The following is a 563,196-nucleotide window of genomic DNA, read 5'->3' on the forward strand; positions in this document are numbered from 1 at the left end:
ATAATAAAAAGGTAAGCAGTGAAACTACATTGAATGAATTGATATTTAATGTATATCAACAATAGCATAGCATCTAAATATTAAAAGGTAATAATTGGAGTGAGAAATAGACACTTAACATTATAATAGTAGCGAACTTCAATGCACTCCTTTCAGACCTAGACAAATATAACCAAATAAACAAAAATGAAGTTAGGGACTGAACAGAACTTTAGAAAAATTAGAGATGATTGATCTCTGTTGGTTAGGGAACAGAATGGAGTTTATATACTTTTCAGCTATGCATGCCACTTTTACCAAAACTGACCATGTATTAAGAGCATAAAAGCCCCACAAACAAATGCATAAAAGTAGAAATATTAAACATTTTTTGCTGGCCACACTACAATAAAAATTAATTAGGAACTAAATAATCCTAAAGAAGTTATAGGTCAGAAAATAAATCATAGAAAAAATGAAAATTTTCATTAAAAGATATAAAAATAGTGAAATAGTTTACCAAAACTTATGGGATGCAGCTAAAAACAGTCCTTACGGGAAAATTTTTTCCTCCTTAAAAGCTTTCATCAACAAAAGGAAGAACAGATCAGTGAATTAGCCATGCAACCAAAAAAACCCTATAAAAGCAATAAATTTAAAAACCCCTATTAAACACCAAATTTAAAATTCTGAAAATCTAAGAAGAGATTATTGGAATGAAAACAACTATTGGGTTAGTAAATAAAACCATGAACTATGTGTGTGAATAGTTATAGCAAAATAAGAAGAATGTTGATGAACATTAGTCATAGAATAATGTTCATTTGTTGGCTTAATGTCATTGTCTGTGTCCTGTACATGAGATTGATTTGTTTCCCATTTTAATGTATTGTAGATCCTGGAACTACAGGTCAGGGCTTGAGGTAGAAGAGAGTAGATAGTAATGAAAATTACACCTTTGTTAGTTATTTGGGGAAAGTTTAATTTCATCTTTTCAGTGCCTTCTACAACTCATCCATTCCCTTATTTCCATTCTTTTCTTCCTAACAATTAGAGCAATCTAAAAATAGAATGAGAGAGGTGGTAGGATCCCCCTCATTGGAGATCTTAAAGCAGTTGCTGGGTGATCACTTGTCAGGAATGTTATATGGGGATTCTTGTTTTATATGGCTAATGAGATCCCTTCCATTTCTCAATGATTCTGCCATAATTCCTTTTCCAGGGGCAGCTAGGTGGCGCAGTGGATAGAGCACCAGCCCTGGATTCAGGAGGACCTGAGTTCAAATCCAGCCTCAGACACATAACATTTACTAGCTGTGTGACCCTGGGCAAGTCACTTAATCCCCATGGCCCAACCAACAAACAAACAAACATAATTCCTTTTCCATCTCCATATTCTCTTCTGATTTTTCTAGTCTTTTCAGTTCCTAGCCTCCAAGATTAATGGAGTAGATTTGTGTGGAAAACCATTCATGTTTCTTGTCTTTCATTTTATGACTTGGGACAAACACTGCACAATTACATAGCTCTGAGCATGCCAATATTTGTGATTAAATTCTTTATAAATGTTTTTTTTTCATTACATGGTATATGTTCAGGACCTTGATGCAGTTGGCATCTCGAGGAGCTTGTACAGGAGGAAATCATCAATAACAGTGACAAACACCTTTGGTGAGCGTCCATTTCCCCGTTGAATGCCTTCCTTGATGCTAATAATTACAGGTCCTTGAAAAGAGTTCCCTATAATTGCATCTGTCAATGAACCTTGAATAATCTTAATACATGCATGGATTCTTGGCCAGATCTGACTCAGTCCAGTGATTCAGACTGGGGGTTAGAATGCAATGAGATATTCATGGGCCATAAAATATAATAAAAATTACTTTATAACAAAGGAAAACACTGATAGAATTCCTAAGGTTAAAGGGTATTAATTAAGATAAAGCAGCTACTCCTTCTATCTTTGCATACTCTAGTAACCAGTTATGCTATTTTAGAAAGGCATTCCAAGTAGGTTGGGCCTTTTATGTTTCGGGGGAAAAAGGTCAAATGGCCCCCCTGTCCTCTTAAAGGATGAGCCCTGCCTACATAAAACAGGTGTACTCCTACCACATCCCACTTGTTGGTGGCAAGGTCCCAAAATATTTTAGTGGACTTTCTATCACTAAAATAATTTTAAAATAACTCTGACCTCATATACTATACCAGAGGAGGAGCTTAGTACAAAGAATAGGATAAAAACAGTACAAAAGGTCTTTTTAAAAGAATGATCTGCACTGTAGGTGTAATGTCAGGAGCAGTTTAGAGTATATCTCCTGATGTAAAAAACCAACCATGATGACCAGAAATAGCACCAAGGTCAGATGCACAGTCAATGTCAGGATACTTCCATTTCCCATCATCTGTATCATGATACCTAAGAGTTCATAAGCCTCTTGCATGAATTCTATCCAGTGACCTAAGCTGATACTGAGACTCACACCATACCCATTCAGTGTTCCTCAGTCATCAAGGGACCTAAGATTACCACCACATTAGCTAAAATCACCTTCTAGGTCAGAGATTGGCAAACTATGGCACTTTGACCTACTGCCTGCTTTTGTTTTGTTTGATTTGTTTCCCATTTTAATGTATTGTAGATCCTGGAACTACAGGTCAGGGCTTGAGGTAGAAGAGAGTAGACAGTAATGAAAATTACACCTTTGTTAGTTATTTGGGGAAAGTTTAATTTCATCTTTTCAGTGCCTTCTACAACTCATCCATTCCCTTATTTCCATTCTTTTCTTCCTAACAATTAGAGCAATCCAAAAATAGAATGAGAGAAGTGGTAGGATCCTCTTAAAGTGGTGGAGGTCTTAAAGCAGTTGCTGGGTGATCACTTGTCAGGACTGTTATATGGGGACTGAAGTAGAAGAGAGTAGACAGTAATGAAAGCAGCGTTCCTTATATCACTTTTGAAAAACAGTTGATTGGGCCCTACTGAAAAGATGATATAGGATCCACAAGCTGAGTGGTTTTTACATTTTTAAATAAGGTTTGATTGTATTTTAAAATATAAAAATATTTTTTAGCTTAGACTATACAAAAATAGATGTAGTTTGCTGATGTCTTTTATAAGTAGATTCTTATTTACCATGTTTTTTTTAAAAGACAATTTCAACTATTCCTATTATAAAAAACAAAGTATATCCCAGAAATTGTCCTTTGTTCCTGTAGGTCATTTTTAGGAAGGAGTTTTCCATACTATCTTTTTTTTTTTGGTGAGGCAATTGGGGTTAAGTGACTTGCCCAGAGTCACACAGCTAGTGAGTGTTATATGTCTGAGGCTGGATTTGAACTCAGGTCCTCCTCATTCCAGGGCTAGTGCTCAATCCACTGTGCCAATGCCACCTAGCTTCCCCTTTCCATACTATCTTGGAGGAAAAGAAACCTGTCAGTTAAAGGAAGGCTGACCCATTTGCCTGGGTTGCATAGAGCCTTCTGAAGGAGGCATAGACTCAGGCAGCTTCCCATAGAGGACAGAATAAGGAATGGCTGGAGAGGGTTAACTGGGACTATTTCTAAAGGCAATCTGTTCTTATCTAAAGGTAATCTGTAAGGCTTTTTTCCTGAAGACCATACCCTCGAACCTCCCCTTTTTTAGGATAGTGCTGATTCATCAAAGATATAGCCTCTGGGAAGTGGGACACTCAACCCTGATAATGAGGGTCATGATGTGAAGCCACTGTCTTAAAAGTCCATTCTAGTATTCAGTGATACCAGCTTCCTGAAAATTGTATGGAAGATGGGAAACTCAGCAAATGTGATGGTGATGGGCCCTATTTCATGGCAAAATGGGTATCCTAAACAGAAGCAATGGTATAGAAGGGACCATGAGAAAGGAAAATATGTTCTGTCAGGGCTGCTGCTGTGGTGGCAGACTTAACCTACACTTCTCTGCAATGCTACATCTTGAATAAGTTATCAGGTACAGTAAGCACATACATCTTGTCCTGATATGGGGGAAAAAGGCTAGTATAATAAAGTTTCCAATCAGGCATATCAAGAACCTCTTGGGATCATGCCATATTGATTTTTTTCTGATGTGGACATTTTGATTGGCCCAAGAAGCCTCATTGAACAGTAATTGCATCATGCTTACATAAGGAGATCATATAGCAGGACCACTGCAACATAGGATCATGGTCCCCACCCCTCACATTGGATATAGACCCAAACCCCAATCTTTGCCATTCTTGTAGGTACATCAACCTAATTATTATGTTCAATAGATGACATAAGATGGGAACTAATATACCCTACAAACAACTTTAAACTGTCAGAATCATTCCATTAGACTTGATCCCAAAGTAGAGTCTTTTCAGTAGGGCCCAATCAACCGTTTTTCAAAAGTGATCTAGGGAATGCTGCTTCATGGAGCTTACAGTTCCAAAAGCCTGTAGGTTATTTAATCTGGTCACTGCTTGTTTCCTGTCAAAGTTCCCACTTTGCCTGGCTCTCATGGAAAGAGCCCTCTAAGAATATAGGTCCCATAGGATCATAAGAGCCTGGGGGAGATACTGCTGAATAGCCTGCTTTAGGTTTTGCCAGGTTATTTGGGGTCCCACTTCAGAGAGACAGCGGACTTGCAAGTGACTGAGTAAAAAGGGGTTATCAAAATATCAGGATAGGGAATATGGGTTCCCCACAATATGAAAAGGCTAATAAGTCCTCAGCTTCCTTTTTAGACTGTGAGGAAACCAAATGGCAATTGCTTATTATGGACTAAATAGAATCATCTAGGTTCTCCCCATGTATTGTATTCCTTAAAACCTAGCTAAGTAGACTAGGCTAGACCACTTCTAGATTTGATCTCCTACAAACTTCAACCTCTGACTGAAGCATGGCTTCATCTGTCCCAGTTGTTGATACAGTAGCAAACATTAGCAAGTAGGCTTCTGCCCATCAAGCTATGGCAATATGTAGGAGAATTTAAGTAACCTTGAGGAAAGACAGTGAAGATACTGAACTCCTTATCAATAAAAGCAAACTGCTGATGTTTCAGTCATGGGAATAGAGGAAAATGCATTATCAAACCAATGACCCCTTGCCACTTAATTTGGGCCCTGAGTTCCCTGCAGCAATCAGTATAACTTTATTCAGCTACTGATCATCTTTCGTAAGTCATTTGGTACCATGTACCTTCTTCACTGACCACATATTATAAGAGAAATCTGTATAGCAAAGTAGCCTACAACAACTCTATTACTAGGGAGGAATGTCTTTCATTCCACCCTCCGTTCCCCCACCCAATCCAATATTGTTTAACTACATGGGATAGTTCACACAATTCCTAGAGCTTCCATTTAGCCCTAACTACAATAATGTACAAGCACTGTTATAGGTACTGATTCCCAAGAACTCATAATATCCATGTCCAAGATATAGTTTTCTCATTAACCACCATAAATAAGACCTAAATGGGATCCTGTACTGACTTCCATCTGAGCAAGGGTGATCCTTCCCTCTTCTAACCCTGAGTGGAAACTTGGGGTGCCCTTATGGACCATTGAGAGTCTCTTGCTATAACAATAATCTGGCTGCCAGAATCTAGTAGCACATGATATATAACCAAAGTGGCTTGGGCAAATGACTTCAATCCCTCTCCATTTTGACTAGCCTAAGCCTTATGGGAACTTCAGCCCTAACCTAGGAGGACTCTTCCCAACAGTGCCTCAAACCTTCAGAAAAACACTTGGATGGCACAGAACGATCAGGTGGAGTGAAAAAAACAATCTCATGGGGTAGAGGCTTTTGGGGAAGTCCTAAATTGGGGGACAAAAGGCCCCTTATTGATCTAGTTCTGGAATTCCCAATACAATTTTACTAATATTCCCATTAGCTGGCTAGCAGTTCTTGTCTTTCTCAAGTTTCAAAACCCATATCCAAAGCTGCTTATGGGAAAGAGTATCAGCCTGACAGCAGGCCTGGTGCCTCTTCTCATCATCATTCCCAGAACACCCATTTGTGTGGATAGCTTTGTTTGCTCAGACAACTGCTGAGGTTGCCCTAATCTTTCACTAATACTTCACCAGTTTACATGCCCAGGCCCGAATGGTGATCTGATGAGGGAAAGGACCATAGCTAATGCCTGATGCCATTCAGGTGGGACTCTACCTAAAAGACAAGATCTAATTGTACTAACCCTAAGCAGAGAGGAGCAGGGGAGAGGGTTGGTTGTGAGAGGGGGGCACAAAAACTACTAAATCTATCCCTCTTAAAAATTTCACCCTCAAAAAAAAAATTCACCTTCTCCCTTACTGACCCCACAGCTACAAAGGAATTCTATACTGTGGGGCCAAATTTGCAAAGCCTAAATAGACATCAGGGAGATCCTCATCAGGGGCCTAAAACTGGTTCTTCAGACTTTCTAACAGCCAGTTTTCTGTTAAGTTCTGAACTAGCCTATGGAACTAGCCTATTAAGACCCTCATTAGCTTTCTGTTTAAACTTCTGCAACCTTCCCAGTTCCTTAGTGAGGATAAGTGATAGGCTGGCCCCAGGCTCTCTTTCTGGGGGTACATATTTCCAATTTTCATATTCTTTTCAGTTCTTATTCTCTTCTCTTCTATCCCTGATCTCACCTAGCTTTAATACATTCTCTAATATTCTCTGGGTCAAAGATCTTGCTTCCCTTCTACAACGCCTTAGCCCCACCCTCATTAGGATTGCTTTTATTAGATCCATAAGCAGCTCTATTTGCCTCCAATGAGGCACTCCTTAAACATCAAAAGCTCATTCAACTCTATCTGTACTCACACGTGTGCAAGGACGATGTACCTTTATTTTCCTTACCATTAGTGATCCAGCTTCTCCAAAACCACTAATAAGAGCCAAGAAATACTTAATTTTGCTATGTTTTCTGCTTTTCTAGTCCAACTCCTTACATATTCCTTTGACTGATCCTAGGGACAGCAGGAGGTCCTTGCTTACCCATGTACAGGAATCCCCATATACCTTTGATAGTGCTAAAGTCACAAGATACAAGAGTCCTGCATCTGGCTGTCCACTTACCCAAAGCCTCTCCCCACCTCCCCTACCATCCTTTCCCCACTTCAGTGAACTTAATCACAAAGTTATTACAACCTTTGACAACGACACCAAATATTCTGTGCTAGGATTAACTCATTCAGATCCAGTGAATGATTCAAGCCCAGGCTTAGAATCAGAATGCAATGAGATAACTATGAATCAAAAAATGCAATAAAAATTACTTTACAAATAAAGAATAAAAGGGTACATTCCTAAAATTAAAAAGGTAGTAGTAATTCATATGAAGCAGCTAGTCTCTTCCACTGCTGTATTTATTGTGTTAAACTGGCCTTGCTGGGTGAGAAAGTTGTTCTTGCTGCAAAGTGGAAATTCCAATAAATCTTCAGATACCAATTTCTCATGGGTTGGGCTTTTTTCTTTTCTTTTAGTGTACAAGAAAGCCCAATGGCCTCCCTGTCCCTTTAAAGGTCCAGCTCAGCCTACACAAAACAGGTCAATCCCACCACAGCTTGAGAGTCTTCCTGGTTGGCGGAGAGCTTTTAAAGCTGCATTTTCTACTGACTTGCTCAAGCACACCTCATTATATTAAAAGGGCTTTCCAGCAATCTTATAGGAATAACTTTTTTTGCCTTTGTGTCCCCGGTGCTTAGCACAGTAGCACACAGTAGGCACTTAATACTAGTTGACTGACTAAAAAACATAATGGATAAAAAATGATTATTGTCCTGACTGACATGGGTCAATCCATTAAGCTAGTATGTCAATACATATAATCTATGCTGGCCATTATAGACGGGCACAGAATTGAAGGAAGAAAGCAGACTGGATTACATTTGGAAGATTGTATAATATTTTCAATAATTCCATGGTATTCTCTGGCATAAAGACTCATTTCCACACAAATGGGCTTCCACTAATGAATACTGGATGGTTTGGAACTTAGAACACCATACTCTCCAAGGAATTGATTAGCTTAACTATTCTTACAAGAATAACTTTTTGTTTTTGGCCTTTATCTTTACAGTGCTTAGCATAGTGCCTTGTACATAGTAAGCACCGTTTATTGACTGACCGATTGAGACAGAGCAATGAAGAAAACTATGGTGAGTTAAAGTAAGCAGCATGTTGACAATTATAATCTATGTTCAAGAAGTTATGTTAGGGGGGCAGCGAGGTGGTGCAGTAGATAGAGCACCGGCCCTGAAGTCAGGAGGACCTGAGTTCAAATATGGCCTCAGACCAAACACGTGACACTTACTAGCTATGTGACCCTGGGCAAGTCACTTAACCCCAATTGCCTAAAAAAAAAGGAAAAAAGTTATGTTAGGGATATCATTAAGGAAACTAACAATTGGAAATGGAGGTGAGATAATCATGTAGCAAGCATGAAGAATGGACAGCCAGCCAGGGTACTCCACTGGTATTTTTGAAATGCAAAAATACCTAGAGAAAGGCCTCAAGCAATTTGGGCAGATCCTCTGTGGAGAATTCATGGGAGACCATAGACAAGAATTGTATATGATTAAAGAACATGAAGAGAAGTAAAGTTAGTGCAGAAAGATAGGTGGAACTGAAAAGGATTGATTGATGGGTGACCAATGTGTTCTGTGGGAGAACTGGACAAGAACCACACTGGGTTAGAAGGCATGAAGAAAAGTAAAATCAGTTCAGAAAGATAGATGGGAGGTAGATTACGATTAGCTTTGCTGGGCAACCACCAGCTTTTCCACAGATAGGAGTCTAAGCTATGGCCCCTCCCTCTTTTTCAATCACTAACCCTCTCAAACACTTCCCACAGTTCATCATTATAGAAAGCAAGGAAGTGACTTTTAGACAATGGTTTCCTTTAATAGGTCTGAAATCACTTGTTAGTGAAATATCATTATTTATATTCCAAAAGACTTAAAAAAAAATCAACACTAGATCATCAGTTAAGCTGTCCAATTGGGAGAATGGACTGATGCCTCAGAGTATTAGAAAAATTGATTATCTTTAGTTAGAGGAAAATGTTAAAGCTCTTGAGCCAATTTAAAACAATACCTAATGAACCAGAAAATCATTTTTCATGCTTCTTTCATTTGAATATTTATTTCCTTACCAAGAATCCCAACTTATCAAAATATCCTTGTTACTAATCTAGGTTGGGAAACATTTGAAGGCTGAAGCATCTTCCTAAGAGCCTAAGGTACAGGCTCCAAAATTGTCAGTAAGCATTTATTATGCACCTATGTTCTAGGCACTGCGATTAATCAGTGGGGATACAAAGAAAGGCAAAAAAACCCCCCAACAAACAAAAACAAAATCCACCTCAGTTTCACTGCTCTCAAGTTCCTCACAGTAGTGGGGAAGATAAAATGCAAACTCAGTACCTCTTGAGAGAGGCAGACCCATCAGTTGGGGTCAGGTGACTCTGGGTCAAAGAGAGGAGGCCAAACTGAAAGTAAAGAGATGTATTAGCATGCTAAGGAATCTGTTCTTGCTTGATAGCAAATTCAGATTACTGGGGCACAGATTGGTTGGGGTTTTTTTGTTTGTTTTCTTTTGGCCAGGCAATGGGGTTAAGTGACTTGCCCAGGGTCACACAGCTAGCATATGTTGTGTGTCTGAGGCCACATTTGAACTCAGGTGTCCTCCTGAATCCAGGGCGGGTGCTCTATCCACTGCGCCATCTAGCTGCCCCTACAGATTGGTTTTTATAACCTTTCAGGGCCACTTAGAATATACTGTCAGTTAGCAGCTTTCTGCAGCAGTTTAGGATAGAAACGTAAAGCATTTCGCAGGAGGAGCGTTAGAGAAGGAGGGGTATCAAAGGAGAAATGGGAAGTGTTTGGAATGCAAGTGGTGAGATTTATTATCAAAATGAGAAAACATTCCTTGTTCAAGGGCAGGAGACAAGGAGAAGCTATCAAATTTACAAGTGTGAAAGCAGCCTTTTTAGATAAAATTGCAGGGTCTCTTATCCAAGGACAGTAAGTACACTGACAAGGATGAATTAGACCATATGCTTTATCATGTTTTTGTATGGGGTTGGGGACTTCGTAATAGCAGGCCACCAGGTAAATAACTGTGGTTCATATTTTCCCCCACATTACAAATGATACATTTACAGAATGAAACTGGAAGTAATCTCAAAGGGAAGGCACTAAGGTTGATGTGGACTGGAAAAAGGTTTCTTGCACCAAAGTGAGACTAGCTGAGACTTGAGGGGAGCCAGGAGGCAGAGATGAAGAGAGCTCCTTGCATGGAATACAGCCAGTGAAAACCTCTGGAATGGGGAGATGGGACCAGTGCCCCTGGATCACAGAGTCTGTGGAGGGGAGTCGGGTCCAGAAGACTGAAAAGCTAGGGTCTAGGTCACCAGGGCTTTAACAGCCAAGCAGAACCTCAAAGTGCTAGGAGGCCACTGGAGTTTATCGAACAAAAGGGCGACAGGATCAGACTTGCTCTTTGGGAAGATTCATTTGGCAGCTGAGTGGAGGATGAAGTGGACTGGCAAGAGACTTGGGGCCGGGGATCCACCAATAGGCTGTTTTAACAGTGCAGGTGTGAGGTGATGAGGGCGTGCACCAGGGTGGGGGCAGCGTCGGGGAGAAGGGAGTGTATCGGTGCGAGAGATGTTAAAGAGGTGAAATGGAGCCAGAGGCCTAGTCAATCAGGATGGAGACAGAAGGGGCTCAAACTGTCACGAGGTCTGCAAGCCACTCAATCCATCCCGGCTCAGGGGAAAGCGGGGGGGTGGGGAGCTAGGTGGTGTAGTGGACAGAGGACAGAGCTGCAGACTTGGAGTCAGGAGGTCCTGAGTTCAAATCCGACCTCAGACACTTGACACTTACTAGCTGTGTGACGCTGGCCAAGTCACTTAACCCCGATTGCCTCACCAAAAAAAAAAAAAAGCGCTGGGTGGATGAAATTTTCCAACGTCCCCTGCCACTATAGACGACAATGCATTTCCACCTAAGGGCTCGGGCCGCGTAACGACACCGATGAAGTGGCGCAGGGCAGTGTACCGAGGTCTCCAGGCGGCCCTCCCCGCCAGAACCTCCCGGCCGCCTCGGGTCGCGCAAGCGCACCACGTAACACCCCTGAGCCGAAGAGGCCCCGCCCCACTTCCCTCCTCACGCGGATGGGTCTCACGAGATTTTCCTCTTCCGGCGGAAGCTATTCATAGGCCGTGGGCTCTTCCGCTTGGTGTGTGGGGTGGGAGGTGGAGCGTGGTAAGTGCGGCGGGATGTTCACGGCGGGCACAGAGAGTCTACTCCTCCAAGCCAGGTGCGGGGAGAGGGTTGCGCCCCTGGGGGGGGCGGGAGCCTTGGGCCCCCGGGGCCGAGACCCCTGTGCGTCGTTTAGGCCGGAAGGGATCGTCGCGTGTCTGCTGCGCCTGCCTCCGAAATGGGGGTGGTGTAGACTACGCCCCAAATCGCTCCAGTCGTCAGATTGCTCTTTAAAACAAGGGAACAAAATCTGATCGCTTGAATCTTAAACTATCTACTTAGAAACACATAAAATCAGTGTAGAGTCGGTCACAATCTAGATCAAGCATAGAACTAAGTGGATGAAAAGGAGACCGAGCATGTGGTGCAGTCATCAGCCTGTCAGGGCTTGGGCTTTGCCCTCCTTTTTACGGAGGAACAAGCTGACGCCCAGGCAGGGCCTTGCCATGAGTCAGAAAGGCAGTGGACGTCGGAGATAGCATTTGAACCCCGAGGCTCTTTTCGTCACAGCTGGCGGTCTTGCCAGTATACCAGGCTTTCTTCCTGCATCTACAGCTGCTTGCCAGACAATTGTAATTAGAAGTTACTTAATAATTTCACACTCAAATTACGTAAAACCAACCTCAATCACTTCATTTCTGGTGTGAATTTTTAGTTGTTTCCATTTTACTGAAAAGTATAAAGGAGTCCTCAAAAGGTATTAGAAAATAGTTTGTCTTTTCAGTTAAAGTATTGTGTAAAATAAGGTTTTTTTTCTCCCACCTATAACGTCAGTGTCGGAGCACATGACATAGAAATATACCCTCCACTAATGCAGGTATGTGATTTATCAGTAACTTATGGTCTTTGTTGCTTGGGACTCAGAGGTTCAGTGACTTGTTCGTGGTCACACACCTAGTATCTTTTAGAGGTAGACCTTGAACACAGCTCTTCCTGATTTCAAGGGCAGTTCTTCATAGCATTGATACAGTCCTTTAAGGTTTACAAAGCACTTTACAAAATTACCTCATTTTATTCTCACAATAGCCCTGAAAGGTAGATGCTATTATTATTAATCTCATTTTAGAAATGAAAAAACTCAGGCTGAGAGAAGTTAAGTGACTTGCTTAGGATTACATTGGGGTGTCCAAGCCCAGATGTGAACTCAGTCCAGCTATCTGTCCACTTAGCTACCTCTGGTAAGTGGCGGCAGGATGTTCACTAAATCTCAGCTGTCATGGAAAAAGTCATTAAGGAAACCAAAATTAATACATTTTTAAATTGAGACTGCTCTGACTTTTCCACCATATCTCCCACATCCATTTACTTTCCCAGGTTGCCCCTACTCCCTTTCCAGCTTTTTCTTCATGTGTTGTCTTTCTGTTAGACTCTAAATTACTCAAGAGTAGAAACTGTCTTTATTCAAAGTTGTCAGCACAGTGCCTGGCACATAATAGGTATTTAAGAAATGTTTATTGGCATACTGTGTGCCAAACACTGCCAAACAAGTGCTAGGGATACATTTTTTTTTTGAAGAGAGAGTCTCAGCTCTTGAGTTTACACTTTAATTTGGGGGAGACAACATATGTAAAAAGTTCAATTTCAGGTCTAAAGCTGTCCTGAGGGTGCAGTAGCAGGGCAGGTAGCAAAGCCCAGGGATCTTTAGGATGTACCATCAGGTTATATGACAGTGCCCAAGGGACTGGAGTCCATAGCAGTAGCACAGATGTTAAGACTGGCACTAAGGCCTAGTAGTCCTTCTATCTCAGTGGAAGGCTTGTAGTTAGTCTTGGGTAGACTCATCCAAAAGGTTTGAACAACCGTATTCTTCTACCATGGGGTCTTGGCAGCCTGGGTTTGAGGAGGGGTGAAGATAAAAAGGAAGGGAAGAGCCTCTGCTACTGATTCTCCCATCCAGTGGAGTCTGGACTGCCTTGGGGGATAAACGTAACAAAACAATCATTGCTTAATATTTTTCGGTGTGAAATCTCAGAAAATTTGAAAATCCAGATACATTTCATTCAGGGATTTGTTTATATCCACAGCTTATTTCCTCATCTAAGAACTGAAGTAGGCAAATGAGATATTGGCATAGGTGATCCAGCACTTGCCATTGTATGGTGGAGTTGTGGTAAAAAGAGGCCTGGATGTGAAGTCAGAAGACCTGGGTCATAATCATAGCTCTTTTAGGACATACTAGTTGTTTGATCTTGGGCAAATCAGTTTCTTTCTCCTCACTGATAAGATTGAAATAGATGATCTCTAAAGTTTCATTCATCATGATATCCTATTTTTTAAATTTGGTCAGGTAATAGAAAAATGTTGACCTGAAGAGCTATAATGTGTCAATTTTCTAATAAAACACAGAGTAAAATACATTTGCAATGAAATCATTGTTTTCATGATAAAACATGTAAACTATTGTTGTACACACAGTAGGAGGTCAAATAAATACATCACTGACTTGAACCACCTTTTTTACATGGCCCATTTATATAACTCCACACTATGTATTTTGGCAGGAGAACCACTATTTCACATTTATTAAGGGCTGCCTACAGTTAATTCCTCATTAATTCAGACCACACTAATTCAGATAATACTTGGAAATCTTGCCACTTCCTCATGTTATTCCAGTGCCTCAGTATATCTGTCTTTTGTTGATGTGATTATTCCTGCCAGTGACACACACATTGCAACCAAATCCTTCCTGCTTGTCTGTCCTATGGAACTCTTATCTCTATTCTTCCATAAATTCACCACAGGAGGCCTGTAACTAAGCTACAGTGACGCATGTATGCTCCCAATCTGCATTTTCAATGCCAGGAACAGTTCTGGGTATAGAGAAAACCACTTGACCTCTACCTGACTGGTTTGTCTGTTGGAGTGCAGAGAGCCCAGACACCATTGGGAAGTTCTCACAAGTTATCCTTACTGAATGCTTGGGGGTCTCACCCATTATTTTTGATTCCACTAACTTCCATCACTAAGCCTAATTTCAGCCAGACTGCTTTTCTTGTTTTCCCAGCAGTTTTTATCAAATAGGGAGTTTTTCCTTAGGTAATTTATATTTTCTGTTTTATCAAACAACTGGGTTACTGAGTTCTATTGTTTCTGACTCTCCTTTGTCTAGTCTGTTCCATTGATCTTTCTTCAATACCAGATGGTTATGATGACTGTTGCTTTATAATGTAGTTTGAGGTCTGGAAATGCTATTCCCCTTTTCATCATTTCTCTTGATATTCTAGATCTTTTGGGTTTTTTCCAAATGAATTTTGTTATTATTTTATCAAGCTCTATAAAATTTCCTCTTGGTTATTTGATTGGGATAGCATTAAAAGTGTAAATTAATTTTGGTAGTGTTGTCATTTTCATTATATTAGCATGCCATAGCCACGAATACTGAATATCCTTCCAGCTATTTAGGTTGTTCTTTAATTCTTTTTTTTTTTTTGTGAGGCAGTCAGGGTTAAGTGACTTGTCCAGAGTCACACAGCTGGTGTTACATGTCTCAGGTTGGATTTGAACTCAGGTCCTCCCGACTCCAAGGCCAGAGCTCTATCTGCGGCACCACCTAGCTTCATAATTTGAATCTATATAAGTCTTTTGCATGCTTTGTGATGTTGATCCCCAGTTATTGTATGCATTTTGTATTTATTTGGAATGGAATTTTCCTTTCTATTGTATTGTCTTGTGTTTTGTCACATACACACACATATACACATACATACATATTTGTGTGTGTATGTAAATATAATATGTATGTATAAAAAGGTTGAGTTTTGAGGATTTGTTTTGTCGCCTGAAACTTCGCTGAAGCTATTAGTATTTTTGTTGATTTCCTGGGGTTTTATCTCCTTTATACCTGTCTTTATTTCTTTAATTCCTTTTTCTTGTCTTATTGTTATTGCTATACTCCCAGTGCTATATCAAATAATAATGAGGAGAGTGGGTATCCTTACTTCACTCCTGTATTTACTGGAAAAGGTTCTAGTGTGTCCCTGTTGCATATATTTTAAAAAAGGTCCCTCTATCCCTGTACTTTTAGGGTTTTTAGCATAAAAGAATATTGAACTTTGTCAGAGGCTTTTTCTGCATCTATTGAGATGATCATGTGGCTTGGGATGTTTTAGGTTATGATTAGTTATGTTGATTGTTTTCCTAGTGTTGAACCATCCTTACACCCTTGGTATAAATGGGGGAGGGGAGGAGAGGGGAACTCCAAGGGATTTGACTATATAACTGTGAAATGTCCCTTCCAGCTACAAATCCTGCACTACCAAATTGTGGCTAATTAGAAATTCCTTGTTTTTCTGACTGTTTTTGAAGCTTCTCCTTTTTCTAGCTCATCAGTATCATTCTACTTTTAAGTAAAATAATGTTACAAAAACTCAATTCACATTGATTTTACCTTAAATTTAATGACTAAATCCAGAAATTGAAGGCAAATTTAAAGAATCTTTACATCCTTGAAAAGAATCTTTTGCACTTGAGAAAAGGGCACCTGATCTTAGAATTTGTTTTACTTTTAAGTGTCACCCTAAAAATGTATGGAGGAAGAAGTTTTTCATTTTTCAGAATTCATTATCATATCTGAATTAACATAAACTTATAAATTAGTGTGGTCTGAATTAATGAGGACTTAACTGTAGGCAGCCCTTAATAAATATTAAATAGTGGTTCTCTTGCCAAAATATATAGTATGGAATTTGATAAATGGGTCATGTAGAAAAGGTTGGTTCAAGTCTATCAGTTAAGTATGTATTTGACCGCCTATTGTGTTTTAACAATAGTTTCCATGTTTTATTGTGAAAACAGTGATTTCATTGTAAATACATTTGACTTTATGTTTTATTAGAAAGTTGATGTATTATAGCTATTCAGGTCAACGTTTTTGCATTACTTTATTGAATTTTTAATGTGTTACCATCTTCTTTCATTCTAGGGAGATTCAGGATGAGGAATTAAAGAAATTCTGTTCACGTATAACGGGACTGCTTCAAAAGGAAGAGTTGGGAAATGAGACCATTGACTGTCTGCAAAGACTTTTCCTCATTGTCTCAGCCACAAAATATTCTAGGAAGTGAGTAAAAATAACCAATATTCTCCCTACCTCACTGAATAATGTATAAAGCATTTATTCATTTCACTGCTGTCAGTTTTCAGAAATTATACCACCCTTAAATCTTTTTTCTTTCTTTTTCCTCTGAGTCCTCTGGTGCAACGCAGAACAAGTCATTTCTTATAGTATTTGAAGATGCGTGTTATATCTCCCCTTAGTATTCTCTTTTTCATTCTAAATCCCTCCCAGTTATTTAAAATATCCCTTTCATGACATGTTTTCCAGAACCTTTGTCATCTGTAAGGTAGGTGCTATACCCCATTTCACCGTTGAGGAACATTTGGGTTTCAAGGCATTGAGTTAGTTAGGCCTTTTTGTCTTCAGTGATCTGTTTTCCCAAACTAATGCAGTGTAGTGAGTCATCAAGAATCCTGAGTACGTGAAATTCGTATAAAGCTAACGTCCAAGGGATCGTCACCAGTCTTAGTTTGTGATGTAGGTTAGTATCTGAGTCCTCTGCAATACAGAGTACAAGCATTAGTTTCAACTTGACATGGTTATGTTTTTACAGACTTGAGAAGAAATTTGTGGAGCTGTTGCTGTCAGCATTGTATTTTCCAAAATCCCCTGAACAGGTTCAGGTTCTCTGTGCTGCCATTGTGAGGGAAATATCACCTTCCGAGAACTTGACCTTGCTTTATGACCACATCCAAAATACAAAGCTGTTAAGCCTGGTGTCATCAGTCCTGTTGGCTCAGGTAACTTGAACTAGTGTTGTTACTACTTTTCTTTCTGCGTCTAGTCCCTCAGCCTAGTCATATTTTGTTCCAGTTTATTTTAGAGCACAAGATGAGAAGTTAGATTCTCTTCCCTGCCTGTTCCATTAGTCATGAAACTTCTTAGCCCTCCCACTCCTATGAAATCAGTATTTCTCTTTGCTGGATTGAGGTTAATAAAGTAACATTGTCTGTGTAGCTTTTGGTGGATCCATGAAGGAAGAAATGAAACATATAAATGGTGGTGTGCTAACTATGACCCTACAGTGAATCTTAGAAATAGATAACTCCCCTGAATTAGCAAGGCCAGTTCTGTAAATTTTTCTAAACCACAAATTGCTTAACATTAGCAGTAATCAATAGTGGGAATTTTTTATTTAAAAGGTGCTCATTATATGGTGAATCATACAAGAACGGCAATAACTTATGTTTTTGGTGAGTCCATTTAAAAACAGTTTTTGTGTGTAATGAGTATTTATTGAAATGTAGGTATTTAAATAAACTGTTACTGTAACTTAAAGTTAATTCTTCACTGATCTTATGCATAATAACCTAAGCTATTTAATTATGATACTATAATCTTATATCCTGTGCTCTCTTAATACTTCTAAGGAAATTTTTAAACTTTGATTTTATTGAGTAATTTAAAATACTTTAAAAGGTGAATCTCCTCTCTCAGTCTTTCCCTCTAGCACCTTTTCCTATAGAAGATCAATGGTTAAGTTCAGTGAGCCATACAGATGATTCGGCCTTCTGGAATAGTGGTCTACCTCCCCTACTGTTCATTACTACTTACACTACGTAGAAAGAGCTAGAAATGTTAGTGGTTTTAGGAGAGGGAAAGAGATTATTTTTTCTGTCCTTTAGGCTGTTAGGGCTTTTTGGGATGTTGTTCCAAGACCTACTTAGAAGCAGAAAACTGTTTTTACAGCAGATGGCGCCAGAGGTTAATACTGGCTAAGAAAGATTGAAATTAACTCATCAGGGAAATAGGAGCTGTAGCTCCACTTGGGACTCACTTTCCATAATAAATTCTCTTTTGAGCTATGTGGACTAGTCGGTCTTCTATACATGCTTCTACTTAAGCAAATTGACCCTGACAAGTCAGATTATATAGTGAGAATGGTACATATGACTTGTTTTTGATAACCCATATCTAGGTTTGAGCTGTGGTTAGCTACAAATGTGTGTATCCTACAGCATCTGGTAGAGTACCTCACTGGTTGTTCTGTTATTTGGTTTTTCAGATTTCAAAGCCATTTTATTTATGTTTTAAAAAGTAGTGCATCCCAATAATTAAAATAAACAAAAAGCCCCTCAAAACTCTGACACTCTGCTTAACTTTGTTTTTTAACTTTCCAGTACCTCAGTAGAACTTTGCTCTTAGTCTTTGTTCATTTAAATTTATTATGCTTTCATCTAGGTTCTTTTTTTATAGCTCATCAAACTCTTCATATTACCAAGACTAAAATTAGGCAGGCAGTTTATCTTCATTCAGTATTAGTAATTCTTTTCAAAAACTTTATCCAGCCTATTTAGAACTGTTTATATTTGATAGCTAAAAGAAATAAAAAAGAAGGTGGTGCTCATGAAGTGTATTGTACATGTTGGTCATTACTCTTCATTTTTTCCTTCTGTTTAGTTTCTCTCAAAAGCATTGGGCTTTTATATTTCTGTGTCCTTCAGTATAGCCTTATCAAATCTTTGAATTTCCGACATTTTTGCAGATCAAAAGCTTTTATGAACAGGGCACAGAAGGTGACATAGGTCTCCAAAGTGGCTGCTCTGGAATGTCACTTCACAGATTTTTGTTGGCTTTTTGCTTTAGAGAAAGATTACTGAAGTGTTGGTATAGGGGAAAGTTATTTGATCCTTCTGGTGTTAACTTTTGAAGCATTTGGCATCTTCATGAAGCTGAAGGTCACACTTTATCTAGCCATTCCATATGATTCCAACTCTGGCCCTCGTTTTCACCTGCATCTAAAAATGGATAGTATCTTAAATCCTATCTTAAAGTTATTTGGCCCCAAATAGTAGCATTTACAATACTTTATTCTAGGCTAGTCTTTGGAATTACTCCATTAAACCATTGATTTTCTTCCGTTAGCTTTTTCCTTGTTGCCTAACAAAGACAGACTCCTATTTCATGCCATTGGGACACCAGAGTTACCACAGGTGACTACTTTTCATCTAGAATTACAGTTGCCTTCAAATGCAAAGTAGCACCAAATGGCTAATGTATTTCTTTTCAAACTGCAGCTTTTTCTTTGGGGTAGCTTTCTTATAAAAAGTGAGATTGACTCATTAATAGAGTGGGTTGGGACCTTCCTGCTTGCCCTGTGCAGCTGGGACTATTGTAATTATTCTGCAGGAAGTGATCCTTGTGGCCTTCTGTTTTTCATGTGTGTTAATTGCTTGTCCTTTTCTCCCAATGGCTCTTTTTCTTATGATGTTGCAGGCAGCAGAGAAGATCTTTTTTTTTTAGTTTTATTAATTTATTTTGATTTATCAACAATCACTTCCATATGCTTTTGAGTTTAAAATTTTTCTCCCCCTTCCTCCCCAAGACAGCGCATAATCTCATATAGGCTATATATTTACATTCCCATTAAACATATTTTCACATTAGTGAAGTTGTAAGTGAAAATTAAAACCAAGAGGAGGAACCATCAGAAAGAGGAAACAACTCAACAGAAGAGAAAAAAAAATGATAGCGATTCAACTTCCATAGTTCTTTCTTTGGATGTGGATAGCATTTTCCATCATGAGACCCTTGGAAATATCTTAGATCCTTGTATTGCTGAGAAGGGTTCAGTTTAACAATATTAGTCATCGCATAATGTGGCTATTATTGTGTACAATGTTCTCTTGGTTCTGCTCACTTCACTCAGCATCAGACCATACAAGTCTTTCCAGGTTTTTCTGAAGTCTGCCTGCTCATTATTTCTTATAGCACACTAGTATTCCATTACATTCATATACCACAACTTGCTCAGCCATTCCCCAATTGATGGGCATCCTTTCAATTTCCAGTTCTTCAGCAGAGAAGATCTTAAGGGACATATATGTTTATCATAATGATATAGGCAGTTTTGTTGTTTGAAGCCATGAGGACAGGGAAATACATCTTCTTTTAATCTGTGTTTGATTTGAAGGGTGATAAAAGGGATGAGGTCAGAGATGTGGGACTGCGAGTTACAAAAGTCTTTGAAGGTCGACAGCCTGAGGGACAGAGCTTAAGATACCTCCTGCCTGTCTTGTCAAAGGTCATTACCCTCTCACCAAAAGTCCTCAAGGAAGGTAAAAATGGATTCTCTGTGTAGTGACACTTTTCCTTCAGTAATTTTTTTGGTGCTGGTTATTGTAGAGTAAAAGGAAAGCTGTTGTACGTTTGAACCCTTTTAACAAAAAGTCTGAGTTATCAAATACATATACAGAGCACCAAAGAATGTAAATTGTGGTGAATGTATTAAAAAGCTATATTAACAGTCTTTTACAGCTTGTGCCATTTTTTTAAGGGAAGGATGTGAAAATTCAGAAACGGTTGATTATAATTTGATTGAAATAGTTGTTTTCCTTCTGAGAACAGTTTTAACAGGTTCCAGTTTATCTCATAAATCTCTGTTTAGGATGAAATTATTATGTAACTGATAGATTTCCTCTGTTTTTCCTCCCTCTGCCCCCCACCCTGGTAGACCAGATAAATCTCCTCAACAAAAGGCTAATTGACTGGCTTCGTTATGCAAGTATCCAGCAAGGAGTTGCACAGACATCTGGAGGTTTCTTCTCTAATCCCTGGGCAAGACAGGTAGGTCATGGTGCTCTCATGTCTGATCATTGAATAACCGTGGGAACCTCTCTCTTGTGTCCCTTTATGAGTCCCTGAGCCCAGGATGCTTAGGATAGCTTAGTGTTACTAAGTTAAAATTTTTAGTTTTTTAAATTGATAGAGATTATATTGCTCTGTCATCTTGTCTTACCAGTGTTCAAGAGTTGATGTATCTACTATCATTGAGCCTCAGTAACTTAGAGAAATAAAATACTAATTACAACTCTGGATATATATTTTTTTTAATTTAAAGTTTTAAGTTCCAGATTTTATCCCTCCCTCCTCCCTGAGAGGGTAAGCAATCAGATATAGGTTATACGTGTGCAATTATGTAAAATATTTCCATATTAGTCATTTTGTACAAGGAGACTTGAATAAAAGGGAAAAAAATGAAAGAAAGAAAATGATAAATAGCATGCTTCAGTCTGCATTCAATCAGTTATCAGTTCTTTCTGTGGAGGTGGATAGTATGCTTCATCATTAGTCCTTTGGGATTGTCTTGGATCATTGTATTGTCATTCACAGTTCTTCATTGAACAATATTGCTTTTATTGTGTACAACATTCTCCTGGTTCTGTTCACTTCACTATGTATCAGTTCATGTAAGTCTTTCCAGGTTTTTCTGGCATCATCTTGCTTGTCATTTCTTCAGTGTTATTTGATTACAATCATATACCACAGCTTGTTTAGTTATCCCCCAATTGATGGGTATCCCTTTGATTTCCACCACAATAAGAGCTGCTATATTTTTCTACAAATAAGTTGTTTTCCCTTTTTTTGGATATCTTTGGAATATAGACCTAGCAGCGATATTGCTGGATCAAAGTGGATGCACAGTTTTATAGCCCTATGGGCATAGTCCCAAATTGCTCTCCAGAATGGTTGGATCAGTTCACAACCCCACCAACAGAGCATTTGTGTCCCAGTTTGACCATATTCCCTCCAGCATCCAACATTTTCCTTTGTTGTCATGTTAGCCAATCTGATAGGTGTGAGGTGGTACCTCAGAGTTGCTTTATTTTACATTTCTCTAATCAATAATAATTTAGAGCATTTTTTCATAGAGCTATAGATAGCTTGCTTCTTCATCTGAAAACTGCCTGTTCGTATCCTTTGACCATTTACTAATTAGGGAATGACTTGTATTTTTATAAATTTGACTCAGTTCTCTACATATTTGAGAAATGAGGCCTTTATCAGACATACTTGTTACACGAATTTTTTCCTAGCTTTCTGCTTTCCTTATAATTTTGGTTGCATGTGGTTACAAAATTGAATGTGTTTATGCAAAATCTTTTTAATTTTATATAGTCAAAATTATCTGTTTTACATTTTGTAATGTTCTCTGTATTGTCTTTGGTACTAAATTCTTCCCTTATCCATAAATCTGACAGATAAACTGTCCCATGCTCTCTTAATTTGCTTATAGTATCACCCATTTTTCTTCTGCTTCTCTAATTCACTGTTTAGAATCCTTTTTAAGTTCTTTCAGGAATTCTTTTTGGGCCTGAGACCAAATTACATTTTTCTTGAGGCTTTACATGTAGCCATTTTGACACTATTGTCCTCTTCTAAGTTTATGCCTTGATCCTCCCTATCACCATAGTAACTTTCTGTAGTCAGGCTCATTTTTTTTTGCGTTGTTTTTTGCTTATCTTTGCCTCTTTTGTGTGACTTGGTGTTTTTAATGTGAGAGTTCAGTTCTGGTTCCCACACTGTCCCAAGCTTCTTGTTCTGTGGCCCCAGGTTTTACTGCTGGCTTTCACTGGACTTCAGGATTTAGGCTTCGCTTCTAACTTTTACTTGTAGGGTGGGACCTCCCTGTTGACCTCCCCTGGGTGTGGGGTTTAGCTGCTGGCCTGTTCCAGGGGTGGGACCGTGCTGTTGGGTTGCTATGGTAACAGAGTCTTTCTAGTGGCTGGTAAGCTGTTTCCCTGTTCATAGACCAATTCTGATATGGTTTTCTATTTGTTTGGAGGGGAATTTGGAGGGCTTCAGAGGGTTCCTACATCACTCTGCCATCTTGGCACTTGAAGTCCAGGACTGTATTTTAAATCTCTGCTAACAGCATGATTTTTTTATTTTTTTGGCTCTGGACCTAAAGGCCAAGTTATTATAATTATTCTAGTTGGAGGGCAGTTTGTAAATACTGTTTTTCTTATCTGTATCTAGAAGATGAATGACCAATACACAGGGAATGAGTTTTCATTAACAATAGGAATGAAGAATAAGACAGAAACAAAACTTATTCCTTGCACAACTGAAGATTCTGTTACTCCCACTCTTGCTTTCATGTTGCTCTAGGATTATGCCTTTTTAGATATTTTTATATCTGTTAGCATGTAATCTGTTAAATGCTACTTGAGTTTTTCTTAGTTAAATTCTTTGTTCCTTATATTGACTAGCTAACTATCCATGAACGCCACCTGGGAGATTTTATAACTTCCTCTCTCTTTTCCTTGTATCCTACAGCCTGGCCCCATCACTGAGGTAGATGGCGCAGTTGCCACAGACTTCTTCACTGTACTTTCAGTAGGCCAGCACTACACGGAGGATCAGTGGTTGAACATGCAGGCCTTCTCTATGTTGCGTAAATGGCTGCTATATAGTGGGAATGATGGAACAGACAGTCCAGATTCAGGTACTGGCTTTGGGAGTCCCTAAAGATAAGGATGACGTCTTCATCAGAAGCCTAGCGTAGATATCAGACTGTGAAGGGAATAAAATTTGCATTATTGATGATCTCGGATATGGTTAACATTTGGTAGCTTCTTCCGAAAGATTAGTAAAATAGTAAGTATTTGAGGACTGGAAGGTATCAGCAATTTGCAAGCGTAGCTTATATGAAGTGTTCTTAATCAGGTTTATGAGTGACGCTGGTTGAAGACATGTTGTACTCTTTGGTGTGTAGCATGTGATTTGATGTGATTAGATCCAGTGGTCCAAGCTTGAGAGAAAACTGGAACCCTACTGTATGGTGGGGCCAAGGTTTTAGGAAGAATGTCAGAAATGTATTATAGTTAGAAGAAGAGACACAAAAAAGGGGGCTTCTTTTTCTTTGGTGATTGTTACAGTCACTGAATTCTTTTGGAAACTTCATAGATCTTATCATTTTTCTTTTTGCCTCCTTAGTTTCCATGTGTTGTCTCTTTAAATTGGTAGTTTGTATTTCGCTGGCTGAGGATATGAGGGGAGTCGATTACTAATACTGTGGCATCTGTGTTCTTTTTTTTCCCAGCAGATGATAAATCAGAGCTAGAGGGTTCTATTATGTCTATGGTCTCTGCTGCCTCTACCTCTAGTCGCCTACTTCCCCCAAAGGAGCGCCTGCGAGAGAATGCCTTTGAGTACTGCCAGAGACTCATTGAGCAGAGTAATCGGAGTGAGCTGTGTTTTCATGTTTTCAGACAGGTCTTCCCTACTGGAACATAAAAGTTTATGGCCCCTTTGGAACTTGTAGTTTTGTCCAAGAGGAGCTTCCCAGGGCTCATACTTTTGGACTGGATTTTAAATCTGATGATTCTCTACAAGTCAAGTATTAGGGGAAGCGAATTATTTTAGTTACGGATATGTCATTAATGCTGGTCAAAGGATATCTTAAATCATCTCATAGCTATAGTGATTCTGTTACATGTGGGGCCCATAAAGAACACTGTACTGAAAATAAACATAACCAGTGTTCTTAAGATGCTAGCATTTCAGAAGCCTCTAAGAAAGAAAAATATAAACATCTTCAGAGAGATACATTCTTTATGTTTAGATGTACATGTATGTTTCTTTTTAATAAGTAGCCAGGGATAGGGGAGGAACTCTACTTATTGATGACAGTGCACTGCATAAGTTTAGTTTTGTTTTTTAAAGAAAATAAGTTAAAAATCCCAAGGGGCAAAGAGAGTCCTCATAATTGTGGTTAATGTGTTTTGTTTCCTATCTTCCCTTGAGTCCTGCTCCTGATTCACCTATGTGAATGAAGTGTGACATGAGTTGTCATTGTCCCCAGACTCCATAATATCCTTTCTTTACCATATGCCTTTCAACTTTCAGCTTCTATAAGAGACTGTATATTTGGAAGGTTTAAAAATTTTAGAATGAATTCTTATATTTTAATCATTTAGCATACTGAGAGCTAAGATTCTCCATTCATTGAACAATTAATGTTCTCGTTTTCCATGAATGATTTAGAGGAAGTAAATGAGTTTAAATTTGTTCCTTTCAATCAGGAGCCCTGAAGAAATCAGACTGTGAGTTGCAAAAAGCTGTAAGTATCTTGAAAGGTGGGTAGGGTCAGGGAGGGGAGACTAAAGTGCTCATTCTGCTCTGATGAGGGTCCTCTGTTCTTCTGTAGTGTCTGGTTGAAGCTGTGATTATATTGGATCTACTGTGTAGGCAAGATTCCTCCTTCATCTACCGGACTCTCTCTTGTCTAAAGATCTTACATGGGCGGCTTTGTGGAGACCCGACTTACGTTCGAGCACTGTTGCCAGTTGCCCAGTTCTTCCTGAATCACAGTGAGATATTTTGCTCTTCTTTTTAACCTAATTTTGTATGGTCTTTGCTCAGGATGGCTAACCCGTGGCTTTTCGGAGCTTCATGTGTGTCCTTTGAAGTAGGCATGAATAAAAATCGGCCATTATGAATTACACTGGTGGTATGATAAAAATGCATCCTTTGAACAGCCTAAAATAATAGTTTGAAACAATCAACAAGTAATAAAGAAAATGTTTTTTTATACCAATGGCATTTTAGAAATCTCTATTGAAAACTCCTTTATGATGGTGCATTCTGACTCCTTTCCTTGATCACATTGGTCAGTCTTAGTGTAGGTTTAGATTGTTGAGCCCTGTCGCACCTGCCTTGGCCCCATTTCTTTAAAAACTTGGAGTCTTTATCTACTTGATTACTTTAGTTGTTTCACTTATTGAGGATGACAATGAAATGATCTCATGGAGGCCTTAGTTTCCCAAAATGTGGTGGGAACAAACCTTGGCTTGTGTTCTTATCTTACCCATGGGACTGAGTCACTCTATACTTTGGTATTAGGGCACTTATTAAGCATTTCTTAAATGTCGGGTGATGGGAATACGAAGGAAAAAATTGAAATAGTCCTTGTACCCAAGAGTTTATAATCTATTTGGGCCGAGAATAAGTACCTATATAGGTAAATACAATTTAGGTACAGGGTGATTTTGAGAAAAGAGGGTACTAGCAGTAGCTGGTGGGATGGTATGTGGGGAGGGGCAGGCCAAGAAAAGCCTCATGTAGTAGGATGAACGTGAAATGAGTCTTGAAGGAGACTAGGAATTCCAAGAGGTGGAAATGAGGGTGCATTTGGTCCACTGCATTTCAGGCATGGGAAATAGCTACTACAAAATTGTAGAGACAGGACATGGGATAGTAAGAAGGCCAGATTGACTGGACCATGGCATCTCTGTGTCTTTGAAGCTTCGTTCTATCTAAGGCATGTTCTGTTTATAGAGTTAGAGCTAGAAGGGACCATAGAGATCATCCATTCTAATTTCCTCATTTTGCAGATGAGGAAACTGAGCCCTAGAGAAAACTACCACCAAAATGAACATCCTACTGACTCCTGGGTCAGAGGCCCCTTTATTATGAAGAACAGGGAACATTTAACACATTCAGCTCTCACCTGCTGCATGTAGCAGATACATAGATAGTTACATCTCCTATTTAAGCACAGCTGGATTTGAAAATGCCTATGTTGCCAGAGTGAAGAATGATTTCCAGAATTTTCAGATACTTCAGTTCCCTTTTTAAAAAACAAAAACATACCCTTCTTGCCTGTTTATTGCTTAAAAAGAAAAGTCTTCCTTGCATGTTATATTGGCTCTTCTTAATTTCAGAAATAATACAGTAGGCTTTTTTCTGTATGTACTGCTCTGCTATCATACCAGCCAGTCTTCTGAAAGCTAAGGCAATCAAGATGTAACTGTTCTTTAAGTTTGGTTCATCACGATGATCCCTAAACAGTACATCTAGAATGGTAAATAAGATGTTAGAGCTGGAAAGAATCTTAGAACACTACCTAGTCCAATGCACTCCAGTACAGATGCACAGCTACCTTACAGATGCAGAAACTGAGGCCCAGAAAAGTACAATGAGTTATCAAAGGGTAACAGTGAATAAGCAGCCCTAAGAAGGTGATCTGCCCAAAATCATTGGCTCCAAACTCACTGCTTGGTCTGCTGTGTTCTCCCAGGTGAAGCAGCAGCAGTCGATTCAGAAGCAGTGTATCGGCATTTGTTCACCAATATCCCTGCAGAGTTATTCTACGACTCAGTGCTGGCCTTTGAGTTCATCCAGTTCTGCAGGGAAAACATCCACTTTTTCAATGGGAATCTCAGCATCTTCAAATCAAACTTCCCAAACCTCTTCAAGGTATGCTGATGTGTTCTGATCCCCCCTTTTGTTGAACCAGGGCCTGCAAAGAACAGGAACCTTTTGGGATAAAACCAAGTGTGTAAGTTGCACTATTATTCTTCATTAACTTTTATAGGTGACATGTTCAATGTTTATGGTTTTGAAGTAGGTAAGTATTCTGAATGTATGTTTATAAACATGACTGACCAGGTCCCCAGACTCCATAAATAAAGTAAAAGAGATGATTCATTTTGCAGAATGATTCACAGTATAATTTGAGTAGAAAACTTCCTTAGTGTGTTTCAGATATAAATTGTGTACATGACTCTTTGGTATTTATTGCACAGAGAGAAGTAAACCTGTATAACTTTTTTTTTTTAATCCAAACAGCTTATGTGTATTTTCACTGAGATTTTTTCACCGAGACAGTTTTATTGAGGATGGAGGTCCATTTTTTAGATATGGTTGAAGTGGTTAAGTGACTTACCTAAAGTCATCCAGTCAGTTGTATGCCAAGCTACCAGCATATTTATAAATCCTGATGATTTAGTTTTCAGGATGAGACTAGAACTGTGAATGTCCGTCGTATGCTAAAAATCCCAACCAGTCTTGTTCTTTTCTACTAGTTCCTGGCATGGAACAGTGTGTCTTTGATCTCAGAATTTGTGGATATCCTTCCTGTTTTCATTGATGCCAGTACAGCCATTGAGATGCTCCATGTCCTCCTTGACTTGCCATGCTTGACTGCTGCCCTAGATCTGTATCTTAGGTGAGTCCAGATCTCTGCTTTCTTGTTTCTAGGAAGATCCCATCAGGTGTTTTTACTTTAGCTACATAATAATAATACTAAGAAAAATGGTCTTTTGGGCAACCAGAAGACTTTTGGGTTGGACTTACCCTCCTTTGCTAGTGTCGCCCCAGAAAGTCCTTATAAAAGTTGGGCTTTGGATTTCTTTGAATGGAATTGGACCTTTTCTTCCTGCTTTATTTCTGTTAGGTTTTCATGGATTATTATTGCTGAAACAAGTGCGATTCTTGCTGCCTTAAGGAGTAGCATCTTAGCCACTTAAGCAGAACAGAAGGTTAGAATCACCTCCTGAGGAAGGAGCAAATATGAGGTATAGGAAATGTTACAGTTTGGCTGGCTAAAGGCAGGTTTGCTGTTCAGTAACCCCTGTATGCAAACTTCTTATAAAATTGATAGTGCTATATCACCTCTTAATTCAACAAGCTGTGATATTTATTAAGCATATTCTATGTGTTAGGCATTATATTAAGGATACAGACAAAAATGAAGCAGCAGTCCCTGCTCTCAAAGAGCCATGGGTGGTGGGAAGGGGGCAGGGGAGTGCGGCTGAGGATGAACCCAGATAAGCAAGTGTAAAACATATACAAAGCAATTAATTGCAGAATAACCTGTGGGGTGGGGAAGGAGAGAACACTAGCAATTTTGGGGCATCAGGAAAGGCCCTGAGTAATATATGGCACTCGAATAGAGTTTTGAAGGGAGTGGGGGAATTCTAAGTGGCAGAGATGAGGAAGGACATTCATGGAGGCAAGCAATAAATGTTTTATGTAGATAGAACAGCCAATAGGCCAGTTTAGTTGGAATGCAAATAGGAGGTGCACCAGGGAGAGTGATGTGAAATCCCAAAAAAGTAGACTGAAGCCTGATCGTGAAAGGCTTTCTTGAATGCCAAATTGAGGATTTTGCATTTTATCACAGAGGTAGTAGAGATTCTTGAGCAAGAGAGTGACATGGTGGGACCATGGAGGATGAATCGGTGTAGTAAGAGGCTGGATGCAGGGATACCGATTAGGAGGCTATTCTTTTAGTTTCAGGGAACATGTGATTGAGGCCTGATCCATGGTGGCAGTCTGTGGTGGCAGAGAGAGAAGTGACAGACTCGAGGTGTTATGGAAGTTGACTTGACAAGACGTGGCAACTGATTGCATATATCAAGACTGAAGAGTTGAGAATCACTCCAAGGTTAAGAACCTGGGTAACTAGAAGGATCTATTACCTTTGACAGAAAAGGGCTGAGTTTACAGGGGAAAACTATGAATTCTGTTTTTGATGTATTAATCTTAGGTAGCTAGATGGCACAGTGTACTTGGGGTCTCAGACACTTATTAGCTGTGTGACCTTGGATGAGTCACTTAACCTCTCAGCCTGTTTTCTCTTCTGTAAAATGAGGATAATAACCTACTTTGTAGGATTGATGTGAGAATCAAATGAGATAACATGTAATGTTCTTTGCAAACCTTTAAATCCTTTATAAATGCTAGCTATTAGATGATGCTTATGATTGTAGGACATCAAAGTTGAGATATTCACAGCAAGTACTTGGTGATATGGAACTAGCGCTCAGAAGAGAAATAAGGCGTAGATATATAGATTTGAGAATCATCTGGGTAGAGATGATAAGTGAACCCAAAGATGTTGACAAAATCAAAAGAAAGACAAGAAAATATCCTGTGACAGAGGCCCTGGGTACATACGCTCTTGCAAAGAGAGTGGGACACAGGTAATAGTTCAGCAGAGGAACTAACTAAAAGGTTGATGAGGTCAGAGGCTGTAAGAACCAATAAAAAGCTATTGGGTTCTACCAAGCAGCATCATACAATGGAATGAGCCCTGGCTCTAGAGTCAGACGTCCTGGTTTCAAATCTCACCTCTTGATACTTCCTTTGTGATTTTGGGGCAAGTCATTTAACCTTCCTGGTCCTCGGTTTCCTCATCTATAAAATGAAAAGATTGTGCTAGTTCTAGGTCTAATCCTTTCATCACTGGTAGCTTTGAAGAGACTTGTTTTCACCGAGTGATGAGGTCGAAACCAGATTGCAAGGAGTTGAAAAGTGGGTGAGATTTGAGGAAGTAGAGGTCAGTGGAGGCAGCTGGTGGCTCAGTGGACAGAATGCTGGGCCTGGAGTCAGGAAGACTAGAGTATGAATTCAGCCTCAGCACTACGCAACTGTAAAATGGGGATCATAACAGCAGCTACGCAGTGGGCTTGTTGTGATAACATTAGTAATGCACTTAGCACAGTGCCTGGCATATAGCAGGAACTGTATAAATGTGTTATTCTCTTCCTCAAAGATGAGAACAAATGCAGAGGTAATGTTAAAACGTATGAGGTATAGAAGTGGGGGAGGATCTCATGATGAATCACTTCCATTTTCTTAGTAAAGGTGCTGTAGGAGGCTTCAGGAGAAAAGATTTGGAATAGACACATCAGGGTAATAATAAAAGGATTACCCTGTAGCAGTGAGGGCTCAGTTGAAATTGTATAAAATAACTTTGTAGAGTATCCGGTCAGCACTGCTGTGTGAGTTCTCCAGGGGCTCAGCAGCTTTTGAGTAGGAATGTAAGGTGCATAGTGGGGGGTTATCTAGGGTTGGGGCATGGAAAGGGATGAGCAGTAATCATAGAACTACAAGAAGGCAAGGGATCTGAGGGTAGAAGACAGATAAAGTCAATCTGGTTTTAACTATTGCATCAAAATTATAAAGAGAGGAATATAAAGCTGGAGCAGGTAATGAGTAAGGAGTTGCAGTGAGAATAAATAATATGATCCTGTGACCATAGAGAGTGAAGTCTCCAAGGGAGATCCTTTCAAAATAGTTGTAGTAATGACCTCCTCAAATTCTGGCAAATAAAGAAGAGCTCATGATGTCAGGCTTTATCCTCTTCTCTGGGATTTGGGTGTTGTGGTGATTAGGTCATCATCTCCTACAACTGAGAAGCCTCTCTGGGATCCTACCGTAAAGCCCACCAGCTGCTTGGATGGTTTCCGAGATCCTCACTACAAGGCTCTCTTTCAGTACCTGCTGCGCACGAAAGCCAGGGGAATTATCAAGGGGTAAGACTGGCTATCTGGTTCACTTGCAGTGGTATGAAAGTTCTTAGGAATAGAAATGGTAGTAGGGCCTTTCTTACCTGCAGTCTCATAAAGGCTGGGATACATGAGGTTTAGGAAAATCTATGCAGTAGAAAATTTTATCAGGCCTGCCAGACTAATATCTAAGGAGAGATATATTTATTTGTGGGGTGTCAAGAGGGGAGGAACTTCCTAGCAAAAGTTGACTGCAACGTCTGGGTCTGTATATCCTCTCTTGTCTTTATGGCTAAACTCTGTTTTCTGTGCTAATAAGAAGAAAAAAATCAAGATGGTCTAAAAATATTTTGAACTATTAATACAAATTTTCTCTACGAACCCCCTAAACCTCCTATATATATAAGCAGCAGAATTCACTTGACTTCTTTTTTTTCTTTGAGGTTACCTGGATAATCCACAAATTATACCCTTTTAATTCTTGTGAATGTACAGTTTTAAAAAAGATACAAGTGCAAGTCTGTGGGGACCACTGGTTTGGAATGGAGCTAGGTTTTAGTTTTGACTCACCTATTATTGCAGATCTGATATTGATTATTGCTCGTAGGTTGACTCCACTCCATCAGCTACTGAAGCCCCATGGCCAGTTGTTCACGAGTTGTGCAGTGTGCGGAGACTGTCCCCATTTTAATACAGCTTTTCTTTACAGTGGTGACTGAGGTAAGCCTCTTTTCGCAGATGCTGTTTTTCTCTTCAGTTCTATGGCAGTCATATTAACTCCCCTTCTTAGAAACTTTCAGTGCTTTTTATTACCTGAGGAGACTGGATTTCTCATCCTGGCATTCAGGACTCTTCACTATGTAGTTTTTAGTCTACCTGCTCCTCTATGTTATAGTCTAATCAAATTGGATTATTTGGTTTCCCACCCATACTCTGCAGTTTCCTAACATAGTGTTTTGCTCATCTTCATTCACCTGAAATTTCTTTTTGGCTATAAAGACCAGTTATTTCTTGAGTCTCATCTGAAGTGCCTCTTCATTCATGAAGCCTTCCCTAATGACCTCAATTGGAAGTGATCTCTCTAATAGCTACAGCACTTGAGGCCTCTCTTGAGCATTTGCATTCTGGTTAGTATTATAATTACTTGTATGCTTGTCTTATTCTCTAGTTTATCATCTTGTAATCTTTTGGGGGGCAGAAACTACCTTTCTTTTCTTTGCACTTGGCCTCCCAGTTTCCCTGTACACATTGTAGAGGAATCAAAGGATGAAGCAGACATTATTTTCAAAACGGGTTGGCTTTTATAGGTTACTAAAGGACCAGGGCTGTGTCAACGCGTACATTCTGTACCATGCTTAGTGGATTGCAGGCGTTCATTGTGGCAATATTTAATTTCAGTTTGCAGATGGGACACTGATAAACCAGCTGGTAGTGCTCCTGTTGGAAAGAAGTGATTTGGTCTTTGATGTTCCACAGTTTAAAGCTGCTGTCCCCAGGTAGGTCTCTCCTGCTGTTCCTTTTGTCTCCTCACCTTAAATTTCCTGACTCCTTATTACCTTTCCCAGGATTCTGTCCTTGACTTTTTTCCACTTGCAGAGCTTATTCCTTCCAGGGATTTCAGCTATCCCTCTTCATAGTAATTGCTAGGTGTTTCAGTGTAGTTCTGATTTCACATTGCTTCCTACTCCACTGGGATTGTTATCTCAAACCCCTCACATATCTGTTCCCAACTTCCCTATTCCTATTAATGGTACTTTGATTATTCCCATTTCGTAGGCAGGCAAGTTTCTAGCATTACACCACCAGTTCCTTCAGCCTCCACCTTCGTAGCCTATTTTTTCCTGAATAAGCGTTTCTTGGGTTTGTCTCCCCTTCAGTCACCATTCCAGCAACCCACAACTAAAGGACTTTTTCCTTCACACCCAGGCAATAGCCTAACTAATTTCTCCTCCTGTACTCCATACTAGTTCTGGAACTAAACTTTAATGAAGAATATTTTCATTGTTATTTTCTCCTTGCAAGAAACCACACTAATTTCTTATTGCCTTAAAGAGCAAGTCTAAATTTTTTCATACTGGCATTTTGGACCTTATCTAATTTAATATCTTTTTATTTTCTGGCAAAAACCTGTTCCTATCAGCTGGTCTCACTGTCCTTTTCATATATACCATGATAATCCTTGTCTCTGTGCCTTTTTCTTCATACTGAGTCTGGTATCAGGACATCTCAGTAGAAAGGCAGATCTTTTAATTTTTCATAAAGCACAGCTCATTCATGTACTTAACAGTAGTTTGATCTAGAAAGCCAAGCTGGATGCCACCTCATATCACATAAGAAACTTCCATCACTGGAATCTAAGTAAATGTTACTCTTGTTTCTATGGAAACAATTTATTGCCTTCATTTCAGCTGTAGATTGTTGCCTAAGAGAAAGAGTTGTCAGTTTTGTTTTGTGCTAGGCAATAGGGTTAAGTGACTTGCCCAGGGTCACACAGCTAGTAAGTGTTATGTGTCTGTGGTCAAATTTGAACTCAGGTCCTCCTGACTCCAGGGCCAGTGCGCTATCCACTGTGCCACCTAGTTGCCTCTATGGGTTGTTAGTTCTTTATGTTTACTATGTAGCTGGGTTAGAATTTTAAAATTCTGTTAGAAAGACCCAGCCTGTTAACAGGCTGTTGGAGAATAAATGTGCAAAATGCCCCAGAGGTCCTAAGGATTTAGTTTGTAAGCATGTTTTAATTTTGAATCACAGCCTTCCCAGAGTTTGAGTAGCCCACTTCGTTCTTATCTTCTCCCTCGCAAAGCTACAAATCTAGACAGTTCCTTTGTTCATTCTTTGTGTTTCCACATATTTCCTGTATTAAGCTGGGAGGGGGGTGGCGGGGGAATATCCATAACCATAGCATGTGAGCATTGCGTTTTCTGCTTTCATTTTTTTAAAAATTTGTTATATAAACCAGGCATATTTGCTTTAGTCATGGAGTGAGGCAGTACAGAAGGTAGTAGGGAAAAAAAACCACATGTAGGTGGTTATATAATACTACATCTTATTACATTGAATTATATCCGATCATAACATTATATTATCATGGAAAGTTACATATTGGTCCATGGCAAATATTCCTTGCCTATAGCCTGCTATTTTATGGAGCATAATGTTAACCTGAATAAATGTCTATTGATTGTGTAACCACTTATTCCCTGGCAGAGTAATGAGTTCCCAGCTTCTGGTCCTGTGTAAACTACATCCTTCTCTTGTAGTTGAACTGTCTAAGGAACTACTAGAGTTCACAGGAACCATCAGCAATATCGACAGCAAGGAGAACATATTCACCAGTGTGGTAAGGAACATGCTTAGCTGCTGCTTATCTTTGCTTTACCTTACCACTTTTTTTGCCAGATAGCATTCTGTGGTGTTTTGAGAGAATATAGGCCATCAGAGTGGGTTATCTTAGAATCAAGGTTACTCATAATGGCTTTCTGTGTTTGGTTAAAGGTCTGGGCAGTTGGAGAATACCTGTCTGTGCTCTATGACAAGCGGTGCACTGTGGAGCTGATCAACAAGTTCTTTGAAGCCCTAGAGGCCTTGCTATTTGAAATTACCCAGTTTCGCCCCTCTGCTACACTTCCCAAGTGCTGTCCACGAGTAATCACAGTTCTTATGACCACGCTGACCAAACTAGTCTCCCGGAGTCAAGATTTGATTCCTAGGTACATCACTAGGAAGTGGGAAAAAGAAATGTTAAGTTTTTGTGGGAAATGGTTCGTATGGTTATTTCACTGCTAAAATGAACTGTTCCTTTACTAAAATTATGTCTTTGATATCTGCTTTGTGCCTCGATGACCTCCAGAGTGTCATGAATAACTGTTTGTCCCAGTTTCTCTGAGCAAAATCTGCTTTTGCAAGTGAGGCGCATCTCCTTAGATTGGACCCTAGAACAGAGGCTATTGGAAATAGGGAGAGCAAGAGTCTAACCCAGACTCCCCCAGTAATTCACTGTATGACCTTAGACACAATCTTTCTTGGCCTGAATTTCCCTCTCTAAAATGAGACGACTTCTAAAGCCCCTTTCAGCTGTTATAATTTTGTGATCTCTTATTTTTTTTCAGAGTTTTCTTGTTTCTGTCCAAGGTGAGATCCTTTGCTGAGAGTCCTGCTATGACCACTGTGTATAGTGAGGAAGACACAGAGACTATCCTGACTAGAGCCACCGAGTTGATGAACTTATTGAAAATGCCAAGTGTGGCTCAGTTTGTCCTGACACCATCTATAGAGCTGTCTAACCCACGTTATCACCTTGACACGAATACCTCCTTGCCTCTGGCCCTGAGAATGGTCAGCCAGCTAGTTGAGAAAGAGGCTGGCCTCTGCCAGGGTGAGGTGCCAATGTGACTCGGTGCACACTGGGGGACTCAGATTTAGACCCTAGACTTGTATCTAGCTAAGCTCCTTTTGGCAAGAGGTAAATCCAACGGAAAGACGTGACAAAAACATGACTGTAAGGAGATACATATTATGGTTATCTTCTCTTGAACCGTAAGTGTTTTATTTATATGCCCTTTCCTATTACGACTACACTGTGAGTAGTGCTTTTTTAAACAGATTCCAGATCTATGGTCTCAGTTTTGGACTTGATGATTGATTAAAATGGTGCTACGCCCTCTCTCGGGTTGGAGATGGCTTTTCCTAGAATCAAGGACTGTGGACTACTTACATATCTAGGGAAACGCATAGCATATTCCTTTGGCAAGACAACAGTTGTCTGTTCATGTTTGTTCCCTGAGTAAAATCAGATTTCTTTGCAGTTATTTTCTAAGTGTATTAAAGTAGGTATTTTATTATATCCATTTTTTCCCACTTAAATCTTTAAATATAATACTCTTCCAACAAATTTGCACCATTTAGTATTGTTACTTGTCAGATAAATACATAAAAAGATGTACAATATTAACAAGAATGAAGAAATAAGTTTCTTGCTGGTGGTGACATCCAAGAATACAATTTAACATCCCCCCCATTTACATTAACAGAACGTTTGATTTTAATAAACAAAGATGATATAGCTCCTTTTGGAGAGACTGAGATTCAACAATTCAATGAAGCATCTGAATAAAGGAAAAGAGCTTTCTGCATTCACTCTAATTGTGCATTGGTATGACTGTCAAGCAGAAGGAGCGCCACGTGTTAGATTGCAGTAGAATAACAATTCTTAGGATGCTGCCTGGCCCATCATTACTAGTCTCAGCTCGGATAAGCTTTGTAAAACCCTACATCAGTTTATTTCTCTTGCCCAAAAGAACCATTCTGCACAGTTTTAACTTTAATCAGCTTCACTCACAATCCAAACCGAGTTACTTTGTTATGGTTGGTCTATAAGCCACCTGGAAACTTAAATACCACTCCATTAGTCTTGACTGTTACCTTTGACTAAAAAGTTCTGGAGAAGCAGAACACTTGTGTCAGCATTCAAAAAAAAAAGTATGAATAGATTCCTAAAAGGGGAATATTTAGTTTTGGGCCAGGCTGAGTTTGGCACTACCCACTGTCTTAAGAAGGCACTTGGGGTAACACCTAAGGGACAACATAAGAAAAATGCACAGGGACTAGTTTCTGATACCAAACCATCTCAGCTAAAGTATTCCAGATATGCTGAAGGCTCATCTGGCTTGGTGAGAGAACCAGCTTAGGCATCCAGCTTATTAACAAGAGATCCAGGAAGAAATCTGTTAGGAACCCTTATCATAAAGTAGCCAAGTTAATATTTAATCACAACTTTTTTTCTTTGTAGAAAATGAATGATATAGGAAGTAGCGAGGCTTTTGCAGACAATTTCAACTGATGACATGTGACCGTAGTATATATAAGATAGAGGCTGGTACCTTTCTATTCTTCCTTTAGTAGAATGCTTACTTATTTTCATAAATCTTTGGCTGACAGTCAAAATTTCAGTATGAAAGAATCAAGTATGCATGCCACTCTGGCCAAGAATTTTTCTTCCTTTTCTCAAGCCCTAAGTTCTCAGGGCCCAGCTACAGAATAATAACAGTTTTTGAGTTGAGGAACATGGAAAAGATTATCTAGTAGACTACTGAGTTTAGTATTTTCACATGTATGTACTATGTACAGAACAAGAACTGAAAGCTGACCGAGAATTTTGTTGCCTGTACAAAGTTTACATACAGCAAACAGTCACTGTAGTAAAGGGCACCTAAAAACCCTACCAGTCTGCATTTTGCACTGGACCAAACATTTTGGAAGGAGGCAGAAAAGTAAGAGTCGATCATGCTACAATTCTGAGATGAGTCACATCTGATTGTCCCCATACTGGAAGCCAGCAGCACCCACCCACTTTATAAACCCTGTTGCTCTTTTTTATACTATAATTTCTTCTGCATAAAATACAGGATGTAACACTGAGCAAGCACTTGCAGCATGAAAAGCAGAATCAGGAGACTGTCATGACCTGCTGGATTCTCACCTTCTAAGAACATTATCAAGCAAAGCCTGACAAAGCCTTGATACAATCAGATATGTACAGCAGTCCTGGAACAAAAGCCCTAGGAAGGAGAGGCGCTGGAGCTGATTTTCTTAGTTACTTCTATGTCTGATTTGGCAACCAGAAACCGTAGCTTCTTTCTCCCAGATCGGATCAAGTCCACAGCCCTGAAAGAGAACAGCAGAGTATTTATTAGTTTGTAAATATGGCTACAGGTAAAATGAATGGTATGCATGGCAGCCTGGAAAAGTCAGTTAAGGGAAGATTTGTGAGGCTTTCCCCACTAATGGTGTATTTTTGCCCAAAACTGTATACATCTTACTCAATCATTGAAGTTGGCTTGTTTTTTTGCTTTTGTCCTTGCTTTTTACATACAAAAGATTAGAAATTGGTTGCTCTCCTTTTAAGTGTAAATGTCCTATTTCAAGGGAAAGACTAATATAAGGTAGTATGTAATAAGTGCTAATAAATGACAGTCAAGTTCTACATGAGCTAGGCCTTTAAAAAAAGGCTCGGTTTTGCTAAGCAGAGGAAATGGACATCAGCAAAAGGGCTGTGGAAGACAAGTGCAAGTTGATCAGGGGAACAGTTGGCTGGAGCACCAAACTCTGGTATTGGGCTACCCTGTCTCCTCAGAAGTTTGGGGTCATAAGGGACCTCATGCATCATCTGGTCTAACCATACCTCTTCTTTATAACCACCCAAAGTGAGACAGTCTCTGTTTAAAGACCTCCAGTGATGAAGCGTAACACTTACCGAAGCAACCCAAGCCATGGTTTTGGACTAGTTCCCTTCCTTTAAACTGAAATCCCTCTCTCCCCAGCTCTCCCTCACTGCAACACTCGTCTTTTGTAGACAGGGGTCCCACTGCCCTTAAGTCCTCCAGTTGAACAGCTCCAGCTTCCTCAAGCAATCGTGGTGAGGCTTAGCTTCCAGTCCATCACCCCTGCCTGGATGGGTTCTACTTTACTGATGTTCCTTCTACGATGTGACCTTGACCTTGAGGACTGACCAAATGCTTCCAGCTACGGTCTGATGAGGGAAGAGCACAGCAGGAGTATCACCTGCCTTTTTCCGAGTGCTACGCCTCACCTAACACAACTTAGCACAGGATTCATTGGTGTCTTTTTTTTTTTTTGGCTGCCATGTCCTTGTTGACTTAGTCCACTAAAAACCAAAGATTTTTTTTTCCATATTAACTTCTAAGTTAGACTTCCCCATTATTTATTTGTGCAATTGACTTTCCAAGCCCAAGAGCAGGATTTAATATTTATCCCAATTAAATTTTCCTTAGTTGGTTTGGCTCAACATTCTAACCTCCCTCCAAAGCTCCTCCCCTAATACTCAGCGAATACTTCCACTTCCTATTTCACCAAAAAAAAGTGCTTTTTTTCCTCATCAGATCATTCTTGCCTCTTTCTGCTCCAAACTTGAATCAAGAGGTGGCTCTTCATGGCAATTTGGACAGCAATTCCTTTATCTAATGCATTAGCTAGCCTCTTATTTTCAGGTCATCTGCAAATTTAATAAGCATGCCAGCCATCTATTTCTTCATCCAAGTCATAGACAAAAATGGTGAATTCTTTCATATATTTGTGACAGGTGTTCTGAACCTAAGCCCTTGCCCACTTAGTAAAATATATGCTCATGGCAGAACAGTAATTTCTGAAACATACACTGCTTTTAAAATAATAAAAGTTGAAAATATTCCCTTAAAGTTGCCTATGTCAGGACTACAGATCTAGAGTTGGAAAAGATCTTGGAAGACCAATCTAAGATGAATAAACTAAGGAGTACTTTTGTGACTTGCTTCTGATTTCAAATCCAGTGCTCTTATTCAATTGTATCACTATGGCTCTCTTCTTGTATCGCTAAGACAACATGCTGCAGCTAAATATCACCACTCTGCTGTTATAATCAGCAAGCCCAGACTTCCAGCTGTAAATCTATGACCCTGAGGACTTTTTTTCCCTCCACAGGCCACCCAAACAGGAAATGGGAGTAGTAATGGGAAGTTACTAAGAAACTCAATGAGAAAGCCACTTCAACAGTAAGTCACCATAGTAAGAGGCACATAAGAGAGAAGAATTTATGATGCTTTCCCTTCCTTGCCTCTCTCTTCTAAACTATTTATGAATCCGGCCTTTTCAGCTCTATTCAACTGAAACTTCCGTCTTCAAAGTTACCATCTCTTAATTGCCCATTCCAGTGGTCTTTTCTCAGTTTAATCTTTCTTGTCCTCACTGCATCACTTTTTTTTTTTTTGGCGAGGCAATTGGGGTTCAGTGACTTGCCCAGGGTCACACAGCTAGTAAGCATCAAGGGTCTGGTCTGAGGCCGCATTTGAACTCAGGTCCTCCTGACTCAGGGCCAGTGCTCTATCCACTGCGCCACCTAGCTGCCCTGTCACCGCATACTTTGATACTGTTGATCATCACCTAGATACTCTCTAGGTTTTCTTGATACTGATCTCTCCTAGTCTCCTGTTTGACAGCTCCTTACTCTCCTTTGTGACTTCATGTCATGTCCCCTACTGTGAGTGTTCCCAAAGCTCTGTCCTAGACCATCTTCTCTATACAATCTACTTGGTGATTTCCTGAGTTCCCATAGATTCAATTTATCATCTGTAGGCAAAACATTCTTAGAAATACATATCCTGCCCCAGTCTCTTTCCTGCATTTTGGATATCTTGAAGTGGATTTCCGGAAGGCAACTCAAACTCAACATGTCCAAAATCATTAGAAATCATTATCTTTTCACTCAAACTCTCTCCTCTTCTAAATTTCCCTATTACTGTTGAGGGCCCCATTGTCTTTCCATTTACCCAAGCTTACCACCCTCAGTGGCTTTGACTCATTTTCACCCCACATGGCCAGTCCCTTACCAAATCTTGTTTCTGACTTCACAGTATCTCTTGTGTATGTCTCCTGTTTACTTACACCGCAGTTACCCAAATTTAAGACATTACCCTCTTGCCTGGACTTTTGGAATAGTTTGTCTCCACTCCAATCCATCTTCTACTTAGCTGTCAAGATCTTTTTTTTTTTTAAAGGTGTATTTCTGACCATGGCTTTAAGGGGTCATGAAGAGTTGGACACAACTGAAACAACTGAACAAGTGACCATGGCACCCTCCTACAATGACTACCCATTAACTGTAGCATGAAATATAAACAACTCTGTTTGGTATTTAAAGTTCTTCACAACCAGTTCCCCTTCCTAGCTTTCCAGTCTTTCTACCCGTTACTCCCCTCCATGCACTCTATGACCCAGCTACACAGGCCACACTGCAATTCCTTAAACGTTATGTGTCATCTCCCATCACCTTACCTTTGCACTGGCTATTCCTCATGCCTGGAAAATGCTTTCTCCCCTCCCCTCTGCCTTTTCGTTTCTCAGGCTTCCTTTAAGACTCAGCTCAAGTCCCTAGCTGCTATTGCTTTCATCCTCCCAACTTACCTTTTATCATACTTTCTATCAAAACTGTCATTACGTTTTCTATATACCTAAGTCACTGACATGTTGTCTGCCCATCGGGACATCCATTTCTTGAGGACGGGGACTGTTTTTGCTTTCTTTTGTTTGCTCAGTGCTCAGCACAGTGGCTGGCATATAGTAAGCACTTAATAAAACTTACTGACTGAGATATACTAGGATCAGAACCATCTTGCATTGAACTTTAAGGCCTACTTACTGTTGTTTCCTTGTCTTAAAAAAGGCCAATTCTGCCTGCATCCTAACAGCTTGCCAGCTTGCTTTTCACTCCAAATTCATTATTTTACTTTGTTTCTCTATTTTTCTGCTGACAAAAGAGCTGCCATGAAGAGGTGAGCACCCAAAACTATTGAAGACATGTTGGATTATTGTACTTGCTCTGAGGGTACAAGCCCAGATAAAGGTTTTATAAAATGAAGTAAGTTTCTACCTCTGATAATCTGTGCCAATCAAACTGGTGCCATTCACTGCAAGAATCCGATCTCCTAAGGAAAGTCTGCCATCGGAGGCTGCTGGGCTGTCCGGGATCAAGGTCCGGATGTAGATACCAGGAGCATTCAGAGGAGTGTGCTGTAAAAGATAGGAATTCACACCACCGCTGTGGGACAGCAGTTAAGGCCTAGGATGTCTGCATGAGAACAAAGCTTGGCTGAAATTCGCACTTCTGTGTACCCTGTCATTACTATACATAAAACAACAACATTCTCAAATAAGCTATTGCTTTGCTTCTCCCACACCTGTCCCACTGTGCACAAGTGGTGGTAGTGCAATAAACACATAGATGGGTGCCTCATTCTGTACGATCATCTCTAGTAAAGGAGTAGTAGTGTGGCATGGCAGACAGAGAGCTGGCGTTTAAGCCTGCAAGACATGAGCTCAAGTCCTGCCTCTGACACATAGTGGTATGTGAACCAGGCAACTGTCTATAAACTGCAGAACTAAACAATCTAAACTGCAGAACAGTTTTGAATCTCCACTAGGGAAGGTAGCTGCCTTGTACCAATAAAAGCACAGGTCTGGGCCAACAAAGGAGTACAAACTTTAAAGGAGGACAGCAAAAAAATGTTCCAGAATTTTCGAATACTCTCATTAATATGGACAACTGAAGATTTGGTTTAATCAGAATAGAAGGTTTGCAAATAGGTTCTAAAAAATTCTTGGTGTGTGACCTCATTTTCCTGGGCACCCTCCAAGCTAAAGAGAAAACTCCAAGTACAGAATCTCTTATAAGCTCTCTTCCATAGAAATACTATTCACCAAGTTGTCATATCTCTACTGATGACAACCTGACAGTTTTAAGTGAGAGTGTGAGGAAGCTCTTTATCAGTGGGAATTTGATTTTTTCCATTTTCCCTCAACAAACCCAGGCACTAATCATGACAATCCAATCATTTCCTGAATGCCTCCCCCTCTTCAGACTAAATTAATTTTTAACATGAGGGTATGACCATAAAGCAGTAATAATGCTCACTACATCACAAATATCTAATACTTTTAAAGAAACATTCCCCTAGACCTGGAACAAGAAACCCTGGGAGTTGTCTAGGAAGTGAAAGAAACACATCTAAGAGATATATATATATATATATATCAAGTATACCTCTTTTAGATGGTACACAAGCTAGAAGGTAGTAGCTGGGACCAATTGCCTCTAATTCACTCACCAGTCCATCTATCAGGCCCATCCCCAGCCCAAGGGGTCCTTTTTCCAACTCCACCACAAAGGCGTAACAGAAGTCATCAGTGGCTGAACTGCGACTGGAAGAGGCAGGGGTAGGATAATCAAAGGGGGTGGGAGAATCTCCTGTATAACCAAGAAAAGATGGTTTGAAATGAAAAGCAGCAGTACATTCAAACATGAAGGTAAGAAAACTCTATACGCAAGCATATAAATAACAAGCCTTATGGGCTCTTAGTCAATTAGCTATACAAAAACCACAAGACAAAAGTACAGTACGTGGATGGTTCTTCAGGCTCCCCAGTTCTCCCACCTTTTGGCCAGCTCTGATCCTCAAATGCCTTCTCTACAGATTGATCAAAGAAAAAGAGACTATGAAATTGTTTAACTTAAATCAGTTATTATCGCCACTAAAATACGAGGTTACAGATAATATCTCAGATATCCTTGGTGGATGCCCCACTACTATTTACTCCTTCCATATATTTGGTTTCACTTTGTTTTAGTGTATATGCTACACTTAGCAACTTAATGCTGGCTATCCACAAATATAAGGTACTCCTATATCCTTCAGGGCATTTATTTTGCTTAGGGAATTGAATTATTCTAGAGGTTAAGTTTCCCTTGCTGCTTTCTATGGGGGAAGGGAAGAGCCTGTTTTAATTTAAAATCCAACCCAAATCGGGGGTTACCTTTGTGGTGCTCAGCTTTATACAAATTGCCAGTGTTCATTACTTTCTTAGGTATTGTTGCTGTTGCTGACATCAGAGAGATGATGCCATGACTTGCAAGTGAATTGGATTTAAGTGAAGGAAGGCTGTGCAAGGTCACCAGAGCCATCTGGGTCCAGTGGCCAGACACAGATCAGGATGACGAGATGGCTTGGGATACAGTGGGAGACCTTCGCCTTTTTAAGTTAAGGTATGCCCTTCTGGGATTAAGGCTAGTGAAGAAAAAAGGCAAAGAATGGCCTCTTTTACCTAGTCAAAAAACAAAATCAATCTGGAAGGAGAAGACCTTCAGGGATTCTGGCCAAAATAGAAATAATTTCTATTTATATTCACTCTCAACCATCAGAGCCCAAACAAGTGTGGCTTGCGCTGGGACTTACTGCCAATCAATGAGAGCCAGAGTGATTTAGGTTTCAAGCACGGTCCTTAAAAAAAAAACCTCCTCGATATCTTGTAAATTTTCAGCCATCAAAATTCATATTGCTTTGGGCAGAGCACCCAAAGGAAAGGGTATGATTTCCTATGTGGACAGAGGAAGAGGAGGGAGGGAAGGAGGGAAGGTACTAGTAGGTATTACAATCACAGAGATAGCCTTCATTTTTCCAAGACTGTCCTATCTCAGGGTTTCCAGACATTAACAAACAGCTGACATAGTTAGATCTCATTACTTTTTTGCCTCAGCCTTTACAGAATCTCAGAGCTGGAAGAGATTTTATTGGCCACCTTAGTCCACTGCACTTTGCAAATCCGCTACATAGTCATTTGGTCTCAGCTTGAAGCATTCTAGTGTGAATGAACTGCTACTTCCTCCGCTTCCTATTCCACTTTGGATCAGCTACAATTATTAGGGAGTTTCCTTACATCAATCCTAAACCTGCTTCTCTACAGCAGTGGCATCAAACTCAAATAGAAATGGATCCCTGTGGGCCGCATAGTGACTTTGAAAACCACAAACTGACATTATCAATGTTGTACTAGTTGAACATTTTTCAACTATATTTTAATCTGGTCCTAGTCTAAGGAGTTTTAACATCTCTGCTGGTTTCACCCTACCATTCCTCAATCTCCCCTGGGAGGCCCATACCTATTACACATCACTGCCCTTCAAATTTTTCTAGAGTTATCCCTTTCAACTCTCTCTCTGGCTAAACATCCCCAGTTCCTTCAACTTATCTTTTAGATCTGCAGGCCTCTTGGTCTCCTTGCTGCCCTTTTCTGCACAGACTTCAGCTTGCCTATGTCCTTACCAAGATGTGGTACTCAGAACTGAACACAGCTCTTCCTCCGCATCTGGTTTGATTAAGGCATTGTCATTCATCTCCTGCACACTACTCTTCTCAAAGAAGCCTAAGAGGACACCATTAGCATTTTCCACTCCCACGTCACACTGTTTAACTCAGACTGAGCTATTTATTATAATCCCAGATCCTTTTCACAGGAAATGTTTTGTCATCTAGCCCTTTCCCCAACCTATAATTTGTGAGATTGAGTCTTTGGTATCCAATGTGACATTTATCCCTACTCTAGACCCTTTAAAATCCCCTGTCCCCAAATCTAAGGTAAATGGCAGGTTACACCCAATGCTCTCCCCCTTTTCAGAAGCTGTGGTGGAGCAGTTAGTTATTTGTTCCCAAGGTTCTCATCATTTCTACCTCAACAACCAGTAGGTTCTTCCCTGTTGATCAGGATTATCCCAGAGGAGTAATTCATCTCATTACTTCCTCCACATGGAAAAACGTATCATTCAGTCCAGTCATGAATGTAGTGGCTACTCCGCTTTGGGCACAAGGAGTATTCCAGATAATATATGGATAGTTTGAGCTACCCTTTCCCTACATCCAGGTCAAGTATGTGATTTATTTCCCAAATTCCTTATATATTTCTTCCAGTGATCATACAGTTTCCTTCAATGATAATATTATTTTTAATTCTCCCTCATATGATTCACCCAAGTGCTCTCTATCACAGTCCCTATGAAGTAACATTTTCTTTTCTTTTTTTTTTTGGTTAGACTTTCTAGTTCATATCCTGTTTATAACTTTGCTTTCACAAAGAAACACAACTAATTAGTCCAAGAGACTCAGGTTTCCCCTTCTGGATCTGAAGAAATATTATAATCTTCTACCCCCATGAGATGTTTGGTGATTGTGAATGAACTCAGGGGCTGCAGGGACCCTCAGAGACATCTAAAGGCAGGCCCTGAGCAGTCAGCCCATCTTAATTTAGTCAGAATGACTCTCTTTTTTTGTGTACACAGGCATTTATACATACTGGTCCACCTTCCTTGGAGCTCACCAAAAAGCGGGCCAGGCAACTGGTTCATCTCTCTCCCTACCTGACAGGACTATCCAGCAATCCAAGAAAACTGTGGCAATAGTCACAGGTGGATGTGAAACAAAATGCTCAATGTGCACATGGAGGTATCTGTAACTCTGTTAAACTGAACTGCATCCCTAAAAGCAACTCCTTCTATAGGAAGCTCTCTCTACCAAGGTTAATACTTCCTCCCCCACATGGTGAAGCCAAAAGACTTTCCTGGAAACAATCTTTTCCCTTAGGTTTCATGAGTGGAAAAAATTGTTTCTTGTTTTAACAGGGTGGGTGGTCTAATGGAAACTTGTACAAATTCAAGTCAACTGGGAGCTACCAGCTCCTCAGCCGGAGGGCTGCCCACACCTTCCTGTGCAGTGCTCTGAGCATTAAGGCCATTCCTCTTCAGCTCATGAAGGGGTTTTTCACAGCTGCCACTGGGCTGGGGAGAATCCTGACTTTTGGGTTCGAAGTTGAGTGGTGTGTTGGGAGGGGTCAACAGACAGGAAGAATCCCCTTGAGGTGTGTTCATCTTAGGGCCATTCCTGCCCATGCTGTTCTGTGGCTTTAGCTTCTCCAGGGTTCTACCAGGGGACTGAGCTCGGGAAGCCCCACTGGCAGGGACAGATAGGGTTTTGGCTGCCTCTCCAATTGCCCTGCCCACTGAATGCTTTGAATCCAGTTGGTCCCCATCATCCCTGGAAGTCACTAGACTACTCCGACTCTCTGAGTGCCCTTCAGGAATAGTATGATGCAAACCCTGAAGAAGAAAAGAAAAGAAGTAGATTAATTCTACCATAGGTCTGAGATAAAAAGGATAAAAATATCAGGAATCTTAAAACAATAAAGTGTTTTGTGAAAGTAAGGCTGAGAAAGGGGAATAAAGGGATACTAGACCAAAGGTATGTCAGAGCCATCTCACCCTTCTAAGAACATAACGGGATGGCCAGACATACCAAGTTGGCCTGATTGAGAAATTTTCAGAACCTAATGCCACAGGCCTTAAACTGAGAACATTCTACCAAAGCAAACAAAATTGACAGCCTTTCTTAAGGAGGATCCCACCAAGATTACCTTCAGATTTTCTGGTTCAGGACCTGTAGCATGACAGGATTTACTCTGTAGGCTCCATAAGAAGTGGCGGATGTAAAGAAGGTGCCGGTAAATATTATCATCCAGGCATTCCACTTCCAAGTCTACCTTGAACCCTCCACTTGGCAGAATGATAGGTGGATGATTATCATAAGACTCCAGGACATCCTCTGTAAAAAGAAAATTGGCAAAGTCCACGTTAATTACTTCGGCAACAACATGTAAGTTGCCTCCTGATTTTTGCCATCTGTTTTCCCTACCCCATTCTTCTGCTTATTTTTGGGAAAATGAACCATTCTTGGCTGAACAACAGGCAAAACAAGCAATTTGAGCTGATGGTACATATCCACAGACAAGACTAACTGCTGAAGAATGAAGAGTTCCGCAATCTACCTACTATCCACACAAAGGGGACAAATATAGATTAAAATAAGCCTTATGGATATAAAAATAATTTACTAAACACCTGTGTATGAAGGCAGTATGGCAGATAATGAAAGAGAGAAAGTTTAAATAAAAAATGGTCCTTGGGGCAGCTAGGTGGTGGAGTGGATAGAGCACCAGCCCCTGAAGTCGGGAGGACCCGAGTTCAAATCCAGCCTCAGACAAGTAACACTTACTAGCTGTGTGACCCTGGGCAAGTCACTTAACCCCACTGCCTAGCAAAAACAAAAACAAAATGGTCTTTGCCATCAGTCCAACTAAGATCCATACCCAATTGAGAGTTCCCCATCAAAACTAATTATTACAAGGTCTCACAAAAGTTGCAGGGCAACACAAAGGTGCATCTGAAGGTCTTGTGCAGTTCAGGACTCCTAGGTTCATCTTTGAGGACACATACAATTAATTAAATCAGAACTAAGCTTAAGGATGGGAGGGTGGCTACTAAAAACCAATCCTCAGATGAAAGAGAGGGAATGCTGTTTCTTAAACTGACCTCAGACCTCCCTTTTTCTTACTGATATCTCCTTTTACATCACCTTCATTTCCCAATATATCCCTCCCCTCCAAACAAAAGAAGAAAAAATAAAGAAAAAAAGTAGTCCAGTGAAACTAATCAAAGCATCAGTCAAGTCTGACCGAATATGATGTATTCAATTTCTGTAACTTTTCTACCTCTGCAAAAAGGGGAAGGGTGCACACTCACATCTCCCTCTCGCTGCCAAGACTGTCCATTATAATTACATGATATTACTGTGGCTATTCTTTCCATTTACATTTCTGTAGTCAAGTGTATATTTTTCTCCTGATTTTGCTTATTTTGCTTTGCTTCAGTTCACAGGCCTAGGTGTAGTCTTTATGGGCTAACTACCAAAATTCTGGTTAGTCATAATCTGATCAATGGGCATTTATCAATGAACAATCACTTAATAAGTATCTATTACATGTCATTTACTGTGCAGGGCCCTGGGCATACAAAAACAAAGAATTAAACAATGTCCATTCTTAAGGAGCTTGATTTCCAATTCTTTGCAACCAGGAAAGCCACTGCCCCAAATATTTTTGTGTGTACTGGGTCTTTCTTTAGAACTGTGAAAAACTGTTAGATCAATTCACACCTCCTTCCACACCTCTTCCAACACTAACTAGGGTCACCCTGATTCACCTTCAATCATTTATTTGTGAGGTAACCAGGCTGAACATTAAAAACTTGAGTACTGGCTCTTCCACTGTACAACCTAACAGAAGGCTGTAAGCCACTTGTGTGGGATGAAAGGCAGATGAGATAAATAAATGAAAAAGGTTCATTCTTTGATGGATTTATGATCTCCATGAGACCTGCATTTCCTCCCACAATGCAGATCACAACCTATCTAAGCCGCCGCCTCCTCCTCCTCTCTAACTCTAATTCTAGCTCACGTTCTCTCAAGAAGAACTACCCAATATGCCTGAGATCTTTCTGCATTTCATAGATGCCAGTACAGATAGATGGCAGGCTGCCTCCGTCACTCTTTACTCTTGTCATATAGGCCTGGCCTACCTTTTTTTTCTTTCTGATTTCACCTCTCCCTGGTGATGGCAGAAGCCTTGATGAAGGTTATGTTTCAGTCTTTGTTCGCCCACTCACACATGCATCTCTGAATCATTTCATTCAATCATTCACTGATGTAGAAGCCCAAGGGTCACTTTATATTTGTCTTTCTTTCATGGTTTTCCATGGCCAAAGAATTCATCACCTAATGGTCATAGTACTTGGGATAAGCTTCTCAAAAACCCTTCTGTCATGGCATAATCTGCTAGAACTTATACTTCTGTCATAATCTTTGAGGGCACAGGGCTACCTCCATGTAACAAAGAAGTGGCCAAACAATTCTAATCATGTGCCTGATGCTTTAAGGAAGCTTCTCTAGAGGAGTTTCAAATCCTTAGCATCTTCCTTCCCTGCCACAGGAAAGGGAAGTTACAGCATTACTATTTTAGAGAGAGGAGAATCAAAATACAGTTAGGTGAATTTGATTCTGATTTAGATGGTTCTTGGTTAAAAGTCCACATTAAAACCTAGGTCTTTTAATACTCAGAGTGCACAGGACTTGTCTTTAGTAACGTGGATAAAGCCTAATGCAGCCCCACAAATGCTGAACACAGAAACTCACTGAGCCGGCGTGTAATTCAAGGTTCTGCCACTTAACACCTGTGTGACCTTGGGCAAGTCAAAAGGGTTGAACTAAATAACTTCTAAGTTCCCTTGCAGCTCTTGCTCTAGAATCCTGTGAAGGTAACATATGGATACTTTTCCATTTGTCATCAAAAACAGATATGGTCAGGAACTCACCTGTTCTAAAGGCTTTGGGCCTGTCTTCATCTAGAGGCTCCCAAGCAGTCACAGAACCAATGTCAGATGCAAGTTGGTACTGAGTCAACAACCGATGCAGCTGGGCAGGGCTCAGTTCCGGAAACTGAGTCCTCAGGGATGACCAGTTCATCTGAGTGATAAGAGGAAGCTCTGGGAGTCAAGGCCTCAAAATGGTATGAGGGAAGCAGGGCATTAGACCAACAAGAGGTACATCAACATTTCCATCTGTTACCTCATGATTTTTATCTGTAGGGCATACTTGAGGATAGAGGTTAGTTCTCAGATCAAATGACTTAGATGTGAGCTGCTGACCATAACACCCACATGGAAGACTAGTTTCTCAAGGTACCATCCTAGTTAATGCAGCTGTATGCTTGAGAAGAGGGGGAGTATTCAATGTAACACTGTACATTTGTTTAAGACAATGTCCTTTACTGGACAAATAGAAAAGGCTAGTTTCATGTGTTGTATTTTCTGTGTGACTCTTGAAGAAATGTGTCTAGTAAATTTTTGGTAATTATTTTGAAGGCTTATTTTCAATGTGCTGAATGTTAAACTAGCCATTTAGGAGCAATCCCACATCATTTCTAGAGAAAATTTCCATTTAGTGATTAGCTGAGAAAAGCTGCCTAACCTATTTGATTTGGAAAGTCATCTTTCCCAAATAATCCAGCATTTTGGCTTTAGTTGAGGATGGTCTTTGTAAGCAGCCTGCCCACCTCTCCAGAGTGTGTTAACATTTTACTATTAAACTGAGGAAAATATTAATCACATTAGTACCCTTGAAGGCAAAATAAGAAAACATTCCTATGCGCTAGTAACTACTTATAAAGTTGTTTTAGGTCTTGAAGCCCCTTTAGGCACAGGAATCTAAGCCAATGATCCAACCACTTAAAAAAAAATCCCCAACAACCAACAATAGTCCTTTAAGAACCACAATAATATGAACTCAGATACCAGACAACATGACCTTTGTGACTCTACTTCTACCACCTGCCTCCACATCATCATCCATACCTACCTGTATCAGCTGGGCACTGGGAGTAGCCAACAGGTTTACTGTGCAGGAAAGCTTCTTGAAGAACTGCTCTGCCAGTGGCCCAAAGCCCATACTTTGTGCCCATTCCAAGAGCTGCTGTAAGTGAGCACAAACTTGTACCCCTTTTGGCCAGTGGAAGCAGCTCAGTGTAGGCCCTGAGGGAGGAGATTAAAAGTGAAGCACTGGCCTCAGTGAGCTGTAGAAAAAGTCCTAGGCTTGTATGGAGAAATAAAGAGATATAAATTCTTCCTCCCCTTATACTTCCCTCTCCCTGGCCACCCCTCTGCTAGGCAAGCTTTATCCTTTTCTACCTGGTTGCCCTCTTCCCTTAACCTTAAGTTGTCAAGGAAGAATGGCAATGATCTGCTATTTGAAAGTTAATTGCCTTTCCTAATAACCACAACTTAGGCCTAAGTCACCTGGTAAATGGTGCCTATGATCACAATACTTGCTCACTTTATGACTTAAAAGTGTCAGATATACTTTACTTCGTTTGATTTCCACAAACTATTTTAAAAGGAAGCATATTTATGCTCATTTAAAAAGGAGGAGCCAGACTCACAGAGTGACTTGTACAATGGCATACAGTTAGTTAAAAGGAAGGAGCAGGAAACTCACTGACCAATTCAGATTGGAATGTAAAAATTTTAAAAGTAAAAGCTAGAGGTACTGGTCACTCTCTGGTAAGAGGGCAGAAGGGGATCACACAACCAACATGTGAAATTCACCAGGCAAACTGAAGAGAGATGGCTGGAATTTTAAGTTATTCAGGAGAGCTTTAAAATGAAAAGGGAAGGGAAAGAAACTCCCTATATATTTACAGTCTGGTAACCCCGAGTATAGCAAGTACAACACCACAGGAAATAAAGCTAAAACTAAAAAACTAATTCCTGAGACAATAACTAAAGAGAGATACGATAAAATCCATGACCTCAGATATCTATGCACAAAAACACAAAATATGAATAAATCAAGAAGCATTTGTTAAGTACCTATCTGGGCTAGGTACTGTGCACAAGTAGGAAAGAATTCAAGTATGCAAACTGAACCTTGTAAGTATAATCGTTGAGAGCTGGTGGAATGAGCTTCATGACTGTAATATGACTCTTTTTCAAAAGGAAAAACAACAGGAAAAAGAAGCAATGGAACAAACACTATACACTGTTTATTAAGAAGATACATTTATGGGAGGAAATCCAGGAATCAAGCAGGTAGAAAACTTGGGGAAAAGCATTTGAATCAATAAAGATAAAAACAAAAGCAAGAGTCAATAGGTAGAGGATGAATTATTACACAAGGAGTTCAGGAAATTGATCACAAACCAGCCCAGATGCTTAAACACTGTTTGAAGGGGGAACCTCAACTATTTTAATATTTGCTGGAGCTCTTTCTCTGTCCAAAACAGAATTAATAAATTAATGTCTTTTCTGAATGTTAACTTCGTCCTTCAAAATGTGGAAGAAATTATAAAGGGAAATGCCATTCCAGACTAGATTCCAATCGACAAGAATGAATCAATGTTGCTAAAGAAGAACTGACAGGAACCTTGGCGACAAGTTTCTTCTCTATCTTAGAATTCAAGATAGAAAAGAGAAGGAAAGGACATAATGTGCCACGTTCTCTAGACTTTACTTTTTCTCTTATTTTAGGATTTTGCGATTACATGTAAAAAATTCTTTTCAACACTCATTTGTAAAAATTTTGAGTTCCAAATTCTCTTCCTCCTTCCCCTTCCCCCTCCCCCTCCTTGAGAAGGCCAGCAATCTGATATAGGTTATACAAGTGCAGTCATGCAAAACATATTTCCATAGTGTATGTTGCAAAAGAAAACACAGACCCCAAGAAAGAAAAAAAAAAAAGAAAAAGAAAATTAAAAAAAATAGGCTATCTGCATTTAGACTCCCTTAGTTCTCTGGAGGTGCATAACATTTTTCACCCTGTCCTTCAGAATGTCAGATCACTATATTGCTAAGAATAGCTAAATCACTTACAGCTGATCATCATACAATATTGCTATTACTGCATATCATGTTCTCCTGGGTCTGCTCTCTTCTATCAATTCATATATATATTCCCAGATTTTTATGAGAGCATCCTGCTCATCATTTCTTATAGCACAATAGTATTTCATCACAATCATATACCACAACTTATTCAGCCATTCTCCAATGGATGGACATCCCCTCAATTTCCAATTCTTTTCCACCACAAAAAGAGCTGCTATAAATATTTTTGTACAAATAGGTCCTTTTTCTTTTTCTTTGATCTTTTTGGGGTACAGATCTATAAGTGGCATTGCTCGGTCAGAGGATATGCAGTTTTATTCACCCTTTGGGCATAGTTCCAAATTGCTCTCCAGCATGGCTAAATTAGTTCACAACTCCACCACCAGTACTTTAGCGTCCCATTTTTCCCATGTTCCCACCCACATCTGTCATTTTCCTTTTCTGTCATATTAGCCAATGTGAGATGGTACCTCAAAGTTGTTTTAATTTGCATTTCTCTGATCAATAGTGATTTAGTGCATTTTTTCATATGCCTATTGATAATTTGATTTCCTCTTCTGAAAACTACCTGTTCATATCCTGACCATTTATCAACTGGAATGACTCGTATTCTTATAAATCTGACTCAGTTCTCTATATATCTGAGAAATGAGGCTTTCATTGGAGAAACCTGCTGTAAAATTTTGTTCTTGGTTTCCTGCTTTCTTTTCAATCTTGGAAGCATTGGTTTGGTTTATGCAAAAACTTTTAAATTTAATGTAATCAAAATTATTTATTTTATATCCCATAAATGCTATCTTGTTTGGTCAAGAGTAGACTTCCAAGTATTTTATATTGTCTACAATTATTTCCCCTAGACTTTAGGTGAGTTTATTTCAAAGGGTTCAGAGGAGAGATAAGTAGAATTCAACAATCAAGTATGTTATAAAGTACACTGGCCCAAGATGAATGGGAAGCTCTTGAGAATGAAATCTTTTAAATGTGTAAGGAAAAATTATTCCAAGGAGGGGAGAAAATGGTGAAGCTGCCTAAAGAGATCAATGTGGCTGCACAGAGAACTCACTGACCAAATTCAGTAACTTGGTTCTTTATGACGGAGGTGTCTAATGCTAGAGCTCACAAGGGACCAAAGGACTAGTGATTAATGGTGAGGACATCTCTTCTGTAACATACTCAACAAGGTGATCATTCAGTGCCTGCTATAGAAGACCTTCACTGAGGAGGACCCCACCACCTCCCTAGGTATCCACCTTTTAAAACAAGAAACCTGGCTTGCTTTTTCAAGGCTTAGCTAATGTGACAGAATGAAAGCTCCTTAAGGTAAAGGAACTGTTTTGCTTTTGTGTCCAAGATGCTTGATAAATGTTTCCTGAATTTCTAACTGATCTCATCAGTCATTTAGTCTCATGGACTAAATTATCATTTCTATGCAGCTGACTCCCAAATCTATATATCCAGATCTAACCCATCTCACAAAATCAGCTGGACCTGAAGGTACTAAAACCTCAACATGTCCAAAATGGATCTTCTTCCTCTAAAACCCATCCCTCCTCTTCACTTCCCTATTTCTTTTAAGGATATCACATTCCTTCCAGTAAGCTTGGCTTCATAGTCATCCTCAACTCTTTTCTCTCCCCTACCCCTTTAAGTTAATCAGTTGCCAAGACTCGCTGATCTTACTTCCATAATCTCTCTTTAATTCATGCCCCTCTCACAAACAACCACCCTAGCTCAGGTTCTCATTGCCCCTCACATGGACGATTTTAATAAACTCCTAAATAGACTCTCGCAGCTTCGTCTCTTCCCTTTCCAAACCTTCTTTCACATAGCTGTCAAAATGGTAATCCTAAAACACAGATCTGATTATGGGACTCCTCTACTCAAAAGTCTTCAGGGGCTCTTATACATAGGCTTACATTTAGAGCACTTGTCAACCTGGCTCCTGTCTACATTTATGGACTTATTTCACATTACATTCCTTCACAAACTCTCATGCTATCCTTGTGGATGATACAGAAAGATGTGGCCTAGATAACAGTACAATTAGTAATTGGTAAATGGTTATTAATGGAAACTTCTCTAATGGAATGCTCCCAGGCATCTGCCCCAGACTTTATGCATTGTTCAAAATTTTTGTTATTTTCATAGTCATATCTCTAACACCCTAAAGAAAAGCTTCTGACAAGTAAAGTACACTTACATTCCTTAAGTTTCTTCCTGATTTAGGTAATGAATTTGGTAGGACTCCTTCTTCACCTATTTTCCCAAATAGTTTATGTAGTGTTGGAATTAATTGTTCTTTAAACATTTCATAGAATTCACTTGTAAATCCATCTGGCCCTGGAGATTTTTTCTCAGGGAGTTCATTGATGGCTTGTTCAATTTCTTTTTCTGAAATGGGGTTATGTTTTTATTTCCTCTTCTGATAATTTGGGCAATGTATATTTTTGTAAATATTCATCCATTTCACTAAGATTGTCAAATTTATTGGCATACAATTGGGCAAATAGCTTCTAATTATTGTTTTGATTTCCTCTTCATTTTTGATGTTGATAATTTGGTTTTCTTTTCTTTTTTAAAAAAATCAAATTTACCAAAGGTTTATCTATTTTATTATTACCAGCTCTTAGTTTTATTTATTAGTTCTTAATTTCAATTTTATTAATTTCTCCTTTGGTTTTCAGAATTTCTAATTTGGTATTTAATTTGGGATTTTTAATTTGTTCTTTTTCTAGCCTTTTTAATTGCATGCCCAATTCACTGATCTCCTCTTTTAGAGATATAAAGCATTTAGAGATATAAAACTTCCCCTAAGAACTCACAGCATCCCATAAGTTTTGGTATGTTGTCTCATTACTGTCATTCTCTTGGATGAAGTTATTGATTGTTTCTATGATTTGTTGTTCGACCCACTTATTCTTTCGGATTAGATTATTTAGTTTCCAATTAATTTTCAGTCTATCTTTCCATGGCCCTTTATTATTACATGTTAATTTTCACTGCATCATGATCTCAAAAGGATGCATTTAATATTTCTGCCTTTCTGCACTGGATTGTGAGGTTTTTATGCCCTAGTACTTGGTCAATTTTTGTGTAGGTGCCATAAACCGCTGAGAAAAAGGTATATTCCCTTCTATCCTCATTCAGTTTTCTCCAGAGGTCTACCATATCTAACTTTTCTAAAATTCTATTCACCTCCTTAACTTCTTTCTTGTTTATTTTGTGGTTAGATTTATCTAGTTCTGAGAGGGGGAGGCTGAGGTCCCCTACTAGTATAGTTCTGTTTTCTATTTCTTCCTATAATTCCCTTAACTTCTCCTCTAAGAATTCGGATGCCATACCACTTGGTGCACATATGTTTATAGTAATGATACTGCTTCATTGTCTATGGTGCCTTTTAGCAGGATGTGGTTTCCTTCCTTATGTCTTTTAATTAGATCTATTTTTGCTTTTGTTTTGTCTGAGATCAGGACTGCTAACCCTGCTTTTTTTTACTTCAGCTGAAGCATAATATATTCTGCTCCAGCTTTTTACCTTTACTCTGTGTGTATCCCTCTGTTTCAAATGTGTTTCTTGTAAACAACGTACTAGAGGATTATGGTTTTTAATCCACTCTGCTATCTGCTTCTGTTTTATGAGAGAGTTCACTGCATTCACATTCACAGTTATGATTACTATCTGTATCTTTCTCTCCATTCTATTTTCCCCTTGTTTGTGCTTTTCTCTCTCCTTTCTCCCTTTCCCTCCTCACTAAAGTTTTGCTTTCAACCACTGCCTCCCTCAGTGTGCCTGCCTTTCTATTGGTCTCTTCCTTTTTCTTCCCCTTTACCCTTACTACTGCTTCCCTCCCTCTATTCACTCCCTCCCTTTTCTTTCTCCTACTTCCTATAAGATAAGTGTGATTTCTATATCTAACTGATCATGTTATTCCCTCTTTGAACTAAATCTGAAGAGAATAAAGTTCAAACAATGCTCATCGCTCTCCTGTCTTTTCCTGTACTGGCATAGGTTTTTGTACCTTTTCATGTGATGTAATTTACCCTTGTCTGCCTCTTCCTTTTCTCTTCTCCTAGTACAATCCCTTTTCACCACTTACTTAGATTTTTTATCATCACATCAAAGTCAACTTATATCCAAACCATCTGTCTAGGTATACCCCTTTTAAATGTCACAATAACAATACAGTTCTCAAGAGTTACAAATGTCATCTTCCCTTGTAGGGATGCAAACAGTTTGCTCTTATTAATAACATGTTGGGTTTTTTTTTCTTTCCTCTTCACCTTTTTATGCCTCTCTCAAGTCTTGTATTTGAAGATCAAATTTTCTGTTGAGCTTTGGTCTTTTCATCAGGAAGGTTTGGAAGTCCCCTATTTCGTTGAATGTCCATCTCCTCCCTGAAAGATTATACTCAGTTTCGCTGGGTAGTTGATCCTTGGTTGTAATCCAAGCTCCTTTGCCTTACATAATATCATATTCCACGCCCTATAATCTTCTAATGTAGAAGCTGCAATGTCCTGCATAATCCTGACTGGTTCCATGATATTTAAATTGTTTCTTTCTGGCTGCTTGCAATATTTTCTCTTTGACCTGGTAATTTTGGAATTTGGCTACTATATTCCTTGATGTTTTCAAATTTGGGATCTCTTTCAGGAGGTGATTGGTGGATTCTTTCTATGGCTATTTTACGCTTTGGTTCTAGGACCTCAGGGCAGTTTTCCTTAATGATTTCCTGAAAGATGCTGTCCAGGCTCTTTTTTTCAACATGGTTTTGAGGCAGACCAATAATTTTTAAATTGTCTCTCCTGGATCTATTTTCCAAGTCAGTTGTTTTACCAATGAGGTATTTTACATTTTCTTCTATTTTTTCATTTTTTTGTTTCTGTTTGACTGATTCTTGATCTCTCATAGAGTCATTAGCTTTCACTTGCCCAATTCTAATTTTTAACAAATTGTTTCCTTCTTTTAGATTTTGTACCTCCTTTTCCATTTGGCCAATTCTACTTTTTAAGGAGTTGTTTTCTTCAGTATGCTTTTTTTCCATTTGGTCAATTGTATTTTTAGGGACTTGTTTTCTACAGTTAATTTTTGTCCTTCCTTTTCCAAGCTATTGACTCTATCTTGCATACCTCTCATTTCTTTTCCCAATTTTTCTTCTACTTCTCTTATCTGACTTTTAAAATCCTTCTTGAGCCCTTCCAAGAAGGGTTTTTAGGCAGTAGACCAGTTCATATTCAGTTTGAGGTTTTGGATGTGGGTATATTGACAATGTTGTCCTCTTCTGAATTTGTGCCTTGACCTTCACTCTTCCCATAATAAGAATGTATGGTCATTGTCCGTTTCTGCTTTTTGCTCATAGTGTTTGCCTATTTCCTGACTTAAAAAAAAACTGAGCTCTCTTGCTGCAGTGCAGAAGGCACTGACCCAAACTTCTTGTACTAGAAGCCTGGGACCCAGTCACTGGCTTTGTGAGCTGGGGCCTCAGGTGCTAGAAGTTGGAGGTTGAAGGGTTCTGGTAGTTTACCTGGTGCTGGGCTGGGGACAGCAGTACTGAAGCTCATGGGGTAGGGAGTTTGGCCCCTGGGAGACACCTGCTCACCCAGGCCTTGCACCTGAATGTTTAGCTGCTGTCAGCCTGGAGCTTTGCTTCCTGGAATTGTGCTGAAGCACCAGGAGATTTGACTGCAGGAGAATGCTGTCACAAGTGGTGGTTTTCTGAGCTGGTGTCTGTATTGAGGTACTCGGGGGGGCGGGGGGGGGAGGTCCTGCTGTTGGCGCTTGCCTGCTTCACAACCCTGGGGCTCAGAATCTCCCCCTGGTATGCTGAGGTTGAGCTTGCTGGGACACCCACCGTCCTATACTGCTCCCCTGCTCCCAGAGCAAGAGGGGCTCTTCCCTTTATTCTCCCAAGCTTCCTAGGCTACAAGACTGCTGCACCCCGTCTTTCAGCTGGCTCAGCTGTTCCATGGTTTTTCCTGGGGCAATATTTTCTGGGCTTTCAGAAGTCAATAAGGGAGTGTAAGAGTGACTTGTTACTCCACCATTTTGGCTCCCTGAAGCGGAACTTTCTTAAGTCTCAACATGTCTGCACTTCCTCACTGCATCCTGCTCCTATTTAGCCCAGAAAAATTCCAATGGTTGGCTATCATTTGACACAAATATAGGGCCCTGGATGCAGCAGGAGACCTTGGCCTTCTTAAGCTAAGGTCTTTAACAGGTCTCAGTTTCACTGAGGCAACACCTATTCAGCAATTAAGACTAGGTAAGAAATGAGGCAGAGAACAGCCTATTTTACCTGGTCAAAAAGGAAAAAAAATCAATTTGGGAGTAGAAGACCCTTAGGGTTTCTGGACAAAACAGAAACAAATGCTATTTACATTCACTCAGAACCAATCTCCAGTCATCCTGATCTATATCTTGCCACTGGACCCACATGGCTCCAGAGCAGAAAGTGAGACTGGTGACTTTGCACAGCTCTCCCTCACTTAAATCCAATTCGCTTGCAAGTTATGACATCACCTCCCTGATGTCATGGTCCTCTTTGAGAAGGAAAGACAAACAACAACATCTGTGAGCAGTAGTAGGAGCTGCCTCACTGGGGACCCAAGTGGAACTGGCCAGTTGGGCAACACAGCTCCTTCCTTTTAGTGGCTGAGTGAAGAATGAACTGGAATGGGCAAAGACTTCAGGCAGGCAGGCAGACCAACGAGCAGGCTATTGCAATAATGTGGACATGAGGCAATATGGGCCTGTACCAGAGCGGTAGCAGAGTCAGAGAAGAGAAGGAAGCGTATTTGGCAGATGTTACAAAGGTGCAATCAACAAGCTTAGGCAACAGATTGGAAATGGGGGTGAGAGACAGTGCGGTCAGGATGACTCCTAGGTTGCAAGCCTAAAGGACTAGGAGGATGGTGTTGCTCTCTACAGCAACAGGGAATGTGGGGAAATGGGTCAGCCTTTAGGGGAAAGATAATGATTTGTTCTGGACATAGTGAGTTTAAGATGTCTATCGGACATCCAATTTGAGATATCTGAAAGGCAGCTGGAGGTGGGAGACTGGAGGTCGGCACATAGCTTAGGGCAAGATAGGTAGATTTAAGACTCATCAACATCGAGATGGTAATTAAATCCGTAAGAGTGCTTGACATCACTAAGTGAAGCAGTACAGAGGGAAAACAGAAGAAGGCCCAGGGCAGAATCCTGAGCGATACCTACAGTAAGAGGCTGTGATCTGGAAGAGGATCCACTAAAGGTGACAGAGAAGGAGTGCTCAGATAGACAGTAGAAGAACCAACAGAGAATGGCATTCTGAAAACCTAGAGGGAAGAGAGTATTGATGAGAAAGTGATCAACAAGTGTCAAAGAATGAGGGATTGAGAAAAGACCACTGGATTTGGCAACTATGAGATCATTGGTAACTTTAGAGAGAGCAGTTTTAGTGGAATGATAAGGTAGGAAGCCAGACTGTAAGACATTAAGAAAGGACTGAGAGAAGAGAAAGTGGAAGCACCTACTGCAACAGGGAGAGAATGAAAATACTGAAAGAGTGGGGATGACAGAGGGGGTAATCTTTTGGAAAAGAGACTGCTGAACAGTTAGAGGGGCTGTTAGTTTTGGAGAGCTACTTACTCACGTGAAAGCTAGGTGAAGGAGGAGAATAGTGGCAGAAGGCACATGAATGACAGGAGTTAAGGAAGAAGGGAGAAGAGGGATTTCAAGTAAATAGCCTTAACTGTTCCTATAAAATATAAGGCAGAGTTCTTGGCTGAGAGGGTACAAGGAGAGGAGTTATGGGAAGTCTGAGAAGGTTTAGAAGAGCCACTGTGGAGAGCAGGATAGTAAGATGATAGAATAGGCACAGCAGGACTGCCCAAACTAAAGTTATATAATATAATTTATCAATGACCCAGTCAGAAAAGTTGCATGATTTTCTGTATCTTCATTTAGGAACAGGTGTATAGGAGTGAAGGTGTCAAACAGAGTAATAATCCAAGGCTGATGCTTGGCTGAGCATAATTGGGAATATTAAAGGGAATATACCAATAATTCCAGAGAAGACAACTCCACACATCTTTTTTTTTTTTTTTTGGCTAGGCAATGTGGTTAAGTGACTTGCCCAGAGTCACACAGCTAGTGAGTGTTATGTGTCTGAGGTCACATTTGAACTCAGATCCTCCTGACTCCAGGGCCAGTGTTCTATCCACTGCGCCACCTAGCTGCCCCTCCACACACCTTTTTAGCAACAAATTCTCAAGTCTCACAACCTTTGTGGTCAGAAGGTTCTGCTGAATACCTAACCTACACCACTCCCACCTTTCTTACCCTGCTCTTTGTACATTTGACAAGCATTAGAAATTGAAAACATTTGAAAAGGCTACGGGTTAAGAAGACACTTCTCATTAATATTTTCTTGTGATGGTTCCTTATTGTTCAAAGGTTCAAAGTCTGCAGGTTAAGAGGGAAAAAAAGAGATTAAATACCCTTGGGGGGAATAGACCCTCTCATACCCCACCTCACCTTTGTCCAGGAGCTGGTTGAAGAGTAGCGTGTTGGAGAAGAAAAAGAGGTAGGCAAACATCTGGGAGGCAATCTCTGGGTGAACCTCATACTGCCGGAGGAGGTCCAAGGTGGCCTGATAGATGGACACAATACGTCGGAGCTCCTCAGGCAGTTGTGGGGCTGAACACCAACTTTCTCGGTTCTCATTCTGGAAAGGGATACACTCCAGTAGAATGGGCAGAGAGACGTACAGAGACTAGAGAGGGGAGAAGAAACATAAGCAACTTTTTCAACTTGCCTATGAACAAACCATTGAGATTTAGCCTAACCTTAAATTTCTTCAAAGATCAACTCAAGCACCATTTTCTGCATGAAACCTTTCCTGATTCACCCCCTCCCTCTCCGACACACACAATTTCTAGTGTTCTCACTCCCAAACTACTTATATTTAACCATATAATTGTACATAATGTAGATAGATGGTATTGTAGATAGAATGCTGGGACCTGGAGTCAGGAAAACTGAAGTTCAAATGCTTCCTCAGATACTTAGTGGCTGTGTGACCTGGGCAAGTCACTTAATCTCAGTCTCAGTTTCTTCATCTATAAGATGGGGATGATGATGATGACAATAATAATACCTACCTCCCAGGCTGGTTATGTGGATAAAATGAGATATATATTTGAAAAGCACTCTGCAAGCCTTAAATACTATATAATGCAATATAAATACTAGCTATTATTCTGTGTGTGTGTGTGTGTGTGTGTGTGTGTGTGCTGTACATACATACTCCTCTCTCTCATTTAGACTATAAAATCCTTGAGAACAGGGACTATTTCCTTCTTTGTTCTTGCATCCGCAGCACCATGCACATTCTGGCACACAGCAATCGTTTAATAAATGCATATTGATAGACTGAGAGATGGAATTCAGAAAAATAAATCATAGATTTAGCACTACAGAGAGATGGATTCTGGGAAAAGGACTAGATACTATTCCACTAGTGGTCATGACAGGAGAGAAGGATCTAAGTCTGACTTTCCAGGGGAAAAAAAGAGCGTACTTAAATGGGATTTCCCAAGATTAATTTCTAATTACAATGTTATAATCCTGGGATAAACAGAAGCATTTACTTCTACTCTGAGTTGAACCAAACCATATAAATAAGTACTCTGAACTGAGTAACCTAAATGAAATTCTTACTAGCCTGTCCTCCCCTCATGAGGTATATCAGTAGAAAAATAAATGCTGTTTTATTGCTCTTTCACTATTCATCTGGCATGAACAATTAATAAAATGAGACAAGTTGTTATTTCCAACACTGAATCCCTGTCAAGAGGCTATCTATTTGATCAACAAGACTCAAAGTAGGCATAGGATACCATGTGGCTTGCTTGAGGGGATAAAGTCTAATACTAAAGAGAGGATGGAGAAAACATTTATGTCATCAAAAGTATGGAAGTTCCATACAACATTGCTTAGAAAAATACTACACCAATGAAGAAGTAGCTTATTTGGTTATAGAATTTAGCTCATATCATCTCTCATACATATCCTTTCTCTCCTCTGACACTTATACCACTCAATGCAAGCTTCCTTAACATGAATGCCTAAGCTACTTCAACAGCCTACTGGTGGGTCTTCTTACCTCAAGTCTGTCCCTACTTTAGTCCATCCTCTAATCAGCCACCAGAGGGATTTTTCCTAAAGCATAGGTAGGACCCTGTCACATCCTCTATTCAATAAGTTCCAGCGGATCCCCTATCACTTCTAGGATCAAATACGAAATGCTATTTGGCATTCAAAGACCTTTATAACCTAGCCCCCTCCTACCTTTCTCGTCTTATTACATCTTACTCCCCACCATATACCCTTTCATCCAGTGACACTGGCCATCTGGCTCTTCTATGAACAAGATATTCCATTTCTCCACTCTGGACATTTTTTTTTGGTTGTCCCATAAGGTCTTCCTCCTCAAACTCTGCCCACTGACCTCCTTGGCTTCCTCTATGTAGTCAAGATATTAGGAGACACCATGTCTTCCAGAGCTAAGGCCTAGTAAGCAAGCTGTGTCTTGAGCTTGGCATAACAACAATCCTTTGCACTCACCCTCTGGATGATCTCACTCTCTGGCAAAATCATGTAATTTTTGTATTGCTTTGATATTATACTAACTATTTAGACTTGTTAGAGTTTTCCTATTTCCCAGGGACCTGAGAGCTGGTACTGCAGCTGACATGCTGCAGCAGAAAGTGATCAATCACATCTCCTGACACTGAACAATCCCTGCACCTGTAACTTCTAAGTGAAACAAACCAGTTGCTGCATTCCTATTCCCACCACATTAACTCTGGTTCTGTACCACAATGAATAATCACAAAGCTCAATGATCCTTTAAACTTGAAGCAATCACAAGGCTCAATCATTCTAATAACTTGGGGCAGCTAGGTGGCACAGTGGATAGAGCACCGGCCCTGGATTCAGAAGGACCTGAGTTCAAATCTGGCCTCAGACACATGCCACTTACTAGCTGTGTGACCCTGGGCAAGTCACTTAACCCCAATTGCCCCGCAAAAAAAAAATGATTCTAATAACTTAGAGACTGTTCCCACAGGACCCAAGAATGCCTGTACTGTCCCCAAAAATGCCAAAGTGGGAATTTTCTACTCAAAACCTAAGAATATCTGTGTTTTTGTGTTTTCATGCTTGAAAATCCTACCCTTGTCATAAGCCATAAGCCCTTGTTCTCAAGAGGACTTCCACTTGAAAGCATTTTCCTCACTTTGAAATTAAACTTCTGTTTGATTCCTGACTCTCCCATCTCTAGCCTGCTTTGTTTGGGTCTTGTCACCCATCACCAGTTCCGGCCCAGTTGACAGTGTTCCACCTAAAATCCCATGTTTTACTGGAACTCTTCTCTAATGTCCTCTAATTTCAGTGCCTTCTCTCTGTTAGTTATTTCCTATTTATCCTACGTATAGCTTGCATTGTATATATTTGTTTGCACGTTGTCTCCTTCGTTAGACTGTAAGCTACTTGAGGACAGGTACTGCATTTTGCCACTTTGTATCTCCAGAGCTCAGCACAGTGGCTGGCACACAGTAGGTGCTTAATAAATTTTTACTGATTAATTTTTGAGTTTTTTGATGTTCTACTCAGAAGTTCCCAAACTTATTTGGCCCACTGCCCCCTTTTAAAAAAAAAATTGCTCAGTGCCACCCTAGAAATCTTTAACCCTTTAACATTTTTAAAAAATTTGTGTCATTTCAAAAAAATTTAAAAATTTTTTAAATGACACATCTTAAATTTAATAATTTATTGTAAATTTGTGGTATTTTCCTGCATTGAATTTTGATGACTCAATATTGCATCATGTAACCATATAGTATCATATTATAAACAAGTCATTACATGCACATATTCCTGCTGATGCATGCTGGACTTCCTGACAATGCACAACATGCTTGCCTGCCAACACTTACTTGTTAAGACCTGTCTGTGTACTTGACTACTGATTGGTTATAACTTGCATTTTGTGTGTTTATTTGCTAAATAATGTAAAATAATAAGATTTTACTCTCTTACACAACAGAGGAAACATGTACAACAGCTTTTCAAAATTTTCCTATCTTCTCTTCTTTCCTTATGCTTCCATTGCCCCCTTATTTTTATTTAAAGCCCCCCCAATTGCACATGAAGCTACTAGTACCCCCCTGGATCATTCCAGAGCCCTCTAGGAGACAGTATCACCCACTCTGGGAACCTCTGCTATTAATAAAATTTGTTCAGCACTTTTGGTAATCTTGTGACCCCAGCCAAGCAGCTCTTTTGGAGAAATGGAAAAAGAAGTGTAAGAAAATACCAACATGTTCTACCTGATTTCAAAGGAAAAAAACATCACTAAGAAATCTACCAGTCAGGTTTTGACTTTCAGGAGCCAAGATGGTAGAGTAAGTAATAAATCACCCTAACTCTCCCATATTCACCTCCAAACAACCATAAAACTGTGCCTCAAAACAAATACTGGAACAGCAGAACCAGCAAAAAGATGAGGTGAAACAATCTTTTAGCCCCAAGAAACTTGGAAGATCATCAAGAAAGGTCTGTCTTACTTGGGCAAAAAGGGAACACAGACCAGGACAGGAAGCATCTCAACAAGCCAGCAGCAAGCCCCACCTCAGGAAAGCAGTGGGACATCCTGAGCCCCAGTATGGTGGAGCAGGCAAATGCTAACACTAGGACACCTCACATGCCTCAGCATAGATAGCTAAGGGAACCCACAGACTCCAGCTCCAAGAACCACCACATGCTTCAGCACAGCCCCAGGCAAACAGGCAGCTTCCAGCAGCCAGACCTCCATGTGCTTCAGCGTAGCCCTGGGGAATTGCAGAAACACCCCACCAGACACTAGCACCAGAGCCCCAGACCCACACCAGGTAAGCTGCCAGACCCCTATGGCCTCCAGCAGTGCCAGTGACCCCCATCTCCCACCCCTTCAGGGCAGCACCAGACACGAGGGTCCCCTGTGAGCCTCAGGGCAACATCAGTACAGCACTAGGTAAACAGCCAGGGCCTGCATCAACTGGAACAAGAAGCCAGTGCCCCTGTCAACCTGGGAGCAGAGTTCAAATTTAAAAGAAAGGAAAAAAAGCCAAAAAAGATGAGCAAAAAACAACAAAAAAAGAATGTGACCATAGAAAATATTATGATGACAAGGAAGACCAAGACACAAACTCAGAAGAGGACAACAATGTCAAAACACCTTTGGGAAAAACCCCAAAGAAAAACGGGAAGTGGTCTCAAGCCCAGAAAGAACTTATGGAAGAGCTCAAAAAGGAACATAAACATCATCTAAGAGAGGCAGAAGAAAAGCTGGGAAAAGAAATGAGAGTGATGCAAGAGAATTATGAAAAAAGAGTCAACAGCTTGGAAAAAGAAAATGACTTTAAAAACCAGAATCGGCCAAATGGAAAAGGAGACATAAAAGTCCACTGAAGAAAACAACTCCCTAAAAAGTACAATTGGCCAAATGGAAAAGGAAGTACAAAAACTAACTGGGGAAAACCATTCCTTAAAAGTTAGAATTGGGCAAGTGGAAGGTGATAACTCTATGAGACATTAAGAATCAATCCAATTCAAAAGAAGGAAAAAATAGAAGAAAATATAAAATACCTCACTGGAAAAACAACTGACCTAGAAAATAGACCCAGGAAAGATAATGTGAGAATCATTAGACTACCTGAAAGCCATAATCAAAAGGACCTGGACAGCATCTTTCAAGAAATTATCAATGACCCAGCAATAGCACTTCTAGGGCTATATCCCAAAGAGATTATACAAATGGGAGAAGGACCCACATGTACAAAAATATTCATAGAAGCTCTTTTTGTGGTGCCAAAGAATGGAAATTGAGAGGCTGCCCATCAATTGGGGAATGGCTGAGCAAGTTGTGGTATATGAATGTAATGGAATACTACTGCGCTATAAGAAATGATGAACAGGCTAACTTCAGAAAAACCTGGAAAGACTTGTATGGTCTGATGCTGAGTGAAGTAAGCAGAACCAAGAGAACATTGTACACAATAACAGCCACGTTGTGTGATGACTAATACTGACAAACTCAACCCTTCCCAGCAATACAAGGATCTAAGACATCTCCAGAGGCCTTTGTGATGGAAAATGCTATCCACATCCAAAGAAAGAACTATGGAAGTTGAATTGCTATTTTTTTTTCTCTTCTGTTTGGTTTTGTTTCCTCTTTCTGGTGGTTCCTCCTATTGGTTTTAATTTTTACTTACAACATCACTAATGTGAAAATATGTTTAATAGGAATGTAAATGTATAGCCTATATCAGATTGTGCACCGTCTTGGGGAGGGTGGTGGGGAGAAAGGGGGAAGAAAAATTTTAAACTCAAAAGCATATGGAAGTGATTACTGATAAGTCAAAATAAATTAATAAAATTAAGAAAAATTAAAACAAACAAAAAAAGAAATTATCAAGAAAAACTGCCCCGGTATCCTGGAAGCAGAGGGCAAAATGGGCATTGAAAGAATCCACTGATCACCTCAGGAAAGAGATCCCAAAATAAAAACAATAGATAAACAATGTAATCTAAAATAAAGCATTTTTAAGAAAGCCTAAAAAGGGAAAAAGGGAAAAGAAAACACAAGGAATTCAATGGAGCTGAACTGTTTACATCCATACATGGGAAGATGATACTTGTAATTCTTAAAAATTATACCACTAATAGTACAGCTAGAAAGAATGTACATGGACAGAGGGTAAGGGTATATGGTGAATTTGAGGGAATGACATAAAACGACTGACAGAAGAGGTAGCAGACAGAAACAAAACACTGTCAAAGAGGGGAAAGGGTGAAAGGAGAGAGAAGACAAAAAGGATGAAAAATAGGATGGAGGGAAATACACAATTAGTAATCATAACTGTGAATGTAAATGAGATGAACTCTCCCGTAAAACAGGAAATGGATGCCGAGTATATAAAAAAACCAGAATCCTACAATGTTGTTTACAAGAAACATACTTGAAGCAGAGACACACACACAGTGTAAAAGAAAGGGGCTGGAGCAGAATCTAAGCTTCAGCTAAAGTTAAAAAAGGGGGGGGGTAGCAATCATGATCTCTAAGGAAAATCAAAAATAGACCTAATTAAAGAGATAAGGAAAGAAACTGCATCTTGCTAAAAGGTACTACAGACCAGGGCTTATTAAACTGTGGGTCATGAAAAATTTGGCAACAGTTAAAGGTTTCTGAACTTGCAATGACCAAAACTTAATTCAAAATCAAACCTGTAATAAATCCAGTGCTTGCCCACGTTGCATCGTACAACTACATAGCACCCTTAGTTCTGAACACAAAGCATGCACACTTTGCACAGTGCATGCCCTCAGGCAACACAATGCTAACAAATACTACTGTAAGCAAAAAAAGTTTAAAAAGCCCTGCCACAGACAAAGAAGTAATATCAATAATACTAAACATATATGCACCAAGTGGTATAGCATCCAAATTCTTAAAGGAGAAGTTAAGTAAGTTATAGGTTCATGACCAAACAAGAGATAGAGAGCATTATAAAATGTGAAATAGATAACTTTGATTATATTAAATTAAAAAAGCTTTTGTACAAACAAAACCAATGCAACCAAAATTTGAAGGAAAGCAGAAAGCTGGGAAACAATCTTTAAAGCAAGCATCTCTGATGAAGGCCTAATTTCTCAAATATATAGAAAACAGTCAAATTCATAAGAATACAAGTCATTCTCCAATTGATACTGTCAAAGGATATGAACAAGCAGTTTTCAGAGAAATCAAAGCTATATAATACGTAATAGGCATATGAAGAAGTGCTCTAAATCACTTTCATTAAAGAAATGCAAATTAAAACAACTGAGGTACCACCTCATACCTATCCGATTGGCTAATGTGACAAAAAAAGGGAAATTATAAATGTTGGAGAGGACGTGGGACAGTAAATTCACTGTTGGTGGACTTGTGAACTGATCCAACCATTCTGGACAGCAATTTGAATTATGCCCAAAAAGCAACCAAACTGTGCATACCCTTTCATCTAGCAATATCACTTCTAGGTCTGTATCCCAAAGAGATCACAAAAAAAGGGAAAAGACCTACAAGTGCAAAACTATTTATAGCAGCCCTTTTCGTGGTGGCAGGGAATGGGAAATTGAGGGAATGCCCATCAACTGGGGAATGGCTGAACAAGTTGTGGTATATGAATGTAATGGAATACTATTACGCAAAGAAATGATGAACAGACTGACTTCAGAAAAACCTGGAAAGACTTATATGGTCTGATGCTGAGTGAAGTGAGCAGAACCAGGAGAACATTGTACCCGTGTATCAGCAGCATTGCGGGATGATCAACTATGAAAGACTAAGCTCTTCTCAGCAACACAATGATCCAAGACAAGTGCAAAGGAATCATGAAGAAAAACGCTATCCATATCCAGATAAAGAACTGATGGACTCTGAATGCAGATCACAGCACATTTTTTTACTTACTTTATTCTTTTTTATGGTCTTTTTCCTTTTGATCTGTTTCTTCTTTCACAACTGTGACTAATATGGAAATTTGTTTTCCATGATAGCACATGCATAACCTATATTAAATTGCCTACCATTTTAGGAAGAGAGGAGTAGAGGAAGGGAGAGAAAAAATTTGGAACTCAAAATCTTGTAAAAATGAATGCTAAAAATTGTCTTGGCGTGTACATGACATGTAAATGGAAAAACAATACTATTAAAAAGAAAAAAACAAAACAAATAAGAAATCCACCAGAGTCTATGCCACAGAGCAAACAAAGAAAAGAACAACTATGTTTTATTATCAGTTGGTATAAATGGTATTCAATTAAGGTACTATGGAGGAAAGAAAAGAAAGGTATCATGATACCCCCAACCAAATGACCTTATTTATTTTACTACCCTTACATTTATCCACATTGTTTCCCCTGACAGAATTTAAGCTCCCTGAGGGCAGATACCATCTGAATCTGTCTTTGTATCCCCAGAGCCCAGTCTCTTGATTGGTACCCCAAAGGAATCAGGAGAAAGGGAAAAAATTTACATGTGAATCAAAAAGTAAAAACCCTAATTCCTATAATCAGGTGAAGCCAAGTCACAGTATAAATTTTAACTACACTTTTCATGGAAACATGTTTCTTCCCAGTCAAATGAGACCTAATTTCTATATTTCCAATCTATCTCCCTGGTAAAGAAATTCAGGCAATGAAATTTCTTTCCTAAGGACTACTAAAAGCAAGCCCTTTTATCCCTTCCCTAAGTGGGTTAGATACTCAGGACTCAATCCAATAACAACTCCTTAAGAGAGCCAGCTGGTCCAGAAACCTGGTTTAAATGAGAAAACTCAACTCCACGCGGATTCAAGAGCTTCATAATTTCCTTCTGTCCTTCAATACTCCTGCTGAGAAGCTCCTCCAGATGGAGATATGCCTCTGCCAGAGGCCTGGCCAACTAAAACTAAATGTTTACCTCTGCATGGTTCCTAAGAATGGAAAACTTGAACAAATAAAAACAGGTTTATCACAGTAAGGTCTGTCAATTTTTGATTGTTCTCTGTGTACAAGATGCTCCACAGCCTACCCTGGATGCTAAAGTGCCCTTGGACTTGGCTCGAGAAAGAAGAGGGTTTTTTTTGGCTTGCTACCTTTTTGACAGATGGACACCTAGACAGGACACAAAGAGGGACAGGAACAGGAAGAGAGGAATTAGGACTTCTCTCCTGCAATTTATTTCTAGTTCCAAGAAAAATCATTTTGTTGTTAAGTATAAACTGTTCTCCTGGTTTCACTCACTTCACTCTGCATCAATTAATACAGATCATCTCTGGTTTCTCTGAATCCATCCATTTTGTCATATATAATAATTACTGTATAGTAATATCCTATTACATTCATGCAGTGATTCCCCAATTGATAGGTACCCCCTTTATTTCCAGTTCTTTGCTATTCAAAAATATCTAGCAGAAATTAAAGTTAAACTATTAGACCCAAGAGGAGGCAGAACAAAAGCTACTCTAGCAGCTGCTGCCTCTGCTATAGCAATAGACAATCGAGAGTTGAGAAATTTGTGACAGTATTGATAGTGAAAGTGGTCACCACTGCTGCACATCTATATTCCTAGGTGGTCTGTCTAGACACCGTGCTATACAACTAAACTCTGTAACTCTGATTTCCCAGGCTGAGGTCCTGGTTACTTGTAAAGCAGTATTATGTACATTATTCAGGAAGCTGGCTGATATGTACAAGATTCAAGATACTTTGTTGCAGAAAAAGAATGTCTCAAATGGGTACAGATCATAGCTTGGGTGTGGCCAGAGAAATGGAAGAGGCTTAGTAATGAAATTTGAACTTACTGGCCAAAGCAATAACATACCATCACATATCTATTATCTCTTCCCATTATGAATGGATCCAGAAAGGAAGAACAATTTACTATCCTCAACCTCACAGGATCCAATTTCTTCCAAAATGTGTTTCACCTCTGAAAATATTTTCCCCAAACTGCTGCTTAATGTAGTTACAAAGGAGACTAAAATACATAATCTTGGTGAAGGACCCATTAAATTATGACTGTCTCAAGATTTCTATGAGCAAATTTCCTAACTGCAAACCAGCCTCTCTCCCATTGGGGAATGAAAATCATAATCAAATCAGTAAATAATATCAGTGAGCTGATATTATTTATTAGGAAGTGTATACATACCTATATACATTTATGCATGTTATATACATATATATATTACATAACATATAATACTTTCTCCCTTTGCTCAGTTTTTTGTGGTTAAAAATTTTTTTTTTATATTAGAAATTTATTGTCCCTCTCTCTCCCCTTTTTAGAGCCCTCATCCTTGAGGGAAAAAAAACTATAACATTTCCATAAGACCTTTGGTCCTCACTTGAAAGAATAAAATTAAAAGAATAAATTCATGGTCACTTTCCAGGCACTGGACAAGCAACTAAGAGGGAGCTATAATGATTTATACACACACATATTTAACTACTATCCTTTATACAGATGCAGTTTCATTTGCTTGTTTTCATTTTTCTCTTTAGTCATTTTTCCTGTCTAGATCAGCACAAGGAGATAAAGGTCTGAAAGCACTGAGGACTGGATCTAGCCAAGAGCCTTCCAACTAAAGCTATGTACTAGGATGAGAAGCAGCTGAAGACCCACCAGGGACAGATCCAACAATATGTAAAAAGCAGGAACAGGAGCCAACTGGCAGCTCTGCTGCTCTGACCCCAGAACTGGGCCACTGATCGAGACCAATGCTTGGGGTAGCTGACCTGCAGCTTCCCACCAGAGCAAGAAGTGGTTGAAGGCCTGAGTGCATACTGAAAAGGAGCAACAGCAGGAACAGGAGCAGCTATGTAGTTAACACAGAGGTCCTGTGGGGCAGCCTACTGGAGTGCCAACCAAGGGCAAGCCTACAGTTGTATCACCCAGGCCCAAGAACCAAGTCCTAATACGAAGTTCAATTTGGGAAACAAAAGTGGAAGAATGAATTTTAAAAAAGATTCTCACAATAAAGAGTTATTAGGGAGACACAGACGCTCAAGACATAAACCCAGATTAAGAGAATGACTCTAAAACATCTTTACGCAAAACTTCAAATAAAAACACAGTCAACTAGAATTGTTAAAAGAAATAAAGTTTTTTTAAGCTAGAAAAAAAAGCTTAAAAATAAGAATGTCTAGGCAAAGAACTGAAAGAAAAATGAATTTCAAAGGAAAGATGTGAGTGGGAAGAGAATTAACAACTTAGCACAGGTTAGTGGTACAAGACCTTACTTAAGTAACAGAAGTCTTGAAGAATCTGAATAAACCAAAAAGAAATATTAGAACAAAGTCAAAAGACTGAAAAAAGAGAATAAAATATCTTAATTGCAAAATCATTTAACAATGACTGGACTATCTGAAAAGCTGTGACCAAAAAAGAAAAAAGAGCCTAAACATATTTCAAGAAATTATGAAAGCATACTGCCCAGGTCTATTGGAACCAGAGGGCAATGTAAAACTAGAAAGATATCCACTAGTCACCTCCTGAAAGAAACCCCAAAATAAAAACTCCCAGGAACATCATAACCAAAATTCAGAGCTTCAAGGTCAAAGAAAAAGTATACAAGAAGCCAGAAAGAAAGTTTCAGTACCATGTAACCATAGACAGGATCACAAAGATATAGCAGATAGCTGGTAAAAGAACACAGAACATGGAAAAATAACATGCTAGAAGGCAAAAGACATAGGCTTACAATTAATAATAACTTAACAAATAAAACAGTATAATTTTATGATGGGGAAGTTATTTTTTTAAAAATAAAATAAAGGATTTCTAAATAGACCAGAGCTGCGTGGAAACTTTGAAATGCAGGACTCAAAAAGCAACATAAAATGGAATATATGCGCGTGCAATAAGAAATAACTAAACAAGGATTAATATCCTAATAGAGGGAAATAATAAAAATGTCCCCTTCTCAAGAATCCTAATGTCATCTGGAATCACAAAGGGAATTAAATAAGATAGCAGTCCAGGGAATGGCTTTGTTATGTTTTGATTAATTTAAGAGAAGGAAATGAGGAAAAGGAATACACTGTGAAAGAAGGGTATAGAACTTATCTCACATAATTGAAGTAAGTTTAAGATGAAACAAACAGGGAGGAAGATCGAGGGACCAGGAAACCCTTGAACCTAAATTTCATCTGAACTGGTCAAAACAGTTTGTGTGTACACATACATATAGAGTTTGGTACAGAAATGCATTTAACTCAATAGGGAAACAGAAAAGGAAGAGGCGAAGACAAAGTAGGAGAGAGAGTTGCAGGAGACACAGACGGACAAAAGATATATGAGAGAGAATTAATTGCTGGAATAAAAATCTTGGGAGGAGTAAAGAAGGAATGTGTTCAAGGCCACAGAGGTTAAAAAGCCTTTAGTCAGGTGGCAGAGTCAAGATGGTGGAGTAAAAGCAGTGACTTGCTTAAGCTCTCCCCTAAACCCTTCCAAATACCTGCAAAAAATGGCTCTAAACAAATTCTAGAGCAGCAGAACCCATAAAAAGACAGAGTGAAACAAATTTCCAGCCCAAGACAACCTGGACAGTTGATTGGAAAGGTCTCTTGCATCAGGCTGAGAGAGAAGCGCAGTTCAGCATGGGTCACGCAGTTCAAGACCAGGCCTCAGCAAACCTGGAGCAGGCCTCAGGGGGCTGAATCACTGGCAGCTGTGGTGGTTTCCAGACTTCTCAATCCATAAACACCAAAGACAACTTAGAAGGTCAGTGGGAAAGGTCTGTATAACCTGGGTGAGAGAGGAACATGGTCTTGACCCAGCCCTGGTGCAGCCCTGCGGCAGTGGCTGCTTTTGGAGCTCTCGGCCTACAAACGGTGAGGGGATTAAGTGGCTGATCAGAGGGGAATTGCAGGGATCTCTTTGCTGGTGCTGAGGCAAGGTTCTCTCGCTTTGCCAATGTCTGGATCTGGGTTGCAGTCCCAGGTGGCAGTCCCAGGGGTAGGAGGAGTATGGCGTGGTAAAGCTTGTGGTGACAGTGGAGAAGGAATCCTCCTCACAGCTCAAAGGCAGAATAGAGTGCTTGTGGTCACTCATACACCACAGCACAGGCCAGGAAAGGAGTACACATCTTGCCTTTGATGGTCCCTAAAAGTATTTCTGAAAATAGTTGTACAAAACCCCTGAAGCTTAGGACAGTACATTCTCCACACTAGAAGCAGAACCCTACCTTAACAAAGAGTTAAAAAATCCAGTATTTGGCTGGGAACATGAGCAAACAGTGCAAAAAACCCTCAGACTACAGAATCTTACTATGGTGACAAAAAAAGATCAAAACACACAATCAGAAGAAGACAACAAAGTCAAAGCTCCTACAATCAAAGCCTCCAAGAAAAATATGAATTGTTCCTAGGCCACGGAAGATCTCAAAAAGGGTTTCGAAAAGCAAAAAGAGAAGTAGAGGATAAACTGGAAAGAGAAATGAGAGTGGTGCAAGAAAAACAAGTCAACAGCTTACTAAAGGAGACCCCAAAAAATAATGAAGAAAATAACACCTTAAAAAACAGACTAACCCAAATGGCAAAAGTCCAAAAAGCCAATGAGGAGAAGAATGCCTTAAAAAGCAGAATTGGCCAAATGGAAAGTCCAAAAGCTCACTGAAGAAAATACGTCTTCAAAAATTAGAATGGAGCAAATGGAAGATAATGACTCTATAAGAAATCAAAACATTATAAAACAAAACCAAAAGAACGAAAAAATAGAAGACAATGTGAAATACTTCATTGGAAAAACAACTGACCTGGAAAATAGATCCAGGAGAGATAATTTAAAGATTATTGGACTACCTGAAAGCCATGATCAAAAAATGAGCCTAGACATCATCTTTCAAGAAATTATCTGATCCTGGGCACGTCACTTAACCCCAATTGCCTAATGAATGAAAGAAAGAAAGAAAGAAAGAAAGAAAGAAAGAAAGAAAGAAAGAAAGAAATTATCAAGGAAAACTACCCTCATATTCTAGAACCAGAGGGTAAAATAGAAACTGGAAGAACCTACCGATCACCTCCTGAAAGAGATTGCCAAAGGAAAACTCCTAGGAATATTATAGCCAAATTCCAGAGTTCTCAGGTCAAGGAGAAAATATTGCAAGCAGCCAGAAAGAAACAATTAAGTACTGTGGAAACACAATCAGGATAACACAAGATTTAGCAGCTTCTACATTAAGGGATCAGAGGGCTTGAAATATGATATTCTAGAGGTCAAAGGAGCTAGGATTAAAACCAAGAATCACCTATCCAGCAAAACTGAGTATAATCCTCCAGGGGAAGAAATAGAAATTCAATGAAATAGACAACTTTCAAGTATTCTTAATGAAAAGACCAGAGCTGAATAGAAAATCTGACTTTCAAATACAAGACTCAAGAGAAGCGTGAAAAGGTAAACAGGAAAGAGAAATCATAAAGGACTTATTAAAGTTGAACTGTTTACATTCCTACATGGAAAGATGATATTTGTAACTCATGAGACCGTTCTCAGTATTAGGGTAGTTGGAGGGAAAATATATATTTATATGTAAAGGTGTGAGAGAGGATTATACTGGAAGAAGGAGAAAGGGAGAGGTAGAATGGAGTAAATTATGTCATATAAAACAGACAAGAAAAAGCTTTTTACAGTGGAGAGGAAGAGGGGAGAGGGGAGAGGGAATGAGTAAATCTTACTCTCATCAAATTTGGTTAAGGAAGGAAAAATGTACACACTCAATTGGGTATGGAAATCTATCTTACCCTACAGGAAAACAGGAGGAAGGCAGGGATGATAGAAAGGAAGGCAGATTTGGGGAGGGGGTAATCAGAAGCAAACACTTTTGAGGAGGGACTCTCAAGGAGAGAACAGAATAAATGAGGGGTGGGATAGGATGAAGGAAAACATAGTCAGTTTTTCACAACATGACTATTATGGAAGTGTCTTGCATGACTACACATGTATAACCTATATCAAGCTGTTTGCTGTCTCAATGACGGTGGGTGGGGAGGGAGGAAGGGAGAGAATTTGGAATCCAAAGTTTTAAAAACAAATGTTAAAACTGTTTTTACACACAACTGGGAAATAGGATATACAGGCAATGGGGTATGGAAATCTATACTGCCCTACAGGAAAACAGAAGGGGGAGGGGATAAGAGAAGTGGGGGGGGTGATAGAAGGGAGGGCAAATTAGGGGAAGCAGTATTCAGAATGCACACCATCTTGGGGTGGGGGAGGGACAAGATGGGGAGAAAATTTGGAACTCAAAATCTTGTGGAAGTGAATGCTGAAAACTAAAAATAAATAAATAAATTTAAAAAAAAATAAAATGCCTTCAGTAAGCAGTAAGTAGTTCATCTTCTAAGACAAGTGATAAGGAAGAGAGAGAGCATAACAATTTTAAAAGGAGAAGAGGAGGAAGGATTATAGGAGAGTTACTTTGTTTTTCCCCATTTAACAGTATTTTATTTTTTCCAGTTACATGCAAAGACAGTTTTCAACATTCACTTTTACAAGATTTTGAGTTCCAAATCTTTTTCTCCCTCCCTATCCTCCCCAAAAGGGCATGCAATCTGATATAGGCTTACATGTACAATCATATTAAACATATTTCCACATTAGTCATGTTGTGAAAGAAGAATCAGAACAAAATGGAAAAACCACAGGAAAGAAAAAAACAAAAAAGAGAGAGAGAAAATAGTATGCTTTGATCTGCATTCAAATTCCATAGTTCTTTCTCTGGACATCAACAACATTTTCCATCATTAGTCCCTTGGAATTGTCTTAGATAACTGCACTGCTGAGAAGAGCTAAGTCTGTCAAAGTCGGTCATCGCACAATGTTATCCTGGTTCTGCTCATTTCACTTTGCATCAATTCATCTAAGTCTTTCCAAGTTTTTCTAAAATCTGCTTGCTCATCATTTCTTACACGACAACTTCATATACCACAACTTGTTCAGCTATTCCCCAACTGATGGGCATCTCCTCATTTCCAATTCTTTGCCACAACAAAAAGAGCTGCTATAAATATTTTTATACACATGGGTCCTTTTCCCTTTTTTATGATCTCTTTGGGATACAGACCTAGTAGTGGTATTGCTGGATCAAAGGGTATGCACAGTTTGATAGCCCTTTGGGCACAGTTCCAGATTACAGAAAGTTACTTTGGAAGATGTCAGTCTCAGTGAAATGAGGGTCATCTGCTATGGAAGGGAGGGAAAGAAAGAAAAAGAAAACTAGAAAACAAGAGAAGGAGTGGACAGGGTACAGAAGACAGGAAGGAAGAGAGAGAGGAAATGAGGGAAGAAGGAAAGGAGAGAGAAAGAAAGAGAAAAAAGGAAAAAGAAAGAAGAGAGACAAAAAAGAGAAAGAAAGAGAAAGAAAGGTAAGATCCTGTGACTGGTATCTAAGCAAAGAAAAGAGAAAAGAGTCAGGGAAACAGAGGTAAATTGCATTAAGCACAGAGTATGGTATAACAGAACAGGACAAAAATAAATATGTAATTAAAGATCAAAGCTTTGAATGAGATAAACTCACCCATAAAAGAGAAGAGGAAAGTAGAATCAAACATGTTGTTTGCAAGAAACACACTTTAAACAAAGATTCACATAGTTAAAATAAAGAGTTACAGCAAAATCTATTACATTTCATTAGATCTTGCACATCCTCCTTTGTAGTTAACCTTAAGTAAAGTAGGAATTATTCCAGTCCCATACTTTCATCCTCTTTAACCAATTACTGAGCTCAAAGATCTCAAAGAATAGATCTGGAAATAAAGTGGCAGATAACACCTCGCTCTCCAGCAATCCCCATCCTCCTACCCGCTTAAATGAAGGATCATCTCTAAAAAAGAAATGGGACTTTCCTTATATAAAAAAGAGAAAGTTGGGAAGCCATCTTTGAGGGAACTGGTTTATCATCACCCTAGTCTGGACACAGATTGGGAACATGGCAGCATCCTGCTCTGGCCTCTAGCCAACTGTTTAGAATATTCTCTTAATGTATCTCTTCTACACATGAGTCTTGCCTATTGGATTCCTCCTCTTCCTATCTCCAGCGTGGATCCTGGGTTACCACATAATCACTCATTTGTAGAAGCATTTGCTGTCAAATGTAGGAATTGAAATGTGTAGGAGAAACAGATCAAATCTCTTTTCCCATTTTAAAACTCAAAAATCACACAAAGAACTCTCATTCCAACTGGTGCAGTGAGTGGCCATGACTTGGATCTCTGAAAACCCTTCCAACTCTAGAGTTCTATAAGTCTATGACCCCATAGAACTTGGGAAATTTCCTGGAATCAAAGAAACACTGAGCCACAAAGGGATAGTAAATTCATGGGTATAAATGGAGGGTCATTAGTTTGTTTACAGATAACAAAATGGATTCTTCATTAACATAAAGTGGGATTAAGATTCTTGTGGAGGGTTGAAGATGTTGGGGGGTGGTAGGAATGTGGCTGAATAAATGTTTCTTTCCAAAAGATAGGTGACTACAGTCAATTAATTTCCCCTCTGAAGTTTTGCTTGAATAGGATCAACTATAAAGAAAACTATGACTGACTCCAGATCAAATAATTCAATTTCATCAAAAAATACGTCCTGTATAGGACACTATCAAGAATGTCCTTGTCCTATTGCTACAGTAGCAAAAGGACATAGGTCATTTATAGGTCTGGATTCATAACTAGATCAACCAATCAATCTTTGCTTCATTCATGCTTTATGCTTCTTAAAATCATTCACGCACTGAAACTAAAGAGCATGTCATAACTTTGGAAAGAGGAAACACATGTTAGGATCTAACAAGAGAACACAAATCAATAAGGGTTTTGGGGGAGGGACAGGAGATAAAAGATCAGGAAGAGAAGTAAAGTCTGTTTCTTTCTTTGTTGCCTAAAGGAGTCCTAGTAGAATTAGTATAACTGATCATTGCCCCTGATTCAATTTTGTCATAAGAGATTAAGAAGAAAGAGGGTTTCTGAATGGAGAGAAAAGTCTCCAGGTTAGTTTCAAGGCCATAAAGACTTTGTTATTAGGTTATTCTCTCCATAATTACTACTGTGTCTCAAATTTTTGTCTGCACGATGGACACAAGTTAAGAAGATATCCTATACAACCCAATGGAGAACCTCAACTCTCATGAAGTTGAAATGAGCCGACAATACCTTAGAGATGTAATACACACACTGCTGGAATGTATACATGATCACCTCCTCTAAAACTGTCATGGCTTCCTCACTGGCTGTGATGGTTGAAGAAAACAGTGACTCCTTAGAACCTAAGAGGAAACAGCAACACACAGTGTAAGGACAGGAAAGGAAGGGTAAACAAGTCTACAGCTAGTCAAAAAGAATTCTGGGCTGAAAGTGGTTTTGGCCACAATCAGACCAAACCAAATTTGTATCAGCTTGTTAGAAGAAACTAACAGGCAAATTGTAAACAAAATAGGGTACCATCTGTACCTCATGCATTTTTTGTAATGAGATCACCCCACTAGTGGGTAAGGGACAAAACAGATTTTAACCCCAAATCAGGAGAAACACTGCCAAAAAGACACAACGAAAGGTTTCAAAAGAAACCACCAAATCTTTCAAATTAGAATATTTTTTAAAATAAATGAAGTGGGGGAACCTCTCTTTTATTTATATTCTGTCACATAGGTTTTAGCAGATGATGTTATTTCTACTTCTCAGAAGGGAAATGGCATCTCCCCAAATCACGTGATGCTCCCAACATAACAAAAAGAGTTAGTAGGAGCATCAGAAGCAAAACCAAGGCTCTTCCTGCTCTTTCCTGGCAGCTCTCAAGTCAAATATGCAACAGGATCCTTGGAACTATTCTGTTCTTTAATCACTTAAACCAGAACACCAATGAAGAACTAAAACTCTACCTTACTTAGTGTTGGATAATAAAAAAGAATACTGCATAAAGTGGTCAGCAAGGAACAATCAAAGCCTGGCCTATTAAAATATTAACGGACACTCAATCTATCCCATGTGCATCCGGATCTTGCTGTTTTCCTTCCCACAGTACTTTCATCCCAGAGTAGATACTGATGACCTCTCCTCATCCCTAAGCCTGAAAGCTCATTCCAACAGCTCTGCAGAGCACTGTTTATTCACTCAGCACACACGAAGGCACCAGGGAGCTAAAGTACTGTCAAGCTTGCCAAACCAGCCCCACCCTTGGTTTTTCCCTGTGCAGCCAAATGGCACATTCCTTTCCATTATCCAACTGAGCTTTCCCACAAAGGTACAGCCGGCAACCGTCTCCTGTCAGATTTCTGCTGCAGTTCTGCTGCTGCTCGCTTACTTGGTTGTTAACATCCTGCTGGTAGGGTATTTAAATCCCATCTGCAGTAACCCTTCTGCTGGTCTTCACCTCACCTAATTACATAAACCAATCCTGCAGAATGATGATAAATTCATATTTCTTGCTAGATAGTATAAGTACAAATAACCTATTTGAAAGTGTGAGTCCAGCATTCCAATAATCTAAAGTACAGGACTCATACGCCATAGAATATGGTATAAATAGAGGCCAACATACTCCTGGATATAAAACGTAAACTGTTTACTATTTAAATTCCATAAACTTATGTTTTTCTGTCCTGAAAGACTTTCTAAGACACTCAATTCAAAAGCCACTGTATAACTATGAGGTGTCAAAGGAGCAGATAAGAAGGCTAAAAGAGCTGGATCTAACAAAATTAACAGCTTAATTATAAATATTTATCTCAGGGATTTTCAGAGAAACACAGATCATTTCATTTAAATATATTCATTATTAGTGTGCCAGGCATTTCAAAGAATCTTCACTGTATTCTTGCTTTCTAAACCAATCAGATAACCTCATGCATACTCTAAGATGACAAACATGTCACTTGCTATGCATCTACAGTCTATACTAGCTTCCCAGAGACACTGACTAGGACAAATCTTGCTTTCTGTTCACAGGCTATGACCAATTGTTTGGGCTACCTACATGTGAGAACTGACTAATTCTGAGTGCCTGAATAAATCGGCACCAAGGGCTAAAGAGTGATCCAGAAAAGCCTAAAAATATAAAATGAATGTGCCAGAAACATATAAAATAAACAACGTGATGAATCTCTTTCTTTTATGTACCTGTATGTAAAATAAGAGCTCCTTCTTACAAAAGTTTCAGACTAACACTTTAGGTAACTTTTTTAGGTTGTAAAAAACGGTATTTTAAACTCTCTCAGGACATGACATCTTTGTTTTTAAAATTCTTCTCACAGATATTTCCTGTGGGTCAAGAGGCTAAAATGCTGATTTTAACCTTTCCTTTGCCCTCTTGTTGTTATTTTTCCTTCTAAGCTCTTTGGAGTCTGCTATTATCATAACATTTATTTGTTTTTCAAAAATCCTGCCTCTGCTTCCCACCAGTCTATTTTCATGCCCAAAAGCTTCCCTTATTCTACAATTTTCCTTACTAAGTGTGAGAGTTGAGGGTCAAATGATAAGACTGGCAAGTTGCTAACAGTCTATAAAGATCTAAACTCTATTCAAGCCATAAACCCAAGAATTATCTCCCTGAGATGTATTTATGGTTTTCTTCTCTTGGTGGCAATTCAGACAAAAAAATTGACTAAAGAAACTGACCTTTTTCTCTGCACTAAATCACTGGCTCCTCAGTTTTATGAAGACATCCTTTTTCCATGAAAAACAGCAAACCACATATCCAAAAAAATCCACCATTTAACTCTTTGAGTAAGAAAAGGGAAAACCCAGGAGCAGGCCAACCAAAAATCATTTCAAGAGCCCTGTCCTATGTTATTGTGTCTTGCAGAATACCAATAAGAAGAGGACTATCAAAGAGAAATTTAGTGTAAAAGTTTATGAATTTGAAGTGTGAAAGAGAAAAGGAATCCAGTTCCCAAAGCTTATGATGGGATATGAAGGAATGCTATCAACTTTCCCAATGTTACAAGACTGTCTCCCTAATTTGGATCTAACGTACCTAAATAACACTCCCACAAATATTTCATCAAGTCCTTCTTAACAATCTGGGGTTTTATAGATTTTCTTGAGTTGGACACTGCTCCAGATGCTCTTGCATGTGAAGGCCCCAACTGGTATCTCCTTTGGAACTGGGGTCTCTGAGAGTAACCTATTCCCAAGGGGGCCAGATGGTCTTTGACAAAATAAGAACTCCTAAAGATATGAAGAATATTAAATGTCTATTGATGTTGCAAGCTGAAGTGGAATACTCTTCATAAAGTAGGCAGGGCAAATTCTAAGGATGCCAGGTCACTAGACAGAATCTCCAAGGGGCTGGACCTCCCCAAGAGAAGGGACAAAAAGGCAGAAACTATTTCATAGGACTACAAAGACATTACCTGAGTGGTTGCCCAAGCTTAAAGTCCTTCAACAGATTTTCTCAAAAAACTTAAAGGACCTGTGTCTAAGTATGAGGAAACATTCTACCATTTCACTGCCCATTGGCCAAACTATACATCGGCACTATATATTTTTTGTTGCTCAGTCATTTCAGTAATGTCTTGACTCTTTGCAACCCTATTTGGGGTTCCTTGGCAAAGATACTGAAGTGGTTTGCCATTTCCTTCTCCAGCTCATTTTACAGACGAGGAAACTGAGGTAAACAGGATTAAGTGACTTGCCTCAGGTCACATAGCTAGTAGGTGTCTGAGGCCACCACCTAGTTGCCCCCTACATTTTTTCAGCCTGTGGGAAAATAACTTTTTTTAAACTCTCATCAGGGAAGAATGCCCTCCCCTCCTCTCATATCATATCAATATTGGAAACCTAGATAACCAAAGTCCTGGAGGCCTTCCAGAATGCTGTAAGGTCTCTCTTCCTTGACTACAAGTAAAAAGAGAAAATAAACTACTAAGAAACCATAACATACTAAGGGGGAGCCTGGTTAGTCCTAGCCATTCATAGTAACTAGGATCTGTCACCTCCCACTTGACTAGAGTGATTATTTCCTCCACACCAGCCTTTTCACCTCCCAAAAGCCTCTTCCAAAGAACAATCCTGTCCCCAAGTAAACTAGTTTGCCATTCCTCAGATTTTTCCCACAGGCTGGAAAATGAGGTTAGCAGAGCTCAAGAGTGAGAAAGCCTGGAACAACTCTCTAGCTGGCATTTAACTTGACCTAGATCTCTCTGAACATGGCTCTTCTTCTACCCATTTTACAGGCTAGGTGTGCAAGTCTAAGGGAATGCACCTGAGACATAGGCTCTACCAAGAGAAATCAGCAAACTCTCCACAAGCAGATGATCTGCCACCTTCCCTTGTCTATGCAGTCTCTACTCCAAACCGTGGCTTCCAAAGGGCTCCAGGCAGAACGCCCTCAACTGCCCACCTGATGATTCTGCCATGAACAGGTTGATCTTCTCTGTTACAAAATTTGTTTCTATTTGGTACCCACTGTACAGAGCTGGACTCTCAGCTACAAGGTTGCAAAAACTGAGGTTATTTTTAACAGTTCTGTTCCTTTATCAGGTACTTAGCTATCCAGGATCCTACAGAGTGTCTATGTATGGCACGCCGAGCACTCAGGGTTTGTTTGTTTTTACTGGGTTCTCTAAGATGGGCTCTGTTGACTTCTCTCAGGGATATTCAGCTGTATACACACACTGAGGGCACAATGAAGTCAACGGCAGTTTGGATACTCAGAATTTCAATAGCTGTATCACACTTTAGTTCTCTATGTCTTATTTTGCTGTTTGTTTGGTTTTTTTTTTTTTGCTTTTCGGCGAGGCAATCAGGGTTAAGTGACTTGCCCAAGGTCACACAGCTAGTAAGTGTTAAGTGTCTGAGGCCGCATTTGAACTCAGGTCCTTCTGATTCCAAGGCCAGAGCACTGTGCCACCTAGCTGCCCTCTATGTCTTATTTTGTACAATCGAAAAATGAATATGTTATGATGATAAATAACAGGCTTAGCATGCTTATGATTCTGTGAGAAAGATGGTATATAGTTAACTCAAATGATTATTTTTATTAGAGCAGAGTTGATAGGAATGTCTTTTGGTTCCATATAAGAAAACTCCTACATTATGCATACAGTGGGCACAAAGGGAAGTCCTCCCTTTTTCCAGAATCTGTCCACTGAGCAAATTCCTCCTGGGAATGGGGCCACTCAGTCAAGGTGATATCAAACTAAAGCTGCCCAATCAGTGTCAAACAATAACAGAAAAATCATACCTCTGACATCTAGCTCCTCTTCCATGCTCTGGATGTAAAGTGGAGATTTCTGCTGGACAAAGTAAAGGAGCTCAATGGAGTTAGACATCCAGAAAAGAATATGCTGGAGATCTGGCAGTAGGTCAGCAATGGTGAGACGGGAAAGGGAGACAGGATCCTGGCTAATGAAATACAAGGAGGGAGAAGAATGGTTAGTTAAAATTCAGCTCTGAATGTAAGCCTGTAGTGATAGTATAACCTGTGAAAGGGTCCTAGACCAAAGAGGAGCTGGTCAGTTACTCTGAATGAACAGAGTTTTCCAGCAGTCTAACTATGATTGAGTCCAACAGCAACCCACTAAAACTCTTAAAATAAGGACAAGCTAAGAGACTCAAGCTGAGTCAGGAATTTATAGAGCTAAGATTAGCAGGGCAATGAATAGATCTTGCCCCAAATCACACCACTCTAGGAGCACTAAAGCTTGCAGGCCTCCAGCCTGAGCTGAGAAAACAGAAGGATGTAAAATGACAGAAACTCAGGCCTGACATCCCCCCTGAAAGTCTGCAGTGCCCAACACTAACAAAGTCCAAAATAAAGAAGTAAGCCGGAAGAATGAGCAAAGAAAAAAAAAATCACACCATAAAGTTATTTTGGTAACAGGGAAGCTAAAGACAACAACATAGAAGAACAGAATGACATTAAAACATCTACAAGCAATTCCTCAAAGAAAAAGATAATGTAGCTTGGACACAGTCCAATAAGAATTCCCAGAATAGTTAAAATAAGAGATTAAAGAGAGCTACAAAATTATTTTAAAAACCAAATGAGAGCAGTAGAGGAAAAAATGAGAAAAGCCAGAGTTTGGACAAATACAAAATCTTACTGAAGAAAATAACTTCTTAAAAATCAGAATTAGCCAAATGGAAGCTAATGACTCTATGAGACATCAAAAAATTATAAAACAAAGCAAAAAGTCTGAAAAAATAGAAGAAAATGTAAAATACCTCAGGAAAAACAACTAAATTAGAAAATAAATTTACAAATATAATTTAAAACAATTTAGAAAGCTGAAAGCTACAAAAAAGAGCTGATACATCATATTTCAAGAAATCATAAAAATAAACTGCCTAGCTATCTTAGCACCAGAGGGCAGAGTAGAAAATCCATCAGTCACCTCCTGAAAGAAACCCACAAATGAAAATTCCCAGGAATATTATAGTCAAAATTCAGAATTTCCTGGTTGAGGAAAAAATACTTCAGACAGCTAGAAACAAAGAATTCAACTACTAAGGAGCCACAAGTCAGGAACACACAAGATTTAATAGTCACCACTAATGCAGACCTTGAAATACAATATTCTGGAAGAGAAAGGATCTAGTTTTACAACCAAGAATAACCTACTCAGCAAAACTAAATGTAACTCTTCAGAAAGAAAAAAATAGACATTTAGTGAAATAGAAGACTTTCAAGCATTCCTGATGAAAAGCCCAGAGCTGAATAGAATACCTGATATTCAAACAGAAAAGTCAAGAGAAGCATAAAAAGGTAAACATCAAAGAGTAATCTTTTTTTAATTTATTTTTTTAATTTTTAAATTTTTCTTAATTTTCTTAATTTGTTTTGATTTATCAGTAATCACTTCCATACGCTTTTGAGTTTAAAATTTTTCTCCCCATCACCCTCCCCAATCAGCACAATCTGATATAGGCTATACATTTCCATTCTTATTAAACATATTTTCACATTAGTGATGTTATAAGTAAAAATTAAAACCAATAGGAGGAACCATCAGAAAGAGGAAACAAAACCAAACAGAAGAGAAAAAAAATAGCAATTCAACTTCCATAGTTCTTTCTTTGGATGTGGATAGCATTTTCCATCACAAGGCCTCTGGAGCCGTCTTAGATCCTTGTATTGCTGGGAAGGGTTAAGTTTATCAGTATTAGTCATCACACAACGTGGCTGTTATTGTGTACAACGTTTTCTTGGTTCTGCTCACTTCACTCAGCATCAGACCATACAAGTCTTTCCAGGTTTTTCTGAAGTCAGCCTGTTCATCATTTCTTATAGCGCAATAGTATTCCATTACATTCATATACCACAACTTGCTCAGCCATTCCCCAATTGATGGGCAGCCTCTCAATTTCCAATTCTTTGGCACCACAAAAAGAGCTGCTATGAATATTTTTGTACATGCGGGTCCTTTTCCCATTTGTTTTATCTCTTGGGATATAGCCCTAGAAGTGCTATTGCTGGATCAAAGGGTATGCACATTTTTGTAGCCCTTTGGGCATAGTTATGAAAGAGTAATCTTAAGAGACTCAATGAAGTTAAACTGTTTACATTCCTATATGGGAAGATGATACACATAACTCCTCAGAATTTTATCATTATTAAGACAGTTAAAAGGAGTTTACGTAGACAGAGTACATGGGTGTGAGTTGATTATTCTGGAATAATCTCCAAAAAAAAAAACCCAAAGGGGTGAGAAAGGGGATGAACTGGGATAAGGGAGAAGGGAGAGGTAGGATCGGGAAAGCATAAAAGAGGTGCGCAAGGAAGAACTTTTACAGTGGAGGGGGAAATGGTGGAGGTGGGGGGCACAATGCTTGAATCTCACTTTTATTAGAATTGGTTTAAAGAGGTAAAAATACACACACATACAACACACACACACACACACACACACAAATACACATATACTCAAGTACAGAACCTGACCAACAGGGAAATAAGAGGAGAAGGGGATAAGAGGGAGAAGTAATAAAAAGGAGGGCAGATTAAGGTAGGTGATGGTTAGAAGCAAAATAGACTTTTGATTAGGGACAGGAAAAAAAGAGAGAGAGAAATAAATAGAAGAAAATGGAATGGAGTGAAATGCAGAGTTAGTAATCATAACTGTGAATATGAATGGGATGAGTTCGCCCATAAAATGGAAGTGGACAGCAGAATGGATTAGAAACCATAATCCAACAATACGCTGTTTACAAAGAGATGCCTGCAACAGACAGACAAACAGACACAGACATACACACACACACAGAGTCAAAATAAAGGGCTTGAGCAGAATCTAATATGCTTCAGCTGAAGTAAAAAAAAAAAGGCAGGGGTAGCAATTATGATCTTGGGCAAAACAAAAACAGACATAATTAAAAGAGATAATCAGGAAGATTACTTTTTGCTAAAAAGTCAATAAAATAATATCAAAAATTTTTACAGCAAGTATCTCTAATAAAGGTCTCATTTATCAAATATATATAGAACTGAGTCAAATTTATAAAAATAAGAGCCATTTCCCAATTGATAAATGGTCAAAGGATACAAACAGGCAGTTTTCAGAAGATGAAATCAAAGGTATCTACAGTCATATGGAAAAATGCTCTAAATTACTACTGATTAGAGAAATGTAAATTAAAATAACTCTATGATACCACCTCACACCTATCAGAAATGACAAATGCTAGAAGGAATGAAGGAAAAATAGGTACACTAATGAACTGCTGATGGAGTACTGAACTGGTCTAACCATTCTGCAGGACAATTTGGAACTATGCCTAAAGCGCTATATAACTGTGCATACTCTTAGACCCTGCAATACCATTACTAGGTCTGTATCCCAAAGAGATTAAAGAAAAAGGAAAAAGACTTATATGTACAAAAATATTTACAGCAGCTCTTTTTTGAGGTGGAAAAGAACTGGAAATCAAGGGGATGTTCATCAACTGGGTATTAACTGAACAAGTTGTGGCATATGATTGTGATGGAGTACTACTGTACTTTAAGAAATGATGGGGGAGGGCAGTGGTTTCAGGGGAAAAAAATTGTAAGACCTACACTAATTGATGCAGAGTTAAATGAGAAGAACTGGGAGATCACTGTGCACAGTAACAGCAATGTTGTGATGATGATGATCAACTGTGAAAGACTTGGCTACTCTGATTAATACAAGATAAGTAATTAATCCAAGATAATCCAAAGGACCCATGATGAAAAAATGCTCTCCAACTCCAAAGAGAGAACTGAAGAACTCTAAGTACAAACTGAAGTATAATTTTCTCACTTTCTTGCTTTTTTTGCAAACATGGCTAATATGGAAATAAATTTTGCATAATTTCCCATGTATAACTGATATCATATTGCTTGCCCTCTCAGTGGGAAAGGGGGGAAGGGGTAAGAAGGGAGAGAATTAGAACTCAAAAAGTCAAAAAAAAAGGTCAAAAATAAATAATAAATTGAAATATTTTTTTAAAAACCACCAAAAAAAGTGCTAGCATTATCTATAATGGGGATAAGCTAGAAAACTTTCCAATATGATCAGGAGGTAAGCAAGGATTATCCATTATCACCATTATTATTCAATACTGTACTAGAAATTCTAGCTATAGCAATAAAAAGAAAAAGAATTAAAAGAATAAAATAGGCAAAGAGAAAACAAAACTATCACTTCTTGCAGATGTGATAACTTTCTTAGAAAACCCCAGAGAGTAAACCAAAAACCTAACTTAAACAACAATTAACAAAGTTACAGGACATAAAATAAACCCACACATTTCTGTATATTATCAACAAAATCCAGCAGGTGGAGATGAATTCTATTTAAAGTAACTACAGACTATAAAATACAGGGAACCTACATGCTAAGATATACACATAAACTATATGAACAGAATTATAAAGAGAGACCACTCTAAAAAATTAGATAAACATCGGTTGTGGGCAGTCCAAGGCAATATAATAAAAATGACAATTCTACCTAAGTTAATTTACTTATCCAGTGCTATACCCATTAAACTACTAAAGGACTACTTTATAAAGCTAGAGGGAAAAATAACAAAATTCATCTGCGGGAGTAAAAAGCTAAGAGTATCAAGGGAATCAATGGGAAAAAAAAGGAAAAGGAAGGGAGCCTGGCAATACCTGATCTAAAACTATACTACAAAACCTTAATTATCAAAACAATCTGGTTATGGGTAAGAAATAGATTGATCAGTGGAACAGATTAGGTACACAATATATAGAAGCAAAAGAGCATAGTGACCTATTATGCGATAAAGCCAAAGACCTCAGCTTTCGTAGCCAGAACTCACAATCTGACAAAAACTACTGTGAAAACTGGAAAACAGTCTGGTCAAAACCAAGTACAGACCAACATTTCACTCTGTATACAAACATAAGCTTGGTTTATGTACTTGGTTTAAACATAAAGGGTGACAAAGAAGCAAATTATAGGACCAGGATAAAACTACCAGTCAGATCTATGGATAGCAGAAGGGTTCATGACTAAACAAGAGCAGTTCACTGGAGACAATTTAAATTCATAAAATTAAAAAGGCTTTTCACAAACAATATCACTCCAACAAAAATTAGCAATTTGGAAATATGCCCCTGAAGCTATTAAACTGTACATACCTTTTGACCTTGTGATGGTACTACTATAGCTATACCCTAAAAAGATCAAAGAAAGAAGAATAGGATCCGTATGTACAAAAATATTTACAACAGTTCTTTTTGTGGTGACAACCGAAATCTAAGGAGGCATCTCGCCCACTAACTGGGGAATGCGTGAATAAGTTATGGTATGCAATGTGATGGAATACTGTGCTATAAGAAACAACAAAGGGCATGGTTTCCAAAAAACCTGGGAAGACTTGGATAAATGGATGTAAAGTGCAGTGAGTAGAAGCAGGAGAACAATATTTATACAGTAACAACAATACTGTAAAGATAATCTACTTTGAAAGATTTAGGAACTCTGCTCAACAAAATGACCAACCACAATTCCAAACAACTCATGATGAAACATGCTAGCTACCTCCAGATAGAGAGCTAATGGACTCAGAGAGCAGATTAAAGCATATTTTGGGGGGAGAGGGGGGTGGTTTCTTTTTTATTATTATTATGGATATGGCTAATATTTTTTTGCATGACTACACATTTTTTTTTCTTGCTTTCTCAATGGGTGGGGAAAGGGAGGAGGGAGGGAGAGAATTTGTAACTGAAAATTAAGTTGAATTTTAAAAATACCATGTCATGTGGTCAAAGGATACAAGTAGATAAATTTTAAAAGGATATATACATTACAAATAATCACTTTTAAGATGGCCCTAATTACCAAAGAAATATAAATTAAAATAACTCTAAGGCAACATCTGACACTCACCAAAAAAGCAGAAATAGGCGAAAATGACAAAACTTAATGCTGGTCAGATTATAAAGAAATTGTATTACATTTCTGGAGGAATAGCAAATTTTAGCATTTTTCGAAAGAATAATCTGACAATATACTGTAAGAATTATTAAAATAATCTTACCTCTTTACTCAGTAACTCTATTGTTAGGAATATATGCTAATAACATAAAAAAGAACTCTCTGTTCAAAGACAATAATAGTAACATCATCAATAATTTCCAAAAAGCAGAAACAATCTAAATGTCCAACAATGGGAGAATAGATATGATAAACAAGCTATGGTGCAGCAGTATAATGCAATAAATACTATAACTCAACTATGAATGAAAAATATGAAGAAATGCATATGCATAAAAAGTGAAGAAAGCAGAATCTAACAATACAACAAAGACATTAAATGCATTCTGCATAGTAGGCATGGGGTATAAAGACAAAAACAAAGCCTTATCTGTTCTGAAAATCTTATATTCTGCTAGAGGGAAACAACACGTAAAGAGATAAGTGTAGGGGCAGCTAGATGGCACACTGGATACAGCACCAGTCCTGAAGTCAGGAGGACCTGAGTTCAAATCCACTCGCAGACCAAACACTTAACACTTACTAGCTGTGCGACCCTGGGCAAGTCACTTAACTCCAACTGCCTAATTAAAAAAAAAGAAAGAGAGAGAGAGATAAGTATATACATGGTAACTTGAGAAGAGAGTGAAAACGAACAATTACGGGAATTAGGAAAAGCCTCCCATAGGTCCATAAGCTGGACCTTAGAAAAACTAAGAATTCTGAGAGGCAAAGGTAAGGAGAGAAAACACTGCTGGGATGGGGTAGGGGTGTTCCAGGAAGGAAGAAGAACCTATGCTGAGGTACAGCAAGAGGTGTGAAGTGGGAGTTTTGAGTTTGTGGAACAATGAGTAGGCCAGTTTGACTAGAAGGGAGAATCTATGAAGAGGAGCAAAGTGAACTAAGCCCATAAAGGCAGGCTGGAATCAAACTGTGGAGGTCTTTCAAGCTAAGATGAGAAATACTATTTTATGGAGCCACTTCAGTGGCTTATGCTCTGGGGTGACATGGTCAGTTGTGCTTCTGTAGTATTATTTCAGCAGCTGTGTGAATTAAAAGGGTGTGGCTGAAAGCAGGGAGTCAAAATAAAAAGGCTGTTACAATAATCCAGGAAAAAGTCATGAGGGCCTGAACTGGAGTAGTGGCTGTGTGGGTGACAAGGAGACAGATCTAAGAAATGTAGGGGTAGGATTAGTAAGACTTAACAAATGATAAGATATAGGGCATGAAGGGTAAAGGACAGGGAATAGCTGATGATGATACCTAGGCTATGAACCTGACTAACTAGAAGGCACAGAAGGAAAATAGAACCCTTGAAAAAATGGAGTTTAGAGGAAGGGTAGGTTTGAAAGAAGATAATAAATTCTGTTTTAGACATGGAGTTTGAGATACTGGGCAACCACTTGGAGATGTCCACCAGGCAATTAGTGTTGTTTAGGTCTGGATATACATTTCCAGGAATCATCTATGCATAGATAATTGAACCCATGGGTACTAATGAGAGCAACAGAGAAGATACATACAGAAAAAATAAAGGACAAACCCTTATGGACTCATGTAAAGGATACTGAATAGCAATGATGATCTAAAGAGACTGAGAAGGAGCAATCAGACAGGTAGGAAGAGAACCTGAAACCGTTATCACAAAAATCTTGGAAGGAGACAGTATTAAGAAAGAAGGGGTGGTCAACAGTGTTGAATACTAAGGTGAGGTCAAGAAGAATGGGGACCATGGTTGTTGGCCATTGGACTTAACAATGAAAAGATCACTGAAACTGCTAGGCATACACCCCGAGGAATTCATTGACAAAAAGAAAGAACCTATATACTCAAAAATATCTACTACAGTAGCAAAGAACTGGAAATAAGATAGAAGCTCGTTAACCCGGGAAAGGCTAAATCAGTTGTGGTACATGAAAGTAATAAAATATTTTAGGAATCAATGAAGATGACTAAAACAGAGAAGAATGATATGACTTACATGAACTAATGCAAAGTGAAAGTAAGCAGAACTCAGAAAATAGTCCAAGGAAAAGTCACAATGGGTAATTTTTCCAGCCTATGTCAGCAGAGGGAAACAGACTTGAGAGGTCTGGTGACACTGGGGATTACAGCTGGCCAGGCATACACTTAGAACACTCCAGAACCCAGGAAGAGACTATGAAGTAGGGGGAGAAGGAGGCTCCAGAAGTAAACTAAGACGCTGCCACAGGGACAGATGCAAAATGGCAGCTTTGTTGCCTACTACTTAGTTCCAAGTCATAGATCCAGGGCAGACAACTTTTGCTGGGAGGGTAGGGGTGGACCGAGTATGGAGAAAGGAGGAAGCTCAAAAGCAAGCAGGAATAGTGTAGTTCAGCCCTCAGGAGGAAATCAAGGTCTCAATTGCAGTATCTAGGCCAGCTTGTATAGGAATGAATGAAGGAATCCCAGACCAAATGGAAACCTGTAATTCCATCACTCTTAACAAACAGAGGCTTCCACTCTGTTCTTGCTCAGATCCAGACCCAAACTCAAGTCATAAAGTTGTAAAGCTCAAAACAAAGGGGCAGTAATCACACTTTGCCTCACCACATGTGGCCCTCTAGGTCCTCAAGAGCAGCCCTTTGGCTGAATCCAAACTTTGTCTATGAAGTTCAGATTCAGTCAAAGGGCCACGCCTGAGGACCTAGAGGGCCACATGTGGCGAGGCCACAAGTTCCTCATCTCTGACCTAGGTCATACCACTCTAGGAACACTAAAAGCTTACAGGTCCCCAGCCTGTCCCTGAGATCCTGAAATAAAACAACACTCAATACCCAAAGAAAGCAGTAAAGGTTCAGTCTATACCTCCAGAAGTGCAGCAAAGGACAGCACTAACATCAAGTCCAAAGTCAGGAAGTAGGGTATAAAAATGAACAAACAAAAAAAGAACTCCATCACAAAAAACTATTACAGTGGCAGGGAAGCTGAAGCTACAAACCCAGAAGAACAAAATTGTTCTAAAGCATTCACAAGCAAAGCTTCAGAGAAAAACATAAGCTTGGGCACTAACTCAACTAGAATTCTTGGCGTTAAGAGTTTTAAATGTTTTAATAAATTAAATGAAAGCACTAAAAGAAGAAAATTGGAAAAGAAATGAGAGCTGTAAAAGAATCAAAAAGGGAACGGGGCAGCTGGGTGGCACAATGCATAGAGCACTGGCCTAGGAGTCAGGAGGACCTGAGTTCAAATCCGGCCTCAGACACAATAACACTCACTAGGCAAGTCACCTAACCCCAACTGCTTCACCAAAAAAAAAAAAAAGAATCAAAAAGGGAATTAACCGGTAGGCACAACAAATCAACAAACTCCCTAAAAAGTCGAATGGAAGCCAATGACTTCATGAGGTAATAAGAAATATTAAAACAAATCAAAAGACTGATTTAAAAAAAAGCAAGAAAAAGTCAAGTATTCTAGAAAATAGATCAAGGGGAAAAAAATCAAGAATCACTGAGCTACCTGAAAGCCTTGACCAAAAAAAAGAGCCTACACACTGTATTTCAAGTAAGCACAAAAGGAAACTGTCCAGATCCCTCAGAACCAGAGGGCAAAAAAGAAACAGAAAGAATACACCGATAACCTCCTAAAAGAAAATTCCACATGAAAATTCCCAGAAACTTCAAAGGCCAAATCCAGAGCTACCAGGCAAAGAAAAAATAATGCAAGCAGCCAGAAAGAAAGAAATAGGCTAGAAATAGGCTGGGAAAATGAGCAAAAAAAAAAAGAAAAAGAACTTGACCATAACAAGTTACTATGGTGAAAGGGAAGCTCAAGACACAAACCCAGAAGATCACGATGTCAAAGCAATCTACAAGCAAAGTCTCAAAGAAAAATGTGAATTGGATAGAAGTGCTCAAAAAGGATTTTTAAAATCAAATAAGAAAAGTAGAGGAAAAATTAACATAAGAAATGAGAGTACTACAAGAAAATTATGAAAAGATAGTCAACAGATTGGTAAAAGAGACACAAAAAAATACTGAAGAAAACAACACCTTAAAAAACAGTATTGTCCAAATGGTAAAAGAGGAATAAAAATCCACCAAAGAGAAGAAGTCCTTAAAAAGAAGAACTGGCCAAACAGAAAAAAAAAGTAAACAAGCTCACTGAAGAAAATAATTCCTCAAAAATTAGAATTGGGCAAGTGGAAGTTAATAACTCCATGAGACACCAAGAAACAATAAAATAAAATCAAAAGAATGAAAAAAGAAGAAAATATGACATATCTCACTAGAAAAATAAATGACCTGAAAAACAGATCAAGGAGAGACAATTTAAAAATTATCGGAAAGCCATGATTAAAAAAAAAAAGCCTAGACATCACATTTCAAAAAATTATCAAGGAAAACTGCCCTGATAGCCTAGAAACAGAGAGTAAAACAGAAATTGAAAGAATCTACCAATCATTTCCTGAAAGAGATCCCAAAATAAAAATTCCCAGGAATATCATAGCCAAATTCTAGAGCTCCCAGGTCAAGGAGAAAATATTGCAAGCAGCCAGAAAGAAACAATTCAAACTTCATGGAACCACTTTAAAGATTACACAAGATTTAGCAGCTTCTACATTAAAGAATCAGAGGGCTTGGAATATTTTCTGGAAGGCAAAGGAGCTAGGATTACAACTCTAGTAAAACTAAGTATAATTTTCCATGGGAAAAAATGGACATTTAATGAAACAGAGAATTTGCAACCATTCCTGATGAAAAGACCAGAACTGAATAGAAATCTGACAAAAGACTCAAGAGAAGCATAAGGTAAACATGAAAGAGTATGTTTGCATTCTTACATGGGAAGATGATAACTGTAACTTCTAAGAACTTTATCATTGTTAGGGCAGTTAGAAGAAGTATGCATAGACAGAGGGCATAGGTGTGAGATGACTATGATGGGATAATTTCAAAAAAGTAAAATTAAGGGGTTGGAAAGACGGATGGCCTGGGAAAAAGGGAAAGGGAGAGGAAGAACAAAGAAAATTATCTCACATAAAGGAGGAGGGAAACAAGAGCTTTTACAATATAGGGGAAGATAAAGAGGGTGGTGGCAATGCTTGAACCTTAACTCTCATTAGAATTGGCTCAACAAAGGAATAACAAACACTGTCAATTGTGTATAGAAATCTACCTTACCCCATAACAGAAGGGGAAGGAGGCTGATACTAGGGAGGGCAGATTAAGAGAGGTAGCAGTGAGAAGAAAAACAAACTTTTGAAGAGGGACAGAGGATGGAGGGAAAGAGAGAAAAAAGGATAAATAGGGGAAAAATAGGATGGAAAGAAACGCACAGTTAATAATCTGTGAATGTGAATGGGATGAATTTATCCATAAAATGGAAGTGAATAGCAGAATGGATGGAAAACCAGAATCCAATAATACATTGTTTACAAGAAACACCCTTAAAAAAGACAGAGACATACAAGTATAAATAAGTAGCTGGAGCAGAATCTATTATCTTTCAGTTGAGGTTTAAAAAAAAAGCAGGGGTAGCAATCATGATCTCAGAAAAAGCAAAAGCAAAAACAGACCTAATTAAAAGAGATAAGGAGAGAAACTGTATTTTGCTAAAATGCAGACAATGAAGTAATAGCAATACTAAACATTATATGCACCAAACAGCAGGGTAACCAAACTGCAAAGGGAAAAGTTAAATGAGTTTATAGGAAGAAATAAACAATAAAACTATATTAGTGGAGGATTCTAAGTTTCCCCTCTCAGAGCTAGATAAATCTAACCATAAAATAAACAAGAAAGAAGTTAAGGAGATGGATAAAATTTTAGAAAAATTAGACATGACAGAATTCTAGAGAAAACTGCACGGGAACAGAAAGGAGTATACCATTTGTTCAACTGTACCTAGCACCTTCACAAAAACTGATCACATATTAGGGCACAAAAACCTTACAACCAAATGCAAAAAGGCAGAAATATTAAGTACATCCATTTCAAACTACAATGCAATAAAAACTGTATTCAATAAAGGGCCATGGAAACAGATTATAAATTAATTGGAAATTAAATAATCTAATCCTAAAGAATGAGCAGGTCAAAGAACAAACCATAGAAACAACAAATAATTTCATTACAGAATATGACAACAATGAGACAACATACCAAAATTTATGGGATGCGGTACTTAGGGGGAAATGTGTATCTCTAAACTCATACATTAATAAAATAGAAAAAGAGCATGCAACTATGAGGGAACTGAGGCCAACAGCGTTAAATGACTTGCCCAGGGTCACACAGCTAGTAAGTGTCTCAGGCCATATTTAAACTCAGGAAGATGGGTCTTCCTGACTTCAGGCCCAGCACTCTATCCACTGTGCCAACTACCTGCCCATTACTGATTAGAGAAATGAAAATTAAAGCAGTCCTGAAGTACCACCTCACACCTATCAGATTGGCTAATATGACAGAAAAGGAAAAGGACAGTTATTGGAGAGAATGTAGAAAAAATGCTCTGCTAGTAGAGTTGTGAAAATGATCCAACCATTCTGAAGAGCAATTTGGAACTAAGCCTAAAGGGCTATAAAACTGTGCACATCCTTTGACCCAGCAATGCCACTACTAGGTCTGTATCCTAAAGAGATCAAAGAAAAAGGAAAAGGAGACAAGAAATATATGTATATGTACAAAAACATTTATAGCAGCTCTTTTTGTGGTGGCAAAGAACTGGAAACTGAGGGGATGCCCATCAACTGGGGAATGGCTGATCAAGTTGTCATATACGATTGTGATGGAATACTATTATAGTATAAGAAATGATGAGCAAGATGCTTTCATAAAACCTGGGAAGACATATATGAACTAATGCAAAGTGAAATGAGTAGGACCAGGAGAACATGTACACATTAATAGCAATATTATATGATGATCAACTTTGAATGACTCAGCTATTCTTAGCAATACAATGATCCAATACAATTCTGAAGGACTAATGATGACAATTGTTTATCCATCTACAGAGAAAGAACTGATGGAGTTTGAATGTAGATTAAAGGATACTTTTTTACTTCCTTTACTATTCTTGGTTTTATTTTTGGTTTCTTTTCCTTTGCAAAACGGCTAATGTGGAAATGTTTTGCATGACTGCACATGTATATCCAATATCAAATTGCTTGTCTTCTTCAAGGAACAGGGAGAAGAAAGACGGAGAGAATTTGGAACTAAAAAAAAGGTTGAAATTTTTTTGTTACATGCAACTGAGAAAAAAAGTACAATGCTGAACCTCAAGGGAGAAATCAGGATGCACCCTGATGGTCTCTAAGTTGATTTAACTCCATGTTTAATGAGTATATTAGGGACCATATATAACTATTATACTTACTGCTGAGACTGTTTCTCGGCTAGTTCTTTGGTTTTTTCCTAAAAGCAAAAGAATAAAAGCAAAAATGAGAAAAAATAGGATTATACACCAAGTTATATCCAATAAACCCCCCCATATGTTTGTGATACCCTGATCAACATCAGAAACATGAAACCATCATGTCAGATCCAGTCTATACCATGCTAACTACTCTAAACTATATTGGAAAAAATCAGCATCACATATCATTCAATCTTTTCGTTTTGTTTTTCTCTTTCCCTTTCCCAAACTGACCTACATATTTCCTGTAGCAGACACATTTCACAATCATTCACCTTACATAACAACTGTCTACTGAAAAATACTAAAGACTATATATTTATCACATTCACAAATCAGGATTCTGTTTATGCTTTTGTCATTGTTAACCATGTATTTTAAAATGTCCCAATCCTGTGATTATCAGTAAATGAAAACACATTTGAATTTCTAAAAATATTTAAATGTTAACATCAGGTCCTCAGGTTCAACTAGTATTTGCAGTGTTAACACTTAAAATGAAGACATAAGTCTAATTTTAACAACTGACCTATTACAGTAAACAGAACTATAATTCATCCTTATAGTTAGTCTTCTTGCTATCCACATTAGCCAATATCTGGGTATCTAGTCATTACAGCAGAAAATAACACAAAGAGCCCTGAACTTGGATTCAGAAGACCCGAGTTAAGTCCTCACTCTACCATTTAATTAACTAAATGATGAGGCAAGTCATTTAACTTCTCTGACTCTCAGTTGCCTCATTTATAACATAAGGTTCGAGTAGATGATCTCTGAGGTTCCATCTAACTCCAAAATCCTATTCTATACCAACAAATTTTGTACATACTATAGGAAAGGAAGGGAAGGGGTCGAAAGCTCTTAAACAGATAGACAAAAAAAGTCTAGTGGAGTAATCATAGAATTTAGAGTTGGGAAAGGCTGTCACGTCATCAAGTCCAACTCTCTTATTTTAGAGTTTAGCATCTACCAATCAGTGTTATTGAAATTTTTGTTGGAATTTGTATTAATTTCAAAATATAAATAGTTCAGATTTCCTTCTTGTTATTTGGGCTTCAACTCCATATTCTATTTGTTTATTCTTTGAGATTAAATAAAATTAAAATGTTTAAAATCAAAATATTTTAAATGTTAAAATTATCCATAATATACAGGCATTCATTTTACACTAAATTGATTTCACCAGGTACTATGCATATTATTAGCCCTCCATGAGTATAAATGACATATGCCACAGAAGTCATAATACTGGACTTCATACGGAGAATCCTAGATTTGACACAGTACCCAGATCACAGCGTCCATGGCACTGAAGGTTAGCTATCAGATATATGTTGCAAACCTTAGTCAGTCACATCACACTTTACCTGTCACTAGCAACAGAAACAAGCCACTGTTTCTAAAAAGAAATCTTATAAAGATACACTTTTTCACAATTCTGTTACAGGACATTGACTGGGCTAAGGTTTGTAGAAAGGATCACCTAGAATGACCAATCTGAACAACAAAGGATCTCTATTTCCCTCAATAATAACGAGATTAAGACTGTGGCCTTTCTCATTTAGTAGATACAGCTCAGATAACTCCTAGTTAGCCAACAGTCAATTCCAAACACAATTCAGACTACCCAAGCGGCTGTCAAAATGTCAAAGAGAAGTTATCCCACATGTTAACAGTTAAACCTCCTTCTGTAAAGCTGTTTTAATTTTAAAAGTGACTAGTGCTATACCAGTCTTCTGCCTCTGTTACCACATTATCCAAAGACTTTCATGCTGGTGCTCTCTAACTGAAAGAAGCTGAATAGCAAGCACACCTAGCCCTGCTCCCATCAGATTTTACCAACTGTGCTTATGGGCAGGAATCAGGGGAGTTACAGGCAGTGCTTGTGCTAGTGGCAAGATGCCAACAAAAAACCACTGAGATAACTCTAAGGGAATTCTATCTACAGAACTATCATTTAAAGATGATTAGCCTTGTTCCCAGACCTAAGTTCTCAGTACATAACACCACTGGACAACACCACCTTCATAAGGGCACCAGATGAGAGATTCAAAAGTGATCTAGGACAGTAAAAAAGGTTGGGGGAGAATACGCCTAGAACCTAAGCATGTTGAGCAAAAATAATGCTGATTCATTAACATTCTGGACCTGCTTCCCTCAAATTAGAGTCGTAGCAAGATACATCTGGTACTCTTTTGCTTATACTCCAAGAGTTTTATCTGCTTACCTAATATGCTTGGGAGACATGAAAAATAAATTAGAAACTGTAGATAAGCAGAAAAGATTTTGTGCCTAGTGTTCCACTTCTAATAAATTTCAATGCTCATAGATACTGGGGAAAGCTTCTAGCTTTCCTAGCTCAATTTGTGGGTAGAGAGTGAGGAGGAGCAGAAACATTACTGTTGCTTGACACGTTAGGTGCTAGAAATGAACTCTAAACTGTCTCTGACCAAGCGCCAGGCAATTAGCCCAAGCACTGCTGGTCACTTCAAAATCCCAACCTCCCTCAATCCCTGTTTTGACTGACCCAGACTGTTCTCTGTATCAGTTTGGCCAGTTTAAGCAACAGCTGCCCAAATTCGCCTGGCTCAAAGTTGGTGGCGGAGTGTTGGATGCAGAGGCAGAGTAGGAAAGCAGGAGTCAGCTTATGGTCATCACCCCCTGGCTCAATCAACGTCATGATCCTCTTCACTAGCACATCCTCTACTGCTGGCTCAAACTCCAGATGAAGCCTTCGTCGAGGGGTCTTCTGACTAGGCAGAGCTCCACGCCTCTTGGATGAGGAAGGTGCTCTGCCCCCGAGCACTGTTCCACACATTCTACAGGTGGCAGGGTCTGACGTTCGGGGGACAGTTTTGAGCCGTGCCAGGGTCTGGGCAGGGAGGGCTTGGGCTCTCGCAGGATCTTTATAAAGCAGCAGGTAGTAAAGCCCCAGTGAGAGCAGGTCTCCATGGTGGAGCACCACAGTCTTTCCCACCTCTGAGAAGTTGATAGATATACTAGCTCCAGGTATTGGCTCAAGGATAAGCTTCTCTTCTGCTTGGGAATGTCTTGAATGGCTGGAGAGGTGGAGCCGACGTATGGTACAGTGGAGGGGCAGAATGTCTGGGGCTGAAAGGCTGATGCTAGGCTTGCTAGAGGGGGTCCTCTGGCCCACTGTGTGCTGTTCACGGTTCAGCACATAAACTAAGCTATCCTGAAATGAAAACATAAAACTTCAGGACAAGCCAAGAGCTCAATCAACTTGATCAGGAAAAAAACACAAGAAAAAAGGCACTCTGGTCACTTGAGCCTTCAATGCAAAAAGAGCTCTCCCGAGGGCCCTGAGCCTACCTGAAGCTGAAGAGCCATGGGATCTCGTTTGCATTTTGCCCTCCACCTGCCCCACATTTAGCACCCACCCTTAGATTAGACAACTTTCTCTTCTTCTTCCCCAGAGATTAATGTCCCAGAGGACAATAAGTAACAGACTTGAGACTCAGAGACTGCTCCATTCTAACACCTTTGAATCTGCAGTGGTAGGATGACAAGTGACCTAGAAAGAGAGAGACTGACTTATTGACCACATGCCCATAACTGCTAAACTGTCCCCAAGTGATTCCACAGCATTGTCTCCCTCTAATGTACCAGTACAATATCTTTCTCTCCTTCCAATTAAGTAATCTGATATTTCCCTTAACACTTGAGTTATCTGAAACTTTCTATTTTAGTTTTAATGAGTCATAATTCTTTTTTTTTTTTTGGCTAGGCAATGGGGTTAAGTGACTTGCCCAGGGTCACACAGCTAGTAAGTGTTATGTGTCTGAGGCCAAATTTGAACTCAGGTCCTCCTGAATCCAGGGCCAGTGCTCTATCCACTACGCCACCTAGCTGCCCCAATGAGCTATAATTCTTAAACAGAGTAGGAAAATAAATTAAAGCTGAGTAAATAAGAAATGATGAAAGGGAGAATGAAGAGCCATCTGTAGAGAGCGTGGCAAGTATGGACTAGAGGAGTAAGGCATTAATTTCTGGCTAAAGTGTATTCAGTGGTGCCATTAACAGTCTTTGCTTCCAAAGTCATCCCTCAAGAAATGTGTTTTCATTCCATAGGCTTAGGAATGCCTACATACAATCCCAAGGAAGAAGCTCTCTCCAGCTCTACCAGTGACACTATGACCTGGAATGAAGCCAGCCAGCCTGCTGCTATTCCCCTCTTAGAAATGAAAACCATACAATCCTTTGTGTCCACCTTGAAACCAACTGTAAAGCTCTCTAAGAAAGGATCATGGGAGCAGCTAGGTGGTACAGTGGATAAAGCACCAGCCCTGGATTCAGGAGGACCTGAGTTCAAATCTGGCCTCAGACACATAACACTTACTTGCTGTGTGACCCTGGGCAAGTCACTTAACCCCCATTGCCCAACCAAAAAAAAAAAAAGAAAGAATCATGAATTCAGCAGAAAACTTAAGAATTAGGAGGGATCATTATTGAGTCCAATCCTATACTGGGGGTTCAAGTGACTAAAACAGGCATACATGAAATTTTGACAGCACATTTTCCTTAGGCATTCTGGTTGGTAGAGTGGAAGACTTCTTTGAATAGCATTCTTCCCATTGTGAAAAGGTCAAGCCATCCCAGGGGCTGGGGCTGACTTGACAGGACTCTAGCCTATAGTTTAAAAAATAGAGGAGGATTCTCCATTCTCCACTTGGGGAATAAAGATCAATTGCTATTCTTGGAGAGTGGAGACTTGGGTTTGAATCTTGGCTCTCATACTTACTACCTGGGTGACCTGGGCAGGTTATTTTATTTTTCTGAATCTCAGTGTTCTCTGCAAAATGGGGACAAGAATGCTTACACCATCTACCTCAGAGGGGTTATGTAAAGAGCTTTGTAAACCTTAAAGTGCTATAAAAACATGAGTTATTATTACTGCTTCCCAGGGCCAGTTCTCTTCATCGTATAAGGGTAGCAACAACTATCTACTACCTGAAAAGAACTGTCAAACTTCCTAATCATCTTTCAATATAACAAACTTAATTCTTCAAAGCATCTTAATGCCAACCTACACACACTGATGAGCATCCCCAACACCAGCCCCTTCAATTCCTAGCCAGGGTTGTAAATCACAAATTATCCTTACAAGGAAGATCATTTGACTAAAGACTAAAAGAGGCCACTTAAAGAGGGGGCAAATTTTATTCATCACAAGTCTAGGAACTGCTTATCTAGTCAGTTTAATAAAAGAAGTGAAGTACGTACATGCTGCTGACTATAGCCCTGCAGAAGGAGAAGATGTGGCGATTGGTAAAGTGAGTATCGCATATTGCTACTGCTATTTGTCTCCAACAGAGTGTCCTGAAGCGCCGTGCCTGGGTCCTCTGGGCTTCGGCTGGGGTCTAACAAAGTGGAATAATGCCCCTTCGGCTTCTCTTCTTGTGTACTAGGATGGCTCAAGCTGGTTTCACTAACTGTGCGCCGAAGGGTGGGTGGGGTGGCATGTCGTTTACATCCTGCAGGCAGTATTGTAGCACCCTTTGCACGATTCTTCTGGAGTTTCCTTGCCTGAGCATTGATCCCTAAAATGAAAAGCAAGTTGTTTTCAAAGAATTACTTCTTTCAGAATTAAACAGCTGGGGTTCTAGCCCAGGATTTAATTTCTCACTGTATCTTTTCAGTTCTCATTCTAACCAAATAAGCTTCTCTTTAACTGGAGACAAGCCTTCTCAAATGAGTCTCTGCCTTTAAAATATCAGCGTTCTTGTATCACCATCATTCTTCTGATACTAGGAGATCTTTTAAATATAGAAAACCATATAAATATCCCCATTGTCCATTTCCACCATAATGCCCTGGGATTTTTTTTCTTTAAGACAGAGCTCAACAAGTCCTGGTAATAAAGAAAATAAAAAACACTTATTAGGTATTTATTATATACCAGTCACTCTGCTAAACAATACAGACAAAGAGACAGTCCCTACCTTTGAAGAGTTTACGTTCTAATGGAGAAGACAGCACACAAAAAAGAACTGTGAGGCATTAATGCCTGCTTATTGACTGTTGCCTGCCACACACACTTAGTCACTCTTTCAAAAATGCCACTTCAGGGGCAGCAAGGTGGCAAAATGCATACAGCACCGGCCCTGGATTCTGGAGGACCAGACACATAACACTTAAGAGCTGTGTGACCCTGGGCAAGTCACTTAACCCCACTGCCTAGCCTCCCCCAAAAAAGAGAAAGAAAAGAAAAGAAAAAAGAAAAAAAATGCCACTTCAAGAGCACCATTCAATGCTGGCAATAATAGAGACTTGGCTTCTTTGGTTTTTCAGCTACCACTGTACCTTATTCAACTCAGAAAATAGATTTGAACTTTGCAACTCGATTTAAACTTACTTGCCAATTTTATCTCAGAGGGGAATTTACTTGAAACAATGGGGAATTCACTTAAGACAATGGATACTGAAAGATTTACTTGTCATTAAATTAAATTCTCACAGTAATAAGTTCACCAGACTGGATGCAAAAGCACAATCAAAAGGTGGAAAGACACTGTTGGCTTCTGTGGCTTTTATGCAGAGGTCCACAGAACTTCTTGGCCAAATATGCTCAGCTGCCTCTTTGAGTCTTCAAAGAAGACTGTTTAAGGTCTTTCTTTTGATGCCTAGCGACCCTAATTTGGGTCTGGATCAGAGCTTAATGAGCACCGGCTTACAAGAGCATGTTGGCTTTCTTCTTGCCTCCCTTTCTTTTTATTTCCTAAAAAATTCAAATGGTTTCTAAATTTGATGGCTGAATTCTAGATCCAAAGTATATTTGATGAAACCTGCCTTTAAGATCTATGTGAAGGCTTCTCCTTGAAACTACCACCAGGGTGCAGTAACAGCACCAACACAACTGGCCAGTTTATTTCCTAGGGTCACATCACCTATACTTAGCACCCATAAAATCCCCCGTAAATAACTCTTATCCTTCCCTCAGAAGCCATCATCATAGGGAAGTAAAATCCATTCATCACATTTATCCTATCATCATAACATCACCTCTCATCTGCATAGTGCTTCATGGTCTTCAAAGTATTTTTACTTAATTTTACTTCACTTGATTTTCACAAAATTCACAAAATAAGACTGGTATTATCCTCAATTTAACAGATAAGGGAACAAAGATTCAGAGAGATTCACCTATTTGTCCAACTCTACTCTGCAAAATTGCAAAGCTAGGAAATAAAATCCAGATCTTCTGGCTCCTTGCCCAGTGGACCTTATTGCCTTTTGTCACCAAAAACCAGGGATTGAAGATGAGGGGAGGGCAGGGGTACAGAAAATAAGGCAAATTCCCTAAGATTATATTTTAAGACTGACTCTCTTCTTCTAATGTATAAAAGTAACACTGAGTACAAAATTATTAAAAATATTGCATTAAGAACTTATAAATACAGTCACAGATCTTTCAAGTCAAAGTAATTGGAAAATCTGAGAAATCACAGTATATGTAAATTAGCTCCAAATTTAAACGCTCCCCAAGTTCATTATTAAGCATTTTCTTTTCAACCCTCAGCTTCATTTCTCCTTCAGAATGCCCTTTAGGCTTATTTTGGCCTTATATGACAACCTATCAAAATCTGCAGTATCAGTTGCCTAGCACCATACTAAATGAAAATAAATAAAAAAGAAATGTCAGGGCACAAAGCTTAAGGACAAGAGATTCATTCCTTACCATGCAGGGCTCGTGGATGGCTCTCTTTCCTGTATCTCTTTTCCTGTATTGTACTGAAGGATGACCAGTTCTGCCAATGAGCAGAGTAAGAATGCCAACTGCCTGAACCTGCAGACTGCAGTATGAGGAATCTCAAAGAGTCTGCCTGCTGCAGAGCAGACCTTAATTAACTTCTGGATATCAATTTGGAAGAGCAGTCAGAAGAGTGAGACTGAGAGACAGCATACAGCTCTCAGCCCAATTACCACAGTTTATCATCCTTCTGCCCACCTGGTTTAGGTCCTGTACCCCAAATAATGGCAGATGCAGCTCCCTTCTGGGACTAATACCATTTTGCAAACTAAATATTATCTGTGAGGCACAAATCTGAAAGGAAAGTAAAACAGCAAAGGTAAAAATGGCATTTTTAATCTTTCAATCTTTTCTGAATCAAGAAAAAAAGGTTCTTGAGTACTCTAGTCATAGAAAAAAATAAAAATAAATAAGATTTCTAGGAAGGAGGAAAAGCTGAAAATTACCTTTCAGAAGGCACGAAGCTATAAAAGCAGCAGGGAAGTTTAAGGAAAAAATAGCCTTTTTCCTCTTCAATTTCCAAATTTCATTTTATGTGGCATGAAGCCCAGTGAATGCATGCAGAATAGGGTATCTGTAAGTACAGGTTTCTCCTATGGGATCATATCTCCAAAATCTGAAGACTCGGAGCATACTGCACTATATTTCTCTATGCCAGAGACAATGACTCTCTGCAGAGCCTGTGTTTTCAGGTTTGCTGACTGCTTAAAGGGACCCTGTCAAGTTGAGGCCTAGAAATACATTAAAGTTTAATACTGTTAACTGCTGGATGAAATTTATTCATAGTAGTGAAATATTTTGACTGCTAGTGCTTTGAACTGAACACTTAAAAATAAAAATATTTGTAATGCAATGCTGGTAGAAACATGGAACAATCAGGATTTTCCTTTGAGAGGATATAAATGGAAAGTTACTGAATGAGGGCTGACAGATTTCTGCCTTGGGAATCTTGAAGGTTGCTTCATCAATAATGAAGTATAATCAATCCATAGAGATGAAATAGAACCAGTAAGCACAGGTCTACTCTGATCTTAGTTGAGAGACTGCTCACAGTTAAATGACAAGTAGAAACTACAGCCTTCTCTTAATTAACACAGGCTTTAAAAATAAAAGCAGTTCCAACTCTTCTACATATATATGTTACAATTTCATGTGATCCCCTGATTCTTAATATATCATCAAGATGTGCCATCCATCCTTAAAGGAGAAAAAAGGACAGTTTTGATTCCACTCTTTTTGATACAAACTCCAACTTTTTGTTCAGGGATAGGTACTACTGGGAAGAATCACCTAGAAAGATAACACACAACAATTGTCCTCAGAATCTTTAATAGTAGCTAACAGACCTTTTTTGCTGATTATAAAATGTTCAGGTTTTAAAACCCTGGGTGCTCTGGAAACCCTTTTAGTTTCACTGAGGCAACAGAAGAGGGATAAGAGGTTCCTGACTTAAGATGCATGATTTGTTGTTTTGGGCTGTCTACACTAAACATCTGTTATGGGGTCAAGATCCAGGCAAGTTCAGTAGCACTGACATTTTCAATCAGCAAGGGAACTAATGACAAAATACATCTTAAGATCTCTTAACAGATAGGCACTAGTGAATTCTTCCAAAATTTATTCTGACAAATATTTTTAGAAAAGTGAGAAGTACAGTACAACACAAAGAAGTGTTACAGAACCTGGGTTCAAATGTCATTCCTGCTATTTAACTCCTATGTGACCTTAACCAAGTTACTTTACCTCTCTGGGCCTCAGTTCTCCATCTATAAAATGAAAGGGGTTGGGCTAGGTAACTCTGAGGTCTCTTCAAACTCCATATCTATAATCCTAAAATTGAAATTAGAAACACGATTTAAGAAGCAACTACTATTGGAGCAACTAGGTGGCACAGTGGATAGAGCACCGGCCCTGGATTCAGGAGGACCTGAGTTCAAATCCGGCCTCAGATCAAATACTTGACACTTACTAGCTGTGTGACCCTGGGCAAGTCACTTAACCCCACTGCCTAGCCAAAAACAAAAACAAAAAAAAGAAGCAACTACTATTTGCAGGGAGCACTAGGCTCTGTCCTAAAGAATCAAGATTAAACCAAGCACTGGCAATATTGTTCATCCAGTATTTAAGATAAAGCAAAGTAAAAGAGTGTATTAGTTTTATCAGATTTGAATCAGAATATATTATTAACACCAGAGCCTAACATGTAGGACTTATAATAGTTATTTATGTCATGTCTCTCTCCTAGATTGTAAGCTCCCTAAAGGCAGAATAAGCCCTTAGCATACAAGAGACACTGTTTTCGTAGGGGTTTTAAAATGCCATCTGTAGCTATGTTGTTAATGGTGCACACTGTTCAAATTTAAGAAAAATCCAATACACTCTTTTTCTGTTACTTCACTTCATCGTAAATACTGTATAAACAATACAGGGTGTCTGATTTTGGAAAAGGTGCTTGGCCCTTTAGAGATCACACTCCAGGCTAAACATTTAGTCTTTAGTCTCGTCTTTAGCTCTTCTTTACATATTAGGAATCAGTTTTAATGCAGTACAACTCATTTGATAGGTTACCATTGGTACTCTCTCAACTCTTGATTACTTGTAATAATCAGGAAGAGGAAACCAGGGAAAACTGAAATTCACAAATAATCCAAAAGACCTGTTTTAGTTCTTAGATTCAGGCTTCCACAAAACTTTTGCCAGTATTAAACAATAATAAATAAAACTCACGTTAAGAGCTAGCCTCAAAGTCAAGACGACTTGTTCAAACCTTCCCTCTGAAACACATTGGCTATGTGCCTCTGCGCAAGTCATTTAATCTCTCAGTGACCTAGGTAGCTCTCTAAGACTAGAAAGTGCACTGGTACAAGGAATTTCTTCATCAGGATTTCTCTATTCCAATGGAATCATATGTCCAATAAAAACAAAAAGTGCATTTATATGAGGCTCATCTCTTCTCCCTGATATCAATCTTTGGAAGGACAAGTTACCCGGGTTAACAAGTGAAATAGTCTTTCAGGAAAGAGAAAGAGGGGATTAGATAATCTTCAAACTGGATAAACTAGGCCCAAATAATCAAGAGTCAACTATGCAGGAATATCATTTTTCCAGAGAGGATGACAGGTATCTTCCCTGCTTTGTCAAACATTTAGCAATGCATAAAAAATATAGACTTAGGAGCAAAATAAATAATTCTTCTCCCAACATCCCTAAGGTTACCACTACAAATGAAGTAAACCAGAATACATGGTGGCATCTCAAACAAAGCACAACACCTAATGGCTCCACCAACTGGTTGTTCAATGTGACTATGCTCTACCATTCTCTATTCTAGAAATCTGTGGGGCACTTTACTGTCTGTCACCAAGACAAAAAAAACCCTCCAAAACCATGCTTTCAAATTTAGGAGTAACTATGTCAGAGCCTGAATATACACTGACTTTATACTAGTGACAAGAAAGAAAAGGACACTGGGATTCATTTTCTCTTGAACTATTTCTGGCTAGCTTTCTTCACCTGTCCAAGAGACAAGCTAGAAGGGTTCACTCTGCAGGAAGAAAATAAATATTCCCTTTTCTATCTATATCAGTCTTATAAAATGGGGCCACAGGGGAGAGGAAAAGAGGCTGGACGGTAAAAATATTTTCGCTAAAAATTGCTCTCCCCCTATCATTCAATGAAATTAGTGTTTCCTTATCTGGTAGAGAGGAAAAGCTTCTGTATTTATTTTTTATGGCAAAATAAGCTTTGAAAAGCAGCTTTTAACTGTAGATAGAGCTCCTGTCACAAGGTCTGTACTAGCTACTGAGCCACACTGGAAAGATAAACACAGCTTTTTTCCTGAACATAACAAAGTCCCTCTATAACCTTAGCCTTCAGCTTTTACCCTCCTGCTCCTGTTTTTCTTCTTTCCTCCCAATGCTGTAGCTAGCTTTGAAAAAGTGTTTTAAAGTATTCAAAATTTTGAAAGATTTCTATTAACTCCATCAGAAGTAGGAAGTGATCTAAAAATTGAAGGGTTATGGACAGCTATCTGCAGCAAAGCAAAAACTCCTATTGGGAGAAAGAATCAATGAAGTTCAGTATGTCTTGTAAAAAATAAATATGGTAGAAATACAGGATGCCAGTGCACTAAATGAAGCTTCTTTTAAATGACTTAACATATCTCAGATTAACTACCTTTTCTTTATTTTTGCATGAATCTGTAAACATTGAATCAACTGATAACTTGAAACCATATTTATTTAAGATTTAAGGTAACAGCTTACATTTAATAAACCTGTAACGTTTGTAAAGCAATCCACACGTTTATCTCATATAAACCCTACAACAGCCCCATAGCATAAGGACCTGAAGGAATTATTTAAGCTTATGAAGACCCTTGTAGGACATAAAAATAACACCCATAAAACACAATCAGGCATTATCCTGAAGGCCAAAATGAGTATTCCTGGAAGTTAAAATTTCTATGAAACTTTTTCAATTCTCTTTAACAGCCCTCTGGCATGAGTATTTTCGATTTAAATCACTGGAAGCCTATATGAATAATATGAGAAGTGAAAGAGCATTTTAAAATTAAGGTAGCATCTATCTACTCGTAGGAGGGTATCTGGGCTGCTGATCTCTCTTGGAGAACACTCTGTCAAAGTTTGGCAAGTTTACCTCTTTCCCTTCAAAATGTCTCTCTTTAAAAGAAAAGAACCCCTCCACCACCCCGTTTTAGCACTGAAAAAGGCTTTGGTTCCCTACACATGGAGCTGAAAAAGATAACAAAAGAGCATCTGATCCAGGATCTACCTTGTCAACAACTGAAGCCCAAACCAGTAAGGTTCCTTTAGTTGGCTTCTCGGTGCTTGTACCAGTTTTGCAAATGAAGTCTACATAGTAGACATGAAGTTTCACTTATTAACTAGATGAGTGCTGTAGAAGAATTTTTAGCTGGGAGAGAGGCAGATGACTAAATACCAAAGTTTGCTAATTAAGGATTAAAATAGATTCGGACACTAATAGTTATTTAGTAGTCATATTATGATGCCAACACGTTAGGCAATGGACCTCTCTATTTCTGGAAAAAATAGCCCTTTGCATTGATCCAATAACCAACCTCATGGGTCATCAATCTAAAACTAAGTTGTTTACATTAAGCAGAATATCAGGCAACCATCTAGCCCCAACACTGCAGAATCACCCATGTTCCTTACATGAGGCAAAAACTAGGAATCTCCCTGTTTATCTAATCTCACTTTGTCTAAGATCAGACCTTTTTTTTGGATTAATCTGAAACAACATACATTCAGGGAACTGATCATACACAGAATCAAAGAAAGAATACTTAACACTAATACTACATTATTGTTTGAGAGGGAAAAAAGAAAGATGACATTTTGCCAAATTCCTTTTGCAAGACAAATGCAATCCTGACACCTAAACCAGGAAGAGAAAAATCAGAGAAAACTATAGACCAATATCCCTAATATTTATGTAAAAATACTGACTATTAGCAAAGAGGCTATGACAACATACTGAACAGATTATCCATTCTGATCAAGTTGGATTTACACCAGGAATATAGGGATGTTTCAACATTAAGAAAATTATAAATAGATTAGATCACATTAATAACAAAGAAAAGTTATGATTATGTCAAGAAATGCAAAAAAAAGCTTCTTAATAAAATGCAATTTTATATTAAAAACACTAGAAAGTACAGGAATGATAGAAATGATAATTAAAAGATAAACAATTTTTATTATGTAAAACTAAAAAGCATCAGCAAAATAAATGCAGCTAGAATCACAACAGAAATAATTTGGAAAAAAAAATTTCAAAGCAAATTTCTCTGATCAATGTGTAACAGCCAAGATAAAAAAAGAACTGATACAAATATGTAAGCATAAGAATTATACTCCAATAGTTAAGTGGTCAAAGAATATGAATGGGTGGTTTTCAAATAAAGAAATGTGAGCGATCAACAACCATATTAAAAGTGCTCCAATGTGAATGATGAAAACTAAAAATTAATTAATGAATCTTTAAAAAAAAAAAAAAGAAAAAGAAAAAGAAATTTTTTTTAAAAGTGCTCCAAGTCACTAGTAAGAGCAATACAAATCAAAATACCTTTGAGGTTCTCATCTTACATTCTTCAAATTAGCAAAGGTAACAAAAAAGGGAAATACTAATTGTTAAAGGGGTTATGGGAGTACAGACACACTAGTGAATTAATGGTGAGGTTGTGAAATGGTTCAACCATTCTGGAAAGGAAAAGAATTTGGAACTATATTCAAAAAATTACTAAACTTAACCCACAATACTATTACTATTCATGTATCCTAAGGAGGTCATGGACAGAGAAAGAGGGCATATATGTATAAGAATATTGATAGCAGCACTTTTCAGTATAGTAAAGAACTGAAAATAAAGCGGGTCCCTATCACCTGGGAAATGGCTGAACTGTTCATGATATGAATTTGATGGAATTTTATTGCACCATAAGAAATGACACAGAAGGGACAGCCAGGTGGCACAGTGGATAGAGCACAGGCCCTGAAGTCAGGAGGACCTGAGTTCAAATCTGGCCTCAGACCACACACCTGACACTAGCTGTGTGTCCCTGGGCAAGTCACTTAACCCCAATGAAAGAAAGAAAGAAAGAAAGAAAGAAAGAAAGAAAGAAAGAAAGAAAGAAAGAAAGAGAGAGAAAGAAAAAGAAAGAAAGAAATGACATAGAGGAATATGATAAAACTTGTATAAACTAATTCAGAGTGAAATGAGCAGAACCAGAACATTTTACACAATGACTACAACAATCTGAGAGGAAACAACTATAAAATACTTTAGAATTTAACTAAAGCAAATACCAACAATGACTTCAAAGGCCTGATAATAAAAAATATCTTCCACCTCTGAATAGAAAGGTGACAAACCCAAGATACAGAATAAGACATGCATTTTTAGACTTGGCCAATAGTTGTGCTTGATTATACATTTAATCAAGAAGGGATTTTACTTGGAGGGACCAAAGAAGTAAATTGATGGGCAGTGACAGATAAGAAGAAAAGAGTATCAGCAAAGTATTTTAAAAGCTTCACAAAACTGACCTAGTATGGTACTAAGAGGTACAAAGACAAGGTACTAATTTTACAAAGATGCTTTTCCTCCCACAACTGGACAGTAACCCTTTTGTGTACTCAAGTATCTCCGTGCCAGCACACAGTAACAACACATCACAATGTATAAGCAGCTACCTTGAAAACAACTGGGCAATCCTGTAATGAATAGACTGACACTTCTCTCTATTTGGCAACCGCACAAAGCTTGCTTGTGTTTGCCCCTAGCACATTTCCATTTAGTTGTCTGGCTGCTACACACCATGCCCAAGCATCCACCCACATTAATTCCCAACCCCGTTCTTATGGCTCAATTTCCTCTCCATCCTGGACAACTTCATTACAGTCATGGATGATTATTTCCTAACACCTGTATGCTCCACCCAGTGGAATACTGAGGATTAATATGTCTGCTTTTATAGCATTTTTGGCCTCTATCTACAACAGGTAAATAATAAGGTCCAATATATCCAACTCTCCCTAAAAAGGCAAATTTCTATTAATTCCCCTGTTCCTCCTGTAGAGGAAGGAAAAAAGCAGTGAAAAGTCTTATTTCCAGGATAAACATTTTTTTACCTGGAGATTTTCATACTAATTAATGACTCTGAGAGTGAATAACTCTCTTCCCTTTTTCCCCCTCCCCCAGGCAATTAATAAATTAATTAGGATAACAGTAACTCTTAAGCTATTTGTTAGGAGGTCACAGATGGAAATAGAGCCTTGTTGGACTATGGCAAAGGAAAATCTGTGTGATAAAACTAGGTGTGCTGGGAAGAGAATTTTCTAAGGCTGAAACCAGAAGTCGTACCTAAGCATGTAAAGACTGCCTTAACTGTTCCTAAGATAAGGAATAGTACAGTCTACCCTAAGGGTAGACCTTGCCTACCTTTAGAAGGAGCTTGTCAATGGGCTGCTTTTCACTATGTAGTTTAGCTTTAGTCTGGGGAGTTGGAAATAAAGGGTAAGTGAGTAACTATGCTAAAGTCCATGGGCAAGAGCTGGTATGAACACTCAGGTAAAAAAGAAGTATTTATGTAGTACAAATAAAAAACTTTGTAAAATACCTAATACATGAACAATGCAGGAGGTAAAAATTTATTAACAAGCATTTATAAAATGCCCATTACCTTCCAAGCATTATGCTAAGAGGTGGGAATATGAAGTAAAAAAAGAAATGGTCCCTGCTGTCAAGGAACTTACATTTGGGTATTGGGAGGAAGGATGGGGGTAGCTGAAAACATGCACAGATTTAAGTAAATACAAAATAAAATACAAGGTAGTTCAGGGAGAGATGGTATTAGTAATTGGTGGTAGTGGTGGTGATGATAGCGATAGGATCAGGAAAGACGTCATGTAAAATACAATGCTTAAACTGAATCTTGAAAGAAGTAAGGAATTCTGTGAATAAAGAGAGCACTCCAGGCATGGGGAATGGCCACTAAAAAGACACAGAGACTGGAGATGCACCCACCACATGTGAGCAACAGCAAGACAGAGAGTTTGGCTAGACTTTAGAACTCAGAAACAAAGTAATATAAAATATGGCAGGATAGGTAGGTTGGGGATAGGATGTGAAGGGTTTTAAAAACTAAATGCAGGAAAATTTAATTGGGGTGGAGCCAAGATGGCAGAGTGAAAGCAGTGACCTGCTTGAGCTCTTCTCCAAACCCCTCCAAATACTCATAAAAAATGGCTCTAAACAAATTCTGAAGCAGCAGAACCCCAAAAAGACAGAGTGAAACAAATTTACAGCCCAAGACCACCTGGATGATTGATCAGAAAGGTATATCACACAGGGCTGGGAGCGCAGTGCAGCGTGGCACGGGCCGCAGCAAACCTGGAGCAGGCCTCAGAGAACTGAATCACAGGCAGCTGTGGAGGTTTCCAGACTCCTCAATCCAAGGATGCCAAAGACAACTTAGAAGGTCAGTAGGAAAAGTCTGTTTCTGTCAGTGCTGAGAGAGGAAGGTGGGGTCTCAGCTCCATTCCCCAAGAGCATGGCCCTGGGGGGGCGGGGCAGCTGCTTCCCGAGCTTCTTGCCCACAGACTAAGGGGGAATCCAGTGGCTAATCAGAGAGGGATTGCAAGGATCTCTTTGCCAGTGCTGAGGCAGGAATCTCTTGTTTTTCCCGTGTTTGGATCTCGGTCACAGTTCTGGGTGGCAGTCCTGGGGGGAGGAGGAGCGCTGGCCTGGTAGAGCTTGTAGTGGCTGTGGAGAGGAACCCCTCCTCACAGTTACAGGACAGAAAGGAATACCTGTGGTCACAGGCCAGGAAAGGAGTAAACAACTCACCCCTTATCATACCACCTTGGAAGAACTGAAAATTTACAGGTCCCTACAAGTATCTCTGCAAACAGCTATACAAACCCCTGAAACTTGGGACAGTACATTCTCTGCATTGGAAGCAGACTCTTACCTTAACAAAGAGTTTAAAACTCAAGTAATTGGACGGGATCATGAGCAAGCAGCGCAAAAAGAGTCAGACTATATTATCTTACTTTGGTGAAAAAGAAGATCAAAATATACAGTCAGAAGAAGACAACAAAGTCAAAGTTCCTACATCCAAAGCCTCCAAGAAAAATATGAATCAGTCCCAGACCTTGGAAGAGCTCAAAAGGGATTTTGAGAAGCAAGTAAGGGAAGTAGAGGAAAAACTGGGAAAAGAAATGAGAGTGATGCAAGAAAATCATGAAAAACAAGTCAACAGCTTGCTAAAGGAGACCCAAAAAAATACTGAAGAAAATAACATCTTAAAAAACAGCCTAACCCAAATGGCAAAAGAAGTCCAAAGAGCCAATGAGGAGAAAAATGCCCTAAAAAGAAAAATTGGCCAAATGGAAAAGGAAGTGCAAAAGGTTACTGAAAATACTTCCTTAAAAATTAGAATAGAGCAATTGGAAGACAGTGACTTTATGAGAAATCAAGATACTGTAAAACACATCCAAAAGAATGAAAAATTAGAAAACAATGTGAAATATCTCATTGGAAAAACAACTGACCTGGAAAATAGATCCAGGAGAGAGAATTTTAAAATTACTGGACTATCTGAAAGCCATGATCAAAAAAAGAGCCTAGACGTCATCTTTCAAGAAATTATCAAGGAAAACTGCCCTGATATTTTAGAACCAGAGGACAAAACAGAAATTGAAAGAATCCACAGATCTCCTCCTGAAAGAGATCCCCAGAGGAAAACTCCTAGGAATATTGTAGCCAAATTCTAGAGTTCCCTGGTCAAGGAGAAAATATTACAAGCTGCCAGAAAGAAACAATTCAAGTACTGTGGAAACACAATCAGGATAACACAAGATTTAGCAGCTTCTACATTAAAGGACCAAAGGGCATTTACAACCAAGAATCACCTACCCAGCACAACTAAGTATAACCCTTCAGGGGAAAAAATTGTCATTCAGTGAAATAGAGGACTTTCAAGCATTCCTAACGAAAAGACCAGAGCTGAATAGAAAATTTGACTTTCAAATACAGGACTCAAGTGGAACATGAAGAGGTAAACAGGAAAGAGAAATCATAAGAGACTTATTAAGATTGAACTGTTTACATTCCTGCATGGAAAGATGATATTTATAACTCATGAGACCTTTGTCAGTATTAGGGTAGTTGGAGGAAAAAAAATATATGTATGTATATACAGATAGATAGATAGACGGCACAGGGTGACTGAAGATTAAGGGGACTTATCTGGAGAATAAAATTAAGGGATGAGGGAGGATTATTCGGAGAAGAAGAAAGGGAGAGGTAGAATGGGGTAAATTATCTCACAAAAAAAAACAGAAAAGAAAAGCTCTTACAGTGGAGGGAAACGGGGAAGGTGAGGGAATGAGTGAATCTTATTCTCATAGGATTTGGCTTAAGGAGGGAATAATATACACATTCAATTGGGTATGGAAATCTGTCTTACCCTACAGGAAAATAGGGGGAGAAGGGGACAAGAGAGCAAGGGGATGATAGAGAGGAGGGCAGACTGGGAAAGGGTGTCATCAGAAGTAAATACTTCTGAGGAGGGACAGAGCCAAAAGAAAGAATAGAATAAATGGGAGGGCAGCACAGGATTAAGGGAAATAGAGTTAGTTTTTCACAATATGTCTACTATGGAAGTGTTTTGCACATGTACAATCTATATTGAGTTGCTTGCCTTTTCAACGAGGGTGGGTGGGGAGGGAGGACGAAAGAAAATCCAAAACCTAAAGTTTTAAAAACATATGTTTAAAAAAATGTTTTCACATGCTACTGGGAAGTAAGAAATACAGGAAATGGAGTACAGAAGTCTATCCTGCCCTACAGGAAAATAGAAGGGGAAAGGGATAAGAGAAAGGGGGGGGAGATAAAAGAGAGGACAGACTAGGGGAAGGGATATTCAGAATTCATTCCATCTTGGGGTGGGGGAGGGGTGAGATGGGATGAAAATTTGGAACTCAAAAACTTGTAGAAGTGAATGTTGAAAACTAAAAATAAATAAATTTATAATTTAAAAAAAAACCTAAATGCAGGCATTTATAGCTAATCCTAGAAGCAACAGGAAGCTTCTGGAGTTTATTAGGGGAGTTGCATGGTCAGACGCAGCTTAAGGAAAATCACTTTACCAGCTACATAGAAGACTGACAGGAGAGGTGAGAGACTTGAGCCAGGGAGATTAATGAGGAGGCCACTGCTATTGTCAAGGCAAGAGGTGATGAGGCCTAAAGTAATGACTGTGTAAGTAGGGAGAAGGAATTGGATGAAATTTTATGAAGGAAGAAATGATAGTTTTTAGCATCTAATTAGATATGTGGAGTGAGGAAGTAAGTCTAATCCCAAAGTTATGGACCTGGGAAACTAGAGGAATGTGTTGCTTTCAACAGAAATGGAAAATTTGGTAGAGGGCTGGATTTTGGAGGAAAGATAAAAGAATTGTTTTAGACATAGTGAGTTTGAGATGCCTATGGGGCATCCATTTAAAAATACTGAACAGGCAGTTGGTGAAGCCCAGGACAGAAGCTTAGAAGAAAGGATGAAGATAAATATTATAGATTTGAGATTTATTATCAAAGAGATGATAATTGATTCCATGTGTGCTGATGAAACCATCTACTGGTATGGTATGGAGCAGCAGTTCTTAACCTGGGGCCCATGGATTCCCAAGAGGTCTGTAAACAGATTTCAGGGAGTCCATAAACTTGGATGGGGAAGAAATTAACGTCTTTATTTTCACTAACCTCTAAATGAAATTTAGCATTTCCTTCAATCATTATTATTATTAATTTTTTTTTTCTGAAAAAGGCTCCAAAGTCTTCATCAGACTGCCAAAGGGGACCATGACATAAAAAAAGTTTAAGAACTCCTGGTATAGAAAGTGAAGAAAAGATGGCCAGAACATATCCTTGGTGAATAACCATGGTTAGTGGGCTTGACCTGGAGGAAGATCCAGCAAAGGAGACTGAGGAGTGGTAAGACAGGTGGGAGAAGAACCCAGAGAGAATAGTGCAGTAGATAGAGTGTTGGGCCTGGAGTCAGGAAGACTTGAATGCAAATCTAGCCTCAGATACTTACCAGCTGTGTGACCCTGGGCAAGTCACTTAAACTGTTTTGCCTCAGTTTTCTCAAGTGTAAAATGGAGATAATAATGACATCTACCTTGCAGGACTGTAGTGAGAATAAAATGAGATATTTTTTACCAAAAAGGTGCTTAGCATAATGTCTGGCACACAGTAGGCACTACATAAATGTTCATTTCCTTCCCCCCCATCCCCTAGACAGAACACTATTATCCATGATAGAGAAAGTAATCATCAGCAAAAAGGTCAAGAATAAAGAGAGAGAGAGAGAGAAAAAAAAACACTGGATCTGGCTATGAGGAGATTACTGGTAACTTTGGAAAGGGCTGTTGAGGAGAGATGGAGAGGAAACTGAAGCAGGTGACAGCTTTTTCTAGGAATTTAGATTAAAAAGGGAGGAGAAACCCAAATTGGAGGGGGCAGTAGAGTCTAATGAGGAAGGGTTTTTAAAAGGATAGGGGAGATAAGCATATACATAGGTAACAGGAAAGGAATCATTAAAGGGAGACTAAAAGTATTGGGATGGTCAGAACCTACATCTCACCATCACATTCCTCTGATAGTAGGTGCTTAAATAAATACAGGGTTGCTGATCATAACATCATATCATTCCATCTCTCTCTATGCCTTATCACTCCTAAACATATTCTTTGTTCTCATCTTTACCTCCAATCCCTCCACCCCTTAGTATGGTCTCAAGCCATTATCCCTACTCTCATTTTATTTTCCTCCGTTCCCAATCTCAACCATGTGATTAACCAGTTCAATTCTACAATCCTCCACTTTGCTTCCTTGTCCTATTGCCACTCATGCCTTGCCAAACTCCAATCCCGAATCACTCCCATCATCTGCCATTTTGGCTTCTACTCGTGTGCTGCTGAATAGAGCCAGAAGAAATACGACCAAACTGACTGAGTCCACTAAATATTCGTTCTCTCATTTTTACTGGGCCCTCACTATAGCAAAGCAATCCTTTTATTCCTCCCTAAATGATTCTCTATCCCACTCTCCAGAAAGGTTGCTCCAAACTTCTCCCCTCTCCCTTAACACCCCACACTTTAGGAACTTGCCTCATACTTTACTGAGAAAATGGAGACTGTTTGCTATGAGGTCCTTCTTCTCTCCTCTTTGTCTAAAAACTCCTTGAAATCATCCCCTACACTCTTTCCTCCTCTAGCCTAGTTTATAATTAGGCAGTCCTGCTTCTTGCCAAGGCTAGCCCCTCTATATATGCCTCAGATCCCATCTCTTCCTCTATCTCCATAATACTGCCCCCTCAATCATCTCTTTTCTCTCTTAAATCTCTTCCTATCATCAATCTTCTTCCTAATCATCCATCTCTTCCTAATAGTTCTTTCTCTCTGCCACGAAAAATACCAGTCATTCCCCTCCTTTAAAATCTTTCACTAGGCCCTACAACCCCCTACAATGTCACCCTATATCACTCCTCTCTCTTAGTCACACTCCTAGAAAAACTTACATGGACTCATTACCTCTACTTCTCTCACTCACCTCTCAACACTCACCCATAGCACTCCATCTCCAACCATCCCCTTTTCTAGAATTTTCTTTTCCTCGCTCTCAAAGAATCATTCCCCTTGGAGAGTTGACACAAGCACTTACTACCTTCTACATGAAGCCTTTTCTGATCCCCCAATTGCTAGTGCCCTTCCTCCCTAAAATACCTTTTATATATTTTGTATTTATTCTGCACATATTTATACAGATACGTGTGATCCCCTCCAATAAAATGTAAGATACTTGAGAGCAAGTACTGTTGAAGACAAGTATTATTTAATTTCATTTTTGCCTTTGTATCACCAATATCTGGCACAGTGGGTCCTTAATCAATGTCTGTTGTTTAAATGAGTAGGATTTGAGAAGGGCTGAAGAACTGGGAGATTAAGATGTTTGAAAGAGTGTCAACACGTATAATGAAGTCCTTTAATATAAGGGCAGGAGTTGAAGAAAGGAAGACAACTCATTATAAAAAGTGAATTACTTGGGCCTGGAAGATACAGCCACACTGATGTGGATTTACAGATAAATTCAGCATCCTCCTCCAAACTGCAGTCTCGCTGGGGCTTCAAGATATACTACCAGTAGTCATTTAAGCTTAATTAATTCAAACTCTTCATGAAAAGGGGAAGAATTTTCTTACATGAGTTTGTTTTTTTTTTAAATAGGGTAGGCAACTGTAGATTTCCTTTCCTTAAGATTTTCAAACACAGAGTTAACTCAGCATGGATGATTATGGCATGTTCCTGTGTAGACCTGAGGGATCAGGCTAGCTTGGTTACATACTAGGCATTCATTGAGTGCTATGTCTGCTATAAGCATTGCAGGGACTAGGAGCTCACAGAAGAAATAAAAAACACAATGTCTCTCTATTAAAAAAAGTGTCCACCTTTAATGTGTTTACAAGCCCCTTTCAATACTACGATATAGTTTAGAAATATTATTCCTCTACAAATGTAAGAAACCTCTCGTTGATTCTCAAATAGGGATTCATGCGATTTAGTTGTTATTGGTAGTATGGAGCTGCAAAGATTAGGGTTAGGATAACACTACAGAGGGCCTCAAATACCAGATTAAGAAAAGAAATAACTGACACTATAACACTATGGCTACTTACATTTACATATCACTCAAAAGTCTGCAAAGCACTTTCCTTACAAAAACCATGTAATAGTATTATCCCCATTTCACAGATGAGGAAACTGAAGCTCTAAAAGGTTCAGTGATGTGCTCATAGTAACATAGGTAGTAGGCATGTGAAGAGGGATTCAAATCCAGGTCTCTTTATGCCAAGACCAGCCCCCTTTCCATTATGCCACACTTAAGCCTCTATTTCAGTTTTGCTCTTCATCATCTCCTTAGGGTAATACATCTAACACGTATTGAGACATTTTAGGCACTTTCTTGGCATAATTCCAAATTGCTCTCTAGAACAGCTGGACCAATTTGCTGTTTCACAGTATACTAGTGTGCCTATCTTTCTGCAGCCCCTCTAACAGTGATCATTTCCATCTTTTGTCACCTTTGGCAATATACCATGTATACGAGGAAACTGGACTTGTTTTCATTTATATTCGTCTTACTATTAGTGACCTTAAGCAACCTTTCAAAGCATTAATTGGCCCACATTTATTTAGTACAGACTATATGTCAAGCACTGCACTAAGAGCTGGGGTTACCAAGAAGACGGGGTACATTCCAGGTGTGGGGGACAGCCAATGCCAAGGCACCAAGATGGCCGATAGTGTCATATGTGCAGAAAAGCAAAAAGGCAGTATGTAGGGAGACAAGTAATGTATAAAAAGACTGGAAAGTTAGAAAGGAGTCATGTTATGAAGAAATGTAAATGCCAAAGAAAAGACTTTCTATTTGATCTCAGAGGTAATAGGGAGCCACTGGATTTTATTGGGGGGTCAGTGGAGGTTGTGACAGTCAGATCTGCCTTTCAGGAAAATCACTTAGGCTGTGCGAAATCACTGTGTGAAAGACAGACTGGAATGGAAAGGTCTGAGACAGAAGACCAAAAAGGAGGCAAGTGCAGTAGTCCAAGTGACAAGTGATAAGGGCCTGAACTAGGATGGTAGCTATTTGAGTGACGAAGAAAAGATGTCTAGAAGAAACTTTATTGAGACACAAAGGACAAAATCTGGCAGCCAGTTTGATATGTGAGGTGAAAAGAGAACAAGGAATGAGGATGACACCAAGGCTGCAGACTTGAGTGCTGGAATGAAGGTAGTACCCTTAACAGTAATAGGGAAATTCAGAAGAGTAGGTTTAGGAGGAAAAACAATAAATTCTATTTTGGACATGGTGAGCTTGAGATGTTTGTGGGACACTGAAATAGGAATTTCCAATAGGCATTTAGTTGGTGATATAGAGCTGAACTAAGGTTGAATATACAGATTTAGAGAGTTTTTTGGCAAACAGATTGCAACGGAATCTATGGAAGTTGATAAGGTCACAAAGTGAGAGTATAGAGAGAAAAGAGAAGTGTGCCTAACATCGAGTCTTGACGTTTACCCACAGTTAGTGGGGATGACTTGGATGATGAGCAATCAGACAGGTGAGGGGGAAACCAGTGTCATGAAAACCCAAAGGGAAGAGAGACAAAGTATCAAGAAAACCCAGAGGGAAGAGAGACAAAGTATCAAGAAAACCCAGAGGGAAGAGAGCGTCTAGGAGGAGAAGAAAGTGATCAACTGTGGCAAATGCTGCAGAAAGGTCGCAAAAGATAAAAACTGAGAAATATATCAGATACGACAATGAATAGGTTAATTAAAGATTTAACAATTTAACAACAATGATTTCTAGCAGGGGAAAGCGTTCAGTGTGTTTCAAGGCAGCGAGAAAGGCACCAGTAGAAAGGAAGAGACCAAAGATGATCAAGAGATGAGGCAATTTGCTGGAGAAGACTGGAGAGAATAGGATAAATATTATTTGTAGAGAGTTAATCTTGGCAAGAAGACAGCTGATGAGAAATTTTACTTCCCCTAAGTGAGTTTCCTTTTTTATTCTAACTGCATTGATTTTGTTTGTGCTAAAGTTTTTCAATTTCATGTAACTGAAATTATCTATTTTATCTTTTATGACTGCCTCCATCCCTTACTTAGGTAAGTGTTTTCCCCAATCATGGCTGTGAAAGGTACCTGATATTGTTTTTTTTTCTGATTTTTAAAAATGATGTGATCTTCAACATTCAGGTCAAATATCCACTGCGAGCGTATTGAGATATGTAATGAAAGATACTCGTCTATGTTTGTCTAAGTCTACTTCCCCCTAATTTTCAACCTCTTTTTATCCATTTATGCTTCCCTGATGCCTGTAAACATGCCCCGATCTTCCCTTTCCTGCCTGACTTCTGTTTACTCCTCTCTCACACACACTCTGCATTCCAATCAGACCAGCTAACTCAGTCTTTTCCCCACACGAAGCTCATCTCCTGTCTCCATGCCTCTGCACAGGCTATTCCCCTGTGCCTGGAATGTTCTCCCTCCTCATCCCTGCCTCTTGGAACTCCTACCGTCCTTCAAGGTTTAGCTCAGGTAGAAGCTTCTTCAAGAAATCTTTCAGGATTCTCTTAGTTGTTATTATCCCGCCTCTGCCCTGAAATTGCTTTGAATTTATTTTGTATACAGCCAATAATTACTTATCTGTGAACAAGTTATATTCCTTAATAGAATGGAAACCTCTTGAGGGCCAAGCCAATCTTATTATTTTTTGTATTTGTATCTCCAACATCTAGCAACATGACTGGCACAAAATAAGTGTTTGTTGACAGGTCACTTCTGAGATGGAGAAATCACTGCTTTGTAAATCACTGGTAGATGAAGACTACCAAAACACATCACACTGAACTTTATTTCTCTGAACAGCAATGGTAGAGTTCATATATGCCTCAGTATTTGATGGATTCAAATTCTGATCTCCTACACAACTACAAGATACACTACCCTCCTTCCCCAGAAACCTATCTCCCAAGAATGTCTTATGATATAATTCACATTGCCCTGTCCTAAGTTCTTGACAAGCAATGGTACATGCCACTCCCTATTCTCCGCCTCTTAACTCCCAGCCACCCCCACGGATGGTATATTAGTAACGTTGCCTTTATCACAACACAGTGAATAGCCCTCTCTTAATATGTCAGTTTCTAACTACTCATCTTTTGGGGAAAACTGAAACAAGTTCCAGCTGCGTGTTCACTTTAAAGCAGACTGTTGGCAACCTGGGTCTCTAAAATTTCAAAGAAAAAGATCAGAATGAAGAATCTGCAGGAAAAAATCTTCAGGGAAATAAGAAGAAATGGCTTGCACATTAAAGACTCAAAATTCACTCTAAAAATTCATACACAGGGTAAAAGTAATGGTTCTTAGCAGGAAGACATTTTCTTTCAGAACCAGAACCAAGACTTCCACTGATTTCCATTTTCCCTGGCTTACCTAAAACACCTGGGGGCAGCTAGGTGGCACAGTGGATAGAGCTCTGGCTCTGAAGTCAGGAGGACCTGAGTTCAAATCTGGCCTCAGACCAAACACTTGCCACTTACTAGCTGTGTGACCCTGGGCAAGTCACTTAACCCCAATTGCCTAATTAGAAAAAAAAATGACTATTACCTAAGTCACCTGTCAGAATGCTTTTATTGGCCTGATCTTGGGCTCTGGTTATGGGAAAGAGGATTCTAAGCTTTGTACTGTGTGATTTTTTGCCAAATCACTTAAAGATTTGTATTATTCTCACAACATGACTATACAGAACTATGAAGATTGACTGACAACAGTACTGTCAGGGTAAGTGTCTAGGAAGCTACTAAAAAGCATTACTACAAATGCCTTACTTGAGAGAAATTTTTCTCTATAATTTTGTTCACAGTTAGGCTCTTGCTCAAGTGACTATAGGTGTAAATGAAGTTCACAGCAAGCCTTATTACTGATGTTACTCAGTTCCTTCTTATTTTTAAATAACTCGAATTTATATGAGAGTTTAAAGGTTGATAATTCTTGTCACCAAACTCTTTGAATTAGGTACTGCAAGTATTATTATCATCATTTTATTGATGAGGAAACTAAGGCTCATTAGTTATATGTTCAAAGTCATTTAGGTAGTATTACAGCCATTCAAACTCAGGTCTTTTGATGCCACCACGTTAGCAATGTATTCTTCTCAATACCATTCCAAACCATTCCAAAAATACCCAGTCTTGATCCTATGGGCAACCAGTTTTAATGATTTATTCACTCTTGAATTCCTTAGCTCTTCCCTCCTCTTGATCACCATCTATCCCAATGTGCTAATCTTCATCTCCAAAATAATCCTCATCATCTAATTTTTCTCCTCCTGGACTGCTATCATTGCAAAAAGCCAGGAAATCAAATTAATTTTACCTAATACAATTGTATGGTGCATAATCTTATTTATATAAATTGTGAAAACAGGTTTGAATGTAATGGTCCTAGCTCCCAGGACACATGTATGCTAAGGCTAAAATGACCTAGAGCCTAGGACAGTTCTTTTCCCCACATACTTGCTTGGTGCAGCAAAGTTGGAGTTAATTTTCCTGGGTCTCTGTCCTTCATTACTCTTCAGGTAACTCAGATAAACATCCTCATTTCAATAGGCCAGAGAACCCCACTGCTCTGCTTCTTGGGTGATGGTAGTCTTGCATTAGTGCTGCATCAGCTCTTTGTCTACAACTTTATGTGAATGAGAGAAAGACAGAGAGAGAGAAAAAGAGAGAAAGAGAGACAGAAGGAGAGGGAGGGAGGGAGAGAGAGAGGGAGAGAGAGAGAGAAGAGAGAGAGAGAGAGAGAGAGAGAGAGAGAGAGAGAGAGAGAGAGAGAGAGAGAGAGAGAGAGAGAGACAGAGAGAGAAGCGGAACCTTTTAGAATCCCTAGCTTCTTTCAAAGCTGCTTCTACAATATGAGGCCTTTCCTGATCCTACCAGTTAATGCTCTCTTGCCTCCTGAAATTAAGTTGTATAAGTGTTTGACCACTCCTAAATCATGCAAACAGCGCTAACCAGGTCCATTAAGAATTTATGTTATCTAAGCTCAATTGGGCTCACAGTCACAAGGCACAATCTTTTTCACTCTTCCCTAAAGACTGGTCTGTACAGTCAAAGCTATGGTTTTTCCAGTAGCAATGTACAGCTGTGAGGGTAGGACTGTAAGAAAAGTTGAGTGCTGCGGATGCTATGCTTTTGAATTGTGGTGCTGGAGAAGACTTTTGAGAACCCCTTGGACAGCAAGGAGATAAAATCAGTCAGTACTTAAGGAAATTAATTCAGGCTACTCAGTGGAGAGTCAAATACTGAAGCTGAAGCTTAAATACTTTGGCTACATAAAGGGAAGACAGGAGTCACTGGAAGAGACCCAGATGTTGAAAAAGATTTAAGGCAAAAAGAGAAGGGGATGGCAGAGAACGAGATGGATAGATGAATATAAAACTTGGATAGAATTATCTCTATCTCTTTATCTCCACTATCTCTCACTTCAAGAGATAGTGAAGGACAGAAGGGCCTAGCATGCTATGCTCCATGGGGTCACAACTGAATGACTGAACAACAAAAGACTCTCAATTATGTTCCCCACAAAGCTTACTCCAAACCTTTCTTCACTCCTCAAACTTCCCACAGGCCCGCATGACCCCACCTTCTCAGTGGAGCACCTCAACTCATATTTATTAAGAAAAGAGAAAGTATTCTCATGAGCCTGCCTAAGGGTCACATCACAAAAACCCTTGACATTATCTCCCATTTTCTTCTCCTTCATTCCAGTCATCAACAAAGAGGCAGCATTTCTCATCAAAACCACACTTCTACACATACACTTAAATCCCATCTCCTCCTGCAGACTGCCCCCAAAATCATTTCCTTTCTCTAATCTTCATTTTCTCCAAATCCACTGGTCTTCCCTGTTGCCTACAAATATAAACAGGTCTCTTCCATCCTTAAAAAACACTACTGTCTTAAGTTATTTATTCCATCCTGAAAAAAACACTACTGTCCTCTTCTTCCTTTCACAGCCAACTCCCTCAGAAAAAGTTGTCTACACTGGTTCTCTCCACTTTTCCACCCCTTGCAATACGGCTTCCAACATCCTCACTCCCAGGAAACCACTCTTTCCAAATGTACCTATGATCTTTTAACTACCAGATCCAATGGCCTTTTTTTAGTACTCATGCTTCTTGATCAGTGTGTAGAATTTAACATTATTGACCACCCTCTGCTCCCAGAAACTCTCTCCTCTCTGGATTTTTGCGACACTGCTCTTCCTTGGTTTTCTCCTCCTGTCTGTCTCCTTTGTACTATGTGGATATACCCCCAAGATTCTATCTGTACTTTCTTTTCTCTTTATACTCTCTCACTTGGTGACCTCATTAGTTTCCATGGATTTAACTCTCATTTCTAGCAAGAGGATTCTCACATCTAGATATACAGTCCTCTTTTCTCTGCTGAAATCCAGTCCTCCATGGTCCAATGCCCACTGGACATTTCAAACTGTATGCCCTACAGGCATCCCAAACTCACCATGTCCAAAACTATCTTATTCCTAAAATCCGCCCCTCTCCCAAGCTTCCCTATTTCTGAAAGGAATACTCCTATCCTCCCAGTCACACAGATTTGCAATCTCAGCACCAGCAACTGACTCTCCTTCATCCACCATATCCAGTGAACAACTACTACCATTTCTATCGCTACAACATCTCTCATATCTGCCCCTTTCTCCTCAAATCACACTGCTATGCCCCTAGCTGAGGCCCTCATCATCTCCCACTTGGATTATTCCAACAGCCTCCTAATTGACCCCTCTGCTTTAAGTCATTCTCCTCCTCAATTCATCTTCTACACTGCTGACAAACTAATATGCCTAAAACCCAGATCTGACCACACTATCCTCCTGCTCAAAAAGCCTCAATGGCATCCTACTGCCTAGGATCAAACCCTCCTCCATTTGGCACTTCAAATCTGTTACAGCTTGGTTCCAGGCTACCTTTCCAGACTGATTTCCCATTATTCCCCCTTATATACTTTGTTCCAGCTAAACTGACCTACTTGCTGTTTCTCCTATATGATGCTATACCTCACATCTCTATGCCTTTACACTAGCTGTCTTCTATGCTTTGTACGTACTCCCCCTCCTCTTAGAACCCCTAGCTTCCTTTGAAGCTCAACTTCACACTGCCTCCCACATGAAGCCTTACCTAGATCCCTACTAAAGCATAAAATACTAGTATTTCCCTTCCCTGCAAAAAAAAAAAACAGAAAACCAAAACAAAAAAACAAAATTCCAGTATTTATTTCGTATTTACATATTTATATGAACTCCCTGAGGTTGGGAATGTTTCATTTTTGCTTTTGTATCACTCTTGCTCATGATAAATTCTTAATAAATGTTTTACAGTGCTCCCTCTGGGCTACTCTCTCAACTCACAATGGTAGGTTGGATCACCTAGCAGACAACTACCCAGGTCTGAAGCATTCACTCTGGGTCCACGCTTAAGACTAGAGCTCCCAAGAACCCACCTTTAATAGTCAGCCAGCTGACACAATTAGCTCAAAGCCAAAGCACTGGTTTACTGAAGTGGTATAGTGTCAAGGTTAATAGTTATTCTCATAAATTAATGTCAACATTACTCTCATCAACATAGGCAACACTTTCCCACAAATACCCACCGCATCAATGAGAAGTACAGGAACACACAGTACACTAGCAGAGAGACACAACAGACGTAGAGAATACACGCGGTCAAGGCAACTCACAACTCTGGCAGTGAAGAAGCCAGGTTGCTCTTTTCGGCTCCCTGGGCCTACTTCTCTCCAAAGCTCAACTGGAACTGACAGCTGGTCTCTCTATGACCACTCTCCACTGGATGAGCATTTCCTCCTAGGCAAGTTATTTTGCTGCAAAACACCACAGCTGAAGGGAAGTGGAGGAAGCAATACTCCCTCAATCCCCTGCACTTTGGAAGAAGCAAAAAGGGAAAAAAGGTAACTAGCAATTGCCTTTCAAGAACTAGATCCTTTCTCCTTAGCTACCTCTTTCCTCAATGCAAGAGATGACTGACTCCTCAAAGCTTGCTTTTGTTTTTTAAAGCAACAATAGCAGTTCTGATCCTACAGCTAGCCAATGATTAATTGCACTATGATTATGTCAAGATGATTGAGGAACTTTTTCACACCTCCTAAAGGAATAAAGAAACATAAACACCTCTTTACACTCCCTTACATGGCCAAAGCCCAAAAGAGGCATACACTCTTCACAAGGTGCAAATTTGCCACTTCAAAGACTCTAAGGGGAAAATCCTTATATGTTATTACCTGTAATTTCATTAAGTAGGTTGGGGAAACTAGAGGTCTACCAACCCACCTAAAGTTTCTTGAATGATTGTTAATGAACTACCTTCACTGCAGCATCTGACGCTGCTGATCACATCCAACTTCTGGATACTATTTTCTTTTCCTGGGTGGAAATACACAATAAACTCTTGGATCCACCAAACCTGTCTAGCTACTCCTTTTCTTTCTCCTCACAGGATCCTCATCCTCTTCCTAACACCCTTAAGGTTCAATGTTCCCAAGTTTCTGGTCTTGGCTCTCCTCTCTGACAATTTAATTCTCTTCTACATCTTCAACCACGACCCCTAAAAAAACTATAGTCTAACTTTTAATCAAAGCTCTAGATCTACCATCTTCAGCCCCTACAAAGGCAACCCTAACTGGCTATCCCACCACCATGTTTCTAAACCTTGGTATTATCTTTTGACTCTTCTATCCCACAATTCTCAATGTCACCAAACCTTATTGAGGGCAGCTAGGTGGTGAAGTAGATAAGAGTACCAGGCCTCGAGTCAGGAAAACTCATCTTCATAAGTTCAAATCTGGCCCCAGACATGTCCTAGCTGTGTGACCCTGGGCAAATCATTTCACCCCGTTTGACTATTTCCTCATCTTTAAAATGAGCTGGAGAAGGAAATGGCAAACCACGCTAGTAAGAGTTGGACACAACTGAAACAAAACAACTGAAAAACAAAAAAACCCCTATTGATTCTATCTCCACATTGTTTCACATCCAATCCCTCCTGTGTACCACAAGATTCTCTCCTCTGCCCTCTTCTCTTCTGCTTCTATACTACTTGGTGATCTCGAACTCTCATGGATTTAATTACCCTCTCTCTGCTTATAAGTCTCACATCTACATATCCCTAAGAACTTTCACATCTCCAACTGTCTTTCAGACATCTTGAACTGGATGTCCAGTAGACACCTTAAACATGTCCAAAAAAGAACTTCTTATCTTTCCTGAAAAACCTTCCCTCTCCTCACCTTCCCTACTTACTGAAGAAGGCAACACTATCTTCCCAGTCTCTCAGGCTCATAAACTAGGTGTCATCCTTGACTCTTCACTATCTCTCACTCCCCATATCCAAGCTGTTGCCAAAGCCTGTCAATCTTTGCAACGTCTCTCAAATGTGCCCCCTTCTCTCCTCTGACACTACCACCACACCAGTATAGATCATTGTCACCTAACACCTGGACTACTACAATAGCCTGCCAGTTGGTCTATCTCAAGTCTCTCCCTACTCCAATCCCTCTCCCATGCATCCCCCAGCGAATCAGCCAACAAAGTGATTTTCCCAAAGCACAGGTCTGACCATGTCATCACCCTACTCAACAAACTCCAGTGGGTCCTTATCACCTTCAGGATCCAATACAAATCCTCTGTTCAGCATTCAAAGTCCCTCATAACCTAGCCCCTTCCTGCCTTCCAACTCCCAACACATACTCTTTGATCCAGTGACACTGGCCTCCTGACTATTTCGTGAACAAGCCACTCTACTTCTCATCTCCAGGCATATTCTCTGGCCACCCTCTATGCCTTTGAATGCTCTCCCTCCTCATCTCTGCTTATTGGCTTCTCTTAAATACTAACTAAAATCCTGTCTTCTACAGGAAGACTTTCCAAACCCCTCTTAAATCTAGTGCCTTCCCTCTCATTTCCTATTTCTCTTGTATACAGCCTGTCTGTGTACATACGTGTACACACACACACACACACACACACACACACAGAGACACGTGCACACACATTTACTGTCTCTCTCATTAGATTGTGAACTCCTTTAAGGGCAGGCACTGTCTTCTGCCTCTTTTTGTATCTCTAGTGCCTGACATACAGTACATGCTTAATATTTGTTTATTGACTTCCCATTGCTACCACCCAAGTATAGGCCCTCAGTCTGGACTACTGTAAGAAATTTTGACCATATTTTCCCATATTTACTCTATATTTCCATCTTGCATACAGCTTCCAGAATAATCTTTGTTCTGCAGAGATCTGGTCAAGTTATTCCCTTACTTAAAATAATTCAGTGGCTCCCTATTTCCTAATAAGCTATAAGTCCTTTGCCTGGCATTTAATGGCACCAGACTGTCTTTCCAATCTCATCTCATACTACTACACACCACATTCTCTATGCTCTATTCTTTGTTCCCCAAAGCCACCCTGACCTTTCTCACCTCTGTGCTTTTACTTACACTGCTCCCTATGCCTGGGATGAATTGTTGCCCCCTCTTCCTTTATCTATGAAATTTCTACTTATCCTTTTTAACTTTTTAAATTTTTTTTTATTACTTATCCTTTAAAGCACAACTTAAATGCCCTTTCCATCACAGAGCCTTTCCGGATCTCTTCACAGCCCTTCCTCCTTAGACCTCATGAAGCACTTTATTTTACATTTCTCTAAAGCAGTTACATATTATCTTGTATTTTTTGATACTTAAATATTTAACACACATGTATATAACATTTTTATATATTTAATATGTGTGTATACACACCCCTGTGTTAAATTCCCATATCAAACTGCAAGCTCCACAAGGGCAGGTGCCAATGTTTTATCTAAACTTTGATCCCTTCCCCCCAAAGCCTAGCAGAGTGCCCTGTATCCAGCAGGCACTTAATGTTTGTTGAAGCCCTACCACTCTGGACCACTCTACGGCTCTGTATCAAAAGCCAGGGAGTAAAAGAGTATGGTAGAGTATGTACTTACAATTACAGATAATACAGGTTTGGTTCCAGACCACCACAACAAAGCAAATATCAAAATAGAGCAAGTCACATGAATTTCCTGGTTTCCCAGTGCATATGAAAGTTATAATTACATTACACTGTAGTGTGTGCAATAGTATTATCTTTAAAAAAACAAATATGCATACCTCAATTAAAAATACCTTACTGCTAAACAATGCTAACCATCACCTGAGCCTTTAGCAAGTCTTACTCTTTTTGCTGGTGGAGGGTCCTGCCTCAGTGTTGATGGCTGCTGACTGATTAAGAAGGTAGTTGCTAAAGGTTGGGGTGGCTGTGGGAACTTGTTAAAATAACAATGAAGTTTGGCACACTGACACTTCCTTTCACTGGAACACTCTGAAGCCATTGTAGGGTTATTAACTGGCCTAATTTCAATATTGTCATGTCCCAGGGAATAGGGAAGACCAAGGAAAGGGAAAGACAAGGAAGTGGCTGGTCAGTGGAGCAGTGAGAACACAAATAACATTTATCAATTAAGTTTGCCAACTTATACGTGTGTAGTTGGTAGCACTCCAAAACAATTACAACAGCAATATCATAGATTACTTATCGCAGATGACCACAGCAGATATAATAATAATGAAAAAGTTTGAACTATTGAGAGAATTACCAAAATGTGACAAAGACACACAATGTGGGCACATGCTGTTGGGAAAATGGTGCTGAAAGACTTGGTTGACACAGGGTTGCCACAAACCTTCAATCTGTAAAAAATGTAGTATCTATGAAGCACAATAAAGTAAAATACAATAAAATAAGATATGCCTGTAATATGGATCTATGAGACAAAAGGATAATATGGGAAGCACTTGGTACTCAAGGGCATGCACAATTCTTAGGAGCCACAAGACAGCACTACCCTCTCTATGATCCCTCAACAGAAAGACCCATTCAAAAGGCTTGCCTGCTATCTTTTAAAACTGGGATCAGATTGAGAAGGGACCTCAGAGGTCTCTCTTTTTTGAAATTAAGAAATTAAAATCCAGAAAAGGATAAGTGACTTGCCTAACTTCATAAAGGCAGTAAGAAGCAGAGCCACCCTCTACAATGTCTCCCTATCCCTGCTGCCATCACTTAACTTCCAGGTCACTTTCCCAAGTTTTTCAATGGTTCTGATACCTGACTAATTATGGTCGTCTTCTCCACCTTACTATTAGAGGATCAGAATATTCACAACTTACCACCTTAGGAACAAGAACAGAGATTTAGAAAGGAAAGAGTTATTTAGATGGTGGAAGAGTGAAAAAAGATCCAATGGAGCCTCCAAGATTCGAATTAATATGAAAAAATGTATAAAGGACATTGATAAACTGAAGAAAGTCCAGAAGAGAATAACTAGGATGATAAAGGGAGTGGAGAGATCATTCAGTATGAGAAATGACTGAAGGAAGTCAGGGTGTTTACCCTACAAGGGAAAAGATTTAAGTGGAACAAAATAGTCATCTTTTAAGTATTAGAAGGACTGTGGTATGGAAGAGGGAGAAGACTTGTATTGCTTGGATCCTGAGGACAAAATTAAAAGCAATGAGTGGGAGTGGATAGGTGCAGATTTATGCTTAATGAAAAGAAGAACCTTCAAATAATTAGAGCTATGAAAAATTAGAATGGACTGCCGTGGGAAGTAGAACATTTCCACTCGCTGGAAGTTTTCACACCTGTCAGTAATGTTTTAGAAGGCATTCCTGCTTAGGTATAGGTTGCACTAGATGGCCACTGAGGTCCCTATCAGCTCTATAGTTTTGTGGCCTCCAATTCTGAACCTGGTACACATTCAGTCACTGATTACAGAGGCATTGCCTCTGCTCAAAGCCTGCTCTTACAGTTTCCAATATTCAGCAATGTGGACTGAGGAAGCCAGTGGAGAACACAGTGTTTGCTATATGTCCTTGTCTTTGTTCAGCCCACAAGATTATCTTAAATACAATAAACTTTATAAACTCAGCCTTACCTAAATTCTATGCTCTTTTAATTTAATTTTGGCTGACCTGAGCATAATTTAACAAATAAGTACCATTTTCTGCCTCTTCTAAGCATCTGACAAAAGCCAGACATCACTGTATTCATTTCTTCTCACCTCCTACAGCACAATGTACACAAGGCATTACCCTCTTTTATTCAGTGACAGGGTCTGGTCTACTCTCTCAAAACAGCACTGGTTTTAAATGCCAGTCCTCTTTTTTAAAAAAACCTAGCAGGTTCCATCAATGCTCTGCCACCCTCCCTTCCACCTCTTTATCTCCCTAGACACACAACACTGTGATGTTCTGGAGAAAAAAAAGAAAAAGGCAATTAGAGAAAGGCAGCATATCTGGGAAACAAAAATCAAAACAATCTGACCACTACACTATGACAGTAATCTGATTATTTCCTTCATCCATTTCTCTTACTTAATAATGCTGGAAATCCAAGTTCCTCTAAATAACATATGCATAGTATATTTTATTGCTTCAATCTCCATCTCCCATTTTAAGCTGACATTCAGCTCTAGATAACTGGGAAGTAAAAATTTAAACTTTTGCTAACTGCTTAATCTGAAACCCACTATAAAACAAGCGAAGCCAAGTCAACAAGCATTTATTAATCTCCTACTGTATGCCATGCGCTATGTCAACTACATACTATGAAAGTGTACAAAGACAAAAAAACAGTCCCTGCCCTCAAGAAGCTTACAGTCTAACAGACAGATAACATGCAGACTACTTTGTACAAACAAGATACATTACAGGATAAACTGGGGACAGTTTCAGGGGAAACGCTGAAGCTGGGATTTTAGCTTGGTTCTGAAGGAAGCCAAGAAATTGAAATGAGGAAGGAGAGAATTCTAAGCATGGGAGACAGCCAGTGAAATTACTTACAGCTATTAAAGGGAATGGAAATTACATGCTAGGAAATATAACCACACAAATTATTATTATATAACATTCATTTACTTGAAAACTAGTAGGACCAAAATTTATTTCTTTACATTTATGTACATGGACTCCATCCCATTTTCTACTATTGTTTCAGATCAGACTACCCCAGAGGGCAATTGGGTATTCTGGTGGGTGACCTAAACATTTTACTCTTTTAGGATATGGGAAAGAGAATAAAATAAAAGTATCTTAGAAATCTCAGAACCTGTATAGCGTGGCCTGACATTCTAGGAATTTGCCTAATTTACTCCAGCAGAGATAACAATCCTAACTCCAAATCATGCTCTCTCTACTCTATCATCACCACTATTTTCTCACCAACAGCTTGGACCCAGGGCTCTGACAGGTGAGCTTTCTGCTTTATCTTACCAGCAACCAAGACTCCACATCATTTCCAGGCTGCCAGTTTCACACCAGACATGCCATGTAACTACCCTCACCCTTTTTTTTAGCTCTTCTCCCATTAAGTTGTGAGCTTCTCAAGAGCAAGAAGGTATTTGTAACCCCAGCACTTAGCACAGCGTCTGGAAAATAGTAAGAGCTTAATAAATGCTCTATCTATAGATCAATAACAATGAAGCCTTTGGCAAAATCCTATTAAATATTATAACAAGAATTTTTCTTTAAAACAAAACTATTTCTATGTCCCAGCAGGTTACCCACAGCATGAGGTGATGAACTAAGGAAAATTAACTAAATGGAGAAGGAGGAAAGCTGCCAGGATAGCAAGGAGTTGAGAATATATGTTTTATGAAGAACTGAAGGAATACTTAAACTGAACCTAGTTTGTCCTGGAGAAAAAACATCTAAAGAAAGCCAAGATAAAAGTATTCAAGTATTTGAAGGGTTGTCACATGGAAGAGCAAACAAACTTGTTCTGTGATGCAGTAGAAGGCTGGCCTAGCATCAATGGGTTTAAGTCTTCTCTTCACATAAGACTTTATCTTAACATAAGATCATCTAAATTTTTATATTTTTTTCCAATTACATGTAATGACAACTTTTAACATTCTTTTTTTGTTTTGAATTCTAAATTCTCTCCCTCCTTCCTTCCCCCCTCATTGAGAAGGCAAGCAATTTGATATAGATTATACATGTGCAGTCATATAAAACATATTTGCATATTAGCCACGTTGTGAAAGAAAACAGACCAAAAAAAAACGCATGAAAAATAAAGATTTTTTTAAAAAAAGTATGCTTTGATCTGCATTCAAACTCCAACAGTTCTTTCTCTGGAGGTGGATAGCATTTTTCATCATAAATCATTTGGAATTGTTTTGGATCACTGCATTACTGAGAATAGCTAAGTCATCCACAGTTGATCAACAAGATCACTGTAATAAAGAGCTATCCAACAGTAAAACAGACTCTCTAGATAGAGAGAGCTGGTAAGGTAAGTCACCCTTCACGGAAAGTATTCAAAAGCAGAGGCTGGATCAATATCCCACAGGAATGTTGTAGAAGACATTGTTTGGTGAGTGGAAGACTAAATCTATAAGCTCTCTTATAATTCTAAGAATTCCATAAAGCTAAGATAGTAGTTACAACAAACCCACAATAACAAACTTGTACATCCAAATTCATGATCATCTAACTGTGGTTCTAGGTATGTTTATCTACACTCCTGATAGGAATGGAGAGAGAAAAACCAAGTACTGGCCAAGCTTTGAAAAACCCTTTACATCTACCATGATATGTGATTTTGTTGGAGTAGAACTTCCAGTGAGGAAATTCCCTCTACCACTGCATTTTATCACCTGTTCTGCAACTCAGATTCTTAGTTGTCTGTGGCACTGAGATGTTAAATAAGTTTCATAGTGTCATAAAGTCAGTACCGACGGTGTCAGGGCAAGGGCTTGAATTCAGGTCTTCCTTGCTTCTGAACCCTCTTTTCTCCTACTCAGAGACCTCATCAGTTCCCATGGGTTTAGTTGTCTCAACATATATGAGATCCAGTCCCACAACACCAATGCTTATTGGATATTTAGAATTGGATATCCCACATACTTGTCAAACTCAACATGACTAAATCATTATCTTTTCCCCAAAACATACCCTCTTCCAAACTACCTCATTTTAATCAACTGCATCACTACCCCTTTAGTCACCTAGTTTGAAATCTTAGAGTCAATCTCAACTCCTCCCTCTCCCTTATCCCACACATATACAATCAACTGCCAATTCTTATAGATTCTACCTCCACAACATCTCTCACATCCGTCCCCTTCTCTCTACTCACAAAGTTACTACCTCATGATCTGTCACCTGGACCAATACAATGACCTTCTAACTGGTCTCTCTATGTGAAGTCTCTCATGCATCTCTAGTCCATCCCCACAGCATTTCCAAACTGATGTTGCCAGAGAGGTGTCATAGTATAATGGATAAAGAGGTAGCCTCAGAGCCAGCACTAGCCATTCAAGTTCTGCCCCACATATTGGCCATATGACCCTGGGTAAGTCAATTAACTTCTCACTGCCCCAGAAACCTAAGCCTATAAATTGCAGAGAATATGTCAATCTACATAGATAAATGTAGTCCCTCATCAGGCATTTTCTACACCAAGGAAATCATGGTTCCATTAAAAAAAAAATTTCTGCAGCAAGTTTCTCTGATAAAAGCCTGCTGTCTAAGATATTAGACCTCAATTCAAATATATAGGAATTAGAGTAATTCTTAAATAGTCAAATGATATGAACGGACAGTTCCCCAAGTAATAAACCCAAGCTATCAAGAGACATATGAAAAAAGGCCCAAATTACTAACAATTAAGAAAAATGAAAACTAAAATAATTTTGAGGTTTCATATCCCATCCATCAAATAAACAAGGAAAACAAAAAATTAAAATGATAATACTGGAAGGTCCAAGGAAAAAGGCTCACTTTTTGCTGAAAGAACTGTAAATTGATCCAGCCATTCCATAAAATAATTTAGAACTATGCCCCAAAATTCACCAAGCTATGCATACCCTTTGACCCAACAATACCACTACTAGGACTATATCCCAAACAGATCAAAGGAAAAAGATTCATATGTACAAACGTATTTATAGAAGCTCTTTTTGTTATAGCATAGAACTAGAAATAAAGGGGGTGCCCATCAATCAAATAAATTATACTATGCGAATACTGTTACCCCATAGGCAATGATAAATGTACCTGACAAAATGGGCAGTTTCAGAGAAACCTCAGAAGATTTGTATGAACCGATGCAGAGTGAAATGAGAACTAGGAGAACAATTTATACAACAACAGCAACAATGACAGTTTTGTAAAAAAAATGAACTTTGAAAGACTTAAGAACTTCGATCAATGTAATGACCAACCACGATTCCAGAGAACTAATGATGAAGTACCCAACCACCTCCTAATAAAGAGGTAATAGACTCAAGGTACAGAATAAGGCATACATTTCTGGATGTGACTACTGTGGGAATTTGTTTTGACTATGAATACAGTCTATATTTCACAAGTATAAAAGGGGTTGCAACAGAACTGTCAAAAAAAAAAGGAAAGAAAAAGAAAATGAGGTCACTGAAGTATTTTTTTAAAAGCATAGTAGAGAATAGAAAGAAAGCCAGAAGGAAATACAAACAGGACAGCTTTGGCAGTTACAGTTTCATTTTACCATATACTTAAAAGGAAAAGCAAGCTGTACATTATAGAGATTTGCAATTTCGTATCTTTTTTTTTGTTCTTTGTATACAGAAATGCTCATTTTATTCAGTGTTTACGTTCAGAATTAAAAAAACACAACATCGAATGCTATAAACACTCCAAAACAACCACCACCACAACCTGATATTCCTAAGACACAGGTCTAACTATATTGTTCCCTTACTTATTAACTCTAGTGGCTCTGCTAGGATAAAATATAAACCCTTCTGTTCAGTATCTAAAGCCCTGCACAACCCCATTCTAACCTGCCTTTTCAGCCTTATTTACATTGCTCCTCTTCACACACTCTACAATCCAAGCAAACTTCTTGCTGTTCTCACACATGACACTCTTTCAACTAGCTACTTTTGCAAAGGCTGTCTCCCATGCCTTGAATCCATCCCTTCCTCACTTCCACATTTTAAAATCCTTCATTTCCTCCAAAGTTCAGCTCCATCAATACTTTATACACAAGGCCTTTCCTGGTCTCTCTCAGCATTTAGTGCCTTCCCACACCTCCAAAAAATATTAACTACAAAAATTTTGTATATACTTTTACAAAATATTTACTTACACACTTAGGTAGAGAAAAGGCTCTGAAAACAGAGAGTTAAGGGATTTGTTCAAGAAATGTTACACAGCAAGGCAGTGGCAGGGATTGGGTTAAAATCCAGACCTGAATTTCCTATTTAAATTAGCAGCTCTCTCACAATAGAATGAATATAAGTTCCCTGAGTGCAAAATTTTCAATTTTGTTTTTATATCTCTAGCACCAGCTAGCACATCAGCAATAGGTTCCCAAAATAGATGATACTGCCCTTTGGGGGGGCACTGGAAGGATCCAAGGTGGGGCAGTAGTAACCTTGGGTGCAACTGGGGGACACTGAATAAAAGTAAGGGAGTGGTATAGCATACCACTTAAGCATAAGGAAAGAAGAGAGAAGAAATTTTTGAAAAATCATTTGTACATATTTCATCTGTTGTGTAACAGAGTTAAAGTCGTAGTGATTACATTATTTTCCAAATAAATACACAAAATACAAGTTATAACCACTTGATGGTCAAGTCTGCTGACAGGTCTTGACAAGAAAGTGTTGGCAGGCAAACGTGTCTTGTTGCATATTTTCAGGAAGTCCAGCATGCATCAGCAGGAACATATGCGTGTTTACTTGTTTATAATATGATACTAGAATTTCAATGCAGGAAAAAACCCACAAATTTACAATACATTATTAAACTTAAGATGCATCATTTTTTTTAAAAAATTATATATATTTTTTGAAATGATACAAATTTTTTTAAAAAACCATTAAAGTCTCAAAGAAAGTAGATTTCCAGGTGGGCACTGAGTAATTTGTTAGTAGGCCAACTAAGTTGGGGAACCTCTGGTCTAGCTCAATGACAAGACAGAAGGTAGTTTGTTAACCCACTATTTCATAATGCCTCTCATGCAGAAATTACCTTTCAATAAATCCTTAAATTTACCCAGACCTTTTACAAGGTACTATCATTCATTTCATTAGATTCTTATAACCTTCTGAGGAAAGTAAGGCAGATATTATCATACACATTTTACAGATGGGGAAAGTAAAGCGTAAGAAAGTTAGGTAATTTATCCAAAGTCACTCAGTTAGTGGCAGGACCAGAACTAATATTCATGTATATATCAACTAGTCCTATCTTGCCCATCAAAACATTCCAACCACCCCCACCAAAACCAATTCTGCTACTTAACAGCTCCCTAACATCAAACACCACATACAAAGATCCAGAAATTCAGACAGAAAAGAATAAGGGAATGTGAAGTGAATAACGCCTTCTTCCCTCTCAGTTTAGCATACTCCTTTTCATTTTCTAATTCATTAAGGAGAATCCAGGCACTTATTACACTCTGACACTAGCTATTACAACCTGGAATATGTTTTTTAGCAATATTGTCACTAAATACAACTTTGCATTGATGAAAAGTGGTATGTAATATGAATTCCCTTGTAAAAGGTAATGAACTATTTAATCTGTGGAAAATGTCCTACAGGTGAGTAATTTTTAGGTAAGTCATTACAAAATCTGTAAAAAATCATTCCAGGTTAACCTAATAGCTTACAGTAAGCCAACCCAGGAGCTCATCCATCTTTGTGTATTTATTTTTACAAATGTCCACAAAGAGTCTAGATGTGGGATGTTAGCTTAAATAGGAATTTGGTTTGGGGTTTAAATCCTATCTCTGCCACTGACTTGCTATGTGACATTTCTTGAACAAGCCAATTAATTCTCTGTGTCCCCAGAGCCTTTTCTTCAGATACGTATTGGTCAGAGAAGATCATTTTATTGAAATCATCCTACAATTTGCAAATGTACAAAAGTATTTTATAACTACTCAAAGATAGAGTATAAATAGCTAGCTCTACTGCCTTTGAGGCAACACTGTTTTCTGACACCATACTGACTTATCAGCAAGATTGGGAAATTTTATTATCAATTTACCCAATCACCCTGGAAAAACTACAGCCAAGGTAAACAAGCTATGGAGCATTTCTTTCTAACAGCCTGGTCCACGATGAAATGAGTTAGAGGATATAAAGTTACCTCTAATTTTCTATCATAATCCTTCCAGCACCTGTAGTATTGACCTATTCCAGCAAAATGAGCTCTTCAAGAACAAAGCACGCTTTCCTAACAGCTATATTTAATCTATGTAGAAAGCTGGGTTTGGATCGCATAGAAAAATAATGCTCAGAATCAGGCAAATCTGGTGCTTTCTGCCTAGGTATGCGACCACAGACTAAGCAGACACCTTGTTTTCTTGTCCTCTGCAAACCGGTATGTGGTATGAAAACTTATAGCCATATTATCTTTGCTATCCAATTATCAAAGGATTAAATCTGACCACAGCCCAGTGTGGTAGTGGTATCAAAGATAACAAAACAAGGTGCCAGACAACTTAAATATCTTAGACTCCATGGCATCAATTATAACATAATTTCTCCATTTGTCTTTCGACCTCATTAGTAGACACTTCAAAACTGGATAATAGCAAGTAACAAAGGTGCTCAAATCCTATCCAAAGTGTACAGTTAGGAAGGAATATCAACTCTACATATACACACAGAATAATTAAACGATACATATAATTAGCTTTTCATGTATATGAAGATTTTTTAAACAGAGTATAATGACCAACAATGGAGGGATGTAGGAAAACCAGTACATTAATGCACTGTTTGTGTGAACTGTGAACTTACCCAACTATTCCACAGAGCAATTTGGAATTATGCCCTAATATAAAACCGTGCATACCCTTTTATCCATCAATACCACTATTAGGTCTATATCCCAAAGACATCTAGAAAAAGTGAAAAGGACCTGTCTGTACAAAAATATTTATAGCAGCTCTTTTTGTGGGGGCTAAGAATTGGTATCGAAGGGATGCTCATCGATTGGGGAATGGCTGTGGTGTGTGGTCATAATGGAACTGACAAGCAGGATGATTTCAGAAAAACCTGGAAAGACTTAAATGAACTGATGAAAGGTGAAATGAATAGAACCAAGAGAACATTATACACAGTGACAGCAATACTTTATGATGAAGAACTGTGAATGGCTTAGCTCTTCTCAGTAATACAATGATCCAAGACAATTTCATGAAATCTGTTTTTGTGAACTCAAGCTGGAAGAAACCAGAAGAAATGGAAGCTTAAATGCTGACAAGAAAGAAGACAGAGCCAAACCAATAGAGGAAAAGCAGTCAAGAAAAAGAACATCCAAACAGCTGCACTTAAGGATGTGATTAACAGATTAAATGCAAAAGAACATTAGAATAAGTAAAGCATCAGCATTCACTATGTGGTAAAATAAACTTAGAGGAGTTCCCCACACACAAGAAAAGTAGTAGGAAATTTTCATATCCCACAAAAAAAACTGCTGATTCCTTTGGAGGTAACACCTTTTTCCTTCAAACTTCCACAAACCTGTACTTTCATTACCACAAGTACTCCTCCATCCACACAAATCCCTAACCTCTCTAAACTGAAGCAGATGTTTGTAGGTTGCTATGATCAAAAAAGTTCACCATCTTGTGACCAACTTTCTGGTGATAACCCACCCCAAACTTAACCAGGCTCTCCTTCAGACCAGATATAGGGAATCACTGAGAGCACACTTAGAGCCCTCCTAGCTTAACAGAATGAAGCAAAGCCAGCACTCTCCTGACACAGCTTTCGAAAATGTACAGTCACCTCCATATCAAGACAAGGTACTGGAGTCGAACTTTAGAGGAGCAAAGAATACAAAACACCTAAAAAATGACCTTTTTGTTTAAGTATACCTGGCTCCTGAGAGAGTAGAAACCTCCTTGTTCTTTCTCCCTTTCTCTATGCTAGACCACCCCCACACTCAACCCCCAAGGACTCAGCCATATGGCCTTTCTGTATTCTCCCATCCTTCTCACCTGCTGTGACGGTGTCCACATCCCTGGCAGCCAATTCTTCCACCTCTGATCTTTTTCTCAACTCAAACCTCCGAGAGAAGCCTTCTCGGGGCTTCCACAGGTCCTGGATCAAAAGGGGCTTCTCATTATCCCGTAGGACCCGAAGGCATTCTGCCTGCCACTGCTGTCCTAAGTCCCCAAATCGCCCTACCACATCACATAACACATATTGGCTGGCTGACACTGCATTCAAAGCATAACGCTCCAGAGCCTCCTTTACCAGCTCCTGGGCACTAGAGCTAGCTGTGGCCAGGACACTCTTGTAGTGGGCACCTGTACAGACATTGTCCCCAAACACCTTTAGGACACCTGGGGCAGAAAGTTGTGTGGAAAGCTCTGCAGGGTCATCACTGGCACCCAAGCTGGGAAAAGCTGAATCAGAGCCTCGGTCCTTGTGGCTCAGCGTTCGGGACAGCATGTGGGACAGCAGGCGACTCTGACGCTTTAGTTTGCTCTTGCTAGGTGGGGACATGGTAGAAGGAGATCCATAAAACATCTTGGGAGAAGTTGTCATGTAACAAGCCTTTGAGCTTCAGTCAAAAGATACACATAGCTTCCTGGAAGAGAGTGAGAATGAAGATAGATGAACATCACGACCATGAACATCAAATAAGTCTTTAGAAGCAACTGAATGTGATGCAATAAGACCACTATTCTATTCTCAAGAGGCTTCTCAATCTGAGCCAAGTAAAATGATCCTGATTTCAAGGGCAGGGAAGACTGTAGGAAACAAGTTAGATTTGAATGGGCTGAATTCGTTCAATATTTCGAGGATCTCGTGATCCTTTTGGTGTGGAATGAAAATCTGAAACAAAACCTTCTGTGCTTTAGTAGTCTTTAAGAATTTATTTGGCTTCAAATAGTTATCACTTAACAGCCAACATTTTGATAGTTAACTTCATCAGGCATATAATCCATCAGCATACCCATACAAGACACCATTCCAGCTGAGTGGGACGTGCCGGAATCTGCTAACGAAGCCCCCCAGAACTTGATGCTACTTCTATGCCATGATGAAGCATCACAGAGGGGCTGTAGTAGAGGAAGGAACTCATAGTTTCCCAGAAAGAAACTACTAGAGAGTTCTCATCACCACTACTAGACAGGTGACTGTCTCAACTAGGATCTCAAATTTATATCACAAATATGCCTAATAATTTCTTTTGCTTGCTTATGCATAATTGTTAGAATGTTTTTCTTTCTTTTTTTCCTTTCTCAATGGGAGAATGTGGGTGGGAGGGAGAGAAAATAAATGCTTGCTGACTGAAAAATAAAATGGAAAAAAAAACAAAACAAAAATGCCCAATCGAAGTGGCAATCACATACCTCTCTGTGAGTATAAATTTCTAGGAAGCATCTGATAAAATGCCTTTTACATAGAAGAAGCTCAGCAGATATCTGCTGAATTTTCATTCAATTATAATTATCAATTATAATTAAGGAGCTTAAGTTCAACAAAAATGACCTAGTTAAGCTGGGGAGGGCCCACCTGGCACAGGATTTGAAGAAACTATGCTCATCTCAGAAGCTGTGTAACTCAATTAGAGAACAGTTAAAATTAGTCAGGATTCAAAAGACTTAATAACCTTTTGCAATCATTCCCCTTGAGTGCTATTCCATTTCCTGATCCTGCTTGCTACCTTTGCTATTATAGAAAAATGACTCAAATACAACTGGAGATCAGATCTTCATAAGTAAATTTTAAATGAAAGAAATAAATTGACATTCAAAAATGCAAACAATAAAATAACACTCTTCACCCTCTCGGGTAAAGAAACTGGGTTGTAGCATAGCAAAGAGATGCTTCTTAGGGACAGTGCATCAGAATGTTAGGAAGTCACACACACAAAGGATACAAAAAGGCTATTCCAGAAGCAATGTAAGCATGACTGGAATTTCTGCATTCCACCCACTGCTTCAAAACTGGTATTTAGGCTTTTTCCAGGCCAGACAGATGCAGTATTTTGTTGGGGGGGATGGGGGGTGAATAATAGTGTGAAGACTTAGTGTGCTACAAAAATCATAATTATGATTTTTGATACACGTCTCTAACAAATTCAAAGCACTGAAGAAACATCTCAATCTCTCTTCCCATTATCTCTATAAAAAGTAAGGCCATGGAGAAAAGATTTTTCTCTCCATTTATGAATTAGATATCTGAAGTTCACCATAAATAGATGGAACACCTAAAAATCAAACCCACATCTTCTCGTTCTTAGTCCAGTGACCACTAGACTGTACAGCCATGTTTCAAGTTCATAATGCCTTAAGTTATCTAGAGGAGGGAAAAATTCTTTTCTAAAAGCCTTTGGAATTGGAAGTCCAATGAGAGCTATAGCTCTCAAATTACAACATTACAAAATCACTTTGGTCCTGGTTTCTAGTTCACTACTACTCTTCAATTACATTCTTTAGAAGGATTTCTCCCTCCTGCCAAATATGTCATGAAAACTCTTTTGGTAATTAGGTCTTAGTCATTCACTTTCCTTAAAAATTAATGATTAGGGACATATAATAAAACTAATCACTCTACCAAATAGTCCTATATTAGCACCTACCTACCAGGTTTTATATGAGTTCTAACTGCTTAACATTTTACCTCTTATGAGAAGCTTACCCCCTACTCTAACTCCTTGCTTAGGGCTCACAATTACAAATACTCTTACCATGCAGGAAACAAGTAGGTGCGATACATGGCTATATACACCAGTTCCTATAAAGTGCTAGCACAGAATCACAGATCTAAAGCTAGAAAAGATCTCACCATCTAGTCTGACCCCCTCATTTTACAGTTGAAGAAACTGAGGCTCAGGGAGGTTAAGTGACTTGATCAGGGTTGAAAGTCCAGTAAGGCTAATGTGACAAAAAAGGAAAATGATAAATGTTGGAGGGGATGTGGGAAAACTAGGACACTAATGAACTGTTGGTGGAGTTGTGAACTGATCTAATCATTCTGGAGAGCAATTTGGAACTATGTCCAAAGGGGTATGAAACTGCGTATAGCCTTTGATCCAGCAACATCACTACAAGGTCTGTATTCCAAAGATATTAAAAAAAAAAAAGGAAAAGAATCTATTTGTACAAAAATATTTATATCAGCTTTTCTTTGTGGTGGCTAAGAACTGGAAATTGAGGGGATATCCATTAATTGGGGAATGACTGAACAAGCTATGGTATATGATTGTAATAAAATATCTATATACATATATATATACATATATACGTGTGTGTGTGTGTGTGTGTGTGTGTGCATGTGTGTGTGTGTGAGAGAAAGAAATGACAAGCAGGATGGTTTCAGAAAAACCTGGACTTAAATGAACTGATACAAAGTGAAGCCAGGAGAACATTGTACACAATAACAGCAACACTGTACAACAATCAACTATGAAGGACTTAGCTATTCTCAGCAATACAATGATCCAAGACAATCCCAAGGGACTTAAGATAAAAAATGCTATCCACTTCCAGACAAAGAACTGATGTCTGAATACAGACTGAAGCATACTATTTTACAATTTCTTTTTTTTGTTCGAGTCTTCTTGTACAAAATAATATGGAAATGTTTTACATGATTGCACATATATAATCTATATAAGATTGCTTACCATCTCAAAGAGGGGGAGGGGAGGGATAGAATTTGGAACTCAAAACTTTAAAAAATGTCAAAATTGTTTTTACATGTAATTGGGGAAAAAATAAAATATAAAAAAAATTTTTTTAACTGTGTTGGTCACAATAAAAAAGAAAAAAAAGTCCAAGGAAGAATTTGAACACTGGTCCTTCTGACTTCAAAGCCAGTTCTCTTTTCAAATTTCTAAAATTTGTTTGAATACAGGTATTTCAGACATTCTAAAGATAGGTTAAAAGTAAAGTAAGTGTGTGAAGCTTTGTTTTGTTGAAGGGAGGGGCACACGTAAAAGAAATCCAAAAAGAAATCAGCCTGAAGTTTTGCTTGCCTAAGGAATGTGTATTAGGTATCCCTTCCCATGCCCTAGAAAGCACATGTTGGTCATGGTTTCTTGCCCTGTCTAGTTTGCAATATCTTTACCATCAATTATAACATTCTTATTTAGTATTCTTGTGGCCAGCACATGTCTTTCTGATGGTGTATTACACTGATTGTTCTAAAATACTCCCAATTGTAAGAGCAATTATATCTCGTTTCAGGCTTCCAGAGTCAATTTTCAAAACTGGTGGTTCAGAATCTGAGAAAAAGTAGTAAGATCAGCTTATCATCATTTCTTAACCACCACAGGAAAGTTCATGGACCTGAATATCAAATTTCTAATACTTCCGCCTTTCACATTATCTACTGCTTAATAGCCACCAGAAAATCTCAAAGAACTTTGAAATGCTTCATACCTCAACTATTTTACAAGTTGTTCTGTGTACCTGATCACACTCTTTCCATCCTTAGCAAGTCTATGCCTATTTAGCGCATTCCTGAAGATCTGCTATATTTCTGGAACAAAAAACAAAACGTCTTACACATGTCATTTGGTCTGCAATTCCTCTTCCTAATTCAAAGACTGGGGTAGGCAACTTAATGGCTTTAAAAGCCTGAGTCCTTCTAAGTCACGTCCTATACAATGCTGGCAGGTTGAACAATCACCTCCAACTAGGAAAAAGCCACTGTCAGAAAACATTCAGAATACACAGACATTAAAAATTCTTTAAGACACTACGCTAATGAGGAGATATCTTTTGTACCCCACCTTTCAGGCAGTTTGCTTTGCAGACATACTGCTAAATTGCTTTTGGCAGTATCAGGAGAAAAGAGATGTTTAAAAAAGTGAATGCTTTTCATTGGCTATTATTCCTCTTTAAAATCCATAAGTCTTTGACATAATAGGATCAAAGCCAAATATCCCCATTGGAACTACCATATATTTTAGATCTTTCAGAAAGTATTTCTCAGAGTAATTTCTCATTGCAACTCTCTAAGAGAGGAACTGCTGAGAGCACAGTCACCCTTTTTCCTGTCTACTTTCTTAAGTAATTACAGGTTGCACCTAACACATTGTTTGTCAAAAATACCGCAGATTCAAAAAAAGGAAAAGTGCAAGAGGAGGAGTCAATGAAAACGCTATGGGGTTGGCAATACGTAACCTGATTTATTTTTTAGGCGGAGTGAGCTGATTATTTTTCTGAGTCCTGATACTCCCCCTCCCCAAAAGAAGTCCTAAACAAAATATACAAGCTGGTTTGGTGGTACAAATAAGATGCCTATATTAAACTTGTAATTGCTACTTTTAGAAAATGTTTTTTCTCATGTCCTTGAAAGAGAGTCCAATTTTTGATGAAAAACAGACTGAAGTCATCCCAGTGGGAGAAAGAATAGAGGGGAGGAGGTTGATGCAATGTTCTGTGCAAATGATATGGGTGGAGGCAAGCCACAGTTTCAAAACTATGATGTGGAACCTATTATAAATTTCAACCAGTAAAAGAAATAAAAAGTGTGAGCCTGTATGCTCTGGTTTCCCTCTACCTAGTAAAATCCCCATATCTCTGTGGTTCCAGCAATAGTGCTATTTTCAAATGCAAAAATTACCAAGCACAGCCTAAAAAGCATTCTGCTATGAAAGACTATTTAGTTAGGAGGGCTTTCAATGGATGATTAAAATAAAAACAATAGAATCACTACTAATTCCTGGAAACAAAAGTTCTGAGTCTCTGGTATGTATGACTTTAGAAAAGGTACTACCCGAGTAATCAAAAATTCTTTTCAACTATTTTGGATTAAACATTTTACGTAGTTAAAAGACTCTGCAATTGCTCCACTAATTACCAACTCTGGTTTGTATGACAGTGGACATGATATTGAAATATTCCTGTGTATTCTACAGGTATTAAACAAAGTAGCTATCTCCTATCTGCTAATCCAGGGTCTGTTTTCTGGGGTTTTTTTCAAATGTCTTGTTCTGTTGAACAGGATGGACACAGCCCGTCAATACATGTCTGGTTGGTGTAAAGGAAAAGGATATAGTTTCTTTTTCGGGGGGGAAAAAAAATTAGGAGCTTCATTTGTATTAACTACTCTGAAAACATGGGAGAACCGAACAGGTGCCCTTTCCCCCTAATGTGCTCCACTTAGCAAAACTTCCCGCACTTGCCCGCACAAAAAGAATCAGCTTAACTATGAAAAAGTAAACACCAGTTTTTGCAAGCTCCTTTCCCTGTAGCTGTCCTTTTTTTTTACATGCTAAATATCTGTTTAACTGAATTTAAATCAAATAGGGGTTTGATGACTACACCAAATCAACAAAACAGTACTGAATGCCTACTATGTGCCAGGCATTTTTCTCTTAAGTCAGGGCTTAACTCGGGATTTATGAAATTGGACAAAGAAAAAAAATCATATTTTCATTTTCACTAACCTCTAACAGAATTTTAGCATCTTCTTCAATTATGAATGTAGACAACAGAAGGGATGCATATTTTTCACCAGACTGCAAAAAAAGGTTAAAAGCTCCTGCTTTAAGGTCTCTTCCAAATCTAACTTTCCTCGAATTTAGGAATCTGTGACCAAAGCTGAAAGTCAAAGGCTACCTCTAGAAAGGCTGCAAAGAACGTCTAGAGCCTGCATTCCTAGAGTTGAAGTTTCTCCTGGTTATTTAAAGAAGCGCCCCCCCCCCACCTCCTCAAGCGCACACACTTCAGCGCTCCTGTTTGCGCAAACACACACACACACACACACACACACACACACACACACACACACACACACACACAGTGTGTGTGTCTCTCTCTCTCGCCTTCTTGCCCATCTCCTGCATTTTCAAAGCTGAAGTTTCCCCTGGTTATTTAAGGAAGCCCCTCCCCACCTCCCCAAATGCACACACTTCAGTATCTCTGCTTGCACACTTACTTACACTTACACATATATATACACAGAGGGTCATTCTTGCCCATCTCTTGTTGTATATCTCCATCACATTAAAAAACAAAACAACTCCAGATTGGGGTATGAGTCCCCTAACAAAAACCACCTGAATGCATTCTCGTCCGTGCCACTGGTACAGTCCGGAGGGCAGGTCTGGTCTCCAATAGCAACCAGACAAACCTCCGTTCAACACTTTCCCCTCTCTCTCGGTCTTGACTTTCTGGCCACGGGGACAACCCACGCATTGCGTTTTCTATCATTCCTCTTCGGAATTTTCCTCTGTCCACTCTCGCCCCGCTCGTTCGGCGTTCTCTCTCCGCCCAGGTGACAGACTTTTTCACCCAGGGAGCGGTCTGCCCAGGTCGCCGGGCTCTACTCCCCTCCAGGGAGCCGTCCAAGGCTGGAGGACGCCCGGCCCCCCAGGCTCGCGCTGCGGCGGGACAGGCAAGGTCCTGAGGAGACCGTCGCGCGCCCCCTCCTCCCGCCCCCTCCTCCCGTGCCGCGCCGGCCTTGCGCTCGACGTCGCCCCCCGCGACGTCCACTCTCCCCTATGCTCGTGGACTCAACCTCCCCGGCCCCCACCCTCCGCAGGGAGAGGCCCCAACTTCGTCTTACTCACCGCCCGCCCTGGGCCTCGTTTCGCGGCGCTAGCCGCCTCTTCCTGCCTTCCCAGCCAGGAGCTCTGCGGGTCCTCACACTCGACCCTGCCGAGACCTTTCCTCTCCCGTCGCCGGTCCCTCGCCTCCCTGTGCCCGCTCCCTCCTCACCTCCCTGTGCCCGCTCCCTCCTCACCTCCGTGCGCAGGAGCAGAGCGGCTGTGAGCCGGCAGCATCCCACGTCCACGAGGCCGTTTGGCGAAGCGGACGTTGACGCCACCTACTGGCCCCTGGACAGAACAGCCGCTCTGGAGGGCGGGGCAGACGAGGAAAGAGCAAAGGTCCGCGCGGGGCCCCAGAACGAGGCTTCCCTGGTGCAGTGTGCTTAGCATTGTTTTAAGAATCCTGGCTATAAAATAGGCCGTGTTTAACTGAATTGCAGGGAGGAAAACAGGTTGTAATCCTTTGCAACGCCGGCTGTGGGTCATCTTATGCGGAAGGCTTTTCAGATAAACCCCCCACCCAGTACTGTGCTAGTAAATGTTTAACAACCAGCCATCTGGGAGGAAAAAGTGTTCATGGGACACACATTTTAATTTAAATTTGCATTGTTAACATTTTCTCCACCGCCATCGTAATTCTACACAACAAAAAGATAAATCAAGTGCTGATTTGTAGCATTTGCCAGTTTCTGAGGTATAAATGCAGATATAACGATCAGCTCTGATTTTGAGCTGACACTAGCACAACACCTTCCCTCATTTCCCTGTGTCGTTTTTGTATGCGTTTTTATGCATGTTCATGTTATTTCCCCAGATAGTATGTAAGCTTTTTGAGGGCACAGACTGTCTAATCTTTACATCCCCAATATCTAGCAAAGGGCCTGGCAGTTGTTCAGTCACGTCTGACTTTTCCAGACCCCAGTTGGGGTTTTCTTTGCAAAGGTACTGGAGTAGTTTGCCATTTCCTTCTCCATCTCATTTTACAAATGAGGAAACTGAGGCAGACGTGGTTAAATGACTTGCCCAAGGTCACACAGCTAGCAAGTGTCTGAGGCCAGATATGAGTTTAAGAAGATCTGTCTTGACTTCAGGCCCAGAACTCTATCCACTGTACCACCTAACTGCCCGTGAGAAAGAAGCCATCTTTCCAGGGGGCACAGAATAGGTGCTTATTAAATGCTTCATTAATTTACTGACAAAATTGGCAGGGACCATAAAGGCAATCCAGCCCCACGGCTTATTTTGCAGATGAGTAAACTGAGGCTCAGAGAGGTATAAGAGGATTGCCTAAAGTCACAAAGGCAGTGGCAGAACTGGGATGTGAACTCGGATCTGATTCTAGGTTCCATCCCTTCTCCACTCCAACTACTGACTTCCCTAGCTTCCATTAAGTCCCAACTAAAATCCCACCTCCTACAGGAAGCCTTCCCCCAGCCCTTCTTAATTCCAGTGCCTTCCCTCAGTTAATTATTTCCTATTTATCCAGTCTATAGCTTGCTTTGTATCTAGTTGTTTGAATGTTCTCCCCAACTCCACCCCCATTAAATTGTAAGCTCTTTGAGGGCAGGGGATATCATTTGCCTCTTTTTTGTTTCCCCAGAGTTTAGCACAGTGCCTGGCAAGCACTTAATAAATGTTTATTGAATTGAATTGAATTGAATCAAATTGAGGAATTGCTACAAGACAGGAGAATGGGAGTTAGACCTAGGTTTTTCTGATCCTGAGTCTTCTGTTAACTAGCAATATGACCTTTGACAAAATACTACCAGTCTGGATTTATTTTTTTTTCCTCTATAAAATGAGGAGATTGAGGAAGCTGCATGGTATAATAGAAAGAGTATCACCTCTGAAGTCAGGAGTCTTTGAATTCACATCTTGCCTTGGGCTCTTTTAAGACCTTGAACAGAACAATTAACTTCTCTGGACCTCATTTTCTTTATCTGTAAAATTAGGGGTTGGACTAGATAGATGGCCTCTCAGGTTTTTTCTAGGTTTAAATCCTATGATCCTATAACTAAGAAGATTTCTATGATAGTTCCTAACTGAGACTCTGTAACTAGGTAATCACAGAATCTCAGGGTTGGAAGGGTGCTCAGTTACTCAAGTCCAATCCCTTCCTGAACAATGAGGCAGGTAGAAGGTGGAGAGCCCCTGGCCTAGGAAGACCTAAGTTCAAATGTGACCTTAGACCTACAGTTGTGTGACCCTGAGCAAATCCCTTAACTCCCTGCCTCAGTTTCCTGTGTAAAATGAGGATATTAATAGTACCTACCTCCAAGAGTTGTAAGGAGATCATAGCTGTAAATTACACATAGTTGGTGCTATATAAATGTTAGCTATAGCTATAGGAATTCCTTCTATAACATCCCCTACTAATGGTCCACCTTCTACCTGACATCCTCAGACAAGATGGCCCCACCACCTATGCAGCAGCCCTTTTGGTCAGCTCAAGTCGTTAGGAAATTTTTGTATATAGAACCACCAAGCTTGCTTCAACATTGGAGGTATGAATTGCCTTCCGTGTGTGGGCCCTGGCTAAATGTGTTCCTTAAACGTGTCCTCTAAACCTATTGATGGAGGAGAGTATATTTGTGGGAAAATGTGTCCCAAGTTTATGGGCCATATTTTCTACCCCTACCCAGCTTACTTTAGCATTGAATGCCTTTTCTGAACTGCTTGTATTAGCTTGCGGTTTTGTTTTTTAACTGCATTAAAAAACAGCTGGTGAACTATGGTTTTGAGTGGAAGAGGACCCACAGAGTACCTTGAACCTAAAGTGACTTTTCTGGAGATTCTTGTGCTGCACTTATTTAGCAAGAAACCCCTATCCTTTGGATGTCACTGTATCTTGAATACATACTATCTGATGTAAGTTTTTCCCCTTTATTCATCCAACAAACATTTGTTAAGTACCTACTATGTATAATCTCTGTCATCCAATGTGGAGTTTCCCCTTCAACAAACATTAACTACCTACTATGTATAATCCCTATCATCCAATGTGGAGTTTCCCCTTCATCCAACAAACATTTATTGAGCACTTACCATTCCACAAATGTTTTTTGAGTACCCACTACATGCAAAGAATGGGGTTCAGTCCTAAGGTTACAAAGAAAATAAACTCAGCCCACTAGAAGTTTATATATATATATATATAAAACATGTACACAGAGGCAATTTAAGGAAGGAAAGAACACTGATAACTAAGCAGTGGGGTTAGGGGTAGGGTGAATCAGAAAAAGAAGTGGCATGCAAGCTGGGGACACCTTGAACAAAGCTAAAAATTCTAAACAATGGAGTAAGGTGGGGGTCCCACATGCAAGGCATGGGGCACAAAACATGAGGATAGGAGATGAAATCCTAAGTTCTGGATGCTGCTAATAGGTCAAAAGAATAATATGAAATAACCTTGAAAAGCAGGTGGGAGCCAGATTGTAGAAAACTTATTCTAAAAGTAATAGGGAGCCATTAGTTTTAGAGCAGGGGAATGACGCGGTCAGACCTGTGCCTTAAAAAGATTATTTTTAAAGCTGAGTGGAAGATGTAGTAGAGAGCAGATAAACTAGATGGAGAGAACTGTTGCAGCAGTGGGGATGACATATGATAAGGGCCTAAACTAGGATCATATCAAGGGAGAAGAGATGTATTTAAGAAATTTTATGGCAGAAGACTGTACTGGACTTGGCAACTAATTACGGAGTCATGAGGTAGAAAGAGGAATCAAGGGTGACTTGGAGGTTGTGAACTTCAGGCACTGCTAGAATGATAATATTCCCCACCTGGTTCATCTTCATATTCCATGCAACTATCCTCCCAGGTAATTTCATCACCTGCTCACTGCCACTGACCTCCTCCTCCTCCTCCTCATTTGAACTAGCACCCTCCACACTGGACTCGAGATCTTTGACTCTATACTTCCTTTCTCAGTCCATGCCCCAGTATCTAGAGGGAGTTAATCCACTCATCTTTGGAGATCCCACTTTAGGATCCATCCCTGTTGATTGGTAAAAGACTGGTCCACTGAGTCATTTATAGCTACTATGCTTCAGATTTACATCCCATACTGCCATCGCCCCAGGCTGTCTCGCAGTCTGCCTGCCGTTGCTGACCTTTCCACCTAGACCATTCCTCTTAGAGGATACTGACTTGAGATGCCCCCCACAGTCACACTTTCACATTCCCCAGAATGAAATTTCCTTCCATGATTTCCTCAACTCTGTATGTGCTATCTTCCCTTAGTGCAGTAGTTCAAGTAGGTTTTGATCTCCTAAAGGGTTCACGATAATGGTCCACTAAAAATTCTTTACTAGTGCCTTAAGAAGTTAAAAAAACCCCAAACCCTGCCCAATTGTTACAAATGTATTTTTTCCTCTGTGACAACAAGCATGTGCATGTTTGAAGCACTATAAGCTTGTTTCTGCAGTGAGTGGAAACCTTCACGTTCATGTGCACGGTGACTTTGGTGTTTAGAAATTACAACAAACTGATTGCTTCTAATTCAATGCAACATGTTCCTTGCAGTTTCTCAACCTGTTATCAGATTGCTTTCAAACTGCCACAAACAACTGACATTCTAAGACGAATCATTCCCGATGAATGGTCAGATGCTTGCGCACACTCTTATTTTCGTTGCATACACTGCACCAGAGTAGCTCCCTTGTTCTTCTGGACTACCTTGTAATTGTACCTCATCTGCTATATAATCACAAGAACAAGAAATGATGAACATTTGTGTTTCTGCAACACAAAGTCAGGCTGTTTGAAAACCGTAATCACCATGTGCATTACAGGCCATCTCGAAACCATCGTGGACTATTGCAAACGTTCTGTAGAACTAAACCTTATGTGGAAGCATTCACGCTGTTTTCTGATTTAAACCCCTCTACTTTATGTCACTATTCTTCTATTTGGTAGATTTTCAACCATTTCTCAAGTGGTTGGCAACACTTGTCAGTAGTTTAGTAGAGTTTCTATGAGTGCCGTCAGTGTGCCAGTGGTAGAAGAGAAGAAAGTCATGTCCAGGGAGATTCTTTGCTTACAAAGATGAGTTAGCACTTGTCATTAACCAATAGAAAAGCAAATACATTGTAATCAGCTAGTCATTTACATCCATTGGTGAGAAGGCTAAAAATAAAAAATGAATTTCTATCAGCAAAAGAGATTGTAAAATTCTACCATTTCCCACACATTTTTACTTCATTCTTGTTTTAAATCAAAACAAAGAAATAAATGATGGAGAAACAGGCAAGATTTTGTTAGTCTTGTTTCTCCTAATCTGATCTTGAGTCAGATTTCTGACCTCCCTTGTTTCCTTTAAGAACCAACTAAAATCTTACCTCCTACAGGAAGCCTTCACTATCGCTTCTTAATTCTAATGCTTTCTCTCTTTTAATTATTTCCTATTTATCCTGTCTATAGCTTGCTTTGTATATATTTGCCTGTTGTCTCCCCTTTATATTGTGAACTCCTTGAGGGTACGGACTGTCTTTTTGTATGCCCAATGCATAGCACATTAATAAATGTTTATTTAATTGAGCCAAATACTGCAAATCTTTGTTCGGATTTTTTAAAATCCGATTTTGAAATTAAACTCATATATGTTTATTACATTATGTTAAATCTCTTCCAAGTTGTAACTTATTTCATTAAAAATGTTATTTATAGTTAATAAAATTGATAAAATAAAGAAATTAAATATGAATCCTTACTGAAAATAGTAAGCATCTGAGGTCTTGCTGACTTGTTTCTTTTAATTCTAATAGAATGTCCCATATAATATATTTGTAATATTTTTGATAGAGTTTTCTATTTAGAGTTTTTGTAATTCTGGGTAGAATAAAACTTTATTTTGTAATTATAACTTTATAATGTAAATGTTTATTTGGAGCAAACATTACTGTGGTTATTTAAAAGAATTAATGAATTTAAAAGAATATTATGTATATTAAATATTAGACAAATATTATGGATATTGTGTATATTAAATTACCCTGGGGGAGTCACTTTGTTGTTGACTTACTTGAAGGGGTTTAAAGAACAAAAACATTGGGAACCACTGCCCTAGTAGGTAGAAGTTCCTTGAGGGCAAGAAGTATATTCTTAAGCACTTTAAAAAAAATGTTTTTATTGATAGCTTCTGTTTCATAGTTATCCCTCCTCCTTCCCCTCTCAGAGAACTATCCCATATAACAAATAGTACTTTTTAGAAAGGAAAAAAATCAGCACAACTAATCAGTACATTGAAAAAGTCTGAAAACGTGCAACGTGTAACATTTGTGGACCAACCAATCACCTCCTTGAAAGGGTTGGCTGGGGGTTGAGTCCTGTTTGATCTTTTAATTTGTTTAGTGTGTAGTTGTTCTTTGCATTTACATCACTGCAGTTATTATGTGTATTGTTTTCTTGCTTCTGCTTATCAGTTCATATAGGTCTTTCCATGCTTCCCTGTATTCACACATCATTTCTTACAACACAATAATATACCATTATATTAATGTACCACAAATCGGCCATTCCTCAGTTGATGAGCAACTATTTTGTTTCCAATTCTTAGCTATCATAAAAAGTGCTTCTACAAATATTTTGGAGTATATGAAGACTTTCTTTTTATTGAGGGCTTCCATGGGATATAAACCCAGAAACAGCATCTGATTCAAAGGGTATGGAGATTTTGGTTACTTTATTTGAACAATTCCAAATTGCTTTCCAAAACTGTTGTACCACTTCATAGCTCCACCAACAATATATTAATGTGCTGATTATTCCACAAGCCCTCCAACATTGACCATTGCCACTTTTTGTTATTTTTGCCATTTTCAAGGTGCAAGGTAAAACCTCAAGGTTGTTTTGATATGCTCTTGATCGACTATTATTAGTGATTTGGAGCATTCTTTTGTGTGATTTTAAATACTTTATAATTCTTCTTTTGAGAATGGTTTATATCTTTTGACTATCATCGAGGAATAGTTATTAGTCTTATGTATTTATTGTTTATATATCTTGGATACCAAACCTTTATGAGAGAAATTTGATGCAAAGTTTTTTTTCCCCTTTGACTACTTCACTTCTTATCCTAGGTACATTAATTTTGTCTATGCAGAAGCTTTTCAGTTTCAAGTAATCAATATTATCTATTTTATCTTTAGTAATTACCTCAATCTCTTGTTTGGTTAAGAATATATCTCCTACCCATAGCAGTAAGAGATATATGATCTGTTTCTCTTCTAATTTTTTTTTGACAGTATGATCTTCTATTTATTTATTTGGCAATTGGGGTTAAGTGACTTGCCCAGGGTCACATAGCTAATAAGTGTCAAGTGTTTGCTCTGAGGACAGATTTGAGCTCAGGTCCTCCTGACTCCAGGGCCAGTGCTCTATCCACTGAGCCACCTAGCTGTATGATCTTTTATTAAGGTCAGATACCCATTTAAAATGTATTGTGGAATATGATGTTAAGGTCTAAGCCTAATTTTTGCCAGACTGCTTCCCAGTTTCCCCAATTTTTATCAACTAATGGATTTTTTCCCTAGAAAATCTACATTTTTCACGTTATCAAACATTGGGTTGTTGAGTTCTAGTGTTTCTGATTTTCCCTTGTCTAGTCTGTTCTATTAATTTACCTCTCTATTTTTTAACCAATACCAGATATTTTTGATGACTGATTCTTTATAATGTGCTTTGAGGGATGGAAATGCTATTCACCCTTCATCCCTACTACTTTTTATAATTTCCCTTAATATTCTAGATCTTTTTTTTCCAAGTGAATTTTGTTATTATTTTATCAAGTTCTATAAAGTATCCCCTTGGTATAGATAAGCTTTTTGTAAATATTTTTTCATTCATTCTATGGAGGAGGGATAGATTTTAGGGGGAAAGATAAAGAGTTCTGTTTTGGACATGTAGGGTTTGAAGTATAAGAGGGCACGAGTGACATTCAGCAATGGAGGTGGGGATGTGGTAATATGGAACTAGAATTCAGAAGAGAGATTAGAACTGGTTGTATAGACCTGAGAGTCCTCTGCACAAAGATAATAATTGAACCCATTTAACCTATTGATAAGATCTTCAACAGAGAAGAATACTATGTAGAGAGAAGAGGAAAAAGAAAATAGATACAAGAGGGACACCCAGCTAAGTGGTGTAGAGCCCTCAGTCTGGAGTCAGGAAGACCTGAGTTCAAATTCAGCCTCAGGCACTTACTAGCTTTGTGACCCTAGGCAAGTAACCATACCTCTATTTGCCTCATTTACCATCTATTTTCCTCAACCGTAAAATAAGAATAATAATAGCACTTACCTCTCAGGTTCATTATGAGGAGCAAATGAGTTAATATCTGTAAAGTGCTTAACACAATGCCTAACACAATGCCTGACACATAACATAGTAGGTGTCTGACAAATGTTTGTTTCTTTCCTTCCCATTGTTGGGGACTGGGAGATGGATAATGACCCAATAGAAGACATAAGGGCTGTTATTACTGATTGTTGATGAGCTTGATTTCCTTATTTTAGAATCCCAGTAATTTAAAATTCCAGGAAGAGTGAAGAAACAGGCCAATTTATGTAGTCAACTTATTGCATTATTGAGAAATGCTTCTATATAGGCAATCTTCTGTATTACATTTTATGTCTTTTTGGTTCTGAGCCTACCAATCTTACACTGTGCTGGTGAGGAGATAGAAATGTGGAGCTCTGATCCTAAGACTTTAGAGGAGAAAGGGTTCTTTTGATTGTTTTTAACTACTAGCATCACTGGGCTCCATTCTTCAAGGGGAGGGGGGATTTGGACACTGAGCTTTGCATATAACAGACAATAAATTCTTGTTGAAAGAATCCTCTCTCTCTCTCTCTCTCTCTCTCTCTCTCTCTCTCTCTCTCTCTCTCTCTCTCGATTCTGACAGTCATAGGACAGTAGGTTGTTACAACCTTTACAATACTAAAGATAATGCTGATTTTATTGTCAATCTAATTTATTTAAAATGCAGAATGTGAGGGGAAAGGATGAACCTACAAAAGCAATTTTTAGAGCTGGAAGGGACCTTAGAAGCAGTTAGAGCGCTGGTCTCAGAATTTGGAAAGACCTGAGTTCCAATCCTTTTTCTGATATTAGTAAGTAGTAGTGACTTGTGACTTTGACCAAATTAGTTAACTTTTCTGGGCCTTAGTTTCCTTGTCTCTAAAATGTCACGTAACACTATATATTATAATTACATTTGTGTCTTATTACCCTTATATAGACTATAAGCTCAGCAAAGGCAGTCATTGTCTTATGTGAACTTTGTATCTCCCTCAGCACCTAGCATGGTGTATTGTATACAGAGGATATTCAATCAATGTTTGCTGAATCTATGTATAAGTGAATGGTAGGGAAATCTTGCCTAAGACGTTAAATGAAATCAATACACAAGCCAGGTACTGTGCTAAGTGCGGGGGATACAAAGAATGGCAAAAAACATGGTCCTAGCTTTCAGAGAGGCATACAGTAACAGGCATTGTAACATACAGACAATGGGGGACATATAATACCCATGACCATTTACAGGGCCATTCCCAAGGAAGGACAGAAACTAGGATAAATCACACTGATTTTTCTACCCAAGTACCCTGCCACAGATATGGATGAAATAAGATTAAAATGAATATCAGTGGTGGTGTTGAAGGGAAAAGGAAATCTCAGAAGGGCTTCATGGAATATTTAGACAGTTGTGAAGGCATGGATGCCAGGCAACCAATTCGATCCCATACTGATGGTCAGGGTTTATGGACTGGTTTATCTTCATTTGAATTCCTTAGGTCTTTTCTAGCTCTAGTTGATGGCATTACCTCCTTCGCCACTGGTCATTTTTCCCCATCCCCTGGTCCCTAGAGCAGTTCAGGCATCCCCAAAGCCAGGAGTCAAGAACACAGCTTTAATTCACGGCACTTAGTCCTCCTAAACATTTACCAGTGAGGAGGTAGACACTTTCATAAGTCCAAAACAAAGGCTCACCTCACCTTACAGAGAGTAACCTCTTCATGGATCAGAGAGCTTCTGGGATCAACCCCCTACAGTGCAATGAATTAAGACCTTCTAAAAAAAGAAGGGAATTTCCTGGGCTTATCAGGAAGGAAGGAAGGAAGGAAGGAAGGAAGGAAGGAAGGAAGGAAGGAAGGAAGGAAGGAAGGAAGGAAGGAAGGAAGGAAGGAAGGAAAGGAAAAGGAAGGAAGGAAAGACAGAAAATGAAGGGGAAGGAAGAAGAAACCATTTATTGAGAACCTATTATGTGCCAGGCACTGTGCTAAGCACTTAACAAATTTAATCTCATTTGATCACAACCACCCTGGAAAGTAGCTGCTATTATTATCCCCATTTTACAGGTGAGGAAACTGAAGCAAACAGAGAGAGGTTAAGGACCTCACAACTAGTAAGTGTCTGAGTTTGAATTTGAATTCAGATTTTCCTGACTTCTGGCCTAAAACTCTGTCCATTTTGCTACCTAGCTGCCCTGAATTATGGGGAAAAGAAAATCATGCCTGTGGCCCCCAAAGCCAAGGGGCACCAAGGGACTAAAACCATGATATGAGGGAGCTGGGACTTGAACCTTGCTCTCCACTATTAGCCTGAGTAATTTGGATTGTATGGGTCCAATGGGAAGAGCATTGTCTGCCCCTCTTGCAACCCCAAGTTTGTTCTCCTCTTGGGTAAGGTAATACCATAAAGCTAGATGCCACTATAGGACTTCACAGTAAAAAGGATGGCTCAAGGAATGTTGGGAAATTGTCCTTCTATCAAGCCTAATTTCATTTTCCTTTCAAAAGGAAGTTCAATCCACAAGGGGATACAATTCACTAGAGAGAAAAGAGGAATGGTATTAATTGTTTATAAGCTACATATGTGCTTTCTGTATTTCCTTGTGGTGGAATAAAAACTGTCCTGTACTTAATACAGAAATAAAGCTATATATGTATGCATATATGCATATATATATATCAGATATAGGGCAGCCTTTATTATATACCACAACAAATATGTACATACATATATATGTGTGGTGAGAGAGAGAAGAAGAGATAGATGAAAGATAGCTAGATAGCTATTTAGCTAGATACCCTGAATTGATCTGGGGACCTTTTGTCTACATATATCGTAGAGACCTAGAAACAAGCTATATTTGAATTTTTTTGTTCGTGTTGAGCCATTTCTGACTCTTCATGACACCATTTGGTGTTTTCTCAGCAAAGATACTGGAGTGGTTTGCTATTTCTTTCTCCAGCTTATTGTACAGATGAGGAACTGAGGCAAACAAGGTTAAGTGACTTGCCCAGGGTCACACAGCTAATAAGTGTCTGAGGCTGGATTTGAACTCAGCAGGATTCATCTTCCTGAGCCCAGTCCCAGCGCTCTATTCACTTTGCCACTCAGCTGCCATATTTGGACGATAGTCTAAGATTCCTCAAAGGGTATTCTAGATAGGAGCATAAGGAACCAAGGTTTTTAGGTGGCCCCCAACATTGTACTCAATCAGTGCAAACCTAGAGCTTGGGGTGCTAGGCCACAGGTTGCATGTTTTAAAAGCATCAGATCTAAAAGAAAACGTGGAAATTCCTGGGTCTCGTCCCTTGTTCAGGTTCTGAAAGAAATACCTTTCTCTTATTAGGAAACTCCTAAGACTCATTAGGAAATGAGGTTGCTAAACATTAGAGGGCGCTCAAACTCTGAAAATATATGAATGAACAGTTCAAGTTGAATTGAAATGAAAAGGCATCCATTGAGTGTTCAAATGGCAGGTTACCTAACTTAAATCAGAAAAAAATGGAGTATCCTCTGACCAGATAAAGAATTTCACAGACTAGGGTTTTTATGGATTTCGTGTGATCTTGGCTTTTTAGTAAGTCTGATAATTTTCTGTGTTGTCAGAGGAAGCTGGACAAAATGAATATTTTCCATACCTTGATTATATTTTTGGTGGTGTTATATTCCCCATTCATAAACAATGATACCTTATAATAGGACAATGGCTATGGGCTTGGAATTTTCCAGAAAGCCTTTAAGTAATCACTAATCAGGTATACTTTTCACTCTTCATAGGCTTTCTTAATATTAAAAAAACAAACAAACCACTGCAATGCAGTGAGAACAGTGCTGATTTTTGGAGTCAAAGGATCTGCATTCAAAAATCCTAGCCCTGATGTTTTAATGCCTGTGTGACCGTGGGCAAGTCCCTCAACTCCTTGGTGCCTAAATTTTCTCCTTTGTGGAAAAAAGGGACTGGACTATATGAGCTCTAAAGTCCTTTCTGGTTCTCTATCTGTGATCAACATTTTAATCTTATAACCAGCAAAGTACATAGTGTTGGATGGTTCACAGTCACTTTGTTTTCTGGGTGGTCCATACCTGCTATACACTTCCATAAATTTCTTTTAGAATTACAAAATGTTGGAGGTGAAAGGGATCTTAGAGATTACTCATCCAATGACCTCACTTCAATCAATCAACAAGAATGTAAGTGACTAAAATGTTTAAGCACTGAAGGAGGTGCTGGTATATAAAGATAGAAGAGCAACAGTCTCTGCCCTCCAGGAACTTACATTGTAATGGAGGAGACCACACGCACACATGTAGATATCTACAAAACAAATAGAATGCAAATAAAAGTAACCTTGGAGGTCAAGGTTTTAGCATCTAGGGGAACCAGGAAGGGCCCCCAAAACAAGGTGGTGTTTATGCTGGGTCCTGAAGGACTCTCTCCACATATTCCCAGAGGCAAAGAGAGAGGTATTAAGAAAGAACTTTCGAGGCCCGGGGAAGAATCTGGTAGCAGGCCTTTAATGAATACTTGTGGATTGGGTGACTGAAGAGACAGGTCAATGCTGCTGGTTCCAATCTGAATCAATCATTTCCCCTCCAAAACAACAATGAAGACAAATCTGCAAGAGTGAGGTATCAAGTTTTATTTAATTCCTACTCCAGAGGAAATAAAAATATTCATGGCCATGGTTATTCTTATTACAAACCTTTATTAAATACTGTGTTAAATACAAAATACTGATTTCACCAATCTAGATGTGGTCCAATACAAGACATTTAAAAAAGTCACAGCTGCAAATCCCATTCACAAACATTATAGACATTAACAAGTCAATAAAAGTTAGTATCAAAGACAGTTCACTCCAGTTTCACAGTAAAGCTTCATAAAGCACACTGGGACCTAGCACTGAAGGGAAGTTGATCAACTAGTTTGGCAAACCCTGGGTTTGAAAGAGTTTGAAAGGTCATTCAGTTTAAAGCAGACACTGTGAACTTAATATCTTTTATCTGTTAGGATGGGTAGAGTAGCCTTTCCAGAACCAGCACCACCCCTTTCCTTAAAGTGATTTAATTTCTATCTCTGCCTATAGGGAAAATGTGTGCCTGCCCAAGTTGACTGACATATCCATTTAAGGGGTATTTCTGGGTGGGATAAAAGCAGCCAAAATTTTGGGGTCATCTCCCAAGATTGGACCCAATCCTGTAAAACCCATAGTCCACCTGAAAATCTCAAGTATAAAACCAAGGGAGCAGGCTGAAATTTCTATGAAGATATGACCCCAAGGCCAACAGCACAGAACACTAAAAAACAGTATAGGGAGCTGGGAACAACTGAAGTTTGACTTTATTTCAGCTTGGTGAAGCCTTTTTATAATTTCTCATTCAATAGCTGGTTCTCCCTTTCTTCATTTATTGAATTTCTTATCCATCTTTAAGGCCTACTCAAATACCATTCTATCCAGTAAGCTTTCTTGCTCCTTAGTAATGACCTCCCAAAGACCTCACACAGCATATAGTTTTCCAATTCTCGAATGCAAATGTAGGATAAGTATACTTATCTGAATTTGTCTTATTCTATTAGACTGTAAGCTCCATGAAGGCAATGAGTGTCTTGCCTAAACTTAATCTCCCCTGGAGCACCTAGCATGGCATTCTACATACAGTAGGCACTTAATAAGTGTTTCTTAGTTGAATGAATTAGCAAATGAATTTTTTTGAATATTCAGTTATGCATAGCAAAGCACTATGCCAGCCACTGTGAATGAGCCAAGTATATTTTGAATGTCTATTCTGTGACTTTCCTGATTTCTCAATATCAATGATCTATATTAATAACTAAATTAATATGCAGAAATAGTGGGTCCACGTGACCTGAAAATGACTATGTAATTGAACTGAATGATAGCCCCTGGCTAATGAGTTAAGGAAATACCAAAACCTTGACCAAAACCAATGACTTCAAAATGACAAGAAATGAAATCCTAGAATAGCTTCTTAAAAGAAAGAGAAATCTCATAGAAGCCTTCTCCCCTCATGTGGTTTTCCATCTAGATTGTTGTGAGGATCAAATGAGATAGTGTATATAACAATAATAATAATAATTTAAACTGACATTTATATAGCACTTTAAAGTTTGCAAAGCTCTTTAAATACGTGTTAAAAAGTACTTTCACGTCTTAAGAATACTCTACAAACATAAGATACTATTATCACTGAATTTCAGTCCCCTTCTGCCTCAATTCTAGGCACTCACAGAGATAGCTGTAATTACTGCTGGAAGTTTTCTTTTACCTCCTCTCTCAGTCCCCAGTTAGGTTCAAGAAGACATGATGGGTTTGAAGTATAAAAACCACTAGAGGGTGTCTTTTTTTTTTTGATAGATAGTTGCTCTCCTTGTTTTCTTTTAACTTTGAAGTCTCTCTTTGAGAAGTACAATATCAATCTACAGGCATTTATTAAGCGCTTACTGTGTGCTAGGCACTGTGCTCAGCACTAGGGATACAAAAAAAAAGCAGTCCCTGTGCTCGAGGAGCTTACATTCTAACAGAGGGGACAATATGAGCATATTTGGGTATATACAAGAGATATACAGATGAAAGCTATGATTTCATTGGTATAGCAAACTCCTGGCAGGTCCTTACCTTCCTGTGCAACTTATAGCCTTAGAGAATTGACTAGAAGATCATTGAGAAATTAAGTGACTTGCCCAGGGTCACACAGCCTGTATGTGTCAGAGTTGGGACTTGAACACAAGTTAGCCTGGCTTTGAAGCCAGTTCTCTGTGCATTAAGTGCAGCTAGGTACAGCAGTAGATAAAGCACTGGGCTTGGAATCAGAAAGACTCATCTTCATGAGTTCAAATGTGGCCCCAGATACTTGTTAGCTTGCCTCAGTTTCCTCATCTGTAAAACGATCTGGAGAAGGAAGTGGAACAAACCACTCCAGAATCTTGGCCGAGAAAACCCCAAATGTAGTTACAAAGAGGATTGGAACAACAACTAACAATAACCCTGTTCATTATGCTGTACTGCCTCTCAAGATAGGAACAAAGTAGATACAAAGTAACCTCGGAGAAGGATGCGGCAGCAGCTCGGCTAATTCAGAAGGACCTCCAGAGATGGTGGCACGTAAGCCAGCACGTAAGCCAATTCTGGGGTGGGGGGCAGAAATTCTAAGAGGCAGCGATAAGGAGGGCATTCTAAGCATGGGGAAACAGCCAGTTCAAAGGCACCCAGAGGGGAAATGGATGGTGTTGTGTGAGAAACTGAAAGTATATCAATATCATATAGACTTTTCATGGAGGGAATAATGCGTAAAAGTGGAAAAATAGGAAGGAACCAACATGTAAAGAACTTTAAATGCTGGATAAAGGAGTTTATATTTGGTCCTAGAGGTAATCATCTCCATCACCAAGAAACACCTGTTCTTCCTTCTTACCAAAGCCACAGATCAGCAAATTCAACTTCAACCTAAGCAAATCCCCACATTGGTCTAAGATCATATTGCAATTCACTTCCCTCCCCAGCTAGGAGTGCAATTTCCAAAGTAGTCCAGGAAGTGAGTCATATGACTGGACTTCTCCTGAGGGAGGAGACAGATGGCTAGAGTTGACACTGGCAGCCTGCCTTAGGACAATTCACCAACCAAAACAATGTACTTAGCTGGGATGCAATCTAGATGTCTTATACCCCCCCACCCAAAATTGCTGGGTCAATAGAAGTCGAACTAGACAGGATCTTAGGAGCCATCTAGCCCAGCCTCTTCATTTTAGAATTGATTAAACTGAGGCACTTGTCCAGGGTCACACAACTAGTAAGTATCTAAGGCAGGATGTGATCCCAGGTCTTCCTTATTTCAAGTCCAGCACTCCAGCTACTCACTACACCACACTGCAGTGTTGCTTCCAAGCAACCGAGATTTAGTCCAAGCAAGAAGTAGAAAGAAGCAGACATCCAAATTTATGCAATTAATTGGCACAAATCTGCCAACTACCCTCCATCTCACTCTGACATTTCATTGTATTTCATTTTTTTTTTCAGTTAAGAGTAGCCTATGCTGACTTAGCAGGACACACACCAGAAGCTTGAATTAAGAAACCAATGGTCTCTGAGTTGTGCCTCTTCCTGCCTTCCCTGTTGTGCCAAGGAGGCTCAGTTTTCAAGAACAAATTACCTACTAAAGCTCTCAAGGTACAGAACAAGTAAATTTCAGATCACTCTCTTTCAAACATCAGGTGGTAAGAAGCTGATCTGGCCTATCCCTAAGGTTCTAGAAGACTGACTCCCTATCTTACCTACCGAGGCAAGGTTAAAGTCAGAACTAAAATGGTAATATTGACACTTGTCAAGTCAGGGTCAACCTACTAAGTGAAGCTGGCCTGGCCATTCATAATAGTTATTAAAGAGTCCGAGCCAAGAAGACCTCAGAGAACAGGTCTTCCCAACCTAGAAGAAAGACTACTTTTGATTTCTTCACCATAATCATATGATGACAGTGGAAAAGAGCGTTCATTAATAATGGAAAGTTAATAATGGGCTCAATTCATTTGTTCATTTATTCAACAAGCATTTACTAAGCTCCTACTACTGTCAGATCCTTGTGTTAATTACTTACTGAGTATACAAAGATAAAAAGTCAGTCAACTACATAGAATCACAAAGAATTTCAGTTGGAAGGGACCTCAAAAGCCATGTAGTCCAAACCAAACCTAAACCATGAAATCATAGCTAGTAAATGGTTCTTTAGCCTTTGCTTAAAGGACTCCAGTGAGGAGGAGGCAGATCATTACATTTTAGGATAACTCCACTGGTTGGGAAGTCTTTCCTGACTTCAAGACTTTTGCAGTTTTCCCTTTTCACCCACTGCTGCATGTGCTGCCCTTTAGGATCAACCAAAATAAATCTAATTCCTATTTAATTGAATTTATTCCATTCAATTCAACCAATAGCTGCTAGACTATGCTCACTATGTTTAAGGTATTGTGCCAGACACGGTGGATACAAAAATAAATGGATATGACACACGTTTGGCTTTGAGGAATTTAAAAATCTACTCTTACCTTTGTTCCTTCCACTACCAGCCATTGTCACCTCGGGGACACATTAGGGGATAGGGCCGTTACAGCAACAGTCAACAGAATGGAGGTCACCCTTTCCTACCTCAAAGGGAGTCTGGTCACATGGTCTGCTTTCCGGATTAAGGGGAAATGGAGCTGCCCGCCTCAGTAACTAGTGATTCACTGGTTGGGAAAAGCCTATTGTAGATCAATTCCTTCATTTAACAGATGAGGAAAGGAGGCCCCAGAGAAGTCAAATGTCTTGCCCAAGGTCACACAGCTACTTGGTGGCAAGGTCAGTTCTTCTGACTCCCAGTCTAGGGTTTTTTCCCACATGCAACACTGCTTCATGCTCACATTAACTAAGACCAATAAACAAAATCAAAAAACAAAGGAGGAGATAAAGGGGGGGGGAGAATGTGAGGGAGACAGATAACCTAGAATTTAGAAGAAATATTTGAACATTTATTTAATCCCTCTTGAAACAACCTAACACATGAGCGCGCATGTTATACAGCCATGCCAACTACACAGCTGGTTGTCAAAGCTGAAGCTTCTTGAGAGAAGGGACATAGTGGTTTGTTTTGTTCTGTTTTTAATTAGGTACTTATGTTTTCTTTGGTCCCTTGAAAAAAGTAGGGAAATATGGAATAAAATGTGCCGGTCTACTGAAACTCTGATGAAGGAAAAGCTATGGCATCAGGTTGACATGAGGTCTAGTTTTACTCCAACGCTAACTATGTGATATTGGGTGGTTTTTACAATTACAAGCAGTGGTGAGCATTTACACCTCAGAAAACAGCAAATACTACATATCAGGGCCTAATTTATTGTTTTGTTGATTGTCTAGACTTAAAAAAATGGAAAAATGTTAATAAACTTAGAAGTGTATCGTGCATACATTCTTCCCCTAGAGATCTGGTTGTGAACATCAACATATCACTGGCTATAATTTGGAGATCATCTAGTCTAACCAATTCCTTCATTTTGTAGAGGAGAAAACTGAGGTCAAGAGAGATTAAGTAACTTGGGCAAAGTCACATAAGTAGTAAACAGCAGAGCAAAAATTTGAACCCGATTGCTCTTTTCTTGTCATTCCTCATTTCCTCATCTCTAAAAGTTAGAAGCAGCTAGGTAACATAATGGATATGGAGCTGGACCCAGAGCAAGGAAGACCTGAGTACAAAGCTGGCCTTAGATACTTAGTAGTTGTGTGACCTTGAATGAATTATTTATTTAACCTCTGCCTCAGTTTCCTCAACTGTAAAATAGAGATAATAGAAGCACCTGCTTCTATTTATTGTGAAGATCAAATAAGAATATTTGGAAAGTGTCTGGTACTTAAGAAATGCTTATTACCCTTCTCTTCCTCCTTCCTTCAAACAAGGGTATTGGACTAGATCAGAAGTTCTTAATCTTTTTATTTTTGTTTGCTTCCTGGACCCCTTGGGCAAACTGGTGAACCTCCTCTCAGAATAATGTTTTTAAATAATGAAAGAAATGCTAAATTTCAGTTAGTTAAATTTCAGTTAGTGAAAATAAAGATGTCATTTTTCTCTCCCATGCACATTTATAGACCTCTTGGAGGCCTCTGAGTCCTCAGGTTCAGAATCCCCCAATTAGATATTTTTAGGATTCCTTTTAGCTCAAAATTCTATGAGAAAGGTGGCAATATCTTACAATGAGACTAAAGAAAGTCAATAACCAAGCCTCCCCAAACTTTATTGGCTGGTGGGTGGAAATCGATTTCTTTGATGCCAAATGAGAAATATGAAGAACCAAAGAGATTTTTGGAGCCCAGCTCTTTGCTAAAGAAGCTAGAGAATTTTCTTAGAGAATTGTTATAATTTCTGTGGTTTGGTTTTCTTCCAAAAGGACCCTCCTATCCCTTCTGGAAATGTGCCTAGAATGTAGTCAGAATGAACATGACCAAAACTGAAGGAGCTTCTGGGACCCTTTCTGTACATCCAACTATGTTATGTTGCTCTGGTATTTAAACACTATCCTGACTATGCCCAAAGGGCTACAAAAATGTGCATACCCTTTGATCCAGCAGTAGCACTTCTAGGGCTATATCCCAAAGAGACCAAACAAATGGGAAAAGGACCCACATGTACAAAAATATTCACAGCAGCTCTTTTTGTGGTGGCAAAGAATTGGAAATTGAGAGGATGCCCATCAATTGGGGAATGGCTGAGCAAGTTGTGGTATATGAATGTAATGGAATACTATTGTTCTATAAGAAATGATGAACAGGCTGACTTCAGAAAAAACTGGGAAGACTTATATGGTCTGATGCTGAGTGAAGTGAGCAGAACCCAGGGGACTTTGTATACAAGAGCAGCCACGTTATACAATGACTAAGAATGTTAAACTGAACCCTTCTCAGCATTACGAGGATCTAAGACATATCCAGAGGCCTCGGGATGGAAAATGCTGTCCACATCCAAAGAAAGAACTATGGAAGTCGAATCGCTCTCACTTAATTTTACCTTAAGTTGAATTTTGTTTCATCTTTCTGATGGTTCCTCCTATTGGTTTTAATTTTTACTTACAACTTCACTAATGTGAAAATATGTTTAATGGGTATGTAAATGTAAAGCCTATGTCAGATTGTGCGCCATCTTGGGCAGGGTGGGGGGGGGCGAGAAAAAGGGAGAAAAAAATTTTCAACTCAAAAGCACATGGGAAAAAAAAATAAAAAAAATAAACACTATCCTGAATGATGGTTCCCTCTTCAATGAATTATATAGATTAGGAATTGGGGCAGACTTTTAGGGTCCTGTTTCACTGTCATGCAGTTTAGGAGAAGAGATTCAGGGATGAGGCTTTAAAAAAAAAAAAGAGCCACTTTGGAGACCAGTGAAGCAATAGCATGGACACTGGGGACAGTCTCTTTTGCTCATTTCAGCACTGGGAATTCTGAAACAAGTTTTATCACTTTAAGCAATAATAACAGCATACTGACAAATACTGCCCACATTAACCTTCTGTCATAGCTAAGGATTCTCTAAAAGGAATAAGATAAGATGTGGGTGTAGCAGAGAATTTAAGTGTCTTCAAAGCTGGGGCCAGGGATTAAAATTATCTAATGTTCTATAATATTTAAGTGTTTATAGGGGAGGCCCCATCACCCCAGCTGAGTTTCCCCCCTTATGACTATTTGTGATCTGATCACCCCAAATCCAAAGCCCGTCCTGAGAGATTCCTTACCATCTTAGCATTGGCCAGGTCAAGAATGTGATTTAGGAATCCTAATTCCCTGTCCTCTGTGCCCAGCTTTTAAGTTGGGAATCAGTTAAAATAGGCCCCGATAGAAATCAGACCCAAAAAGTGCCTATCTCATAGAGACACTCCTAAATCTCAGGTCTTTATGGGATGTGAAGAAAGGGAAGTGGTTTAAATGCTTCTTGGTCTTATTGGCCTTTATTTCCCTTGTTAGTAAAGAAATGACACAGGATCAGATGACCTTTGAGGTCCTGCTTCCAACTGGTGACAGTAAAGTCACACAAGGACCTGGACTGACATCAAAGCTGGCAATCCAACTGTATTAGTCACTCCAAGATGGAAGAGATAAGAGAACTCTGTAGCAGTCTGGTCCAAGAAAGTGAAGATGTGCTTCCCCCAAACTCCCACTTCCAGTGTTTTCCTCATTTTATCCTACCTTTAAAACAGGATTCTTAACTTTGGCAATCTGAGGAAACCTACAGACCCTTCTTAGAATAACATTTTTAAAAGCATAAAAATAAATATAAAGGATTACAAAGGCAAACCAAGTATATTGAAATGCAATATATATGCACACACACCTATCTACCTATATACATGAAGGTTTAACAAGGTTAAGAACCCTTACTTGAAGATGAAGCTTTGCCAGATGTCTGCCGGAAGTACTCAGGTCCCCCACTATTTCCATTTCAAATGTGCTTTCCTCTTTACAATCTTGAAAGAGAAACCAAGAGATAGAGACAGAGAGAAAGAGAGAGAGACTGAGAGATAGAGAGAGAAGCCATCTCCTCCATGCTCAAGGAGATTACTTAGCGCCCCTTGAGGGGATATGACAGGGAGTAATAGCAATACTAATATCTAGTAATCGCACAGTGCTTTAAGGTTTGTGAAGAACTGTACATATGTATATCAACTTATCTGATCCTCACAACAACTCCATGAGGTAGGTGCTATTTTTTTATCCTCATTTTATAGATGAGGAAACTGAGGCCAAGAGAGGTTAAATGATTTATCCAGGGTCACAGAGCTAGTGAGTGAGTGCCTGAAGCAGGATTCTGACTCAGGTTCTTCCTGACAACAGGGCCTACTTTCTATCCTCTAGAGTGTAGGGTACATATTTATACCTAGATATCTGTAGATGTATACAGACAGATAAATATATTATAAGGTAGAGTATGAGGAGGGCAAAGTAGAAAAATTCAAGAAAGGAGACACTTTCATCTTGGGAGTGGGATCAGGAAAGTCTTCATAGAATGGATGGCACCAGTGTTGAGCCTGGAAAGAAGTAAAGGATTTTAACAGGAAAGGATGGGGCCTAACACAGCCTTGAGAACTGTGACATCCTCCCTCTGCCTCTGGAGTCCAACAGTGCTCAGGCCTTGTGGCCCACGTGGTCAGAATACTTGGCAGGATAGATTTTTACCTATGTTCTGTAGGCCTGGTAAAATCCAGGTTCTGCCGGAAGTACTTCCTACTACCCACTGCCTCCAGCCCTTCCTCTAATCACATCTAATTTCCCATCATGGTTCACAAAGTACAGCACTGTCTATTTTTAGCAAAGTGTGGTGCCCTCTGCATTTATCCAGGCTCTCCCCAGGTGGAAGCATTAGCCCTGAGAAATGCTCCTTTTTTTGGTGAGATGTTCCTTAAAATACGTGGCTCTATATGGGAAAATGATCAGCACATTTCAATTTGGGCTATAAAGAAACCTAAGAAAAGGGGTATTTTTAGGCTTAAAAATCCACTGGAAAGCCTTTATAAATGATTGTTTAGCCTCATCTCCCTGTTGACACAGCTGTCCTCTATAGGTGAGTAGTCTGAAGGAGCTGGCTTTTACTTCCATCTTCCAATGTTTCACAATTCAAGCCTAATGTTAGTAACCCCATGGGTACTCTATTGGTTTCTTTTCAATCTTCTGAGGTACAGTCTCTAGAACTAACAGAGAGGGAATGCAGTTCAATTCTCTCCATGTCCAGCTGTCAGCTGTCAGCTGTCATTTTTAATCAAATAAACAAATGCAAGGGCCAAATCTGGCACTAAATAGAACCTCGGGGTTATTGACTTAAATAAGCCGAGGGCGACCATGCTTGCAACCACTGGGAAGGCCACAGTCAAACTCTGCTCTCCTAACTCTGCTAGGGAAATAACTGCCAATTAGGCTGCATTCTATCTAGATATGGAACATGCAGAAAACATGGACTGCTGCACTCAAACCACAGAAGAAAGCTCTGTTCTTCCTTACCTTCCTGACTCCTCTCTACTCCTCAACCCAGCTGATTAAACCAGGGCAGGGGCAGGTGGTTTGGTGGAATTAACACTCCACCCAGGAGACCCAGATTCTAATGCTGCCTCAGGCACTAACTTGCAGAAGGGATCAAAAGCTTATCATTTTATTTCCCTAAACCTCTGTTTAGGCCGATTTGTTACAATGGTTTTGAGTTTCTTTTTTTCTTTTTCTTTTTGGACAGGGTTGGGTGCAGTGGGGTAGAAAACAAATGCTTGTTAATTGAAATAAAATAAAGATCAAAGCTCACAAAAGTGGGGGTTGGGCTATAAGCTAGGATCAGGACTTAAGAGCTGAAAGTCTCCTTCAAAGTCAAGTCCAATTCTCTCATTTTACAAATGAGGAAACCGAACTCAGAAAAATTTAGTGATTAGCCAAGGGTCACAAAGCAAGTGTCTGAGGTGGGATTCTAACCCAACTCATATTGATTCCAAGTCTAAAACCCTCTCTGCTGCATCATGACGCCTCAGAGAAGGTCTCTAAGACTGCTTCTCAGTTCTAAAATTCCACAGTCCTGTAAGGCTACTGCTTTCTCCATATCCCTTCTTTCTCTTTCTCTTCTTCCATGTCTCTCTGTTGCTATGGAGGCTGAATGTTCCTGTTCCTCGATGTTGTTGCTCTGCTATTCATCCCACTAAGCTGACGTCACCCGGCCCCAGTAGCATTCACCTGACACTGTATCAGCAGCTTGGGAACAACAGCTGACATGCCTAGAATGTCAAAAATGAGACTGTTGCTGTTGATGAAGGCTTGGCCTGCCTGAGCAATCTCTCAGGCAAAAATGTGAGCAGACTCCTTTGCCCTGGGGCTAGATCCGTGGTGTACCTGATTTAGTGTTCACAAGCAACCAGGAGGAAGAGGGCATCAGCGATTTTAAATACAGAGGTCTACAAGCAATCGATCGATTCCCCGCATACTGAGTCTACATCAAGAAGTGGCTCCCACGACTGTTTCTTTAGGGCAGAAGTGTCAAATATGTGGGCCCCCTCCAACACTGCTGAGTGCAAGAAAAATATATATAAACATGAGTGGTTTTCTAAGTCAATATGTGCCCACTGGCATCCTTATTTACAATTTAGTGGGCCCCATTTCTATTTAAGTTTGACATGCCTGCTACAGGGGATGTTCAGTGCCAGTGTGAAGATGAAATGGGATGATAATGGTAATAATAATAATAGCTAGCATTAGTCTATTACTTTAAGGTTTTTAAAGCACCTTACGTGTATTATCTCATTTGAAAATAGTCAATTAGCCTTACTTAAGGACAATGATAAACTGATAAAGGTTAATGAGGAGCTTAAATTGGGTTTTTAGCAGAGAACCTGCTTATGTCCAATTCTGGGCCCTACTTTAAGGACCTAAGGCCTGTTGGTAAATGATTTATGATCTGTCCATAGTAGCAATTTGTTTGATAGATGTTCATTTAAACTGAATTGGCACATTCTTACAGAACAGAAACTCCCTGACAGCAGGGACTGTTTTGTTTTTTTGCTTTTGTAACCCCAGTGCCTAGCATAGTACTTGGAATATATTAAGTGCTTAATAAATGCTTGTTGATTGACTAATTGGTAGATGAGAAACTGAGAAGCATCCCCAAGGAAAAATAACTCCCCTTTCAGTCAGTCAACTGTTTGCCTTAGATCTCATCACTAGGGATTCATTCTTTTGAGTCTAAAGAGCATTTCATCTTCCAGTATCCAGTGTAAATATGCTGGGGAGAAGTACTACCTTAAACTATTATTGTTGTTAATAATAATAATAATAGCTAACATTTAAACAGCAGTTGAAGGTTTGCAAAGTGCTTTACAAATATTACCTGATTTGATATTAGCAGTTGGGAAAAAGAGCTGGGCTCTGGCTCTTGGGGCAGACAGTCCAATAGAAAGAAGGGAGCAAGTCAAAGCTCTTTGGAAGTCAGGAACTCAAACCGAGAGCAGAAACTAATCTTGGAAATGAAAAGAGATTTAGAGATCACAGATTTCCAGAGTTAGAGATAAAGGGGCTTAAATATCATTGAGTCCAAACTCCTCACTTTACAGGCAAAGAAACTTGAAGCCCGTTATGGTTAAGTGACTTGCTAAAGGTCATCCACAGAGTAAGTAGCAGGGCTGGAATTTGAGTCCTCCAGATCTCACTTCATTTATACCATATTGCAGCTCAGAGAACACCAGAACTAGGAGGGACCAACTAGTCCAATCTCCTCTTCTTATAGATGACAGAACTAAATCCAGGAGAGTTTAGGCAACTTGGCCAAATCACCTAGGATAAGTAACTATCACAGCCAGAACTACATCCTGAGTCTCCTGATTCCTCGTCCAGTGAGCTTGGGGAGATGGGCAATAAAAGGAGACATGGGAGGGCACGAAAGCAAACCTTACCAGCGTCACAGGGTTGCCACAGGGCAGCTCTGCCCAAACGTATTCCAGTTTCTCCAAGGTGTTCCAGGAAAATACTGTCAATAACAATTACTGAATTGCCTGATTCCCTCCCATCCCTTGCACTCTTCGGGTTTCCTTATTTTTATTTCATGCCTGTGCCTGAAAAACTAGCCCCATTGCCATATTTTGGACAGTGCAACAGGACTGTCCTGGTCTGAATACAGATGAAATGCTCTCACATAGGATAATCATAGACTCACATGATTTAGATATGGAAAGGACCTTGGAAATCATTTAGTCCAACCCTCTCATTTTTGCAGATGACGAAACTTAAGACATGTCCTAGAGTAAAGATTCTTACTGGCATGGAAATTAAGCCCATATTTGCAACATGTAGTTATCTTTACTAAAGTATAAATTCTCTGAGGACAAGTGAAGTCTCTTACCTCTCACCCCAGCCTAGAATCCACACAATGGGTACCTCTCCTGCCTCCAAGTTGAGATATCATCTTCATCATTTTAATCCAACCTAGAGAAATAACTATGCTAAAGTCTGCCATTTTAATACTCAACTGAGCAGACATCAGAGGTCCTCAAGTTCCTGAACAAAGTGCATCATCACAAAAGTTTTTCCCAGCTCTAGGATCACATCTCTATGGAATGTGTCAAAGGAAATTAATACTGACTTAGACAGGAGGGATTCCATAGCCTGGAGTCCTAAAATAGTCCTGGAATGTATTCAAGTTTAATTAAGTACTGTATAAGGCTTTGCTGATTCTGAGCTCTGTAGGGAATAAGGTGTTTTAGAATCAGGTCTTCCAATGCATTGGGTCCATGCTTCCTGCTACTGCCTTATTCAAATAGAAACCTTGAAGTAGGCAGGAGGGACTGTGATGGTCAGTGTGGGACTTCCACCAACAGACATCACAACCTGTCAGTTATTGGGACAGTAGCCCTATAGAGTTGTTTTAGGCACATAAAGGTTAAATGACTTGCCCAGAGTGGCACAGCCAGTAAATTACCAGAGGCTGGTTTCAAACCTGTCTTCCTGGTTCCAAATCCAGCACTCTGTCTATGCCAGGATGCCTCTGTCTTAGTGGCCACGTGAGGTATTACATCCATAGAGACACCCCCACTTTCCCCCTCCTCCCCAGCCCATGGAATGAGACAATACCGGTTGGTGTCAGGAAGCCTTTTCAGTCTAGATGGTCTTTGGGTTTCAGAGATTTTGGCCTAGAAGTTCTGTCAGGATTCATGTTTACATTCATTGGTGGGGTTTTCCTCTGAGGCTACCCTGAAGCTTGGGGGTTGGGAAAGAGAAGAAGGAAGAGTCCCAATTTCTTAAAACAAACAGTTTTAAATAATATCAAATTTTGCCACTTGGGAACAAGAAAAAAAAAAGAATCTGAGTATTATAAATTCCTCCCAGCCACCATCTCCTTCCCTATCCATTAAGAGCACCACTCACTACTTGCTCTTATGTATTTGAGGCTTGGAAATGGCAGAGACAGCTTTCAACAAAGCTCTTTTGCCTTCCCCAAACTGCCCTTCCAATTCTGCGTTTCTGGTGAGATGACTAGGACCCTTCCTCTCAAGTCATCTCCCAACAGCATAAAGTGTCTCTTTTTTTTGTTGCTGGAGTCACCAGGCCCACCTGCAGATTCAATCTAGAAATTGAAGCAACCACAACTCTATCGTATATTTTCCCTCCAACTCCTTCCCAACACAGCTAAAATGTCAGGGTAGAAAGAGCCATTTCAATACATACCCAAGAGAACCTAGGGTCAGAAAAGGACTTTAGCAAAGGAGGGAGTGGGAAAGGAAAGTATTCACTTTCCTAAGAGGAAAAAGAGTGTCCACTCTTGGATGGTCTTAGACTGGGCAGAGCCAGATTCCAGAGAGGATCACCTTCCCATCCCTGAAACCGTCTAGAAGACCAATTGGTTCTGTAGTATTGGCAGTTTGAGCATCCAGGTTGCAAAAAAAAAGGTGGGTTCTGATTGATGTGGCGCACACAGAGGCTGATTTTCTCCCCAGAGGAGTACAATTGTCATTTTAAAGGTTTTCGGGATCCTGTGAACAAAGTCTTTTGCCCGTCATGCCCGCTTACTTGTTTCCAGAAAGAGATCAGTTCTCTTTCCTGAAGACATTAATGTTGTTTTTTGTTATGGATGACTTGTCTAAAACATACACGAAGTATCTGGTTAACTTTTTTGCCCTCCAATAAAGCCTTCTAGTGCTTTTTTCCTACACCAGATACCCTAAAGGTTTCTGGCAACCACCAGACATGACCCAGGACCCATCCAAAAACAATATCCAGCAATGAAGCAAAAGACAGGCCTGGAACCTCTGAGCAGGGCCTCATCCCAGTAACGTCTCCTCTAACGCACTGTTCCACGGGCATCAGGAGCGTCGTGAGATTCTTTGACATCTCATTTGGACACTTTCGACTCCAGTGTATTGGGCTGGTAGAGGTACCTCCAGATGGCATAGTAGTGGGTGCCAGCTCCAAATGCCACAAAGAGGTGCCAGATGGCATGGGCAAAGGGAATCCGCCCGTCACTCTTGAAGAACACCATCCCAAAGCAGTAAAAGACACCTCCGGTCATGAGCTCCAAGATTCCATCAGTGTTGGGCTGTCAGTAAGTACAAGGTGAGGGGAGGGGACTAGTCAGTAGCATAGTAGAATGGAGAGGCAGGGAAGCAAGCCCAGCCTGGAATTCGGCTGAGGCCAGGGAGCAACTCAAAGAGAGAGAGAGAGAGAGAGAGAGAGAGAGAGAGAGAGAGAGAGAGAGAGAGAGAGAGAGAGAGAGAGAGAGAGAGAGAGAGAGAGAGAGAGATTTGGGAGCAAACCCTTGTGGGTCCAAACTACTTGAAAAATTCCAGTTGATCACTTTACCTTTATCATTCTTCCCTATTCATTTAATAGCACTTCCTCCACACACTTTTTTTTTAAAGAAAGGGAAGAGGGAAGCGGAATAAGCATTTATATGGTACCTACTATTTGTTAGGCATTTTGCAAATATTATCACATCTGATCCTCACAACAACTAGGTGCTGTTTATATCTTCATTTTACAGCTGAAGAAATTGAGGCACATAGGTTAACTGACTTGCCCAAGGTCACTCAACTAGTAAATATCTGAGGTTGCATTTGAACTCAGATGTTCCTGACTCTAGGCTTAGCATTCTCCCCATTGTACCACCTAGCAGCTTCTGAAAGGAGAACTTAAATGGAAATAAACACTTAGCTACAACAACAATAAGTCACATTTCTAGAGTTTTAAGTTTGTAAAGCACTTCCCATATCTTCATCTACTTACATCTAGAACTGTTAAGTAAGGGGTTCAAAGAAACCTGAAAATCAACCTGTCTCTTCTAGCCTCAAAAGAGGCTGGAAATTTACTAGTCAGTGTGAAATTGTTTCCAAAAGTAAATCCAAACTTGATGCCACCAAAAAAGATAAATACAAGGAACAGAAAAAAAATTGGAAAACCGTACATGAAGCAATGTGAAATTAGAAGGACAATATAGGCCCTAGCTCTAGCCACATAAAAGGAAAACTAGGAACATAAATAGAAACGAATGGACAAATTGAATGGAAGGGAACCCAGAGGGAGTAGATAATAACCTGTTATAAACACAATATACAGAGAAATAAACAATTGAAAACATGTCTAATTGGCACTGTTGTTTAAGGTTTAATGAATGATAATACATTTTTAAAAGCAATACCAAACATATTCAGTGGTGCTTTAATTTGGAGCTGATCCTGAAGGCAGGATATCAGAATCCTTAAGCAGGAGTTTCTGCCTCTTCCTACAGCTAGAGCAATTCATATCCGAGAGGGCTATGAACCAAGCTAGGACCCTCTGAAACTTTTCATTCCTGATTTCTCTCAAAATTTAGCTCTCATCCTACCTTTGACAGGAGGCCTTTCCCAGTTTTCAATTAATCAACAAACATTTATTAAATGCCTACTAAGCATCAAGCACTGTGTTAAGTGCTAGGGATACAAAATGAGTCAAAAGACAGTACCTGACCTGAAGGAGCTTACCATCTAATGGGGAAGATAATATGCAAACAAATATATATCAAGCAAGTTATATAAACAGGATAAATAGGAAATAATTACAAGAAAAAAGGGACTAGAGGCAGCTAGGTGACGCAGTGGATAGAGCACTGGCCCTGGAGTCAGGAGGACCTGAGTTCAAATCCAGCCTCAGACACATAGCACTCACTAGCTGTATGACCCTGGGCAAGTCACTTAACCTCAATTACCTCAAAAAAAAAAAGGACTAGAAGTGAGAGGGATTGAAGAAAGTTTCCTATAGAAATGGGGTTTTAGTTGGGACTTAAAGGAAGCCAGGAAGGTTGGTAGTCTGAGCAGAAGTGGGAGAATATTCTAGGCATGGGGGATAGCCAGAGACAATACTCTGAGCTGAGAGATAGTTTCTTGTTCATGGAGCAGCCAGGAGATCCATGTCACTGGATCAAAGAGTACATGTTGGGGAATAAGGTGTAAGAAGACTGGAAAAGGATGAGGAAGCTAGGTTGTGAAGGTCTTTGAATGCCAAACAACATTTTGTATTTGTTCCTGGAAGCAATAGGGAGCGACTGAAGTTTATTGAGTAGGGGGTTGACATGAATGGACCTGATTTTTAGGAAAATCACTTCTATGGTTGAATGGAGGATGGACCGGAAAGGGGAGAGACTTGAGGCGGATCGACCCACCAGTAGTCTTTTGCAGTAGCCTAGGCATGAGGTGATGAAGGCCTGTACTAGATTGGTGGCAGTGTCAGAGGTGAGAAGGGTTACTCTGCACCTCCTCTGAATGGCTAATGCCTTTCCATCTGCTTTCTTTCTATATATCTTGTGTGTACATAGTTATTTGCATGTTGTTTCTCTCTTAGAAAGTGAGCTCCTCGAGTCTGGGCTGTGTTTTTTACCTTTCTCTGTATCTCCAGGGATTAGCACAGTGCCTGGCAGATAGTAAGTGCTTAATACATGCTTGCTGATTGATTCATTGATTGAAAATGGAGGGAGAGAAAAGGATTAACTCTTCCAAGAGAAACAGGAATGGGGGGAGGGAGGTTATCAAGCCTTTTTGAGAGGACAACAATCTGAAGGGGCAGTGGCCACTACATGAATAATGGTACCCTGTAGGGGCTCATTTGATCTGCTGGGGGAATGGCAGGAAAGCTTCGTGTACATGTAGTCCACATGCCCCACTATGCTCAGTGATGATCCCCCTCCATCCTTACACATAAGATGCTCCTCCCATACCCAGAAACCCTCCACTTCACAGATGGTTCCTAGTATGGGACGTGGCCATCTTGGGTATATATTATTCTAGCTGTAGGAGACAGGTAAATTTCCAGCTTGAGGATTATGGAAGCCTGCATTCAAAGCCAGCTAAGGACAGGAGAGGTGCCATTTCCCTCTTTTGATGTTGCGTCTCAAATCAGATTGTATTTGCTATGGCTATGTCTACATAGTCCATGTTGCCAAACCACGAACTAAAACTAAGGAAAAACCGAAGTTAATTTGAATGTCTTGGCCATTTAATCTTGGTCAGTGATCAGTGTTTATATTCTGGTCACTCCCTTCTGAATGGTTTTAATGAATTCCAGATCAATGATAGAGCACGAGGTCCTCCTTTAGGCAGGAGTTACTTACCATAGAAAGGATGACTAGAGCTGGGAAAAACCCCATCACGACATAGCAGAGCAGCTCCACAAGTTTGTATCTGGTACAGAAGAACAAGAAGCCTTGTACTTAGTAGGGTTGAGCTTCATTATTTGGTACACAGTTTCCTAACGTCTGGTGGTGATGCCATCTTGGATGGAGGCAGCTAAGAACTGAAAATCCAAATCTTCCATCCTGATTTCCTTGGCAGAGTTTCTAACCTCCCGAGGATGCACCAATCAAGTTTATTGGTGTTTGCTAATGACGATTTGCTCACTAAATGTCCAGGCAAAGAAATTTAAGTATTGCCCACAAACAAGCTCCTGCCTTTCTTTACAAAGTAGATTAGGAACTTAACAAATGTTAAATAAGATCCTAGGACCACACATTTAGAGCTGAAAGAGACATTGGAATCCACCTACTCTAACCCCCTCATTTTACAGATGAGGAAACTGAGGCCCAGAGAAGTTTATTGACTTTCCCAGGTTCACTCTAGTGCTGAGTGTCAAAGACATGTTTCAAAACCACATCCTTTGGCTCCAGAGCAAGGGTTGTCCATGAAATTTTTTTTAAAAACATTTTTACAACTGAATTTTAATGTAATTAGTTTCTTTTGTAACCCTATGTATTTTAGTTTATGCATTTAAAACCATCATTCTGAGAGGAGGTGCATAATAGCTAATGGAATCTATGACACAAAAAAGAGTAAGGAGGCGAGTTCCAAAGTCTTATAGGTGGAAGTCAGTTCATTGTATATTAACAAAAGACAAGAGAAACTCTTTTTTTTTTTTTTACCTTAAGAACCTAGAATTTAAGTAATGTGGTTGTGGTAATTTGAAAAAAAAATTATTTTTCAAAAACTTGTCTTTCTCTATCAGGCTATTTCATGTCCTAAAGAAGCTCTCTTACCTTCCTCGTTCCCCTGCCTGCCCCTTCTCTCTGGAACCCCTTTCCTCATATCTAGAATCTTCTTGCTGGAAAGTTCCACCCTATGTGCAACCTTGTTAATTGGTGCTCCTGCTTTCTGTGACATCAAAAGTAGGAAATCAATTAAATAAAATTCTAAATTAAAAAAAAACAAACCACCCGATCCACTTTCCTATAATATTTCTATGTGGGACAGCTTGCTTGTCCTGAACCTAGAGGAATGCCCAAGACACTGAGCAACCTGCAGGGTCAGGTTCATCAATCCCCATTATCTTCCTGTTGGGCCTGGAGACCAATGAACCCAAAGTCTGGACCCTGTAAATCCAGTCTTTTCCAGAGATCTGGTTGTATCCTTGTCTCTCTGCTCTACTGTTTTCTGGAGGGCTGGTGGGTTGGCACAGGGGAAAAAATAATCTAATCATTTGCCTTTAAAATCTAATCATCTCCTTGTGCAGACCTTTTATTGAGGCCTTTTTTACAAAAGTTGAGTGACGAAGGGGCCACCTCAGTTATGTTCTCACTGTCACGTTTTCTTGTAGGATCATAGCTTTAGGGTTACAAGGCCTTCTAGCCCAGCCCTCTTATTTAACAGATAAGGAAATCAGGGCCTAGAGAAATTAAGTGCCCAAGGTCACACAGATTATAAGAAGGAGATAGGGAATTTGAACCAGGTCCTTTGACTTGAAATCTGAAGTCTCCTTCTCTGAATCATGTGGTTCTCTTGAGTTCTATAAACCCAAATTAAAAATCTGAAATTAAAGGTCCTACCTATCAGAGTTTCTTCTTCATTTCCATATATAAATTCTCTGAGTTTCCTCCTATTTGCTATTTTTCAAAACTACAGCCTAAAATCTCACCGAAATGGCATGAACTGGATTCTGAGAGATTAAAAGTCAATACCTAATCCATATTGAAAATGTCTGATGTAATGGAATGGAAATGACTGTTCGGCCAGTCCCCCCCCTTCCCTTCTAACACTAGAATTCTAAAGTACTTCTACTTTGTGGCTGGCACAAAGAAACTAGCTATTACCTTACCGAACCCTAAGCCTGGCTTACTCCCACTGTCCTCCTCTGTTCCTATTCATGGCAATGAGGAACAGAACTGGAAAAAGTCCTACAGTCCTGCTTGACTGGGTCCACTACAAATTTATGTTATTTAATCTCAACCTAGGTTCTTACTGCAACAAAGAAATCATTTTATTCCTCCCTAATTGAATTTTTATCCCTCTCAACACAGCTGCTGTACCAAGCCTTTTTTTGTCCTCATGCCTTGCACACTTCCTCCTTTCTCTAACCTCTCAGCTGAGTATCTCATCTCAGAATCTACTAGAGAATTTAGGCCATTGACTGTGAGGTCTGTCTTCCTCTCTTTTCCTCATCTCACAAACCTGTGACATCATTCTCCAATACCTCCTTTATTTCAGTCTTCGATAAAGAAACTATTCTTGACCAAGGCCTCTCTACAAGCACTCTAGATTCTTCCCCCACCCCCTCCTTTTCTTCTCCAGCAATATTATCTCCCTCCAGTCTTTGATCTTTTCCTGACTGCTGGTTCCTTCTCTATGGGCCACAAACATTCTCCTCCATTTAAAAAACAAAACAAAACAAAAACCCTTGTTTATATCCTGCCATCTCTAATATCCTACATCTCTCCTCTCTTTCTCAGCCAAACTTCTTGATAACACTGTTCACACTCAATTCCTCCACTTTCTCTCTTCTCATTCTAGTCTTAACCCTTTGCAATCTGACTTCTGACCTCACTCATCTGAAGCTGCTCTCTCTCTAGTTACCAATAATCTCTTCATTACCAAATCAAATGGCCTTTTCATAAAAGGGAAGGTTCAGAGCACAGTGGATAGAACTTAGAATTTGGAGCTAGGAAGACCTGAGTCTGAATTTTGCCTCAGACACTAGCTGTGTGACTCTAGGCTAATCATTTAACCTTTCTGTACCTCAGTTTCCTCATTTGTAATCTTGGGGATGATCATAGTAACTACCTCCATGGAGTTATTGTGAGGATAAAATGACTTAAGATATGTAAAGCACTTTACAAGTCTTTAAGGCTACATCAATGTTAACTCTTATGAATCTTCATCCTTCTTAACTTCTCTGTGACATTTCATATGGTTCACAGCTTTTCCTTGTGGAAATTCATGGCTTTCTGGGTTTTCATGATTCTCTTCTCTCTTGGTTCCCCATCTAACTATTTGACCACTCCTTCTTAATCTCTTTTTCTGGATCATCTTCCATGTCATTCCCCCTAATTGTGGGTGTCCACCAAGGTTTCATCCTGAAATGGCATCAACCAGATTTGGATAGACTAAAAGTCAAAGCACCTAACACATACTGAAAATGTCTAATGTAATGAAATTATCCTTTTAAACGAGTACTCATCATTTTCTCTTTCTACTCTCTCTCTCTCTCTCTCTTTTTCTCTCTCTCTGTGACCTCATCAGCTCCTATGGACTTGATTACAATGTCTATGCAGATGACTCCCAGATCTATAGATTCAGCTCCACTGTCTCTCCTGGGCATCACCGATGACCTATTGAGCATTCAAACTAGGTGTCCTATAGACCTCTTTAGCTCATGTCTGAAACAGAACTCATTGTCTTTCCCTCCAAACCCACCCCTTTTGAACTTCCTCATTATTGTCAGGCCAACATCATCCTTCCAAATAATTAGGTTTGAAACCTGCATGTCATTCTTAACTCCTTATTCTGCCTCACCCCACTTATCCAATTAGTTGCTAAATCTTTTCATTTTTTTTCCACAGCAAATCTCATATCTGCTCCTTTCCCTCTACTCAAACCAAAACCATCCTAATTCAGAACATCATTTCACCTGGACTATTTCAATAGCCTACTAACTGTTCACTCTTCCTTAAATCTCTCTCCATTCCAACCCATCCTCCACATAGCAACTAAAGTGATTTTTCTTAAGCATCAGGCTCACCATGTCACCCCCTACTCGATAAACTCCAGTGGCTTCCTATTACCTCTAGGATCACATATAAAACTATTCCTTTTGACATTTATAGTTCACCACAATCTGGCCCTATCAAATGTTTCTAGGATACACACACACACACACACACACACACACACACACATATGTGTGTGTGTATATGATGTATGTATGTATATGTACAGGGGACAAGGCAATGGGGTTAAGCGTCTTACAGGGTCACACAGCCAGTAAGTGTCAAGTGTTTAAGGCTAGCTTTGAACACGGGTGTTTCAGACTCTAGGCGTAGTGCTCTATTCCACTTTGCCACCTAGCTGCCTTTTATTATTATCATCATTATTATAGGCACCCAAATTGTCTTGATTTTTGTCTTGCTACTGGACTCTGATGACTCTGGAGAAGAAAGTGAGGTTAATAACTCTTTGTAGCTCTTCCTCACTTAAATCCAAGTCACCACCCTTGTGATGCCATTGGTACTCTTTGAGAAGGGAGGAAAGACAATAACGCCCATTAAGAGGCAAGTCTGGGGCTACGAGATACAGTGTGCTTTGCAAGTTATCTAACATCTCAGTTCACCCTGAGGAAAAGAGAAGTGGAAATGAGGAAAATCCCATGGAGTAAATAGAAAGAATAACCAAGAATCCTATCAGTTATAAATCCTCAGTAGAACACAAAGTTCTCTTGGAATTCCAGAGAAGTTAGCCCTTTCATCTCTGAAACTTCTGCTTTGGCCCCTCCCCTTCTGTCCTGATGAGTGACAACTGCCTTACCTCACTCACTATTGCTGGCAGTTCTCAGCCATATTTCACAGGAATGGGAGGAGGCACCCCTTTCCCTCTCCTATTCGAGACCAAAGTCCGGAATAATTAAACCAGGGGGCAGCTAGGTGGTGCAGTGGATAGAGCACTAGCCCTGAATTCAGAAGGACCTGAGTTCAAATCCAGCCTCAGACACATAACACTTACTAGCTGTGTGACCCTGGGCAAGTCACTTAACCCCATTGCCTAGCCAAAAAAACAAACAAAAAAATAGAATAACTAAACCAAAGTACCCCTCCTCTACCATCACTCTAGCATGTCTGTCTTTCTCTATTAGAATGTAAGCTCCTTGAGGACAGGGACTGTCTTTGTTTTTGTATCTATCTATATATCTGTCTGTCTGTCTGCCTGCCTGTCTGTCTATCTCTGGCATTTAGCACAGTCCCTGGAACACAGTAAGTACTTAATAAATGCTTTTCCTTCCTGTTGTTCCTTCCTTCCTTCCTTCCTTCTTTCCTTCCTTCCTTCCCTCCCTCCCTCCCTCCTTCCTTCTTTCCTTCCTTCCTTCCTCCTTTCTTCTTTCTTTTTTTCTTTCTGAAAGTGTACATAGTCATCTATACATAAGGCATTATGAATAAACTATGCATAGACTATAAATTAAAGTCTGCCTGTGATCCTAAACACCAGATAGGTCTCTAGAGCTGGCTGTCATATGGTCATCTCATGGTAATAACATGTGCTACTTTGGAGATATGGATCCCACCTTGTTGGTGAGAGCACAGTACTACCCCCAGCAACTACTGCTCAGACAGGGATCCCAGAGGTAGAAAAAAAAGTTTTTACCTTGTCACAGGCAAATGAATCCTACCCACACTTCCATAACCTATGCTTACCGTTCATGGAAGAAGAACACATAGATGGTCCCAACAGAAGCCATGATCCAGACAATCCAGCGCATGTGGGCGGCCCAGGGACCAAGCTCCCGGAGATTAAGCCTAGGGGACAAGAAAGGCTGGAGGTGAGAAATTTCGTTTCTATAGTCATAACAGAGCCTCGGTACTCAAAAGCTAGTCCTATACTCCTAAGGCTTCTATGACAAATATGTTTACCTTCATTACCTTCATAAGTAAAACTTTCCATTATTTAAATTAATACATGGATGGCAAGTCTAGAATGGGTCATTTTGAAAAAGTAGGATATTTGGGGGGAGCATCTTGACCCTTTGACAGTTACCTACTTCAAGAAGGATGGCCATATCCTTCCATAATGTGTCCCTTATGTCTATGTCCAGGCTCACCATATATCTAAGTCCAGAGTATAGTTAGGGGTCATGGCCATCTAGCACAGTGCTTGGCACACGGTAACAGCTTAATAAATGCCTTTTCACACATACATTCATTCATTCAGTTAATATAAACTTCTTAAGTGCCTACTATGTACTTGGCACTATGCTAGGTATTCAGATACCCTCTCTGACCTCCCACAGTTCCACAGGAGTTGCCTTGCCCTGTCCTGGCATACTCCACACTTCTCCCACCCCATTCCAGTCACCTATAGCTGCCTGACATCTTGGGACAGTTCTACCTAAGGCTAAACCCTATGATCAATGATAACCTACTTGAATTCATTCCTCAATAATTAACATAATTCTACCCTGTCATGCTCACCCCATCCTAGTGATTCTGAACCCCTTGTTATTGTTCAAACCCCATTCTCCACCCCTCTCCCACTAACTACCCCCTTGTCCTCATCCCCCTCAACCCAACCCTCTCAATATCCCACGCTAAAGTGACCCATCCCTTTCACTGTGCTCTCTGGAATGCCTGTTTCATAGGCAACAAACCGGCTTTCATTTTAAAATAATTTTTATTAGCTTTCAAAACAACCTTTTCCTTTCTTGTTCCCTCCATCTTCTTGCATTCACAGAGACTTGACTCCCTCCTGATGACAGAGCAAAGAAAAAAAAAAGAAAAAAGAAACAGTCCCTGTCCTCAAAATGCGTATATTCAAAGGGAAAAACATGAGATTAAAAAGCCTCAGTTGAGAAGTTGCATGAGACAATTCATTGTTTTCCTCATGCTCTCAGAGTCATAACTAGGAATTTTTGTACCCTGGATCAAATATCACAAATGGTGTCCATGGCAAGCATCATGAAACATTCTTCAGTTGAGGGGAGGACTGCCTTAGACAGAGACTCAGGGGGCACCTATGACCTATTGTTGGGAAGGGTGCCAGGAGAGGTGGGAGGAGGTACATCAGGGCATGGCAGGCAGACAATTCATCCAAGGCTACCATCTGGTAACTCCCTATCTTAACCAATTATTCCTTTTAAAATATTTTTATATTTTTTTGTTTTTACATTATCTATATTTCCCAAAGTATTCTTCCTCCTCTCCCTCCTAAAGAGTCTTCCTTTATAACAAGAGTAAAAAAGAGGGGGAAAATGTTCATCAAAATTAACCAACATATAAGAAACACTAACATAAGCAATATTACATACCCATAGTCCTCCAGCCTCTGAAAAGAAGTAAGATATAAGCTCTGTAAGGGCAAAGCCTGGTTTGTTTTTTTTTTAATTGTAGTTATATCTCCAGGGCTTAACACAGTGCCCAACACGTAGTAAAATACTTAATAAATGCTTGTTGACTGAATGACTTACCTTCCTTCTTCCGCTTATGATAGTGAGAAGGATTTGACCTGTAGTTTTATAAATATAGGGAACCTTCTGGTGAGGAAACTCCCTCTACCAATGCAGGACTGCTGCATGTTCTCCACAAATTTTGTTGTTGCATGAGAAGTTAAGGGTCTTATGCAGGGTTATTCAAAAACATGTGCTAGTCTGTATGAGCCCTGTTCTTCCAGGCTTCCAGGCCAGTTCTCTAGCCACTATTGAGGCAGCCTCTTTCCTTATTATACCTCTTCCCAACCCTCTGACTCACTTTCATGGGGAATTCTATTTTATATCTAAACATGCAATACACTACAAAAGGAAGATGGCAGGAGCTAGAAGAAATGTATGTATTAATTATAGGACAATTCCAATGCCAATTAGCTTTTCTGATTTTTTAGAGAAGTTATTAGTGCAATTGTAGCTACCAACTGTCTGTTATATTAATCAGCAACCTTCTACCCTTTCTTTGCAAATATAGCTTTCTGCTGCCCTGTTCCCCACTGCTTCTCACTCAAACACCCAAGTCAAAGTTACTAAATGGGGAGGGGGGAAGATATACACACATCTCTCTATATGTATATGTGTATGTATATAGGAGCATGTATACACAAATGTATTGTATGTGTGTACACATATGTATGTATATGTGTATACACATACATACACAATACACGTGTGTATATATGTGTACATATGTTTTATATACACACACACACATACACACACTGCTCTTTACTATGGGATCTTGGATCGTGGTGTCCTTACTTCAGAAATCACTAAATTAACTTCTAACTTAAATTTAAAAATCCTGACGCTGTACTTACAACATCACTAATGTGAAAAAATGTTTAATAGGAATGTATATGTATAGCCTATATCAGATTGTGTGCCATCTTGGAGAGGGTGGTGGGGAGGAAAGGGAAGAAAAATTTTAAACTCAAAAGCATATGGAAGTGATTGTTGATAAATCAAAATAAATTAATTTTTTAAAAAAATCCCGCTGCTGAAAGAAAGCCTTGAGCAGTGTGTGAGAACAGTCCGACTTGTAGGACTAGACTGCAGTTTCATGCTTTACTCACCAGGGGGCATACGATGCTGCTATAAAGAAATAGATCACCATTCTGTCAAACATGTGCAGGCAGTGTTCCACCATCCTAGGAGCAGAGGGGTAAAAGGACAGTATATTATGGCCAGAGCATTGTTCTCATGAAAGAAATATCAACAGAGGGAGCAATGCTGCTGAAAACACAGACATGAGGGATGTCAGTATAAACAAGAGGGGGTGGGGAGTGTGTGTGTGGGGAACACCCTCTGAATAAAAATCCCTCTGAATGGGGAGTCAGAACCCCTAGGTTTCAATTCTAACTCTGCTATTGGGAAGTCTTTATTCTGATGAAATTATAATTCAAATTATAACCTAACACCCCCAAAATGTTACTATGTTCTATTAAATGTTGCTATGTCAAAATATACCATTTATAGTATCTGTCCAGTTATATAATGTATCCTAACAAAAGAACAGAAAGTACAAAGGGTTAATAGATTCCCTCTTCAAATGAAACAATAGAGCACTGATTTTTCTCTATTGTATTATTATTCATATTTGTTGAAGACCGAAAGGGTTGCAGGCGTGTTATAAAAAGTGTAAGAGATACAAATGGACTTAAGCTACAGCCTGTCACTGCTATGCTTCCCCATAAAGTGTCTGCTCTATTGACTGACTGCCAGAAAGCCGACTCCACTTCCCAGGGTACTCTTTCCCTCACTACAGAATTACATGGAGGCTGTATACTACAATCTCAGCTTGGTGGGCTGCAGGAAGCTAAGTCTACATCAGCAAACTCCTGCACTCTCTGTGATCTCACTTTGGGGTTTTCTTGGCAAAATATGGGAGTGGTTTGCCATTTTCTCCAGCTCATTTTACAGATGAGGAAATTGAGGTAAGCAGGGTTAAGTGACTTGCACAAGGTCACACATCTAGTAAGTGTGTTTTCTGAGTGTGGATTTGAACTCATGAAGATGAGTTTTCCTGATTCCAAGCCCAGTGCTCTATCCACTGTGCCACTTAGCTGTCCACCTGGCACATAGTAGGTGCTTAATACATGTTGATTGATTAAAAATAATACTTCATGTTTCCATAACTCTTTAAAATTCACACAGTGCTTTTCTCAAAACAGGTCTGTGTGGTAAGTTGTAGAAGTAGTCTTCTCCTCACTTTCTGGAGGAAGAAACAGAGGTTTGAAAGGTCAAATGACTTTCCTAGAATCATAGACCTAATGAGTGCCAGAGTCAGTTCTTGAAATCAGGTATTATAATCAGGAGGTTAGAAAGAACTGATTTCAAATGTGACTTCAGACACTTACTAGCTATGTGACCCTGGGCAAGTAATAGAACCACTGTCTGCCTCAGTTTCTTCAAATGTAATAGTGACCACTTCCAATGGTTGTTGTAAGGATTAAATGAGATAATATTTGTACAGCACATAGCACAGTGCCTGGCACAAAGTAGGCACTTAACAAATGCTTATTCCCTTCCTTTCCCTACCCATGTGACTATGAACCTCCTCATCTGTAAAATGGGGGTGATGATATAGCTATCTCAAAGGGTTGTGAATATTAAATGATTTAATGTCTGTAGAGCTCTTTGCAAACCACTGAAAGGTTGTGACTTGCCCAGTATGTGTCAAAGGCAGGACTAGAACCCAGTGCTTCTTGGTTCCAAGACAGTTCTCTGTGTCCTCCCTGCCTCTCCAAAAGCCAAACATCATATAAAATAATTTCAAAGGGCTGATATCTTTTGTTGGATGTAAATAGGTGTGTGCTAGAGCAAGCCTATACTAGCCTTTAAGGGCTGACTGTTGAATTTTCAGTGTGAGCATTACCTCATACATACATACATACCTCAGAAATGGTACAAATCAGGACTTTTTTTTTTAACTGATTGTCTAGAGTTCAGAAAGTGATGAAGAAAATGTTAATAATGCAAATTAAACTTAAAAGTTCCGTTGTGAATTTTGTAGAGCTGGTTGTTAAACATTTATCAGAATACCCCTGCATGGAACCCTGTGATTCATTCATAAAAAATAAAAAGAGAGAGAGGGAAAGCAACAGACAGATAAAGACACAGAAGGAAACACATGGAGGGGAAAGGAGAAAAAGGAGAGGGAGACAAAAGGGAAGGGGGAGAAAGAGAGAGAGAAGGGGAGGAGAGGAGAGAAAAAGGGGAGAAAGAGAGAGGAGAGAGTGAAAGACAGAGGAGAGAGTGAAAGAGAGGGGAAAGAGTGAAAGAGAGGGGAAGGAAGAGAAAGAAGAGGGAGAGAAAGTGACAGAGGAGAGAGAGAGGGGAGAGAGAGAAAGGACAGAAAGAAGATGGGGAGAAAGAAAGAGAAACAGAGAGAGATTGAGAATGAGAATATGAGGAGGTCATGCTGATTCACTGTCCCCTCCCAGCCATTTTTCTTTCTTAATAGGAGATGTTGTCTTACCTGAGGTGTCTTTTCTTCCAGGAGATGGTGTGGAAGATCGTGGAGACAACAAAGAGGCCACATAGGCCAAAGCCATAGATCCAAGCAGAAATTGTTTCCCAGTCATCGTCAGACAAGAAATAAAGGTTGGAACTGCCGAGGATGCTGGGGATAATCCAGAACTAGAAATAGAGAATAGGTTTCAGTTGGCTGTAGCAGTTGCATCATTCTTACAAGCCAACTATCTCAAACTTAGCCCTAGACTTTCATAAACTACCTGCTAGAGTAGGGGCAGCAGTGGGGATTGGATCTGTGATTTAGATAAGGAAACTTCCTCTATCAATACAGGTTGGCCCCCTCTCTACAACTTGCATTCTTAGAGAGTTACCTAGGGCAAGACAGAAAGAAAACACACGCAGGCATGCTCTTTAATGGCACATCACTGGTCAGTTCTCTATCAATACTGCCAGGTAAAGCATTGCCTGTGTCACAGAAATATTAAGGGATTTGCCCTGGGTCACACAACCAGTAAGTGTGCGTCAGGGATTGGACTCACACCCAGGTCTTTCTGGCTTTGAGGCCAGTTTTCTATCCATTATGCTACTAGAATAATGGACTGATATTCCTGAAAAGGATTAGAGGTCATCTATTCCAAACCTCTCATATTACAGAAAACCCTTCAATTTTCTTCCTTTTTTTAAAAATTATAATCATTGTTTCTTTGTGTGAACCAGTCTTAGAGGGATTGTGGTGGTTGGCAGCTTGTCAAGGATGGGTGTAACCATGCTTCTCCATCTCACTTTTGGGAGGTGAGAATTCCAGTAAAATAAGGAAATAAAAGTTCTCCAAGTCTGCCAACCCAACTGGCAAGGGGACAACCCCCATAGCTGGGAGCAAGGAGACTCAGGCCTGTCACCAGGAAACTTTAAAAACACTGGACCCAGAACCACAAGACTTATCTTACTACAGCTGCTTCCAGATAGTTCCCTGAGAGATGACCTTGGAGTTAAGATTCCTGGACTCCAGTCATGACTGACCCTAGCTTAGCAGCATGACCCAGTTTCCTCATCTGTAAATGAAGATAATAGTAATAGTGGTAACTTATCATATTTGGGTAGTATTTTATGGATTACAATGTGCTTCACATTCATCTTCCTATTTGAGCCTTATAACAACCTTGTGAGGTAGATCAGATAGTTTTAATCTCCACTCTAGAGATGAGGAAACTGAGATGCTAAGAAGGGAAGTGAATCTCCCAAATTTTCACAGAGAAATGGTAGCAGAGCTGACATTCAAATCGAGGGCTTCTGAATTCTCCAACTATTTTATCTCTTGAGAATTAAGGGATCTTGATTCTAGGGTTGGAAAGACTTCAGGGGGGTGAAGTCCGAATCCTCTCATTTTCAGTGACTTGCTCAAGGTCAGACAGGCAGTGAGGTGAAGAGGTTAGGAATTGAAGCTAGCTCTTTTGATTCCAAAGCCTCTTTTCACTGTATCATGCTGAGATAGTGAATATGAAAGAAATGAATAACAATAATAATAACTAGCATGTATATCAGGCCTTAAGGTTTATGAAGCAATATAGATAGATAATTTCATATATAGGCATATACATACCTATACCATTTTACAAATGAGGAAACTGAGGCAAAGAGAGGTTGTGACTTGCCCAAGTTTATTACACAGCTAGTAAGTCTCTGAGGCTGAGACTAAGGTCTTCTTGACTCCAAGTTCATTACTCTATGTACTGTGTGTGCCGCCTAGTTCCCTCAAGTGCTATACAGGTATATAGTATTATTAAACACCATTTAAGTGGCTATTAATTTAAACTACTTTCTACTAGAGGTTATATGTACATTTTGTCACTCCAATTGGACTGTAAGCTTCTTCTTTGTCTTCTTCTCTCCTTCTTCTTCTTTCTAGTGAGGCAATTGGGAGTTATGTGACTTGCCCAGGGTCACACAGTTAGTAAGGGTCAAGTGCCTGAGGCCACATTTGAACTCAGGGCCTCCTGACTCCAAGGCTAGAGCTCTATCCACTATGCCACCTAGCTGGCCCCTAGGCTGTAAGCTTCTTGAAGTTAGGGACTACATCTTATACTTCTCCAGTTGATCACAGTGTCTTAGACATAGTAGGTGTTCAATATGTACTGAATTGTGTGAGCGAGTCTGATCCTCCCTTAAATATGAACCTTTAGTATTTTTGGAACATCTTTCCCTTGAATCTCCCCAGTGAAACTCCACTGGTGACACACAGTAAACTAGTGAGGCTGAAGATGTGCCAGAAACTGAAACCAATTTTTATCTGCAGGACTAAAGCACAGTTTAACATACAGCACAATAATTAAGCATTATAAAGAACTGGGGGTTCATTATATGCCAGCATCAGTTCAGAAGGTGGCACTTCTGGACATCTGGCACCAAACACTATACAAATATAAATTTTGTAGTTATGCTTCATATTTTCTCAAAGAGGCAATAATGCTTACATTTACTAAACACTACGTACCAAAGACATCCATCCATCCACCTATCCATTTATCTATCGATCTAACTACTTACCTACCTACCTGTCTGTCCTTCCATCCATTTCCCAGCATCACAGAATTAGGCAAGGTTTTTTATATATTGTACAATATGGCAAGTAAAATGAATGACGCATTTAAAAACAGATCCTGTTCTCATTTTCAATCTGGACTGCAACCATATGGTGTTCTAATTACTAGTCTTTAAAAAAAATTATGTGAAATCCTTCTCCCCCTCCCCCACCTTTTTAATTATAAAGAAACAAATCCTTCTGTGGTTATGTTACATCCCTCCTTCCATAATGGCATAGTGGAAAGACCACTGAATTGAAGTCAGAAGACCTGGATTCATATCTTAGATTCACCCTTTATTAGTTGTGTGATCTTGGACAAGTCACCTCATTTCTTTAGTTTTCTTACATGTAATATGAAAGAGTTAAGCTTGATGATCTTCCAACTCTAACATTCTGCGATGCCCTGAACCCTTCGCTTGATATTCAGTTGACACAAACTCAACGAGGGACTTACACTGGTAATAGCTGTAGCAGGGATAGGAAAATAACTCAAAGAAGGATATTAAGAAAGCTCAAGAATACACACTCTTGCAAGCATGGTTGGCCAAACATTTAATAAAACTGTGGTGAAAGGGGACCAGAACCAGGACCGAAAACAAAACCATCATCACAGACAAAGATTCACATCCTGTGAAGAATTATTGCTGAGTCACCTAACCCTCAGCCAAACAGATCCAACCATCCTAGACTCCTTTTCTCTTTCCCTAAGACTTTCTTCTGTCTCCTGCCATGAAAATAGAATGTTCCATTTTCCCCAGAAAACGGAGGAATAGGGAGCATACTGAATAAGTATATTCATTTTTTAACAACAACAACAAAAAAACCCCTCAACAAACCACTGAATGGTTTCTTCCCTCAAACACAAATGGATGAAACTAAGGGTTTCTTTGCTGAGAAATGCATCATGTTATAATTTTGACACCAAAGGCAAAGCTTCTCTTGAGCCTGGGTTCATTGGAGTGATCCTCACAATAAGATTACACTGATTTCTCTGAAATTGACCCCATGAGCTCCAGTAGTTCATGATGGCCTTATCGTTCCTGCATTCATGGTGGTCACCATGACTATTGCATCCTTCTGAAAAGCAGTGTTATGTCTGTTGAGGCTGATGTACTTATTTCCCTTCCCTATCCATCAAGGGGCTATGCTGGGAAAAGCCTGACAGACCTCCCTCCTCCTAACCCCTAACTAAAGATAAAAGAAAACTCACAGCATGTGTGGCACAGTTGGCCGCATGTTCATATTCTGTAGGCTGGTACCTTTTGTTGGCTGGAACCCTGTGATTCATGAACCTAGAATGAAAAAATGAAAAGCCTAGTAAACTCCATTGGCAGTTAAACTGGTGAGGCTGGAGATGTGCCAGAAACTGAAACCAATTTTCATTTGAGGGACCAAAGCACAGTTTAACATATACCACAATAATTAAGCATTATAAAGAACTAGGGGTTCATTATATGCCAGTATCACTTCAGAAGGCGGCACTTCTGGACAACTGTCACACAATGAGGAGATTTTATATCATCCATGAATAATGATACCTTTGCCTCATGCCCACATAGTCCAGGTAACTTTACCCTGTTTCATGGTCACAAAACTGCAACCCTAAGCTTGGTCACCAGCCATCTTCCAAATGACCATGCCATTGGTCAAAAGGGAAGAGCAGGATGGAGACTTTAACTTGCTTGATGCAAATCTATCACCCCTCCTCAAAACAATTCCAAAAAAAGCAAACAATTCAAAGGAGCTTGTCCTATTTGTTACTAGAATCATAGAATCCAAGATTTGGAAGTGAAGGAACCTCAGAGGTCAATCCTCTTATTTTACAGAGGAAGAAACTGAGGTACAGGAGGTTGAATGATTTGCCCAAGACCACACAGGTTAGCAGTGGGCAGAGACAGAGTTTGAACTCTGGTCTTCTGACTCCAAATTCAGTGCTCTTTCCACCGTCCCATCATCTTTGTATACAAAAACCAGAATCATTACTAGCAAAGAACAAAAATATTCTCCCATTCACAACAACCCTGTGAGGTAAGTCGCCCAAGCAGTATCATCCTCATTTTCCAGATGAGGAAACTGAGTGATGAATGTGCCCAAGATAGTAAACAGTCAAGTCAAGCCTGAAAGCCAAGTCCTCTGACTTCCCAGTCCAGCACTCTTCCCAAAACACCATGCTGCCTATTCCTCCCTTCTTTTTCATTCTTATCTCCCCTGCACTTATAAAGTAGCTGTCCCTTCAAATACTTACCTTGGATTTGAGGAATTCTTCAGCAGCAGTGGCAGCAGAGACCTTTGCATATCCAGAGTAGGGTGGGTTTGCTCTGTGGCATTTCATCCCTGCACAGTAACTCCTGGTACTGAGAGGAGTGTCTTCTTTTAGTCTTCTAGGCTCCAGCACATCTCTGCTGTCCACACAGTGTCATGACCATGGGACATCTAGGACCTGACGTCATAGCATACGGGTTCCCTATGCACTAAGAAGTAGTTCTACTCCCATTTCCCCCTCCCACTCAGACAGAAGCCAACAGCTCTCAGTATTTTTGATCTGCTTGGAGGCTGTGGTTACTCTGCCTTTGACATTCTTTTCTGCCCTGAATCCTACATCCCAAGGCAGACAGTTTAGCACTCCCAAGTCCCAGATCCTTGGTTATTCTGTTCCCTCTTTTCTCTAGTATAGTTTGTCTCCCTGGTATGCCCAGTGTTGTCTCTCTGTGCTTTCCTTTTCTCTTTCATTCTCTCCCTTGACTTCTATTCTCCAAACTTCTGACAACTTTCTCCCAAGGGAGCTGACAGTAGACACACACACACACACACACACACACACACACACACACACACACACAAGAACAGAAAGGAGAGAATACCTACGCGTCTCATATCACTGAAAACACAATCCAATTCCACTCCTTTGAGCTTCTTACATCCAGACATTCCCATATGCGGCTCTTGCCTGTCTCCCTGTCTTTGCCATTATACTTCATTAGTCAAATCGATTGGCTAAATCCTCCTGGGTAAAACTCCTCAGATGTATGAAGTATGATCATAAAGTAGTGTGATTGATTTTTAAACAAACATATGCATAGGATCACAGATCTTAAGCTGAAAGTCTCTTAGAAATATCTAGTCCACCACCTCCCCCCAATTTTATTGATAAGGAAACTGAGGTCAAAGGAAGTTAAGGCCCAAGGCCACAGAGGTAGTAAACATCAGAAGTGGGATTTGAATCCAGGACCTCTAACTCCAGAGTTAATACTCTTTTCACTGTACTGTACTGTATTTACACATTCAGACATATATTCAAAGTTATCACTCTGGGAGAGCTTACGCTTATTTCCATGATTCTGCCATGACTGAACATTGCTAGAACTTTCCCCTTGTGGAAATGTCACAAGAAAATTAGACATAGCTATTGTTTCCCATCACCATCACCACCACCACCACCATCATCATCTTAATGCTCTCCCTGAGCTTGATAATATATCTTTTCCCACCGCTTAACTTTGAATTGCTCTTGGTTGTTTCTAAAAATCAAATCTACCTATTGAATTGCTGAAGACAGCTGTCAAAGAAGCTGTCCCAACTGCATTTTGAACAATGGAAGTATAGTTGTAATAAAGGTATCTCTCTAGGGGAGTACTTCAAAAGGAGAATTCTCTTACTTGTATGGACAAGTTCTATTTTGCCTGGTTTTTTTTTTAAGCATCAGTCTCATTATCTTATTATAATCACATCTCACATGCCCTGGGCTACCCCTTAACAGAATTTTGCTTTGTTCACAATGTCAAAAGTAGTCATTAAATCTTTCCTTTTATAAAGTCTGACTGGGCAAACGACAAGCCCCTCTTCACGATGTCTCTCTGGGGCTGACCAACCCATTCACATCCTAACCTAGTCTAGGAGGAGGTAACATACGGCACTGGGGAGAGAGTGTCACCTGTAATGACTCTTATTGGCAATTCACCCCTCCCCACCATATGCGCTCACTTTTCTCTTTTGTTTTTTGCCATTTCTTTTATGCTGTACAAGTCTCTTTGTTTTTCTTATTCCCTTCCTTTACCTTCATAAAGCCTGTCAGATATCACTTAGCCCTGCTCTTGGTCCATAGGATTAAAAACTGTACAGATCCCAGGCCCAGCCTTTGACCTGATTTAGGTCAGTGAGTGTGTTACTCAGTCATGACCCTGACTTATTAACGACTCTATAATGTGTGGTGATAGCAAAGGGCAGGCAGGGCTACTAGCAGCTCTTGACCCCAGGTATCATCTTATCCAGGGCTCCTCCATCCCTCCATGACTCTGCATCTTCAGGAATCAACACTCAATACTACAACATTCTAATCTTTCCAAGCCAATGTCAGGATCTAAGAAGGGAGCTAATCTGACATCTTGGGTGAAAAGACCCAGTAGCGTTTCCTAGACTCCAGAGCTGGCAAACAACACAAAGAGCCCCTTAATTATATAGAAAGTGAACTGTAACCCCTCAAATGAAGTCAATGTAAACCTAAGGCACAGAGAACAGTTAAAGATAGGACACCCAAGGGCAGATTACTTCATTAGGAAGTATTCACCTTGGATAGAATTGGTTACCTACAGAACTTTTCCCAGAAGTAGTTCACATTAAGCTATGATTCATAAAGGTGTTGCTGATAACATTAAGGAACCTCCTTAAATGTTACTAAGAAGCTGCCAATCTGTTATGTTCCACAGCCAGTACTGTCAAAGCATCCTCTCTAGGGATGGAGAGAGTGATCTCAGCAGATGAATATCAGATAAGCAGCACTCAGGCTGAATCTGTGACACATGGCATCATTACTTTTATCTCCCTTTGGTGTGTTCTAAGTAGCAAAGGAAGAGACCACAGATCGACATAGACATCCATGGAACATATACACACCCAATGTATTTCTGATAACTCCCAAAGAAACTGGCAGCCAAGTACACACACAATGGAAACAGAAAGGAGAAAACGTTCAGGTCCAGACCCAGACCACCGTAATCACTATGTCATTCCTGAGCTTTACTTGGCATTTGTGCCCAAACTTTCTCCCATATGCAGAAAAATGTTTATCACCAAGGATGTACCAGTTTGAAGATTGCCCCAGAATGTCTTTCAGCACTGGCCCTGACTCAATATTCTCTCCACTCTAGTCCAGGTGAAGCTGGCAATAACCAAAGTTCATCTCTCACACTTGGCCCCAGCTGTGCTCCTCTGCGCCTGTGCCTGCTCTTTTGTGTTCATATTTATATAGGCACTTAAGGTCTTCAAAATGCTTTTCTCACACCTCTCTGAGGAGTTCTGTGTGATGGTGCAGACCTCTAATCCTCACTACCTGGGGAGGCTGAGGCTGGTAGATCATTTGACCAAGGAAGTTCTGAACTTCAATCAGTGCTAAAGCCGATCTGGTGTCTGCACTAAGTCTGGCACCAATATGGTGTGCTCCTGGGAGCAGGGGTGAGGATACCAGGCTGCCAAAGGAGGGCAAACTGGCCCGAGCTGGAAATGGTGCAGGTCAAAGCTTCCATGCCAATTAGCAATGGGATTGGCTCCTGAGAGGCTGCTGCACTTCCAGCCTGGGAGAGATAGGGAGAGACTCAGTCTCAAAAAAGAAAACAAACAAACCAACAAACTTCTCTGGGGAAGACGGTACAAATATAATTATCCCCATTTTACAGATGGACAAACAAAGAAGCTAATTTGCTTATAGTTACAAAGGTAACATCGGACTAGGACTCCAATACAAGTCTTCTGACTTTAAAACTGGTGCTCTTTCCTCTAAACCATAATGCCTGCAATGTGATTTAGCACATGGGAAAGTAATATTGGAAATTGTAACATCATAAGGATTGATACTGTAAAGAATGAATGAAGATTTTGGTGTTCCATGACCCAAGTTGGATTTCTTCCTGAATTGAGTAGTGTGTTAGTGTGGTATGGTGGAAAGATCATTGAAACTGAAATCATAAAAGACTAGCATTCAGATCCTGGCCCCAACCTACTGGTTGTATGACTAAGTCACTTAATTAAAGCTTTGCTATATTAATCTGTAAGGAAAGGACTTTTGTAAACCTGACAGTGTCATAAGAAAGTGGGCTGTCACTCTTCTTTTGAACTCATAGCCCTTACCGTTTATACCTCTTAGCACATGCTACTCTATATTATTATTCAACTTTTTAATTAATGCTGTTTTCCCAATTAGATTGTAAGCTCCTTGAGGGCAGGGCTTGTGTTTTATACTATTGTGCATTCTCAGTACCCTGCACCTAATAGACATTCATATAAAATCATAGAATCTGAGAGTCCAACCAATACCTGACCAAAAACTCCCTTTACAACAGGGATTCTTTTCCTAGAGTTTGTGGATTTTAGGGTATCCATGCAATTTGATGAGAAAGCAAAAAAACCCACACCTTTATTTTTACTAACCTCTAACTGATATGTTTCCTTCAATTATTAATGTTGACCAAAAAACAAAACAAAACAAAACAAAACAAATAACAGTATTCTGAGAAGGGGTATGAGGGCCTAAGGCATCTATGTTTTTTTGAGGAAAAAATACTTCGGTCTCCATCTTTCACAGAAGCTGCTGCTAATGAAGAGCCCAAAGCCATTGGTGATCCCCAAAGGAGCTTTGACTTGCCCCATTTCCAGACTAGGCCATCTCACTCCTCTTTAGATAACCCGGTGGCCCCCTGGCTCCTGAGAGGCTTACCATACTAGGGCCAGATTTAGTGTAGATACCCAATTGATTTTAATTCTACTGCCACTCAGAACTCCTTGAAGTCAGGAAATCCACCAGCCTCAGCCTCCTCAGCAGCAGGGACTACAGGCATATATCATCACATCTGGCTCACAAAAAAAGTCAAGAACCCCTTCTCTACAATCTCCCCCAGCAAATGATCATCCACTCTCTGCCTGAAGACCTCCCCTTGGGGAGCCCACTTAGGCAGGGTAGCTCCATCCATTTTTTATGCCTCTTAACTGTAAGGAAGTCTTTCTTGACATCAAACTTAAATCTGATTCCCCAGTTCGCATTTGTTGCTCCTAGTTATGTTCTGCCCTCTGGAACCAAGCAGAATAAATCTAATCTCTGTTATACTGAGAACCCTTCAAATCCTTGAAGACTGCTACCAGTAAATACTGGTTGCTAATGATAATGATGAGAACCGGTAGAGGATATTGAAAAGAGGGCTATGAGAAACAAGTCTAGTCACTGTGTCTCCAGCACTATCCAGGGGACAAGATGCTTTGCTTCTGGAGGACTGTATTAATCATTTACATAGTCAATGGGAGGCAGTATAGTACAACGAAAAGGGCAGTGGGTCTGACTTTGGAGTCAGAGGACCTAGTTTCAAATTCCACTTCTGCTACTCGCTGTCTACATAACCTTGGGCAAGTCGCTCAGTTTCCCCGGGCCTCAGTTTTCTCATCTGCAAAGTGAGGGGATTGGACAAAATGGCCTCCAAGGTCCTTTCCAGCCCTAAGCTTATGATCCTGTGTTCCCCAAAGAAGGGGTGACATACATGCATTAGTTTGTTGTGAATATCTTTTTTTTTTAACCTAATTTCTGGCTCACCAAACAACCTTCTTAACTACAATTTGGTCTCCTGAATGGACCTGTCTGCCAGAAAAGAATTGCTGCTAGCATTGACTAGCCTGTAAGGTACATCTCTCTTTGTCAAATAGAAAGTGGAAATTCATTTTTATAAACCTGTCTCTTGTAAACTTGACTAGTATGACTTGATTCCCCAGGGTCTGCTCACTCTTGAGGGAAACTGGTAATAATCAAAATCCTGAACATGGAGTAAGCTAAAAACCAAACCCTCAACCATGGTGACCCTACCAAGGTACAGCCACCCTGGGAGACTCCACCTGAAATAGCCAACCACCCTACCCACCTTACCACACATGTGAGCTGGCCACCCACCTAAAGCCTTTTGGATCCAGCTAGAAGTTGGAAGGCAGAAGCCAGGGGAACTTGCTAAAAAAAACTCCGCTGGTCTTTTTTATTAGCACAGTATTAGCAGAAACAGACTATTTTTTTTTTTAATAAACTCCCAAACCAGACCTGAGAAAACAAAGCCTGAGTAGGCCTGGCTAAGACTCAGATGGAGAATGGATTTTGTTAACATTCTCTTCCAACTTGGTAGAACAATCTCATACAACAGGACATTATTCTACCGGACTGGTTGCCAGGCAACCACCCTGCACTTTCCTGTAACCCAATTTGGGGCTTATTTCTCTTCTTTTTTTCTTGCACTCTTCTTCTTGGTCTTATTCTTTTTTTTTTTCCTACAAAATTTTAATCCTCTCTCTTCACACAGGCCAGACCTTCAGGGTTCTGTTGTGATGTCATGGTTTCCATGGTAACACATGGACAGTTATTTATTTATTTGTTCATTCATTCTTTCATTTATTCCACAAAACCTTGCTTGTCTCACACTGATGTTGGCCCTAATGAATATTAGGAAGAGAGAGAGACAGAGACAGAGATAGAGAGAGACAGAGAGACAGAGAGACAGAGAGAGAGATCCAACAGAGTGAAAAAGGGAGACAGTTACAGAAACAATGAAGTGGAGAAAAGACCCCTGGTAACATAATTCCCATAACCCTAAGGAACTGAGAACATTCCTTTGAAACTGAAATAGGGAAATCCATTTTTCTCCTTCTCATTAGAGAAATGAATTCCATTCTGAGGCCAAATACTGGGGCTTGTTTGAAACAATTGTTCACTTCATCTGAAGGGGCCTGGGATTGGGAAAGAATCTGGTACGATGGATTACCTCAATCTCAGAGGACCCTCCACCAATCTACATATACACTAAATGGTTATAGAACAGGAAGACAGTTTAGATCAATGGGATAAGTGGAGGCTGGGGCTTGGAGCTTTGAATTTCCATGTCATTCTAAAGATCAGCATCTCAATTTCCTTCCATGACTTAACTTCACAGCATTATTGTGAAATGTCCTAGATAAATATGATTTTAATGCCCAGGGCTATAGCTAGTAATATTCTGTAAATATGCGTGTATATACATATATATATATATATATAACATACATATATATATATGTATATGTATATATAATTTTTAAAAGTCAAGCCTGTGATTTCACTGGTACAGGGAAATCCTAGGGAGGGAACTCCCTCCACCAATGCAGATTGGTACCTGTTCTGCAACTTATAGTCTTAGGGAGTTACCTTGTCCACTAAAAGGTTAAGTGACTTGCCCAGGCTCACAAGCCAGTAAGTATCAGAGGCAGATCTTGAACCCAAGTCTTCCTGACTCTGAGACTAACTTTTTAACCACTACACTATACTGCCTTTCTGTACTATATATTGTTATATACATGGTTAAAAATAGGGATAGATTCTTTTCAGGGTAGCCATGAGGAGGATGACCTGAGGTTTTTCTGACAGATGGAGAATATTGGGAGGCAGGGCCAAGATAGTGGAGTAGAAAGAAACAATACAGTAGGCTTCTCTACCTAAAACCCTCCAAACAGATTTTTAAAATGCACCAGATGGAATCCTGATTGGGAAATCCAAGAAAAAGTCACAGGGAGTCATTTTTCCAGGCTAGATCAGCATAGAGAGAGAGGAACAGAGAGATCTACAGACACTGAGGAAAGGGTCTGGCCAAGAGTATGCATCCCAGGAAGCACGTCAGAGCTCAGGGAGAGGGTTTGCAGCAAGAAAAGAAGAAAAGATCTCAGACTTATTCAAGGACATCAACTGAAACAGGTGCCATTTGGCAGCTTGGTTGACCTGTTTACCACTACCCAGTTCTGGGTCATGGATCCAAGGCAGACCTGTGCCCAGAGGTGGGGTTCCAGAAGAAGGAATAGCCACAGACCCTAGGCTGTATATGGAGGAAGGAGTAAGATCAAAAGTAAGCATTAGCAGTGTGGCTCAGACCCACGAACAGAGTGGGGTCTCAGTTCTAGTTTCTAAACCAGCTTGATGCAGAAGAAAAACCAGGTCAGAAATCCCAGACCAAAAGGGGAGCCTGCAGGTCTATTGCTCTGAACCAACATAGCTTCCCACGAGGATGATCGGGCTGAGTCTAACATCAGTCTACTATTGCTCAGATCCAAACCCAGGTCAGGAACTTAAAGAGCTCAGACCAGGTGGAGAGCAATTAGACTTTGCTCTGGATCAGACCACTTTGGGAGCACTGAAAGTTTGTCCCTGAGACACTGGAATAACCCAACCCTCAAAGCCCAGAAAAGTAGTAACAGGACCAGCTCAGACCTTCCTTTCAGAAGTGTAGCCCAGCCCTAAGTAAATTCAAGAAGTAGGCTGAAAGGAAGAGCAAACAATAAAAGAATTCCCTCATAAAAAAGTTATTATGGGAGGATCCTTAAGACACAAACCCAGAAAAGAGTGACCCTGAAACATACAAAGCCTCAAAGAAAAACACAGCTTGGGTGCAAACATTCCTGGAAGAAAGAGTTTTTAAAAGGGTTAATTTTTAAATAAGTGAAATGGGGGTTCTAGAGGAAAATGTTGGAAAAGAAATGAGAACTATGGAAGAAAGAATTGGAAAGGGAATTAATAGCTTGGTGTACAAAGCTTTGCCCAAGCAACAAACACCTTGAAAACTAGAGTGGACCAAATAGAAACCAACAACTCCATGAGTCAAAAAAAAAATATTAAAAACAAAGTCAAAAGAGCGAAAAAAAATAGAAGCAAATGTGAGGTATCTCACAGCAAAAACAACTGATCTGGAGAACATCATGGAGTACTTTCCACATGTGAATTACCCTGGTTTACTCCTTTAGATAGAGAACTAGGGTATTCTAGAGAAGCCCCTAAGTTTGAAGCTTCAGTTCTTGAGGCTTATTCTTAAAGATATAGCTGAACATCTAGTTATAGTCCTATAGCTAAACTACAGGCTGAAATATGCTCTGGGTGAATGATTCTCACTGTGCTGGAGGGCTGCCTTGATGAGTGATAAAGACAGACGAGTTCAGGCCTCTCTGCCTTCTATTAAGGGGCATGCATTGGGAATGGCCAATTGGACCCACAAGATAATTTGGCCAAATCAGCTTGGTCACTCCCAGTCCCTGGGCTGAAATCAGCCCTAAGCACATGGAAAGAACTAAGTGTGATCCTGGAACCAGTTGTCTACCCTGAGATAAGTGACTGATTATGGCCTCCTTGCACACTTCATTTTCTCTAAGAATTTCTCTAAGCAACGCTGTAAGTTTAGCATTTGTGAAGCACTGCTACTTACCTAGAAGCTGGGCTATACAAAAATTCACATGAAAGAATCCCTGGCCTCCAGGAGTTCATGTCCTACTGGGGTAGAACAACTTGTACAGAGAAGCAAATGCAAAATACCTACGAGATGTTTATTCTTTACTTGTGTCCAACTCTTCACGATCCCATTAGGGGTTTTCCTGGCAAAGATACTGGAGTGGTTTGCCATTTCCTTCTCCAGCTCATTTTACAGATGAGGAAACTGAGGCAAATAAGATTAAGTGATTTGCCCAGGATCACAAAAGAGGAGTCTTCCTGACTCTAGGTCTGAATGCTCTATCCATTGCACCACCTAGCTACCCAAAGTAATTTTTGGAAGGCGACTGTAACAGCTGGTTTCCTGTAGGAGGAGGTCCTTGAGCTGGCCTTTGGGAGGTAGGAGCTCCAAGAGGAGGAAATGGGCATTGCAGGCATAGCAAATGACCTGGGCAAAGGTATGGTGGCAGCTAGGTGGTGCCCTGGAGTTAGAAAGACCTGAGTTCAAAGCTGGCCTCCAACACTTACCACCTGTGTGACCCTGGACAAGTCACTTAACCTCTGTTTGCCTCAGTTTACTCATCTGTAAAATGGGGATGCTAATGACACCCACCTTCCAAGATTATTGTGAGGATCAAATGAGATGATAATTGTAAAGCACAGTACGTAGCTAGCATGTAGTGAGAACTATGTATTTGTTAGCCATTAGTATAAAAATGTTATTATTATTATTAATTATTAATTATTAATTAAGAGATAGAACGGTGTGTGGGAGGAACATCAAGAGTGGCAGTCTGGCTAGAACACAGAGGCGGGGGTGTGCTGTGCTGTTTGAAATACGCCTGAAAGGATAGGCTGGAGCCAAACTGCGGGGGCTTTACACGCCTAAGAGGGGTTGGCGGTCTCAGACTCTCAGAGTATCTCTTGAGTGTGAAAGGCGTGAGAACATGTCCTTAAAGGCACTCCGTCTCTGTCAGGATCATTACAAAGTTACCATCATTTGTAACTCATAAAAGCAAATGTTCCTTTACATCTCACTAGACTCCTAGAATATGAGCACCGGAAAGGACTTTCCAGATGATCTAATTGAACACCCCCAATTTATATCAGGGCAGCTGGGTGGTGCTGGGCCTGAAGTCAGGAAGAAGACTCTTCTTCTTGAGTTCAAATCTGGGCTCAGACACTTAGCAGCCATGTGACCCTGGACAAGTCACTTCACCCTCTCTGCCTTGGTTTCCTCATCTGTAAAATGAGCTGAAGAAGGAAATGGCAAACCCACTCCAGTATCTCTGCCAAGAAAACCCCAAATGGGGTCAAAAAGAGTTGGATATGACTGAAACAACTGAACAACATTTACATCAGAGGAAGCTGAGGCCCAGAGAGGGTCACATAGCAAGTTAGTAGAAGAGCTGGATCCAGAACCCACCACTAGCTACATGCTTTTCTGTACACAGAAAAAGAAAATCCTCCTTCCATAAACACTACATCTGTTTCTCCCTCTGTGACTTTGCTGTTCTCCATTCTGAACTATAAACCCTTTCTCCTTCCTCATTTATTCAATTTCCACCTATCCTTCAAGGCTCAGGTTAAGTCTCACATTTTCCATGAATTTTGTTATGAGCCCTCCAGCCCACTGAGGAAAGCCAGAAGACCCCAGGTTCTAAAATCAGCGCTACCATTTACTCATTCTGAGTGACCTTAGAGGCAAGCACCTTCATAATTAACCCACATTTATGAAAGCGCTTTAAGGCTTACAGAGCACTGCCCTCACAACACCCCTGCCAAGTAAGCAGTGAAGGTAATGGAGCCATAATGGAAGAGAATGAAAGTTCAAAAATACAGAAAAATGAAGTGACTTGTCCAGGGCCACAGCTAGAAAGTCCAAGAGCTGGGTTTTGGAATCTACAGCTCCTGACTCCCCCATTCAGTGCTCTTTCCCCTCTACCTTATTGACTCTTCCTGCTGAACCTTTTTCCTTGTCTTTAAAAGGGGGAGAATAATATCTGCCCTGCCGACTTCATGAGGTGGTTGTGAGGAACAAATGAGGTGTTGGATATAAAAGCTCTTTGAAAGCTGTAAAGTGTTATAACGTTTTAAGTAAAATGTTCTGGGTGCATGGAATATAATACATGGTCTATAAAGAAACTCCTGAATAATTCCTAGAAATGGACTTCCCTTCCTTTCACTGCTTTGCTGTTTCTTATCATCATTTGCCTGCCTTTTCAGGTATCCATGTTGGGCAGCTAGGTAGCACAGTGGCTAGAGTACCAGACCTGGAGTCAGGAAGACCTGAGTTCAAATCCGAGCTCAAACACTTATTAGAGCTGTGTGACCCTAGGTACTTAATCCTCTTTGCCTCAGTTTCCTTATCTGTAAAATGATCTGGAGAAGGAAATGTCAAACCACTTCAGTATCTTTGTCAAGAAAACCCCAAAAGGGGTCACAAAGAGTCAGATATGACTGAAAAGTAACTAAACAATAACATTTATCAGGCCACTCAGGTCCCCCCATTACCATCATTCAACAACTATTTACTGGTTGTGTCTACATACCACATGCAAGGCCCTGCACTATAGAGTACTATAGAGGATATGACAAGAAAGATTAATAAGATATAGTTTCTACACCTAAGACATGTATGATTCAATACATTGATTTAACGTTTAATAGAATATGATTGAAAAGAGTTAAAACTCAGACACAGATAACTACATGAGCAAGATTTAACCATATACCTTTATTAATATGCTATCCAGCCTTAAAAAATCTAACATGTCATGATAAATTAAAAAATAGGGTAAAAAGCAAATAAATAGGTTGGAGGAGGAAGACTGCCTGGAGAGGGGAAAGGAGAGTGACTGAAGAAGAAGAAAAGACATATTGGGAACTCATTGTAGCAACCCTGCTCGAGTCAAGCCAAAGAGCTCAACATTTTGAAACAGGCTCTTGAAGCAGTGAAAGGGACTGTATGGGCACAGTCAGCACAGTGGGAGAGGTACCACCATGAAGACAGAAGAACAAGGTGCTGAGGAATAGCAATTTGTCTCACTCCCAGGCAGCTGGGTGGTATAGTGGTTAGAACTCTGGGATCAGGAAGATCTGGGTTCAAATCACTTACTAGCTATGTGACACTGAGCAAGTCACTTAACTTCTGCCTGCCTCCATTTCCTTGTCTGTGAATGGGGATAATAATAAAGCACCTACGCCCCAAGGTTGTTAGGAGAATCATATGCTATAATAATTACAAAGCCCTTGGCATAATGCCTGACATAGAGTAGGTACTTTTGTGATCTATCCAAGATCTCCACCAGATATAGAATTATTTTATGGCTAGAAATGGTAACTACTCTCTCCTTCAGTTATACTGACATTCACTGAAGATATGGATTACTGATCCATCAAGTAACTAGGGAGTGATTTTAGCAAAATTTGAACTCTAAGCTCATTTCAATTCTTTGCTCCTGATTGAATATCATCCATTCTATGTCCAGGGTCAGATAAAGAAAAGAAGAAAGGGTACTGCTCAAGAAAGGTGCCATGTTGACACTTGAGCTCCAAGCTGATTCTCAAGTAGAAGGCTGCCTTTACTGCCATGGTGGTGGATATCATCCCAGTGCTGGACAAACTGTTGAAGCTCAAGGTGATTTGTATTAAGAAGGTACAGAAAAGCGTAACATCATTGGCCTCTGCTATCAACTGTTTGTCTCCTCAGGGCCCCCCTCCCCCAGGAGTGTGGATAGTCTTAAGAATTACCTGCCAGGCACCGGTACTACTTATAAAGAAAATGTCTGTTGTTAGAGGGGCTGTGGGAGGCCAAGCACACTAGCGCCTTGTCAGTGGAGCTCAGAATGGATCCAACAATTCTAGAAAGCAATTCGGAGCTATACCTAAAATGCATGCCTTTTGACTCAGCAATACTACTGCTAGAGACACGCCTAAAGAGATAGAAGATTTTATTCCTCCTTCCGCGAAGACTTTAGTGGACAGCTCCATATCACAGGATCCCATGATGTGACCCTTTCCAGCAACCTTGAAAACTTTTGAAACTCTGTTGGCGATAGAATTCCTGAGGTAAGTGAAGTCCTAAATGGAAAAAAGGCTTGCATCCTCAGATTATTAACTGGGCTTTCTGTATAGCCACTCAAATGGCAGTTAACATCAAAGAGATCTGTGTGACTGTTGTTGTAGCGTGAAACTTGTAAACAAAGTAGGTACCCATCAATTGGGGGAAGAGCTGAATAAAATATGGCATATGAATATAATGGAATATTACCGTCCTGTAAGAAATTTTAAAAGGTATCAGTTCAGTGAAATCTAAGAGGTCTTGTATGAACTGATAAAGAGTGAAGTGAGCAGAACTGGGAAAAATTATACAAAATTATACACAAAATTATGCAAAGAAAAATTAGAGTAGAGGTGCAAGAGATATACATCTTCAGACACAGCCAATGGGTGTTTTCAGAAATAGCCAATTGATGCATTAGTTTTGCTTAACTATGTATGACAATTGAAGCATTTCACTTTTTTTGGAGGGAGAGTAGGGAGATTTGTTAGGAGAGTGGGAGGGTAATAATAGTTATATAAAAAAAGGGAAAAGGGCATCCATAAGATTAAAAAAAACCATACACACAAGGGAGCAGAGGGAGGTTCAGAAGGGGCCACAGACAAGCATGTCAGTGTTGAAATACCATGTTAAATTGAACATATGCTCTTTTAAAAAGTTGTACATGATAGAGATTTATAGTGCCATGTACAACCTTCTTTCTGTCCTTTGTATATGAAAACATTCATGTTTGTTGAGGTTTGTCAAATTCAAAATAAAAAAAAAATTTTTTTAGGCAATTGGGGTTAAGTGACTTGCCCAGGGTCATACAGCTAGTAAGTGTCAAGTGTTTGGTCTGAGGCCACATCTGAACTCAGGTCCTCCTGACTTTAGAGCCAGTGCTCTGGATAGAGCTGTGCCACCTAGCTGCCCCCAAAATTATATATTTTTAAAAATCCTTAATGTGCTCCAGAAACAGGATAGAGATCAGACCTGTGATTTCATTGGTATATAGGATTAGCTTAGAGCCCAGTGCCCATATAGTACACTCCTTGAATAGTGCCTTTTCTTTTCTTTGTCTGATCCTGGACATAGAATGGATGATACTCAACCAGGAGCAAAGAACTGAAATGAGCTTAGAGTTCAAATTTTCCAAAAATCATTCCCTAGTCACTTAATGAGCCAGTAATCCATCCCTTCAGTGTGTGTCAATATAGCTGAATGAGGAAGAGAACAGTGAACTGGTGAAATACTGATGTATAGATATGTTGTACCTTCTCTGCAGTATAGAGTCGTAGAGACCCGCCCAGAACCCTGAGAGGTTAAGTGACTTGTCTAGAGTTATACAGCCAGTATGAAGAAGAGGAAGGCCTTGAACCCAGGTCTTGCTGACTCCAAAGCCAGTTCTCTCTCCACTACATCCTACTGCCTCTCATGCCAGAAATAGAAATTGCTATTAATGTTGTCATAATTATTATTTTGGGAGGATCCAAACTAGAGAGGGAAAAGCGAATTTCATTTTCTCCCATCTTTAATGCCGGCGATGGATTAGGTGCCCACAGGGAGGAGGAGACTGGTAAAAAGAAACAGCCAGATGAGGAAGAGCCTGCCTTATGCAGACATCAGTTTCTAACTCTTATCACAGTATTCTTCTTGGATTTGCTGAAACACTGTAAGAGGAAGAGACATTAGTGAGAATTTCCCTCTGACAATGGATTTTTCATTTGAAGAAAACTTATTAACTTGTGATTCTTAGATATATTAAATATTTTAGGGAAGTTGGAATTTTCTGAAGAATAGTTTATAATAATAAAAAAATTATTTTCTGAAAGAAAAACCCCAGCCAGAATGATTAATAGATCAAGTATGGACACTTCTCTCCTATTCCACTGCTCATTATATGCACTAAGGGATCTTTACTACCCACTGTGCACAGCCTCATCTATCTTACTCGTGTGCCCAGAGGATGCACATGAGTTCCGTTGGTGCATTTGAAAAAGGTGCCAGCATCTTTTGCCCTCCAGAGTATAGAGTAGCTCTACTACCAACCATAACTACAGCTCAGACCATGCCTTTATCCTGGATGGGGTAGAATTGCCAGGACCTACCATATTATATGCCATTCTGGGTGTGCTTGGCCCAAAGCTTATTGAGGATCTGGGTAGCCTGGGTACAGTCAGCACAGTGGGTGAGATACCATCATGGAGGAGGCAGAATAAGATGCTGGGGAATGTACTGCCTTGACTCACAGATCAGAATAAATAGCTGAGGACTAGGGGGCTGCAGGAGCTGATTGGCATATGAATCCTTTTGGTGTGATGTTTGTATATGAATCAATAAAACCTACAGAGTTGGTTTTAAGTCATGTGTTACTGATACTGAGTGTTTGAGATCCAGAGCTAGTCTAATTTATCTGAGACTAGATCTGTGATTTCGGTGTGAAAGTTCTCTCCACTGATGCAGACTGGAAAGTCTTTCACAACTTTGAGGGTTTTCTGAGCCACTAAAAGTTTAAATGTCTTACTCATGATCAGACAGTGAGTACAGGCCAGATGCAGGACCAAAACCCTGCGCTTCCTAATTCCAAGGCTGCCTCTTTATCCACTATACCATACTGTCTCTCTTCTAGCATTCTATATATACTATGAACTTTGTGAGAAGATTACAAAATGGCTCCCATCTTCTTGTAAGAGGAACCTAAAGTTCCTAAATCTAATGGCAGATTGAGAATTTGAAAAGATATGATGTGTTTGAGCAGCCATCCCTTCATTCTTGTACCAAGATGAATTTTTATCTTATTTTATTTTAAAAAATTAATTTATATATTTAGTTTTCAACATTCACTTCCACAAGATTTTGAGTTCCAAATTTTCTCCCCATCTCTCCCCTCCCCCCACACCAATATGGCATGCATTCTGAATACCCCTTCCCCCAATCTGCCCTCCCTTCTATCACCCCCCCCCCATCCTCTTCCCCTTCTATTTTCCTGTATGGCAGGATAGATTTCTATAACCCATTGACTGTATATTTTATTTACCAGTTGCATGTCAAGATGAATTTTTTAAAAAGCACCTTCATACTCACTGTTTTAGCTTCACAACAATCTTCAGTGAGAGGTAGGATATGGTTTTATCCTTATTTTACAAAATGAGAAAAACCAGGACCCAGAGGGATGCCATGACTTACTCAGAGTCAGAGAACTGGGAATCTCCTGTTTTCTAGTCCTGGTCTCTTTCACTAAACCATGATATTTTCTATATTTAGAGTTTAAAAGACTAAGTTTCCTCAGGGCCATTATTATTTCATGTGTGTGTGTGTGTGTGTGTGTGTGTGTGTGTGTGTGTGTGTGTATGTGTGTTTGAATAGTACCTTTAGGTCAAGAATTGAAATAAGAAGAAAAAGCAGGTTGGATTACTTTGGGGGAAATTGTAAAGTTCTTTTAATTACTGCAAGCTTTCTCCTAAAACAAGGGCCCATCTTTTTAGTGCCAATATTCTTCTGGTGATATAAACTGGCTTCAAATTATAGAACACTATAGTTTCGGAAATAACTCAAGTTGAGTATCACCCAAAATGGCACAGTGGATAGAGAATGGGACTTGTGGTCTGGAGGATCTAAGTTCAAATTCTGTCTTAGAAACTTACTTCCTGTTTTTTCCTGGACAAGTCTCTTAATCTTTGTGGGCCTTGATTTTCTCATCTGTAAAATGAGCAGGGTGGGCTTGATGTCGCTTTTAAGGGGTTTTACAGCTCTACATTTATATTCCTATAACAATGGAGAAACACACAGTGGTGGGAGTAGGTCATATCTGAACAAGGAGTTTCTTTTTCTTTTTCTTTTTCTTTTTTGTTTTTTTGGGTTTTTTTTGGCTAGGCAATGAGGTTAAGTGACTTGTCCAGGGTCACACAGCTAGTAAGTGTCAAGTGTTTGGTCTGAGGCCAGAATTGAACTCAGGTCCTCCTGACTTCAGGGCCAGTGCTCTATCCACTGCACCACCTAGCTGCCCCTGAACAAGGAATTTCAAAGGAGAAGTTGAGGAGATGGTATCATCAAAGCTATCTACAATAAAAAAAAAAATTGGGCTGGTCTTATAGACCTTCCCATATAAACAAAATATTTGAACAGCTATTTTTTTTTGTGCTAGCAAAGTACTGGAAATAAAGTAGTTGCCTACGGACTGCGAAATGGATGAAAAAACTATAGTATATAAATATTAGTACCACCTTCTACCTGATTCCTCACCCCTACCTCCACCCTAAACAACTTGCTAATGTACTCTCTCCCAAGCTAGGTAAGCACAGTGGATAGAACAACAGAGTTGCAATTAGGAAGACCAGAATACAAATCCAGACTCAGTTACCTAATAGCTGTGCAACCCTGGGCAAGTCATTTAACTTCTGTCTGCCTTATTTTCCTCAACTGTAAAAAAAAAAATAGAGGAGGATCTACTTCCCAGAGTTGTTCTGAGGATAAAATGGCATAACTTTTATAAAGCGCTTTGAGGACCTTTAAGTGATATATACATGCCAGCTATTATTAATTATAATTTATTGATTCCCTTTATATTTATTCTATATATGCTTACATATGTATTTGTCGTCTCCACCACTAGAGTGTAAACTCCTTCCAAGGAGAGATTTTTCCATCCTTTGTCTTTATGTCTCCAGCAACTAGCACAGGGACATACAGTTGATGCTTAATAAATTCTTATTAATTAATGAATGAAATGTAATTGCATTGTAAAAAAAAAACAATGAAAAAGGAATTCAGAGAAGTGTGGGAAGATTTAGATGGACTGATACAGAGGAAAGTAAGCAGAATCAAGGAAACACTATACATTAACTACATTAACATAAATGAAAATAAAATTACAGGGCTGTCAAAATGAATTATTGCAATTACCAATCTTGAGTCAGAGAATTATTGATGAAACATGTTTTTCTCCTCTCAAAAGAGATGTGAGGAAAGTAGGTGGTGAATGCTGCATCTGCTATTAGTCTGGTTTTATCTGTTGATTGGTTTTGGGTTTTTTCTTTGTTGAAAGGGAAGGTTTAGTGGGGGAGGGGATGGTCTAAGAAAAAAACAACTGATGTGAAAATAAAAGATATCAATGAAATATTTTTAAAATGTCTGTAGGCCTACATATTTGGAGAAAACCATCTGCAAGGCTACAACTGCTTAAATATATAGCAGAACAGTACATATGTTCAGACATGACACCTGTGGGTGATGTTTCTGTGCTGCAAGAGTGTTAAGGACAGAATATATCTGTCATACTAGTCTGACTCAAATCTTTCCTTGGATGACACCCTCCTCAAAATGGGAAAAACCCCATGCTGTGCTAACATCACAAGCTTTGGAACTGGAAGGGCCCTTTAAGATGATCTGCTTTAATGTGCTTATTTTGCAACTGGGGAAACTGAGGCCCAGAGTAGTGATGTGACTTACCTGAGGCCACATAGCTATTAGATATCAGAGTTAACATCAAATTCAGTGGTAGTACTCTAAACTGCCAATCTGTACAAACTAGGCAAATTTAAAGGAGGGCCCAAAATGTGTTCAAAATAAGAGAACACTTTGCTACCAAAGAGTAGGTGAGAGGCCCTCTCTCTGTGAAGAGATCCTCTTGTTAGTCCTAGGAGTTTTGGAGCTGGCTGGAGTTAAGTGTATGTAAGAAGGAATAGACAGATAACTTAGTATTAAATATATTATCTAAAAAAGCCAACAACAAACAAAAAATCCCCCACATTTCCTCCATCAAAATTTGCCTCTTTGGTCTCACATTATACTGCAGACTCCTTGAAAGCAAGGATTGTCTTTTGCCTTCTTTGTATCCCCAGTGTTTAGAACAATTCCTGATACACGGTAGGTAATTAATAAGTGTTTCTCGATTGACTGTCTAAAGCCTTGATTCTATATTCTGGAATCTAGAGCCAGAGGGTCTTTGGCCAGTAATAATAATATTATACATATATAACACTGGGTTTGTAAAAACATTTTAGACATTTTGTGTCTATTACCTTATTTGATTTTCACAACAGCTCTGTGGGATCAGCAGGGATAGTAATCTCCCTTTTACAAAGAAAACAGAGACTTGCCCAAGGTCATACAGCTACTAATAGAAGACTAGGATTTGAAACCAAATCTTCTGATGATTATTTTCTGAGCTCTTTTCCACCACATCACAATGTTTCTCAGTAGGCAGTGTGACCTCTGTCATGTGAGAAGATCCAACTTAGGTCACCACTTCCTGGCAGAGAGAAACTCATGAATCTTCCTCTAAAACAATCTTACCCCAGGTAATTGAGAACCTGGGCTGATGGCCAGGGCCAATTTTCCTGATTTGTTAAGTTGGCCATTTGCCTTCTCAGGTCCAATTTTCCTCTCTCTGCATGTTTGGTTCCCTTCCTACCTCCTCTCTAACAAACCTTGCTCCTAGCAGAGGTCTTTATATCAATCATTTCCATCTTAGGTTGAGTTTAAATTGTCCAGATACTTTCTCCCAAGATATCTACATTTTAGACTTCCTCTCCTGGTTGTACAACTAACTAACTAGGGTTTTGACTTAATCTGTCTAGGCCTCAATTTCTCCATCTGTAAAATGGGGATAATAGCACCTTCACTACCATCCTTACAAGGCTGTGAAGATCAAATAAGATATATAAAGTGTTTTGTGACCATAAAATGTCTTGTAACTATCAGGTAGTCCAATGCAGATGTGTATTGGCCTAGATCAGAGGTGTCAAACTCCAGCTCAAGGGCCAAACCAGGTTGAAGTGTAGTTGGGAAATGTTTAACAAAATAAATTTAAAAAATACAACGAAACATAGATAACGTTAACTTGTGGTTTTCTAAGTTAATATGAAGTTCTCAGTCAGACTGAGATCTGTTAAAGACCTTAGCTTAAAAAGGCCAAGGTCTTCACTACATCCAGGGCCATCTCCAGTCATCCTGATCTGTATCTCATCACTGGATTCACATGGCTCTGGAGGAGAAGGTGAGGCTGTTGACTTTACATAGCCCTCCCTCACTTAAATCCAATTCACTCGCATGTCATGGCATCACCTCCCTGATGTCATGGTCCTCTTCGAGAATGAAGGACAAACAACAACGATAACATCATGAGGTCCACAGGGATCCCATTTTATTTGAGTTTGACGCCACTGGATGAGATGATCTTTGAGGTCATTTTGGTTGTGAGTTTCTGTGATTCCGATTAAGGAAAGCCACAATCTATAAGCCAATCTTTGAGAAGAATGATATAGTACAGAAAGCACTAGACTTGGAGTCAGGTAGACTTATATTTGAATTCCACCTCACATGCACATTACCTATGTGACCCAATGAAACTATGTGGGTCAACTGATCTCTCTGTGTATGTGTCCTTATCTATAAATGAGGGGTAGAGTGAACCTGGGGGGTCTCTAAGGCCTTGAAATAGATATTTCAAGCTTAAACTAGCAAGTAGAGGACCCATCAAGAGTAACAGGCAGCCTTTCTAGGCTCCAAAAATCATAATGTGTAAGTAACCACCTATTTCCCCTGTCAATCAGGCCAAGCCAGGCTACAGGCTCTATAGGCATCAGAATTTTCTAACCATAAAGGGCTTCTTAAGAAACTGATGCAAGGGGGCAGCTAGATGGTGCAGTGGATAGCGCACTGGCCCTGGAGTCAGGAGGACCTGAGTTTAAATCCGGCCTCAGACACATAACACTTCCTAGCTGTGTGACTCTGGGCAAGTCACTTAACCCCAACTGCCTCACTAAAAAAAAAAAAATAGGGGCAGCTAGGTGGTGCAGTGGATAGAGCACTGGCCCTGGATTCAGGAGGACCTGAGTTCAAATCCGGCCTCAGACACATAACACTTACTAGCTGTGTGACCCCGGGCAAGTCACTTAACCCCATTGCCTAGCCAAAAGAAAAAAAAAAAAGAAACAAACTGATGCAGCCCATCTAGTCACTGGCTTGGTCCATCCCTTCTCATAGATTCATTCATCTCTGAGTGTCAGAGCCAAGAATTGCAGCTCTCATGGGCTGTGGGCCAAGCCCTGAGGTACCAATGAGCACAGCTTCCTTTTGCTAAGGCCAAGGACAAATGTTTCAAGGCAACTTCTCTGGCAGGGGCCAAATGGCATTAGGTTCCCAGGAAGGTTTGTCCCCTTTATTCCTGGCCCCCCCCCATTTGGCATCTGTGACTTCTCCCATGTGTTGGAAATGACCCCACCATCTTCTTCCTATTCCTCTTCCTCTTCCTCATTACCATCATTCTCACGGAATCATAGGGATTTACAGCTAGATCACCAATGGTGCATTCATAAGGTTCCCAGCTCATTTGCAGATGGGAGAAAATTCAGAAAGCAAGTTAGATACAGAACCTGACCTTGAAGGGTCATAGAATGTTAGCGCTAGAAAGGACTTTAGAACAGAGATTTGTTCATTCTTGGTAATGGATCTAGCACAGTGCCTGGCAGGTAGCTAGTGCCTAATAAATGAATGATTAAACTTAGAGATCATCTAGTCCAGAGACTCTTAACCTTTCTTCTGTATCATGGACCCCTTTGGTAGTCTGGTGAAACCTATGGATCCCTTCTCAAAATAATGTTTTTTAATGCATAAAATAAAATACATAGGATTACAAAGGAAAATAATCATATTGGAACACAGTCATCTAAATGTTTTAGTAAACAAGCTTACACAACCCAGGTTAAGAACTCCTGATTTGGTCCAACCTTCTAATTTTACAGATGAGGAAACTGAGGCCCAAAGAAAAGTGACATACTAGGGCAGCTAGGTGGTGCAGTGGATAGAGCACTGGCCTTGGAGTCAGGAGGACCTGAGTTCAAATCCAGTCTCAGACCAGACAGTTGACACTAGCTGTGTGACCCTGGGCAAGTCACTTAACCCCAATTGCCTCACCCCTCCCCCCAAAAAAGAAAAAAAAAGTGACATACCAAAAATTAAATAGTGGCAGAACCTAATTTTAATCCAAGAGGTCATGTTGTGGAATAATTGGAAAAAAAAGCCCTAGAATGGGAGTCAGAAAGCCTGAGTTCTGGTACAGTAGAGAAAGCATTGGATGTGGAGTTAGAGAACTTAGGTTCAAATCCTGGGTCTGCTACTCATGTGATTTTGTGTAAGTTACTTAATCTTCATGAGCCTTTGTTTTCTCATCTATAAAAGCAGGATTTGGACTTGGTGATATCCAAGGTAACTTCCAGCTCTAAATCTATAATCTTCTGATCTCAAATCACTTCACTAATCTGAGCCTCAGTTTCTTTGCCTGTAAAATGAGTGCTTGTGTATGTGTGTGTGGGGTGGGGTATGGTGGAGAAGATGAGCTCTAAGGTCTCTCCTCATGCTAACAGTTTGTAGTTGTATGATTTTCCACCATCACCTCTTCAAACCAGTTCCTCAAGGCTCTCTTTCTTGAGGTATCCAATCCCAAAGCACCATATTAATGAAGGCGACAGGAATGGTTTTATTCCAGAAGTTCTACAGCATCTGCCGACTCCCAACTACTCTTCCTAACTTGTTGGCTTAGGGGTCTGTGCCTTCAGTCTGCTGTGCAGCATCTCCATAACCTGTCTAGAGTTACAGTACTGAAAAGCTGCCAGGACCCTGGACAGCAGAATCAATAGTATCTTGTTCAACAGCTTCTGTCTGGGCCTCATACCTGTCTTGACAATCCCTGAAGGAATCTGACCTGGACACTCTAATTGCATTTAATTAAAGGATGAGAGGCAGCCCTCCAAATCACTAGGGGACTCTGTCAGCTGGGCTTTCTACAAATGGGGGTGGTGGTGGTTAGAAAGTCACCTAAGTCACATCTCTTACCCCTGGTAGAGAGCCGGGTCCTTCATTTCCTTTGCTGGATTCCTATCATTCCAGGACAAACCTGCTCAGCATTCTGCTTTTCCTTTGGGTCAATCTCCCTTTTTTGCCCTTCTCCCAAAGGCCTCACTTACACAACTGACCTTTCACATTAGTCTCTCTGTATCTTTAGAATCCTTCCAGGAGTGGTAATTAGTAACTCCTACACCTTCTAGTTTCAAAGCCTCACAATCCTAGGTGGAGTCTTGAGTTTAAAAGGCTTCTCCTTACAACTACTACTACTACTACTACTACTATTACCACCAATTACCACCAACACCACCACCATTACTGCTGCTAGTAATACCACTACCACCATCACTACCACCCCAGCATTTAGAAAGGACTTTCCCCTCCTCTTAACTTCCCTACTACTGTCAACATCCTCCCAGTCAAGTGGGCTTGTTACCTAGGTGTCATACTTGGCTCTACATTCTCTCTCCCTTCCCCTCCATATCCAATCCGTTGAAAGCCTATTGTAACCTTGGTAACAGTACCTTAGTAAAATATCTTACATAAGCTTCCTTCTCTGCTCTGTAACCACTGGGGTGCAGGTCCTCATCTCCTCTCACTTGGTTGCAGCTAAGTCGAGCAGTGGATGGAGTGCTGGGCTTGGAGTCAGGAAGATCTGAGTTCAAATCTGGCTTCAGACACTTACTAGCTGTGTGACTCTGGGCAAGTCATTTGACCTCTGTTTGCCTTAATCCACTGGAGAAGGAAATGGCAAACCACTCCAGTATCTCCACCAAGAAAACCTTATGGACAGCACTGGCAAGCTATACATTGGTCATTAAAAATTGGACGTGACTGAACGACTGAACAACAACAACAGCCGGATGGTGGGTGTGCCTGCCACAAGTCTCTCCCGACTCCACTCAGCTATCAAAGTGCTCTTCCTGGAGTGCAGGTCTGACCATGTCATCCCCCATCAGTAAACTCCAGTTCTTCCCTATTACCTCTAGGACCAATATAAAACCCTCTGTTTGATGTTCAAGGCACTTCATAGCCTGTTCCCGTACCCCCACCTTTCCCATCTTCTTATACCTTCCATGCCTCTTCTCTCCCACCACCATATACTCTGCAATCCACCAACACTGGCCTTCACTGTTCCTCACACAAAGGTGCCCCACCTCCTGACTCTGGGTATTTTCGTTGATTGTCTCCCTGCCTGGAATGATCTGCCTCCTCATCCCTGGCCCCTGGCTTCCTTTAAGTCCCAGCTAAAATCCCACCTTCTACTAGAAGCCTTTCCCAACCCCCTCATTTCTAGTGCCTTCCCTCTGTTAATTATCTCTAGTTTATCCTGCACACATCTTGTTTGTACATAGTCATTTGCATGTTGTTTCCTCCGTTAGACTATGAGCTCCTTGAAAGCAAGTACTATCTTTTGACTTCCTTAACACTTAATAAATGTTTATTGACTGACAGACTGACTAGGATAAGAATCTGAGGCCCAGGTAAGGTATCTGACTGATCAAGGACATGTAAGTATTAAGAAGCAGGTCTAGGATTTGAACCCTGGTCATCTGACTCTAAATCCATCTAAATCTAATTCTGGCACACCCGGCTAGAATATATACCACGTTGGTCTTTCTTATACTCTTCCTCCCCAGGAAATGTTATGGACACCAATTCTTAGATCCACACGGGATCCTATATCTGGTCCCCACTTTTTTTGATCCTATGACATTGTAATCATCATTACTGGGGAAAGAAGTAACAATAAAAAACTCTATTTCCTTCAACCCTTCTCATATCTGATTCTTTTTTCAGTAAAGTAGGAAGCAGATAATGGGCTTTTGATCAAATATAAATAATAATTACCTCAATGTCATATTGAGACAATATTTTGACATATTGTTTAAAACATATTCTATATGGCTTATCATTCTCAGTCAAGGGGAAAATTGGATGCCCATATAATAGAGGTTGAGGGAAAATGGAATTGGTGACTAGAGCATAGAAAATGATGGCCCATTCATTCGAGTACACAGACAGAGGAGAGAGAGTGGATATGAGAAATACCTCTGTTATGCAGTTATAGATTTCCTTCTCCATACCCCTAACTCTGCTCTTCTTCCCCCCACCTTTCATGGAGGCCCTAAAAGGTGAAGCAGAGTTGATGGTTATAGAAAGTACTCCTCTCTGGGAATACAAAAAAGACCTAAAGTTTAATCTATCTGTCTGCCTATCTATCTATCTATCTATCTATCTATCTATCTATCTATCTATCTATCTATCTATCTATTTACCTATCATCTAGCTAGCCAGCATTGACCAATCATCCATCTATCTGTCTCTATTATTTATAACTTATATATCATCTGTCTATAATTTATCTGTCATCTGTCTATTATTTTACCTATCATTGGAATTTTGTTCAGTCATTTCAATTGTGTCAACTCTTTGTGACATCATTTGGGGTTTTTGTGACAAAAATACTGGAGTGATTTGCCATTTCCTTCTCCAACTCATTTTACAGATGAGGAAACTGAGGCAAACAGGATTAAGTGATTTGCTCAGGGTCACACAGCTAGTAGTATCTGTGGCCAGATTTGAACTCAGGAAGATGAGTCTTTCTGACTCCAATTCCTAGTACTCTATCCACTGTACCATCTAGCTGTCCTATCATTGGAATAGGGATTAGGAACTGTATCGGTGATTTTATGAAGTTTCTCTACCAATACAGGTGAGCACTTTCTCTGTAACTCATAGTCTAAATCCAATTCATACACAAGACATCACCCTCATGATGTCATTGGTCCTCTTTGAAAATGAAGGGCAACAAGCTTAGAGAGTTGTCTAGAGCACTAATTTGCCTGGCCTCATACTCTTTCCAGATCCCTCTAGTTGCTAGTACCTTCTTCCCTCCTCCCCAAATCATATTGTAATTGCTTTCATACATTTATGATATTTACCCCCAATAGACTGCAAGCTCCTTGAGAGCAGGGACTATTTAATTTTTGTCTTTGTATCCCTCAGTGCCTAGCACAATGCCTGACACATGTAGTGTGCATTTGATAAATGCTTATTCAATCAATCAAACTGCTTTTACTATTCACCCACCATATGCCAGGCACCATGTAAGGTGCTGGGGATGCAAATACAAAACTGAGAAAGCTCTTACTCTCAAGTAGCTTTAAGTTTAATAAGGAAATACAGTAAACACACATAGAGGTGTGGTGGTCAGCAAAGAGAGTTTTGGTCTAGATAGACACAGGAATTGTGGGTCATAGGGCAGTAGACTATCACATCCTTTCTAGCAACTGTTGAAATAACGATTTGATTAATGTTTCCACAGCAAGAGCAAGAAGTAGGAGACGGGGATAGCTGCACAGCAGAGCAGATGGCAAGGTATCCTGATGGATATCCTGGGGTCAACTAGATTGAATGAATGAATGAATTAAAGCTGGATAGGACCATAGAAATTCTCTAGTTCAACCCCCTCATTTTATAACCCTCTTTTTTATATCATTTTTATAACCCATAGCTAATACAGTGATTTGCACACAGTGGATGCTTAACAAATGCTTATTGGATTAGATTGAATTAAAGATGAGGTATCTGAGGCCCAGTGGAAGAAAGTAACTGTCATACAGATCCTAAGTGACAAAGCCAGGTCTTGAACCCAGGTCTTGCCAGTGTTCATTCAGCTGGATCCCAAAGCTCCAAGAGAAGCCATTATACACCAAAGGAACGGTTTCCAAACTCCCCCTGCCCACTCCCTACTCCTAACCCATTGTTCATTGCAACAGGCTATCTTCCCCACTATCTCCCTAGTCCTCTCTTCCCCTACCTGTGATTTTCCCTAGAGCCCTGCATCCCCTAGGGAAGGAACAGAGTCCTCGATCCAGCACTCACATGGTCTCTTCAAGGAATAACTTTTGCAGAGCCTTCCTACTCAGCATGAACAGTCACCTCCTAAGTAGAAACATTAAGAGAAAAGCACTTCGGCCAGGCATCCACCAGCAAAGACTTAGATGCCTCCAGCTTTGTTCACTATGCCACTCCCCGTCCCCCCCCCCCACCCATTGCATTGACATCTCCTGTCTGGTCCAAAGCAGGCTAGTCATATGTCAGATGATGTCATGTCCTAGGAACTTCAATCAATAGATCCATCCTTAAGGCATCTTTCTTCTTACTCTCCATTCTATACATTAGGGCTGGTATCTGAAGAATATAGTTCTATCCTCTAGACACAATTATACAATGATTTCTGTGCTGTATAACAACAAGAATATTATTATTATTATTATTATTTGGCCCAGACCTCCAGGTAGAAAATTCCCTTTACTAATGCAAATCAGAGCTTGCTCTGCAATTTATAGTTTTATAGAGTTGGTTGGTTAATGATTTGTCTAAAGGTATAGTCAGTACAGTAGGGCAGCTAGGTGGTGCAGTGGATAGAGCACTAGCACCTGCAGTCAGGAAGACTAATTTTCCTGAGTGCAAATCTGGCCTCAGACACTTACTAGCTGTGTGACCGTGGGCAAGTCACTCAATCTGGTTTGCCTCAGTTTCCCCATCTGTAAAATGGGCTGGAGAAAGAAACGGCAAATCACTCCAGTATCTTTGCCAAGAAAACCCCAAATGGGGTCATGAAGTCAGACATGACAGAAAAATGACTGAATAACAATGGTCAGTGTCAAGTGCAGAACTGAAACTCAAGTCTTCCAGACTCCAAAATCAGCTTCCTATCCACTATGCTACATGGCCTGTAACTGTAGCTTGAGTTTGCACAATGTTAAGGTTTGCAAAGCACTTTACATACATGATTTTATTTGATCCTTACAACTGCACTCTAAGTTTGGTGCTAATTAATCATCCCTATTTTACAGAGGAGGAAATGGGGGGTTCAGAGAGGTTAAGTGATTTGTCTAGGGAAATACTGCCAGTAAGTGGCTTCCCTTGGCTTAACAAAAATCTGTTTTCTCTCCTTTGAACCTCATTCTTCCCCCACCCCTTAAAAAACAAAAACAAAAATAAAATCCTTTTAACAAGTATGCATAGTCAATCAAAACAAATTCCTGCTTTGGACATGTCTAAAAACAATATGTTTCAATCAAGTGGCTTCCCTAGGAACAGACAGATATCTATGGGAAAGGATTTACCAGGCTTAGTGTCAGGCACATGCTTAATATGATGAACAATCTCTTCCACCTCCCCCCACTGTGTAACAGACTTTCGTCTCCTGGTGCTCCAACCTGCCCCAACAGAGGCCCAGTGATGCAGCCCACTGAGGGGAAAGTGGTTCAGCTCTGCTCCCCATCTCTCCTCGGCTGCCTTTGAGTTTGCTGGGTTTTGTGAAGCTGTCAAACTAGAAAAGAGACTCAGAGCCCTCCGTGGAATTAACATGCACAGGTTGTTGGGGACTGCTGAAGGGTCCCCTTCCAGGCCTGGGCTGGTGCCTGTCTTATGCTGGTCCCATTTCCCTGAGACAGAGAGCTAAAGAAAACCCACTGCACTACCAAACAAAGACCTCTCTGTCTCCCGAATCAAAGGAAGCCCCAAAGTCGAACTTTCCCTCAGCCCCAGCTCCCCCCTCCATCTTTTACCATCTCACACTCTTTTTTTTTCTTCATTCACAAATGAAAATCTCCTCCCCTAAGCAGCAAACAGGTCTATAGACCTCATTATGGCTCTCTCTTTGGGAAACCAAAGCTAAAGCCAAATTCTTGAGATGGTGCCACAGGGAGACCGGAGATAGCCTGGAATGGGAACGGAAAATTGAGGTATGTTTGCTTGTCAAAGAGCATCAAAGCTGAAAATGAAAAAGAGGAGGGGCCTGGAAGAGGGGAACGTGCTGAATGACACCCCCTTAACCCTGGGCTGATGGAAACAGTGGGAACAAGAAACACAAGGGTCTAAATTCCATCTGAAAATCTTTTGTGTTTGATTTTGCGTGGGACTCTGCAGGAGAACATTTCCGCTGTAACCTATATTTTGGCAGATGACATTTTAGATTTTTCTGCAATTAGCTGTGTCTGTTTTCGCACACTTAGCTGCCCCCACACAGAGTGAAGAGGCCCCAGCTGGCTATCTGAAACACAATCATTCCCTTTCCTCCTTTCTAATATTTAAAGCCATTCTCTAGGGCAGGGGTTCTTAATCTGGGATCTGTGAATTTGTTTTTAAAAAGACTCTGATAACAATATAATTCGTCTCCTTGATAATTCTTCTATTTCCTGCATTTAAAAACATTAGAAGCACTTCACAAGATTGCCGAAAGTATCTACAACACACAAAAAAAGCTAAGAACCTGTGCTTTAAGGTAAAACAAATTTGGAAGTACCCGAGGACCTTAAGCTTCAGAGGGACCCGTCCCCCTGTTAATGCCTGAGAAGTGTGGCAGCCAGTGGAGGTAAAGGAGGTAGCTTTCCAATAAGGCCCCCTGAAAAAAACCCCTGAGGTTCTTCTATGTATAACCAGCCCCTAAATAAGAATACTTTCATATTCTTACAACAATTTAAGGTTTACAAAGGGATATCCTCACAACAACCCTATCATCTAAGAATTATTGTCCCCATTTTAGAGAAGCTATATGACTATACTACTGTATGACAGCAAATGCCACTGCTTCCAAAGATCTAAAAATGAACATCCCATAAAAGACAATGGAGAGGCACATGGTGGGTGTGAGCAGGCCACAGCATATAACCAAAGAGGAATGGAAATAAAGGACATCATTGAGGGACTGTATGGTATGAAGAGAAGATGAGCTGGTCGCATGGTGAGAGCAAGGGCTGAATAGCCAGGAGGTTCCACTGGCACCCTTGAGACTGCCTCTAGCTTGTTGGGAGGAGGGGGACCTCTAGTAGTGAACCTCCGAGAGAATTGCACAGAATGACCAGATTCAGCTGGGTTGCAATCTGAATCACTGGAGAGAATTCCTGATTCAATGAGATTCACAGATCCAACTGAATATTTTTTACTTATTATAGATGTGGAAACTGAGGTTCACAGAGCTTAAATGACTTGCCCATGGTCCCATATCTAGGAACTATTGCAGGCAGGACTCAAATTCATGGTTCCTATCTCTGAGTCCAGTGCTCTATTTCTACTATGCCACTCTATTCTCCATGCTCGCATCCTCCCCCCATGGCATCTCAACACTGAACACCTTCACAATTACTACAGCAAAAGCAGTCCACAGTCATCTGTCCCATTCCACACACCCCTCATGTTACACATTCTCTTACTTCTTTCCCCTTAGAAGACTGTTTCTGATGTCCATTTAAACCTGAGTCACTTGCATAAACATTTGGCAAGATTTTTGGGAAAGGGCTGGGGGAGAGGCAACACATAGTGATTTCCCTCTTTCCTCCCCACCTTTGTTCTTCCCAGGAATGGCCTAGTCAGTGGTCTTATAGTGTCTGAATTCAGATATCAGTAGATGTTGTATGGCTAGGTAATAAAATAGGAATGAACTCTGGACCCAGGAGTCAAGAGAGACACAGCAATTATTACCTGTTTGAAACTGGGTAAGTCACATAAGCTCTCTATGCCTCAGTTTTCTCATCTGGAAAAAAAAGGATAATAATAATGGCACAACTTACCCCATGGGATTGTGAGAAAACTGTTTTGTCAATACTAATGATGATGATAACTAGCATTTATATGGCACTTCAATGTTTGCAAAGTCTTTCACAAATAGCTTACTTTATCCTCAAACCACTCGGGGAGAGAGGTGCTATTTTTATCCCCATTTTACAGATGAGGAAACTGAGGTAGACAGAGGTTAGGTGACTTTCTAGGTTAGGTTAGGGTTGCATAGTTAATAGGTGTCTGAGGCCAGATCTGAACCCAGATCTTTCTGACTCCAGGGCTAGCACTCTATCCACTGTGCCACCTAGCTGCCTTTAAATCTTAAAATGCTACAGAAATGTGAATTATTATTATTATTTCATATGTTTTACATGGCTACATATGTGTAATCTATATCAAATTGCTTGCCTTTTCAAGGAGAGGGGATGTGAAGGAAAGAGAAAGAGAATTTGGAATGCCAAGAATTTAAAAATGAATGCAAACACAGTTTTTACATGTAATTGGAAAAAATATAAAATTTTTTTAAAAAAATCATTATTATTTCAAAAAATTTCAAGTCAGTAGCGGGAGTTCCTACCAGCCTGAGGTTTGGGCTAAATCTGTGTGGGTTTGCTAGTCTAGGGGGCACAAGATATTCAGCATGGATGCATAGGGATTTGGGCATATTGGGCATAGATATCAAAGCAGGAAACTGGACTGTAGCCAAGAATAATCTGGGAACAATGGTACACTAGTTAAGCTGCCAGGTAGGAGGAAGGAATGGGACAATGGACTGAGGAAGCATTGTGTCCATACCACAAGTAAAGACAAGTGAGGTATCAGATCTGGAAGAGTAATATTTGGGCTAATGAAGAAGCAAAGTTGACGCCTCATTGTTGGTGCCTCAAAAGTACTGAATCATAGAACACAAGATGTTCTGGCTGTGAGGAACCTTACAACATAAAACACTGAATAAGTTGGAAGGGGCTTTAGAAAATGGGAAACAGTACGTCAGAACTGGAAAAAACTCCAGAACAGAGAACATGGGAAATGAGAGCTGGAAGAGATGTTAGATATTATCTAATACCAACTCCCTCATTTTACAGAGAAAGAAATTGAGACCCCAGGAATCTATGTCACACAGCTAGTTAATGGCAGACCCCAGGATGCTGATTCCTTGTCTTGTATTCTTTCCTCTTTTTCATGGTTTCATCCTATCCAATTCTTACAATACCCTCTCGTTGTTGTGTGTTGACCCTTTTTCAACTATTCTAACAAAAGCAGGGATCTGCTTGTTCTTTCACAATCCCAATGTGTCCAAAGAGCAATCACAATGGATAATTGCTTTAGCCCTGATCATACCTGTAACAATCTCTCATTACAAAGCCATGGGCTGCTGACAAATAAGGGAGGTTGGGGTGCAAAAAATGCTAGACCTGAAATTAGGAGACTTTACTGGCCACTGTTATTGTTGCTCAGTCATATCCAATTCTTCATGACCCCATGGACTGTGTTGTCCATGCCAATGCTGCCCATGAGATTTTCTTGGCAAAGATACTGGAGTGGTTTACCATTTTCTTCTCCAGTGGATTAAGATAAACAGAGGTTAAATAACTTGCCCAGAGTCACACAGCTAGTAAGTCTCTGAGGCCAGACTTCAGGTCTTTCTGATTCCAAGCCCAGCTTTCTACCCACAAAACCACTTAGCTGCCTCCAAGGCAAACAGAGGTTAAGTGACTTGCCCAGAGTCACATAGCTAGTAGGTATCTGAGGCTGCATTTGAACTCAGATCTTCCTGACTCCAGGCCCAACACTCTATCCACTGAGCCTTGTAGCTACCTCTTCATCAACCACTAGCAAGCATTTAAAGAGCACTTTAAGGGTTGTGAAGAGATTTAGAAAAATTAGCTCATTTTATCCTCATGACAACCCTCAGAGGAAGGTGTTATCATCATCCCCATTTTACAAGTGGGTAAACTGAGGCAGAGAGGTTAAGTGATGTGACTAGGGTCACACAGCTAGTAAGTGTCTAAAGCTTCATTTGAACTCAGGTCTTCTTGACTCCATGCCCAGTACTCTATCCAGGGTGTCACTAGCTGGTTAGTGATCTCTTTTAATTTTCCTAGAGTTCTTTGAAACTCATCTTTGCCCTTCTCATATTCTACTTTGTGTTTATTTTTGCACATTGGATGATAAATTTAGAGCTGGATGGGACCTTAGAACACCTCTTCATTAGCTCATTTTTGACAGTTAAGGAAACTGAGGTCAAGGGAGGTTAAGTGACTTACATGCAGGTGGCAGAGAAAGGATTTGAACTGAGGACCTCTGATTCTAAATGCATCCCTCTTTCCATTGCGCCACAAAGGTGTGTGCTGTCTCAGCTTCTTTCCTGACCCTTTCTGCCATATGAACAAGTAAAGTTTGGGCCCTTTTGTGCCTATATTATATTAGATCAGATCTAGCCCTTAGTACAGTGCCTTACATAGATTACAGGTTTAATAAACATTTGTTAAAAATTTTGTTTTGTTCCAAAGCATTTTGCATCCAGTCTTCCATTTGACTCACATAACCCTCCCTTGTGAGATAAGTTTGCTAGTTCTAGAGGCAAAATATGCATCATGGATGCAAAGGAGGGATGTGCTGATAAATGTTTAACAACTGGCTCTCCAGGGGCAAAATGTACCCACAACACATTTTTATAGTTTAATTAGATTAATTAATTAATAATATAACTATTAGCATTTTCTCCATCACTTTCTTAAAAATAGACAAGCTACAAAACAACAAATCAAGCCCTAATTTGTAGTGCTTGCTAATTTCTGAATTCTGAAAATTTAACAGTTGGCTCTTCTGAGTCCTTTCTTGTTGGCTCCAGCACACCCCTGGTGCAAAAGGACTTAGGCATATTCAACATAAACACTGGAACAAGAAGTTGGATTACAAAGATGAGCTGTGATTTCATTAGCCAACGTAGCTTCCACAACTCATCCATAACTTCCATATAGGTCCTATGGAGTTGCCTGAGGCATATTGAGGCTGTCACTTGCCTAGGATCACAAAGCTAATGTATGATGGTGGGGGGCTTGAACCCAGGTCTCCCTGACTGCAAGCACAACACTCTATCCACTGTACATGTGGAGGTGGGTGGTATTAGTATAATACTATTATACCCATATTACAAATAAGAAAATTGAGGCCCAGAGGGTCATTTTGTTAGCTAGTAAGTGGCAGAACTGGGACTCAAACCTGGGTCTTTTGACGCTAAATCTAGTATTTTTTCCATTACATTATGGCCCCAGGAATCTTTTGTTTTGTGTGAGCTCAACTCATTTATTCACTAGGTACTGGGGATCTGTTGTCATTGTTTAGTCATTTTCAGTTATATCTGACTCTTTGTGATCCCATTTCAGGTCTTCTTAGCAAAGATACTGAGTTGGTTTGCCATTTTCTTCTCCAGCTCATTTTTACAGATGAGGAAACTAAGGCAAACAGAGTTAAATGACTTTCCTGGGGTCACACAGGTATAAGTGTCTGAGGCGAGATTTGAACTCAGGTGTTCCTGACTCCAGGCCTGGTGCTCAATCCACTGAGCCATTTGGCTGCCCACTGGGGATACTAAGACAAAGCAAAACTGTCCCTGCCTTTAAAAAGCTTACATTCTTTTGGGAGAAAGCAACATGTACATCTAGCCAGAAATTGAAATAGAAAACAGAAACAAAATACTTTCCCCTGGAGAGGGAACTTGCAAAAAGATAGCTTCCTCTAGGAAGTGGCATGAAATCAGATTTGAAGGTGATGTGATGTTAGTCTAGGGAAAGGTAGCTGAAAAGAGCCACTCAACTGGAAGATGGGAGATCTGGGTTTTAGTTCTGCCTCTGATGCTAAGTAGCTCTATGGCCTGATCGTGCACAAGCCCCTCAGAGTTTCCTAGAATTGCAAAATAATTGAATTCTATTGACATATAAATTTCTCAAAGAACAAGCTTTCAGAGCAGACTTCTAACCACTCATGTAGGCATGACTAAATCCTGTGAATGGGATGCTATCCTCGCTTCCCTCTTTGGCTGTTTCCTGAACTGTAATTTTGGCCAATAATCAGTGCCATCATTGGATAATAAATTTAGAGTAGTAAGAGACCTTTGAGATTATCAAATCCAACTTTCTTATTTTACATGAAAGCCTTTCTGGGAATACAAAAAAACCCCTAACATTTCATCTATCTATCTATCTATCTATCCATCTATCTATCTATCTATCCATCTGTCATCTATCTTTCTATTTATCTATGTATCTACCTATCTATCCATCTGACATCTATCTATCCATCTGTCAGCTATCTATCTATCTTTCTATTTATTTATCATCTATCAATCGTTCTATCATCTACCATTTATTGATCGTCTATTATCATTTATCATCTATCTATCATTTATCTATCATCTATCTATTATCATCTATCCATCTGTCTATATATCAGACCTTTCTTTGTATCCTCAGAACTTAGCATAGTGCCTTGGCACGTAGTAAGTGATTAATAAATGCTTCTTAACTGACTGACTTCTATCAGAAACTGTACTGGATCAATCAAGCACCCAATCCATGTAGAAGCTACATTTTTTGAAATTTTGATGTTTCTGATATGTCACGTCTTTCCAGTGTTGCAAATCACAATCCATCCAGGGCCTTTCATCCTAAAGGATGTCCATGTCTTCCCATGAAAATCCTCCACAGTAGGTCCAACATGCTAGAGACCTTCCACTAGTCTTTAAACTATGTAGAAACCTATGGAACATGTGTGTGTCTATCCGTTGTCTCTTGCCCTTGTCCTGTGATTGGCCTACCTTCTTTTCAAGGCATATATCTCTCCAATGAATACTTTCACCAAGAGTTATTAGCCTTTTCCTCTGAGGCATGCACCCCTTTGTCAATCTGGTGAATCATATGAATCCTTTCTTAGAATAAGGGCTTTGTTCTACTAAAATACATAGGGTGACAAAGGAAATCAATTTTATTAAACAATTATGAAAATATTAAAAAAATTAATAGACCTTAGGTTAATAGACCTCCTTTATAAAGTTTTGTTCTAGTAATTCTTGACTAGTGATGTGTGATATTATCTACGCATACCCACCACGTTCCTCTCCCATTGTACTGTGAGTGACCTTCAACTTGAATCCTTCAGAAATGATGGTATTCCATTATAGTCATTTGATAGCACCAAAAGATCATTGGTGTTTTTAAAAAAATGGGCTTCTGTTTTGGGGAGAAGCTCAGGGTCATTAAAATCACTTCAAAACATCCAATAGTCTATTCTCTTCCTCCTTTTCTATTCTGGATTCCAGTCGACTCACTGTCTGGGCACAATGTTTGTTTAGGTTTTTGATTTTTCACTCTAAGTTGAATAAATTTGCCTCCTTAGTTTTTCAATCAGTCTTTCAGTTTTCAGCTGTAGAACCTGATCACCTCAGGTTCTCAGGATAGGCTGAAAAAAACTGAGTTCCTAAGGCCACCGGCACAAATTGTCCAGCTTAACCAAGCAGCCTTGATCTTCTTTAATATCTTTTAAACTTCCACAGTACTATTTCCCTATTGAGATTGGGGTCCATGTGTGTGAAACATTGCATGTAATGCACTGTGGTTTGCACTTTTAAGATATTACCTCATCTGATCCTCACAACAACCCTGAGAAGTAAGTGTTATTACTATCCCCATTTTACAGATGAGGAAACTGAATCAAACAGAAACCAAGTGACTCACCCAGGGTCACTTAATGAGTAAGTATCTGAAGCAGGATTTGAACTCCGGTCTTCCTGACTCCAGGCCTATTGCTCTATCCATTTTATCACCTAGCTGTGGAATTATCTGAGTAGAGATGATCACTGAATCCATGGGAGCCAATGAGAGCACTAAGTGAGATAAGATATTATAAAAAGAGGAGAGAGCCCAGGACAGAGCTTTCAGAGAAACTTAGAGTTAAAGGGCATGAAAGGGATGAAAACCAAGCCAAGAAGACTAAGAAGGAACAATCAGACAGGTTGGAAGAGGATCAGAAGAGAGCAGGATAATGAATATTAAGAGAGGAGAGAGTATCTAGGAGAAGAGGATGATTGACAACCCAATGATCAGCCACAATTCTAGAGGACTCTTGAAACATGCTGCCCACCTCCAGATAGAAAGCTGATGGAATGCAGATGAAGACCTGGTTTTTTTGTTGTTGTTGTTTTGCTTTGTTTTTGCATATGGTCAATGTAGGAATTTATCTTGCTCAGCTATATATGCTTGTAATGGGTTTTCCTTTTCTTGCTTTTTCAAGGATGGGAGAAAGAGTGGGGAAAGAAATAATTTGGAGCTAAAAATAAAATTAAACTGATTTTTTTTAAAGAGGAAGATGATCGACAGTCTGTTCCAGCCCTAGATCTATGAGGCTATGAATAATGGAAGGATATTTTACAGGGTTCAGTAAATGGCACTTTGTCACACCAAAGTAATAATAATAATAATAATAATAATAATAATATAATAATAATAACTGCTTTTATAGAATGCTTTTAAAGTGCTTTACATCAGCAATGTCAAACCCAATTAGAAATAGATCCCTGGGGGCTGCATATTGACACAGGAAACCTCAAATTAACATTATCTGTGTTGTAATATATTTTTATTTATTTTGTTAAATATTTCCCAATTACATTTTAATTTTGTTCTGGCTGCATCCAAGAGTGTTATGGACTGCATGTTTGATACCTCTGCTTTACATATGTCATCTCATCTGATCCTCATAACAATCCTGTCAGGAAGGTACTGAGGATATTATTATCCTCATTTTACAAATGAGGAGACTGAGACTCAGAGAGGAACTCAACTATGGTCACAAAGCTAGTCAGAGGCAGGATTCAAACAGGTCTTCCTGATTCCCCAAACTATAATTCTATTGCTCTCTCCCATTGAAGAATCTTCCTACCTTTAGAAGAAAAAAGAACAGAAGGAAATATCCCAAAAACTGAGAACAGTCCTTCAGGATTTTATAACCATGCCTGCAAATGAACCCCAAGAAAGAAGCTATTCGTATGTTCTAGAGAGGGCACAGATTTAGGAAGATTTTAGCTGCTAACTCCAGAACCTCTATTCAATCAGTGACGAAAGGGATTGTTTTTTTCCCTTATTTCTGTCCGGATCCATCTGGGTAGAAAATCTTCTAATTATATCCTGTGTTCAGCACACCAGTGGGTGTTCTGGAGAAGGTCGGAGATGTTTCACCATCTATTCAACATCTGCTAAAACACCACCAAAGCCAAGATGAAGAGAAGGCTTCTGATTTCAACATACCCTACAATGTGAGAGCTAGAAGGAAGCTGAGAATAACATTGTCAAACTCATCTAGAAACGGGGGCCACTAAACCCTATGTAAGGACCCCAGCTGGCCGCGTATTGACTTAGAAAACCACATATTAACACTATCTGTGATTACATCTTTATTTTTTTCTTAAGTATTTCCCAATTACATTTTAATCTGGTTTGGGCAGTGCTCAGCATTGACACTTCTTCTTTAGATGTAGTTCCGGGGGATCTCAAAGTTCCCTTCCAATTTTAAAGTTGTATGTTCTTATAAATAAATGCCCCATTTTACATAGAAGGAAACCAAGGTCCGTAGAACAGAAATACTTTGCTCAAGGTTACACGGGAATTGGGGGTAGAGCTGGGATTAGAACCCAGCTGATTTTCAGTCGAGGGCTTTTTTATCACGATGAACTGCTTCCTATTACAGACAGAACATCAGCAGGGATGATAGAGTGGTCATCCAGTCCAAACCTTTAATTTCAAAGATGATGATACTGAGCCCCAGAAGTTAAATGACTTGCTTAATGTTTCACAGGGAAGTAAGTGACATAGCTGGTCTACTCAACATGTTTATATCACTATTACCCCAAAAGGGAAGGCACTGAGATTAAAAAGGACTAGGAAAGACTTCTTGTGGAAGAAAGGACTTTAGTTGAGTTTTAAAGAAAGCCAAGGGCAGCTAAGTGGCACAGTGGATAGAGTGCTGGGACTGGATCAGGAAAACTCATCTTCATGAGTCCAAATCCAGCCTCAGACACTTGCTAGCTGTGTGACCCTGGGTAAGTCACTTAACCCTCTTTGTCTCAATTTTCGTCATCTGTAAAATTAGCTGGATAAGGAAATAGTAAATCATTCCAGTATCTTTGCCAAGAAAACCCCAAATGGAGTCACGAAGAATTAGATATGACTGAAATGACTCAACAACAACAGGGAAGCCAAGGAAAGCAGGGACTAAGAGGGAGACAGAGAGTTTGAGGCGTGGAAGGCAGTCCATGAAAACTCTGAGTTGGGAGATGGAGTGTTTTGTGTAAGGAACAGCAAGAAGGCCAACGTCACTGATTCACAGTGTATGTGGAAGAGGGTAAGATAGAAGAAGCCCGGGAAGGTAGGAAGGGGAAAAGTTATGGAGAGACATATTTATAGATGATTCCTGAGGCAATAGTTGCCACTAAAGTCCTTAGAACCTGGAGCAAGTTTCCTTCATAGGACCCTTTCCTTTCTGTTCAAATCCCAAAATTAAATACAAATGTACAGTTATCTCTTCTACATCACTGCTTTCCCCATTGTGGTTTCAATGTATCTCAAGTCAGCATAAGAAATTGAATGAGAATATTTTGTGGAAATTGCAGATGACACACACAGGCCAGCAGACAACTCAGAAATGCATAAAATATATGTATATTATGATTTAATATCAACCCAAATTTTACAATAAAGTACTGTAAATACTGCATAAAAGAAAAAGGAAAAATTCAGACTTTTTCTTTGGTACAAAGGGAGGTCCAAAATAATTTACACGATTTTCCAGATGGTGGGAGGCACCATGCCCCTACCCCCCGTAATGTAGAAGGGATAACCATATTGTCTTCAGGGGTGAAAGAAGCTTAAACAAAAGATCCAGGGACTTGATCTTGACTTTTACTGTTTTTTAAAATTTAAGCTTGACTTTTACTCTTGAGTCATGTTACCTCCCTTGTGCCTGAGCGTTGCTTTTCTTGAAAGGGCTTCATTGCACAGAATAAAATAATTATAAAATCTCAAAGTTGGAAGTTAGAGGTCAACAAGTATAATCTACAAAGAAGCAGGAATCTTTTCTACAATATTCTGGGAAATGGTCATTCAGCCTCTGCTTGAAGGTCTCTAATGATGGGAAATTCACTGTCTCCTAGAGACAACTCATTCCACTTTTGGACAGCTCTAATTGTTTGGAAGTTATTCCCTACATTAAGCTGAAATCTGCCTCTGAACAGTCTAGTCATCACACCTAGTTCTGCTTTGTGGGGCCAAGCAAAGAAAATAGTCATACTTCTCTCTTTAATTTTGCTTTGATTTCTGGCAGAGAAGTCTGATATTCAACTCTTGAAGGCCCAAGTCTTCCAGGCAACAAGCAGTAAGAGGCCAGACAAAGCATATTTATGTCATAACCTGTTGTTGACTGACTGGTTAATGATTGCCTGGGAATTCATAAGTTCAGATCTTTTCAGCCAAAAGGGGTCAAGCCCCTCATTTTATAGATTGGAAAATGAAAACCCAGAGAAAAGTAACTTACCCAAGATTACCCTGCTACTTAAAGAAACAAATTGATAGGATCATAGATTTAGATCTGAGAGGGGCCTTATACTCAATCTAGATCAACCCCTTAATTTTGCAGGTAAGAAAACTTAGTCCTGGGGAGGTTATGATTTATTCAAGGTCACACAACAAGTAATAATCATGAGAGGTAGGATCTGAATCCAGGTCCTCTGACCTCACAGTTAATGCTCTTTCCCAATGTCTTAACCATCACTTATTTACCAAGACGGGACCAAAACCAGGAATCCTGACTCTCCTCCCAGTGATCTTTCCATTATTCCATGCTACCTCCATTTATTATATAAAGTTTGTAAAGACTGCAAGATAGCAAAGAGGGCCAAAACTATTGGTAGAGTCAGTTGGGGTTCATGTATGACTTCTCACCATCTATGTGTCCTTCCTTCAACATTCCCTCTACCCACCCAATTCTTACCCATTTTCCATAGCCTATTTCATGTTCCACTATTCCATGAACTCTCCCTAATATGTCAGTCCCATTGATCTCTCTATCTGCTGATACAGCACTACTGGATAATTCATCTCTTAATCATATACTACAAAAATATTTATAGCAGCTTTTTTGTGGTGGCAAAGAATTGGAAATTGAGGAGATGCCCATCAATTGGGGAATTGCTGAACAAGTTGCTGTATATGACTGAGATAGAATATTAACACACTATAAGAAATGACAAGCAGGATGCTTTCAGAAAAACCTGAAAAGACTTGTATGAACTGATGCAAAGTAAAGTGACCACAACCAGGAGACACAGTGTACAAAGTAATAGCTGTGAATGACTTAACTCTTCTCAGCAATACAAAGATCCAATTTCGAAGGACTTATGATGAAAAATGCTATCCATCTCCAGAGAAAGAACAGATGGAGTCTGAATACAGATCAAAGCATACTTCTTAAAACTTTATTTTCCTTGGGTTTTTTTTTTTGATCTGTGTTTTTCTTCACAACATGAGTAATATGGAAATGTGTTTTGCATGACTGTACATGCGTAACCTATATCAAATTGCTTGCCTTCTCAAAGGGGGGAAGAAGAAAGAAGGACAGAAAGAATTTAGAACTCAAATTAAAAAAAAAACAAATGTTAAAATTGTTTTTACATCTAATTAGAAAAATAATTTTTTTTAAAAAAGGAAAATAAATCATATACTAATTTATTCTGTTCACTGCTATGAACAGTCAGGTTTAGGAATTTGAAGGAGTCTAGACAAAGCCCCAAACTAAGTTGATCTCAAACTGATTCAGCATATGTACTCACACAAAAATAATATAAGAAATTCAATGCCATTGGTGGGTCCCCACTTTTGGGTAGTTTGGGGAAATAAATCAATATACAAATACATGTGCATGATTAAGTCCCAGATGACTAGATAGTTGCATGGAATAGGCATGTCGTCTGGATGGCCCACTGATGTTAGGAGATTCTTTTACAAATGCACCAACTTAGGATAAGAGGATAAGGCTAAGAGCAGGGGTTGGCAGCATTATGGTAGAAAATCCACTAGCTTTAGAGTCAGAAGACTAGGTTTCAAATCCTGGCTTATTACCATACAGATTACTTGTATCAGACTTTGGGAAAGTCATTTATCCTTTCTGAGACTCCCTTATCTTACTCATTTATAAAACGAAGTCATTGGACTAGATGATCTTGGGAAGACAGGAAGGCATGGCAAAATATAGATAGCCTTGTATGAGCTTATATGTGCCTACTATTCAACCCGTGAGAGTAAAGCTGTTAAAGCGGAGCATGCCTAAGAGGATGGAAGGCACAGTTGTGCAGTGAGCTGTAGGAGGTGGATAGAACTGGGCTATGGGACAGGATGATAGCCTGACAACTGGCTGAGATCTCGGGGTCACCTAGTCCAATGCCCTCATTTACAGATGAGGAAAATGAATCTCGGAGAGGTAAGGTGATTTATCCCCAGTATTGTCATCATCTTCATTTTAAAGATGAGGAAACAGATTTAGAGAAGTTGGGACTTGATCAGTCACACAGTCAGTAAGTGTCTGAGGTTGAATTCAAAGTCATATCTCCTGACTCCAAATCGAGTGCTCTTTTCACTACCATAAAATGTAGTGAACAAATATAATACATATTTTAAAACATACATTTTGGTTGGTCCAAATATAAGGCCACATGTTCAGAAAAGGGGAAGTCATCTTGCCTATAGGCTGTAGAACTATGCATTCTTTTTTTTTAGGCAAAGAGAGGTAAGTGACTTGCCCAGGGTCACACAAGTAATAAGTATCTGAGGCCAGATTTGAACTCAGGTCCTCCTGACTCCAGAGCTGGTGCTCCCTGCCTCAAGCATCTCCCCATTCCCAAATCTATCCTCCTCACAGCTGTCAAAGTGCAGCAAATCTATCTTGTACAAAACTGAGTAAGGCCTATTGTTGCTTTTAGAAAGAAATGACAACAAAAGTGATGAAGAAAAGAGTGGTGATAAAGAAGGATAAAGCACCTATTTGAAATGAAAGAAATGTAAAAAGAAAATTCACAGCAGACATTTTATATGCTATTTTTGTGTAATTATTTTCCAATGTTTACCTATTTATTTTTTCCTTGCAAAAAAATCTGATTTTAGTGATGTGGCCTATTTTTGGGCCAATCTGATACTTTAATTCTGAATTATGGTTATTATGAGCAAGAAAGGGGAAAAAACAAACAGATGTAAGGGCAGATGGGACAGAAAAAGACAAGGAGGCAAGAGCAAACAGGTAAAGGAGGAAAAGGGAGAAAGAAACAGGCAAAACATTAAAAGATATTGAATAGAAAAAAAGAACATGAAAAAATACTGAAAACTGATGGTAGGAGGAAGAGGAGAAGAAAGAGGAAAGGCTCAATACGTCCTTGAAGTGTCAGGCAAATTACTTTTATCACAACCTGCTGTTCAAGTCATTCTGTGCAATTCTAATGGCTGATAAACCACTGCTTATAACTCTTCATCTGCTCTTCAGCCTTAATCTTTCTACTATTTTCATTCTAAGTCACAACAGTCCACCAGGGGAGAAATTATTCTCTGGGCTACAGCTCAAATGACCAGAGCTATACTACCCCTGGGGCCAGAGGAAATGAAGCCAAGGAATAGCACCAAACCTACAGATCCCTTAGCCCTGTTGTAAAAGTTTGACATATATATGTGTGTGTGTGTATATATATATATATATGTATATATATATATAATATGTGTGTGTATATGTATATATATATGTGTGTGTGTATATATATATGTATATATATATATATATATATATATATATATATATATATATGTATATATATATATACATATATATATATATATATATATACACATACACACACATAATATACCTAAGGGTAACCCTTGTCCCAAAGACTACATAAGCACAACAAAGGGGAAATGCTGCTACCTTATCTGCCCTTGAAATCTTAGGAACTGCCAAGTTTGAGGCAAATAATCCCAGGTTTAACCATAAAATTCTGTCATAATTGCCAACAAAGATAGGAATTATCTGAAGGTAGCATGCTTTTGCATGTTGTCTACCATCTCTTCAAACTATTGAGTTACAATGGAGAAATGTCTTGTCCTTACTGTGGGTGGCAGCTGCAGAGAACAGCATAGCTTCCATGAAAGAATCTCCAATAAGACATACCAGTTTCCACTTAGAGAAATAGAAGTTGCTAAGCTCTGGGAAAGCTTCATATTCTGTGTCATGCAGAGAAATAAGGAGATGTGGCACATCTGATTGAAAACCTGTCTAGGAGCAGCTCAAATACCATGATGGACCTTGGAGATCTCCATGACTGCTGCTAAAGAAAGATTCCACATTAGTCTGAACCTGCTATTCAAAGTCTCTTTTGCCTCTCAGAAGCTTGTCCCACATAGTATTCATAGATTTAGAGCTGGAAACAACCTTCAAGGTCACCTACTCCAACCCTTACCTTTTATAGTTAGAAGAATTGAGGAACACAGAGATCCTCAGTGTCAGAGAAATGACTTGCACAAGTCCCATAGTTAATAAACAGTAGAGCCAGGATTCGAACCCAGGTCCTCTGACTCCAAATCTGGCACTTTCCATTGCACCATACTGCCTACCTCTAAAAGGTCAATGACAAATACAAAGGTCCAACATGTACCAAAATATTTGTAGCAGCATTTTTTGTGGTGGTAAAGAAAGGGGTGGGGGGGGAAGTGGGTGCCCATCTATTGGGAAATGGCTATTCCAATTGTGATATATGAATATAATATAATATTATTGCCCTGCAAGAAACAACATATATGAGGAATTCTGAGAAACATGGGAAGATTTGTGTGAACTAATGCAGAATGAAATAAATAGAACAGAAGAATGACATACACAATGACTATGACAACATAAAATTAAAAGCCACTAAAAGAAGGCCAAACTCTGAAAACTTTTCCTTGAGATTCTAATTGGACTTGATATGACAAATTAGTCTCTTCTTTGGGTTTACTTCTTTGTCTTGTTTTTTTTCAAGGCAGTTGAGGTTAAGTGATTTGCTTAGGGTCACACAACTAGTGAGTGTCAAGTGTTTGGTCTGAGGCCGGATTTGAACTCAGGTCCTCCTGTCTTCAGGGCCGGTGCTCTATCCACTGTGCCACCTAGCTGCCCTCTTTGCATCACTTCATCTTATTTATTTCTTCATTGTGTTTGGTGTTTTCTTCTGTTTATTCATATTGCCAACATCAGTATCCAGAATGTGGATTTGTATTTGGGGCAGGTTCTGATTCCTCCCCTACTCTTGGGTGATATTGGCAGGCCCTGCTTGGTCCTAGATGTGGTGGCTAAGACCAGGGCTCACCTCATGCAGGGAGTTCTAGATTTGCACTTATCTTCCATTGTTTCCCTGTTAGACTCTGAGCTCCTACCTTTTGACTTTCTTTGAATCTCCAGTGCTTAGCACAGTGCCTGACACACAGTGGAGACTTAATAAATGTTTACTAACTGACCAACTGACTTATCTTATGTTTTTGCCCTGGTTCTTTCTGCATGCACAGTTCTGAACTCCAAATTGGCTAAATCAGGATCTTGATAAGCCCCAGGCTGATTTTGTTTATTGTGCTGATAGCAGATTTCCTTCAAGAGACCAAATGCTTCCCAGGCATTGCCTTGTCCCTTTTTCCTGCTGTAGATCCTGTTGTGATTGAGGTGTGATCTGCCTGAGCACTGGGCTGGTCTTATCTCTTTATATTGTTCAGGCTGCCAGGGTTTTGAATTAGGCACCAGCTGTCTGGATATGGATTTGGGCACAGGCTACCTGAGCATTTGTCTGAGCTACCTGAGCTGTGTGCTGCAGCAGCTGAGGTGTGGAAGATGTCGGCCCTGTGCTAGGTACTTATGGAGCCTCATTTCCTACTGTGAGACCAAGCTGCTTGTCCTCTTTGCCTTCCATCTACCCTGGCTTATTTCAGCTCAGAGTTTCTGTAGAATTCTGTACAGTCCTAGATTGCATGAAGAAGCTTGATTTTTTCTATTAGGGTTCCTTTTTGTGCATTTTTAGAGTTTTACTGGGGTATTTGTGGCAGATCTCGGCTCCTTGAGCTTTTTAACATATTGCCATCTTCTCACAGCTCCCCAAATTTAATTCTAATTATCCCTTCCACATCACAGGGGGTTAGGGGCACAATCTGGCATTTCCACAATCTGGAAAATCCGTATAAAATTTTTTGGCCCTCCTTCATACCAGAGAAGAAGTTTGAATTTTTTCTTTTTCTTTTATGAGGTGTTTACAGTGCCTTATCATAAAAATCTTATCGTAAAATTTGGAGTAAGTGTTTGGTCATAGGCTCTATGTGGTCTGCTGGCCTTTGCGTGTTGTCTGTGGCTTCCTCAAAACTCCCCCAAAATTTCCATTTAATTTCTTATGTTGACCGGAGACATGTATGAAAGTGCAAAGGAGAAAGTTGCAGGAGGAAGGGATACTGAAAAATAAATAATGAACCTGAAGTATGCATAATGAATATAACTCTCTCTTCTTTCCAGAGAGGCAGGGGACTACCAGGGCAGAAAGTTGTATACACTGTCAGACAAGTTTTTGGATGTTTCTGCATAACTTTTTCCTTGTTAAAAGAAAGAGTAGAGAAGGAGAAAGAAGTAGTTCCAGAAATAATTGTAACATAAAAACAAAAGGCATCAATAAAATTTTTTTTAAAATCTTGTCAGGTCACTTTATCCCACATAAGCTCTCTTTCCCACACACCACAGTGTAGTCTCTTTGATATTTATATTCAGATTCCTCAATTAGGGGGATGCTAATGAAGGAAGCACAGATCTTGCTTAGAGGAACCTCTGCTATCTGCCTTTGTTCATTACTTCCCACCATTCTCCTACACAATTCTTCTCCAACTAAACTGGCTCCCTGAATATACCTTTCTGATTTCTGTCTCTGCACATTGAGTCACACCATTCATGCCCCGTACCTGGTCAGAATGTGGTCCCCATTGCTCTCTACCTAACTGCCCTTCCTTCCCTTCCCTTCCCTTCCCTTCCCTTCCCTTCCCTTCCCTTCCCTTCCCTTCCCTTCTCTTTTCTTCTCTTTTTTCAGCCAAAGACAAGGCTTATTAGAACATCGGTCAGAGGTGGGTGAGATTTAAAGAATCCACCATATTGGCCAGACTCTTAAGGAATCTAAGCATTTGTATTGCTAATGCAAGTGGGCCAGATCTTAAGAATCTCAGCACCTTAATGGAGGCCAGATGGACCTTATATACAGAAAGACTGTGAGAGGGATCTATAAGTGGCCAAGTAATCTGGGGTGACTGCCAGGGAACTGGACTATGTGGCCTAGGGAGAATGGAGCCTAGATAGGATTAAGGGGGGGGGGGTGGAGCCATAGGGAGGAAGGTCAATGGAGGGCTAGGCTAGGTTAAGGATAATAGAGAATTGGGAGATTGACCAATAATGAAATATCAGTTAATAGGATGATAGCCTCAGGTGAACGCCAGAGATTTGGCCAGGTGGGAAAGTCCAGGGCTTTTCTTTTGTGAGGTCCAGATCCCAGAGACATGGTTTTCCTTTTAAGGGTTCAGATCCCATCCTCATATTCCCCCCTCAAATAAATGGGACCCAAATTCTTCTGGGGTTAGTGATGAAGGTCTTGGCTTCTGAAACTGATTCCTGCTGGCAAAGGGTGTAGAGCTGTCCCTGCCTTGAGGGGGTCTCAGAGAGGAGGTTGACTGGAACTGAGCACAGGCTATATCCAGGGGATGCTGCATCCAGGGAATGATGGTGGGGACATTGGCTGGTACCCACTGTTTGTTACCAACTGTAGGTGAATAGCCTGTAGTCTGGAAGACATAAATCTGACAGAAAAGACTGCAGGGCCCAGATATAAGGAGAAGTAAAAGTGTAAGAGCCCCATTAAAATTTGATTTTAATTTTAATTAATTTGACCTGCAGGATTATTTGATCTTGTTACTTTCTCAAAGTTTAAGTAACACTTTTGCAGGTAGAAGTTTTCCAAACCTGGGTTCAATAGTTACACAAATGAATTTGCCAAAAGACCGACTCTCACTTCAATTATCACTGAAATTTTCCTCGCCAAACCAAACTAAAGATGTTTCTGACTTAATTTCAGTTGTTTGAGTGTATTGAATGACTACACATTCAGGTCAAAACAGCAAGATATAGAGTAGGAGTAGGTGAGGTAGGTAGTGTAATCCTTATTATACCCATTTTACAGGGGAAGAAACCTGCTCAGTGAATAAATGATAAAGCAAGGATTGCAATTCTGGTTCTCTGGAGTCCAAGGCCAGCATTCTTTCCCTACTTCCCAAAGCCCACCTCCTCCATGAAATTCCATGACCACTCCAGACCAGGATAAGCTCCTAGAAACTAGAGGTGGTTTTACTTTGTGTATGTGTATCCTCAGTGCCTGGTACAGTGCCAGGGGTATAATAGACAGTCAATAAATGCTTGTTAATTGGTGATCTCTTCCCTATTCTGAAGTCTTACAGTATATATGCTCTTTACTGGTCAAAAAGAAAAATGGGTGTTCACATGGTAAGAGATAGGGACAAGCTATGGGACAGCACAAACACTCCAGTTGTATCCCAAGAATGACAGGGGAACATGAGGAAGCTCCCTGGCATATGAGATGGATCTCCATGGCAAACTTATAGGAAAGTGTAGACGAGGAAGGGTAGGTAGCATTCCTATCATTGGAGGGAGGGCATAAATCAATGAGTTCACATTTCCATTGGAGTAATTATAACAATAATTAACTTTGGAAAGAGGAAGGGAATAAGTATTTATATAATGCCTACTCCGTGCCATCTGTGCTAAGCACTTTACAAATATTATCTCATTTGATCCTCACAACAATCCTGGGAGGCAGATGCTATTAGGATCTAAATTTTACAATTCAAGAAACTGAGGCAGACATCAGTTACATAACTTGCCCAGGATCACACAGATAGTAAGTGTCTGAGGCAGGATTTGAACTCAGGTCTTCCTAACTCCAACTCCAGCACTCTATCTACTGTGCCACCTAGCTGCTTCAAGTAATTACAATAATAGCTAACTTTTATATAATGTTTTCAAGATCACAAAGGGCTTTAAGCTTATTTCATTCGGTAGGTTAGGTAATACATTAGGCAAGTTAAATAATACAGGTACCATTATCTCCATTTTAGAGATGAGAAAACTGTCAGCACTTAAGGACTCCAAATTGCCCACTGCTGATGATGGTCTCACCAGAGCAATGCTCACCTTGAATCCTTAAGGACAATGGCTGACTAAATGCTAAGGTGCCCAAGCCCATGCAGTTACATGCCTATCTGCTTCCTATCAGGTATGTGATTTATTTGCCAAACTGATGAACACTCAGTATATAATATAACGATAAAATGATAAAAAATAGTCTGCCACATAACAGCCAAGTTCATTTCTGGAATCAATTCAAATAAATCTTTTATTTTTTTGTTATTGAATAAAGGTATGTTTTTCTTATTTATTAAGAAAATATGCATTATTAATATAACACCAAAAAGGTTTCCCCAAACCACAGACCTCAATGGTGAGTCAATAGGAGACTTGTTTTTTTTTTCTTTTATTAAAGACTTGTCTGAGAGACAGCATGGTTTAATGAATACAATTCTGATGTTCAGTCAGAAAGATCCAGGTTCAAATCTTGCCTGACACTAGTTGTCATCAGGAGTAAGTCCCTTAATTTTTCTGAGCCTCAGACAATTCTCTGGTACAGAGGCTTGACTTACTGATGATTGGATGCCTTGTCTGGGCTTCTCTTAGCCTTCTAACCTTATCACTTTGAGTTTATTCTTCTCCACCTTATAGGCTCAGCCCCATCCCTGAATCTAAGACCAAGCCTTAGCCCTAGTCAGGAGGAATAGAAGGAGACTTCAATGAGTAATTTATTGGTTCAGAAATGACTGAGTCATTTCCGGTCCTATACCAATCTCTTGCTCCCTCTTCAAACTGGACTACCAGAGGCTGTAGCTGGGAGGAACTCTGTGCCGTCTAGGACCATGAGAATCCTCATCTCTACTCAAGTCATTTTCCAACCTGCATGCCACCTTCCACTTCTTTCTCTAAGAATAGTAATAAAATCACCCCTACCACTGCCTGGTTAAAGTACATTTTAATAGATGGCTATGTTGTTCTACTCACCATCTTTGTGACTTCTCAGACCATAACTATCTTCTCTGGCCACCACTCCTTTATATGTATTGTCTTCCCCATTAAAATATAAAATCTTTGAGGACAGGCAGTGTTTCCACTTTTGTATTTTTAATCCTAACATTTAGTGCAGTGCTTGACACATAGAAAATGCTTAAAAAATACTGTTCTTTCTTGACATTCAAGTACCTTAGCAACTGAGTCCCTAATTTTCTTGTTTCTGGGTCCCAATCTTATACTCAGTTAACCGGCCTCTTCCTCAGCTTAGGGCTAGACCCTGAATACAAGAGGAGACAAACTTTTATACATTAAAAATGACTAATCAAATAAGACCAATTAATTAAAAGGAAACAATACAACATTGAGCAGTCTGATTTCTAATTACAGGAAAGATTATGGACTTTCCAAGCTGGGAGAGAGAGAGCAAACAGGTGCAATTCCCTGAATTCAAAAAAAGAGGTGTCCTACTTCCCAAGTGTCTGTGAACAATCAAAGGAACATGGAAGCAATAACTGATTGATTGGTAAAGAACAAGTTTCAGACAAAACATATAGGTTTGCTTGAGATGTATAATCGTGAGAAAACTCCTTACATTAATCTTTGGATCTGCCCAGGGTGCTGGTCAGCATAACCTAGGTGCTTAGGTAATGGTCTCTAAGCAGCAGGTAGAGGTGCCACGCAGAGCTAGGTTCAAACAATACAATGAGGTTTTCTCCCAATTCCCACAAGTGAATAAAATTTTCTTATAAGACAGAAGTTGGACTAAACCCATAATTGAATATAAAGGGAACTGAGCTAGCTCCAGAATTGAGTCACAAGATGGAGTCAGTGTGGCATTCCCACAATTAACCCCTAATGTCCTAATCCCTTCAATTCCCTCACTAGCTCTCTTGTGACGAAGCCCCTGAGAATAGATTTCCTTCTCTGAGCCTCTGTTTCCCTGTAATCTGATACCTGCCACCAGACTTCCCCAATATTAACTTCTTGCCTTCCTAGAGATCATAGGATTATAGAATTTAAAGTTGGAAGGTACCTTTGGAGATATGGAGATACAGAGAGAAAGGTCTTTCTCCTTCGCCTTGATATGAGAAACTTCATTTCAGGTAAATCCAGTAGTCATTCATACTTCTTGGAATTTGAGCTCTCTAACCCACACTAGAGAGTTACAAATAGTTTTAAAAACAACAGGTTGTTTTCCTTAGAGCATAAAAAGCCTGCTATGTGGTCACTGAATTCAAGGAAATTCTTTCTTCTGAATTCTCCCAAAGCTAAATGTTCCTGACTTGAAACTTCTTCTAACATGGGCTTTAAATTGTGAGCCACGAGCTTTTCCTCATGACACGTCATCTCATCCAATCTTCTCATTTTACAGATCCACTGATCTACCTTGTCCCTACTTGAATAGGTAGACATGGGATTGTAGACATGGGATGGATATGATCAATGTTATTTGCATTCTGCCTGTCTTTTTCCACTACAAACTAAACTCTCAATTTCATACCTTTAGATTCACATCCATACATGTCTGTCTTCAACTTAGCTTTGTTGTCATGTTTATACATCTAGCTTTTAGCTTGCTCCTTTAATTGGGCTATAGCAAAGATGAGACCAGGGATAAGTAATGTTGGTAGCTATATATGACACAATAAAGAGCACAATACAATAAGATACTTGAATTTTTTTTTTATCAATGAACATATTTTTGTTGCCAGGCAATTCTGCCCTCAATACTACACAAGTGTTTATTTTGTAGTAAGTCAAGTCATGTGTGCTGCGATGAAAGCTCAAAACCATTGATAGACAGTAATACAGGAGACCACACTTTTTTTTGTTTTCTTTTTTGCTTTTAGGCAATTGGGGTTAAGTGACTTGCCTAGGGTCACACAGCTAGTAAGTGTCAAGTGTTTGGTCTGAGGCCAGATTTGAACTCAGGTCCTCCTGACTTCAGGGCCGGTGCTCTATCCACTGCGCCACCTAGCTGCCCTAGGACCACACTTTTCAAACCTTGCCTAGGATATACAAATTATGGCTCTTGCCCAGAGATCCTGCCCCTTGTGGATCTGGCTGATTCCAATTCTACCCAAGTGCTAGTTAGATTATTCATTGTTCTTTGATACTGAGTTAAGTGAGCAGAACCAGGAGAACACTGTACACAGTAACAGCAACGTTGTACAATGACCAACTTTGTTAGACTTAGCTCTTCTCAGCAATGCAATGATCTAAGACAATTTCAAAGACTCATGATAATATTATCCACATCCAGAGAAAGGACAATGGAGCCTGAATACAGATCAAAGCATACTAATTTTCTTTGTTTTTTCTTTCTCATAGTTTTTCCCTTTTGTTCTGATTCTTCTTTCACAACATGACTAATGTGGAAATATGTTCAATATGATTGTACATGTATAGCCTATATCAGATCACATGCTGTCTTGGGGAGTGAGGAAGGGAAGCAGGAGGTAAATTTTGGAACTCAAAATCTTATAAAAGTGAATGTTGAAAACTAATAATAAATATGTTAATAAACAACAGAAGGAGAGAGAAAGAGGGAGGGGGAGAGAAAGAGAGAGAGAGAGAGAGAGAGAGAGAGAGAGAGAGAGAGAGAGAGAGAGAGAGAGAGAGAGAAGAGAGAGAGAAATTCATTGTTCTTCCAGGAAGTGGCTTGATTCCAGTCTTTGGAAGAAGATGGACAATCTTCTACTGTATGACAAGATAAAAATTTGACTACTCTCACAGTTCAATGTCCATGGTTTCTTTTTGTTCTTCTGTCTCACTCTTCCATACTTGAAGACCAATAGGCACCAGATCTTCCAGCTGAATTCTAGATTTTGTGACCAGTTTGACCCTTTGATACTACAATGGTGTTTTAGTCTGACCCCTTTTTCTGACCTCAGTGGCTTACCTTGGCTCAGATCATGGCATCTATTGTTGGTCTCTTGCATGACTAACACTTGCTATTTGTCAATCCCCACCCCCACCCCTCAGACCTACAGACACCTATGAAGTCTTGGGTCCTAGTTACTCACCTTTTGATTGCTGCTCATATTTCACAACTACAGTTTGTCCTTTAAGCACCCAACACATTCTTATATTTAAAACCATCACTGACCTGCCAAATGCTATTTATAATTCCTGACTTGGGGAAGTTAACTTCAGACTGGGACTTGGAACACTATCTTCCCACCAAAATCAGTTACCTAGTAGAAGAAATCTTAGTTTTCATTTTGACCATTGCTGGCACTTTCTGTGTGTATTTGCTCAAGGCAGGGGCCAATTAATTTATTTAAAGCTGAGGGAAAATTAAATCTTGACTCTATCTCAGATAATTACTATGATTCTGCCAGTTTAATCATCAGTGTGCAGGCTGTGATTTTAGCAAAGGGCCCTTAGCCTTTGATGGCCTTCTGAGGCAAGAACAGCCTAAACTAAGTGAAGCAAGGGTTTAATTATCAAGTTATCATTATGTTATTACTCTTTCTTAATTATCAAGATAAGGAAGCTGATATGTGAGTGTCCAAAAGGGAGGAGACAAAAGCCAGAGGAAAGTAGGAGATCATGCCTGATTTGGCTCAGCCCCAGTGTAATTTAAATTTCACTCCCTAGGCAGTCTAACTCCAGTTACTTAAAACTTAAAATTCACCTACTTCAAAAAACTTCCTATGATTAATCAGAGCTCTCCTGAAGTGCTAATAACACTCTCACAAACTCCATGTCCTTATGATGTATGTATCTATCAATCAATCAATAGATACTGTGCTATGTTCTGGGGATAAAGGCAAAAATGAAACCGTTCCTACCTTCAGAGAAGTTACATCCTATCAGTGAAAGCAACAGGTACACATACAAATATATGCAAGATATATACAAGGTAAATACAAAGGGGATAAGGAAAAGCCTCACAGAGGAGTTAGTAACTGAGATGAGCTTTGAAGAAAGCTAGGGGTTCTAAGAAGCAGAGATGAAGGTGGGATGCATGAGTGGTGTTGAAGAAAGAATCAGATTTTGAGTAAAAGGACTTCGTGTCAGATCTAGACTCTGCAACTTCCTGCTTGTGTGATTCTGGGTAAGTCACTTAATTTCCCTGGGTGGTTAGATGGTTCAATGTCAGATGGGTAGGGCAGTGGATAGAATGTTGGTCCGAGTCAGGAAGACTTGAGTTCAAATCCTACCTCACACACTTACTAGCTGTGTCACTCCCAGGAAAATCACTTCAACCTCTATCTACCTCAGTTTTGTCAGTTGTAAAATGTGGATAATAATAACACTTATCTCCCAGGGTTATTATGAGGATCAAATGAGATAATATTTATAAAGTACTTAGCACAGAACCTGGCACATAGTAGATGCTTAATAACTATTTGTTTCCTTCCTTCTTTTCCCTCCTGGGCCTCAGATTCCTCTGCATGACGAGAAGATCTAACTAGATTGATAGCCGTTCCATCTCTCATCTATGATTTTATAAAGGGAGAGGGTAGCCAAGCAGGCTATTTTGACTAGACTATAAAGTTCATGAAGTGGAGTTCAGTTTATCTCTCCAATGAAAATTCACCTCTCTCATTTTCTCTGGAAGTAGAGTGGTATGGGAGGAAGAACCCTGTTCCTGGAAACAGAACACCTAGGCTTGAGGCCCAAATCTGATGAGTACTCGCATGATCTTAAATGAGTCAGTCTCTCTGAGGCTGTTTCCTCGTTCACAAAATGGGAATAATAATATCTGCTTTTACTTTAATGTGGTATATAAATTTGAGGTATTTTCATTATTGCTTCTCTTATTTGCCTCTTCCTAATCATAAACTTCCTGAGGAGGAACCATGCCTTTTTATTCTTTAACCAATAAATGTTTATAATAACATGATCCCCATTGTAAATTATCAGTCATTTAATCAGTAAGTATTGCCTGAATGTCTTCTAGGTGCTCAGAACCGCCAGGAACGATGAATATACAAAAGAAGTATAAGGCCTTGTTAATGTTCTCAAGAGCTTGCTGAATCTAGTTGGAGTAAATTCAATTTAATTCAAGAAGTGTTTATTGAGTACCTATTGTATGCAGAGAACTCTTTTAGTCATTGGGAAGATGAAGTTCAGATAAGATTTATTTCTGGCCCTCATGGAATTTATAATCTATTTGGAGAGAGAAGATTTATACATCTGAAGATATTAAAAAGCAGTTAAGTGCTAAACTGTGTGGAGCTATTAGTGGTGTCATTTAGAGAAGGTGAAATCAGTGTGGCATAGCACCTTGCAGTTAGTTCAGTCTCCTCATTTTACATCTAGAGACATTGAGACCAGAGGAGGGAGGTCGTCTGTCTAAGGTCACATAGCTGTCTAATACCAGAGCTAAACTGGTAAGCTTTCCACTATTTGGGGTTGAGGAGTTAGGGAAAACATTTCAGAGGAAATAAGACTTGAGCTAAAGAACTCTTGTGAAGGAAGAGTGGGATTAGGATAAATTCTGGTCAGGTTTTGCTAGCCCCCATAGGACCATACAATTATATATGCAAAATTGCAATTTTCTTATTTGTCTCCAGTGGCCTTTGCTAGCTCTATTTTTTGCTTTCTTTTTTAAAGGAATAAGATGCTTGGTGCTGAAAGGACAGCTCCTCAGGGTCTCAAAGCACCCCAGGGAAAAGTGGATTAAAAAAAAACAACCCTACAAGCACAAAGTCTCTAATTAGGAAATAAAACAGGAGCCCCCTTTTGGGGGCTGCTAGATGGAACAAAGTTGAGTTGCAGCTTTATGCACTTAGTAGAAATAACTTGTATCTGTACCATCTATTTGGATTTTTAATTCATTGCTATAGTTATTATAAATGAATTCCACCCCTAAATTAAGTCACTAATTTGCCTTCCAATGCTTTTTACTTCTTCACAGATAGATACATCCTTCACTTTTTGTCCAAGAGTGTCAAATATTTTATTATAAAAAACCAACAATAATAATAGAATCTTTGTGTTTTTCAGGGAACTGACGTAGTGGAAATCAAAAGGACCTGGATTTGAATCTTAGATTCTCCACTTGCTACTCTGATGTAACCATTGGCAAGTCATTTAATTTCTCTAAGCCTTATTTCACTCATATGTACAATGAAGGAGTTGACAATCAGGCATATATCACCAAGAAGTCAAAAATAGAGAGAAACAATTCATGCATACAAAAATATGTACAGCAACACTTTTCTTTAATATAACAAAGAACTAAAAAAATGAGTACCTGTAAATTGAAGAATATGAAATATTATTGTGCCATAAGAAACGATTGATACACTAGACTCAGGGAAGCTTGGGAAAGCTTGAACTGGTGAAGAATGAATTAAGCAGTATCAGGACAACAATTTACATTGCTTCCACAGTAATGTAAGGGGAAACAATTCTGAAATACTTCAGCATTGATCAAAATAGTGAACAATCATGAATTCATAAGATGTATGATGAAACATTCCTCTTACTGTTTGATGGAAATATGATGAACTAGAGAAAAGTGATGGAGAAAATATGAGACGCGTTTTCAGGCATGACCAATGTGTTGATTTGTTTTGCTTTTCTTTTATTTTTGGTGAGGCAATTGGGGTTAAGTGACTTGCCCAGGGTCATACAGCTAGTAAGTATCAAGTGTCTGAGGCTGGATTTGAACTCAGGCCCTCCTGACTCCAAGGCTGAAGCTCTATCCACTGCGCCACCTAGCTACCCCTTGTTTTGTTTTTCTGAACTTATTATAAGAAAAGGAGGGCTTCTTTGGGGGTAGGTGAATAGGAAGAGTTAGTGAATGGTGAGAGAGATACTAAAAGCTTTTTTTTTTAAAGAAAGAAGAGACAATCAATAAAACATTAAAAACACACAGAAGAAAACCAAAATAAGTTCAGAAGAGGACATAAAATAATAGAGTAATTTTGTTAGCATACAATTAAATCTCACATATACATTTTTTAAAAAATTAACTGTTCCTACCAGAAGTTTATAGTTAGTTATAAAATCTTCTTCTTGTCCTTCCTTGTGTATTGAAATGTTTGTCTTAATGACTTGAAAATTTTTAATAATGAGAGGACAGGACCAGATTAATTCAAGATTCCTTCTAACTCTAAATCCATGATCCTATAGCTCCATTGACACAGATCACATAATTCCTTTGTGATTTAGCAAGTCCTGAAGAGTTACTGTGGGTGTAAGATCTAACACCATGCATCCAACTTGGTGGTAAGCTTCTCTACTCCTTGAGACAAGTCCTTGGACAGTAGATATCGTCAGGCCCTTATATGAAGGCTCAATTCTTGGTCCAGTTGATCGTCCATCTTGCAGTTTGTTTAATACATATACTAATAGACCAGCCCTATGGGCTGCATCTTCAAATTCATATCTCCAGTCCAGACATAATGTTGTCTAGACTCAATTCATCCATTTGATTTTTCCTGTGTGGACAGTTACATTGAACTCTTTTGAGTAATTATGGATCTTATTATTGAGCAAGTTCTGAAATGTTCCAAAACTTGATAATGCACTACATCAAATGTTGTCCACCTAGGAATACATGGAGGACCTCACCAACTATGAGGAATCCCTCTTCTAATTGAAATCTGCACTAAAGATCTTCCATGACATTGGCAAAACTTTTGGTGAGCGTATGAGTCCCTGGTTTGGGCATCCCTTTGTATTAATAATCAGATCAATGTCCAAAAAATTGCTTTAATTGCTATAGCTATCAAGGAATCTTGTATATTTATATATATATATATATCGGAGACAACTTATTAGAGGAGATCCTTTAAGGCAATATTCTGTTCTACTGAATCAAATTATTTTCTAAAGTCAATAAAGAATAAACACAACAGGGTCTTTTCTATTCTGCACCTGTCAGTCAATTGTATGACTGTAAAAATATGATTTACTATAGAATATTATTTGTGTAACCCTGCTTGTTCTTTTCTCTTATTTTGATCCAAGGTGCCTGTACATACTGTTAGAAAAGGTTGAGGGTTTCAGGACAAAAATCAAAAGTTAAGAATCTAAAACTTAGGCTCCACACACACAAATTCAAATGTAGATTCAAAAAATAAACTTTCTCCATTCAAGGCCTGAGAGTATTAGGGGTTTTTTTTACAAAAAAGTCAATTGTCTTTGGCACAGCCTTCCAGCTGTTTCCCAGCTATTGTTCCCAGGGACAGAATCTTCACCACCAAATGTATTGGCTGGAATCATTTAAACCCATCCATGCCAAGTAGTAAGGGACTATTTAATATTGCCTTATACCCCTCTGGAAGTAGCCCAGAAGCTTGCTGGTCAATGTACTTAAGAGAAACTAAAAGCAAAATAAGTTCTTTTCTTTCTCACTCTCACTTGGAATTGAGGATTCAAACCGGAATTTTTCCAATTACGCCTGATTTTGCAAGGGCAGGAGAGAAATCTTGAAATTCCACTTCACTTGATCTCTTCATAATTGTCTATCACAAAGATGAAGGCCTGATTTTAGAACTTTGAACCTGGCACAATATTGGGGGTGGGCCAATGTTACTCTGATTTTCACAAAGGAAGGAAAGATAGATCCTGGAAATTATGGACCTGTAAACTTGATATTGATTTCTGGAAAATTCTAGATTAGATGATTAAATGGATGATTTGTGAGCACTGAGAAAAAAGGTGATGATCACAAGAAGCCAGAATGGGTTCACTAACACAAAGTAAGGCAATGTGACTTCACTTGCTTTTGCTTTTTTTTTTTCTATTTTTTTTTTAGCAGCACTAATAGACTGGTAGATCAAGGGAGTGCCCTTAGATATAGGGTATCCTAATTTCAGCAAGACATTTGATAAAATCATTCAAGGTATCATTGGTAGGCAAGATGGAGAAATGAGGGGTGGATTATAGTACAGTCAGGTAAAGTCAGAGCTATTTAAACAACTAGCTACTTTATCCAAGTCAACTTAGAGGGAGGTCTCATGTCAGGATACAGAGCTCTGGGCATAATATTTTCTTGTTCAATACTTTATCAATGAATTGAATTAAGACACAAGAATACACTTAGTTCACAGATGATACAGTAGGAAGAACTAGATAATATAATGGAAAGGAGAAATAAGATTCAGAAAGGTCTTGGCATGCTAGAATGATGAACTGAAACTAAACAGATGTAGAGGGAATAGATTTAGTCATGCTTCCAGATATCAGAACCAGGAAATTACGTGGAGGCACATTTAAGTACAACACAAATACAAAATTCCAATAACTAAAGTTTTTTTTTTTAATAGTGACTGCCTTGGAATGTGGGGAGTTTTCCATCAGTGAAAGTGTTCAAGCATAGGCTGGATGACTGCCTCTCAAGGAAACTACAGAAGAGATTCCTATATAGGGTGGGAGATTGGATCTCTCAATTACCTTACAATACTAAGATACAAAATTCTAACTTTGATTTTTTTTTTACCTGTGATATTTCTTCAGAGCTTCTCTGCACTCTCATTTTTCTTTGCCTTTGAGCTTGTGGTGACTAAAATAGGGTCTTTGTTCTGTTTCAGATTACTCCACTTCTTTTTGTCATTTCATGACAAAATGGGATCTAGTTATTTTTATACTCATCCAAGTGCCAGCTTAATCAGACATTCCTAACCCAGGAGTTGGGAATGTGATGCTATCACATTCTACAACTTGAGGAACCACTCCTGCAATGGCTATTGGCTTCTATCCAATTCACTTTGTTCTTAGGCCATTCATCAGAATGTTTCTCTGATGTTTATGTCTAGAACTGGTTGACTCTCCCTTGATATTCTCTCAAGTCAGATTTCAAACACAAGCAAACTTCAAAGATCTCTTTGAGGCTTTACATTTAAAGGGAGAAAGAGAAAAGTACCAAAAAATTCAACAAGATCTCCTCCCCATAAAATGATAGGTTTCTTCTGTAAGTTTCCTGTACAAATGGTCCTGATCACTGGATTTTTTTTCTTTTTTTAACTACAAATTTTCAATTAACAAGCATTTATTTTTACCTTTTACCTCCTCGCCTCTCCTGAAACAAAAAAGAAAAAGAAAAGCCTCATAATTTCTGTCAGATGGGTAGGATTCTTCATCATCAGTCCTTTGGGATCATGGTTGGGTTATTGTGCAAATGATAGTTCTTTCAAAGATGTTTGTTTTATAGTGTTGTTGTTACTGTATAAATTGTTAACTAGTTGTGCTCACTTCACTTTGCATCAGTTCACACAAGTCTTCCCAGGTTTTTCTGAAATTGTCCCTTTTGTAATTTCTTTTGACACAATAGTATTCTGTTATATTCATATGCCATAATTTGTTCAGCCATTCCCCAAATGATGGGCACACCCTTAGTTTTTAGTTCTTCACTACCTAAAAAAATCTGCTATAAATAATCTTGTATATTTAGATCCTTTTTGTCTTTTCTTTGATCTCTTTGGGGTATAGGTCTAATGGTATCACTGGATATAAGGGTATGCACAGTTTAGTAACTGATCACTGTGTTTTAACCCTATTACAAAAAATTGGAAAATCACTGGACCATAAGTCAGAAGACCTACATTCTATCCTTATTCCCACCAGTGACTTGCTATATGATCTCAAACAAGTCACCTCAAGTTTTCTTAGTTTCTGTAATTATAAAATCAGGATGAGACTTATTGTATTTACTTCACAGAGTTGTTGTAAGGGTCATTTGAGGCACGTTGGGGAAAGAATTTTACAAAACATTGAGTTCCATGAGGATAGGTTATTAATTAAAATAGGTTGTCTTTCTATCAGACTTAAGGGTTTACAAGTGAGACCGTCTCCTCACATCACTTCTTGCTATTATTGTATTAGTCTGTCTCCTATCTCACCTTCAAGATAAATCCACTTGTCACTCACTGCTTATTCAATTGCAGACAGCCTAATCTGCCCTGGAATTAGGCTCTGTGGTCTTGTGAGCTCTAACATGCAGGCCTTAGTGGAAGGTTGGCAGAACTGCCTGGGGAGTTTGGGCCCCTTGAATTAAAGCACCCTTTAGATAAAGATTCCAGCCGAGAGAATAACAAACCAGTCTGCCTCTGCCTTTGTCCATTCTGGAACATAAAGACCCATGATCGTTTTGTACTGGCTGTGTGACTTTAAGTCAGTCTTTATAGCCCCTATCGTGGGTCTCCCTTTGACGTCCAACTTCACTCTACTGAAACTACTTTCTTCAAAGTTAACAATGATCTCTTAATTGTCAGATCTATTAGCCTTTTCTTAGTCCCTTCCTTTTTGCCTTCTTGTCAGCACTTGACATTGCTGACCATCTTCTCCTCCCTTACGCTCCCTCCTCTCTGGGTCTTCATGACACTGTTGTTTGTCCTGCATTTTTGAAGAGGATCCATAACATGCAGGGTGATGTCTTGACTTTTGCATGGATTGGATTTAAGTGAGGCAGAGTTGCACAAAGTTGCCAGCATCACTTTCTCTTCCAGTCACTGAAGTCCAGGATGAGATGAAAGTCAACATGACCAGCAATGATCTAGCATGCAGTGGATGACCTTGGCCTCTTTGATGCCTGACCAACTTCTAAGCATTCCACGGACAGAGCCTGCTTCAGCTGCCTTCGTGGCCATTGGAACAAATTATCCTTATCCACCTATTCTGTCAGAGGAACTATTCACATGGTTGGAGTAGACATCCCCCTAACTCACTAACAAGTCTGAGGCTTGTCAGCTACCCTCAACCTGGTTTAGCCCATCTGCCAAGACAGTTTTACCAGGGTGTGACTGTGGGACATGCTACAGCTTCTTGGAGCCACAAGTCAGAGTTGGGTGGCAGGTGGACCCCAAAGGTGGATGAGTAGCCCTGAAAAGGGCTCAGCAAGCCCTCATTCCAGAGATGCTAGTCTTCTCTGAACACCCCATACACTACTCGCTCCTTGTCTTTCTTCTACTTGTCTGATGCTCCTTCTCAGTCTCCTTTGCTGTCTCATCATTCATATCAAGCCTCCTAACTGTGGTTCTACCCTAATACTCTGTTCTGAGACTTCTTGTCTCTCTATACCACAGGATCTTAACCTTTTTTATGCCATTGGCCCTTTTAGCAGCGTGGTGAAATCTATGAAAAACTTCTTAGAATAACGCTTTTAAATACATAAAGTAAATCACACAGGTTATAAAGCAAAGGTATCTAATTATATTCAAATACAGTTACCAAAATATTATTATAGGGGCAGCTAGGTGGTGCAGTGGATAGAGAACTGGCCCTGGATTCAGGAGGACCTGAGTTCAAATCTGGCCTCAGACACATAACACTTACTAGCTGTGTGACCCTGGGCAAGTCGCTTAACCCCACTGCCTAGCCAAAAAACAAAAAACAAAAATGAAAAACAAAACAAAACAAAACCAAAAAACCCCACAAAATATTATTATAATTAATTCCACAGACCTCAGATGAAGAACCTCTGCTCTATAATATCTCACTTGGTGACCTCATTTTCTCCCAGATTTAATCATCTGCTCTATGCAAATGACTCTCAAATTTTTTTTAAATGTTTGTTATTTAAAAATTTTTTACCCCCAAGATGTAGTCTAAGGCTGTATCAATCTAGGATAAGACTGACCATTCTCAGAACTCAGTCAAAACTGCCTTCAGAATGTATATGTATAGCCTATATCGGATTGCATGCTGTCTTGGGGAGGGAGGTGGGGAAGAAGGGGGAGAAAAATTTAAAACTCTAAAGCTTATGGAAGTGATTGTTGATAATTCAAAATAAATTAATTTTTTAAAAACTGCCCTCAGTTCAATCAAGCATCCATGACTAATTTTTTTTTCCCATCATTGAACTAAATAGTTGTTTGGCTGAATAGACTATTTGTTCAAACACCACACAGAAAAAGTGTCAGAGGCTCTATAGTCTCCTCTGTTCCTCATCCTGTGTGGTGTAGAAAGCCTCACATTTCAGGCTATAACTTATAATGCAGAAAACTGAATGAGAGCTTCTAAGTTTAAGGCAGCATTGATTCTTCCCAGTCTTGTTAATTCTTCCTTTGAAATGTCCCAAAATTTGTCCATCACCACCATCATCACCCTTGTCTGTGCCCTGATGACCTCGTGCTTGGACTATTACAATGGCTTCTAGTTTTTCCTCATTTCAATTCATACTGCAAAGGGATGAACTGAAAACGTTTCATCAAAGACTTTCAGTGTGGCAGAAAGGTAGGGGATTATCAGGATAGAATGTCATATACGTTGCCAGATGCTATCACTGTAACAGATGCTTTTGTTTGATGATTTGTCTGTTTCACAAAGAAGGATTCAACAGGGGAGAGGAGGAGACTCCCAGAAATGAGAGTAATATAAAGCCTGAAAGGCATCAATGTTTTTTTAAAGAAAAAAAAAAGAACCTAGAATGAACTGTATTGCTTAGTAGATAAAATGGAAACTTTTCAGTTTGGCATTCAAGGCTTTTCATAATCAGATTTTTCCTGATCTAGCCAAACCTTCCTGCAGGGGCAGTTAGGTGGTGTAGAGAATAGAGCACCAGCCCTGGAGTCAGGAGGATCTGAATTCAAATCCATCCTGAGACACATAACTAGCTATGTGACCCTGGGCAAGTCACTTAACTCCAATTGCCTAGCCAAGAAAAGAACACTCAAACCTACCCTTCCACTACTCTTCAAATCAAATTGTCTTTTCTTTTCTTTTCAAGTGGAGGGGGGAGGTCAGAGGTGGAGAAAATTTAGAAAAATAGAAAAAATACAATTAAAGAAAATATTTTAAAAACAGATTAATTGTTGAACTGCATTAGCAGAGGTAGCTTTTACACTGGGAATTCCCTATATGAATGAAATCATTGGTACAAACCAAAAAGAAAAATATTCAAGGCACTGTGCTATTTACATTTCTTTTCTCCTCACTATGCCCAGCACAGTGCTGGGCAAATAAACTTGATAAACTCTAATGTATTTGATCAGAAATGAAGGGTTGTTGTCTTTCTAACGCTGATAATTGATAAGGTCCATTCTGTCAGGAGCCCAAGAGCTATTCAGTCTCCGTTTCATCCGCCAAATTTTTCTATTTGAAAAAGGAAAGGCATTTAATTTGAGTCAAACTTAGGAAACTACAGATTTCTCAGCCACAAAGATGTAACTTCCTTATGGCCCTTGCCAGAAAGTTCAGCTATTCCCCTGGTTTCAGTGTAAGAGCCCCTACCTCCTTTCTAAACATGTTTAACAGAAAAATGATTTTTTTTCTCTAAAAAATAAGTTAAATGGACTGTGCATGTGCAAAGTGCTTATAGGTGAATTCAATTCACAATCACTAAGTGCCTACTGTATGTACAGAATCATGTTTAACACTCTGGAGATATAAAAAACATAAAGGATAAAAATCCTCTAGATCAGAAAAAGTTTTTGTCCACACAAAGCTTACAGTCTGGTAGCTTTAACCTAAACAAACTGTAAGTAAAACAATATGTTACGTAGATATTTCCCCAGGTAGTTTCAGAAATCTTCTGAGAATTAGGAACGGAGACAAATTTTGCCAAAAAATATAAGAAGAGGAAGCTCACGTTGGCTAGTGTGAATAAAGAAAAGCCTGCTGCACTTGGAATTAGGAGTGCTTCTGACACTGTTTAGCTGTGCGACTACAGTCTAGTCACTTAACTTCCTAGGCCTCAGTTTCCTCATCTGAAAACTGAGGTGGTTGGATCTATAAGGTTTGTATTAGCTCTAAATCTATGATTCTAAGAGCCTTCCCATTCTGTCTCTGCTACTTACAAATGATGTGACCATAGTCAAATCATTTAACTTAATGACCTCAAAGTGATCATTTGTAAAATAGGCATAATAAACCTGGGGTCTCTCTATACCATAGATTATGAAGCTCAAAGATGATAAAATATGTGAAGCACTTTATAAACCTGAGGGCCCTACATAAATGTCAGGGATCAGCTCCTCCCCTCTCCCCCGCCCCACCCCCTCCGTCCTCTTCGTGAGCTACTGACTTGTTCTTTCAGTTAATAGAATTTGCACAAAACACTTTTGGATGGCATTATCCTGAAGGACTGCTAATAGCCCATTAGCAAATGCATTCTTCCTATCTGCCTAGATGGAGGAGATAACTAAGGCTGTGCAGCTTTCTGAAATACACTTTAGGTTCACATACAGACAATATACTACATTTCCAATAACAAGGCATTTTCTCTTCCTCCACCCCCACCCCTAACTAAAAGAAAAAGATTCATAGCAGATAAGATTAGAAAACATTATGCTGCAATAACTCAATTCAATTTACATATTTATTAAGTATCTACTATATGTCGGGCACTGGGAAAACAAAAACAAAATGAGAAGCCATTCTTACACCTTGTGGAAAGGGGCTTTGATTTCTGGAGGACCTGGGTTCAAGTCTCATCTCTGTTATTTGCTACCTGAGTGGCCTTGCAAGTCGCCTCATACCCCTGAGCCTCATTTTCCTCATCTCCAAAAGGAGATGGTTAGACCAGATAACCTCTGAGGACCCTTCCGGCTCTAGACTTAGTAATGGGGATAGGACATGTACATCAATAAAAGTGACAAAAGGTAAAATGTAATTAGTCAGACAAATTTCCTGGGGAAAAAAATTTGAGGAGAGAAAAATCACTTCCATCTGAGGGCATCAAGAAAGGATTCTTAAAGGAAAGAGAACCTGAGCTGGGTCTTAAAGGAAGGGAAGTTCTGACAGGCAGAGATATAGAAGAAGGGCACTCCAGGCATTGGTGAGGGCCTGTCTGAAAGCATGGAGACAAGAGATGGTGCGATGACATTAGGGGGCAGCTGGAGATCCAGCTTGACTGATGTCTGTGAAGGGGACTAGTGAAAAAGGAGTCCGGAAAAGAGATTTGAGCCAGATTATGTGTGGATGCTGGATTAAGGACTTTAAAATATTTTTTATCCTATGGACAAAAGGGAGATGGTATGATATAATGGCCACGGCCCCAACCAGAGTTCAGGAAGGCCTGGGTTCAAGTCCCATATCTTAAACATACAGGTTGTGTGACTTCGGACAAGTCACTTACCCTCTTAGTGACCCTGGCCATTCTCCAAGATTCAAATTGTAGAGCGGTTGCTTATCTGCATTGTTTGATAGAGTTCCTTGCACCTATGAAATCACAGGACTCAATTTTTCAAAAAGGCAATCAGGAGTCACTGAAGGTTTCACTGGAGGTGAGTGATATAGTCCTGTTTTTGTATTAGGAAGATCACTCTGGAAGCTATGTGAAGGCTGAAGAGGTGAGAGACTTGAGTCAGGGAAACCAGTAATCTAGACTAGGACTCATACCTGAGAGAAGTAATAAAGGCTTAAACTAACAACAACAATAATAATAGCTCACACATTTTTATATAGCACCTACTATGTGCCAGCTGCTTTATAATTATTTCATTTGATCCTCATAACAACCCTAAGAGGTAGGTGCTATCATTGTCCCTATTTTACAATGAGGGAACTGAAGCAAACAGAAATTAAGTGACTTGCCCAGGGTCACACAGCTGGTCAATTTCTGAGGTCAAATTTGAAATCAATTCTTCCTAACTCCAGGTCCACCCACCTATGGACTGTACTACCCAGCTGATCTGGTGGGAGTAGAAGAAAAGAACAGACCCCAGCAGCATTATGGAGCTAGAGCCGATACTAGTAGTGGTAGAGAAGCTACACATGGAGATTTGTAATCCCCTCACCAATGTTTCATTCAACTTCGCTGAAATGCAATGCATGCCTTGGCTCCCCTGTCTTCTGATAGGTCTCATCTACAATGGAATATTCAATTCAAGAATCAAGTAATGAGCACTTGCTGTATGCAGAGCTCTGTGCTGGGCACAGGAGGATATGAGAAGTTTAGATACAAGGGCCAAAAAGATTATTCTGCCCTTTTTTCTGCAGAACTAGTTTGGCCTAAACATCATTCTCCTGAGATACTTTGATTGTTATTTATCTACTTGTGAATGAATGAATAAATGAATGAATAAAACATCTATTAAGCACTTACTGTATGCAGAACGCTGAGTATACAAAGAGAAAAGTAAGACAGTTTCTGCTCACAGAGAACAAACACGCTAATAGGGGAGAAAATACATATGGAAGGTTCCACATGCAAGTCAAATGGAAAAGTCCTGTGATCCTTAGGGTGCAGCAGCAAAGCAGATGGTAATTCCTCTTCTTTAGTGTCATTTAATGCCTTTTCACTGGTAAAATCAAATCAGTGTCTGATGCTGAACTATCTGACAGCGTCAAGAACCTTCTCATCTGGGTCTTCTGTGTCTGTGGCTGTAACACCTGCAGGAGTAATTGCCAGGCTGCATCTCCATAGGGGTTGCTTCCCAGGGTGATGGCTGAGGGTAATGGGCTGGAAACATGGCTATTCCCAAGGCTTTGGGACTCTGGGCTATCTCCACTGGGGTCTGAGGGGAGATGGTGGTCAATGTGGTAGTGCTGGTGGTTTGACTTGCCTGGCACATGCTGCCTCCTCTCTTTCCCTAAAGGTGTCTTGCTGCTTCATCTAAGCTGGTTTGCTGTGCAGTGGCAGATGGTCAGAATGACCCTTTCCCTACAGGAGTTGCCTCCCTAGATGATGTCTATGAGGGGTGGTCTGGAAGAAGGACCAGTGGTCTGGGAGCTGCCACCACTAGGACCCCTGTGCTTCTCTGTCTGTTGCTGATAGATGGTCAGCAGTTGTTGCTGGTGGGAGATGAAGTAGGTAGCTCCCGTCTCTACAATGATGTCTTGTCATTTTGCTTATGTACACATCTTGTCTCCCTAATTAGTATCTAAGCTCCTCGAGAGGAAGAATGGAGTCATGTTTCTCTGTATTCCTCATGGAGAGTCTCATACATGTTAGGTAGTAAATAAATGATTATTATTAATGATCAACCCATAGGATCATAAGTGTAGAGCTGGAAAGGACCTTGGAAGTCATTCAATCCAGTGCCATAGTTTCACAAATGAGAAAACAGAGGCTCTTCAAGATTAGGTGACATGTTTGAGGTCACTCAGGCATCAATCCAGGTGATCACTGGATGTCCAATCCTTTCATTCTTCAGATAAAAATGCTGAAACCTCTCACCCAAAAGGCTATTAAGACTGAGGGCATGAGGGAAAGCCTCCACATTCTCTGCTTTTCCAAGGAGGAGGAGAACACCAGAGGTTTATATGAAATCCTGACTCCTCTGAAGATATTCAGTATGGGAGCACTGTGAGAATTTGCCTGGCTTTCTCTGGAGGCTATCCAACCCTGAAGGTGAGTAGTTAGTTGCAAGTTCACCACATTCAAAAGAATCAGAATGAGTGTGGAAATAGGTGACATCTCCGGGTGTCCATCCTCCTCCTCAGAGGTCATATTTGAATTTTCAACAGTGACCAATCTGCTAGAGAAAAGTTGATTTAAAAGAAATACCAAATCAGGATCCTTACTCTAGCTCATTCCAGAAGAGCTGCTGGCAAATGGTATTGTATAATTTACTTTATCTGACCTCTAAATGCAAAATAGAACCTTTATTTCTGTATCTGATGCATATTGCCTACAGCTCTATAGCATACCTGCAGCATAAGTTCACACATCCCTATAGACTCCTTTCAAAATTCTAGAAATAGAAGAGACTTTGGAAAGCATTTAATCCACCTTCCTCATTTTACAGAAGAGGAAGTTGAGGCACAGATGGGTTGATTGATTCACCTGAGGTCACACACTGACTTCATCCCTGAACTGAAACTACAACCCAGATCTGTTGTTTCCCAATCCACAGTTTATGTCACTGTTCCACACTACCTGCCTTGTGCATTTTTTTTTCTAGTGAGGCACTTGGGGTTAAGTGACTCTTGCCCAGAGTCACAGAGCTAATTAGTGTTATGTGTCTGAGGCCACATTTGAACTCAGGTCTTCCTGAGTCCAGGACCAGTGCTCTATCCACTGCACCACCTAGCTGACCCTTATGCATATTTTTAATGTATTACTTTAATTAATAAACCCTTCTAATATGATCATTTCAAAAATGTCTCTCTTTAAGTGTATTTTCCCCTTGGTTAGAGCTGTCTAACCAAGTGTTTTACTTGAAATAAGTGTGGCCTGATGTCCAGAGAATTATTTTGCTAGCCATTATGGTGTGGTGGGTGGGTTCTTTCTTTGGCAAGTTCTCCTAGATGAACCAGAGCTGGCCACGAAGCCAGAAAGATCCAGGTTCCCATCTTTGATACTAGCAGTGTGACCCTGCAAAACTCACCAACTTATCTGTGCTCTAGGTGACTTTCTAAGACAATAAAGTTACATAGAAAGTGCTGACTTGTATTGAAAGACGGAATTCCTCATCAAGAGCTCCCTACATCGATGACATCACAGGTCTGGTCCCATCCATATTCTATCTGCAAAAACGTAAAGCAGTGATATGAAATACATTTGGGACCTATGAAATGCCCAGGGTTTAGGCCCCCCTCCCAGATCCTGCCCCACCTGGCTACCTGCTCCAAGGATGTTTGGGTTCCTTTGAAAAAACAAACCTTTTCATTCTCCAACTAAAGATGAGGTTTAACATCAACCAAGCAAATAAACATTTGTTGAGTGCCTACTATGTGCCAGGCATTGTGCTAGGTCTTGGAGATGCAAAGGCAAAAATGAAATTATCCCTGCCCTCCAGAAGCTTACTTACATTCTACAGGGCAAACTCCACATAACAAATGAATATATACAAAATAAGTGCAAAGTAATTTGAGGAGGCACGAGTGTGGGGGGAAGGTCAGGAAAATGGCATTTGAACTGAGCTCTGAAGGAAATGAGGAATTCTAAGAGGTAGAGGTGAAAAGAGAGGGCGTGGCAGGCATAGAATATAGCCTACACAAAGATATGGAGATGGGAGATTTGCATCTGAGGACAGTGAGGCCAGTTTGAAGGGCTCGAAGGGGAGTAATATATATATACAAGACTGGAAAGGTAGATGGAGCCAGGTTATGAAGGGCTTTAAATGCTAAAAGGAAGAGCTGGTACTTGTGTTGGAGGTAATAGGGAGCTATGGGAGTTTATTGAGCAGGAGAGCAACACAGTTAGACCTTTGCTTTAGGAATGTCAGTTTAACATCTGTGCAGATGTAAATCCCCATGGTAAAGATGGAACACAACCAACAATATTATCTCGGACTAAACACTTGATGTTGAGGTCTTTCCCTGGGTAGAGGAAACCAATAGCAATAGAGAGTAGGAGTGATGGGGAAAGTAGCCCAAGAGGCAGGGAAAAGGAAGTAGACAGGACGGTGATGATACTTACTTGCCAATTTTGTCCAAAGTAGCTACACACACATTATCCGTTTCGCAGAAGAGATGGTGTTTTAATTACTTTCTAACACATCCTTTCACTGTGGGAGCATTCCCTCAGCTGCTGCAATCCCAATTCCCTTCAGTTCAGAGAAGCAATCACCGGGCAAAATCTGCTGGGGAGCCAGCCAGTCCTAGTCTCCAATTTGCCAGATGTATAAGCCTGATCTAGACACACTCCTTCATCCCAGCAACCTCCAAAGTTGCTAGGGCTCATCAAAATACAGCTGCCTCTTACTTGCCTCTACAACAACAAAACACAAAGCATGCACCAGCTTCTCTATGGGTCATATTCTAGCTTAAGGGCATTTTGTTAGCAAAACAGTAGGAAGTCCCTACTTCCCTGGGACCCTCTTAGCAATCCAACAATATTTATTAGAATCATGAAAACACAGAATTAGGAATAACCCATTAGTTAATTTAATATCTCCCTTGTGCCATTAGGCAAATGGGCATCTAAGATACCACAGGCCAGAAATGTATGTGATCTTTGAAAGATAATTCTTTTCAAATTGCACCTATGAAAGCAAAGTAACAGAAGGAGGAAGCAAAGGGATGTACATGGAGTCAAGAATCTGGGTTTAAGGCTGTAGCACTTAGCACTCTATGACCTTGGATGTTACTTTCCCCTCTCTCAGCTTCAATTTCTTCATCTGTAAAATGGGGGAAGGATGAAAAAGTTTAGACTAGATGCTCACTTAGGTCATTTTGTGGCTCTAAAATTCTGTTATTTCATGGTAATTACTTTGATTTCACAATTTCCTCCCCCTAAATTGCATAGGAGGAAAAGAATTGTGGAGGAGGGCAAAGGAAGCTGGATTATCTCCAACCTCCCATACATTCTTTCATTCAGTGACACTGGCCTTATTACACTGTTGCTCTATTTCCTAACTCTGGGAATTTTCATTGACTAGACTCACCCCTGACCTCTACCCCAAGCCTGGAATACTCTCACTCCTCATCTCCACTTCCTGGCTTCCCAGCTAAAATCTTACCTTCTGTAGGAAGCCTTTACTGATCCCCCTTAATTCTAATGCTTTCTTCCTGTTGATTATCTCCAGTTTCTCCTGCATATATCTTGTTTGCACGTAGTTATTTGCATGTCGTCTCCTTCATTAGACTGTGAGCACAAGGACTTATCTTTTTCCTTTCTTTGCATCCCCAGCACTTAGCATAGTGCCTGGCATACAACATAGCTGGCAGTTAAAACATTGTTATTATGGACTGACTACTCCAGCACCTCTTGAATCCTTAATTATTTCAACTAAAAACTGCCCAATCCTTTTACTTTTCCAACTTTTTCTGTCTTGTTACCTAGATGGAGGACACCAAAGAAAAGTTTTCTAGTGAAACATCCACCCCAAATCAACAACAAGACGTCTCTGGCATTCCCACAGTTGTGACCTCTTGCCTCCTGCCATCAGGAAGTTCAGTAGTAACTCACCCTGAAGTTGGGCAAAGTGATTGTTTCCCATTTAATATCTTTTCCCAAGCAGGATTTTTTCTAACTTTTTCTAGAAACATACTGTCGAGGTTTTCCTATTGGTATTAACTAGAAAGAAGAATTATTTAACCTTTCTTTGGGTGACAGTGGAAGAAACTTCACTTGCTTCCAATCAGTTTTCCAATGATGTCATTCTAAACACCAGACATTGATACACTTTAAGAATTTGTCTTATAAACAACAGACTACAGCATCTTAATGACAAAAGAATGATCTGTCTATCCACTAATTTCCCCTTAACATCAGGAAGAATTAAGAACATCTCCTTAGTAAGAATACATATTTTTACATCGATTCACAATTATGCCCCAAAACTCCTTCACAATTTCCAGGTGAAATAGCACGCTCCAATCTCTTGAGGGTTTCCAAAGAGATGAAAACGTCAGCCATACCTTTAGAGAAATCCTCCCAAGAACGTCACATAAAATGGTACCTTTGAGGACATGTACAAAATCTGATCATGTCTCGTATCCTTAAGGTCTGAAGTTCTATGGAAGGATCCTATGTCTTTTGTCCTGTATTTTTACTCCTGCTTTTGGTTTTCTTTGAGTCTTGTGGTATCTAAATAGGTAATATCTCTCCCTCCCCCCTCTTTTCCCCTCTCCTCCAAGCTCCAGAGAATTAAGCATAAGTTAATTCAAGATCTCAAGGAAACGATTTTGGATAGCTCCCTCTGCTCCTATGCCTGGCAATCATACTCTTGAATCCAACATAATTCTCTTAGGTCCCATACCTTCCCTCTATATATCAGAAAGAATTTTTTTCTCCCTGTTTTAAACAATTTTTCCTTTTGAAATTCTTAAGAGTGATGGGAAGTAAGATAAAGGATGAGTATAGGAGCCACACTCACATCCCAGATAAACCTATTCTTCTCAAAGGATTCTAGACTCCCTGGGGTGCAGCCCCACAAGTGTCTTCCTCCTCTCTTGAAGTGAGGAAGGCTTGGCCCTCACCCGTACCCCAACTGTTAAAGGAAATTGGGCGCGGAGGAGGAAGGGGATTGCTAGGCATGCAAATGTCAGCTTTACCTTGCATATTTTGTCTTTTGAAAATCCAGGAGTCTGGATACGAACATCTTTGCAGTTCCATCAGAATTCTGCTCTGGTGCAAGTGAAGAAGGAAACTTGGAAGAAGACAGAGAGAAAACCGAGGAGGGGGGGAGCAAGGGGAGAGGAGACGGCGGGAGGAGGGAGGGGGGAGGGAAGTGAGGAAACAAACCAGGGACGGAAAGAGCTTAATTCAGAAGAGCAGCGGGTTAAAATCCTTGGCGCGGGTTCGCCCGCTCAGCAGCAGGTTGGGGGTAACTATGCTTTCTCAGATTTGTGGAGTAGAAGGAAGAGGAGCAACTCTTGCCTCTCCAGCTCTGTCTCTGTATCCACTCGGGGTCGCAATTCCCTCTTTAATCTCCATCCCTCCTCCCCCTCCCCCGAAAGTCTGTCAAAGGCCCTTCCACCGAGCAGGAGGAGAAGGGAGGAGGGAAAACACTGGAACCGGAGGGAGCTTAGTAGCCCAAGCCAAATCCCAAAGCAGATGGTGAAAGAGGAGGGACCCGGGAGGAAGGGGGGACCCCGCCCCTACCCTCAGATCGACACCAAGGAGCGTAACCAGTCCAATCGATCGCCTTAGCCATCTCCGGCGGCTTTAGCTGGGCTATAACCACAACATCCCACACCCCCGCCCTTTGGAAGTGGGTATGCAAATTTAAAATGTAGAGATGCCTTTGGGATACTCGTCATCCCAGACCTGTAGCCAGGGGCTGGTGGTGCAAGGAGCTCTGTCTAGCCCCCTACCCCGGAGGGTCAGCTGCTTAGGTTCAGATGGGTGGGGTTGGGGGTGAGGATGAGGGAGCAATGGATCTCTCCCATGCAAACTCTTTTTCCTCTTGACAATACACTATATCTGTTAGGCTTCGCTCCCTGCACAGCACCCTCCTACCCCGCAGCCCCTCCCTACTCCGATACACTCTCCAGCAGACTGCCTGCTGTGAGACAGCACGCTCCCAGGGCCCCTCAAAGAGACGGAGGTTGATGGGGAGGGGAGTTTGGAAGTCATTGTCCCTGTTTACCCCTCCCTGGTTTTGGACCTCATCCTACCCCACCCCCAATCCCAACCTTTGCCCATCCTTGCGTAGAGGATGATTCATGGGACAGAGGGGAAACCGTCCGCGGAGATCCAGAAAGAATGGAGACGGGAAGCAACAGTTACTCAGGCCGAGCTGGGGACAAAACCTGCTGCTTCAGAGGGATTCCCCCTGGAGCAGGCGTCTACTTCTACTCGAAAATTCAGCCTTCCGTGGAACCTCTCACCCCAAGACCCCATTTTTATCCCCCTATCTTGCCATTACATCGTACTACCTCATTACAATGACTTCAGATGGGATTGATGGTTGGTTGGGTACCTACCGAGGATCAGCTCAGAACAAAGCCTGTTCTGCCTGTACAGCTCTTGAGGGGTCGCCCTTGCTCACCCCGCAATATTAGCTGCCTCATCCCGGTTTAGAGAACACGTGGAGGATGAGTTCAGTGTCTGACATATCCCCTGCCTGAGGACTAGCTCTGCCTGAGCAGAGTGAGGTGGGGGGGGTAGAAGGGTGAAGGGGGAGGCTGACAAGGGGTGAGTGGCGTGGAGTAGGGGGCAGGGAGTGCTAGTAAGACCGACCTCCTTAGCCAAAAAAACTGAAAAGAAATCAGGAAAGGGTCTGAGTGGTGAAGGGCTTTGTAGGAGAGATGACAGCCTGCCATCTCTATTTATATTTTTAAAAATCTGAACAAATCTTTGCTGAATTTTTCCCCACTTCTTTTAATTCAAAGTCTGCAACTGCCCAGATCTGGGGTCCATTAGAATTAGTCTTAAATTTAGGTTTATGGATCTCCTTTCCCCAGTGTTCCTCCTCCTTATATTTGCTAATAACATACACACAGGCCTTTCAAGTTTACAAAAAGCTGCTATAAATATGTATTATCTAATCCCCATCCCCCATACACATATGAGAGCAGTGAGTTGGTAAAATGAGTATTATGTTCATTTTTACAGATGAGAAAACAAGCTTAAGAGAAGTCAAAGAATCTAGAACCCAGATCCAGAGCCGGAAGGGACTTTCCAATATTTAGTCCAACCTTTTCATTTTACAGAAAAGGAAACAAGGTTTCCTCAGGGAAGTTAAGCAACTTGCCCAAGGTTGCAAAGGTATTGTCAGAGGCGGGATTTCACACAGGTCTTCTAACCTCAGAGCTGGGGCTTCAGCTTGCTTTCTGAGATCTCAAATTCTTCCCCTTAAAGAGAAGATGTTTCTTTGTTGGATTCTCCAAATTAAAGTGCTAGATAGAGGAGGCTGAAGAAGAAACAGAAAGGTTTTTTTCTCCAAAATGTTTTCCCCCTAAGTCATTGAGTGAACATGGATTTATGGAGGCAGAGGTGGGACAAAGTTGTTAGTGATGAAGTACCATAAAATAATAAATTATTAGAGCTGGAAAGAACCTTAGAAAACATCTTGGCATCAGAAAGCCAAGGCTGGAAAACCAGCTCTGCTTCTCACCACCTTATGACTTTGACCAGTTATTTAGCATCTCTGAGCCTCAGTTTTCTTATCTGTATCCTTGAACTGTCCACCTCATTGCAAGGCAGTATGATGTAGTGGAGAGAGTCAGAGCCTCTGGGTTTCAAATTCTTCTCCTGACACTTCTTGTCTATATGACCATTGGTGGAATTCCTTAGTTTCCCTATACCTCAGTTTCTCCAGATAGGACTACATGTCCTCTAAAGTCCATTCAATTTCTATAGTGATGCTTACAGGATTGTCATGGGTAAAGTATTTTGAAGTCTGTAAAAGTGCTATATGAATTCAAGCTAACATTCTTTTACTAGTAGGATCTTCTTATTTGACAGAGTAGAAAACTGGGGCTCCAGGAGGTTTAAGTGACTTGGACAAGGTTACCCAGCTAATTGGTGCCAGAGCCAGCTCTAGAACCAGCTCTCTTGACTTTCAGTTCAGTGTTGTTCTCATGAAACCAATCTTTTTCTTTCTGATTTTTGGACATCTATGCACATCTTATTCACCCAGAAAGTAGAAGAGAGGACTAGGCATAACTCAATCTCCCATGATGCTCTCTCTGGACTATCTACTGTTGTACCTCAGTCCCTCTCTCCAGATGTTTTACTCCTGAGGGCCACCTACTCTGCAGACACACCTTCCACTGACCTAGAAGCACACCTGCTACTATAGTCCAGCTTTTCACTTGGTAAGGCACGATGGAGAAAAAAATCCAAGGCTTCCGTTTTTAACCGACATCAATACCTTCTCCCTCTGACTCAGTTCCTCTCCCCAAATTTCAAAGGAGAGTCAACATTCTGGTTAACAAAAGTAAAAGGCTTATATACTAACCCACTTGGCTGCCTTCTCTCTCCTGGTAGTCTTGCCCCAGTCCCTGTGGATCAAAGATCTTTGCCTTAGCATCAGCTCACAGACAGCAGACAGGCAGGTAAATGGTGTTAGGACTGTCTCCAATGAGAGAAGCTGAGGAGCCTTGCTGACAGTTCCCCTGAGAGTTCCCTCTCCCTTGTTATCCCACTACTCCTTTCCTGTTACTTAACACAACTTAACATATCATCCTAAGCATTTTTTTTTCTTTAGGAGAATCAGGGCAGGCCCTGGTACTATGCTAGGGAGGATACCTGAGGGGATACCTAAAATGAAGATCGAGCACAAAAATAGATTTTTTAAAAAATTTTTGGTTCTGAGGGCAAAAGATGTTGCATGAAAAATAAGTTACTATTTTTAAAACTGGAATCCAGTTGTTATGGCAACAGAGGGCTCTGGAATCATGCTGCAGAGTCAAGCTCAGACAGTGGCTCAGTCTGGTGACCAGTCACTAGCAAGCTCTGAGGTATGCCCGTGGGATTCATTTCTTACCTACACAGGAATTTAAAAAATAAGCAGAGCATCTTCCTTACCCCTCTGAAGGAAGACTGGCATGTATAGTGGGGCCCAAGCTGATTCTCTAAATATCTTTTCTCTCCAGGATATATAGATTCATCTCCTTTACCTGATAGTGCAACTATTTTTCTTTCACTCAAAAGATCTTTCTTTATTCTTAGGATTTAGAATTAGAAGGAAATGCAGAGGTCTGTTAGTCTAGTGGTATCAAACTCAAATAGAAATGGGAGTCACTAATCCATATATAAGGATACCTGTGGACTGCATATTGACTTAGTTTTAAAATACAATGTTATCTATGTATTATTATTTATTTTTCTAAATAATTCCCAAATACATTTCAATCTGTTTCAAGATGTGCTAGGGAGTATTGCTGCCACATGTGGCCTTCAGGCTGCATGTTTGATACCTCTGATCAAGTCCAGTTCCTTCTAAAGTTATCTAGTTTCATATACTCTGTATGTATCTTGTATGTACCCATTCATTTACATGTTGTTTTCTCCTTTATTTTTATTTACGTGTTTATTTATTTTGAGGCTAGCGCTCCCCATCTCACACAGGCTGGAAGGTCCGAGACTACTCATGGATGAACTCATTACTGATTTGCACCTGCTGTTTCCGAGCTAGGCCAGTTCACTCCTCCCTTAATCAGCTTAGTCCCATTCTCCTCAGTCCAACACATAGCATCTGGCGGTTCACTCCATTGGCGATAGAGTTAGTATAGATATCCAAATGGCTTAGAACTCCCAGGTTCAAGTGACCCACCAGCCTTAGCCTCTCTGTAGAAGAGATTAAAGGGGTGCATCACCACTCCTATCTTTCTCCCACTTTAGAAGGTGAGCTCTTTGAGGAAAGGGACCTGGCCTTTCTTTGTGTCTCTAGAGCTTAACAGAGTGCCTGATCCATTCCAGGTGCATAATAAATACTTGATGGAGACATGTTTTGGCAGCAAAAGGACCTGCTGTGTCAGAGCACCTGAGTCCTTACCAGCTGGGGCCTGTCAAAGCCCCCAGTTCTTCATACTTGAGGCACACCATGTGTGACCTCAAGGCCATAATAAAAAATTCAGACACATCAGAGGAGATGCAATCGGACTCTATGGAGTGTGCTATTAAGCCTTGGAGAAGTATAACATATAAAAGGACATAGTAGTCCATATCAAAGAGAAGTTTGAAAAGAAACACAATCCCACCAGGAACTGATTTGTGGGAAGAGGTTTTGGCAGTCATGTGACACATGAAACTAAGCACTTCATCCATATCTACATGGGCCGAGTTGCAATTCTTCTAGTCAAGCGTGGTAAGAGCAGGACTGTACTTACGCACTCAGTGATATACCATCCACATAACAAAGATCCCAACCTAGAGACTGAAATCTTCAGCCTTGCCATAGGGCCATCTCAATCTTTAAGCCTTTCAAGTGTTATTGTTTCTGTTATTGCTGTATAGGGCATCCTATGTGCTAATTAAAGTAGTTATAAAACACTTTGCAACTTTTCGTAGGGGCAAAGAACTGGAAACCAAGGAGGTGCCCATCAAATTGGGGAATGGCTAAGCAAATTGTGGCATGTGAATATAATGGAATACTGTTGTGACATAGGGAATGACAAAAGAGATGGCCTTAGAGAAACCTGAGAAGACTTGTATGGACTGATACAGAATCAAGTGAGCAGAATGAGACCAACAAATCACACAGCCATAAAAACATTGTAAAGACAACTTTCAAAGACTTTAGAACTATGAACAACACAATGACCAGCCTCAGTTCTAGGCAACCCATGATAAAAGAGGTAATGGTCTCAGAGTTCAGAATGAGACATACATATGGCCAATGGGCTGATTTGTTCTGCTCGACTATTTATATTTGTTACACAGGTTTTGTTTTTCTCTTCCTTTTCCCATGGAAAACTGGGAAGGGGTGGTGAAGATGGGAAGGAGATAAAATAGATTTTTGTTCTATGAAAAGAAATTAAAATAATTATCAAAATAAAAAAAAATACTTGATGTTTGATTAATTGACAAGAAAATAGAGTCCCAGAGAGGTACAGTGACTTGCCAAGGTCACACCAGTAATAAATGGAAGAAGCAGGATTCAAAACCATGTCCTTCTGCTTCCACATCCAGTGCTTTCTTTATGACCCCACCTTCCATCCCCCCCTTTTCCTTGTTCTCAGCAGCTGAAGATGTCACTGACTTCTCAGGAACAAAGCCATGCATCAGTAGAAGCTTCCTCCTTACTGCTTATTCCCAAGCTATCCTTCTCCTTTGCTAATCACAAAATGAGCTTCCTTTCTCAAAGACAGACAAAAAGGACCTTTTGTTATAGTAATTCAATTTCTTAAGCATTTACCATGTGTCAGGCTCTGTATTAGTTAATGTGGACAAAGACAAAAATGAAAATAGTCTTTGTGCTCTAGAAATTTATTTCTACTGATGGAAGGGAGAAGGAAAGAAAAATATGTATAAAGATATGAAAATGAAAAATATATAGAAAATAAATTTAAGTAATTTCTTAGAGCCATGGAAAGTCTTCCCAGGCATGGGCCCTGGAGGAATGCTACTTGAAGAGGTGGTCCTTAAGTTGAGTCCTGAATGGGATGAGGGACTCTAAGAGACAGAGGGGAGGAAGACGGAGTGCATGCTTGATGTGGGAGCCAGTCTGCACTAAGGCATAGAAATGGGAGACAAAATGTTGTATGGCTAGAATAGCAAGTGACAAAGAACTGGATACAAAGTGGGTGCCTTTCCACTAGGGAATGACTAAACAAATTGTGTCATATGAATATATAGGATGTCACAAAAATCTCCGTATAATTTTAAGCTTTAATAGCATGCGGTTCTGCACTAAGACTTTTGGGACACCCATACTGGGCCATATAAAATGTTGGCTGTGGAAAAGTGAAAGCAACTTGGGAAAACTTGTGGGAACTGATTCAGAATGAAGTGAGTAGCACTGAGAGAACATCTAAACAATGTAAAGGAAAACAATGTTAAAAGACATCAGAACTCTTATCGGCACAGTGACCAATTATGATTTCAGAAGACTGACAGAGAAGCAGGATTCCCTCGTCTTCATAGAAGGGTGATGGAAAATAGGTACAGAATGAAGCATATATTGTTAGACATGACCAATGTGTTTATTTGTTTTGTTTAGTACTTTGTAGCAAGGGAAGATTCCATTGGAGGAAGGGAAATTATGAGGAAATGACAGATATATATATATATATAATATATATATATATTATATAAAATGTGTTTGTGTATGTTTCTGTATTTATATATATATATATATATGTATATATATATATATATATATAAAATATATATAGAGAGAATATAAAATATTTGGTTCAAAGAAGAAAAGTAATACAGGCCTCTTCGCCCAATATGATGGCCTTCAGATCAATTTTAGCACGTAGAGAGAGAAGGGATAATAAGCCATCATAATAACTGTCAGGGAATCAGTGTGGAATATTAGATAGAGCACTAGACTTGGAGTCAGGAAGACTCGGATTTCAATTCTGCCTCAGACCCTTACTAGGATTTTACTAGCTGTGTGGCCCTGGGCAAGTAATTTTATCTCCAAAGCCGAGTTTCCTCATTCTTAAAATGGTAATAATAACAGTACATACTTCACAGGATTATTCTGAGGTTCAGATGAGATAATAATAATGCTATTATTATCCAGTCATGTCTTACTCTTGGTAAACCCATCGGGTGTTTTATTGTCAAAGAAACTGGTGTGGTTTGCCATTTCATTCTCCAGCTCATTTTTGCAGATGAGGAAACTGAGGCAAACGGGGTTAACCAACTTGCCCACAGCTAGTGTCTGAGGACAGATTTGAAATCAGAAAGATGAGTCTTCTTGACTCCAGGCCCAGTACTCTATTCACTGGGCCAAATAGCTGCCCAATAACAATAATAATACTAATAATAACAATGATGATGGTGATGATGATAGCTAGTATTTATATTAGCACTTTAAGGTTTGGGAAGAATTTTACAAACATTATCTCATTTTATCCTCACAACAATCTATGAGAGAGGTGCTATTATTATTCCTATTTTAAAGACAAATTGAGTCTGGGAGAGGTTAAATAATGTCTCCATGGTCATATAGCTGGTATGTTTCTGAGGCTGGATTTGAACTCAGGTCGTCTGGACTCAAAGTTCAGCACTGCATACCTTTACCATCTGGTTGCCTGCTATTAAAGCTTGAAACTACACTAAGAATTTTGGGACATCCTATATATACAAGATAATATATGTAAAATTCTACATAAATGTTAATGATTATATAAAAAGAATAAAAGAAATAATTAAAACAAATCAGTTGAGTGGGAAATGAGACCTTAAGGATACTCTTCCTACCCACATAAGTGTGTGTGTGTGTGTGTGTGTGTGTGTGTGTGTGTGAGAGAGAGAGAGAGAGAGAGAGAGAGAGAGAGAGAGAGAGTGAGCACCTAAAAGCCCCTGATGGGAAGTTTGTACATGGCAGGTCTGCCAGGTAGGGTCAGGCAGCTGGGCTGGACTAGGTCTGGGAGGAGCTCAAATAGATCATAACCACCTGCAGAGAGGAAACATTCCATCTGGTAGCTTCTTATTTTAACTAGTGATTTTTGCTAACTTCACGTAAATGTAAATAAAAATCGCACTATCTTTTGAAAATCAGTATTGAAATTTTTCTACTCTCTACATTTCAGTACCGTCATTCAGGATCACAGGATTACTAGTTAGAGCTGGAAGGGACCTTTGAGTTCAACCCTTCCATTCTACAGATGAGGAAACAGACCCTGGCAGGAGAAATTACACTCATAGTCACACAAGTAGTAGAGCTAGAATTCAAACCCAGGTCCTTTATGCCAAATCCAGTACACTTCCCATGGCACCATACTGAGTTTGGGTTCTGTCAACCTTCCCATTTGTCCCTGAGATTCCACTTCCCTCTGAAGCACACTGTTTTCCAAAATCCTTCTCTTTAAGGAAATTTTAAGAAGAAAACACTCAAGATCTATCAGTAAACATTTATTGATCTCCTACTCTCTGTTCAGTCTTGTGCTTGTGTGGTTTGTCCTTTGTTCTCGAAGAGGACCATGACATCAGGAAGATGAATCCATGACTTGCAAGTGAATTGGATTTGAGTGAATTTGAGACTGTGCTCAGTTTTTCCTCCAGGGCCATCTGGGTCCAGTGGCCAGATGTAGATCAGGACAACTGGAGACTGCCCGGGATACAGTGGAAGACCTTTTTAAGCTAAGGCCAATCTTGTGCTATACATTATGGAGCATACAGACAATTGTACAAAGCAAGGCCCTGACCTCAAGAGGCTTACAGTCTAGTTGGTAGACGAAAATACCATTCTTGAAATAAATGAAAGCAATATAAGAGAATATATAGTTAAATTGACTGATGTGAACCATACTATTAGAACTGAGAACAAGAAGGCAAATCAGTGAGGACTAGAAGAAGTAGACAAGGCTTCACAAAGAAGGTGGGATTTGAAGCTGACCTTTGAAGTTGCCAGGTGAGTCAGAGTAGCACCACCACACTGACCACCATCTCTGCTCAGACCTCATGGAAACAGTCCAGAATCCAAGAGCCTTGGGAATAGCAAAGCTTCCAGTCCAGTGTCCTTGGTCACATCATGGGAGAGGCAGCCTGGCAATTACTCCTGCAGGCACTACAGACACAACTGTGGAAGACCCAGAAAAGAATGTTTTTGCCACCAAAGTTCTTGGCATTGCCACATGGCTTAACATCAGACACTGACATAATTTTATCAGTGAAAATGACATTAAAGAAGAGAAATTACGATCTGTCTTGCTGTTGTACCTTAAGGACCATAGGGCTCCTTCATCTTGTTCATAGCTGAAATCTTCCACATGTATTGTCTCCTCCCTTATCATGGTTCCCCTCTCCCAGGGTTTAACTTCCCTCCAAACCCTCGATAGTGGCAAGGCCCAGATACTCTGCAGGATATAACCCCTTCTTCTAATGAGACTGCACTTATGATCCAATTGTCTGCTATTGTCTGCCCCTTGGCCTCCAGCTGAATTTTTTCTAGGTTCAGTTTACTAGTTATGGCTCTGGGTAACATACTTCATATAAAATAAAATTCTGATAATATCCTCCCAGGGCTGCTAGGCAACACAGTGAAGAGAGTACCTGACCTGGAATTAAGAAGACTCATCTTCCTGAGTTCTGGCCTCAGACACTAGCTGTGACCCTGGGCAAGTAATTTAACGTTGTTTGCCTCAGTTTCCTCATTTCCTCATTCTGTAAAATGAGCTGGAGAAGGAAATGGCAAACCACTCCAGTATCTTTGCCAAGAAAACCCCAAATGGGGTCATGAAGAATCAGACATGACTGAAACAACTGAACAACAAAAATATCCTCGCAGTAAAAAAATTTTCAATGCTCTTATAATGCCTACCACTAAATAATACTGGACTTAAAAAAAAAAGAACTCATGTTTTCAGCTCAATTTTATTTTGAAACTAACAAAATTACAGGTCATTTAGAGTAAAGAGTTAGGCCATTTGCTGTCAATAAGAGCTTTATGATCAAGAATGATATCAGATAGGTTCCCCTCCACTTACAGGATACTTCATAACAATTTTGATTTTCCCCTTTACTTACAAAAACTGGTGTTTTTTAGAGGATTGCTCTAATACATCCATCACGTTTTAACTGCAGCAATTTTACTTCAGCAGTTTTGCTGGAACTGTGCAATTTTCAGAAATTTGGTAAAACAATATACATTGCACACTAGAATCACTAGAAACCAACCCAAAGAGGAGACATTATCATCATATTTCTAGTTATTCTGTTTGGGTGTTTGTACTCAAGCTAGGTGGGGAAGGAGTGTTTGTGTGTGTGTGTGTGTGTGTGTGTGTGTGTGTGAAGGTGGAATTATAAAGTCTGGGAGAGTCAGGAGTGTATCCTAGAGAAGAATTAAGACATGGCTGGCCTGGGCCTTCTCCTCAAAATGGAAGTTCTGGAAGGAACCAGGCAATCAAAAAGAGAGTTCCAAGGTCTAAGGATACTTCCAATGTGTGAAGTCCAGAGGTAAGGTGAGTTTTGAGGATGAAGAGATTTCAGGGGCATGGTAGAGAAAGTCCAGAAGAGTCAGGAATACAGCCTGAAAGGGAATGAAGAAGAGCTATTTTGCACACACGGCTGGGACACAGGACAGCCAACAGATTATCCATCCTACATTATCAAACTAGATCATCAACTAGACATATCAACCAGAAGGCAATTTTCTAGTTACGTGATTTATTTTAACCAACCTCCCATGGTACTTCTTCATTAGACTGTGAGTTCCTTGAGGGAAGGGACTGATTTTGTTTCTCTGTATTTCCCAGCATTTAGGACTGTGCCCAACACATAGTAGGTGCTTCATAAATGCTTATTGACTGACTGTTTCAAATGAAAATGTATGTGGCACATGAGTGATGCAGATAGGAATATTGAGGGCTACAGTATTTAGTATTCAGACTCAGTGGTATGAACAGCTTGGCCCTGGGATGGGAATTCCAAGATAAAATCTCAAAAGAATACATTTATAGCCCTAAATTTTGGTTCAAAAATGCATCTGCACAAATAGAGGATGATGGAGACATGGTTAGACAAAGTTTATGTGAAAAAGACCAGGGAGTTTTAGTGAACTGACTGTTCAAATGAGTCAATAGTGTGACTCAGCAGCAAGAAAGCTAATGTAATCTTTGGTTGTATTAAGAGAAGCAGAGCATCCTGAGTGAGAAAGCCCTCTGCCCTGGGCAGAACACATTAGGAGCCCTGTGTTTAGGTCTAGGCAACATGTTTTTAGGAAGGATAGTGATAAATTGGAGAAGCATATCCAGAGGAAAGTAACCAGGATATGGAAAGAATTTCACACCATGCCATGGATAAATGGATTGAAGGATTTGATGATGTTTATGCCAGAGAGAGAAGAGAATTCATACTTAGAGAAGACAGGAAAGCTGTCTTCAAGCGTTTGAAAGAAAGACTGGGGAATTCGATTCCACAAACACGTACTGAGAACATGCTGCTGTAGGCTGGGCAAAGACATATCTGTACAAAGATTAAAATGATGCTTGTGTCATTTGGACCTAGGGGATAGAACTGAGAGCAATGGGTAGAAATTACTAGGAGGTAGATTTTGGTGCAACATAAGGAAAGACTTCCTTAACTTCTAGAGATCCTGGACCATCGCCAGTTGTCTTGACCTTTGTCTTGCCACTGGATTCCTATGACTCTGGAGCAGAGAGCAAAGCTGACGACTTTGTGCAGCTCTGCCTCACTCAAATCTGATTCACGTGCAAGTCAGGACATCATGCTCATGATATCAGAAAAACGCCCTTCCCCAGTGGTTTCTGATCTCCCGGGTATATCTCCTTTATACTAGTGCCTGAGGCTCTAATCCTGGGGGAGATGCACAAACTCACACAAAGCTAGTTAAAGAAGGAACAGCTAATAGACCAGAGAGTCTGGAATGGAGAGAACAAGAAGGGTAGTAATATGAAAGGGAACCTGGATCATGCTTAGAAAGACATGAGAAGAGGTGAGAGGTTTGGGGAAAAAAAAAATCAGTGATCAGATCACCAGCATCAGAGGAGCCTCTGACCCTGGTAAAATATGCTGGCAGTCAAACCACATGTACCACTTGTCTTCAGGCCTATAAATTGCACAAATTGCTTATCTGAATTGAGGAGGAAGTTTTCTCCCCAGGAGTTCCCTACACGGAAGAAAATCAGGTAAAACAAAAAATAATAATAAAAGCTGACATTTATTATAGCACTTTGAATTTTTCAAAGGACTTCACATACATCATCTCATTTGAACCTTACAATAACCCTACTAAGTTTTGAAGATGAAGAATTGAGGCTCAGAAAGATAAGTAAAGGTAAGCCCATAGTCACATAACTAGTTAGTATCAGAAACAGGATTTGAACTTAGGTTTACCTGATTTGGGGCAGGTAGGTAGCTCAGTGGATAGCGCACTGGGCCTGGAATCAGGAAGACCTGAATTTAAATCTCAGCCTCAGACACACTAGCTGTGTGACCCTGGGCAAGTCACTTACCCCTGTTTGCCTCAGTTTCCTCATTTATAATGAACTGAAGAAGGAAATGCCAAACCATTCCAATATCTTTGCCAAGAAAACCCCAAACAGGGTCATGAAAAGTTGAACATGACTAAACAGTCTTCTTGATTTTAACTCCACTATGCTATCCACACCAAGCATGAACATCAGGGGAGAAAAAATGCAAAGGTGGGAGGGAGGGTAGGAAAGGTGTCAAGTTTGGGATTTATTTGTTATTTGCTATTCAGGCAGTGAGATGGTGTAGTGGATAGAGCGCTGGGCTTGGAATCAAGAAGACTCATCTTCATGAGCTCAAATCTAGCCTCAAACGCTCACTGGCTGTGTGACCCTGGGCAAGTCATTTAACCCTGTTTGTCATTTCCTCACCTGTAAGATGAGCTGGAGAAGGAAATGGCAAACCCCTCCAGCATCTTTGTCAAGGAAACCCCAAATGGGGTCACAAAGAATTGGCTATAACTAAAATGATTCAACAATAACAAATTCAGTCTTTAGCTTTACTTGGAACATGTTGTTTGATAACTCGTGTCTTTCTAAAGCTTTACCTGTTTCAAAGCATCCCTTATTTGCTCCTCATTAGGCAGGAAAGGTATTATTATCCCAACTTTACAGATGTGGAAATTGAGGCCCAGAAGGGCTACTGATCACAGAGGAAATATAGGAGGTAGAGCTGGGGCTAGAATCACTTCTTATGAATTCTAGGGTTCTTCCCAAGATTCTATGCTTCTTTCAGTTTTTCATCATGATTATCTGTATTGCATTATCATATGCTTAAAAGTATGTCTGTATTTTTTATAATCTTGTAACCTGTCTCTGCACAACACTTGATACATCTAAACACAGTAAATCATATTTTGTTTTTTTCTAGAAGACTATTTTATGTAAATTTTCTTTTTTATTTATACACTTGACAAATAGCAACAAATATGAACATTTCAATACACAAAGAACATAAAGAAGGATGGCACATGAAAAGAAATTGTGAGTTTTGTTACATACAGCTTGTTTTTAAAGTATATATTAAATTTGATATAGTAGAAACAAAATTGCTTGTTCATGTCCCTTCTGAATTTTTTTATTCTCTTTTGTGTATTTTTTTTTAAATGAAGAAAGACTAACTTAAGAGTAGAGTTATAAATTTAAATATTTTTCTCCTGCAGATCTGGAATGGAAGGAAGGTCCATGAAAAGGGGGCACCTTGTTGACAAACCCCTGGGAGTGAGTATAGGTGAGGGAGAGGCGTTGTCTTACTTGGTACAGGTGGGCAGAGAAACCAAAAATGTTGGGATGCTATTTTATTGAAGTGAAAGGAGGGCTCTCTCTGGTCTGATTGGAGAAGTATATACCCCTGGAGTGGGATATACACTTTGATGTCAGTATCCTTACAGAAAGCCTGAATGGCCTTTTCCTAGTTATGGCTCCACTTGAAAGCATAGGTTTGGAGCTGACGGTAGTTTATACTCTCAAGAGGCAGTCTGGTAAAATCGAAAGAGCAATGTAATTGGAAGCTGGAAGATGCACTGCCACTTACTAGGTATGTGACTGTGAGCAAATAACTTTACCCCTTGCAGTACCATTTTTATCATCAGGAAAATGGGAATGATAATACTTAGACTACCTACCTCATAGATTTGTTGAGAAGGAAATGTTTAAAAACCTTCTTTTCTTAAAGTGATGTGTTATTGTTGCTACTCTCTCCACTAGATTTGAAGCATGATCTGCACTTGGATGTTGAGTCAAGAAGACTTGAGTTCATATCCAGCCTCAGACAGTTACTAGTTATGTGTCCCTGGGCAAGTCACTTAACCTCTGTTTACCTCAGTTTCCTCACCTGTAAAACAGAGATAATAATAGCACTCACCTCCCAGGGTTGTTGTGAGGATCAAATGAGATAACTGTAAAGTGCTTAGTGCCTGGAACATAGTAAGCACTATAGAAATGTAAGTTATTGCTATTATTATTATTAATGTTATATAGCTTATAGCATCTTATAATAGAGGCAGCATGATGTAGTGAATAGTGAGATTGCTTCGGACTGAGGAAGAACTGGGTTCCAATTCTGCATCTAAGGCATCCTGTGTGACCCTGAGCAGGTCATTTGACCTATTAATACTCTAAATTGCAGAATAGTTGCCAACCCAGCGTTGGTAGAGGGAGTTTCCTCACTGGGAGTTCCCAGTGCCAACAAAATTACAGGCCAGGTCCAAAGTCCCAAACGAAACATCTTAGAATAGAATAAAATTACTTCTTTTGCTATTGTGTCATTTTTCTTTGGAGTTTTATTTCAGATTTCATCAGGGAGATCATATTAAAAGAAATATGAATGAATTTGCAAGTTCATCAATGTGGCTATTTTCATCAACTATGCAGATCACAATCTATCATATCTGCTCATCCTGTGCTGCTCTTGTCAATGTCCTCTCACAAATTCACCACTGTGAGTCTCCCAAGGGGGGTGCTGGAGCCAGCTTGAACTGACTTGCAGGAGGCAACTGTTAAATTTTCTGTCTGAGCACCTACTGCAGGGATGGGAAACCTGCGGCCTCAAGACCACATATGGCCCTCTAGGTCTTCAAGTGCAGCCCTTTGACTGAATCCAAACTTCACTGAACAAATCCCCAAATAGATAGGATGTGCGCGCGTGCACACACATACACACACACACACACACACACACACACACACACACACATTGATTGCCATCTAATTGCATGTTATAATCTAGACAATGACTACATGGATTCATGAATTCATGAATTCAAGCACTGTGCTAAGGGCTGGGAATGCAAATACAAAAGTAAAGACAGTCCTTGCTTGCAAGGAGCTTCCATTCTAATAGGGGAATATCACACACACACACACACACACACACACACACACACACACATATACATATACATATAGAACAGCAGCTAGGTGGTGCCATAGCGCATAGAGTGTTGGGCCTGGAGCCAGGAAGACTCAGCTTCCTGAGTACAAATCTGGTCTCAGACACTGTGTGACCCTGGGCATGTCACTTAACCTTGTTTGCCTCAGTTTCCTCAACTATAAAATGAGCTAGAGAAGGAAATTTCAAACCATTCTAGCATCTTTGGGGTCACAATCAGACATGACTGAAAACAATTGAACAAAAGTACATATAAGAGAATATAGTGTGTCCAGGAAGGGAGTGTTTTGGTTTGGAAAGTTATAGAGACGGAAAATGGAACCAAAGGAGACATGAGAAAAAATAATAGTATTGATTTGATTATGATCCTGGATTGGAAAAGTGGGTTGGAAGGTGGGGGCAGCTGGTGAGAAGATGGCCTGGGAGTGAAATGAAATAGCCAGGCCAAGATGTAATGGGCAGTGGAGGCAACCCAAGTAGGAGAGCAGGGGCCTCCGTGTAAGCTAGTCACTTGATTTTTCCTGTGTGTCTGACAACCAAGATAATATAAAACAAAAAACTATTTAAAACATAGACTCTCACAGAATCTCTAGGTACGGTCACTGCAGTTTTTCAATTTAACATTTGTGATATTTCAGCAATTTGCCCTTTTAAAAAAAAGGATAAATTAAAAAAAATTTTTTAACCAAATCAAGGAACCCTATACTGGGAGTCAAAAAATCTGAGTCCTCTAAGTTTGGCTCTGCCATTAACTTGCCAGATGATCTTGGACAAAAACCTTTCCAGACCTTGATTTCTTCACCTGTAAAATGAAAGGTTCAGGACTAGATAATTTCAAAATTCCCTTCCAGCTCTAACATATCTTTTCTTCTGTGTTCAAAAGTTAGGTCTTCATCCCTTGTGACTCCAAACACCACCTCTTTGAGACCACTTTTGTACGCAAATATGCCATTATGGAGGATTTTTTGCTGCAACTGCAGTATAATTTATTATTGTTTATTAGGATCAAAGGATCACAGATTTAGAGTCAGAAGGGACCTTAACAGGTATACAGCTATTTTTACATATTCATTTTACATACAAGGAAACTGAGGTACAAAGTAGTTAAGTGATTATGTAGAATTATAATATTTTGCATATTATATAATTGCATTGCAAATGTTTATTATGCATAAATAACATTCATGTTGATGGCTGGAGAAATATCTGTACCTTGCTTAGTGATATTATACTTTCCATGCCAACATTTGCTTTTTCTCAAGGACAACAATTAGTGAATTTTAAAACTAGATGAGAACTTGGAGATAATCTAATCCTTTCTCATGTTAATAATAATAATCCTCAACACCTGCACAGTATTTTCAAATTGATGAACCACTTTTCAAATATTTCATTTGATCGTCACAGTAATCTTGTACTAGGTGGCACAGGGGATAGAGAGCTGGGCCTGGAGTCAGAAAGACTTATCTTCCCGAGTTCGAATCTGGCCCTAGACACTTAATAGCTGTATGACCTTGGACAAATCACTTAACCTTATTTCCATCAGTTTCCTCATCTGTAAAATGAGCTTGAAAAGGAAATGGAAAACCTCTCTAGTATCTCTGCCAAGAAAACCCTAAATGGGGTCAACAAAGAATCAAACATAACTGAAATGACAACAAATTTTGAAGATGAGAAAACTGAGGCTCCAGGAGGTTAAATGACTTCCCTTGCTTATGATCATATAGATAATAAATAAAAGAGACAGGACTTGTCCTGTAAGATAAGTTCTATTATCCCCTTTTCACTGATTAGGAAAAGTTAAGAGTCAGGTTAAGTAACTTATCCATAATCACATATATGAGGCAGAATATGAAGCCAGGTCTCTCAATTCCAGCTCCCTTTTCATTACACCATGATACCTTTACAGATGAGGAAACTGAGGCCCAGAGAAAGGGAAGTGACTTGCCCAAGGCATAGTTTCCAGATCTGAAATTCATAACTTTATTCACTGATTCATCTTCTAAGATCCTCCAGCAGTGGACCTTACACACAAATGTTCGATGAATAAACAAATCAATTACCTTTTGAGAAAGGATGCTCAAGGTAAATAAACTCTTGGCATCTGGGGGCAAGGCTCCTTGTGTTCTTGATAGAATTTTAATAATGGCTATCAATGATCCATGTGCTAACCCCTGGTGCCCTCCAGTGGCCAAGAGCAAAACTGAATGGTGTAATCAACAGTAATGGTACATAGATAGCATGAAGCCTGGAAAGCCTTACACAACATCTATGCACCACCATCCTCACTATCTATTCAGCCATCTATCTTCCTCCTCCCTGCCATCTGTTTATCCCACTCATTTATTTAGAAAATTGCCTATGGGAGGATTGTTGGCCCTGAGCGTTGCATAAAACAAAAATAACCATGGAACATTCCAAACACACTGGAGTGACAGGTGGTACTTTTGAGATCACTGAAATGAAAAGAAACTTTGCTGCCTGGGATTGGCTAATTGCCAGCACATTGAAGGATTCTCAACTGGCATGACAGCAATTTGATAGTATTGGTTCTGCATCTCTGAGCTGTCAGAAATGCTGTCTTGTGTTTCCCTCTGGGTCTAGAACAGTTCAGTCATAGCACAAGCTGGCATGCTTTTCTCATAGTCTGAGAAGATTGGGAGAAGAGTTCTGAGAGCAGCCAGGAGGGCTCATCACTAAGTTATGCCTACAGTCAAGGCTCTGAAGCTGTCAGGCAGAGCAAGACAAGCTCACCTAATATTTCCATTGGCTCCACTAAGACAGAATTGAACAGAACTGAAGGAATGGCCCCAGGACACAAAGCAATCTGACATGAAAAATCAGTCATTTGGCAGGATGGGGGAGGCAGAAACTACTGGGGCTGGTGCCTGAGCAGACTGGAAAAAGAAGAAGCAAGGTGTGGGCTTGGTTTTGCTTGGATTAGAAAAATTACAGCTCTTCTTTCTTAAATTGGGTTAAAGATAAGGTCTGAACCTATGATTTCACTGGTATAAGGAACTCCCATGTGAGAAAACTCTCTCCACCAGTGTAGGTGGGGGTGGCACCTTCTCTGCAACTTACAGTCTTAGAGAGTGGCCTAGATCACTGAGGGTTTAAGTAACTTGCCCAAGGTCACACAGCCAGTATGTGTCTGAGGATGGAATATGTTTCTTTCTTAACTACTAGCTAAAACTATCAAACTAATCTGTGAGCCCCATATTTCCTTGGAGCCAAGAAGGCCAACATCTGGAGGAAAGGAGGTAAAGGCAGGCAACAGAGTATGCAGTTGTGAATTGAAGCTGCTAGTCTATTGAAAACTGTATCATATTTAGAGTTCCCTTTGGGATCGTCACTCATAGATAAAGGGGGGGTATAGAACCAAGCCTAATAGGTTTTAAAATCCAAATGGAAAAAAACCCTTAAATCAAGGAGTTACTTTAATTGCACCCCACCCCAAACTGATCTCTTTAGCTGTTGGATTTATTTATTAAAGGGTTCCCCTCCTCTCAGCTTAGTTGATGTAATCACATAATGCTTTAGCATCTTCGGATACTATTAACTGAGTTGGAGGGAGTGAGAATGAGGGAGAATATATTTTGTATATTCCTGTACATGGCATATTTTCTCTCCTGATAGATTATAAACTCTTTGAAGACAGAGATTATTTCACTTCTGCCTTTGTATTCCCACAACCTAACAGTGTCCTGCAGTAGAAGGTGATTAATAAATTCTTGCTGATTGAACAAATTCATCAAAGCACTTATGAAATGTCTGCTATGTGCAAGCAACAATGTGAGAGCAGTAGCTGGGGTGAGAAAGAATACCAAAGTATCTGATGGTACTTAGAGTCCTTCTGTGGATACAATCAACAGTTTAGCACCTAGTTAGCCAGAATAATTAGTTCAAATAGAAAGCTAAAAGGTGATTCCTCCCTTCCTAACCACAAACTGTTTCTCTAAACATTATACCATGTTCTGGTCTCATTTCTCCTTAACAGAAGCTGCCATTGCCTTAGTAAGGTTTATGATGCTTATCCCAGGCAGGAAAATTCCTAGTTAATAGCTCTGCACTATATTGGGCTAGAGATACAAAGATAATATGAAAAACAGTCCTTGAACTTTTGGAGTTTACATTTCACTGGATATAACTTCAGAAAATCACCTCTCTCTCTCTCTCTCTCTCTCTCTCTCTCTCTCTCTCTCTCTCTCTCTCTCTCTCTCTCTCCCTCTCCCCCCCCTTTTCTCTCCTCTCCTCTCCCCCTTCCCTCAGTTTCCTCACCTATAAAAGGAAGGGGTTAGACAGAATGATGGCTAACCTCCCTCCCATGTTTAACATGCTATGATCTATGGCGCATCTTCACAAATTCTGCATCTATGCACTTCATATGGCTCTAGCCTTTATGTATCAATCACCAGCTCTTGTTACTTTCTTTAGCCTTCAAAAGAAGAAATGACTAAATCCTAGAGGAGTCATAGAATTGCTCAAATCCAATTCATGTGCAAGTCTCACCAGGTGATGTCATTGGTCCCCTTCAAGAACAAAGGACCAATAAAATCTAGGTGGCACAGTGGATGGAAGGCTGGGACTGGACTCAGAACCTAGAGACCTGGGATAAAATCCAGCCTCATACACTTACCAAGTATGTGACCCTGGGCAAGTCACTTACCTTTTCTCTGCCTCAGTTTCTTTAACTGTAAAAAGGGGGTAAGTTTAGTACCTACCTCCCAGGGTTGTTGCAAGGATCAAAGGTGATAATATTTGTAAAGTGCTTAGCGTGCTGCGTGGCACTCATAATAAATGTTAATATACTACACTATACTATAATGTTATATATAATAATAAATGTTAATAAATAAATAAAGAGCTAGAAAGGACCTGAAGTATCATATAATCTTCATTCTACAGATGAGGAAAGTGAGATCCATACAGATTAAGTGACTTGGCCAAGGTCATACAGGTCATAAGTATTAGAGCTAGAATATGAGGCCAGGTCCTCCAACCACAGATTCATAGAATCTTGGAGCTAGAAAGGACATCAGAGGCTATCTAGTAATATCCATATTTAATTAGATATTCTATAATGTGTCATCTGGCCTGCTCTTGATGACATCTAGTGACTAGGAAGGTTCTTCTTCCCAAGATTGTCCAGTCAACTTTTTTTTTTTTTGGCTAGGCAATGGAGTTAAGTGACTTGCCCAAGGTCACACAGCTAGTAAGTGTTAAGTGTCTGAGGTTGGATTTGAACTCAGGTCCTCCTGACTCCAGGGCCAGTGCTCTACCCACTGTACTACCTAGCTGCCCCTCCAGTCAACTTTTTAATAACTCTAATTGTTCAGAACTCTTTCCTTACATACAGCCTAGATATGCTTCTCTTCAATGAATACCTTATTGCTCCTAATGATGGGGCCAAGCAGAACAAATCTAATTCCTCCTCAACAGGAAAGTCCTTTAAATACTTTAAAACACTCGTCACCTTCCCCCAAGTCTCTTCTTCCTAGATGAAATATCTCCAGTTCCTTCCATTGACCCTCAAACGGCATGATCACACGGCTCTTGACCATCTGGTTATCTATCCTTTCTGGCTTATTAATGCCCTTCCTAAAACGTGGTGCCAAGAACTGAACACAACCTTCCTGACGTGGTCCAACCAGGGCAAAGTATATACAGTAAGACTCTTATTTTTCTCACTCTAAACGCTATGCCTCTCTTAATACCATCTAATATACTATTCTCTTTTTTTTTGGCTGTTGACTCCTATTGAGTTTATGGTCTACTAAAATCCCCAGATCTTTTAAAAAATGAACTAGCATGTGAATTCATGAACTAGCCATCTCTCCTGCCATCTTCTACTCACAAAACCAGTTTTTAAATCCAAATGTAAGATTTTTACAGTAATCCCCATCAAAATTTGTCTTACTAGATTCAGTCCAATGTGCTACTCTGTTGAGATTGCTTTGGATTTCGACCTTGTTATACCACATGTTAACCATCCTTCTAGCTTTGTGTCATCTGCAAATTTGATAAGTATGTCATCCATGCTTTATTCAAATCATTGATAATAATGTTAAGCACCAAAGGGTCAAGGAGTGATCCTTGGGGCACTCAGCCAGGGACCACCCTTCCAAGGTGGTATTGAACTGAACTCTTCCCATCTGGACGTCCAATCCCCATTCTAAATACACTTAATTTGTATTATCGTCCAGCCTGTATTTCTCCATTTTCTCCATAAGAATAGCTTGAGAGACTTTATTAAATACTTTTATAAAATCTAATTAAATTATACTGATAGGATTCCTCTGATCTACCAGTCTAGAAAACCTACAAAGGAAAAAAAAAAGTTAAGTCTAGCATGCCCTGTTCTTACTTCAAATGCAAACCCAGCAGTCTGAAAGAATCACATTCTTCCCATGGTCCAATTTTCTAGATACAATTAAAGAAGGCTTTGTGCTTATCTAGTCACCTCATTCAAGATGCTGATATCAAAACTGCAAGGAAAGCTGTTTTTGGCAGCTTCTAACCCCTTCTCAAGCATGATCACCACCAGGCAACTACTCCTTTGTCACCCTAGGCCTGCCCTTCCTGCCTCTGAGTCCCTCTTCCCACCCCACCCCTCAGCCATCTCCGCATTTCACGTAGGAATCCTCCCTCTCCTTATTCCCTCATACATGTACAAGCTTGTTGATGTTGTATCCCACTAACTCCAATGGTGAAATGTATCTGTTCTGTACTTCCTTCCGTCTCTCCACATTCCCCCAATGTGAGACATTCTATCCATACAATCTTTGAGCATTTCCTTGATACTGTATCCCTTTAGCCCAGAGGTAAAATGTGTGTGTTCTGTACGTATTCTCCTCTCTACAACCTGCAAATGTGAGAAGTTCTATCCCAGGTGACAACTGGGCATCACAGTTTCTTTTTTTCCCTTAATAGCATTTTATTTTTTTCAATTACATGTAAAGATAGTTTTCAACATTCATTTTTGTAAAATTTTGAGTTCCAAATTTGTCTCCCTCCCTTCCTCCTCCTTCCCCAAGAGACTAAGCAATCTGATATAGATTCTACATGTACAATCACATTAAACATATTTCCACATTAGTCACGTTATAAAAGAAGAATCAGAACAAAAGGGAAAAACCATGAGAAAGAAAAAAACCCCAAAATGAAAAGAGTATGCTTCAATCTGCATTCAGACTCCATAGCTCTTTCTCTGGATGCGGTTAGCATGTTGTATCATGAGTCTTTTGGAATGATCTGGGATCATTGTATTGCTGAGAAGAGCTAAGTTTATCACAGTTAATCACTGCATAATGTTGCTGTTGCTGTGTACAATGTTCACTTGGTTCTGCTTACTTCACTCAGCATCAGTTCATGCAAGTCTTTCCAGCAAACCACATGTTCTAATATAGTTTTTATTATCTTTGCCTGCCCACCTTTGCATTAAAATCATTTAGTAGTATCAAAGTAAGTGTTGACTTCATTTGGGGGAGACAAGATTTCTTCGAGACAACAATAAAGCACATTGAGCTCAGCAAGTGGTTTGGTTGAATTCAAGCAACCCTTAGGTTGCATTTTAACAATCTCTGTATAACTGTTTCCTGTCTACTCACTGAGGGGTAAAGAGAAACCTTTTGGCTGGCTGCTGAGCTGAAACTGAGCGTGCAAACCAGTATAGGGCAGCAAATGGCCAAATTGAGTTCTCTGTTTCGTGATGGTGATCAAGGGAAGTACTGCTTTTTGGGAGCCTCTAGGTGGGGAGAAAGGCAGATTTGGCAACCCAAGGACAACATCTGGTTAGAGTGCAAGTTGATTTTTCGTACCATTATGCAGGAGGAAAAGTATGGAAGATTATGTATTAAACTGAGTAAGGAAAACAAACTTATGAGGAACTTAGTAGTAGACAAATGAGCCAGAGATGCTAGAAAGCACCTAAAGATGGGATAGGAAGAAAGACTATAAGTAAATGTGAAATGAAACAGGTCTGCTAGAATTTAGATGGAAAGAAATCTATTCTTATCAGTGATGATTGCAGAATTACTGCTGTGCTATATGATGTAGTGCAACAAAATTTAAGAAGATGAAGTTGGTAAAAGTTATGATAGAGCCTGAGTAACTATACAGAAGAAATCCATGTTCAAGGCAATACAATTTTTAGGGCATTTTCCAAATATTTCAAGGAGTAGAACAGCTCAAAAGAATAGAAAAGATCACAGATGGAACTATTTCTTTCTCCCTTAAAAAAAAAAGTATCAGAGAAGACACCAGGAACTACCACTCCTACTTTCTCATTTCTCATGTCTACATTTTCAGAAAATCTTTATCCAAATGGTCTAAGTGCACATCAACAGTGTGCATGATGAAATCATAAGAAGGGAACACACTGGCAGTGCAAGTGATTTTCTATAACCAACTATATACTCTTAATAATAAAATTAACTGAGAAGTATAAAGAATATGATTGTTTATAAAGAACATAAGCTGCTGTGGCTATTTTTCATTTATTAGTCAATCAGTAAACATTTATTAAGCGTCTACTATGTGCCAGACATCGTACTAAGTGCTGGGAATACAAAAAGAGGCAAAAGACAGTTATTCTTTTAAAAAAAATTACTTAGTAGAGCCAGATGCAGTCTTAAAGGTTCTTTCCAACTAAGGTACCTCCCACATATATGTTATGATTACATAAGATTACATGATTTAGTCATTCAACATTGAAGTATTTACGAAGTACCTTCTAGGTGCCAAGAACTTTGCTAGATACTAGGAATAATAAAATAAAAATTAAATACTCCTTTTCCTCAAGGAGCTTATATTCTATTGGAGCCTACATTCAATTACAACCTAGGCAGGGAAAACATTATTCAGCAATTTATCAAGTATCAACATCCAGTGAGGAATGAAACAGGGAAAGATCTGTTCGCCAAAGGCATTTGCTAGTGTCATACACAATGACTCATGCAAAGTCCAAATAAAAGAAGGGGTCCCTGTTAAAGAGGTTCGGTAGCTATTCCTATTTTCAGATTATATTGTAATAATCACATTAAGCCTGTGAACACTTACAGGACCCTCTCATTGAGATTCATTGGCACTCTAAAGAGATCAGTCTAGCCATTTACACAGAAAAAACAAAGTGTATGATAAATACGTGTCGCCCGGATTATGATGTGCACTTGGGTAGGCAACCCATTGAATTGGTTCTTGTCCACCAGACTGAACCATCCCATAACCTGTGGATGGCCAGAGCTGAAGAGAGCAAGCTAGAGACAGGAGAGTCAGGAATCAAACAAAAGTTTAATTTCAAAGTGAGGAAAATGGCTTGCAAGCAAGGACACATGTGCTAGGGCCCCTCTCCTAGCGGGGGGACCCGCTTTAGTGTGGCCAAATCTCAATACTTATCTGTAAGCCTGACAATGAGAAGTAACAACAATAACATGACAAGTTTGATTCATAGCAGGGCTTCGTGACCAGAACATGGATACAACAGGTGTTTATCTGAGCTCAGAGAACACCTCCTGATGGTTAAAGCAATACAAAATTAAAAAAAAATAAAATAAAAAACAAAGCAATACGATAATTATGTGATTTTGCCAGAGGGTGAGCGCAAAGGATTGTTGCTATGCCAAGCAAGCTGGGCTTAGCTTTGGAAAACAGGGCATCTCCTAATATCTTGACATTTCCCCCTTTTGGCCAAAGAGAGGGGGTCTGAGAGAACCCCTACCCTTCTGGACAATAAAGGAGAGGCAGGTATAAGCCACGATGCCACAAGAGGCCAACTGGGCCAGAAGGAGAATTTTTGTCCCAGGAGGTCAGTTCCTTGTGGGAACCTACTGGGGAAGTGTGTCCCTGGAATCACTTCTAGCCTCATTTGCTTGCAAGCAGAAAAGAGAGGAGGGCGAGAATATAGAGGGAGAAAATGCCAACACACGCTTAAATCAGGACCTTGGTGGCTGGGCAGTATACTCAGCCTTCATGTGGAATTTTGGGATGGCTGTCTTGTCTGGGTGGCAGCTGCTTCAGGGTCCAAATTAGATGAACTTTGAGGTCCCTGGAGGGTTTTGCTGTCCACTCAAGAGCAGGGGCTTTCTTCAGATGATCCAGGAGTCCACACTCACAGGTTTGACAGCTGTGGAAATAGTCAGAAGGATCTGGTAGGGGTGCTTAGAAGACATATGGATTGACACTTGTGAGAAAACTCCTTGTACCAATCTATGGATCTGAGTTTCTGGTAAGTATAACATAGGCCCTTGGTTAAGGATCTCTAAACAGCACATAGAGATGGTCCAGTTTCCCAGCCGTGCAAGATCAGGTTCAAACAATGCAATAAAGTTTTCTTATAATCATGATTACATTAGGTCAGGTTACATTACAGATGAAACTACTTAGAGGACTCACAATGGACTAGTTTCGAGAAGGGACATTTATATGTCACCAAGATAATCAAGAAAACTTATACATAAACATCTTGAAACAAAAGACCGAAGCAATACAATGGTTATCACCAAAATTAATTAATATCAAGTCTCCTTGTATCCTAGTAATCCATTCTCAACATCCATTTAATCAACACATTTTGAGTCCCAGGTGTGTCATGTAGCTATATGGAACCTAGATATCTTTTCTTGGACAATAGACTTTATTCTTAGGACAGCTCTAAAGGGGATTCTGCTTCCCTAGTTCCAAATCTAGAAGTTCTTAGGTAATTCTGCTAGTAATATAATTTAAATTTGGTTCTCCAATTTTGAAACGTCAGAGAATTTCAGTTCACATACCACTTGTTGCTTCTATCCTTATCTAAATCCTGTACCTTTTAAAAAATTTATGAAGATCCAGCTGCAAAATGAACTCTTCTGCCTTTTAAAATGATCAGACAGACACTTTAATAATGGGGAAATAATTTCATTTTCTTTACCATTATCCATACAATTTATGTGTAAAATCCAACTTTGAGAACTTACTACCAAAACATGCTCAAAGCCTGAATTTTCATGATAGTTAAATTTCAGAAGCCAATCATATACATTTGTATATAGTCCTTAGAGAAAATAGCCTAATCTTGTTGCTTTTCTCAAAATTCACTATTTTATTTAATTAGAAAACTTACATCTTTGTCTTAGTACTTTGTTTAATCATTTTCCCCTTAGGAGGATATCATCCCTATATTATAATTTGACCACAAATACAGGTTAAAATTGTAAAATGTTCATACTGGCATCCTATTATAGTAACTCAGAGATGTTCCAGTATCAATCTATTATTTAATAGATTTAGCATTGTACTTGCCAAACTTCTTGATTATAGAAATTCTCTATAAAAGGAAAAAAGGACATAGTTTTAACAATGTAACGGGGGGGGGGGGACAGGAGGAGAGAACTCCCTTAACTCTGCTTGATTCCATATCTGATAGCCAATCATGACTAGTCATAGTGTATCAAAAGCAAGGCTCAGCATTAACCAGGTGGGGAAATTTCCTTTTCAGAAAGGAAACAGCACAATGGAAAGTCAGGAGGATTCTACCTAGGCTGTGCCAAAGTCAATCCCAAAACTTTCCCTAGGCACAGACCTTTAGCAGTTCCCAGACTGTAGTACATGCCATTTTCTATTATTGGCTTCATGACAATTCAGACAACTATGCCTATAATCAAAACTCAAACAATAGCAAATTACAGTGCTAGGATTTTTTATTTTAAATAGCAAAATTTCACTAACCACAACTTAGAGCTTGAATATCTTTTCTGATATTTCCCTACCAGTTAACATTTCATTAATCCTTTACTTATAAATTAAAACTACCCATAATCTGGGGCTTCAGACATATAGCAAATACCTGATAGCTGACTCATCATTAATCTGTTGAAACTACATCTTTAAACTACCCTATACATTTTCATAATAGCCAAGAATTTCAAATGAAATTTTGCTATTATATATTATTATCTACTTTATAATAAAATATACCTCATTAAATATTTAAACATTTTCAAATATCTATTTTTATTACACCCTTTTAAAAGCCCAATTCATGTGTAACAGCATCCAAATTAAAAAGCTGTTTTGTCTAACAGCATTTCTGTTACAATGGTCTTTTAATTTCACAATATAAGAGAATTTAGAAATACAATAATAACATAAACAATAAACTTCAGATGACATCAACTGCATTTCCAAATTATGACATATAAAAATCATTGATCTTATTACCTATGACATTTTAAAACCACTTCAGAGTTATCAGCTATAGAACAACTACATTCGATTAAAGAAACAATAATAATGTAGTGCTTAGCATATGCCAGTCACTGTATTAATTACTAGGAGTTTACAACCAAATTTAGAAGGAAAGCAGAAAGCTGGGAAACAGTCTTTATAGCAAATGTCTCTGATAAAGGCCTCATTTCTCAACTACATAGAGAACTGAGTCAAATTTATAAGAATACAAGCCATTCCCCAACTGATAAATGGTCAAAGAATATGAACAGTTTTCAGATGAAGAAATCAAAGCTAGCTATAGTCAAATGAAGAAGTGCTCTAAATCACTTTTGATTACAGAAATGCAAATTAAAACAACTCGAAGTACCATCTCATGCCTATTGGATTGGCTAATATGACAAAAAAAAAAAAGAGAGAAAATTATAAATGTTGGAGAGGATGTGGGAAAATCGGGATACTAATGCACTATTGGTAGAGTTGTGAACTGATCCAACCATTCTGGAGAGCAATTTGGAGCTATGCCCAAAGGGCAACCAAAGTGTGCATACTCTTTGATCCAGCAATACTAGGTCAAAAAAAATAAAAGGACCTACATGTACAAAAATATTTATAGCAGCTCTTTATGTAGTAGCAAAAAATTAGAAGTTGAGGGGATGCCCATTAACTGGGGAATGGCTGAACAAGTTGTGGCATGTGAATGTAATGGAATACTACTATGCAATAAGAAATGATAAGCAGATTTCAGAAAAATCTGTACAGACTTGTATGAACTAATGCAAAATGAAATGAGCAGAACCAGGAAAACATTGTGCACAGTAACAGCAACATTATGTGACGATCAACTATGAATGATTTTAGCTCTTCTCAGCAATACAATGATCCAACACAATTACAAAAAACTGATGATGGAAAATGCTACCCTCATCCAGATAAAGAACTGATGGATTCTAAATGCAGATCAAAGCATACCATTTTCACTTACTTTATTTTTCTCATGGTTTTTTCCTTTTGGTCTGTTTCTTCTTTCACAACTGTGACTAATATGGAAATGTTTTACATGATTTTACATATACAACCTATATAAAATTGCTTACCATTTTAGGAAGAAGGGAGGAGGAGAAAAATTTGGAACTCAAAATCTTGTAAAAATGAATGTTCAAAATTGTCTTGATATATAATTGGGAAAAAACCATTTTTTTAAAAAGCAATTGTTCAAAGTAGGTGCTCTTATCTCCATTTTACAGTCTTGGAAACTGAGCCAAATGGAGGTTAAGGGACTTGCCTAGAATCATGTCTTCCTGAGTCCATGTCCAGTACTCTATCCACTGTACTACCTAACTGCCTCAGATTGGGGTATATTTTGCAGAATCACATGAGTACCCCAAATATTTCCCTCTTAGGTGGCAAGGATTTCATAGTTATGTGGCAATCATGTTACAGTGGGACATGTTACACTTTCAACCTTTGTTTCTTTAAAATAGAATGCTAACAATCAATCAGTTAATCAACAAGTATTTATTAAGCTCCTATCTTGTACCAAACATGGTACTAGATGCTAGAGATATAAGTACCAAAAAGGAAACAGTCCCTACTCACAAGGAGTCTACATTTTAATGCAGGAGACAAGTGTATTAACAATGTAAACAGCATAAATATGAAGTTAATGGATACATACCAAGGAGTTAAACGTAAGATACTTTTGAAGGATAAGCAATAGCATTTGGGTGTATCAGGAAAGTCTTCAGAGAAAAGATGGTGCTTGAGTTGCGTCTTAAAGAAAAAGAGGAACTCTCCAAGGTGGAAGTAAAGGAGGAAATGAATTCCAGGCATGTGGGACAGTCATTATAAAGGGATGGAATTGGGAGAAGCAATGTCATATATGAGGAACAGAATTATACTTACAGAACTATTTCACAGAGTTGTTAATTTTTTTTTGAAGAAAGATCCTTGTAAAACAATATATATTATTATTGTTATTATTATTTTCTCATCTCATTTCCTACAACCTGGAATATTCTTCCCATATGTTCACCTGATAAAATCCTAGCCATCCTTAAAGGTTCAGATTCTTCCTCTTCATGAAGTCTTCCCTGAAAAACCCAGACAAAAGTGATTTCTCCTTCCTCTGAATTGCCATAATGTACTTTTTTATTCACTTAGCATATTCTATTTTGGATCATATCTATTTGTATACATCAAAGTATACTCATCTAGCACACTTACTAGATCACAGGCTCCCTAAGGGCAGGGCTTGTCTTATTTGGGATACAACCTAGTGTGGCAGAATGAGTTTTGGACTTAGTATAGGTAGTATTGTTGTACCGAGAAATCAGCGAGCGAGACCCAGACGTAATTTAAAATGTGGATTTATTAGCACGCGGCTGCAAGGGGTATGCACATACAAATCAAGCAGCCCCTATCAGGGGTTGAGATAGCGTTTATATGGAAAAGAGCATGGGAAAGAAGTGCCAGGAACACTGATGAGGTAATCCAAAGGTGCAGGTGTCTTTGGGGGCTATGGATGGGAAAGTACAGGGAGTATACCAGACAGGGAGGGGGATGGATCTTTGGAGTCTGGCAGGAGGAAGAGTCCTTGGGCTGGCCAAGGACACCCCTCTCCCTCTGTCTTGATGAGAGAATGCTCTGCAACAAGGGAAAGCTTTCTCACAACACAGGAACTTACTAAGGAATTGGGAGGCTTCCAGAGACATGATCTGAGGGCTGGGGCCTGAGCAGCCCAGCTCTGTGTAGCTGTACCAGGGAGAGAGATAAGGGTCATGCTGAGGCCCATGAATAACTGCTAGGCACAGTGTCCTTGGGCTGGGGAGTGGTTGTCAGAGACAGTGTTTCTGAGACTAGGGAGAAATTGGGGCACAAGTACAAGCACAAGCACCCGAGCACCCCATCATTACGGGTCAGAGATCACACAAACTAGACCAGGTGTCCTGGTCCTGGTATAAACATAATTATCTAAAGCAATTATATTGCAAGCTTTCTTATCCATTTGTGTTGGAGGTAAGGGCTATGCTGAGCTATGCAAGAGTACATTTCACTATTGTTTAGATTTAGGAGGAAAGAGATCTGGGGCAAGATTAAGCACCAACTTTTGCTTTCCATGGCTTAAAGGGCCCTACTACCTAAATGGCAAAATAATGTTCTGCATTACAGTATCAGTATTATTCTATTCCTCCTATGTGACACTAATTTCCCCTCTCTATGCTGTGTGTGTGTGTATGTGTGTGTGTGTGTGTGTGTGTGTGTGTGTGTGTGTGTGAATTGGGATTAAGTGACTTGCCCAGAGTCACACAGCTAGTAAGTGTTAAGTGTTTGGTCTGAGGCCACATTTGAACTCAGGTCCTTCTGCATCCAAGGCCAGTGCTCTATCCACTGTGCTACCTAGCTTCCCCCCCCCATGCTTTTGCACAGGCTGGACCACATCCCTAAAGTGAACTCCCCCCTTACTTCTACCTAATCTCAAGTCACAGTCTACACATTTATTAGCTGCGTGTTGAGTCATTTAAACTTGCTAAGCCTCAGTACCTCTCTATATAAAACGGGGATGATAATATGTGTATTGGCTGCTATATAGGAATGAATTGAGGAACATGTTTTATTATATTGTAAAAGGCTATATAGATACAAGCTTTATCTTTGTATTTTCATCAAGGCCTGGCAGAGTGTCTCTTCTATTAGTAGGTATTTAATAATGTTTAGTCATTGAATAAAGTTTGGTTCTTTATTTCATCTTATTCTGTAATTGTTAACGTTCATCTCCATTGTCACAGCAGCCAAATGCATGCATTCCCACACAGCTATTATCCCTTAAGCATCAAGCTCAGTCATTCCTCTACTTAAAAATCTTTAGTAGCTCCCTATTGCCTCTAGGATAAAATAGACAATACCCAGCTTGGCATTAAAAACCCTGCACAGTCTTGCTCCCACTTACATTTCCTGTCTTACTTCATATTGCTTCCCTTCAGCCACTCTCCAACATAGCCAAACTGGCCAGCTAGTTTCCTTACAATTGGCATCATAACCTCACCTCTTTGACTTTCCATAGGTAGTCCTCCATATCAGGAATGTGCTTCCTTCTTACTTCTGTTCCAGTATCTTTGCCAAGAAAGACCCAAATGGAGTCACAAAGAGTTGGGCATGACTGAACAACAAAAGCTCAGTCCCTACATAGTATCTGTCCAACCAAGTTCACATCCAAAGGTAATATCACTCCTGGATAAGTCCTTGATTCATCTACTGCTGGGCAGGGGTCGCAAAGATCACTCCTGAAGGTCACTTTGCTCCTGGAGGTAGTGATGTTGGCAGTGCACTGACTGCAAACCTATAATCTGGAATCTCATATAGTAAGTGCTTAATAAATGCTAGTCAACTGTCTGACTAGTCACATTACACCTCTCTGCCTCCTAATTTAGCAAATAGTTCCATGATCATCTTTTAGGCTATGGTTAGACTAACACAGAAGGAAACTACTAAACATCTCCCTGACAACTTGACTGATAATCTACACTTGTGAAATTTTCCGTGAGGCTGGGAATGATACCTCTTTGAAGGTCTGCTTAATGGCTTGGATTAAGAAGAATTTGTTTTAGTCTGCTTCCTTAAGTTTCCTGACCTTAGTTCTAGTCAGGGCTCTTCCTCCTTCCTAAAAGCAAATGTTAAATGAGCAACATGCTTTGACCGACTCTCCTCTCCTGGAATGTGATCACTGAAGATTGATTGGCTGAAAACACTACCACATTTTACATGAACAATGAAATAGCTCACCAGACTTGTTTTTAAAGCTGGCACTAAAGAATATCGAGTTTTGAAAACCAGTCTAGTAAGCTCTTTTATCTTGTATCCTTGGAATGCAGGAACTCAAGAATGGGAAATCCAAATAAATACAAAAATAAGGGTTCCAGTTATTTTGATCTGGTATTCAGTTAGTCCTTGCCACTAAATAAAATGAAATAAAATAAAAACAACAAACAAAACTTTTTTTAAAAAGACCAAACCAAACACCAGGATGGCATTGCTGCATGAAAGAGGAGATTAAACAGTACAGAGACCTCACAAAGAGTTTTTTATTAAAAGTGTTTTCTATTTATTAGAGCTATTGTATTCTTTTCAGCCATCTGGCTAGTAAGACTACCATTTCCTCAGCAGCTCAATAGGCCCTTTCATCTCTGGATTTCAAGAAGTGTTTGGACATTAATAAATGTTTGACTACACCATAAAAATATTGGCTATTTTGGGGTGTTTTTTGCATCCATAGAATTGTTTTCAAAGGGTTTAGTGTCACTTAGATTGGTATATTCTAAACCAGACCTGCTCAACTTTGCAGTAGGCAGGGGCCAAAATTAAAATTGTCTTGGGCCACAAATAGGTTTTTAGAGGCAGACTGAGGATGGTTGGTTGCTTCGGTTCACGTGACAAACCGAAGCAAGGGTGCAGTGGCAACCCACCCACCAAGTTACATGATGGGCACAGCAGTGACTAGTGGGAGGTGGGTTAAGCAGGGCATGGACAAAGCACTCGTTACATCTTTACTTTCTTTTACATCTTCTACACTTTTCGTGGGCACCTGAAATTCTTTGGTGGGCTGCAAGTGGCCTGTGGGCCATATATTGTGCAGGCCTGTTCTAAACATTACAGATGTGGAAACTAGGGGACTGATAAGCTAAAAAATCTACTGGTGGTCTTGTAAGAGTCAGTAGTAGGCAGTCAGTCAATAAACTTTTATTAAGCACCTACTATGTGCCAGGCACTATGCTAAATACTGGGCCAAAAGAAAGGTAAAAGACTTTCTTGGCTCTCAAGGAGCTCAGTCTAATGGCAGAGACAACAAAGGCTAAATTAAAATCCAGGATTCCCTGCAGAAGGCAAGTCCTAGTCTTAGTTATATTTGTATCATTAATATTTTAACATTTAACATCATTAACATCCCTTTCTAATGCCTAGACAATCAACAAAACAATAAATCAAGTCCTAATTTGTAGCATTTGTCCATTTACAAAGTGTAAATGCTCACACTGAAAATTTAAGAATTAGGATTTAGATATAAAGGCTGATACTATAAGCAAACTGGGAAAGCAAGGAATTGTTTACCTATCAGATTTATGGAGAACAGAAGAATTCACTTCTAAACAGGAGATAGAGAACATTATAAAATGTAAAATGGATAATTTCAATTATATTAAATTGAAAAGTTTTTGCACAAACAAAGCCAATGCAACCAAGATTAGAAGAAAAGTATAAAATTGGGAAAGAATTTTTATAACTAGTATCTCTGATAAGGCCTCATTTCTAAAATATATAGAGAATTAGGTCAAATTTGTAAGAATACAAGTTATTCCCCAATTGATAAATGGTCAAAGGATATGACTAGGCAGTTTTCAGATGAAGAAATTAAAGCCATCTATAGTCAAATGAAAAAATGTTCTAAATCACTATTGATTAGAGAAATGCAAATCAAAACAACTCTGAGAGACCATATCACACCCATCAGATTGGCCAACATGACAAAACAGGAAAATGATAAATGTTGGAGAAGATGTGGGAAAATTGGAACGCTAATGCGTTATTGGTGGAGTTGTGAAATGACCCAACCATTTTGGAGAGCAGTTTGGAACTATGCCTAAAGGGTTCTAAAAATGTGCATGCCCTTTGACCCAACAACAGCACTTCTAGGGCTGTATCCCCAAAAGATCATACAAATGGGAGAAGGACCCACATGTACAAAAATATTTATAGCAGCTCTTTTTGTGGTGGCAAAGAATCGGACATTGAGGGGATGCCCATCAATTGGGGAATGGTTGAACAAGTTGTGGTATATGGAATACTATTGTGCTATAAGAAATAATGAGCAAGCAGACTTCAGAAAAACCTGGAAACACTTGTATGAACTGATGCTGAATGAAGTGAGCAAAACCAGGAGAACATTGTACACAGTAACAGTCACACTGTGCAATGACTAATGTTGACAGACTTAACCCTTCTCAGCAATGCAAGGATCTAAGACATTTCTAAAAGTCTCATGATGGGCAATGCTATCCACATCCAAAGAAAGAAGTATGGAGTTTGAATGCAGATTGAAGCATACCATTTGCTTTTTTTTCCCTTCTGTTTTGTTTTATTTTCTCTTTCTTGTGGTTCCTCCTATTGGTTCTAATTCTTCCTTACAATATCACTAATGTGAAAATATATTTAATAGGAATGTATACGTATAGCCTATATCAGATTGTGCGCCATCTTAGGGAGGGAGGAGGGAAAGGAGGGGGAGAAAAATTTAAAACTCAAAAGCTTATGGAAGAGATTGTTGATAAATCAAAATAAATTAATTTTAAAAAATTTAAGAACTAGTTCTCAAGAGCTGGTAAGAGCTGGCTCCAGCACACTCCTGCTTCAGACTCCCTCAAAAATGACAGTTAACTTTACATGTCCCTCAAAGACTCTTTCTGAAATGAGAGTTAACTGTCTCAGTCTCCCTCATCATGACAGTTAACTTTCCAAACCTCCTCAGGAAAGAAGCTCATCTGGTCTTCTCAAAAGGCCTCATACCTCATCCTCCAAAGGTGACAATTAACTGTCAATCTCAATCACCAAGATTCTCTATCTCTTTTCAATGTACAATAACAATACCCAAAGTTCCTGTGAGAGGTACCTTTTAAACTGAAAAGTATGTCTTGTGCACTTTTTTCCCCATGAAGAGGTGGTTGTTAAACATTTACTAGCATAGCCTTTGAAGACAGGTTTTGAGAAAACCCTTATTCTGTAGAGAAAATATTCTATGAAGACATTCTGGGGCAGCTAGGAGGCATAGTAGTGGCCTTGGAGTCAGGAGGACCTGAGTTTAAATTTGATCTCAGACACTTCATCTATGTGATCCTGGGCAAGTCACTTAAGCCCGATTGTCTCAAAAAAAAAATATTAAGACACTCTGAGGAGAATGCTTGAGAGCAACTGAGACACTTTAACTGCCATCCTGAGAGAACTGAATTGTAGGATTGTGGTTCCATGTTTTGGAGGGATTTAGAACTGTAACCACTGGAGAGAGAATGTAGTCACCTGAAGCACAGGAGTCACTCTGGATATGACTTTCCTTAGAGCCATTACATAGGGTGAATATTTATCTATTTCTTTGCATTATTTGTTACTGTGTATGAATTATATGGGCAAGTAACATTGATGTTTGTCAAAGGATTAGAAATCTAGAGCTGGAAAGAACCCTTGAAAGGACCTAGCAGTCTAACTCCCTCAGATGAGTAAAGCTGAGGCCCCAAGAGGTTAAAAGACTTGCCCAAGGTCACACACATAGATAGTAAGCAGCACCTCCAGGGCTTGAACTCAGGGCCTTTGTCTCCAAGTCCAGGGCTCTTACCACTGTACCACACTGTCTCCCACATGAAAGACAGTCTGAGTTTGGGGTTTGAAACTACAAAGGAGTAAACGTTTATGTAAAAAAAAGTTTCCCCAGTTTTACCCAGGTGAAGGCTCAAAGCTAATTAATGAATTCATGAGGGAGGTTTGCAGTTTTAGTCATTTATAAGGCAATATCAGAACTCACCCCTTGATTGCCTTTGAACCAGGTGAGAGAACAAATAAGGTAATAGAACAGTAGGAGGCTGAGAAGTAGGGGTTTGTATATTTGTCCCTGAGATCACCTGAGGGGTCTTATTCTCACCTTGCATCACATCCTTGTCCATGGGATTGCTACATATGGGGTAACATGAAACCTCACATGAACTTATAGCAGGGGAGGAAAAAGAAAGGAAAAAAAGCAGTCCAATAGAACCAGATAATACATCAATCAAGTCTGCCAGCGTATGAAGTGCATCCATATTCCCCTACTTCTGCAAAGAAGGGAGAAAGGTCCATTCTTATATGTCTTCTTTGGAGCTAAGCTTGGTGATTAAAATTAGACAGCATTTAGTTTTGATTTTGTTGACCTGGTATAAACCCCTTGTTTTAGAGAAGGGGGAGAGAAAGAAAGAAACATTTATATAGAGCCTACTATGTGCTAGATACTGTCCTAAGAACTTTACAAATGTTATCACATTTGAGCCTCACAACAGCCCTGTGAGGTAGATGCTATTATTATCCTTATTTTAGAGTTGGGGAAACTGAGGCAAATAGAAGTGACTTGTCCAGGGTCACAGAGCTGGTAAACCTCTGATCTTAGATTTGAACTCAGTCCTAGCACTCTATCCACTGTGCCACCAGCTGCCTCTGAATTCTACAGTTAGAATTTGGGTGGAAAGAAGATGAAATTCAAAGAAGGGAAATCAGAGGAACAAAGGCTTTAGGGATAAAAATAAATATCTCTTGTGAGAGAGACAACGAGGAGACATTATAGCTAGAGCAGAGTACTGAGTAATGAGGTTGGAAAGATGGATGAAGTCAGACTATGGAGGGTCTTGAAAGCTAGGCAGAAGAGATTGGACTTGACACAATGGACAATAGGGAGCCATTGATAGGTTTTTGAACAGAGGATTAACATAATAAAGATGCTGTCTTAGGAAGGTTAGTCTAGCAACATTAGGCAGGATGAATCAGAAGAGGGGAGATTGGATAGAGAAAAGAAGCAAGAAGAATGGAAATAGTATAGGGGCATCTAGGTGGTGAAGTGCAATTGGCTTGGAATCAGGAAGACCCATCTTCTTGAGTTCAAATCTGGCCTCAGACACTTACTAGCTGTGTGACCCTGGGGAAGTTGTTTCGCCGGGTTGGCCTCAGTTTCCTCATGCGTTAAATGAGCTGGAGAAGGAAGTGACAAAATGCTTCAGTATCTTTAAAGAGTAGGAATAACTGAACAACATAGGATTTACAGAGGACTGTGGCTCTGTCATTTACTCCCTAACTAGCTATAGCAAAGTCACTTAACCTCCACGGGCCTTATTTCCTCATTTGTTAAGTTTGGGAGTTGAAACAGATGATTTCTAAGTCCTCTTCTCATTCTCAATTTATGACCCTACAATGGAGGTTTGGAACAGAATGACTGGAATGAAAGGAAAGGGATGAATTTGAGAGACATTTTGAAGGCAGAAATGACACCATTTGGCGACAAACAAAATAAAAGTTTAGGATAAAGAGTAAAGAAGAGTAAAGAATCAAAGATGATTCCTGAATTTCTAGGTTGAGAAACTGGAAGGATGGTGGGACCATTAACAGAAACAGGGTATGTGGGAAGGGCAGCTGACTGTAGATATTTGGAGGATAGGAACTATGTCTACTTCATCTTTACACATCTGTTGCACCACCAGACACATCACCTTACACACATGGATGCTCAAAACCAAATTGAATTAAAGTTAAGTTTTTGACCTATCAAAGCAAATCTGGAATAGAATTCTTAAACAAAGTCAATAGATTTGACTTCTCCTGAAAGCTCTGGTTTATTTACTAGACTTATTCACAACAACATTCCATTGTTTGTATGTCTAAAACCAACTCGTTTTCCTTTCCCTCCTTTTGAAGCAGTTTCTACTCACTCTTGAAGAAGCTCCTTCCCTCTCCCCTTCCCTAATGGCATCTTCATTTTCCTAGTTATTCAGGTTCCACACCTGAGTTTGTTTTTAATTTCTCTTTTCTTTACCCCATATCCAAACGGTCTGCAAATTGTTTCTTTTTCTTCCGTAATAGGCTTCTATCCATTCTTTTCCACTGTTTGGTTCTTTATCGCAGCAACCATGTGTTATTGTAATTATCTAATTGTTGTTTTGCACTTCTCTAGTCTCTTCATCTTCCATTCCATCACAGAATCACAGGATTTCAGGATTGAAAGGGATATCATGGATCAGTAGTGTCAAACAAATAGAAATGTATGCCTTTGGGCCATAAATCGCCTTAGAATGCCACAAATTAACATTGTGTTGTATTGTATTTTTATTTATTTTACTAAACATTTCCCAATTACGTTTTTAATCTGGTTTGGGATGCACTGGTTTGTGGGCTACAAGTTTGACACCTCTGTCAAAGACCATCTAGACCAGAGGTTCCCAAAGTGGACCATACTGTCCCTTGGGGGCTGCTGGAATGACCCAGGGGAGTGGTAGTGCAATTGGAGGATGTTGAATAAAAATAAAGGGGCAGTGGAAGCATAAGGAAAAAAGAGAAGAAAATTTTGAAAAAGCATTTGTATGTGTTTCATCTGTTGTGTAACAGAGTTAAAGTTGTAGTGATTACATTATTTTCCAAATAAATACACAAAATGCAAATTATAACCCATCAGTGGTCAAGTCAGGTTTATTTCTTTGTTCCCAGGTCATTGGCCTTAAATGTTTTTATTTATTTATTTGTTTGTTTTAACAAGCTGAATCACTTATTGAGCATATTTAGGAAAAGGTTTCATCCAGGGATCAAGGTAGAGACAGAAGGATGAATGACTCTGAGGAGGAAGAGTGACAGACTAGAAGTCAAATGGACTACTTGAGTATCTGTGAACTATTAATAGATGCTTTTTCTGAAGCCAGGGCAGATTCCAGCAGGTCAGGGAAGTACATCTTGGGTTTTCCTGTAGGCTGGTGATGACTCTTCTATTCTCTATCTTTATTGCATTCATTATCTTTGGTCATATCAATGATATCATCCTTATTGATTCCATTTTTTTTTGGTAAAGGTTCTTAAAGAGTTTTTTGACGTTTTCTTTTACAACTTTGGTCCGTCTGTAAAGCTCCACATCACGGTCTCTGTCTCATTTTGAATGTTATGTGTAGAAAACATAACATATTTCTGTGCATCAGCTTTCTCCACATAGATAGTATTTTCTCCTTCATAATCCAATTTTAGCACATTATTTTTTTTCTGTTTTATTAGCAACCAATAAATGTTGGATACATTTTCCATCTTTAAGGAGGTACATGTCAAATAGGACATCATGCTCACGCACTGTCATACTTTTTATGGACAGCTTCAGGTCACCCCCATCCTCTATCCGCTTCTATACACTTGAAGCCAAGTAAATGGAAAACCAGAAGCCTTAACAAGCAAGTGTTGGCAGGCAAGCATCTTGCCCGTTGTCGGGAAGTCCAGCGTGCACTGGCAGGAATATGTGCATGTAATGACTTGTTTACAATATGATACCATACAGTTACATGATACAATACTGCATCATCAAAATTTTGATGCAGGAAAAGCCACAAATTTACAATAAATTATTAAGTTTAAGATGTGCCATTTTAAAAAAATTATATTTTTTGAAATGGTGCAAATTTTTAAAAAAGTTAAAGGCTTAAAGATTTCCAGGGGTGTATTGAGTAATTTTTTTTAAAGGGGGCGGTAGGCCAATCTCTGATTTAGAGAACCTCTGATTTAAACCAACTTGTACCTGTAGAAGAGTCTCCTACACAACTTCCTCAATCAGTGATCATTCAGCCTTCACTCAAAGACCTTTAGTGATTTCCAATTTATTCTCTCTATATCTTGTTTGTATGTAGTTACTTGCATGTCACCTTCCCCATTAGACATGAAGTCCTTGGGAGCAGATGCTATCTTTTGCTCTTTTTGTGCCTGGCACACAGTCAGCACTTAACAAATGCTTGTTGTTGACGTGGCTTCAGAGGAAGCCCATTCCACTGTTGGATAACTCCAACTGTTAGGAAGTTTTCCTTTACATTAAGTATACATCTGCCTCACTGCCATATCTGGTTTGCTACTAGCTGTTCCCCATGAAGTTCAGTTAGTAAGTATTCATAAAGTGCCTACTATGTGTCAGACACTCTGCTAGGCCCATGCGACATAAAGGCAAAAATGAAAAAGTCTCTGCCTGCATGGGAAAACAACACATACATGTATAGAGGGGAAAATATACATATACAAAGTAAATATGTTAATTTAGTATGTGTAAAAGAGGCAATATTAGCTGGGAAGAGGGATCCAAAAAGTCCCAATATAAGAGGTACCACTTGAGCTGAACTTTGAAGAAAAAGAGGGATGCTAAGAATAAAGGAGTACATTCCTGGCCTAGGGAGTAAGAAGTTACTCATACAAAGGCACAGATATGTGAGATAGAATTCTGGGTAGCAAAACTGGGTAGGTAGAACATACCTCCACTACCCTAGGACAGGCCCTCATCACCTCATGCCTTTACTACTGCCATAGCCTGCTGGTTGATTTCCTTGCTTCAAGTCTCTCTTCAGCCAGCGTGTGCTGGATCCACCTCTTGCCTGCTCTCGACAGCTGACTGTTAAATTTTCATTGTGAGCATTACACCTGGGAAATCAGCAAAGGCTTGACTTACTGTTTTGTTGATCATCATTCTAGACCATAGATTCCCAAAGCCGGCAATACTGCTCCCTGGGGGGAGGTGGAATGATCCAGGGGGCAGTTGTAGTCTCAGGGGCAGTTGTAGTCTCAGGTGCAATTGAGGGACTTTGAATAAAAATAAGGCGGCTGTGGGAGCATAAAGAAGAAAATTTTGAAAAGCCACTCATACATGTTTCATCTGTTGTATAAGAGTTAAAGTTGTAGTGATCACATTATTTTCCAAATAAACACACAAAATGCAAGTTATAATTGGTCAAGTCTGCTGAGACATCTTAACAAGCAAGTGTTGGCAGGCAAGCATGGCTAGCATGCACTGGCAGGAATATGTGCATGTAATGACTTGTTTACAATACAATACTACAGGGTCACATAACATAATATTGGATCATCAAAATTTCAATGCAAGAAAAAAACCACAAATTTACAATAAATTATTACATTTAATATTAAAAAAAAATTTTATATTTTTTTGAAATGACAAAAATTTCCCAAAAAAAAATGTTAAAGGGTTTTAAAGAAAGTAGATTCCCTGGGGGGCACTGAGTAATTTTTTTTTTTGAAAAGGGGGCTGTAGGCCAAATAAGTTTGGGAATCTCTGATCTAGACTGAAGAAAGTGATGGAGAGAATTGTTAACAATGCAGATTAAACTTAAAAGTATATCATGTATACTTCCTTCCCCCCTCCCAGAGCCAATTGTTAAAGTTACCAGCACACTCCTTTCCCCATTCCAGTCCATCCTCTTCTCCCAGCTGCCAAAGTGAGGTTCCTAAAGCACAGGTCTGACCATGTTACCCAGCCCCTCCTCCCCCACTCAATAAACTCCAGTGGCTCCCTATTAAATACTTCATGATCAAATTTACATCCTTTGTTTTGCTTTTAAAGCCCTTTACAATCTGACCCCTTCATACCTTTCCAATGTTCTTACACTTTACTTTCTTGCTGTTCCTTGCACATGACACTCCTTCTCCTCCCTCTGCCTTTTCACTGGCTATCCTCCATTCTTGGAATGTTCTCCCTCCTTACCTCCAAGTCCTAGCTTCCCTGACTTCCTTTAAGTCTGAGCTCAAATCTTAACATCTTTAAGAGGCCCTCTGCAGTTCTCCCCCCCACCCCCACCCTACCCCCCAAGTCCCAACATCTCCCCTCTGAGATTACCTTGCATTTATAGATAGTGTATAGATTGTGTATGTACACAGGCATAGGTCATTTCTCCCATTCGAATGTGAGCTTCTTGAGGGCAGGGACTCTATAGGTTGGCCATTTTTTGTTTGTTAGTTTTTTGCCTTTGTTTGCATACCTAGCCTTAGGACAATTCCTAGCTGTAATAGGTCCTTAACTTGTTGATTAAATTCCTGGTGAATAGGGATTCTTTGTACTTATTTCCACCACAATAACCTAGGTGGCCTAATAAATGCCTGATAATTGATTGATGGATCGATGGATTTTTTTCTTCACTATTCTCCCTAGATTGTAAACTCAATAAGGCCCAGGGCTCTTTCCCTTTTATCTCTTTATTCCTAGAGTTTAGCACTTGGTACGTAGTAGGCACTCAACAATTGCTGATTAATTTGTAATGAAAGGATAAGAACATTAGCAATACAAAGCCAAAGAGAGGTAAATGAGGACACGAAGGTTGGGTACTGTCTAGCCAAAAAATAAATACCTTAGTTTTAGCCACCTATAGTCTCAAAATTCAGGTCCTCTGGGAAAGGGAAAACTGCCAAAAGAGTATTCAGGAAGCTTAAGGCAAACCTTGCCCCCTGAACAGAAAAGTCCAGCAAAAGGGATTCTCCCAGTTACCTTCTGTCAGAAGTTTGGAAAGGACCCCCTTCTTGGTCAGTAGCATCAGTAATCTATCCTTCCAGTTAATTTCTGTCGAGACACCTCAACAACAGGGCAGGAAAGTATATGCGTGGAAGACCCTAAAGTACAGGGAAGGGGGCTTTCACAAGGAAAGCCAAGAAGCCCAAGCATTTGTGACATTCCAACTGAAACCCGAGTTTCAAGCCCAACACATTTTGCATGCTGCTGTTCCCAAGCACTAATCCAGCGATTCTAGATCACTGTGGTGAATGATAATTTGAGGCTGGGAGACTGCGTGAGAGTCTTCCCTACTTCCAAAAAAAAGCAATATACATGGTTCTAGAGTGTCTTCACAGAGAGCCCCCTGGAAAGAGAAATGCTTTGGAAGGCAGATATATAGGGGAAAGCAAGCTCTTCAACATAGCCTTAATTTCCAGCTCTGCCTCCCTAGAGACTTACGGGAATTTTTCCCTTGGGTGAGAGGATAGAAAGCCTCCATCTTGGTGTATCTCACTCACTCTCATTGGAAGAGCTCATTCATTCTGTGTATTTTCTGGCATATTCTCATCTGTATAACATCTCTCATTTCTATATCCTGTCTGCCTGGATAAATGAGGTTACTCAATATTCACTATCTGTGAAGGTCTTTTGTATAACTAGCATTTGGTGGGAAGGAGTGAAGGCAGCAAGTGTAAGATTGGGGCTATTCCTTCCCTTTTAAAGGCCAGAGATCAGGGAATCTTGTAGCTTTGTAGCTTTTGAAACTAAAAAAAAATCATTCCCCTAGACAATTTAGGAAGGGGAGCAGATAAATATAATTCTAGTCTGGTACCTCTCTTTCAGAAAACACAGTAGCCAGGCTTTTTGTCCTGCTCTCCTCCAGGCAAAAATCAAAATTTCCCTTGGGGAAGGTTAGGCAAGGTACCAGAGATAGCTATCAATGCCTCCTGAGAGCTGCATTTAGACAGCCCGTGTGAATACACACACTTTATATGGGCAACATATAACTCATATAGGTCTACTAACACAGAGATGGGGAAACTTCCTTTCCAAATGATGTTTCACTATGGTCAGCATATTAGATATTGTTAAGTCTTAGATATTGACTTGTAGAAAGAAACCTGGCAAGGCTGAATGTGGACAACCAAGATTCTAATTCTGTCAACCAGGGGCTACAAGTTTGTTTTCTAGGGCCACGACAAGAGTCTGCAAACCTTCTTCCTCTTCAAATTAGTGTGGAATTTTCTGTCAACTAAGGGTCCTCCTACACAAGGCCTATCTCAATGTTCTGTTTGTCTTTCGTCTGTAAATTATTTCTTATTTATCCCGTATGTACCTCACTTTGCATATATTTGTTTCCTTCTTGTCTCCCCACTAGATTGTAAACTCCTTGGGGGCAGGGGCTGTCTTTTGCCTCTTTTTGTAACCCTAGTGCTCAGCACAATGCTTGGTACATAGCAGGTGCTTAATGAATGTTTATTGATTGATGATTCTTTGCCTATTAAGTAGAGAACTAGAATGTTCTAGCTTGGAAGGTTCTAAGCACAAAAGATTACAAATACAAGGGATTCCAGAAAAGGGCCAGGGCACTTGGGGATAGGAGTGTAAAGTAGGAGGAGTAGGGTATGACTAGAGCAGAGATTGCCTCTCTGATTTAAAAAACAACTACAACTAGAAAACCTGAGGTTTTTCTAGATTATAATAAGAAACATGAGGCTAAAGACTGTAGGATGAAAATGGAATTCATTGTAATGTTGGGGTGGACAGAAATATTACTGTAGAGATTTTGAGATGAGCTATAAGGATTGGAGTACCCTGACCTTTTATAGGCTCCAGAATTTAATGCTGGAAAGTCTTTTAGGGAGCACCTAGTTCAATAGCTTCCTTCATTCTAAAGGTGAGGCTGCTAAGACTCACGTAAAAAGGCATCGTAGTATTGCAGGAAAAGTGTTGGCTTTAGCTTTAGATCTTAGTTTGATTCTTGATTCTGCAGCTTCCTACCTGTGGGACTTTGGGTCTCAACACTTATACTCTTTGGCCTCAGTTTCCTAACCTATAAAATGATGGGGCTGAGCTAAACTAAGCTCTAAGGTGCCTTCTGGCTCCAAATCTACTGTCCTGTGACTTTCCCAGTCACACAGGTAGCCAACTGTGTATTGGTAATTTTAACACATATACTCTGAATCCAATGAATGCTTTACTTTTCTGTTCTCTAGACTTAATATTTTCTAACTTATTTATGCATTTGCTTCTCTCACCTCCCCACCAGAGAGTAAGCCCCTTGAGGGCAGGACTTGTATTTTGCTCCCTACATTTTTTCCTAACTGCTTTGTAAATGTTTGTCGAATTGAATCGAACACTCCCCAGTGGCTACTAATTCTTTATAGGTACAGGTCTCACGTTCCCTGAGTGACTGTAAACAGGTCAAAGGCTATGTCTTCTACTTCTTTTAAAAGATTACATCTTCTATTTACTGTGTGCCGGGAACATAGTAAGCAATTAATACATGCTTTTTGTTCCTTGATGACTTGACCTTTATCCTCAGCTGTCTGTACTTATATGAAACTATGCCCACAGCAGGCATCCTGTAATTATTTGTTGAATTAATGGACCACCACCATTTGCAAAGTCAAGCTAGACCACTTGCAAACTCACAGAATGCACCCGCTTTAGCTATAAATGGGCGCAGCGAGCAAGTCTATAGAACCCAGCCGTTCTTAATCTGGGTGAATTTTTACATCTTTATTTTCACTAACATCTAACTGAAATCCACCATTTCCTTCAATTTTGAATGTTGGCAATAATATTATTCTCGGCAGGGGTCGTCCGTAGACTTCATCAAGTTACCATATGACACACAAATTAAAGTTAGCAATTTCTGTTCTAGCTAAAACGTAAACACCCCCCACAGAGATGGAACAGTCGTCTCAGTTCTCAAAATCTCAATGCGTATGCGCCAGGGAGACCTCTCACTCACGCAAGCGCAGTTTCCCGGGCTCAGCGGCGCCGCTCCTCGAGATGGGCCACTGGACCGTGATTCACGCGTCGCGCGTGCGCACTCATGCAGAACCAGCGTCCTTCGCGGCCACCGTGAGCCCGCACCACACGCGTGTTGTGGCTATTGCGCCTGTGCGCGACCCCGGTCGTGTGCGGCCGTGGGGGTGGAGCGGCGCAAGCGCCCTGCGAGGTTTAGGACCTGGAGCGTAAACAAGAGACGGGAAGGGATGAGGCGACGGCAGAAGTTGGAGCAACGAGCGGCGGCGGCGGCGGCGACAGCGGGAGCAGGAGCGGCAGCAACAGCCACAGCAGCTGGAGGACCCACGACGGAGGAGACGGCGGCGGCGGAGACCGGGGCCCGGAGCCGACCCTGACTCCCTCGTCTCTCCCGGGCCCGGAGGTAGAGCGCCCGAGCCCAGGCCCCCCCTCTCAGCCATGAACCTGGCCAGTCAGAGCGGGGAGGCCGGCTCCAGCCAGCTGCTCTTCGCCAACTTCAACCAGGACAACACGTAAGGAAGGACCCCCGAGAGCTGGCGAGGCGGGGTGGGGGCTCCCTCAGGACTCGGTCTCCCGAGCGCGCAGCTTCGCTCGCCTCGGGCGTGAGGAGTGACTCTCCACCCAACCCCCCACCCCCGCAGCCTCCCTGCGAGGACTGGGGTGAAGGCCAGGCCTTCCCTGGGAGGCTGGCAGAGAGGTGGGGTGGGCCAGGGCCAACCACTAGAGCAGCAGGGATTATTGCTTCCCGGGGGTGGGAATCGATTCCTCTCTGTCTAGTGATTTCGTGGCCTTTTCCAGGTTAGGGATCGGGGGAAGGAGAGAGGGAAGTTCTGGTCCCACAGGTAATCTTTTGTGTGTGTGAATGATTGTGTGAAGTGTTTTAAAGTTTTTTGTTGTTTTTAAAGCACGGCCAGAAGGGGAGGTGTTCTTTGTTTTTTTCGGCCTCACTTTGAACCATAGTTCACACTGAAAGTTTTTCTCTGGAGTTTGCCATGCTGGGATCAGTCAAAAGAGTTGGAGCTGGAAAGGACCTTAGAGAATACGAGTCCAAGTCTTTTTTTTTTTTTTAAATTTCACAGATGAGAGAACTGAAGCTCAGAAAGGTTAACCTACTTGCTCAGAGTTACACAACTACTGTATCTGAGATGAACCTAGAACTTTCGGGCTAAAAGTCAGGAGGCCTGGGATTTTTTTCTCCACTTTTTCCACTTACAGGTTGCCATCATTTTGTAGAAGTAGCTAGTGAATCTGCTTTTTCGTACATAACTGAAATCTGCCCATAGGCAGGAAGGAAATTAGTAGTAACCTTGGTACATTAAGTATTGGACTGGGAGTAAAACTGTAAGTGTATAATAAGTAATTGGGGCCATTATTTTGGTGTCCAGTGAGAATCTTTTTTTTGGAATCATTATTTTGGAGTCCAGGGAGAGGCTTTTTGTTTAGAGAAGATGTCATAGGGAGCAATGGGACATAAGCCCTTAGAGGTGAAAGAAAAAAGACACGTTATGAAATTCTTCAGATGATGGTACTGAGGATCTGTGAAGATAGTTAAGAGGTGAAGTTGCTGAAGAAAGGAGGATGACTTGTGAGACTAGGAGGGAGGAGGGCCATCTTGAGAAGTGAGTAAGAGGAAATGATGTAAGGGTGGTGGTAGTGGAGGAGTAAGTCATTTGACTCTGTCCAGAGTAATTGTTGGTCCTTGGATTGAGTTTGTTTTACTGAATGTAATCAATAGAGTAGTAAATTAGAAATTGCTCATTTCAATTGTTAATTGAGTCTAGAAGGAGGACTCTGCACTGAATAGGAGAAATAGAGCTGCAAAATTAGGTTAGGATAGTTGGTTACATGGATTAGACAGAATCATACATCTGGGCCGGGGACTTTGAAGATCACCTAATCCAAACCTCATTTAATAAATGAGGGAACTGATTGGCTTAGGAAAGTAAAATATTTGGCCAAGGTTACTCAACTTGTTATTGGCAAAATCAAAACTATTAGTCAATTAATCAGCATTTTAAGTACCTGCCTACACTGTGCTAAAACCAGGGTCCCCAGGTTTATAATGTAGTGTTCTTTCTGTTAATGTTATGGTTCCTCTACTGTATTGAATAGTCTAAGAACAGTGGATTTACAAACTGTAATGTCTGGAATTTTAACTATAGGCAAGGACTTGCTGCAACAAAAAAATTCATGTAAGCAAAGAATTGAGACCTTTTCATGACCCGGTATTTTCAGCCAGTATTCTGTATAACAAGTTTTCAGTACAGCAGAAAGTATTTGGGCAAAGTTTGTTACATATTACTTCTGTTATTCAAAGTAACAGCAAATTGTAATTTTGAAGCCTAGTAAAATTAACATTCGAAGTCATTAATATTTTGAGTGAGATGAGAAACAATATTACATTCACAGGCCTTAGGTAATTTATAGAATTTTCAAAATTTTTATAATAAGTACTAAATTTTGGCTGTATCTATCTCATTATGTCAGGACTCAGTAATTGCAAAGCATTCTTGTTGCTTTTGGGCTGCCAGATTCTCATCTGCAAAATGGAAATAATATGTGCAACACCTGTCTCACAGGGCAATTTTGAGATTAAAAAGGAAAAATGTCTTTGTAAGTTAGAGAGATCCTATCCTATTGGCCTGGTCCTATACCCTTCATAATCACATGCTATTTTTCCTTTCAGAATAATCCTCTAAACTGTATAGAAAAAGTTATTACCTGTGATCCATGGACCCTCTCCACCCCAGGTGTAGACTTCTAACTGAAATTTAACATTTCCTTTAGTTATTTAAAAACATTCTGAGAAGGCCTCACCAGACTGCCAGAGGGTCCTATGACACAAAAAAGCTTAAGAATCTCTGCTCCTTCAAAGGGGCCTTTGAAAAGATATTATAGGGAAGTATTCTGTGGCTCTTTTGCTCTTTATTTACTCTTAATCAGAAAGTGAAGAGTTTTATGTTATGGCCATAACTTTACTTCTTCATATTAGATTAAATAAGATTAAATAATATAAAGGGATAACCCCAAATAGCTGAATATAGAAACACCTTTCAAGTTTTTTTTTGTTACTTTTTATTAAAGGAACAAAAGAGCACTTTTAGAACAAGGAATGTTAATCTTTTCTAGAGGCCATTGCAACCCACCAAATTCACTAATTTTTTTCTTCATTTAAGGAAATGAAGTCCTATCCTCAAGTATGAATCATTTTTTGTTCTACTTTTTGTCACTTGTTCAAGGTTTGCTAGGATTTTAGATAGTTAACCTTATCTTGCCCTTTTCATCATTATAATTGTCTATTGATCACCTGAGTGGAAAAGAATTTATTAAGAGCAAGACAATCCTTGTTTTCAGAGAGCTCACAAATGTAGTTGGGAGAGAGACTACCTCGAAGAGGTTACAGCTATGGGGCAGGTGGCTTGGGGATTAAGAGGTGGGAGTGTGTAGCAGAGGGGCTGATAAGGCCCTGTGTCTAGGTGATCCTCCAGTTTATTGTGAGTTAGTAACACCCAGTTTATCGAAGTGTTATGTGTATCTTTGTCTGCTCCTAAGGAGCTTACATTCTAAAGAGTGAAGACAAGAACATCTATCAGCATTAGCAGATGAAGATTTATACATATATACAGCATATACTTATGAAGTTAATAAGTATAAATAACTTCCAGGCAACTGGGATCAGAAAATACTTCTTAAAGAAGGTGGTCCTTCTTGGAAGGATATTCTGTGATGCATAGGTGAAAAGGGAATGCGTTCAGAGGCACAGATCTAGTGGGGAACATTTTGGTTGGATCATAGTGCTGGCAGGAGAGTAATTGTGCAGTGAGGCTGGAAAGAGATTGGAGCAAGGTTTGTGAAGGGCTTTAAAAGCTTAAACAGCCACTGAAGAGTATGAGACAGAAAAGATCAAGCAGAAAAGAGCTTAAGGAAAATCACTTTGGTAGCTATGTGTAGAATGAAACAAAGGAAAGAGCCTTGAGAGCTAGAGAGACCAATTAGGAGGCTGTTGGCAATAATAATATAGAGGTGATGAGGACGACCTGAATTAAGGTGCTATGAGTATAAGGCTGTATGAGTAGAAGAGATTTTGGTGACTTATTAGATTAGATATGTGGGGAATTGGATATGTAGGGTGACTGACAGAAAAAAAGTTTCGAGGAAGGATAGGTTTGGGATGAAAGATAAATTTCATTTTGGCCATATTGAGTTTTTGGTGCCTGTGGGATATCTTGATTTCTCCCCCTACCCCCAATTTGTAATTAGTAACTTTTTATGTATTTTAACTTTTTTATTTTGAATTTTTAAAAACCACCAAATAAGCATGTATGTGTGTGTATGTAGAGCAGAAAGAATTGCACCTGAAGCTTCAAATCAATGTCGCATAATTTTGCTTTTGTTTTAAATATATAATAAATTCAACATGCTTTTCAAAACAGTCCTGCTTGTCTGCATTTCCTACTGACCTCCCTTCCATTCTGCTTCAATGATCCTCTTGTTTCATTTTTAAAATTTTTTTTTTATTTTTATGTTTTATTTCTAGGCAGTTGGGGTTAAGTGACTTGCCCAGGGTCACACAGCTAGTAAGTGTCAAGTATTTGGTCTGAGGTCAAATTTGAATGCAGGTCCTCCTGACTTAAGGGCCGGTGCTCTATCCACTGCCCCACCTAGCTGCCCCGTGTTTCATTTTTTTTTTAACCCTGTTAGTAGCCTCCATCCACCTTCTCCCTCCCACCTTTTCTTGAAAGAAAGGAAAACAAAACTCCTGTATAAAATATAAATCTGGCCATGTATGTCTCATTCTGCACCTTGAGTTCATCACCTCTGTCTCTGGAGGTGGGTGGTGTATTTCATCATTGGCCTTTTGAAATCTTTGTTGATCATTGCATTGATCAGAGTTCATAATTATTCTTTCGAAATTTTCTTTACGATGTTATCTATAGATTGTTTTATTCCCTTCACTCTGTATCAGTTCATAGAAGTCTTTTAGGGTATAGATTTTCTATCCATTCCCCACTTCATAGACACTCCCTCAGTTTCTAGTTCTTTGCCAGTACGAAAAAGAGCAGCTGTAAATATTTTTGTACTTATGAGGCCTGTTCTTTCTTTGGAGTAGAAGCCTAGTGGTATCACTGGATCAAACAGCATTTACATTTAGTAATTTTTTGGGTACAATTCCAAATTGCTTCTAAAATGGCTGGACCAGTTCACAACTCCCAAGTGTATTCTGCTTATAGTCAGCTGTTCCAACAATTATTTATTCCTTCCCCCCCTTTTTGCCAACTGACAGTGATGTGAAGTGGAACTCCATAGTTGCTTAATTTACATTTTTCTAATAATGATTTAGACTTTTAAAAAAATTTTGGTGAGTGCGTATATCTTTGAGAGCTACCTGTTTATATCCTTTGATCATTATTGATTGGGGAGTGACTTTTGTTCTTGAATCATTTCCTAAAGTATCAAATATCAGACCTTTATCAGAATTTTCTGCAAAAAATGTTTCCAATTTAAATATTTTTCTAATTTTCATTGCATCAGTTTTGTCTGTGCAAAATCTTCAATTTTACATAATCAAAGTTATCTATTTTGTCATTTTTGAGTGACCCTTATCCCTTAATTGGTCATGATCTCATCCCCACACGTAGTTGTGATATGTATTTCCTTTATTCTTGTTTATGATATTACTTATTATTAATAATTAGCTTTTTTTGGTGAGGCGATTGGGGTTAAGTGACTTACCCAAGGTCACACAGCTAGTAAGTGTATGAGGCTGGATTTGAACTCAGGACCTCCTGATTCCAAGACCAGAGAGCTATTCACTGTACCACCTAGCTGCCCCCTGAGAATATTTTTATTATTTTTTTATTAGGCAATGAGGTTAAGTGACTTGGCCAGGATCACACAGCTAGTGTCAAATGTCTGAGGCTGGATTTGAACTCAGGTCCTCCTGACTCCAGGGCCAGTGCTCTATCCACTGCACCACCTAGCTGCCCCCATAATACAACCTTTTATAACTAAATCAGGTATCCATTTGGAACTTAATCTTGGTTTGTACTGTGAGATATTAGTCTAAACCTAATAAGCCAGCTTGCTTTCCAGTTTCCTAGCAGGGTTTTTTTTTCCCATAGTAAGACCTGCCCAGTAGTTGCGTTCTTTGTATTTATCAAACAGTATGCTTCTATGTTTACTTCCATGTGTTAGGTGCCCAGTCTGTTCCACTTTGCTAGATTTTAGCCAGTATCAAATAGGCTATATTACTGCCTTGTAGTACAGTACTTTTAGTTGTAATTTTTTTGTTTCATTGATATGTAAATATAAATAGTAAGTTAAATTCGTATTCTTTTGTACTACATTGTAGTGTCATAACTCACATTTATGTTTCATTTTGCAGTCAGAAAATGCATTCTTGATACTTGTAACAACTTTGTAAAATGTAAAATTGCTAGGACAATTATTGTTCTCATTTTTACAGATGAGGAAACTGATGCTTAGGGGCAGAACTTTAATCTGGTTTTATTATTCCTGGTCCTTTGCTTCATCTTCTCTCTCTGTTTATATAGTCTAAGTTATGTTAAAAATTATTTATGACTGATTCTTATCCCATCTTTTGCTGCTTTATCCTATTTCCCCCCTGTTTTCATTTGTCATGTACTTTCTTGGTCTTCATTTTCTTCAGTTTAGTAATGTTTTGGAGTGCAGTAGTCATCTAATCAAGGCGGGGGAATCATTTAGGTTTCATTGATACTTCCCTATGTAATTTCCTTCTGTCTGTGTAGGTACTTCTAACCTTGGCAAAAGCTGTTTTGTTGGGTGATAATGTGATAAGTATATCACTCCAAAGCTGCCCCCTTGGTCCTTGGGTTTACTTATTTCGAGCCAACTTTCTGACACTGTACAGTATCCTGACACTTTTGTATAACACAGTTTACCAATTTACAGTGTCTTGTTGAACTATAGTTAGAGCTAAAAATCTTCCCCTGACCATAATATAATCATAAAGCATTTTTAGCCCACACAAACTCTCTCAAGATTATCTATTTTGTTAACTGCAGTTCCTTAACAAATGAGGTCAGGCATATCATAAGTATTTTTATGAATATCTACAGTTTCCTAACTGAGGGTATGTCACATCTTTCATACATATCTATTCTTTATCACCTCTCAGTTGCTATAAAATAGCAGTTTTTGGTGTGTTATCTTGCAGTTCTAATGGACTAGCACATAGGCTTGTTTGACAGTTCCAAATGGGAGTTAATTTTGCATGTTATCTCTAAGAGGCATGTGACATACTGAATAGAGAGCTGGCAGTCACATCCCACTTTTCACACATGACCCTGCCATGGTCACCCAATTCTTTTAAGATAGTAAGGTATGGAAGAGTTTCTTACTTTTTTAAAAAACCAAAACAATATGTGGAATTAGTTCATATCATGATTTGCCTTTCTTAATAATTTAATTCTTTTTCAGGTCCTTAGCTGTTGGTAGTAAATCTGGTTACAAATTCTTCTCCCTTTCCTCTGTGGATAAGCTGGAACAGATTTATGAATGTAGTAAGTATTCTGTTATTTTCCCCTCTTCCTTTTGAGTTTCACATCAGCTCATTTATTTTGCTGTCTTAAAGGCTCCTAGGACATTGTGAGTGTGGACTATCTCTGCTGAAATATTACTGTGAATTACTAATTTTCTTGTATCATGGCTTACCGTTTTGGTGTCAGTCTGTTTTGTGCAGTTAGGTAGTAGTATCTTAGAAATGACACCTTTGATGGTAAAAAGTTTCATAGTAGATGGAAATATGAACAGAAGGTATTTTCGAGTCCATATTCTCAGCTCGTTATGGGAGCTTGGAGAAATTAAAATTTTTCTCTCCCTACTGATAATTCCTATTTCTTCCTACCTGTTTACCAGTACTATCCATTCTGTTCCCCAAATAAGATTATTATATTTCTTTTAAGAATTCTGTTTTGCATCTCAGCACTTTGTGGCTTGAGACTGGCATCATTTTCAGCTCACAGGAATTGCTGCCCCAAAACCCTTTCTGTCGTCTCCCCCTGGACCCTTTTACTCTCCCCCGTATGTGATGTGTGGACTAATTTTTTTAGGAAAAGAAGAGGACAGGCCCTGGGGGGGGGGGGGGGGGAGGAGGCTTGCTACCAAGTAAGAGCCACTGAGGAGCTCAAGATGATAGAGGCACTGGTAACAACTGAAGCACAGAAACTGCTGCATCAGCTGAATGTTCTGTTGGAACAGGAGTCCAAATGTCAGCTAAAGGTCTATGGCTTTTTCTTTAGCTGTGAATTTACTGGACAGATTTCTGTCCAAAATAAGCCCAAACATCTTGGATGTGTAGGGTTAAGTTGCTTCTGTCTGTCTGTGAAATTGACAGAGGAAGAGAGAAATGTCCCATTACCCACTGATTTGATCCAAATAAGCCAGTACAAATTTATGGTTTCTGACCTGACAGTGGAAAAGAGTATTACAGAAGGTGTGTTGGAAAGTTAAAGCTACTACTGCCTTTTGGTTTCCACAGCTCTTATTCACTCATTCATGAAAACTTAACCATTTTTAAGGAGAAAAAAGAACCTGAGTTTTGAAAGACTGGAAGCTCAGCTTAAGGCATGCTACCGTGGGATTGTTTTCTAAAGCAAAACCTTCTTTTATTGGCATTGTCTATAATTGCATTGGAGACTCAAGCACAAAAATTTATAGAATTGACGGAAGGAGTAGGATGTCTTCAGAAACATTCCAAAATAAATTGCAGAGATCTGACCTTCTGGCAGGAACTTGTAGCAAAGTGCCTAACTGAATACTCATCAAACAAGTGTTCTGAAACCAAATGTTCAGAAGTTGAAGTGGATTGTGTCTGGGCACACTGCATGTCAGTTGAAGCATAGTTATTACAAAATTGCTCATATTCCAACAATCCCTGAAACTGGGTCTTTATAAGATTCTTATGGTGAAGAAATTCAACTATTTTGAAGGCTTATTTCACATCTGAACTGTGGACTCCAGTATTAGATTGGATTTAAGCTGTGAAGCCTGAAACATAGCAACTAGGTTGGCATTGATGCTTTCAGACTTGAGGGGAAAACATGCTATAGTTGGAAATTGGTTATGTGTGCTGCAGTTGGAAATGTGTACAGGGCTAAATTATGATCCTTTTTGAAACATGTTTGTAAAAACTAGAACTCAGACGTGAAACCCTAATATAGAATAAGGATGAGAGACCATATTGTGAATTGACAGTTAATATTGATCCAATCTAGTAGTATCTGGATCAGGTATACTTATTATAGGTAGTATCGATGGCAAGGTGTGATTGACTTTAATTGATGTTGTTTGAATTGTGATGCAACTTCACAAACAGATCAACTTAAAATGGTATGATGTACTTTAGTATAGGCAGGGTTATTAGTCTTTGAGGCAGTATAAACAACCTTATTAAAGCCTTATACAACTAGATAATCCAATAATTCTAAAGATTTATTTTTGTTTGGCATATTTTTCATTTAAATTTAATTATAAAATTCTGGTAAAGTTGTAGACCAGCATGTTAAATTTAAGTGGTCTTCAGCATTATCTTAGGGAACAAGTGATATGCTGTACACAGAGTTTTATACAGAATGATTTTTATCTCAATATCTAGACCCTTAGAAAAAAATTAATTTCTGTTGTACAAGCAACTTTCATAGTCTGCCAATCTGAAACCTCAGCAGTGCCTTTCTAAAGTAATATATGCCAATGCTAAAACTCTAGAGCTTTTAAATAAGCATTACTGTTGGCATGAAACTAGATTGTTAAAACTTTATATTTAAAAAGCCATGCTTATGGGATATACTGTTGTCATAATGCTCCTGTAACAATTAAACTTAGACTAAAGTGAGTTGCCTGTCCAGATTCAAGTAAGCAGCAATTTGATTGACTAATTATATGATAGTTGGCTAGTTGTAGATTAATTAATCTAAATTGACATAGGTTTGGGAAAGCATGTAATCAATCCAATATTTAGCTTAATTTCCAGAATAGCTATAAGTAGTTGAAATTTCCATTTGACATGTTGTGGGAAAAAAATTCTCTTTAAAGATGAACCAAAAACCACAGTATGTCTCGTATGTCTTATGCTTCATTTTGTAAAGCACTTCATTTTGCAGATGCCCTCTTCAGTTACTCCTAAATACCTGATTAATTGAATTTCCTTTCTAATTCATCAGTACAAACTTAGTTTGTCTGAAGTAACCTAACAAAGTACCATTATTTTCTGGTACTAAGAAAGTGACCTTTTGATAAAACTATTGAAATGGGGGAAGAAATTGTTTTACATACTAGAATGAATGTGAGATTTCAGGAGCCCATATGATGGATTTATTTTGTTTGTTAATTATGAACAGTAATTTTCTGGGTGGGTAAAAAACGGTGAAATGCACATTAGATATGTCTGAATAATGCTGTTACAGTGTTGGTGTTGTGAAAGTGAAACTTCTTAAAAAAAGAAGAAAGTGAAACTTCTTCACAGTAATCTGAGAAACCTCAATTTTATTTAACACTGGATTAGCAAATGGCCAATTTTGTTCTTCATTGTCCCTCAAATTGACCAATTTAATGACTTCCTTCTCTTGAATTATGTTGTTGCCTCTGGGGCACTTCTCTCTTCTTTCTCCACTCAGATTTTTCTGATAAAATAAAATTGACTGCTAACTTGACAGCATGTTAAGCCAAAGAATAGATTTCATGTTTTACAAAATGACGTGGTGAGATTAGGCTAAAAATGACTGTTTAGCTCTAAAGGAAAAATGAGCAAAGAACAATTGTTCTGTAGTTTTGCTTTTGTTTATTTTATTTGTAGGTATTCCTTTTTTATGTGGAACGTTAGAACACTATCTTTTTTTTCTTCTGTAAATTATTTCATTATTGCTTCCCAGCCCCTTTTCTATAAAGAAGCTAGGAACAAAGCATATTTTTTTTTTGTTTTAGGATTTAGTTCAGACTCAGAAAATTAGTTTTACTCATTACTTACCATTAGTATGTAGAAAAAATGAGTTGAAACCCCCCTTTGGGAAAACAAGATCTTTTTTGCTGTTTTTATAACAGATTCTTTTCCTTTATGTCTCTTGATCCAGCAGGAATTGAAAATTTTTGATTTTTTTTAACGAGCAATATCTATGGTTTGTCTTTCCTTGAACTGTTTACAAGGATATATCTCAGAATGATCACTATTAAAAAATACAGCTAAATGTACAAGGTTAATTTAAAAGCTAGATTTGTTGCTGTTTTCTTTTAATTCGCTCAACATTTTTGTCTTTGTAGAGACTTAAGTTGGTTGAAACTTATTTTAAATGTATATATGGGAATGTTGTAATTTAATTAACTGCTAAGGCAAATAGGTTTATATTTAAAGTAATCACTGTATAGCAGAATAAAAACCAGAATCCATCCTAGTTGGTCTAGAAGATGCCCTTTAAGCATATAGATAAGTTGGATGTCAGAATGAATACCTTAGAGATGAGCATGTTCCCTGCATGTATTTTACTTTGAGTTCATAATTGTTTCTGATCTAAGAAAATGTTCCCTTATGTAAATCATCCGTGTCTGAAGCTAAATGTTTATAAACTGTTTCTTTGCTTAGGAAGAAATGTAAGGTGCTGGAGGTTGCTGTGATTCTGGAGATGCATTGCAATAGGGAATGGAACTTTGTCTCCATCAGTTTCTTGCTTAGCTAATGAAAACTTATCAATTGCATATCAGATCAACAGATGCATCCAAAGCCTTAAGGAAAAAAGCATTTTTAAGAGCGTGCTTCCTATTTGACAAGCTTTAGATCACACTGAAAATTGATTGAATATGTAGTGATGGATTCTACGCAGGAAACTCAAGTAACTTGTCTATTTCCCAAGTCTTTTACAATGAAATAGCAGGTATTTATTTACAGCTAAAGAACTACTGAAGCCATCTGATAGACGTGCATCATGATGATCTTTATTCTTTCTCTTTCCCTGCTTCAGTATGGGAGATAATATTTTCTGCTGTAAACAGTATCGTACAAGCGAACAGCCAGAGTGGAGAAACATTGTTATACCTAAAATGAAGTAGGGCCCAACTTTTTAGACAAATAAAAACACTGTTTCATCCCTGGCAAATATCACCCGGCTGAACTGTAAAAGCAAGACTTCATATGCTTTGTTCATATTTGAACCCCTATGTGTGATTAGCAAGAGGAGTTATTGACCCAGGTATCTTGGTAATATGCCATTTGGAGTAATCACTTTGTGCTTCTCTTTTGCCTCCAATTTCACTCTCAAGAATTCTGATAGTGTTAATGCTTGTTCAGTCATAGGGCATTTTAGGTGCTCAGGCTTGTTTTTTGTTTTTAGAATTAGGAAGTGATTGCTACAGCTGTATAATTAGCATGTGTTGTTTATTACAGTGCAGTGACAATAAATTGAAATGTTAAAAGAGCTTGTTGAACAGATAGAATAGAATTACCAACAAATCTGTAACATGGGTGCACCTTGCTTTGTCTAATGAAATAGATGCCTTCCTGAGAATTTCTTGGTAGATAATGTAGATTGGTTCAATCATATTCCAGTACATCTGTAGGAAGATTGAGATTTGAAGGACCTTCCCCCCCAGTTTTATGAATAGATTCATATTTGAAATAATCCTTACATGAGAGTAAAAATCAAAGTCCATCCTAGTTGGTCTAGAACATCATTGTAAGCGTCAGAGATAGATCAGTTTTAAACTGTGCTTTCCGCAAGTTACACAACTGAGTTAATGATTTTGCTGTAGTTCACATTGTGAGCACCCCCTAATGTATTCAGCAATGTCTCTTTAACTAGATCTTAAGTTTCAGAGCAAATACTGTAGCTTATGTGTCCCATAGCTTGTTACTGAATACATTGTAGACAGCTAGTAAGTTTCCTAGCATGTTATTGAGTACATGTTGTTCAGTTAATGTCTATTACCCTGTATGGTGTTATCTTGAAGATACTGGAGTGTTATCTTGAAGATACTGGAGTGGAATAAGACAAACAGGTTAAGTGACTTGCCTAGAGTCACAAAGCTATAGTGAGTGTCTGAGTAGATAGTAGCTATTTAATATTGTAGAATTTAATTACAGAATCATGAGACATCATTGGCCATTCTTGCTGCTTCACCCTTCTACTTCGTAGTTTAAATCCAAGTTATTTACTTTAGTTCCTGGGTGAGGATGATCCTTTTCTGTACTTATCTCTCTGGGTTTTTTTAGGTCAAAACTGCTTTTGGCTTCTATCCACAAAAATTGTTTTTAGTTTTTATTTTCAGGATATGTGATATCTTGCTCAGGTCTATAGATATAAAGACTCTAGTCTCTAGGTACATCTTTGGTTTTTGCTTTTCTATCAGAATTAATTTCCTAGGCTTCAAATCTATATCACCTCATCCTTAGCTTCCTTTTCTTTCTTTGGCCTAGCTTGATCACAAATTTCCAGGTTCATTTTCTGTCCTTTATACCATTCTACTGGCTTTTCTACTTGTTCCCCACCAGCATTTGTTTTCTGGCACATTAGTATTACATTTTTGTTTCAAAAGGACCCATATTACTACTTCTCTCTAAATTGTGAAGTTGTATCAAGTAAAAATTTTATAGAAAAAAATCGGTTAAATGTCATCCGACTTGAGGTTAAATTTTTCCTGCTCCCAAATGATGTAACAAATATACATCCAAGGGGCACATTCAGAATCATAGAATTTTAACATTAGAACGGAGCTCAGAAAGCATACAACATCAAAAGTTTAGGGCTAAGAGTGGCTGCTGCTGGGGATGTTAACTTTCATCAGACTGCCAGAAGGATCCATGACTCAAACCATAATTTGCCAATTTCCAAATTTACTGATTGAGATTGAGACCTAGAAAGGCTTGACTATCTCCTGACTTTGTCTAGTGCCTTTTCCCATCATGCCCTTCTGAATGATTTACATTCAATTTACGTTCTGTAAATGTACTTTTGTTAGCTTCTTCAGGATGAATCAGCTATCTACAATTCAGGGCACTATATGTCAAAAAATTGAGGAAAACATACTATAGAGTATCTATGTGTGCTCTATTTTCTTCTACCTTATCCCATGGAGTGCAAGATTAATTCATTTTCCTTCAGTTTTGCCTGTTGACTCTGAAAGTTTTGATCAGAGGTGAATCTTTAAATTTACGATAGCACCTTGTTATTGGGATATAAGGTAAGCGCTTGAGATTTTTTTAATCAAATGGTAAAATAATGCAATAGCACCTTAATCTATATACTTTTATGATATAGACATTCCTTAGAAGGTAAATATAAAATAAATATTTCTAAATTGAGCTGTATTTTAAATGCAGTAGAGAAACTTGCCAGTTAAAGGAATTTTCTGTTAAGCAGATGATCCTGATTTTATCTTCTTTGTACGTAGGGGTTTGTATAACACCCTCATTCATAACAGACTCATTCTTGAGGCCCAAAATGAACAACAAGGCAGGAAAACTTATTGCAGTAGCCTATACACACATACATCCATATATGCATATGTTATGTATGTATAACAGGTATATGATATATATATTATAATAATTATGTATATAGAATTCCTGAGTGGTAATACTCTGCTACGTTGGACTCGTTCTTTGTTTGTATTCCTTCTGGTTATTTAGTCTGCTTTTAGGTTGCCACTTGCCCAGGGGGAATCTTTCTGCCCGAGGTAGGATGTTTGATTTTAAAGGGAGTTATACCTGAATAACATTGTATTACTTGAGGATTGAGTTATCTTTTTGAGTTGGCTTGTCATGATATGCACTAACATGGATTTTTCCCACTTTCTCCCTTTTGTGCTTATATTTCAGCTGATACCGAAGATGTGTGTATTGTGGAAAGATTGTTTTCAAGTAGCCTGGTGGCTATTGTTAGCCTCAAAGCTCCACGGAAGCTGAAAGTCTGCCACTTTAAGAAGGGGACTGAAATATGCAATTATAGCTATTCCAATACCATATTGGCAGTCAAATTGAATAGGCAGGTAAGTTAATAGCCTTTGAAAAATAAGAGTGAAATAAATGTATCCAAGTCTTTTGTTTTTGTAAATGTTTCAATGGTTTCCCATTTCCTAAAGAATGTAGTTCAAGCTCCTTTATTCAAGGAACTTCACAGTTATCTTCATCCTCTACTTCAGTAAAACCAATTTATTCACTGTCTCCTAAACATACTTTGCAGTTCTCCACCTTCCTTTGTTTCTCAGGTCATCATACAATTGTATATCCTTGTGACATCTTGTCCACTCTTGTTTTGAACATTATTTTGTTGTTTAGCATTTTATATATTCAAGTCTTGTCTCCCCAGCCAGTTCCTATGTTTCTAGTGAGCAGAAATTTTAGCTCAACCTTGTTTATTTCCGTTAATGTCTTCTGTACATAGGAGAACCTTAATCTTTTCTGATTTGGTTTTATGAGACTTCCCTACACAGCTCCTATTTCCTTATTGAATAAGTGCATTGTCAAGGAAAGGGCTATCCCTAAGGATCCCCAAAAGCTTTCTGTTCATGAGGTTGAGTATAGGGAAAGGATAATTGCGCAGCTGGCTGTAGAATAAATATTTTTGTTATTAGAGGAATCTTAACTACTCTGAGATACAGATGAAGTAACTATTGTATAATACCTTTAATAAAAAATGCATATTTAAATGACCCTAACATTTCAGGATAGAATCATATGGTAATCTTGTTTCTTTTTTTTCCATTTCATTCTTTAGAGGTTGATAGTATGCCTAGAAGAATGTCTATACATACACAATATTCGTGATATGAAGGTACTGCATACAATCAGGGAAACTCCCCCTAACCCTGCAGGTAAATTCACTGGTTAAAAAGAAAACTAATACTTCTGTATTAGTCTTTTTATTGGAAATTCAAAACACTTTAAAATATTTAGTTTCCATTATGTATCTGTAGTTGCCTTTCAGTTATTTTAGGTAACTGCAGGTGGGAGATTTTCTAAATACACTGGGTTTCTTAAGTTTTTTTTTAAGAAGCATAATGGTTTAGTGAATATGGAACAGACATGAAATCAGGAAGGTCTGAGTTCAAATCCCACATCTCAGGCTCAGTTTCCTCATCTGTAAAATGCTGATGGCCTTGTCTGTTGTACCTTTTTCACAGGATTATTTGAAGACCAGATGAGATTCTGTGGAAAGCAAGTACTTTGTAAACTGGAAAGCAATATATAAATGTTTTATTATCACCTTAAATGTGTAGAAATGAGGCATGGGTAATTTTCCTTTTTGTGGAGTAAAGATTGTGGCCTGAAAGCATTTTGCTCTCTTAACACTCCCCCTCCAAAACAACCTAAACTGTCAAACGATTCTGTGTGTAGGAAAGCTAGTTAAAAGTCACAGTGAGTGATTTTTTTTTCCAGCTTAGGGCCCCTTAGGAAGACAGAAAAAGAGGTCTGTATACAATGGGGCAGGGGCTAGGCCAGAGCAAGCAACACCAGCAGTGGTAGTAACACCTGGCTAAGGCAGTAACAGCAGCATGCAGGAGCAGTCCAGTAATGCCTCGGGATGGTAAAGGGATTGAACACCTGGACAGAATTCAGGAGACTCATGTGTTAGCATTGGGAGCATAAACAGGTGCCATCTGGCAGCTCTGTCACCCAGTAACCAGTTCTGGATCACAGTTCCAGGTCAGAGAGAGGTCATGAAGGAGCAGAGGGCCCTACTCTGAGTAAGGACCAGAGCTCAAACCAGGGAGGAAATGAGGAGACTTCACACTGGATCACACCGGGTTGGAAGTACTGAAAACTTAATGAAGCAGCAAGAGCTCATAAGAGATAGAAGCTCAGACCAGATACTCCCCTTCCAACTCCCTCCCCCACCCTCTTCTCTAGAGAGAGTGAGCAGGGCCCAGCTCTTATAAGTCCATAGTCAAAAAAATAGGCTGGAAAAATGAGCAAACAACAAAAACAAATTGACCATAAAAAACTTGTATAGTGACAGGGAAACTTGAGACAAACTCAGAGGACAGTGACTTGAAAACATCTACAAGCAAAGCCTCAAAGAAAAGTGCAGATTGGACACAAGTTCAACCAAAAGTCCTAGAAGAGCTAGAGTTTTGTTGTTTTTTTTTTTTAAACAAAAACTGATTTTAAAAATCAAAAAAAACAGTAGTAGAAAAATTGGAAAGGAGCAAGAAAATTGTGAAAATAGAATTAACAGCTTGGTACAAAATTTGTTAAGCACTAAAAGTGATTATCTTGGCCTGACACTTTTGGTAAATTTGAATCAATTATTCTGTTGCCTACACTTGTCGTTGTGTAGGTATCAAATGGGTAAATGCTTGAAATGAAGTAAATTGCTAAAAATTTTAAATACCATATGTGTCTAGCATATTTTAAGTTCATTTTTTAGATGAAAGAGAAAAAAAATTCTTAAGCATTTTTTCCCCCTTACCACTGGTCCTCTGTATTCTTTACAGGTTTGTGTGCGCTGTCAATAAACAATGACAATTGCTATCTGGCTTATCCTGGGAGTGCAACTATTGGAGAAGTACAAGTCTTTGACACTATTAATTTGGTGAGGATCCTTTTTCAAAATATGATTGATAGGAAAGTTTTTGTGCACTGGGGGAGTTTTTGGAAATCTAAATTTTCTAGAATTGTTTAGTATAGGTTCTTTTTTGCTGTTAATATGATCTGTGAGATCTGAGGCAGCCCTTTCATGTCTTATTGCCGTATTGTTTATTCAGTTCATAGGTATCTATTTCTTTAGCATTGTAGAAATCTTCAATATAGTACTTTTGTCCTTTTAAGATACAAATTGATTTAATATTTTCATTAACTATATTAGCATTTTAGCATCAGCTTATCTGTTTCTAGTGTATAACTGATAAATTATAATTTCTTGCTCAATAATTCACATTTTATTTCTTTTTACACTTTTTAGAGGGCTGCTAATATGATACCAGCTCATGATAGCCCCCTAGCAGCCTTGGCTTTTGATGCAAGTGGTACCAAACTTGCCACTGCTTCTGAGAAGGTAGGTCATAATTTACTGTAGGTCAGAGGATTTCATTTAAGGTTTTTGCCAATACTGTTCACAACAGCCAATCATGTTTCCATTTAAACATTACAAAAGAATGAAAAGATGAGTCTGTTGTTCGGCTATCAGTGTGGTCCCTTGAACCTAATTTTAACATCTTTTGCATATTTATAGAACTAAATTTAGAATTTGAGTCACATCACAGACAGGTAGAGAAAGAGGGGTGTTTTCAACCATTACATAGACTTTGAGCTGTTAAATAGAGCAGAGCAAACAACTCCTACACATTAAATGAAATTTACTTTGCTTCAAAATACTTCATTTATTTTTAAGCTGTCTCTTCTTACAGTGAGCCATCAAGGGAAATATGGTTAACTATAACCTCATCCTTTCCCACTGGCCCAGTGGTAGATCCTTGGTGGGAAAAACCCACAATTCTTATTGAGCCTCCTTTTCTTTAATTAAATTCCTGTCTTTTGTTCATCTTCATTTCCTAATACATCCTTCCATTTCCCCATTACCCAGCAAGCTTTCTTTTATAACTAAGAGTAAAAAATAGGAAGAAGTTAGGCAAAACTAATATCAACTAGTCCACTGGGGACCCACATCCCATAGTCCCCCACCACTGCAGAAAAGAGAAGGTGCATTTTTGACCTTGGTCATAAACAGTTATGCAGAATTCTTTGCCTTTTGAGGGGCTTCCTTCCCTTTATGTGGTGTTATTTATGATACGTTGTTTTCCTGTGTTTCTATTTTTCTTATTTGTTTCTTACATTACCTATAGTTAATGGTTTGTCTAGATTATTTTTCCTTTTTCCTGTCATAGGGAACTGTGATTAGGGTATTTTCCATCCCAGAAGGACAGAAAATCTTTGAGTTCCGGAGAGGAGTAAAGAGGTGATGTATATCAGCATTTCTTGAAAATGCTTTAGGATATATTTGAATTTTAGTTGTAGGTTTATCTTGTATGTCTAAAAAGTGGAAATAGGTTTAAACTGTAACAAAAGTTATATATGAAAAGATTTCAACAGTGGATTAAATTTTCAATCTCAAATGATTTGTGTGGCACCACATGAACCTGGAAAAGTTTTGACTAGACAACCCTCATGTTTCCCCTCCTTGCATCTAATATATGAATTTTATTATCTAGTTAACTTTTTAGTTTTAACAAAAGGATTCCACTTGCTATTGGAAAGTTTTCTTTTAAGTTGTATCCATATCATCAGCTGGCCAAGAAGACCTGGTCATGACCCACCTTTGACACAGACTGGTTATGTGACTCTGGCCTAGTTACCTAGCCTCTCAGTGCTCTAGGCAACTCTAAAGACTAGGCGGCAGAAAAGGTGCCAACCTGCATTGGTGAAAGAAATTTCTCACCAGCACTCCCTAAATTAATGAAACCACAGGTCTGAACGGTACTGTAAGTAGTGTAAATAGCAAATATACTTCTTTACAAGTGGAGAAATCTCCATAGAGGACAGTAATGGTTAGTGCACTCTACTAATAACAGTGTGATTATAAACTATGTAAGGGTTTTTAATAAATCCAGAATCTAAAAAAAAAAGTAAATCCAGAATCTAAATTGGTTAGTTTCAGTTACAGTTCAAATTACTAGTTACAGCCCTTGAACTAGAACTCTCTGCCATTCATCTGCCATTCATCAACAGTTCTGAAATAATTGACCCAAAATATGAATATGACCACAAGTCGGGATGATGAGACCTTATTATAACAAATGGAACATAAACCTTTTGCCTATTAGGAGTGCTCTTTGCTAATTAGGAGTGAAAATAAATTCTTTTTGGCTACAATTAAATCCATATGTACCAGGGAGAACACTTTACATTGATGCTTAGACACCATATTTATAAAGTTCTACCATCTTAATGATATTTAAAGGTTGCTGATTTACACCACATTATGTATGACTCAGACACTTTAATAGCCGTGTAACCCCAGGCAAGTCATTCAACCTTTGCCTCAGTTTCTGTAAAGTCCTTAGTACATAGTATGTGCTTATAAATGTTTGTTCCTTCTCCTCTTTCCTTATAGATTGCTATATTCAATGTAAGGAACTTGGGGCTAATAAAAAAGTCTTACTTGAAAGTTAATTCATTGTGATGGTATATTTTACAGATTTTTTTTTCTTTTTACCCTCTTGCTTCATGAGAAAAAAAAGCCAAACAGAAAGAGAAGCCCAAATATCATGTTATAGTAAATGTTTTGTCATCATAGTCATATCTAAGCAGATATTTCTTTAATATTTATTATTTTTAATATTTAATATTTTCTTAGAGGGTAGAATAGAGTTAAGTTGTATCTTAACCAGATGAATTCTCTTCTTCAGGTGTGTAAGCATTTGCTCTTTGGCCTTCAGCATGGATGGAATGTTCCTCTCTGCATCCAGTAACACTGAAACAGTGCACATCTTCAAACTCGAGACTGTGAAAGAGAAGTGAGTCAGAATATTAGATTTTAGAAACTGCAGAAGCTTGGAAATGGATTGTTTCTTATAGGAGTAGAGAATTTTAGAGTTGAAAGGGGGCCAAAACCATTTAGACAACTAGATGGCATGGTGGCTAGAGGGCTGGGTCTGGAGCCAGGAAGATTTGCATTCCATCTGACTTCAGACTCTTACCAACTCTGTCCCTGGGCAAGTCACTTAACTTCTGTTTGCCTTAGTTTCCTCAACTATAAAATGAGATCATAATAGCAACCTACTTACCAGGATTGTTGTGAGGATCAAGTAAGATATCTGGTACAGAGTAGATGCTTGTCCCGTCTTTCCTTCTTTTCTGCCTGGGCAGGGGGGGGCACCACCTGCCCCCTAAAAATCCTTTCCACCACCAAGCAAGTGGTCATCTAGCCTTTGGTTGAACATTACCTCTTTAAACAACTCATTACTCTTTTGGGTAGCTCCAACAATTTTTCCTGTAATTAAGCCTTAATTTGCCTCTTTGTAATTCCCACCTTTTTTTTAACTTCTGGGATAAAATAGACTTTCAAATCGAATTCCCCTTCTGATGCTCACGGCCTGTGTAAATGTAGGCAAGTTACTTAATCTCTCTGACCCTCATTTTTTTTGGTCAGGTAAAGGAGAGAATAGAATAGATGCTAGCCTCTGAGGTACCTTTCAGCTCATTCATATAACAACCTTTCAAGCACGTAAAGACAGTTACTTTAATCTGCAATCATATATCAGTCAGTCATGGGCACCCTTTTGTCCTTCTCAAGCTTCTTAGTATTATTCCTAAAGTATGATGCCTAGGATGATAGCTTGGTATTCCAATTGTAGTTTGCTATGAGAGATACTTTGGAGTGTCAAATTAGGCTGGCCTGTGCTGTCTTTCTTTTAAAATGTCTTTGTAAAGTTTTTCAATCAAGAAATAAATTTTTAAAAAGAAAAATAGTTTGTTTATATGACATTCATACACACTTAACTCCTAATATTGTGCAAGTTTTTGTGCCTATATTTGGCATTGAAATGCATATTTTATCTTTATAACAGTAAAGAAATGGAATGGTATGAAGTAATTGTACATTATATGGTACTACAGAGTTGCATAGTTTTTTTCCTTCAGAGAGCATTCCACTTTTTAAATTTTTCTTGATTTAGGAATGTGAAAAGGTATTTCGAGCTTCACAGGCTAACATTGATGAGGAAGTAGAAATTGAATTCAGAAAGAAGAGTATGTTTTTTTATTCGTGGAGGGAATAAAAGGCAGATTAAGAAAATTGACACCATTATTTCTTCTAGACCTCAGGAGGAACCCACTACCTGGACTGGTTACTTTGGAAAGTGCTTATGGCATCTACCAGCTATTTGCCCTCTCAAGTAACAGAAATGTTTAACCAGGGTAGAGCATTTGCTACTGTCCGACTACCATTCTGCGGTCACAAAAATATCTGTTCACTTGCCACGTAAGTATGGTGAATGGTGTTTGCATAATCTGATTTGCAATATTTATATTGAATAGCAAGGGAGTTCTTGACCCAGGTTGTTTGAAGTGATCATGGTGCAGCTGCAGAGTGTGAGTTTGCTTAATAGTTGTGTGAGTGTGGGCAAATAGTCTCTCTCTGAGCATATTTCCTCATGTAAAATGGTTTAAAAAGTAGTTTAAAACTACCCTGCTGTCACAGGGTTTACAGTCTGCAAATTTTAAGGCAATATGGAAATATAAACTTGTAGCATTATTATCTTCCTGTCACCTGATAGGAACCCTTTGAGGATCTTCTAATTGCGTTGAGGAAAAATGTTGAACCAAAGTTCTCAGATGTATCTTGAACACACGTTGAAATTCTTTAGTTATTCATTAGTATTTATTAGTTTTTAAAATTTCAGTTGTTTGATGAGTGCCCAGTCGTGGAATGCCCTGAATATAAGCTGCAGGTGAAAGAAAGATGACCTTTTACATTTTGATTATGTATGCTTCTTTGTCTCTCATTAGAATCTGAACGTGTTTAATCAGATTCTTCTTTTTTGCACTCCAAATGATTTTTTAAAATTAGCTCATTTTTATTGAAGCCCCTTTTGTTCACTTCTTTTCTTCACCTTTCCCTTACCTAGGATGGGATGTTACTTATCCCTTGTAACAAAGATTTTAAAAAACTAACCACATCTGTATTTAGCAGTATTCCACCTCTGCAGTGAATGTAGGGAGGTACATATTTTTGAACTCTCTGAAATACTAAGCTTCGTCACCATTATTCAGCATTCATTTTTTTAAAAATGTTTTATTTCTTTTATTTTTATTTTTTTTAGGCAGTTGGGGTTAAGTGACTTGCCCAGGGTCACAGCTAGTAAGTGTCAAGTGTTTGGTGTGAGGTTAGATTTGAACTCAGGTTCTCCTAACTTCAGGGCTGGTGCCCTATCCACTGCGCCACCTAGCTGCCCCTCAGCATTCATTTTTGTTTACCAAATTAACCTTCTAACAATTTCAGTTTGCATTTTCTTTATATTTGGCAAGGTCAGAATTGAAATTACCCTTATTAAAGATGAGAAGTTTGAGGTTTTTTAATAGTTTTATTGTTTTGTTTTGATCTGATTTGAAATTGTATGTTTCCTCACATACACTGTAATTACCCTTATTACTAGAGACCTTAGTTAACTAGTATTCTTTTGAGGTACAGTAGAAAAGTGTCTAGATTTTGAATCAGAGTCCTGATTTCAAATCCTGCCTATATGACAGTAGGCAACTGCCTTGCCCTCTCTGAGTCTTTGCAAATGAGGGAACTTCTGAGGTCCCTTCTAGTGCTAGATCTGTGACCCAATGTCCCTCTGTTTATATTGGGGAGTATTTTTGGCTATCCAGGGCCATTCAGTAAGCTTGTTGTGGTATATTGATAAGGTTAAGCATAGTCTTCTAGTTTTGAAAGAAGTATGTTGCTGAAATGCTCTTCATTTTCTCCTCTCTAGAATTCAGAAGATTCCCCGATTATTAGTGGGAGCTTCTGATGGATACTTATATATGTACAACCTGGATCCTCAGGAAGGAGGGGAGTGCACTTTGATGAAACAACACAAGTAAGTTTATCTAATTTGATTTCACAAGTATGCATCCTCCCACGTTTAAGTTTTTTTCAAGAAGTGCTTAGAGGAGAGAAGTTTATCTTTCATTCCAACAGAGTAGATGCTAGCATTTACGGTATTTGTTACAGTCTTTGAAAGTTTTAACACTTTTTTTCAGATTTGCTAGATTTTTGCCTTTCTTGAACGTCACTTTTCAGAGTGAAGCTTGATATTATGTGGTAATGAGGTTCTGAGGATAGGAACTGTTATATTTTTATCTTTGTATCCCAAGAATCTAGCTCAGTTCTTGATACATAAGGTCTTAATAAAATGCAAATTGATGTCTTGGACAGAAACATTAAAATCATATGCTGCCACTAGAGTGTCCTGCTTTGAATTTTTCCCTTTTGCATACAAATGCAGAACACTAGAATTAAGTAATATGCTTGCTTTATTGATTCTTGCTTTAGGCAAACCAATATGAAAACAGTTAATTAGTGCAAGTTCTTAAATATGTCGATTGGTAAAAATTTCATTTAGTTCCATTTGTTGTACTTGTTTTTGTTTGTCTGTTTTTTAGTGTCTTTTCAAAGAAATATAGGAGGGAAGAATTACCAAACTCTACAGAGTCATTGGACTGAGCCCTACCAAATTCACTTCTGAGTATTACATAACTAATGAATGAGTTGCTCCCCTGCTTTCAGGACAGTGACTGAGGCTAGCTGTTGCTGGGCTGGGCCAAGCAGGTAGCTCGCTCAAGTCTGGCTCCATAGCAGACTTGGATATTGTGGCTATCAGCAGACTCTATGAACCCTTGGTAGTTCTGTGACCTTTTGAACCCGATGAGGTCATAAACTGGTCTGTCTCATCTCAGATTCACTCAGGATCAGGAAAGACTACACAGAGCCAACAGAAGGAGCACCATGGGTTCATGTTCAACAAGACCAGTCACTGGATAGCTGTATAAGGGCTAACAGGGCTCCATCATATACTTGAATTCACCAGGCCTCACATTGATTACCAGCAGGCAGACTCATATTGCACATGCATCATGAGCTGAACATTCATTAGCCAGTCTCCCCATTACACTGTTACTCCACCCTGCCATCCTCATCTGGCTGGGAGGCATTTTGAATATGTTGTCTTTATCCAGAACAGTTCTATAGGATGCTGGAGAGGTTGTCCTTTCATTTGCTTCCCTATTGCTAGACAGGAAAGGGTCAGTATGACACTTTTTTTTTTGAGAACCATGTATTTCATTTATATCCTGATGATTGTACAAGATACAGAGAATATCTGTTATCTGCTTTTCTTTTTTCAAGTATATAATAAATTCATGTGATTCCTTCTGGTTTTCATTTGTGTGCATTTCAAAAATACATGCTTAATTGTCCCTCTTTTCTGGGCTTGGTCAGGCAGATGGTTCTGTAGGGCTGGCTCCTGGACCCTGGAGTCAGCTACTATGACTATCAGCTGACTGCTATATACTGCACTTGATGGGCTTATAGTGGCTCTTCCCACATTTTAGAGCTTACAAGGTCATAACCTGGACTATTGCATCTCAGATACTCATTCACCAGTAAAAGGGCATGAAGTAGAGTTGGAGCTATGATGAAGGTGCAAGATGCAATACAATGAGCTTTCACCCACCCAAAAAAAAAACAAAACTCCTTCAAACAGATGTAATCTGGAAGAACAAGTAAACAAAAGAACCCAGCCATAAACTATTATGGTAGTAAGGATATTCAAGACACAAATACAGAAAAAGAGAATGACCTTAAAACTTCTATAAGTCTTTGAGAAAGCACAACTTAGGCCCAAACAACTAGGAATGCCTGGAAGAAATGAAACAAATTAAGTGGAAACATGAGAGAAAAAAGAATTGGAAAAGAAATTAACAGCTTGCCCCAAGAGGTACAAAACCTTGCCCAAGTAACAAATTTAAAAGGCTAAAAGAGAAAATGTAAGGTATCTCATAGCAAATAACTGATTTGGAAAACTGATTGAGAAGAAAAATCTTAATCATTGGACCATCTGAATGCTGAGACCAAAAAAGGAACCTAGATAACAAATCTGCCTAGATTTCAAAGAAACTACTAGTCAGTTCCTGAAAGAAACTCCAAAACGAAAACTTCCAGGAAGATCATTGCCAAAATTCAGTCTGAGTCAAATAATTTAAGCAGCCAGAAAGAAAGAATTCAAATACCAAGGATTCACAGTCAGGATCACATGTGATTTAGCAGCCACTACTGTAAAGGAGCAGAGAACTTGGAATGTATTCTAGAAGGCAAAGGATATAGACTTAAAACTGATTATATTGCTACAGAGGGAAAATGAATCTTGAATGGCAGTAGAGTTCCTGATGAAGGTGACAGCTGCATGCAAACATAAGAAGGCAAATGTGAATGAACAAAAAGAACAAGAATAAATGACCTGCATTCAGATATGAGGCGATGACACTCTGAACCCTGTCACCAGAGGTCATAAGGAAAGGCTAATTCTTCCCAAGGCCTGGAAGTGGTTTTGTTATGTCTTAATGATCTTAGAAGAATGGGAAAAGGGGAAGAATACACACAAAGGGAAGAGTAAGGAAGGTTAAAGAAAATGAAATCAAGTGGGAATGTAGACATCTATGCAGATGAGGGGACAGGAGAACAGTTTTGATGATCCAGCCTCAAAGAAAAGATTGTGTACACATACATACAGCTGGGTACAGAAGTACATTTTATTCAACAGTGAAATAGGAGGAAAAGGGAAGGGGAAAATATAGAGAGGGATTAGTCCTAATTAAACAAGCCGTAAGGATCTACAAAAATAGAGCCCTTTTTGAGGTGGCAAACAATGGGAATCTGAGTGAACAAGTTATAGTATGTAAATGTGATAAATTTTCTAACTACTGTGCTATAAGAAATGATGGAGGGTATGGTTTCCAAAAATTTTTTTCCAAAAATAGCGTGATAACTGATAGAGAGTGATTTGAGCAGAACCAGGAGAACAGTTTATATAGGGACGAACAGTAAGATGAAAACCACTTTGAAAGAATTAGGAACTCTAATTCCCTAGTTGGTCATTACGTTGATGAATGTTTCAGCAGTATTTGAGACATGGTACCTATCTCCTGATGATGAAGTGCAGAATGAAACAAATTTTTTTTTGGATATAACTAATGGGAAAAATTTTTTGCTTGATCATACATGTTTGTAATGGGTTTTATTCTCAATTGTGGGGATAGGGTTAGTGGGAAGGTGAGTTAGGTTTTTGCTGCCTGAGAAAAGGTATAGATACTCATTCACCTAGGTTCAGGAAACTATGCAGCGTATTTTGCAACCTATTCCCTAGTTTCCATTTTCTGTCCTCTCCTCTACCCCCTTAATAATTCAGGAAAGAGAAAAGGGAGTTGTATCAAATATGCACTTCATTATCAAGCAAAACAAATTCCTAGTGGACTGTGTCTGAAAGTACCATTCTACAACTTGAGTCCATCACTTTTGTCAGAAGCATACTTCATCATTGGCTCTCAGTAATAATGGTTAGTCATTGATCGGTCTTTCAAAGTCATCTTTACAATTTTATTAGTTTTGTTCACTGTTGACCAGGTTTCTGTGAAACCATCCATTTGGCACCCCTGTAATCTGTGTTGTTATTCCTCCATTGATGGGCAGTTAATAAATTCTGTGCTCCTTCACTTCCATTTCTTCTAACAAAGTTCATGGTATAGAACTTAAGTCCTACATGTACAGGAAAGCAGTTTTCCACAGGCAGATTTAGCAAAGAACTTTTTATTGTATTTATCAGAGGATACCACTTAGTATTTAACAAGAGCTTGCCTTGGTGCTCAAAATAGCTTTCCCATGCCCAAATTCAGAAAAGAAAAATCGAGTTTCTTATCATAGCAGGGAAACTGGTCCTAGTAGAGCTTCCCAGACCTTATAAAATTATCCTTGCAGGGTTCACTGTGGGTCATCCCTTAAGCCTCAGGTGACAGATCGGTTTGTGTAGCAACTGAGAATGAAGAGCTACAGCAAACAGGCCCTTGTTCCAGTGGGAATTGGGAAACTCCCTCTTCTGCTAAGTGGTGTTTCCTCTGCTCTGGGCCTATGTTCACAGGATTTAAGCCTATAAAAATTTTTTGGGGGTTCCCGTAGCAACATTTTAGGACCCTAAACTTTTCTCTAGAGACTCCTGATATCATTTGGAATCCAGCTAGATGTCTGTCCGGCAAAATCTGCTGGGTTCCTCAAAGTGACACCTACCATTTTCTCCAGGGAACTCTGAAGCACCTAGATAATCCAGTTGGATGTCCAGATGATCTCCAGGTGTCTTTCCACAAGGGGGCACAGCAAATCCTTGTGGTCTCTGAAATAGGCTACCCATCATTTTCCCTAGGGAGGTCCGAAACACATAGGAAATATAGACAAAAATATGTCACACCAAAGTGTCGCCAAGAGCATATATACCATACGTGATTCCAAAAGGGTACCTGAAATTTCCCTAGAGGATCCCTGAAACTGGACAATTCAGACAGGATCTGTTTTGTTTTTCCTTCCATTCCCCCCCCCCAACTGTACTGTTCAAAAAACAACCCACCTAATAAATGCGCAGGCCAACAGAATAAAGTCCCACAGTGACTGTGTCCAAAAACGTTTTCTCATTTTCTATTGTAAGTCCGTCACCTGTCTGGAAGAATGGGGTAGTGTGCTTCATCTCAGTACACTGGAAACATGGCTATTCATTGCATCAAGCAGAGTTTCAAAGTTTTCAGAATTGTTTTTATAAGGTTATTATATTGTCCTCATTCTACTTCATTCAGCATCAGTTTCTGGTGACAGTTATTTTATGAAAGTTATTTCATTACATTGAAATATTTCATTACAGTCAAGTATTTAAGAACCTAATATGTGCTGAACACTAGGGTGACAAAGAAAGGCAAAAACAGTCGCTGCTGTCAAGCTCATAGTCTAATGGAACAGAAAACATGCAAGCAACTACTTAAAAGATGTAGACAAAATATATTGGAGATCATTTCAGAAGGAAGGCACGAGGCTTCTTGGTCCCTGAAAATGGGAAAGTCCCAGATGAGACCCTACATAGCACATTTGGAAGTACTTTCCCAACTCATTCACTTTAAAAACACCTATGGACAAAGCATTGGAATAAAGAATGCAATACTGTTGCTTGCATGAAAATTAGGAATAGTTTCTGGATCTACAAGAATTCCATTATGCATAAATCTTTTAAAAAATCTTTCACAAAGGAGTATTTACAGAGAAAGTTTAGCAGGGTCAATTACAAAAACATCCTGCCACATTAGGGTACACTCTCCCCTTTATCCCTGGAAAGAATGAACTCAAAACCTCAAGTGATGGTTATCAGTCAGTAAGCATTCAGCCTTGCTATGAATACAAAGAAAGGGAAAGGAGGAAGAAGGTTGGGGGTCAGGTCCTGAAGAGAGGCTAGGTCCAGGTTCTACCACCTGCAAAATTTGTGACCTTTCTAGAAGTTAATTGGTTCAGTAAACAAACATTTATTAAACTCTAAAGGTACAGGGAATATAAGATTGTATACATATACACATTGCAAATGGAGGGGGTCATCTCAAAGGGAAGCCTTAAGCAGTGGGGTGGCTAGGAAAGGCCTCTGTGAAGAAAGAAGGAAGAAGGCCTTTTTAGACTGGTAATCAGCAAAAGGGCAGAAAGTCCAGAGATGGAGTGTCTTGGGCAAGGACAGCAAGAAGGGGTGATATAGTCAAACTTGGGTTTTAGGGAAATCATTTTGGCAGCTGCAGTAGGTTATAGTGGGAAGAGACTTGAGGCAGAGAGACCAACCAGAAGGCTATTGCAGTAGTTCAAGTGTGAGGGCATGTTGGTATGAACCAGGGTGGTGTCTAAATGAATGGAGGAGAGAAATGTTATGAAGTAGAACAGCAACATTGGAAATATGGTGTAAATTCAAAGGAGGAATCTGGTTGATAGGTTTTGGACTAGGAGAAAAGTAATACTGTAATAGGGCAATTAGAGGAGAGGATTTGGGAAAGAGAATGAATTTAATTTTGGACATAGTGACTTTGAGGTATTATCAAGTTTGAGATGGCAGTTGATGTGAGCATGGGGCTCAGAAAAGAAGGCTAGATGGATAGATCTGAGGATCATCTCTATAGGGATGATGATTGAATCCATGAGACCTGATGAGAGCACCTTCCTCATTTACTTCTAAGTGGGGAAGACATTGTAGTTGCTCCTTTGTTTCTGAGATGCGTCGTCTGAATTGCTGGGTCAAGTCCCTGCTGGACTGGGTCAGGCTGGTTGCTCATCAGGGCTCGCCCTTTCCAGATTTGGTAGATGCAGCCACCAGCAGGCTCCACCAGGAAGTTAGGTGTCTCCCTAAGGCTCTGTTCTTGGTCAGACTTCATATTTCTCATAGTGATCTCTCTTGCTGATCTCAGTTCCCATGGGTTCAGTTATTACTATGGAAATGATTCCCAGATCTCTGAAGTCCTGCATTGGTTTCTGTTGGCTTACCATCCTACGTCTCCAAATGCCTCTCAAGCCGGATGTCCTATAGGCATCTCAGCTTGTGCAAATCAGAATTCTTTTTCCCACAAACTCTACCTGCTTCCAAACTGCCCCTACTGTTGTCAAGGGCACCATCATCTCAGTCTCTCTCAGGCCTGTAATCTCATGTTCCTCAATTCCTCACTGTCATCTCACATACCCAAATATTGCCAGATCTCGGCATTACTACCTTCACAGCATCTCTCCTATACATTCTCTTTCTTATGCCTTCTTTTTTTCATCACACTAGTTGAGGACCACATCAGCCTTGCTAAAGAGCAGTAGCATTCTGAGTGGTTTTTTGGCTGGTTGTTTTTGTTTTGCTTTTTTCATCTTCAGCATGTTGAGGGCTGCTTGTTGACTGTCTCCGGTTGTTAGACTTCCAAACAGTGGCTTTTCTAGCCTTTTGACACAAGGTCATAACCTGGTCCATTCCATCTCAGATACTCATTCACCGAGGGATCTGGAAAGATTATACAACAGAAATAAACAGGTAGCATTACGCCTTCATAGGCATGAAGTGACCAGGTAGAGGAGAGAACGCCTGGTAGCAGGCAGGTTGCTGAGACTACTGCCAATATCTCTCCCCCTGACTCAAGACTCACAGTATTTCTTCTTCCTTGCTTGAAAGCTTCCAGGGAAGTCATTTAGATTTTTTTGCAGGAAATACTGTATTTAGGGTATATATTTTATAATGTTTTATGATCTTTAATGTCTGTATCCTTTTCCTTGTTGGTGTTGGACTGTTTGATACAGTAATATTATAATTACATCATGGCAGTTATATTTTTTCTAAATATCTCTAGATTGGATGGCAGTATGGAGCCGGCCAATGAAATTTTAGAATCTGCATCCCATGACCGTCCTTTAGTAGCTCAGACCTACAGTGCTGCTGTGACAAGAGGTGCTTATGTACCTTCCTCACCTACGAGACATGGTAAGGGGGGAAGAGCAGGAACTTTCCCTATATTAAGTAGAAATATTTCAAATAACTGTAAATATAATCTGCCTGGTATCTGCTACTGTAGGTTCTTTTGTAGATTTATTGTCTCACTGAACTCTCACATTTTTATCCTCTTTTCCTTGGGTGGGGTGGGGGTGGAATGGTAACTGCTGTCAGATACCATATAAGTAGACATTTGAGAACTATTACATTTTAGATTTTTCAGGCCCATGTTCCAATTTTTTCTTATCCATACGTTCTTGTTTCCTCTATTTTGTTTAAAAATTTTATCAAAGTTGTCATGACTCAGGATTCTTTTTTTCAGTGTAATTTGGAGGTAACACCTTAAGAGTTGCCATATCCCTTTAGTGTTTCCTTTGCTTCTGTGATACTTGTGCTAAACCTTTTAAATATGTGTAGAGTCGCTTGCTTCAGAGCACCAATCTTCATCTTTAAAAAAAGTCTGTATGACAAGAAAATAATTTGTCTGTGGCTCTGCACTTTTTTTTTTTGATATGTCAAACAGTGGAAGAGCAGTTGGGTTAACTACCATCTTTTCCACTAATATACCTACTTATCAACTGTGAGTAGTCAATTATGACTATTCCAAGTATTTCCTAATTTTTAACTGTGCTGATAGCATTTAAGTGCATTTCATCTTTTGAGCGCTTTAGTAGTACACGTTTGAAGTTTAGAATTTTGTGTCGGTATCTTGACAGATAGCATGAGATACTCAAGAGTTGGAGATATTTGTCAAACTATTTCTAAGCTTCGATGACCTTTTTCAAAAGCCTATTGCTGAAGTTCTTATTTTTCATATCCTCCAGATAATATGTCACTATTTCTTTGCAGCATACACAGAGGACCTGGGTGCAGTGGGTGGCGCTTGTCTGGAAGATGAAACCAATGCACTACGATTGGATGAAGACAGTGAGCATCCTCCTATGATTCTTCGGACTGACTGAACTTTAACCTGTGAACTCTAACCCCTTGAAGCAGAGAACACTGGCTTGATACTTCTTTGAGGACTCTGTGTTAAGCTGCTATGAACTTTGATGTGATTTGGGGAGACAGGATGGCAGAGACATTTAAGTTGTAGCCGTAGACTAATTCTATACTATTGAGAAAATATATTGTTTTCACTTCTGTGGCTTTTAATCTTATCTATTTTAGCTTTCTTGGTTGTGTTTTTTTTTACCATTTATTTGCCAAAATCAGCTGTTTGGTGAACCCTTAGAACCTCCTCGCTTTGCATGCATTCATGTGCCAAGCTAGCATAGGAGAAAGAGAAGCCACTTTATAACAAACTAAAGTTTGTATTTCTTTTTATACATGTATATAATAGTAAGTATATATAAAGAAAGTGTGAAGACATGGTTCTTAATGCTGAGGTTAGTTCTGCACTGACAAAGGTCCAGAAAGTTTCTTATGCATGGGCTTGTCAGTGTACTTTAGTGACTGGTGTGTGACCTTTTAAGAGACACCCTCTTTCTTCAGTTCCCCAGTCCTGGACCATTTTTTTTTCTAAAAATTTATTTTATTTTTGTTAATTAAATTCCTCCTGAATGTTGCTCATTTGTGGGACTTTTTCTGTGGTGGACTTTTCTTTTGTTCTTGGTTCTGTTTTGTGGGAGTTGGACAAGGGAGGTCTGTTTCCAGATCAAAAGTCAACTCCTTCCCCTCAGCATGTGAAGTAGAAAAAATACTTGAAAACATCTAGAGAATAAGATGGCATGTGTAGTTAAATCATCTGTACCTTATTTTAGAATTCAGTATTTTTTTTTAATCGGCGTGCTGACTTTAAGGAGAGTGCCTGTTGACTTAGTTTTCCAGGAAAGCACAAAAAAAACTTTAGTTCGATCTGTTGCTAAGCTGCCTTCTTACTGTAACTTCACCCTTTTCCATTCTGTAAGGGTTTGATCTTTATAAGAGAAATCTTGAGACACAACAATATGAGAAAGAAGAAATTGGATATAAAATGCCGACTTAGCTAGGTTGTATTCTGTGTACCTTTTGTGTCTTAATTTTTTGAAATGTATTTAATTAACAAACTATGAGATTGTGGTTCTAAATGTCACCACTCTGTCAGATTCCCTCTTCCTTTTTTTTTTTTCAAATGGGAGATACAGGCTAAAGCATCCTGAATTACCTCAAACTCTGCATTCCAAAACAAGACACAAACTAGTTTATTTTGTGATAGAAATTAATGGTTTGAAAGATATAAATCTAACTCAGGGCTGGGCTTAAATATTATTAAATAGAAGCAAGAAAAATGTTGCTTAAACTAGTTTTTTGGTTTCACTGTTGAGTTTGGAACAGTAGACAGGAATGAAAGAGGGGAGTTTTTCAGATTTGCTCTTTGTGTCTTGGTCACTGGCTGAATTAAACCATCTGTGAAAGGAAAAAAAGTTAATTTACAGGTGGTAACCAAAGTTACCATCAGTAAAAGAAATCTCTAAGTCAAAATCCTGGCTGTGTGTAATCTCCCTCCATATGTTCAGAAATCAATTCTACAAGTTGGTAAAGACAAGGAGGCAAAAGGTATAGGTCTGGTAAGTGTCTAAATGAATAAAGTGGTAAAAAAAAAAATGAGAATTGCCCATATTTCTCTTTAAACAAAAACTTCTGGTTGTATTCACTGGAGCCTTGCTATAAAGTGATTCCTAGGAACAATGTAGAGTCATTTAGGTATATCTTGGAGTTGAAGTAGTAGAAATGCTAGCAGAATTTTCTTACCTTTGTCATAGTTCTTGTGTCATGGCCCCTGGGAACAGTTTTGCTGAAAGATTCCCCTGTTCATAGCAAAAGTTATCCAGTAGCCTTAAGTTTTCTCATTTAGCTCTCTCCACCACCAGGATGTGGCATTGGATTTCATGTCCAGGTCTTGCAGTTCAGAGTAAGAAGTTTAGAACTTAGTTTTTTGACTAATGAAGAAGGAATACTTCCTGTCCTTTGTAGTGAAAGGTCATTGACGTTATTTTGGGAGCATGCATATTTATTTATTTATTTAGATAGATAGATAGATTTGAAGGGCTGGATTTGCTTTAATGGTAAGGCAGATAGTTACCAGGGGTAAAAGATACAGATTTGTATCCTTCTTTGATATTGGTAGTGCCAAAAGTGTTTTTGAAAAATGTGACTGGCAGAGAAGGGAAGTTTAAAATAAGTTAAAGCTACCTTTAGTAAACTCTGACTTTAAACATAAAGTTTTAGTGTACTTCAGAAATGGAGGTAGGCATTTCTCATTGAGAGCTTACTTTACTGGTGAACTATACTCTTTAGCCAACATTTTAGCTGTTTCACTGCCCGTTAGCACCTCTTCCTTTGGGAATGGAAAAAAAGAGAGGAAACAAAACTTAATCTGATTTAATATCTATTATTAGATAGGGATCAATAATCACTTTAGGATTATTGGTAGGGATTGTTAGAGTGCCTCCAGCAAGTGCCACTGGTTACCTTCCTATCTCTGTATTAGATGACCTGATACAGCAGAGATGAATGGCACTAAAAATCAGAATATACCTTGGTCCAGTTCTACATATCCTACCAATTTGCTGAACTCTGAATAAAAGGTCCCTTTTTTTTTTTTGTTAAACCAAATTTAAATTTTTTTTTCTTGGCTAATTTTTTTTAGAGTGAAAGAAAGTCTAGTGAACTAGTTTGAGCTAAGATCAAGCTATTGAATAAAAAAACTTTAAAAAAAAATTTTTTTTATTAAACTACAAGTCACTAGATGGTTAATTCAGTTCTAGTCCTTTGGATATAAGGCTTGGTAGAAAACATCTACTAGCCGTGACTAGTGTTTTGAATTACATAGGGATTTCATATACATGGTGTTTTTATTCCTCAGTACCAGAAGCAATGAGCTAACTCCATGTAGTCCAGCCCTTGTTTGTGGTAAAGGTGAGCGCTAGTTTATAGCCTGTCTTGGCGCTGATTCTTCAGGCATTCATTCTTAAGCCAAACGGACTCTAGTGTATTTGAGCTACTTTTTTTTCCCCTGAGAGTGTGTCTTTTGGGCTCTAGTATTAGTTTATGACCTCACTAAAAGTGAAAGCTCATTTGCCATAGTTTTGCTGTATTAAGCAAAGACAGACCATTATGTCAGTTTTGGCTATGAACTGGCCATCTTGTTTCTGTTCTCTGGTTAGAGATCTCTAGTGGCTCAAAGGTCTCGTGGACCAGGATGATACCTTGGAATGCATGTGTTCTGTTTCTGCTCCTCCCTAGGACCCTGAGAATTATATATTAGCCAAATCATTGATTGAACCTCTCCTATCCTGGGGTAAGGAGATAACTTTGGTACCACTCAGGCTGTCCCTACCCCCATGCCCATCAAGTCTGGTTCCATTTCACCTCTTTACAGGCTATCCCAGAGGCAAGAAAAAGAGTCAGCAGCTGCCTTGCCAGATTGTGATTTTTGAGTGATTCCAAAAGTGATCGTGGGAACAGCTGAGAAACTTCTGGGTGTTTCCTTTCTGCTCTTGACCTTCTTTCCCCTGCAGCCCCTAAATGGCTTCTTTTCCTTTTCTTCACAGATCATCTCTCCTTCCCTTCAGCTACGTGCAGTGTGTCACACACAACAAATGAGACTTGTAGAGCTGTCACAGAATATTTTAAAATGTTCTAATGTTGACTGTTCTACAAAGGGGCTGTTTGTAGATAATTGCATAAGGAAAGTTGAGACCTTACAGACGATAGTGACCAGAACAGTCAAACTGAGTTAGAAATTTTTTTTGTATTAAATTCCTTTTCTATTTTCTTGACTTTCATAATGGAATTGGCACAAACAAGTTATATGAAGCATGACTTCATAATATAGGTATAGATAACTCTCTCTTTTGCACTCTGAATGACTGAGTCACTTAATTGGAAAGAATATTTGATAGTTTTGTGCTTGAGCAACTAAAAGTCCAAATATATTTTACAAGTGTACTTAATAATTATCAAAACCAAAAAGGATGCAGCTAGGTGAAAGCTTTTGTCTTTTGTTCTATGGCACCCAGAGTTGAGAGCTAATAGCTTTTTCTTCTTGACATGAGAGAATAGCACACTGGAGCTATTGGTGCAATTTTGGTAGGATGCATTATCTAGAACTCTTGTTCTTCGTGTGTGCATAACTTACTTCAGGTTGAAATTACACATTTGGAGGCATTTATTAAGCAGCCAGATTTTTCATGTGTATATTTTAGTTCTCACCTGACCAGGGTCATGACGTAGAAATAACTTTGGTCCATATTGGATCTCTTTTCCCTTCTCAATACTTTGTTCACATTGTCTTAAGATTCTGCAAGTTTCAGGTGGGGTTCCTGAAATTGCTTTGAATAGACATGACTTCCTTTACCCCCCTTCTTTTTTCATCCTTTGTTAATGATGGACTAGGGAAGAATTTGACTTTGAAAAGTCAAATCTTATTGAAGTTTATAATTTGATAGAGCTTTTTATGGTCTTACCTCCATGTTGGCACTTGTGTTTTTTTTTTTACTGAATTTTAATTTTTAATTTTAATTTCTTTTCCCATTTCCTTTTCGGATGAAGCTGAAGCATGTGTTGCTAATGTTTGTCTTGTATGTGTGTGTAAACAGTGTAAAAGTATGCTTACAAATTACATTCCACCCGGTGAACTGTCCAGATCTGCTCAGAACCTGTTTGCTGTTAGAATTCTATAACTGCATAAGACATTAAACCTGTGTTGTTATACATGTTGTCTTTCTTTAATTCATTGCATGTTCACAGGCAAGTAGTACATCTATTTGTACCAGGCATTCATCTTAATTATACTCAGAACATTTCATCAGTAACAGTATCAGAACTCTGAAGCTAGATTAAAATCATACTAAGAATTTTGTTCACATCAGTTATTGCATTGTGTCTGTCTTATTTTTAAGAAAGTAGATCACGTAATTCACTCTACCAGAATTCTTTGCCTGTGGCCTAATAAGTCAGTACAAAGCTAGTAATTCATTTTTACGTTCCTGAGGTCATTTGTTTGACTTTGGGGGGACAAAAGGGAATAAGTACTTATTAGCAGTTATGGGAAATAATCTGAATTAATAACCAGTAATGTAATCTGGATTGTTGTAATTGGGGAAGTGAGTATAATGAAGATAATTACATTGTACTTGGATTTTTTTTTGTCCAAACCTGTGATTTCATGGGTGAAGGGAATTCCTAGTAAGAAAATTGCCTTTACTAAGAGTGCTTATCAGCAGTTTTGTAATTTAGTTGCCTGAAATGCTAAGTGATGTTTCCTTACCTTCACAAAACTCAGTATGTATTAAGAGACTGGACTTGAACCCAGGTTTTCTTGGCTTAGAATCAGGCTTTGTCCATCATGTAGTGCCTCTCTTCTTCTAGTACATAGAATTGACTTCTAGTACAATTAGGTCTAGAAATTTATTTAAAAGTGTTCGTTGTGCACAAAACTATGTTTACTTCATTTGTTAGAGGTTTTCCTATTTAGATTAGAGAAGAGCTTGTCTTTTTGCTGTGGAAAAGCTTTATTTATGTATTTATTTCACATTTTGCCCTGCCAAATGAAGTGTGCAATGGATTTTATTAGGAGGTGAGCACCTGGGAAAGTGGTTCTAGTCTCGGTGATTGTAATTACCTGCATTTTAAGTGGCTTCTCCAGTTGGTAAAGTTTTGCAGACTTATTACCTCATTTCTATTAGTTGCTTTCTCTACACATCACCTAAAATTTTGTCTAGGAAACAATTAAAACAATTGCATAAACAAATTTGTACGCATTAGCTATATGTAACATGCAAATCCATAAAAGCATGGGGTATCCCACATTCAGTCTTGGTAGCTTTTTTTAAAAAAAATCAGTTGCCTCTTTTGTGTTATATTTTTGTGAACTGCAATAGTTTAATGTTACTTTGTACTTAATTACTTTTTAAAAATTGTCCTCCAAGTCTTTGTTTTAAAGGGAAATTATAGACCAAGTAACTTGTGAGGAGAGAAACTTAAAAAGCAGTATTTCTCACCTGTGAGGTCACTTTGGTTTCCTTTAATACCTGCACTTTTGACCTTTTATAATATCTTTAGTTCCTTGTCTTTTCCTGAGCCCCAGGCCTTGAAGAGAGTTCAAGCTGAAATCCATTAAGGGCAGCACAACTGCTGAGGATGGAAATTAGTCCAGCTGCACATACTGCGATACTTCTGTTAACTGAGCTGTTCTTGCAGGGGATTAAGGAAACTGGTATAACAGGGTGATGTGCATGTTAAACAGACTACTTGGAGCTCCCCAGTAACCACCCTTTTTAAAGAACATCCTTGGGAGCCCTACTCAAAGTAAAGCCTAAAGCCTTAAAGAGAATTTTTCAAAAATCTGCCCTTGTCCACAACTTATATTATGGTACTTGTAACAATGATGAATAATGATGTTATTAGGGAGAACATCAGTGGCCTGAAGTAAATACAATACTAATGGGTCATGTTTTTTCATTTTCATTAAAAGTTCCGAGTTACTTATCCTCTAATGACTTTGTAAAATTTATCTGCTGTTTCTTGGGGGTGGGTAGGGAGGGTACTATGTCCTTGCCAATTTGCATGGCTTTATACAGATGAAAATTAATGGGCATTCCAAGCTGTATTTTCTGTACACATTGCAAGGTTGGTTGCTATGATAGACTATGAATGGGGCAATAAAGGAACAGATTGTGTTTGGAGTTTACAGGCCTATGTCTTCTTTTTAAAGGCATGTTATGGACATAGGTTGATACTTGAAGGTATGTAAAAAAGTGATAGGGCATCACATAGGAAAGCTGGAGGCTATGACTTTGAATACTACTACCTTGCTGCATTGCTTGGGTCTGGTAGTGGGACAAGTTTAAAAGAATATTTGTATAATCACATGGCATCTCAGAAGCTGGTTTCCCTAGATTGTGCAACTATTTAATGTTGCTTTCCTTTAGCTTACTGTCTTAAGTGTTGAAATTCGTCCCATTCATTTCATTTTCCTTTGGCTTGAGGGAAGTAGAAAGGGAGCAGTAGGTGAAGAGGAAGTTTTTATTTCTTATTTGCCCTGTACTAAGATTCCACCTGATTGCTTTCCATTCCATTCTTTTGCATTTTTAAAAATTGCTGTAGTTCTGTAATTTTGGTATAAAGAGGTTTTATTTCAGAAGACCACGTATCACCCCTAAAATAGACATGATAGAAATATAAATGTAAAATATAAGTAAATTTTACTGTGTACATTTTACCTCAGAACTCTTCCATATTATGAACAGGCCCTGATCAACCTGATTATTGGATAGCAGACTAATTCAGATGGTTCTTAATTGTCCACACACACACACACACACACACACACACACACACACACACACACACACAAAAACCCCACAAAGAAGTGCCACTACAAACAATAGAATTAATGTGGAAAGACTAGCAGTGTTTCCAATGAGTTACAAATGGGATAGTGTCTGATCTTTATTAACTGTCAAAAGTAAATTATTGCAATTGTTTCCTCATTGTAAATGTGAATACTTTAAGAGGCAACAGATATCCACACATCTTAAGAACTGCTATGTTGAAAAAGAATCAGAAAACCTTAAGATCAGTAGTCACTATCTCTTCACCACTAGGTGGTAGAAAGCTTCCTTCTTTCAAACACCATTTGTACTATTAGCTGACATAGTAAAAACTGCCTGCAAGATGCAGACGCAGACAGGCATGATATTCTGAATAGAATTAAGGCCTTTGAACCTAGGTAACTGAAGGGCAAGTTCTTTAGCTACAAGGACACTGCCAATGTCTGTTAAGAGAAATCTTGATAGATACGTTGAACCACCAAATGAACACTATTTTGGATATCGTGTCATGCAGAAAAGAAATATTGTCTGCTTTGTATCTCGTGGGAATGTAATATATCTTCTGTGCATATAGAGCATCACATTCTGGAACACAACTCTTTGCATGGATTTTTAACAGTTCATATTCGTGGGCTTTGAGGCATAGCCTTAAAATACATGAACTATGTCCCTAAACACATCACCAAATGCGTGGGGGGGGGAGGGTTTCCAGGGAATGAGAGAGGAGTGCATGGTATTCGTAATAGTTGGGTGTTAATTAAATGTACGATTAAATGTACAGTTCTTTTTGTTTACATGATCTGGTAGCTGTGGAATTGAAGTGCTCCTCTTAGCACTTAGCTGGTAAAAACAGTGGTCTTGGTGCTTTTATAAGACCTGGATTCCCAGGTCCTATACTTATTGTTAGCTATGTAACCATCAGCAAGTCACTTAACCTTTCTAAGCCCTCAGTTTCCTCATCTATAAAATTGGGATAATTATTTGCACTGCCTTTCTTATGGGATGTTGTGAGGAAAGGAAAGTGTCTAAACTTAAAACTCCACGTAAATGTGATTATCATCCAGCACATTTTAGTAGTGTTTTTTCTGATTATGACACCCTCTAAGAGGTAAAGCTGTGTTTATTGCCCACATTTTTAAAAACTTGGACACTATGGTTATTATATATTTTATAGTAAGTTGAGGACAAGGTCATCTTTTGAGTTCCATTCCCTGGCTAACTGTCTCTTATGAGAGACAGCACTTGATCTCAGCTTTGAGCAGCTGGTAGCCCTGATCCCACAAAAGAAAAGAAAATACAAATACTTCTTTCTTTGTATAGCACTCCGCCATTTTAAGTGTCATTATGGAAGAGAGGAGAAAGAGGCCATTATGCCTTTGTTGGAAGCATTCTGTGTGTGAGAGGAAAGTTCTTATGTCCCGTGCTGGAACATAGGAAATAGATAACTATGCTGTGTTCATGAGGCAGGAAATCTCTTCAGGATTTGATGTGGTATCATTTGGATAAGTACAATCTTGGAAAGATATAATCATTCCACTTCCTGAAAACTTGACTTCAGCATCTGTTAAGCTTCAGTCAGGAGAGACAGAGGAGGTTAGATGTCTATAACATATTTCCATGTTTGAGGCCTTCCTTGTGATTGATTTCTAAGCACAGCTGAAATGGGAGCTAGCTAGGCTACCTGGAAAATTCAAGAGCAGGGCTAAAGGGAAACAAGCATGGTCTAAGGGATAATAAGCCCAGCTCCTTTGTGTATTAAATTCTGGTTCAGATGTTGTTGGTCTCTTAAGGCCTTGTGTTTCTCAGAAATGCTACCACCTTTTTTAATTTCTCAAAATTACAGAGATTTTACTTGATTACTTAAAAGGTTAAAGGAGATCTAACACCTTTCTGATCTTGATGCATCTTTTGTATTGTCTTTCTATCCAAAACCCTTTCTTCTTTCCTGAGTGTCACAATGTAGTGGTAAGTGCCTGGCACTGAAGTCATAGGCATTGGGTTCAAATCTTGCCTCTGACAGTACCTCTGTTACCTTGGCCAAATCTTCTAAACCCCCTGGGCTTGAGTTTCCTCGTCTGTAAAATGAGTGTTAAACTAGGTGACCTCTGAAGTCCCTCCCAGCCCTAGAGCTATGATTCTATGTCTGAAATAAAAAAATATTATTCCCAAATGCATGCACCAGTTTTTATGTGATGTTCCATGGGTTTCAAGGAACCTCATTAATCTAAAATAAGCTTTGGAAAAATGTACAGTAGGAGAGAAATAACCCACTTGATCTCTACCCAAATTGCTTACAACATTTCATCCTTTTCAACAAATTTAAAGAAGAGCTAAGGTGAGAGAGGGGTAGAAGAGGCCCTTCTAAGAAATATTATTATTTAAATGTCCTTTCATGTATTCCCCTGGGTAAAAGTCTGTTTGCATTTCAATAGTGTAACTTTCTTTTCATTTAAATGTGTTTTTTTTAAAGCCTCACAAATGGCTCTGAAGTAGGTAGGCCTACCTTTTTATCATTACCAAGGACCATTGTAGCCATGGAGACTTCAAAACCTCTTTGGGGATGAGCTTGGTGTAGCTTTTACAATATTGAAGGGGAGAAAACGTGTAACTGGACTGGGGTCTTTGCCCTTGGGCTGTAAAGCTTTACAAAACCACAACCTTTATCTTTCTCAAAAAGTGACAGCTTAGAAATATGCCCTCTGTTTTCATGGCTCATGATTAGATACAGAGCTTCTGAAAAAGTAGATGCCACAATAATGGTTGTGGAAGGCACTATCTACTGATAGAAAACACGGATTATAGTCCTACTCGCTCTGTGACCTCAGACAGGTCTTCTCCATCTGTCCTCAGTTTCCTCATGTGTTAAGTCAGACAATTGGTCTAAGTAAGCTAAGGGGCCCTCTGAATGAGTTTCTGCCACTAAACCCGGCCCCTCAAATTGGAGAAATAAAGTACCTACATGCAAGGTATGATGCTGTACCCTGGGGATACAAAAACAGAAGTGAATATCCTTTATCCTTGAGGAGCGCACAAGTCTAACCGTGGGGAACCACGTTACATGCCTACAGGTATACAAAATAAATACATGATGATTCGGGGAAATGAGGAGTTAGGAAAGATTCCTAGTTAGATTAGGAAAGGCTTCCCTTAGAAAATGGAATTAGGCCAGATCCTTGAAGGAAATCCTTCAACCAGGGAGTCTTAGAGGTTAGAAGTGAGGAGGAAGTGTTTGATTGAACTGAGAAGATGAAGCCAGAAGCTAAAGGAAAGGGAGGATGAACTTATTGTGGGTAGTTAAGATGGGGGGGGGGGGAGAAGACAAGTGGATGTACAACCTTTATTTGTGCAAAGGTAAGGTCTGACTTGATCTGCTAAACCGATGCATCCCATCTGCCAGCTAGATTCTCTTGCCCATTTTATTTAGGCTTCTTGAACTCCTTATTTTGCCCTTATCGTCTAATGCTCGTTTTGCAGGGGCCACCATCTTTCCCAAAACAAACTCCAAGAATGCTCAGCCAGAGCTAAAAGTGGCTAAGAGAGAAGGTGACTCTATAGCACACTGGCAAAAGGCTTGCTCTTTGGGAAATCTTTCTCCCCTGAATATGTTTCCTCACTCAAGCATTAGAAATGGGGTAGAGAACAGCTCTTACATGTGCAAATGTATCACAAGGTCTGATGTACCTGTGAACTGAAGGTATTAATAGCCTGAATTCGCGGACCAGAGGGGGAAAAAAATCAGGGTGTGGGAGTAGGAAGCAAAGGAGAGAGAGCAAAATGTAAAGAGGAGATGGCTGTATGCCGTGCTACCCTTAAGGACTGCCCTTCTTCATTGCTAGGCTTTGGTTAGGGCCACGTATTTTCCTTCATTTTGTTTGATAATGCAAGGATCAATTTCTGGGCAGTTTCTAGTTTGCTGCTTCTATCATGAGACAGCAGGTGCCGCCGAAGAGGTTCTTTGCTGCTGATTGTGAAGGAGAGATTGCTGCAGGAATGGAGACTTGGGGTGGAGGGGAAATGAAGATTTTGGTCACTTGGGAAGTTTTTTTTTAATCCTTATAATGAATACCACTGCTTAAATCTGTATTTTAGGACAAAGCTCTCATAGCCTTATCATCTGCCTTCCCTTCATAAGCCTTCATTACTGTCTCCCCTTCTAACCCAGCTAAAACATTTTATAAGATTCAGAGGGGATGAGTGAGTATGGTGTTTAGGTGGCACATTAACCACCCCCTCATTGGATGGTTTATTATTTTGATCTGTACTTGGCTGCCTCCAGTTCCAGGAAGGTACTTGTCCCAATCCCTAATGATCTAATTATATATAAAGGGCCTTGGGCAGCTTGCTATAACCTCCTCAGTATTAAGATCCTACAGGCAAGAGAGACTGTTGAGTGTCCAGTTACCTGTCTTTGCTTTGTTTTGGTCCGTTCTGTGTTTGTTTTCAGTACTATTATCACCGAACTCCCAGAAGGAGAGAGTTTGGTGTTGAAGCCAGAGAGTGAAGCTTTCTCTCTGTGTTTCTGTGCCCCTCTCTCTGCTCTTCTCCCCCAGTCCTGGTCATTATTTATATCTGAGTTTACATTAGTAGATGCACTCTGGAATGTTCAATTCCATATGAAGAACCATAGAAATGCAAAATACTTCTATAGTAATGAAGCTATTTTGTTTGCTTAAAGCAGATACACTATGCTAGGGCTGTGATAGGCAGATAATCATCTTTGTATGTTGTGCCTTTGAGAGAGGAAAAAAAAAGCAGAAAAAGCAGTCTATTGAAACAAACTCCTTGTTTTAAAGGATTGAGGGAACAGTCTCTATTTTTAGTGGTCTGTGTTTCTTTTGCATATGGAGATAGTCAAAGCTGTCAGTTCCCTTCCTTCCCAGCTTATCTTCAGTCACCTGAGCATTGATTTTATTAATGGAGGTTCAGGATTGGGAAGGAAAAAGAGGCAGCTGATAGTGAAAAATCCTGGGAATTGACTGGATGAAAGAAGATAAACTTCCCTTCCTACCCCCACTTTGTGATACATCACCCACTCTCTACCCACAATTAATCTTCCTAATGTACTGCTCAGATCATTGCATTCCTGCTCAAAAGCCTTCTCTGGCTTTGAGTTTTCATTGACCAATCAATAAAGTCCAGCTCAGCCTCACGTTCAGGGCTTATCTCAAATTTCACGTAACCTATACCCCAAAGAAACAATTCAGTGGTCCCCCAACACATCTTTCCCTTTTCTGACTCAGTGGTTTTGCTCATACTTGGAGAGCTTTTGTTCAGACTTCTGTTGGTGAAGCCTACCTGTTCTTCCAGCAGGGGCTTAGCTAACCATGCTACTCCTTGCAGGAAACCTTCCTTGTCTGTATACATAGCAAGCCCATTATTTAACCTTCTCTTATGTACATATCACATTCAACTCTTTAGAGCTGTATGTGTGTGTATTTAACCTCCTTCACTTGATTATAAGCCTTTTGAGGGCGGGAAACCATATCTTTGTATTTCCCTTAGTACAGTGTCTTGTACATATGAAATGCTCAATAAATGTTTGTAGGATAAATATATGAAAACCCCATGCCCCAAAACTTTGTAGAGAGATGAAACAAATGAAACAATGAACCACCCTGTGCCTCAGTTTCCTCAACTGTAGAATAAGTGAGTTGACCTAGATGATTTCTAACATTACTCATAGATCCAGAACTCTGTGGAACTCAGGCCTCAAGAAGTTGTGACTTACCTGTAGTTGTGCAGCTAACTGGGACTCAGAGCTCCTGACTCTCAGTCTAGTGTTCTTTCTACTCACTATACTCAGCCCATTTGCCCTTGAAGGGGTAAAAACTGTCATTCATGAGGAGTAGATTCCCTTTACCCCCTCCTGGATCACCTCATGAGTGTGTATACCTGTTGTCAGCTAGATACCATAATGGACAGAGTGCTGGACTTGGGTTGAAGAAGACCTGAGTTGTAATCCTATAGATACAAGTCACTTAACCTCCTTCAGCCTTAATTTATTTATCGGTAAAGTGGGAATAATAATGGCACCTAACTCCCAGCGTGGTGAGGATCAAGTGAAATAATACAGGATGTCCCAACAAGCTTAGTCTTGGTGTAGTTTTAAACCATTAAAGCTTAAACTATTAAGCTTAACTATTAGCTTAAACCATTTAAACTATTAAAGCTTAGAACTTTACTAAGACTGTGGGGACCTTCTGTCTAAGTAAATTGCTTTGCAAAAACTAAAGCACCATATAAATGCTATGATTAGTATTATTGTCTCAGGACCAGCCCAAGCTCAGCGGCTTCTCACCATATTTGGAACCGTGATTATTTTGTCCACAGCAGGTCTCAAAGACTCGCCTTCGAGGATCTGTAGTCCCATTGGTATTGGTACTTCCTCTATTAAAGGCAGATTGCCTCCCCTCTCTACTCTAATAGTCTTTTCTAGTCACTGCAGTCTATTAAAATTCACCACCCTGCAGTCAACAGTCATGACTGTGTTTGCATTCAACGAAGGCTGGTCCCCAGACACTTTCTACTGTGCCTCACTGCCTCTCTTAGCTAAGACTTGAGGCACACTCTTCTTTTGCCTTTCCACAAGTCCTGTGGATTGTATTTAATCACTGGCAATCACTAGGTTCTAGCCTTCTCAGTGCCCAGAATTCTATACTGCCTTGCAGAGAATACACATGCTAAATGAGTATTCCTGTCTGTATACACACACACACACACACGCACAAATGTACACATACAAATTTTTTTTAAAATTAGGAATTGAAAGGAAACTTAGAAGATACCTAGGTGATCCACAGCTTTCAATTTACAAATAAAACTAATATCTAGTGACATGCTCAATGTCACATAACTAATTAATACAGAGCCTGAAGTAGAATCTAGGTCTTCAGACTCCTAGGCCAGGGCTCTTTTTTTTCATATCAGAAAGACAGATGGATAAATAGAGAGATAGAAAGATAGATGTGAACATATAAATATATCTGTGCATGTAGTCCTTGGGCAGTTTTTAGAATTATACATCAATAGCTTTTTTTTTTTTATCATACTTATGTCAATGGCATATCTTATACCCAATGATATCTTTACCCAATCTGTGAGACCTTGGGCTATTTCCAGTGGGTCAAAAAGTATTGACTACTGAGCTAGGAGAAACCACCCACCCAATAGATTTTAAAGGGAGAGCCAACTGTCACTTTTACTCTTTCTTCCTCTCTCTGAAACATGTAGCATATCTGGAACTTAGCATTTGATGAGAGAGTGAGGCCTCAATCCTCCATACTCCCAGTGGAATTTCTCATCAATGGTAGAGTGCACGTATGGTGCCTAGGAAAATCTAGGCCTTGGACTTCTGGTTGCCTCTTTTGCTACGTGTGTTGTGTGTGTGTGTGTTGTGTGTGTGTGTGTGTTTCTCCTGTGTATGGGTGGCTGAACAGTGATTTTGAGATGCCCTTTGCAGCCTCAGAGGCAGCCTCATGAGTTCAAGAGTACCTGGGTCGATTAATCTGAATCAGCTGCAGCTATTGCAATTCTTAGGGTACAAGATGACTGCCAACATGAGAAAGAACCCAATCCCTAGATGGGCTTGCCTAAGAACCGTGGGTACTAGAGGAGTTGTTTGGAATGCACATTCAACATTCCTACTAAATGTCTCATGTTGTAATGTTTTACGTGCCACTCCCCCCAGGAGAATATAATAGGAGTGCTAGCTTTGTGTTATGCTTTAGGTCTCTGTCAATACACACCCATGAGTCTTGTCTTTTTAAGGCAGATAGGTAGTACCATAGATAGAACATTAGAGGATCTGAGTTCAAATCCAACCTACTAACTATGTCCCTGGGCAAGTCACTTAACCTCTGTCTCAATTTCTTCAGTTGTAAATGAGGGTAATAGTAGCACCTTCCTTGTAGAGATCAGCTGAGATATTATCTGAAAAGAAAAATAGGTTTAGTACACAGTACCTACATAGCAGTTACTATATAAATTGCATATTCCCTTCATTTACACTTTTGTGTCTTAAGCATTTTTTGGTGGAGGAAATGAATAACTGTTCCATACCTAATTTACATTGTATGTTTAATACCTTTCTACTTCCTTTTTGGGAGAGCCTAGAAATAAGGCAATTATTTGAGTTCCAAATTCTCTTCCTCCTTTCCTTCCCTCCCAAGAAGGTAAATAATTTGACATAGGTTATATGTGTGTAATCGTGTAAAATATATTTCCATATTAGTCATGTTGTGAAAGAAGACATAGACCAAAAGAAAAAAATGTGGTAGTTATTTTTCATTTGTCATAGGAGTTACAGAGAACTGTATAGTTGAGTAATGTATTTTTCCTAAAGTTTAAAATTCAGACTTTAAAATAACTGTTTATAATTGTTTCTGTCATACCTACCATATTTGGAAATGCATGAGGACTTTTAAATCTTTCATATACATAAAGAAAGGTTGGAGTAGGGGGGATAGAGAGTTGGACATGAAGTCAGGAAGACCTGTGTTCAAGTTCAGTCTCTGATATACACTCGGGACAAATCATGTAACTTCTTACAACCTGGGCATCTCCCTGAGACTATATGCAGTAGGACAGTGGCTAGTCTACCTTTATAGAGGGCATTTGCTCACTGAAAGTTCCTGCCCTACACCAGTGAAATCACAGGTGCGCCCTGGATTCAGGAGGACCTGAGTTCAAATGGGCCTTAGGCACATAACACCTACTTAGCTGTGTGACCCTGGGCAAGTCACTTAACCCCATTGCCTCACCAGAAAGAAAAAAAAAAAGAGAAAGAAATCACAGGTGCAGACCAAAACAGCCATGCCATCACATAAACACTGAGGCAAAAGGTGTTGCACTGTTAATGAACAAATCCTATCTGATATTTATAGTTAAATTGCTTATTTTGTGTCTTACAAGTCATCTTTCTTTGGAAGTGAATGAATTACAGAATGGCTTTTACCTGATCCTGTTTGAATCTCTGTGCATGTGTTTGTGCATGTGAGTGTGTGTGTGTGTGTGTGTGTATATGTGTATATATGTGTGTGTGTATCTATATGTGTGTGTGTATATATATATATATATATATATAATATATATATATATAGAAAAGACAGGTACAAAAGGAGAAGACATACAGAGAAAGACCCTATTTCCTCCTCCAATTTCTAAGAAGAATAGTAAAACTAAAATGAGTCGCGTTTCTGTTGTCAAAGCTAATTACTTTTAATCTAATATATTCAGCCTTCATTTTTCTTTCAAAATCCTATAGCTCTTTCCTTTGAAAATTCAGATAGTTATTTATTGGTCCTGTGCTGCCTCTGAACTCTATATGCTACTGTGGTTACTTGTCAATTTAGGTGAAACAGAACTAAAAGAAAAAAGAAAAAAAAGAGATCCTCCTGGTATCAGAGAGGCTTTCTTATAAAGTATGGCGAAGACTACCAAACTGAATGTCAGAGGACTGTGGAGAAAGCAACCCCAAAACTCTAAAAAATCCCCATAGCCTTCTAAACCAAATTCATTCATACAGATACAATTTGCATTTTTATCACTGTCTTTAAAAGACTGTCGCCCAAAATAATTATAGAATAATGGGATTTAGAATTTGAAAGGCGCCTTAGAGACCCTAGAGTCCACCCTTTCATTTTACAGATAAGGAAGTGCCTACTGTGTACCTGTCTGCTAGGTGCTAGGGATACAAATACCAAAAATGGAACAATGCCTACTTTCAACGAGCTTACTTTCTAATGAGGAAACAAGTACATATATGCAGAATAAATGTAGGGAGAATGGGGTTAAATATTAATGATTACAAGAAAACAGACTCAGAAAGGAAAAGTGACTTGCCCAGCATCACACAGCTAATAAATGTCACAAACTTGACTAAGTCGATCTAAGTTTCCTAGATCCAAGTCCCATGCTTTTTCTCCCCACACCGATTCTCAATAACTAAAACTTCTGTTTTCTGAAGAAGGCTTACATTTTGAATGCTGGTTATTTCCCCATGAAGCTCTGGATGGTTTTGCTTTTTTTTTTTGGAATATCATCCTCCTTTTTAACTTATAGAAATTGGATTTAGGGTTTTTATTTTTTTTTCCTTTTAGATTTATTCCATTTAGGTAAATCCTGAGGAGCAGCTTCAAATTGGCATTTTCATCATCCGTTGGTTTAGGTATTCTCCCTTCTGGCTGCCTTAAAGATAGCAACTGCTGTCTATAGAATTAGGTGAATGAGTTAGGATGAAAAGGGTTTGCTTCTGTGTTCAGCTTGAGTCTCCAAAGATGACAGAGAAAGTGTATAAAAATGGGACACGTCATTAGAAATATTTATAAGGGCCACAATTCCTGGCAATAAAACATTCAAGTGGTTAAAATTCTATAAGGGATTTTGTAGCTTGTTTGAGATCTTGGCCTGAAGACTCTCAGCGATTACAGATCTGACCTAAGTCAGGAATTTAGATTTTTCTCACATTCTGGCTAGGTACTTTGGTCCATTTATAAATAGCCTGGCTAGATTGTATGTGTACATAGATTAATATCTGGGCCAAAACACATTTTTTCATAGCTAATGCCCTAAACTTGAGCAATGTCTTAATCGAGAAAAGTTAGTGAATTCACCCTGTATTTCAGTGCCTGCTAAGTACTAGTACTGAACCATGGTGCTAGTGGGGAATAGAAAAGAGGTCATATAAAATACCAAGTAGATAAAGAGTGCAGATAGCTTAGCTCGACATTCAGTTGGATGGACGTTGGATTAGTCCTTCAGTAATAACAATAATAGCTTAGTGCTTTAAGTTTTACATAGGACTTTACATGTAGTATCTCATTTGATCCTCACAACTCTGAGAAATGAGTGCTATTATCTGAAGCAGAGGTTAAATATGCCTCTGCCTCAGTTTCCCATTTTGTAGATGATAAAACTGAAACTGACAGAGGTTAAGTAATTTGTCCTGGGTCCCATGGCTGGTAAGTGCCTGAGGTTAAGTGATTTGCCCAGAGTCACAAACTTAGGTCTTCTGATTCCAAGTCTATTCACTTCCCCAGACTTGGGCTTGGGGTGAAACCCTGCAGATGAATGAATGATAAACTGAGCTCAGAGTTGAATAATTGAGAATTGAGAATTGAGAAACTGGAGTGCTTTCAGTGATCACTAGCTACACCTTAACTCAAAAGCCTATCTCTCTAACACTAGTAATCTCTTAGCAATGCTATATAACTGTGAATCATAGAATACTGCAATCACCGAAGATTCAAAATTGTGGTAATGGATGTGGGCATGGTGGCTGTCAGTAGGCTCCAGCCCATTACCAATGGTGACTTGTGGGCAAGAAGTGACATTAAATACATCACTGAGGACTTTATGATCAGCAAAGGAGGTGGCCCGCTCATGTAAGGAGACTGAAGAGTAATATAAATAGCCAGAGTGCTGCCTTGCCATTCATAGGACATCAAAAGCCCTAGAGGAAGGCCACCTCCCTGTTGGATGAATCTACTCTAATGGATTTATGGAGGGTCAAAAGCCAGAATTGTACGGAATATAAATAAATATAAATAAAGACTTGGATGGTTTGTGACTTATGCTGGCAGAAGAGATTCCCAAGTCAGAGATAGCTAGACAGATGGATAGATAGGTAGATAGATAGATAGATAGATAGATAGATAGATAGATAGATAGATAGATAGATAGATAGATAGATAGAGCAAGCATTTAATAAATGCTATGTGCAAGCTACTGTACTAAGTGCTAGGGTTAATAAAAAAAAAAAGAAAAGAAAAGAAAGCCAGCTCTATTTTCAAGGAGCTTACAGTCTAACAGAGGAAGACCACACACACAGGGGAACTGGAAGGTGTTGGGGGAGGAAAAGAAGGTACCTGTACCATGGCCGAGCAACCAATGTGGAAGTGAAGCAACCTGGTGTGGCGATGGAACAGGCCAGACAGTGAGTTGGAAGTTGAGAGTCAGTAATTTGGTTGGGCCTTCTCATGAACAGGTAGTTCCAGACTCATCAGTCATTAAGATCTCAGATCCATGGAACTATGAGAGCCATCTCTGCAAGTTGACATGAAACGAAGGACAGGAGCCAAGTAAAAGTTGAGAAGCTATCTACAGTTGCTGAGAAAATTGTGACCAATGAAGGGGGATGTAGCTAATGAAGATATTAGATTGTAAATTTTTTGAGGGCAGGGCCTGTCCTTTGCCTCTTTTTGTATCCCCAGCCCTTAGCACAGCGCCTAGTGCACGGTAGGTACTTAATAAATGTTGGTTGATTGATTGATTGAGGACAGGTAGAGGCTTTGGTCTTCAGCCTTTTCCTTTTCAAAGAAGTACACACCTTATGCAAAATATTTTTGTTGGTCTTCAACAGAATATATCTTAGTTTCAAATGTTTGGTGGACTGCATCATATGAACTGACTTATTTTGGTGGGCAGAGGCTTCAACCCTGTGAAACATTCACTGAAAAAAAATGGGAGTGTGTGTGTGTGTGTGTGTATGTGTGTGTGTGTGTGTGTGTACACACTAGTAACCTCTCGGCAGATGTAGCTGTTGCTTTTGAACTCTTCCCTGTCCAGATCACTCCAAGTCTTGCCAGTTGATTCGCAGCGTAATAATGCTTCGAAATACTCCCAAACCACTGCTCCTTGAGTTCAGTCCAGGGGGTAGTAGATTTACATCAGGCATTATGAATTCATTCATTCTGTTGAGGTCTCCTTTATATGTATTTAATAGTTCCTTTAAGGCTGTGCAAAAAAATATTTGAGAAGACCATTTTCAGGGATACTTGATTTTCAGGAGACAATATGGAACTTACATTGTGCAAAAGAATATTGATTCATTATACATGTGTACCAGGAAAAATATATACATTAAATATGTGTTATATGTATATATAACATACAAATATAATCATATACTACATATGTGTGTATATGTGTATGTGTGTGTGTGTGTGTATATATATATATTGCTATTAGATTCTGGAAAAGAAATTATTTGTGTGTGTGTTTTTTAATTTATGTATTGAGTTCTCCCATTTGGAAAGTGGAGGTATTTAGGACATCAGACAGCCTCTGATTCCACTTATAAAGTGAATGGGGAAAACGATTGTCTCCATTTCTTTACTGTCGAGAAAGCACTGGCTGAGATTCCTGTGTTGATGTCTGTTCTGCCTTTTCAAAATGTCCTTGGGATGCGGAGATTGAGCTGTTGTCTAGAGTAACAACAGTCTTATACAAAATAATGTGACTTTAGATGCACGTTAAAATTTAATTTTTGCTTGACTTGGTGAAAATAATGAGGAGGGTGGGTTCAAATCCTGCTTGGGATACTTAACTAAGTTGTGTCATAATAAGTAAGTCACTTCACTTCTCCCCATAAGCAGCTTCCTCATCTGCAGAAGGGAGGTATTAGACTAGATGGCCTTGGAGGTCCTTTCTAACTCTGAATCTGTGATGTCATGACTCAGTGGCCTCCAAAGTCCCTTCTGAGCTATCTAAGCCAATGCTCCTATAATTAAGTAGGGTAGACTATTGGATTGGAGTCAGGATCTAAATTCAAATCCTGTCTCACACATCCTTACTAGCTTTGTGACCCTCTGACCAAGTCACTGAATTTCCCTCAGCTTCAGTTTCCTCATCTGTAAAATGGAGAAACAGGGTTGTTGTAAGGATCAAAGGAGATAACATGTAAATTGCTTTGTAAATCTTAAAGCTCTATATAAGTAGTGATTATTATTGTTAAGTAGGGGTGGGGTGGCCTTTTCATGTAATAATCCCTACAATTATATGTCTGTAGGGCGGAGCCCTGACTGAAGAGACCAATAATCCTTTCCTTGAGACTGACTTTTGGATTTGCACCTCTAGCTGCTGCTAATAGAACCAGCCTCTCTTTGCAGCTCTCTTCTCCCAACTCCCACCCCCTCCAGTAGAGCTAACCCTATGCTTATTTGATGCAAGCCAGGCCCATCTGTCAGATGCTATTATTTTTCCAGCATCCACTATTTGGTCACACTGTTTAAGGCTGGGATTCGGCTCCTAAGCCTCTTCTTTCTGAGCTTCCTGACACAAGAGGGACTTCCAAGAAGGTGCTGGGTAGCCACGTGGCAGTGGGATTGGGTGCTTGCCTCTCATTAAGCCTCAGACCAGTAACTGGTCCTGCATTCCCCATGCACAGTAAACCCTATTTAGGTCCAACATTTCCATTCCTCTAAGGCAACTGGCAGGATCAATAAAAACCCTTTTCTTTGTAATTTATTATTCACTTAAGCTCATGCTTTAGAAGGGCTCTCCTAGGAATGAGCTAGTCAATCTCTCTACAATGCTTCTCACTATTGGAAGAAAAAAAAAAGCACATTTGGGTCCAGAGGTAATGAAACTCAGGTTCTTGCTCTAAATTTAAAAGAAAAGGAAAGGGAGAGAAAGAAGGAAAAAAAAAACACCTCTCATTGCCATCCTTTCTGCTCCTTTGTCATGGAGAAATTAAGCAGTGATTGCAGTGAGCTAGGTTTTCATTTAATTTTATTTTCATGGTAAACAATATTGAAAACTTAACATCCTATTCGTTTCTCAGATCTTTCCATCCTTTGGTATTTGTTGCTTGTTGTTAATATGAGTTGCTGGCAGGCTACCCGACGTTAGGAGTCTTCTGCAAAGAACTGGGTCAGCCTGAGCAGGGTAGGCTAGACCAGACTGGATCCTGGTGTTTCCTGGAGAAAGAAGGAGGAAGAAATAAAAAGTTTGGTTTAAAAGAGTGGCTGATTTTGATAGATTTAGGAAGTTAAGAACTGGATATCTGGTTTTGACAGTCAAAAGGTTCATGATACTTGTCTATAAATGCTGTTGTACAGTTGTGCCCAGCTCTCCGTGACCCCATTTGGGGTTTTCTTGACAAAGATATTGGAGTGGTTTGCCATTTCCTTTTTCAGCTCATTTGACTGATGAAGAACTGAAGCAAATAGGGTGAAGTGACTTGCCCAGGGTCACGCAGCTAGTAAGTGTCTGAGGCTAAATTTGAACTCAGGTCTTCCTGATTCCAGCCAGAGGCTCTATCCGTTGCACCAACTAGCTGCCCTGTGTATGAATATTGTTGTTCAATAGTTTCAGTTGTATCTAACTCTTTGTAATCCCTTTTGAGATTTTCTTGGTGAAGATATTGGAGTAGTTTTCCATTTCCTTCTCCAACTCATTTTAATGATGAAGAACTGAAGCAAACAGGGTGAAATGACTTGCCCATGGTCACACAGTTAGTGTCTGAGGCCAGATTTGAACTCAGGTTTTCCTAACTCCAGGCCTGGTGCTGTATCTACTGTGGCACCTCGCTGCCCTATATGTGAATAGGGTCATAGATTCAGAATTAGAAGAGACTTTAAAGGCAGTGCTTGAGCTACATATTAGAGGAACAGAGGGATTCTACAAGGAGGGAGTTCATTCCTAGCCTGGGGGATGGCCAGAACAAAGGCACAGAAATGAAAGTGTGCTAAGTGAGGAACGGAGAAAAGGCCAGTTTGGGGGACCAGTGTTGTGTGTGGGAGGGGGAATGACATTCAACGAGGCTGGGAAAACATGTTGGAGTCAGCACAAAAAGTCACCCAACTATGGCATGGAAGAAGCCTAGACAGTTGCTTAGGCTGGAAGTAAAATGACATTGACAAGGGCCAGTCACATCTAGGAAGATAATGTTTGAACTCTGGTCTTTGTGACTCTGAGTCCAGCAGTCTACTCCATTATGACATACTGCCTCTGCAATGTTGGATTGGTCTAGATGCAGATAAACACTCAGGATGGGAACTTGCCAGTAATTTATAGTCTGAAGAGAGTTGCCTGCAGAGCAATACCTAGGGGTGAAACTACTTACCCAAGGTCACAGAGCCAGGAGGTGTCAGAGGCAGGATAATGGATGGCCCTTGTAGTTATCTGAGGCAAATCTCCTTGACGTCTGAGCCCTAACTGTTGAAAGTGCCTCATCTGCTTAATTACAGCCTTGTCGAACCTCAATATCCCATGCAGAGATGCCTTTTTGAAACCCAAGCACTTACCGGTCTCCCTTGCTTTAGGGAGCATTGGAAGAAGGCAAATCATATCTCAGACAGCTTCTGAGTGAGTTGCAGGGAGGGGCAGAGCACAGGGGCAAGATAGGGAAGGTGGGCAGCTTGCCACCTCTTCTGCAACAGGAGGACTTCTTATCTTGTTTTCAGTGAATTCATTGTTCATCAGTCATACCTACATTCAGATGTAACTACAGAAACATAATCCAAAGCCAAATGTGAACATTTTTTTGGAGTATTTAAGCTTCTGCTCCTCCTCCACCAGTGGATAAAATTGAGAACTGGGTGTTTGGGCAAAGGTGCTTTAAAGTAAAGCTATTATACCAGAAGTCCCCAACCTCTCTGTGAATGTTGAGAGTGAAATTTAACAAAAGGGTAAGTTGAGGCAATTCTCCAAGCAAGGTATCATTTGAGGGCATTTGAGCTAATAAGGATGGGTGGGTCAATAGCCCTGCCTTGGCCAAAGACCCCAAACTGAGGGTGCAATACATTTTATAAGCATAGAACAAAGGACATAACAAAAATTATGTAATTGGCCAGTGTTGCAGAAGCAAGAGATTATGATTGGTTAAAGAAAGCAGACATAGCCCCCTTCATGTGGACACTTAAGGAGCACTAATTGTTTTATGAGCCCCAGCTGCCTCTACTAATCTTGGCTAGAAAAGCAAAAGCTGTGTCAGTCAAGTTCTCCCTGGTCTGGTCTCCCCCTTGCAGCCCAGGTCACCCCTAACTTTGATGAAGGAAAAACAAGGACAAGAGACCAGTCCCCCGGTGAGGGCCTCGCTCAAGCCGGTCCCTGTTTACAGGGTAAACAGAAAGAAGTGAAGTCTCACTTGGGAGGGGTCCAGGCAAGCTGGTTAACAAACAGATGTTTCAGGGGCTGGGAGTGATCACATTACTGATTGTGCCCTTCAGAAGTGGGGACTGACAACAATGAGGAAAAAGATGGATCATATTAGATAATTAGCATAATATTCATTTTCCTCAAAGAACTAAAAGTGTTCCTCCAAAACCCAGAGTCATTTGTTTGGGAAGGGAATGTCTGGGACAGGGGAAGGCATCAAACAGATGTCCTTGCCAGCTGGAAGCCCAACGGAAATCTTTACAAAATTTGGAGAGGGCTTGGAGATCTGCCATGTATGATTTCAAGGCCTTCTAGAAGCTACTAAGCTACCGCATCCCCTACCCTCATTAGAATGTATTCTCCTATAGGGCAGGGACTGTTGCATTTTTGTATTTATATGGTACTTAGCACACAGTAACCTCTTAAGAAATACTCCTTCATTCATACTTTTTTTGGGTGCCTCCTTGACACAAGCCTATCATACATGCAATAAATGAGCCACTTTCATATATTCAGAGAATGAATGACCTGTTATTGGGCTACCCATCCAAGCCAGAATCAGGCTTAGTACAGTACATATGTCTCACTCTACAAAGCTGGTGGGAAGTCAGCCTGTGACAGGCAGAAACAAAACCATATTGAATTGTGCTGCAGAAAGATATCAGAGGCTGAGAACTGAGCACCAAAGAGCTTTCTGTTTGGGGTTGCCTCTGGCTTGTGGAAGAGTGATGTATCGTCCTTGTGCTACTTTGCCATCTGATTAAATCCTTGGAAAGATGCCCCAGATTCCTCCCCCAATTCTGTTCCCATAGAATTAGGGAGATTGGTGAATTCTGCCTCATATCATCTATTTGTCTCGCATTGGAGGAGCTGAACATATATTTTACTTTCTTTCTTAAGACACCTCTTCAAGCTACAGAGAAGACAGGGATTTTAAGAGAGAAAGACAAAGTGGTGGGAAGGGAAGAGAATAAGTATATATATATGTATATATATATATATACACACACATACACACACACATACATATACTATACATACATACATACTATACTGTATATACTATACATAGACATATACTATACTATACATATATTATATATACATATACTATACATATACATACATATGCTATACAGATACTATACAGATACTATATATACTATACTATACATATACATACATATACTATACACATGCATACACATACTACATATACTATACTATACATATATTATATACACCTATACTATACACATACATACATATACTATACACATGCATACACATACTACATACACTATACATATATACATATGTATACTATACATATACATACATATACTATACACATGCATACACATACTACATATACTATACTATACATATATTATATACACATATACTATACACATACATACGTATACTATATACATGCATACACATACTACATATACTATACATATATACATATGTATACTATACATATACATACATATACTATACACATGCATACACATACTACATATACTGTACTATACATATACTATAAATACATTTGTATTTATAGTATATCATATGCTGCGTGCCAGACACTGTGCTGAGCACTTGGCAAATATTATCTGATCCTCACAAAAACCCTGAGAGGTGGACACTGTTATTATACTCATTTTACAACTGAGGAAACTGAGGCAAACAGTCATTTGATAAAGAAACTGAGGCCACCAAGGGAAGATAATTCAACTCAGGTCTTGCTAAGGATCATGAGCTTAGCAAACAAGGGAGACCAAATATTTCGATCCCTTCTTTTAGACCTCTAACTAGCAAATTACTTGCCCCCAGTGTGTGCAGCCACTAGTCTTCTGCTGTCTTCCCAAACCTAAACCAAAAACGGTTCTGTCTTCACTGATCCTCCTGCAAGGCTGCCACCAACTAGCTGTGTAATTCACCTGCTTAGGGCTGTAGTTTTGTCCTCCATGAAAAGAAGTGCTTATCAATCCTCTCTAAATTTCACTGTCCTGGAGTCAAAGTCCAAGCCAGCACCCTCATTCTCTCTCTGGAGAAGACCATGAAGATGGGGGCTGGTCCTAGCTTTCATACTGGAAAGGAAAGAGAACAGCCTTTGGAGGCCAAGGACATGGGTTCAAATTCTGGTTCTTTCACTTAATATCTATGTGACCTTGGGAGAAGTCATATGTGACCTTGGGAGTCATTTATTTTTCTCTTGGACTGTTTCCTCCCGTGTAAAACAGGCTCAGACTAAATGTCCTCTAAGGTCCTTTCCGGTTCTAAATTTATAATCCTATAGGGCAAATATAGAGTCTCCCCCTCTACCCCCAAATAAAAAAGACAGGGAAATACACTTTGAAGTACTTTGGAAAAATAATCCTTGCAAGTCACCCCAGTGTGAAAGATGATTCGTATCCCAGTGAGGAAGTACACGGTTTTTATTTTATTTTCCTCTCCTAAAATGCAAAGTGGAAGAACTTTTGATGTCTCAGGAGGGAAAACCTTGAGGAAAATATTAGGGAGGAGGATGTGTATTGTGCTAAGTTCAGCATTCTTCACTGAGGACTCTTCCCTTCTTCAAAGACACAGACATGTTCCCTTCCCTTTCAATGACCTACTATAAGCTTTTAGTCTCCGTTTAATTATCATTCAGTCCATCACCAAGCATATATTAAGCACTTTGTATTAGGCATTATGCCAGACACTGGGAGCACCAAGACAAAAATGAAACAATACCAGCCCTCAAGGAGTTTATATTTTATCCAGGGAGACGTGTGTATATCCCCACCACTCCCCCCCACCCCTGTGTGTGTGTGTATAAATATTATGTATATGTAATACATGTGTGTGTGTATATAAATATGTATATATGTGTGTATATATATGTGTGTATGCGTATATATGTGTGTATATCAGTATGTGTGTATATATGTGTATAAATATGCATGTATGTAAGTGTATACATGTGTTACATAAACATGTATGTATGTTTAAATATGTGTGTATGAATATGTGCATATGGGTATATGTGTGTATATATACATGTCTATAAATATGCATGTATGTGTATAAATATCTCAGTGTATATAAATATGTATATACACACATATGTATACATGTGCATATATTATATACATGTTGACGTGTATGTGTATGATATGTGCATGCATATACGCACACATGTTATACATACATACATACATACATATACACATACATACACACACACAATCACACTGACACTTAGAATGCCCGAAGGGAGAGGAATCCTAGCGTTCTTGTAGTAGCTTTGCCCTCTGAAGGCCATTCTCCATGGCACTTCCTGTGGCTGCAGAAGGGAAGGCCCCAGACCCCTCTAACTCCCAAGGGACCCTTTTTTTCCATCACTTTCAGTTCCACAAAGGGCATCCAGACTTGTCTTTCAAATGTTCTAAGTAGGTAGCAGCTGGCTTTCAGGCTATTTCCAGCTTGTGTTCAGTGGTTTGGACCCACCAACAGAATAACGTGAGGGACTTGATTTGCTCAGCCTATCACCTTTTATTCTTTTTAAAACAAAAACAAAAATGTCCCACTGTGACTTATGGTCTTTCTGGAGGTTATCACGGTTGTTTCTGTTTCTGCTTGGCCCATACTGTGTGGGTGGCCAAGGTAAAGGCAAGACAGAAATGTGACAGTCACTGTATCTTGACTGTCAAACAGGGAGGCCCAGATTAAGTGGAGCCAGGGGAACACCTCCCACAAGGCCTGGCCTTTGGAGATTCTCAATTGCTTACTTCAGTTTTTCAACCAAATGCATCATTGTTCGTGTATGTAAAGGGTAGGAGAAAGGAGAGAGAGGGGGAGCCAGCCACACAGCTGTGATTAAAGAGCCAGGTGTCCTGGGTGCATCCATCAATCAACAAGTCTTTACTGAGTGCTGACCTTCTGCAGTGTGCCATGGGGGAGGTGGAGGCAGAAGCCTCCAGGTTGACGGCAAACTCCATGGCAGGTTTTTATTTCCTAGCAGCGAGAGGTAAGGTTCTCACACTGGCTAAAACCTGGTCTTCTCTGGGTTCAAACCATCAGAGTTCCAGTTCTGGGCTCCAGATCAGAACATTGGACTTAGAGGCAGGAAGACCCAGGTTCAAATCCCACCCCAGCTGCTGATTAACTATGTGATCTCATGCACGTCATTTACCACCCCGGCGGCCTCAGTTTCCTTATTCATAAAATGAAGCCTGGTTGGCCCTCCTGGGTCCTTCCAGCTCTAAATCTGTGATCCTATGATAAGGCATGGGTTCAAAACTCACTTCTGATACTTATTAGTTATATTGAAAATACCCATAGTATCTAGGTCACAGGGTTTCTGTGAGGCTTAAATGAAATAACATGTATTATTGCTCTTTCAATGTCATTTGAGAGGCAGTGGGTAGTGGTGGATTAAGGGCTGGCCTTGGTGTCAGGAAGGCTTGGGTTCAAGCTCTGCTTTATACACCTGAATGTTTACCCTGGACATTTAAGTCACGGAACCTCTCAGAGCCCCAGGCACCTCCCTAGGACTGTAAGCTACAGAGGGGCTGCTGCTCTGCATGGGAGAGGGAGCTTTCACACCCAGAGTTCTTCACACCCACAATTGCAGGCCCAGACCAGAAGAGAAAAGCAAAGTCACTTGTTATCATTGTTATTATTACTAGAGGATTTGAGACCTGTAAAGGACCTTGGATATATCCCCATTTTGAAAAAAAAAAATAGATAATGAAACTGAGGCCCAGAAGGGTGGAAAGTGACCTGTTCAAGATTCCACAGCCAGGTAATAGAACTGGGATTCCTCACTTTGTCTCCTGACCTTTAATCTAGGCCTCTTTCCACCACACCATGCACACTTTTCAAAAGGGTAACTCCTCTCACCAAACAAGACTCAACTGGCAGATGCTGCGTGGTGCATTACCACCTCCCCTAACTTAGGTCTTCAAAAAGAGAGTCTGGGGCCTCTTGGCAACGGGACCCCAAGGGATGTGTGATCCATCAGTCCCAGGGTGAGAAGATAGATTGTATCCCACCCTCTTCATGATTGCCAACTGGGGCCGACCCCAACCCAACTACTGGTACCACCTTTACCCCTCAGGGCATGTGTCTTTTATAACCAACAGGAAGGGCAAAATTCCTCTCACCATCCTACCCTTTGTTCCCCAGATCACCTCAGGATCTCACCCCAGGTTCTAAATGTTGTGCCCTACCAGGCAGCAGCTGGGAAGTAAGACACTATAGGCTTGTAGATTTAGAGCTAGAAGAGAGCTTAGAGGCAATCAAGGCCTCATTTCTTATAATGTATATAATTCCTATTTTGTAATAGTATATCTATATTAATATGTAGTAGTATATGTAAATAAGTATTTGTAAATGTATAAATAAGTAAATATACACACTGGGGTATGTTTTCAAAATATTTTTACTGATAAAGGCACGATTAAAAAAACACCAAGATTTAGATAGCATTGCCTTAGACCACCTCCAGAACCCTCACTCCTTTAAAAAAAATAAATTTGCCCAGGGAGAGTTCAGACACTCCTTCAGGCGTGGCTAATCAGCCGGGGACAAACTCCAGATGGCCATGTGGGCATAATAACATATCTATCTATATCCAGCCACCAGGTCCAAGGCTGTATGTTTATAAAATACAACACACAAAGAATAAGACGTAGCTTCCATTTCTGGCTGTTACTGCTAACTGCCCAAGTGATTCAGAGACAATCATCTCAATCTTTCTGTCTGCAAAGTGGACCCAATAATAAATGGCTTTTTTCCCCCCTGAAACGTTCAGAGAATTTGTTTTCAGAAAGTTCTGGAACTCCTCCCAGATGGGGGCTGTGTAAGCTATGCACTCAGCCATTCATATTCTTAGCTCTGTAGATCACTTTTCCAAAGTGAATACATGGGGCAGCTAGGTGGTACAGTGAATAGAGCTCTGACATTGGAGTCAGGAGGACCTGAGTTCAAATCCAGCCTCAGACACTTAACGCTTACTAGTTGTGGGACCCTGGGCACTTATCCCCAATCGTCACTTAACCCCAATTGCCTCACTAAAAAGGGGGGAAAAAAGTGAATGCACCTATCCAGTGGACAGCTCAACCCTAGTTCTTCCTGATTCCAGCTCCTTCCTTTTCCAAATAAGGAAACTGAGAATCAAAGGGATTCAGTGACTTACCCAAAGTCCCACAATTAGTAAATGGCAAAGCCAGACTTTGAACCCAGGTCCTCATTCTTTAAATCCAATGCTTTTTCCACTATTATATGTGTCCACACTTATGTATAGGTGTCTATATGTTTATCTGTGTATACACATATATGTACATTTGTGCTTTTATGTATATGTATGTATATCTGTGTATACATATAGATGTAAGCGTATGTGCACTTATTGCCCCCCCCATTAGAATGTAAATTAAATCCATAGATCAGGGATTGTTTCATTCTTTGTCTTTGTATCAGTCAGACACATTATCAGCCAACCACTAGAGGATTCTTTTCTTTTTTTTTTTTGGTGGGAGTGGATTTATATATAATACAAGGATTTTAATAAACAGGTAGAAAAGCAATGTCTTCTCATAGCTGGCTTGCACCTTTACCAGATTTCCTTTTAAGCCCTTGAAAGCATTCAGGTTTCTATTGTGACCCTTTCCCCAATTATCTTCTTCCCCTTCCTAGCTTATGCAAATCAAAATCCCTCAGAAGGTGGTGAATGCCCTGCATGTGTCAGCAGAAGGGAAGCCTTCAGAGAAACCCTTAGTTTCATGCAGGATCTGCCTGATTAGGCCCGGGGAGTCAGGGCTAAAGCAGGAAATGTAGCCTCTTCCCCTGAATAGCGGCTGCATCTTTTGAGTCCTTCCTGCCAATGGAGACCTTGATTGAGTTCCCCTCTGTCAGCTGAATTTTTTTTTTATATATGAGGGTATTACTGGAAGTACCCTGTAATCATTCAAATTTATCAAGGAATTTAAAAATACAGAAGCAGAGCCAAGCCTGTCAAGTTCCATTTCCTACTATGTCACTTAGCTGTTGGAACTGTTAGGAGTATTAATAAGTTTCCGCATTAAAATGTATGGGAGGATCTCTACTCCAGGAAAATGCAAGAGCTAAGAGCTAGGATGGCTATATAGCAGTTCTGATCATGTGTAAAAAGTCGGGGCAGGAAAAGCACGTTCATGTACTTTGTAAAACCAAAGAAAGTCTCTAGGGATAATAACAGATAATGTTTATGTAGCACTTTAAGGTTCACATGGCATTTCACATCTATATTCAGATTTGATCCTCACAAAAATCCTATGAGATAGAAGCTATTACTATCCCTCCATGAGATAGATGCTATTATTTGCCCCCATGAAGAAACTGAGGCTGATTGATATTAAGTGAGACAGACAGCTAGATCAGAGTCCAGATTATGAACTCGGGTTTTCTTGACTCCACGCCCAGCAGTCTATGTAACGCACCACCCAGCCAACTTCTAGTTCAGAGGTCTTGGACTAAGGATGCAGACAGTCAAGTCCCATCCTTTGGGTGTGCTTTTCCTCTCCTAAGAGATTCACTAAATTCAATTAAGTCAGGGTGGGAGAATCCTCAATCTTCTCTCGTCCCCCTCCCCCCCTTTCTAGAAATGGAGTAATTGGGAGCAACTATTTGTTGTTGTTAGTCCAATGGACCAATGACATCACCCTCGTGACTTGCCAGTGAGTTGGATATGAGTGCAGCTAAGCCATGCGAAGTCGTCAGCTAGAGTCATCAAAGTCCAGTGGCAAGGCAAAGGTCAAGATGGCCCAGGATGCACTGGGTGACCTTGTCCTTCCTAAATGAAGGTCTTTCCCAGGTCTCAATTGAAAACCTAAGAGTAGAGTGCCTTTTTTTCTTTTTTCTTTTTTACTGTGTGCAAGGCTTCAGAGATGCTGGCTCCCTCTAAAGGTACCTGCTCTTTGGGTGATGCTACCTAGCATCCTGGCACATGGGAGCTGGACAGTGCCTTAGCAGCCCTCCCCTTCAGCGGCTTTACTGTACTGAGGAGGAAATTGAGGCCCCATACAGCTTGTTTTCTGTTTAGGCAGGTTTCCATGGAGTTAATGTTAGCGCATCTATCTTAATATTTTCCCTTTTAGATTCTCTTTCCCCTTAAAAATGCCCATCCTGCTTTAGTCTTTGGTTCCTGCTGTTTCCCTCACCCAGTGAGCACTAGCTCCTGTCAGTCAGAAGGAACCTCATTCTGCAATATCTTTCCAACCCTGTCTCTGTCTAAGATGAGGATCAAAATATTAGAGCTAGAAGTGATCTTTCAAATCATTTAGCCCTGGAATCAGGGCATCTAGGTTGCACAGTGGATATAGTGTTGGCCCTAGAGTCAGGAAGACCTGAGTTCAAATCTGGCCTCAGACACTTAGTAGCTGTGTGACCCTGGGCAAGTCACTTCACCTTGTTTGCCTCAGTTTCCTCATGTGTAAAATGAACTGGAGAAGGAAATGGAAAATCACTCCAGTATCTTTGCTGAGAAAATCCTAAATGGGGTCACAGAGAGTCAGATGTGACTTAAAGATGTCTAAACAACAACAAAAGTCCTAGGAATGTAGATTTCAATCTGGAAGGTATCTTAGAGGCCATCTAAGTCCAATTCCTTCATTTTACAGATGAGGAACCCTAGAGATTCAGTGATTTGTTCAGGGTCAAACAACTAGTAAGTGGCAGAGCCAGAATTTGAACCCAGCTCCACCTTCTAAGTCTAGTGCTTTTTCCACTATTCTGCACACACACACACACACACACACACACACACACACAATCTGGAACAAATTATTCCAATGTCCATGAAGGCAGCTGATGCAGGCACTGTGGAACACTTAGAGCTTGGTCAGATATCAAAGACGCCAAGGTTGTCCACTGCATCCTGGGCCAGTCATCTTGACTTTTGTCTTGCCACTGGACTTTGATGACTCTGGAAGAGAGAGAGGCTGACAACTTTGTGCAATTCTGCCTCATTTAAATTCAATTCAAGGCAAGATGTCGTCACCTCGTGATGTCACTGGTCCTCTTTGAAAATGAGAAACAAACATTACACACATGCACATACATATACACACGTGCACTTACACATACAAATGTGTATATACACATGTGTGCATGTGTATAGATTCACACGTCTATACACATGTGTATGCATGCATGCACACACACATATAAAACATGAATGATTAGGTAATACAGAGTCAGATGACTGGTAAAGGTCAGAGTAAGGATTTGAACTCAATTTTTCCTGATACCACAATCGCCGATCTATGCAACAAGCCACCTAAACAACAATTAGTTCAGAAATCCTGGCCTAAGGATGTGGATAGTAAAGTCCTATCCTGTGCTTTTTCTCTCTTAAGAGATTCATTAAAGTCAATTAAGTCAGAATGAGAGACTATGTGTATATATACGTGCATGTATATGTACACACATATATGTGCATATTTTTGAGAAGACAGCTATGTGTGTATATACACATAAATACATGTATATGTGTTTATATACATATTCACATATATGTATTCATACATGTCTCCCCCATTAAAATGTAAGCTCCTTAGATTTGGGATTGTTTCATTCTTCATATTTATATCAATCCACAAGCATTTATTTATTTGTCTGTTTGTTTGTTTATTGCTATGTACCATGCACAGTGCTAAATACATAGGATACAAAAAGAAAAGAAAAATAGTCTGCCCACTAAGAGCTTATATTCGAACAGAAGAGGCAACATATAACAATCAGAACATACAAGAGAAATGCAGGGTGGATGGGAGATAACCTCAATGTGGATGGCCCTAGCAGCTAGGGGAAGAGCTGATATTTGAGCTGAGTCTTAAAGGAAACCAGAGATTCTAAGATTTAGAGATTGGGAAGGAAAAGACATCTAGGCAAGGGACAGCCAGTGCAAAGAAAGGAAGGTGGGAATTAGAGCAACATGTATGACCTGTGGGCCACTACAGCTGCTATATCATAGCGTTTGTGAAGGGGAGTGTAATGTGAGAAGATCGGAAAGGTAGGAGGGGGCCAAGGCATGAGGTTTTAAATGCCAAACAAAGGGTTTTATATTTGATCCAGGAAGTCAAAGGGAGTCACTGGAATTTATTGACTAGGGAATGACATTGTCATACCTCTGTTTTAGAAAAGTTACCTTGGCAGATGTGTGTAGGATGGGTTGGAGTGGAGAGAGACTTGAGTCTAAGCAATAGGTGATGAGGACCTGAACCAAGATGGTGGCTGTGTGAGTACAGAGAAAGGGTCATATGTAGAAAAAAAAATTACAGGGTGTGCAACTGATTGTATATGTGGAGTGAGCAAGAGAGAAGAGTTGAGGAGGACACAGGGATTGCCAAACCTAGGTGACTGCCTGGAAGGATGATGGTACCCTAAACAGTTATAGGTGCAGTAGATGGAAGGCTTGGCAGGCAACGAGAGAGGGAAGATGATGAGTTCTCTTTGGGATGTGTTGAGTTTTAGATCCCTATGGGATATCCAATTTGAAATGTCTGAAAAGCAGCTGATGTTGCAGAACTATGTAGCTCAGGAGAGAAGCTAGAGCTGGGTATACAGATTTGGGAATCGTCTGCACAGAGATGATACTTGAAGCCATGAGAGCTGATGAGAGCACCAAGAAAGTATAGAGAGAAAAGGAAGAGAGCTTAGGACAGAAGCCTTGGGGGGTACCCACCGTTAGTGGGTGTGACATGGATCAAGTTTCAGCAAAAGAGATTGAGAAGAAGCAGTCAGATACACGGGGAAAATAAAAGAGTAGTTACAAGAGCAGCCAACCAACACCACTACTAACAAACAGAAAACAACAGAGGAGAGAGTATCCAAGAGGAACAGGTGATCCAGTGTCAGATCCTGAAGTCAGGTCAAAAAGAATGAAAAGCAAGAAGCCTTTCGATTTGGCAATTAAGAGATCGCTGGCAATTTGGGGGATCATTTCTAATGAATGATGAAGTCAGAAGCCAGATCACAGAGTGAGGAGAAAGGAAGTGGAGGCACCAGTTGTAGACCCCTATCTCTAGGAGTTAAGCTGAGAAGGAGAGGAGACAGAGGGTGATAGTAGGATCTCAAGAAGGTGGGTTTTTGTTCTTGTTTTTGTTTTTGTTTTTTTAGTGGGGCAATGAGATTAAGTGACTTGCCCAGGGTCATACAGCTAATGAGTGTCATGTGTCTGAGGTCACATTTGAACTCAGGTCCTCCTGGTTCCATGGCTGGAGCTCTATCCACTGCGCCACCTAGCTGCCCCATTCTTGTTTTTGATGAGGGAGACTTTGACATGTTTGTAGGCTTCAGGAATGGAATCAGTAGATGTGGAGAGTCTGAGGCCTATCAAGAGCTAGCATAGAGTTCTAGTGGACCCATCCAGCCTGGCTTTGTGATTTTCTCCAGTTCTGTTTAGCTGCCTGTGAGTAGGAGGGAAAATTAGATGGTAAGAATATCCCCAGCAAACAGTACAGTGCCTAGCACACAGTAGGCATTTAATAAATTCTTATTAGATTAAGTGATCAATTTCCAGTTCCATACTTAAAGATTTTTCAGCTTGATAGGTTCTCCAGGACTTAGCCTTTGAGAACCACCTCTACAGTATGATGAGGCATCCATGTAGAACTGAATGGCTGAACAAGTTGTGGCATATGAATGTAATGGAATACTATTGTACTATAAGAAATGATGAACAGTCTGACTTCAAAAAAACTTGGAAAGACTTATATGATCTGATGCTGAGTGAAATTAGTAGAACCAGGAGAACGTTGTACACAGTAACAGCCACGTTGTTCGATGACTAATATTGATAGAATTAACCCTTCTCAGCAATACAAGGATCTAAGACCTCTCCAAAAGCCTTATGATAGAAAATGCTATCCACATCCAAAGAAAGAACTATGGAGTTTGAATGCAGATGGAAGCATACTATTTGCTATTTTTTTTCTTCTGTTGTGTTTTGTTTCCTCTTTCTTGTGGTTCCTCCTATTGGTTCTAATTCTTACTTAAAACATCACTAATGTGAAAATATGTTTAATAAGAATGTATATGTATAGCCTATATCAGATTGCGCACCGTCTTGGGGAGGCAGGGTCATTGATCTAAAGTTGGAAGGCCATTGAGTCCTATTCCCTCATTTTACAGATGAGAAAACTGAGAGTTAGGGAAATTAAGTGACTTTCCCAAGATCACACAGATAATGTGCCTGAGGAAGGATTTGAACCCAAGTTGTAGGTGAGTGGTTTCAGTCATGTCTGACTATCCATGATCCCATTTGGGGTTTTCTTGGCAAAGACACTGGAGTGGTTTGCCATTTCCTTCTCCAGCTCATTTTACAGTTGAGGAAACAGACAAACACGGTGAAGTGACTTGCTGAGGGTCACATAGCTAATAAGCATCTGAGGCTGGATTTGAACTCAGGTCGTCCTGATTCCAGAATGGGAGTTCTAGCCACTGTACCAGCTGACTGCCCCTTTGAACCTAAGACCAGTGTGCTATCCACTCTGCCTCCCTCTCTAAGGTTTTTAATGGAAGAGGGAGAAAACTCTTCCTCATCAAGCAGCAACAATTTCTGCTGGGGAGGGGTATCATAAAATAGGACTACTGACCCTCAGGCCTTAGCTGCCATTTTCTTCTCTCCTTGGTTTTGAGTGAGGATTGTCAGAAAGCAGAGGTCCCCTGAAAGAAGAGCTTCTTTGTGGTGAAAAGTCTCAGAGGAAGCAAATGAGAGGTCTTGGGATGAACCCTCTGCCCCCACCCTTACCTCCCACCCTAGCTGGTGGTATGAAGAGTGAATGGAAATTAGCAGTGATGAGAATGATTTGCTCTGAGAGTCCCTGCTGTTGAATCCTCTTAGTCCTGGCAACAATAATGAAAAAAGGAGGAGTTTTGAGATTGCGTTGACTTCCCATCCCAATTTCCATTCCATACAGGTGTAAGTGTGCAACCCATAGAGCTTTCATTTTTCATTGCTGGAAGATGAGCCCCTCCCCATCCCCTATCCCAGCCCCCCTATTGTGCAGGCATTAAAGATTAGAAGCAAGACCTGTGATTTTGTCATTGTTGCTGTTGTCAGAAGGGCTTCCCAATATGGAAAACTCCCTCCTCCAACAGAACACCACTTGACCTAGGTCATAAGTCTACATAAGTCACAAGCTGCCCAAGGCACTCAGAGGTTAAATGTCCCAGTGTTAGAGGGTGGATTGAATTCTGGGCTTCCCGACTACAAGCCCAGCACTCTGTTCATTACGCCGCACCTCCTGCCTCCTCTGATAAACACATGCCATTCTAGAAGTTCACTTGTCACTGCCAAGAACTTTGTGAAAAATCACAGGAAAATTGGGCAATGCCTTAATTCCCTCAATTTACACTGTTTCTAGATGAGTTTTCCAAATGAGCTTTCTGTGCTTACTTCTTTAAATGGCCATGATCAGTGACAGAACCAGTTCCAAGAAACTTATCTCAGACCCCCATCAACACACGGGTGCTGATTAACAAGATTTTTCTTTTTCTCCTACTGCTAAGTGTCTTTTTAAAAATTTTAATTATGCAAAGTTGTAATCAAGACTCTGAGTGAAGCGATCATTGCAGATTAATTAGTGATGGGTGCCAATCAATTGCAGCCATTGCAAGTGCCTGGAGATGTCTCTTCCTGTTTGTTTCCTGGAATCCGAATGTTTTATCTTGTGTATATGCATTTCCCTGAGCATATCTGGTAATGTTTGTACATGGCTCTGTGTTTGTGGGAGTCACTGTGTAAGGCACAATTGACTTTTATTAGCAGTTCATTTGGCTTTGGAAGTTTAATTGTATTCTATTGTAGTTAGAGCTTACTTGAGCCCTAGTAGCCTATCTATCTCAGACACTTAGGACAATCGTGACCTGGAAGTAAGAGATGAGGGTTATGGGGACAAGGACAACTGGATCCCGTCCTGGTCCTAATTTCTTAAGGAACTCAAGGCCTTTAAAACCAGTGGGACCCTCCCCACATTTGGTCGCTGCGGGACCAGATGGCCGGAACTTCAGCCCACAATCTGGATGGAGGTTCTGTGTACACAGTGTTCAAATGTGGGATGGCAATATGAGGAGAATAGACTGGAATGTCACATGGGAAAGGTAGGAGATTCAACCTAAGTCTTCATCTAGCAAGTTGGGCTTGGAATTCAAATTAATTCAGCAAACAGGTTGTTGTTCATTATTTCAGTCCTGTCTGACTCTTCATGCCCCCATTTAGGGTTTTCTTGGCAGAGACACTGGAGTGGTTTGCCATTTCCTTCTCTAGCTCATTTTACAAATGAGGAAACCGAGGCAAACAGGGTGAAGTGACTTGCTCAGGGTCACACAGCTAGTAAGTGTCTAAGGTCAGATTTGAACTCAGGTCTTCCTGACTTTAGGCCTGGTACTCTATCCACTGCACCACCTAACTGCCCTAACAGACAGGAAAAGAATACTGACTTCTGGAGTTAGAGGCCCTGGGTTCAAACACTTCTTCTAATGTTAGCTGTGTGACCTTTGGCAAGTCACTTAAACTCTCTGGAGTTCAGTTTCCTCATCTGTTAAATGAGGGGGTTGGACTAGATTGGCTAATGAGGTCTCTTTTAGATCTATCATCTTATCATTTGAGGACCTCTGCTAGAAACTGGTGGGGGCTGGGGAGACACAAAGATTAACTAAGACAGTCTCTGCCATTTTGGAGTGTATTGGTTTGCTTGTTTGTTTTTAAAATACATTTTTATTGCTGTCCTTTTTTTTAACATCACCCTAGTTCCCCCAATCTTTCCTCTTCCTCTCCTAGAGATCTAGCCCACATAACAAATAGCATTTTTTAAGACGAAAAAGAAAAAGAGGGGGAAAATCAGCATAACTGATCAATACATAGAAAGAACCTGAGGATATGTGCAAGATTTCTGGACCTCTCCCTCTGCAGCCAGGTGAGTTGGGAGTGTCTTTCTATATCTCAGGCATCTAGGAGTCGAAGTTAATAGAGCACTGTGACTGAACAAAGCCTGAGTTCAAATTCAGCTCTTCCTTCACCCATTGAGAAGTCAAGAATATGATATTGTATACATGGTCATGCAAAATATATTTCCATATTAGCCCTGTTGAAAAAAAAGTAAGAAAAATTTGTAAATGTGAAAAAGGTATGCTTCAATCAATAGTCAGAGTGCATCAGTTCTCTCTCTGGAGGTGGATAGCAGTTTTCATCATGGGTCATTTGGAATTGTTGTGCATCATTGTATCGATCAGAATAGCTAAGTTGTTATTGTATGCAATGTTCTCCTGGTTCTGCTCACTGCACTTTGCAACAGTTCATATAAGTCTTCATAGGCTTTTCTGAAACCATCCCTTTCATCATTTCTTTTAACACTCTAGTATTCCATCACAATCATATACCACAATTTGTTCAGCCATTACCCAATTGATGGGCATTTGGGTGAGTTGCTTAACCTCTGCCTCACTTTCCTCAACTGTAAAATGGGCATAATAATAGCACCTACCTCATAGGGTTGTTGTGAGAATCAGATGGGATATTTGTAAAGCATACTGCCTAACACATAGTAGATGCTGTGTAACTGAGATATTATTCTCTCCTCTTTTGATCCATGGATCTTACAGTTTAGTAAGAGTAGATAGCATATACATAAATATACATATACACACACAGTTACAGTAACTGTGGGCACCCAGGTGGCACACTGGAGAGAGTACTAGGCTTGGAATCAAAATCCATCTTCATGAGTTCAAGTCTGGCCTCAGACATTTACTAGTGTTTGACCTTGGGCAAGTCACTTAGCCCTGTCTGCCTCAGTTTCTCATCTGTAAAAGTGAGCTAGAGAAGGAAATGTCAAACCACTGCAGTATCTTTGCCAAGAAAACCCCAAATGGGGTCATGAAGAGTCAGACACAACTAAAAATAACTGAACAAAAATAACATCTATACTATAAAATAATATGTACATGTATGAGAGATATAAAAGTGCTCCAGATAAAGGGAAGGAGAAGTTATTACTGACTAGAAATCTGGGAAAGTTTGTTGGAAGAGGTAGTATTTGAATTGGGCTTTAAAGCATAAGTGAGCTGGGAATGGAGTACGAAAGGCATTCCCAGCTTAGGCAATAGAATGAGTAAAAACACAGAGATGGTAAAATGCAGGGTTATTATAAGGGATGGTGAGCTCTTATAGTAATCCATATGTGTGATAATGAAGATTGGTACTAGTGTAAGACAGAGAATAACGAGTATGGAGCAGATGTAAGAAGTGTTACAGGAATAGAATCCAAAGGATTGGTTACTATTAGATACAAAAGGTGAAGGAAATGGAAGAACAGAAGACAATACCTAAGTTTTGAACATTTGAGGATGGTCCCATGGTGGTACTGATAGAAATTGTGAAATTAGAAGGAAGAGCAGATTTAGGGGAAAAATAATCTTTGTTTGGGGCATGTGGGAAAATGGCAGAAATCTGGCCAGGGCCCACTGAACCCTATAGAAAGAACTTGAATAATAAAACAAAAACAAATACAAAAAAAAGAACATATGGAATTTTTGTGCCTGGAGCAAATGGCAGGAAGCATACCTTCAACTGAAGTGGTGGAGCATGGGTCAAAGAGGAGGAAAGTGGTCATGGAAGGAGAAGAGTTCACCCTACCCCAACTGGTAGTTGCCTATTTTAACTAATTATTTTTTCTAACTAGGTGCTAAGTTATTGTTTTTATGCTGCTGAAGGACTGAAAGTACTGTCAGCCCCCTCTAAATATAGCATTCTCTAAATCTGGCATCCCAAGGCAGGGGTTGGCAAACTACCTCTGGCATGTCAGCCCTCCTCCTGTTTTTTTGTACAGCCCCCAGCTAAGAATGGTCTTTATATTTTTAAATAAAGTATTTTTATATTGAAGTATTTTATACAATAAGGTTTAAATTTAAGTCTAAAAGAAAGTCTGATTTTTAATAGACAATTTAAACAATAAAGATAATTTAGGCAATAAACTTTAGACAATGAAGTCTAAATTTTAAATGAGAGTATTTTTATACAATAAAGCTTTAGTATATTTAAAAATGTAAAAACCATTCTTAGCTGGAGGGCTATACAAAAACAGAAAGCAGTTTACTGACCCCTGCCCTGAGGTAAAGCTCCAGTTGCTCCATCCTAGTTACAGCTCTGTATAAAAAGATTCTCCCCTGCCACCCTTATTTCCAATGAAGAAATGTCTCTTACCCACAGAAATATTCTGCATTTCTTTTTTTTTTAAAAGCAATTGGGATTAAGTGACTTGCTCAGGGTCACACAGCTAGTAAGTGTCAAGTGTTTGGTCTGAGGTCAGATTTGAACTCAGGTCCTCCTGACTTTAGGGCCGGTGTTCTGTCCACTGTGCCGCCTAGCTGCTCCACTGTATTTCTTTAAAAATGAATATAGTATGTGACGTTGGTCTCCATTGTGCTTAGCCTATAGGCCTTCCCTACCCTCACAGCTCCTAGCCCTTGCAAACATTCCATTTCCCTTCCTTCCAAAATGGAATCACTTCCTTGAGGGACACTAAAAGTTTCAGAATTGTATGGGATTGACCTTGTAATAGCTAACATTTATACAGCACCTACTAAGCGCTTTACAATTATTATCTCACTTGAGCCTCACAACAACCCTGGGAGGTAGATGCTCTTATTATTATCCTCATTTTACAAATGAAGAAACTGAGGCAGACATGAGATTAAGTGATTTCTCCAGGGTCACACAGCCAGTCATTGTTGGGTGAGCTGAGGTCTTCCTGACTCCAGGCCCGAGGCCCTATCCACTGCACCACTTAACTGCCCCTTGCAAATAAAAAAAAGTCAGAGCCTTTAAAAATGCTCCTAGGATGAAGATGAAAGCAATTAGAATTTTCAGTGTGCTTTTGTTTGGGGTTGACCAGCCATGACATGGTTACAGTGATGTACTTGTGCTATAGAGGCATTGTTTGGTTACTTAGGTGCTTAGGGGAACAGAAAAATCTGGAGGGCCATTGTTCTCTCTAAATCTACAGGCAAATGCCTGTAGGAAAGGTGGCAACCTGATTCTGGAGACCTGGGTTCAAATCTAAATTCTGTGTAAGCTTGGCAAAGTCACCTAGCCGCCCTGGGCCTGCAGTCTCCTGTCTTCGAAGTAGGAGGGTTAGATTAGGTTCCCATTAAGGGCTCTTGCTGTTTGTCCTTCCTTCTCGAAGGGGACCATGACATCAGTGAGGTGATGCTATGACATGCAGGTGAATTGGATTTAAGTGAGGGAGGGCTGTACAAAGTCACCAGCCTCACTTTCACCTCTGGTGCCATCTGGGTCCAGTGGCAAGATACGGATCAGGACAACTGGAGATGGCCCAGGATGCACTGGGGACCTTGGCCTTTTCAAGCTAATTTCTTTAATAGGTCTCAGTTTGACTGAGGTAAGACCGTTTCAGTGATTAAGGCTTAATAGCTCTAGATCTATGATCCTTTGATAATAGATTACGATAGAAGCCTGATCCTTTCCTTGGTTGTCACTGGAGATAGCATTTGGAACAAATTTGTGGGAAAACAAAAATAAAATTGATCTTTGGGGACTATTTCTCTGTGGCTGGAATTCTCAGACCAGTAGATGAGACCCCATCATTTTATTATACAGTAAGCACTCTCTAGCCATGTGTCCAGATTCTACTATAGCTTTGGTTTGTTTATCGCCACATTCAGCTACTGGAGGGACCCCAGCCAAAAGGTTTTTCTTCTCTATTTGCCACATATAAGGAAAGGAATGGAATGTTGCATGATGTTTGCATGCAGGGGAAGAACTGATGGTCATGGTAGATAACATGCCAGGCCAATGATAAACAAAGACATTTTATTTGTTGTTGTTCAGTCATTTCAGTTGTGTCCTACTCTTTATGACCCCATTTGGGAGTTTTCTTGGCAACATACTGTTTGCCATTTCTTTCTCCATCTCATTTTATAGATGAGGAAACTAAGGTAAACAGGGTTAGGTGACTTGCCCAGGGTCACATAACTAGTAAGTGTTTGAGGCCAGATTTGAACCAGGAGCATGCATCTTCCTGACTTCAGGCCCAGCTGGCTTTCTATACTTTGTGCCACCTAGTTGCCCAATCATTTCATTAGGATTATAAACTTGGTGCTGGCAGAGATTTTATGAGCTATCTAGTCTGATGTCTTCAATTTAAAGTCAAGAAAACTGAGACCTAGAGAAAGGTTACACAGCTAGCAAGACAAAATAGGCAGGATTTGCACCCGGCTCCTCTGATTCCAAACCCAGATCTTTCTCTATTACATCACATTGCTCGTGGGCCTATCATGAACGAAAAAAAAGATGTCTCAAGTAAGATCAAAAGGCACCAGGAGTAACTGGATCATGGCAGTAAGAATGCCAGATCCTAATGTAGACTAGACTTCCAGGACAGGTTCTCCTGCCCATCATGCCTTGCAGCAAGAGAGCACACAGTAGGTAGGTGTGTGAAGAGGGATCATCAGACAACTGTCCCCAAAGATTGGCTCCGAGTGCCAGTGATCTGCATTTCCTAGAAGCAGACAGGGCCATGGTCCACCCTAACCAAAGAACCATTTCATGGCACTTGTGCTGCCATGGACTGCAGCACAGTCAGGACTGTGATCCTGCAGGGTCAGGACTGCAAGGTGAATCAGGACACATTCCATCACTCCTAGGAATTGTCAGAACCAAACAGCCCTTCTGCAGGGGGCCTTTGCCTCCACTGCATCTTGCAAAACAGTGCCTCAAGCACACAGCTCAGCTCCGCAGTGGCTGCAGGTCCAGCTGGTAGCCTGAAGAAGAGACTGAGATATGAAGGATAAGTCAAGTCTGTAGGGCAGAAGATTTTTTTTAGGAAGCAGTCAAGGATTGGTAGTTTCCATGTGCTGGTCTCTAGGCACTCCTGGCCACTGTTGACAATTTCCTTGCCCACTGATGAGAGCAAGTATTGAGAAAGGGAAAGGAAGCCTAGTTTAGATAACTTCTCTTCATCTTCAAAAAGTGAACCTGCTAGTGAGAGAGGTGCTAGAAGCCCTCCTGGGTCTCTTTCCTAAGAAATGGCATAGTCAGTGTGTTTATTTGTTTATTTGATCAGGCATTGTGCTAAACATTCAAGACACAAAGAAAGGCAAAAAACAAAAACAAAACACAAAACACAGCCCCTGCCCTCAAGGAGCATGCATTCTAATGAGGAAGACAACATGTAAAAATCTAGGAGAGCTCTTTGAGAGCAGAGAGTGTCTTTTGCCTTTCTTTGTATCCCCAACACCTCATTTCTTATTGATCCTTAATCACTGAATGGGCTTTACCTCAGTCAAATTGAGACCTGTTAAAGACCTTGACTTGAAAAGGCCAAGGTCCCCCACTGCATCCTAGGCCATCTCCAGTTGTCTTGATCTATATCTGGTCACTGGACCCAGATGGCCCCAGAGGTGAAAGTGAGGCTGGTGACTTTGCACAGCCCTTCCTCACTTAAATCCAATTCACTTGCATGTCATGGCATCACCTCCCTGATGTCATGGTCCTCTTCAAGAACAAAGGACAAAAACTGAAGAGGTCTGGGACTTTTTGGGGTACTGCTGGGAACCCCAAGATTGTGACACCAGGCCCTGCCTGAATGAATTCAACTCAAATCTTCTTCCAGCCAGAGGAAAAGTTTATTGTTATGCTTTTCAATGGGCAAGTATTCTTAAGAATTCTGCAACCTTAGAGTGGTACAGTTAAGGTTTATATAGGATAAAATACAATAAAACAAGTGCCAAATATGCTAACTAGGTGATTCAGGGTGGGATTAGGGAGTGGTTAAGGAGTGGTCAATTCTTAAAAGAACATGCACTTCTTGTACCTACTGTGCAGGCATTTTACCCAGAGTTCACTGGGAAAAGCCCACAAGGGGGGCCACTTGGAGGTGTGGTTTTAGGCCTGCTACGTCACTAAGTTAACTAGAGTTCAGGTGTAACTGCGAGTTGTCCAATCAATGTCTTGTTTGACAAGATAGATGTAGGGAGTATACATATGTCTTAAGTCTAGAATACAGTTAATGAGGAGCCCAGGATGTAGATAATGAGGTAGGGCGGTAGGATAGTATAAAAGTGGGTAAGAATGTCCTTATGACCCAGTGCAAAGCCAGTTTAAACTAATAATTCCTTCAGGTGCTGTTTGTAACTGCACCAGGGAGAGAGATAAGGGTCTTGCTGGGGCCCACTCATGAGTAATTGCAAAGCACAGTGTCCTTGGGCTGGGGAGAAATTGTCAGAGACAGTGTTTCTGAGGCTAGGGAGAAATTGGGGTCCAAGTACAAGCACCCAAACACAAGCACCCAAGCACCCCATCAAAACAACAACAACCACTCAGCACAGTGCCTGGTATATCACTGGTCCTCTTTGAGAAGGAAGGACCACCACCACCACCAAGTAAGTGCTTAATAAATGCTTGTTGTCTAACTGATATAGACAGGTAATCTGAAGAGGGAAGGCATTAGCAGCTGAGGAGGCCAGGAAAAGTCTCCTGAGAATGGTGGGGTTTGAGCTATGTCTGGAAGAAGCTGGGGTGAGGCAGAGGTGAGAGGCAGAACATTCCGTAGACCAAGGAGCTGGATTGCAAAATACATGAAGAGGAGTAATGCATAAGAATGGTAGAAAGGTAGGAAGGGGTCAGGTTAAGAAGAGCTTTGAATGACAGACATAGGATTTGATTCCAAAACTGTTTGAGTGGGGAGGAGAGAGAGATCACATGATCAGATTATGCTTTAGAAAAATCACCTCGGCAGCTGAGTGGAAGATCAATTGCAGTGGGAAGAGACCCATTTGAAACCTGTCCCAATATTCCAAGCAAGAGGTGATAAGGACTTGAATTAAGCTGTGTGGGCAGAGAGAAGGGAATACATACAAGAGCTGTAGAGAAAGAAATGACAAGATTTGGCAATTGATTTAGATAGGTGGGGTGAATGAGAAAGTGGAGTTAGGGATGACACCAAAGTTGTAGGTCTGGGAGATTAGAAGAATGATGGTGCTCTTACAAGTAATGGGTAAGTTTAGGGGAAAGGTACAAATTCTGTCTTGGACATGTTGTGTATGGGAAGTCCAATCTGAAGGCTTCCTAGATTTGGAAACTCCCTCTACCAATACAAGTCAGCCCTTGCTCTGTAACTTAAAATATTAGAGTTGCTTAGGGCACTGAGGGATTAAGGAACTTGCCTAGGATCACAGCCAGGTTGGGTCAGTGGCAAGACATCAACTCAGGCCTTGCTGGCTCCAAAGCTAGTTCTCTGTCCACTAGGCCATGATGGCCTCTCAGAATGGAATAGGATGAGGATAGCGGGCCCTTTATTTGGACCGTTTGTTTCTGGGTTGAGAAAATCCCAGCCTAAGATACAGCCCAGGGTTTTATTAATAAGAGGAATAAATGGTCTCAGATTTGCTTTGTCTCTTGGCAATACAAAGGAAATTTTTTCTAATCCCTTTCCCATGCTAACCTTAAGGAGATCCAGATCTGAGATCCTGTTCTAATGTCCTAATGTCCTAATGATTGATTGAAGAGATCAATCAGCATTAAGTGTCACTGTGCTGGGTTCTGATAAGATGACAGAAAGAGGATAAGACCCCTGACTCTTCCTTCAACTGTGAAGCAGCTCTGAATTCAATCAGGAAGGAAAACAAAGTCTTATCATGTTAGATTGTAGTTTAGACATCTCTACCTTCAAGTTTTACAAAGAGCTATATGGCCACTAGGTGGCACCATGGATAGAGTGCTGGTTCCTGTCCTCAAGAAGTCTGCAGTCTAGACAAGACTGACAAATACCAAATGATTAGTGAAAACAGTACAAGACTGTGTATCAATATAGGCTGAATGATGTGATTCAGAAGACAGGTTATTTCCAAAGCCTTAGTGCAATTTTAAGTTTCATTAAGACTTTGGGGACAACAGGTATCAATCTGGCTCTCATCTAAAGGAGACAGAGCAGCATGGTGTAGTGAAGAACATACTGGATTTGGAGGTAGAGGGCTTGAATCCCAGCAATGCTGCTTACTACTGGGGGGACATGACAAGTTAGGTCACTTTCCTGGGCTTCAGTTTTTCATCTATAAAATGAGAAGTTTGAAACTAGATGAGCTCTAAAAGTCCCTTCCAGCCCTAAATCTATGACTCTAGGCAAGGCTTCCTAATATAAAAAGCAAACAATAAGAAATAAAAAAAGTTATTGGGATCTATATACAACCATATGTTAGCAGAACTGAGTAAAGGAAATAGATGAATACCTACAAAATACCCAAAATGAAAAAGATGAAATAAAGATCTTTTTAAAAAAAAGTCTCAATGATCCTGTGATCTTCATTTCAAACACTTGAAGATAGATATCTTCCCCATTTTATTGATGAGGAAACTGAGGCTCGGAGAGGTTGACTTACCCAATATAACACAGGTAGGATCTAAGATAGTATTTGAACCATCTTCCTGACTCCAAGGCTAGGTCTTTATCCATTGTACTGCTATGGACAAGTCACCACACTAGAGACCTCTGGATTACCCGCACCTTCTGACAACTATTCTTTCCCCTCAAATTCTAATCTCTTCAGAAGCTAAGCATTGAATTATTATGAGGTTCCTAGAGTAGCTCATTGCAAAGAAGCCTCATCTTCATTCTCTGCTCGCTTCCAGGCATCTGACATGTCATGGCAGGTCATTCAGATTATAATTGGCTCCCATTGTCAGTTCTATAAGCTGGGTCTCTCTCTCTCTCTCTCTCTCTCTCTCTCTCTCTCTCTCTCTCTCTCTCTCTCTCACTTTCTCTCTCTCTTTCTCTCTCTCTCTGTCTCTCTCTCTGTCTCTCTCTGTCTCTCTGTCTCTCTGTCTCTCTCTCTCTCTCTCTCTCTCTCCCTTCCTCTCTGTATCCCTTCTCTCCTTCCTTCTGTCTTTTGTTTTTTCCCCTTTCTTTCTGTATCCCTTCCTTCCTCTCTCTTCCTCCTCTTTTTTCTTGCTCTTTCTATTCTACCCTTATTCTTTTCATCTATATCCCCTTTACTCCCTTTCCCCCTCCTTCCTCTCTTCTTTCCTCCCTCCCTCACTTCTTCTGCTCTCTTTACCTCTCCCTTCCTCTCTCCTCTTCTCATTTCCCCTCCATCACTCTATCCCTTTCCCTCTCCCTATTTCTCCTCTCTCTCTCTCTCTCTCTCTCTCTCTCTCTCTCTCTCTCTCTCTCTCTCTCTCTCTCTCTCTCCCCTTCCTTCCCTTCCTCCTCCCTTTCTTTTCTCTCCTCTCTTTCTCAACTGAGTGACTTTCAGAAAGGTGAAAAAAATCTCACTTGCCTCTAAAATCTCAAAAGAAATCATTTCCACTCCAGCCTTTCTGCCCCCAGAGTCCCAGCAATCTGTGTGAGTGAGGCGAAAGTCCATTAGTGCAAAAGCCTGCTGGAAGGAGCCTTTCCACATAGATGAACAATTACTATGTCAAATTCCTTGCAGTCCACAGGACTCTGAGGAGACATGGAAGTGCAGAAGAAAAATGAAGTGTGCAAAAACACTTTCTAACCATTGTATCTATAGTTAGTAACTAGCAACTTAGTAACTAAGGCAGTTAAAGGAATTCACCCACTGCTAAAGCATTCTCAAACAGAGGAACTAGGGGAAACTGGAAAGTATACATGTAGGGGAAACTCAAGCATCAGGGCTCAGACATCAGCTGTCATCTTTGTTAGCATGGAATAAAATTTTACTTTCCCTGGGCAGTAGATGAGCACATTTTTCATCTTCTTTATTTTCAATTAAGCATTTATTTTTTCTCCTTCACATTTTCTCCTTTAATTGAAAAAAAGAAAAAGAAAACACTCATAACAAATAACCATAGCTAAGCAAAACGAATGTTCTCATTGGCTATGTCCAAAAGTGGATGTGTCCTTGTGCCTTTTGAGTCTATCACCTCTCTGTCAGGAGATGGCTCACCTGCTTCATCACTGGTCCTCTGGAGCTGTGGCTGGTCATGACATTGATCAGAGTTCTTAAGTCTTTCAAAGTTTTCTATCTTCACACTAGTTTTGTGATTGTATCAACTGCTCTCCTGGTTCTGTTTACTTCACCCTGGATCAGTTCATACAAGTCTTCCCAGTTTCTCTGAAACCATCCCCTTCATTATTTCTTATGGTGCAATAATGTTCCACTAAGTTCATATGCCATAATTTATTCTCCAGTTAACAGATACCCCTTTGGTTTCCAGTTTTTGTTTTTGTTTTTGTTTTTTGCCATAAGTGGATTTTTCCAATGTTTACCTTCATAGACTTCCATCTTATCCTCATCCTTCCTCTAATTGTCCAGGTTCGAATGATATAAGCCTCAATCTGCTAGTGGTGGGAATAAAGAATAGAATAATGGGACAGCATAGGTCTCTGAGTCAGAAGACCTTGGTTTAGAGGTGGGACTCTGATATTAACCAGCAGCATAACTGTGAGCAATGAAATTCAACAAACATTTCTTAAGCATACATTACATGCAAGTCACTGTGTTAGGTACTGGAAACAGTTCCTTTCCTCAAAGAGCTTTTATTCTACCAGTCAGAGAGGTAACATTGATAACCTAAATAATATAAATAAATACAGGACAACTGGAAAAGGGAGAGAGTTAGGGGAGGAACGAGGTGGCCTGAGTTGACTTGAATGAAACTAGGGTTTCAAAAAGGCAGAACTGAGGAAGGAATGGATCCCAGATATGGGGAATCCTTATGCAAAGGCACAGAGATAGGAAATGGGAATATAACATGCTAGAAAAGGCCAAAGTGGGCTAGTTTGGTTAGAACATGGATTATGTGAAGGGGCCTACAAAGGGCAGTGACGGGCAGTAACCCAAGAGGTAGGCTATAGCTGGAAAGTCAAAAAAGTCTTTGAATGACAAGTTGCATTCGAGAGGAGATGAGGGCCTGAACCAGGGAGCGGGTGACTGTGAGGGGATTAATATGACAAAGGTTGTGGCAAGTCACTTAATTCAATTTGGCTTTTGAGAAACAAACTTTCTGGGCCTCAGTTTCCCGATTTGTAAAGCTGGTGAAATGATCTTCAAGGTCACCTCCAGTGCCGACATTCTATAATCCTACGACACACAACCTCTCTGTTTAGAGAGATTTATTCCTCCTCAAAGGAAGTAATACCCCCAGTCTCCTCAACTCCATCACCATGAACAAATGAGCGGCTTGGAGAAGATGATCCTTAAGGTCCTTTCTAGCTCCAGAGCCCATGATCTTGAGTATTTCCCAGAATCTACCTGAAGGCCTGAATCTCAGGAAGCAGGCAATGCACTAGAAATCAGAGATAGAATTATGGATAATGCATAAGATTGGCTCTCATAGCTTCCAGCTATTATTTATTAGCCTGCACTTCTTCTCCCTAGTCAGAGAGTTGACCATCTGCCTGCCTGTGAATATCTTTGCCTAGTTCACCTCCAGACTTTTACTTTGTTAAGGGCATGCCTGTTATTGGCACAATTTTTGTGCTTAACGAATATCAGTCTATGGGCTGGATGGAGCATATAAAACCCCAAGGTTCAGATAAAGGGTTCATACATGTCTATATGGTCAGGTAAGAGTTTAGCTCTGTGTGTGTGTGTATGTGTGTGTGTGTGTGTGTGTGTGTGTGTGTGTGTGTGTGTGTGTGTGTGTGTGTGTGTGTGAGAGAGAGAGAGAGAGAGAGAGAGAGAGAGAGAGAGAGAGAGAGACAATGTAAAAATGTGGGCCAAGTGCATAATGACCCAAAGCAGCTGTAACCTAAAAATCATTCCCTACTCTGCATCCCCTTTGAGACACAGGTTACAAGTTCACAAGTATGATTCACAGGGAGCAGTTTTTGCCAGGTTTTGTGGAACAAGGCCCTGTTGCACTCTGGGATGTCCGTTTTGTAGCAGGGCCCCTCAGGAGTGGCTGTTCAAACAGGCCTCCAGGTATGTAGGCCTTGTTGAATCCTTGGTCACAGTGAGATGGGCTTGTTGTCATGGTGACCAGAGCCAGGAGACCAGAGGGGCTAAGATCCCTGCCCGTCTCCTCTGTGGGTGGCTGTTCTGGGTGAGCAATGCAGGATTTGACCTTCACAGCATGTTCCAAGACTACAGACCACCAAGGGGTGGGTCGAGCCAAGCTGTGATTGTGGTCCCTTTTTTTGCCTTTGGGAGCTATACCCACCACGAAAAAAAAGCTGGCTGAGAGTCCTGTAACTCTTTTTAATAAGAGCTTATTCTTAGCAGGGAGCAGTGGACCAGCCTGACTTCCTTTTAGAGAACTTGAAAGAAAACTTAACCTTAGAGGTGAGCTGAGCTTTGTGGTTTGGGCCATAAGCTGGAAATCTGGCACTGTGGCTCCCAGCTCTGTTCTGCTGGTGACTCATTGTGGGACTTCGGGCTCTAACAGAGGTCACTTAACTCCTCTAAAAGTCCTTTTCATCAGCCAGCACTTACCAAAGGTCTACTGAGGATATGGTGTTCTACTAAAACCCTATAAAAAGAAAGTCTACATAGAGCCTGAACTGCCCATTCCTTGGGTCAGCCAGAGGTATGCTTCTCCACCTGGTACTGTCCTTCATAAAGGTGAATTAGAAATGCCCTGAGACCCAGCCAAGTGTGGGTGACCTCCCCAAAGAGAATCAAGATCTCTCTTCCATACCCCACTATTGGGTGGCGAGAATGAAGTGGCACATCCACCTCACAAGATTAAAACTGAGCTTTTCTAGGTAAAAGAAAACCAAAGGCTAGGCCCCCAAAGAGGAATTAAGGCTTCTTAGGGGCTCAAGCAGGCTTAAGCAGTGAAATTGCTGAAGTTGGCAGGTCCCTGGGTTTTCTTGGATTTCACCTCTGCAGTCAGTGCAACTCTGGATTCTGCCCATTTCAAGCTGCCCCATTTAAAGGCATCCATTTCTAGCAGAGTAAAAGGAGGTAAGTAAGATGTCCCAATGCAACCCTAAGGGACTATTAAATCTTAGCAATGAAAAGCGAAACCTTTGGGCGATCCCTGCCCATCTGCTTCAAGGTAGTGGCGAGGGCCATCCACTGTGCGCTGTTGGAAGGTTGGCAAAATCCTTGGTGTTTGCTTCATTTTCCTCTGGATCTTTCAAAAAGCCTTTTTGCATTTCAAGGGATTTTTTTTTTCAGTTCTTCTTTGATGCTATTATCTCTTGTCACCCAGGTACTTTCTTGATTAACTAGAGGTAGTTTAACCCAAGTTCAACTCAGGCACATAAATCCTCATAGTTTTCCATGTGGTCCCTAAAGAAAGCTTGAAGGGGGAGAATGTTATTATGAATTGGATGGGTTTGCTTTTAACTAATTAAATGTTTTTGTAGGCCTTAAAGGCTCTCCTCTGACATGGTGTCTACCATGCATATGTCAAAATCATCTGAGATTCCTTGCAAGATAGAGCAACAGAGGTAACTTTGTTTGATGACCTTCTAATTATTAACATCAAGCAAGACATAAAACAGGGAGTCTATATTCAACAAAGTTGTTTGGCACTATAATGATGGATATCCAGCATGAAGTCCAAATGGAGAAAGGAATCCCTAGAGACACTGAGGTCTTCTAGATTCTACTATTTGTGGATAGTATCCAATGCTTAGCACAATGCCAGACACATAGTAGGTGCTGATAAATGCTTACTGACTTATTGACATTATGTTGACATTGCATCAAGTCCTAGAATATTGTAGAGCTTCCAAGAAGAGATCTGTAATCCCTCAAAAGATTTCAGTCTAACTATTCACACAGGAAGAAATAAGTGGATGAAGAATACCTATTAGATAATTAACTATGATGTTAAGTAGGGTGGACAACCCATAGAGTTGGTCCAACAGTACATATACTTTGGGTAGACATTACACAGGTGATAGGCTGGACCCTAAACTGAACAGCAAGAGGAGAGTAGGCTAGCCTTTGGGAAACAGTGTAGTGTGTTTAATGGGCCCTAAGCTGTTCCCTGAAAAGAAACAAAAAAACGTTTTTCTTCTGGTGATACTGTATGGTTGTGAGTCATAGCAACCCACAGGCTCCAAAGTACTAAAATTGCAGGTCACTTCAAGGAAAATGGAAGGGCACAAGACTCACTGCAATGAATGACCAACCAAGAATTGTGCACAAGTAACAAGGTAAGAGATGTCATTGTAGAGATGTATCACTAGAAAAGAAGGTAGGCTGGTCAGGAGCTGTGAGCAAGGGATAACTGATGAAGAGCCCATATGACCCACTGGTAGCCACACAGTGTCAGCAATAGTAGGGGAAAGCCCCCATTCCTTGGGTGAGCCTCACATGGAGGATTTATGGAGGACATGGACAAGAGGGACACAGGATGAGAGGGCCCACCCACGTCAGTGAGATCACAGATCCATCACAGCGATGTTCTTTGACTATCACATAATACACGACAACAACATATCTAAAACTCATGCATCTTAATGACTCCACAGTAGAGTAAAAATATCTTTGTGAGAGTGTATTAAAATTGGCATGGAAGAGGTGCATCTAGGTGGCACAGTGAATAGAGCTCTGGCCTTAGAATCAGGAGGACCTAAGTTCAAATCCAGCCTCAGACACTTAACACTTACTAGTTGTGTGACCCTGGGCAAGTCACTTAACCCCAATCGCCTCACCAAAAAAAGCAAAAAAAAAAATGGCATGGAAGAGGAAGGGAAACTATTGTGGCTTTGTCAATAAGGCTGGCAAAATACATTTCTGGTCTTTGGTCAGGTTGTCTATGATGATTGAGTCCGAGACTTTACAGACCAATTTTTTGGGAGCTGATTCAGCCAAAGGTAACTAGACCTAAGAGGAGAATGAATTGTTCCCTCTCCACTAATAAACTCAGTCACTTAATCTGGTCCAAAACCCCAAGATGGGGTCACAAAGAGTTGGACATGACTTAAAAATGACTGAACGATAACAAAAATCTAGTGCTTTCATTTTACATATAAGAAAATTTAGGCAGTAAGGTAGCTTCTCCAAAGTCATACAGAGCTAATCCTCTGACTTGATATTCAGAGCCGTTTTCATTACACTTCACCGCCCCCCCCCCCGCCCCAACCCAAGGACATTAGTCCAAAGACTGGCTGGACAAAGGTATCCAGAACATAGAAGACTAACTGAGAGTTATTCAAGTCAATTCAATAAATGTTTATAAAGCACCTACTATGTAAAAGGCACTGTGTCAAGCATTGTACATGCACAGAGAAAAAATGAAAGAGTTCCTGCCCTCAAGGAACTTGTGTTCTACCAAAGGGATACAAGTAAGGTCTAGACACTTAGCACAATGCCTGACACACTGTAGATGCTTAATATATGCCTGTTGACTGGCTTCTATACAGAAAAGTAACTACAAGCTGTTTTGAGGTAGAAGAAAGTACCAACAATCAATGGGAATCAGGAAAGAGGTAGCAGAGGAGCTAGCATCTGAGTTGGACAATAAAGAAAACTAAGAGGCCAGGGCAAGAAGGGAATATGTTCTAGGCAGGGAAAGACTATGAAAGTGCTTGGAAATGGGAGGTGGAACCCAGGGAACCAATTCAGCCAACAAGCCCAGTTTGGTTGGATCATAGGTATGTCGAGGAGAATAATATGAGGTAAGTCTGGAAAGATATTTTTCTGAGTCAGGTGGGAGAAAGCTTAAGTTCCAGCCCAAGGTGTTTGTGTTTTAGACTAGAGGCAATAGGGAGCCACAGAAGGTTTTTGAGCAAAGGGATGAGATAATAGCGATTGCATTTTAGGAATATTAATTTGCCAGCTGCATGGAGAATTGATTTAGAAGAAAGAAGACTGGAGGTAAGGAACCCAGTTAAGAAACTATTATAACAGACTAAGGGAGAGGTGATGAGGGTTTGAACTAGACCAGTGGCCATGGGAGTAGAGAGAAGGGGAGAGAGGTGAGAGATGTGGTTGAAATAAAATTGACAAGACTTGGCAATGATTGAATATGGAGTGTGAGGAGGATGGAAGAGTGAAAAATGACTTTAAGGTGATGAATTTCAGCGACTGGAATAACTGATGTTTATATAGTGACTTAAACTCATTTGAGCCTCACAATAACCCTAGGAGGTAGATATTTTAAATATTATAATTTTGCCGATGAGGAAACTAAGTCTCAGAGAGTTTAGATGACTCTGTTGTACAACTAGACGTGTTAAAAGTGAGACTGGAACTTGGGTCTTCCTGACTCCGAGTCTAAACCCTATCTGCTGCCCCAGGATGCCTTATAGAGAGTCATTGCCAGTGCCGGCACCAATATGGCAGTGGCATGAACCATACTGAAGTATACCATGTTCTGTATGTAAGGGATGGGAACAGCTGTGGAAATGTATGGCAAAGCTTGGCAGTCCCATTCTGCCCTTGCTATTGTCAGAAATATGGAAGTTTGGAGGAGAGGGTGGGTTTAGGGGGAAAGAAGATGAGTATAGCTGTGGATATGGTGAGTTTTATTTCACAACAGGTGGAGGAGTCCAACAAGCATGGAGATGGGAGAGTAAAGCTGAGGAAAGGGATTTGGGCTAGATATATAAACTTTGGTGTCATCTTGGTAAAGAGGAAAATCAAACCCATGGAACTTGATGAGATAGTAGAAGAGAGTTGTAGAGAAAGAAAAGTAGAAGGTCCAGGACAGAGCTTTGGGGGACATTAAAACTTAGGATTGCTGGTGATCTTGCAAAGGAGACTGAGAAGGAATGAGTAGAGCAGTGTCATGGAAGCTATGGGGAAAATATCCAGGGTCAAAAGCTAGAGAGAGAGAGTTGTCAATAACCTCAGAGCAGTTCCATATCAAGGATGGAATAGAAGGACTGGGAGTCAGAAAGAGGACAAAGAATCTGTATAGCACCTGTGGCATTCACATTCAAATGTGAGCCCTCCTGCCCACCCCCGTGCTACCCCTAGGTTTAAAGCATTCTATGCATTAGCACCCACTCAAAACCACAGGTTACAAGCTCCTGCCAATACTTTTACTTTTACCATCTACCAAGAGGATACATTATTCAAAACAAAAAGAAACTTAAACAGCATAGCCAAAAGGTGATCGGAAAAAAATTACCTCATGTACACAGGGGAGCACACTCCCATATAACAAGCAGTGGATGTGCACATAGAGAAAAAGGTGTGACCAGGGAACATCCATGGAAGGATCCAGGTGGCTAGGGAAAATGTGTAAATAGTCAAGTGTCAGGATCTCATGTGGCTAGGGCACACATGTCGGGGATGCATATAGCTTCAAATGCTATGTAGGTTTAGAACTCGAGGCAAAGAGAAACATGGAAGAACAGAAGGTTAGGATCAGAAAAAGGAATTTTAGGGTCATGGAGATAACACAGTTATGGCTAGTGGTGAGACCTAAGATGTAACCATCTTTGTGGGGTTGAGGCTTATCTCCTAAAACAAACTTTGTCCCTCCTCTCTTTATGCACAGTTGCTCAACTCATCTATATTTTATATTCAAATAATAAAGAAGGCAATAACTATGAGTGAGTGGCCCAGCCCCTGGAAATTGGCTGCCAAATTGAATCAGGATTTTTCTGTAAATGTTTTCTAAATGAGAAGGTTGGACTAGATGAGCCCTGAGGTCCCTTCTGACTCCAGATCTAGGAAATATTCAATTATTTGTGTCACTGATGCTTCACACTCTATAGGCCCCTCCCTTAGTCCCTCATGCTAATGGTCGTTGACAGAGCCTGACTGACAGCAGAACAAGTCTGTGTAGATGATATCCTCAGGCCCTGGAAGCCAATGTGGTTCTAGCTCAATTACGGGAATGTAAGACTCTGGGAAGTTTGACCCAAGACAGGGTCACCTATATTAAAAAGGAAAAATTCAAGGGCAGCTCCAGGGCTGACCAACACATTCAGAAGGCTGAATATAGCATTATTCTTTCCATTGCACCATATTATCATCCTTCAGAGAGAATTGGACTCCATTAATTTATGAACTTTCTTCTAAATCTGAGAATTCTTGATTCCTCACAGATTGGTCTACTTCTGCTTTGAACTTGTGGGGCCACCCAAAACCTGCAACTTCAGGTTGGTCACACTCCTTGTATATGCATGTGTTTCCTTTTTTTTTTTTTAAATAAAGACATTTTAATACAGTTCCTACATGCTTCCCAAGAAAGCCAACCGAGATTCTGAAACTCAGTGCCAGTATTGGCACCAATACAGCAGTGGAATGAACCACATTGAATTATGCCATATTCTGTTTATAAGGGATGGGAACAGCTATGGAAATGTATGGCAAAGGTTGACAGTTCCATTCTGCCCTTCCTAAGTACTCCTTTAAGTTATACTCCTAAATTCCCAGTGTTCCTAAGTTATACTTCAAATTAATTTGCATGACCTGGCACTAGTTTTCAGAGGCTTATAGGAGTTAAAAATAATTTAATCATCCAAAAATTAAGTATTTGGTAGGCCTGGGAGAGCTCTCACTGAAGGAGAGAAAGGTAGTTGAAAGACTTTGAGAAAGAGACCTGAAGGACTGTTTGCTATGCTGCCTAGGTGTGGCCATGTGCCGGACTAATAAAAGAGCTGAAATCTCCCATAGGACTGAGAAGTCTCATGAAAGAGAGTTACATACTCCCTTTGAGGAAGACCTAGCAGCTAAAATCATTCCAGCAGATGGCAGCATCTCAGAGGAGAAGCTCAGTAGCAGATTACAGTCTGCAGAAAAGCATCAAGCTTCAGCTTTGGGGGCAGATTGGAGGATTATTGAGTCACAGTAGGCTAAGTCAAAGGAGACATGAAGAAGTTCCAGTTGGGATGCAGCCATAGGCATATGAGTTGTCTGAGCCACATTCTTTCTACCATTGGTAACATGGGTGTCGGTGGGAAATTGCACCCCTTTGTCTATGTGGAACTTTTCCTTGTTATTTACCTTGCTATCACCTTTAAATGCCTTTTACTATGAATTGATGTGCCATCTGGCTTGGCATGCTGTAAGGAGAGATACATCAATAGGTACTCAAAGCTGTGGTTTTAAATAGACTGCAGCCATTCCATGAACCTGGGAATAGTTGAGCAAAGGCCATGCCAAGAAGGTCCTGGGCAATATACCTGCCACCAATAGGGCCGTACACATATCGTTAGCTTTGTATGATTTAGAACACCATTCAGGCAAAAATGACTTCATAATGTGGGAAATGATTCACTAGTGTATACACATGAAAACATTAGTAAAGTTGACTGGATAGAAACTCAACCAGGAGCTGAACTTTGCTTGGTGAGATGGTGTTAAAAGGGACATTTGAGAGTTATGATGTGTGACAGAGACCACGGTGTTTGTCAGCGTATCTGATGTGTCATTTAGCTGACTCTTAGAAATGTGAAAATGGAGACTGAGTTTGAAGCTCTATATGAAAGCCTAGAAATAACTTCATAACTCAGTCTGCTGAACTGACTACTGGGGTGCTCACTGCTGAAGTGTGTAGCTTGCTGTCAACACACTGCTGATGCTTTTTATCCTGTCATTACACACACACACACACACACACACACACACACCACACGCACATACACACACCCTCCAGCCCCACACTGATCCTAAAGAGCTCCTATGGGCTGCTGAACACACAAGTGGCGTATGGTGGAGCTGTTTAGCCTTTTGCTGCTGGGAGGGTTCAACTAATTTGGGAATATAGCTAGGTGCCTGATGCCTGGGAAGTCTCAATTTACACCCACCCAGATTCCTGAGAGCAGGTTGTAGTTTCCAAACCAGCTCATGTGTTTGGTGGGTATTTTGTTTTGTTTTGTTTTTTTACAACCAAGTCTTTACAGACAAAAACCTCGACTAATGTAAGGCTCTGTTTAAATAAGTTTAAGTGGAATTCTTGACTTCTATGAATGTTAAAACCCAATATATTGTTAAAAAGAAGACTCCTTAAACAAGGGGTCAACATATATATGCATGTTCTAGGCAGGTAATTTGGCCTTCCTTTCCCCTTCCTTCCTTCCCTCTCTCCTTCCTTCCTTCCCTCCCTCCTTCCTCCCTTCTTCCTACTCTCCCACCTTCCCTGCCTTCCTTCCTCCCTTTTCCTCTCCCTCCCTCCTTCCTTCTTTTCCTCCTTCCCTCCTTTCTTTCTTCCCTCCCCCTGCCCTTCCTTCCTTCCTTCTTTCCTTCCTTCCTTCTTTCCTTCCTTCCTTCCTTCTTTCCTTCCTTCTTTCCTTCTTTCCTTCCTTCCTTCCTTCATTCCTACCTTCCTTCTTCTTCATTCCTTCTTTCATTCCTTCCTTCCCTTTCTCTTTCCTTCCTTCTTCCTACTCTCCCGCCTTCCCTGACTTCTTCCCTTCCTTTTCCTCTCCCTCCCTCCTTTCTTTCCTCCCTCCCCTGTCCCTCCTTCTTTCCTTCTTTCATTCCTTCCCTCCCTCTCACTTTCCTTCCTTCTTCCTACTCTCCCACCTTCCCTGACTTCTTTCCTCCCTTTTCCTCTCCCTCCCTCCTTTCTTTCCTCCCTCCTCCTCCCCCTGTCCTTCCTTCCTTCCTTCCTTCCTTCCTTCCTTCCTTCCTTCCTTCCTTCCTTCCTTCCTTCCTTCCTTCCTTCTTTCCTTACTTCTTTCCTTCCCTCACTCCCTCTCTCTTTCCTTCCTTCTTCCTACTCTCCCACCTTCCCTGACTTCTTTCCTCCCTTTCCCTCTCCCTCCCTCCTTTCCTTCCTTTCCCCCTCAGATATGGGAGGGACAGAAGTACATTTTCTGTCCCTGCACCCCTATACTTGATGGCATGGGGTTGGGAGGGGACAGACACTCCCATATCCTGCCTTGGTCTCTGGGAAGGAAAATGGCATCAAAGTTTCTAGCTAGCCTTCAAAGTGTCACCTACCAAAGTGTCACTTTCAAATGCAGCATGGCCTATGTATGGATGAGTCTGCAACTCTGCTCCTGTTGTACTGGATACAGAGGGCAGATCACCAAGGACTTCCCTTCTCACTATCTGTCTCTCACAAACCTCAGGATGGACTATGGCTCCCAGATTTTTGGTGGCTCACTCTCTTGGTCTTTTGAAGCTCACCAGGCTCTCCAGTCTCCTTCACCCTAAAAGCAGGAACCATAGATACAACAGCGACAGAAGCAACAGCAGGGCTATGTACTCATGGGCTGTACTGTGGTGGCCCCAGGTGGAAGATACAAGGCCTAAGGCCCCTCTGTCCACCAAGGGCTGAGTCCTTGACTTCTCCAGCACCAGCAAGTCCAGGAAGAGCCAGAGACTGCAACCTCGTTTATCATTCCTTCCAGGAAACTTGTATTCATTGCTCTGTCTGTGGTCAGGCCTTCTTGCAGTATGCAGGGGTAAGGGTCCTCTTAAAGGGAATCTCTCTCATCTCTAACCATGATTTGCTACCAAGACCTTTGAAAAGAGCCTGTTTGCCTACGTGTGTGCCTGTCATATTGCATACTGAGAATAATGACTTTAAGTGAAGAAAAAGCAAAGTGAAGAGATGAAACAGCAGACAACAAAGATCTAATTTTCTTACAAATGTCCTTGGAAGACTTCAAGCAGGGGTGAAGGAGACAGAGAGAGAGAGAGAGAGAGAGAGAGAGAGAGAGAGAGAGAGAGAGAGAGAGAGAGAGAGAGAGAGAGAGAGAGTGAAAGGGAGGGGGAGAAAGGAGAGAGGCAAAAAAAGAGACACAAACACCAAGAAATAGACAGACAGAGGGAGAGAAAAAAGGTAAAAAATTATGATTAAAAACCCCCCAGAATCATCTACAGCATAAATATTTTTTTACAGCCTCAGTAGTTCTCTACAGGCTATCAGGGTCTCAACCCTTTCCTGCTGAGCCTAAACCCTGCAGCACTTAGTTGGAAAGGTCAGGACACTCTGAGAGACCCCACTGTGCTCTTGTTCATAACATGTGAGGAAATAATCATTTGGGAGTTAGGCAGGATTTAAAGAGATAAAAATATAAACTTTTTTGCTTACAAAAAATCTGTCACTCTTGGCTAAAAGAACTTATCTCCTGGTTGCCATGGAAATCTGAATACCAATAAAATCATAGCCTACGCAGGATGAAAGGGACTAGAATAGTAATCAAGCAGTCTCTGTTTCTTGTTTTAACTCTTAGCAGAGCCCAGAGGAGGCATAAGCGGATGCCAGGCAAGGTTTGGGAACTGTGTCCCCTGTGTGGTCACGTTCAGTGAAGTCCTTCAGCCTTCCCTGCTTCATGGATGACTTGGATTGTCATAAAATAAATATCCACAGGCCAAGGTGATAGTTTCTAGTTTTAAAAATATGCATAAATGAGTATGGATGCATATATATGGATGTGTATATTGCTCTAGACCTGTGATTTCATTGGTGTGAGGAATGCCTGGTGAGGAAACTCTTTCTAACAGCACAGATTGACCACTGGGACACTGAGAGGTTAAGTGTGGTGCAATGGAAAGACCACCACTCTGGAGTCTGAGGGCCTTCAACAAATCACAGCTTTCTTGGGCCTTAGTTTCCTCTTTTGTAAAATGAGCCTGTGAGGTCCTTTCCTTCTCTAATCTATGATCCACTTATGGTATAGAAGCCAGGTCAACTAATTTCAAGGTCAGCCCTTTATCCATTATACCATGTTGCCCCATTCTCACACATTCCCTCCCCTCTCATTCCTTCCCTTCCCCTTTCCTTTCCCTTCCCTTCCTTTTCCTTCCCTCCTCTTTCTTTCCCTTCCCTTCCCTACCCTTCTCCCCCCCCTCTCCTCTTCCCTCTCCTTCCCTCCTCCCTCCCCCTCCTCCTTCCCTTCTCTCTTCTCCTCCATCCTTTCCCTTCCCCCCTTCCCTTTACCTCCTCTCCCCTTTTCCCTGCCCCTACCCACTTCCCTCCTTCCCCTTTCCTCTGCCCCTCCCCTCCCCTCTCCCTTTTCCTCCCCGTTTCCCTTCCCTTCTCCCTTCCCCTCCTCTCCCCTTTTCCTTCCCCTCCCCTGCCTCCCCTTCCCTTCTTCTCCTTCCCCCCTCTCATTTATAAGTATCCCAAATCTTTACCCCACCTGAACGGTGTGTTGTGCCCTAGGTTACTGCTTGCCCTATACCAGAGATTTTGACTGTGGAGCCTTTGTCCCATTAAGCACAATACCCATTTCCACCTCAGAAAAAATTGTGGTATAGCTGAAAGAGCTCTAGATTTGAGATCAACAGACCTGGCCTCTGCCATTTAGTACCTGTGTGATCCTTAGAGAATCTATAAGTTTCTTTCTATTTTTATTGTTTTTATTACATTTGATTTCTTTCCAAATAAGCATTTGTTTTCTCTCTCTCCCACCTCCATTCTCCTACTAAAAATAAATAAAGGAAAAGAAAAAAACCCCTAAGATTCCTTCTGGCTCTAAATCTATGGTCCTGTGAAACACCTCAGGAGCTTCATTGCAGTCTCCAAAACCCTTGAGTGGCAGCAGCTGGAAATGAGACTGGGCCAGTTTGTTTCAGATTTGATATACATTGGTGATGAACCAAGGTTAGAAAGTCTTTGACAGGGCTAGTCTTTAGGACACACACCCATCCCTCAGACCCCAGCCCAAACCTCTTTCAAACTCTCCACTTTGGGGTCAAATACTATGGTCCTCATGAATTTGTATCCTTCTGGAAATCTCCCTTGACTTGATAGAAGGTGATTTGGGACTCATTCAGTCTGATGGATAAACTTTTCCATTCACATATAGAGTATCGATATTATAAAGAAACTGGAGATTGTCTAGTCCAAATCATACCTAAACAAGAGGAATACTTCCCTCTATACCATACCTGACAGTCAACTGGACTCTACTTGAAGATTTCTTGTGATGAAGAAGAGAAAGGAATAAGCATTTATTAAGTACCTACTATTTGCCAGTCACCTGTGCTTTATAAATATGATCTCATTTGATCCTCATAACAACTATGGGAGATAGGTGCTTTTATTATCCCCATTTTACAGTTGAGGAAACTGAGGCATTCAGAGTTAAGTGACTTGCCCAGGGTCACACAGCTAGCATCTGAAGTCACATTTGAGCTCATGAAGATAAATCTTCCTGATTCCAAAGCCCAGTGCTTTATCCACTGTGCCACCTAGCGGCCACCTAGCTGCCCGCTCTATGTTACTTGGGGCAAGTCAATTTATCTCTCTGGGCCTTTGTTTTGTCATCAGTGAAATGAAGTAGTTAGACCAAAAGGCTTCTAAGTTCTTTTCTGGCTTTAAATAGTTGATCTTATACCACGTGGGCAGTACCAGGAGCTAAAAGTTGGACAGATACAGCATAGGAAGCAGTCTCAGCATTCAGGGACCTTACAACACAGTCAGCACCAGGCTGTGTACAAAGGAATTATATGTTTTCTACGTATAAACATGATAGTCAGTGCCTTGCACCTAGCAAACATGTAAAAATGGGTTGAATTGAATTATGTAGTGCTGAGTTGTGGGAAGCAGATCCGGAGAGGAATGATCAGGATGCTTTGGGATCTGTGCCTTCTGAACTGGGGATGTTCACCCAGGAGAAAACAGTGGGACCCATGAAAGCTGCCCCGGGTGTCTGAAGGGCTCGTCACATGGAGAAGGAAGTAGTCTTGATCTGCCTGACCCCAAAGAACAGAACTAGGAGAAATGGCTGGGAGTCACAGAGGGACAAGTTTTGGTTCTGCGGTCAGAAAAACAAAATCTCAGTATGAAAGTTGTTCAAAGGTGGAATGGGTGAATCTGAAAGGCAGCTAGATAGATTGAGCTCTAGACCTGGTGTCAAGAAGACCTGAGTTCAAATCTGGCCTTAGATGTTTACTGGCTGTGTGACTCTGGGCAAGTCACAGGTCATACAAGTACCTGAGTGGCAAATTAGGAATTCAAATCCAGGCCCACTGACTCTACTGGATTCAGCCTTCTTTTCTGTGGCACCATGCTGCCTCACTAGGAAGCCTACAGATAGGAGTTTACATATTACTAATTAGTTGAACTGAAACATTTAGTCGCCATTATCTACTCATGCCAATTCTTCCAAGAGTATAGTTAATGAACTCTTCTATGGATTCTGTTTACCCTCTCAGCTAGGTGGTACAATGGGTAGAATTCCAGGCCTGAAGTGAGGAAGCTGGTGGTGCTTTTTCAGTTGTTTTCAGTCATGTTCAACTCTTTGTGACCTCATTTGTTTTTTGGTGGGTTTTTTTTTTGTTAAAGATACTAGAATGGTTTAGCATTCCCTTCTCCAGCTCATTTTACAGATAAGGAAACTGAGGCAAACAAGGTTAAGTGACTAAGTCACACAGCTAGTAAGTGCCTGAGGCTGGATTTGAACTCAGGTCTTCCTTACTCTAGGCCCAGTGTTCCATTCACTGTGCCACCAAACTGCCTGAAATGAGGAAGACCTGAGTTCAAATGCAGCCTCAGACCCCCACTAGCTATGTGATGCAGGAAAAGTCACTTAACCTCAGTTTCCTTATCTGTAAAATGGGGATAATTATAACATCTGCCTCCCAAACTTATTGTGAGAATCAAACAAGGGGGCAGCGAGGTGGTGCAGTGGATAGAGCACCGGCCCTGGAGTCAGGAGGACCTGAGTTCAAATCTGGCCTCAGACACATAATACTTCTTAGCTGTGTGACTCTGGACAAGTCACTTAATCCTAATTGCCTCACTAAAAAAAAAAAAGAATCAAACAAGAAAATTGTAAAGTATTTACCACAGTGCCTGGCACATAGTATGTGTGATGTAGAATGCCAGCTACTATTATTATTATCATAACCCCAGGGTCTGCAGGTATGGAACACATGTTCCTGCAATGTGGATGGTAACAATGTGACACTGGGGGAGAGCTCCTACCTGGGGAAATCAAGAGCTCTGGGTTCAAGTCTCTGCTGTACCAACTATGACACCTTGATATTACATTTCTCTATCACTTTAATATTTGCAAAGCACTTTCCACGCATTCTGTCCTTTGAATCTCACCATGACTGGTGAGGTAGCTACTACTAGTGCCTGTGTTCCCATTTTATGGATATGGAAACTAAAGGTCGAAGAGGTTAAGTGATTTGCCCCAAGTTAGCTAGTTTGGAAGTGGAATTCAGACTCAGGCCTTTTTTATTATTATTATCTTTAAAATTTTTTTTTATTTTTAGGCAATTGGGGTTAAGTGACTTGCCCAGGGTCACACAGCCAGTAAGTGTCAAGTGTTTGGTCTAAGGCCGGATTTGAACTCAGGTCCTCCTGACTTCAGGGCCAGTGCTCTATCCGCTGCACCACCTAGCTGCCCAAAGAGAATTTGTTTTTTTGGTTAGGCAATGGGGTTAAGTGACTTGCCCAGGCTCACACAGCTAGTAAGTGTTATGTGTCTGAGGCTGGATTTGAACTCAGGTCCTCCTGAATCCAGTGGACTCAGGCCTTTTTAACCCCAGGTCCAACACTTGGTCCGCCATGTCATGCTACCTTTCAAGTCACTTCTCCTCCTATGCTTCAGTTTCCTCAGTTGTAAAAGAAAAAAATTTAATGATCTCTAAGACCTTTTCTAGTTCTAAATTCATGATCCCTTATATACCTTCTCACACTTAATTCCTTGTCAGTAATGTGTAGTCAGCTCACTTCTACCATACCCTTCTCTATACTCTTTGGGTGCTGTTTAATATCAGTCCTTTGGAGACACTGGTATCCTGTGACAGCCCTGGAATATCAACAGAGAGGATTACCTTCAACACTTGACTCATACATTTTTCAGTCAGTCAACACCATATGTTGGACCATCACTATGGAGAATGCTGAGGGAATTTCATAAGGGAAGTAGACGGCATGAGCATTCCTCTTAATTTTCGATAACCAAATTAATGAACAGGGGTTAAAAAACCCCATAGCACCAATGTTCCACCAAGTGGAATGAAAATCACTTGGGTTATTGGCCCCAGGATTGCCCAGCAAAAATGAAAAATAATTAGACAAATGGTTAAAAATAGAGAGATAGACCAGTGGAAGATTTTAGGTACGTTAAAAACAAAATAAAACAAAACAGAAGGAAATGTAGCTACTATCCTAACCTCCAATAAACAAAATGAGGCAAACACTCACTTCCAAGTAATTTTGGATTCAAGCTAGTTTTATTTCTCCTTATAGTTTCAATATTCTAGGATTTTATGACCCCTTTTTATTCCCTGTGGAAAGAACTTTAGATATGGACTTAGAGGACTTGAGCTCCACTTCTGTGACCCTATGGGGCCTCTCTGGGCCTCAGTTTACTCCTCCAATAATAGCTCCCATTTATATCATGCTTTAAAGTTTGCAAAGCACTTCACAAATGCTATCTCATTAGATCCTCACAATCACACTACGATATAACTGTTATTATTTTTTCTGTTTTATAGTCGAGGAAAACCAATGGTCAGAAAGGTTATGTGATTTGCCCGGGGTAATCCAGCTAGTGATTTCCTAAGATGGTATTAAAACCAAAGCTTCCTTCCTCCAAGACCAACGTATTATAAACTGCGTCAAGCTGCCTCTCTATAGAGATATCTCTAAGGTCCCTTCCAGCTATACAACCTACGACCCCATGATCACTCAATATATACTGATAGGTATCCAGGATATGGGGTTGGAGAGAGTTAATGATGAAGGATTATGTCTGTTAAGTATATTGAGGTAAAATGAGCTCCTGAGACTGAAACACAGTGAAAGGTTTTGTATCCATAAGATTAAAGATGATGCTTCTGAGATTTTTAGGAACAGACAAGAAATCTGTAACTTTCACTAACTGATCTTTCTTCAAGTCCCTGTCAGACCCCTGTTAAGGTTCCCACTTTATAAGGATTTTCTCTCACACAGAGGACTTACTGTTGCCTTAATCCTTTGGTTTCTTATTCTGGGCTCTGTGAATTGGTCATTTTAGCTCTGGTGTAAAGAGATGTGTAAACAGAGGCAGCCTGGTGTAGTGTATAGAATGCTGGACTTGGAGGCAGGAAAACATGGGTTTGAATCCCATCTTAGACACTTCTGAGCTATGTAAGCATGAGCAAGTCACATAAGCTCTCTGAGCCTCAGTTTCCTCATCTGTTAATTGGGGATAATAACCCCCTGCACTGCCTCTTTTGAAGTTTAAATGAGGTGGTGCAGATAACATGCTTTGCAACCTTTAAAGCACTGTATAAATGTCAGTTATTCTTAGTAACTATAGATGAGTAGAACATGATTTTTTTTTCATTTATAAAACCCTTTAAGATTGCTCGAATTCATTTCACCTTTCACAGGACCCTGGGGAGTAAAGTGAATGTTTTTAACCCCATATTACAGCTAAGAAAGCTGAAGGCCCAAAGCAGGCCAGAAATTTGCCTGAGGTCACACAACATCTTAGTGGGCCAGTTGGCATTAGAGTTTCCCAGCTACTAGAGGGTCTCATCTTTTTTATTCAAAATAAATTCATTATTCATAATAAACCACATATATTGTACTTTAAGATTTACAAAGCACCATTTTAATGATGGAACTAAGGATTCAATTCAACAAGCATTAATTAAGTGCCTACTATATGCTAGTGATACAAAGACAAAAATTAAATAGTAGCTTACATTCTGTTGGGGGGAAACAATATGTATATTAAAGACAGAGGTCTAATATAGAGGGAACTTTGTTAATAAGAGAATGGAGATTCCAGGTATGTGGAAAAATAGGTACAAAAATAGGCATTGTTGGTAGAATGGTGAACTGGTCCAACCATTCTGGAGAATGATATGGAACTTTGCCCAAAGGCCTATCAGACTGTGCATACTCTTTGACCCAACAATACTGCTACTAGGTGTGTACCCTCTAAAAAAGATCAAAGAAAAAAGCTCCATATATACAAAAAATATTTACAGCAGCTCTTTTCGTGGTGGCAAAAATGGAAATTAAAGGAATACCCATTAACTGGGGAATGGCTGAACCAGTTGTGGCATATGATTGTAATGGAATACTGTTATACTTTAAGAAAAGATGCGATGGTTGGTTTCAGAAAAAACTTGGGGAAATTGACATAAACTGATACAAAGTGAAGTGAGTAGAACCAGGAGAACATTGTACATGTTAACAGCAACATCGTAACAATAGTCAACAATGATCCAAGACAGTTCCACAGGGCTCATGATGAAAAATGCCATCTACCTCCAGAGAGAGAACTGATGAACAGTGAGTGTAGATTGAAGAATATTTTCTCTCACTTTCTTTATTTTTCTTGGTTTTTTGTTTGTTTGTTTTCCTGCATCATGGCTAATGTTGGCGGTAGAGGAGGAGGGAAAATGGGGATTCCACAAGGCACAATGAAAGGGTGGTCTGGTGGGATCTAACGTGTTTAGATGTAACAAGGGCTTAGCATGATTAGATATAAGAGATTGGGGAATGGTGGCTAGAGAAGTAAACTTGTGCCTGGTCTTCCTATGAGTCAGAATCAGGAATTCTGAATAAAGTCATAGTACAGTAGATTGTCACATCTTTCAAAATAGCTATGATACTATTGATTTGGCTACTAATCCCTGAGCAAAAGCTGAAAAGTGTGTGGGTGGGGAGAATACACATGTAGCAGCCGGGTAGATTACTAGTCTGTGGTCTGCCTGATATTCAAAGCAGGGGTTAATAAAATCTTGGGGTACATAGCTGCTTATAAGGGATGGGGCATGTTTCAGGTTTCTGCTAAAGCCCAGGGTGATCTGGGTGGATGGGTGGGGGCAGGGGGAAGATATACTGGTAGAGAAGGGTATTTTCCCAATTATATTTATGCATCTGCTATTGTGGGTACCTGAGTAGTGGTGAGGATATAACTGCCCCAATGGACTGAACCACAGATCAGAAGGAGGAGGTTGGGACCTTGCATATAGGATGGAGAGAGTGGAGTGGGAGAGTTTGGAGATATAAGGATAGGAGGCAGCTAGGTGGCGCAGTGAATAGAGCACCGGCCCTGGATTCAGGAGGACCTGAGTTCAAATGCGGCCTCAGACACATAACACTTACTAGCTGTGTGACCTTGGGCAAGTCACTTAACCCCATTGCCTAGGCAAAAAAAAAAAAGAGAGAGAGATATAAGGATAGCTGTGATTGTGCTGGAGAAAATCACCAGGCTGGCCATCATTTGGAGCATGCAGCCCATCTTCCCACCCTCTAATTAACTGATCAAATAGCCCTTGGTGTAATCCATAGCTCTCTCTTTGGAGATGGCTGCATTAGAGTTGCTTAGGGTTCTGAGAGAACAAGTGACTTGTCTGGGGTCACACAGCCCAAAAGTGTTTGAAGCAGGAGATGAACCCAAGTCTTCCTTGACTACAGTTATCCACTCTGTCCATCATGCTGCCTTTCACCCATAGTCATATGGCTTGACTGTGGTTAAGTGCTACATGCAAAGTGTTTGAGTCAGAAATTGAATCCAGAAAGCCCTGCAGTTTCCCAGTCCCATATTTCTGGCAAAGCGTTTATGAAACAACTATGGATTCAAGGTCAATGAAAAAATAAAGTTACAGTTCTGCTACTTACTACCTGTGTGGCCTTGGGCAAGCCACTTAATCTTTTTATTTTCCTCACCTTTAAAATTGTAATAGTAGTACTATCACTACCAACCTCAAAAGATTGTGAGAAAATCATTTTGTAAACCATATGGCACTATATAAATATGTCCTGTTGTTATTTATATAGTGCTGTAGAGTTGTAAGGTATTCTCTCTACATTATCACACTTGATTCTCACAATAACCTGTGAGACAGGTTATGAAAATGTTACTACCCCCATTTTACAGGTAAGGGAATTAAGGCTTGGAAAGGTTGTGTCATTTGCCCAAAGTTACACAGTTAGTAAGTGGCAGAACCTGAATATGAAGCCAGATCTGTTGACTACAAGTTAAATACTTTTTCTCCACTATAGTATGCTAATGTGTAATCACTTTGCTATAAGGCTGGCCGACAGGGACTTCATAGTGCTGTCCTTTGAGGAAGCAGTATTAGATTCACACAGGTTGCCTGCATAAAAATAACACCTGAATGATTAAGAGCATTGAAACCAACTTACGAGCCTTCAGTTATGGATGATTATGGCTAAAACATCTCTGGCATGCTTTCTTAGAATCATAGAACCCTAGGATCGTAAGGAACCTCAGAAGGCAGCTAGGTCAACCTTTCCCTGAATCAGATATCTGCCTAGCCTGACATTTCAGGCAGACTATTTAAATACTATTTTTTTTTATGAAGAGAAAGTAGTGATGGATGAGCCAAACAGACACTACACTCGCAGTGGGCATTGGGTGGTTCTGTAAGGTTCAAGAATGGTTTATTATCATCTTGACAGAGCCACATGACATTTCCATTTGAATCAATTCAACAAGCATTTACTGTTGTGTGCCACAAGCATATTTTTACATGAAATAGTCCCTGCTGTCAGAGAGCTTTTATTCTAACAGAAGGCTCAACGTGTCGACAGATAAGTATATACGAAGTAATTTCAGAAGGAGGAGACCACCAAAAATTGGGGGAGGTGAGGTGGATGAGATACAGAAGAGGGTACCTGAATTGAGCCTTGGGTAAAGCTGTGAATTCTATGACGAACCGGTGGACAGCCCATAGAAAAGAACTGAGTCAGAAGATAGGATATTATATATGAGGGACAGTAAGTAAACCAATTTAATTGGAATGGAACATATGAGAAGATATAATATGAAATTATTCTGGAATCCAGATATTTCAGGACTTTAAATAATAGACAGAAGAGGTTGTGCTTTCTTTTCCCTATAGTCAATAGGGAGCCACTGAAAATTCCTGAGGGGAGAAATGACCTGGTTAGACTTACGCTTTAGGAAGATGATTTTGGCAGCTGTGTAAAAGATAGATTAGAGAGGGGAAAGGGCAGAACCAGAAAGATGAATAAAGGTGATGAGAAGTGACCATTTGAGGGGAGAGCAGGAGACAGATGGAAGAGCAATAGCAACAGAATTCATAAGAGTTGGAAACTGATGGGATGTGCTACGTAAGGAAGAGTGAAGGGTTGAGAATGACTGAAGACGTAAACCTTGGTGACTGGAGGGAGGTTGTGCCTTCAGCTGAAATAGTAAAGTTGGGAAGAAGGGTGTATGAATTTAGGGGAAAAGGTAATGAATTCCATTTTGGACTTGCTCATGGGAGATGTTGAGCAGTTATCTGGTGATATGACACTGGAGCTCAGGAGAGAGGATGAAACAGGCACAGCCCATTAATACTCATTATGTCCCACTCCCTAACTCAGTATGACATCCCAAATGATAGACATCAACTCTTAGAATTTTGAATCCCAGCATTTGCTCCCCAGGCAGTAGGGCTGAGAAAGAATTGGACAATTTCAGGAAAGAGCTCTCAGCCATACCTTTTGCTTTCTTTCCTCTTTGTTTGATTTTCCATTTTTTAGAACTGGGTCAAGAAGCAATTCCAAATGCCCTTCAGCTACCAAATGGGGACTCGGGACAAGAGAGATATAAATTATTAAACACCATTTAAAACATTTAAAACCCTAAGAAAATGGAGATGTAACCAAACAAGAAACAGTCAGACCTTTCTCAACCTTTGTCTATAAAGAAAGGCCACACTAGGAATAAATAAATAAAAATGGTATTAATCCAAGATGACTTGGAAGTGAGTTAACTCCTTGACTTCTGAAGCCAATAATCCAAATGATTTTAACATCGCCTCATGAGATATGAGTAGTTCATTGGTTTTTTTTTACCCTTGCCCCTTAATTTGGTTATGGAAAATAAAAAGATATTTTCATGTAATTTGGGTTTTTTTTTTCATGAAATCCCCCAGAATTCTGCATGATGATTGACTATCATATGCATCAATCAGGTATTGAAGGCAGTTCTCTGTGTTAAGAGCAACATAGAGGTACATGATGGGAGTGAGCCTACTGCAATACATTACAGATAAGGAATTAGGATAAATTGTGTAAAGATTTAGAGCTGGAAGGGACATCAGAGATCATCGAACCTAATCTCTCTCATTTTTCAGATGAGGAAACTGAGGCCCATCAAAGTTAAGTGACTTGCCTAAAGTCACAAAGCTAATAAGTGTCTGAGGTGGGATTTGAACCCAGGTCTTTCTGACTCTTAGTCTTGCTTTCTTTCTATTACACCATGATGTCATTTGAGAAATGTATGATTAGGGAAAAAATGTACTGGTTGCCCATATGATCCATTGATATCCCTGCAAGGTAAAGAGAGCATGAAGAAGGCCTTCAGCATGAAAGGTGGGCCCCCTGTAGTGAATTTACTGGATGCTATAGATGAGAGCTGCAGAGGATGGGCAAGTATGCCCACAGGAGAGAATACCCATGTGAATGAGACCACAAATCAGTGGAGGATTGGAGTGTACTTAATATGAGAATAATATGAGCATACCCATCTTTGCTATAAAGACTCACTGCTCCTAATTGGGTGCCATATTTTTAACAGACAATCAATTGCTTACCAGATTTGGGAGCTCTAAACCTGCTTGATTACTTTCTTAATGAGCTTTTGTGCCTGAGCTCCTTCTACACCAATTGCCCCCTGAGAAGCCTCCAGCCAGAGCAGTGTCCTCCCAAGCAGCCTCAGCAGCTAAGACTAATTGGAACTCCCAGCACTTCATCAGAATTTACCACCACTGGAATCCAGAAAGGCAGCTTGGTCCAGAAATGGCAGTGCTTTAAGATGGAGCAATTTATTTAAAAGCTGAAACAGGTGACTTGCCAAAAGGAGGATGACAAATGTCCAAGCAACAAATTCCCAAGCTCCTGAAAGATGAAGATTGTGGATCCGGAGCAAGAGCAGAATCAAATATTTTTTACTCCTTCCCTTGGGTACAGTCCTTGGGAATTTCAGTCCCCAATCCCAGTAATAGGATATTGAAGCTAGAAGGAACCATTTCTTTTCTACTCAGCTGTCAAATTGATCTTCCTAAAGTAAAAAGTCTGACCATATCCCACCCCCCCACACATTCAATCTCCTCCAATGGTTCCCTATTAAAACCAGGAACAAATAGAATCTGTTTGGCTTTTAAAGACTCTCATAGCATGGCTCCTTCCTCCCTTTCCAGTCTCCTTACACCTTGCTCCCTTCAATGTGCTTTGTGTTCCACTGAGATTCCATCTCCCAGCTGCCCCTTTTCACTGCTATTCCCCACGCCTGGAGCTCTCTCCCTCCTCATCTTTACCTCCTGGCTTCCCTGGCTCCCTTCACACCTCCCCTAAAACTTTGCAAGAAGTGTTTCCTAGTCCTTAGTCTCAATGCTTTCCCTTTATGATTATCTGCAATTTATCCAGTATAGGTCTCGTGTGTCCAAAGTTGTGTGTATGTTGTCTCCTCCATTAGACTGTAAGCTCCTTGAAAGCAGGGAGTTTATTTTTTCCCTTTTTTTGGTATCTCCAATGCTTAGTACAGTTCACATAGTAGGCACTTAATAAATGCTTGTTGGTTTGACTCATTGACTTGATCATCTCTCATTTTATACAGAAGGGAACTAAAGCCCAGAAAGGAAAGGGGACTTCCTAAGGTCACATAGCTGGTTAGTGGCACAGCCAGGATTGGGAACCGGGTCTTTTGTTCTCTCCTGTCCAGTGCTTCCCCTGCTATACCATGTTACTTTTCTTCTTGATTCCTTACTTTCAGTTCTATTGGACAATCGTTTATTAGGTAAATACTTTATGCTAGGTACTGTATTAATTGCTGGGGATATAATACAAAGTCACAAATTTCTGCCCTCTGAGAGTCTACACTGTACTGAAGTGAACAACAAATACACCAATAAGGAAATACAAAATAAATATAAATTAACTTCTGAGGGTTGGGGAGAAATAACAACTGGAAGGGGATCAGGAAAGTCTTCTTGTAGGAGGTGGCATTTGAGCTAAGATTTGAAGGGTGCCATGAATTTTAAGAGGTAGTGGTGATGAGAGAGAGCATTTCTTTTGCTCTTATCTTCCCCTTATCTCCTTTTCTGCTTCTTTTCTCACTCATCTCTTCCACTCTTTCTTTTGTCCATTCATTCATTCATACAATAAATATTTTAGAGCCAACAATAATAACAATAACAATAATAACTGGAATTTACGTAGGGCTCTGAGGTTTGCAAGACACTTTACATATGTTTCATCTGATCCTCAAAATAACTCTTTGAGATAAGTAATAATACTTTTATAGATGAAGGAACTAAGGCTGAGTGTGGTTAAATGATTTACCCAGAAGCTGAGAGAGATTAAGTGCTTCATCCAGGGCCTTATATTTAGTAAGTAGCTGGGGCAGGATTAGAACTCAAGTCTTCTTAATTCCAAGGCCAACATGCTAACAGGGGTGGGGAACCTGCATCCTTGAGGCCACATGTGGCCCTCTAGGTCTTCAAGTGCAGCTCTTCGACTGAATCCAAACTTCACAGAACAAATCCCCTTAATAAAGGATTTGTTCTGTAAAACTTGGACTCAGTCAAAAGGCTGCACCCAAAGACCTAGAAGGCCACATGTGGCCTGAAGGCCACAGGTTCCCCACCTTGTGTCTAACCTCTGTACCCATATCTAGCTGCTAAGTATGATGACATGGTGTGGTGGATAGAGAACTGGCTTTGAAGCCTAGAAGATCTGGGCTGTGCACATACTGGCTCTGTGATCCTGGGTAAACCACTTAACCTCTGAGTACTCTACGAGATTCTCTAATACAAGCTGCCGAGCAGATGTCGATCCACATTTGTAGGGGGAATTTATTCATTGGGAGTTTCCTACACCAAGGAAATGACACGTCACGTCCAAAATAATAACAAAATCCTGACGCATATCTTCAGAGAAGGTACTGACTTGCATCAATAGAGGGGGTTCCTCATACCAGCAAAATAGCACATTCAGCTCCTACCCCTTCCAATCCGTGAGGCACTGTGCTAAGTGCGGTACTAATGCATTGTATGATTGCTTTCCTAATAGATTGAAGACTTTTTTCCCCACCCAATGCAATGGAGCTGTTTATCTGGGCTGCCATTCACAGCTTTGGTCAATAACAGAATCTGAAGGGTCATCAGTGAATTTTTCACACAAGCAGGTTCTAGACAAGTGAGCTTAGAGGTCCCTGTAATTGGAACCCACCAAAATTTGCCCGGCCATCAAGCTCAGATTTCCAATCCCCTGCCTCCTCTTCCTCAATCACATAAAATCAAAATGTTCTCTTTTCCATGTCTATTACATACCCAGGACATTTATTTTGCACTTGTCATGTATTTCCAGGTATTATGACTTATTTTTCCATGAGGGTTATACCCTCTCTCCCTGACTAGACTCTGAGTAACTTGAGGGTAAGGATCATAGTTTATACTTCATTCTTTGCTTTTGCTATTTATCTTCAGACATTCCATGCATGTAGGCATTCAATTAATATTTGGTGGTTGACTGTGCAATGTTTTGTGTTTTGTTTTGATTTTTTTGTAGCTGATCAAGCTCTGGAGGGAAAGACTTTAAGTAACTTCTCCAAGAAGGAAGCCAGGCAGACATCCAGTTATTCTGACATCAATGAGAAAAGGGAGGGCAAAGTAGGGCAATAATGAAGGAGGTGAAGGGCCTTGAGTTCATGCCATTTAAGGATTGATTAAACTGAAGAAGAGTAACCAATAGGGACATGAGAATAGTCTTCAAGTATTTGGAGGGCTCTCAACTGGAAGAGGAGTTAGACTCATTCTGTTTTAGAGAACCAAGCTAAGAGAAATGAATAGAAGGTAGAAAGAGGCAAATTTAGGAATGATATAAGAAAAAACTCAGTATCAATTAGAGCTGTCCAAAAATGAGATCGACTGCTTTGAGATGAAGTCAGTTCCCCTTTATGGAAGCAACGTATTGACTTGAAATCTTTTCCAACTCTGAAATTTTGTGATTCTATAGCTAACCACAATATGTCTTATACTGAGAGCTGGATCTTTATTCATACCTTGGGATGGTTCATTGAAGTGAGTGTGTGACATTTTTGAGATTCCAAAAATCTAATTCAGTTTAATTCAATAAACATTTATTATTAAACACCTAACGTGTGTGTCAGTACAGCATAGCAAAAAGAGCACTGGATTTGTAATCAAAAGTCCTAAGTTTGAATCTTGACTCTTCCAGTTACTACCTATGTAATTTTAAGTAAGCCTCCTCCTCTCTCTGGGCCTCAGTTTCCTCATCTGTAAGATGAGAAGAATGGACTAGATGGCCTAAGGTTTCTCCTAGCTCTATGGAACTATGCTCCTCTGAGCTGATGGGCACAGGGCCCTGTCCAAGGTGCTGGAACTGAAATCCTTCGAGTCCCCCTAGCTGAAGGATTGTAGGAAATAAGCCTTTCCTGGAACGTTGATTGGTGCTGTGGAATTTCTAAAGATAAATATTACTACTTAGCATGGAGGATATGATACTAAATGTAATTAGACACAGTTACTTCTTCTCAAGGGGTGGGAAGAGCTGTCCGCCCGTGGCCTCAGATCTGCTCTTGTGCTTCTCTGCTCCCTCAGCTGGCTAACCTGATGGATGGGGTTGTCTTTGTTGGACTCCAAGGTGAAATAACAGATAACCTCAGGCCAATAGCACTGATGTAAATTGCAGGGACTTAAATCAATCATCAGTAGTCTGAAAGCTTGTCATTTAGAAGCTGTGTCTGTCTCCTAGAAAAAAAATCAAATTTCAATTAAAAAAAGGATTCTATTAAGGATGCCTCTTAACTCTGCAGACTTTAACACTGCGTTTGAAGCCTCACCAATTCCATCCCATTTCTGTTCTGCATTTTTTTTAATTATCAGAGATGCCACTGTATTTGTCTCCTGCTCACAGCCCATCATCATTTTCTGCCGCTGAACTTGGCACAGATCCTGGGCTGAGTGCCATAGAGCTCTATAATATTCTCAGACATCAGAGACTGCTTCTTTTGTTGCTGTAGAGCTCCCCAGTAAGAGGAGAGGGTAGCACAGAGAGGGAGAGAAGAAGGTAGCAGAGTTATAAAACTCAAGAGCTGGGAGGGACCTTTGAGGTGATCTTTTCCACCCCTCTCATGGTACAGAACAGGAAACTGAAGCCAGAGAGAAGTGGCTCAGCCATTGGTCACATAACAAATATTTGACTGATCTGAGACTAGAACCCAAATCTCTTGACTATATGTATGCAGAAGTTGATACTAAAGTATTTTTACAAGTACTTGAAAACAGATGGCTGGCCTACACTTTTAAGTAAGCTAAACATTTTCCTTGGTTACATTATTAATTTACTCAGCAAACACCCCTCTTTTTTAATAAGCAGTGAAAAGGCAAACTTTAGGCCCAATGTGCATGAATTGTAAGTGAATTCCAAAATTCTAAGGCATACACATACACATACATTTATCCATGTACATATGTATATATACATACATATATATACATGCATATGTGTATATGCATAAGAATTTAAAAATGTATATAGAGAGATTTATATATATACATGTAAAAAGATATCCTTAGCTATGTATGTATGCTTCAGTATTTCAATAAACCTTCCATTCCATTGATTTGACCCACTGGATATGCCCTCCACTGACACAGAAAAACTCCTCCAGGCCTGACAGTCTTCATAAGCTGTTATGACCTTCTCCCTCATAAAATTATCATCTAGTGATGAGCCTCTTCAAACTTAGCTGGCCTGGTCTTATAATAGATGAGTTATTACTGGGCCTGGAAACCAAAGAACTTTGGGCTTTGTATAAATTCCCAAGTTATACCATGTACTAGGATGACCTTGGAGAATACAGGGTTACATCTACCCTATCAGGAGGCATCAGTAGACTTTTGGTGGAGAAGATATGTATATCTCTACACACATACACACATACATATATGTTAATGTTGTTCAATTGTTTCAGTTGTAGCCAATTCTTTGTGACCCCATTTGGAATTTTCTTGGCAAAGATACTGGAGTGGTTTGCCATTTCCTTCTCCAGCTCATTTTACAGATGAGGAAACTGAGGTAAACAGGGTAAAATGACTTCCCCAGAGGCCAGATTTGAAGTCAGGAATATGACTCTTCCTGACTTCAGGCCTAGCACTCTATCCATTGTACCATTTAGCTGCCCCATATATATAAGTATGTATGTATAAGTATGCAGATGTGCATGCTTACCTAGGGATATCCACATAGCCCACCAATCCACGATCCTTTTTACAAAATGTGAGCACACAATACTTCTCTTGTCCATGGAAGCCAGAATAAGAGAATGTGTTAGGAAATGAGATAGATTCTTGATGAAGAAACCCTGGGAGTCTGGTCCCTGCTACCATTACCGTTTGGACACAAAGCACCTCCATGACTGTCAGGGAGGAAGTGCTGCTTAGGCTAAGTCTGACATCCATTTAAGCCACCCATCTGATCATTTCCACCAACTCAGGAGAGACACTGGATATATAAGCCTTTATCCTCCTGGATTCTGGAGAATGGAGTTGGTACGAGAGCTTCCCAGCTGGCGAAGTCCCAGTCAGTCCCCAGGAGAGGCCCCTGCTCTCTTCCAGGTAAAACATAATCACACTCAGGCCACAGGTTCCTGCCCCTTTGAGGCTTGGAATAATGAAGTGTTTCTTAATGTTAGAAGCTCTTCTCTGAGCAAAAAGGAACAGTTTATCATTGTCTACCCTGGGCAAACCTCCAATAGCTCAGTACTGCCTAGCCAGCTTTTTTTCTTTTCTCTTTGCCTTGCCCAGGGCCTTAATGGTAAAGGATGGAGATTAAAAAAAAATATATACCAGATTTTGCTGTTCCCTATATTCACAAAAAGAAGTCAGTAATTCTGAGATCTTGGGCTGTAAGCTTTGACCTTATGCAGTTAAACAGCCTTAGAGTCTAATGGGGGCTTTGTCTCTCTTTACTGTCTCCAATTCCTCATCAGCGCCATTTCAATTCAAATCAACAAATATTTATTAAATCCTACTCATTAAAAGGAAATGGAGACACAAAAATAAAGTTGTCCCTCACTTCAAGAGTTTATATTCTACTTAGATTCTACTATGGAATTACCTAATGAATCAGCAAGCATTTACTATTTATTATTAATTTATTTATTAGTGTTAGGCATGAACCCAAGTCTCCAGTGTGCACAGCAAAAAGGTGTCAACTTTTTCTTCAGCTCTCATAGAATGTTAGGGCCGGAAGGACTTGGTCCCAGAAGGTCACACTGGAGACTTGGGTTCACTCCTTCCTTTCATCTCTCTTCCTGAGTCCTACTGATGACTGGGAATTGAGTCCAGAATCTCTCACCATCAGCAGGATTGTCTCTGATTGTGAATTAAACGAGATAATGTATGTAGAGTACTCTGTGAACCTTAAAGCATTATATCAATGAAAGTTATTCTTCCAGAAGTCAGGGCTATAGCAATGAACCATCCCCCTCAGCCCCCTCCCCCACACACATTCAAGTTTGAAAAATTGAAATCTCAAGTGTCTTGAGGTGCTTAATAGGCAGTGACATTTTCTGCCACAGGAAATGGGTAGGATGACTGATTTCGTTGGTGTGACTTTTTGTGACCTTAATCTCTCCACCAAAGCAACTTCCCCATTCTCTAATCATACCTGAAGCTGTGTGGTTATTTTTTTTATCCCTATATAATCTTTATTTCCCTGAAGCATTAAGGGGGTAGTTTAAAGACCTAGCACTCACAAATGAACAGCATTGTCCAAAACATGCTAACCTCACAGGAGGGCTACCTATGATGTAACAGGTAGGCCTAAGTCCATCATCAACACTCGAACTTAACGGGAAACCTTCCGTTTCATACTTCTTGTTTATACTACTCACCTGACACTTATTGTTTTCTGCCTTTTGCTGTTTTAGTTTAATGGCTATTCATCCTGTCTGTCCAGCTAGAGAAATCACTTCCTGTCTCCGGGCCTCAGTTTCCTCATCTCTAAAATGTGGACATTGGACGACAAGATCTCTAAGGTTCCTTGAGGGATTGAAGTCAACAAAGCAAGCAGAATTAGGATAACAATTTATACTATAACAATACTGAAAAAAGAAACAATTAGCTTTGAAAACAATCTGTAGGTTTTAAAGGTTTTTTTGAAATGGAAATTTATTGTTTTATATTGAATCGTCTTATCCTCAAATGTCTTATGCGACAGTTTTTTCTTTTCTCATTTGTGTTTAAGTTTAAAATTTTAAAATTTACCAAAAAAATTAAAAATTAAAAAAAAATGAATGTTTCCACTTGGAAACCAATATTTCTCATGAGTATTGCATTGTGTCACTTTGGCTCCATCTCATCAGAGCCTCACACCAACCCAACGGGGCATCAAAGCTTGATGTCAAAGCCCATTTCCATTAGATAAATATAACTTTCCATTTCCTTCTGCTGTAAAATAGAAGGTATTGAAAAAAAAGAAATCTCCTTCCCAAATGTAGCCAAAATTATACTTAAAGTACATCAAAGGAAATTAAAAGAAAAGAAAAAATGGCATTCCACAAAGCTGAAAAAAAGGAACAATTTTGGAAGACATAAGAACTCTGAACAGCACTGTCATCAGCCAGCTTCATCCTCTGGACAAAGAGTTGATAGATTAATACGCAGAATGAGACACACTTTTTTTTTGGACACGGCCAATATCAGAATTCTTTATTGACTATTTGTTGCAAGGATTTTGTTTTTTTCCCCTAGGGAAGAGGTAAGAGGGAGAGAAAATAGATGCTTGTTAATGCAAAATTTTTAATTAAAAAATACTGTAAGCCAAGGAAGGATATACATATTAAGGAGGAGAGACAGTGACCTAGAAGCCCAACAAGGGTTTGGACAAGACAGAGTGAACTTCACCGTTACTCATCAGCGTTCTCCCCTCAATTCTCCCGTTCATTTCTACATTTCTTTTTTCTTTCCATGGATATCTTTATAGCTAAGAGAGACACCTCTCTGAAAGGAGTGATTGAAACTGAGTCAGAGGATAGAAATAATGAATACTAGAAGTCCCCAGGGATCCTAGAATTTTAAATCAGATATTCTCTCTAATCTAACAGAGTTTCTTACTCTTCTGGCAAAACCTTAGAGAACACAGGGTCTCCTCCACAGGACAAAGAGGCATCAGAGGACTTTATGGTAGTGGCCCAGGGGTGAACTGCCTAGCAAACTTCAGACAGACTCAACCCTAAGCTGGCCGAAGGGTGTAGAAATTTTTTGGCATAATAACTCTCAAAAACCATATAATAAGTTGGAGAAGCGTTTAAGATCAGAACGGTTAGATCTATAGCTAGAAGGAACCTTACTTGTCATAAAGTCAGACTCCTACATTTTCTTGATGAGGAAGCTGAGGCCTATGTCAGTTAAATGACTTGTCCAAAGTCACTAGACAGTAGTGGGCAGAGGTAGGATTTGAACCCAGGTCCTCTGATTCGAGATCTGTTTCTCATCCATACTCCACCCTGCTGCCTATCTTGAGAGAGTGACTTCTTCATTGAAATCACAGGTCCTTCAAGTTTGGAAGTAAATATTCCTCAGAATAAACTCATCATCATTTCCCATTACTCAGTGACATAGATATAAATTTCCCCACGTCCCCAGGCCTTTATAATGAACACAATTTTCAGCAATTTAAAATAATGAAAAAGAAGAAAACACAGGGTTAGATCAAAGAAGACTGATCAACTCTAAATCTAAAGGAGAAAGCACTCCATCCTTCAAGAGTGTTTTCTGCTGATTTATACAAGAGATGGAGTCACCAGTTCCATTCTACATTCTGTCACAATGGGCAGGGAGGACTAGTCACTTCACTGTCAGCTTCAATTTCTCTGCTAGTAATGGTGGGTTGAGTCTTTTATTTTAGACTCTTTAGAATCATTGTAAGAAATAACAATCTGCCTACCTCTATTTGATCATTCATCCATTTTAATTCATCAAACAAATATTTATCAAGCATATGTTATGTTTAAGGTCCTTCTCTTCCTTATAATTCAGTAGAGGAGAGGAGAAATACAAAAACAATGAAAGAATCTGGGAGCCAGTGACGGTTGCCTTGTGGGAGCACAACATCATCGATTTAGAACTGGGACTTCAGAAGCAAACTCCCATTTTATAGATGAGGAAACTGAGACCCAGGGAGGTTGTTTTGTGTTTAATGGGTTTATACACACGTATGTGTACATATGAATAATTATAGCTTTATATAAGGAGCAGTTAAATGATACAGTGCATAGAGCACTGGAGTCAGGAAAACCTGAGTTCAAATCTGGCCTCAGACACTTAATAACTGTGTGACTCTGGGCAAGTCATTTAACCTCTGTCTCCCTCAATTCCCTCATCTGTAAAATGGGGATAATAATTGCAATTACCTTCCATAGCTGTGGTGAAGATAAATTGAGATGATATTTGTAAGGCGCTTTGCAAATCTTAAAGTGCTTTTAAATGTTAGCTGTTTCTCCAGATCATCTATAAAATCTGCTTTGTCGTTGTGGCATGAGGCATAAGAAAGAAACCTCACATCAGGATGCAAAGTCTTCGCGTGGTCATAAGACAGACTCAGATGCCTGCTTCTTTCTTTTGTCCCACAGTATTTAGTGTTACAACAGCTCTTACCCCATCTCCTATGCAATTATCCAGTCTGAGACTGGATTTGCACTCAGGACTTCCTGCCTTCAGGCCTAGCTCTTTATCCATGGCTCCACTTAACTGACTCTGAAAGCATTTGTGGGGGGGTCTCCCCAGGCCTTGTGTAAGAAGTGAACTGGCCACGTTGCTCACTCCACAGAGTCTGAATGTATGTTCTTCTTTATCACTTCCTACAGATACATAAGACCAAGCTTCACTTAGTTAGGGATTAAGGCAGAAATTCTTCATCTTTTTTGTGTCACAGACCACTCTGGCATTCTGGAGAAGCCTATGAACCCCTTCTCAGAATAAAGTGGTTTTTTTCCTTTGTTGTTGTTTTGGTGAGGCAATTGGAGTTAAGTGACTTGCCCAGGGTCACACAGCTAGTAAGTGTCAAGTGTCTGAGGGCAGATTTGAACTCAGGTGCTCCTGACTCCAAGGCTGGAGCTCTATCCACTGCACCACTAGCTGCCCCTGGAGTAAAGTTTTTAAGTGCATAAAATAAAAGACATGGGATTACAAGGGAAACCAACTATAATGATGCCAGTTAGCAAAATATTTTAAAAGGAAAAGTTCACATAAGCAAGGCAGCTAGACAGTATCCAACAGATAGAATACCAGGCCTGGAGTCAGGAGGACCTGAATTCAAATTTGACCTCAGACACTTATTAGCTGTGTGACCTTGGGCAAGTCACTTAACTTCTCTGTGCCTCAGTTTCTTCAGCTGTAAAATGAAGATAATAATAAAATAGCACCTACCTCCTTGGATTGTTGGAAGGATTGAATGAGAGAATATTTGTTAAATGCTTAGCACACTTGGCACATAGTAGGTGCTATATAAAAATGCTGGTTATCAGTCTCTTCATCCTCATCACATATCCCAGTTTTAAAACTTCTGAAAGGGAAATTAAAGAACTACCTAGAGGTAGTATGGATACAGGGGTGGCCTCAAAGGTAGCAAGACCTGGGTTCAAGTCCTGCCTCTGACTCACAGTATGCCCCTGGGAAAATCTTCTACCCTCTCTATGCTCTAGGCAACTCTCTATAAGTTGCAGAGAAGATGCCCACCTACATTGGGCAGAGGGTACTTCCTTACTTTAGTGTTGCCTATAATAAAACTGTGAGTATGGTCAGTCTAGCTTCTTCTCAAACCTCTTCCTTTTCCTCTTCTTGCCACCCAGGTAGGCATCATCCTGTTAGTTAATATTCAGTGGACAGGGCAGGGACAGGAGAGAAAAGAGAGGGAAAAAAAGAGAGAAAAGAGGAGATAAAGAAAGCTCAAGTAGTCTTCTCATTTAACTTTTGTCTGCCTCAGTTTCCTCTTTTTTTTTTTTTGGCTAGGCAGTGGGGTTAAGTGACTTGCCCAAGGTCACACAGCTAGTAAGTGTTATGTGTCTGAGGCCAGATTTGAACTCAGGTACTCCTGAATCCAGGGTCGGTGCTCTATTCACTGCACCACCTAGCTGCCCCCTCAGTGTCCTCTAGTGCAAAATGGGGATAATCATAGCACCTAGCTCCCAGGGCTGTGGGGGTATCAAATGAGATAATATTTGTAAAGTGCTTAGCACAGTGCCGGACACATAGAAGGTGCCTAATAAATGTTTTTAAAAAACCCTTAGAGGTCATCTAGTCACAGGATCCCAGAATTGAGAGCGACCTGAGAAGCCAGCAATTTGAATCCCATGCCTAACCCCAAATCCTCTCTACAACTTAGCCAACAAGTGGGCATCCAGCCACTGTTTGAAAATTCCCAGTGGGGGCAGCAAAGTGGCACAGTAGATAGAGCTCTGGCCTTGAGTCAGGAGGACCTGAGTTCAAATCCAGCCTCAGACCAAACACTTGATACTTACTAGCTGTGTGACCCTGGGCAAGTCATTTAACCCTGACTGCCTCAAAAAAAAAATCTGATGGAGGTGGAACTCACAATTTCTCAAGGCAACCTATTATACTTTTTCAGAACTCTAGTTATCAGAAGTTTTTTCTTATATCAAATCAAAGTATGCAAAGGACCTGGCACACAATAAATGTTTAATAAATGCTTCCCCTCCTGGCCTTAGTACTGGCTTCCAGTCTTCAAAACCAAGTCCCTGAGCCAGGTACCTTCTTCCCTATTCCCCTCACCCCCTTGGCAGCTTCCTTTTGTGTGGTGTCATTCCCATTAGAATGTAAGCTCCTTATGCCTAAAGGGCTAGAAAACTGTGCATACCCTTTGACCCAGCAATAGCACTTCTAAGGCTATATCCCAAAGAGATCAAACAAATGGGAAAAGGACCCACATGTACAAAAATATTCATAGCAGCTCTTTTTGTGGTGGCAAAGAATTGGAAATTGAGAGGATGCCCATCAACTGGGGAATGGCTGAGCAAGTTGTGGTATATGAATGTAATGGAATACTATAGTGCTATAAGAAATGATGAACAGACTGATTTCAGAAAAACCTGGAAAGACTTGTATGGACTGATGCTGAGTGAAGTGAGCAGAACCAGGAGAACATTGTACACAGTAACAGCAACATAGTGTGATAGTCAACTATGATTGACTTCGCTCTTCTCAGCACTACAAGAAAATTCTAAGACTTATGATGGAAAATGCTATCCACATCCGGAGAAAGAACTATAGAGTCTGAATATAGATTGAAGCATACTATTTTCACATTATTTTTTTGTTTTGTTTTGTTTTTTAGGGCTTTTCCCTTTTGTTCTCTCTCTTCTTTCACAACATGACTAATGTGGAAATATATTTACATGGTTGCACATGTATAACCTCTATCAGATTGCTTGCCATCTTGGGGAAGGGGGATGGGAGGATAGGAGGAAGAAAAAATTTGGAACTCAAAATTTTATAAAAAATGGATGTTGAAAACTCTGCATATAATTGGAAAAAATAAAATAACTACCAAAAACAAAACACACCACACACACACACACACACACACACACACACACACACACACACACACACACAAGAAGTTAAGTTCCTTGAAGGCAAGGACTGTCTTTCTTTTTGTTTCTATTTGTATCCTGAGCATTTATCACAGAACCAGGCACATAGCATATGTTTAATAAATGCTTATTTCCTTCTTTTCTTCCTTCTTTCCTTCCCTCCCTCCCTTCTTTCCTTCCTTCGTTCTTTTGTTGTTCCTTTCTTCATTTCTTCCTTTGCTCCTTCTTTCTTTCCTTCATTCTTTCCTCCCTTCTTTGCTTCCTTTCTTCCCTCCTTCTTCTTTCCTTCATTTCTTCATCCTTTCCTTCCTTCCTTTTCTTTCTTCCTTGCTCTTTCCCCTCCCTCTCCCTCTCTCCTTCCTTTCTTCCTTCCTACCTTCTTTCTTGACTTTACCCACTGATCCTTGTTCTAACCTCTGGAGCCAAGCAGAACAAGTCTAATACCTCTTCCACGTGACAGCCCTTCAAATATTTAAAAGCTCTCATGTCTTTCCTTTTCTCCAGGATAAAAATCCCTAGTTTCTTCAAGTGACTCCATGTGACACACTCTGATTCTCTTCTTCCTCTCTTCTTCACCCACTTGAACATGTCAGTGCCTTTTTTATAATGTGGGACTCAAAAGTATACATCAATCAAGCAATAAACATTTATTAAGCACCTACTATGTGCTTAGTAGTAGTGCACTACACTGTGCTGAGCCTCGGGGATACAAAAAGAGGCAAAAGACTGTCCCTGACCTCAAAGGACATGATACTCCAGGTGTAGTCTGTCCGGAACAGGGTACAGTAGATGATCTCCTCTCTGGACATTAGATTTCTATTAACCTTTTGTTGTTGTTCAATCAATCCCGACTCTTCATGACCCCATTCTGGGTTTTCTTGGCAAAGATACTAGAGCGGTTTGCCATTTCCTTCTCATTTTACAGATGAGGAAACTGAGGCAAACAAGATTAAGTGACTTGCCCAGGGTCACACAGCTAGTAAGTTTCTGAGGTCAGATTTGAACTTTCAGACACCAGGCCCAGCATTCTACATGTTGTATCACATAGCTGCCTAGTGTAGAACTTTATATTTACTCATTAAAGCTTTCTCATCAGCTTTGGCCCATCATTTTAGCCCAGTGAGAACTTTATATTATGACTCTTTTATCTAACACATTAGCTGTTTGTCCTGGCTTTATGTCACATGCACATCTCACAAGCATATCTTCCTGTCCTTCATCCACATCACTGATAAAATGTTGAACAGCATAGGTTTAAGGTCAAGATCTTTGTGGCACTCCACTGGAGACCTCCATCCAAGATGACATTGACCCATTGATGAGGACTCTCTTGGTCAGGTCACTGAATCATATCCAAATTCACCCAACAGTGTTATCACTTAGTCCAATTCTCTCCATCTTGTCCATGAAGATATCACAGAGGTTTTGTCCAATGCCCAAATGTTAAATATCTGATCATTCATTCATGGTTTCTAGTAATGGGAATATAGAGACCTTCTAGGTTAGACCCCTTGTTTGACTGGGAGGAATCTAAGGTTCAGAGATTTGCCCAATATTGCCTAGCAAATTAGTGACAAGGCTGTGATTGGAACCGAATCTCCTAGTGATTAGAACCACCTCCCCTATATTCTAATTCAAGGTTTTTTGCATTACTACTCACTGGTGTAAGAATTGTATCAAGAATTGTATTAAGCATCTGCTATATGCCAGGCACTCTTCTAAGCACTTTACAAGTATTATCTCATTTTATCTTCACTGTTTGTGAGGTAGGTGCTGGTATTATCCCCATCTTACAGAAGAGGAAACTGAGGCAGAAGTTAAGTGACTTACCCAAGGCCACATAGCTAGTAAGTATTTGAGGTGGGAGTTGAACTGAAGTCTTCCTAACTCCAGGAACCACTGTGCCACCTACTCCTTGGTGCAGCTCGTGGCTTTCTTTTCTCCTCAGACCAGATCTGTGATTTCTTTAGTATAGGGCATTTCTGATGAGAAAACTCTCCCTACCAATGCACATCTATACTTGCCCTGCAACTTAACATAGTCTTAGAGAATTTCCTAGGGGCACTGAGTAGGTAAGTGACTAGGCCCAGTACGTTTCAGAGCAGGAACTGAACCCAGGACTTCCTTACTAAAACCAAAACTGACTCTCTATCCACTACCCCACAACGTCCTCCCGATGTTCCTTTTCAAAGTTTCTACACGAGCACAAAACCAAGGACTGGGCTGGTGACTCTTCATTTTTTTTTTCCTGCGTAGGCTGACAGGCCCCAGGCCTCAGGCTTTTATCCATCTGCGTAAGCTACCTAAACCTCTGGCTGATGCTAGGCGAACATTTACCTTTCTGCCTGCCCGAATCCCTTCATGCTGCCTCTGAAAAGGTCATTAGAAGCTAACACCTCCTCGTGTGGGAGGCTTGGATCCCCCAGTTTATTACCTTCCTCTAGGGATGGGAGGCTTCCGTATCCAGTCTTCTGCAAGTAATGTCCTTGTGGCATTCGAAAGAGGGCATGTTGCTCTCTCCTTGGAGCTGTCCACCACCAAGCTCCTTCCTCCCCTCCCCTTCCTGCCCCACATCCCTGGTTGGCTCTCTGTGGCATGTGCAGCTCAAAGTAAATGAGCCTAATAGGTTTTAAGTTAATAAGTTCAGAATAAATTAGGTTTCAGCACCACACGAAGCAGATGGCACAATGATGTCGTTAACTGGAACGGTCCATTAGAGATGGGCTCTGTGGTTTTCCTGGGCTTTTTTTTTCTGTCTTTTACCTAACTCAAAATACTTGTTAGACCTTTTCCACTGTTGCTGTGGGAGTGAACAGAGATGCCCATTTTATTTGACACATTTATTGAAAAGCTTCTTGGGAGAAGCTCCTAAAATTGTGTCAGTTCCACATCCAGGATCCCAAAGAATTGCCTCCCTTTGCATTTCTGTCCCCGTCATTCTATAATGGTGCTAATTTTCTACCAGGTCAAGAAGCACTTCCTAGATGATAATGCTTGTATTAATGGACAGATTATATAAACACTGTGGCATATGGAGCTGCTTTGGGTAATCTTGGCTGGTGAAACTTCACGTCCACAGAGCATCACTCAGTCAACAAACATTTACTAGGTACCAATCAATCAATCAACAAACATTTATTAAGCACCTACTATGTGCCAGGCACTGTGCTAAGTTCTGGGGATTCTAAGACAGGCAAAACTCATCTCTCGAGGAGCTTATACTCTAATGGTACAAAATGAACTGTCAGTAAGCGACGACAGTACCTGCTCCTGTTACCTGAGGGAACCTTGGTCCTCCCTATGGATCAGACTGGTTGGCATGGCAGAGGGCATTGGGATCATAAATTTACCTACCTCAGTCATCACCAGGGCCAGATGGTGAGGAAAGGGACACAGAAGATACCTACAGAGAGGCCAGTACTGAAATGTTCCCCTGCTCCCTCCCCAAATGATTACATGCTGAGAGAAGATTCCAGAATAGGAATGAAGAGTTTGAGGGTTAAAAATGCAAATGTAGCAGGTATTGGAAGACAATAAAAACTCCTCTGGCATTTAAGCCTTTTACAAGCTGGCTCTAGCCTCCCTTCCCAGCCTTATTACACATTATTACCCTCCCTGTGGTTACAATTCAGCCAAACTGGCCTTACTTATCATTCCTCACACACAGCGATCCATTACCCTATGCACGGGCATCTCCATACCTGGAATGTTCTCCCTCTGTAGCTCTGATTCTTGGAATCTTGGAATCCCTAGCTTCTTTCAAGGTTCAACTCAGGTGCTACCTTCTAATAAGGCCTTTCTCGATCTCCCCAGATACGAATGCCTCCCTTCTCCCACCCCAAATTACATCGTATCTATTTGCATGTACCGACCATGGTCCATGGTTTCTCCCATGTTTCTCCCAAATGACTACACTGTCCTTGAGGGCAAGGACTGTTTGCTTTTGTCTCTGTATGAAAAGACATACTGCCTGGCACACAGAAAAAAAATTTAATATATGGTTGTTGACTGAACATAGAGGCAACCTTTAACGTACATTGTGAATCTGTGAACGAAGATTTGTAAAGAAGAGAGGGATCATAGGCTCATTGATCTCATAGAACTGGAAGGTACCTATGAGGCCAATCAGGACAACCCCTTCATTTTACAGATGAGGAAACTGAGGCCCAGAAAAGGTAAGGATCCAGGGCTACATGAAGGAGAATGGAATCCAAATGGTCTGAGTTGGAGTAGGGGTGAGGGGAAGAAGTGTGCAATTGTGTGGAGTCCAGAACATTTGGTCCACAGTTATTGAGAAAGGATATGTTTTAGAAGAGGCATCTAAGTGGTGCAGTGGGTAGAGTTGGGCCTGGAGTTAAGAAGACCTGAGTTCAAATGCAGCGTCAGACACTTACTAGCTATTTGTAACCCTGAGCAAGTCACTTAACTCTGTTTGCCCCAGTTTCCACTGGTAAACCACTCCAGTATCTTTGCCACAAAAACCCCAAATGATGTTACAAAGAGTCAGACATGACTGAACAACGATGTTTGAGAATCCCCCCACCGCTTAGATTAAAAAAAAAAAGGAGGAGGAAAAACACAGAATATAAGAAAAAAACATGAGATTTGGAGTCAGACAGCCTATGTTAAAGAACAGGAGAATTTGAGGGAAGGGCCTTGCAGTAAAGCCCAAGCACTGGAGCCCGGGGCCCCGGGAGGCAAAAGGATTGCCTAGATAAGGTATACTATAACAACCAATATTGTAAAAATGAGCAATTTCGAAAGACTTAAGAACCCTGGGGAGCCCAGTGCTCAACCAGGAAGACCAATGATGAAGCACCTGCTTCCTGACAGAGAAGTGATGGACTGTGAGTGCAGAATGAGACATATATTTTCAACATGGCCAATATGGAAATCTTATCGATTCTGTATATTTGTTACAAGGATTTGTGTTTTTCCCCCAGTGTGGTTGAAGGAGGTGGGAAGAAGATGATTTTTTAAATTAATTTATTAGTTTTTGTTAACTTTTTGAAAATTTAAAATCCTCAGTCCTGTGATTTGGACTGAGAGTGGGAACCACATTCTACCCCTCCCCCCAACTTTTACAATAACAGTAGGTATATATCACTTAAAAGCTTGTGAAGTATTTTACATACAGTATCTGATTTGATGTTGAGTCATCAGACCGTTGACAAGAAACAAAAATAATGCTGAAGATACTGAGCCTTTCTCCTACTCCTCTATTTTAGTGACTAAATACAAGGAGTCCCAGGCAATGATCCACTTCTGCTCAGACCCAGATGCCTCATATGGGACAATACTTTTTTTTTTAGAACGTAAGCTCATTGGGACTAGAGATTGTTTCATTCCTTGTACTTATATTCCCAGTGCCTAGTACGATGCTGGACACATGGCAAATGCTAATAAATTCATATTGATTGATTGAGTTTTATCTAAGAACCACAGGATCTCAGAGAGGGTATGGAGCTCTGTGGTCTTCTAGACTAACTCATACTTGAAGCAGGAATCTGCTTCGTAACTTCTAAGACAAATGATCAGCCTGCCCCCTTAAAGTAGACCTTCAGTGATTGGGATTTCATTACCTTTGAAGGCAACCCATTTCACTTTTGGACAGTTTTAATTGTTGGGAAGGGTTTTTTTTTAATCTTTATGTCACACCTAATTTTATATTCATGCAATTCAGTGCCATCCATGATTTCCTATTTTTGCCCAGTCTCTTCCTACTTCCATATGTCAGCCCTTCAAACAGTTGAAGACTACTATCGTGTCCCCATTAAGTCTTCTATTCTCCAGGATAAACATGCTCAGTTCTTTCAATTCATCCTTGAAGGATACAGTTTCTAGGGCCCCTCCCCAAATGGTTTGTACTCCTCTGTTCATTCTCCTAAATGTCCATTCTTCTGAAAATGTGGTGGCCAGGATGAAACACATACTCTAGTTGGGCTCTGACCAGCACAGATACAGTGCATCTAACATCTTCCTTATTCTCCACCCTTGAATTTTATTCATGCAGCCAATATATCTCATTCCCATACCTTCATTTTTTTCACTTGGATATAAGCCTGGACTTCTCCATCATGCCCTGGAAACTCCTCTGTCTCATCAGCCCTCGAACTCATGCCTCATCAATGCCCTGGCTCCTGGCACTCCTCGCTCCCTCTGAGTGGAAGATGGAGACCTCTCCTTCCAGAACCTCCATTTAAGGAGGGAACTCAGTTGGCTACTTCTTCATTTCGCATCTTTCCTTGTATCCCCAGCTCTTAGAAGATTTGTCGAACATAGCAGATGTTTAATAAGTGCTTGTTGATATGGCAATATGGATGTATGTTTTGCATGGCTTTATATGTATAATGGGTATTATATTTCTTGCCTTCTCAATGGGGAGAGAGGAGGTGATGGAAGGAAGGAGAGATTTTGGAACTGTAAATAAAAATTAAAAAATTAAATCCTTTAAAAAAATAACTGCTCCTTGACTGACTGACATTAGCTTTATGACCGCCATATCATACTACTGACTCCCAGCTAGGAATCTAGTATCCACCAAAAATACCAAGTCTTTTTAATTTGAATTGTTGCCTCCCTCATATCTCCCTCATCCTATACTTGTGTAGGTGATTTTTTGAACCTAAGCGTCAGACTTTACATTTACATTACTAGTAGATTTCATCTTGTTAGATTCAGCTCATCATTTTAGACTGTCTATCAGGGGTGGGGAACCTGCAGCCTCGAGGCCACATGTGGCCCTCTGAGTCCTCAAGTGTGGCCCCTTGACTGAATCCAAACTTCACAGAACAAATCCCCTTAATAAAAAGATTTGTTCTGTAAAACTTGGATTCATGGGCAGCTAGGTGGCACAGTGGATAGAGCACTGGCCCAGAAGTCAGAAGGACTTGAGTTCAAATCCAACCTCAGACACTTATGAGTCTGGCCAAGTCACCTAAACACTTGCCTATGTGCCTTAGTTTCTTTACCTGTAAATTGGGAATCATAAATAGTACCTAACTCTCAGAAGATCAAAAGAGATTATATCTGTAAATTTTAATGAATGCAATTTCCTTCCTTCTCACCCTTCTCAAGTTGCCTGGGTTTGAGAGTAAAACTTCTGACGAACTTGTTAGGAGAACTGAAAGAGAACCTAAGAAACCATTTAGTCAGAGTATTATGTATCTAGAGCTATAAGTGAGAAATTATCTAGGCCAACTCCTTCACTTTATAGAGGAAGAATGTTCGGCCCAGAAATGTCAACTAATTTCATCGAAGACACTCAACTCTGGTGTTAGGAACCTAATATGTTCGCCTTGGGAGATGGGCTTCAAAAGAGAAGCCTGGAGGGTTCATTTAGCACAAAGGAAAAATCTCTATAGGTGAAACTTCAGGCATCAATGGGGGTGGGGGATAACCTGACCACTCAGACCTCCTGCCTTATTTCCTTGTGGGCCAGGCAATCTCAGGACACAGCCACCCAGATCCCTGTTGCACATTCTAACTCCAAGACACTGACCCAATAGGATTTTCCCGTTCTTCCCTATTTCACAAATCCATCCCTAGCCCATCTACCAACTTAGCCTTAAACCATGACCTTCCAGTATGAAGAAATATAAGAAGACTATAGCAAAATGACACAGAGTAAAGAAAGCAGAGGGGTCATAACATGTGCAATGACCATGGATATATTTTTTTAAAGTAATAGCAACAGAATCAAAAAATGAAAGAGATCAGAAATTCGGAGCTGGAAAGGGCATTAGAAGTCATCTAATGCAATCTCTTGATTTTATAGGTGAGCAAGTTGAGGCCCAGAGATGTCAAGACTTGCCCATGATCACACAGATGACTTCAGTCACCGTAGTCAGTTAGCAGGTAGTAGAGTTGGTACTCTGACTCTGGGCAGCTAGGTGGCACCATGGTGCACAGAGTGCCAGACTTGAAGCAGGAAGACATCTTCTTCAGTTCAAATCTAGCCTCAGACACTTATTAGCTGTGCGACCCTGGTCAAGTCACTTAATCCTATTTGCCTCGGTTTTCTCATCTGTAAAATGAGCCGGAGAAGGAAATGGCACTACAGTATCTTTGCCAAGAAAACCCCCAACAAGGCCAGGAAGTGTCAGACACAACTGAACAACTCTGACTCTAAATATATCATGCTTTCCACTATGTCAGGCTACCTGATTTCTTATAAATTGTGAATCCAAGCAGTATGAATTCTTTTAGGATCGTAGCATTTAAGACTGAATAGGGCTCTGGAGATCATCTAGACCCATACTCTCATTTTTATTCAACCTCCTCAGAAACAGATACAGAGCAAATACAATGTGGATAGCAAGCTGGACCTGAAGCCAGGAAGACTTGAGTTCAAATCTGACTTTGTGTGACTCTGAGCAAGTCATTTAACCTCTGTCTACTTCAGTTTCATCATCTGTAAAATGGGGATAATAAATGGTACCTACTTTCCAGGGTTATTGTGAGGTAATGAGACATTTGCAAACTGCTTTGAAAACCTTAAAACACTATGCAAATATTCGGTAATTATATGCTACATTTTCTTTTTAGCAAACTAAGTAGTTTGGAATGTGTGGTTTTGTGCTTGATTTAATTGTAAAATTTTTTTTGTAAAATTTGTAAAAATTCGTAAAAAAAATTTTTGGCGAAACTATTACATTTTTAACCAAAAAAATCCTCAATTTTTAAAAAGTGACCTTCCTTGCTATTGGCCCTCAGGACAGAGGAGAGAAGTCCAACTCTTTCTGTATTGATTTTCTGCTTTTGTCTGAATATTTATAAGTTCTTTATATGTTAGTATTTTCTCTAATTACAAGTTCACAGAGGCAGGTATCACATCTGTGTAATTCCCTTTATGTGCTCTCTATATAATTGGTGGGCAGCTAGGTTTCACAGTGGATAGAGTGCTGGACCTGAAGTCAGGAAGACTCACCAACCTGAGTTCAAATCTGGCCTCAGACGCTTACTAGCTGTGTGACCCTGGCCAAGGCACTTCACCTTGTTTGCCTCAGTTTCCTCATCTGTAAAATGAGTTGGAGAAGGAAATAAAAAACCACTCCAGTATCTCTGCCAAGAAAACTCCAAATGGGATCACAAAGACTCAGACATGACTAACACAACTGACATATGATAGAGGGCTTAAATGCTTTTGAAAATGATGGTGGGGATGATATAGTACATATTTCTAAGGCTTCCTAACTTGATCAGGTTTGCAGTATCTTTCACTAATTCAACTAAATAATACATAGGATAGTAAAAAGAGCCCTGCACTAAGACTTGGGAGTCTTTGGTTCAGCATGATAGCATGAAAAGAACATTGGCTCTGGAGTTAGAAGACTTGGATTCAAATCCTGCTTCTGATGCTCAGTACTTATGTGAAAGTCACTACTTTGCATGGCCTTGGTTTTCCTATCTATAAAATGAGGAGATTGACTGGGCCATCAAGCCATCTGAGGCCTACAATACTATGGTCCTGGATTGGAGCATGGAGATTGACATTGGCATTTCCAGTTTGGGAAATAGTCTAGTAATCTAGTTTGGCTAGAGCCTAAAGAGCGTAAAAAGGAATAATATGAAATAAAGCTAGAAAGGTAGGTTGGAAAAAAAAAGTTTAAAAGGGGACGTAAATAGGACAATATTGTTACTGCTTCATTAAATATAATATATACTTTTAAAAAATGCATAAAAGGAGCTCACAGTTTCATATGCAATCCTCTTTTTTGTTCTTTGCATATTGAAATGTTTGTTTTCATTGGGATTACTAAGTTCAAAAGAGAAAAAAAAATTTAAAAAAAAAAAAGGCTGAAACCAAAATCAGTACCTTAAATGCCAGTATATTTTTTTCCTATTGGCAATAGTGAGCCACTGACAGGTTTTAAGTAGAGAAGTGACCACAATTAGACCCGTGCCTTAGGATGGGTTAGGTTTTTGTTGTTGTTTTGGCAACTGTATGAAGAATGGATTAGGAATTTGTTCATTTGGTCCCAGATGACCAAACTTAAAAATTGAGTACTTTGTAGATGGGATTCTTTTTGAAGATGAGTTCAACTAGGGAGGTACTAGGGTGCCTTCCTTTTTGGAAACTACATAATTCTTTTTTAAAAAAAGTGTTTTCTTCCTTCCTTGGATCTGACATTTTGGAGCAAGGTAGTGGAAGTACGATAATCTTTGACTTATCTCTTTCCCATAGGATGGTTGTCTCCAAACCTCTTAAATCCATTCCCCAGATGGCACCATAGCCAAAAACTTGGTACAAAACTGCCTTGTGAGAATTTAACAGTAATTTTTTTTTCTTTGGCTAGGCAATGGGGTTAAGTGACTTGCCCAGGGTCACACGGCTAGTAAGTGTTATATGTCTAAGGCCAGATTTGAACTCAGGTCCTCCTGATTCCAGGGCCAGTGTTCTATCCACCGTGCCACCTAGCTGCCCCCAAATTTAACAGTAATTTTTAAAAGTCATTGAAGACCTTCAGAGTAGCACTTATAACCCACAAAGGCAGTTGTGTTTTGGGACCCAGAATCGTTGTAGATAGATGGCTCTTTTCCTGTCTTACAGATGGCTATGGTGCCAATTTCAGATCTGGGTCACACCACCTGCTAGTGAGAGATGTACAAGCAAGAGCTGTTTTTCCAAGCCTACTGACGAACCTGCCAAGACCCTGACCCCCGGACCATGGCCAATGCTACGGTCAACCGAGGTTACTACAGATAAAAAAAAACCCAAACAAACAATATTGCACACCCAGTGGGATAAATGACAGTTTCTATTATTCCCAACCTCAGTATCAGCCAGGCCACTTGTTGGCTTGTACATTCTGTTGGTCCTTAATTGGCTTCATTTTTCATCCTGGCAGATGGCATTTCTTCAAGAGAGCGGTGCTGCTAACAGGGAAAGAGACACAGATTACCATAATCCTTGCTGCTGTCAGCAAGGAGGGGGTGTTCAGTTGGTGTGGGTTTGATCTGAAGTGACAATGTGATGCATCCTGTTCCCTTCGTCCACAGCTCAGGATCGAGGGCACAGACTGGACTGGGATGTAGCAGTGGGTCAGACCATCCTTTCCTTGGCTAAGCTTCTTCTCCCTTTTCCCATATCCAGCTCTTACCACTGTGATAACCACTAACCCATATGCTGGGAGTACATGGCACCTCAAAGGGTAACTAAGCCAACCTGCTTCCCAGAGTGTCTTGCTGAAGAGTAAACCCTCACTTGACTACTTGGAAGGCTTGGGTCTGAATTTCTGCTGTCTACTAGGAATGAGGGGAGACCAATGTGGAATAGTTTCAGTTTAGCAGAATTCCTATTGAACCACCTGATGCCAGAAGCAATATTTATCAGCCTACTCCCTATCCTTGCCACACGGGGAAGAGCTTATACATGTTCTTTGTGACACTGGCCTCTTTATTGGTCCCCAAACAAGACACTTCATCTCCCAACTCCAAGCATTTTTCCAGGCTGTCCCGTATGCATGGAATGCTTTCTCTCCTCATCTCTACATCCTAGCTTCCCTGGCTTTCTTCAAGTTCCAGCTAAAATCCCACCGTCTACAAGAAGGCTCCCCCAATACCCTTAAATGCTATTGCCTTCTTTCTGTTGATTATCTCCAGTTTATCTTATATAGAGCTTGTTTGTACATAACAATACCCAGTATATTTACTGTACATACTGTGTAGGGATGTAGTACACGTTTGCATGTTATCTTTCCCCTACTAGATTGTGAGCTCCTGAAGAGAAAGGAGAGCCATACTTTTTTTCAGATCTCTGGTGTTTAACACAGTCCCTTATCGACTGACTGACTGATTTTATTAGTAAGGCAGTTCCTAGGTCTTGAATCACTTATGTCATTAATTGCTGCCTCATTGGCTAAGTCACTGACTGGACCTCAGTTTTTCCCTCAGCAAAATGAGGGGGTGGAAGTACATGGTCTTTTCCAGCTTGGATATTATATGAATTCTGCAGCTTTGCATTTAATTTGCAAGGATGGTTTATGGGAGTGACTGATAAAAGGACGTGTATCTGAGCATGCATTGTCCTCAGTTCCTCACCTTCAACTATGTATTTTTCATGGCAGCCTCTATTTCCTGAAAGAACAATCCTCAGTCAGACAAACGTCCTTTCATTAGTCACTCCCACAAGCCGCCTTTGCAAATTAAGTGCAAAGCTGTAGAAGTCACGTAAGCTGATAGGGTCTTCAGAAAAGGATGACATTTCAGAACAAGACCTTCCTGTGGTTAGCTATGACACATCCCAATGTGTTCCCCCACTATCAGTCAATCAACAAGTATTTATAGTGTCATAAGATCAGAGATTTAGAGCTGAAACGGACCTTAGAGACCATTGAGTCCAACTCCTTGTTTTTACAGGTAAGGAAACTGAGTCACAAAGAATTTAAGTGACTTGCCCAGAGTCAAACAGCTAATAAATGAGACAGGATTCAAACTCAGGACTTCCTGACTCCAAGTCCAGCATTCTATCCACTTGTCCCACCTAGATGCCCCTATTATTAGAGCTCTGGGCCTGGAGTCAGGAAGATCTGAATTCAAATCTGGACTCACACCTTCACTAGCTGTTTGATCTTAAGTAGGTCATTTAACCTCTGTTTGCCTCAGTTTCTTCAACTATAAAACAGGGATAATAATAGCACTACCTGGCAGGGTTAGTGTGAGGATCAACTGTGATAATATTTATAAAGTGCTTAGCACAGTGCCTGGCACACAGTAGGTACTAGATATATTTAATAGCTGTTCTTATATTTAATAGCTAGCAACACTTACATTTAAATTAATTTTTTGTTTTTGCTTTTTGGTGAGGCAATCGGGGTTAAGTGACTTGCCCAGGGTCACACAGCTAGCAAGCGTCAAGTGTCTGAGGCCAGATTTGAATTCAGGTGCTCCTGACTCCAAGGCCAGAGCTCTATTCACTATGCCACCTAGCTGCCCCTTAAATTAATTTTAATCAATATTTTATTAATACTATACTAAACCAAAGACTCCTGAATTTTAGTACAGGGCTCTTTTCACTATCCTATGTATTTTTTATCTGCATACCTCATCAAATTAGGAAGCCTTAGCTATACATACTATATCATCCCTTTTATCATTTAAAAAAATCAATATTATATATTCATATTAATAGTGATATTTTATGTGTAAGACACCATACTAAGCATAGAACATACAAGCTATGGAGACTAATTATTATATTATTATGAACATTGTCATATGCTAAGCATTGGAAATACAAAGACAAAAGTGAGGCAATCCTTGTTCTCAAAAATCTTATACAAGACAATTCTCGCTTTATGTAAATTAATTTTATTTTAATGAAAAAAAAATCTGCATTCCAAAGAAACACCTATGTTAACTTTAATGGACTGTGGTCTCTCTCTGTTCCACAGGGCTCTGTGGCCTCCCAGCACCACCACCAAAAAAAATAACCAAAAATCTAACTAAAACAACCCTTCAAGTGAAAGCAGAAGCAGAGACCACAACGCTGTTGGCTTTGCTAGATGGGGGCTTGGCTTGAGACTTCCAGCTCAGAGAAGAGACCTTTGTCCTGCTCTACTCCCACCCCCTCAAGTCTGTCTTCTGTCTGTCAGCCCCGTGTCTGTCCCTGGGGTCTCTGGTCCTCTCTGGCCTGTGTCCCTGTCCAGTCCCTACGTGTTTACTTCCGAGTGTTCCTCCTGGAGTATTCCTCCTCCTGCTCTCCTCTTTCCTGGCCCCCACATGTCCTTGAACTGATGTCAACCCCCTTCCCCACCATGGTTGGCACAGCTCCCTTCTTGCCTTCCTCCTTTTCTTCCCCATGTTTGTGGGCATATTCCCATTACAATAAAAATCATGTTCAGTAGCGGTCTGGCAAACAGTCCTCTTACTTGATGTGAGAACTATCTGTATTCTACTGAGGGAAAGTACAAAACGTCTACAGATAAATAAATACAAGAAATATACAAATAAATGTGAAGTGATTGGGGGGAAGGAATAGAGAAAGGCCACTTAAAAGAGGTGACAATAAACTGAACCTTAAAGAATAAAAGGTGGGAGGTATGTCCCCATTTCACAGATGAAAAAATAGGCTCAAATATATTGCAAGTACTTGCTCCATATATAAGAGGAAAAAAGAAAACCCGAGTCTCCTGACCCCAAGGCCAGTGTTCTTTCCAGTAAACCACAGTACCTATTGCCAACACAAAGCACGTGGCCATCCACTAGCTATGGAGAAGCCTTATCTTCTCAGCGTGAAACTTCCCACTCCAGCCAGGCTGGTCTTCTTAATGGCCTGCCCACAGCTCACCTTGTACCTGCCTCCTCTGTGAAGCACCATTCATGCCTTTTCCCTCCTCTCAGCCCAGTCATGTACTAGGCTACCAGCCTCCAAGATCTAACTCATGTCCTACCACCTCATAAGGCTTTCACTGACTACTATGAGTTCTCTCTCTCCTTCTCTCTCACTCTTTCTTTCTCTCTGTCTCTCTCTCCTTCTCTCTTATTCTTTCTCTGTCTCTCTCTCCTTTTCTGTCTCTCCTACCTCTCTTTTCTCTCTGTCTCTCTTTCTCTCTCTCCTTCCTCTCTCTCTCCCTCCCTCTCTCTCTCTCTCTCTCCTGTAGTTCTATAACAATTATTTCCTTCATCATTCATTTGATCCTTATGTTGTTTTCAACTAGTAAGTTCTATGAGGGTCAAGATCATATCTATCTTCTATTTCTTTGAATCACCTGCAGTGCTGGTGCTGCCTTGATTCACTTTCCTGATGAAATGTATGGAGACATGGTATTCTATCCATATTACTGCATAATCATTTACTTAAGGACAACTGGCTATAAGAAAAGCTCCTGTTTCTGTGGCATTTAGAATCACAGATGGCACCTAGGTGGTGCAGTGGATAGAGCACCAGGCCTGAAGTCAGGAAGACTCATCTTCCTGAGCTCAAATCTGGCCTCAAACACTTACTAGCTGCGTGACCCTGGACAAGTCACTTCACTTTGTTTACCTCAGTTTCCTCATCTGTAAAGTGAGCTGGAGAAGGAAATGGCAAACATATTTAGTATCTTTGCCAAGAAAACCCCAAAATGGGGTCACAAAGAGGTGGACAGGACCGAAACAACAACAATTAAGTTGTGCTAGTTGTTGTGCTGAGGCCTTGAGGATACAAAGAAGTGAAAACAGTTCCTGCTCTCAAGGAACTCACGATCTGCTGATGGAGTCAGCTATGTAGAAATGGCTATGTAGAACCAAGATAGGTACAGGATGAATTGGAAATGATTACAGAGGGAAAGCACCAGCAGTAAGAGGCACAGGAACAGGCTTCTTTCAAAGGTATCTCCTCTAATTCTATAAAAAGACATTGATCCAGGAAGGGACACTTCAATTCTTCAAAAAAAAAATTTTTGTTAATATTTCATTTCTTCTTTAATTACATGTAAAAACAATTTCTAGCATTCATTGGGTTTTTTTTTAAGTTTTGTGTTCCAAATTCTATCCCTTCCTTCCTCTCCCACCCCCCTCCTTGAGATGGCAAGCAGTCTAATATTGGTTATACGTGTGCAATCAAGACACTTTTATTCTTAAGTAGAATCCATCAGGTACATATTTACAGTAAACTTAGACGGCCAATGACATGAATTTTTAGTATTACGAAACCTGATCATTTAAACGGCTCCATCTATTTGAAATTTGACACCATCAAGGTGGACAGTCCCCCCTGCTCACCTTGTCTTTGGTCTAGTACAGAGAGGGATGGAGAGAGAGTGGAGGCCTTGGGGTGGAGTCTAGGCTCTGTCTGCCACACATGAGGTTTAAGACTTTAAATGTATACAGCAGGTTGCTGTTAGGAAAGATTTATTAAGCATATATAAGAAGCTCTGGGGATACAAAGCAAGGCAAAAACAGTCCCTGCTTTCAAGGAGCCTACATTCTTTCTTGGAGACAATTGGGGTTAAGTGACTTGCCCAGAGTCACACAGCTAGGAAGTATTATGTGTGTGAGGCTGGATTTGAACTCAGGTCCTCCCGACTCCAGGGCTGGTGCTCTACCCACTGTACCACCTAGCTGCCCCAAGGAGCCTACATTCTAATGAGGAAGATGACAGATAACAACCAGGTAAATACAAGATGTGTACAGAGAAGATGGAAAATAATCTGAGAGGGGAAGTTACTGGAGGGGGAGAAGGGAACCTGCAGAAGGTGGAATTTAAACTAAGTCTTCAAGAAAGCCAAGGATGCTGGAAGGAAAGTGCTTTTTTCAGGCCTTCTGGAGCTGTGGAAATAAGAGCTTTGTTATTCTCATTGTTTCCCTTTTAGGCTTCCTCTCTGGTCTTCTTAAGCCAGGAAATTTTGGACACCCAAAGCTGGGATAGCCCTGAATGGAAAGGCCGGTGGGGAGATGCAGCCTCCTCCCCTGCCCCGGGGAAGATCACAGGCAGACACCTTCCGCCAATTTCTCTCATCTTCCTCCTTCATGGGTCTTTCTTTAGAAGGGAGGTCCACAGGGGCTCTGCGTAGGTGAAAACTGGGATTTTTGGGATGCCTGAGTGGTGAGCGTCTCGGCTATTTCCAGCTCCTTTTGGCTCCTTCCACCGAGGCAGGCAGCACTGAGGGGGAGCACAGCGTGGGCATTTGTGCCAGGACTCTCAAACAAAGCTGCTTTGAACTAATTTTAGGCCCCCTGCCTTGATGCTGTCTCTCTTGCTGTGTGCTTTTGGGTTCCCTTGACACTTAATATGGCCAGCTTCTGGTCTGTCCCAACCATCATCCATGGAAAGTGATGTGTGCAAATGGACCTATGTTGGTACAAGAGACAGAAGGATATAAAATCATATATTTTCATCTTTCTGCTTTCTTTTTCTCATAGTGACATTCTCCTCTAGTCAGGTAGCATGGGGTAGCAGAAGGAACCCTGACATGCAAGTCAAGAGATCTGGCTTCTCATTCAGACTCTGATGCTAATTTGCTGTGTGGCCTTGGGTTGGTCACTATTACTCTCTGACCCTCCACTTGTTCATTGATTTTTTCCAAAGTTTTATTGATAAGTTTTATTTTCATGTTACAAATATTTAGAGATTACCTTCCATGTCCCCCCTCCCATACCAAGAGACGTCTCTTTTAAACATAAAATAACTAAGTAAAACTATGTTGAGTCTACAGGTTTAGGGGTGCTAGAACCCCAAAATATTGACAGCAAGAGACCTGAGTCCTGCCCAAAAGAATTTGACGCAAGCCTTCTTTCAGCCAGAGACAAGGTTTATTAAAGATCCGCCACGCTGGCCAGACTCTTAAGGAATCTGAACATTTATCAGCTATTGGCTAGGCTCTTAAGGAATTTGAGAACCTTAATGGAGACAAGATGGACCTTATATACAGAAAGACTATGGGAGGGATCTAGAAGTGGCCAAGTAGTCTAAGGGACTGTGAGGTAACAGAGGACTGATGGCCAGGGACCTTGGGCCACTGAAGCCGAGGGAGAATGGAGCCTAGATAGGATTAAGAGTGGGAAGTGGCAGGGGCAGGTTGGGAGGTAAGACCATTGAGGGCTAGGAACAGAGAATTGGAATATTGGGTGTAAGAACTACCAGTTGATAGGATTATACCTTTTAGGCATAGGTGATAAGGAAAGGCCAGTTGATGAGATTATACATTCAGAGGCTTCCTTGATCAAGTAAGAGAATTCAAAGACAGTCCTAGGATTTTCTAGGTCTCTAGGCAAATGGAGCCCAAATTGGGGCAAAGGTCTCAGCTTGGGCCTGCACCTCATCAACATACAGTGACCTCATCTGAAAGTGCATGCAACATTACATATCTGTAGCACCCCCTTCCACCTCTCTAATTTTTTCTTAAATTAATAGAAATCTATCTTTCCCTCCCACTGTCTACTTCACTTGGGGGGAAAAAGAAAAGGAAAACAACCTTCTTGTAATAAATATACATAGTCAAGCAAAACAAATTCCCTCAATGTATGTATGACATATACATACATGTCATATGTGTGTATATGTGTGTATCTGTCTGTTTTATTCTGCCCCCTACGTCTGTTATGTCTCCATAATGGATAGCACATTTCATCATCAGTCCTCTGGAATCATGTATCCACTGTATGTATCATAGTTCTTACAGCTTTCACAGTTGTTGTTTTTTTTTTAACATATGTTTGTTATTGTATACATCTTTCTCCTGGTTCTGCTAATTTCATTCCTCATCAATTCAAAATCTTTTACTTTTAATGTAACGTTGATGTTATGCCATAAATTGTTCTCCTGGCTCTGCTCACTTCATTTTGTTGATCAGGTCATGTAAATCTTTCCACATCTTTTTTAAACCATCTATTTCCTCATTTCATTGCACAACAGTATTGCATCACATTTGTTGATTTTTTTTTTTTAGGACAGCATTGGCCTAGATCAGGGATTCTTAACCTGGGATCTATGGACATATGGATGACCAAAGAAACTGAGGATATATTTCAGAGAGTCCTTGAACTTGGAGAAAAGATTACATCTTTATTTTTTACCAACTTCAAATGGAAATTTGTTATTTCCTTCATTTTTTTAAAAGACTTATCCTGAGAAAGCATCCTAGGCTTCACCAGATTTCCAAAGGGGAGGAGGCCATGCTGTAAGAAAGTGGAGAACCCCCTACATTAGATGATTGGTAGGCTTTCAGGAATGTTGTAGAAAGGCGAATTGGGACAGCAGGCTCATAGCTTCGAGGCAGCAGGGACCCAAGGGGCCAGCTAATCAAACTCCCTCGCTTTACAGATGAGCAAACTGAGGCCTAGGGAGGCAAAGGGACTTGCCCAAGGTCATATAAGTAGGAAGGACCAGAGATAGAATTTCAACCCATGTCCTCAGTGCTCTTTCCACCTCTGCTCCTGGTGCTGAAGCTAACACTGGGTCCCTTAGGTTGTATGGGCTAATGCATATGTTGAGGTTTAGAGGCATAGGGGTGCTAGGACCCCAAAATCATAACACCCGGGTCCTGTCCTAATGAATTCAATCCATGCCTTCTTTCAGCCAAAGACAAGATTAGTTAGAACATTGATTGGGGTGGGTGAGATTTAAAGAATCCACCATATTGGCCAGACACTTAAGGACTCTAAGCATTTATATCGCTAATGCAAGCAGGTCAGATCTTAAGAATCTGAAGACCTTAATGGAGACAAGATGAATCTTATATACAGAAAGACTGTGGGAGGGATCCAAGAATGGCCAAGTAGTCTGTGGTCACTGGAGGAGGGGTCTAAGGAGGATCTGGATGGGAGTGGCCAGTAAGCTGGGGTGAACAGAATGCCAGGGACCTGCACCATTTGGCCAAGGGAGAATGGAGTCTAAGGATGGGAAGTAGCCAGCTGCAATTGGAAGGTAACCGTACAGAATTGGGAGATTGGGCACAGCCAGAATGAAAGGCCAATTGAATGGATGACAGCCTCAGTCAAACGCCAGAGATTTGGTGAAAGTCTAGGGATTTTCTTTTTTGGAGTCCAGATTCAAAAGGCATGGTCTTTTCCTTTTAGGGATTCAGATCCCATCCCCATCATTTAGGCATGGCACAGATAGACTCAAAGGAGATTGCAATTAATAACCTGGCTCCTTAGATCTATCGCCAAAGGCCTCATAGAGGAAAGAACTCCTCCCCTCCCTCCACTACTGAGTCCTCTTCCCTTTTCCCAGGGAAAGACAATCTTTATCCCTAGGAAATCCAATTCATTTCCACATTCATTAAGATTGGGCCATCTTGATCTGAATCTAATGAGGGCATGAGGCTTTGAAAGAGAGAGAATATGGTGGAATTTAATAGGCGAAAGGGGAGAGAAAGGAAGACTGGGATTCCATGACTGAGGCCTACAGTAGATGAACAGAATCTATTGGAGTGTCATAATGGAACACGTACTGACTTGGAGCAGAAGAACCAAGTTTGAATCTCTACTCTGGTACTTACAAGCTGAGAGAAATGATTATTAATAACCAATGATTTGGGGAGATTCAGAACTCCCTCTTTGTCTTAAGTCCTCATTTTGAAGCTCAGTTTCTGAAGGTTGCATTAACTTTCTCCTCAATCCTGGTCCACCCAACCTTACAAGAAATTTAATCTAAGGTGGGGAAACCTATTGTTTGGGTGGGGATAACTTCTTTGATTAGATTGCCCAAAGTTGAAGTAATTTAGAAATAAATGATATAATCAAAGTTACTTTCCCAAACCCTTCAGACAGAATAGGTCCACCTGTCATTGTAATATTCATTTTCTCTCTCATCATTAACCAATCAGAGTTGATTGCACACTCAGGAGTACCCACTCTTCCAAGGGCATAGAAACGGTGAGCCCTGCTGCCAAGATTGATCTTTGCCATTTGCCATATTAATAAAAGGTTTTCTTAATAAAATGCTAGTATTATTAATAAAATGATTCATTACCGAGAAATTATATCTCTCAAACTTTTTAAACATCACAAACCTATGTGACCTTAGGCAGATCACTTCATCTCTTCAAGCCTAAATTTCTTCAACTACAAAATGAGAGTCATTAGATTAAATGGCCTCTAAGGACCTTCGAGTCAACATTCTATAATTCCACAAGTAGAAGTGTTCTGTTGCCTGACTCTCTCTTTGCCCAAGTTGTCTCCCCTTCCTAGAATGGCTTCCCTCCTGAACTGGGCCTCTTGGAATTAGCTCCATTCCCGTACCTATATGAAACCTCTTTTGATCCCCCACCCCACCCCACTTCTTTAGCACTCATCTCTCATAGAAATCACTGTGTATATATTTTGAATTTATTTACCTGTGTGTATATGTTGTTGTCCACTCCACACTCCAGTGGAATGTAAACTCCTCAAGGGCAGAGAATATTTTCACTTATGTCTTAGTATCTCTAGTATGTAGGACAGTGCCTGGCACATAATAGGCATCTGATGAATGTTTCTTGAATTGAATTGGTGTTGAATTGAATTGAGTGTCTGCTATGCATATTATTAGAAATATATTAGAAACGGAATATTTATTACCATGTCCTGGAGTTCCCTGATTGGTACATTAAGATTATCTGAAGTATCACAATCACTACTAATTAATATTCATAAATTAATCCTGCTCCTGCACAGATTGCTCATCATGGGCTCTCCACTGCTCGAAACCTTTTGATGACTGCTTGAAACCTTTTGATGATGCCTCATTGCCTTCAATAATGAGTGGTTCCCAACTTATGGATTGCACAGACCTTTGAGAAGGGGAGAAGGACACAGAGCTATTGCCAGTGTTCTGAAGATCCTTAAAAAAAGAGTACACATGGAAAAAATCAAATAATCTTAAGTGGAAAAAAAATTAATTTAATGTATAAATTAGAGAATAAAAAAAGAACACACACACCTGCCCAGGCCAAAAAGCTACATATCCTATATACAAGGGTACTTGGGTGGCACAATGGTTAGCATGCCAGGCCTGGAATTAGGAAGACTCATCTTCCTGAGTTCAAATGTACTAGCTGTGTGACCTTGGGCAAGTCACTTAACACTGTTTGCCTCACTCAGTTTCATTATCTGTAAAAATTAGCTGGAGATGGAAATGGCAAATCGCTCCGATCTCTGCCATGAACACTTCAAATGGAATCATGAAGAGTCAGACTTGACTGAAAATGACTGAATAACAACCACTATATACAGGCATTACAATTTTCAAATGCTATTGTGATTAATAAAATACAAATACATTTAAAAGACTTGATTCCTAGTAGTTTTTTTGCAGTAGTATGTTTTTTCAGTGAACTAATGGCACAACAGCCATTATATAAGGAGTCATAACTTTTTTGGGGGTGTTTCAAAGTTTCCTCTGTGGTCAGTGATTGATTTTGCTAAAAGAAAAAAATTTTTTTTCCGAATTTATTCTTTTTAAAAACTTTGCTACCAAGGCAGGTGGGTTACTAAGTAGGAAGGGAGGGGCATGTTGAATAAGTGTGATAAAAAGAGAAAAGACATCAATAAACAGTTTTTAAAGGGAATCCTCATTCTTGAAAAGGTTGGGAACTAGCAGGATAAGATAAAGTTTGGTAAAAGGCCATGGATTTGGAGTTGGATGATTTGGGTTCACTGTCTAGCTCTGCCACCTATTTGTGACCTTGGGCAAGTCACTTCACTTCTAGTAGGGGCCTCAATTTCCTCATCTGTAAAATGCGCAGATAGTACTAGACAGCTTTTAACGTCTCTTCCCTCTCTAAATCTATGATTCTATGATCTTTAGTGTAGTATTCAAAGTCTTCTACAAATGATCTTTTTGGCCTTGTTTCATGTAACTCTCCTTCACATACTCTAGAGGCAGCTTGGTGGCGTAGTGGTTAGAACACTATCTTGTATGTTTTTTGTATGTTTTCTTCCCTATTAGAGTGTAAGCTCCTTGAGGGTAGTCACCATATTTTTTTTCCTTTTTATGTATCCTTAGGACCTGGCACAGTGCCTAATAAATAGTAATTACTGAATGAATGCTTGTTGAAAGATCGGCTTGAAGTCAGGAAGATATGAGTTCAAATCTTACCTCAGACACTTACTAGCTGTGTGACCCCAGGTAAGTCACTTAGCCTCTCTTTGCCCCAATTTCCTCAACTGTAAAAAGAGGCTAATAATAGCACCTATCTCCCAGGATTGTTGTTAGGGTCAAATGAGATAATATTTGTAAAATGCTTAGCACAGTGCCTGGCACATAGTAGTGCTTAATAAATGCTTGCTCCATTCCTTCCTTCCGTGTGGCAGGGACCTTCTCGGTTTTTTAAAAATTAGTAGTAGATGTTGCTCCTACCCCAACACTGAAGCTTGAGTGTCATGAGGTAGGCACTGATCTAGAACCAACTAGGGTCTTCCTGAGCTTTAACAAACACTATACCCCCAAAAAAGAGTCTAATTCTCCTCTCCTCCTAGGCACTAACAAGCTGTATGATCTTGGTCAAGTCATTTAGTCTTTATGGGATTTGACTTCTTCCCCTCTTAGGTTCATTCTGAATGTAAGATTCCAGGATCCTATCTCCTTCCAAAAAACCAAACCTCAAATATGTTTAATACTCTTTTAATCCACCAGGGGGCACTTCTAGCCAATAGCCTGATCTTGTTCTCAATAAGGGGCATTGGGCAGTTCCAGGCTCACCCAGGCAATTATGCATTTGATTTCAACAACAAAAGCACTTGGAAGAAATGCCAGGTGCTCTGCTACCTTTTTCTTCCTAGTTCTACTCCTATTGTATGTGTCAGTTCTTATTTCATTAGTTTAGGGGTGTGGATTTTGTGAATTTATTCAGTTAGTCTCTAATATATCAAGCCCTCATCCACTGGGAAAATTCCAACTTCTCTTACAGAACATTTCCATTCAATAGACCCCTATTAGGTGAATGTGTACAATGGAGATGACTATTCAACCATGGCTGAGTTGTTTACAGTTTTTGTTCTTGATAAAACAGTAAAAAGAATACAAACGTGTTTTTTTTAAGTATTTCCAATCCCATACCACCTACAACTTATAGGCACCCCCTAAGCCCTGGATTTTCCTAACACTGTTCAGATACTTAGACTCAGCCACTGCCATTGGGAGTTTCAGTGTCTCAGACTTTGGATTTAGCAACCATTCTTGATGCTTCCACATTCACCACCTCCAGGATGATCATGGTCAAGTTAACTCAGAAACTGGTGGCATATTGCTTGTCTAAGGCTCCTCCTCAGTTCTGGGTGCTCTCAGTTTCACCACCTTCACTCTCTTGCCTTTCACCTCGCACTTCAAGTACAGTAGATGTGGATCCCATTGGGTGGGTCTTCTCTACCTGTCCATTGGCTAGAGGAAACACAAATAGGCACCCTGGCAACATTATTCCATCATGCTCTTTTCTCTCACCCTCCTTTCTGTGGCCTCCAAACATCATCTCCTCAAGGCAAACAAACAAAAGTCCTGATGTAATTACTGTCCTCTTACTGTCATCCTAATCACCTCTGCCACATTCGGCATTTGGTCTTGGCTTTAAGGGCAAGGCTGACCAGAAACAAGGACTTGTGCTCCTCAGCTGGAGGCAGAGTTATAACCTCCATTGCCATTTATAATTTACAATGCATAATTTATCATTTACAATTATGAATTATTTTTTTTTAATTCAGAGCAATTCCATGAGATAAGTAGTAAAAGCAGAGAGATGCACAGCACAGTAGAAGGAGTGCTTAACACCTAGAGTCAGGAGACCCAGGTTCAAATCCTGGCTCTACTGAAGAAAACTCTGTTTCTGAGTCTCTCTGGGCTATGTTTGTAAAATGGAATCCCACTTATACACCTGTCTGGCAGGGTTATCAGAGGAAAAGTATTTTGAAACAATTGCTATTCCAAAGTAATGAAATATTTTAAATCTTAAAAGTGAGTCTTTATCAGACTTATCTACTCTGACCAATATGATGCTCCAAAATAACTCTGAAGGATTCAAGATGAAAAATGCTCTCCACCTCAGGAGAAAGAACTTAGAAACTCTGAGGGCAGATTGAAATATATTTCACTTTATTTTTCTTGCTTTTTTTTTTTTGCAACATGGCTAATATGGAAACATTTCTGCATGGTTTCACATGTATATATTGCTTGCCTTCTCAATGGATAAGAGAGGGTCTAGAGGAAGGGAGAGAATTCAGAACTCTAAATTTTTTAAAAATGAATGTTAAATAAATAATAAATTTGTTTTTTTAAAAAGGATGAAAGTTTTTTAAAAATGAGCCTTTATCATCTCCATTTCATGGAAATGTCAAGTGACTTACCCAAGATCATATGGCTAAAAAGTAACAGAATACGGTCATGGACCCAGGTCTTTCTGTTCTGAGTCTAGTGTTTGATTTCACTCTACCCAGCCTTTCTAAGTAAGCAGAATACTCTTCTATGGGACTTTTTAGCTTTGTACATCTATGAAATGGAGGAGCCTTAAGGAATCAGCAGAATGTAATTGGAAATACATTGGATTTAGATTTTGGGGTTCAAGTCCCATACATAACATTTATTACCTGAGTGACCTTGGGCAAGTCCTTTCCCTGCTCCAGTCCCTGGTTTCCTCATCTGTAAAAATGAGGAGGTTGAATTAGGTAATCTCTAAGGCTATTTATTTCCATCCCTATGTCCTACTGAAGTTTATGAAGCCAGATTTCTCCTGTCTAAGGTGATGTTATTTCTCAACCCAGGTGATTGTAAGTTAAGGTCGTATTTCCTAAGAGTTGCTGTTGAGTCATTTTTCATTAATGTCCAACTCTTTGAGACCCGTTTGGAGGTTTTATTAGCAAACTATCAGAGCAGTTTATCATTTCCTTCTCCAGCTCATTTTACAGAAGAGGAAACTGAAACAAACAGGGTTAAGAGACTTGCCAGGGTCACACAGCTAGTAACTGTCTGAAGTCAGATTTGAACTCATGAAGATGAGTCTTTCTGATTCCAAGCCCAGTGCTCTATCCACTGCACCACCTAGCTGCCCCATTTTCTAGCACCACTCCACCACCACCCCTACTTCTTTTCCCATCAGTTATGAAACAGAGTATTACCACAGGGTAAAACCAGTATACAGCAGTGCTTGGAGTAAGAGGACATAAATTCAAATTCTGGTTCTGCCACTTACTATTTTTGTGACCTGAAGCAGGTCACAGACTCTTTGGCCTCAGTGTCCTCCTGTGTAAAATGAGTGGGTTGGGCTATAGGACCTCTGAGATCCCTCTCAGATTTGCTCATATGAAAGAGAAGGGTTTTCTTTATCCTTCTGCTTCACTGTGGATGTTGGGTTAGAAGTCACCCCCTCAGTAGCTGTCTAGTTTCCCAACTGTAGCAGATTATTAGACCTCTGGATGCCCCTGCAGATGTTTTCTGAAGTTGTTCTTTGGGTAGCTGTGTCTGTTTCATGGTGAGGCAAAACCACACAGCTAAACACTCCATTTAGGCATTCTGAAAGGTTTTATTTCATTTGAGAGTGACAAGGACCTCTCTTTGTGTGTGACAGATGTAGCTGTCTTCTCTCGAATGCCTCAGGGCTCCTTAATTTCTGCACCACAGCACAATAGAACATTACAGGTGGGCACTTTGAAACACCACTCTCCAGAACACTCTCTGTTCCCTGTGAAAATTTTCAGAGACAAGAATAGTACCAGATGCCAATTTTCCATTGGTGTCCCCAGGGCATGTGCTGGGCAGGTCCCTATTGGCAAATGCAAATGTTTATGAAATAGTCAGCTGTCAAGCAGAGCTGGGCAAGGATTGCAGTAAGTGAAGTTAGCTGAGATAAATTCAACCAAATCAACAATTCACCAAAAAGATATTAAGCACCTACTATGTGCAAAGCACCAAACTCACAGTTTAATAGAATTTCTCATCAAAAAAAGCTATTAGAATTCCAGTGGAGGGTGGAGTCATGACAGAGGAGTATAGGTAGTAACTCAGCTGAACTTTTTCAACATTCCCCTCCAAACAACTTTAAAAATGCCTCAAATAGATTTTTGGAGCGGAGAGTCAACAAGAGATCAGAGTAAGACATTTTTCCAGCCTAAGACAACTTAGGAGATCTGCAGGAGATGTCTATGACACCGGGATGGGGGCTGGCCAGACCACAGCAGCAGCAGGAGTTGTGAGCTTTGGAGGCAGCCACCTCAACAGCGGCAGCAGCAACTTCAGGAGTTCTCAGCACACAGATACTAAAAGGGTGAGACAACAGGCCAGAAGGAGATTACAGGGGATCCTTTGCTGGTACCGGGTACAGCGAGTGCTGACTGGCAATTCTTATTGCCCATACACAGTTCTGAGTCACAGTTCCATGGCAGAGAGGAATGTTAGTGTTTGCTACAAGGGAATAGGAAACCTGGTCACAGTTCTAGGACCAAGAGGAACATTAGCACTTGAGGCTACAGGAGAAAAGAGTCCCTTTCTTGGTAAAGACCAGAGCACACTCCAGGAAAACAGCAACCACATCTTTTCCTGGATCATACCACATTGGAAGCACCAAAAACTTTCAGACCCTCAGAACTAGGTTTGAAAACAACATCACAAAAAAACCCTGAAGCTTGGGTCAGTGCCTCCCCACCCCCAAGTGAGCAGAGTCCAACTTTAACATAAGGTTCAAACTCATGAAATAGGCTAGAAAAATAAGCAAACAAAAACAACAACAACAACAAAAAGCTACTATGGTGGCAGGGAAGACCAAGGCACAAACTCAGAAGAAGACAATAATGTGAAAACATTTACAAGCAAAACTTCAAAGGAAAATGCTAATTAGACCAAAGACCAGGAAGAATTCCTGGAAGAGTTAAAGAAAGAGATAAGAGGGGCAGCTAGGTGGCACAGTGGATAGAGCACCGGCCCTGGATTCAGGAGGACCTGAGTTCAAATCTGGCCTCAACACATAACACTCACTAGCTGTGTGACCCTGGGCAAGTCACTTAACCCCATTGCTTAGCCCCCCCCTCAAAAAAAAAAAAAGAAAGAAAGAAAGAGATAAGAGCAGTAGAGGAAAAATTGGGAAAAGAAATGAGAGGGATGTAAGAAAATTATGAAAAGAGAATAAACAGCTTGGTAAAAGAGGCACAAAAAAAATACTGAAGAAAATAACACCTTAAAAAACAGAATTGACCTAACAGTAAAAGAGGTGCAAAAATTCATGGATGAAAAGAACTCTTCAAAAATAAGAATTGGCAAAATAGAAAAAGAGGTACAAAAGCTCACTGAAGAAAATCATTCATTAAAAATTAGAATTGGGCAAATAGAAGCTAATGACTCCATGAGACATCAAGCAATAATAAAAAAAAGTTGAAAGAATGAAAAAATAGAAGAAAATGTGAAATAACTCATTGGAAAAACAAATGACCAGGAAAACAGATCAAGGAGAGATAATTAAAGGATTATTGGACTCTCTGAAAGTCAAGATAAAAAAATTAAAATGAGCCTACATATCATATTTCAGTAAATTATCACAGAAAACAGTCCTGATAGCCTAGACAGGGCAAAATAGAACTTGGAAGAATATACCAGTAACTTCCTGAAAGAGATCCCAAATGAAAATATCTAGGAATATTATAACCAAAATACAGAGCCCCCAGGTCAGAGAGAAAATGTTGCAAGCAGCCAAAAAGAAATAATTCAAGCATTGTGGAGCCATAGTCAGGATCACACAAGATTTAGCACCTTCTATGTTAAGGGATCAGAGGGCTTGGAATATGATATTCTGGAAAGCAAAGGATCTAGATTACAACCAAGAATTACCTACCTAGAAAAACTGAGTGTAATCCTGCAACGGAAAAAAAATAAATATTTAATGAAATTGAGGACTTTCAAGTATTCCTGATGAAAAGAGCAGAGCTCACTAGAAAATTTGACTTTCAAATACAAGAAGCATAAAAAGGTAAACATGGAAGAGTACTCATAAGGGCCTCAATAAAGTTAAACTCTTTACATTCCTATATGGAAAGATAATACATGTAACTCCTAAGAACTTTATCATTATTATGGGAGTTATAAGGAACCTACATAGACAGAGGCCATGAATGTAAGTCAGTTACATTGGGATGATCTACAAAATAATTGAGGGGTGAGAAAGAAGGATGCACTGAGAGAAGGGGAAACAGAGAGGTAGAATGGGGAACATTTCTTCACACGAAAGAAATGCTTAAAGAAGAGCTTTTATAGTGGAGAGGAAAATGGGAGATGGCCAATGTTTGAACCAACTCAGTTGGTTCTGGGTATAGAAATCTATCTTGGCGGGGAGTGAAGCCAAGATGATGGAGTAAAGAAGTGACTTGTTTGAGCTCTCCCCCAAGCCCCTCCAAACACCTGTAAAAAATGGCTCTAAGCAAATTCTAAAGCAGCAGAACCCACAAAAAGACAGAGCGAAACAAATTTCCAGCCCAAGACAAGCTGGATTGTTGATTGGAAAGGTCTGTTGCACTGAGCTGGGAGAGGAGTGCAGTTCAGTATGGGCTATGCAGTTAAAGACCAGGCCTCAGCAAACCTGGAGCAGTCCTCAGGGGACTGAATCAATGGCAGCTATGGTGGGTTTCCAGACTTCTCAACCCACAAACATCAAAGACAACTTAAAAGGTCACTAGGAAAGGTGTATTGGGCAGCAGTGAGAGAGGAGCTTGGTCTCAGTCCCAGTACAGGCCCCAGCTGGCAGCTGTTTCTGGAGCTTTCAGCCCACAGACCAAGTGGCTGATCAGAGAGGGATTGCAGAGATCTCTTTGCTAGTGCTAAGGCAAGATTCTCTTGCTTTGCCCTTGCTTGGATCTAGGTCGCAGTTCTGGGTGGTGGTCCTGGGGTGAAGAGGAGTGCTGGTGTGGTGGAGCTTGTAGTGGCGATGGAGAGAGAATCTTCCTCACAATTCCAGGGTAGAAAAGAGTGCTTGTGGTCACTCATAGACCAGAGCCCAGGCCAGGAAAGGAGTAAACACCTCACCCTTGATTGTACCACCTTGGAAGAACTGAAAATTTACAGGTCCTTAGAAGTATCTCTGAAAACAGCTGCACAAAACCTCGAAGCTTGGGACAGTACATTCTCCACACTGGAAGCAGACCCCTACCTTAACAAAAAGTTTAAAATTCAAGTAATTGGCTGGGAAAATGAGCAAACAATGCAAAAAAAGGTCAAACTATAGAATCTTATTTTGGCAACAAAGAAGATCAAAATATACAACCAGAAGAAGACAACAAAATCAAAGCTCCTACATCCAAACCAGGACATGGAAGAGCTCAAAAAGGATTGTGAGAAGCAAGTAAGAGAAGTAGAGGAAAAACTGGGAAGAGAAATGAGAGTGATGCAAGAAAATCATGCAAAACCAGTCAACAACTTGCTAAAGGAAACCTTAAAAAAATACTGAAGAAATCTATCTTAACAAATAAGGAAATAGGAGAGGAAGGGAATAAGGATATAGGAGGAAGGGGATAATAAAAGGGAGGGTGAATTAAGGGACCACCAGTGGTCAGAAGCAAAACAGACTTTTTTTTTGCCTTTTTGGTGAGGCAATCAGGGTTAAGTGACTTGCCCAGGGTCACACAGCTAGTAAGTGTCAAGTGTCTGAGGCTGGATTTGAACTTAGGTCCTCCTGACTCCAAGGGTGGAGTGCTATCCACTGTGCCACCTAGCTGCCCTGCAAAAAAGACTTTTAAGGAGGGACAGGATACAAAGAGAGAGAGAAGGATGAACATAAGAAAATAGGATGGAGGGAAATACACAGTTAATAATCATAATTGGGAATGTGAATGGTATGAGCTAACCCATAAAACAGAAGTGGATAGCAAAATAAATTAGAAACCAGAATCCACCAATATGTTGTTTACAAGAGATGCACACAACAAAAGGACACAAACAGAGTTAAAATAAAACGTTAGTACAGAATCTATTAGCCTTTGGCTGAAGTAAAAAAGGTTGGGATAGCAATCATGAACTCTGCAAAGGAAAAGCAAAACTAGACCTAATTAAAAGGGATAAGTAGGGAAACTACATCTTGCTAAAAGGTTCCATAGACAATGAAGTAATATAAAAAAATTTACAGCAAGTTTCTCTAATAAAGGCATCATTTCTCAAATATATAGGGGACCAAGTCAAATTTATAAAAATAAGAACCATTCCCCAGTTGATAAATGGTCAAAGAATATAAAGAGTCATTTTTCAGATGAAGTAATCAAAGCTATCTATAGTCATATGACAAAATGTTCTAAATCACTATCAATTAGAGAAAAACACATTAAATGAACTCTGAGGTACCACTTCACTCCTATCAGAAATGACAAATGCTGGAGGGGATGAGGGAAAATAGGTACACTAATAAACCTGGTGGAATTGTGAATTGGTCCAACCATTCTGGAGAGCTCTTTGGAACTATTCTCAAAGGGCAATAAAACTGCATATCCTTTGAGCCAGCAATACCATTACTAGGTCTGTACCCCAAAGAGGTCAAAGAAAAAGGAAAAGGACCTAATTGTACAAAAATATTTTGTGGTGGCAAAGAATTGTAAACATTGAGGGGATGCCCATCAATTGAGGAATGGCTGAAGAAATTGTAGCATATGATTGTGATGGAGTACTATTGTACCTTATAGTTTATATTTCTAATAAAACGATGAGGGGGATGGTTTCAGGGGAAAAAAAAAACATGGCAAGACCCATATTAATTGACACATAATAAAGTGAGAAGAAATAGTAGAGATCATCGTGCACAGTAATAGCATTGTTGTAATGATGATCAGTTGTGAAAGACTTGGCTACTCTCATCAATACAATGATTCAAGAGAACAAAGGACTCATAATGAAAAAAATGCTATCCACCTCCAGAGAGAGAGAACTGACAAACTCAGTGAAAATTGAATTACACTTTTCTTACTTTTCTTTATTTTTTCGTTTGTGTGTATGTGATATGGCTAATATGAAAATTTTTTTGCATGATTTCACATGTACCGTTGTTGTTTAGTTATTTTACAGTCATGTCCAACTCTTCATGACCCCATTTGGGGTTTTCTTGGCAAAGATACTGGAGTAATTTACTATTTCCTTCTCCAGCTTATTTTACAGATGAGGAAACTGAGGCAAACAGAGTTAAGTGATTTGTCCAGGGTCACACAGCTAGTAAGTGAAACCAGATATGAATCCAGGAAGATGAGTCTTCCTTACTCCAGCACTCTAGCCATTATGCCACCTAGATGCCTTTATGCCATTTTGCTTGCCTTCTCACTGGGTGGGGAAGGAGTGGGAGGGAGGAAGAAAATTTGGAACTCAAAATTTAAAAAGAAAAGAATGTTACAAATAAATAAACTAAAATTTTAAAGAGTTGTTACAAGTTTAGAACAGATTAATGAAGGATATTGTGCAATTTTCTTCCCTGGTGATATTATTATTATCATTAGTAGTAATAGTAATTTGGTAATACAGATTATGCAAAGAAATGACAGAAACTGGATAGCACATCACTGTCAGTTACAAAACTTTAGCACCTACTAGAATTATATACCCAAGGCTTGCTATCTTTCATAAACTAACAGATGACAAATCCCCATACTATAAATGCAGACCTTCAAAATATCCTTGAGAATTCAACAAACAAACTGTAATGAAAGCAGAACATTATCACAGACGAAACTGTCGCCCGTCATTTCCCAGACATACCATTCCCTGGATTTTAGCTCTCTTCCTTTCCAGCTCTTTTCATTTAGACACACTCATGAGATCCCACACCTCCCCTGGAACGTTGCCTCACCAGCCACACTCTCCAGCACTGGCTGCACTTTTTCTCAGGCCCCCTGCCTCCCTGCCACACAAATACATGCACTGATCCTAGCGAGCACATAGGAATACTCCTTACTCCCCATTGTCACTTTCAGACTTTCCTTTCACTTTTCAGCAAACTCTCTTCCATGAAGGTTCACTCCAGTTAAATTTATCACCCAAATGAGATCCTGGTAGCAGATCTGTCTCCCTAGGTATTCTCACTCCTCTCTCAAAGAGTTCTGTACCTGGCTCACAGTCATTCCCTCAACCCCAATTCCTAGGCTTATACTAGAGAACCTCAGCATGCATGTAAGTGTCCCCTGAAACACACTAACCTCCCAGTTCCTCAATATCCTCAACTCTCATGGCCTGCTCCTCCATGCCACCTCTGCTACACCCAGGGGTGGCCAGATCTCACCACGACCCACAAATGTTCCACTTCAGTAATCAAACTCCAGAATCCCTGTATCAGACCATAACTTTCTGTATCATTACTTCTCTTCCTTTTCCTCACCCCTCCTAAATCTCTTTATAATGGGGGCTTGGTGGAATTAGGTGTCACAGTGGATAGAGCTCTGGCCCTGGAATCAAGGCGACCTGTATTCAAATCCAGCCTCAGACACTAGCTGTGTGACCCTGGACAAGTCACTTAACCCTATTTGCCTCAGTTTCTTCATCTGTAAAATGAGCTGGAGAAGGAAATGACAAACCACTCCAGTATCTTTGCCAAGGAAACCCCAAATGGGGTCACAAAGAGTGGGATGTGACTGAAAAAATTCAACAACAATGAGGGCTTTGCTCTGTGAGTACTCATATCATCCAAAATGGAGGAAGCCAGGGACCTGTCCCTAGGAAAAGGCATTCTGCATTGCCAACAGACTGTGTCTTTAAAAGAACCAGACTGAGACACCCTTGATCTTTCTCACAGCCTCTAGAAAGGGTGAAGATCCGAGTCCACCCTCAGCATAGGTGAGGCCATGAAGTGACTAGATGGAAGTAGGAGCTACTTTACCCTCCTTCCTACTTTGACCTCATGCCCTGAGAAATGGGTTTGGCATTGGGATTTCATTTTGGTTTGTTCTGTTTCATTTGTCCTTCTCAGTTGTAGGCGCAGACCATGGAATCCCCACTGGATCCTGGAACTTGAGGCATGATGACTCTGGAGGCAGAATTCCAGGTTGAATTGCAGCCAGCCAGCCCAGCAGGGAAGCCCTGAGAAACCAGAATGCCCAGGACTCAAGTCCAAGGGGAGCTTTAGACTTGAAGCTTAGGACTTTGCTATATAGGAACTTAGCTAAAGCTAAACTCTGAACCTAAGCCCATTCTCCTCTGATTATGAGGTCTGTGGGGAGAGGGGTAGAATTATGCCCCCAATCACTGGGAAAAATGTCTGTATGTTTATTCTTGTTATACCTATGAAGGTATGTTAATATTCCTTTGCAAAATAAATATTCCTTTGTAAAAAAAAAGAGTTAATCTGACTATTAAGTGGTTAAGTGGAACTGGGATGAAGGGGGCACCCCAACAATTGGGGAAATATCATCAGTAGATACTGCAGTTAATGGCCAACAGTCTATTTGCCCCCCAAATCCCCTTAAGGGTAACAGACAATCTTGAGGGAGGGTGAAATGTAACACACCTGGCCTTCAGGCAGTGGGGGCAGAAGAAATCATTATTGCATCTTCTTTATCTTTACCAGGAGCTCCAATCCCTCTGTTCCTCAGTTTTTTCCCAGGCCATCACCTGAACACTGGCTACACTTTCTTCCCTTCCTAGTCTCAGCCTCTTGGTGAGCAAGGGCAATCTACATTACCTTCTACTCTCTAATCCTTTAATCATTGAATGGGCTTTGCCTCAGTCAAACTGAGACCTGTTGAAGACCTTAGCTTGGAAAAGGCCAAGGTCCCCCAGTGCATCCTGGGCCATTTCCAGTTGTCCTGAACCATATCTGGCCTCTGGGCCCAGATGGCTCTGGAGGAGAGGGTGAGGCTGGTGACTTTGCACAGCCCTCCCTCACTTCAATCCAATTCACTTGCATGTCATGGCATCACCTCCCTGACGTCGTGGTCCTCTTCAAGAAAGAAGGACAAGCAGCAGCAGCAGCAATCCCTTGCTCCAATGTCCTATTAACTTTCACAGTTTTCCAAATCTCAATCCTGGATTACTCTTGCCATCTGCCTCCCTCACGCCTACTCACATTCTGCTGAATGGAGCTGAAGAAAATCACACAACTGAGCTCACTGCTTTCACGATAATTTTATGTTATCTAATCTCAGCTGAGCCCTCAGCACGAAACAATCCTTTTGCTCTTCCCTAATTGATTCTTTATCCTACCGTCAACAGAGACTATTCCAGTCTTTCTCTTTTCTCCTCAAACCTCCCTCCTCCCTCTCCTGCTCAGCTCAAAGTTTTCTTCATTCTTTAGTAGAAAAAAATAGAAGTGGCAGCTGTAGACTACCTGTGTGACTTTGAGTAAGTCATTTAACCTTACTGGGCCTCAGGCTCAGTAAAATTGAAGGGGGTTGGGCTAGATGTCATCAAAGGGCCATTCCCTCTAAATCTATGACCTTACACCCCTTTCTCCAGCATGGAAAACAAGTGAGAGAGGGATTCCCTACAGAGAGTGAGGTACTTCAGGTACTCTAGTTTGAGGATAACCTGTTAGTTGCATGAAGATCTGAAATATTGCAGTCTGAGAGGAGGCCACTGTGAAGAAAGATCCTCATTCTCCTAATGGTAGGAGTTCCTGATCCTTGGATTTCTAGAAGAGCATCAAGAATTTCTGATTTCCAGCCTCCTAGATGATGGAGAGGTGAGTTCCTAAGCTGCACAATCCTGAATCTAACCTTATAGCAAAAAAAGAGGTATTTCCTAGTAGCACCAATCTTGGGGTTGCCTCTTTAGCAATTTTAATCTCCAGAGGTCAAAAATCCAGTCATCTTGTGAGATAAGGTAGAAGCAGCATGGTGACATGGAAAAAGTGCTGGATTTGGAATCAGAGGACCTGAATTTGAATCCTGACTCCATTATATGCTATCTGTATGACCTTGGCAAGTCATTTAACTTCTGTGGACCTCAATTTCCTCAACTACAAAATTAAAGGATTGTGCTAAACGACCTTTTTCGGCTAGTATCAGAGATCCCTTTCAGGTCTAAATCTGTGATCCCATTTTTCTTGAATAGTACCACCAGACAGAAGAGGATGATATGCACGGCCACAAACCTAGAGGAACCAGAGGGGAGACTAAGCTGCAATATGGGTAACAAAAGATCTGGACTTTGCCTTCTATTACCTCAAGTATTTTGTACAGCAAAGATCTGATGGAAAAGAAGTTGACTTTGGAATTCCCAAATTTCTTTCCTTTTAATGGAAGTCCACATTTCTTACCATAGTACCTTAAGATTAGATGCCTATATGAGTCTCAAGTGAGAGAAGATATCAATGGAATGTTGGGGAGGGGAGAGAAGAGTTTCATTTCTAGCAATTCCAAGTTTGTTTCACTTCCCCAGGAAACAGGTGGTGGACCTTGAAGGAAAAATGGTACTCACCAAAGAGGGAGAATTTTCTCAGTTGCTGAAGAGCTACTGTGTGTCCTTTATGAATTTTCTGCATTTTCTATAGATTGGAATAAAGGTTGTCCTACACCTGATCTGTGCAAAGGTACTTTGAATGTTGGTGTTGGAATTGGTGACTTTTTTGTTCCAATCTATGGAGTTCTAGACACAAGCAACATTGGAGCTATTTTCTAAGATTTTTTTCTGACTTTATGTCTTTCCGATGACATCCTTTATACCACTTCTCCTGGGCAACCTCTTATTGGTCAAATATTGCAGCTTACTCATATTCTCTACATAGGGGCAGTTAGGTGGCACGAGTAGATAGTGTACTGAGTGTGGAGTCAGGAAGATCTACGTTCAAATCCAGCCTCAGACACTTACTAGCTGTGTGACCCTAAGCAAGTCACTTAACTTTTATTTGCCTCAGTTTCCTCAACTGTAAAATTGGGATAATAGTAGCACTTAACTCCCAGATTGTTATGGGGATCAAATGAATTAATATTGTAAAACACTTAACACAGCACCCGACATATATAAGGCATTTAATAAATGATTATTCCCTTCCCTACCCTACCCACAATGTACTTCTCCACTGTCCTTGGGATAACCCACAGCTTAAACTCTTTAGATACTGTAGTACTCCAAGACTCATACTCATATAGCATCACTAGAAGAATATTGAAGTGAATAAGTTGGGGTCATTAAAAGCACTAACAATTTCACAAAAGTAATACTGGCTTTACTCTTTCTGTTCAGTTTGGCAGCTCACTGTCCATTGTCCATGAATAGTGTGTGTGTCTAGGGTACATGTATGGATGGACAAATATATGGGCTGCCAATTCCACTGAATGTCCCAGTCTGGACAATAGATATTCCTTCATCCACTAGATTTTTTCTGTGTGAATAGTTTGTGAAAAGGAAGAATTCCTGCATGGAACTATTTTAGATTTCGTTTAGGAGACTACAATGTTGTAAGTTCTCAATATCTTATCCTCAAACAGAAACATCTGTTGGACCTCTCTACCTATAGGAAATCCCTATTCCACTTGGACTCTGTACTACATTAACAATCATAGAGGGACCTTTGAGATCATCTAGTTCAACAGGGAATACATGGATTTAAGTCCACATCCTCTAATTTCAAATCCACTAAGACATTCTCGATAGATGCTTGACCAACATTTTTAATTTCTGTGGCAAATACCTTTGTATTTGCCTGCTTTATTCCTCATTTGATCTTCATAAATAGAGGGTCACGGTACAAAGCTATCTCCATTGTTACTTTTTTCAAGGATGATTTTGACATATGCACGGGAAGCACCTGGTTGGATGAAAGCCTTAAAGGTAGGATTTTTCTCCACAAATCCAAATGCTTTTCTATAGTCAACAAATAAGCACTGTGAGGTCTTGCATTCTCTGTATCTTTCAGGCATGATTGATTGTAAAGATGTACTTTTCTATAAAATACCATTTTCCAAAGTCTGCTTATTCCCATATTTGGTGGAAGCACCACATCTAGAGTCTCAGCAAAGATGCCCCAGATATAGGAGTAGATCTTCTAAAGCTGGAAAAGTAGACAAATGGGTCAGAAGTTAGTGGTATTCCCTTCGTTGCCTGTTCCCCCCCCCAAAAAAACTTTTGTACCCTTTCTTTCAGATATCTTTTGGGGGGGGAGTTAGGCAATTGGGATTAAGTGACTTGCCCAGGGTCACACAGCTAGTAAGTGTCAACTGTTTGATCTGAGGTCAGATTTGAACTCAGGTCCTCCTGACTTCAGGGCCAGTGCTCTATCCACTGTGCCACCTACGTGCCCTTTCTTTCAGATATCTTGTGGATCAGTCCCTTGATGTCCTCAAAACTGTGTCACCTCTAGCATATGGGCCCTCCTCTGCATTTCTGTGGTCAAGTTCAGTTGCTTTTCCCATCTTTGTTTTCTTTAAAGCCTTTTGTACCTCTTACAAAACCTCTCCAACACTGTGACATTAGAGTCCAAATGAGGTGGTTCTACCATCATTGATACAGAAAAGAGTTTCTTCTAGAAATCTTCACAGGTATTTTCTACTTTTCATCTGTTCATTATCTTCTTTCCAGTTTTATCCTTAAATATCCTCAAGATGATTTGGCTTAGCTGAGTCTTTGGCCAAGCTTTATATAAACTTGTTTTCCCTTTCACTGCTTCTCACTGTTTCATGAGGCAATACTGCCCATAACTTTCCAACATCCTCCTCTGTGAGATTTTACTCCTTACTTTATATTCTAAACTAATATTGCCCTTGGCTACCATTTCTTTCTGATTTAAAAGGAGGTGTTAGCTGGCTAAGTTTTTCTTAGGTGCTATTCATCTTCCAATCAGGGTTTTAATTTGATTTATATCCATTAAATTTCCTTAGAAAATTGAGACAGATTGTGTCAGTGTCTTTTCCTATTCTTTACCCATTTCCTATTTTGTTGCCTCGACATCTTGTTTATGTAAGTCAGATTGGAGTTGCCTTAATTGTGCAAATATCTTCTCATTATCATTGTTTCCTCTGATTTAGAGGAAATGCTTTTTATCTTTGCTCTAGTAAGTCTGTGGTCCACCTGACATAGATAGTTGATTTGGAAATGACTTTCACATCAGTATTGTTATTTCCCATCTATCCAAATACAATCATTTTAATTTTTTTGTAATGTTATTTGGTACTTTTAGAGGTAATGTGGCATAGTGGATAACATGGTGGACTTCAAGACAGCAACAAGCCCATCTCTGATCCTTGCTATTTGTGTGACCAAGAGAAAGCCATTTGAACTCTCTGTGCCTCTGGCAACTCCTTAAGACTTCTCTGCTAAATCATAGACTGGTTGTGTTTGTAGAGAGAGTTACCACATCAGGAATTTTCCATGCTAAAAAAAAAATGCTTCAAGTACTCAAATTTTTGATCTTCTTTATGTCCAGTATATCCTGGCCCTCTTCTTAAAGATGGTATTCATGACCAATCACAATTCTAGAGGACTAAGGAAGAAGCATGCTACCCACCTCCTGACAGAAAGATGATGGGCAGATATTTTTGGAAACAGACAATCTGTTGATTTGTTTTGCTTAACTAGGCATACTTACTACAAAGGTTTCTTTTCCCTCCAATTCAATTAACTTTTCCTTTAAGTACCCAGCAGTTACGTTATTAGGTGCACATATTAAGTATTGACATGGATTCATTATCTTTGGTACATTTTAGCTTAATGTAATTTTCCTGTTTATCTCATTTATCTTTTCATTATTTCCTGAAGCCTTTTCTGAAATCACGATTTCCACTCCTACTTTTTTAATGCAGTTAATAACAGATTTTGTTCTGGCCCCTCATTTTAACTCTGTGTGAATCTTTGTGTTTTAAATGAGTTCCTTTTAAACAACATATTATCAGATTCTCCTTTCTAACTCATTCTGCTATACTTTTCTGTGTTACAGGTGAGTTCATCTCACTCAGATTCACAGTTATTATTGTTAATTGTGTATTTCCCTTCATTCTCTCCTCTTATACTTTTCCCTGTCTTTACTCTCACCTCCCTCTTTATAAATAACAAGAAAGAGGTTGGAAGGAAGGAAATTTGTGTGATACATTATAAGTGAAAAAAATCTGTTTCCTCTCTGTTACAATTCTTCTCTTTTTTTTGGTTTGTTTTTGTTTTATTTTCACATTAGTCATGTTGTAAAGAAGAATTAGAACCAATAGGAGGAACCACAAGAAAGAAGAAACAAAATAAAACAGAAGAGAAAAAAAAAGAGCAAATAGTATGCTTCAATCTGCATTCAAACTCCATAGTTCTTTCTCTGGGTGTGGATAGCATTTTCCATCATGAGACTTTTGGAGATGTCTTAGATCCTTGCATTGCTGTGTTCTCTCCTTCTTACCCCACCCCTAATCCAATAGTTCTAAATCTTCTTTATTTTCTCTTAATCCTTCCTTCATATTCCATCAGCATATGAGATTGTTTTGTTTAAGGCTATTCCTTTATCTATCCCACTTTCTCTCTTAGATCTCTCTTTACCCTCGCTTATCTCTGTCCCCTACTATTTCTTTTTTTTATATTTATGTATTCCTATGCCAAGTTCTGGGTGGATGGATGTAATACTATATCTTTTATCCAATTAAGATGGAAGTGAGGTTCATGGGATGCCCATTGTTCATATACTTCTCATTTTATGCATCCCTGTTATGCACCCTTCTTCCTCCTTTCCTTCCCAGGAGAGTCTCCTACCTTCTCCCTTTTGTCTTCTCTAAAACCACCTATGTATTCTGTCATTTTCATTTTTTTCTCTGATCCCTAAAAATTGTAGGGTTCTGAGAAGACATTTGCTTCTTATCCCCTAATTAGCACATAAACATTTCATCGCTACGTATTCCCTTTCCATTGTAAACTATGTGTATCTTTCTATGTTTCTCTTGCTGCTTGCATTTCCATTTCCAAATGTCTGCTCAGTTTTGATCTTTTCATTAGGAATGCTTGAAAAGCTTCAATTCCATTAAAGATCCTTTTTTTTTTTACTTGTAGGATTATATTTAGTTCTGCTAGATAGGTTAACCTTTGTTGTAAATCTTTATCACTGGCCTTTTGGAATATCATATTCCAACCTCTTCTCTTGTTGAAATTGGTAGCTTCCAAGTCTTGTGTAATCCTTATTGTAGCTCCTTGATATTTGAACATGTTCTTGTCCAACTGAAGTATTTCTTAATTTGTCCGGCCAAGAAGTTCTAGATTTTGGCTATAAGATTCCTGGGAGTTTACATGTTAGAGTCTATTTTGAGAAGAGATCAGTGAGTTCTTTCTATTTCTACTTTGCCCTCTTATTCTAAGAGTTCTGGGCAATTTTCATTTACAATTTCCTGAAATGTGGCCTCAGACTTTTCTGATCCATATTTTCAGAATCTGATAATTGTTAGATTATCTCTCTTTTATCTGTTTTCCAGGTCAATTTCTTATATATATATTTCTTAGATTTTTTTCCTTTTTTTGATTTCTTGGTTTTGCCTTGATATTTATTATTATATTGTTGCTTCTTTGTTTGACCATTTCTAATTTTCAGGGCATTTGGTTCAGGTGTCAGTTTTTCTTGCCTCCTTGTTCTCTCTTATTTCATTTCCTCTAGGTACTCCTGCAATCCCTAAGCCAGAGCATATTTTTCTCTAAGATTTTACCTGCACTTGTGGGGTTGATATCTTCTTCTGGGTTTACCCCTGGGCATTTCTCAAACCAAGGTATTTTTTCACGGTCTCAGAGTTTTTCTTGGTTTGCTCATGGGGTGTGAGAGGGAGAATATTCTTAGATCAAGCTCTGCAACTGAATGGTGTCAGCAGGACCTACCTGGTCCTGAGAAATGTGGAGATCCCTCTTATTACAGAATTCTGGGACTTCTCCCTGCCATAGGATCTAACTCCAATCTTGCTGCTTGGCTCAGGGGTTACTCCTATGCTGTGTTCCCACCACAGGCTTCAGGGACTGCTGCATTTGGATTTTACCTAGTGCATTTCTCCCATAGCTTGCCTGAAGTCATTGGTGGCTCACTTGACCCTTCCTGAAAGTTCCAAGGCTGCTCTTTTTGCTAAATTGGAAACGGATATGGACACTGTTGGGAAGGAGCTGGCCTCAGGCTCTGCTTCTTTATGAGCTGAGTTGAGACAGCCAGCCACAGGTTTGAGGAAAGCTTGACCCCTGCTCTGCTTGAGCAAGGAGTATTGCTCTGAATTGCCCATAAAGACACCCCCCACCCTCGCAAAAAAAAAATGGCTCTTGTACAAGCAGGGACATCACAGTAGGCTTGGGCTTGGGCAATTTGGAGCTCAGACAGAAAGCACTGGACCTGCCTTAAAGGCTCCTTGGTGGCTAGCTGCCTGTGCTCAGTCCTCTGTATTTTGTTCTTGGCCTGCCCAGCAGTTTGTCTATCCCAGGATCTTTGCAGCTCTCTATAGGCCACTCTGTAGATTCCTGGATTGGCTGGGGGAGTCTCAAGATTATTCTTTCTGTCACTCATAGAGCGGTACATCTCTAAGCTCCAATGGAGTGTTTTGGTAAGATCTGGGAACTTCTGTGTCTTAGCACAGCTTCCATCTTCCCACCCTCAGAAATTATTTTGTTTTTTGTTTTGTTTTTTTTGGCTAGGCAATAGGGTTAAGTGACTTGCCCAGGGTCACACAGCTAGTAAGTGGCATGTGTCTGAGGCCGGATTTGAACTCAGGTCCTCCTGAATCCAGGACTGGTGCTCTATCCACTGCACCACCTAGCTGCCCCTCTCAGAGATTATTTAAAGCCTTCCATAATCTGTCTCCCACCTACCTTTCCAGTTCTGTTTCATACTACTGCCCTTAACAAATTCTACATTCTAATCAAACTGAACTACTCAGTGTGCCCTATCCATCTTCTGCCTCTGAGTTTTTGCATAGGCTGTCCACCATGTCTAGAATGCACTCCTTCTAGACCTCTCGCTACTTTGTAGAATCTCCAGCCTCTTCTGACTCAGATGTGCCATTCATTTCTTTCAACAAATATTATTGAGTAATAAATTGCCTTGTGGTTCAAGACATTTGCCTATTGATGGTGATCAACACATATTAGAGAGACCATAGGTGCCAATTGCTAGGAGACATAACCAAGAATAGGCTGATTAAACGACCTTTAGAGGTTGCTAGGATTCTGGTCTGGATTGAATTCAGGTTTACTGCATGACATTCTCTAGGAAGTGGCATGGTTACAGTGCTCTTGAGTACTTATTTTCTTGATTATTAATTAGTTCACAAGAGCTATAATTTATGGGGGGTTTTGTTTTTTAAGTTTTATTTCTAATTTATGGAATAAAACAAGCATTTCCATAATGCATAATAAAAAAGATGCTTGCATGTGAAACTACACATCTACTATGCACAACTTGCTATTCATTTCAAATATACAACAAAATTATTATGTAAATTTCTTCTTTTTCTTCCCTCCCCCCTTGCCCTAGAGATGGCTACCATTAGACACAAATAAGTATATATGTATGTGTATATATATATATATATATATACATATATATATATACATACATATAACTAATTATATGTGTGTATGTATATAAAATTACTCTATACATGCTTTTAGTTACCGTTTCTTCCTCTGGATGCAGATAGCGTCTTTCTTCATATGTCCAAGAGCTATAATTTATGACCTTAACGGCCTGGTGAAAAGTTTACTGCAACGGGAATCATAAAACCCAGGTCCTAGTCCTGAACAGAACCATAACTAGCAATTCTGAAACCCAGGTCAAGCAACAGAATAGCCACTCCAAAAGCTACTTTTAAAGACAAATTCGTCTGGGAGTAGGGAAAGACCTCAGAGCTTAGGACATAAAAATCGTGGAGAAGAGCCATACACTAGGCAAGGCAAAGACATCAAAATGTTGCACCATGAAATGGAGGCCCTGGGACACTGGGAGACCACAAATGGGATGGCTACAGGTGAAGAAGCAGGGTGAAACCAGGTTAAGGTAGAGCTTACCTATGATGAGCTCGGTTGGGAACTGCCATCTGATAAGCTTCCTATTTCAACTGGTTTTTTTGCTAAATGCAGAGCTTATTTGATTATATGTGCTGAAAAAGTACAACTGCTTTCACCACCTCCTAAATTTCCATAGCCTGGGGCAAAGTCCTGTTTGTCCCTCCCTATGTATTTGGCCTAGGATTTACCTCGGTCTCACCATATGACCCCCAGACAAGTGACTCCCTTTTGGAGCTTCAGCTCCCTCCCCACCTCCATCAAATAAGGAGGTGGAGGGTGAATTAGATAATCTCTGAGGTCCCTTCAACCTTTCCTACTCCGTAGTTCTTTAGCAATAGCCCTTTCCTCCCATTACTGTGAGTTTCACTATGTCCCACAGCAATTCAATTCAATTCAACAAATTGCAATGATAACTGGGCAATATTCCTTTCGTGTCCTTTGGAGGATTCCTCTCAGGTCCTGTGCAATCAAACAAAAGGAGGAAAATGAGGCAATAAACCAGAATCATTTCTATTCTCTTTTGAGGGGTTGGGAAGATTTGGAGGTGGTTGGATTGGGTCATTTATTTCCCAAAGAAAAGAGATAGATACTATTTCTATCGCCAGCATCATGAACATCTTGTTGTTAAAGAAACATTGGCAGCAGTGAAACAATTGTGTCCTTTTTTTGTTGTTAAAATATGAGACATAACTATAAATAACATAATGACACTGTCACTCTGCCTTTGTTTTCTTTGAACAAATATGGCAGAACTTTGTGATCCAAATGAGTGCTCTCCCTTTCAAGGACATCCCCATGGGTGACCATGCCTTGATTCCAACAGTGCAGTTATTACTCAGAGTACACTTGGTCTTCCACCTCAACAATGACCTTCAGAACCAAGTACACACAAGGCACAAAAATTAATCTAAGAATAGGTGACATTTATACAATGCGTTAAGAAATAGTGTCCTCTGGTAGACAGAAGGCTAGACTAGAATTCAGGAAGATATGAGTTCAAGTCTTGCCTCTAACCGGCTAGCTGGGTGATTCTGGGCCACTGGCTTAACCTTTTGGTAACCCCAAGTAACTCTTCAGACTGAAAATTGCAAGGAAGGAAATCATGGGGCTGGACTAACATTGAATGTGTGTGTGTGTGTGTGTGTGTGTGTGTGTGTGTGTGTGTGAGAATCCTTAAAGGCTTACAAAGTACTTTCCACACATTACCTCATTTGAGCCTCACAAGATACCATGGGCACTACAGACATTTTTATCCTCATTTTACAAATGAGAAAAAGAAGGCTCAAGTTGGTTAACATGGAGGCAGAAGGGAAATTTCCTATACCAATAAAATCACAGGTCCAGTTCCCTACCACCAATTGCCCCTTTATTATTATTATTATTTTTTTTTTTTATTTTTATTTTTATTTTTATTTATTTATTTTTTAGCTTTTTGGTGAGGCAATTGGGGTTAAGTGACTGGCCCAGGGTCACACAGGAGTAAGTGTCAAGTGTCTGAGGTCACATTTGAACTCAAGTCCTCTTGACTCCAAGGCCAGAGCTCTATCCACTGCACAACCTAGCTGCCCCTCCCTTTATTATTTTTATCCTTTTCTCCTGCACCATGATGTTTAGGCCTATGGACTTTAAAGATAAATGTAATCTGAAGAAAATTCCCTAATGCTACAGGACATGAGGGCCTAATGTTGTTGACCTAACTGCATGTAGACGGACCAGATGTTGTATGGACAAGGTTATAAGACCACAAGATCACAGATTTAGAGGTAAAAGAACCCCCCTCATTGGATACAACCCCCTCATTTCAGAGCTGAGGAAACAGAGGCCCAGAGAGGTCAAGTCACTTACCCAAGCTCACACAGTGAGCAAATGGCAAAACCAGATTTAAACCCAGGTCTCCTAATTCCAAATCTAGTTCTCTTTGCAGTGCACCATGAATCAATGTGGTTATGAAATTTAAATGCCTTTCATAGATGGGCATGCAGAGATTGTGTGGTATAGTGGAAAGAGTCCTGGGCCAGCAAACAGAACTGGGTCAGGAGCTCTGCCACTCTCTGTTTCTGTCTCTGTCTCTTTCTTTCCCTCTCTGTCTCTGTCTGTCTCTGTCTCTTTCTCTGTTTCTCTCTTTCTCTGTCTCTCTCTCTCTTTCTCTTCTCTCTCCTCTTCTCTCTCTTCCTTTTTTCTCTCCCTACTCCTTCCCTCTTTAACTCCATTTTCCCTCTTCTCTTTATCTCTCTGTCTCTATTTTTTCCTCTCTCCCCTCTTCTCTTCCTGCTCATCTAGCCCCTCCTGAGATTTCTGTGCTGAATTATTATGAATGTCCCCCACTCACCCACTTACATGTGGGTATACCTCCAGGCTCTGTCCTGGGCCCTCTTCCCTTCTCCTTCTATATTCTCTTGATGATCTCATCTTTTCCCAAAGGTACATTTATCATCTCTGTGCAGGTGACTCCCATATCTAAGTATCTAACCTAGGCATTCTCCTAACCTCTATTTCTCTATCACCAACTACCTACTGGACCAGGAGATCAAATGGTTGTCCCTCAGCCATCCCAAACTCAAAATGTCTGAAACAAAACTCATTATCTTTCCTCTAAAACCCCTCCCTCTTCCTAACATCTCTCTTTCTGTTGAAAGGACCAGAATCCTTCCAGTTACCAGGTTCACAATCTCAGAGCCCCCTTAGCTCCTCCCTCTTGCTCACCCCACCTATCAGATTAGTGGACAAACATTGTTAATTTCACTTCCATAGCATCTCTGGCATCTGTCCTCTTCTCTCTACTCACACAGTGACCACCCTAGTACCAGCCTTCAGCATCTTTCTCCTAGACTCCTGTCATAGCCTCCTGCAATCATTGGGCTCCTGCTCCAGTTCATCCCCCACACAGCTGACAATGGAAATTCTTGAAGCACAGCTCTGAGCATGTCATCCCACTGCTCAAAAAAGTCCTAGTGGCTCCCTATTACATCTCGCATCACATACTTGCCCCTGTTTGGAATTTAAAGTCCTTCCTAATCTGGCTCTAGCCTACCTTTCTGGGTTTATTTACACATTGCTCGCCCTTTACTTACTCTATACTCCAGCCAAATTGGTTTACTTTGCTATTCCTCACATACATTATTCTATTTCCCATTTCCATGCTTTTGCCTGGGCTGTTTCCCATGCCTGGAATGTCCTTGGAATCTATTCTATTTCCCATTTCCGTGCTTTTGCCTGGGCTGTTTCCCATGCCTGGAATGTCCTTGGAATCTCTTTCTTCAAAGCTCAGCTCAAGTGACTTCTGTTTGAGTCCTTAAAACTTCCAGGTGTTAGTGCTGACCTCCCCTCCTCACACGCAAGTACACACACACACACACACACACACACACACACACACACACACAAAATTACCTTATGTTTACTTTTGTAACTTGATTCCCAAAGTGTGGAATTGGTCATAGCCCGATATACTTTGTATGTATTTTGTATCTACTTATTTGTTGTTTTTCAGTCATGTGCAACTCTTCCTGACCCCTTTTAGGGTTTTCTTGGCAAAGATACTGGAGTGGTTTGCCCTTTCCTTCTCCAGCTCATTTTACAGATGAGGAAACTGAAGCAAACAGGGTTAAATGACTTACCCAGGGTCACACAGCTAATAAGTGGCTGAACTCATGTTCTCTTGACTCAGGCCCAATGCTCTATTCACTGGCAAACTTAACTTCTCCATATCTATTCATAGATATGTGTATTCCTTGTTAGAATGTAAACTTCTTTAGGGTAGGGACTGTTTGACTTTTGTCTCTGTATCCCCAGCACTCAGCCCAGAATCAGGCATATACTAGGCACTTAGTAAATGCTTTTCAAAACTCTAGGCCATAGCTTCCTCATCTGTAAAATGGGGACTATAATACCTGCCCTGCCTATCTCTCAGGGATGTTATGAAGATCAAATGAAATCTGGAGACAGCCAGGTAGCACAATGGATAGAGCACTGGACTGGAGTCAGGAAAACCTGAATTCAAATTCACATTTTCCACATCTGTGACCCTGGATACGTCACTAATTTGTGTCTGCTTCAAGTTCCTCAACTGTAAAATGGGGGTAATAATAGCACCTACCTCACAGAGAGTCAAACAGGATAATATATGTAAAGGCCTTGGCCCATAGTAGGTGTTTAACAAATTCTTATTCCTTCCTTCCCATATATGTAAAAATGCCTCGTAGACTCCAAAATGCCATACAGGTGTGTGATATTGCATTATTCATTACAGAGACACTGAAACCCAGCCAACGGATGCAGGCCAGAGTTCTCATTGGTGCTAACATGGTTCTTTCTTCACAGAGCTGAGGGTATCCAGAAGAGTGATGCTCAATCTTGAGGGACTTTTGGAACAAATTTCCAAATCTCCTACCCCTCTGGATAAGTTCAAGAAAACTGGGAAGCCCTTTTTGCAATAGCAAAAAGAAGGAAAAGTGAGTGCCCATTGATTAGGGAGTGGCCGAACAAAAAGTGATATATAAACATAATGGAATATTACTGTGCCATAAGAAATGGCGAATATGGAGAATTCAGAAAAACCCAGGAAGACTTGTATGAACTGATACAGAGTGAAGGAAGCAGAGCCAGGAGAACAATTTGCCCAGTGCTCTCAGTAATATAAAGGACAGCACTGAACATGTAAAACAAACAAGAAAGCCCAAGAGAAAGACTCCAAAGCCCTGATCAGTGCAATGACCCATCTTGGCTTAGGAAGACTACCTAAAACTTGTCTCCTAGCTCTTGGCAGAGGGGTAGTGAACTAGAGGGAGGAACAAGACATGTGTTTTCAGACATGGTCAATATGTTGGGTTGTTTTGTTTACTGTAAATGTTTTTTTTGTTTTAGAAAGGAGGATTATTTAAGGGAAGGAGTATCACTGGGAAGCAATATTTACTTTTTTTTTTTACAAAGAGTAACAATAAAATATTCCCCCTCTCAAAAAAAATTGGGGAACTGAAGTCCTTCAGCCCTTGTGAGGGTCCTGTCTGTCGGCTGAGCTAGAGGCCTCTGGGTTAAGCTCACTCACCTCCATCTTATTTGGCTTCTAAAAACAAAGGGGACACATCATATCCATGGGAGCTCTGCCAGGCTCCAGGTCTAGCCAATCACCCTTTGTCCTGTTCCTTTAGCAGAGCTTGTAAATTATACAGAGAAGATAGGGATCTTTTTTCAAGCAGGGAGAGAAAGGATGTGGTAGTGTAAGAACAGAGGAGGAGGTTGCTGGAGGGTGTGAGAAGGAAAGCTATTGCAGCTTGGGGAGGGAAGGTAGTAGGAGATGACATGAAATAGGAAGGGAGGAGGAGAGGTGACATTCTAAGCAGTCTGAGATTTGGGTTTTGTTTGTTTGCTTTTTAAAACATTCAAATGTCCACACCCCTCTCCCACTATCAATTCCAATCTGGATTTCAGTTTTATTTATTGTCCTGGGGAGGGCCGTCAGAATAACCCTTTGAATCTCTTTTCTTGTTGCTGCAAGAACCCTAACACCCCCATTCACCCTCCCCACATCTCCCTGGGAGGTGGAGAAAAGGTTATGGTTCCAGCTCACCAAAGCACATGGCTTATTAAAGCATTAAAAAAAAAAGACCCTGTTTTATTGCCTTGTGTGAAGTGTAATTACATTAGACAGAGCAATGGAACCCTTCTTCTTGGTGAGCTCCCTGACAGAGAATTAACTTCTTGGGAAAGCCAGAGGCTGGGATTGAACCCAGAAGAATAAATTTGCATGCTTTGGAAGGAGCCAGAAAGCTAACTGAAGCTAGAGATAAGGGAGGATCACTGTTGGCTTGTGACTTCGAGGGAAAAAACCCTTCTACACCCCCACCATCACCCTCTTCCCCAATCATCAGAGGCTTGGGTAAGCCTATGGTTTTACTCTACTTGACTTCATGCAATCCAAAAACAAGGTCAGTGAACAGCAAGGTAAGTGGCTTTTAAAGACCTTTGTCTGGAAAGTAAGAGGACTTTCTAGCTTCGAGGGGGGGTGGATAATTCTCCCTAACGATTCTATTGTATAGAGTAGACTGAAGAAGGAATTGAGGAATAGGATACTGATGCTGGGTGCCTTTCTCCTCCCACCAATACTCTAGGAAGAGCCATCTATTTCAGGAAGGAAAAGAAAGAAAACCGAAATCTTTTAGAGCCATGCTCTGATAAGCAGCCCATCTCACTCTCTCTCTGTCTCTGGCTCTGTCTCTGGCTCTCTGTCTCTGTCTCTCTCTGTCTCTCTGTCTCTCTCTCTGTCTCTCTGTCTCTCTCTCTGTCTCTCTCTCTGTCTCTCTCTCTCTCTCTCTCTCCTCTCTCTCTCTCTCTCTCTCTCTCTCTCTCTGTCTCACTGTCTCTCTCTCCTGTCTCCTCTCTGTCTCTCTGTCTCTCCTTTTTTTCCTCCCTCTCTTTCCTGTCTGCTCTCTGTCTCTCTCTTGTCTCATTGTCTCTCCTCTCTATCTCTCTGTATCTGTCTCTGTTTCTTTTGCTGGACCCTAATTTGCCAAGGTAGCTTCTGCCTGAGCATTCCTTTCCTTCCACTCCGAGCTGTCCAGTAACACTCCACTATCATGACCACCAAGTACCATGCCCATTCTGTTCATTTTGTCTCTTGCCCTTATGACAGTGTAGTTTCCAACTTCCCAGCTTTTGGTGGGCAGGTGACTTTGTAAACTGTAATGAGGTTTATCCTCATCCTCCCAGTTACTAATGCTCTCTATGCTACCACTGAAATTTCCTTGTAACATATATGTACATGTATATGCACACATATTTCTATGTATATGTATAAATGCATGTGTGTATGCATACATAATAATACACATACATATGTGTGTATACATATATAACAATATTCATGATATATACATGTATACATGTGTGTGTGTGTGTGTATGTGTATATATATATTACACAGACAGAGAAAGAGAGAGAGAACTGAATTTGGAATCAGAGGATCTGGATGTGAATTCTATTTGAATTCTGACTCCACCAGAATTATACTACCTGTGTATCCTTGGGAAAGTAATTTAAGTTCTTCAGTTCTAGTTTCCTTATCTGCAGAATGAACTGGATGACCTCTGAGGTCCCTTCCATCTCTAAATCTATGATCTAGACTGGGAGTCCTTAACCTAAGGTCTGTAAACTTTTTAAAAAATATATTTTGACAACTGTATTTCAACATGATTAATTTCCTTCGTAATCATATAGATTTCATTTTATACTTTTTAAAGCATTATTTGGAAGAGTCCATAGGCATCACCAGAATGCCAGAGATACCCATGACACAAAAAAAGTTAAAAACCCCTGATTAAGAGTATGGCTGCTATTTGGCACAGTAGCTATGTTCTGGACCTGGAGTCAGGAAGACCCCGATTCAAATCCTGCCTTAGATACTTACTAGCTATGTGACCTTGGCCAAGTGACATAACCTCTTTCAATCTCAGTTTTCTTATCTATAAAACGGTGGAAATTATAGCATCCAGCTCATAGAGTGCCTTTGTGAGAGTCATATAGATGACATACAATTACATAAAGTACTTTGTAAACCTTAAGCTGCTATATAAATGCTAGTGGATATGATAATGATCTTGGGGTGCTGTGGTGCTGTGGACTTCTCTATGTCCTTGTTGTCTGCGCTGATAGAAGGTGATCTCTTTTTTTTTTTTAGGCAATTGGGGGTTAAGTGACTTGCCCAGGGTCACACAGGTAGTGAGTGTCAAGTGTTTGGTCTGAGGCTGGATTTGAACTTAGCCTGACTTCAGGGCCACTGCTCTATCCACTGCGCCACCTAGCTGCCCCCTAGAAGGTGATCTCTTCAAGAGCAGGGACTGTTTCTTGCTTGTCTTTGTTAACCCCAGTACCCAGCACACACAGAGCCTGGTAGGTACTTCATAAATAAGTTGTTGAATAAATGAATGAATGAATGAATGAATGAGCTCAGTGTCCAATCTCCTTTACTAATGAAAAGTCTCCTAGGAAGTACCAATGGAAAGGTTGAAAACATAAGAATCTGAGATAATAAGGGGGAGAGATGAAATAGTCCTTGGGGTGGGGTGGAGGGGAGGGTCAAAAGACCTTGAGTTCCAGTGCTGGCCCTGCTCTTAACTTCATGTGTTACTTGGGTCGTGTCACTTGGGCCTTATTTCTCTGGGCCTCAGTTTCGTGCTCTATAAAATGAGGGAGTTGGATTAGATGATCTAAAAAGTGTTGTTGTTGTTGAATCATTTCAATTGTGTCTGACTCTTTGTGACCCCATTTGGGGTTTTCTTGGCAAAGATTCTGAAGTGGTTTGCCATTTCCTTCTCAGCTCATTTTTCAGATGAGGAAACTGAGGCAAATAGGGTTAAATGACTTGTCCAGAGTCACACAGCTAGTAAATGTCTGAGGCCAGATTTTAATTCAGGTCTTCCTGAGTTCCTAGGACAGCTAGGTGCAGTGCCTGGAGTTGGGAAAACTTATCTTTCTGAGTACAAATCCAGCCTCAAGTAGTTACTGGCTGTGTGCCCCTGGGCAAGTCACTTAACCTTGTTTGCCTCAGTTTCCTCATCTGTAAAATGAGCTGGAGAAGAAAATGGCAAACCACTCCAGTATTTTTGCCAAGAAAACCCCAAATGGGGCCTCAAAGAATCAGACATGACTGAAACAATGAACAATTACAAGTTCCTGACTCCAGGGCCAGTGCTCTATTCACCATGCCATCTAGCTGCCCTTAATCTAGAAGTAGAATGGTGTAATAGAAAGAACTCTGGGTTTGATATCAGAAGACTCAAGCTCTAATCTAGGTTTGCCTATTTTCTATCTGTGTGATGTTAGGCAAATCACTTAACCTTGCCAGGTTAAATGAGGGTTAGGGGATTGGACTAGATGCTATGAAATTCTGAAGTCCCTTCCAGTTCTAATATCCTATGCTTTTATAGTAGTTAATAAACATTTATTAAGCATGGTGTCAGGCACCATGATAAGAGCTGAGGATATAAAAAGAGGCAAAGGACAGTTCTTGCCCTCAAAGAAATTACAATCTAGATAAGACAACACACAAAAGAAGGATGAAAAGTCAGGGAGGGAGTTGAAGGTACTTAGGTGACTGGAGTCATGGTGGAGAAGTCAAGTCCCAAATGAGTGTAGCCAAGTGGGAAATGAGAAGATGTCTGTTCTGGCTCCCATCCTTATATGAAGGATGAAGAGTTCATGGCTCTTCCCTCCAATCAGAGGGGCAGAGAGTACTCATGAAGTGTGAGGACCAAGACTGATTGGATCTTGCCAGATGTTGAGAGTTCGCAATGATGAGGTTGCAGGGGGCTTGGTGGTATAGTCAAAGAAGTTCAAAATGAAATGAGTTCAGCCAGGTGAGAACAGAACTCAGATCTGACCTTCTATATGTGACTGAGGGAGGAAAGGGGAGAGATCTATTTATGGGGAAACATAGAAAGAGGCAGTGTGATGTAATGGAATGAGTGCTGAACTTGGAAGACCTGGGTTTGACTCTTCTCCCAGACACTTATTAGCTGTGTGATCTAGGCAAATCACTTAACATCTCAAGGATTCAAACAACTAAGACTATTTTTTGTTTGTTTTTGCCTTTCTTTGTATCCCTAGCTCTTAGCATAGTGCCTGATAGGTGCTTAATAAATGCTAGTTGGTGCTTAATACTAGGTACTTAATAAACGCTATTATTAATAATAATATTATAAGAATAAGTTGCAGAGCAGGTACTTATCTACATTGGTAGAAGGTTCACTATAGCAATGAAGTGACAGGTCAGGTCCAAATAATAATAAAACACATGAGACACATCTGCTTCATGGTGTTATCACTCGATATAGCAGTGACTTGAGAATCAGGAAGACCTGCGTTGCAATCTGACCACCAGTAAATCACTAAGGCTTTCTGAGTCTGTTACCTCATTTGTTAAGAGGAGACAATAATACATATAGTTGGGGTGTTCTGGTAAATGTTTAACAATTGGCTCTCCAAAAATGTGTAGCAGTCTTTTAAGTTTAATCTACATTATTAATATCTTCTCCATCACTTTCTAAAGTCTAGACAATCAGCAAAACAATAAATCAAACTCTAATTTATAGGGTTTGACAATTTCTGAGGTTAAAATATTCACAATGAAAATTTAATAATCATCTCCCTCAAGCTTGTATGAGCTGGCTCCACCACACCTCAGTCTGTAGTCCTTACTGTGAGCTATCACAAATGAGGTAATATAATCAAGTCACCCAGCGTTTATTAAGCACCTGAGTGCTTAATGTTCCTGAGTTCGAATCTGACCTCAGACACTTAGTAAATGTGTGTGACCATGGGCAAGTCATGTTATCTCTGTTTACCTTAATCCACCAGAGAAGGAAATGGCAAACTACTCCAGTATCTTTGCAGAGTGGCTAGTATTGGCGTGCTATGGGTCCATAAGATCACACAGTCAGACACAACCAAATAACAACAACAACAGTGACAATGTGCCAGGCACTATACTAGATGCTGGGATGTATAACATGTGCAAAGCACTTTGTCAGGCTTACACGTTTAAATATCAGTTCAGTTCAGTTCACTGATTAACTCCTGGGAACCAGGAATAATACTGGGCATGAGGGATTCAAAAGCAAAATACGAACACAAAAATGGAACTACCCCTGCCCTGAAGAAGCTTACATTGTATTTGAAGAAAACTATATAAATAAATAGGTGAATACAAAACATATACAAAGTAGTTGGGGGAGCTTTCATAATTGGGAAGATAAGGAAAAGTCTCCAGGGAGCAGTTGAGCTGAACTTTGAAAGAAGCTAGGGATTTTGAGAGGCAGAGGTGAGGAAGGAGAATAAGGGCACAGCAATGAAAAATATCAGGCCGAGTATGGATTATATCAAGTAAGCCAGACTGGCTGGAGTGTAAAGTGTAAAAGGGTGAGTAATGTGAAATTTATCTAGCTAGGTTTGTGCCAGTTTGTGAAGAGCTTTAAATGACAAACAGAAGCATTTGGATTTGATCCTAGTAATTTCCTTTGTAACCCTATGCATTTTATTTTATGCATTTAAGAACATTATTGTGAGAAGAAGTCTATAGGCTCAGCCATACGCCAAAGAGATTCAGGACCCAAAAGATATTAAACACCCCCATTCAATTGTTAGCTCCTCAAGGAGATTAAAAAAAAAAGCTTTTACTTGACTTTATACACCGCCCCCCAGCACTTAACACAGTGCCTAGCACATAGTAGGCACTTAATAAATGTTTATTGATTGACTAGAAGTAATAAAAAGCCACTGAAACTTCATTAACAAGGGAGTGACGTGATTAGACTCATGCATTAGGAATATCAATTTATCAGCTGTGTGGAGGATGGATTGGAGAGGGGAAAGATTAGATGCAAAAGACAGCAACTAGGAAGCAATTGCAATGGTCCAGGAGAGAGGGGATGATGGCCTGAAGTGGGGTGATGGTTGTGCAAGTACAGAGAAGGAAATAGATGTGAGAGATGCTGTGGAAGTTGAAGCTACAAGATTTGGCAACTGGGACAGTGAGGAAGAGTAAATAGAGGAAAATGACTGAGGTTCCCCATGTAAATGACTAGCAAAATGGTGGTGCTCTTGATAGATATCAAGAAGTAAAGGTGCAGCTAGGTGACGCAGTGGATAGAGCACCAGCCCTGGATTCAGGAGGACCTGAGTTCAAATCTGGCCTTAGACACATAACACTCACTAGCTGTGTGACCCTGGGCAAGTCACTTAACCCCATTGCCTAACCCCCCAAAAAAAAAGAAGTTAGGAAGAAGAAAAGATAGCAAGCTCAATTTTTTACTCCTTGGAACTTCACCCCAGGAACCTCTTCATCCTGAAAGATAACTTCATTCCTGGAATTCACAGCCTCATCAGTACCTGGGGCTCCTCCCTTTCACTGAAGGGTAGAGAGGTCCTCCCAGAATCTTATTTAAGGAGAGTGCCCAGGCCAGCATCTCTTCCTTTCAGACCCAAAGGAACTCCTGGACTTCTCCATCGTGACTTTGTCCTGGGTACTTCCTCTTCTCCCCACTACCCCCTTTCCATCTTCCTGTTATATGTTGTCTTTCCTGGTTAGAATGTAAGCTCCTCAAGGACAGGGGCTGCCTTTCTTTTTGCTCATATTTGTATTCTCAGTGTTTAGTACAATGTTTGGCATGACATGGGCACTTAATAAATGCTTGTTGACATGGTTGCCATGGGGTTCAGATGCCTGCAGAACATCGAAGTGGAGTTTTGCAGCAGGTCATTTGGAGCTAAGAGGAGAGGTGAAGGTTAGATAAGTAGATTTGGAGGTCATCTGTATAGAGATGATAATTGTACCCAATGGAGAGTGAAGGACTTTGTGTCTATACTACATGAGGATGGGTTGAAGGAACCAAGGATTTTTAGCCTGGAGAAGAGAAAACTTCGGTGGGTCACCAAACTGTGTTCAAGAAAGTGAAAGGGTGTCACATAGAATATGGGATTGATTCAATTTGACCCCAGAGGGCAGAAGCAGGAACAACCAGAGGAAATTGCAGGGGTGGATTTAGGCATGATTTCTGGGGGGGGGGAACCATTTTTATTGTTTTTGTTTGTTGTTCAGTCAGATCCAACTCTTCCTGAACCCATTCGGGGTTTTCTTTTTTTCTTTCCTTTTTTGGTGAGGCAATTAGGGTTAAGTGACCCGCCCAGAGTCACCCAGGTAGTAAGTTTTATGTGTTTGAATCCAGATTTGAACTCAGGTCCTCTTGACTCTAGAGCTAGTGCTCTATCCACTACAACACCTAGCTGCCCCCCTCCCCACCTTGGGGGTTTTCTTAGCAAAGATACTGGATTGGCTTGTCATTTCCTTCTCCAGCTCATTTTGCCGATGGGTAAACTAAGGCAAAGAGGATGAAGTAACTTGTCCAGAATCACAGAATTAGTAAGTGTCCGAAGCCAGATTTGAAGTCAGGAATATGAGTCTTCTTGACTTCAGGCCCAGCATCTATCCACTGGGCCACTTCACTGACCTTCCTAAGGATTAGAATTGTACAAAGAAAAACGGGCTGCTTTATTAGGTGCTGAGTTTTCCCTCATTGGAGGTCTTCAAGCAGAGACTGCATGACCATCTGTTGGGTATGTAACAGTGGGGATTCCTTTCAAGGATGGGTTGGACTAGATGGTTTCTGAGGTCCCACCAGTCTCTTAAACTTTGCATTTCTGTGAGCTGATGAGATCACCAAGAAAGAAGAGAATCAAGGACAGACCCCTGAGAAACACAGTGCTCTTCTGTCCCCCTTCCTTTCATAAGGGGACCTCGATGATGATCTCATAAAGGAGATTAAGAAGGCAAGAGGGAGAACCGGGAGGCAGCCATGTCACCAAAACATCTGAGAAGGAAGGAGACCAGTGTCACCAAAACATGAGGATGTGGATGGAGGGGGCAGTGGTGGTGGTGAACCATCACTCTCCAGAGGTCAAGCACGATGAGGAGTGAGAAAAGGCCATGGGATTTACCAATTTGGCAACATTGGAGAGCGCAGTTTCAGGTTGAGTAGTGGGAGCAGAAGCCAGTTTGCAAGGGCTACGGAGTGAGGTGTAAGTCATTATTATGACTTCTTTTTTCCCCTTCATCCTTGGCATTGGTTTTAACCTGATTTGACCTGTGTAACAATACCAGGAGACGATGAGAATGGGGAAGAAGTACACAGTGCTCTGTAGAGTCACTCTTTCCTTCAGGGACTGCACAAGGGAAGAACAGCGGGACTGAGGCAGAAAGCAAGGTGGTGTGGTCCGGAGGGCGAATAGGAAGGGAGAAGTGGCCACATTGCTAGAAGCTAAGTCACCCTTTCTGAGCGGCACAGACGGAGGGCCTCCTCGGAGCCTGCTTCTTTCAGGGCCCCTCCCTCCCTGGGGTGGCAGCCTGCTGGAGAGCATGCCCGACCTCTTCCCTGCTGAGAGTGACCATCAGGCTCCCCCGGGGCCGCCCCACCCCATGTCTGGATGGGGTGTAGTAATGCCAACTTCGGGGTTCCCGGGGTCCTGTCTGCCTCTGCCTTACAGAGGAGCCACCTGCGGGTTCAAAGCCGCGGTGGGACGGAGAGGGGAGGGAGGAGACTCCCGGCGCTGGGTTGGAGGGGAGGCGAGAGAGGGAGCGATTGGAGGAGAGAGAGCTAGAGGAGAGGAGGAGGCAGGCAGGGGCGAAGCTCAGGCATTGCCGGTGCAGCCCGCCGGCGCTCACTCGCCGTCCCTCACACATTCACTCACACACACACATCCACACGCGCGCAAGCTCAGCAATTCTGCCACCACCCCCGCCCCCAGCCCCGGTCCGGGTCCTCGTTCGCTTTCCCCACCCCTCCTCCCTCAGCAGGGAGCGTCGCGGGGAGTCTGGGGCTAGCTGCATGGAGCTGGCGGAGGGGCGCAGGGAGGCGGCGGCAGCCGGGGCATGGCTCAGACTGCCCGGCTGAGAGCTCCCGGGAGGCGGCGGCGACGGCGGCGCTAAGACTGAGGTGGGGGGCTCAGGGGGGGGGGAATTGCAGCACCCCCAAGGAGAAGGCTGCCGACCCCCCAGCCTGGCCCCGAGGTAAGAGAGACCGACAGGCGGCTAACCTGTTGGAGCCCTTTGTCTGCGGCGGCTAAGGCTGCAAGGACAGCCTTGGAGGGGAAGAAGGGGACGGAGGGAAAGGGGCTAGGTTTTGAGCAGACCTAAAGGAGCTTGTGGGGACCCTGGTTCAAGGGTCCCCCGCCCCAGGGGTCCGAACAAGAGCAAGCAGACTCTCAGAAAATATGGAGCTGGATGTGTGAGACTTGACCCATCATGACCCCCAACTATTGTTCCGTTCCGGGACCCTGCCTATTTCTGGGTGCTCCATTGCTACCTTCTTCTCGTCTCTCTCCTCCAGGTTTGGGGTGAAACAGACTCTTTATAGGTGCTAAAACAAAGTGTCCCCCCCCCGCACCCCACCATCCCAGGTCCTGGCTAGATGCCAGTTGGGCGTATCCGGGGCTCCCCCTGCTGGTATGTGGGTTGGGGAGGAAGAGCCTCCTATGTCAAGGGACTGCGCCCCCCCCACCCCCCCACCGCCCGCCCCGGGCCCTGAGGAGGGAGGGAGGGAGGGAGGGAGGGAAGGAGAGTCCGGTGTCTCGCCAGGGAGACAGCGACGTTTAATCTCTGTAAGGGTTGGGCTCGGTCGGAGCTAACTTGGGGGTGGGGGCCGAGAAGGGGACTGCTTGGTCACTTTGTTGACTGTCCGAAAGCCAACGTACCTGAGATGGTTTACACACGACTTGCCAGAAGAAATTCACCAACCCATCAGCCTACCTTTCCCAGGGAGGTCCACAGGTAATACTTTGCCAAATTTACCACTTCCTTCCTTCCGAGAATGGTTACTTGGCCAGGCCAGGGTCTATTCTGCAGTGTGGCCAGTACTGCTTTATTTCCAGAGGGCATGAGAGGGGAGGTCAAAGGGGGTCCCTGCCCCACCCCCCCAACACAGCAGATTCCCAGTCTAGAGGCGTCCTCCCCAGAGCTAATAGCCTCATGCATTTTTCCATTCGCCATCCTTCCAACTCTGCGCAAGAAACTGGCAGCCCTGAAGGGCACTGAGAGGGCAGAACACAGAAACGGGTGAGGGAAACAGGGTGAGTGAAAGAAGGTGAGGGCCCATTTGTTTCCACCCCACCCCACCCCCAAGTCAGCATTTCTGCAAAGCCTCCCCTGTCTTTTTTCTTTTGAAATGTAGCTCTTCTCTCCAGTGGCAGCCAAGAATAAGCCGCTAAATATACTACTTGCCTTAAATTTCATCAGCCTTCAATAATCTTACCATTTTTGCCTCAGAAACATTTGCTAAGATAGGACATCTTCCCCTAGCCCTTGCTCTGCCCCCTTCCAGCTTCCCAGTCACCCCTTCAGGCTTTTCAACTCTTAGGAAATAGTGGTTTCTGCCTTAAGTTTTTCACTTGGGGTTGAATATTGGCAAGCGGGATTACATACACTGCGCTGTGCTTTACTATAGAGGTGTATTGGCCAGACCTGGTGAAAAGTTGTTGATGCACAGTTAGGCATGAGGATTTTGACAGCTTTATACTCTGAGTGAGCCTCTTCGAAAACTAGCTTTTCAGTAAGCCTTGAGTTGGCAGGTGACATGGAAACCAAATGCTACTTTTTTTTCAGTACGAGTTTGCTTGGAATTCTCATGTTTTCAGTCAGACGCCTGTCGTGTTTGGGGTATGAGTGTAAGATGTTTTATCTGTGCGCCTGTGCGTGGGGTAGGGGGAGGTTGAGGAGATGGCGATGAGGGTGAAGGATGGGGAGGGGTGGAGTCTGCTGAAGGGAATTAGCAAAAGGTTAATGAAGCATGACTCTTTCTTGGATGAAAGAAGAAACATTTCCCTTTTGATTTTGCCACAAACAAAAAAGTGAGAGTTTGTATTTGACTTTGGAAGGGTGCTTAGTGGGGAAGGACAAATTTTAAACCCCATGGCCTCTTATACAAAGGCTGGGGTGACTCTGCTGGCCCCCAAAATAGGGGCACATGGGTTCAAATCCTGGCCCTTCCAAGTTGCTACTTGTGTCACCTTGGGCAAATTCATTTAATCTCCCTTGGTCTTAATTTTTTTTATCTGTAAAATAATAACCCCTAAGATCCCTTCCAAATGGAAAGCTCTGATCCCTTGATCTTAACCTTTTTTTTTTCTTTTGGTCATGGATCTTTTTGACAGTCTGATGAAGCCTATGGATTTCTTCTCCAAATAATGAAGTGTTGATTTTTTTAAAAATAATTGAAGGAAATGATAAATTTCAGTTAGAAGTTAGTGAAAATAAAGATGTAATTTTCCCTCCTCAACATTCACAGACCCTCTAGAATCTATCCATGGACCCCAGGTTAAGAACATAGACCCCTGATCTGTAGGTTACTTAAGGATAAAAGTACCCTTGCCTACTAACAAGGTTCCCACCCAGAGATCTTCCAGTCTGGTTTTTCAACTTAGATTCAATTTCTCTTTTGCATTGGTTAGGAGCTGGAGCCCAGGCTTTAGGAACCTGGGCCAGTCAGGTCTTGGAGAATGACATCACATTCCATTCCAAGTGCCTGGCTCCTAGACAACAGATGTCGCCCAAAGAGCTGGGTTGGCAAGACACTCACTTCCATGATGGATGGTGAAAGTTATAAGTAGAGCTGGGAGGTCCAGAGGGAGCAGGGCTCCTACAGGAACTGTAGGCGTGAAAGATATGAATGACCCATGGAAAGCTCTGAATCCCTGTGTTTGGAAATTTCTGATCCCATTAAGACTCAAAGCAGTCTTGGGTAGGAGAGGGGTGGGGGAGGGGTGGCAGAGAATAATATAAGTTAGACTGCATGCCCCTGAGTTGTCCTGGGAAGAGCTAGTTTATCATTAGCAAATGCTATTTTATCATTAGCTGGACAGTCTGGACACAGCCTTGTGGAAAAGCACACCAAATAAATTAAGCTGGAACCATGTTTTTAACTCACCCTTCCCCCTCCAAAGAGTAAAGACGAAGGCACTAAAATATGGCAAGCAAAATCTGCATTCTTTGCTGCTCATCCAGCATAAATCAATTCAGCCTGGCCTGGGCTACATCATTGGGCCAAAGAGGCCAAGGGTGGCTTTGGTATTTATGTCAGGCCTGGAGCTCATCTTTGTCAAATGCCTTTTGCCTTCATACCCCAAATAGAAAATGTTTGCTCCTTCAATGAGGATGCTCAGTGAGAATCAGTGTTGCCTCAAACACTCCCATGAAATCCTCTTATAGAACTTATATGGAGGTGAAGTGGGGGGAGGAGCTTCTCTCATGTAGCATTATCTCATGGCACTGTGACAGGACTTTTAAAGGATGATGGCAAAGTTTTCATAGAATCATAGAATTTAGAGCTAGAAATGATCGCACAGATTAGCTAGTGCAACTCCCTATTTTATAGGTAAGAAACCTGATGCCCTACCCAACCAAGGTCACAGAGGTAGTAAGTAACAAAGGTTGAGTTTAAAATGGGGTGCTCCAATGCCAACTTATTCCTCTTCCCACCATACCGTGAAAGAGGTCATCTGTTCCAACCTTTTACTTCCAACCAGTACTATATTTAAACTGTTCTAGTCCTAGATCTGGAGCTGAAAGGAAAGGACCTCCATTATTTTACAGGTGAGGAAAGTGAGGCCCCTGGAGGTTAAGTGATTCATCTGAGGTCACACAAGGAGTATCAGAGGTAGCATTTGAACCTAGGTCCTGTGACTAATAGTTGGTGTTTCATTTTTTAAAAAAATCCTTTCCTTTAAAATCACCAGATAGAAAATTTCTATAGTCTTGGGGAAGGAATGTAATGGATGGAGGGCTAAACGGGGAGTCAGGAAGACCTGGGTTCAGATCTTGTCTGTAGCACTTACTCACTCACTTGTCTGAGCCTCAGTGTATTCATCTTTAAAACAGTGATGATACCTTTTCATGTAGGGCTGTTGTGAGGTCCAAATAAGATAATTATCGGTAGCCTGCTCCTTCATGTCATGAAATTCTGAGCTCTGCCTCCTGCTCTTATTCTGACATATATAAAGATAGGATGTGTTTGGTTGTGATCATGCTCTCTTTCTAGCAACCCTTTAGTATACAGACAGTGACCAGCTTATAAGCTGGTTAGGTTCTAATGATGGTGGGTCACTCATGTGGAGCAGACCTCCTGATGCAGCCAGACTAGACCCCCCCCCTTGCAGCTGGAGAACTAGATTTCCCAGTGCAGCTAGGGATTAGACGCTCCTCCATTCCCCCCCCCCCCCCCCCCGCCCCAAATAAAGCTGCTGCAGCTGAAGGACTCTTCGGCCTTGCCAAGGCTTTGTATTAGCACCAGAGAGACCTCTGGGCCTTTCCATCTTCTTTGCAGCTGAACTCAGGGACATATATTGTCTTCTCTAACTGGAGCAGGATTAGCTATATGCCCAATTCTTAAAACAGTGCTTGACCACATAGTAATGATTTAATAGATGCACATTCATTTATTCCTATACTAATGAAATCACAGTTCCAGTTTCTATCCCCATCCCTATCTCTACATGTCTCTCTCCTACTTGAAGACAATTCCATGCAACTTTAAGGGAGAAATTTGCTTAACCAAATCTCTTTTCAACCTTTTCTACTTTACACTAGATCACTTCTTTTGACAAGAGCCAAGTTCTGCGTGCTAAACCACCAAGCTCCAATTTCTTTAACACAGGGTTCTCAACCTTTTTAGTGTCATTGCCCTTCTTGTCAGTCTGGTGAAACCCACCCTTCTCAGAATTGTTTAGTGCCTTATAGTCATATTTGAAGAAATTGCTAATGTTCAGTTGGAGGTTAGGGAAAATAAAGGTGTAGCATTTTTTGTATCCTAATTCATAGACTTCCCCTCTCCCACTGAAATCTATCCACAAACTCTTTGGGAGTCCATGGACCCCAGGTCAAGGGGCCATGATCTAACAGATTCTACAAAATCAAGGACCTTGCCACTGGAGTAGGCTGAAACTGAAATTGTAACTTAGAAACTTTACTGAATGGGTCCTTCTGAAATTTGGTGAAGGGTTATGGGGGTTGAGGTATGAGGCAACAGGGAGATCCCAGTTCAGAGTACAGCCTCATTGGATCACTCACTACCAAAGCCTAGTCAGGCCAGTTGGGAATAGGATGTTTGGGTCTCTTGAAGCAAAGCCAGTGCTCCCAGCAAGAATTCCTTATCCCAGTGACTTGGCGTCTCCTGGTGGCAGTTGTGACGGTTGCTTTTGGGGAATCCACCTGTACGTGATGGTGATGATTTAGTGATAAGTGCATTGATGCTACTCCATCAGAAATCAGAGTTGTTCCACATGGGCCTGGCCCTTGTACTGAAGTGGAAATAGCTGGAAAGTAGATCTCTCGAGCCACAGTTAAGCTATGATCATGGTTTTCCATGAGATAAATCAGTTGTTTGCAAAGTTCTTGGTCTTGAGACTCCTTTACACCCTTAAAAATTATTGAGTCTTCCTCCCCCCACCAAGGCTTTTGTTTATGTAGGTTATATCCAAGGGTGTTCTGGTCAATGTTTAACAACTGGATCTTGGAGGGGGGGGGAATGCTACATGGGACATATTTTAAAGTTTAATCTGTGTATTAACATTTTCTCCACCACTTTCTTAAGTCTACATAATCAACAAAACAATATATCAAGCCCTAATCTGTAGCTTTTTGCCATTTTCCAATTCATAAGTGCCCACGTTGAAAATGCAACAATAATCTCTCTGGAGCCCCTTTGAGCTGCATCTGGCACACCCTTGAGTTTATCTAATAATATTTATCATATTAAAAATTAAAACATCTTAGTACTATTATGAAAATGGCTTTGACTTTGTGGGTCCCCTGAAAGGGGGGCAACAACAACAACCACATAACAATTACAACAAAAATAGCTAACATTTATATGGTGCTTACTATGTGCCAGGAACTGTGCTTACAACTACTAGGTTACAATTACAGCAATCCTAGGACTAAGTGCGATTATCATCTCCATTTTACAGATGAGGAAATGGAGGCAAACATAGGTTAAGTGACTTGCTCAGAGTCACCCAGCTAGTAAAGTGTCTGAGGCTGACTCTGAACTCGAGTCTTCTTGGCTCCAGATTCCCCACTCCCCACAGACCACATTTTGAGAGCCTCTGGGATAAATAATTGTTTCACCTTGATGGTCGACTAAAATAAAACCTGCAAGTGCCTCAGGGAAAATGGTGCCCAATTTGGAATATGTCAGTGGTTAAGATGACAAATCTTTGGTAGAATATTTTTAAATTTTAAATATTTTATCAATGTTTATTGTTTTGCTATATTTCTGTCACTTCCTAAAAACCAACTCTACCTTGAACCCCTATCTTTAACAAAGAAAAACAGTTACTTAAGCAAAGCAAGCTGATTATTTGATTGAGGCTGCAGTGTGACATTTTAAACCTGTAGTCTACTACCTGTCTGCGTAGATGAGGGAAATATGCTTCATCATCAGCCAGCTGGATTGGTCATTTGATAACATGAATTCTGTTATGAATGTTGTTTTTCCTGATAGAATCTTGAGTTAGGATCTTCTTACCTGGTCGGTCCCTAATCTTCTAGGCCCTTCTTTTGCTGGTTAGTGTTGAGTTTCAGACATCAGACAATCCACCCCAACCCCTATCCTCAGACCTCTTGTTAGGACACATCAGACAGCCTTCTTTGCTTAATTTTTTTTTATTACCCTGAAAGCACTTATTATGAAGAGCTGGAGAAATGCACTCCAAGCTTGGAGTGGTTCTTTGCCATCATACATGGAGAGGTTCAACTGCCTTCATTTGAACTGGGTGAGCATGCCTGAAAATCTGGGAAAAGCTTCTGTCTCCAGGGGAACTAAAGTATATAACTCTCGGTACACCAGAAAGTGGTGTACAACAGGCTGATATCTGCTCACAGTGCAAGCTTTTCAAAAGAGAAGGGAGTTGGGAGACCATTCCTTGGGTTGGCTCCCAAATCCACTCCTATAGGGCCATATGAAGTTGTCTTCAGGTGATGCTTAGGAACGATGACTTTAAAATGAAAGGAGAGTGGCACGTCTGGGCCTTTGTTGCCTACTAGTCCTGCCTCTAGCCAGCTTCTCTTCACTCAGTCTAGGACTCCCTGGGTCATTAAATTCGTAGACTGGAGGGACCACTCCCTTGGCATTTTCTCTGAGTGAAGCAGTCTAACCTTTGAGATGCTGGTGGTGAGAACCAGAGAGGGAAGAACAGAGATTTTCCTCTTTGTGTCTGGAGGAGGGCAAGCTATGTAGGAGACTTCAGAACCAAGATTCAGGGTGGGTTGGCGGGAGTACAGAGGGGAGCAATAAAAACAGCTGGAGCTGTAATGGTTGACTTGAAAGGCAAGATTAAAAGCTGCTGGGGGAAGCTTTTGGCTGAACAGTAAGCAAAGGGGAGAGGTGATCAATGCCTTGGCTTGTCTCCCAGAGCCAAAAATATGCCACCTTCTTCTAATTTAATTTCTGACAGGCTTTGACCCAACCCCATTCTGTGCACATCCACCACAGGTGACAAACAAAAACATTTATTACCCACCCATTGGCCCCCACCCAACTCCTCTCCCCACAAGAACAGAAATCTCTGTTTTACATCAATCAATATGTTGAGTGCCTGCTCCATGGGAGACACCATGAGGGGCACTGTGGGGGATGGAAAAAAAAATAAGGTGTGATCCTTGCTCTGAGGAGGAGGCAGACTGAAAGGAAAGGTCAGTCTAAGAAATCAGGGATCTGAGGTTCATAATAACTCCCATTATTTCCTATGTTCCCTGAGTTGAGTGGTGCTAATGCTATTATTCCAACCATCTCAGTTAGCCAGCAAGTGCTCCTCCTCTGAAGGGTCTTCCTGGCACAGAGTTCTGGGTCTGACATTGGCTCAGGGCACCAACACAAATAGAATTGGAGGTGATTGTGGTGAGGGCAGGGTAGCAGAGTCTCAGGAATGTTTCTGAATCTGGATCTCTGGACAACCTCTCTCTTGTTAGTATTCTAGAACAAGAGTTCTTAACCTGGGGTCTATAAACACAGATGGGGAAAAAATTACATCTTTATTTCCACTAACCTCTCACTGAAATTTAGCATTTCCTTCAATTATTAATCTTTTGAAAATAATTATTCTGAAAAGCTTCACCAGGTTGCCAAAGGGGACCATAGCACATCCTCCCCAAAAGATTAAGAATCTCATTTTGAGAGAGAGAGAGAGAGAGAGAGAGAGAGAGAGAGAGAGAGAGAGAGAGAGAGAGCACGAGCATGGTGTAGTGGCTAGGGTCTTGAACCGGGCATTAGAAGATCCAGAGTTGAATTCCTCCTCCGACATTTACTTGCTGTGTGACACTGGACAAGTCACTTAAATTCTCTGAGCTTCAGTTTCATCATCTGTAAAATAAGAACAATAATGGTTTCCATCCTATAGAGTTATTGTGAGGCTTAAGTAAGATAATGTGTACAAAGCACTTTTTAAGCCTTAAAGCATGATATAAATATGAGTCATCCTTATTCTACAGAGAGGATTTCTTTAGGATACGTTGGTGGTCATTGTAAACAATAGAGGAGGCTTGCTGCCAGGGCCCTCATGGCCTGGCTGGATGAAGTAAGGTGGCAGGGGTGCAAGCTGGTACTAGGGTGTCTTTACAGCTTGACTATGTAGGTGGTCTTTACTCTCCCCAGCCTTTGTGGAAGTTTTAACAAGAGTCAAAACTCAGTAACATTGCAGGGCAAATTATATGCTTTCCATTTAGTTGTGCTTTTAGCTCAAGGCTTTCTCAGATCAGGAGGGAGGTTTTACAACTTGAGGAGGAAAGCCCAATGAATTCGTGACTTTCAATCAATAGGTATTTCTTGAGTACCTACTAAGTACAGGGCACAGTGCTTGCCATGGCATGGGATGTAGTGGCACCTCAGTTATCTCGAAGCTTCAGTTTCTACAATACATTTAAGGAGAAAGAAAAAAAAGGTCTTGGACCAAGCAAAAACAAATAACAAAAAGCTCATGTATTTTATTTGTAGGAGACCTTCAGACCCCTCACTCTAAACTCATTTACTCTTTTTTCTTAAATTAATTTTTAATATATTTTGTTTTTATACTTATTTTTGAATGTTTCCCTATATTGTGAGTCCTCCCTTGTATGAAAAATAAAAAAGAGGGAAAAAATAGCAGTTTAGCAAACTTAACAACACATCAACTGAATCTGACAATATATGCAATTAAACCCATTTACTATTACTTCACATAGTTCTTATAAACTTCATGATCTGGTTTCCCAGCTCATAGGAGATTAAAAACAACAAATTAGAAGGAGATGTGAAGAGTGAAATGGGACTGCTAGAGTCAGATATACTGACAGCTGACAGCTTTATAGGGAGGTTGGAGAAAAATATGTGCATGTAAATATATGTATATGTATATATGTATACATATGTGTATTTATACACTGCTACACACGTACACATATGACTGATGACAGAAGGGGGAAAAAGCCCAGCAGTTGGAGCCACTGGATATAAGGGGAAACTGACATATCTCAATACCCCCATCTCTGTGTTACAGCACAGTGCCATCATTGATATTCATAGTGATTATCCTGAGCCTTCAAGAAAAGGTTGAATTATGTTGTGTCCTCTGTTTAAGAAGCCAGGGAAGTGAATAATGCATTTTTAAGAGATTTCCATCACAAATTATTAAAATCAAGAGCTTTGACACTTAAAGGTGTAAAGTGGCACAGCCCAGGCCTCAGTAATGTTGAATAAATGAGGTGTCCCTGGTACTAAGCAATGTAGCAGAAAGCCTACTTTGGTGCAAAGAGCACTATATTTGGAGCTAAAAGACCCTGCCAAATTCCAGTCCTGGCTTGGCCACTAAGTTATTTTGTATCTGTAGGCAAGTATTTCCCTTCTCTGGCCCTCAGTTTCCAACCCTACAAAAGGAGAAAGGGTAGAACTAGATCATCTCCGAAGTCCATTGTGCCCTTCCTAAAGGGCCTTACCTTCCAGTGAGCTGTCCATGGTAATAAGGGGAAAGTATATCACAGAAGATAAAAGTTCACAGCTAATTCTAGTTAATTCTAGTTAAGAGCTTCAACATCCTCATCCCACATAGTCTCTTACCAGGATTGTTTGCACATTTTAAAATTCACTGATTTGAGTTTCACTTTCTTGCTGTCTCTCATTGCTCTCTGATGGAGATGCTGAAAGGAGTCAGTAATCAGCTCTGAAGCTGCTAACAATGAAGCTGGTAACAGTAAGCGGGTGGCAAATGATCATGAGTTAAAAAGCATAAATTTGTAGTTGGAAAAGAATTTAGAGGGGGCAGCTAGGTGGCACAGTGGATAGAGCACCGGCCCTGAAGTCAGGAGGACCTGAGTTCAAATCTGACCTCAGACCAAATACTTGACACTTACTAGCTGTGTGACCCTAGGCAAGTCACTTAACCCCAATTGCCTAAAATTTGAAGGAAAAAAAAGAGTTTAGAGATCATCTACTCAATACCTTTATTTTCCAGATGAGGTGACTGAAACCCAGAAAGGTTATGTTTTACCCAAGCTAGTCAATGGCTGAGGAAGGATTCTCTGATTCCAGTATATCGTATTGTCTTTCTCAGTTACAGAACAGAGGATCGTAGTTCTAGAGTTGAAAGGGACTTCAGAGGCCATCTAGCTTTCTTTCCCTCATTTTACAAATGAGGAAACTGAGGCCCAAGAAAGTTAACTGACTTACCTAAGGTCATACATGTAGTAAATATCGGAGGAAAAATTTGAACCTAGTTCCTCTGATTACAGAACCAGTGCTCTATCCACTGTACTGTACTGCCTTCTTATGCCTCTGGGCTCCAGAATGATCTATCTCCCAAATCTTTGTTTTCCTTTACCCTAGGTTAGATTAAAAAAGGGTAAGAGGGCCACATCTTCATTTTATTTGGGACCAGTTGAGGGGAAAGAGTGTATACAGTGCAGTGGATTCTTTTCCTGGTTCACAAATTGGCTCAAGGATTCTTTTCCTTACCCCATATCATGTGTGGACCAGTACAATAGACTAGGCTAGACAGTCACCAAAAGAGGGAGCTATGTGGCATGTTCTTGATAGCATGCTGGACTTGGAGTCAGGAAAAACCCAGTTTCAAATCCTGCTATCCTTAATAGCTGTGGGACTCTGCAAATCACTTCAACTTGACCTCAGTTTCTTCATCTGTAAAAATAAACTGGTTGACTTCTGGGGTCCCTTGCAGCTCTAAATCTATGTCCCTATACAGTAGCTCAAACAATGGTTTGGTGTCCTTGATTAAAAAAAAAAAAAGCTCTCTGGAAACCATCAGGATTTCCACACTGGCCTCTCTAGAGGTTGTGCTAAGTAGTCCTTAATTGGACTTAGTCACCACCACACATTAGACATTTCCAAGTGGATCTCTTATAGATGTCTCAGACTTCACCTTTCTAAAATATTACTCATTATCTTCTTTCCTTGATAAGCTCCTTTGCCAAACTTCCCTATTTCTCTTGAGGTCACCTCCATCCTTTTAGTCATCAAAGTTTACAGTCTTGCTATCATCCTCACCTCTTCCATTTCTCAAATCCTTCCTCCCCATCCAATCTGTTCACAAGTCTTGTCAATTTTCTCTCCATAGCATCTCAGATGCGTCCCCTTTCCTCCACTCACAGAGGCATCACCCTACTTCAGGTTGTTATCACTTCTCACCTGGACTGTTAGAACAGGCTGCTAAGTAGACTCCTGGCTTCTAGTCTCTGCCCTTCCCAGCCCAACTTCCACCAAAATAATCTTCCTAAAACACAAGCCAGACAATGTCTGTCTCTTCTACCTCTAAGCTAAGATACAAACTCCCCTGTTTGGCATTTAAAGCCCTTCACATTAAAGCCCTGACTCAAGCTTACCCTTCTGAGCAGAATACACACTACTTTCTCTTCCTACACTGTACGTTCCAGACAAACTGGCCTCCTTGCTAATTCCTTCTGTGCAACATTTCACTTCCCAGCCTATGCATAAGCTGTCCCCATGCCTGGAATGCACTTACTCCTTATCTCACAGAATCACAAAATGACAGAATTTTAGAGCTGGAAGGAACCTCGGCAACCATTGGGTCCAACCCGTACCTGAAAGGAATCCCCACTGTAACATACTCAATAAGAGGTCATACAGCCTCTGCTTGAAGACCTCTATTGAAGGGGAACCTGTTACCCCTCTAGGTACCTCTGTTTCTTAGAATCTCTAGCTTGCTTTAAAGCTCAGCTCATGTGGCACCTCCTACAGAAATCCTTTCTTGATCCCCTTCGTGCTTTCTCTCTCTCTTCTTCTTTATTTTTTTTTTTGGTTGGGCTATGGGGATTAAGTGACTTGCCCAAGGTCACACAGCTAGTAAGTGTTACTTGTCTGAGGCCAGAATTGAACTGAGGTCCTTCTGAATCCAGGGCTGGTGCTCTATCCACTGCAGCCCCTTCTCTCTCTTCTTCTTAAATTATCATGTGTATGTGCTAGAACGTAAGCTCCTTGAGGGCAGGAATTCTTTGTTTTGTCTTAGTGTCCCCAGTGCCAAACATAGTGATTTGTACATAATGGGTGCTTAATCAATGCTCATTGGCTTGGATTGAATTGGCTCTCTCTTGTCCGGCTCTACCTTCCTGAACTAGACTTGGCCTTTTGAGTCTACTCACACCATAGGCCCCTCTGACAGCCAAGGGCCATATTGGGGATGGGAGTGGGGGATGGGGGGGCAGGAACTTACAAAGTCACTGGGATGAGTCAGCTTGAACTGGGCTAGGAAATGTGTTCCTATGTCCCCCTCAAGGAAATAGGGAGAATGAAGTTTCATTTGTAACAAGAAAGTGAGGTTAGGCCAAAAGAACACAGTACCTGCTAAGTGGTTGAATACTGAAGCATCCTTCCCAAAGGAGCTAATGTAATTTCTTACCCTGAGGAGTTTTAGGAATTGAATAATTAATAATAATAATAATAATAATAATAATAAGGCAGTTAAGTGGCGCAGTAGATAGAGCACTGAGCTTAGAATCAGGAAAACTCATCTTCCTGAGTTCAAATCTGGCCTTAAACAAGTGCCTACGTGACCCTAGCTATGTGATCCTGGGCAAGTCACATAACCCTGTTTGCCTCAGTTTCCTCATCTGTAAAATGAGCTGGAGAAGGAAATGGCAAACCACTCCAGGATCTCTGCCAAGGAAACCCCAAATGGGATCAGGAAGAGTCGGACACAGCTGAAATGACTGAACAACAACAAACAATAACAATAATAACCCAGATTCGTATTTATGTAATTAGTGACTGGGCCTGCCCTTTAACTTCTTGGTGCTGTAGGCAACCTTCAGTGGTAGACAAAGTTTTCTCTTCTAGAAGTTCTCTATGTCTTTGAGAGCATAGTCTAGTTCCCAGTTCCTAATGTTGCTTTAAGGTTTACCAAATACTTCTGGCACCATACTCCCTATTAGATAGTGAGATTTTTAAAATTCCCATTTTACAGGTGAAGAAACTAAGGCTCAGAGAGGCAACTAATTAATTAATTAATTAAAATTTGAAAATTAATAAAATAAAAAATAACAACATGGTAAATAAGATTTTTAAAGGTTTATGAATTATTTTACATGTTTCATCTTATGTGATCCTCACAATAATCTTGTGAGATAGGTGCTATTATTATCTACATTTTACATATGAGGAACCTGAGGCTGAGAGGGAAGGTGAAGTGACTTGTCCAGGGTCACATAGTTATTAAGTTTCTGAGGCAGTATTTGAATACGGGTCTTTCTAACTCTAACTTCAACATTTTCATCTTTGTATTGCCTAGCTGCCTCAAGATGCTTCTGTTGTCAAGGAATGAATAGACAATCATCTACCATAGTTAGTCTGGGTGCTAGAAGATGGACTGAGTTCTAGGAGTCCCAGCTAGCTCTCCAGAATTTCTATGCTTCTAACTAAGCTCTAAAAGTTATTAAATAGTGCATACCTTTCCACTCAGAGATACTACTACTAGGTCTATATCCCCAAAGAGATCAAAGGAAAAGGACAGGACCCATATGCACAAAGAATATTTTAACAGCTCTTTTTTCAGTGGCAAAGAATTGGAAAATGAGGAAGTACCCAACATTGGGGAATGGTTGAATGAGTTATGGCTTATAAATGTGATGGAATACTATTGTGCTGTAAGAAATGATGAAAAGTGGCTTTAGAGAAACATGGGAAGACTTGTATATACTGATACAGAGGGAGTGAGAAGAACCCAGAGAAAAATTTACAACAATATTGTAAACACAAACAGCGTTGAAAGACTTGGGAACTCTGATCAATGCAGTGACCACTCACAATTCCAAAGGACTCTTGATGAAACATGCTACCTACCTCCTGACAGAGAGGTGAACTCAGAGTGCAGATTGAGGCATCATATTTTTGCACCTGGCCAAAGTAGGAATTTGCTTTGCTTGACTATACATGTTTATTACAGGGGGGTTGTTTTTTTCTTTATCATTGTGGAGGGAGTGGGGAGAGGAGGATTTTCATAGATTAGAAAAATAAAATTTGATAACAAAAAGGAATTCTATGCTTTCCCCACACCCGTTCATTTTCCCTTTTTTTTCTTTTAAAGGGCAGCAGCCATGGGGTCAGTTGGGGGAGACCACTTCAAGGAGCTCAGTCCAGTAGTGACACCAGAGGGAAATGTGGTGATGAGCTTCAGTTTTGACAGCTACCAGCTGGAAGAAGAAGAGCTCCAAGCCAAAGGGAACCAGGCCAAAGGGGTCCTGACTTTTATGGAGCCAGGTAATAACAATGGGGGAGTAGCCTCCATAGGCTTCTCAGGAGAGGCTCAGGGGTGGAGTCTCCCCAGGGATGGGCTAGGAATGGACTTTGAGCTGACATCACCAAAGGAGACTCAACTGCTATGAGCTGATTTAGGTGAAGCCCTGAGACAGGAGAATGAATTAAAGATTCCTTTAAACTTCTGGCAGTCTTTGATTTCATTGAGCCTTTTCCCCTTCCCATCCTAGACTGAGACATAATTGGAAATATAGCATTCAACAAACATTTACTAAGAAGTACCTAGGTGGTCTAGTGAATCAATTGCTGCACTTAGAGAGTCAGGAAGACTGAACATTCCTGGCAAGGAGACAGGGCTTCTCATGATTAGAGAATGGGAAAGGAACTTGTATTCTATAAGTTTCTCTTCTGACTTCTTTTCTGAAGACCTGTGGCTCAGGTACATGACTTCCCCAGAACTCAGGCTCTGATGGTGACTGATGTCTGTTGTGTGAAACTCCTGACCAGTAATAAAACAAAGGACTAAAATAAAAAGAAAAGCACAAAGCTTTGGAATTCTTAAGTGAGAAGTGCTATTTAAATACTAAGTGTCACCATGGTATTGAGAATGTAACTGTATTTAATGTAACATAGGATCCTTGGACTGAACGGGATATAAGGGGTCATTGAGTCCATCCCCTTGCCTTCAGATAGGTCAATAGCTCTGCCATTATAGCCAGCAGCATAGCCCCCACCAGACTTCAAGAGAAGTCAGTGGGGAGGCGATGTAGGACAATGGATTAAGCTTTGGATTTGGTATAGGAAGACCTGGATTTGAATTCCAGCTCTGCCACTTACAGACTGGAGACATGTCACATAACTATTCTGGGTCTCAGTTTCCTCATCTGTAAAATCAGGAGTCTGGACTAGATAATCTGTCTAAGTGTCCTTCTAGCTCTAATTTACGATCCTGTGAGGTTTCCCAGGCCTCTTTGGGCTTCTGTTCCAACATCTCCACAAATACCCCTTGGGATTTGGAGCTTTGGACTTGGAGCCAAGACCTAGGTTTAAAACCCAGCTCTGACAGTTACTATCTGTGATCCTTGGATAACTCACATAACCTCTTTGAGTCTCAGTTTCTTCATCTGTAAAATGGGGATAATATAACTTGTACTGTCTACCTCATAAGATTGTTGGAAGAAGGGGCAGCTAGGTGGCGCAGCGGATAGAGGCACCGACCCTGAAGTCAGGAGGACCTGAATTCAACTCTGGCCTCAGACCAAACACTTGACACTTACTAGCTGTGTGACCCTGGGCAAGTCACTTAACCCCAATTGCCTAAAAATAAAAAATGAAAAAATAGGAAGATAGTTGGAAGAAAAGTGTTTGTAATGCATGAAGTTCTAGGAGAAAAGGAAGTAGCTGTTGCTTTTTTTATGGGGCACCTAGGTGGCACAGTGGGTAGAGCTCTGTGCCTGGAGTTCAGAATCCATCCTCAGATTCTTTTTTTTTTGTTTGCTTGTTTTGTTTTTAGGCAATTGGGGTTGTGACTTGCCCAGGGTCACACAGCTAGTAAGTGTCAGGTGTTTGGTCTGAGGCCGGATTTGAACTCAGGTCCTCCTGACTTCAGGGCTGGTGTTCTATCCACTGCGCCACCTAGCTGCCCCCATCCTAAGATTCTTATTAGCTATATGACACTGGGCAAGTCATTTAGGCCTGTATGTCTCCGTTTCCTTATCTGTAAAATGGGGGTTAATAATAGCATCCACCTCCTAGGTTTGTTGTGAGGATCAAATGAGAGAATAATTGTAAGATGTTTAGCACAGTGCTTGGCACATAGTATATGTGAGATACATAGATATACATAGATATGATATTATATATATGTAAATACATATATATATATATATATATATGTTAGCTATTATTATTTTACAGAGTGATGCTGCTACCAAACTGAGCCCTTAATACATCTGCATTCCTACCCTTGGGCTGTTCCCAAGTGCTTCCTCCACCCTCCAAAATATTTAATCCTCAGTTCCTCCTGCTGCAAAAAACAAAGGAAAAAAAGTCCCTCCTTTGCTCAACTGCTGGGAGGTTTTAATTAGTTGCCTCTTGGAGAGCTCTTGGGAGACAGTGGAAATCATTTCCTATTTAGATCTACACTATTTGACACCATAATCAGGTCTCCTTAGTAACAGAGATAAAGACACTGTAGAGACAATGATGGGAAAACCACCTACCTGGTCAGTAGGCTCCCTTAAAGTGGGCAGTCCCAACCACTGGGCCAGGGGAAGAGCCAGCTGTGTTTACATACTTAGTATCAGGCCTGGCCCTCCTGCCTGTTGCTCAGTATGGTTGTTCAGGTCTTGGCTGCCTCATACTAGGCAACTTTGATCCTTTGTACATCACCAGAGGGGTAATTATGCTTCCCACTGCTTACCCCGGCTGCTCTCTTTGTCTACACCAAGAGAACTCTGGGATGCCAGCTATATTTATCCCTTAGTTCTCAGCTCAGATGCACTATTGATCCTCTGCCAGGCCCTAGGGGGGCTTTCTGCTGCACAGTCACCCAACCTAGGACCCTTCATGCCCTTCACTTACTCCCAAGTGCCTTCCAACCTTTACTGGGGCATGGCCAATTGGGATATTACCACATGCTGTTATTGAGAAAAGGCTTTTCTTATTGGTTGAGAACTCAGCATATGGGATTATAAAACACCCCCTGGCAAGTGAGGGGCTATTATTGATTAAACAAGTCATTCCAATCTTGGCTCTGGATAAGAATTATACTCGTAGAGAAACCCTGCACACCATTTCTAGGATGACAGAGTCCCCATGAAATAGCAGTGGTAGGGTGGGTGAATGATCTTGGTGAGCCACCACAAAGCCAAATGAATGCTTAGCTTTTAGGCCCATAGTAGCATCTTTCTTCTATAGCTTGTCAGTCCACTTTTGAACAGATAGGCATGATTTCGTTCATCTTACAAGTGTGGAAAACAAAAATACAAATTGTCTCATTCCCCCTAACCTCCCAGCATACACGTTCTTCTCTTATATCCTGATTATACCAAGCTCATTTCCTGTGGCATAGAGGGAAGAGAGGATGGGGGGCTGGACTTGGACATCAGGATGCTTGGGTGTGAATCTGGCATTAAATACTTACTTGCTGTGTGACCAGGGCAATCCATTTAACCTCCCCAGGCCTCAGTTCTCTCATCTGCAAAGTGGGCATAATTATACTTTTGCCTATTTTCTCTCTCTATTAGAATATAAACTCCTTGAGAAAATGAACAGTCTACTTTTCTATTTGTATCCCTAGGACTTGCACATACTAAGCACTTAATAAATGCTTTTCATTCATTCATATAGGCATGCCACAAGGTCATTGTAGAGAATGCATTTTGCAAACCTTAAAACCACTACACAAGGGACAACTAAGTGGCACAGTAGATAGAGCACCAACCCTGGAGTAAGGAGGACCGGAGCTCAAATCTAGTTTCAGACACACGCTGGGCAAGTCACTTAACCCCAATTGCCTCTCAAAAAAAACCCCTCTACACAAATTATGAGGGTGCACACTTATCTGCTCATCTGGGATGCCCTTTATTCCCCCTTCCAGACCACAGAATCGTAGACTTAAAACTGGAAGGGACCTCTGAGGTCATCTAATTCAACCTCCTCCTTTTACAAATGAGGAAACTGAGGTCCCATGAAATTATGTCACATAGGTGGCAATAGAAATGGATTTGAATTCAGGTCCTCTGACTCCAAAGTCAATGTCACCTCTCCAAATTCTCTACCTCTCTAAATTCCACCCATTTTCCAAGCCCACCTCCTTCCCAAAGTTTTCATCGATCTTCTTTTCTGAACTCTTCCAGCTCTTAAAAGTATAACGTTCAATACATATGGTCTTCTACCATCCTATTTCATGTATATTGGTGTTCTTTCCTACTAGATTGTAAGTGACTTGAGGGCAAGGCCACATCTTATTCTTCTCATGTCTTGCTTACAGAAAATGGGAAAGAGCTGGGCACATAGCTGGCATTCAGTAAACTGCTGATTTAACAAACAAAAGTAAGTTAATAGACCTGCTCTAGTCAAATCATCTATAAAACCAAGAGTTCTGGAGTCATGGATTCTTAGCCTGGCATGCAACTGTGCATACATGTGTCTACATATATCCCTATCTATACACACACACACACACATATACACACCCTCAGCTACCCCTCTATCTATCTTCTTGGATGTAAGCAGTCACAGGATGATAGAGCTGAAAGGGACCTTCAAACTCCTCTGGTCCAGTAAGTTATCTGGGCCTTTATTTGACTGAAGACGGAAAAAGGGGCCCAACCAAAGAAAAAAGTTACACAGCTAACATGGCAGAACCCTAAATTTAGAGTCATAAAGGACCTTAGAAACCATCAAGTTCAAACCCCTCCCCCATTTTAGATATGGAAAAACTGAGGTCCAGAGAGTATGAGTGACTTTCCCAAGGTCATATAGTTAGTATGTTTCTTTTTCTTTTAATTTTCTTTTTGCTTTTTTGGTGAGGCAGTTGGGGTTAAATGACCTGCCCAGGGTCACACAGCTAGTCAGTCAAATGCCTGAGGCCAGATTTGAGCTCAGGTCCTCCTGACTCTAAGGCTGGAGCTCTATGCACTGAGCTACTTAGCTGCTCCAGTTAGTATGTTTCTGAGGGAGAATTTGAACTCAGGCCTTCCTAACTCTGAGCCCCAATCCTCACTCTATCTACTGTACCTCCTAGCTGTCTCATATTTTTCTTTGTGTATCAACAAGGTAAGATGCCAGAATGTGGACAGCTAAACAAATCTGACATCCAGTTGGAATGAGGTAAAACTGTTAAGCAATTTGCAAACTTTAAAACACTACATAAACATTGACTGTTGTGAATACAGTTAGCTGCTCACTCCCACCAGGGCTCAGGTCAGTTGGGATACAAGCTTGACCTTCTCTCTCATGTGTTTGGTGTTTTAGTGACCGAGGAGCCCGAGCCTGATGACCAGTACCATGGGATATATTTTGCCATGCTGCTGGCCGGAGTGGGCTTTCTCCTGCCATACAATAGTTTTATCACAGACGTTGATTATCTGCACCACAAATACCCAGGTAAGTCCCAGCTTCCCTTTCTTAGAGCCTTTAGAGTTCTATGCTGTGTCAGCAGGGGTCACATTGGAACTGGTGTCTGGGTGTCATGTCACCCCTCCATCCATGTGGGAGGAAGGGGTTTCAGGCTGGCAGGGGCACATGTAGCTTGGATTTACTTTCTACTGTGCCCCATTCAACATCCACCCAGCTTACTGCCATATGCAGTCAAGATGAGACGAGTCATGGAATTTCACAATGGAAAGGTACCGTGGTGGACACCTTGTCCAATACTAACCATGAAATTAAGGGTACTTCAGACAGTGGCTCAGCCTTTGGTTCCTACCTGGCTTGCTGTCATGAGATCCTAGCCAGAATGTGGTGCAATGAAAAGAGTACTGAATGCAGAATCACATGACTTTGTGACCTTGAGCAAGTCACCTAATCTCCATTAGCCTCAGTTTCCCCATCTATAAAATAAGAAGATTGGACTAGAAGGCCCTTGACATCCCTTCTAGCTCTACTGCTATGATCCTACATACTTCCTGTGTGACCTTGGGCAAGTCATTTTATTTTCATCAGCCTCAAATGAAGAGGTTGGACTAAGCGGTCTCTAGGGTCCCTTCCAGCTCTGCATCTCTGGGCTTCTGTACTACTGTGTGCTGTGTGACCTTGGGCAAATTACTTAACCTTTCTGGGCCTCAGCTGCCTCAGCTGTAAAATGAGGGGTGGAAGAATTAGACAAGATTATGTCAAAAGTCCTTTAAGATCCGACTCAATGATCCTTGGTTAGCCTCGCCAGCTTTAGCCCCTTACATCCTTCTTTGTTCGAAGTTGAGCCAAGACAAAGGGTAGCCATGATAGGCATAAAATAATATAGAGACAATTTGGGATACTTCCTAATATTTCCATATTGTATCATTAAACAATTCTGTTGTCTCTAGCCCATAACTATTTTTTTGATTCTACAAGGTACTGTACTAGGGTTACAACAATGAAAAACACATTGTAAGGAGCTTACAATCTAATGGAGTAGGAGATGGTAGTGATTGAATGATAGATGTAAAGGACCGTAGAGATCAAGTCCAACACCCTCATTTTACAGATGAGGAAACTGAGACTGATGGAGTTTAGGTGACTTGTCCAGGGTCACACAGCTAATAAGTGTCTAAGGTAGAATTCAGGCCCAAGTCTTCATGACTCCAAGTCCTGCATTCCATATATTCTACTACATGTGCACAAAGGTAGAGGCAAAAGAGAGATCCAGATAAACTACATGAGGACAATTTGAGAGGGGGAAGATCACCTTCAGGTGAGGGGCATTAGAAAGAGTTTCATGGAGGAGGTGGCACCTGAAGAGAAGGAAAGATTTCAAGTTTGTGTGAAAAGGAAACAAATTATAATCATTGCAAAGGGGTGTTAGGTAAGAAGTGAGGGATGGCATGTCGGGTTTGGGGGGCAGCTACATTAAGGCTCAAATATAGAGTACATGAGGGGGAGAAATGTGAAATGAGTCTGAAAAAGTAGGTTGGAGGCCAAATGCCAGGCTGAGTAGTTTGTACCTTTTCCCAGAAGCAATAGGGAGCCACTGAAGATTTTTGAGGAGGAGAGTGATATAGTCAGAGTTGTGCTTTAGAGAGCCTTCTTTGGCAGCTATGTGAAGAATGGTTTGAAGAGAGGAGAGTCAGGGGCAGGGAGACCAGTTAGGAGTGTATTAAAATCATTCAAGTAACAGGAAGCTGAGAGTCTAATCCAGGATCATGGCAGTAAATCATTTGTTCATTGTTTGTCCTTCATTCTCAAAGAGGACAGTGACATCAAGAAGGTGATGTCATGACTAGAAAGTGAATTGGATTTAAGTAAGGTAGGGTTGTGCAGAGTCACCAGCCTCACTGTCTCCTCCAGAGCCATCTAGGTCCAGTGGCAAGATATAGATCAGGGTGACTGGAGATGGCCAAGATGCAGTCATTAACAAGTCTCAGTTTGACTTTGAGCCCATTCAGTGATTAAGGCTAGGTAGGAAATGAGGCAAAGAATGGCCTCTTTCACCTAGTCAAAAAACAAAAACTAAAATCAGCCTTGGATGGGAAAACCCTCAGGGTTTCTGCCCAAAAAGGAAACAATTGCTCTTTATATTTACTCTGAGCCATCAGAGCCCAAGCAATGGCCAAGTGAGGCTTGAGCTGGGACCTATTGTTGGCCAATCAATGAAAGCCAGAGTGATTTGGGTTTAAGGCATGGTCCTTTAAAAAGAAATCTAGCCTGTAACCCCCAAGATGTCTTGTGAGTTTTCAGCAATTAAAATTTATATTCGTTTGGGCAGAGCACCCTCAGGTAAGGGTATGATTTCTTATGTGAATGGAGGGAGAGGAGAGAGGGAAGGAGAGGAAAGAGGGAAGGAAGGAAGGAAGGAAGGAAGGAAGGAAGGAAGGAAGGAAGGAAGGAAGGAAGGAAGGAAGGAAGGAAGGAAGGAAGGAAGGAAGGAAGGAAGGAAGGAAGGAAGGAAAGAAGGAAGGAAGGAAGGAAAGAGTGAGCTTCATTGCCCACCTGGAACTAGCAAGTTGGGTCTCCAGTGGAGCAGCTACTACTACTCACAGAGTGTTGATTTTTGTTTGTCCTTCATTCTCAAAGAGAATGCATCAGGAAGGTGATGTCATGACTTGCAAGGGAATTGGATTTAAGTGAGAGAGGGCTGTTCAAAGTCACCTGCCTCACTCTCTCCTCCAGGGCCATCTAGGTCAGTGAATAGAAAAAAAGATAAGGATGAAAGGGACATGATGGAGATAAGAGCAGAGTTTGGCAGCAGATTAGATGTGAGGGATTAGAGAAGGCTAAGAATGAAGACAGCTTTGAGGTTTTGAGCTTAGGTGACCAGGAAGACAGTGGTAACATGAGCAGAAACAGGGAAGTGGGGAGGAGGGACAGATTTGGAGGGGAAGATGATTAGGAGTTCAGTTTTAGAAATGTTGAGTTTGTGATGGGGCATCTAGGTGGAGGTGTCCAACAGGCAGCTGCTGATGCCAACCTGGGATTCAGGAGAGAGACTGGAGTTGGCCATTTAGTCAAATACACTGGACAGATTATTGTAACCATGGGACAGGAGGAGGAAGATGAGCCAGTGAAGGAGTAGTCAGACAGGTGAGAGGAGAACCCAGAGAGAATGGCGTTATCTGTTTCCTTCAATCAAATGATTTGTTTGTTATTAATTTGTTAATTAAGTTATATTTATATATAATTTGTTAATTAATTAAATTGCTAATTAATGTATCTCTGCTCCTGAGACCCTGGGCACTGAGGAGAGGAACAGGGTTTGAGACTGGTGAGAATCAAACCCTTTCAAGGGTCTAGATGTAAACTACTGACCTAGGAGGCAAACTGGGATCTGTCAGAACTCTTTTAGCTCCTGAGTCCTGTGATTTTTTTTAGTTTTGGTTCTAGATGCCCAGCTAGGTGGCAGAGTGAATACAGTGCCAGGCTTAGAGTCAGGAAAGCCAAGTTCAAATCCAGCCTTAGACATTTACTAGCTGTGTGACCCTGAGCAAGTCACTTAACCCTGTTTGCCTCCATTTCCTCATCAGTAAAATGGGCTGGAGAAGGAAACAGCAAACCATTTCCTTACAGTATCTTTGCCAAGAAAACCTCAAATAGGGTCAGAAAGAGTCAGATGCAACTGCAAATGACCAAACATAAGCCTGAAGGCCCAGCAGTGATGCCCTCCTGTTTGCCGGGATGAGGATATGAAAATGTAGGACATTTGGCATGTAAATCTGTGATCTATGGAAGTTTGCAGGTTAGCATTGGCTGATTTATCCAGGAGGGACAACCTAAAACTCAAAAACCTTATAAATAAGCAAGCCCATGCAAGCATAGAGGGGGAAAAACTACTCATTATGTAGATAGGAAAGATGGTGGTAACTTTTACTGTCATCCTCGTACCTGGGGAGGGTGCTTTCCATTAAACATAACTGGAGAATAATAAGAGCTCATGGCCCTTCAGTAATATGGCCCTTCAAATAGCTCAGGTGTCTAGAGGGTGGCATTAGGGAGGGCAAAGTCATGGGTATAGTTGCTCCCAGAGACCCAGATAGTTTTGCTTCGCTACTTTAAAACCTGTCCTGTGCCTTTGGTCCTGAGAAGAACAAGGGGACAGGCTGGAAGTGGGTCAGGGCAAAACCCATCACCAGGATTAAGAATCCACTTCATAGCAACCAGCTTTTTAGCAATGACTCCTCTTCTCAGCACCCAGGGTCTCAGAAGCAGAGATGGAGAAGTAAATGATTTATTCGATGTAGACAAATACTTCTCTCTGGGTTTCCTTCCTACCTGTCTGACTGATCCTTCTGTGTCTCCTTTATTGGTTCATCTTCCTCCTCCTGTCCCATGGTTACAATGATCAGAGAGATAAATTGATAAGACTGGGTCATTTCTAAAACAAACTGGAATATATCCATCTAGGTAAGAGTCACCTTTGGGAGACTGTACACTTATTCCAATGGGAGAATACCATTGCTTAAACCATTAGGGAACTGCTCATTGAGAAAAGTCACCGAAGGCAACTTACAAGCCACATATAGCAGTCACTCTCTTCACTTTATCGTCAAGCTTTCTTTGTCACATCTCCCTCTCCAAACAGCCTCATATCCCCCATATTGGTCACCAGAATGAACTCTGAGTGACTGGATTCTTTCCAAAAATCAAATCCATCCTCAAAAGATGAAGCTTTGCCACCACTGAAGATATTGCAAAGAGTGGCAAGTAGGTGGCAGAGTGGATAGTGTGCTAGACTTGAAAGTGAGTTTAAATCCTCATTCAGACATTCGTTATTTGTGTGAACCTTGGGCAAATCTCTTAACCTCACTCACCCTCACAAACCCTGGGGGGACTATGGAAAAATAGGTACATTAATGCATTGTTTATGGAGCTGTGAACTGGTCCAGACATTCTGGAAAACAATTTGGAACTATGCCCAAAAAACTATTAAGCTTTGACCCACGAAAGAAACGAGAATATTTTTGTACCTATATGTACAAAAATAATTACAGCAGATCTTTTTGTGGTATCAAAGAATTGGAAAATGAGGGGACACGAATCAATTGGGGAATGGCTAAATGAATTATGTTTTATGAATGTGATGCAATATTACTGCGTTATAAGAAATGATCAAGGAAATGGTTTCAGAGAAACATAAAAAGACTTGCATGAACTCATGCAAAGGGATGTGAGAAGAACCAGGAAAACAGTTTATACAATAACAACGATATTGTAAAGACAAACAACTTTGAAAGACTTAGGAACTCTGATCAGTGTAATGCCCAGCATCTGCTCCAGAAGATTCATGATGAAACTTGCTGCCTACCTCCTGAGGGAGAGGTGCTGGACTCAGAGTGCAAATTGAGACAGATTTTTTAAAACATGGTCAGTGAGGGAATTTGTTCTGCTCGACCATATGTATTTGTGGGGCAGCTAGGTGGCGCAGTGGGTAAAGCGCAGGCCCTGAAGTCAGGAGAACCTGAGTTCAAATCTGGCCTCTGACCAAACACTTGACACTTACTAGCTGTGTGACTCTGGGCAAGTCACTTAACCCCAATTGCCTAACCCCCCCCCAAAAAAAAGACCATATGTATTTGCAACAGAGGTTTTGTTTTTCTTGCTTTCTCAAAAGGGATTAGGGAAAGGGAGATGGGAGAAAGAGAAGGAAGATGTTCATTGATTGAACAAAATAAAATTTAATTTAAAAAAAGAGAGGAAAGCAATTAAGATGTCCAGAGGAAGCGACCTGTATGCCATATGATGATGGCTTAAAGAAACTGCAAATATTTAGCCTGGAGAAAAGGGGACTTGCATGGATTGGGGATAGGAACTTTAAGATAGTTGTCTTCATGTATTTGAAGGACTGTCAAGTAGAAGAAGGATTCTACTTTTCTATTTGGCTCTAGCAGGATGCCATGGCTTTAAATTATGAAGTGAAATGTTTTGGCTGTGTATAAGGAAAAATTCCTAATAATTAAAGCTATCCCAAAATGGAGTGGGCTGCCTCAAGAGGTAGTGACCTCCCCATCAGTAGAGATCTTCAAGAAGAGGTTAGATGACTTTTCAGTTGGGTTATCATAGAGAGGATTTCTGCTTTGGTCCAGATGGACTTTGAAGTCCCTTCTAGTCTGGCTATTCTATGAAACCTTGTTCAAAAAAGTAATTTCTGGTTTGTGAGGTGAAAAAGTCCCAGTTTCATGATTTTCTGATTGACAATTCATAGTCCTTTTATAATAAATTACTAAATTTCCCTGTATGTTTCTTCAGAGGCTGGGGTCACTTATATTAAGTGCTATGTGTGGCAGCTCTGATAGGAAAATCTGAGTTCAAATCCTCACTCAGATACTTACAAGATGTGTGTCCTTGGACAAATCACTTAACTATTTTGTATCTCAATTTTCTCATTTATAAAATGAGGGCATTGGACTCAATGGTCTCTAGTGTCCTTTATAGTTCTAAATCTAGGCTCCTATGATCCCTATGGTCCTAAGCACAGAGCTGGTGAAATGTTACAGTGTAAGTTACCCAGGCTACTGTTAATATTCATTCCAGGCTCTCTGCAAAGAACTGCTGAACTATGATTGCTACAGAGTTGCATCCAACTCTTCATGACCCCATTTGGGGTTTTCTTGGCAAAGGTGCTGGAGTGGTTTGCCATTTCCTTCTCCATCTCATGTTTTACAAATGAGGAAACTGAAGCAAACAGAGGGAAGTGACTTATCCAGGGTCATGCAGCTAGTGTCTGAGGCTGGATTTGAACTCAGGAAGATGAGTCTTCCAGACTCCAGGCCCAGCACTCCATGTGGGGAAGAAGAATGGGTCACACCTGGACCTACACTTAACCACCACTGCTCTGCTCCCTTCAACATGAAAAAATTCCTGTTTCTTCCTTTGTTGACAAGGGGGAAATAGTCATAGAATCTTAGAGATGACCGTCTTAGAGATGATGTTGGAAAACTTTCTACCCCTTTTAGGTAAGAAAATAGTTAAGAAGACTATCACTCCAATCAACCAGCAGACATTTATTAAGCACCTACTATGTGTCAGGTACTGCACTAGATGCTGGAGATACAAAAACAAAAATGCAACATAACTGCCTTCAAGAAGCTTACATTCTATTGAGGAAATGACACATATGCGTGCAAGGAAATAAAATCTACACACAGAGTAAATGCAAAGTAATTTCAGGGCTGGACGCTAGCTGCTGGGGAGGTCAAGAAGATGGCACTTGATCTGAGCTTTGAAGGAAATTAGAGATTTCCAGAAGTGGAGGTGAGGATGGAGTGCATTCCAGGCATAGGGGACTGCCGGTGCAAAGATATGAAATTAGGAGATGGAATATTGTGCATGGAGGATAGCCAGCTTTGTAATTGGCTGGTTTTGCTGGAGTGAGGAGTGTGGAAGTGGGAGTTATGTCTAATAAGTGTCAAAAGATAGGCTAGAGGCAGATTGTGAAGGACTTTGAATGCCAAATGGAGGCGTTTGTATGTGATCCTAGAGGCAAATGGGAGCCATTGATGTTTATTGAGCAGGGGAGTAAGTGGCACGGAGAGATTTGTGTTTCAGGGATATTGCTTGGCAGCTATGTAGAGGATTGTTTGGAGTAGGGAGAGACCAGTTAGGAAACAATTGTAATAATCTGAGCAAGAGGTGATGAGGGGCTCTCTCTTTTGCTGTCAGCGCTTCCTATGGAGGGGCCGCTATCTCTCCACTGGCACCATGCCTGCTCTCAGACCTCTCATAAAGCCTAAAATTGTCAAGAAGCAGACCAAGAAGTTCATCCGGCACCAGTCTGACAGATATGTCCAGATCAAGAGAAACTGGCATAAACCAAGAGGCACTGACCACAGGGCGCAAAGACGATTCGAGGGCCAGATCTTGATGCCCAATATTAGTTAGGGAAGCAATAAGAAGACCAAACGCATTACTGAGTGGATTCAGGAAGTTTTTGGTACACAGTGTCAAAGAGCTAGAAGTGCTTCTGATGTGCAACAGATCTTACTGTGCCAAGATTGCTCACAAGGTGTCCTCCAAGAATGGGAAAGTCATCATTGGGAGAGCGGCTCAGCTAGCCATCAAGATTACCAATTCAAATGCTAGAATGAGGAGTGAAGAAAACGAGTAAAATACTTTGCACATTTTTATTTGTGTTAAAGCTTCCAAGTACTTAAAAAAAAAAGAGGTGATGAGGGTCTGAATGAGGATAATGGCTGTGTGGGTGCAGAGTACGGGACAGATGCAAGAGGTGGCAAGGAAATTGATAGGACTTAAGCAACTAATTGGACAAAGACAGTGAGGATGACTCTGAGATTGGAAACATGGCTGACTAGCTGGATGATGGTTTCCTCGATAGAAATCAGAGTATCAGGAAGAGGAGTAGGCTGGGCAGGGATTGGGGAATAGGGACAGAAACCATCAAAATGGGGGAAATGAGAAAGACTGAGATGCAGAGTTTTGAGAAGAATTTCAATTAACTGTGCCACCCACTGTCAATCATGAAGAATGGTTTCTAGCACAAAATGAGATGATAGGATCGCTGTGGGTAATTCAATGCCCTTTCCCACTTCCCAAGCCCCTCATGAATTGGATATTTGAAGCAAACACATCAGTAAAAAGGCTAGGAAAGTGGTAAGGTCTCGAGAGGCAGCAAGGTGTGGTGGATAAAATGCTGACCTTGGAATAGGAAGACCTCGGTTGAAATCTGGCCTCAGACTCTCACTAGCTATGTGACCCTGAGCTTAACCTATCTGGCCTCAGTTTCTTCAACTATATAATGATGGTGGGGGTGGGAATTGATGATTTCTAATGTCCCCTTTTGCTCTAACTCTCTGATCCTAATAATAATTCATATTTATATACTGCTTTAAAGTTTGCAAAATATTTCCCTCATCAGAATCCCATGAGTTGGGTAATAGAAGTATAATAATCCCCTTTTTATGGATGAGAAAACTGCCTCTGAGAGGTCATGTTCACATGATCAAATAGTAGGGGCTTCTGAGTACAATAGGCAGTTAAGTGGTGCACCAGAGCTTGGAGTCAGGAAGACCTGAGTTCAAATTTGACCTCAGACATTTACTAGCTATGTGACCTTGGGCAAGTCACTTAACCCTGTTTGCCTCAGTTTCCTCATCTGTAAAATGAGCTGAAGAAGGAATTGGCCACTCCAGTATCTCAGCCAAGAAAACCCTAGATGGGGTCACAAAGAGTCTGACATGACTGAATTTTTTTTGGGGGGGGGTTAGGCAATGGGGTTAAGTGACTTGCCCAGGGTCACACAACTAGTAAGTGTTATGTGTCTGAGGCCAGATTTGAACTCAGGTCCTCCTGAATCCAGGGCTGGTGCTCTATCCACTGCACCACCTAGCTGCCCCACTACTGAATTAACTGAACAAAATGTTCTGAGTGCAAGTTCAGCACTCTATCTGTTACATGATACCATCTACTCTCTATGCTTCCTTCCCCCAACCCACCAAGTGTTTAGTCAGAGAGCAATTTCAAAGACTTGGAGAATCTCCCTCATCTCAGCAAAGATAGGCCATTCTGTCACTCACCAGCTGCTGCTTCTTGACTACCACACTGTCTGAGAGAGACACAGTCCTAACCCAACTCCACCTCCTCTAAATGGCCTGCTGAGCAGTGAAACCAGGGGAAGGGCAGAAGGAAAAATGGCCTGTGTGTGATGGGGAGCCAGACCAAGTCTGTTCCATAAAGAGCATAGAAAAAAGAGGGGAAGGTCTTTTCTTCTGCCAGGTCCCTCCACAGAAGCAGTATCATGCCTTTCTTTTTTTTCTTCTTTGCTAGGCAATGGGATTAAGTAACTTGCCCAGGGTCTCACAGTTAGTAAGTGTGGAGTGTCTGAGGCTGGATTTGAACTCAGGTCCTCCTGACTCCAGGGCCTGTGCTCTATCCACTGTGCCACCTAGCTGTCCCCAAGTATCACGCCTTTTGGCTGGGGAGAGAACAGGCAGGGGAGGAGCATCTTTTTTCTGACCACCTTCTCCCTGTACCATAGGGACTTCAATTGTGTTTGACATGAGCCTCACCTACATCCTCGTCGCCTTGGTGGCTGTCCTCCTGAACAACGCCCTGGTGGAGATGCTGAGCTTACACACCAGGATCACTGTGGGTAAGTGAATGCCCTTCCCCACGTCTCAGGGCTTACCTGAAGGCCAGTGTTCTCTGTGGAGTGGGAAAAGTCTTGTCTTCCCCAAAACAGCTCTACCCCACTGACCTAAAGTTCTAATCATCAAGGCTAGCACTTATATCATGTTTTGAGAATTGCAAAGCACTTTTTAAAAGTAATATCCTATTTTTTCCCCAATTACATGTAAGGGTAATTTTTAACATTCCTTGTTTTTAAGTTTTGAATTCCAAATTTTCTCCCTCCCTCCTTCCCCTTCCCCTTCCTTGAGACAGTAAGCAATTTGATATAGGTTATACGTATGCAATTAAATTGCAAAGCGGTTTACAAATATTATCTCATTTGATCTTTACAATAATCCTAGGAGGTAGATAGTATAATTATCCCTATTTTAAAGGTGAAGAAAGTGACATAGATAGTGGCTAAGTGACTTACCCAGAGTTACACAGCTTATTAAGTGTCTGAGGCTGGATTTGAACTCAAGGCTCCTGGCTAAAAAGGTCCAATGTTGATCATCAATGCTGGCAGACTTGCCCAGAAGGCCCCAGCCAAAAAAAAAAAACAGATGGACAGCTAGGTGGTACAGTGGATAGAGTGCTGGGCCTGGAGTCAGGAAGACCTGGGTTCAAAATCTGGCCTCAGATACTTACTAGCTGTGTGAACCTGTTAACCCTGTTCGCCTCAGTTTCCTTATCTGTAAAATGAGGGTATTAGGCTAAATGGTTCCTTCCCATTCCTAGCAGAATCACTACATTGAAGGTATATGGTCCTTTCAACAGTTGATACTTGACTTATCAACCAAGAAGCATTTATTAAGCACTTACTATTTGCCAGGCACTGTACTAAGGGCTGGAGATACAAATACAGAGTTAAAGCTCCAAGGATCGTAGATCTAGAGATGGAAGGGACCTCAGAGGTCATCAACTTTACAGGGAAGGAAACTGAGGCAAAAAGAAGTTAAATGACTTACCCAAGGTCACCCAAGTAATAAGTGGCAGAGTCTGGATTCAAACATGGCACCTTTGCCTCCAGTCCAGAGATCATTCCGTTGCATCACCCTAGTCCTGACTGCCACAAACTAGCTCTGTGACTTTGCCAAGTCGTCCTCTTCCTATTTCTGGGTCTCAGTTCCCTGAGGGCCTGAAAATGATGATGAAGATGAAGATAATTCACATTCATATAGCTCTTCAAGGTTTACAAAGCACTTCTCTACAACTTCCCACTCTAAAAAATAGATAATCTATGTATCATTATCCCATTTTACAGATGAGGTAATAGGTTCAAAGAGATACTGACTTGCCTAAGGTCACACAGACAGTAAATCCTAGAGCCAGGATACAGTTAAGAAGGACAAGTATGAAGAAATCTGGAAAGACTAATATCAAATGACTGGAAGTTATAGCGAGGCAGCACAGTGGCTAGGACACTAGACCTAGAATCAGGAAGACCTGGGTTCAAATCTGCTATAGATACTGCCTAGCTGTGTGACCCTTAGCAAGTCACTTAACCTCAGTTTCCTCATCCATAAAATGGGATTAAAAACCATCTTCCATGGTGAATATGAGGACCAAATGAGACAGCATATGTAAATTGATTACAAACCTTAAAATACTATAATAATGCTAGTTACTATTAACGTTATTATTATACAGAAAATAACTTCTATAGGGGGGAAGTTCAGAAGGGAACACCAATAAACAAGGCAGTTTTGTTATGACTGCTGTGTTAAATTTAGTATACATACACTTGGAAAAAAGTGTGCTAGGTCACTTTTTTAATTATCTTTTCTGTTTAAACAAAATGTTCATGTTTTTGAATTCATAGTAAAAAAAAAAGAAAAAACTTAAAAGAAAAAATGAATATGAAGAAAACAAAACCAGAAGACCAAGGAAACCATGGGCTATATAAAAAGACCATATAAAAGCTATCTACAAGTGTCAACAAAGAAAAATGGTTGAAATAAACAGAGTGAAGATAAGTTGTTATGAGATCTGTAGGTTGAAGGTCTTTTAAAAGTTTAGTTGCAAATGTGTTTAATTGATTTTATTGTTGCAGGTTAGGTTCACAATAAATTACTTTCTTTTTTAAAATGAGAGCAGAGCATCAGGTGATCATAGATTTACAGGCAGACAGGACCTCTGGTCCAGCGGGTCTCAAACTTTTTGGTCTCAGGACCCCTTTTCATTTTTAAAAATTACTAAGAACCCCCAGTAGCTTTTATTTAAGCATCTTTTATCTATGGATATTTACCATATTGGAAATTAAAGCTGACAAATTTCAAAAATATTTTCATTAATTAAATTTAAACATTACATATGAACATAAATGACATATTTTTATGCAAAATGACTATATTTTCAAAGACAAAAAAAATTTAATTAAAACAGTAGCATTGTTTTACATATTTTTTTCCAAATTTCTTTTTTTGGAGAGTAGCTATGTGGCACAGTGGATAGAACACTGACCCTGGAGTCAGGAGGACCTGAGTTCAAATCTGGCCTCAGACACTTGACACTTACTGGCTGTGTGACCCTCAGCAAGTCACTTAACCCAATTGCCTAGCCAAAACAAAATCAAATTCCCTTTTTTGTTGTTTTTCAGTTATGTCTGACTCTGTTACCCCATTTGGGGTTTTCTCAGCAAAGATACTAGAGTGGGTTGCCATTTCCTTCTCCAGCTCATTTTATACATGAGGAAACTGAGGCAAACAAGGTTAAATGACTTGCCCAGGGTCACACAGCTAGTAAGTGTCTGAGGCCAGATTTGAACTCGGGAAGATGAGTCTTCCTGATTCCAAGCCCAGCACTCTAGCCACTGTGCCACCTCACTGTCCAAATTTCTTTAATGTCTACCTTAACAGAAGACAGCTGAATGCTCTTATCTTCCTCTACAGTCAATCTGTTGCGATATGTTGTTTTGACTGAAATACATATAGTAAATCTAGCCTCACGTAGATAAGTAGTTGGAAAAGGGAGCAGCGTTTTAACAGGCAAATAAAAACCTTAGTATTATTATGAAACTACTTTTGACCTCACAGTCCCCCAAAAAGGGTTTTGAGGACCTTCAGGGGTTTGGGAACCCCACTTTAAGAACCACTGATCTAGTCCAAACACCAGATGAGGAAACTGAGTCCCAGAGAGGTTAAGTGATTTACTCAAGATTACACAGGTAATTAGTGTGATGGGAAGAGAATAAGCATTTACATGGCTCCTACTTTCAAGCCAGGCACCGTTTTAAGCGCTTTACAAATGGTATCTCTTCTGATTCTTGTAACAGATCCAGTAAGGTAGATGCCATTATTATCCCCATTTTATGGTTGAGGAAACTGAGGCAGACAGAGGTTAAGTGTCTTGCCTAGGGTCATACAACTAGTAGGTATCTGAAGGCTAGATTTTAATTCAGGTCTTCCTCCAGACCCAGTGCTCCACCCACTGGGCCACCTAGCTTCCTCCATGGCATAGCTAGGATTCAAACCAAGGGTCTTTAGTGGTAAATTCATCCCTCTTTCCATTGTGATCTTTAAGGTCCTTCCCAGCTTCTACCATTCTATGACTCTCTATCACCTTCGCTTCTCAGCAGTTCAGACATACAGTGCCCACCCTCCCCCCATGCTATACCTTATGGCATCCAAAACAAAGGGCCCTCCCATCTCGATCCTCTCTATCCTCTCCAGACAAATCACTGGATTCCACTGTGTGAATGTGAAATTAATCTACTCACCTACTTGCTTCTTTGTAGACAACCTTAAGATACCCTGGAGCTTTTAGCAATACCTAGTTTTATCAGAATATTGACTGTTGGGGAGTTAGGACAATGAGAAAAATTAGGCAGCTAATGGATTCTCCAGGGAAGATTTTTCTCTCTCTATCCAATATGATGTGGTGGAAGACAGTACTGATTCCTGACTGAAAGGGTCTGATATTTTCTACCAATGTAACCTTGGGCAGTTAGGTGCTGCAGCGGATAGAGCACCAGGCCTGGAGTCAGGAAGACTTGAATTCAAATCCAGCCTCAGACACTTATTAGCTGTGTGACCCTGTTTGCCTCAGTTTTCTCATCTCTAAAATGAAGTGGAGAAGGAAATGGCAAACCACACCAGTATCTTTACCAAGAAAACACCAAATAGGGTCACAAAGAGTCAGACACAACTGAAAATGACTGAAAAACAATGAAATTTTGGGTGAATAACTACCTCTCTGAGCCTCAGTTTCCCTATCTGTAAAATAAGAGGATGGTGATAAATAAGGGGCTCTTAACATTTTTATGTATCATGAACCACCTTGGGCAGTAGGGTGAAGCCAATGGACCCCTTCTCAAAAATAATGATTTTAAATGCATAAAATACACAGGATTACAAAAGAAATCTCTTATATTGAAACTCGGTTATCAAAATATTTTAAAAATAAGTTTATAAATCCCAGGTTAAGAATCCCTGGATTAAGTGATCTCTAAGATCCCTTTCCATTCTAAATCTGATCCTCATATGGATGGGACAGAAGGCTGAGGCTGAAGCTGCCCTCCTGACTGACTGCTTGGGGAGAAGGTATGGAGCTCCTTCCTTCTGAGCCTTACCCTGGGAGATGAATCCAGGCCTCCCCCAGCCTTACCCCTGAATATTCTGGATGTCTTCTCTGCAGGTTACTTCTTCGCAGTGGGCCCCCTCCTCTTTGTCAGCATCTGTGATGTCTGGCTGCAGCTCTTCTCCCAGACACAGGCATATGCCATCAACTTGGCTGCTGTGGGTACGGTGGCCTTCGGTTGTACAGGTAGGTGAAGGCTATCCCAGAGGGGGGAAAGGAGTAAGGGAATGCCAGTGACCCCTTCCATTATTGACAATGCCTTAGCTTTTCTTAGGGGAGGCTGGCCTAGGTAAGCATAAGATCTGGGAGGGGATGGGGCAATGAGGAAATGTCTTGGTCTCAAGTGCATGCCTGGGCCCTGGGCTTGCCCCAGGTCCTGGAAAGATTGATCTGGCTCTGAGGCTGACCCTCTTTTAAGGGAGTTCAATGGGTCTGAGAGTCATGATATAGTTCTAACCCTTCAGTTGGCCCCAAAGTCTCCATGATGTTGGGGGTTCGGGGGGGAGAGACAGGGAATGACAGCTCTTCTCCATGTCTGACCTAGAACCAGATCTCTAGGCTACCGAAACTCACCAAGCAGTACAGAGAGGGAAAAATCACTGTTTCAGCCTCACCCAGTTTTGGGGCAGAGGTGGGATTTAGCCATAGCAGGGTCAACTCCCCAGGGGAGGGGTGCAGGTAAGCCCCAGGCTGCTCTTCCTGATGACATCCTTCCAAGTGGTAGGATGGAAGACTGGTTCTTAGAATTAGAAAAACCTGGGCTTAAACCTCTCTTCTAATGCTTACTACCTGTTAAACCTTGAGCAAATCTGGGCCTTAGTTTCTTCATCAGTAAAATGAGGAGGTTGAAATAGATGGCCTCTGAGGTCTCTTCCAACTTTAGATCTAGGATCCTCTGACCTGGACTTCTCTGGGCCTCAGTTTCCTCATCTGTAAAATGAAGGGGTTGGATTTAATAGCCTCTAAGGACCTTTCTATTTCTAAATCTGTGCCCCTGTGACTTCCTGAGTAGTTTATAAAAGAGAAAATGGCCTGGTATTAGGTGGTCCTAAATAGCTGAACATTCCTCAGTCTTTTCCAATATAACTAGGCACCATTCTGAAGCTGCTTACACCCTCAGCCTCTAGCTTCCAGAAGCTTCTATTCTGATAAATCATGATTAAATAAAGGATGGCCTGGATGGTACAAACATTTATGGATTGATTCTTTTTTTTTTAGTAGTTTTAAATTGAGTCAGGGATTTGGGGGAGAGGCCAAGAAGGAAGGGGGAAAGAAAGACTTCTGCATTATTTCCATTCTGTTCATGGGTGGAATCAGTTAGCCCAATGGGGTACTTTATCTGTCTGCCCTGGGGGCTTGCTCTTTCCAAGACCTTCATGCCAGCTCTGTCAGCAGCCGAAGAAGGCACAACTTGTTAATGGTCAGGAAAGCCTCCATCTGGTTGCCATAGTCTGGCCAGATATTTCACCCACTAAAACCTAGGCTTCTGCCAGCTAATCGGCACTAACTACTCCCACCAATGTTTATGGTCTGTTTTATCGCTTTTTTACGAGGTGGGTGAGCTGGGTGGCCTACAGACCCAGGGGCACTCCCCTTGTCTGCAGTGAGAATCCCCCAGGTTCTTGGCCCCTCTCCCTTCTGCCAAGGAAAGCCTGGGGGGGGTGGGGGCGACGAGGAGTTCAGAAAGGACTCAGCTTCGCAGAGCCGGATGTGGAAAGGCAAATGGCATGGGAGCTGTGAAGGGGTCTGCCCATCCCTCATCTTCACTGTTAGAGGGAGTTGGGCCAGTGAGGGAGTAGGCCTGATCAATAATCCCTCCGTCAACAAGCATTTATTAAATACCTACTATGTGCCTCATACAGTACTAGGGGATATATAAAGACAAACATCAAACAGTCCTTGTTCCCAAGAAGCTTTCATTCTACCTGGGGGAGACAGCATGTGTATATGTGTGTGTGTGTGTATACATGTATGTGTGTGTTACATATATGTATGTGTATGCATACATATATGCATGTGTGTATACAAATGCATGTGTATGTGTACGTGTGTGTGCGTATATATGTATATGCATATAATGTAAAATTGCAAGACTGATGCAAGTTAATTTTGGAGGAAGGAATTGGAAATTGGACTTTTCCAATTCCACTTTGCTTCTCTGCAGAGCTTCAACTCCACAGACAAGCTGTCCCTCCTAGGCTAAGCTCATCACTTCTAAACTCACCACCAGGCTACTCACTCAAACTTTGAGTGACACCTCCTCCCTCAGGTCTCTCTCCCCTCTGATTAAAGGGCAGAAGGGTAGAATAGCAAACTCCTCCTAATGCCTTCCTTTACAGAGGGCTGGAAACTGGACCCTGAGCTCACTCCACTCTGCATCTGCTGCTCTGCCTGGTTTTAACTCCCTGGATGGTGTCCTTCCCCCCTTTCCTGCCTCCTTTTGGGTGTTGTCTCCCCCTTTAGACTATAAACTCCTTAGGACAGGGACTGTCTTTATTCATTGTGTCCCCAGTGTTTAACACAGTGCCTGGCACATAGTAGGTCCTTAATAAATGTTTTTTGGATATTGGTTGAGGGGGTCAGGAAAAGTTTCATATAGAAGGTAGCACTTGAGCCCAGCCTTGAAAGAAACTGGGGATTCTAAGAAGTAGGGTTGAAAAGGGCACTTCTAGCTGGAGTACTTAGTCTAGAACAAGGGTGCATGATTGAAACAGTTTGGAGACCGCTGGTCTAGAGGACTAATTAAAAAGTCCCAGAGATTTCAGGTACAGCCTAGGGGAAGTTCCCTGGATCCGAAGGTTCCCAAACTTATTTGGCCTACTGCCCCCTTTTTTTAAAAAAAAATTTACTAAGCACCCCCCTGGAAATCTACTTTTTTAAACCCTTTAATTATTTTTAAAAATTTGTATCATTTCAAAAAAATATAAATTTTTTTAAATTATGCATCTAAAATTTAATAATTTATTGTAAATTTCTGTTTTTTTCCTACATTGAAATTTTGATGATGCAATATTGCATCATGTAACCATACAGTATTGCATTGTAAACAAGTTATTACACATACTTCCTGCCAATGCATGCTGGACTTCCTGACCATGCACAAGTTTGCCTGCCAACACTTGCTTGTTAAGACCTGTCCTCAGACTTCATCACTGATAGGTTATAACTTGCATTTTGTGTGTTTGTTTGGAAAATAATGTAATCACTACGATCTTAACTCTGTTACACAACAGATGAAACACATATGAATGGTTTTTCAAAGTTTTCTTCTCTTCTTTCCTTAAGCTTCCACCGACCCCTTGTTTTTATTCAATACCCCCCTGTTACACCCCCCCATCTTTCCAGCACCCCCCAGAAGGCAGTAACACCCACTTTGGGAACCTATGCCTGGGTCTCTCCACTCTCCTTTCCCCACACCACACCGTGGGGGGAAGTAATAACATCTTTTTTTCTTCTCTTCTGTCACCCTCTCCTCTCTCTTCAAGTGCAGCAATCCAGTTTCTACGGTTACACAGGGATGCTGCCCAAGAGGTACACCCAGGGGGTGATGACTGGGGAGAGTAAGTATCTGCATCCATCAGAAGTCAATAACAGGCTCCCCTAGCTTGGTTTCTCTCACATGGTCACTCTCCTGCTCTACCCTGACGGGAGTGGGAAGTGCATTTGAGGTGATTTGAAGTGACTTCCTTTTCCAGAGGTCACCCTGAAGCCAGTGTGGTAATGCTAGGGAAGGGATGGGGGATACAGAAACCAATGGCAGAGGCTATTCTGGCTTGAGGAAGCTGGGCTGGGATTCTCACAAGGCCAGGCCCTGAGGCAGGGTCCAAGGTTTCTGGTTCCTGAAGCTCCCAGCTAAAGACCAGCAAAACCAAGCCATTTGGCAATGAGGATGAGCCAGAGGCACCTGGAGTTGGGGTCCAGTCCCCATGTTCTACGGCAGAGGCATCAAACACTCAGCCTGAGGGCCAGGCTACTCATAACTGGCAACATTCCCAAGAGCAGCCTGTACCAGACTAAAATACAATTGGGAAATATTTAACAAAATAAATAAAAATACAAATAAAACATAGATAATATCACATTTTAAAATTAAGCAAGTATTTGGGGATCCTTAGCGTTTAGTGGTCCCCATTTCTATTTGAGTTTGACATCCCTCCTCTTTAGGATCCCAGCCTTCTCCCCCCCCCTCCCTTTCCTACCCTCCCTTTCCCTCATAAAACTTTAGCCTCTCCTGAAATGCATGAAATCTCAGCTCCAGTCTGAGGGCATGGCAAGTTTGAGTGGGCTTGGATTTGTGTGCATGTGTGTGTGTTTGGGGAGCAGAGAGGAGCAGTTTAGGATTTATGGAGGGTCGATATGTTTGTGGGGGAAAAGTGAGTGTCGGGGATTATGAGTGCATGTAGTGTGTGTGTAAGTGGTGGGGGAGAGTATGTATATTTTGAGTGGCTGTGTGTGTAAGCAGTGTGTATATTTGTGGATAAGCAGTGTTTGTATTAGGACTGCTAGGTTGTTTTTTTTATTAAAAAAAATTAATGACATGTTTTGTTTTTACTTTCCAAATATTTCCAGATTACCCCAACTTATGATCTGTGCTCTTGTAACAAAGTAAAGCAATTAATAAGCAAAATTACAATATGGTGCCCTTATCTGAAAGGGCATGCAACACTCCACACCTGTAGCTCCCTTGCCTCTCTATTTTTAAGTGCTCTCTAAAAATTAAAAATGTTTTCTTTCCCTCTCACTCCACCAACCCAATGGGAAAAAAAAAGAAAAAAGAAATTCCTTGTAATAGCTATGCATAGTCAAGTCAAGGCAGTGGCCTGCTGGTGATTCTGCCTGCCTCAAGTCTCTCCCCATTCCAATCCATTCTCTGTTCAGCCACCTCCCCACTCAGCAAACTCAGAGGGCTCGCTAGCATCTCCAGGATCAAATACAAAATCCTCTGTCATTCAAAGCCCCTCAAAACCCAGCATGCCCTCCCTCCTTTCCAGTCTTTTTATCCCGTATTCCCTGACACATACTTTTTGATCCAGTGACATTGGTCTCCTGGCTGTGCCACAAAGAAGATGCTCCCTCTCTTGGCTCTAGGCATTTTCTCTGGCTGTCCCCCATCCCTGGAATACTCTCCCTCCACATCTCTGCCTCCTGGCTTCTCTGACTTCCTTTAAGTCCCAACTAAAATCCACCTTCTAGCAAGCCTTCCCCAACCCCTCTTAAGTGTCTTCCCTATTTTAATTGTTTCCTATTTATCCTCCTTGTGCGTAACTGTTTGCTTATTGACTCCTCCAGGAGATTGTGAGCTCCTTAAGGTCAGGGATTATCTTTTTGCATGCCCCTTTTTGTATGCCCAGTCTTAGCACAGTGTCTGATATATAATAGGTGCTTAATAAATGCTTATTGACTAACAAATTCCCACACTGGAGCCGTTGTTTATGTACAAAGTGTTCCAAAATTCTTAGTTTAGTTTTAAGCGATTGGTTTCTTTGTATATGTTTGTGAGAACTGTGTGTGTAAATAGTGTTTATATTTATGGTGGGGACTAGTGTATTTGTGGATGGCTGTTTTGTATAAGCAATGTGTAAGCATTGTTTGTATCTGTGTAAAAGTTTGGGAGGGGGACAGTGTATGTTTATGGGGGGAAGTTCTGTGTTTGTGTATTTCTCCGGGTGTAAGTTCGAGCGGATCCATTTGTGGAGGGCGGTAGTGTATGTGTTTGTGTGGAGGGAGAGACCAAGATGTATCTTTGAGTGTGGGAGTGATGTATGTGTGGGCTCGGGGTGGAGGCGTCAATGTGTTTAACAGTGGGATATCTGCATGGAACAGCGTTGTGTATACAAGGGGGAGGGTCAGCTCAGGCTCCCCAGACCCTGCCCTGACCGCTAACTCCCTCTTGCTAGGCACTGCTGGGGTGATCATCTCCCTCAGTCGCATCTTCACCAAGCTGCTGCTGTCAGACGAGAAGGAGAACACGATCATCTTCTTCTTCATCTCTATCGGCATGGAGCTCATGGTGCCTGATTTTGCACGTGCTGGTGAAGCGGACCCGCTTTGTCCGTTACTACACTGCCCGCTCCCAGGAGGGCGCTCCAGAGCTCAAGGGCAGCGTGGGCACCGGCACCGGCTACCGAGTACACCATGATGTCATTGCCGACGAAGTGCGATTCGTAAGTATTTGGAACGAGGTGGCTGGGAAGGCAGATGCACTGTGCGATCCTTGGCTAGATGCATCCAAAACCAGGGCCCTCCTACAGGGATAGTGGCCTTCGGCAAACTTATGCACTGCTCCCCAACATACCCAGCCCCCATAAACTTATACAAAGAGAAATACACAAACAACACCCCCGTACACGCGTTATTTGTATCACACATATTATTCCCTATACACTACTCCCCCTTCCCATATAGCCTCCCCCAAAACACATGCACATACACATTACTTCCCTTCAAAAAAAAATCTATACATTACTCCTATGCACATTACTTACAAACAAAAGCCCCCTCCATATTCTGACACTGCCCTCTAATAGTCGGAAGACATCAACACTGTTGTAGGCTATGCCACTACCCAGCTAACATGGTGACTTTAGAGTTATTTCCCCTCCCTGGTATACTGAAAAGGGATCTAATTTGGACCTCTTCTAGGATCAAATAGAAAATCCTCTGTTTGGCATTTAAAGATCTTTATAACCCATTCCCCTGGGTTTCAAATACCCACTCTACTACTTACCCAGACCCATAACTGGCTTGCCCCTGTGGGCCACCATGGCAAATTCAGGATGCTGGACCTAGTCATTGGAGGGTACAGTTCCTTCTGGAAATACACATACCTGTAACTCCCCTAAGGTCCTCTTATCAGCTCTGGGTTTCTTCTCCACCAGATCCCTCTTATAGACTCTGACTTCCCATCACCTCCCTTTCTCTAGTATGACTACACTCACAGTTAAATTATTATTATCTTATTAAATTATTTCCATTTCACAACCTGTCCATTCCTGACTCAACTACCTTTTACCCCAGATGAAAATATTCCTAATCACAGCTGTGTACTTATTAGCTGTGTGACCTTCAGTTTCCTCATTGATAAAATAACATAAAAGAATTGGACTAGATCTCTCTCAGGACCTTTCCACTTTAACCTGCAAGTCTCAGTTTCCGCATCTGCCCTTCCCTGTCTTAAATCACAGGGATGGTTTGAAATAAGGTCTATAATAACAACATATACATACTGTTTTAAGGTTTGCTCTCTCTGATATACACACACACACACACACACACACACACACACATATATACATATATATACATACAGTCTCATTTATATGTAATATTATCTCATCACAACATGCATATATATAAAATAAAAATCGAATCACAGCCTTGTGAGGTTATTATTATTATTATTATTGCTATGTTATAGATAAGGAGAATAAGAGGTTAAGTATTTGCCCACTATCACACAGCTAGTAAGTATCTGAGGCAAGATTCAAACTCAGGTCTTTCTGACTTTCAAGTACGGTGCTGTGTCCACTATGTCAACTAGAAAGAAAGATATTATTTGCAGACTTGAAATTCCCTATAAAATGTCATTAGTTCAGATGGCAATACTTCTTCATATCTGTTTATGACATGTTTATTTCCCAAAGAGATCACAGCATCTCAGAATTCAAAGGCAGAAGGGAACTCATTGACCTTCCCACCCATACCTAAAAAAAAAAATCCCTTCTACAACATCCTTGGCAAGTGGGTATTCAGCCTTTGCTTGAAGACCTTCAGTGAGGAGCAAGCTCCCACTTTCCACAGCAGTCTATTCCACTTTTAGACACTCCTGCATTTGCTTCTTTGCAGCTAGGTGGCACAGTGGATAAAGAATAGGGTCTAGAGTCAGAAAGACCTGAGTTCAAATCCAGCCTTAGACTCTCACTAGCCATATGATCCTTGGCAAGCCACTTAACTTCTCTTAGCCTCAGTTTCCTCAATTGCAAAATGGAGATAATAATCACACCTACCTTCTAGGGGTGTGGTGAGGATCAGATGAGATATTTGTAAAGGGCTTAGTGCCTGGCACATAGTAGGTGCTTAATAAATACTCCGTTCTTTCCTTTTCAACTTCCAACCCTTGCACCTAGTTTTGTTCTCTGGGACCAAATAAAATAAGTTGAATCCCTCTTCTAGGTGATATTCCTTCAAAAACTAGGAGACATTGCATAGATTTCAAGTTGGAAGAGACCATAGAGATCTCTTTGTCCAGAGTTGACACACTTATGCAAAACTGGCCAAACCACATTAACATGTAATTGGGAAATGTTTAACACCATGACTAAAAATACAATGCAACATAGATGATGTTAATTTGTGGTTTTCTTAGCCAATATGACATGCACTCTGTTTCTATTTGAATTTGGTGCCATTGCTCTAGTTAACTTCATTTTCTAGCGAAGGTAGCTAGAAGGTAGCTATGTCCATCCTCACAGCAACAAAGTGCAAAACCAAGATTCAAACCGGGTCCTTTGACCTCAAATCCAGCCTTCTTTCCACTGAACCATACTGTGCTTTGTACCCTTTAAATCACTGAACCCTAGATACAGAGCTAGAAGGGACTGGAGAGGTAATCTAGTCCAACCCCTCATTTTGCAGATGGGGAAACTGAGTCCTGGAAGCTAAGAGGTCACATAGCTAGTGAATGGCAGAGCCAGGTCCAGGGACTCCAAACTGAACCCATTTCCCCAATTCCATGTGTTTTCCAGCTTAGTTGCCTGCCTCTAGACGCTCTTGAGCTGATTAGATCAGATCAGCAGTTCTCAAACTTTTTGGTCTCAGTACCGCTTTACACTCCTAAAAATTAGTGACGATCCTCCCAAAGAGCTTTTGTTTATGGGAGCTGTATTTCTTGATATTCATTGCAATAGAAATGAAAACATCTTAGTGTTATTATGAACATAGTTTTGACCTTGTAGACCCTCTGAAAGGGTCATGAGGATCCCCAGGGCTCCCCAGACCACACTCAGCATTGCTGGATTAGATAATTCCAATGTTTTATCCAGAACTCTTTTTTTTAAAATTTTATTTCTTTTAATTTTATTTTTTTTTAATTTTTTTTTTTCCATATGCTTTTGAGTTGAAAATTTTTTTCTCCCTTTTTCTCCCCCCCACCCCAAGACGGCGCACAATCTGACATAGGCTTTACATTTACATACCCATTACACATATTTTCACATTAGTGAAGTTGTAAGTAAAAATTAAAACCAATAGGAGGAACCATCAGAAAGATGAAACAAAATTCAACTTAAGGTAAAATTAAGTGAGAGCGATTCGACTTCCATAGTTCTTTCTTTGGATGTGGACAGCATTTTCCATTCCGAGGCCTCTGGAGATGTCTTAGATCCTCTTAATGCTGAGAAGGGTTCAGTTTAACATTCTTAGTCATTGCATAAGGTGGCTGCTATTGTATACAAAGTCCTCTGGGTTCTGCTCACTTCACTCAGCATCAGACCATATAGGTCTTCCCAGGTTTTTCTGAAGTCAGCCTGTTCATCATTTCTTATAGCACAATAGTATTCCATTACATTCATATACCACAACTTGCTCAGCCATTCCCCAATTGATGGGCAGCCTCTCAATTTCCAATTCTTTGGCACCACAAAAAGAGCTTCTATGAATATTTTTGTACATGTGGGTCCTTTTCCCATTTGTTTGATCTCTTTGGGATATAGCCCTAGAAGTGCTATTGCTGGATCAAAGGGTATGCACCAGAACTCTTTTTTTTTTTTAAGTATTTATTTAGCGTTCTTCTGTGCCCATTCCTGCACTGCTGTTATTGTTGTTATTCAATCGTTTCAGTCCGGTCTGATTCTTCATGACACCATTTGGAGTTTTCTTGGGAAAGGTATTGGAGTGGTTTGCCGTTTCCTTCTCCAGCTCATTTTACAGATGAGGAAACTGAGGCAGAGTTTAAGTGACTTGCCCAGGGTCACACAACTCGTGACTGTCTGAGACTGGATTTGAACTCAGGCAGATCAGTCTTCCTGACTCAAAGCCCAGTGCTCCATCCACTGTGCAAAGAAGCCTAAGACAATGGCCCCTGTCGAGGAACTGATTGTTATTGGAAAGACAAAATTATACATGCATGAACAATAATTAGCCCTTTGCAAAACGGAAAGTGCTATGTACATGTGACTTCTTACTATTATTGGAGATCGATTACAGAAGAACATAATGAAACCCTGAAATATGCAGCACAGATTGTAAGTGCAGGAGTATTTAGAGAAACAAGATATTATGGAGGCTGGGCCTTGAACAATAGGTAAGAGTCAATTCGCTGAATATTTATTGAAGGCCTACTACATGCAAAACATTGTACTAGGCGCTGGGGCTATAACGACAAAAAATGGGGGCAGCTAGGTGGCACAGTGGATAGAGCACCAGCCCTGGAGTCAGGAGGACCTGAGTTCACATCCAGCCTCAGACACATAATACTTCCGAGCTGTGTGACTCTGGGCAAGTCACTTAACCCCAATTGCCTCACTAAAAAAAAAAAAATGACGAAAATGGAATAGTTCCTTCCCTCAGGGAGCTTACATTCTAATGAAAGGAGTGTTCAGTATGGCTTTTTTTTTTTTAGGCAATTGGGGTTAAGTGACTTGCCCAAAGTCACACAGCTAGTAAGCATCAAGTGTTGGGTCTGAGGTCAGATTTGAACTCAGGTCCTCCTGACTTCAGGGCCGGTGCTGTATCCACTGTGCCACCTAGCTGCCCCAAGGAGTGTTCAGTATGCAGATAGGTTGGGAGGTGCAGGGGGGACATTCCAAGAAAGGAAGTTATTAAAAAATAAATTATAAAAAGTATCTTCATTATCTTATACATTAAAAAGTATAAATAATAAGATTTTTTGCCTAAGAGACAGTGTGCCATAGTGGATAGAGATGATAATAATAATAACGATAACAACAACTAAGTTACCATGTACCAAGCACTTTACAAATATTATTTCAAGATCTAGCATTGGGAAGACGTAGGTTCAAATCCTTCTTCTAAACACATACTGGCTTTGTGACCCTGGGCAAGTCACTTTTAGTTGAGGTAACTAAGACTGTAAGTTGCAAAGAAGGTGCCGACTTTAATTGTTAGAGGGAGTTTGCTCTTTTGGTGAGTTCTCTATATCAATGAAATCACAGGTCCTATCCATGGACAGTTATCCCTTCCACAATGCAGGGGTTAGGGGTGAGGCTCAGCACCCCCACAATCTGGAAAATCTGTGTACAGTTTTTTGGCCCTCACTTTGTACCAGAGAAATCTGAATTCTTATAGTATTAAAAGATAAAATATGTTGATATTGTACAATACTATACGTATATTTTATGCATATCTGAGTTTTTGGGACAGCTAGGTAGCGCAGTGGAAAGAGCACCAGCCCTGAAGTCAGGAGGACCTGAGTTCAAATCCAGCCTCAGACCAAACACTTGACACGTACTAGCTGTGTGACCCTGGGCAAGTCACTTAACCCCAATTGCCTAAAAAAAAAAAATCTGAGCTTCTAAACTTTTCTGTGTCATCTGTTGGCTTTTGTGTGTTGTCTGCCACTTCTGCAAAACTCTTCTAAAATTTCCATTTAATTTCTTATGCCAACCCTTGATATATCAGAACTTCAGTGGAGAAAGTCTTAATGTGGAAGGGATAGCTGTACTTACCTTCCTCCTGGGGAAGTAGCAAGGGAAAGGGTATATGCCCAGAGGGCATGAGCTCACAGAGATAGCCAGGTACATGCCCAGGAGGTCAGGCTGGTGGTCCAGCTTTGCCCCTAGCACCAGATGGCATAGAGTGCTGGGCCTGGAGTCGGAAAGACCTGAGTTCAGATCCATACTTTTTAGCCATGTGACCCTGGGCAAGTCACTTAATCTCTGTCTGTCTATAAAATGAGGATATGATAATGGTGCCTACCTTACTCAGTTGTTCAAGGATCAAATGAGAGGACATTTGTAAAGTGCTCAGCACAGTACCTGATGCATAGCAGGTACTTAATAAATCCTTGTTCCATTACTCTCCTACTACAACTTGTTAAATCTGCCTAAACCAGGTTAGGATTAGACTAGACCAGGGGTGGGGAGCCTGCGGCCTCAAGGCCACGTGGTTCCTCACCCCAGTCTAGGTAGCCTCAGAAGCCTGTTCTGGCTCTTGATCTATGATTCTATGTTCCTATGAGATGAAACCTCAGTTTTCCCATCTGTAAGATGAGCCCTAAATCTATGTTACTAAGGGTATAGGTCACTTACTGCCACTGCCTCACATCTCTGTTAAAACGCCCAAAAGATTACTTCCCCCATTGGTAAACGGCAAATCCTACAGGGGAAGAAGTGGGACCTCTGTCCTCAAGTCTACGTCACCCAGATATTTTGGAACAATGTTGGGCTCTACAACTCACGTAAGATATTCCAGCCTTGTAGAATCATAAACTAACCAAAAATATACCTGTGGCTGATTCACTGAGGAGGAGGCCTGTGATGTCACAGAGGGATGTTAACGCATTAAAGCCAGAGCACCTCAGTGCAGTCGTGCTGGGAGGGAGTAACCAATCAATCCATTACTCAAAAAGCTTTTTTGTTGTTCAGTCGTGCATGTCCAACTCTTCGTGACCCCATTTGGGGTTTTGTTGGCAAAGATACTGGAGTGGCCAATTCCTTCTTCAGCTCATTTTACAGATGAGGAAACTGAGGCAAACAGGGTTAAGTGACTTGCCCAGGGTCACACAGCTAGTAAGTGTCTGAGGTTAGATTTGAACTTAGGAAGAGAGTCTTCCTGATTCCCAGCCCAGTCCTCTGTCCACTGCGACACCTAGGTGCCCCAAGTAAGCTTTTAATTTTTTTTTTTTGCTTTTTTGATGAGGCAATCGGGGTTAAGTGACTTGCCCAGGGTCACACAGCTGGTAAGTGTCAAGTGTCTGAGGCCAGGTTTGGACTCAGGTCCTCCTGACTCCAAGGCTGGAGCTCTATCCACTGCACCACCTAGCTGCCCCTATCCAAGTAAGCTTTTAATAAAGGCCTATTACTTCCCAGGCCTTGTGCTAGATGTTAGGAGTTATAGACAATGATAGAATAGTCCCTGTCCCCAAGGAACTTACATTCTAACGGGGAAAATCACGTGGACATATATACAGAGTAAATGCAAAATAAATCCATGCTATTTGGGGGAGGGAGGGCATTTGGGGCTGGGGCTGGGATGAGGAAGGGCCACATGTGGAAGGTGGCACTTGAGCTGAGTCTTGAAGGAATAAAAGGATTCTACCAGATGGAGCAGTGAAAGTGGTGGATTCCAGTCCTGGGGGACAGCCTTTTCAAAAGCACAGAAATTGGAGATGAAGTACTGTGTGAGAGGACCCATCCTTAGAGTCCCTTGAAGGATGCCTTCTACCTCTGAAGGCCACAGGGTCATAGGATCATAGTTTTAGAGCTCCAAGGGAACTCCGAAACCATCTAGTCCAACTCTCCCATTTTGCAGATGAGGAAACTGAGGCACAGAGAGGTAACTCCTCTGGAATTATAAAGTCAACAAGTCAAAAAGTATTGATTAAGTACCTTCTATGTGCCAGGCACTGTGCTAAGCACTGAGGATACAAAGAAAACCAGAAGACAGTCCCTGCCCCTAAGGAGCTCCCTGTCTACTGGGGGAAACAGAACGCAAACAACTACGTACAAATAAGATATATACAAGATAAATTGGAGGTAGTCACAGAGGGAAAGCAATAAGATTAAGGGGGAGTAGGAAAGGCCTCTTGTAGAAGGTAAGATTTTACTTGGGACTTGAAGGAAGCTAGAGAAGCCAGCAGACGGCGATTAAGAGGGAAAGCCTTCCTTGCATGGGTAGATATCCGGAGTCGGGAGATGTCTGCCATGTTTGAGGAAGAGCAAAGAAGCCAGCATCACTAGAACCTAGAGTATGAGGAAGGGAGTAAGGTGTAAGAAGACTGGAAAGCCAAGAAGGGTCAAGGTTGGAAAGGGCTTTAAATGCCAAAAGAGTATTTTATATTTGATCCTGGAGCTGCTGGAGTTTATTGACTGGAGAGAGACAGGGTCAGAACAGGTAGGAAGGGGCCAGGATAGGAAGGGTTTTAAAAGCATAAACCACATAGGTGGTTAAGCATTGGGCAGGATTTGAACTCAGGTACTCTGACCCCACAACCAGTGTTTGTTTTTCCCCACCCTACCACGCAAGCCCCAAATGGGACAGAGTCTGGGTCAGATGCTAATTATGTCTCTGAAGCCTGGAAATCCGTGGCAATGGCTCTCCCTCCAGACTTGAGTCCACTGCGAAGCTGAGACTGAGCTTGCCTCCAGTGGCCCCAACCCAGGGCTCTGCGGATGGGAGATGACAAAGTGGACCCATCTGCCCCAGACTCCTGCCCATCTGGCCTGCGAGGCTTATTTCTCAGCTGGCGGATCGCGTGAACGGGTGGGAGATCCCTAACTTGAGGAGGATGTATGAGGGCGTCCCCGCCGATGGGCACCTAGGGAACGTTTGCTGGGCTAAGCAGAATGCACATTTGGAAGCAGGGACTTGGGTCTGGTCCCACCGCAGCTGTATCCCAATTAGCCTGATCAGAGGCGTCTGCACAGCTGTTGGGGCTAAGCGTGGGATGCCATCTAGTGGTGGATGGAGGTGATACACCTGCCCATCACTGCTCTCAAAGGTATGAGTGCTGAAGAGCTTGGAATTCAGAGACTTTAGGGGCTGTCTAGCCCAATCTCCTCATCTTCCAGAGGAGTTCGCTGAGGCCCCAAGAGGTCAGTCACTTGCCAGGGTCACACAGATAGTAAATGTTTGAGGAGAGACTCAAACTCAGAGCTGCCTGACTGCAAATCCATCCAGGATGCGGTGAAACTGAACCAAGATCCTTTGCCTCCAAAGCCCAGCATACTTTCCACTGTACCATGATGTCCCTATAGGACCTTTTCTCCTCTCCCCACAAGAGCAAGGAGATACTTCTCAGTTCCTGTCTTTATAGCAATGTGGGTAAGAGAACAATAGCATTATCCTGAATTCCTGGAAATTCAGCATTATGTCCAAAGCACCACACTAGAGACCTTAGCTCTAGAACTCAAAGGGACCTCAGAAGCCATTTAATCCAACACCCCCCCTCCATTTTATAGGTGAACAAACTGAGACCCAGAGAAGTTGAGTAACTTGCCCAAGGTCACACAGGTGAAAGAGTCAGGACTTGAAGCCAGGTCTTCAGACTTTTTTTTTTTAGGCAATTGGGATTAAAGTCACTTGCCCAGGGTCACACAGCTAGTAAGTGTCAGGTGTTTGGTTTGAGGCCAGATTTGAACTCAGGTCCTCCTGACTTCAGGGCCAGTACTCTATCCACTGATAGAGTACTCTGCTCTGAGGCGAGGAATTCAACAGGGTGGCAGGGGACATTGCAGACAGAGGAAACCGCTGTAGTGCCACACTGTCTCCAGAAGACATAAAGTTCCATTCAGGCAAGTTGCCTGCCCTCACATAGCTTACATTCTAGTGAGGAGATAAGACACAAACACGGATAATTTTAGTATTATATGATGCAGGAAACATGGTATGGTGGAAAGAGCACTGGATTTTGGATCCTGGCTTTGCTCTTTACTACCTGGGTGACTTTCACCAAGTCATTTCACTCCTCTGGGTCTCAATTTCTCATTGATGAAAAAAAAACAGCTTTTTAAGGTTTGCAAAACATTTGATGTTATCTCATTTAAAAGGGTTGGACTAGGTGACCTCTAAGGTGTCTTCTGGCTCTAAATCTCTAATCCTATGAAGTCAGTCAGTGAGCAAGCATTTATTAAGCACTTACTGTGTTCCAGGCACTATGCTAAGGATTGGGAATATAAAGAAAGACAGAAAAAGAAAGGGACAAAATGATTACTAGGTGAAATGTGAGGGAAAGGTTATTGATTGGGGGACACATCTAAGGAAGCTTTGGAGAGGAGTTAGATTTTAAAAGGTTGGGTAGGAATTCAGCAGGGTGATAGGGGACAGAAGAAACACCTTTAACAATGGTGTAGACACAAGAAGACTAAGGAGGTAGAGATACATCCAGTTTGCCTAGAGTATGGGCTTCATAGAAAAGAATAGCCTATGATCAATCTGATAGAAAAGATCGATATGATTTCCTAAGGCTGATACATCTGCTGTCTCTCAGCAGAGAGGTGGTGAACCATAAGTGTGAAATGAGGCACTGAATTTTCACACATGGCCAATGTGTAGGTTTGATTCACTTGACCGTACAAGGGAGAGTTTTGTGGGGGAGGTGTGGGGTCATTAAGAAGTGATATTGATGTAAAAGAAGATTGATAAAACATTTTAAAAGAAATATGTAATTGGGAGAAAAACAAAATATATCACATTTTTTAAAAAAGAAAAAAAATTGTAAAAACAAAATTGGTGCCAGGTTGCAAAGAGCTTTGCATGCCAGACAGAGGGGAATGAACTTTACTAAGTTAACTTTTTTTGTCCAATCAATAAATATTTATTAAGTACTTACTATGTGTCAGGCACTATGCTAAGCACTGGGGATACAAAGAGAGGTAAAAGACAGTCTCTACCCTCAAGGAGCTTGTATTCTAATGGGGGAGACAACATATAAACGTGTGTGTGTGTGTGTGTGTGTGTGTGTGTGTGTGTGTGTGGAGAGAGAGAGAGAGAGAGAGAGAGAGAGAGAGAGAGAGAGAGAGAGAGAGAGAGAATAAATAGGGGGATAAATAGGAAATAATTAATGGAGGGAAGGCACTGGAATTAAGAGGGGTTGGGACTTAAAGGAAGCCAGGAGGGACAGCTAGGTGGTTCAGTGGATAGAGTACTGGCCCTGAAGTCAGGAAGACCTGAGTTCAAATTCGGCCTCAGACCAAACACTTGACACTTACTAGCTGTGTGACCCTGGGTAAGTCACTTAACTCCAATTGCCTAAAAAAAAGGAAGCCAGGGACACCAGTAGGCAGACATGAGGAGGAAGACCATTCCAGGGATAGGGGACAGTTAAGTTAACTTTCCTAAGTTGGGAGGCTCCAACAATTTTTGAGCAGAAAAGTAATATGACCAGATCTCAGGAAACTCCGTAGTGACCTGAACCAGTAGGAACTTTCTCAACCTAGTCTGAAAAGGTTGTCCTACTCCCCTGCTCTTTTTCTCCCAATTAAAATGCGGGCTTCCAGGAAATTGGTGCTCCTCTCTGGGCCTCAGTGCCATCCTCTACAAAATGAGGGGAGAGAGGTAACACCTCTTGACAGAGAGACAATGGACTTGAGATGCAGAATGAGATATATGCTTTTAGACATAACCAATTTGGGAAATTGTTTTGCTTTTTTGCGAAAAGGCTTTGTTTTTGTCTTTTTTTTTTATCTAATGCAAGAAGTGGAAAGGTGAGGGAGGATTAGAATAGGCTAACCAAAAAAACAAAAGAGAGAAAAGAAAGAAAAGAAGATCGTTGAGACATCTTTTTCTTTTTTAATGGTAAGAAAAATACAGAAGGAAGGCTAGACACAAGTAGCATCTCTTTGAAAGCTACAGGTCAAATGTATTATATACATTTAAAGTAAAGTAATATGTACCTAATAGGGATCTGAAATTTCATATATAATGTTCTCTCTTTTTCTGTTCTACCATGAATATGCAAATACTCCAATTGTTAAGTGCAGAATAGAAATAAAAATCTTTTTTTTTAATGAAGGGGTTTGACTAGATGATGTCCAATGTCCCTTCTGGCTCTGATGTTCTGGGATGCAAGGATCTCTTCGAGGGCATTGATGGTGGCCCCTTCCATCGTGCTTACCCTGATTCCTTTTTCCCTTTTTTCCCCACCACTCCCACCCTTTCAGGAGGATCGCCATCATGGTCCAGGGGGTTCTCCTCAGGGCAGTGTGGGCCATGATGCTGAGCTGGCTGGTGGTGGGACCTACATGAGATTTGATGTCCCTCTGCCCAAATTCAAGAGGAGCTGGCCCAACTTCCGAGGTAGGAGAAAGGGCATCCGTCCCAATTGGGCTGGAGGGAAAAGAACAGGGATGGAGTTGGGGGCAGGAAGAGAGTGGGAGAAGAAGACAGACAGTCCTGTCAGTCTTCCTGTTGCCATCAGTGTTGAAGGACAGGTCATAGTGAGGTGTGAGGGGATTCCAGGGTCCCTTTCACTGTTTTTTATAGGGCTATCCCAAAACAGACCCTTCTTTTGTGCCTTCTTTCCCCCACCAGATTAGCAAGGGTGGTCATTCTTGTCTAGGGCTTAGCAACATCTGCCCCTCTTCACCTCTCACACATATTCATGTGGGGAAGTCAGAGGGAATGGAAGAGACCACATGTCCATGTAGGAGTTGAAATCATCCTGAGGTTATGCCAGTGTCCCCTAGAATGATGCCTGGATAACTTGACACCATCCCATTCTTAAATTGGCTTAGCCCTTGCCAACTCAGCTGCTACTCCTGAGCCACCAAAGCCCCGTTTCGAAGGCTATATTCCTCCAAAAACGAGTCTGAACCAGAGGCACTGTAGACTTGATTTTGCCACTAATTAGCTGCATAACGTCGGCTAAGTGGCTTCATTTTTCAGGACCTCAGTTTCCCTATTTGTAAAATGAGAGGTGTAGACCAGATAACCTCTCAGGGCTCTTCATGGCCTAAGGACCTTTTTCCTTGGAGCAGCCAGATACCAAGTGGGTCCCACAGAAACCAGGGGGCAACCACAATTTGAACCACTTCTATGGATAGAGCGAGTTGATGGAAGGACCACTTGATTTTAGAGGATCTGGATTCAAGTTCTAGCTTAACCACCGAGTGACCTTGTATGAATTTGTTTCCTCCTTTTTAAACGAGGAGTTTGGACTTGGTGGTCTCTACGGTGCCTTTGGATTCAAATAGTCTATGATTCTATGATAGGAAAAGAGGGGAGGGGGGCATGCTGATGATTAGAGCTTTGGGTGTTTCCTCCTACCAGCCATGATGCTGCAACGCTATGTGGTGTCCCGGGTGATCTGGGCCTACATGCTCTCCATAGCAATGTCCTACTTCATCACGCTGTGCCTCTTTCCCGGGCTGGAATCGGAGATCCGTAACTGCACTCTGGGCGAGTGGCTCCCGATCCTCGTTATGGCCATATTCAACCTCTCTGACTTCGTGGGCAAGGTAGGCCCCAGGGCACATCAAACTGATCCTGAGCCTAGTGAAAGGGCTGCTTAGGAGGAAGCTCCAAGTAGGCTGAACAGCCCACCTCTCTGTCCCCAGGTGGCCTTATGCATTGGTGAAGTAGGCGGCCACCTGCATGTTCTGATTTGACGGATACTGGGAAGACCATCCCATATGAATTATCTCTACATCCCTACCCAAATTTAGGTCTTCCAAGACTTAAAATTCTACCTTTCTGGGGCAGCTAGGTGGCAAAGTGGATAGAGCTCCAGCCTTGGAGTCAGAAGGACCTGAGTTCAAATGTAATCTCAGACACTTGAAACTTACTAGCTGTGTGACCCTGGGCAAGTCACTTAACCCCAATTGCCTCACCAAAAAAAAAAGAATCTACCTTTCCAACTGGGTTTTCAGTTTTCAGGAGAGCTACATTAAAACACAAATGCCTTTGGGAGAGGTAAGTTCATCACCTTATTGTAGATTGGCATGCCAACTGAGTATAGGATAAGATCCCAGAAGTACCAATGCCCTTTCCTCCTTCCCCCACTACTCTTGTAGTAGTACCCCATCTTTCAGACCTCTCTCTACCTCTTCCCTAACAATACTTCATCCCTCTTCTTCCCCTATCTCTTCAAGTCCCTATTTTCTCTTAGGTGAAGCAGGCGATAATGAGTTAGTTACATAAACTAACTATATTATCCCTCTCCGATAATATAACCTAGTTATCTAACTAGTTTAACCTAGTTAGACTAACCCCCTCCTCTCCCATCATGAGGGCAGGACATAGGATGCATGTGTCTGCATAAGGCTCTTAGGAACGTCACCTACTTGACAGTATATGTACAATGAGTACCATATTCTTACCTTCACATTGGGTGGGGGAGGGGATTGGAGGGAGGGAAAGAAGTTAGAACCAGAAATTAAAATTTAAAAAAAAATGTAATGTCCCAAGACAAGTTAGTGGGAGAGATATTGGAAGGAAGAATAATTGGGCACAGAGCAACGCACTGACCTTGAACTGGGTAAACCTGAATTCTGATCTTGACTCTACTGGGGGCTTTTGGGCAGGTCACTTACTGCTCTAACTCTCAATTTCCTCAGCTGAAAAAAAAATGAGGATAATATTCCAGGGCCTGCCTGCCTCCCAGGCTCTGTAAGAATCACAAGTAGAAAAAATAATAATAATAATTAATTAATTTTTAAAAAGAACCACAAGTAGAAAAAAAGGAATTTGTCCATAAGAGGTTCTTGGGTCCCTTTCTGTGATTGATCTAAATCTTGACTTTGCTTGCCCAGAAATAAGCCGAAGAATCTTGTTCTGTTTGGCTCTATGACTCTAGTTCCCATAAATGAATTGGGTAGGGGGACCTGAAGCTGGACATGAATAGACTCCAGTTTTCCACAGGAGAGTAATTCAACAGTTTGCAGCACCTTCCTAGAACCCAGGTCCTTCCTAGAACTTCCATGTTCTAGAACTCAGATGCCCAGCCCTGAAGCATCTGACACTCTGAAGCAGCCCTACCCGGGAGGAAGGCCTGGCACAGTTCCAATCTAGTATCTGGGACTTGGAATCAGAGGTCCTGGGTTCAAATCCTATCATGGCTACTTATTACCTGTGTGACTTTGGGCAAGTCACTTCACTTTGGGGGCCTCCGTTTCCCTACTATAAAATAAGGAGTTGGTCTAAATGACCTCAAAGATCCCTTCTAGCTCTATGTCCCTGATCCTTTGATTATTCGATGGCCTCCCAATAACTCATCCTGACCGCACTCCTTACCCATTCCGATCCACCCTTCATAACACTGCCCAACTACTCTTCCTTCTGCTTTGCTATTATTCAGTCATTTTATTTGTGTCCAACTCTTCATGATCACATTTGGGGTTTTCTTGGCAGAGATGCTGGAGTGGTTTGCCATTTCCTTCTCCAGCTCATTTTACAGATGAGGAAACTGAGGCAACCAGGATTAAGTGACTTAGCCAGGATCACATAGCTAGTAAGTCTGAGGCTGGATCTGAATTCAGGAAGATGAGTTTTCTTGACTCCAGGCCCAGCACTCTATCCACCATGCCATCTAGTTGCCTCATGAAGGGCGTAATGTCTTTGCTGAAACTCCTAGGTGTAGAGAGCTGCTCAGAGAACTGTGCCAGCAGCTGGTATGGTATAGGACAGAGTGGTGAGGAAAAACGGAGAAAGAAAAGTCAGGCTAGGCGAGTCTTAGAGGTTAATGCTCAAGACTAGTTTATTTCGGGAGTTTTCTCATTATATACTCATAGAAAAACAACTTTGTAGTGTGAAAAATGAGTCACAAGTTCTGTGAAGCGCTATTACTAACATACACAAACTGAGCAGTTAAAGATCATCTTTTTCTCATGGGAAAGTAGTTACATCGCCAAAGTTCATAACTATTGTTTTCCTGTCGGGTTCTCAGTATAGTCTACCTGAGTCAGCCACCTGGCTTCAAGGCTGATCATGAGGAAGGTCTTGGAATCAATGAACAATAACAAACAGGAATTGGGGTAAAAGTCAAGGGAGCGTTTATCCTGAGGCAAGCCTCTGTGTGTACTGACCCCTTGAGTCACTAAGGACTTAGAGATTTTCCATAAGGACCTAACAGAACTGCGAAAGTCAAATGACTTGCCCAGGGCCATGTGTCAGAGTTGGAATTTGAACCCAGGTCTTCCTGGCTTCAAGATTAACTCTAGCCTTTAACTCTAGCCTCTCTTGGGAAAGGGATATTTATAATATTTTTCTGGTTAATTGTTATCATTTCCCTCTCTGGAATGCCCTCTTGCTCCTCTCAACCTATTTGTATCTTGAACACTCTCCCAAGTTTTCCTGGCTTCGAGGTGGGCTCCCTAACCACTGTGACACACTGCCTGTCTTCTTTAGTATTCTGTATAATAGTTATTTGTGTTTTTGTTTTACCCCCCTGTTCGACCATAAGCAACATGAGGGCAGGGATCGTGTCTTAACTGAACTTTGCATCTTCCCCAAGTGCCTACAGAGTGCCCTATACATGGTTACTAAATGTTTGCTGACTTGGATTGTTCCGCCTGCTGGCCCCTGCTCACACCCTGGCTGGGCACCACGTCCACTGTGGCTCCCATTGCCTTTCGCTTTCTCTTACAGATCCTGGCAGCCCTGCCCTATGACTGGCGAGGGACCTACCTCCTCATCTACTCCTGCCTACGGGTTGTCTTCATCCCTCTCTTCATCTTGTGTGTGTACCCCAGTGGGAAGCCCACCTTCAGTCACCCTGCCTGGCCCTGCATCTTTTCCCTCCTCATGGGCATCAGCAATGGCTACTTTGGCAGCGTGCCCATGATCCTGGCTGCGGGCAAAGTGAGCCCTGAGCATCGAGAGCTTGCAGGTATGGGAAGCTGGTTCAATGTGAGTTCTGCTGCCCATTAGTAACCCTGGGCAAGGCCATAAATGTCGATGAGCCCAGCTCCACAAGATCCCAACCTTACCACTAGGTTAAAAACTCACAGTTGCCATCCCACATACTTCCTCACTCCCTCTGTATCCCTCCCAACCCAGGCCCTTCTAGGGGTTTTATAGAACCTTAGAGTTGGACAAGATCTTTGCAGTTATGTGTAATCTAATTTTACAGCTGAAGAGACTGAGGCCCAGAGAGGTTATCTCATAGGCCATTGTCACTTATTGGAATGGCCTGTCCCCAGCAAAAATTTGATGTCATTGAAGTTTGTCTTTGATCACCCCTCTGTCTTTTCTCTGCCCTTCTCCCTCACCCACTGTCTCCCCATGGTTCTCTCCTTCAGGCACCCAGTGCCCATCTTCCATTTCTCCTCTTACCCGCTCTCAGTACAATCTCTGCTCTGGCAATGCCCATTTCAGCACAAGAAATTCAGGTGGTAGAATGGATAGCGTGCCTGTCTTGAAATCAGAAAGACCTGAGTTTGAATCCTTCCTCAGATGTTAGCCCCATGTGGCCTTGGACAAGTCACTTAACTTTAGCCTCATCTGTAAAATGGGAATAATAATAGCATCTACCTTCATGGGTAGTTGTGAAAATCAATTGATAGAGGAAATTCCTCACCAGGAACTCCGATGAAATCCCAAGTCTAGCGCAGTAGATAGAGCTCCGGCCTTGGAGTCAGGAGGACCTGAGTTCAAATGTGGCCTCAGACATTTGACACTTACCTGGCTGTCTGACCCTGGGCAGGTCACTTAACCCCAATTGCCTAAAAATAAAGAAATAAAATAAATTTTAAAATGAAATCCCAAGGCTAGTCCTCCCTTCCCCCCACATCCCCGAAAAAGGAATTGAGACATATTCTGTGTGACTTCAGAGGGCAGTGCTAGGACCAATGGGCAAAAACAAACTGGGACACAGATTTCAGCTCTTATATCAAAGAATTTCCCAGCAAATAAAGCTGATGACAAAAGAACCTTCGGCTTTGTGAGGGGGTAGTGAGCCTCCTGTCCTTGGAAGTGCACAAGCAGAAGATGGAGAGCCATCTGTCAGAGGCACAACAAAGGTCTGCAGCTGAGTGGGAGGAAAGGGAATAAGCATTTAGACAGCACCTACTGCATGCCAGGCACTGTGCTAAGCACTTTTTATAAATATTATTTAATTTGATCCTCACAACAACACTGCTGTTATTATCCCCATTTTACAGTGAGACAAACAGAGGTTAAGCGACTTGCTCAGGGTCACCGTCAGCTAGGAAGGATCTGAGGTCAGATCTGAACTCGGGTCTTCCTGACTCCAAGCCAGGTACTACAGCATGAACCATCTAGGTAACGGGCATCTCCACACCCAAATGGAGGTCAGGGGATGGGCAGGGTGGGCCCACCTTCTTAAATTGATTTTCAGTTGAGCGGTTGTAGGCTTACATCCCTTTTTAAGGCCCCACAACAAATCAAAAAAATCCAAAAGGATTTGTTCTGTAAAATTTGGATTCAGTCAAAAGGCCACACTTAAGGATTCAGGTTCCCCACCCCTGGTCTGGGGTCAGGCCAGTGCTTCCCTCAGCAGGGCCCCGGTCCCTCGACTCAGGGGGGATAAGCAGGTACTCTCTTCTCTTTTCCAGGCAACACTATGACGGTTTCCTACATGACAGGACTGACTCTGGGCTCGGCCGTTGCCTACTTCGCCTACAGCCTCACCAGTACCTCCCATAGCACCTGCTTCTACACTGAAACCTTCAATAACACCTTCACGTCAGGGTACTGAGCGGGCCTCAGGGCCCAGGCAGGAAGACCAGCTGGCCAGTGTGCACATGGATGTGTGTGTGTGTGTGTGTGTGTGTGTGTGTGTGTGTGTGTTTAAGTGTGTGTGAGTGTGGGGAGTGGTGTGTCTGGGGCCTGGATTCTGTGGGGAGGTTTCGCTCTACTGCCTGTGCATAAGTTAAGCCTCCCTCCGTTTCCTCTGCACCCCACAACCCAATCCCCTAGCAAAACAAACAAAAACCCCCCAAATTTTGGAAAAACCCATCCGTCTTCACTCCCCTAACTCAGCCTCTTACTCTGTCTGACAGCAATAGGAAGTCTGTGAGTACTTGTGAGGAAGCCTTAGGGCCTGGCTTCAGAAAGAGGTGACTGACTTTGACTGGAAGAAATGAGAGGAACCAGCTTGAGGGAGATTATGAATAAGAGCCAGTCTCCCCCCCAACACACACACACACACCTGGGAGGATATATGTGAGTGTATGTGAGCGTGTGAGTGTGCATGCATGAGTATGAGTGTGAGTATGTGCGTGTGTGTGTCTGCATGTGTATACACATGTGGAAGCCTCTCCCTGAAGATTCCTCTCTCCCTCCCTGCTGCTTCTTCTTGCCTCCTGCCTCACTGATTGATCCTGACTCTTGGGGTGTAACCGGTGGGGCCGAGCTTGTGGGCTGGTGTGGAGGGAGCAGGCCAGAGGAGGAGTCCAGCTGTGTAAAGGCAACCCAAAGCCTTATTATAATCAAGCCATGCACCCCAGTCCTACACCAGGCCTAGCTTGGAGCCCCACAGTGTTCTTGGGGCGGGGAGCAGCAGAAGACATGCCCCTAGGGGTGGGAAGGGAACCATTTAAACCCTTAAAGCAGCCAGATTCTCCCTGATTATAAATGGGAACCCCCAAGGACTTCTGGGAGAACCCTTCTCAGGCAGGGGCAAGTTAAGGCCAGGGTCAGATGAAGGCCAGGGTTAGTACAGAATGCTGAACAGGGTCTAGTGAATCCTGTCCCCACCCCCACCCCAAGCCACACCCCTGGCTCTCTCCTTATCCTTAGTAAGTTAGTCTTCCTTAAACCAAGAGTATTCAACTGAGGGAGACCCTGACTGATCAGTTAAGCCCAGGAATTGCTTCCTTCTGGCAAGGTTCTGGGGAGAGAGAAGGAACCCTGATCATCTTTGCCTACCTGTCTACTTCCCAGCCTATCTGTTCTCAAACAAACACTGTGCGTCCTGCTGTCCTATGTGTGGGCTGTTCAGAGATGGAGGAGCCCAGAACGGATGTCTGGAGATGTTGCTGTCCTGGAACTAGGGAGGAAAAGCATGGCAGAGAGGAGACCCAACACTTGCACTCTGGTGGTATTCCTAGGAGATGCAGGATGACCTAGAAGCAGGATGGGGTTGGGGTGCCCTCCCACTGTTTCTGACCGCTATGGACAGCAATGGGTCCTGTGGTCCCCAAGGCCATCTGGGAGAAAGGCCAGCCCGAATTGTCTAGTATGCAGACCATAGTTCAGCCAACCTCTTCTCCTTTGACCTTAATGCTATAGAGTAGGCCTGCGCACCACCACCACCACCCTTCCCCCTGTAGGGGCTGGGATAGATAATTTTTACCTCTCAAGAAGGAAAAGAAAAAAAACAAACCTCCTTCCAGTGAACATGGGATGGAATGAGTTCTGTGAGATCAGTGTGGTCTGGTAGAAAGAGCAACTCAAGAAATTTAGAGCTAGAGGAGGCCTCAAGAGGCCCCCTACCAATTCCCCCATTTTCTAGATGAGGAAGCTGAGGCCAAGCAGAGTTAAATGACTGGCAAGCAGCACAGCTTGGGATTTGGAAGCCAGGTGTCCCAACTCCAAGTCCAATGTTCTTTCTCCTGTACTATGTGGGCTAGAAGTCAGGAGGCAGGGGCCTGGGCCCAGCTTGGTCACTGACATGCTTCATGAACTAGGACAAATCACTCCCCCTTCTACCCTAGGCTTCTGTTTCCTCCTCTACACAATGAGAATATTTGGAGTAGATGATTTCTGGGGTGCCCTGTAGTCTCTGACATTTTAGAATTCTATGGAGATGAGGCTGAGAAGGAAGATAAGAAGGGAAGATTTTTAGGGAAAGGAAAAGGAAATTCCACCAGCAGGTGTGTGACGGAGAATGTGAAAGAAGTACTTGGGTCTGCTGTGAGGGGGTGCAGACAGACACCCCAGTGCTGCAAGGGGGCGGTCAAAGGAGATCACCCTAATTTGGAGGCATGCCAACTGAAGAGACATGTCTACGACTGCCTGGATTCGATCTTTATTGCTCCCACCCACCCCAATTCTCAGCATCAATTTAGCTTTCACTTTCCGCAGGCCCTGGCTAAAATTTGGCCAGGAGGGTAGGGGTGGGAGAGGGAAATAAGAGATTTTTCACAGATCATGATGGGTTTTCCTCAAAGATGTTAATGATGGGAGCTTTGAAGAGTCTTCTCCGTGGAGAAAGGATACCAACTGATTATGGGTGGCAAGTGGAGAAGAAAGGTGTCTGATTCCTGACCTTTCCCCACCTCCACCCTTCTGCTGCTCAATCCTCTGACCCTCAGCCCCAGAGGAAGATGGGAGCACCCCCTACAGCTTGCCCTAACCCTGCAGGGAGTCCTCCATTCTGTGTCACCGAATTTTATTGTGTGTGTATATATCTGTCTGTTCATAAAAATGTACCACTTTGACCATTAAAAGATCATGTGAAAATATATAAGAGGCAGATGAAATATTACAGCGGAGGGCAGATGACAGTCTTTGAAATACTCTAGACTCCATATATTTTCAATATGAATGTAGAGAATTGTGTCATCTCAGAAATGCAATCCACATGTCCTCCAATCCCTGTCTTCACACTCTTGCCCTAGAGAAAGTGGCTTTCTAATTAGACATTTGCTTACCAAGATGTTAGGGGGAGGGGAAGCGAATGAAGGGTGAGGAAGAAGATAGTAGGGACAACAAGGAAGCCCACCGATGAGGGTGGAGAAGTTGGGGCAGCATTCTACAACCCATACCCAGCCCTGACTGGTTCTAGCTGATGGATGATGCCCCCCACCCTGGGCCTCAGTTTCCCTAGCTGTAATAAGGGGTCAAGGAAAGAATGTGAGGTCCAGGGACTCTAGGATCTTTGGCTAATGGTGGTTAACTGAAGGAAGCTGGGATCTGCCCCTCAACAGATTTGACAACAGAATCTTTGAAACTAGGGGTTGCTATGCATCTCAGTTATAGTACCCAACCCCCTTCAGAGATTAAGCAACCTTTGTTTGAATTCCTTCAGTGATGAGAAAGGCACTACAATTCATTCCACTTAGGAATAGCTTTTATTAGGATCATGAGAGCATAAATTTGGGAGAGGCAGGGACATTAGAAATCATCTGGTCCAAACCTCTCATTTTACAGAGGAGGAAACAGAGGCCCAGAAAGATCAAAGTGATTTGCCTGGTGCCACACTGTTTTTTCCTCGTATAAAACTACTGCCTTCTTGGGATTTACACCCTTAGCCCCTAGGACCAAACACAAGAAACCTTAATTCTCCTTTACATGAAGAGAAGGTCTCTGGAAATAATACAATCTCTTACTAGCTAGGTCTCAGTAGAGAACTATGATTCATGCAGGGATGTGCTGGTAAATTTTAAACAAAGGGCTCTTTGGGTTTAAAAAAAATGTATCTAGCTCCACTTTTAAGTTTAATCTACAGGGCAACTAGGCTGGCCCTGGAGTCAGGAGGCCTGAGTTCAAATCCTCAGATATTTAGTAGCTGTGTGACCCTGGGCAAGTCACTTATATTCAATTGCCTAAAAAGAAAAAAGTTTAATCTGCATTATTAACCTTTTCACTATAACTTTTTTTAAAAGTTGATACAATCAACAAAACAATAAGCCAAGCCCTGCTTTACAGCATTTTATGATTCCCAAGATGCAAATGCTTGCACTGAAAATTTAACGATCAGCTCTTCAGAGCTGGTATGAACTGATTCCAGTGCATCCCTGCTCCTATCGCTCCCTAGGAGTGACTAGCTGTGACCTTGCATGTTCCAGGTATTTAATGAACACGTTTTGCAGCTCTGAGAGGTCCAGTGCTGAGTGGAGTCCCATGGAAAGAAGCAGCGTAGGGCTTCGGACCAGTCACTGATTAGTGAAGCTCCTTGCTCCAGTCCCAAGGTAAGATGGTGTCAGCAGGTATCGCTCATAGAAACCAGCCTTGTTTGTAGGATGGAGTGCACAGTGGGATCCGGCTCTACTCCAAGTCCTGAGGGTGCCCTGCTGGCTGGAGTGTGGATCTGGGCAATGAGCCTGGCATGGCCTTCTTCTGGTTCCAGTACTTCCGCTCCCGTTTTTCCCTTTTCCTGGGTACCAAGGGAGGTGTTGCACCTGTACATGGATGACTGGAGGGTCTTTCTTGTAAATATAATAGTTGTGATTTGCAAAGTGCCTTCCTCACAACATCCCCCTTTTACACATGGTAAAACTAGGACTGTACAGAGAGGTCACGAGTCGCCCATGATCACACAACTGGTGTGTGTGAGAGCTTGAGTTCAAATCCACTGACCCCACGGGCCGCCACTTTTTCTATTGGGCCACCCTGCTTCTACACAGCGCTAAGAGATGAGTCAACTCCATCCACTTATAGGATCTGCGGCAAGCCTGGGGTCATGAAAAGAGCCCTGGATGGAGAGGGCTAAATTCTAGTGGTCACTGCCACTAACTGTGTGACCTTGGTCAAGTAACTTACCTTTCTCAACCTCAACCTCCTCCTGTGAAAAAATGAAGAGGTTGGACTATGAAATTCACCTCTGGGGCCTTGCCTCTTCTGCTGAGCAGCAGACTTTCCTTCACCTCCACTCAGGGCTGTGTTTGAAAAGAGATGGGATGTTGGGTTCATAGAAGCATCGATTTAGATCTAGAAGAGACCCCCAGAGGCCTGCTAGTCCAAACTCCTTATATTCCAGATTAGAAAACGGGACTGGGGAAGTTAAGTGGCTTGTCCAAGGTCACAAAGGTAATATGTGGCAGAGACAGGATTCGAATCTAAGTCCTTTAGCTGCATTCCAGTATTCTTTCATCTATACCACACTCCTCTAGGTTGAGATGAGGTTTTTAGGATTATGCAGAAATCATAACCACCCATCAATATTAAACACCACCCTCCCCACCCCCCACAAGCCTAGGATGTTTCCACCTAGAGCGTTCTTTGGAGATATGGGTATGGCTCATGGGGTTTGGGCAAATCATACTGTGTGCACCCCTGCCTCCATTTGCTTATCACAGTGAAGTCAGGTTATGATGATTAGCGAAAGCAAATGACCTTGGACAGGCCATGCATCATCTCCCTTTCCTAGGCCTGTTGCCTTCTCTGTAAAACCAGGGGCTTGGACTAGGGCCTTTTTGGTATCATGGACCCCTTTGGCAGTCAGGTGAAGAAAGATGCTTTCAATGCATGGGATAAAAGAGAGAGAAATTACAAAGGAAACCAATTATATCAAAATGAAATTACACTGAAAAAAAAAATCTAAACCAAGTATATGGGCCCTATGTTAAGAACCTCTGCACTAGGTGGGTTCCCAGATCTCTTCTAGCTTGGATAAGATTGTTATCCATGAGCCTTGAAAGGAAAAAAAACTCCCCCCCAAAAGGCAGCCTGAGGGGTGTATAGTATAGAAGGGGCAGAGTGTTTGTCTTGGTAATGATGCTGATGGGAATTCACAAGCTGTTTACATGCATCCATCCATCCATACAGGTGTACATATATATGCATATGTATATCCACATATATATAAGCATGTATGCATGTGCAATACATAGATACCTTGTGAATGTATGTGTATATATACATATATACACATTGTGGTATATATCCATATTTTATATACATATATGTATACACAAATATACATATATAATATGTATCATGTTGTTTGTTCATATCCAACCCTCTGAAACCCCTTTTGGGGTTTTCTTGGCAAAAATACTGGAGTGGTTTGCCGTTTCCTTTCCCTGCTCGTTTTACAGATGAGGAAACTGAGGCAAACAGGGTCACCCAGCTAGTGAGTGTCTGAAGCCAGATTTGAACTCAGGAAGATGAGTCTTCCTGACTCTAGGCCTGGCACTCTATCCATTGTACCACCTAGATGTCCTATATTTGTGTATATGTATATGTATATATGTATATACACACACATATATACATACATGTATATATGTGCATGTATATAACTATAACTTTATAACTAAACTATATATAAACATATATACAGTTATATGTAAGGGCCTTGTGGGCTTTTGGAAAAGAGCTACTCTAAGAGTTGCTTCCCTGAGTGCCCCAGATCTGGCCCCAGCTTCCCCAGGCCCCTGGACCTCCAGTCTTGCCAGGAGTCAGAATGTCCTGGCATGTTCTATGTCTCGTTCCCATCTCTACCCAGGAGAGCTTTTTGGAAAGCCCTCAGTCCTTTTAAGGCTCACTCGACTGGCCCACCATGGGCCACCTCTTTGAAGTAGTGAGCTCCCTGTCCCTAAAAATGTTTGAACAAAGGACGACCGACTCTTCATCAGGAGGCCTACCGAGGGTACTCATGTTGCAGGTAGGATTTAGACTAGACAGATCCAGGGTCCTTTCTAGCAGCCTAGTATAATATAAAAAGGGAAAGCCTTGGAGCCAGGAGCACCTAGGTTTTAACCAAACTTCTGATGAAGTCACTTCACCTCTCCTACTTTTGAGCCTTAGTTTCCCCATCTGTAACACAGGGATACCTGTTCCTTGGAGATAATAGGATCAGAGCTGGAAGGGGCACTAGAGAGACATTTACAAATGAGGAAACAAGCTCTGAAAGACTCCATGATTTGCCCAAGGCCACTCAGGATTAAGAGGCAAAGCTGGGATTTGAACTCAGATCGTTTGACTCTAAATTAGGCACTTCAGATTCAGGACTACCTCTTCTGTCGCACACCAAGCTCAGAGAGTTGTTTCAGGCACCAAATGAAAAGAATAAGGTTGTTCAACCCTTAAAATGCGACATAAAGGTCAGCTGTCGTCATTATTCCTACGAGGCAGCAGAGTGGATAGAAAGCTGACTTTGAAGCCATAAAGACCAGCCTCTGACCCAGACTGGCCATGCAACCCTGGGCAAGACACTTGACCTCTCAATGGTCTGGGCAGCTCTGTAAGGATCCTGTGTTGGTGGAGGAAGTTTCCTAACCAATGAAATCACCAGACTAGTCCCTATTATTATTCCTACTCTCAGATGGTCTGATTTCAGCACCCTTCTGACATTCCCATCTGGCTCACTGACCTTAGCCATAAGGCGTGGGCTGGGCTGTCATTTTCTTCCTTGCTGCCAAGTGATTACCAGGGTGGGTACCACGAAGACCTTGGTCTCCTGTGGGAGGCTGGGACCCGAGGGAGACGCCTTGCATGACCACGAGATGGCGCTATTGCCTCACACAGCGGCTCCCACCCTCGGGCAAACACGGGCACCCAACTGACCTTTCTTCCAAGGTTGAGAAAAGAGGTTGGGGAGTGCTATGCAAATAGGGGCGGCCAACGAAGGAGGAGGCTCCTTCCGTCTCATGCTGGAGTTGGTCTTGTGGACATCTTGCTTGGGGCCACAATTACTTCCTGGGCTTCCTGTTTCATCCCTTGAGTGAGAAAGTCCCTGGAATCTGGCCAGCACTAGGCAGTGCTTTGGGTGGTGAAGGGGAAGAAGGGGCGGGCCACCCCTAGGGTCAAAGGCCCTAGAGTCTGAGCAGTGGCCAAACCTTCCAGCAGCACCAAGACAGCCCTCTGTCTCCATGCACCTGATGACAGCTTTGACCCGGGTATGAATCACTGGTCAGTTCTCACCTCCAGGCGTTGATTCCCTCCATGCTCCAGAATTTCAGTTGAAAGAACCTTCTGGGGCCCATCTAGTGCAGCCCTAAGAATCCCCTCTACAACATACCCGATAAAGAGACATCCTGTCTTAGCTTGGACAACACTAGTGAGATGGAACCTATTACCTTTTTGAGGCAGCACATCCCATTTTTGGACAACTAATTGTTAAGTTTTTCCTTCCTTCCATCCTCAATCTGCCTGGGTAACTTCCGCCCATTGCTGGTAGGTGGTTCTGCCCTCCAGGATCAGGAACATGTGTGATCCCTTTACCACGTGACAGCCCCTCAGATACCTGAAGACAGCTATCAGGACCCCTCCTAAGTTTTCACTTCTCAGAATGGGAAGTCATTCAGTCCAGCCTATACCTGAATATGAATCTTTTCTGCATTCCCAACTAAGGCCACCAAGCATTTGCTTGAGGGCTCCTCCAGGTCAACCATTCCCAGTTCCTTGAGTAGATCCTAAAATGGCATGATACCTAGGCTCTTCACCTGTCCTAGTTATTCTCCTCTGGACATTCTCCAGCACCTAAATCCAGTCCCCAGAACTGGACCCAGTACTCTATCTGTGTCCTGACCAAGGAACTACTTCCCTTGTCCTAGACCTAAACACTTCACTGCTCTTAATGCGGTCTCAGATTGCATTAACTTTTTTGACTGACTCATATTGACCCTACATTGAAACCTTCCCATATTTTTTTTAGATAAATATCTATTTATGCTTTCCCATCTTATTTTTTTTAAACTCAGGTATGTGATCTTACCATCAATCAATAAACATTTATTAAGCAACCACTATGTTCCAGGTACTGTGTATTTAGGATACAAAAACAAAAAAGATAAAAGACAGCCCCTGCCCTCAAAGAGCTCAAGTCTAACAGGGGAAGATAACATGCAAACAAATTTATACAAACAAACTCTGTACAGGATAAATAGGAAATAATTAAAAGAGAGAAGAAAAAAATTAAAAAGAGAGAAGGCATAGAATTACAAGGGTTAGGAAAGGCTTCCTGTAAAAGTTGAGATTTTAGGGGGCAGCTAGGTGGCACAGTGGATAGAGCACTGGCCCTGAAGTCAGGAGGACCTGAGTTCAAATCTGGCCTCAGACCAAACACTTGACACTAGCTGTGGGACCCTGGGCAAGTCACTTAACCCCAATTGCCTTAAAAAAAATCATGTTGATGGCTGAATATCAGATGAATTGGAATAGAGAGAGACTTGAAAGCAGGCAGACCCACCAATTTATCTTACAATTATCTCCATTGTATTTTATCATATTAAATTATCCATTCTAATCCATGAAGATCTTTTTTGGGTCCTGAATGTCATCCAACACATTAGTGGTCCCTCATAGCTTGGAGTAAACTGAAAATGTAATCAGCATGGCCTCCACGAATGAAGTCTAACTTGTTAATAAATAGCATGGAATAATAAAAGCACGGAAATGCACAAGGCTATCTACATTTCCTTTGGGCACGGTACTAGAGACCTCCTTCCAACCTGACATCCAACTATCATGGCTAATCTTCAGATTCAGTCATTCAACCAGTTCTAAATCCACCCAATTGTACCATTAGGTAGCCTACATTTCTTCAACTTGCCTATGTTAAATGTTTTGCTAATATTTAACTATCTATGATATTCCCCAACTCCATCAATCTAATAACTCTCCTTCCACCCCCCAGAAAAGGCAGATAATATTCAAGCATGACTTGTCCTTGTTGAAGCCCTGCTGGCTCTGTGATTGCTGCTTCCTTTTCATGGTCACAAATCATCCCTTTAATAATACCCAAGATTTTACCCAGAAGTCAAACTTAGTGTGAGCATGATTCTCGTCCCTGATTTGAAAATCAAGACATTTATTTTTCTCCAGGCCTATGGCAGTCCTACTGTCATTCCTGATTTTTCAAAGATCCCTGAATAATGGCTCAGAAATAGCATTCACCATTTCTTTTGGCATCCTGGGATGTAGTTCATCTGGGCCTGACTTGAATCTTTCAAGGGCAGTTGGGTGCTCTCTTTACCTCCTGTTTATCTTGAGCACCAAAGTCTCTATTGTGAGCATCAAATGAAGTTAGCCATCTACAGTTGAAAGGGCATGTGACTTGGAGTCAGAGGACATGGGTTCAAATTTTACCTCTGCCACCTACTACCCATGTGACCTTGGGCATCTCACTTTATATGTCTAGGCCTCAGTTTCCTCATCTGCAAATTGAGACATTTGGACTCAATGATGTGGCGCCCCCCTTCCAATGTCCTCTCCAGTTCTATGGACCCTAGACTGTGAGAGCTAAAAGAGATTTGAGAGCTCATGCCCAAGGTCGTGCAAAGTTAAGGGTAAGGCCTGTACAAATATAAGGTTATAGGGAGATGAAGACAATGAGATCAAGTTCCCCCAGATCAAATAGGCTCTCAGGCTAAGAGCGAACCTCCAGGATCAAACACACAAGCCTTTTTGGCATTTAAGGCCCTTTGCAAAAACAAGGCATTTTTCCACCTGTTCCTTCATACAAGCGTATGAAGTGTATTCCCCTCCACTCCCTACAATACAGCTACACTGGCCTACTTACCTTTTCTCTACTACCACACTCCATCTCCCTTCTCCTGCCTTTGGTGCCCATGCTTGGAAATGCTCTCTCCTCCACCTCTTAGCCAGCTTCCCTGGCTTCCTTCGAGACTGCTCAAAGCCCTTTTCCGGCAGGCCTTTCCTGCCCTGCCCTGTCCCCCCACCAGCTGCTGGTGCCTTTCCCCTGAGGACACCTGCCATTTATTCTTGTCCCTCTACATTATTTTGCTTTGTGATCTCCCCAGCTCCCATGAATTCAATTATTATCTCTGAGCAGATGGTTCTGCCCTAACCTCTCCCCTGACCACCTCCAGTCTCGCCTCTCCAACTCTCTGTTGGCTATCTCAGATTGGAAGCTCCATAGATATCTTAAATGCAACACGTCTGGAACTGAATTCATCTTTTCCCCAAAACCATCCTTTCTTCCAAACTTCCCTATTACTGTGAAGGGTTCAACCATCCTTCCAGCCACCTAGGCTTGCAACCTGGACATTCATTGCATTTGACTGCTTATTCTCTCCCCTCCCCCCCACCATCCAATCTGTTGTCAAAGTCCTCTCTATTCTACCCTTATAACATCTCTCATAGAGGCCCACTGTCTCTCTTAAGTCACTACTGCCGGGCCAGCTAGGTGGCGCAGTGGATAGAGCACGGCGCTGGATTTAGGAGGACCTGAGTTCCAAACCGGCGTCAGACACATAACACTTACTAGCTGTGTGACCCTGGGCAAGTCACTTAACCCCATTGCCTAGCCAAAAACAAACCAAATAAACAAAAGACATTACTGCCACACCAGGGAAGGCTCTTACCTCACACTTAAGACTATTGCAATAACCTTCTGGTTGGTCTTTCCACCTCATCTTTCCCATTCCAGTCCATCCTCCACTCAGCTGCCCAACTGATCTTCCTGAAGTGCAGGTCTGACACTCTCTTCCCCATTCTAGAAACTCTAGCGGCTCTCTATTACCTCCATGACCTTTCCGGCCTTTTGTTCAGTTGTGTCTGGCTCTTCGTGACCCCATTTAGGATTTTCTTGGCAGAGATACTAGAATGGTTCGCCATTTCCTTCTCCAGCTCATTTCACAGATGAGGACACTGAGGCAAACAGTGTCAAATGACCTGCCTAGGATCACACAGCTAGTTAGTGTCTGAGGCTGGATTTGAACTCAGGAAGAGGAGTCCTCCTGACTCCAGGCAAGGCGCTCTATCCGCTGCACCACCTCACTGGCTTTTAAAGACCTTTAAAACCTGGCCCCTTGCTACCTTTCCATTCTTCATACACCGTTCTCCCCCGAATATACTCTCCAATTTAGTGACACTAGCCTCATAGCTGTTCCTTAAACATGACCCTATCACCGTATCTCCCAGTTCTGATCATTTTCACTGGCTGTCCCCCATGCCTACAAGTCTTTTCTTGCTCATCACTGCCTCCAGGCTCCCTGTCTCAGCTAACATCCCGCCTTCTACAGGAAGCTTTCCCCAGGTCCCTTCAATGTTGGTGCCTTCCCTCTGCCAAAGTATTCTCTGTATATCATTTGTACATAGTTGTTCATGTTGTATCCCCCATTAGACTGTGAGCCTTTCTTTGCATACCGAATGCTTAGCAGCTCCTGGTGGATCATGAGGCCTTGATAAATGCTCAGTATTTTAAAGGAAGGGCTCAGTAGTGACCTGCAAACTTTGCCCCAGTAGTCTGGCCTTGAAGCAACTTGTCTGGCCTGTTTTTGGAGGTCCCAAGTCAGTCCCTGCCTCCAAACTAATAACAGGCCTGAGTTACCCTCCAGGCATCCCCCCTTGCATTCCCTCAGTGCAGGTGAAGTCCAGGATCATCCCACAATAGACTAGGGGAGGGGGAGGGGGAAAATCATCCTTCCAGAAAGGTGCTGAGGTCATACCTTTCTCTGGGAAGTGCCCATACATCAATCCCCCTACCTCTGGATCTAACCACCCAAATTCCAGGGACAAGAAACACTGTGGAAAGGCTACTGCAAGGGGCAGGTAGGTGTCGAAGCACCGGCCTTAGATTCAGTTCAAATCCGGCCTCAGACACATAACACTTACTAGCTGTGTGACCCTGGGCAAGTCACTTAACCCCACTGCCTAGACCAAAAAAAAAAAAAGGCTACTGTAGGAAGGCTCTCACCATTTTCTGCTTTGAGAATATCAGAGCCAAGGTTTAAGCTGACCCAACTCCCTCATACCCCAGTCAGTCTTCCTGCCTGGAGAGCAGCTATCCCGGGGTATTCCTCCAATTGAGTGGCCATCTCTCCCACATCCTACCTCACCTCAGCAATTCAAGTAGGAGTATGTGACTTTCACAGAGGCACTACGGTAAATCTAGGGGGCACATTTGGAACTTCTTCTCCAAGACTGGGACTGAAGGGCTATGATCCCACTACCCCACTACAGTGTAATTCCCTTTCACTGGCGATGAGAAACATCAGGTTGGCCGTGCCCGAGGAGGGTGCCCTCTCATTTGCTGTTGACTTGGGAGCAGCTAGCACTCCCACCAACGATTAGA

At 40.5% G+C, this 563,196-nt stretch overlaps 6 protein-coding genes and 3 pseudogenes across 8 annotated transcripts; 6 read left to right on the top strand and 3 right to left on the bottom strand.

Annotated features, from left to right (window-relative positions):
• Positions 1–11,173: 11,173 nt before the first annotated feature.
• Positions 11,174–36,218, top strand: AP5Z1 (adaptor related protein complex 5 subunit zeta 1). Its single transcript, XM_021008422.2, is given in 18 exon segments — positions 11,174–11,280; positions 16,147–16,284; positions 16,835–17,021; positions 20,195–20,339; positions 20,735–20,847; positions 23,341–23,509; positions 24,110–24,250; positions 25,089–25,126; positions 25,214–25,376; positions 27,086–27,264; positions 27,873–28,015; positions 30,969–31,109; positions 31,690–31,717; positions 31,719–31,802; positions 32,481–32,578; positions 34,290–34,422; positions 34,578–34,792; positions 35,192–36,218. Coding segments are annotated over 18 exon segments (2,439 nt in total). The 5' UTR covers positions 11,174–11,239; the 3' UTR covers positions 35,475–36,218.
• Positions 36,219–36,306: 88 nt separating this feature from the next.
• Positions 36,307–151,307, bottom strand: RADIL (Rap associating with DIL domain). 3 transcript variants are annotated; one of them, XM_021008421.2, is made up of 15 exons: positions 150,879–151,307; positions 143,165–143,760; positions 103,359–103,675; positions 100,642–101,310; positions 98,076–98,113; positions 84,509–84,669; positions 79,480–79,592; positions 61,237–61,474; positions 50,699–50,871; positions 49,657–49,807; positions 46,866–47,053; positions 46,158–46,551; positions 42,737–42,876; positions 41,503–41,642; positions 36,307–37,745 (listed from the first exon to the last, which is right to left on the bottom strand). In XM_021008421.2, the coding sequence occupies exons 2-15, from the start codon at positions 143,715–143,717 to the stop codon at positions 37,640–37,642; spliced, it is 3,381 nt and encodes a 1,126-aa protein (XP_020864080.1). In that variant the 5' UTR covers positions 143,718–143,760; positions 150,879–151,307; the 3' UTR covers positions 36,307–37,639. The 3 variants fall into 3 exon arrangements, with proteins under 3 accessions (XP_020864080.1, XP_078009058.1, XP_078009059.1); XM_078152932.1 differs by lacking the exon at positions 150,879–151,307 and adding an exon at positions 150,706–150,871; XM_078152933.1 differs by lacking the exon at positions 100,642–101,310.
• A 12,291-nt stretch (positions 151,308–163,598) lies between these two features.
• On the bottom strand, positions 163,599–270,172 carry MMD2 (monocyte to macrophage differentiation associated 2). Its single transcript, XM_021008424.2, has 7 exons — positions 269,736–270,172; positions 196,199–196,280; positions 192,412–192,572; positions 190,007–190,081; positions 187,150–187,251; positions 181,594–181,663; positions 163,599–178,551 (listed from the first exon to the last, which is right to left on the bottom strand). The coding sequence occupies exons 1-7, from the start codon at positions 269,780–269,782 to the stop codon at positions 178,348–178,350; spliced, it is 741 nt and encodes a 246-aa protein (XP_020864083.1). The 5' UTR covers positions 269,783–270,172; the 3' UTR covers positions 163,599–178,347.
• Positions 270,173–274,675: 4,503 nt separating this feature from the next.
• On the top strand, positions 274,676–275,088 carry LOC110223151 (dynein light chain 1, cytoplasmic pseudogene; annotated as a pseudogene).
• Positions 275,089–278,651: 3,563 nt separating this feature from the next.
• Positions 278,652–316,329, bottom strand: LOC110223113 (uncharacterized). Its single transcript, XM_078152934.1, has 3 exons — positions 315,873–316,329; positions 311,066–311,217; positions 278,652–280,780 (listed from the first exon to the last, which is right to left on the bottom strand). Exon 1 carries the CDS (start codon positions 316,327–316,329, stop codon positions 315,955–315,957), a length of 375 nt encoding a protein of 124 aa, XP_078009060.1. The 3' UTR covers positions 278,652–280,780; positions 311,066–311,217; positions 315,873–315,954.
• WIPI2 (WD repeat domain, phosphoinositide interacting 2) lies at positions 316,319–352,615 on the top strand. Its single transcript, XM_021008441.2, is given in 13 exon segments — positions 316,319–316,401; positions 323,351–323,433; positions 330,732–330,901; positions 331,630–331,726; positions 333,350–333,447; positions 333,817–333,909; positions 334,739–334,809; positions 336,260–336,367; positions 337,670–337,710; positions 337,713–337,833; positions 339,329–339,436; positions 346,779–346,909; positions 347,768–352,615. Coding segments are annotated over 13 exon segments (1,308 nt in total). The 5' UTR covers positions 316,319–316,327; the 3' UTR covers positions 347,881–352,615.
• Positions 324,057–324,826, top strand: LOC144457177 (cyclin-G1 pseudogene; annotated as a pseudogene).
• A 139,305-nt stretch (positions 352,616–491,920) lies between the features above and the next one.
• SLC29A4 (solute carrier family 29 member 4) lies at positions 491,921–552,960 on the top strand. The gene is given in 12 exon segments (XM_021008620.2): positions 491,921–492,100; positions 505,906–506,078; positions 511,056–511,187; positions 521,206–521,319; positions 525,972–526,100; positions 529,400–529,474; positions 531,812–531,924; positions 531,926–532,078; positions 543,752–543,887; positions 544,860–545,047; positions 548,175–548,415; positions 550,103–552,960. Coding segments are annotated over 12 exon segments (1,668 nt in total). The 5' UTR covers positions 491,921–492,029; the 3' UTR covers positions 550,246–552,960.
• On the top strand, positions 518,913–519,318 carry LOC110223225 (large ribosomal subunit protein eL32 pseudogene; annotated as a pseudogene).
• Positions 552,961–563,196: the final 10,236 nt, after the last annotated feature.

The sequence above is a fragment of the Phascolarctos cinereus genome, unplaced genomic scaffold, assembly GCF_003287225.1.
Source record: "Phascolarctos cinereus isolate Bilbo 61053 unplaced genomic scaffold, phaCin_HiC Scaffold_4;HRSCAF=312, whole genome shotgun sequence".
Taxonomy (NCBI): Eukaryota; Metazoa; Chordata; class Mammalia; order Diprotodontia; family Phascolarctidae; genus Phascolarctos; species Phascolarctos cinereus.

Excerpts from the sequence above, each read along its gene's own strand:
- RADIL (XM_021008421.2), bottom strand. The coding sequence starts at position 143,717 with ATGACAACTTCTCCCAAGATGTTTTATGGATCTCCTTCTACCATGTCC. Across the intron at positions 103,676-143,164 it reads TGTGGACACCGTCACAGCAG|GGATCAATGCTCAGGCAAGG; the intron begins GTGAGAAGGATG and ends TTTTCATTTTAG. Across the intron at positions 84,670-98,075 it reads GCCGAGAAACAGTCTCAGCA|CCAGGATCCTGTCTCCCTTT; the intron begins GTAAGTATAATA and ends GTATTTCATTAG.
- MMD2 (XM_021008424.2), bottom strand. The coding sequence starts at position 269,782 with ATGTTCGTATCCAGACTCCTGGATTTTCAAAAGACAAAATATGCAAG. Across the intron at positions 196,281-269,735 it reads CAAAAGACAAAATATGCAAG|GTTCATGAATCACAGGGTTC; the intron begins GTAAAGCTGACA and ends TTTTCATTCTAG. Across the intron at positions 190,082-192,411 it reads TGGAAGAAAAGACACCTCAG|GATGGTGGAACACTGCCTGC; the intron begins GTAAGACAACAT and ends CTCTGCTCCTAG.
- LOC110223113 (XM_078152934.1), bottom strand. The coding sequence starts at position 316,329 with ATGGCTGAGAGGGGGGGCCTGGGCTCGGGCGCTCTACCTCCGGGCCCG.